The sequence below is a fragment of the Ursus arctos genome, unplaced genomic scaffold, assembly GCF_023065955.2.
Source record: "Ursus arctos isolate Adak ecotype North America unplaced genomic scaffold, UrsArc2.0 scaffold_24, whole genome shotgun sequence".
Taxonomy (NCBI): domain Eukaryota; kingdom Metazoa; phylum Chordata; class Mammalia; order Carnivora; family Ursidae; genus Ursus; species Ursus arctos.
The window spans coordinates 43,761,823-44,203,046 of NW_026622919.1; the positions used below are offsets into that span (position 1 = coordinate 43,761,823).

At 47.9% G+C, this 441,224-nt stretch overlaps 10 protein-coding genes, 3 non-coding genes and 1 pseudogene across 36 annotated transcripts in view; 7 read left to right on the forward strand and 7 right to left on the reverse strand.

Annotated features, from left to right (window-relative positions):
• Positions 1-21,361: 21,361 nt before the first annotated feature.
• Positions 21,362-88,668, reverse strand: RTN4RL1 (reticulon 4 receptor like 1). The gene is made up of 2 exons (XM_048223199.2): positions 88,230-88,668; positions 21,362-24,450 (listed from the first exon to the last, which is right to left on the reverse strand). The coding sequence occupies exons 1-2, from the start codon at positions 88,240-88,242 to the stop codon at positions 23,126-23,128; spliced, it is 1,338 nt and encodes a 445-aa protein (XP_048079156.1). The 5' UTR covers positions 88,243-88,668; the 3' UTR covers positions 21,362-23,125.
• Positions 88,669-92,418: 3,750 nt separating this feature from the next.
• Positions 92,419-102,727, forward strand: DPH1 (diphthamide biosynthesis 1). 3 transcript variants are annotated; one of them, XM_026517854.4, is made up of 13 exons: positions 92,419-92,567; positions 94,313-94,465; positions 94,588-94,651; positions 96,299-96,420; positions 96,838-96,995; positions 97,122-97,243; positions 98,812-98,880; positions 99,287-99,443; positions 99,576-99,676; positions 100,432-100,510; positions 100,784-100,924; positions 101,093-101,194; positions 101,893-101,980. In XM_026517854.4, the coding sequence occupies exons 1-12, from the start codon at positions 92,507-92,509 to the stop codon at positions 101,174-101,176; spliced, it is 1,311 nt and encodes a 436-aa protein (XP_026373639.1). In that variant the 5' UTR covers positions 92,419-92,506; the 3' UTR covers positions 101,177-101,194; positions 101,893-101,980. The 3 variants fall into 3 exon arrangements, with proteins under 3 accessions (XP_026373639.1, XP_057174089.1, XP_057174090.1); XM_057318107.1 differs by having other exon boundaries at positions 92,492-92,567; positions 94,279-94,465; XM_057318106.1 differs by having other exon boundaries at positions 92,435-92,567; positions 101,093-102,727.
• OVCA2 (OVCA2 serine hydrolase domain containing) lies at positions 101,227-102,727 on the forward strand. Its single transcript, XM_057318108.1, has 2 exons — positions 101,227-101,548; positions 101,893-102,727. The coding sequence occupies exons 1-2, from the start codon at positions 101,239-101,241 to the stop codon at positions 102,390-102,392; spliced, it is 810 nt and encodes a 269-aa protein (XP_057174091.1). The 5' UTR covers positions 101,227-101,238; the 3' UTR covers positions 102,393-102,727.
• An 8,517-nt stretch (positions 102,728-111,244) lies between these two features.
• On the forward strand, positions 111,245-115,233 carry HIC1 (HIC ZBTB transcriptional repressor 1). Of its 2 annotated transcripts, none has more exons than XM_026517870.4 (2): positions 111,245-111,411; positions 112,869-115,233. In XM_026517870.4, exon 2 carries the CDS (start codon positions 112,889-112,891, stop codon positions 115,028-115,030), a length of 2,142 nt encoding a protein of 713 aa, XP_026373655.1. In that variant the 5' UTR covers positions 111,245-111,411; positions 112,869-112,888; the 3' UTR covers positions 115,031-115,233. The 2 variants fall into 2 exon arrangements, with proteins under 2 accessions (XP_026373655.1, XP_026373654.1); XM_026517869.4 differs by lacking the exon at positions 111,245-111,411 and adding an exon at positions 112,272-112,526.
• Positions 115,234-116,026: 793 nt separating this feature from the next.
• SMG6 (SMG6 nonsense mediated mRNA decay factor) lies at positions 116,027-344,588 on the reverse strand. 9 transcript variants are annotated; one of them, XM_026517857.4, is made up of 19 exons: positions 344,417-344,588; positions 340,530-342,264; positions 339,792-339,984; positions 339,198-339,308; positions 336,138-336,244; positions 335,809-335,887; positions 327,830-327,940; positions 327,247-327,459; positions 298,282-298,343; positions 291,035-291,180; positions 245,989-246,105; positions 244,270-244,438; positions 232,233-232,434; positions 138,057-138,233; positions 134,136-134,282; positions 124,550-124,703; positions 121,376-121,587; positions 120,999-121,080; positions 116,027-117,827 (listed from the first exon to the last, which is right to left on the reverse strand). In XM_026517857.4, exons 1-19 carry the CDS (start codon positions 344,502-344,504, stop codon positions 117,697-117,699), a joined length of 4,236 nt encoding a protein of 1,411 aa, XP_026373642.1. In that variant the 5' UTR covers positions 344,505-344,588; the 3' UTR covers positions 116,027-117,696. The 9 variants fall into 9 exon arrangements, with proteins under 9 accessions (XP_026373642.1, XP_057173723.1, XP_057173724.1 ...); XM_057317740.1 differs by lacking the exon at positions 344,417-344,588 and adding an exon at positions 342,883-344,204; XM_057317741.1 differs by lacking the exon at positions 344,417-344,588 and adding an exon at positions 343,554-344,117.
• Positions 171,420-171,523, forward strand: LOC113269210 (U6 spliceosomal RNA). The gene has a single exon (XR_003321372.1). It is a non-coding gene; the product is annotated as a U6 spliceosomal RNA (small nuclear RNA).
• Positions 303,668-304,063, forward strand: LOC123002025 (ubiquitin-60S ribosomal protein L40-like; annotated as a pseudogene).
• On the forward strand, positions 344,439-360,662 carry SRR (serine racemase). Of its 4 annotated transcripts, XM_057317750.1 has the most exons (9): positions 344,521-344,780; positions 351,792-351,958; positions 354,128-354,299; positions 356,051-356,177; positions 356,705-356,808; positions 358,325-358,444; positions 358,573-358,647; positions 359,129-359,338; positions 359,685-360,662. In XM_057317750.1, the coding sequence occupies exons 2-9, from the start codon at positions 351,873-351,875 to the stop codon at positions 359,898-359,900; spliced, it is 1,110 nt and encodes a 369-aa protein (XP_057173733.1). In that variant the 5' UTR covers positions 344,521-344,780; positions 351,792-351,872; the 3' UTR covers positions 359,901-360,662. The 4 variants fall into 4 exon arrangements, with proteins under 4 accessions (XP_026373658.1, XP_057173733.1, XP_057173734.1 ...); XM_026517873.4 differs by lacking the exon at positions 351,792-351,958 and having other exon boundaries at positions 344,439-344,780; XM_057317751.1 differs by lacking the exon at positions 351,792-351,958 and having other exon boundaries at positions 344,521-344,741.
• Positions 358,679-370,639, reverse strand: TSR1 (TSR1 ribosome maturation factor). Of its 6 annotated transcripts, none has more exons than XM_057317746.1 (15): positions 370,101-370,639; positions 369,360-369,463; positions 368,836-369,055; positions 368,585-368,719; positions 367,766-368,190; positions 366,823-366,982; positions 366,191-366,345; positions 365,537-365,733; positions 364,251-364,413; positions 363,794-363,904; positions 362,928-363,060; positions 361,488-361,604; positions 360,718-360,858; positions 360,539-360,613; positions 358,679-360,411 (listed from the first exon to the last, which is right to left on the reverse strand). In XM_057317746.1, the coding sequence occupies exons 1-15, from the start codon at positions 370,147-370,149 to the stop codon at positions 360,233-360,235; spliced, it is 2,364 nt and encodes a 787-aa protein (XP_057173729.1). In that variant the 5' UTR covers positions 370,150-370,639; the 3' UTR covers positions 358,679-360,232. The 6 variants fall into 6 exon arrangements, with proteins under 6 accessions (XP_057173729.1, XP_057173731.1, XP_026373651.2 ...); XM_057317748.1 differs by having other exon boundaries at positions 367,943-368,190; positions 370,101-370,567; XM_026517866.4 differs by having other exon boundaries at positions 369,644-370,564.
• Positions 362,695-362,789, reverse strand: LOC113269225 (small nucleolar RNA SNORD91 family). The gene has a single exon (XR_003321383.1). It is a non-coding gene; the product is annotated as a small nucleolar RNA SNORD91 family (small nucleolar RNA).
• LOC113269227 (small nucleolar RNA SNORD91 family) lies at positions 363,554-363,645 on the reverse strand. The gene has a single exon (XR_003321384.1). It is a non-coding gene; the product is annotated as a small nucleolar RNA SNORD91 family (small nucleolar RNA).
• Positions 370,640-370,711: 72 nt separating the features above from the next.
• Positions 370,712-407,612, forward strand: SGSM2 (small G protein signaling modulator 2). 5 transcript variants are annotated; one of them, XM_026517862.4, is made up of 24 exons: positions 370,713-371,051; positions 374,765-374,840; positions 387,380-387,542; positions 387,816-387,977; positions 388,250-388,317; positions 388,415-388,560; positions 388,862-388,996; positions 389,522-389,646; positions 390,014-390,081; positions 390,300-390,460; positions 390,624-390,750; positions 392,353-392,487; positions 396,242-396,395; positions 397,394-397,458; positions 397,547-397,692; positions 398,207-398,335; positions 398,560-398,742; positions 400,483-400,869; positions 401,113-401,237; positions 401,670-401,752; positions 401,945-402,054; positions 402,490-402,586; positions 403,122-403,289; positions 403,480-407,612. In XM_026517862.4, the coding sequence occupies exons 1-24, from the start codon at positions 370,995-370,997 to the stop codon at positions 403,566-403,568; spliced, it is 3,159 nt and encodes a 1,052-aa protein (XP_026373647.1). In that variant the 5' UTR covers positions 370,713-370,994; the 3' UTR covers positions 403,569-407,612. The 5 variants fall into 5 exon arrangements, with proteins under 5 accessions (XP_057173738.1, XP_026373647.1, XP_057173736.1 ...); XM_057317753.1 differs by having other exon boundaries at positions 387,380-387,510; XM_057317754.1 differs by lacking the exon at positions 387,816-387,977.
• MNT (MAX network transcriptional repressor) lies at positions 407,415-423,583 on the reverse strand. Its single transcript, XM_026517871.4, has 6 exons — positions 423,129-423,583; positions 417,298-417,877; positions 416,659-416,700; positions 416,407-416,518; positions 411,119-411,311; positions 407,415-410,980 (listed from the first exon to the last, which is right to left on the reverse strand). Exons 1-6 carry the CDS (start codon positions 423,199-423,201, stop codon positions 410,223-410,225), a joined length of 1,758 nt encoding a protein of 585 aa, XP_026373656.1. The 5' UTR covers positions 423,202-423,583; the 3' UTR covers positions 407,415-410,222.
• Positions 423,584-431,138: 7,555 nt separating this feature from the next.
• Positions 431,139-441,224, reverse strand: part of METTL16 (methyltransferase 16, RNA N6-adenosine) — a 78,068-nt gene continuing 67,982 nt past the window's right edge. Inside the window, exons 9-10 of the mRNA XM_026517877.4 lie at positions 437,936-438,109; positions 431,139-437,799 (exon numbers count right to left, since the gene is read on the reverse strand). Of these exons, the coding sequence (XP_026373662.1) occupies positions 437,176-437,799; positions 437,936-438,109 (798 nt within the window). The 3' untranslated portion in view covers positions 431,139-437,175. The remainder of the gene's footprint in view (positions 437,800-437,935; positions 438,110-441,224) is intronic.

Consider the following 441,224-nt stretch of genomic DNA (forward strand, 5'->3'; position numbering starts at 1 on the left):
TTCGAGCACCATGTTGGCGGGGGTATTTAACTTAAGGAAATAAAATAAATGTATATATTACTGATATAGATAGATAGATAGATAGATAGATAGATAGATAGATACCAGTAAATGGAGAGATCCCTGAAAACTGGAGTTTTCAGGAAAGATTTCACGAAGAATTGAGTGATTTGAGACTCACAAACTGTAGCCTTCATTTCAATCAGGGGCCGTCTGATCTATAGGGAAGGACACTTGCAACAGCTGTGACAGCCGTTCGTAGACGGCACCAAAGGGAACGGAGTTCCCTCTGCGAATAATGTCGGACCACGGTGCAGGAAGCGGACTTACATCTTCTATTGCCAGATCCCCAGCTCTTGCACTGGGCCTGTCCTAAGAGTTTATGATTGGCCAGTAACCTGTGGGTGTGCTTGAGCCTTGAACCTGGCCATCTTTACAGCCTCTCAGCTTTGCCAGGCTCTTAATCGCTGTCCCCTTGCACCCCCTACTTCAGAGCTGTTGATAAGTCTCAAAAACGTATAATTTTCAAGAAAACAGTCTTCCTTTTCCCAGCCTTGACTAAAGACCATGTGAAAAACTGAATCCCACCTGCCTTGTGAGAAGTACTGTTATCCAACTCAGAAGTTATCATGTAAACTGTTAATAATTGTGAGCTATTCTTATAAAACTGCCCCTGCTCCCCAGTGTATTACCCAGTTGGTAATTGGAAGTTTGTGCTGTCATTAAAAATGGCGGCTTCCTCAGACAGCATGCTCGGTGCTTGTAAGATGCAGATAACTCGGCCTGTACGTAACGTGTGCGTGTGCGTGCGGCGTCCTTCCGGCCTTAGGTAACCGGGCCGGTGCCTGGGAGCGCAGGGGAGCTCACGGCAGGGAGCGGCAGCTTTGTGCTCCTGAATGCCTGCCCTGAAACCGAGTCAGAACAACCAGGACTTTTTAAAAATAAGCCCCAGTTGGGCTCTCATCTCTCCTCTCACAGTTGACACCGCTGTTCGTGTTGAAGTTTATTTCTATCTTCAGTCAGCCGTGGTGCAGAGGTCATTTCCATTGGCCTAAAATTTGAGAGGCTTATGTGTTTGCCTGGGAAAGCTGATCTCCCCAGCTCTCAGGCTGGAAATGCGAAGCCTGTCTTTTGTAGAAGCTTCTCCGTCTCCATAGCACCCCTTCTCCCACCAGCGCCACGATTTCCTTCTCCACTAGTTAGTTAAAATCCGAATAGCTTTAGAAGGTGCACCCCTGTAAATGAGCTCTCCTCCTGTAATGGGCTCTCTCCAGGCAGCAAACCTTCCGTAAAGGAGCCACTAATTAAGCAGAAAACGGTTTGTCTTGCTTAGCCACGTTCCATGAATCCAGCAGTCAATTTAGAAGATGGCGACATCCTTCTTTGCAGCTATGATTTTAACAATATTCCTCTGTCTTTCCGCCTACGGTTGGGGGGCGGGGGTGTCTCCGTTCCTCTCTGGCTCTCCATCTTTAAGAGGAAGATCCGTTTCCATGGACTTTCATTTTTATGAAAATCCTTATTAAAGTTACTCTTGCAGGATCAAACCCGGGCCGAGCCTTCCTGGTCGGAGAGCGAGCGGTGCTGTGGGGAAGCGTCGATTTGCGGTGGCGGCACGCGCGGGCTTTCGGGGAAGATGCCTGTCAGTCAGCTGGGTCTCGGTGGCGAGAGGCCTGAGCGGTTCTCCGCCTCGGTCTGCGGCAGAATCGAAGGTGCTAGCAGGCTTCCCCGGGCCGCACCGCTCACGGCCGTGCCTCCCTACCTTCTAATAGAACCTTTAGCTCCTGGAGCCAAGTCTCATCTTGCGTGTGTGATTAAATCGCGGGTGGCTAGGAAAAGCAGAGCCCTCTTAATTAGAGAGCGACACTCTTGCATAGTAGTTGTGTTCCGTTCGTGGCATCATTGTCACAGCAAATTACCGGTTAGGTTAAATATTGAGCTGGTAGTTCTCAGAGCTTCAATTATTCCCCCCACCTCCTCCTCCCCTCCCCATCACCTGCTATCCTGCACTTCTAACTTGATCTTCTGCCAAGTGGTAGCTTTTAAGTGAGGCTTAGAGAAGATACACTTTACAGCGGGAGCAATAAATCTGGCTTTGGGCAAGTTATAGGATGCTGAGAACATCTGAATGAGGGGCGCGATTTTTGCCGGGTGTGTGGGGGTGTGCTGGGTCATCTTACGGGCCATCTAACTCCAGCCATGAAACTCCTAGGTCAGTCAGTGTATCTAGCGCGGTGACTCCAACATGAACACCCTACGTTTGGGATGCCACAAGAAACGCAAAGGAAATAGAAGGCTCGGTCCCCTCTCTCTCAATTTTAATCCATGATGGGAATCCACAAAATGGAAGCACACTTGTTATGAACAAGCAAAGTAACCCAGAGCAGACCGAGGACACAGCGGCAGAGAGGAGGAAACAGTCCGGCAGAGGCGAGTGGTCACCGTGAAGGTGAGGGCAGGGACCTGCAGGGAGAAGAGAGAGGTACGTGTCCAGGCGAAGGACCAGCCCGCTGCACGGGCGCGGGAGGAGGAGAAAGTGGGCCAGGGGCAGGTGATACCAAGAAAACGAGTTTGGTTTGAGTGGTAGCCTTTTGTAGAGAAATAATAAAGGAGATTGTGAGATTGCGGAACATCAGGAGTGCAGCCCGGGCTGTGATTTTCTGGGAGCTTAAGGCTTAAGCCCTGCGGAACGATGGTCTCGGTGAGTGTCCTTTGTCTTTAATTGACCTTTCAGTGGCTCCTAGAGCGGGGCTCCGGCCAGCCAGGGCTGGGGGAGGATTGCTCCCGCTCGGCCTGCTCTGCTTAGCCAAGAGCTGAGGAAATCCTGCAGGGCTGTTATCGGAGTGTTGTGCACTTGATTCCTCACAAGCTTCATGCTGGGCTGCTCATTTTCTCTGGACAAAGATAGACTGGCTCCCTCTCTTGTTGATGGAATGAAAATTCTCTCTTGCATTATGGCTCATGTGATAACTTTGGTGGCGGTGGTGTGGGGATAATGAAGAGTCTCTTAATGGCTCTAGTTAAACCTGGTAATATCACTCCATCAACCTTCCCCCGGCTGTGGGAATCTAACCCAGATTCGCATTCCTAAATGTCTAAAACCTGCCACTGGCGTCTTCAAAGCGCTAAAAGGGAGCTGGCCCTCACTCGTCTGTTTCCTGGAGCACATACATAAGCCAGCACTCATTTCTTGACTCTAGACTTGTGCCTCTTCCCATGCCAGCTCCCCAGCCCAAGGTCAGCCTCCTTGGATAAACTGGGGAAGTCGAGGTTATTTAGGCTACAGCATCCCCCTTGGCAGTCTCTTAGCTGCTGGCATGCTGGTTTAATGCCCCCAATGGAAGAGAACTCATTTTATTCTGGAAAATGGGGAAATGAATTTGCTTCAGGACCTGCCCAGGTCTAATTAGTCCAGCCTGTGAGCAGGGCTTGCTCCGTGTCCCAGGCTTGTGTGCACGTGTGTGTGCACGTGCGTGTGGCATGTGAACGCGTGTGCCCTTGGCTCCAGTAAGACGTGCTCAGCAATGACGGCTGTTCCATACGTTGGCCGACCTCAGTCCCGCGCTCGAAAGAGCTGGGGGCGGGGGGGGGGGTGGTGGCCACCTTACAACCCGTTTGCCTTCCTGAAAACGTCTCATACTCACCCCCAAATGGAGAAGTAGCCAGGTCAATGTCAAGGCAACTTTTTGGTGCGAATTAGGAAGCGGAGGCCACATGCCGACGAGGCAGAGGGCGGGGAAATGGGGAGGGACTGGGAGAAAAGGCATAGGCGGGAAGAGGTCATTTTAACCTAAATTAAATCATGGAATGACAATTATGAACAGCAACGAGGGCAATGATTGGGCTGCCGGAACTCCAAGACCCTGACAAACGGCTCTCCCGGGGAACGGGGCTCAGCCTCCTCTCCTGCCAGTCCAGGAAGGGGGTCTCTCCACCCCCCAGGGGCGCGAGGCAGGGCCTGCGGCTGCCGGATTTAGCCTGGAAGTTAAAATCGCTGGAGCAGTTTATAGAAACACCGGCGTGAGCCGCGGCGCACAATCAGTGCGCAGGACCCAGAGATGAGAGCATAAATGTTTCAGATGTGCTCAGGGTAATGAGTTTTGAATTACCATGTGCATATTTTAAATATTTAAATGATCATCCCAGGTTTTCGAAAACAGTTTCACACGAATTCGAGTGGCTCCCCCGCCCCCGGGACTGCAGCCGGGCGGCCGCACTCGGTCGCTGGAGCCAGAAGGAGCCGAGCGCTCTGCGGCTTCAGCGCGGGCCGGGGGCGGCGGGGGCGCGCTAAACCCTCGGATAAAGGGGGATTAGGCCGCAGCCCCGGGTCCTGGCTCAGCCAGCTTCCCCAGGACTCTCCTTCCTCCAAGCCAGCGTGGTCTGTGCCAGTTTTTCAAAACGATTTGTTCAGCTTTTAAGTTTTCCATTGTGCATGAAAAGGCAATGCCATTTGGGTCGGGGTTTCGTCGGGTTTTGTTTTTGTTTTTGTTTTTGTTTTTCCTTCTTCATTTTATGAAGACTGGGCAGCGGGGAGGCTTGAAAGATGACTAGCCAGGTAAGACCCACATGTGGTATTTTAAACCGGCGACCGTGTCCACCAGTCATCCCGGGCAAACTGCTTTCCAGCAGCTCCAGTCTCCCCGACGTTGGGCCCCCGACGTAAACAGCAATTTCTAAAATCCCTAAATCAGTAGAGAGTAGCAAAGGCAACGGTTTTCATGCCGCAGCCCTGGAGCCTCCCTCCTCCCGCAGGAATTGTTAAAGGGGGCGCCCTCCGGAATCCTAAACAGAGGCTCCTTCGAGACCCTTTGGGCTCTGGGAGGAGACGTTTAAAGTCAGCTAACTTCATGGGCCTTAATGTAGGGAAGCTCCTTGGAAACGCCGCCCTGCATCCTTTTCTCCCTGTTAAGCGTTGTTTCTCCAGCAGGGGGAGCTGGGAGAATAGAAACTATGAGCCAGTGCCTAGGACCTTCGAGTGGGAGCTATCTCTGCTGAGATCCTGATTGAATGAAAATTGTTCATTATGCAAACTGGTTCAACACACAGCGGCAGCCCCCAGGCACAAACCCCAAGTACTTGCTTTTTCTCTCCCCAGATTAAAACATATGAATTGCTTTGATGTAATCTTATAACAAAGCCTAATAGAAATTTTATTTCTTCTGAAGTTGCCTGTCATTTCTTATTGCCCCCCTTCTTCTGTCCTATTAATACCCTTACAGCCAGGAGTCTGCGGCTGAGTTTAGACTGTGTTTGAGGATGAGAGCAGTGTGTTTTTCTTGCTATGGCCCAGGTTATTTAAATATGGTTACTACACGGCTTGCAATATATTTAATCTCTTGGTTCCCCCCACACACACACACACTGCTCTTTATCATTTTAATGGAATGCTACAGAATATCACATTATGCAATGTGTTTAAATTGATAAATTGTATTAGAAAAATATTGGATAGGATGTTTTAATGGTAAGTGGGGTTTTGTAGAAATATTTTCTCATTAGTAGATCAGCTGCTTGCAGGGTAGAAATTGTAAGGATTTGGGAATAAGCTATATTTATGACCTATTTGGCTAATTAAAATTAAAGCATAATTTTAGCATGAAGTTCCTGCAAGACTTTGCAGAGAGGGTGGAGGAAGAAACTTGCCCAAATCCAGTTACTTTTAAATGTCAGTTGCCATAACAACTTCACATGAGCCATATTTTTACTTGAAAATTCCTTTTAGGATTCAGTTGCTATAATAATTTGCCTCAGCTCTTTTTAGGAGGCATATTTTCCTATTTTCCTTTTGTGATCATTTCAAGGCTTTCATTACTGGAACAAAAATGACCATGTAAACCTCAACCCTTCCTTTTTCCATGTACTGGAGCAGAGTGCTCCCCCCAAAAACAATAGAAGTGTGGGCTACGGGGGATTCTTCTGCAGGGAGGCTCTCCCCGGCCACCAGGGAAAGGGGCCAAGGGCTAGGGGTCCATTGCTGCAGGAGCCAGTGCCCTTCTTCGTGGAAATTATTAAGTCAACAGAATTTTGTTAGTGTGACTAGTCACCTTTTCTGTGTCCTGGGGATTTTGCACAAGGCAGAGACCGGCCTGACCGTCTGAAGAAGGGATGGGTCCGCTCATGTATTCTGAAGGCCTCATCGGCTGCCGTCAGCTTGTTCAGTGAAAGTACTGGCATTTGATGACTAAGTGAGGCAATCCCTAAAGTGTTTGCTTAGAAGCAAAGTGGTAGCAGAATAAAGTTCAGTGCCCTTTCTTTTGCTGTTCAGCTGTTAACCTTAATTCATTAGACAATATGACCTCAGATAAGCACCTGCACCTAAGATCTCTTCTGGCCACAGACACACCAGACGGAACTAATTGCTGCCAGCCTTCAAGATCTCTCTGGTGCAGGCATTGTCATTATTGAGGGCAAGCCTATGATCCCAGGGAAAGGGTCTTACAAATGGGCAGAGCACTTAATTTCAAAAGACTTACGGTCCCATCTCCTTGAAGGGGCTTGGCGCTCATCTCCCCTGTCCCTGATGGAAGCTGCAATCAGGTTTCTGACTTGACCCCGGCCCAGCTTTAGTGACCACTGCTCCTCTTCCTGGGTCTTGTCTTGGACCTTCTTTTCTCTCTCCCATCTCTTCTCACCCCAACTCTTTGGTTGGATCTCAAATTGTCACATTTTTCTGGGACTCTGAAGCTTGCAAGGGGCCCGTGGGGCACCTGCAAAGAGGACGGTAGAGAAAGAGGTGCCCTGCTTACTAGCCAGCCTTCCCCTGGGATTCCCTGTTGGGCAGACTCCTGGTGTCCCCACCTTTGCAGTGAGGGAAACACTGACCCCCACCCCCAGCCCTGCCTCATAGGGCAGAAGGGATGACCAAATGCAAAGATTTATGGGAAAGAGAAAGCATAAAACATTCCATAATGGTATAATATTAATTATTATTCTGTTTTCTCCTCTGGGGGATCCAGCCTTTGGAGGTGTGGAGCTCATACTCTGATACCCAGAGTCAGCTGGGCTGGCAACATGAGCTGCTCTTTTCAAACTTCAGTGACGCACCTCTGCAAGATACTTCGGGGAAGCTTCGCATCCGTTTGGGGATGTTCAACACGTGGACTGCTCCGCACACGGCCACTGAAATGTAACACCTGACATTTCTCAAGCACCAGTGCACTTTTTTTTTTTTAAACCAAGGGTAACTGAACTCTGTGTTCAGGGAAATTGAAATAAAACATTATTGCTTGGTTTAGACGTGAGACTGGAGATTCTGCTTCATCCTAACCCTCCTTGGAGGACTTTCATCCTTTCCCCACCTTCCAGCCCCCAGGCAGAGCAAACAGACTGTTCCTTCACGCTTGAGGGCAAGCGGCAGGCAGGTGGTGGGGAGGGCTCTGTGGTCAGCCAGATCTGGGTTCAGATCCCACATCTCCTACTTAGCTGACCTCACAACTCATTCCCTCGCGTACAAAGCACAGTTGATAATAATGCATGTCTTTCGGGCCTGTCATGAGGATTAGAAATAATACACTTAAAGCACGTAGCAGATAGTGGTCTAAATTCACAGGCTGCAGTGCTGGTTGCTACCTGTGTTTGTGGAAGCACGGAAGCTCCTCCGCTCGGTCTGGCCCACCTGCCAGTGCCCTGTGACCTCTGGGGAGATATTTTCATCCCCTCAACTGATTGGAATGAGACCGCTTCTGAGAGCCCGGTGGTGACCTTCATCTCTAGAGTTCCCGAAGGCAAATCTGGGACAGTGGGTATGGATGGCATTAGAGGTAGGTCAGTTTTGAGTCAACTGAAGAAAGTGTTTTCTAATTATTAGAATCGACCAATAACATAATAGGTCACTTTAGGATATAATGAGTTTCCATCCCTTTTCAATTAAGAAAAGGCTGATAACCATTTTAAAGCCCCTATAGGAGAGGGGCCCTGTGCTTGGCCCTTGCAACCCGAGCTACATGTGAGGCTAGTCAGTGGGCAGGTACGTCCCGGCTACACTCTACTGGTTCCCTGGGATGCCCTGTGGGCAAGATGCGCGGCTGTGGCCTGCCATCTTAGAGGCTGCCTGGGAGACAAGGCTTTCAGGGCTGAGTGGCACTCTGAGACCCGGAAAGGATTTTGAAAAGAGTGGCCTGGTTTGAGGAAAGGCTTGGTGTCCCTGTGGCTTTGTTAGAGAGCCATGGTCGCAGGTATCCTAAGGGCAGGCAGAGGGTCCAGGGGGAGGTGGGCCAGTCCTAGAAAGAAGGTTCTGTCCTGGGAACAGTTCTCCAGATGGCTTTGGCTGTCATCGTGGGCCGAATGGCAGCTCCCCAAAAGATATGTTTAAAGGAAACTATGAACAGGGCCTGATTGGAAAAAGGGTCTCCAGGTGAGATTATCCTGAATGCGGGTGGTCCTGAACTCCAGTGACAAGTGTCCTTAGAAACGGAGAGAAGACATGCAGAGGAGGTGATGTGAAGACAGAGATTGGAGCTATGCTTCTACAAGCCAAGGACACCGAGGATTGCTGGCAGCCACCATGCCCTCCAGGAGAGAGGCCTCAGAGCCTCCAGAAGGAAACAACCCTGTTGACACCTCGATCTCAGACTTCCGACCTCCAGACTGGACAGAACAAACTGCTGTTGTTTTCAGCCGCCAGTTCCTGCTCGTTTGTTGGGCAGCCCTAGGGAACTCTGAGAGTGATTGCTCTGCCATCTTGAATTCCCTCGCGCTCTTTCAGCTGGGTCAGCGAGGGGAGTCGGGGGGGCACTCGTTCCCACTGTATTCTGGGACCAACTGTGATCCCTTGTTCCAGGGCTGTGCTGCGAGGCTCCTCAGCTCGGTACTCCCTCGTCTCTACCCCCAACCGCCTCCTGGCATCGGCTTTCTTCCACGTCAGGTGCAATGCTGTTGTATTCTTAACGGCTAGGGTTTTATCGCTTAATGAGGTCTGAGCCGCAGCAGGAAGGAACACGGGGCCATTAGCACGAGGCCTGGGCCCCAAGCAGAAAAGGCACATCACCAACCGAAAGAACATTTCTGAAAATCACCTGAAAAAAAGAAAAGTAGCACCGAGCATGCCATAAACAGCTCTCAGCCACAGTCCGCCAGCCATAAATTTAATCCTTTCTGACCTGGACACAGCTGTTTCCCCCTCTTTTCTTCAGCATCTTATTCTGAACTGGCAGCGGCCAAGTGCCCATTGTCATTGGCAGTGAGTTTTCATGTTGAAAGACACTTTAATGAGAGAGTTGGCACCGCGTCCTGCACCTCGGTGGGCATTGTTCCCTCAGCAAAGTTTTTAGCTAACGAGTTTGGGGGTTTTGATCTCGAAAGCACTAGGGAGATAGGCTGGAAGGCCCGGGGTGCCACTCCTGTGGAAGCAAGCATGAGCCAATGCCGTTTTCCAGGAGCTGCAGATCTGCCCGAAAGGGGTCTGGAGGCAGATCCCGCAGGAGCGGGGGGCAAGCTGGGCCCTTCCAGCCCACCCACAGCCGCCCCCACCCTCGATCCTGCCTTCTCCCGGAGAGAACCCCAGAACCACGGGGTGTGCTTCTCTGAGCTATGGTGGCCCATCCCGCTTTTCCAGAAGACACGTTTCTTCTATGTGCAGCCCAGGATTAGCATGGAAATAGAGACATCATTCTTTAGGGGACCTCTGTTGACATCTCCTTCACACATCAGTATTGGGGAATCAGTCCCTGGGCTGTGCTCTGAGGAGAGAAGATACATTTATCCTGTCTCCTGGCAGGTGGTACCCAAGGAGCTCTTGCATTGGACCCTGTGGCTACAGAATGTCAAACATTCTGGTCGTCGTGGATTCTCCCAGCCAGGCTCCGATGTCTGAGGAGCAGCGGCCTTTCTAATTCTTGGGACTAATATGAACCTTTCAAACCTTTTGCTCTTCTTTTTTTTTCCTTCCTTTTCATATTCTTTTCTGTCTGTGTGAAAGCACCCAGCACTGAATGCTGCTAAAAATGAAGGGAGCTGTCAAAAGTCAGAAGGGAAGGGAAAAATCAAAGTCACCCCCAGCGGCAACAGCTGAAAGGCGCGTCGTGACCCGTCCCCACTCCTCAGTGGGACGGAGAAGCTGTGCCAGCCCGAGCGCGCCGGTCTGCGGCCCTGTGCAGCGGCGAGGAGCGCGGGCACCACGGCACTCCCCAGATGATGCAACATTTCAACTGCTTCCAGGCACGCACCTTGCACGCCCCTCTGTTTCGCTTCTTAATTACGGGCAGCGTTTGACTTCCAAGGAAGCCTCTCTTGCCCACGGAGCCCGTTCCTCCCTCCTCCCGTGCACATGCATGGCCTCACGTAGACGGTGGGGTGGCACGTTGTATGGCAACAGATTGTGATTTGGGGGCGAGGGTGGTGATCCCCAGGGCAGGAGAGATGCTGGCGGAGAGGAGGTATCCTCCACTGGAAGATGGCACCTGTAATGGAGTCATCGGCGGTGGCAGAGGGAGGGGCGCTGGAGAGAGAGGCAGGAGCTGCAGCACGAAGTGTAAATATGATGATTGTTGTCTCTTTCACGGGAAGTAAATAAATCAGCCGCATGTAGATTCGAGAGGTGGCTGCCGGTGCTGTGTACTTACACGGCGTCCCGAGCCTGGCCTCTTCAGAGCGCTTCAGACGTTGATTCATGACGCCGTCCAGCGCCCACGGAGGGCGGAGGTGGGAGAGTTATTATCCCGTCTCTAAAGCACGGGGCTGAGCGAGGCTAAGAGGCGGTGAGCTGGGAGTGGAAGACGGCGGTCCCAGCAGCGCGTTGCGTGTCTCTGCCACTAGATCATGCTCCACTTAGAAGCAAGTAATTGTCAGGTAACCTATTTTTCGAGGGCTAATTTCAGCATACGAGAACTTTGTCTCCTCCGTATATTTCTTTGCCTGAAAAATGTATGAGTTTATGGAGCAGGAAAGGATGATGGTAACCACGCGCCACGTTTGTCTGGGGAACGGGGGTTCAAGCGAAAGAGAGAGAGAGAGCAGGAGGATCTGACCCAGCCTGCCCCCAGCCCCCAGCCCCCAGCCCCGCCTGAATGGATTCCATTCAGCACGTGGTTGAACACCTGGAAGGGGAAATGCATTGTATGTGTGGAATCCCGAGCCTTATGGCCCGAGGTTTCATGAAAATGTGGACCCGAAATTATTTTCTCATTAGGAATAGGTTGACCAGGTGTCACAAGGAAGGGCCGTGCCTGGGAGAAGTAGCCAGTTGCTTGGGCAGTGGGTTCTGCTCCGCAGCCGTGCTGAGGCAGTGGGACAGCAGCTGGGGTTTGCAAATGGGTGGGAAGTGCAGGAGTCTTTGTCACCCCGGCCTGGAGCTCAACCCTGACCGTAAGCTGGGACAGCCAGGGAAGCAAGGAAGGGAGGTGATTCAGACACAGGAGGGGCAGCGCCTTGGAACAAGTCTCCGCAGTTCTGCGGCCTGCACTGGGCTGTCCAGGACTCTCCCCAGCCCCGCAGCCCTCCCCGGTGCCTGAGAACGGGAGGTGAGAGCAGCCGAGTTGCTGGCAGAGCTCTATCATACGCGTTACCAAGGAGCAGCTGAACAGAGGAAACTGCCTGCCACGTCCCCAAAGGCCAATTTCCTCCAGCACCAGCACGAGTGCAGAGCCAGCACCAAGTCCCACGCGTCAGGGGGGCTGTGGCCCGGTGTCTCCACCCTTGCACGGCAGATGGATGCCAACCAGCGCCTCCAGGCACCTGAAGGAAGACACATCCGGGCATGCCCAGCGGGCATCACTTCCAGCCCTTGTGAGTCCACAATGGGGAGAGGAAGCCGAAGCAAGCCCTGTGTCCCGGTTCACTCAGCCCAAAGCAGCAGCGCCCAGAGCCAGCCCAGCTATGTCGGGCAGGCCCTGTGGGGATGCAAGGATCCGTGTTTAGCACCGGTGCGGGTCCTGGCCACCGTGAGAGCTATCTGATGGGCAGCTGCTCCCCCCTTTCCACGCCTCCCCTTCGTTCTCTCCCTTCTCCTCCCCATCTTCTCTCTTTTTTTTTCTCACTCAGCCTCTCTGCTGAATTCGGCATTGACACCAGCACTTCCAAAAACAACAACAAAGGAAAGTAGGTCACTGGCAGTTCCAGGTCGGAGCTGCGCCCCGGTGTCAGCTGAGTCAGGGGTTCGGCCCGTCTCACGGGCAGAGGAGAGGGACGCCCCAAACCACGCTGCTGCCTTGCGGATGGAGTCGGCCCGCCCTGTATTCTTGGGCGGAAGGGTCGGCATGCACACACGTCCTGGGCGTCAGCGCCCTGACTCACGGACGGGGCAAGGGTGGGATTCCCGAACTGAGGGCAGTGCTGCACACGTTCAGTGTTGGGATTCAAGGGACCCGGGTACACACAGCTGGTCTCGTGAGTGGGAGGCCAGCCTGCAGATACACACGTTTGTCTCCACACACGTATGTGCACAGGCCCGACCGCTCTGCCTTCTCTGCCTTGTTCCTCGGGGGCTTCACACACAATATTTCCTCTGCTCTCTCTGGTCATGGAACTCCCAGTTCTACTTGAAAGATTACCCAACATGCTAATTGGGACTCCTGCTATGATTAAAAAGAAATTTCAGATCAGAGCCACCATGCCATAGAGCTCAGGAAGAAAACAGCTCTTTATAAGCCCAGCAGGAGCAGGCTGTAAGGTTGTTGTTTTCCTGGCTTTGAAAGAAACTGCTTCTTGCTATTGTTTTGCCCACCAACGAGTCAAGAGCAAATAGCCACCAGGTATGGTCTGAACCATAAAGAGAGGGGCACTTGTGAAGAGATAAAATTGCGCCCCAAACCCTTTAATACAACAACCATAAAGGAGTTATCCCTGTAAGCCCGGATACTGCCTCGGCCAGCACCTCTGGCCTCCTGACTTAGGAGATGCCTCCATTCATTCTGGGTCAGACTTTGCCTGGGATAAAGCTTTTATGAGCAGCCGGGGGTGAGGAGCACATTTCAGTCAATCTCCCTGAAGCGATTAGCTCTGGAGGTCCCCAGAGGTGGCTGGGGGAGGGTAGGGGGGTTAAGCTGTGGTCAGTAAGAGGCAGACACAGAGGCGAGGCCCGCACTTCTGAATGATTTCACTTGCAAGGGTGAGCTCGTCACATTGACACTTTTAGATCTCATTAGCTTGGGCGGGGGCAAGCCACACTGTACTAGGCCCCCTGGGCATCTTGCCTTTTAAAGCAGCACCTCTTGTTTCAAGTGGGAAAAAGCCCGTCAACTCCTTTCCCGACCATCAGCCCCAGTTCCCAGCCCCCAGTTAAGATTTTAAAACTTTACTTTTATTTTTTTAAGATTGTATTTACTTCATTTGAGAGAGAGAGCATGAGCAGGGGAAGGGGCAGGGGGACAAGGAGACTGCCAGCTCAGCGAGGAGCCCCACATGCCGCTCAATCCCAGGTCTGAGATCATGAGCCGAAGTGAGACACTCAGCCAACTGAACCACCCAGGTGCCGCAAGATTTTAAAACTTTAAGGTTGGACCCAAACCCTCCTCAAAGGGGACCATTTGGCTTTATGTAAGTAAGTGTCTCCTTAATATTGCCTTCATTAAAAGACCCAAGAAAAGAACATCAATGTTTGCTGATGGAAAAGTGTAACTGTCTTTAAGGGTAATTGGTTAATTATTGCAGATAATTGTCTGCAAATAATGGAGAGGCAGGTAATAAAGAGAAACGGGGCTGTTCCAAGGGGCTGGAGGCCCCCGGGCCTGAGTGGGGTGAGGCGGGGGCCTCCAGGGTGCACCGCCCCACGCCCCCAGAACCCAGAACCGCCCTTCCCTGAGTTCAGGATTCCCCAGAGCAGTGAAAGTGTAGAAAGAATCTGGAGGGCCTACCTGGGGTAGCCAATGTTTATTTGGCCAGCTGGAGACCTTGAGAAGCGACAGACTGACCCAATACCATTAGTTGGTAAAAGATCTTTTTAGGCCACCCCCTCCTTCTCCCAACCAGAATCAGGGACACAGTTCTAGAATAAAGGATTATCCTTAGATTGAATAAATTTGGCTTAATGAAAAGCTCGCTACATTAATATTTCATTGCAAATCTGTAGAATCGCAATCACAGACCCCCCTGGTCTTCGACCTGGCGATTACAAACCTCCCAGCTTTGCTTCGGACCAGGGCCGCCCCTTTCTGGAATAATGAAGAAGCAGAGAGCCTGGCTTTAAAACGCTGCTGCTGTCTTCTTCTCCGTCCTTGTTTCACCCCCTTTCCCTTGTGTGAGAGAGTGGAGAAGTAGACAGTCTGGTCAAAGCCAAATGGGTTGAAAGGACAAATTGGTCAAAAAAGTGTATTTCCAGCCCCGCCTTTGTGGCTTTTCCTGCCCGGGTTGCCCTAGCAGCCAGTGACGTCATCCCAATGGCAGAGCGCCACCTGTGGGAGAGGGTGGAGAGCTGCAGCGATGCTTGGGGTTACTTGAAGGTTTGCTTAGGGCGCGCCTCCACCCCAAGTCTGTAACCTTTCCCAGGGTCTGATGGAAAGCTCTCTCTAGAACCCAGCACACACCCAGAAGGACTTGCAACAAATTCCAAGAGGTTTATGGACACACTCCTCCCTCATCCCCCCAACCCCAGCACGGACCCTGGTTAAGAGCCCTGAATCTGGGCAAACATTTCTCATCTGTCATTTCTCAGTCCAATGATACATTTACAGTTAAAATTGTAATATTTCACTCAGAAATATCCAGGCAAAAATTTTGACCATTCATATCTTCGTTTCTGTCAGAAGCTTTATTTTTTCCTCATCAATGTTGTTTAAATATAAGAAAACGCTAGCTAAATAGATAAAGTAAATATCATTAGGCAAGAATAAATTCAGAATGGAAAAGGCAGAATAACAAGCTGTTATGCAGGAAGTCACCGTTGCAGAAACCTGGGTGCCGATATATGGAACCTCCCTGCACTTTGTGTGTGTGTGGGGGGGGACAACTTCTTATGAACCTAGAATTATTTCCAAATAAAAAAATTTTTTTTAATTGAAATGAGATAGGGTGATTGGCTGGCTCAGTCCACAGAGCATGCCACTCTTGATCTCAGCATTGTGAGTTCAAGTCCTACGTTGGGCGTGGAGCCTACTAAAAAAAAAAAAAAGGAAAAGAGTTTTACTAAGATAAATTGTAAAAAGTTATTATGGATAAATTAATATATGAATAGTGGTTGCCTGTTCATTTTTTAAGCCAATTTGATATTAGCCAATTTAAAATTGGATACAAAGTTTAAAAATTCATGAAAATATTCCAAACAAGCAAAGCAGACATATTTGACTGAAAATTATTATGATGATTTTAAGTTAATTTTCCAAATGAATGAAAACAATGAAAAGAAAACACAAATTCCTAGAACAGACTCAAGGTTCACAAAAAACTCTGAATCGAGGCTGAAAATCAATGATCAAAGATGCTTAAAGCACAAAGAGTTGTCAAAAAGGCAGCCACTGGAGGGGGACGGCCAGGAAGTTACCTGCTTTATGTTTATACATAGAAACCCCCACGTGGGAAGATCATCAGCTTCAGTAGCCCTAGGCCCACTGTCTTCCTTTCCCATGATGGGAAGAAACCCCCCCCCCATAGCGCCTGCAGGGAGAAGGACTGTGGGGCAGGGTCTTCTTTCTCTGCTCTCACTTCGTGTGGGGTCCTTTCAGAGACAGGGACCCAGCTAGAGCTGTCAAGAAACTGTTGAGGGCACCTGGCTGGCTCTGTCAGTGGAGCATGTGAATCTTGATCTCGGGGTTGTGAGTTCGAGCCCCACATTGAGTGTAGAGATTACTTAAAAGTAAAATAAGAAAGAGAAGGAAGGAAGGAAGGAAGGAAGGAAGGAAGGAAGGAAGGAAGGAAGGGAGGAAGGAAGGAAGGAAGGAAAGAAGGAAGGAAGGGAGGAAGGGAGGAAGGGAGGAAGGAAGGGAGGAAGGAACTGCTGAAAGCACGCCGGCCATCATGGGAATTTCCTGCCACTGCACCCTGTTCTTGGTGGAAGGGAAGGCAGAGAGCAGGGGTTGTGCCAGCTCCTTCACTCACCAGGTTGGTGATCCCAGTGACCTATTTTGAGAAAGTTTAAGGGGTCAGGAGAGCAGAGAACTGCTAGGAAAAAGTTCTGACTTCCTCTCCGGGTCTTTTGCAAATCAGTTCTTCTGAGCCTGAAGTTCCTGGGGGTGGGAAGGAAGTGATGGGCCCCCCAAGGTTGATCCCACTCTTCACCAAGGGTCATGTGGGATGGGGTCTTCCACTCAGGAGAAGGCAGCACAGGGCTGAGTTGGGAAAGAGCCCCCCCCCGGACTTAGAAGCACAGGCCCATTTCTACGTCTGTAACATGGGGGTTACAGTCAAATCTCCTCAGACGTGACACTTCCCAATTAGTTATGTGGCTGTGTCTCCCGGGGGGCTTAAAAAAAAAAAAATCAGAACTACTACCCAATTCCCTGGACTTAGGACAGGGAGTGGAGGAGGAGGAAACCTCTGCAAGAAGACGGGCTGCGGCCCGGCGGGAGCCACGTCAGCAGCTGAAGAGAGGCTGCGTGACGGATAAAGCGTCTCTGAGCGAGGCCGAGGGGGTGTGGGCCAGCGGAGGCGGCTCCTGACCCAGCCCGGGAAGGCCGACGCCAGTGCTGGGCCCAGCGTGGGGCCGGCAGGAGAGGAGAGGGGCCGGTAACCCGGCGGCATGATCACCTGTGAGGCCAGGAGGGCCGCTCTGTGGGGTGCTGGAGCAGAGCAGGAAGGCCAGAGGGACCGATCTGGGCTTGGGGGGCGGCTGGGAGGCCCGCAGTTCACAGCAGCTGCGCCTACGACAACCCCAGCGGGACACCAGTCCCCACCCATCTCCCCTCCGCGGGTGTGGAGCTGGGAGCCAAGTGGGGCCCACCCGGGTGGGTGTGAGCCCCTTTCCCATGAACTCAGGCCACAGCCGTCAGGGACACAGGTGAGGAGGCAAGCCTGCAGTGGCTTCTGGAAAGAAGGCTGCTGTGGAAATTCAGAAAAGCCTGTATCTTAGGCTCACAAAGTGCCAGACGCTCGGTGGCACTTTAAATGCCACAGATAAAAAGTGAGAGACTCTCCAGGTGGCAGGCGAGATGAGAGGTCAGGGACCTGGGGCCTCTGAGGCTCGGATGCCAGGATAAAGCATAAAAGCGCCTTGGAGACCCTGTGCCCCTGAGCGTGGACAGGCACGGCATCTGTGGACCAAGGCTCCGTGTGTGCCTGCAAGTGCAAAATGTCTCTTTCCCTATCGCACCCTCCTGTCTGTCCGTCTGCATCTTTCCCTGCCTCTGACTCTCCGGTGACCTGGTCGCCCCACAGGGTTGTGCTTCCCGTCTCCCAGAGACACTGCACACACGCACCTTTTGGGGTCTCACTCGGACTTCACCTTCCCTTGCCCACCCAGTCCATGACCCCAGCCCCGGCCAGGAGTCCCTTACTGGGCTTGTCCTGCCGGCCCCTCCTCACTGAGGAAGTCTTACTTGAAGATGATCCCTCGCATCTCTCTCTGGCTGGAGCGCCGCATCTCGATTTGTCGGCAGCCATGCGGAGGGCATCACCGTCCTGCCAGTGGCTGTCGCTGAACTCGGGCCGTGGAGGACTCGGGCTATGGAGCCGGTTCCCCGGGAGGCCTCCCACCTGGTTAGGCCCCGGGCCCTTGCCTTCCCTTCTTCCTTAGAGCCTGCCTCCTGGGGAAATGGTACTCACAGGGATGGAAGAGTTGCGTACATCTCTCGATTCCTCTCTTTCCTGAGGCCCTGAGAGGGAGCGGCAGAAGCTGTGGCTGGCAGGGCCCCCCTGAGACCCCTGGGCGAAAGAGGAGGTGCAGCACGGAGCTCAGCCAATTTGGAAAGCACTGTGACCCAAGCGGATTTTGCAGTGGTCGTGTCAAGTTCTGCCATTCAGGCGTGCCTTTAGTGTGCACACACAGAAATCCGTGACACAAAAGGCACAGCCTTCCCCACCCCGCCGGTGCTTAGAAACTCCCGGCTCTAATGAGAAATGAGAGCTGAAAGGAGAGAAACGGGGGGCAGGCCACATCAGTGCAGGCTGGAGCCGTATCGTGGAGGAGGCTGACCCACTTCTTTTGGAGGTAAGGGGCCTTGTGGACCAGCCCACTGAAATGCCACTTGAATTAGCCACTGCTACCTACACAGGGGTCCCCTTTGTCCTCCTCTCTCCCTCGTTACTCTCAACATGGCACCGTAGCTACTTGCTTGGCTTTCCCCTGGGGCATCCTCGGTCCCTTCACCTGGGGGATAGTTTAGGGCCAGAAACCTCCCTGAGTCCAGCGGCCCTTTGAATGAGACAGGCGAGGACAGTCTGAGGGACAAGGTACAGGTGGGCACGCCTTGCGCTGAGCCTCCCTTTTTTTCCTGCCTTTCTGATTGTGTGGTGAGTTATTTAGCCAACAATAGATGTTTATGTACATTTTTTAGAGCTTGTATTTATGAAGAGCCTGCAAAGGGGAGACCGAGAGATTTATTCCGAAAGCGTAGTGAGTTAAAAGGGACAATTAGGGGAGCAGAAAGAGATATCAAGCATGGAGCTGTAAAGGATATTTTAATGCACAATCAAAGGGTTCTTGAGATATTTTCCAAGTAGACAGAAGGTATAAGAAAATTGGCCCATTACAAGCTGATAGTGGGGGATTGGTGACACGGGGCGGAGTAACGGCTGACGTGCTAAACTCCTACTTGAGGAAGGTGAATCAGAAAGCCAGACTGGGGGGAGATGAGCCAGGCTGTCACCACGGCCAGGTCAGTAGGCTCAGCCACATGTGTTGGCCCGGACCCCACCAAACTGTACACACACCTCGGTCAATCGAAGGCCGTGCACGAAGAAACGCTGGCATCCTCTGGGTTGGTGTGGAGTAGGGCCCTGAGGAGCTGGGTCCCCGGACGGGACCTGGCTGGGGCCTGGAGGGGCAGCCTGGGGCGCTGGTGGGACTATGAGGGAAGACTAGCTGCCCGCTCCAGGGAGCTCTCCCAGCTAACTCGTCTCTCTGACCCCTGGGCCCTGCCTCTTGTCTTCCAAGAAGCTTTCCTGCCCCCCACCCCCCGGCTCTCTCAAACTTGCCAACAGGCCTTCTGGAACTGCATTCGCCACAGTGGCAGAGTGCTGGGTGATTAGTTAGGTGACAAGTAAACATTTGCTAAATGGGATTCTTGGCTCCCTGGTAATGAACAGCCCCTAGCAGGAGAAAAAAGGGGGAGATGCTATCTGGAGGGTTCTAAGGATTGCTGATGGTCAGCCGAAGTGGGCACAGGTAGAGGTGGCCATGCCCAGAAGCAGGGGAGGGGCTGAGGGCTGAGCCCTGCATGGATGGGAAAGGAGGAAGCACGGGAGACAAAACGGCTATGGGATACCTTCCGGGCTTGGAAGCAGCAGGTGTCTGGGAATGGGACTGTGGCCCAGGCAGATTTCCAGGGAGCGCTCCAGCATGCTGGCACGAGGGAAGGATCTGGCTGAGCAGAAGAGACAAGTTAGGATGATGAAACCCACTGTTGAGGAACATTGGCAAGCACACCACGAGTGGGGGACACGTGCTCAGAGAGACGCTGGGGTGTGGGGTGGGGAAGAGGACCGCAGATGGGGCCATACCTCCACTGCAGAGTCAAGTCCCAGTCCCTGAGGAGGATTCCCCTCAACCTTCCCCTTGCCAGGCTCGCCTCTCACACCTCCCCCGACAGGATTCCCAGTCCTCAACTCACAGCTCTTTGCTGGTACCCCAAACCAGCATGGTGCTGCTGTAACCCTCCAGCCTTCTGCCTTGAATACTCCCCACACTCTTTTTTGGCCACCTCCTCATCTTGTTAGAGCCATTGGGTGTCACCTCCCGCTGGAAGTCCTCCTGGACTGTCCTCACCCCAGCTGACTTTCTCATAATGAGGGGGGCACTAACAGGGGCACCAATCTCATACCTGTTTCCGCATCTAGGCCTTGCACTCCTTATAGGAGGGTCACATCTTTCCACTTTTATGTCCTCAGAGCCTGTGCCAGTGGCTGGCACATGTAGGCCTTTGATCAGCCCTTGTTGAACGAAGGGTAAGGAGGCAACTAAGCTCTGGAGCCAAGGGAAGAGCTTCTGTGGAGAGCCACCAGTGGCCACCCAATCCCTCCCACAGGCCAACCCCCGCCCCCCAGAGTGGACCAATGAGTGGCAGGAGGGGAGAGAGGGAGAGGAGGAGATGGCTCTCTCCCAGGGCGCAGGAGAAGAGCCAGCGAAGATGGCAGAGGGGCTGGCCCCGTTCGGAACAAAGGAACTGGGGAGGGGGACAGGATTCCCAGGGGCAAGAACCCACGTGTCCGGGCCCTGACCCACCCAGAAGGGATGCTGTGTCTGGTGACCAGAGATGTCTAACCGCTGGCTTGTGAACTTGCTCTGGTGCTTTGGGCAACGCTGTCATCATTCCTGCGTAGCATGGGAGCTGCTGAGTGGCAAGTGACGTCGTCCACAATGGAGCCGTTTTCATCCCCTCTACCTCTTAGAGGAAAAAGCTGCTAAAAATACACCTGCCATCCCGGGCCCCTCTGCCTCGCCTCTGATAACAGTCGGCTCCAGAGACGGTGCCGCACTTGACGGAAGCGCATCATTTATAAGACATTAGCATTTCTCGTACTGACATTTCACTTCCATATTACAGGACTTACTGAGTCTTCTAAAAAAATTTAATAAAGTGCTGGGACTCTTGATTTTCCCACTGAGGGCTTTGCTGTCTAACGTTGGAAATGAAATCCACAACAGGACAACATCCTCGGGTTCTCGGGGACAGCTGGGCCCTGGCACCAGCCTGGGCGAGAGCAGGCAGGTCACCGGAGAGCGCACGCTTTGCTCTGCCATCCCTGAACTCCGTTAGTGCGGGCTTCAAGCCTCGTACTGAGGAAGACTTGTTCAGTTGCGTCTGCAAACCCAGCCCTCCCCTCTAGCTGGAGAACTGCCTCATTTCTCTGAAGCAGGAGAGACAGGTGTAGCCTCCAGACCCTCTCTGCTGCCCTCTGGGTGGGTCCCTGGCCTCCTGGAAACCCCTCTGGGCCCCAGGAACCGGCAGCTTCCTTCCAGTCACTCCTGAGCCCCTAAGAATCAACAGCTCGGCTGCTGCGGATAAGGCTCTTGGGAACAGGCCAGGAAGGATCCAGGACCAGCCTGCTCCAGGGAGAGCCGCGGAGATTAGGCCGACCCCGCACAGCCAGGGTGTGGGAAGTGAGTCATGTTTTGTGAGGGTGAGGGAAGAACCACAGAACAGAGAACAAGTGTGCGTGTGTGTGTTCGCACGCGTGTGCACACATGCATCCCAGTGAGTCAGTGTGCCCCTGCCCCATATGGCTTCTCCCGCCAACAAACGTGCTGTGCCCAGCCAGGCTCGCCCACCCCACAAAAGCCCGCGATCTGTCACCACTTTGGGAATGCAGGGTTAGGAAATGAGAAACAGGGTTCTTGTCCAAGAGAAATGTTTTTATTATTATTATTTTTCTCTCTTAATTGAATTCGCTGTTTCTTGCTCCTCACACACATCCTCTCTGGTGGGGAATTCAGGTTGGTGCAAAGCTCAGAGGAGACTGTGCCTGCCGAGGCCCTGGCCGACAGCATGGCCAACCTTGACCGGAGCCACTGTCCCCTATCTGGGCTTGCCTGTTCCATGCCCTGCACGTCCCCACTCCTGACCCCTGAGTCTGGCCCCCTTCCCCACCTCTGCCCGTCCCTGGGCATCTTCAGAAGGGCCAGGAGGGAGGGGGGCCTCCATAATGCAGAAGTGCCTGAGATGGTTCTTGAAATGCCCTCTTTGTTCCCCTTCTGCTAAGGCCACCTGATGCTTTCCCTCCTGCCACCTATACAGGACCCTTGCTGGGATGGCCATCAAAGAGCCTCAAGGAAAAATTCAGCAGCTGAGCCGTGCTGGAGGCCTGGGCTCATGCCCGGAGTCTCCCTGGCCTGTCCAGACCATTGCTGGCAAAAACGCTAGGCTGACGACACTGCCCAGCCTGTTGGGCTAACACTGTGGATGCTGCCTGCCCGTCGGCAAAAAAGACCCAGAGCCCCTTCCGTCCTCTTCTCCATCAAGCCCGTCCCCAGGGCCTGGCTCCCTGATGTCCAATGAGCCGCTTCTTGCCCTGACGACACCTAAGACAGTGAGGGTGACGGGGTGCTCTGGGGCGGCAGCCGGACTCGTGTTGCATATAAAAAGAAGGTGATGTACTAAACGTTGAAGAAGCCTGGTCCCCTGAAGTGATTCTTGCCGCCTGCCCTTCTTCCCCCTCGCCCTCCCACTGACCCTTTGCCGTAGGCCCTGGCAAGCCCAGTTACAACCAGGACTACTGTTGCCAGGTTGGGATTCTAGACAAAAACCCTATGACTCTTTTCTTGCTAGAAATTACCAATACAATCCTTAGTTCAACAGATATAGTTTTCCATATAGTTTATAAACATGAGAAGACCTACAGTCTGGTAGGGGAGTGGGGCGGGGCCTGTGCATCTGTGTGTATACATATGGAGAGGGTGTGTATATATATAAGTGGACAGAGTGATAAAACTGCACCTCGTGTCAGAACCTCACTGCACTTGATGCATTTCTGAATGTCAGCCTCTGATGATCTTTCCTTTGGTAACTGGTTCTTGGAGCCCAGCAGCTGGGCCTGGGTCTGCCAGGGTTGCCTGAGACATCAGGAATGAGAGGCGTTACCCCCGAGGGAGGGACTGAGGACTGGAGTGAGGGCAGGTTGACTCTGTGGCCTCAGGCAAGAGCCAAAATGCCACCTGCTCCTGGGCTCCCAGATGGCTGGGCCACCCAGCCTCCTGGGTGAGTCTCGTCTGTTCTCCTCTGAGTCCTGCTTCCTCCAGGTATGGCAGGGGCCCTTCAGACCTCTCCAATGACCGGGATTCCACAGAGCCCAGCTCCTGTGGCGCGCTGTCCCGTGTGGTCAATGAAGGATTCATTTTGCGTGCTTTAACCGCCTTGCTGGATGGATGCTGTCCGCGGGCGCTCGGCAGGGCCTGGCTGGGACAGCTGGGTGTGACGCGCTAATCCCGTCCCGCTTTGGGGCTGTACACTTTGGGTTTATAATCCACCGGGCAGGGCCCAGACAGCAGCCGAAGACTTTACCAGCCTCTGCCTGAAACCCAGCAGATCCTCCACTTGTTAAAAAAAAGAAAAGAGATTCTGTTCCTTGGTGGACACGTGGCAGTGCTGGGTGCAGGCTCCCCAGGTTCTCAGCGGAGAGTGACCACCAGCCCCAGTATCCAGGCCAGGAGGGAGGCTCCCAGAGAACTGCCCGAGGAGGCCTGCTGCACCCCGCTGGGGGCGCGGATGGGGGTCCTGCGGGCACACTTGCCCTTCCTCTTGGGCCGCGCCGTGGGCATGATGTCAAAGCTGAACTTGTGCTGGTAGTCAGGGGCGTAGTCCTGCAGCTCGTGGGCCTGCTTCCCGGTGCCCGCCTTGGACACCTGGTTGCGATTCCTGTGGCTGGTGCAGTTCTTGCCCGGCTTCCTGTAGCCTGGGCGGGAGCCGGGCAGGTGGCCATGCGGGTGGCCCTTGTCCCTGGCAGGGCCGCGGGGCGGGTAGTGCTCCTTGCGGGCGGCCCTGTCGGTGGTGGTGAGCGTGTGTGACTTGATCTGGTGCGGGGAGGCTGGCCCCGTGCAGTTCCGGAAGTCCTCGGCCCTCAGCAGCTTCAGGTCCTGGCCTTGCCGCGCCTCGGGGGACACGCAGGGGACGGCGGAGCTGGAGCCGCGGAATCTCCGCAGCCATTCCCACAGGGAGTGCGCCCGGCAGCCACAGTCCCAAGCATTCCCGTTGAGGCGGAGGAACTCCAGGGCTCCCAGGGGTGCCAGGCAGTCGCCCTGCAGCTCCGAGAGACTGTTGTTGAAGAGAAAGAGGGTGGTCAGCCTGCGGAGGTCGTGGAAAGCCTTGTGGTGGACCCACTGCAGCTGGTTCTCGTGCAGCAGCAGCCGGTCCAAGTTCACCAGCCCCCGGAACGTGTCCTGGCCCAGGCTCCAGAGCTTGTTGCCATGGAGAAACAGGTGGCTGAGGTTGACCAGGTCCACAAAGGTGTCGTCCTGCAGGTACTCGATGCGATTGTCCTGCAGGTAGAGGTACTGCAGGCTGTGCAGTCCGCCGAAGATGCCCGCCGGCAGCGCGCTGAGCCCGCACTTGTAGAGGTAGAGCGCGTGGAGCCTCACCAGGCCCTGGAAGGTCTCTGGCGCCAGCGTCCGCAGCTGCCGGTTGTCGCCGAGGTCCAGCTCCTCCAGGTGCACGAAGCCCTCGAAGGTGTTGGGGTCGATGAAGGTGATGTTGTTGGAGTAGATCCACAGGGTGACCATAGCGGGGCTGAAGTGGCCCTGCTGGAGGAGGGTGATGCGGTTGTTCTGCAGGAAGATGCGTTCGCTGTCCTCCGGGATGCCCTCGGGGATGGCGGCGAAGTTGTGCGCCTGGCAGCTGACCGTCATGGGTGCCGGGTAGCACACGCAGTCCCGCGGGCAGCCGCCGCCCAGGGGCAGCTCCCCGGCCAGCAGCAGCAGCAACAGTTGCACACAGCACCCTGGCGGGGGGAGAGAGAGCACAGCCAGGTCAGCGTCGGCCAGGGGAGGCGGGGACGGACGGGCTGCGGGGCTGGTGGGCGCGCCACCCGCCTCGCCCGGGCTCTGTCCTGGGCTGTGCCCAACTCGGTCTGGGATGGCAGCCCCCTGGGGGAGGCTCCTGCAGGGAGGAAGGCTGGGGTCGGGCCCAAGCGGGGCCCCCACCCGGCGTGAGATAACACTCTGGCTCTCCACCCCTGCGGGAGGGTTCTATCCCCCGGCCCGGGCTGCGAGGAGAGCTCGGGGCCGCGCTCCGGAAACGCTCCGTACGCTCAGTCCCGCCCCTAAACCCTAGCCCCGCCCCCAGGCTCGGCAGGCCGTGCTGGGGTGGGGGTCACAACCCATGGATACGGTGCCCAGGCTCCGGTTCCTGTCTCAGCTCTGTCACTTCCTCCCATAACAGCACATGGACAGGCAGTGATTCACACTCCTGGCCTAACAAAGTAAATACATGGAGGCCTGAAGAGTCCTTTTATGTATTCTTAATAACAAAGCATGCATGCAAGACACCAAAGTTCATCTCAAAAGATGTCTCATTTACGGTGCCTTCTGTCCTCAAATACGTCACAGCTCTCTGTGCCTCAGTTTCCTCATTTCTAAATAGTAGTAGTTTTTCCCTGAGGAGCCGTGAGGATGTGCTAAGGGGCCATGTGTGTGAAGGACTGGGGGAGACACCAGGGCTGCCTGGCTTTGGGGCCCCGAGGCACTGCCAGAGTGAGGCTGGCAGCCCCCCCCCCCATGGGGTCCATCTTCTGGCCCCTCTGGTCTCCGCACCTCACTCCCAGACTGGGTGCTCCCCGGCCATGGTTGCAGACCAGGCCTTGCCTCTCGACTGTCCGAAGCATTTCCTCTGTAGCTTCCCTCTAATTGGGCATTAATTAGGCATTCGTTAATGGATCCTTAAAATAATTTATTTTCGGATGTGTCCAGCCTGTGGTCGGATAATAGCCCCGTGCTCATTATCGGAGCAGCCTCATTATAGGCGATCATCATTACCTGCCTTTTTCCAGGGTCGCAGCTGCCCCAGGCTGCCTGGCAGGCGCCGGTGTGCAAGGACAGGCTCCAGGCCGGTAGACCCCCACCCCACGGGGCCGGGCAGCCATCGTCCCTGCCCGGCATTGGCCTCTTGCCTGTCCCTTCCAGCTTGTCCAGCCGGGCCTCTCGGGAGAAGCCGGGGCCTGGGGCAGCTCAGCTGATTCCTGCTGTCAGCTCTGCCCAAAGCATGTAGAAAGGACCAAGACTCCCGGCCACTCTCAGACCGGCCTGCTCCCAGCCTCACCCGGGCCACTAGGCCCTGCTCCCAGGCCTGCCGCCCGCCTAGCCTCCTGGCCAGTCCCGGGCAGGCTTAGCCACCACTGCCACCCCCTCATTCCTGGCAGAAACAGCATCGTAAATAAGTGACAGTTCCCAGCTGTTGGGAGTTATGGGCTCCCAGAGAGTGGCAGCTGCTTCCCGTCCCCCTGTAATCACCCGGCTTCCACCAAACGTTTCCAACATAAAAATCATCGCATATAATTTCGTTTTTGCATAATTGGGTTCGGTTGCGATTTCAGAGCAATTATGACCTCGGTGGTGGCGGCGGCGGTGGCGGTGACGGTGCAGCTGTGAGGACCTTTCCGGGCCGGGCCACGCTCCATGTGGTTCCTGCAGTGTCTTGAGCCATCTCGACCACTGGACAGCCCGCAGGCTAAGCCCAAGGCTGGTGCCCCCTCAGCCTCCGTTTCCCTTTCTATAACGTGGGTAGGAGATGATCGCTTTGCCAGCGTGCCCCACGGGGAGGCTTGGGTCTGACCTCCAGGCCCCCACTGCCCACCTCAGTCTGGCAGGGGGTCCCAGCTGTACAGGGGGAAGCAAGAGTGTGAGGGGCTAGGAGCCTGGACCCCCAAGCCCCAGCTGACTCTCAGGGAGCCTGCCAGGTGGCTTGAGCCTCCAAAAGCCAGGGGTGGGAGGAGGGCCCAACCCACACTGGCTGTAGCTTCCACAGAGACTGATACCCCTTTCCCGAAACTCTCTCGGCTGGCACTCCTCACCCCTGCCCAGGCTGCCGTCTCCCAGGAAGCTCGCCTCAGGGCAGCAGCCCTCCCCTTGCCATCTCGGGGGAGCCCAGGGTGCCCCTCCCAGCTCAAGGGCATGCACAGCGCTCACCGTGCTGAAGCGGACCAGGCCATGGCCATGAATTGGTGCTTGTGGGACCCACGGTGCCACACCAGACCCTGGGGGGTGGGTGCTGCAAAGAACAAGGCTTTCCCTGTCCTTAATGTCTGGCAGCGGAGAGACACTGACCGTGGGGGCAGGGGTAAGCTGTGGCAGGCTCAGCACTAATACCACTCGACATTTGTGCAGCTTACGAAGTTTACAAAGCGCTTCCGCTTGCGCTCCTCTGATCCTCAGCATTACTGTGCGGTGGAAGGGGGTTCTCCTGCCCCCTGACCTGGATCGGGGCACACAACCCTTCCACCTGCTATTGTGCTGTGTCTCCCTAAGGCCCCGGGCTGCGCTTCTCTAAAGTGTCCCCAGAGAAGCTGGGGGCCCCAAGGAGAGCCCTGATCTTCCTCAGACAGGTGCCCCAGGGAATGTCGGGGCATAGGGAAACCAGGCAGAGACCCCAGCTTGGGTGAAAAAAACAAATGCCCAACAATCTAAGCAGGGGCCGAGCAGCCAGCATGTGAACACACTTCGGCAGGTGTGTGGGGTAAAGGCAGGACCTAGGGCAGGAGCCCCCCATGTCCTTCCTATGAGAGGGGCCCAGAAGGAGGCAGGGACCCCAGCCAACCACTTGGAGCTGCTCTCCATCCATCAGTGCTGCCCAGATGCCGGGGATCCAGGCCAGGGAAGCTGCCCTTACACCAACCCTGCCTCCTTCCACTGGGCACTGGAGTGGGTCTCGGCTGCATCTGCTTCTCCACCCTGGAAGCTGGCCCCATCTCCAAGGCCCTGGACCAGCCCTCCCACCCAAACTCACCTGCCTCTGGCACCCCTGCCCGAGCCAGTGGGAGCTCTGGTCCTGTGCGTCACCCTGCCGGGGTTTCTTCCCAGGGAGGCTGGCACTTCGTTGCTGCAGCTCCTCCTGTGCCCCCTCTGTGTGCCAGTGGGAACCCCGACCCCGCTGATTGCCTGATTAACGTACTAACGGTGAAGCGGGTGTCTTTGCCGTGCACTTTACGATCGCCAGTTAGCAGCCCTGCTCCATGGAGGAGCCTTGCACCCCCTCCATCTGCCTCCTCAGCCCTCTCCTGGGTGGGACAGGGCTTGCTCTGCTTGAGGGGGCTGAAGACAGCAAGGCTGGGCCTCGTCCCCCCGTCCTCAGGCTCTCCTCCTCTCCTCCAGGGGCATGCACCTGACTGATGCTTGGCTACTCCCAAACCTCCTGGCTTCCCACACATCTGAGCTCACCTGAGGCTCCCCAGCCTCATTCATTCCTTCCTCCCTCCATTCAGCTCTTGCCCTGAGTCTTGCAGTGTCCAATGTGCTAGGTAGGGAGGAGCCCGGGGATGAACTGGGCAAGCCCTCACGGGTACATTAGCAGATAGGGGGGCCCCCAATCCCAGGCAGTCTGGTCAGCTGCTGGGGCCCAGAGTAGGCACCCAAGGGTGTGTGTGTAAGGGGAAGCTCAGGGAAGGTCCCTGCCGCCCCTGGGCCACCTCCTCCACGAAGCCTTCTGCTCCCCTGCTAGCACAGAGAATACACGGTAGAGATTGTGTTGTTTACATGTCCTCCTTCCTGCAAATCCCAAAACCCTTCACCTGCAGGGCAGGGACCTGTGGCAGAGGGGGTGAGTGGCTGGAGCATGGGCAGTGCCTCACCCCGTCTACTCAGCACCCCCCGATGTGCTTATGAATGGCTGTGTGGGGCTGGACCTGGCCGGATGGGTGGGAAGGGCATAAAAGGCAGAAGGGACAACATATGCAAGGCGCCGAGATGGGGAAACAGGCAGTGTGCCCTCACCTTACCCCAGACCCCTCTTCTCTCAGCCTCTGAGTAGCTAGAGCTCCCAAAGAAGCTGTAACACCAGCTCTGCGAGGCTGGGGAGACCCAGGCCTGGGAAGGCCAGAGAGGCCACCAGTGGGACCAGCACTGACAGGACCTCTGCTCCAGTCCCAGGCCAGACAGAGCGGCAGGGGTCCTGCAGCTTCCCCACCTTGGAATCAGGAGGGAGCTAACCGAGGAGGACTCAGTCCTAAAGAACACTCTGAGTTCTTTACATGGAATCCTCACACCACCGCGCCATCGCAGAGCTGAACTGAGGCACACGGCGGGGAAGAGGCTGGTGAGGCCACACGACTGGTGAAGAGGTTGACGGAACAGGCCTCACCCCCTGACTTCAAATCCAGGAGCTCCAAGTTGCCTGGGGCAGGCAGGGCATCCTCATGGGAGGGAGGGCTGCTCAGCCCTCCCTGGCCCCAAGATCTCAGACCTCCCCCTGACCACCTCTCCCCACGCCTGCGCAGGGACAGCCCCAGGGACTGGAATCCCCTGAAGGCCCCCAGGCAGGTCCGTGGGGCTCTGTGAGCCTCAGAGACTCGTCAGCCATGTGGCCAGTCCTTCTGGCTCTGCAGCCCACCCTCCCTCTGCACAGGGCCGGGCTCCCCCACCCTCCTGCCCCAGCCTCGCCAGCGGCTCTTCTCTGAGCCAATCAATGCTAACCAAATGGCTCTGCCGGTCAGATAACAGCCTTGGGCCAGGCCGGCTGCGCTCACAGAGCTACTGGCGCCCCAGGCCACTTGGCACCGTCCCTCCATGCCACACCCAAGCGCAGGCCGTTTCCTGTAGCATCCCCCCACCCCAGCCTGGCCCAGCCTGGAGAGGCTGGGCTTCCCTCCGCGGCCCCCACTGCAGATGCCTGGGATCCACCTGCCTCCTCTGGGTGTCCACCTGTCACACAGACTGTCTGAGGGTGAGCTGCTGCTCCCCCATTCCCCAAGCCTCCTCCCCACGCATCTTCGCATCTTCCGTCTCAGGTGAAGGCAGCGCCTTCATTCTGGACGCTCAGGCGAGACCCTCAGAGTCACACCAGCCCCTCTCTCTCACCTCATACCCAATCTGCTGGGAGTCCTGTGGGCTCAACTTCAGAATGCCCCCAGAATCCCCCCATGTCTCCCGGCCACCACCCCAGCCTGGGCCCCCAGCATCTCTCACCTGGCAATTGCCATAGTCTCCTGAGGGGTCCCCAGGCCCCCCCTTGCCTCTACATGTCTACTAACACAGCCGCGCACTTCTGAGTCAGAGCACGTGACCCCTCTGGTCAAACCCTCCTCGGCCCCGTTGTGCTCAGTAAAACCCTCCAGTCTTCCCCGGGGCCCTGGCCACAGCCCCCCTTCCCTGCCCTCCCTCCCCCTGCCTCTTCCGCCTCTTCTTCACATGCTGGGTGTGTCCTGCCTCCAGCCTTTGGCAGGCCCCCTCCTCCGGGAGCACTGCCGGGGATACGTGCCCCTGCCCTCGCCCCAGCATTCGGGTCTCTCCCAGGGCCACCTTCTCAGTCAGGCCCTCTCCAGCAGCCTATTTTAAATGGGCTCCTTCCCTCTTTTACTTTCCCCCTTAACACTCATCCTCTTCTAAATAAATTATTTCATTTATTTATTTATCTTGTTCCTTTTCTGTCCCCTCGCACTGAGTATCAGCTCCACAAGGACAGGGATTCTGTCTGGTGCGTTTCCTGCTGTGCCCCTGGGGCCTAGAATGGTGCCTGGAACATAGTAGGTGCTCAATAAACCTAGTGGCTCTTGTTAGTACTGAGGCCTCTGGGACATCAGGCTGGGCTTTGGCTCTCCGAGGCCCCTGGGCCATCCCAGAGGTGACAGATGGTGGGGAGAGCTCTGCAAGGGAAGCTCTGTCCAAGGGGCAGGTGACCAACATACCTTTGCCTGGGACTTGGGGCTTTCCCAGGACTTGGGACTTTCAGAGCTTAAACCGGTAAGTCCCAAACAAACCAGGACCAGTCAGTCACCCTGTCTGAGACCCAAACTGTGCCTCCCTTCCAAAAACCAAAATCTCTGGGCCCAGGAAGGGGAGGGGACACACAGGCAGGCACGAAGCATGAGGGTTCTCCAGACACCCATGCCGCGGGTCTACGGCCTGCAGCCCGGGAGGCAGGCCCGGCCTACACGGAGCCTGTGCGTGTGCGTGTGCATGGATCTGCGTACATGTCTGTGCACGCGTGCTACTGTGTGTGTGTTTAGCCGTGTGTGTATACGTGGCCACGCAGGCATGTGTATGCAGTCTCTGAGTGCACGCCCATGTATGCAAGCTCGTGTTTGTCTCTGGAGGCCACCAAGGGGGCTGGCAGCCTGGGCCCTTTCATCCTGCAGCATCCCTGAACTCCAGCCCAGAGAGGGGGCCTGGGTCTGTGATATCCCCATCTTATCTGGGCACTCACTCTGGCTTTGCCTTTAGCTCCCGCTCTCCTCCCGACACGCTCAATTATCTACCTACTCCAGGGTCACTCTCAGCTGGGAAGCAGGTGGCCTCTTACCGGAACAGCCCTTGGCTTTTATCTGCCGTGGCGAGCCCCCTGCACAGGCCTGGCCTTGATGCCGTGCTGACTGAGCTGCCGAGCTCTCGGAGGGGGGGCCTCACTGGAGCAACCGCAGGCTCCCCAGCTTTGCCAGCTGAGTCTGCCACCTCCTCACTGTGGGGTGCCCTCTGGGGGGGTGGGATGCTGGAGGCTGGTGCGAGCAGCTCTGTACCCCTGGACTGCCCAGCTTTGGGACCAGCCCCATTGGGAGCACATTTCAGCTGGGCAATCCGGGCAGCTCGCTAAACCTCCACGGTCTCAGTTTTTTAGTCCAGGAACTGGGAGGCAGAGCACCTGCTTTACTGGGTGTTGGAAGCACTCGGTGAGGCTGTGCCCCCGAACTCTAGCCCAGGGCAAGCTGAAGAAGAGGCATTCCCAAGGGTGATGATGGTGTTACTGGTCCTGCTATCAAAGGAGCTGCTGCTCGCCCCCTCGGGGCTCTACCCACCCCCGTACCCTGGCTTTCACCCCACCCACTCTGGTGCCCCCAGACCCCAGAGGCCTGGCACAGGGACCTGACAGGTCAGACACTGAGGCGGGGCTCAGACCCAGGTTCAAGTTCTTTCCCTACCAGGCCTTGGCTGCCCCCAGGACACAGCAGGTGGGGATGGGGTCTTGACCTCTCTGCTTCGCCCTTCCTCCCAGCCCATCCACCTCCCTCCGGAGCTGCCAGCTCTCTGCAGAATGCCCCAGGTACTTGGGCTCTACCTTCACCCTGGGAAGCCTCTCTGGGGCTCAGAAAATGTGTCCCGTGTTACTCAAATTTGCTCCCCGGTTTGCGGCCCCAGAATCTGGGCTGTGGCAGCCCCAGGCTGAGGGCCGAGGGCCTCTGGGAGCCGGTCCTTCCCAGGAGGTTTTGAGAAGGCTCTGCATCCTGCCTCCTCCCTCCAAACCTTGGAGCCTACGGCCCCTCCCTCAGAGCCGCAGCAAACCGTGGGCCCAGCTGCACACAGACAGGGTCGCTGAGGCTGGAGGGGTATCTTGGGTGCGTTTAGTGGGGCAGTCGAACCTCTGTGGGCATGGGACAGCCCCCAGGGGCAAGTGTCTATTGCCTGCCTGGGGTCACTGAGGGAACGTGAGGGAGAGAGAGTAGGGGTGGGGGTCTACCAAATCCCGAAGGCCCTGGCATTGGAGGACACAAAACAGGAGAGGGGACCCAGCCTGTGAGAAACAGGTGCACAACTCTCTTCCAGGAGCCCTTGTTCCTAGTTCTGGTACGGCCGCCCTTTCCTTGTTGTCAGCGAAAGGCGTCCAGAACTCACACCCGGGGCGTCGATCACCCCGTTCTGAATCTGTTCCCCACCTCCCTCATTCACGAGAGTTCGCTCTGTGCTTGCTGCTGCCACACTAAGATCCAGCTCCGCCCCTCATGGAGCCTGCACATTCTAGCAGGGAGATGATTAAGCAAAGGGACCACACAAGACCAAACGGACAAAGGGTGGTTGACACTGGGGATACAACGAGGGAGCTAAGACTGGGACAAATGGGAGCGCCTGGGGGGCTCAGTCGGGCCCCATGTTGGGCTCCCTGCTCACAGGAAGCCTGCTTCTCTCTTTCCTCCCCACTCACGCTCTTTCTTGCTATCTCTCCCTAGCAAATAAATAAATAAAATCTTAAAAAAAAAAAAAAAAGACTGAGACAAATGGGGGGAGGGGACTGACATTAGTCTGTGTACTCGTGAAGGGCCTCCCTGAGCAGCGACACCTGAGTTGAAACCTAAAGGAAAGGAAGGAGCCAAAGAACAGAAGGAATAGCAGGTGCAAAGGCCCTGGGACAGGACCAAACTTAGTATAGATGAGGGAAGAAGGGAAGGGCAGGAGATGCAGTCAGGAAGGCAGGAGGCAGGCTTTATAGGGACTTGAAAGCCTCAGTTGAAGAGTTTGGATCTAATTCTGGGTATAGTGAGCAGCCACGGAAAAGCCTGAAGTGGGAGCAATATGAAGGGATTTGGGGGGCTGCTACTAGAGCACAGATTGGGGGGAAGCTAAAGGAGGGGCAGGGCTATGGAGTCAGATAGCAGTGGACAGAATGAGAACTGTTTAGCATGTAGAATTGGCAGGATATAGAGGTGGACCAGTGTGAGGGATGGGGGTGGGAGGGACATGGGGTGGTTCCAGAAGAGGAAGGTACAGTGAGACTGGAGGAGCATGGGAAAGCAGGCATGGCGGCCGACAGGAGCGCCATCTAGGACACACGAAGTCTGCGGAGCCTTACAGAGATGTTTGACTAGTGGCAGCTGGATGTACGAAGCTGGATATGAAAAGCACACTTGGGGGTCGTGGGCATAGAGATGGTATTTAAAACTGTGGGAATCGGTGAGGTTACCTGTGAAGAGAAGGGATACAGGATCGAGGCCTCCAGCAACAAAGTTCTGGAATGTAAAGGAGAAGGAATGGTCAGTGATGTCAAAGGAAAACCATGGGGTGTGGTGTGACCAAAGCCAAGAGTGTTTCAAAAAGGAAGGTGGACTTGGCCATGATGAGGGCTGAGAGAGTTCACATGAGGATGGAGAAGTGCTGTTGTTTGGCAGCATGGAGGTAACTGGTGATGCCAGAAAGCTCATTTCTGGGAGAAAGGTGGTGGCAGAATGCATACCAGAAGGGGAGGAAGAGTGAATGGGGAGACAGCACTGGGTCAGTCAGGACAAGTTAGGGCATGCTAACGTAACAAGTGGCCCCAGGGTCTCAGTGGCTCACGACAGAGCTGGTTTCTTGCTCAGGGATCTGGGCGGAGAACACATCCTCCACCCAGAACCCTACCTGTCTCACGGCCGAGGCCATGGCCAATACCGGCTTTTGTTTCAAGCAGCACACAGCACTCCTTGTGTTTCATTGGTCAGAGTCAGTCCCATGGCCCAGCCTGTCCTCGACCAGACAGGGAAGAATCCGGGGTGGGGTGCTGGTATCAGGGAGCAGTGTCTGTGAGCACCCGGAGGCCGCTCATTCAGAACTTTGCTGTGAAGGAGGCAGAGAAACAGGGCAGCCCCTGGAGGGGCGTGGAGTCCTGGGAGGTTATTTGCTTTTTAAAGATGGAAGAAACTAGAGCTTGTTTGCATGCTTGTAGGCATGATTTGGGAGGAGGGAGAGGGAAAGAAACTGAAGCAGTAGGAGTGGGAGGGCCAAAGGAACAGGGACCCCAGAGCTCTGAAGGAACAGGAGGGACTCAGGTCTGTGCTAATGACAAGATGATGGACTTAGCCTCCCGGGTCTTCTTGTCTCCCTGAAGTAAAAGGGGGTCAGTAGCTGAGAGCAGACGTAGGGAGGAGGGCGGGAGTTTGAAGAGAAAGAAGACAGAATGAAGCTGGCATTCCATTTGGTGGGAAATCAAACTACCCCAGTCACATGAGAGGTTTGTGGGGGACAAGGAGGTAGGTGTTTGCAAACACAGGTTTCCAGTGCCCACTGCCCGGGCCCTGCCCAAGTCCTCCTCACTGCCCGCTGGACTGTGGGGCTCTCCGGCCCCTATGATGAAGTCTGCTCGCATCACTCCCCTGCTGACAGAGCGTGCATTAGCTCAGCAAACATTCGCTCCACCCCTTCCTCTGGGCCGGGCACCGTGCCAGGAGGGCTCTGGGGACAAAAGACCCAGTTCCTGGCTTCCACGAGCTCACAGTCTTCCCCAGATGCCTTCGGGATAGTATGCTGTGGACATGTGTCACTCCTCTTGGCCACCTAGCTGCTAAACCCTCTTCCTGTATTTGAGAGATCTCCCAATTTATGTAAATGAGTCCTTCCCTCCCTGTGGAAGCTGAAAAGGTCAAGCCCTCACTTTCCCATCCTTCCTTGAAGACCAGGCAAGGCAGGTAACCCAGACTTTGAACTAGGACTTAATGGGGCAATTAAGCTGTGACGGGAACATTGGAGGTGCAAGCTGGAAGTGCCTTTGTCTTTGTTTGGGGCATCGTTCCTGTCTGTGGAGCCCCCAACCCTTTGGGAGATTATGTGGGTTACCTTTAAGCAGATCTGCTTTTGATTTAAATCAGTCAAGGCTGGTGTGTCTGTTGCTTGCAAATAAGAAAGCTCACTGACGTGAGGTCCCTCCGGCGGGGCACAGCTTGCAAGCCCATCGGTGGTCTGGCTCTGTGCCCCTCATTTCTGCTCTTCCCCTCATCTCAGCTCAGGGGCTTCCTGCTCCCCTCTCTCTGTCTTCTTGGGGAAGCAGTTCTCCAAGTTCCCCGGGGAGGATCACCCCTTCCCCATTGCAGGTGATTCGGGAGGCAGGGCTATCAATCAAGTGGCCAGGCGCAACCAGTTAGACCGTCTCCTAGGAATTTCACCCTGAACCTGACGCCGAGTGACTCGGCTTGAGCCGATGGTGGGGCCATCCTGAGGACACTGCCTAATAATTCTTTCCACCCACACCCCCAGAGCCACCCTGGTTCTTGCTCTTCCCACACCTGGGTTGTTCAGCTTCTTCTTTGGGTTTCATCTGCTTTCTGCAGTGGCCCACCTAACACCCCGCTTCTTGGCTATCAAGATCCAGATTTCTTTCAGCTACCAGGTAGCCATATGCCCTAGAAGAGCTAGGCGCCTCTCCAGTAGATTAATAACCTCCTCCATTGCCACTGATCGGTTTAGATAGGAGCATGTGACTCCATTCTGACCAATGAGACACAAATAAAGTCACCTGAAGGACTTGGGGGTGGGGCAATGCTCTTCTTCCTTCTTTTGAAAAGGGACACAAAGAAAGGATGTTCTCTTTTCCTGCCTTAGAGTGTGGTTGGGGGAGGATGAACTGCCTGGTGCCGACACACTACCGTTTGGTGTTGAGGGGACCTAAAGGCCTAAAGGCCAAAGCCACTTTATCAAAGACTGAAAAGATGGAGAGAACCTGGATCATAATGGCCTTATTAAGCCAAGGGGTCAACCAATCCTGGGATCTCCAAACTACTTATAGGACATAATAATTCTTGTTATAGCCATTTTTTATTTGGGCTTATTTTAAGTTTTGTTTTTTTTTAATATTTTTTTATTTATTGTCAGAAAGAGAGAGAGAGAGAGAGAGAGAGAGAGGGCACACACACACAGGAGGAGCTGCAGGCTCCCCAATAAGCAGGGAGCCGGATATAGGACTCGATCCCAGGACTCTGGGATCATGACCTGAGCCCGAGGCAGATGCTTAAGCAACTGAGCCACCCAGGCGTCCCTGAAGCGGGTTTTCAATTACAGCCCCAAACATACCTTCCAATGGGTTCCTCTTTTGCTTAGTCAGTCAGAATAGATTTCTCTTGCTTACAACCAAAGAAGTCTAATTTATGTACGTGCAGGACTTGCCTCAGACAGGACCTGTCCCAGGAAGCCTCCCCAGACCCCTTCCCTCTGGGTTAGACCCCCTCGCCCTCCTCAGTCCTGCCTCCTTTCCAAGCACTCACGACTCTCCTAAAGTCACCTGCCTCCAACACCATAGTTGGGGCATTGCTGGGGCGCCCAGCTGGCGCGCAGAGCTCATCTATACCTGTCCGGAAAGTGAAGCAGTGAACGGATGATTTCGCTGATGTGACTTGAGCCCAAAGCAAAGAAACCAGGTGCTTTCCTTAGCTGAGTCGGCCTCGTTGTGGGTAGATGTGGAGATACAATAGGTTTCAGCAGCCAAAGGCCACCAGGTACCTCATGCCTACGAGGATAAAGAGTTTACGAGGCATTTTAGGCCTTGCCTCGCAGGTCTTTCTCTTTTGGCCCCTCGGCAGAGTCTGGCCACTTAAGACCCTACAGGGAATGCTTCAAATGTATTTGCGGTGGGGCGCCTGGGTGGCACAGCGGTTAGGCGTCTGCCTTCGGCTCAGGGTGTGATCCCGGCGTTCTGGGATTGAGTCCCACATCAGGTTCCTCCGCTATGAGCCTGCTTCTTCCTCTCCCACTCCCCCTGCTTGTGTTCCCTCTCTCGCTGGCTGTCTCTATCTCTGTCAAATAAAATAAATAAAATCTTAAAAAAAAAAAAAAAGAATACTTCTAAAAAAACAAAAACAAAACAAAAACAAAACAAATGTATTTGTGGTGTTCTGTGTCTTAATCTGAGCAGTGGACTCGGGGATGTTAGTTTTATTATTCTCTATACCTTAAACATACTATATTTTGATGCATGCATTTAATATTTCATAAGGGAAATGAGTCATGGAGGGAAAAAGACACCTTGCAGAGTCTAGCTAAGAACCTCAGGTCCCAGGCCTTGACTTGCCTCCTGCTCGCTGCTGCCCTGAGCCCTGCACTTTCCCCAGGGGCCAGCCAGCAACACATGCCAGCTCTGACCCCAGGCCTGGGGGCTTTCACCCTGGCACGAGCGGCATGGGCTTTCCCCGTGTGGTCCCCAAACCCTATGTTCCCCCGTAAGGTTTTTCTTTAAAGTCACTCTTCGTCATTTATTTTAATTCTGAAATAATAATTGCCAATTGTGGAAACCATGGAAAGTAGAGAAGGGAAAAGGAAGAAAAATCATCACAATCCCATTACCCTTGACAACCACCGACAGTGTCTTGCTGCGCTTTCTCTCTGTACTTCCTTCATTTATGTAGGGATATATAAAATTTAAATAAAAATTTTATTTAAAGCAATAAAATTAGGATCGTGCTGTATCTGAGCTCGGTATCCTGCGTCTTCTGCTTAACTTAGACCATCTGTCCATTCAGCAGCCCTCCAGGTGCCTTCTCTGTGAGGCCCTATAGTAAGGCGGCTGGGCAGGCAGTGACCCCGCCCCCTGGAGAGTGCAGTCTGAAACACATACTCATCAAATGGTCACATCCAGATATAATCACACCCTGAAAAGAGGAGCCCGTAGAAAGAGACCCGAGTAGCTATGAGGAATGTGCGGGCTCCCCTTGGCAGTGAGAGTGGGAAGGCTGGCAGAGTTTGAAGACTGAGAAGAACTCCACTGGGAGGGTGGGGGGTGGGGTTCCAGGCAGAGAGAACAGCATGTGCTGAGGGCCTGGGCCAGAGGAAACAGGCAGTGAAGTAACAGAGATTGTGTAGAGATTGCAGAGTGTCCTTCTGTACGGACAGACCATAATTTATTTATCTCTGGAATATTTTGATTGTTTCTCATTTTTCACTGTTATAAATTATCACGGCAAAATGGGTAATATTAGTTGCCCCCCGGGAGGACTATGAGAAGCTCAGGGACTAGGGAAAGGGGAACGTCACTGCATACCTGACATCATACGTGTGGTTTATTGCCACGTAAATGTTCTTATTCTTTCAAGAGTCAGCGGGGCACCTGAGTGGCTCAGTCAGTTAAGCGTCTGTCTTGGGCTCAGGTCATGATCCCAGGGTCCTGGAATCGAGCCCCATGTCGGGCTCCCTGCTCAGCGGGAGCAGAGTTATCTGTGTCTCTCTCTCTCAAATAAATAAATAAATAAAATTTTCCAAAAAAAAAAAAAAAGAGTCGGCTAAACCAAACAATGTTGGAATGAACATCTTCCAGAAAGTTTAGCTCACAGAGCCTTAAGTTCAATACCCAGAAGATCACCAGCCATAGGGACTTTCCAGAGACCCCACTCTTCCCCGTCTGCCTTCCCAACTAGACTGAGCTACTCAAAAGAGCCAAGAGCTGTGTGTGTCATATGGAGAGATCTCTGGGGCGGGGAAGCAAAGGCGATGAATGTGTGTTGAATCCCTCCCATGTGTCAGACCCATCCATAACCGGGGGTATCATATAACACTCATTGAATGTTCCAAAAAAAAAGTATTACGAAAGTATTACTATCCCCATTTTACGGTTGAGAAAAATAAGGCTCAATAAAAGGTGGAGATTCACCCAAGATGGGGGAGCCAGGATTCAAACCAAGACCTCTCTCTCTCTTTTTTAAAAAAGATTTATTTATTTATCTATTTATTTATTTATTTGAGGGGGGGGCATGAGCAGGGGGAGGGACAGAGGGAGAGGGAGAAGCAGACTCCCTACTGAGCACGGAGCCCAGTGTGAGGCTGTATCCCACCTGAGATCATGACCTGAGCCAAAATCAAGAGTCAGGCGCTTAACCGACTGAGCCACCAGACGCCCCTAGACCTCTCTTTTGAGGCCACAGCTCTCTCACAGGCCCTCCCCAAGCCTCTCCTCCACAGGCCCCCCAACAGGCATCTCCCCTACCTCCCACGAACTGTGTCCTTGCTCCCTTGCCAATAACTTCATTCCTGCCTCTGTCTTCCTTATTTATTTTCTCTCCTGGTGCCTCACACCCGTGAGGCTGGGGAAATGGACAAGGCAGCTGGGGAAGGAAGTGGAAATTCTGTGTAATACCATCGTCTGTATCACAAAACTTGTCTTAAGTGCCAGCCCCAGGGATTTGCTGGAGTTGGTACGACAGAGGTGGGGCTGAAGGTCAGATTAAATTGGACTAGTAACCCCAGGGGGATACTTGAAAGAGGTTGCTAAAGAAAGCCTTTCCGGCAGGAATGCGAGCGGCGGGCAGCATGCTGGCCAGCCGGCCAGGTCAAGCCTGCTTAACAGGGCTTGGTGGTGACAGGCTTGGGTTCACACGTCCTCCCCCGGAAACCTGAAATCTTGCCTTTTCCCCCCAATAATGAGTTGGTATAAAAATGGATCTTGAATAAAACTGTCTGCAGTTTTCAAATTTCAAACCGCATTAGTCAAAATATATCAGATTTCCGTGTACTGACTTACCACCTGCTCAAAATCTGATCCTTTTTCAGCTGGAATGTATTGAAATATGAATCACCTCTCCTGAGAGGAAAAAGGGAAAAGCAGCAGAGGGAAGGCCCTTTGAAAATGTGCCGGGGGGGGGGGGGGCGGGGACTGCAATCCGGTGCTGCTTCGGGCTCCCCCAGCCTTCCCTCAGTAATGGGTGCTGGGTGGTCCCAGCCGCTCAGCCACTTCCCTGTGGAACCTTGTTTCTTGCTCAAAGTCCTCGGCTCTGGGCGGTCTATGCTGCCCAATGCACAACATGATCGTCTCAAGTCCTCCAACCTTTAAGGAGCGCCAGCTATGTGCTGGGAGCACAGGTGTACCGGGGCGGCCGTTCTGCATTCATATCGCCGAATCCAACGGCGACTTCGTTGTCACTCCCTCATGCATTCACCCTCTTAGCAGCACTGGACACAGTTGGCCCTCCCTTCAGGAAACACTTCCTTCTCTTCAGAGACAGCACTCTGCCTTTTCTTCTACCTGCCTGGCTGCTCTCCTTGGGCGGCTCTGCTGGCCGTTCCTCCTCTGCCTGATCTCTGCATATCCCGATGCCCCAGGGCTCAGCACTTGGACCATCCATCTTCCACAGCCACACCTGTCCCTAGCATCTATCAGGGATGCTCAGGTTTTCAGTACAATCTCCATGGGGCAGAGGACCAGATATGTGTCTCATTCCTGAACTCCAGACCAGCCCACCCGACACTGCCACGTGGCTATCTGACCAGCAGCCCCACTCGACGTGCCCTAAAGGCGTTTCTCAAGCAAAGGCTTCCCCATCTTAGTAACTGACAACTCCATCCTTTCCGTTGCTCAAGGGGAAGATGTAGACAGCATTCCATATTCCTCCTTTTCCCCTGTTCTCTTTCCCTTTAATCCATCAAGTCCTGTGGGCTCTACCCTTTAAATAGATCCCAGATCTGTCCACATCACTCTGCCCCCACTGCAGGCACCCCGTCCCAAGCCGCTGTCCTCCCCGCCCCCCCGGGACCGCTGCAGTGGTTTCGCTAACTGGTCTCCCTGCTTTTGCTTCAGCTCTGTCACCACCCACGGCCCACACCACAGCCACGAGGATCTTCTAAAACAGAAAGAGCTATCAGGTTACTTTCCTGCTTGAAATCTCCCAGTGGCTTTCCATTGCACCAAACAGAATGTAAACTCCCTACCAACCCACAGTGTTCCTCCTGACCGGCCCCCGCCACTTCTCCAACCCCACCCTGCACAATTCCCCCCATCCCTGGCTGCACTAGCCTTCCTGTTCCTAGACCCCGGCAAGCTCAGTCTTTTGTTCTGTTGTTTTATGGTAAAATACACGCACCCTAAAATGTACCGTCTTCACCATTTTAAAGGGTACAATTCTGTGACATTTAGTACATTCACAATGTTGTGCAAACATCACCACTTTCGAGTTCTAGAACATTTGCATCATCCCAAAGAGAAATCCCATACCCATTAGCAGTCATTCCCCATTCTTCCTCCCCCCGGCCCTGTCCCTGTGGATTTACCCATGCTGGATAGTCCATAGGGACGGAGTGATACAATGTGTCTGTCTGGGAGTTTTCGCACTGACTGAACACTCTGCCCCCAGCCCTTGCAGGACCACCTCCTTCTTAGCATTCAGGCCTCAGCTCAAGCATCGCCTCTCTGTCTAAAGCAGCTGCCCCAACCAGCCCTAGTCGCTCTTGATTACATAAGTACCCTGCTCTAGTTCCCTCTTAGCACTTAGCACTAACAGTATCTTGTTTAATTATTTGTTTACATGTTTATTTTCTTCCCCCTTGTCTGCTTATTCCCTAGGATGTCCACAGCCTCCAGGAGGCACTGGCTCGCCGGGCGATGACTGGTGGACTGAGTGAACACGCGTGCTCCCAGCGCTGGGATGGCGTGTCCACGATACTATGGAAACACGGAGGAGGAAGAAAGCAAGGCGCGCTGCCTGGAGTGGAGTCCCGGCGGGACGCAGCCTCCAAGGGCATTCAAGGGGGAAGGGGCAGACATTCTGGTGGGAGGAACTGCACGGTCAAAGGCCTGGAGGCATAGGAGAGCGTGTCCAGTGTGGTGTCTCCTCTAGTTTGCGATGTGTCCCGATTGTTCCCCAGCCTCCCACAGAGAGGACAGAGCGTGGGGCTGGGCACCGGTTCTCATACACAATGCAAGGGACTGGCAGGAGAGAAAGGACAGAGTCTTTTTCATTGGTTTCTCCCACCCTGGTTCCAGCATGTGTTGCACACCCCTACGGACACAAAGAGAAACAGGCTTGTTCCAAGTTTTCTGATTTTGGGGTCATCATTAAGAGATGCAAAGGGGCCCCCGGCTGGCTCAGTCAGGAGAGCATGTGACGCTTAATCTTGGGGTTGTGAGTCTGAGCCACGCTCTGAGTGTAGAGATTCCTTAAAAATAAATATTCTTTTTAAAAGAGAGAGCGAGAGATGGGAAGGCGGGACAGCATAACGAGGTAGATAGGGTACAGACAACTGTCAGCTGTGCTTTGAGGGCAGGGGGCCTCCCAGGAGGGAGGAGGAGCTCGGATGGACCTGCAGCCCCCACCCGGGCCCTCTTCACTGGCCTCACCTTCCGGGACCAAGCCACCGGCCCCTCTGGCTCCTGGGCTGTCTGTAAGCCCTGTGTCTTTTATTTCTCCTGATCGAATCAGGCCTGGCTGACCCAGGCCCCGTGGCTCTGGGAGTCCAGCTGAGCTCCCAGGAGAGGTCCCTCCCCAAAGCCAGGAGGCTCAGGAAGGCAAATTCAATCGTGTGCAAGGCAGGAGCCATTAACCTGTCTGTGGACTTCGGTGCCCCACCCCCTCCCCCTCTGCCAGATTCCAGCCTCCCACCATCCCAAGGGCCCCCTGCTGCCCCTGGGCTGTTCCAGCCTCCTCTGTCCTTCAGTGCCCCAGAGTTCTCATCGCTCCCGCCTCTAGGGTCAGAGTGGGTTTTGAGCTGAGAAGGAAAGCGAGTCCATGCGGAATTCGCCCTCCTCAGAGGCAAGCCAGGCTCTGGGCCCTTCCAATCCCTCGAACTTCTGGGTGCAATCTGCCCTGAAAAGTCCTAAATGGGGAAGAGGCCCTGGAAGCAGGCGGGGCCATCTGAGCAGAGCACGTTGAGGTCTCGAATCCCTATGCCTAGTCTGTGATAGAGAGCTGTGCTGTCCCGCGCACTGGCTGCTACCCACGTGTGGCTTCCGAACGCTTGAAATGTGGCTATCTCAAAGGCCTAGTACAAGAAAGGGTGCTTGCTATATTGATTACATGTTGAAATGATAATACTTTGACTATATTGGCTTAAATAAATAAAAATATTTTAAATGAATTTCACTTGTTGCTTTTTACTTTTTTCATGTAGCTACTAGAAAATTTAAAGTACCTGTCACTCCCATTTCTACTGGACAGAACTGCTCTCAAGTGGTGGGCACGGGCTCTGGGTGGGCACATCTCCTTGGCTCCCCAAACTCCTTGCCCTTAGGGGAGGGGAGAAACAGGAACAGGGCCAGAGCAGGATCCTCCAAAGGGTGGTGCTGCTTGGAGGAAACCAGTCCTGATACCCACTCAAAGGGCTCCCCTAAGCGAGCACAGCTGGTGCCCCAGCGAAGGCTGGCTGGAGAGGTCCCAGAGGGAGGCCCCAGGAAGGGGCGTGGCCTGGGGCAGAAAGCAGGGGCGGCCTTTGCGGGCATTCACCGTCCCTCTATCACAGCACAGCTTGAGCACCTAGCTGGGGCCACTGCTCAACGCAGCTGTGGACAGGACAGACCCAGAGGCTACCTTGGGGTGGCTCACGCTGTCCCGGGGCAGCAGGCCCACAGCAGGTCCCTGTGCCCCCCAGGAGGAGAGGCAGCAGCAGGGGTGCCCCAGGAGGTGGCTCTGAGCAGAGAGCAAACAGAACTCTCTGGGAAGTTTGGCACTGCCGATCTCCAAGCTGGAATGCCACAGGCCTGAGAAGGGAAAGAGGAGGGAGAAAGAGAGAAGAGGAAGAAAAAATAAAGGAAGAGGGAAGAAAGGAGAACCGAGAGAGACAGCCTGGTGCCCCTGGAGGGTGAGGCTCCAGTGCCTAGAACCGATGAGGCTGCGCGGGAAGGTGTGAGTGGTGGTGAAAGGATGCCCAGAACAGGGCCGAGGAAGCTGACTGGAGGTTTCTGCATGGGAACGGGGAAGGGGGGGGCGGGGTAGGAGGCCGCCCAGGGTAACACGTTCTCGCTAAAACTGGGAGCTGTGGGTGGCACCACGTGGGGACAAGCCGGGGGCTTGATGGAGAAGGAGGGGCTGTGATGGGACTGCTGGGCAGGCTGGGCTGGGGAAACTGGTCTCAGGGTGGTCTCTCCTCCACGCCCTCCAGGGGCCCTCTGACGGGCTACCGCTGTGTTCACCATGGAGGAGGGAGGCAGGTTGGGAGCACTTCAGAGGAGTTCTAGCTGACCCTCCCAGGGACTCAGGGCAGGGCTGGCCTGGGGCCTCTCCTGGCGAAGACCCCTGGCCTCTCTGTGCCCCTAGCCCCGGCCTCATTCACACGTGCCACTGTGGAGGACGGTGGCTTCTCTCTTCCCCCGACCCCAGAAAGGGATGACTTGCTTGCTTTCCGGCTTCAAAGCCCACAGTACCCTTTTAGGCTCTCCACTAAAGCTCCCGCTTCCTGCTCCAGAACAGAGCAGGCTCGGTTTCCACAGCCAGGAGGAGGAACAAATCAGGAGCACCTCCAGAGCTAATGAATGATCTGAGCCTTCGGCTCAGGTCAGCAGTCCCCCACCAGCCTCCCTGGCCCTCTGTGATGGCTCATTATTCCAGTATTCCCAGGAGACAGGCAGAATTTTCCCCAACATTGCCTAATTACATTCCAGCTCTACGTGATACGGTGACATGTGTCCCAGGCACACACAATTCCCAATAAGACTGGGAGAGGAGTGTCCCGGCGGACGGTGTGAACGGGGATGTTTTAACCCCGAAGCGTGCACTGAGAGCCCTTACCGGGGAAGGCCCCAGAATGACACCCTCCTCTGGGTCAAGAGCATGCCCAGGCCTGGGTGACTGATAGAGCTAGCCCTGAGGCCACAGAGGGCCAGGGAGGAGAGACTTCAAAGGGAGGACAGCTTGGGGGAAGGATGTGTGTTTCCTTGAGAGCCTGCAAAATGCTCCTGAGATTCCTTATCAGAACCACATTCCATCTTAATGCAAGGCGCCCTTGGATTGATTCCTTCCCCATGCCAAGTAGAGCCTCTCAGCATGTTCCCAGCCTGGGAGAGTCCCCAAGATGGGGGAGGACAGGCTGTCTTCTGGGGTCATGTGTGGCCCTGAGCTTCAGGGACTGTCCACACCCACTCCCAGAGGCATGGGACACTGAATTGGGTATGGAAGCTCCTGGAGGACCGAGCAGGCTCCCAGCCCCTGTTCCACCACTCAGGATGTGAGTCGGAGCCTCTGCAGGTCCCCGGCTCACAATCTTAGCTGGTCTCAGCTCTGTGGCCACCTCAGCATCATGCACGTGGCCTTCACAGCTTCCTGTCCTGATCCCCAACATGGCCATTCCAAACCTTCCCCTCGCTCCTTGAATCCCTACCCTTGGCCTCTGGGCCTGACGCCTCACCTTCACAGCACCCTCACACATCCAGCCTCAGAGCTAAAGGCCTCGGGCCTTCTGCCTGAGCCTGGCTCTGGCCCGGCCCTCTTACCTTTCTCCATGCCAAGGTTTCAATTCAAATGCCCACAGGGGCCAAGCAGGAAACAGAAAAGGGCAGAGATGGGCAGGTGGCAACCTAGAAGCCAGGCCCACCCAGAGGGCCCCAGGCTCTAGCCACTGTTGCCCCCGGAGAAGGGAGGCCCTGGGTTATCAGGACTTCTGATTTTGCCAGAGGCTGGGAATCAGGATTTTTGCATGCACTGATTGGCAGCAAACAAAACAAAAAGAGAAAACACTGTGTGGGCCAACACAATTCCTGCAGCCTGATCTCAGACAGGCTTTCTGACAGCTGCCTCCCTGGGTGGTGTGCCCCCAATCCCGGAATCTTCAGTCCCCACCCCTACTGCTCCCTCTCTGCCTACACACCGCTCAGCTCTCTCCCACTGAAACAACAAACACTTGCCCAACCACAATCTCCTGCAGCTACCGCCTCCTTCATCCCAGGCAAGAGCCTTGAAAGGTCTGCCTCAGTGCAGTGGGCCCCCTTCCTCTCTTGTCTCTCTCTTCAAGCCCCCACACCTGGGATTCCACCCCTTCTCACAGTCCAGCTCCCACTGTGTGCCCAAATCCAACAGTTTCCATCCCCGGCTTGCCTCTACTGACCCTGGGCACAGAGCAGCCCTTCAAATCTCCTCCCACCGGATTTCCTCGGCACAGCTCTCTCCTGGGTGCACCCCAGCTTGGGTCTACTGTGGACATTCCTTCTCAGCCCCTGTCATGGGCACCTCATCCCTTTCTCATTTGACCCACTGTCCCAGGGGCCACTATGACCCCGGCAACTTAAATCCGCGCTTGGCTCTCTCTGGGCTCCAACTCTGAATCTCCCACGCTTCCCTGGACACGTTCCCCAGATCTCCCAGACTCTTCCAACTTAGCATTCATGAAACGAACATCACCCTCCAAGCCTCCTCCCCTCCTCCTGGGTCACCTTCTTGGGGATCACTACCTTCTCAGTTTGCAGATCACCCGGACTCTGCATGCTCCTTCTCCCTTGGGTCCCATTCACCAGGTCTTACGGTCTCCGTCTGCCTCCGCCACTCTCTCCTGATGGTACCGCTGCCTCTGGCTAATCTGTCTTCACCCTTGCCCTGCTCTGTCTTCTCCATCTGAAGAGTTTTTCTTAAAACTTGGCTCTGACTCTACACTCTGAATGTTTGTGACCCTTCTTTCAGGAAGATGTCTAACTAACTCATCGCCTCATGCCCTGGGTCCTAAGCCCACGTGCCCCTCCATCATGAGCCCAGCCATGTCAGCCTGCTGCAGTCTCTCTCTCTCTCTCTTTTTTTTTAGAGAGGGAGAGAGATGGCAGGGAGGGGCAGAGAAAGACAGAGAATCTTAAGGGGAGCCTGACGGGGGGCTCGATCTCATGATCCTGAGATCATGACCTGAGCCAAAATCAGAGTCAGACGCTGAACCGACTGAGCCACCCAGGCGCCCCTGCTGCAGTGCCTTGCACACGCAATGTCCTCTTCCATCTGTAGGCCTTGGGTCATGCTTGGGTCCCTCTGCCTGGGATGTCCCTCCTTCCTTCTCTGGCCTGCTAATTCTCACCTGTTCTTCAAACTTGGCACAGGCCAGGGGGGATTCTCCCCACTTTGTGCTTCCCTAGATCACTGTGTTCATTCACCAGGGCCTCATAATTGTCAGTGTGCATGTAGGTATACTGTTGTGTGAAAGACTGAATATAAAAACGGCAGTGCCAGACCACATATATAAGCAGAACTCTGACCCCCAGTCTACAGTAACAAGCCCCAGAAACCATACTGTTATCTGTCATAACCAGCCCAAGAAGCCAGCCTGCTTCTTGTAGGAAGTCAGACTTGGAGGACATCGGACCGCATCTCTAACTGGACCACAGTCACTCCTGTGACAACCAACCCCAAATGGACAGGACTTGAGGAGCTTCCCTAATTCTTGTCCCCACTTCCAACTTAGGACCAAGCAGAGAAAACCAAACGTGCTCCCCTATCCAGTCCCAGAGGATGCCCCACTCCTTGCAAGCCTGGGCCCAGTTTCCCCATCACGGCAGTCTCCAACCAGGGCACACCTGCAGACTTTTCTTTTCTTGACCAAAACTCTTCCACTCCTCTGCCTGACTTGGGCCTCTGCCAAAGTGTGTGTGACAGCGGCTGACCCGTTCGGAATAGCACGCTCTCAGTAAACAGCTGCTACCTGTTCTCATTTGGTTGGTGTCCATTTATTTCTATATGTGTAACAAACCGTTCTAGATTTGAGGGCTTAAAACACAACCACTTCATGACCTCATGGCTCTGTGGGCCAAGTGGATTCCAAGGGTTGGTTCTTCTAAGGTTCTCACTTGGGGTTTCTCATATGGTTGCGTGAAGTAAGATGCTGGAACACCTCTCCCTCTCTCCGTGTGGTCCCGAGGTTTCTCTCACTGTGCTCCACATGACCTCTCTAGCAGAGTAGCCCCACTTCCTACAGGGCGGCTCAATCTCCCAAAACCACAAAAATGAGGTTGCTGGCTTGCTTCAGGCTTGGGACTGGACACTTTCCCTACACCCCACTGGCTGAGTCAAATAGCAGGCCAGCCCAGTTCCTTGTGGGGAGGGACCCTCACAAGGACATGATCGCAGGAGCTTGTCGGGGGCCATCTCTGGGGACTGGCTGCGGCACATCTTCCTTCCCACTGACACTTGGTCTCTGGGCCCTCAGCATCCAGCAGGGGGCCAGGCTGAGTCCGTGCTCAGCAAGGCTTAATGATCCAGTGAGTGGATGGAAGGACGGTGGGCCCAACAGATGGACAGAAAGGCTCCACACTGGCTTCCCTGCCCCCAGGCCCACACCACCATGTTCCGTTCTCATAAACACTGCTCTCTGCTGCTTAACACTCCTCTATTTTTAAACCTCTCAAGCAGTGAGTGGTGCTTAACATTTTTTGCATCAGGACCCCTTAGGGAATCTCATGAAAGCTGCAGGAGACCCTCTCCCTAGAGAAGAGCGCCTCTGTATAATCGCTCACGGTTCTGTGGCACACTAATGACGGCCGCCCGTTCCCGAGCTCTCTCCCGCATGCCCGGGACGCTGTGCAGCACAGCACAGCCAGCCAGCGGTGCTTACCGCCCAAGCACCTTTGCAAGCTACAGACCACCCTTTAGTTCCACTTTAGAGATGAGAGAGCTGAGGCTCAAAAAGATTAAAGATTAAGCAATAACTAGCAACTGGCAGTGGGGCTCAGAGCAGGCAGCTCTGACCGCGACGCCCATGCATTCCCAGCCACCGCACCACACTGCTGAGGGGGGCTCCAGGGTGCTCTGAAGTCTGGCTCTGAAGAAGAATTAAGAATTCCTCTCAAAGGGCTCCCAAAGTCTCACTTCCCGATTTAAGTACCCTCACCGGCTTCAAGGCCTAAGTTAGCCAAACCCACCCTGTGCTCCCCACTGGAGATCCCGTTAGTCTGAGACCATACCTATTGCTGCCTTCACCTGGCCCCCTGACCCTTGTTCTGACATGGTCTCTCCCTTGAAATGCTCTCTCTACACTTGGTCTTCACCCAAAAGTCAAGGCTCTCTTCTTCTGGAGCTTTCCCTGATTGTCTGCCCCAGACTTATTCCCCCATCTGCTTGGGGCTCTCATCATTTCCTGAGTAAGTGCTGACTTCCCAACTTAGCTGCGATCCCCTTGAGATCAGAGACCCATCCTCCAGTCTTCCTCGCCTTCCTAGACAGACACTCCTATAAACACAAACTGTTCACAGACTCCTCCCAGGCCTATTCCCTCTGCTCTTTTTGGTTTCTGGACCCTCCAACCCATAAACTGCATGAGACTCCAGAGTGGACCAGGCCAGAGGGGGGCTGGCTGGAACTGGACGTGTCTCCTTAGGCAGGGAAGCAACAGCTGAAATGCAGATTCAGAGCCAAGCCAGGGTCCCACCCCACTCGGTCACTCCAGCAGGGATATCTGGTGGCACCTGTTTCTTTCTCTTGTATTCTCAGGGGACACCGTGTTGCATGAAATCTGTAGCTGCTTTGTTTCCCGATAACAATGAATGAAGACGGGAAAGAATGTGTACATATATTGGTTCGATAGACGGCTTCTATGGGAGATCACAAGACAAAAGAAATACCAATTTCCTGAATCCCGTGAGATTCTGTCCTTGTGGTGCTCTCCACCCGGACTGGCTCACAGGTGGAAAGCAGACAGCAGGATGGAAGACTACCACAGGCCCAAGGCCAGAGGCAACTGTCACTCCTCCACACACTATTTCTGCACCTATACACACCTCTTCTGTCCTTGCCGGCTGGCCCTGCCCTTCGTGACCAGCCTGAGGGGTAAGTTTACTGTCCTCCTCTTTGGACTCACTGCAACCACAACAGCAAACTGTTTAACAGTAAAATTCATTTTATAGGTGAGGGAGACAAATCTCCAGGACTTGCCCAGGACTGCTGTTTTAGGTGTCATTAGGTCTTTTGAGGACAGTTTAATAGAGACAATTGACAAAGGTGTAGGTAGGGCCTAGGGAATCCACAGCGATAGCACGTAACAGGCAAGGAACCACCAGTGTCACCGCCTCTTGGCCTGGAGTGGGGAGGGAAGGGACTGGAGATCAGAATCCAGAAGAGAGAAGCCGTGTGGAGAGCACACCCTTTGACAAGACGGAGACCAGCCTGCAGGAAGGGGGATAAAGAGCTAGCAACTCCTCTCCTTCCTCCCTCTGCTCACCCGCCGGCGCCCCCCGAACCTGGAGTCGGAGGGCAAGAGCCCACAGGTGTTCATATACAGGGCAGCCTCTGGCCACAGGGAAGGGGCAAGTGGAACCCTCTAGCACCTTCACCCCCTGGAGAATGGCCGGGGTGGCCACTCAGACTTGCCTGCCCTTCCACTACTGTATTTCCCTGGGGTGAAAGCCGGAGAGGCCCAAGGGGGGTGAAGACAAGTCTGAGGTGCCTCACTGCCCTGGGTTTTGGCACCCCTGTCAACCCCAAGCATTATGGCCTAACCCCTATCTTGCTTACTATGCAGTTCTGACCCCAAAATGGACTTTGTAGTTCTTTGAAAAGATATGGTGTGGGAGGTTTGAGGAAGTCCCCCGCAGAGGAGAGCTGAGCTTCTACCATTAACCTAAAAGCCTTTTATTAGCATCTTGGCCTAAAAGGGCCCAAACACCCACACAGCAATGGGTCTCCCCCATGCCGACCGGCTTCCAGCTTGGGGTAGAGAAAGGGTTTCGGCAAAGGTGTGGGCTGACGCCCTGCAGTTCAGAGAATCGGCACGTAGCCCAGCCCCTCTGGGGGCAGGGTTAGGCTGCACCCCTGCGACAGGGAGCTCAGGGTGAGCTAACGTCACATCATCTCACCGAACCCCACTCCATTTGCAGATTTATTAAATCGAGAGCCGATTCTGACAGTTTCTTTCAAGCACTTCCGCCTTGCAGGTGTGCAACATTGATTTGAGATAAAGAAAACCATTACAGAGAGAGAGCACAGTCTTCAAAGCCCACCTCTGAGACCAGAAAGAAATAAAAACAGTAGCCCGTGCAAATGTGCAATTAAGTTTCCAAATACTTGGGAGCCAAGAGAAACACCATCCCTGTGGAGAGCAGGTCTTTAAGGCAATTTTCTTGAACTCTATTCAGCACTCACTCAAAATGCCTTTTAAAAATAACATATGATTTTCTTCCCTCTCCAAAGGCTCCCTTGTTCTTTCTCTTCCAGGTAAGAACGAGCCAGCTCTGGAGTGAGAACTGCAGTCGCTTGTTTTGATAGGGGATGATGGACTACGTTCCCAAGAAGGCAGATAAGAAAGCCAAACAAGCATCCCTGCCCACTGGTGCAGGAGTCTTGCTGGGTGCGGGAGACCCAGGGCCTGGGGGCTGGCTCCAGGGGTCTTCGCCTACCCATAGAAGGCCACAGCGCCAGAGGGCAGACCTGGCTCACGAGGAGGTGTCTATTACCCAGCCAAAGCTGGGTCCAACGAATGCCCACCTTCCTTCCCCAGGTGGAGATCTGATCCCCTGTGAGAAGTCTCGTTCTGCTATAAGATTTGCTCAGAATAAAAGACTCCTCTTTCCACAGGAGGCTGAATTAGCTAGAAAGAGGTACAAAACACAGTCAGTGCTGCAGAAGGAGACAGGACATACATCCCAGACTTGCCACTCAGCAACAGTGATTTGGGGCTGAGCCTTGGTCACCGAAGCCACAGAATGAGATACTTGACAGGGCTGTTGGGAGAAAGTGTGATTTATCTGTAAGAGCACCTAATGGGCTATATTCCCTGAGGACAGGCAAACACCAGTGCAGCTGGAGCTCAAATCGTTGTCCCAGTCCTGGAAAGGACCACCACCCAGTTACCAGGACAGAGAGCCAAAGGTGCCAATATGCAGAGAAATAATAGCACAGGCTGTGGCTGAAAGCCCAGCTTTTGGATGGGACTCAGCTTTGAATCTCAGCTCATCATTTAGTGTCTATGTGCCCCTTGGCCAAAGCCCTTAGCTTCTCTGACACTCAGTTTCCCCATCTCTGAAATGGGAATGTTAACACATAATACCAGATCAAATGAGCTAATCCATGGAAAGTGCTTAGCTAGTGCCTGGCACAGCATTAACGCTTAATAAGCAGCTCTTTTGTTATCATTATGGCCCTCCCAGATCAGACTCCCTGTGCTAAAATTTAATAACATTGTTTCTCAGTATTTATTTCTGTAGTTACTTTCTATTTATGGCAAGTGATAGAGTTTCCATTTAGAGAAGTGTTATCGTTTCCTTTTTAAATGCATTTATTTAAGCTAATCTGGGTCAATATACAGAAGGAAGAGAGTGAACAAACAGTGCGGATGGTGCACAGATGGGTGAGCCACCGGGAAGGTGTGAGGCAGAGACCGAAGTCTGGGAAACACCAAGAACCTACGTGTAAAGCCAGAAGCCGGGCCCAAGTCGGGCCCCGTGCCCGGTTGTCCAGAGGCCAGGGACCCTGAAGCCCGCCCTGCCTCACCTTCAAGGTCTTCCCTTGGGTCCACCATCTTCCCTGGCGAAGTCCCCAGCTTCCCTGAGGATGACTTTCCCAAAATGAGGGCACCGTGAAGAGCTGGCAGAGGCCCCTTGCCTGCCTGCCTCGCAGAGGGCCCCGAGCCCGGGGAGTTAATCACGGAGCAGAGGCCGCTGGGCTGGGGACTGGGGACAAGGGGAGTGAGTGGGGTGTGGTCCCTCTGAGGAGGGGAACCAAATGCCATCCTTCTACAACTTCTAAGGAGAGACTCGGAGCAGCTAGGAAATAAAACACCATCCTGGCTCTCGCCACCGAGGTGTTACAACTCAGTCCCAGTTGCCTGGCAACCGCGCAGGTGTGTGATAGGGCGAGCGGCGGTCCCCGGGAGCCAACCAGCGCCGGCCGCGCCCGCCCAGGTGGGGGCTGCGGGGGGGCGGGGCCCGCAGCCGCAGCCGCAGCCTCAGACTCCCGCCACCGTGCTGCTGCCCCCCCCCCCCGCCTCCTGCCCCCTCCTAGGGGAAGAACAGCCATCGCCTCTGGGGGTCGAGCTTTGGGCGTCTGCCAGGCGCACGCACCCGTGCTCTTGCCTCCGCTGCTGCCTGTAGCCGGTGTTGGGTCACTGGAATCAAAAGCCAAGAGAGCCCTGACCTGGTCGGGCTCCAACCCACCCCCCCATTACCCCAACCCCCCGCCCCCCGCACAAGCTCCAGCCCAAACCACGCATTTCAGAGAAACCCAAGAATGGGGACGGGCAACACCTTCCTCTCTGGGATCTGGGCTCTCCGTTGGCACGTAGATACACTTCCTTCCATCCCCAGAGAAAGTGCCAATGGAGCAGAAACCTTCAGTGGAGGGATCTGGTGGACTCCCACAACAGTCATCCTACTAGAAGCATCCAGGTGGTTCTGCAGCCGGCTTCCCAGCACCAACAGCTAGAAATAGTGGCCAAGAGGGCTGGCTTGATTTCAAGGCCTGCATTTGGATTCCACCGGGGCACCGACTGGCTGTGGAACCTTAAGCAAGTCATGTAACCTCTCAGTTTGCTCACCTGTCAAATGAGGGAAAAAACAGACCCACTGTATTGGGCTGCTGTGCAGATTAAGTAATACACACAGAACATTTCGCACGGTGCTGGGCAAACTCTTAGTCCTCAGTTTCAGAAAGACCAATTGTTCCATTAGGGCCTGGAAGCCACCGCCATCAGGAACAAGTCATGGGGTTGCTGGGCAGACTTCCACCCAGAGGACAGGGCGTTCCAGCCCCCACTTCCGGTAACCTGTGCAGGTGGCTCCTCAGAGGTGGGGCCCAGTGAAGGAGAGTGGGTTACTCTGCTCCCCATGTGGGGGCTGAGCCCAGGCCGCAGAAGGCAGGACCCCTGCATTTGCTGCCTCCTGGCAATATTTATAATCACCCTAAAGAAATGCTAAATGAAGGGGCAGCTGGTGTGGGCCCGCAAGATTTCTGCTGGACTCACTCCACCCTCTCCTGGCCCTGCTTTGTCTCTCTCCCTCTACAGTGGCATTCTCCATGGGGTCCTCATCGGCCTGCACTAATGATTTCCCTTCCCACCGCAGAGGCTGCTCACATGCAATTCAGCACTGGCCACTTCCCCCAACACATACACATACACATACACACCCCTTCAGGAAAGAAAAAGGGACACAAGCTGGCCCGCAACCATCCTTTGCCAGGTGGGGCGATTCTCTCCTTGGAGAGCACCTCCCACACTTTGTTCTTCCGGCTTCTACCCTTTCCAGCCTTCCACTTGCTGACAGGCATGGAAGCAGGCAGGCCACGTGAAAGCCAGGAAGTGTGTGGAGAAAGCAAGCAGTGACTGAGGCCAGCCTCATCCAACCTTCTGGGAGGCTCCTGGGAAGTCTTGCTGGACCCCTTGGGGCTGAAGCCCCAGACTTTGTCCCACACTGCCCTGCCTAGGGGTGCTTCCAAATCCCTGCACTCCAAATCCGCTTGGCTCAGATGTGTTTTCTTTCTTTCTTTCTTTCTTTCTTTCTTTCTTTCTTTCTTTCTTTCTTTTTTTTAAGATTATTTATTTATTTGAGAGACAGCATGAGTGGGGTAAGGGGCAGAGGAAAAAGCAGACTGCCCCCTGAGCAGGGAGCCCTAAGAGATGGGGCTTGATCCTAGGACCCTGGGATCATGACCTGAGCAGAAGGCATTCATTTAACCGACTAAGCCACCCACGCGCCCCTCAGATGGTGTTTTTTGTTTTTTTTTTAAGATTTTATTTATTTATTTGACAGAGAGAGACAGCCAGTGAGAGAGGGAACACAAGCAGGGGGAGTGGGAGAGGAAGAAGCAGGCTCCTAGCAGAGGAGCCTGATGTGGGGCTTGATCCCAGAACACTGGGATCATGCCCTGAGCCGAAGGCAGATGCTTAACAACTGCGCCACCCAGGTGCCCCCAGATGGTGTTTTCTTAAAAAAATCAATCCATGGAATCCCAGGCAGCCTTTGACATTGCCGTTTACATGGGGTTTTTAAAAGCTTCTGCTTTTCAGTGGAAAGCCAACATATTAACATGTTAACAGTTGTGCTTGACTCTGCTTTGGTGTGTGGGATTTTCCTCCCTGCCTCTTTATAGTTTCCTGTACTTCTCAAAATTTCCCCAGATGGCATGTTTTACTTTTCTAGTAAAAATAAATAAACAAAAACAAAAGATTTATTACTGGGCCTGCTGAGCAACCTGTTTAAATCCTTATCAGAAATGTAGCAGGTTTTTCCAGGGGGCCAGAACAGGTCCCTGTTCCTGGCTCTGGGATGCGTCCCGGAACCACACGGGGCAGGAAGGGTGGGGAAGCCCTGACGGGACAGAGTGCTCCAGATGACCCCGTCTGACCCTAACAGGGAATGGCTGTGGTCACAGTGGGCAGCAAGAGGCCAACAGTCTCCTGGGAGTCACCTGCCCAGGGCACCCGCCACAAACTGCCCTCTTAAGAGGCCTAGAAATGAAGCTGACTCCAGCCTGCTATTTCCTTTTGCCCGGCTCTGTCCCTCCAGGGACGTTAGGGAGATGGGCTGCAGCTGGGGGTAACCCTTTCTCCCCCCTGAAGCTGCCTCACCTGCCTGTCCTGAGCCACCCCGTATATGTCTCTGCTCCCTACCAGCTCAGCCTGCCTCCAGCCTGATGCGGCTAATGCTGCCCAAGGCCCTGCCCCAGGAGCTTTCAGCCTGGCCCACTCTCCTCCCAGGAAGCTCCGGACCCAACAGGAAAGGAGACTTACCAGGATGCTAGAGAGAAAAGGGTGTCAACTCCACGGGGCAGGATTGGCTCTTCCTGAATAGTTACTGTAGGACAGGCACTGGACTCAGCCCTACATGTGTGAAATCCTTTTCTTCTTCAACACCTCAGCAAGGTGGGTGTGATTATTTGTTTTCTAGATGACAAACTCGAAGCTCAGGGAGACTCAGAGGCTGCCATAATACCCACGCGTAGAAAGTGGCAGAGCCAGAGCCAGAGCCAGCTCCCCTGTGGTCACCCTCTTGCTCATGGCAGCATCTTTCTCACCATCAATCCTCAGTGCAGTGCCTGGCACACAGCAGGGACCCAACAGATGCTAGTAGACTGAATAAGGCAGGGATGGAGGTAGCCCCCTTCCAGACCCCAACCTTCCGTCTTCCTGTGGACCTGCCCAAAGCCGGGGCTTGGACAAAGAGGCGTGCTCTGCACATCCCAACAGAAACAAAGGGAAGGGGCTCATCGCAAACACTGAGACCCTTCCTTGGATGTCCCGCAGGGGGCCCTCACCTCTTCCTGAGCAGAGGTAGATTGCCAGGGCTCCCCTAAATCGCCAGGCTGCTGAGAGGAGCGTGAGGGGGGCCAGGCAACTTGCTGAGCTGGGGGAATAAGGAAGACGGAGGCTCAGCAGGCAGCAAAGTGAAAGCAGGGGAGGGACATGGCAGACAAGTCATTGTTTACTGCTGAACTGCATCGGCCTTTACTAGGAACTTCTGGAGGGCAGGGCTGGTCGGCTCACAATTCCATCCCAAGTACCAATAGGGCAGCCACCAAAAAACTGGGCAAATGTCTCTCGGGGGTTACAGGGGGCCATTGGTGGGTGAGCTACGCTGACACCTCACATTCTCCTGAGGACACTTGTCCAGGAAATGAAAGGGCATCAGTGAGGGCCGATTCACAGCGATGCTAACGAAACATCCCCAGCCCCTCCCAAGGCCCTGCACCTAATTCTGCATTCATGACTTGTTATGCTTTTTCACAGAAGGGGTCCCCAACTTGTATAAGCTCCAGGCTCCATGAAATCTGGATCTGGCTCAGAATGCCCAAACCTGGAAACTCCCTCTGCCTGTAACGGGCCCACACCCTGCAACGTGCTGGCACTCGGTCTTCCCGGGGAAGAAAGGTGGGAACCAGGCCGCACTGACAAGCGTCGGTGGGGGCCCTGAGGCCAGGGGTACCCCAGTGACAATCCGATCTTGATCATAATTGAGGCCTTGTGTACACCAAATACAGGTGAGAGGGGTAGGTGGGACCCCTCCCTTTACCTCCATTTAGTCACATTATCACAGAGTCCAAAAGGGTCTTAATCATTTTGAGTGGGGGAGCCTTCCTGAGAATGAAAGGTCTGGATGCTGTAAACTGTGCCCACACAAGGAGCAGTACTTAGCATTTTAGGGGGTTATGGATGCCCGAGGCCCCTTGGTCGGCCCCGTCGGACTTGGAGCAGCCCAGGCCAGGCGGCTGCTATGGAGGCAGCATGATGAAACAATGAACCACGGGTGACAGCTGGGGAACTGGGTTCCATTCCGGTTTCTAAGTCTCTTCACTTCCCCAGCCCTCCTCAGGGCTTTGCATTAAGTGTTCCCTAAATTCCTTCCAATTCTAGAATTCCGATTTCTGTGATACACGCAACAAGCATTTTTCACGCATTGCTCATTTAATCCTCTGTTACCCTGTGGAACAAATATTCTTTGCTCCATTTTGCAGATCAAGAAATCCCTCTGTCAGGAAGAGGGGTAAAGGAACTCCCCGGAGGTGCGTAGTGCGTGGTGGGGCTCGGTTGTGCACCTGTGTCCGTGGCATGGCACAAGCCTGTGCCTTTACCCACGGCCACAGCCAACACCCTTGGCCCCTTGCCTCTCACACCACTCTCAACTCTGCCTTGGAATATGGTGCTTTCCCTCCACCTCTTGCACTTCTTGGCCTCGAGCCACCTGCCTCCCGCTCTCTGTCCCCAGGGCCTGCTAGCTCCCTGACAGATGGGAAATGAGGACCCCATTCCCATCCAGCTGGATCAGATTCTACTGAGCCTGACCCCTCCAGGGCCACTGCTTCGCTGGGGCACAATCACCGGCTGTGGCTGAGTACTGGACGCTTGGGCACGGAGCAGCGTCAACCAGGTCTGCAGCCGCAGCTTAAAAGCCCAGATTAATCGCCCCGGGCTGGTTCTGTCACACACAGGGATATATTTTCTTCTTGGAATTTATAAGTAGTTCCATCTAAGAAATAAACAACCAGAGATAAAAATTACATTGTCACAGTGCAGGTGTGATAGATGTACGTAGTGAGCCGTTGTGGTGGCCAAGGAGGTGTTCTGCCGACACAGTCTGCCAAATGAGACCTGGAGGAACCCCAGGTACGGGCAGTGAGATGCTCATGCGATCTCAGCCCCACAGAAGCCACAGAAGCATGGGATCTCTGCAATTTACATTTCATCACTCTAAATCCTAGGGGTATCCCCCACCCCCGCCCCACCGCTGGCCTCCCAGAACCAGGGTGAGAGGGTGATTGGCAGGAGGCCTCCTCAGGCTGCCCCACCTCCCGGCCCCATCAGGGCCTGCCCAGACCGTAGGCCCCAACTGAGGAGCATTTGGGAGGACACCGGCCTAACCTTGACAGCTCTGTCTTCACCAAGATGTCAACTCCCCGTCTTCGTCTCCACCACTGCTAGCTGAGGGGAGCTCAGCCTACCTTTGATGAAAGCCACCTCAGAGAAGGAAGAGCAGGCTGGCTGTGGTGTCTGAACGCTAACACTAGCTAACATTTCCTGAGCACTTCCTTAGTGCCCGGCCCTCAGTGAACGGCTCGGCAAGGATTATCTCACATGACAACCTTATGAAATAGGCACTGTTATCATCCCGTTACAGGTGACAAACTGAGTTTCAAAGAGGCTAAGTGACCTGCCTAAGGTCCCTGGAATGTATTGAATGGTGGCCTCCTAAAACATGGCTCCTGGAACCCATGAATGCTAGCTTATTTGGGAAAAGGGTCTTTGCAAATGCAATTAAGCTAAGGATCTTGAGATGAGATCATCCTGGATTATGGAGATGAGCCCTAACTTTAATGACAAATGTCCTTTTGAGAGAAAGAGAAGACAGAGGCAGAGAGGTGAGTGATGTGGCCACAGGAAGTGCCAACCACCACCAGAAGCTGGGAACAGCAAGGAGCAGAGCCTTCGAAGGGAGCTCGCCAGCACCTGGACTTCGGATTTCTGGCCTCCGGAACTGTGAGGATATAAATTTCTGCTGTTGTAAGCCCCTAAATTTGTAGCAGTTTGTTATGGCAGCCGTAGGAAATGAACACAGTCCCACAGCTAAGAAATGGCTAAGCCCGATTCACATCTGGCAGGCTGAGGCAGACTCGGGCTCGGCCCAGCAAGCGACGCTGCCAGGCCCCCAGGTCTGGGTGCCGGCCTAGGAGCCACTGCGATGGAGCTGTGGGACCTCAGTCTACTCATCCACAGAATGACGGCCTGGATGACATAAGCGGGGCGCCTCAGGGGCTGCCATAGCAACAGGGCAAATGGAGTTCCGAGGAAGACGGGTACAAAAAGGAAGAAACACTTAGCAAACCACCTGTAGCCTACAATTTCTGTGGGTATCTGTTCACCCGCAATATGTTCCCCTCCTTCCGGACACAGCACCCCGATTTTACTTTGGGAAAACTGGTCCTCCTTGACTCTCTAGCCATGAGCTGACCCCAGCCGCCACCTTCAGGGCGGGCACGTACCCAGTCAGCACCTGCTGCCCGGCCTCAGTGACTGGTGTGAGCTGGAATCCGGGCCGATGACAACAGGCCCACAATCTGTCCAAAGTGTTCGGGAAGAGAAGCTCTGTCTTTCTGACGGGAGGAGAAATGTGAGCCTAGAGCTGCTGGAACCTTCTGTGTGTGACGCCAAGTCAGGGGAAGCCGTGCCAAGAAGCTGAGAAGAAGAAACCAAGTCGTCGTGACACTGTGACCAGGCTGTACCTGAAGACGAATCTTGTCAGTTTCATGAGCTTGTAAGATCCCTATTTTTGTCCCAAGAGTTTGGGTTTCTGTCATTTGTAACCAGAGACCACCAAACCTCAGGCTACCAGTCATGCCCACTTCCAAGGGTCTTTCTGCCTGTGAAGCAGTGTGATTTCGGGGCCAGAAAACCCACAGCGCGTGGTGGGCAATGCATACGTGTGTGAGCTCACAGGCACACATGCGCAAGGGGCCTTTCCACACGGGATCCTCCCAACATCTCTGACGGGAGCTCGTGAAGCCTACACTGCTCGGTAGCTCCCTTAGGAGGCCACGGGTCTACTGGGGTCCAGACCAAGCCTCCCCAAATCCTTCCTGGACTCTTCCAGGTAACACCCTGGAGCCTCTGAGTCTAGCTCCCTTTTTTTTGTATTTAAGTTTATTGAAGTTTTTTGTGTTTTGTTTTTTTGCTTTGTTTTGTGTGTGTGTGTGTGTGTGTGTGTGTTTTAAAGATTTTATTTAATTATTCGACTGAGATAGAGACAGCCAGCGAGAGAGGGAACACAATCAGGGGGAGTGGGAGAGGAAGAAGCAGGCTCACAGCAGAAGAGCCTGATGTGGGGCTCGATCCCATCACGCCGGGATCACGCCCTGAGCCAAAGGCAGATGCTTAACCGCTGTGCCACCCAGGCGCCCCTGTTTTGTTTTTTAAGTAAGCTCTACACCCAACATGGGGCTTGAACTCACAACCGTGAGATCAAGAGTCACATGATCTACTGACTGAGCCAGCCAGGTGCCCCTGAGTCTAGCTCCTTTATGCCTCTGAAGACAGAGGCCCCCCGTATCTCTTCTTCAGGACAAGCCCTCACGTGGCCCCTTCGGGAGTTCCTAACATAACCCAGTTTTTAGTATCTTCACTATTTCATTCAACGGGTATTTACTGAGCACTTGATATGTGCCAGGCACAGGTGAGAGCTAGGGATATGGAGCAAATGAGCAACACAAGCCCGTCCTCACAGAGCTCCCAGTCCAGAGGTGCGCGTGACTCAGTAGGGCGCTCAGTGATTGACAACCATTCAGCCCTTCTGTACCACCAAGTGGCAGCTAGTCCAAGTGACCACTGTCCTCAGGGGCACTGCGGTGTCTCCTAACTTCTCTGGTCTCTTCCCTTCTCCTTCCCCCGAGTCTCTTTCCCACTTGGCAGTCAGGGTGGATTACCAAAAATAGGAAGCCCTTGACCATGTACACCAGCCCTTCCTATGGTTCCCCGTCACACTGAGCATACACTGACACACTGCCCACCTGCCACCGCCCCCAGCCCTGGCCCAGAGCCCCCACCCCTGCTGCTGGAATGCCCCGAGCACACAGCCCCTCACTCGCAGGGGCTTTGTACTGGTTACTTCCTGAGCCCGGCCCCTCTCTTGGCCCAGCATCCACGGGCTCCTTCCTTCGTCTCTCCAGGTCCCTGATCCCTGTCATCTCACAAGGCTTCCTTGAGCACCTTATCCCAGACTCCCGCCCCTCGCTTTCTGTGCCCTTACCTCCCCAGTCCTCATCAGTCCTGCCATGGCCTTCTTATCCACGAGCCCCCCTCCCCACACCCCGACCCGCTGCAGGACTGTGAGCTCCATGAGAACAAGCTGTGTGAGGGGATGGCAAAGGGCGAGGCAGGGGCCAGCTTACGTGAGGCCTTGAAAGAAAGTCCTGTTAAAAATCAGGCCTCTAGGGGCGCCTGGCTGGCTCAGTCAGAAGACCATGTGACGCTTGATCTCAGGGTTGTGAGTTCAAGCCCCACGTTGGGTATAGAGATTACTTTAAAAAAAAGAAAAGGAAAAAAGAGAAAAAAGGGGCCTCTATTCCCAGAGCTGTGAGAAGCCTGAAGGATTTTAAGCGATCAGAGGGATATGATCAGATTGTGCTCCCTAACATCACCCGTCTGCAGCACGGAGCCCGAAGACAAGAAGCTCGCGCACCATCAGGAGGCTACTGCGATGGTCTAAGCAAGAGACGTGCAGCCTGGTTTAAGGCCGTAGCGGCAGGGGCGATGGAGAGACGGGGATGAATTTAAGCAGCATGCTGCTGATGGACTGGATCCGTGGAAGATGACGAGAGAGGATGACTCAGTGAGTGCTCACAGAGCGAAGCAGGTCTGTCGCCATCCTAGATTTGGACACTTCTATTAATATGGCCAAAGATTATAGATGCTTTTTGGGGATTTTTGTTGTTGTTGTTGTTTTTGGAAGGCACATCAAACTTTCTGACTCGCTGCCTGCGGACAAACGCTTTCTCATCATAATCACCCTTACAGGGACAGGAAGTCTCTACTGCGAGCGGGCTGGATGGGTCCCGGGGCCCAAGGCCGGCTGCTGGATCACAGCCTGGAGACCTATGCCAGGGCATCACACAATGGCTCAGGCTGGAGAACTGCTGAGAGAATTTCATTTTGGGAATGTTTTCATTCCTGGGCAAGAGATACACTCTCCTTCCTCCAAGCTCGTGCATTTTTGAGACAAGAAAAAAGCAATTGGAGGAAAAATGTCACCACACTGTACTAGCTGGATCTCTGCTTCTAGAGGCTTCCGTGACCACTACCCACGTTCTACTGGATTGCCAATGCCGGGCATGACTTCCGAGACCAGAGAAGGAGTCCATCGAGGTGGAGGCTGCAGAAGCCAGGGTATGGAAGATGTAAGTGGAACTTGGGCCCAGTCTGAGCAAGGGTACCCTCCTTAGGCAGAAACCAAAGGCCACGGAGAGGCGTTTCTCAGGCTTTCCCCACCTTTTAACAACTGTGCTAGTGGTGCTGTTATAAACCATCATCGCGGGTTGCACAGCAATGTGACTGTACTTAATGCCACAGAACTGAACACTTAAAAATGGCTTAAATGGTAAATTTTGTGTTATATATAACACAGTAAATAATAAAAAAGGTACCTTATAATCCATTGAAATAACCAACTCCCTCATGCTCTCATTCCTACAACATGCCTGCTAGCTGGCTGTCTCCCAGCCGTGGTGGAGCGCACACAGCTGCAGACAATTCACTACCGTGCTTAGAGACGGCTGTCTTTTATACCTCTATGAGAAAGTTCTTCAAATAAACTGGCTAATTATCAAACTGGCTGATATGAAGGAAAACAAGTCATCATGGAGCTTTTGGACCCCACTACAGATGCTCTCCTGAGTCAGATCTTTCCACAGCGGGGCCTTCCTGCCTATCACACCATATTTGTCCTGCCTCCTAAGGTGGCTCTGAGTTGTGTCTCCAGGAGATGAGAGGGTGTCCCCACCCTGCCCAGCACTCACCCTCCATCCTTGTACATGGGGGCCCCTGCTGCCCCATGACTGTGCCTGTGGGAGCAAGGATTCAAAAAGAGCCAAGCTATGTGGGATTTGGACATCTGACCTTGGCCAATTAGCACCTTACTCGGTGTAACCAACCGAGTCACAGATTCAATTCAACTCGGCAAACATTTATCGAACATCTCAGCGCCAACTGATTTCTGTCTGTTCTGTAAGTGCAATGAAGCTCAGCCTTCTCTCCAGATTAGAGTTATTTGTATTTCAAGGCAAAAGGGTAGGTTTTAAGTACCTATAAGAGGTGGTAATGGATGCCTTGGGGAGCGGGGGCATGGGCTGGGGCCAAGGGAAAAGAGCTGAGAAATGGCCACTAAGTCAGGGTGGCAGGACCTGGCCGCAGACAGGGAAGCGGATAAAGCCTGGGGATTTGTTTTTTCTAAACCTCCCCCCACTACCTTTTTAATCGAAAAGATAATGCATGCACATAGTAAAAAAATTTTTTTTCAAAGAACACAAAAGGGTATACAATAAAAAATAAGTCTCCTTTCCTCTCCCAGACCTCCAGTCCCCAGTATCTTTCTTCAGAGGCATCCCACTGTTAACAGTTTCTTTTGTGTCTTTCCAGAAAATTTCTATCACGTACGAGTATATCTTCCTTTTAAAACCAAATTGTAGTGCAGTATATTACCACTGCTTTTTCACTTAGCAATACAAGTTGGCATCCATCCCATATCAGTGCGTACAAGGCATCCATTCCTCAGAGCACAGAATCCCATCGTATGGGAGTGTTGTAATCTACCCAATCGCTCCCCCACTGATGGGCATTTAGGTTGTTGCCACTTTCTGTTATTACAAGCAAAGACAACACGCACGCTTCTGTATGTACGTTTCTGCCCACAGACGCAAGGATAGCAGTAAAATTAATTCCTGAAGTGGACTTGCTAAGTGTAGACAACTGGGACTGGGACTGTGGCTGAGAAGTCCTGTTGGAGCTATGTCTCCAGGAGAGGAGACAGCATGTAGTGTCTCAAACCACCATCCTTCTAGCCCGCACAAGCCCCCAGTTCCCTCACTGACATGTGGCCATGGCGTGCAGGGAAAGAGCCCCTCTCTGGATTCAGAGAGAACCAACTATGTGGCTGGGGATCCCGTGGGAGCTAAGAGAGTACAGATCCCCTCCAGTCAGGGGCTAAAAGTGTATCAATGGATCAAAGCTTCACGCTAAGGCATTTAACACAAAGCTCCATCAGCATGAGCTCTCACTGGTACAATTATCATCATCATCATCATCATCATCATCATCGAGGGATCCCTCTCTGGTCATGGCCCGGAAAGCTCCCAGAGTCAGTCCTTTCAACAGTCCAGTTGATTCAAAGGCCCCAAACTGGGACCTGCTCAGGATCTGGGCTGGGTGGGAGCTGAGACAGGCCGTTCCCACTCATCACTGCGTGGCATCTGGAATTCCCGGGCCTTTGCCAGTACCTAATGAACACCACACTTCATGCCTTGCCATTGTCACCCACGCATCCCCTGACGCCTGCTGACGTCTGCGGCCGCACACAGTCAGCATTTCGCCTTGGCACTTGGCTCCTTTATGACCTGCTTTCTTTTTTAAGTGGCGGATGCAGCCCGAATGATGCCGTGACATCATGAAACTAAATTTGCGTGTTATCGAGGGCAAGCATGAGTGGGGTCAATACGCCAGCACCTACACACCCAAAAAAGAATCAGCCTTGTTTGTGGCCAATCAGATCTGGTTCAAATTCCAGCTCTGGCACTTATGAGCTCTGTGACCTTGGGAAGCTGTTTAACTTCCTTGAGCCTTAATTTCCTTTCCTGTGAAATGGGCCCAGGGCTTGTTCTAATAGATTACTCTGAAGAGTAAGCAAGGTAATGGATTATTTATGAATTTTTTTATAGACTGGCCTTATTCCAAAAATGATTTCAGGCAGTTGAGATAATGTATGTAAAGTGTCTGGCACAGAGCAGAAGCTCAAAAAGGCCTCAGTCCCTTCCCCTAAGCTTCTAGCCAAGTGGTCACCTTTGGATCCAGGCCCCCCTATTTCAGGGTGCTGCCATCGCTTGAAACACTCCTGGAACTTCCTTGTAAGAAAACTGGCTAAATTCTTGAGTCCCATCTTGGTTTTAACCTTAAAAAAAAAAAAAAAAATCCCAACAACAAAACAAACCACATTCTGCAAATTGCTCACTCCCTTTATTCACAACACACAGCTTCAAATTACTTTTGGCCTTTTCCAAAAAATCAAACCGACCCTCAAAGGTCAAGGATTCGCTGCCTCCGAGGCTATTAAGAGGAAAATGCTGTGAGATCTGAAGCAATTTCCCAGGAAGGACTCATCTACTGTTTTGAGCTGGTGCAGCAGACCTGGGATAAGAGCAAAGCCACCACCCCAGCACTCCCCTCCTCCCAGCCCCCCGCCCCCCGACTACTTTGAACGGGCCCATTCCTTGGGATACTTACAATCAAAACCTCTTTGCAGGAAAATGCAGCTCACTGCTCCCTGGTCCCACTGTGTGGTTCACATGCCCCTGTCTCTGGGGTAAAAGCAGAGGTTGCTGCCTCTGTGAAGTGTGTGCTCAGGTGGCAGCGTGAGACACTGGGTGTCAGGATAAAGGCATTGAGAGCAGAGTGATGGCAAGAGTTTGAGGGGATACTGACAAAGGAGCCAGGGACTCTGCATCAGAGATAGGATGCTTCGGGGAACAGAGAACAGCATCTCCCTTGTGCCCACACCCACTTTGTTACAATGCACCCATCAACTCTCCCAGCCGGAGACCCACTTGGCCCCTCCTGGGGCAAAAGCAGGGCAAACATTGCCCGTGTTCTGAATTTCCTCAGCCTTGTCCCCAGAGGGTCTCAGGCCAGAAAATGCCAAAGGGCCCCCTGCATCCTCTCATTGCCAGCTCGTTGTGGACTTGCTCCTCCCCAATCCTCAAGGTGGAAAAAGCCCCTGCTCCTAGTGGACCTATAAGAAGGCTGCAGACCGTCTAGCCAAGTGAAAAGACACCTGACTCCAGAGCAGCCAGGTCCACATGCAAACCGCTCAGATGGCACAAAGAGCCCCTGCTGCCTCCACCTCCAAGCGTCAGTTTTCTTGTCTAGGAAAAGGAATAATACATACGTGGGCTGTGGGGTGGTAGTCAGGAAGGGGGCCTATAAAGATTAAATGAGGCCATGCAGGCCCTGCACAGATGGGGTGGGGCTCGGTCCCTGTGCCTGGAAAGTGTGACTTCTCTGCTCTCACAGGAAGCCTGGGATCCTGTCCTGAGCTGACAGGGACAAAACGAGCCACTGAGGCCCCAGCGGCCCACCCGGCTCTGGGAAAGGAGGCCGGGGAGGGGAGCCTCCACAAGAAGGAGGGCGTAGAACTGGCTCTTGAGGACAAGACCTCTGGCCTTCCCCCAGCTCACCTCCTCGTAGGCTCATCCCAGAGGTGAGGGGGCCGACTCTGGCCGTGGGTGGAAGCTGCCTGGCATGGTTTTTCCTTTTGCCTGGAACTCAGCACTGAAAACGCACCTCTGGACCCGTATCCTCCCTCTTAGATGCATCGCTGCAAGATCTATAGTTGGTTAAAGATAAACAAGTCCTTACCCTCCTGCTAATTGGTTCAAATCGATTGACCTTATAAGTGGGTCTAATGTACAACTGGTAAAAGATGGCCTGTACGCCGAGCAACCCGTGCACTTAACTAGCTGTCACTCAAGCAACTAAACAAGGCACATTAACCCAAATTTCTCAGAACACCTCCTGATAGGCCGCAGCAACGGCGTTTCCCCTATCGGGCTAAAACATTTGCTGGGCCAACAGGCCTGCGTAAAGGCATCGAATCCTATTAGGCGGGTGGTAATACTAGTGTAGATGCCTCGGGGAGGCGGAGGGAGCCCGCAGCCTGTGATAGGAGTCCCTAGACCTGGCCCGGCCCCGCTTCAGGCCTCCTGGCAGGGAAAGGGACCGCATCCCAAGTGCTGGCACAGGAGGCGCAGGGAGGCAGCATTCCTGGCACTCTCATCATGTGGCTTTTAATCTGTTTCCTCCTTTGTCCTCCCTTCCCCCGCCCCAAAGCTCCGCTCTGTCTCACTGAAGCCATCTCTGAGGCTGGGTCATTGCTGCTTTCCAGGTGGGAGCTGCTGCTCAGCTTTCTGTGTTGCCAGTGTCTGAAATGGTCTGGAAACTGGTAAAGACAAAAGCCACCAGGAGATGGCCTAGAAGCTTTGGCCAGGGGGGGGGTGGACTGTGGCCCTCCCGCCTGCCCTCACTCCTCAGTGCTGCCCTGTGGAGGGCCAGCTGCTGGCCAGGAGTGCCTCTCAGCCCCCCAAGGGGCAACCAGCCACCCCTAACTTTCTGCTCTATTAATAAACCTCAGCTGAGTTCCTCTGAGCCCCCCTCCTTGGGGTTTGATTCACACCGCTTTGCCTCATCAGCCTTGCTTTTCACAAGCACTTAAATTCATGAGAAAAGGGAAAAAGTGAAATCAGATAGAAATGCAGGTCTGTTTGCTGTTTTCTCCAATGAAATGGTTCTGGGTAAACAGCAGCCGCCTTTGATGAAATCCCAGCAGGCTTAAACAATAAAGCTGGTTACAAACTCAATCTGGCGGAGATATCAGATCTGAAATTGTTTCAAAAAACATGTCAACATTTTCTAATGCTCCTAAAAAAAACTTCCTGGGCTGCCCACTGTGGAGTCTGGGTCAGGGAGATAGGATGGGGGCAAGCTGGGTCTCGGCCTCTGCTCAGGTCCTGTGGGACTTTCCAAGGCAGGAGCCCAGGATCTCAGCAGCTGGCTGCTGTCGCTGCTGGGGGGCCCTCTCATCTGTAGAAGCCTATAGGGCCACTTAATAGTCACTGCCACGGCCGGCCGGGCAGGGCACCACTCTCCCTTCTCATACACCACTGCTCCCCCCCACCCCAAACCTGGCCCCTCTGCCTCTATCTACCCTTAACTCCCTACCTTCTATTCTCCATACCCAGCCAGCGGAAGCTTTTAAAAATGTAAATCAGATCATGCCATTCCTTTGCTTAAAACCTCTAATGCCTTCTCACTGCACTTAGAAGAAAATCCGAACTCCTCCCCTGGCCTACAAAATCCTCCGGGATATGCCACTGCCTACTCCCCCACTCACGAGGCTCCAGCCTCCCCAGCCTTCTGCCCAGTCCCAGAACACCGGTCTCTTTTCTGCCCTGGGCCTTTGTACTCCCCGAGAATGCCCTGGGATGCTTTTGCCTCAGCGCATTGCCAGGGTTCAGCTCCCTGACCGCCCTGGCTAGTGCGGCTCCATTCCCGAGCCAAACGCATTCTCACATTACAGTTGACTGTCTACTCTAAGTTCAGCCACTAGCTGAAATCACCTTATGTGTTCACTTACTGTTTCTCCTTCAGAATGTAAAACTCTCTGCACACCCAGACTTGTACGTCTCCTTGGGTGAAGCTGATGACTGGCATATAGTAGGTGCTCCATAATTACCTGCTGCCCGATGAACAGCAAAGATGTGGTGACCTCTCTAGGTATCCTCCAGGGCAACACCCAGGAGACCTGGGGCACACCACCATCGAAGTATCTCGCCAGCCTCTCTATTTGGCCTCCCTGGCTGCCCCACTGCGGCCTTACCCAAGGCCCCTGCAGGCTTTGGGCTTCCAGGCCTTGGAGGCCAGGTTTGGCTTAGGAACTAGGATGTCAACGCACTTTGACTGCTCCCTTCCCTCGGGCTGTCCCCCAGGGCCCCAAGACGAGGAGCTCAAACAAGTATTCTAAGATCGGGTGGGCAGGGGCGAGGCGGTGGGGAAGCTGGATCCCTACGCCGTCCTAAGGCCTTCTTGGAAAAGCGCGGGCACTGTGGTCTGCTTCGGCCTCCCGGGTCTGGAGCCCGGCCCGGGGTGGACAGCGACGCCACCCGAGGGCACAGGCCTCCCCACCCCCACCGCCCGGGACGCGATCGGATCGATCCCTGCCACTCCCGGCCTCATTACCGAGGAGAGCTGCCGGGGCTGGCGGAGGAGCCAGACGGCTGCGGAGGGGGTGGGGAGGCCTCCTTGGCTCCCTGGCCCGGATTAAATATTTACTATGTTTTGTTTGGCCTTTGCGGGAGGGGCGGGGAGGGCGGTCGCATCGATCCCGAGCTGCCGGCGAGTCCCGGCCGGGCAGGCGGCGAGGGCGGCACCCAGGCCCCGGGCCCCCCCGAGCCTCCCCGCGGTGGCCCGGGCCGAGCGCGCCCCCGGGCCCGACCCCTCCCCGGGGCGAGGATCTCTCCCTGCCGAGCCGACCCGCCGCGCTGACAGATCTGGGTTACCGCGCGGGGAGCCGCCGCCAGCGCTGGAAACAATTCCCACCTCTCGGGCGCCAAGGCCGGGCGGGGGGCTGCGAACGACGCCCCGCGCTCTGCTAACCCCGCCGCCTCCCGCCCACGGTCCTGCCCGCAGACCCCGGAACCCGGACTCGGCCGCACGCGACCCAGCGCCCAGGCTATGCTAAACCGCACCACTGGTGCCGTGTCTTCTGGTCCACCAGCAGCCCTGCGCGGGCTCCACGCTCCCATTTTACAGATGTGAAATCGAGGCAGAGAAGGATGGGTGAGGAGCCCCAAAGCCTGGTGGCTTCCTCGCCTGGCTCACTCCGCCCTCTGCCCACCGGCCTGGTGGGCTTGGGAGCAGAGAGAGAGACAGCCAGCGGTCTCGCCTCGCAGGGACCGGATGGGCGGTTCTGGGAGTGCTCTGAAACTGGGTGCTGGGGACAGCTAGCTAGGACCCCGGAGTCCCTGTACATGGGCACACGCACACCTCCTAGTCAGGCATTTACTATTCCACACACGGACGAGGCCCCACGGGGGGTGGAGAACAGAGCCTCTGCCCCACCGAGAGCAGGTGGGTGGACACACAGTGAGAGCGGCCACCCCCTTCCAGTCCCTCTGCTCCCGTGTGCGCTATGACACATGCTCACATGCACACACGCAGGCATGACCACTCTCCAACAGTCCTATCACATGCATGTACACTCACCCTAAAGAGCTTCTCACATCACACTCTACACACGGAGACACACGCGTGTCCACACTGCCCCATCTATACATATGTGTTTGTACATATGCCCACATACATGCACACCGCCCCGTCACCTGTGTGCCCGCTAACATAAACATGCACACACACATACATACAAAGAGCTGTCCCATCCCTATACATGGGTGTGTATAAGCTGGCACACACATTTACACACAAGGAACACCCATCTTTACCTTCGTACATGTTTGCATACACATGCACAGAGCGCGGACTATCCCCTCAGCCCATCCCTGCACACACTCACACACAAATGTGCCAAAGTGTCCACCCCCACTCCATCCCTATACTCGTGTGACACCCCTAGACACACACACACACACACACACACACACAGGCACACACGCATGCGCGCTGACTACAAGCGGCTGGGGAAGAGCTGCAGCCTTCAGCCCTGCTCCTATTTAAAGAGAAGCATTGCTGGAAAAGGAACAAAAGCAAAGCCGACTATAAATAGCCACCTCCCTCCCAGCTTTTCTTGCCCTCCGGCCTCAAAGCCCGGCCTCTCCTCTCTCAGCTCAGGCCCACAGCAGCCAGGGCAAGGCTGTCCCCCAGGTCTGGCAAGGGAGCCCCAGAGGCCACGTGGCCAGGCACCGACCACCGAAGCAGGCCAGAGACTCTGGGGCCCCCATCTGCAGCCAGCCCTGTGAGCATGTGCCTAGCTCAGAAGGAGGGAGGCCCACTTGGGCCAGGCCTGCTGCCTCAGCAGGGCAGCAAAGGCTCGGAGCTGCAGGGAAAGGAAGGTGGGCCTGCCAAGCATCAGCCACGCCTGCCCTGGGCGCTGTCTTCCCAGCCAGGCCAGGCCTTCCCTGGGTTGGGGATACTGGGTGCCAGGTCAGGAAGCCTCAGAGGGTAGAGGAGAACAGGGATCAGGGCAGGAATTGGAGGAGGGGGTACAAGTCCCACTTGAAGTTCCAGTGCTGTCACCTACTGAGCCTTGAGCAAGGCTCCTAACCACACCACCCAGCCTTGGGTTCCACCCCCGCCCCACATGGTGTTGGCAAGGCTGCATGAAAAACAGGTATGCCTGGCAGGCCCTAGGGAACTGTGGAGCACCATGCGGTGGGGGAGCTTACAGACTGCTCTCTGGGTCTGAGAAGGCTTGGATCAAGATAACCATAATAATTTATTTAGTTTATTTTGTATTTACCACTCACTAGGCACTGGGCTGCCTTACTTGATTCTCTGTGAGATAGTTTATATTTCCATTTTATAGATTGAGCCACTGAGGTTCAGTTGCCTGCTCCAAGGTCACACAGGCCGCTGAAGCACAAAGCCAGCCTGCGAAGCTCAGCTGGGGCTGTCTGAAACCAAAACCCTCTTTCCTATGTCCTGTACTCTGGCGGCCTGGGGGACCCTGGTCCTCAGGCAAACCCATCCTCAGGAGCCAGAGGAGGGCTGGGTTGGGCTGCTTCCCCCAGGCTAGCCTGGGACTGGAACTGGATGGGCTGCAGAGAGGGAGCGTGGTGTGGCCCTCGATCCCAGAGCCCCCCATCAGGACTCAAGACTCGCGGCCACCACCGCCCACAGCTCCCCCTCCCCCATCTCTAGCTCCCCCAGGGGCCCTTCTCCACCAACCCCAGGGAAGGGGAAGGTAGGGGGGAGAGCTCAGGCAGACCTACTTTCAAGGCTTTAATCCTTTTTGCTTAAAGGATTTTTTTTTTTTTGCTGGGGGAAGACTTGGTCTGATCAGAGGAGAGACGCAGGGAGCTGACAAGCTGCGGAGGATGGGGGGTGGTGAGGAGAAAGAAATACATATTTATTACCCTCAATTATTAAAAAATAGATAGTACCAGATCTTAGGTCCTGGCAGACATGCAGCAGCTTTTGCGCAAGGACTGTTTTCTTTTCCTTTCTCTCTCTCTCTCTTTTTTTTTTTGGTTAATTCTCTTGAGATTGTATTGTGGCTAGCCTGTTAGGAAAACCGCCCTGGCCAGTTTCCAGCAGGTGGAGGAAGGCTGGGGTACTGGACAGGTGAGCAGGGCGGCCTGTGGCAGGTAGAGGGAAGAGCCCAGGGGGTGGGGGGGAGGGGTCTGGGTCCCATTTGGGACTACACAGCCTGTACCCCCAGCAGGCAGACATCCTCAGCTCTCTCTCCCTCCGCTGCTCTCTCAGGGCTCCTACTTTTCAAGGAAGTGGCCAGAGAGAGAAATCCATTCTGGATTCCTCCCTAGGGGAGGTGACACAGCTCGCCCCAGAGCTTCTGAGCACTGCACCCAGGGCCAGCTCCCCAGACTCACCCTTCTCCTGCTATGATGGGTCAGCCTGTTGAAAAGGGGGCAGGTGGTCAGCTTAGTGCAAAGACACCGAGGCCCCCTGAGGCCTGACGTAAGAGGTTAACACCCCCAGTCTCTCCTACAAGAGGGCAAGGTGGGGCCTAGAACAAAGACAAGAGGGATCTACCATGTGGAAAAAGGCAGGGGAGGCAAGGCCACTGAGGAGAGGATTATGGCTTCATTTTGATTCTCAGAGTCCCCACAGAGCCTGGCACACAGTAGGCCTTGGCACATGGCCCTTGAGTAACGGGCTTGTGTGATGAAGACAGAGCAGCAGCAGTGACTCACTGAGGCCTTGCTACATGCCAGGAAGTCACTTTATATCCATTTGGTCAAGAATTCTCAGAATCCCTTAAAAAAAAAGAAGTCTCAGAACCCCAAGAGGCAGGTGGCATTAGCCCCATAATTCAGAAGACGAAACTGAGGCCCAGAGAATTAAAAGTGTTTGCCCAAGGTCAAGCAGCTGGTAAGTGGTGGAGCGGGGCCCTGGTTCCTGCCTGTCCTACTCCACCGCCCTTACTCTCACCCGCTCCACTGCAGATACAGAGAGAAAACCTGAGAAGACCAGAAATAAGTTTGAGAGGAACCAGGCAAAAACAAGTGACTATTTCACAGATCAAGAGATCAAGACCTTGTTTTGAAGAGAGGGCCGAGGTAGCTGAGTAGAGGTCAGGGCCTAAGCAGGAAGTTGCTGATGATGGACCGGCTTTCTGGGGAAGCCTCCAACCTCATCTCACCTTTCTAAGCCAGTGAAAACCACTTGAGAATGCTTCCCCATTGCTCCTCCTGCATCGTCTTAGGGGACATCTCCCTGACCCTGGGCAGAGGGCGCAGGGAGCTCAGGACTGGGTCAGTCTTCCCCAGACAGGGTGGCCCCCTCTGCCCAAGGTGATCTGACCCATCCTTACTAGTCTTAAGACTCCTTTTCCTGGCTAGGGCTGGCCCGTGTCAGCCTGGCCACTCACTCAGACTCAGCCCTGGTCACAAAGAGGCAAAACTTCTCAGGATAGTCAGGCCCGGCCTGCGGGAAGGAAGATGCAAGGACGTTCTCACTGTTACTGCTAACATTGAGGGCAGCATTCTCAGAGCTCCTGGCACAGTCAAGCACCAAGAACTTTATCAGGATTGTCTTTTTTTTTTTTTTTAAAGATTTTATTTATTTATTCGACAGAGATAGAGACAGCCAGCGAGAGAGGGAACACAAGCAGGGGGAGTGGGAGAGGAAGAAGCAGGCTCATAACGGAAGAGCCTGATGTGGGACTTGATCCCGTAACGCCGGGATCACGCCCTGAGCCGAAGGCAGACGATTAACCGCTGTGCCACGCAGGCGCCCCAGGATTGTCTTGTTTAATCTTCACAATCTTACAAGTCAGGTATTCTCATCAGTAGCCCCATTTTACAGATGGAAAAACTTAAGTTCAGGGAAATCAGGTCATTCCCAGGAGTTGAACCTGGGTCTGGCCAGATCCTGTGTGTTTAAGCAACCCACTTGGAGATGAAGGGCTTGTCCACTGACCCCTGGAATGAGCCCTCCCTACCAGCCTCCACTGAGCACGGACAGCCACTAACACTGTGTGCTCTGCTGGGTTAGAGGCACAAGAAGAGTCTGGGGACGGGGTCCTGGACAGATAAGGGCAGTTACCAATGTTACCAGCCAGCATGCAGCATGCTTTGGACGTTCTAGAGGACTCTTAATGCTCTGTGATGTTGGGCAAGCCACAGCAGTTGTCTGTGCTTTGGTTTTCTCAGCTGAGCTACAAGGTCCCTTCTAGCACCAAATATGAAAGAGCTGGGGTGCCCGGGTGGCTCAGTGGGTTAAGCGTCTGCCTTCGGCTCAGGTCGTGATCTCAGGGTCCTGGGATTGAGTCCCGCATCGGGCTCCCTGCTCAGTGGGGACTCTGCTTCTCCATCTCTCTCTGTGCTCTCACTCACTCACTCTCTCTCTCAAATAAATAAATAAAATCTTTAAAAATAAAAAAATTTTTAAAAGAGCCACAAAACTGTCAAAATCACACAAATCCCCTGGTCCAAACTACACAGCAAGGGGCATGCTCTTCCTCATGCTCCATCCTCAGGAGTTTTTGGTACCACCCAAACCCAAGGAAAACTACTGCCTCTGGACATCTTTCTCTTTGGTTCGTCCACAGCCTGCTTCACTGGAGACTTAGACCATGTTCGCGGCCACAACGCATGCGCGCGCTCGGCCCTGCCTCCTCTCCAAATCCCCAGAAGGCTTCAGGTCTGGCTGGCTGCTACTTGAGGCAGCTTCCAGCCCACCCACCTAAGGGGTGTCACTGACATCCCACGATGGCCTCCACACACCTGGCTCCCTGTGAAGACCTTGACATCTCACACTTTTTTCCTTCTGCTCAGAAGCGCAGACAGCACATGGGCGTGTGGCACAGGTGTTGGCTAACACGTCTAAGACCAAAGAGCTGGAAACAGCCTCTATGCACAACCTAAGGGAACACGTAGTCATGCGATGGAACATTCCGCAGCCATTAAGGTAGGTTTAGAATTACCAACCTAGAGAGGCACCTGGCTGGTTCAGTCAGGAGAGCATGTGACTCTTGATTTTCGGGTTGGGAGTTCGAGCCCCACGTTGGGTGTAGAGATTATTTAAATAAATAAAACTTAAAAAAAAAAAAAAAAAGAAGAAGAATTACCCACCTAGAAACTACTCAACCTAGCGTCTGAGACCCAACAAGAGAGGGTACATTCGCATGAATGCAGGAGGCCGCGCAGAGGGATATACCAAATGCCCTCGGAGGGATTAGCTTCCCCGCACTTCACTCTTTGGGTTTTGTGATTTTCTTCCTTTTGCCAATCCAATGTTTTCTGTCATGTGTATGCATTATTTGGGAAGTTCAAAAATTTTACTCAGTGGCTGATGAGTCAACCAACCCTCCTCCTCCTTGGTCCTTAGGGCTCTGAAACAACTGGGCTCCCCTCAATCTGCCCTACAGCCGATCCGCCACTACCCCATACAGCCATCATGGCCTATGTATAGTCGTCCCCTTGCTCTCCAACTTTTCCACCCTGCCCGTTCCTTCCAGGCTCTCCTCCACCCACAAAGCCTTTGAGCAGGGACCTCGCCTCCTGCCACCTGCCCCACTGGCTTGAAAACACCTTCCTTACCACCCTACCCTGGGCTTGTGGCTTCTCTCTCCCACCAGGTGGTAAGTGTCCCGAATGGGACGGATGTTCCGCCTATCGCTCACTCCCCATGGTACCTGGTCCAGAGTGAGAGTTTGGTTATTTAGCAAGTAACAACAAGGGAACACAGGGGCTCAGGCCTGGTCAGAGATGATGGTCTAATTGGGGACAAAAGGCTGATGTATAAATGAAAAAGACAAGACCATCCACTGAACTAAGTTCTGTGTTTCACGCTCAAAGTTAAAGGGAAAGGCTTATGGGCAGTGATCTGCGACCTTGTATTCAGGCTGCAGACTGAGCCACATTAACCGAGGAGAAGCATCTGACCCCAATGGGAAGGTGGATCCCTAGACCCACCACTCCTCCTCCCGCCATGATGTTGCTTTGGTTTGTAATTTGGCTCCTCCCCCTAGCCAAGTGGCTGATGAACTTGGAACTGACACCAAGCTCTAGTCCTCTCCAATGGAACCTGATACTAATTCATGGGCTATACCTCAGAATGCCAGCCCTGCCTGCAGCCTTTGGCAGCCAGGTACTATGTCAAGAACACTCCCACCTCAGGGCCTTTGCACTTGCTATTCCCTCTGCCTGGAGAGCTCTTTCCAAGCAGGAGCAGCTCAGATAGCTGCAGACAGCCCTCCCTCCCTTAGGCCTCTATTTAAATGTCACCTTACCAGAAAGTCTTCCCAGTTTTTCTAAAATAACACCTCTCTAGGGGCGCCTGGGTGCCTCAGTTGGTTAAGCGTCTGCCTTCGGCTCAGGTCATGATGCCAGGTGGGATCAAGCTCTGCATCGGGCTCCCTGCTCGACGGGAAGCCTGCTTCTCCCTCTCCCACTCTCCCTGCTTGTGCTCTCTCTCTCTCAAATAAATAAAATCTTTGAAAAAAATAATAATAATAAATAAAAAGTAAAATAAAATAACACCTCTCTGGTCACCCACCGTTCCTTCATTCACCCTCTAACAGGCTTTTCTTCTAAGCACCTATTCCCACCTGACAGAATATAGTGCGTCGTTCATGGTCTATCTCCCCCCACTAGAATGCAAGCTGCATAAGAACAGGGGACTTAGTTTTTACTCACTGCTTCATCCTTAGGCCCAAGCAGCAGTAGGCAGGCACTCAAGAGTTGTTAAATGTTTGTCACATGGAGACACACCTCCCATACTCCTCTTGGCTGACAGAATAAAAAGCAGCCACCTTACCCACGGATAGACAACTCATAGGTGCCTGTGATCTATAACATAGAAAAACATGGCTGCCTCAACTGAGGTCTTCCTTCTGGGAACTAAGGCTGGGATACAAAGAATGTGAGGCAATTAGCAGTGGAGGAGGTGAAAGGCCATCCTGAAGAGCAAGTAGCCCTGGGTGACCATCCTGGGCCTGGTACAAGGTGACAAGTCATGGGTACTGACGGTGGGCCAGAAGCAGGGGCAGCTGGGTTGCATGGAAGGAGAGGCATCACAGGAAGGCTGCTACTTCCTAGAGCTACTCTCTTTCCTGGAGGCTTCTGGAGCCCCAGTCACTCACCTCCTCTCAGTAATCCCCCATTTCCAATGAGCTACCTTGAATCCCTGCAATCAGATTTGCCCACTGAAGGCAGAAATAGCAGCCCACCAGGGGTGGTGGGTCAATTACAGGAAGATGAGAGCCACGTCTGCCTCCAGGCAGCCCCAGCGCCAACTGCCATCACACGGTTTGGTGGCACAATGTCCCCCTCGGCTGGTGCATTCTCCTGAGTGTGGTCCTGTGAACCACCCTGGCCTCTCTCCCTCTGCTCAGAGACTTTGTTTCAGCTGCAGGCTTGGGGCCTGGGCAACAACCCAGGAGCCCTCCCTCCTTGGGAGGAGAGGAAGCAGTTCAAAGTAACAAGCCATGTTTCACAGAGAAGACAAAACAGGCAGTCTCTTCACCCCAGGCACCACCCGAGCTTGGCTGATCTCATGTTCGGGCCAGTCTCAGTCAAACATTTCAGATCTTGGAAGCCCAGAGCGTCCACAAGAGATTTCTATTTGCCACGGAATCAATAGTGCAAATTTTGTTCCATAAAAATCTGCCAAGTACACCTTAAACTTTTCATAGTAAGAGTGCTGTTTCTTCTCCCAACACAGCTCCCGTCCCGCTAGACGGCCTCTGTGGTCCAGCTGGCCCGTCGTTCTATGCCTCCTAGCTTCCTGGGTCTGCAGAGGAGCAGAGCTGGGCTGGGGTGAGGTGGCAGCAGCCCCGGGCCCTGGATGAGCCATGTAGCCTCTCTGAGCCTCAGTGTCCTCATCTGTAACTTGGGGCCAATAAGACCTGCCTTTTCTGCTTTTAATGAAGCACTGCACAGGAAAGCTGTAAGATCTAAAAAAAAAAAAAGTGTGTTCTCTTGGTTCCTGGTACTGAAGCCCTGGCCCCAGAGGTAACCAGGTATTGTACCAAGAATACCCCTGCCTCAGGGCCTTTGCACTTGCTGTTCCCTGGGCTTGGAGAGCTCTTCCCAAGTAGAAGCAGCTGGATAGCTACAGAGAGCCCTCTTATATTTTACTTAGCCTCTGTTCTTCTTTTTTTCCTTTTTTTTTTTTTAAAGATTTTATTTATTTATTTGACAGAGAGAGAGACAGCCAGCGAGAGAGGGAACACGAGCAGGGGGAGTGGGAGAGGAAGAAGCAGGCTCCCAGCGGAGGAGTCTGATGTGGGACTCGATCCCAGACCACTGGGATCACACCCTGAGCCAAAGGCAGACGCTTAACGACTGAGCCACCCAGGCGCCCCTTTCCTTTTTTTTTTTAAGCCCTAGGTTATCATGGTTTGATTTTTCTTATAGTTACAAAACAATTTAATTTAAAAAAATGAGGGAGAGGGGCTGGGGGAGAGGGAGAGAATCCTAAGCGGACTCCGTGCTGAGCGCGGAGCCTGACTTGGGGCTTGATCCCAGGACCCAGAGATCATGACCTGAGTTGAAATCAAGAGTCAAACTTTAACCGACTAAGCCACCCAGGAGCCCCACAGAACAATTTCAAAATGATGTTTTGGCACTACGTTTTTGGGGTTCCAAAACCAGTGATTGTGATTGTGTATAATCACTGAATCAACATTTCTAATCAATTCACGAAGGCATGACATTAGTTACTGATTCAACGCTACCCCATCACTCTGCTATATTTCTTTTGTGCGGGATGCTGTTTTAATCGGGTCCTGGTAGTTAATTTGATAAGTACATAGTACTCAGAGAATCTGGGTAGGGAAATGGGAAGAGAGAATGCCATTTGCCCCCACCTCCACCCCACCGTGGGGCTGAGGGGAGGGAGCTCCTTCGAACCTGGAGCTCCCTGGCAGGAGCTGTGTAGCAGACGCTGTGGAGGCCTGCCTATCCCTTGCTCTCACCATTTTAGCACACGCCAGCCTGACTTCCAACTGGCAGAACCTGCATTTCTTTGCCTGAGGGCTTTTTCTAGCAGTGGAGCTGGCAGTTGCTCACCCACAGAGCAGGCCAAAAGTGAGGGGGGATTAATCTCTACACCAGGAACAACACTCAGCCAATGATGGATAGGAGCTGTGTATAAATACCCCTGCTCCCTCCCTTCAGTGAGATAACTTGGAGGTGCATGTTCTGAACTATATCCCCAAGTTCCCTGGTGGGATTAAGTTCTGGTTGCCCACTGTGTTCATTTGCTCAACCATGGGCCCCTTATTGGCTTCTTCCCTTCTCTGTCTCACTTCCCGGCTTACCTACTGGCATTTTCTAGGATGCATCCCAAATATACAACTTACACTTGAATCCTTATCTCAGGCTGCACTTCTGGAAGAATCTTTGGGGGATGACGGAGGGGCAGGAGAACTCATGGTGACTCACCATTGGTTGAAGCCAACTGAAAGCAAGAGGGTGTGGGAGCTCATTGTTGACGTTGGACAGGCCAACCTCCTGGGACAGAGAGCAGATCTGGAGGGGTGGGGGAGTGGGGAGACTAACCGGTCTCCTCATGAAACCTACCTTCCAGTGAGGAGGGCAGATAATAAAAAGGTAATTGCAATGAAATAGGTTGGATACAATGACCAGGAAGCACAGAATATTATGGGCCGTCCAGCTGGGAAGTCTGGACCATCCCCTGAAGAAAAAGAAATCCCTGCAGGTGTTTTAAGCAAGGGAGGTGGCATTGTAGAACGTAGCCACAGTGTAAAACCTGGACTGGGTGAAGGCAAGAGAGGTGGCAGGGAGCTAGCCGCCCATAAGGTCAGGGAGAAGAAGGCAGCCTGGGCTGGGTCAGGCAGCGGCGAAGGAGGTGTGAAGGCTACTGAGGGGGAAGGATGGCACTTGGAGATGGACTAATGGGGAGGGGTGGGGGAGGGGCTCATCGTGGATCCAGGGCTTGAGCTGAGGGGCCTGGGAAGTTGATGGTGCCAGACACCAAGATGGGGGGAAATGGTGAAGGAGCAGGTCTGCTGCGAGCTCAGGTAGAAGGAGCACAGTTTCGAACACGCTGAGTTGAAGGGGCCTGTGGGGCCGCCAGCAGAGGCAGTGGGGGCGGGGAGGGGGGCAGCGGGACCAACGGCCCTGGACGTCAGAGGCAACACCTCCATGGAGAAGGGTGTGTGGGAGCTGGGGGCGTGCTGAAGCCCCCCAGAGGAGAGCGAGGGCTGAGACAGCGCCCAGGGCGATGCCTGGGGAGGTGCCATGTTTGAGGATGGCGAGAAGTGCTGGAGTTGGCAAAGAAGACTGAGAAGGAGCAGCCGGCTCTGTGGGCGAGCGAAGTAGGAGAAAGACCAGGGGAGCTGCCATCAGGAGAGCCACAGGGAAACCACGGCCAACACTCAGATGCCACCAGAAGGTCAGGTGAGACGAGAAGAAAACGTTTGGTAGGGTCAGCATCAGGCCAGAGCGGTGACAGTCGAGTGACAGAGGACACAGCCTTACGTCTAGGTTGAGGAGTGAGAGGGGAGGGGAAGGCAAGGAGACTCCAAGCGTAGACGGCTCCTCTCAGAGAGCTAAGTGGTCACCAGGGGTCCAAAAGGAGAGGAGGAAATAACGCACTCCCACCGCAAGACAGCGAGCTCGCACCTCAAGCCCTGTGGGCAGGGCTGTGTCCTTTGTTAACACACCACACACGGCACACCCAGTGGCCTTCCTGTGGGCACTGTCTTGCCAAAAGGGGCCACAGGAGACTCGCCAGTCTCCAAATTGGGGGGCTGTCAGGGTGTCCATGAGGCCAGAGTTGGATGCCCCTCTCCCCAGTTCTGACCAGGCCCACTTAGGCTTCTCTGTTTTATATTTTGGTCTCTGACAGTAGATATCATTGGAAAAAAACCTGTTCTACTTCCAAAAAAACATCTGAAAAGCCATCAGTCTAGTCTTGTTATCGATGGAGAAATTGAGGCCCAGAGAGGAGGCAATGTCCCTCAGGTCCCAGAGACGCAGCCACGGAGGCGGAAGCTAAGGCAGCCCTGGGACGACTGCGGTACTCTCCCTACAAGCCCACGTCCCTAGGAACGAGAGGGCACGGCCACGCCGAAGCTAGGGTCACACAGAGCCACGGTTACAGGCAGAGCCTGGCGGCCAGTGAAAACAGAGACCGACAGGAGAGGAGACGTGCAAGGGCACGCTGCGTGCAGCTCACGGCAAGGCGGCGGCCGCAGCGCAGGGACGCGGCCGCTGTCCCCCAGCCTCGGGCTGCCCGGTGCCCCCGCCAGCCACACAGTGACCCACCGGGCCCTGCCTGCCCCCTAGGCCGCCCGGCCTCAGCCAGCTAGCCCACCGCACTGCATGCCCCTCCTTCTCGCTGCCTGCTCAGGCAAGCCCATGAATAGAACATGAAAGGCAAAACCTTCTAAAAGAAAAAGCAGCTCCCTGGTATGAGTCGCCCCACTAAATGTCAAATACAGAGCAAGGCTTTCTGCCTCGTGTGCTTCTCACTAATGGAGGTACCTTAGCCTCCATATCCCCATCATCCTATAACCCTATAAATAAATCATTGAAGAAGAATGCCAAGTTCCCCCCAGGGCCTCATGAATCTCTCTATATAACCATATGTAAAGGCCTCCTTCACTGTGTCGGCACAGGTGCCCAGAGAGAGATGGCAAGTCTGCTAGGGCAATTTTAGAGACAGAAGCAAACTTTCACACCATCTCTGTGGGCTGTGAGTTGGGAGCCCAGCTTTTCTCCTGACTTGGGGAAGACTTCTGCTCAATTTCCTGTAGACCCACCCTGACGCCACTGCCACAGTCCTCTGGAATCGGCCCAGGAAACTGCCAAGAGGCCCATCTCCAGGGTCTCCTGTGGTCTGTCCCCTAGAACCCACCCCTGCCGGGGAGCCACACACCAGCTCCCCAGGCTTGGCTCCTGACACGTGGTGTGCAGAGAGTTGGCCCACTCACTCCTGGAGGCCCCCCACCGACGAGCTCGCCAGCCTGCTAGGGGCGCCAACGCCGTGCTACCAGCCCCAAGGTACAGGTGCCGACACAGGCTCCAGGACCAGTCGGCGGGGCACATGCACGCGGGTTGCTCCAGTCTGCAGCAGCACATTTCGGACACGCACACTCCCGGCACCCTGCTGCATGCTCGCCAGCTGTGTTTCTGCAAACGCGTGCACACGCGTGCGCGCACGCACCCCATATTGTGCCGACACTCTTGCCATGCCAGCATGGAGGCCTCCAGAGCAACTCTTCTGAATCAGATAGCAGAGGCCATTTGCTGTTTTGGATCCCAACTTCGCTGATTGACTAGACAATGATCACAGGCTCAGAAGAGCGGCTTATCTGTGAGATCAGACCCCCTGCCTCACCGTGGTGAGAGGTGGGAGTCTGCCCTTCTACCTCTCAAGACCACCTAGACTCTCGACCTTAACTCATCTTCTTTCTTTTCCAAACCACAGGGAAAACTGGCCTCTGGAATTCAACCATGGCCGGAAGAGGGCAGAAGTCCCTTCTGGAGGACAGGGCTGAACTCTGCGGTTACAGTCCAGCTAACAGACTAGGGCTGAGCCATGGGAGCACCACACCAGGAGTGAGGGAGAACTCCAGAGGTGGGGGGCAGGTACAGGTGGGGGGACCCACTTCATCCAGCCTGCCAGCTACCACCCGCCTGGGCCAGATCCTGGGGCCGCTGCTCCCCACACAAGCACCCACCAGTCTGGGTGTGGCTGTGTGAACAAGTCCACCGGGCTAGCCAGGAAAAGCAACACATGGGGAAAGCCCAGGCCCCAAATAAACCCTGTCCCAGCCTTTCTCAAGGGCATGAAACCAGGCAGGATGGTGCTGGCCCACCCGCCCTTCTCCGTAATGAAGAACCCACAGCGGGACACAGGACGCAGCAGGTGAGGGTATGTCTGCCCAGACACAGAGAAGGGTGGGAAGAAGAGGGCAGGTGAGAGCCCGGCTCGGGGTCCTAGAGCCCCAGGTCCCAGCCAGAGATGCCCCTGGAGGTACAGCAGAAGGGGAGCGCATGGGAACTACCAGGGAGCTCTGTAACAAGATACAAATGAGTCAGCACCCCGCAAAACAAATGTCACATAAATTCAAGGCAGCTGGGTATGCAAGACAGTGGAGCTTAGGGGTTAAGAGAGCAAGCAAGCGAAAGAGCGTGGTGGCAGACGGATCTGGGATTGCGTTCTGACTCAACAATGTGCCAGCCAAGTGACCCAGGACAAGGGACTTCATGTGTCTGTGCCTCAGTTTCCATATCTGTAGAGCAGGGACAAGTACAGACTGACCTCAAAGGGTGACTGTGGAGATGACATGACATAAGGTATGGAGTACACTTAGCTTGGCCCATCAGTAATCAACTATAAGCAGGTATTGGCAGTGCACGGACAGGAACGGGCACGAGTGGGCCCTTGCTGCCCCTGTCTCCAGCTAGCATCCATACCCCCTCACAGAGGCCTCAACCAGGCATGCTCTAAGACCTGACGTGGCTTGGCTTTGCCCTAGTGATGGACACCAAGTCAGGGTGCCTCCTCTCCCCAGTTCAAAGGCATCCAAGGAAGTCCCTGTTCTGGGCCCCCTAACCTTGGGGCTGATGTCTCCCTAGGTGTTGTCCCAGGCCTTAAGGAAGCTCTCACCCTGAGGTCCCTGCCCCACTCCTCTTTCTGACTCACTTCTAGTCAGGGTGGCCTGGCCAGCGCACCCCGAGAAAGGGCTGCTTCCGGCATTCTGCACGGAGGTCCTGCCTTCTGCTGTCCCTGGAGGCTCTGTTCCCGTTTCGCCAGCTATTTTGCTTCCTTGGCCATCTGTTCCCTCCCTGTCATCTCCTCTCTGCTTTAACCTTAACCACTACTTTGCTGCAGATGGTACCAAACAGATCCGTTCTTGACATCCTTCATGATGCCTACCCCCTCCTTCTCCTCTCCAGCAAATGAACTTCTGCTCTGTCCTTTCAGGCTATGACTCCAAAACTTGGAGCTGGATTCACCCCACAAGCCTCCCTCCTCGGTCCCATCTGCTATCAACTCAGCCACAGGTCAAGGGACAGACACCCACCTCTCCCCTGCCTTTTCCTCTTCCTAATGACACTTCCCCTTTTCAAACTTGGCCAAGAACCTTCTCCTAGCATCAGGTCCACCATCTACTCCAGTTATCTACCTGGTGTTCACAAATAGTGCCCTTGAAGCCTCCAGAGGGCTTGGGACCAGTGGCCTGAGACAGAGACCAGAAACTCCAGGCTACCTTCCTGCCGTGCGGCAGGCAGTGCCCACACTGGGCCCTGAACGGTTTCTCTGTAGAAAATGGGCCTGAGCAGTGCAGCGAGGACTTGGCCACATATTGGCATGACAGGAATTGAACCAAAACACTTTGCTACATGGTCTGAGCTCACAAGGGAAACAATGAGTGCTGTTCGCCGTGCTTTTCTTCTGGCTGGTAAGAAAACGCGTGCAGGGACTTCACTGAACAACTCCCTCTGCTTCTCTCCTTCTATTGGTGTGTCCTTGTGCTGCCCTAAAATTCCTCCTCTTGGCTTCTCTTTTCTGCATAAGGACCAGAAGCGTTGAGGAAAGAAGTAGCCCAGAGGCTCCCAATTAAAGAAGCTGTTTTGGTGACACTGGTCCCACCAGGCTGCATTCCCTGGGTGGGACACAATTAGGTGGGGAAGACTGAAATTTCGTCTGCACCAGGATCTGGGGATAAAAAAGCCTCACATCTCAACCCTCCTGAACAGGGCTCTTGTACTTCCCCTCTATACACTTCTTCTGCAGCAGAAAGAAGAATGTCTTGGCTGTCCATGAAATACTCCTCCCTTCTCTTCTCTACTGGAGCTAAAGAGGACCATGATACGGACAGCTCCAAGAGGTGAAGCCTGCTGACACCTGGCCACCTCAAGACTCTCAGGTCCCCTGGGGAACCTCTGGATCCAAACCCACCAAGCACTGATGACCCCACGGTCCCTTCCTCCCATGGCCTCCCCTTCTTTACACAAAGGAGACCCAATCCAGCCACCAGGCCAGCCCATCTGGCTATGGAAACCAAAAGAACAAAACGCTTCTTACTGGATTGCAGGCCTTAATCTAGCTCTTGCTGAATTATTCAAGGATGGCATTAACTTATAAATGGGTGTGTTTGACTGATTTTGTGGTTGATGTACAGATAAATTCTAATGAAAGACAGCTACAAGATTTTAAATTATTAATTAGGCTGCCACTTAACAAAGCCTATTTGGCACTCTATCGCCTTGCTTAACAAGACAAAAACTTTAAGGATAGGTTCAGTATTAGCCCAGAGGCTGTTGATTTGCATTCTGTTTTTATAGCTCTAAAAATGAAAACCATAGATCCTGACCTTAAGCAGGCCACTTCTGGCAAAGCAAAACCCCCAACAGGCTGCCCTTTCTTCCTGGATGGTGCTGGGTGGCTCCGGGCCTGGCTTGCCCTGCCTGCCTCTCATCTCTGACCAGAGGCTTGCTTTTTATATCCCTGGTTCTGCCAGGGTAGGCCAGGAGACGGAAAAGAGGGCAGGCAGCTGCTGAAGCCTTCAGCTACCAGCACCGTCAGCGGCAGGATCCACTGACAACCCAGGCTGTTCTGGTTCACAGAGGTGCGGCTGTGGCCAGTAGAGCCCTTTCATTAAGAGACACAAGGCAGCACCCTCCCAAATCCTAAAATGTCCTGCCAGGGGACAGCACCCAGCTTGCTGTAATAGGACAACCGGAAATCAGAGCAATGACCCTCACGATCCAATGCCTACACTGCCTTCTTCAGACCACTGAGCCTCCTAACTCCACAAAGCACTCCATCGTCAAGACCATGAGCCCAACCCTGTACAGGAGTGTAAGAGGGTTTTTCTCTTCCACACTACCCCCAGGATCTAGGGATGGCTGCTCTCTCTTTTTTCAAATCCTTTTCCAAATCGAGACTATGAAACCCCCTCAGGTCCAGGACTCCATGCAGGGCTCTGCAGCTGACAGGCAGGGACACTGCAACAACTGTCTGAACCCATCCCCCCCTTTTTGAAAGATTTTATATATTTATTTGACAGAGAGAGAGAGAGAGCACAAGCAGGGGGAGGAGCAGAGGGAGGGGGAGAAGCAGGCTCCCCGCTGAGCAAGGAGCCTGATGCGGGTATCAATCCCAGGACCCTGAGATCATGACCTGAGCCGAAGGCAGACACCCAAACAACTGAGCCACCCAGGCGCCCCTGTCTGAAGCCGACCTATAACATTTTTGCTATGGCCACCTCCCTTGGCATTAGCCTCAGGCATACCTTTGGCTTTGAGCACACACCCAGAAGCCACACAGAGTATCTAAGTGTTCTGTATATGTGTGTAAAAGAAACAAGTCCTACGGATCAGGACCAGGGGCTGAGAGAGAAGATTGTCCAGCAAAGGACCAAAATGAAAGTCCTTTGCCCACACAATGTCCCAGCAGCAGGCTGCAGTCCAGTGGAGCTGAGCCTAGCCCAGCAAAGGGCTTTTCTGCTCTGTTTTCCTCTGGCCAATCCAGGTGGAAACCTCTTTGTTGGTAGAACCTCTCTCACCAACCAAGCCACGCAGGAAGGGAGAAATAGCCCAAGTGGTGAACCCGTATGACTTCCAAGCCTCCAGTGGCCACCTCTTGAACAGGGTAAGTGAGCCTCCTCTACGGGGAGAAGCCCCCAGAATGCACTGGGCTCATCCCGGGTTGGGTCTCTTGCTAGCAAGGACGGGAGAGAAAGGCTCCTGAGGGCTGCTCAAGCCTCCCTGGGCACCTAAGCCATGTAAATAAAGTACACGGGCTGCTTTGTGGCTCATTTTTAACTATAAACTGCCAAAAGACAAAAGACCAAAAGGAAAATGAGATGTCGGTTCCCCTCAATTATCTCCAACACAGACCCAGCAACCCAGACATGGTAGCCTCCTAAAACTGCCAGGGAAGACTTACCCACCAGGGCAAGTGTGCACACCCCAGGCCCACGCTTCTCAGACCTGGGCTTCTGCTCAGTTCTGTAAAAGTCACCCTCTGTGTGCAGACACTCTGACCAGCACCACTAGCTGCTGAAAAGACTTTTAGTCCCTTTGTGCAGGGAAAAGGAACCTGGGTGTATCAGTGAAGAGGCTTCTCCAACCAGCCGCAGAGACTTTTCCCACACTATAGTAAAAGGCAGTCAGCGTTTCCCCCACACTGCCCCAATCCACGTGGAAGACACAAGTCACACACAAGTTTGTGACTATTGACACGATGGGGCAACCGAGGCTCCCGGTAGGCCTGAGCAAGCCAGGACCACCACCCAGCCTTTACTGCTTCCAGTGAAAGCGTGGTTTCTTCACCCACATGTCCCACCTGCTTGTGGGGTCTCTTCCATGACCCCCACATCTGCTTCTCTCCGCCCATCTTGGGGCTTCGCTTCCCATTCCTCCGCCACCTCCCCCTGCCCGTTTTCTCCTTCCCCATCCTACTGTGAGGTCAGAATCCTGTGCTTACGACACCTCGGTCTGTTGCCATGGAAACAGGGGCGGATTAAGGCAGGAGCGCAGAGCGCAGGGATCAGGCCCCTCAGCTACCTGAGCTCCCGCCTCAGCAGGCTCCCGCAGGGCCCGGGCAGCCAAACGCAGCCGCCGCGGCTCGCCGGCCACCCGGCCCAGCCCAGAACGATAGGGTCCCGACGGAGCGTCGCAGCTCGCCCCGACCTGGGAGGGGAGGGAGGCAGACGCAGAGGCCGGGGCAGCGGGAGACCAGGCTTGCGGGCTCTCGGCGTGGTCACCTGCCCTCCCTGGGCCCCGGGGACAGCTCCCCGCGCGGCAGCCACGTGGGGGCGCGGCGGGACTTCCCCAGCACCCGCGCCAACTTTGCAACGCTCTGCAATGAGCCGCGCTGCAGGGGGGAGGGGAGTTGTGATTAGGTGGTCGCGGAGCCAGCTCTCCTCAAGTTGAGCCTGGCACCTGCCGCGCACGCAGCCGGTACGGCCCCCACCTTCCCATATCTCTCCTCCAGGCGTAAGGAAAGTTTGAAGAACCGGACATCAGGCGTTAGCCACCTCCCCTGGGCTGCTGGGTGCCCAGAGCCCGTCCCTGAGGACCAAAGCAGGACTGCAGGGAAGGTGCCCGCGTCCCGGCCCCGCCTGAGAAGCGAGGGCTCGCAGTGAGCGCCCGGGCCGCGCGGTGACTGACCGCTGGCCGCCCTGGAGCGCGGGCTGCACCCGGCCCCGCCAAGGCGGCAGAACTGGCAGCATGTGCCCACGCGGGGGATGGAGCCTGCAATTGCAAAACTTTATAATGGCAAAGCAAAGGTCCCAGAATGCCGGCTCCCCTTCCATCATGGGTAGCTCACAGTTGTCTCGAAATGACCTCGCCGAGCCAGATCCCTAGGCCTGGCCGCTTGATCCATGGTGCAAATCCCCTGTCTCGCAACCGGCCACCGACAGGCGCTGAGCTCCAGCAGCAAACCCTCCGCAGGTGCGTCCCCGCAAACCCCACCAGCCCTCTAGACCGCCAGCTGCTGCCTCCCGAGCCAAGAGCTCCGGCGCCGGGGAGCTCTCGGGTGGCGCCCGGGCTCGAGGCTCTGCCGCGTGCGCACTCAACTCCAACTTGCCCCTTCGGCTCCAACTCACCTTTGCGAAGCATGTTGGCCGCGGGGCCGCCACTCCGAGGTCGGCCTAGGCGCGCTTCCTCCCGGAGTCCGGATTCAAACCCTTGGGCGCCGGCTGCAGCTAATCCGAGCGCGTCCAGGCGGGGGCAAGCCGGGGATCCGTTTGTGCCCGGCAGCCCGGCCCCTCAGGGGCATGGTGAGCCCGAGCCCCGCGCCGAGGGCACCGGCGCCCACTAGCAACCGCGGCGCTGCCTGAACAGCCCGGCGCGCTCGCTCAGCCCCAGGACAAGCAGCTTGCTCCGCGGAGCTGGCGGCCTGCTTCTGCAGCCCCAAGCTCTTTGCAGGAGGTTTTGAGTGGGGACACCGCCCCCCGGCCGCCCGGCCGCCGGGCCGCGGCCCCCTCCTCTCCGCCCCCTCGGGCGGCAGCCGCCGCGGCTGCTGCAAAAGGGCGCTCGCACGCACCGCCGAGCTCCAGGGAAAGCGCCCGGCGCGCGTTTGCAGGACCCAGCGATCGGCGGAGCGGGGCGCCTCCCTTCCTCCCCCCACCCCCCGGTTTCCCCCACCTTTTCTCCTCCCTCCCTCCCTCACTCGCTAGCTCCCTCCCTCTAGCTCAGCTCCCCGCCCCCGCTCACAGAGCGCCTCCCATACAAAATTTATGAAAGTGCTCTCAGCTCGCGGTGCTGAGCGCCGTCCTATTCCCAGGGCAGCGGCGCTCAGCCGCGCGGCGCCGCCTCCCAAGGTGTTTTCGCTGCGCCCGCCCCCCGGGACGATCCTCGGCCCGCGTCGGTCCAAGTACTTGCCCCAGCCCTTCGGCGGCCGTCGGGCCACTCGAAAGCCCCTCCCGGGCCCCGCAGGCTTCCCGGAGCTCGCACCCGCAGCCCAACCCCCGCCCGCTCGCCCTTCGCGGCTGGAGGTCACTGAGAGAGGCGGCTGGAAGCGTGCGCTCTGCCCACCGGCTGGGACGGGAGGACTACCGCCCAGAAACCCGGATCACAAGTCTGCACCCCTACCCATATCCTCTCTAGCCGGCTCCGCTTCCTTCTCGGAGGCTCGACGGCTCCGCCCTGCCCAGGACAGCTCCGGGAAACCCAGCCGCCTCACATCCCGCGTCCCAGGATACTATTCTTTTGCGGGGTAGGTGTGGCGCGCCCCCAGGCTGGTCTAGTCCATGCAGCAAGCATTCAGGGAGGCCCAGTTGCAAATCTTAGAGAAAGGGAAGGACCGATGTGGGGCTCGGGTGGGCTATCCCCGCCTAGCGGGGGGTCCCTGATCTCCTTCAGTCTGCACAGACCCCGCCCGGGGCTTCCTGGAAAATGGAGGAGGCGCCGCCTAGAAAGCAGGTCCCGCAGGGGGCCAGTTGGGCTTAGCAGAGAAGGTTCAGGTCAGGCGAGATCCTGGGTGGAGGCGGCACCCCCTACTGGCCTGGGTTAAGAGGGGTCCGGGGAAAGGAAAAAGAGTGGGCTAAGTCACTCATTCAACACGCATTTATTGACGGTCAATCGTGTGGGGCATTACTATTCCTAGGGATTCAGCCAACGAAAAAGACAAGGTCCCTGCCTTTGTGGAGTTTACAGTTAATAGGCACCAAATGAGAAAAGTCCAGATGAGACAATGCGTGGAAGAAGAGCAAACAGGGTATAGTACAGGGCTGGTATGAGGGGTCAGGGAGCACTGCTTTGAGCAGGTGACATCTAAGAGAGCTAACTGAAGTGAGACAATGAGTTGAAATCCCTTGGAGAAACACTTGGTGTGATAGGAAGTTTCAAAAGAAGGCCAGTATCATTCATTCACTCACACGAGCATTCGATGGCACTGAGGCTCTGGGTTTCAGCTAACTACATAGCCATGTAACTACAAAAGCTTAGGGCGTAGTTGGGGAAGAAAGACCCACAAGCCATCTTAGAATGTGACAGGAGGAGACACAAAGTGTTGGAGGGGGCTCTGCTAGCTCTGTGAGGGGGTGAAGGATGATCAAGGAAGGCTTCATCAAAGAGATGCCATTTAGGTTGGGCCTTGAGGGCTGAGTTCATCAGTTTGAGAAGGAAAAAGGGCATTCCAGGCAGGAGACAAGGTGCAAATGCTTGAAGGTGAAAAAGTAACCCTGTTCTGAAGATTAAGAAGATTGGTCCATCTTGGGTTGGAACTGAAGTTGAGGTATTCTTTCTCTTAGCCTTGACCAGCTGCAGGGCTGGACTTGGGCCCACACCCTGCCAGACATTAAAGCTGGTCTGGAAGGCACTGGGCGCTGCAGAAGCTCTCCATGAGTGAACTGAGGCCCAGGGAGGCTGAACAACTTGCTCCATGTCACAAAACAGATCAGTGACAAAGTGAAGGCCTGAATCGGGGTATGCTAATCCCCCTTCCAACTCCCTGAGCTGCCTCCCCATGACCCCCCTGCCCCACAAACTCCAGCATCTCAGACGATGTTGGCTGGGGCTGGGCGTGAGTGTGAGAAGCAGAGTTATTTTGGACCTCAGGAGGGCTGGGTGCTGCTTTGGAGTCCAGCCAGGGGGTGGGGGTGACTATAGGCGGGTGTTGTGGTACAATGTGGGGGTGCACTCTGCCCGCCTTCTTGTCAGGCAGTAATTACTCAGCCTGCTGAGTAACTCAGGCAGGGAGACCCCCCACAAACAGATGGAGGTGTTCTCGGCCCAAGTTGAAGGACAGCCCCAATGTCCTTCACTAAAGTATCTTAGGGGACATGCTCACATCTGTCCTGGATGTCTAGTTCCCCTAGACATCACCTGGTTTCCTAATGGGTGCTAGATCAGCTCATTCAGCACAAAAGGCTGTGGGGCAATATTGTAAGAGATGAGGGCCTTCAATCATCAGCAGGCCCCACTTCTGCCTAGGGAAAGGCCCTTAAAGGATGGGGCGCCTGCTAGGGAAAAGCCACTACTCTGGAGTCAGTCTTCCCCCTCTGGGAACTCACAGCTGCAACCAGAGTGAAAGCTGTCCACAGCTGGGCCTTAGTGTCCTGAAGGGGGAGGGGCTGCACTCAGGGTATCCCTGGAATTGAGATCTTGCACCCTGAGAGTCCAAAGAACCTGGGAGAGATGGGAAGTCCAGGCTGGGCTCTTATCAAGGCAAGAAGGGTGTTCCAGGGACCCATGATGGCCACAGTCCCACCCAAAGCTATGACCATCCTAAGAGTATCGGTCGGTGGCCTGAGAGCCAGAGCACTGACCCCTTCTAGTCTTCCCCTTGGCTGCTCACTCTCAGCCAGCCCATACATCTTTCCTCTCTGGGCAGCCGCCCAGGCAGGCCTGTCCCTGGCTGCTTGTTTTTCACTTCTCCATGTACCTTAATTAGGAGTTTCCAAGCAAGGAGGGCCTCCAGGGGAGCCCCAGGCCACAGAGCTACCTTAAAGGGCCAGCTGTGCTCACATCACCACCTCAGAGAGAGAAAGATGGTGCCAGAGGGCTGGATGGGCAAACAGCCCTGGGGGACTATTGCTGTATGGGGCAGACCTTGCTAAGGGCCAGTCCTGCAAGTACTCAGCTCTACCAAAGGTCAAGGCCGTCTCACTGGCTGCTCTGCCTTCTCTCTGGATCCCAGGAGCCCAGGCCTGATCAAGAGAAAGGCTAACTTGGCCTGAGGGGCAGCCAAGGCAGGGGAAACTGTGGATTGGTTTAGGCGATTGGATTCCCTGGACTGCGTCCCCCACTCCCCCCCCCCCCACCCCGCCCCGGAAAGCACCCTCAGCCTTGGGGCCTTCCCTTGGTAGCAGTTTTTCACATGGGAACCTTCTGCGGTCGCACTGTTGGTTCTAAAGGTAAGGGCACTCTGGTGCTCTGGAAATCAACCCCAGGACTCTTGGAGCTGGGCTGATGGGAGCTGAGTTCTGTCTTGTTTGCGCAGTGGGGACCTTTGAGGTACGGAATGTGGCCCTACTTACACGCCCTCCCCTGCTTACTAGGAGGGGAGACTGGGAGCGGAGCAAAAGGGATACCTGGGCGGGTCCCATTCACAAGACCTGGCCCACAGATTTCGGGCAGGGAGTCAGCAAACAGGGGAGCACTGGTCCGGGAGTGCCAGGTCTGGCAAACCGGGAGCGGAGATGAAGACTGGGTCGTCGGGGGAGAGCAACTGCGATGGTACTGGACTGCTAGGGGCGGGGGGAGCCCGGTCCTTCGGGGCTGAGGGGGACCCGCGATAGCCCCGCCCCTATCGTCTCCTTCCTGGTCTCCGCCCAGCAAATCCCCGCCCCTAGCTAGCGACCGGCGATCGATCGCAATGTCTGAGTTCTCCGTGTTCTTCTAGCGCTGCCTTTTTGGTCTCCACGTGGACAGGCCAGTGATGGCGGCGCTTGCGGAGTCCGTGGCGGCGGAGCCGGGCAGCCGAAACGGCACTGGTAGAGGTGGGTGCTACTACGCTGAGGCCTCCGGACCTCGCATCGTGAGTTAGGTTCCCAAGGCCAGGGCAGAACCGCCCCGCTCTAATGGCGGCAGTCTTTCTCCGCCAGAACCGGAAGGCCTCTCCGTCACTCGCTCCGGCGGCTTTCGCTGGAGCCCGAGGGACCGGTCTTCCTTTTGCAGTCTTAGGGCGCGATCGGGAGCAGCCCTTCCTGGGAGCTTGCAGTCCTCAACCCGGAAACGCTGCCCCGCCCCCGCCTTGGCTGGCACAGGAGGACTCACGGATGAGGCGGACCCCTTGAGGAAGAAATGAGCCAGGCGCGTTGCAGCGGCCGTTCCACAAGTGGGCCCTCGGGGAATGCCTTCAGGAAAGAGGCACATGGTTGCATTCACCAGGCGCACTTACTGAGCGCTCACCGACTGCCAGGCCTCTGCTGGATGCAGGGACTACACGACAGTCTTGTCCTCAGGGATCTCCGTCTACCTGAGAATACTGGTGTAAACAGATCACAAACACGTGATAAAGGAGGAGGCGCCTACTAGTCCTGGGGACCCCAACGACCACAAGGGACTTGCCCTATCTAAGGAGCTTCTCTGAGGGGCCCAGGGTTATGGGCTGGTTGTTCAAAGGCCTCTGAAACAACTGAACAAAAACGATGGCAGTGGTAACATTCAAATATCGTCTCAGGATCCCAGCCTGCCAATGCGAATTCTCGACTGCACCATCGTCACTACCGTCAGCCCACCCACAGGCAGAGGGTGAAAGGTCATGTCTGGGAGGATCCCCCCCATAGTAGTAAAGGGCCCTAGCAGAAGTTCTGGCACAAAGTACATTCAATAAATATTTGTTCAATAAATTAATTTCTTGTTTCCGTATCATATTCCCAAACTCTGGTTCCTAAAGAGATAATAGGGGTTGAGCTAAGCTGAATTGTGGGAAATAGGATGCAAATTAAGGGCTGCAGCTTTGCTAATGGGCTACAGTGTTTTCTCCTTTAATCAGGTTGTAATTTGTATACCTACATTTGCCCCTGCTAGACTACTAGCTCCTAAAGGGAGAGGTCACTTCTCTATCCTTACCTGTTTGCCCACAGTCCTAACTAGAGTGTGTTCTTTCATTTTCCCTGGAGTGGAACAGTGGGACTAAGGAACCTTTTAAGTCAGTTAAATATTTGATGTTTATTTCCCTTTTAAATGAGGAGAGGGAAGAGTGTAGAGATTCACCAGTGTAGACAGAGTCAGTGGGACTTGAGTAAAGAGAGCAGGCTTTTAAATTAGTACTTAACAACAGTTTGCTTATAGATCCTGTATCTAGGACCTCAGAACTTCAAGATATTCTCAAGGCCTGGGGGCGGGGATGGGGGGAGGACATCTTCCCAGACTGCTAGGTTTTGGGTTTTCCTCAGAGTTGTCCTTTTTCAAGGAGCCATTTGGACTTTTTTCTGTTTGCCCCTCAGTTCAGTCTCCTGGTATCACCTCTGTTCTCCCAAAGGTAAAGGGTTAACTATATCCCACTCATGGGCGCAAGTCTTTGATTCCCAGTAATCTCCAATATGGAAACTAATTATGCAGATTTCTTCCTGGCTCAGGGTTGTCTTTCCAGCTTCAGAATGAAATCAGTGAGGAAGAAGGCTGGGCCAACCCCCTTGGCATCTGGGATCTGGGCCTGAAACTTGGGTGGTGTTAATGGCTTAACTGGGTCTTGTTCTGTTTTAGGCCAGGTGCCAACTCAAGCCTTGCATTGTCCTAGGTCGAGCCCCTAGGGGCCGCTTGGCCAATCAGATCCCCCCTGAGATCCTGAACAACCCCCAGCTGCAGGCAGCCATTCAAGTCCTGCCTTCCAACTATAACTTTGAGATTCCCAAGACCGTCTGGAGGATTCAACAGGCCGGGGCCAAGAAGGGTGAGCCCCCAAGCTTTGAGATGGGGTAGGGGCGGAGAGGTTGCCTGGCTCAGTCAGGGACAGTATCCCCATTCCAGCATTTTCCCAGCCCTCTGCTTTCATGTCTCTGCTCTGTTTTTCAGTGGCCTTGCAAATGCCTGAGGGCCTTCTCCTCTTTGCCTGCACTATTGTGGATATCTTGGAAAGGTGAGGAGCACTGGAGAAGGAGCTAAGCCAAGACCTTCCCCATGCCCATTATAGCTCTGCCTGTTGAATTTTCTCCTTCTGGACCTTGGTCTTACTCTGTCCCTTCCCACAACCGTACACACACAAAGGGAAAAAGCCAAAACTAAACTCCCAGCCTGCTGAGATCCCAGCCTATGCGGCTTGGATTGTCTGTATAAATCTCTTTCCCTAAAATATTAACGGGGGACGGGGGGTGGGGGGTGAGGGGGATGGAATGAATCAGTTCTAGGATCTTCAAAGCTGGGCCTAGAGCAGGTGCAGGTGGTGGGGCCTGAGGAGGAACTTAATCCCCAGGGCTGACCTAGAATGAGCTGAATTGTCAGCATCAGGTCTAGCCAAGGGAAACCTTTTTCTCTGACACATTTGGGGGAGTAGGGCAAGGAGGGGCTTGGTGGGGGAGAACTGTCTAGGAGATGGTATTCAGTCCTCTCCCCTCTCTAAGTTTCTTCTTCACAATGAGCCATCCTGGGGGATGGGGGTGGGGAGTGCTCAGCCATCTGGAGCCAGCACAGGAACAGGGAGGGGGAATGGGGAAAGGGGAGGTCATCTCGTGATGGGAACCTCCCACTTCCCTGCTGGTGCCCTCCCCCACTCTGCTTCTCATCCACTGCCACAGACTCACTTCCCAGCTCCCACCCTCTTGCCCCTTGGGGATGCTCTCTGGGGCTCAGGCCAATTTGCATACATTTTAATCTATAAAAAATTAAGTGCTCTGGCTGACTCAGACGCCTGGGCTGCATTTTAAGGAGTTGAATAATCTGCTTCTGTGCACAGGCTGATTTGGGGAAGGGGGAGGAGGGGGTTGCTGACTGACAGCAGCTCAGCTTTCCTCACCGTAGTACCCCCGGGAGAGAAATGGGGAGACCCCAGGCACCAAGCCAGGCCCCATGCCCCAGGGGCGAGTCTCTCAAGGAAGAGCTGGTCCTCTCCTCTAACTCCATTCCCGACATGAATTTGGGGAGCGCGGGGTCTTCCCCACCCACCCCCGTCCCCCAGTGATTCAGGCCTGGCAGCAGACCCTATGGCAATGTGTTGGCCAGAGCCCACTCTTTCTGACGCATGAGGTATGTGGGTGGTGCCATGTGCTGTGGGGGAGCTGTTCATGGGTCCCCCCACCCTGGGCACAGAGGGCCCTAACTAAGGGTGGGGAGGTAGCAGGGGGTCTGGGTGACTGGGAGGCCGTGTGTATCCATACGTGCATACCCACGCACACCACGGTGTCAGGGCCTGGGAGTGGGTGCCTCCGCATGTGTGTATGTGCTCATTGCTCTGGGTGGGAGGAGTCAGGGCATCAGAGGTCTGTATTTGACCCTCTGTATGCCAGGCTGAGGGGTGGGGGTCCTTCTTGCGGTCTGAGCTTGGATAGAGGAAGTAGGGTGTTGCAGAGACCATCCCCTACAGCTCCATCTCCAGGAGCTGTGCCAGGGCTGGGGGATGCGGCAGCTGGGCCCCTCCTACTCTTTGTGGGCAGAAGTGGCAGCTGCCAGCCCAAGTGATTGTGGGGGGTAGGGAGAGAGGAGCTGGGCCCTGAGATACCCCCCCAGGGGTAGGTCTTTCTCCCACCTCACCCTTGTGCCACTGTCTCATTGTCTCCTCCCACCCCCACAGGTTCACGGAGGCCGAAGTGATGGTGATGGGCGATGTGACGTATGGGGCTTGCTGTGTGGATGATTTTACTGCAAGGGCCCTGGGAGCTGACTTCCTGGTGCACTATGGCCACAGCTGCCTGGGTATGGCGGGCCAGGATCCTGGTGGGGAGGCAGAGAGGCGGGACTGCCTGCTAATCCCCTATCACGGTGCCTTTTTGTCCTTCTTGCAGGCAGGAGGTCCCTCCCAGTTTCTGGGATGGCCTTGGCCTTCCTGCTCTCAGGTGGATCTTTCCTTTGGATTTGGTTGCCTTGGAAACAATGTTGCTATCCCAGATGTGGGTGTTTGAAAGGCTGTTGGTGGTAGAACAGGCTGGGCCCCCGGCCGAGTGACGGAAAAGGAGCTTCTGAGGGACCTATGACTGCCCCCCGCCTCCTACCCACTCCTTGTATCCCTAGGCTGAAGCCACTGGTCCTGGCTGCTCAGACACCTTGGCCCAGGCAGACCCCCTGCCCCTCTGGCCTTCCAAAACAGTCTCCTGAACTCTTGCCTCCTCCCAGTTCCCATGGACACCTCGGCCCAAGACTTCCGGGTACTGTACGTCTTTGTGGACATCCGGATAGATACTACCCACCTCCTGGATTCTATCCGCCTCACCTTTTCCCCAGCCACTTCCCTTGCCCTGGTCAGCACCATTCAGTTTGTGTCAACCTTGCAGGTAAGTGGAGATATAGCAGCCAGCCTCCGGGCTGTTCCTGGGGCCCCTGTTAGGTGCTCCAGGCTGGTCCTCTGGCCCTGGCTCTTCCCTCCTTAGTCACTTGCTTCCCTTCCCTCATCCCTACAGGCAGCTGCCCAGGAGCTGAAAGCTGAGTACTGTGTGAGTGTCCCCCAGTGCAAGCCTTTGTCCCCTGGGGAGATTCTGGGCTGCACGGCTCCCCATCTGCCCAAAGAGGTGGAGGCTGTTGTGTAAGTGAAAAATGGGGGGCCAGTTGTAGAGACATAAGAAGTTACCCTAGAAGGGAGCTGGAGTTTCCTTGTATAGGAAAGGAAGCTGAGTCTCAAGCTCTTTAACTGTTTGCTCAAGGTCACCCTGTAAAATGGGGACAAAATAAGGTTTCAGGTTTCCTGTCTCCCTCTCAGGTGCTCTGTCCACCATGTAGGAGGCTATGCCCAGGGTGGGGCAGGAATAAGAGGGCCTCATGGGTGGGCGGAGGGGGGTGGAGATGAGGGTGGGCTAGAAATGGTGGGAATATAATTGGAGAAGATGGACGAGCACGCCCAGGCTGCAGCGCCATTAATTTAGCATCCGGACAGCTAACAAGCAGGAGCAGCATGTCTCCTGCCGCCTAATTATTTTAGGTAATGGAAATGCTTAATGTTGTGTGAATGCAGCCAGCCTCAGAGCCGACAGCTCCCCTGGCTGGGACTAGGGAGGGGAGCCCCATTCCTGGCTAATGGCAGGGAAAGAGGGAGGGGCACTCCCCTGACTCAGCCCCACCTCTGGGGCTGTAGATGCTGGTCCCACAGGGCTTGCTGCTCCCACGTAGGACACCCCTGCTCCAAGACAGGCCCAGATCAGGGCCTTCCCCAGCCCAGACCTGGCAGCCCTGCTCCCCAAAGGGCATTCTCCCTGTGCCTGTGGCCGCATAATTCTGAACCCATCGGTGTCTACTGTTGGGAATTTCAAGGTGTGTGTTGGAGGGAGAGACACCCTGAGTGTTGGCCATTCATCACAATTCAGTGTGGTCTCCAAGAAAGAAGGAGCTGCCATGGCAGACTGTCCTCTGTGCTCTGCCTTCTCCATGGCCTGGAAGCTACTTTTAGGGACAGGCTTGACTAGCCTAGAGTCAAGTCCCAGATACACTGCTTAATAGCTGTGTGACTTGGGGCAAGTTTCTTAACATCCCTGAATAGCAGTTGTATCTATTGTAAAATGGGGATACTCTAGGTACCTTGGAGGGCTGTGTGATAGGACTGAGTGAAATCCCACATGACACGTGCTTAGTCCAGGCCTTGGTGCACAGAAGACGCAAACCTGGTAAACAGCAGTTGTTAACTCAGTAACAGGACCTGAGAGCCAGTTTGGGAGAGTGAGCCGGTGATACCCCGAAACTTCATTTACAACTTTGAGGACACCTTAAACCCTACTTGCCATGTCTGTGTTGAGCTAGGTGAGGGAGAACCTGTCCCCCACCTCCAGCTTAGGGTCTTTAGAGCCCTGAGCGGCCTTCCCATGGCCCTGGCTGCCCTTTTTACCCTTCCCTCTGAAGGCTGGGGTGAGGAGCAGTTCTCAGATGCCGCATTACATAACTAGAGAGGCCCTACGCGCATCCAGTTCACACTCCTTATTTTGCATGTGGGGAAACCAGGGCCTTGGGAGGTAGAATGGTGACTTAGGCCAGTACGCACGCGTGCACACACACACACCCCAGCACAGGCAGCCAGGAATTCAGTCCGGACCTCCAAGCCAGTGCCTGCCTTTTCTGCTGCCTCACGCCACCCCATACTTACCATCCCCCCTCTGCCCACTGCAGATATCTGGGAGACGGCCGTTTCCATTTGGAGGCTGTCATGATCGCCAACCCTGGTGTCCCCGCTTACCGGTATGGGCTGAGCTGGGCTGACCAGCTTGGGTCGGGAGGGGGGGGTGGAGTTTCCTGCCACTGAAGTCCTCAGTTGGCTGAAACTTCCTCATTCCCTGGCCCCTTGACAGCCAACAGCTCTAAGGATCTGAGGTACTTGTGTCCTGAATCCGGGTGTCAGACCCAGGGCTGCTGCACAGTACCCACCTGACCCTGGGATTCACACTGAGCTCTAAACCCCCTCCTACTTTGCCTGCTCCGTCTGTGGAACTGAGCTTCCCAACAACGATCTCGGCTCTCGCCTCTGTTCCCGATTACCTGCATGGAGCCTAAAGATTTAGGAGCCCAAGGGGCTGGGTCAGGGGGCCGTGTGTACGACAGGTACTGTGCACGGCTGTCGCCGTAACCCTGATAGCTTCTTTTCCAGATATGACCCATACAGCAAAGTCCTGTCCAGAGAGCGCTATGATCACCAGCGCATGCAGGCCAACCGCCAAGAAGCCATAGCCACAGCCCGTTCAGCTAGATCCTGGGGCCTTATCCTGGGCACTTTGGGCCGCCAGGGCAGCCCCAAGATTCTGGAGGTCAGAGGGCTTGGGATGGCCTCTGGAGGAGGGGACTGACTAGAAACCCAACTGGGAAAATCAGTAGACCAAGGGACTTAGACTTGGCTGCTTGATCACGGTGACCTGAGCTTGGCCTCCCTCTTCCAACAGCACCTGGAATCTCGACTCCAAGCCTTGGGACTTCCCTTCTTGAGGCTGCTGCTATCTGAAATCTTCCCCAGCAAGCTTAGCCTGCTTCCTGAAGTGGATGTGTAAGTTTTCTCACTGTACCTCTCTAGCGATGACTCTGGCTAAGGAAGTTTATATCTGAGTCCTGCCCAGCACATGTTGAAGGCTGGAGTCGATGGGAATTGCTTCCATGAAATTTTTTTTATTTTTTTATTTTTTAAAGATTTTATTTATTTGACAGAGAGATAGCCAGAGAGAGGGAACACAAGCAAGGGGAGTGGGAGAGGAAGAAGCAGGCTCCCAGCGGAGGAGCCCGATGCGGGGCTTGATCCCAGAACGCCGGGATCACGCCCTGAGTGGAAGGCAGACGCTTAACAACTGAGCCACCCAGGCGCCCCAACTTCCATGAAATTTTAATGTTTACAGAGCACTCATTCAGCAGGGGCTACCCTTGGCTATGGGTCACACCCATTTCGTTTTGGGGGCTCACAGGTGCCTGCAACATCATAGTCATTCTGTGTGAGATGAGTTTAAGGGGTGGTTGGCACCTGCGGTGTACCAGAACTAAACTAAATTTGATTCTGGGGATATGATCACAGATGAGCTGCCTAAGCCCTGCCCTCAGAGAGCTCACAGAGAGCCCTCATGGAGGAAACAAGAGAAAACAAACAGTGCTATGGTGTTATTCTAAACAGGAGTAGGTGATTGTCTTTACTTTAGAATTAATAGTAAACATTCATTGGGGGTGTTGGGGACACAGTCATGTTTTTCAGCATGCTGCCCAGAAGGGGAGGACCCTCCCCCCCACCCTTGGGTCTGACCTGACTTCCCTTCTCAGGTGGGTGCAGGTAGCATGTCCGCGCCTTTCCATTGACTGGGGCACAGCCTTCCCCAAGCCGCTGCTGACACCCTATGAGGTAACACCAAGTTTGGAAAATACCTGAGAGAGAGTGGGCTTTGCACCTGGTCTGTCAGGGGAGGGATCTGCAGAGGGGTGGGCAGCACTTAGTTACAGCTGACTCATTTCCTAGCTGTGTGTGGCCTTGGCCAAGTCCCTTAACCTGTCTGAGCCTCACATTTCCTTTCTGTGGTATGGGGATAATAGGACCTCCATAGGCCATCGTGTAAATTGAATTAATTAATCCTGCTCAGAAAAAGTTGGCAAATGTCATCCAGTTGTCCTTCCCTAGGCAGTGGTGGCCCTGAGGGACATTTCCTGGCAGCAGCCCTACCCTATGGACTTCTACGCCGGCAGCTCCTTGGGGCCGTGGACTGTGAACCACGGACGGAACCGGCCCCCCCAGGCCCTGAGCCGGCCCCCGCTGGAGAAGGTAGGCTGGGACTGCAAGCAGGGAGAGACCACAGCCGCGGCCTGGCCCTGGCCGCCCTAGCGACGCGAGCCGAGGCCGCCGCCGTGCGGCCGCTACGGAAAATGCAGGGGAGCAGGGTGGAGGACGTCTTAGAACGACCCTGAGCAAAGTCGGCCACCTCTGATGCAGGAGGAGTCCACGCGCCCCTCTCCAGCCGTGCCGTGCGGCGGTTGCAGCTGCAGAGACGAAAAGGGAGCGCCGCTCGCTCGGTGAGACCCTCCTTGGTCTCAGGTATCCGCCCCTGCTCCGGCCGCGCCTTACCCCTCCCCGTTGTTATGGGAACATCCACTGGCTCTGAGGCCCGCCTTCGGGGTGGTGCCGGCATTTGGTTCCGCCCCTCGGATATTCGATTTCCGCTCGGGGAAAGGCTGCTTCCGTTCCCTGCCGCGTTGCCCGGCAAGATGGCGGCGCAGCATCCTCTGCGGGTGTTAGCCCTGGCCGGCTTCCGGCAGAGCGAGCGGGGCTTCCGTGAGAAGAGCGGAGCGCTGAGGAAGGCGCTGCGGGGCCGCGCCGAGCTCGTGTGCCTTAGCGGCCCGCACCTGGTCGCGGATGCCGCGGGCCCCGAGGACGCCGGGCCGGACTCCGGTGAGACGGGCCCTGCCTGGGAAATGCATTCCGAGTCTTTTATCTGGCCTCGTTTCCGTAACACCCTTCAGCATACCCTCAACGCTGTATCCTCGCCTCGTTCCTTCCCCCTGCCCATACTCCTCATTGCTTCCGTCCCAGCCTCCCAGGCTTCCGCCTTGATCAGTCTTCCCCGTCTTGTCAGGACACTGTGCTCTCCACCTCATTTCCCCTAGATTTTCTTCTCTTCCTTCGACGGCCTCTTTGCTCTTTGTCATTTCCAAACCCTCCGTCCTTCCCTTTTTCATTTCGCATCCGCTAGATAGGCTGTCCCTAACCCGATCCTTTCCCCTATATCGCTGTAGAGCCCTGCCTTCCTGAGGAGCAGCCCCGAGGCTGGTGGTTTTCAGAAGAGGAGGCAGACGTTTTCGACGCCCTGAGCCAGCCCACAGCTTGCAGAGGTCTGGAGGAAGCCTTGGAATCCGTGGCACAGGCACTGAAGAAACTGGGGCCTTTTGATGGGCTCCTTGGTTTCAGCCAGGGGGCCGCGCTAGCAGCCCTTGTGTGTGCCCTTGGCCAAGCTGGCGATCCCCGCTTCCCCTTGCCAAGGTTTATCATCCTGATATCTGGTTTCTGTCCCCGGGGCCTTGGACTCAAGGAACCCATCCTGCAGAGCCCCTTGTCACTGCCTTCACTTCATGTTTTCGGGGACACTGACTGCGTCATCCCCTTTCAGGAAAGTATGCAACTGGCTAGCCGATTCATTGGAGCCATCACCCTCACCCACTGTGGTGGCCACTTCATTCCAGCGGCTGCGGCCCAGCGCCAGGCCTACCTCAAGTTTTTGGACCAGTTTGCAGGGTGAAAAATCAACAAATGGCTCTGCCCCTACATCCCCCACACCCATATGACCTCGGGGCAGCCTCTGTAATCTGTCCTCCCACTCTTCGCCCTCTCCTGGGAGCTCAACTGCTGTTAGTGTTCTTCACCATCACCAATTAAGAGACGAATATCAATTCTTAAGACTCAAATTATTATAAGCCCAGCTCTACACTTTAGAAAAAAGGGATCAGGAGACCTTAATGGACCTTGGCATCTGATACTCAAACATGAAAGAGGCCAGTGGACCCCTGGATGAGTGGAGGGTGACATGGGAAAACAAGGGCTGACGCTGCCACATAATAAAATGGTGATTGTGAATTTGAGCATCTTTTTCCTCATACACACAGAAAAACCCATTTTGTAACAGAAGTCTGGATACCTGGCCATCCACACAGCCTCCACAGCAGCTCCAGAGAGGGAAGTGTTTCCAGTTATGAGCTCCCAGGACAAGCTCATGTGTGCACACGTTTTGTAGAAGTCTCAAGTCCCAAGCAGAAGGAAAGGAGGCCTTGGTGGTGGAGTTGGAAGGATTTACAGCTAAGAAGTTCTGGGAAGAGATCACCTGGCAAGGTGCTGCCTGGGCTCCACTGAGTTAGGCTTCCTCCGTCCTGATCCCTGAGGGTTGTGTGCGGGCTTCTGTCGAACTCTGGCTTCTTGGGTTCTCTGCTTTCTCCTCCAGAACTGCTTTGGCCCCTCTGAACTACAAACTTGAAGGGTGGAATGGTGCTAGACCTTGGGTAGAGGCCCAAGACCACACGGAAGAAACCCTTTCACAAACCTGCCCTGACCTACAGAGTTTCTGGGGTTAATGCTACTCTGTAGTGATCCAGCCAAGGCCTAAGTAGCCCCTCCAGTTTTAGAGTGCATTTGTTCCTAGGCACTCTAAAGACTGCCCACTTTAGCTATTTGCCCTACTTCTGGTGCCCCCACCTGTGGCCCATCCTGCTCTCTTGATTTCAGCCGTGCCTCTGCAGGATCGCCACCTTGGTCCTTTTCTGGAAACCACAGGAGGTCCTGATCTAGCCCTCAAGCAAGGTTGCCCCAAGGGAGTTTAGGAATTGAGTAGGAATTGGGTTAGGGGATATAGCACAGATACTCCAGCCCATCCTGAGGCAATCAGACTAATATCCCTTAAATTACCCCAAATCCTGAATTCTTCACTACAGATAGTAGTTGTCTAAGGAAAAAAAAAAACGAAACAAAAAACTGGAGTTATACACCCTCCCCCCAACAGACCTTTTAGGACCTTTACAGCAGAAAGTGGGGATGGGAGGATAGTCCCCCCTTGCTATAGTCTGCTTCTGCTCGCACGTGGTGTTTTAAAGGGATCCCTTCTTTTGCAAAAGGAGGGGACTCAGAAATGGGCTGAATTACTCCTACAGACCTGTTGAATTTGGCCCATAGGACTTTGGAAAATATTGGATTTACACGACTTAAAATCTTAGGAATTTCACATGCAGAAAGATTCCTGGCTTCTCTGGAAATGAGCAGTTCATAATGGAATGCAGTGGGTCTGCCTTCCAGAGTTCGGAGCTCACACACCCTCATGGCCATCAGAGGCTGTCCTCTTAAGCAAGGTCCCAAGAGGTGAAAATGATGACAATTGCTACCACAGCCCTTGCTACTTGGAATTACTGTGAGGATTAAAGCAGAAAGAACAAGATAAAATTACCGATTTTAAGCCAGGGCTTAAAGTTAGAAGGATAAGGGGTCGAGCAGAACAGTATTAGGTGGAGCAGAAGTGCTCAATGATCTGGGTGAGAATTCTGCTCTCTCCCCAGCCTCCTGCTTCAAGAATCAGAAAATGTCCAAGCTAGAAGGAAAGCGATCATGTGGTTCGCTGGTTCCCAACAAGTGAGATGTCCTCTCCCATCACATCCTCCAGGAACAACAGAGAATCTTAGGGGTCATTGCTCCCACCCCACACAGATTCTATGGACCACTTGCATCAGAATCATGTTAAAACTTAGATTCCTGCATCCAATTCCTGACCTATTGAGCCAGTTGCTGGACCCAGGAATCCAGTTTGGCAAGCTCCTTGGACATTCCCATGCAACACGATACTTGAAAACCATTGTCTTAGAGAGTAGAATATAAGTCTCTGGTAAATATATGCTACTTGAAAACAAACGAACAAACATGGGATTCTCATGCACTCCACTAGGGAGGAGGAGAAATCTCTCCAATTAAGAATCATTCATCTAATATTTTCAATTTATATCTAAGGGAAATGAGGTCTGGGTGATAGAAAGAGGAATACCGTTTGTTGAGTGCTAACTAAGCCAGATATTGTGATAAGCAGAACCTTTAGAGTTGCCCAATTTAATCTCACAATTTCCTAAGGTAGATACTGTTAATATTACAACAGAAGAAACAGGCACAGAGAAATTAAGTAACTTACCCAAAGTTGGATTCAGATCCAGAACTCACATTCCTAACCTTTACTAGTAATTGTTTTCTCTCCTGCACCTCAGAGGTGAGCAGAGGCCACCCACCACTTACTACTGTTGGGCTATATGTCCTGTCTGGGTCTCACCTTCCTAATCCATAAAACAGGTTGGGGGTGGGGTGCACTTAATGAGTTGTAAGATACTAAAAAGTTCTCTACAGTCAGTTCTCTGGTTTTTTCCTCCTCTGACCGTCTTCTCCAGATGGGTTCAACTGCAAACAACTTGGTCCCTTCAGAATATCCCTCCCATGTCTCTTTTGTACCTTTCGTTCCACCTTAGATACCTAAAGCTCTTGAGAGAGTCCCTGAGCAAAGAACCCCCTCAACAGCCCCAGTCCGAGAGCTGCTCAGAAAGATGTGCCCCCTTCTCTGTTCATTCTGCCTGAGTGCCCAGAGCTGGGGTCTCCCCAATGCCACCAGTCCCTGACAAAGACATAACAGCCTAGTAGAATACTTGATTGACATAGCATTCTGCAGTTTTCTAAGGTTTTTACTCAGGTGATCCTATTTGATCCTTACAAGTCTGCCAAAGAGGAATGATTATCCCGTGTTACACAAGGCTCAGAAACAACCCAGCCCCTTAAATAACCAGTTGGTGTTGAGGCCAGGTTGGACCTCCTGCTTCCCAGTGCACTACTCCCATCTGTACACACTATAATCTGCCCACGGATGTCCACTGGATTCCAGAATCAAGTACATTTAATCTAAGATCTCAGGGTCCTTGAGTGGGAGGAAGGAAGTATGTGGGCATTGATTAGCTGTGAAACCAGCACCAATTGTCTTAAAAGTAGTTTAGCAAAGGAGGGATTATGGAGAGTAACCAAAAATTGGATTAATGAGTGGCAGGACTGGGTTGCATTAATCATTCCCAGCACTGTCCCTAGGGAAGTCCTGCACCCGGTATCCATCAGTCAGCCCCTGCAGTGGGTGATGTTGGCAGTAGCAGGTGACATAAGCGTGTTTTTGAAGAGGTGGTTGCTCACACTTCACTGAACCAAGAGAAGGACTTCAGCCCCTGAGATATTCACTGTCCCGCTTTAGAGCTAATTTGAGGCACTATCTCAAATTAGAATCCAGTTCCGATTGAGGCTGCTGATACGTTCAGACAATGCTTTACTGACCGGGTTAACTTTACAAGCACCCGGGCTTCCTGAGGGTTGGGGACTCTTATCATCCTACATGGATCAGAGGATGAAAGAGTGGGGAGAAGAGTGAATGAAGGCTGTAACTCCATCAGGAAATGTGTTCAAGGATTAGTCTTGCTTTCTGCCTACTCAGCAGAGGGGTTCCTGGAAGAATGCGGTTGTGGCATATTCAGGGACACTTCGCTCCGTCTACTCCCTTCAGTCTCCAGGAGGCCTTCAGGTCCCAGGAGCCTCCCTCCCACCGAGGAGATAAAAAGAACACAAATCTCAGAACTACCCCTTTTCTCGCCATTCCCTGTCTCCAACCTCGGCTAAGAGAACAGGATGGGCGCTGAGGCGGGCGGTGACATACTGCCCAGACCGTGCTTCATTCCCTGCCTTGGTAGACACGCAGCGGCCAGAGCCGAGAGTAGCCCGCCTCCCCCACCCCCAGCACCGCACCTCCCTCCGCCGCCACAGATACATCCGATCTTGACTCGCCGCCCCCGCTTCCTCCTGCTCCTGGTCTCCCCCATCCGGGGCTGGCGGAGCGCGGCGGGCGCGGCGCGTGGGCGTGCTGCGGGGCGACCATGGCTGTAGACTGTTACCTCCGGTTCCCACAGTAACAATCGAAAGCCACGGTTGCCCTGGAGACGCGGGGGCGGGGCGCGCGCTGCTGACGACACCGTGGCAGCTCCAGTCAGGCAGACGTCAGGACAGCGAGTTGGGGATGGGGGTAGCGGGGGTAGAGCGCGCGATGAGGACCGGGCTCGGGGGCCGTGCGATATGCGTGTGAGCCGGCCGCCCCTCGCAGCCTCTGGTGACCAGGGACCGGACGGGCGGATGGCAGCGCCTGCGCTGGATCAGCACCGCGGACAGCGGCGGCGCGGACAGCGCGCGCTGGGTTGAGGGACCCTGGGGGACAGAGGGGCCGGGGGCGCGGCAGGTGGCCGGGTCCGCGGTCCTGGGGCGGGGCCAGGCGTCGGTGGCCGTGACTGGAGACTGTTACTGAGGGCGGCCCGGGCAGTAAGCAGTCTAGAGCCAAGGTGCCGGCGCGCTGCCCGGGCGGGGTGCCTCCGTCCCCCGCAGCTGGGGGCACTGCTGCTCTTCCTCCCCCGCGTCTCCCGCCTTACTCGGCCCCAGCGCTCGCGGACAGGCACGTGGCCCTTGACGTCAAAGCCCTGTGACGTCAAATATGTCCCTGCGGAGAGGCACTTCCGGCGGCGGGGAGGGGGGGGGGGCCCTCGGTGGGGGGCGGGGCAGTCCGGCCGAGGCCCCGCCCCCGCCTGGTCCTGAGAGGACAGCTCCTCGCGCAGAGGCGGGAAGTCGGGGGCGCAAAGGGACCAGCCCGACGGGATGGGACGGGGAGGGGGCGCCCGACTGGATGCGGGTGGGGGGTCCCAAGAGAGCCGCGGCTAGGGCAGGTGGGAGTTTGTCCTTCGCCGGCGGCCCAGCTCAGCCGGCCAGGGGCAGCGAGGCTGAGTCACTGCGCTGCGGGGAGGGGGAGGAGGGGGCGCGTCTTCTGGGGCGTCAGCGCCTTCGCCCCACTTTCTTGGGAGGATGGCGCAGGAGCCCCAAGAAATGTCGCAGGGACCCCTGGGATCCGTCTTCTATTCGATGCTCCTCCGAAGTGCCTGCGTCTTCATCCGGGCGCGGGCAGGTGCTGCACGGGGTTCTGGGTACGCCTCCGGCCGGGCTCCACCAGCTGCGAGGGGATCCTCGTCCCCCACCCTGTTCCCAATCCCACCCCGTAGGGGCCCTCCAACCTGCCGTCTGCCGGTCTCCTCATTGCCCCTCCGTCCGTGTCCGTGCACCGGTCCATCTGTAGCCCGTCGGTCGGTCAGTTCCACTTACCTGTCGGGCCGCGTCGCGCCCGCTCCCGCTCGCCTCCTGCAGCCGGGCTGGCGCGGCTGCTTTTATAGGCGCGCGTAGTACTCGTGCGGCGGCTCATTCATGCGGCCGCGGCTCCTACACACTGACGCGCTGCCGACGTCAGCAGGGAATTTAGGAAACGGGAAGAGGGGCTATTTATAGTGGCGAGGCAGGGGGTTGGGGGGGACCAAGGCGACGGGGAGCTGGGAGGGGGAGGAGGGTGCACGGAAGCAGGAACACGGGGGGCGGGGGAGCCCGGGCCCCTGTACCGGTCTACAAAGGGTTAAGTTTCCGGAACTGCCGGCTGGGGGCCAGCGGGAGGACAGTGCCGGGAGGGTGGACAGGTCAGTTACATCTTTATTCACTCTGGGGTGCAGTCCCACTTCCCTCCCGGCCTTCCAAGGTGCTCACCCGGTAGCCCCCCTCCCACTCCTCAGTTCCTGGACCCGACGGCTCCGTGACGTCACAAGAGGACCCTCGGGGGCGTTACACCCCGCATGGCCACTGCAGTGTTGTTACCCTGGGGAGGGAGGAACAGGAGAGGAAGCTGGACCTGAGGAGGGGCCTAAAGCAGCATCTAGAGCTGTGGCGTCGGGGACATGGGGGAAGAAGAGTGGGGGAGCCCAGGGCTCTCAGAAGCTTTGTGGGACTCTGGGATTAGAAGGAAGGGGGGGGCGTCTAGGTACCAGTCAGGAGCTGGAGACCCCGGAAAAGTTAAGAAGAGTGACTTGCACTCTTGGGATATGAGCAAAGGGTTCCTCTATGGTGGGGTTGCGGGAAAGATGGCAGGAGAAGGGGGTGAGTGGGAGAGGAAGCCTCAGCAAATGGAGGGGAGGAGTACAGGTCGGCAGTGCCAGTTTCAGAGCCTGGCACCAAGCAGACCGCATTCAGGACCCATTTGTGGGCATTGGCAGAGCTCATATGAGGATGATTAATGAGTGAGGGAGACCAAGGGCTCAGCAGCTTGGTGGAGAGGTATCTCCGGAGGGTGGAGAAGTTAGAGTTCCTGGAGGGATGAATTGGCAGGAAGGCCCTAAGCCATGTGGGGCAGAATTCCCCTGAACAAGAGCAGGGAAATGAATGATCCTGTCTCCATCAATTGAGGAAAGTTCTAAATGGAGGAGGGTGAATGTGTTCAGAAAGAGGAGATGGAGTGTGTGTGTGTGTGTGTGTGTGTGTGTAGCAGTGCCAGGCTGGTAGGATAGGTAGAAACTAGGGAAGGAGGGAAAGATCAAAGACTGAAGAAGAGTGAAGTCTCCGGGAAGGCAGCAAAGCTGGCTGCAGGTCTGTGAGGCGCTTCCACATGGCCTGAAGGTTGGGATGGGGGCAGTAAGTTAATTCAGGGGGTGGGGATCCGGGGACAGTGTTGAAGAAAAACAAAGACAGTGGGCACAGTGGACACTGCACAAAAGTGAAACTGGGTTGAGGGGCTCCTTGTGGGGCTAGGGTCTGATCCCGTCAAGAAGATAAAAGATTACAGCAGAAACACAGTCGGAGAGGTCCTGCACAACCTTTGGAATCTAGCTTCCTGGAGTACCCCACCACCACCACCACCCTCTTTTTCTTTTGCCTCCAGCCTTTGTCCCTGTGGTTCTCTTCTCCAGGACTGCTTTTCTGTCTGGGGGAAGAACTCCTATTCATTCATCAAAGCCCAGTTCTAAGAGCACTTCTTCTGAGGAGCCTTCCCGCCTTTCTCCAGCATTCCATACACCTTTTTCCGCTTCAGCGCAGAACACATCCATCCCTTGGCCAAGATGTTGTCCATCTCCCCTAGAGGCCGGCAGCTCCGGAACCCACCCTTTCTATTCTTGGAAGCTCATTTGCAACCCTAGTGAGGAGACCGTGGGTAGAGAGAGGAGAGGAGTGGGATAAAATGGATCCAGAGCAAGGAGTAGAAACAGGGTGAGGACGGGGGTAGGACGCGGTGGGAGTCAGAAGGACCGGCGGGGACCAAGAAACACCGCACACCCCCGAGGCCATGAAGATGTCAGCGGAGGAAAAGAGAGCCTCTGGGGGGCGCCCGAGACCTTAGTGTCTGTCAGGGACGGCGAGTGGCCGCGCTGGCGGCCCCTCATTGAGTGACTCAGCTACTACCTCTCGCGGGGGCGTAGGGGTGGAGGACCTCGCGAGGGGCGGCGAGCGCGGCACCCACCCGCCCAGCAGCCCTCCGCGGTTGCTAAGCTCTCCAAGGCCTCAGAGAGACGCGATCTGCGCGAACCTAATCGGTTACTATGGTAACTCTGCGCCCCAGCCTCTCGCGCGCGACGGCTGAGGAAGGCGCAGCCAATCAGAAGCTGCGGGCGTTCTCGGGGACCCACTCCCACTCCCCGACGTGTGGGCAGGGGTCAGGAGGTGCCGGGAGGAGGCGCAGCGTGGGCCGCGGAGACCCGGCACTCACTACAGGCCCGATGCGGCGGCGGGGCCGCGTGGGGACACTTCCGGAGTAGCCGTGCGAGTGCCCACGCGCCAGTGCGGGGTCCCCTCCTTCCCAGTAGGGGCGTCACCTGCAAGAACCGGGCCTTCACTTGGGGTGCAGAACCTTGCCGGGGTATCCCGGCCTGCAGCCCCTGCGGTCACGTTCCGGGTTAGTGGGTTGGAGACAGGGTCGTGCAAGCAGGTCCCTCAAAATGACTCACACGGGGAATCTGGGGGCTTGCGTCGCTTCTGCGGGATCCCCAGGAGGCCCTGTCCAGCCATTCCCAGTCGAATATCCTGGGGTCCCTCCAGAGACCTCTAAGTACAGGGCAGGCTGATTGTGTAACAGTCTTGCCCAGGCTCATGGAGGGCCCTACCAGGACTTGGATGGAACTTTAGAAGGGGGCAGATGTGTGTTTGTGCCAGCATGCGCGCGCGCAGGTGTCAGTGCCTGGAGAGGGTCTGGGTGCAAATGGGTTTTTTCAGTGCATACCTAAACCCATGTGGCTGAGTGAAGGTGGGTGTGTTGGGGGGTGGGGTGGATATAAAAGGACAGTCCCATCTAGGAATGCCTAAGGAGTCGCCCCCAAGATCTTGTCTACCTTCTTCTCTCTTAACGACTTCCGTAACCTCCCTCACCCCATTCACTTGTCCCCAGAGTCCCCTCCTTGCGGGCAGGACTTCTCCAAACTAAGGCAATGTGAGAATCTAGAAGTATGTACGTGGATGGGAACGTTTAGCTCAAAACCCGAGTTTGTGGGGTTCGAAGTTCCGGGGCCTGGGTCCTCACGTGGGCACATCTGGGATGGTGAACCTGTCAACCCTCTCCCGCGTCCAGCTCTGCTTCTGTGAGCCTCCAACCCAACCCAGGTGCGCCGGAGGGCGGTCGCGGCTGTGCGGCGCAAAGTCCTGCAGGGCCGCGAGGTGGCGCCATAGCTGCAGCAGCGCGTGCCGGCCCGGGCCGCTCCAGATAAGAGTGTGCGGAAAGCGCGGCGGGGCTGAGACGCGACCAGGACGCGGGGAGGACGGACCAGCAGGACAGACCGACCGGGGGCCCGGCGGGCGGAGGGCAGCGCAGCGCAGCCACATCCCCCCCTGGATCCGCCGGCAGCCGGGCCCGGGGCTTCCGACATGCCCCCCAGGTGGGTCTTGAGGCTCGGGACCGGGAGGGACAGGGGACCCGGACAGCCCGGTCCTTACGCACTGGCCGCCTCGGGCGCATCCTCCGGCGCGGGTGCCCCAACGCGGCTGACGTTCGGGACTCCGGGTGTCGCCCCTAGAGGACTCAGGAACGCCGGGCCGCTGCCCTGCGCCGGGTTCACGGCGGGGTCAGCGGCCCGGGGCCGACTCTGCCCGCACATGGGCTGGAGAGGCGAAGGGAAGGGAAGGGGAGCTGGCGGGCGGGGCTGGCAGGGGCGCTGCCCTGGCACAGCTCGGCGCCTGGCAGCGGGGCGGGTGGGGCGCCGGCTAGGAGCTGCCACAGCCACGGGGAGGGAAGCCGGGTCGGGTTGCGGCCGCAGGTAACGGGCCGCGAGGCCCTGCGGGCCAGGCGGGGAACAGGGTGGGCGGGCGAACGAGCGGGCAGGGGAGCTCAGGGCCCGGCTCAGGCCCCAGGGCCGCCTGGCTGCCGAAAATTGGGGGCCGAGAGGAAAAGCTGGGAGTCGAGGGACTGGGGCTGGCGCGCTTCTCCCGGCCTGTCTGAAGTTGGGAAACTTTTCCCCAAGTTTGGGGCGGCGGAGTTCCCGTGGAGAAGGGGCCGAAGGGAGCTGGGGAGGGAGGCGCCGGGGCCCGCGAATGCAGAGCCGAGGCCGGGGCCGGGACGCGGGTGGGGCGCAGGCCCGGGTCAGGGCCGCAGCCGGCTGTGCGCCGTGCCCGCCCGGGGCGCTGCCCCCTCCCTCCCCTGGGAGCTGCGTGGCTCCCCCCTCCCCCCCACCTGCTTCCTGCCTCAGCCTCCTGCCCCGATATAACGCCCTCCCCGCGCCGGGGCCGGCCTTCGTGCTCTGCCCGCCACGGCAGCCTCTGCCTCCGCTCCCCGCGCCGCGGCCGCGCCCCGGCCCCAACTGAGGGCCTGACAGCCCCCGGGCAGGGCGGCGCCACGGCGGGCACCGCGCTCCCCTCCACTGGATCACTTCCCCCAGCTGGGGCAACTTCTCCCGAGGCGGGAGGCGCTTTTTTACTCGGCTCCCTTATATCCCAATTGGGCAAACTTCTCGGCCCTGAATGACTTTTCCTGAAGCGGACATTTTCCTCAAATCCGGTAACTGTCTCCGAAGGGGTCACTTCCCCCAAACAGTTTTCTCCTCGGAAGTCCCCAGAACCCAGCCTGCGTGCCCGGTGGCCTCCGGGCCTGGGCGTGCAGGCCAGCCTGGCCTCCTCTCCAACAGCCGGTCTCCGACGCCTTCTTCTGGTCCAGGCCCGCGGCCCAGGCTTCCACACCAGGAGGCCGCCGGTCCTCTGCCGGTGCCCAGGCCGCCGTGCTCCATGCCCCCGCCTAGCTGAGGGGAAGGGGAAGGGGAAGTCGGGGGGGAGAAGCGCGCAGCTGGATCCAGGCGGCGAGCGCTCGGGGAGGCGCTGACCCGGCTGCTGTGTACCCCTGCAGGAGAGTGTGCTGGGCAGACGATGCTGGACACGATGGAGGCGCCGGGCCACTCGAGGCAGCTGCTGCTGCAGCTCAACAACCAGCGCACCAAGGGCTTCTTGTGCGACGTGATCATCGTGGTGCAGAACGCCCTCTTCCGCGCGCACAAGAACGTGCTGGCGGCCAGCAGCGCCTACCTCAAGTCCCTGGTGGTGCATGACAACCTGCTCAACCTGGACCATGACATGGTGAGCCCGGCGGTGTTCCGCCTGGTGCTGGACTTCATCTACACCGGCCGCCTGGCTGACGGCGCGGAGGCCGCGGCGGCGGCGGCCGTGGCCCCGGGGGCCGAGCCGAGCCTGGGCGCCGTGCTGGCCGCCGCCAGCTACCTGCAGATCCCCGACCTCGTGGCGCTGTGCAAGAAACGCCTCAAGCGCCACGGCAAGTACTGCCACCTGCGGGGCGGCGGCGGCGGCGGCGGCGGCTATGCCCCCTACGGGAGGCCGGGCCGGGGCCTTCGGGCCGCCACGCCCGTCATCCAGGCCTGCTACTCGTCCCCAGCCGGGCCGCCGCCGCCGCCCACCGGTGAGCCGGCTTCGGGCCCCGAGGCCGCGGTGAACACGCACTGCGCGGAGCTGTACGCCTCGGGCCCCGGCCCGGCCTCCGCACTCTGCGCCCCGGAGCGCCGCTGCTCCCCGCTCTGCGGCCTGGACCTGTCCAAGAAAAGCCCGCCGGGCTCCGCGCCTCCTGAACGGCCGCCGGGCGAGCGCGAACTGCCCCCGCGCCCAGACAGCCCTCCCAGTGCCGGCCCCGCAGCCTACAAGGAGCCACCGCTCGCCCTGCCACCGCTCCCGCCGCTGCCCTTCCAGAAGCTGGAGGAGGCCGTACCGCCTCCGGACCCGTTCCGTGGCGGCGGCGGCAGCCCGGGACCCGAGCCCCCGGGCCGCCCCGACGGGCCCAGCCTCCTCTACCGCTGGATGAAGCACGAGCCAGGCCTGGGCAGTTACGGTGACGAGCTGGGCCGGGAGCGCGGCTCCCCCAGCGAGCGCTGCGAGGAGCGCGGCGGGGACCCGGCCGCCTCGCCCGGGGTACCCCCGCTAGGCCTGGCGCCGCCGCGCTACCAGGGCAGCCTGGACGGGCCGGGCGCGGGCGGCGACGGCGACGACTACAAGAGCAGCAGCGAAGAGACGGGCAGCAGCGAGGACCCCAGCCCGCCCGGCGGCCACCTCGAGGGCTACCCATGCCCGCACCTGGCTTATGGCGAGCCTGAGAGCTTCGGTGACAACCTGTACGTGTGCATCCCGTGCGGCAAGGGCTTCCCCAGCTCGGAGCAGCTGAATGCGCACGTGGAAGCTCACGTGGAGGAGGAGGAGGCGCTGTACGGCAGGGCCGAGGCGGCTGAGGTAGCTGCGGGGGCCGCCGGCTTGGGGCCCCCTTTTGGAGGCAGTGGGGACAAGGTCGCTGGAGCTCCGGGCGGTCTGGGCGAGCTGCTGCGGCCGTACCGCTGCGCGTCGTGCGACAAGAGCTACAAGGACCCGGCCACGCTGCGACAGCACGAGAAGACGCACTGGCTGACCCGGCCCTACCCATGCACCATCTGCGGGAAGAAGTTCACGCAGCGCGGGACCATGACGCGCCACATGCGCAGCCACCTGGGCCTCAAGCCCTTCGCGTGCGACGCGTGCGGCATGCGCTTCACGCGCCAGTACCGCCTCACCGAGCACATGCGCATCCACTCGGGCGAGAAGCCCTACGAGTGCCAGGTGTGCGGCGGCAAGTTCGCACAGCAGCGCAACCTCATCAGCCACATGAAGATGCACGCCGTGGGTGGCGCGGCAGGCGCAGCCGGAGCGCTGGCGGGTCTGGGGGGGCTACCCGGCGTCCCCGGCCCCGATGGCAAGGGCAAGCTCGACTTCCCCGAGGGTGTCTTCGCTGTGGCCCGCCTCACGGCTGAACAGCTGAGCCTGAAGCAGCAGGACAAGGCGGCGGCGGCCGAGCTGCTGGCGCAGACCACGCACTTCCTGCACGACCCCAAGGTGGCGCTCGAGAGCCTCTACCCGCTGGCTAAGTTCACCGCGGAGCTGGGCCTCAGCCCGGACAAGGCGGCCGAGGTGCTGAGCCAGGGAGCGCACCTGGCCGCCGGACCCGACGGCCGGACCATCGACCGTTTTTCCCCCACCTAGAGCGCCTCTTGCCGGCCCGCCTCGTCGCCGCCGCTTGGCCCTGGCCCGTGCCCCCCAGGGAACAGCGGCAGCAGCCGCGAGCAGGCACACCGCGCCCGGACATCTGTAGTAGCAGCGGCAGCGTCGCCGCAGTGGCGGCGGCCCCACCTGGCCTCACTGCTTTGTGCCTTAGCCCGGGGGTGGGGGTGGGGGTGAAACCCCGGGACGGGGGTGGGATGGGGGAAGGGAGATTTATATTTTTGATATCAGCTTTGACCAAAGGAGACCCCCGGCCCTTCTCCGCCTCTTCCTGTGGTTCGTTGGCCCCCTCCCCCGGCTCCGTGCTGCTCTTGGAGGGAGGGGTGTCACTGTTGGGGCGCTCCCAGCCCTACCTCCGGCCCTTGCGACCACACCCATTCTCACTGTGAATCTCCCCGCTGGGGTCGGAGCGTCGGGCAGAGTTGGGGAGCGGGGAGGGGACTGAGCCGGCCGGAGGGCCCCCCGCCCCCCGCTCCCGCCCGCCCCGGGACTGATAATGTGAAGTTCCTCATTTTGCACAAGTGGCACTAGCCCCAGGGCCAACCCTTCCCTCCCTCTGGAGTCAGAGGGCTGAGACAGCCCTGGCCTACCGGTCTCCCACTCCCGCCGGTGTCCTCCCCATCCCTCCCTTCCCTGGGGCCCCGGACCATATTTATTGCATGCGCCCCGGGCGGCCCCCCACCCCGAGCCCAGGCTGGGCTGGGCTGGAACGTGGTCTCTTTAGCTCCCTCCTCCCCGTTTGTATATTTCCTACCTTGTACACAGGCTCTTCCAGAGCCGCTTCCATTTTCTATACTCGAACCAAACAGCAATAAAGCAGTAACCAAGGACCCTGGACCCCGCTGCTCTCTTCCGCCCTGCACAAGGACCTAGGTGGGTGGAGGGGCCAGACACGGCACCCTCATACAGGTGCAGAGAGAGGCTTGGACCGTCTTCCCTCCCCAGTCCCAGAGACAGATGGGCAAGAGGTCAGGCACGTTCATAACTAAAAATTTATTAAGGAAACAAAACCAGTGCTGCAAATGGGACAGAAAGGAGAGAGGGGTCTCCCACCCACCCAGTCATTGGCCTTCATCCAGGGGAGAGGATCTCAAAGGAGAGGCTGGGACCCTGTACCCCAAAGAGCCAGTCTTCTGAGGCCCTTGGGGGACTCGTACCCCCAAACCACTGGTGGCTCTCCTGCATAGCACCCCCTCCTCCTGGTATAATCTTGGGCCTCAGGGAGGGTACAACTTTGCTCCCATCCTCTGGGAAGGCTGTACAGTCCAGACAGGGAGCTCTGGGGGATTCCCCCTCTGGTCCCATCAAAATTGACTCCTGGCTCCTCCTCAAAGTCCTGTCTTCCTCCAAGTTCCTTTCATCCCTGTCCCTGGGTTGGGAGAACCCATTCCCAGTAGGAAGCCCCTCCAGTGAGGCTTTGGACACAGGTGCCAGCTAAAGAGGCAACAAAAACTTGAAAGGCCAAAAGGCCCCTGTGTCAAATTCTTCTAGGGCAAAGCTAGAAATGGTGCACACTCGAGGCTAGGCAATGTCCCTCTCAGGCACCGGCCCACCCTACCCTCAGGCTGGGACGCAGGAGCCTTTAAGTTTCTCAGAGCACAGGGGCCTGAGAAAGAAGGTCAGGGCAGGAAAGCTTCATTAGGTTCCTGGCCCAGAGGAGGAAGAGGTACCAGAGGAGGAAGATTCAGAGTGGGAACCTGCATGGCAAGGACCTGAGGTGAAGAATTTGAGGGGATCAGGGAAGTAAGAGGGATCATCTAGAAAGGGAAGGAGGCCAAGGAGATGATTCAGGAGGGAGAGAGGGAAGAGAGAGGAGGGGGGGAACCGAGAGGAGTCTAAAGAAATTTTGTGAAATGGGAACTAGAGCAAAAGGAAGGCCAATGAGGGAGAGGAGCAGGCAGAGGCCACCCAGGAAGCATGAGCCTGAGACCAGACGTCCCTTCCCTCTAGACCCATGACCATCCAACGGGGAACAAGGGGCAAAGTATAATGGACCCAGAATGATAAGGACAGGAAGAAGAGCAGCAGAATGGATGTGTGTTTGGGGTAGGGGGGTAGAAAAGATGGGGCCTAGGGCTGCTGTTTGGGACGCGGTGTCCAGAACCCAACTTGGGTCCATCGGGGAATCCAGGCCTCAGAGAGACACACCCTGGGCACTCTCTTCATGGCATGACCAAAGCCTCTTGGGACACATTCAGCACAGGGGTTCTGAAGATTAAAGGGACCCATCATTTCACCTGCACCTGATGGAAATGCAACCCCCTGCCCTATCTCCAGCTGAGAAAGTGGCTGAGTCCCTGGGCTGAGAAGGCCTTCAGCAAGCCCTTGAACTAGACAGGGGGAGGGAGAAAGGCCGAGACTGTGGGCGGCCTGTCTGGCTCACCCACCTGCTGTCACTGCAGCCAGCCACCTCCCTGCTAAATCTTGGCAGCCCAGGAGGGTCCCAGCAGCTTCCGCCCGACCCTCAGGAGGGGCTCTGTGAGGAGCAGCTCCCCCACAGCACGGCCACGGCGTGGGTTGGAAGAGGATGGTTTATTGTCTGGGTGGATTGCTGGCTCAGGCACGTGGGCATCTTCGGTGCTACACTGGGCGCCTGGTGGCCTCTCAGGAATGGTTCCATGGCGGGGGGGGGCCCCGGTGCGGCCCCCTCAGCCCACCTGGGCCCACGTGAGGAAGGCTGGGATGTCCCGCACAGGCACATTCCTCGTCAGTGCCTTCACACGCAGGTTGCGGTCATCTGTCAACAGCACCACCTCCCGCAGCAGCCGGATTGGCTCCTCTGTAGGCATGAGAGAGCAGAAGGACTTCACTGAGGGCAGGAGGCAGAGGCACAGGCTGCCTCTCCTCTCTCTGAGGGGGAATGTCGCCCGGGAGGGGTCAGGGCCAACCATTTCTTGGCCCTTCTACAAGTCTTTCCCTCATGCAATCAGCCGGGGTACCCCTCCCCTACTGGCTCAGAGAGGACCATGCTGGGCCAGGGCTGGCCTTCTGCTTCAGACCCTCACCTCCAGCCCGGGACTGAACTGCCTCGTGTCTGGAGATCTGCCCAAGCCACTGGCCTCAACAGACCCCTCTCCCGGGATGCTGAACTGAGGGGAGCAGAGGAAACCCCTCTCCTTCTGTTCCCCTAGACTGCATGGCTGGTCCTGGGCTCACAATTACTCCTCTCTTCTGGCACATCCTCTCCCTCCAAGGCTAGGAGGTCAATACTTTAGGTATTAAGAGGTAGAAAGCTCAAGATGGAATCCAAAGTGAATCCAGGCTCCCAGATGTGAGGAGAGGGGTTAGTTCAAGGGAGCTCTGAGGAGAGGAGGGCAAGGGTCCCTGGCAGAGCCGTGCCAAGATGGCCCCGAGTGAGAGCCAAATGATTTCCTCTATTACATGAAAGTAATCGATGTAAATGGTGAGAACCTCTAACAGTACAGAAGAGGACAAAGGAAAGGAAAACTCCAAGCCACTCTCCCTTCATGTGTCTCTGTCTTGCTCCCCAGGGCTAGATCTATGCGTGCTTCCAGATTTTTTAATGCACACGTGCAAGTATATATACTTGTTACATACGCTTTTTTCCCAACATTACAATCATACTAGCCATATTTATTTTATTCAAATTTTATATATTTTAAAGCTCTTTCTGTAACGGCACAAGCAGCCTTTGTTCTTTTTAGATGACCTCTTAGCAAGATGTCACACTACCTCTCTCCTCCGGATTCCCACACCTTTTAATGTACTGGGGAGAATTTAAGCCAGGGCCAAGTACCCACAGAAGTGACATCCCCACCCCTGGTCAGGCCGCTCAGGGGCAGGCCCACCCCTCAGTCCCAGGCTGGGCATTTCCTGACGGAGGTCCGGCAGACTTGTGAGGCACAGGAAATGTCCTGCGGGGCTTACTGACTGCGGGGGGCTGGCGGGGCTGGGCAATTGCAAATGTCCAGGTCTGGACCTGAGCAGTTTCAGGCTTGCCAGCTCCAGGCAGGGAGGCTGAGAACTGGCTGTCAGCCTGGGAGGAGTTTGGGGGGAAAAGGGAGGGAGAGGCTCATGAGGCTGACGCTGGTGGGAGAAGGGGAAGGGCGGAAGGAGAATGGGTGGGAGGTGAGGGCTGCGGTGGGCAGACGGGGAGAGGAAGGCCACATAAGCAGAGAGGATGCTCTCAGACGGCTCCACTGCCTGGGCCTGGCCCCTCAGGCGTGGGTGGTGCCGGGCTGTGCTTTCTGGGGTTCCCAGCTGGCTGCTCGAGGCAGCCCCACTGCTCCTGTCCTGGGGCTCAGACCAAGAGAGTCCCAGGCCTCAGGACAGTCAACTAAGGCCCGGCATTGCTGGCAGGGGTCTGCAGGGGTTTCTGTGGATACTTTCAGACATTTTTAACAATAAACATCCTCTGTTTTGACACTGGTAACTTCACTTTGTTAGAAACCAGAGACTGTCATCTTGTCAGGCCCCATCCGCCATAATCCACATGATTTTAAAATTCAACATCGTTTACACATAAACATTTAGTGACGGTTTCTCTGTGAATCTGACAAGTTAATCTGCTAAGAATTCACCCTGACAAATGGGGTTTGATTACACTAGCCGTTGCTGATGTAATTGTGATAGGGGCGGTCCCCAGGATGGCAATGGGTTCCTGCAGGCTGTGTGGGGTGAAGTGGGGGGTGGAGAGACTAGTAAGGCCAAAGCCAAAATGTGTCTCTGCTAAGAAAGAAACAGCTCCGAGGCTGGGTGGGGCCGCGGCAGTATCTGAACCATACTTCCCAACAAGGCCTTCTGCGATGCCGTCTACCTCTCCCTCAGAAGGTGCCTCTCTACGAAGCTGCCTGGGAGCAGAGCCCAGGGTCCTCCGTTTGGCTCAGCCAGGACTCCTTTCTACCACTTCACTGCTCCAGGTCTGGCCCTGAGGGACAGAATGAGCAAGCCACGTGGCAGGACCCCTCTGAAGAACAGCCCTCATGGGCTCATTCTCAGCCCCTGGTGCAGAGACTCAGGCAGGAGTGAGGGGCTGCAGTGACACGGGTGGTAGGGGCAGCGGGAGAGAAGACAATCTCCCTACCAGCTTGGAAGCCAGGGCTAGGAAACGGAGCGGGGAAGAGAGCTGGGCAACCACCACCAAAAGAAAAAGACAAGATGCAGGCACCTACACATAGACAGAAACCAAGCGGTAAGAATGCCGAAGTCTGTAGACGACACAGAGCAGGGCCATCCTAGGAAGAAATGTCAGACTCCCGGGAGCCAGGAGCAGAAAACACCTGAGCCGTGCTGACTCTGAGGGGCTGTGCAGGGAAGCGTTCTGGATTGAGGATGAGGTGCTGAAGCGCCTGGAAGAGTCCCAGGGTGGGCTTTTGGCTCAAAGATAAGACTACTGGCTGCCAAAAAGGCCTTGAAAATTGGGCTGAGGGCTCAGTCCTCAAGCTGTCAACTGCCCCCAAAGTGCCGCAGCACATGACACAGAGACAGGAAGAAAAGGCCCACTACTCGCTGGGGAAGTACCTCCACTACAGGGCTGATAGAGGGTAAACATTCAGGGATGAACTGAGAGGGTGTGCGTGGCCAAGAAAAGGGAGGTGGGCCCTAGGGACCAGTGGGGACTGTCCTCTCAGAGCTGCAGAGGGCTGGGTTCAGGAGACCATGGCCAGAATAAGCTACACTGAATCATAAAGACATTCTTGCTGTCAGAAGACTCACTGAGGACCCAAGAAAGGAATCGGATGCATGCCGAGTGGGAAAGCTCACTGCCTAGAGCCTGCCTTCCAGGTCTAGGTCCACCCCTAGTTGGCCCAGGGTCCACCTGCGAATGGGGGAGCTGTGACAGTGAGGCGGAATTCCCAGAAGGCTGGCCTCAGGCTTGCATCAAACTCCCCAGGCCAGAGTTGGTGAAGGGACTCTTCCCTAGGGGTGAGGATGGTAGGGCGGGGGGTGGGGAGGAACGGATGATCCTGAGGCAGGGGCGAAGCTGTACCTTTGTTGGTGGGCATGAAGTCCTTAGCCTTGTCTTTGCAGTAGTGGAGGCAACAGGAGAGGATCAGGTCATCATTGTTACCCTAGAGGAAGAAAGTGTGAGAAGTGCCACTGGGCAGGAGGGGGCGCCATTCGGAGGAGGCACAGCTATACTTCTGCCTCTGGGGTCCTGGGGAGGATCACATCCCAGAGTCCCGCCCATACATCTTCTGGTCCTGTTTGGTGGGGTCCAACTTGCCAAGAGTGATCTAGAACTGCCCCTCCTGGGCCTGGCCAGTGGCTGCCCCCTCAGCTGCCCGGGCTGCGGGAGACCCTGTTCTGAGGGAGACCCTGTTCTGAGGCTCGCTATGGGCTCTCCCTTTCTGCCGCAGGTCTTACCAGTTGGCCAGTGATGTCTTCGCTGCGGAAGGCGATGGATTCAAGTTCATTGCCACGGCTGGTCAGGGCCCGTAGACAAGAGTCCCGACTCTCAAATCGCCGCTCGAGGAACTCGATGGACTTCCGGGCCTTTTCCTGCACCACACGGGCATAGCCCCCAGCCCGGTGGTCTGTCTCCTGCCCCTTGGCCAGGCCGTCCAGTTCATTGATCACTGATGAGACACAGTCCCACAAGGTATCAGCCTCAGCGATCGGCAATCGTGTCTGCCTTCACCCTAGGCTCACTTTCCCAGCCGGCCCCGTCCCAGACCACAGAGTCCACCTTGCCCCACAGGAGTCTTCCAATGACACTAGGGGAATCTGGGGGGGCAAGAAGTGTTCCAGACTCTCCACAGAGCTCTTTCTGCCACTTCCCCTGGGCCCCACGCTCCTCCTAGAAGGAACCTACAGGGATTTTCTGGAGCTGCTGTATTGGAAACCTGGCCCCTCTACTATCACATTCCTCAGTTATAGGATTAAATTGAAAGGGTATCTCAAGGAGAGGCAAGGGTAGCTGCTAAAGGACAAGAGGCACTCCCCCTCATCCATCTGGATCCCCAACCACAGCAGTTCATAAGAGGCAAAGTTCTATGGCCCACCCCCTAGCAGAGTGCAGGGAGGTCACTAAGTGGGAAGCAACAGTCACAGCCTTACTTGCAAGGACCCTGGTATCCTTCAAACCATGCCCCTGGCACATCTACTCCTCTGATACTGCACGTGTTTGTGAGTATGTATGTGTGTGTGTATGTGTGTGTGTGTCTGCCTGCCTATGTGTCTGGGACACGGCTTCATTTTCTGGTGAAGATTCTTTCCAAAATTCCAGCCAAAAGCCTGAGGTCAAGTGGGAAATATGCACTCCTTGGGGGCTCCGGGAGAGTTTGGGGTCTGAGGCCTCTCCTCAGTGCAATGATTCATGGCTCGGGGAGTCGGCATGAGCATGCTGTTCCATGGTGAGCCTGGCACTCACTGTCTGGGTATTCAGAGACACTTTCTGGAAAGGGCCCATGTGGGGATACACACACACACACACACACACACACACACACACACAGCCCGTGCTTTCAGCAACCTAAGGCTGCTGCATGTCCACACAATGTATGGTTGAGGCTGGGAAGTAGTGGTGGATGCGTGTATGGTACAGCAAACAGAACATCAAACACGAAAACTGGTATTCCATCCCAAAATCTCCTTTCCTGCTTCCAAACTAAACAGGCTTCAAAGGGGAAGCTTGTTTGTGCTTCTGCACCAGGCGGGGCTTCTCCATGCTAGGGTCAGGCCTAAGGAGCAGGAGCAGGTTAAAGAGCACAAGAAACAAGCAGGGAAGGCTGTCGGCTTAACCCTTTGTGCTCTGGACACAGAGTGGGAATGCACTGAGGAAGCCTCACTGAACGGGAGTTGCCTGTACAGCCCCTGAGGGTCGAGGGCCCTGCCCCACTGAAGAAGGTGCAAACAGGCTGGCCTGTACTTCTGTGGCAGAGCTGTCATTTCCCAGCGCCCAGGGGGGGCATCTATTTATTCTACGTGTGTCCTTTCCTGGGGGGTTGCGCATGTATTTACTCCCTCCCCGCCATATCTGCCTTTCCCTACTGAACCACAAGCTCCTCGAGGCCAAGGGCTTGCAGCTCTGCCTTTCCCTGGATGCCCCGGGAATAAGGAGACCAGGCACACAGTAGGGGCACAATCAGTGCTGGGGACCAAGAACCGTGCTAGCCTGGGATGGTGTCTGAAGCTCTTTCCAAGTCCTAGGGAGCTCCTCAGATGTCAGCAACCTCTCTCAGTTATACCATTTCCTGACCATTAGCAAAAGTGACCACTCACTCTCTTTCCCCTCAAAATCTCCCGGGGTAGGAAAGCACAGAGACACACTATCCTGATAGCTATCCCACCCCAGGATGCAGTGAGGGAAGAGGGGAAGCTGGAACAACTTGTCGGTCTTGCTGCTCTACTTCTGAAGAACAGAAAGCCTCCCCTTAGGTCTAAAGGCCTGGGTTTAAGAGGTTCTGGCCAGGCCACATGGGGAGGGGGAAGGAAGACAGGGAGGGTGGAGGCGGGACGAGGCCTGCTTCAGTGCCAACATTCTCAGGTGGTGCTAACGTGTTTCCCACAACCCCCCAGGGTTCTATAGCCTCTGCAGGGGCGGATGTTTCCTGCCCTTTGTTTCCACCCTCATCTGGCACTAAGACACTTGGGACTAGGAGGGGAGGCCCAATGGAACATCTTGGCATGGATGTCAGAGGTGGCGTGGCAGGCAGACTGCCAGTCTGGCAGCTTTTCCAGAGGACAAGGATCCCAAACTTGCTCCAAGTGGCTGCTGAGAAGGGGACACCGAAGAGCCAATCACCTCCTGGACCCTTTTCCTCCACAGGATAGCCATCAGCTATATTAGCTGTATCAATTATATTAGGAGCCTAGAGCCCAAAGCCCATCCTCAGGCTGACCCACCACAGAGCTCCAAGAACGAAGACAGCGCCTAGACAGCCCCTTGGAGACAGCCCAGCTGGGCTCTTCTGGCCCGAGGGTGGAAGAAAGCTAGCTGGGTCCTGAGATGCTGACCCTGCACCAGCATCAGTGACCAGACAGAGGTAAGGGCCCAAGTGGCAAGAATCCACAGGCATGAGCCAAGGGCTTACTCTGGAGGGTTTCCGTCAGCCTGGCCTTAGGGTGACACTGGCCAGAAGAATGCTACCTCGAACCAACAGAATGATCATGAAAAGCTACAAGACAATCAGACCAAAGGCATCTAACCACTTCAAAATCCTCCCAGCCTCCCTGCCAGACCACCCAGCAGCACTGCCGTTATCTGCCAGGGCTGAGTGTTTACCAATAACGGGAACCAGCTTTGCTGTTTTACTGCAAGCTTTATAAGGATAAAAACAAGGGCTGGGCTCATGCAGCCTCTGGTTGCTGGGACACAGGAGTCCATTTGCTCAAGCAGTTTAAGCCATGGATCAGCCATAATAATTCGAACTGCTCTGATTATTAAACAATTTTCCTTGCCCCATGCATACCCTACTTCCCTGCAAGTCCTGTCATACACACATAGCGGGGCTCTCTGGCTGCCTGGCCCCAGGGCCATGGGGCGTGTGTGGAGAGGGGGCTGCAGCACACGTGCAGGGGTGCTCTGGCCTGACTCACCGATGAGGGGCACCACCAGGATGTACTTCCTGCTCTCCAGCAGCCGTGCCAGACTGGCCAGGTGGTCAATGAAGCCGTTGGTGTCTGGTACAAGGAACAAGGGTCTGATCTCGAGCTCCATCTGCCTCATCTGACTCTGGTCCTCCAGGACAGCCTACAGGGACACAGAACCGTGAGTGAGCCAGAGTGAGTAGGCAAGCGGGGGGCTGAGCCAGGGCCCTGACTTCACAGTGTGTCAGCATCCTGCCCCCTGAAACTCTTCCCCCTCCAGAGGGACAGCCAGCCCCTGTCAGGCCTGAGGGACTGGCCCAAGGGCTGGGCAAAGTACTGCAATAAAAATCAACACGGACTAAATGGCCTGAGGAATGGGGTGTGACTAAAACGCTGCCTAGGACAGAGAGGACTCTGATGGTATTAAAAATAACAGGTTTCTGAAAGTAAGACCCTGGGCTAAAAGTCAATAAGGGAGAGTCAGTTTCCTTGGATATGAAAGTGGTTTTGCACACATTATCTAGACAGCACAGACAGGTACGGCTCAGGGCAAACACTTTATACATGTATCATTTGTTATTTCAGTTTACTCCACTGTGTAGTTAGAAAAAAAAAAAAAGTTACACTCAAAGGCTATACAAAAACAGTGATGCCAACAGCGAATTATTAACACCCGCAGCAGCAGGAGTCCATGCAGTGTGATGGATTTGGACCCAACGCACATGCTTGCGAAGACTGATGAGAACAGCCACCCCCACCCACCAGCAGAGTGTTTCCTAACACTCTGTTTCCTAACGTGAGTCTTTTGTGCTCCGCTTGTGCTCCTTAGCGGCAGCTCTGCACAATCTATACCACCATTTACTCGATGTTTTTCATTAAATGGATTTTAAGCCAACTACTGTTTTTGGCTTAGCCACTTCTTAAGCAATGATAAGCATGGTATCAAGTTTACTAGTGCAAGCTGTCCTTCCATAATAAAAAGGCGAAGCGTCTCCTGTGCGTCCCTGAGAAACCATGTCACGCAGCACCAGTGAGCGGGGTGCACCACACCCCGAGAAGCACGTGGCTGAAGCCTTGTCTGTCTGATGGATGTTCTCCTCCTCCAGGGAAGCTCCGCGCACATCTGTGAGAGCCCGACTTTCTCAAGTCTGACAGAGCCCCGAGTGGCACGGGGCCCTCCGAGATAGGCTCTGGATATGTCTGTCACTATAGAGCACGGTCACTGTTGTGCTGCTTCCTCTTGTGGGGACCACGGCCAAGCAGCAGAATGATTTGCTGGCATCTGCCCAGTGTGCCCCGTGTACAGAGGAGGAGGGCACCAGCACAAACCTGGTGGGGACCAGTCCTGTCACTCCCCCACCCCCCAATCTTCTGCCACACACCAACTTGCAAGGACAGAGACACAGGCTCAGGGCAGGGGAGGAGATGTGCGTGCCAACTGAGACGGGTCCCACAGTGCCGGGCCTGGCCACTAACAGTCAGTGAGGGAGGCGCTCAGGTTTCACTGGCAACGACAGTAAAACTGAAAGGGCATGCCTCTGAATGCTGGGGGTGGCTTCTCTGTGACCTACTGGGGACCTCTTCCTATGACTAAGTCGTTGCTGCCACTGCCACCACAGCTGGTGGAAGGCACAGGCCACAGGCCACTGGCAGGCATGAGAAATGCGGCTGAGAGGCCCATTCTGCTGAAGTCTTCCTACTGCTCTCACCTCATCAGGGGAAAGTACCCCTGCTGCTGGCCATCTTCCCAGGGGACTGGGTCACAGTCCCTCCCCAAGAGGCTGCCAACTACAGGATGACACACATTCCACTCAACTCAGCTTGGGGCATTTTTTTAAAAATTTATTTTTTCTTAAGATATAATTGACCTATAACATTGTTCAGCAGCTGGGGCATTCTGTAAGAACAGGGACTCTACCCTTTCTCCTCACAGGGGAGCAGCAGCATTCCTCTTGCTCATTCCCCCACGTCTTGCTGTTCTCTATCCAGCCAGGAACATTTTTTTTGGTATCGCAGGCACCCAAATCTTTCTCTCTCTGGGTGAGAAGGGACAGGACAGACAGGGACACAGGCTGCAAGAAGGCAGGGGCTCACGGTCCTATGCGAGCGCGAGGTCTTTGCCACCACCCCACTGCGACTCTACACATTTTCGTTTTCCTGCCTCCAGAAATGACAGCCCAGCTCTGGTTTGACTCTGAAGAGCAATGGGCTGCACGAACAAGAATGAGCTCCTGGGACCTTGTACCATCCCACCTTGAGAGAGCTGGCCTGTAAGCCAGGTGGCCAAGGGAGGCTGGGGGCTGACAGCCCGCCTGTGTGTTCTGTGGGCAGGGCGGGCGGAAGAAGTGCCCAGGAGCAGGGTACAGGGCAGCTCTAACCCTCGGACTTCTCTGAGCTCTGGCTCAGGGCCAGAAAGGTGAACAAAGGCCATGGCCTCTTAGGGAGGTGGCAACCTCGTTGGCTCCCCAGGGGTGGGGTGGGGTCAAGCTCTACGAGGGTGGTTGGAGCTGTGCTGCCATCATCCGGTCCCAGGGACGCCCGCAGACAACTTCCCTTAACCTGGCTCTGCCTAGTGAGTCACCACACAACTGCTTCCTGTTCCCCACATGCCCTCAAGAGTCTCAGGAGGTTACAGGAAGCTGCTCCCCCTTCTCCTGGGGTACCCGTGGGCCTGGGGGGGGGTTGTCATACCTGGGTCATGAGACTGGCCCAGTCCCCTTCAAAAGAATGGCAGATCGAGGAGGGATCGGGAGTCCGCAGGCCCTCTTCTGTGGGTGTCTGTGTTTCCGGGCCCTCTCTGAGCGGCGCTGTGTGTGTGTGTGTGTGTGTGCGCGCGCGCGCGAGCGCGCGTGCGTGCGTTTAACATTTGCCCTCCCAACTTTTCCAGATTTTACCCGTCAGATTCCTGGCAGCTGTGCACGGCGCCTGTGCCGGCCGTCACGTCCCATTCCGATCTCTGGGTCGCACGGTGAGAGAAGGACACAGGATGCGCAGGGAGTGAAAAAGTGATGTCGGTGGGGAGAGTGCCAAGTCCCCACTCACAGCCATGGGACGCTTGGGGAGACGGGGGGAAGCAAGCTGCTGCGGAGTTCAGAGGCCGGTAGTGAGATTTATTTTTGTTTGTATGAGTAAAAAGCTGCAGAAGCCTCTGGTGGGGGTGAGGGGGCTCCATTGGAATGCTGTGATTCAGACAGACTAGCCCTGGCCTGGAGTCAAGTGTGCTGACCCGGAAGGAGAGTTCCACAGGAACCCTCCTTGCTGCAGCTAAGACTGGGCCACAGTGGTCCTTGGAGAATGAACTGAGAACCCAAGGAAAGCATGGACGCTTTGAATCAGATCAGTGGGAATAAGAACCAAGTTGTCACCAAGCATAGAAGGAAAAAAGAACTCAATTCTGTTTCGGGAAGGTGCTAAGTAACCCATTTTCTCTGAAGTATGAGAGCATCCTTGAGCAAGCCGGTGGGAAACCGGGAAAGAGATAATCTACAGTAACATCTAATGAGGAAGCTGACAGGCTTGGGAAAAGGGCTCGTTCACAGGTTCAGTTCCTTCTAGACAGTGGGGATGATTTGCGGATGCTGACCCACTAAAAATTGAGACACTGAGAATTACAAATAAAAGGTAACACAATTAATTAGCTCACACAGGAGCTGTGGAACTTGAAGAACCCACGTCATGAGGCAGAGTCACATCAAGAGAAGGCCTTCTTAGGTCTTCCTTCTGCTTAGGGCTCCACAGGGAGTGGGGCTGCTTCCTCCTCTCTCCTGGGTGATGGAGTCATTTATCCCTGGGCCTCTCTGGCCACAGCCATGTCTTCACCAGAAATGAGAAGTTCTGTACCACAGCAAATTTCTGGGCTCACTCTGTATGGGAAAGTATCTAGGAAAACGCCTGATCCACGCATCAGTAACTCCACAGGGGTCGCTTTCCTTTCCTCCTGCCCAGCTCCATGAGTCACCTATAGATCCAGGAGGGGAAACTTCTGGGGAAGCCACTTGGGGGCAGAGCAGGAGATAGGGAGGGGTGACAGAGAGGACTATTGATTTCTATGATAAGACTCATGATACTTATGGTTTCTTTTTTTCTTTAATGACATAGGTGGCTTATTTTTAAAAAAATGAAAAATGGAAAAATGGAAATGAAATAAAAAAATAGGAAGAGTTGGTGAGATAACCACCAAAAGTGCAGACAGGCAGTTCCTTCGTGAGCCACAGAAACCAAAGGGACAGATGCTGCATTTGCTATAGAAAGCAGGCAGCGCCGTCTGCCGCCCTTGGGAACGCACGGTCGACCTCTGAGTTTAGCAGTCTGGGTGCTCATGGGAAAGTTTTTGCTTAGGATCCCTCTGGAGGCGCAGCCAGTACCACAGAACTTAATGTATCCTTGCTTTCTTTTTAAAAGTTACAATTAGGATGACTTGCTTGCTACTTCTTATCATTTTATGAGGACTGATTTTATTTTCAAACTAGACTGTGAGGAGCGAATGGCCTTCTTTTCTTGTAGTTTCTTTGATAATACCTAGCATAGGGTTTGATATATTACAGGGGCTCAATGAGCTCAATCACAGAATCTCAGAGTTGGAGGGCATTTTAAAGATAATCTGATTGAATTTTATCTGCTCACTCTTGTTGTGAGAATGCCGAAGAAGTGTGCCCTTTCCTGATGGAGAGGGAGTGGCAGGCCTAGTTGACACCTCCGAGCTTGCTCTAAGCAGTGCTAGCCTAAGGGTGATCCAGCCAACAGCCTGACCATTCCGTAGGAGGAAAGGACCTTGTGGATGCTGCTGGAGCAAACTGGAGCCTAGCACCACAGTCTGTGGCAAAGCCGGAACGGGCTCTGGAACCGCTCGAGCAGGGTGGGCGGCTGCCCAGCTCTGCAGGCTAATGTGCTTTCCTGTCCCTGCGTGAACGTGCCCCTGGCCTGGTAGCGCACTGGCTCCCACCCTGCCTCCGACAGCTAGGAGCCAGGGCTGAGTGTCTGCCTTCCGCTAACTTCCATACAGGTGTGGGGGGCTCTGTGTGTGCCCCATTGTTCCACAGCACCACCCTCCCCCAGCTGGGTGGCAGTGTGAATGGGCTGCAGCTATATTTAGAGTGAAATTCCTGGGGCCACCACAAAGGAGTGACTGCATCTTCAGGAGGGTGGGTGGGCGGGAAGGGGACAGGGGAGCCAAGCTATTTTCAGAACACATGTCATTGCTGGCTACAGAGCAAGACTGTGGCCATAATGCCTAGGGAAACAATAGCTGTGGCCAGAGGAAGAGCCTGTTATGTTTCAGGTGGGATGTTTGCAACTGCTCAGGAAACCCGACCCCGCCCGACAGCAGCACAAATCACAGTAAAGCCTCGTGGAGGCAGAGAGGAGGCGGGGGATTCACAGGGCCAGGATGAGGTGCCAAGAAGCCACGCCTCATGCCTAGAGGCGGATTTTCAGTGACTGCTTTGCCCGAGGGGTATGATTAGGACTGAGACACCTCTGACCGATTTCCCAGACAAACCTTGTACCCTGCGCTCTGGTCTCTGTACAGCCCCCAAGAATGGCAATGGGAATGAAAAGGACTCGGTCAGAAAGCACTGAGGTGGGCAGAACTGACCTAATACGAAGAGGTTCTCAGGCAACAGGCAAAGCCTGGGCTGAGCCAGAGAGTGCGGCCTCAAAGCCCCAGGTGGGCGGACTTGGCCCCCCAGTATGCAGGGACTTGCCTGGGTGCAGTGGCTCCAGCTGCAGAGGCCCTGAGAGCTGCCCACACCCCTATTCTGACCTCCATTCGGCCCCACTCACCAGCCTCTGTGCAACGCCGGAAGCAGGGAGGGACAGGCTGCAGAGGGAGGCCAGGTCTCGCCTCCCCCACCCCACAGATGAGCTTGGGCCCAAGGGTCTAGGGGAGAAGGGAAGTGGGGGTGTGGCCACAGCCCCAGATCTCAGTTGGACTTTATAGTCATCATGGGGGCCAGGAGGATTTTTTTCAACTCCATCTTCATATCCCCTTCCCCAAACATGTGTGGTTCCTGTTTTGCTGCATCTGTAAAAGGCGCCGGGAGCTGGGGACTTGCCTTACACCTCTCGGTTAACACCCCTGGAGACTGATGGAGTTCAGAGCACTGTAATTTACAGCCCATCTCTCCAATCTTAATTCACCCGATGCTCCTCTCTTCCTTATTGTATTAGTGTGACCCAGGTACCTGCCAACAATAATGGCCTCTCCAGCTAGGAGCCTCTCCCCCACTCCCAGGACAATTTATACCTTTTCCTTGGGATTTTCCCCCCTTAAATTAAACAAAAAGAGGAAAAATAAGAAAAGGTTAACATGGGTTTGGAGTGCTGCAGCCCCGTGGTTCTGGGCAGGGAGCCAATGGCCCGAGGGCACACACATGTGTGTGCTCTCCCAGAAGGGCCTTCACCGGCCCTGTTTTACAGCCACCTCGGCACAGACTCCAGGGTTCACGCATATGGCCAGACAGATGTGTCTGGCTTACGTTCAAGGCTGGAAAATGAAGAATTATGGAAGTGAAGGGCCCCGGGCATTAAAAGGGAGGGGGGGAAGGAAGGGGGGAATTTTTCCTCTGCTGAGAAATCCTCCTGTGGCTGTGAGGCTGGAGGAAGAAGGCTGACAGGAGGCAGGGCCGCCAGCAGTGGTACATGTGGGGCCTGTTCTTAAAGGGGCCACAGCAACCTCAAGCCCCAGCTGGCCCACAGCAGGCCTTTGGTGCCCAGGACCGAGCAGCCTGCTCTGAAGGAGGTGACAGGGACAACAAGCTTCCCGAGCACGAGCGGCCACAGGCACCAAACATCAAGTCTCATACAAGACCTCCTGTTTGTAAGGTACTGCTTGCTGCTGGAGAGGCCAAGCTGAGCACGGCGCTCCGCACAAGGCCATGCCCCCATGGCACACGCTCCCACGGCATCCTGTACTTCCCCGCGGCAACCACGCACGCTCACACCTCCAATCGCTGGCTTCTCCATTCACTGTACGCTCTGTACATTCTGGTGGGACTTCTTTGGTTCACTCCTGTGTCCCCTGACCACCAGCCTCACACATACTCATCACCACTTATTAAACTGAGCTGAAGACAGGGTACTTGCTTCTAAGGAGTTCACAGTACCAGTGGGGCGGGTGGGGTGGGAAGGTCGGGCGGGGAACAAGTCCAGAAATAACTGTAATACGAGACATGATATAAGTATCACAAATGAAGTATAAATCAGTGCCACAGGAACACTGAGCAAAGAGAGATGAATTCCTCCTGCGGGGTATCAGGAAAGGCTTCACTGGGGAGATGAAGTTTCATCTGAGGATTGAAGGAAGAATAGAGTTTCAACAGGTAACCGGAAATGTGGAGCAGAAAAAGGGTATCTTGGTCTGAGGGAACAGCATGAACCGAGACCCAAGAGTGGGAAAGGGTAGACCATGTCAGGGGACAGTGAGAGGAGAGGACGGTTAGTGTTGTTGTTCAGGTAGAAGGGCCTTAGTGTCTGGACAGGCATGTTACACACACTTGCTGAGGTAGGTGCTGTTACCACTTTCATTTTACAGATGAGGAAACAGTTTTAGAGGAATTAAATAATAAATAATAATAAGATAGTAAGGCTCATGGGGGACAGGAGAAGAGGCTGGAAAGACTGGGAACAGATGAGAAAACCTCCAATGCTATAATAAGGAATTCGACTTTATTGCCGAAGCAAAGGCCCCAACGATTTCTGAGCAGGGAAGTGGCTCTTCTAGGGAAGAGGATGATAAAAGCACATGAGGTGTACTGGAGGCGCTGAGGTGACAGGGTCCTGTATCACGTGACTCCAGGACCCGCCATTCACAGGCTATCAAGTGAACAGCACCCCCTGGAGTTGTGCAATGCATGGACCTTGACTGCTAAAATCTGAGTCAATATGTGGACCAGAACAGCAGTTGTGGCAATGGGAACAGATAAGTGAGAAAGGGATAAGTGAACAGACAGGGTTTGATAAGAAATCAGACATACGGGGTTAAAAGTCAGTGAGGAATTTTAAGAGGATTCTCTAGTTGCTACTGTCTATTAAGTCACTGAACAAATATTTGCTGAGTGCCAACTCTGCACACTGAGACTGAGAAGTAACAGAAAGGAAGGAGGGGACCAAGAAGAGAATGGTGGTGAGGAAGCCTAGGAGGGTGGTGTGGCCAACGGAGAGGGAGAAAACGAGGGCTCACTTGTGCTTAACTGTGGGTGGAGAACCCAGTGCTATAGGGATGTTAACTACAATGCAGACTGAGACCTGATAAAGACAGGTACTTGGTGACTTCTGACAGAACAGTTTCCGTAACTGCTGGGTTGAGGGTCAAGACATGGAGGTGGTGAGTACAGACAGAACCTTTGGGAGACTGACGATGAGGAAGAAAAGAACCACAGGACAGGAAGAAAGACAGCTTGAGGATGAAGTTGCTTTGCAGTCCACAACAGACAGTTCCATACAGGTCCCAGAAGGGCTGAGGAGGCAGCCACACTATGACGAAGACCCAGGAGAGGTATCACACACTTGATTCCAATTGGCAAGTGGACATGAATGTCTCAAGAACAATGGACCCCAAGTGGTATTCATTCCCCTTCCCAGGAGAGAGTTCTGACTCGTGTTCAGACAAATATCAGACCACAGTGACCATTTAAGGAGCACACGCTGTGTGCCATTCGTTGTGGTAAGTGCTGTACATGCATTGGCCCCTGTAGGCCGCATAGCAATTCTAGGAGGTAGGTGCTATTACCACTTTCATTTTACAGGTGGAGAGACAAGTTCTGAGAAGTTAAAGTGCCCAACATCACAGAGCCAGTAAGTGGTGGAGCCCAGAATGCGATCAGGTCTGTCTGACCACAATGCACTAAGCCCCACGCCAAAGGCAGGGGCGGCTCAAGAGAGGATTGAGAACAAGACATTCCTAAAGAGTCCTGATGCCTCCCCATGCTTACAGTCTTTAAAGTCTTTAAAGGGAGGACCATGATGGGCTCTTCCCTGTCTGCCCCGAGCCCTAGATAAGAGGAAGTGAGCTTCTAGTGCAAAAGGACAGACCTGGGAGAGCCATAAAGAAAAACTTGCTGCAAGGGCAGGTATGGGTCCACAGAGAGCTGACGGTGGAGGACCCTGGTACAGAGAGGAAGCAGTTTCTCTCTGGGAGGGTCCAGAGTGTCCTGTCCAGAGAGGCTCGGCCATTACACTGGGAATCCAGATAAGCAGACCTTTTCTTGTCTGGTAAGACATGTGGCAATGACATTCTCTTCCCTGGTAAGAGGTATGCTCTAGAGAGCATCTGTGACCGCTCCAGGAGCATCTGGATAAGGTTTAGGGGCACTCTGAAGCCCCTGAAATTGTGTGGAAGGTTGTGTATATGTGGGTGTATATGCACCGATCATCGGATTCTCTGAGAAGAATCTGCTTCTGCCTTGCAGTCTATGAGGAGGGAGACTACAGGCACGTAAGTGCTGTCAGAATTTGGTGACGGACAAAGACAACGGGTAGAACCAGTAAAGGACACTGCAAGACAGTCTCTTCCTGAGAGGGTCCCGCTCACCCCTACTCGTCATGCCCTAGACAGCCACCACCCTGATGGAAACCACCCTCCCCAGACAGGCCCCACCTGGATCTTTTCTTGGCGACGCTGCTGCTCAGCTATCTTCCTGGCCAGAGCCAGCTTCTTGGCCCGAAGCTCCCTGATGTCATCTTCACCCCCACTGCCTTCGGCTTCTGAATCTTCCTCGAAGTCTTCAATCACCACGTCCTCCTCCTTCGGGTGGTGGAGCAGGCCAGAGGAGAGAGGAGACTGTGAGCCCATGGCACTTACCAGACCCACCCTCCTGTCCTTCCAGCACTTCCAATTCCATGCTCTTTTGGGTCTTCCTTGCAAAGGGCCCCAAGGTGTACACTTCCCTCAATTCAGGCAGAGAGGGAATAGAGAGAAGCCGCCACCTCACCTCCCCCTACCAACTGCTCCCTTCTGTACTCCAGGCTCTTTCCTCTTGGAGAGTCACAGGTCCATGCCAGAAGTCACTCACATACACATCCACTTCCATGCTTATACACACACTCACCAAGTGAAGCTTTGAACCTATTTTCATTTTGAAATCGCCAAAGGGGAAAACAACAGAGAAAGTTAAACCACTCAATTTAAATCTAATTCCTGCTAATGATCTGATAGGAATCAATTTTGGCCAAGATCTGGGATTTAGGCATAGAAGCTCCCCTGCCCCCCAGATGGCTGCAGGGAGCAGATGCTGTAGCTCAGCAGACCTTGCCCTGATTTCTTTTTAAGACTACAGCCTGGTGGTGTGGGGCCTGCTAAGCCCCATTATAGGAATTCACATGACATGACCTTGCTCAGCTGCCCTCTTGGGGTCTGGGCAGGCTAGGAGATAGCCGGCTGGCTAGCTTCAGGAGCCTCTTGCCAGGCTGGCTGGAGCCTTCCCCAGGGATGGCCCTCCCTGCTTGTTGCCTCAGCTCTCAGAAGCCCCCACTCCCCGGGTGGTCCCAGGCTCCATTCCTTACTCTCTCACTTCTGACCTTGGTCAGCAGAGAACAGGCAGCTGCCCTAGAGCATGTCCTCTGAGGGACAGGATTAGCATGGGTAATGGAGTGATTAGTAGGAGAAGATTCCTGTGTTTCTACCTGGATGACGATAATGACACTGATTATGACAATAACAGCTACTATTTACTGAATGCTCACTATTGGCCAGATAACTGGGTTAAGTGTTTTTCACGTATCAACTCATTTAATACTCATGATGGTCTTTGAAATAGATGCTACTATCATCCCTATTTTATAAATGAACACACTGAGGTTCGGAGAGTTCAATGATTTGCTCAGGGATAACAGTTAATAAGTGGCAGAGCAGGGATTCAAATCCCAGTGAGTCTGACTCCAAAGCACGTGCTCGTACCAATAAGAGTGGGCAAGAAGCACAGCGCTGGGGTCTGGAGTCTAGACAGCAAGGCAGACCAGCCCTGAGAAGCTCAGCTTTGCCAGGCCTCCAATAGGCCCAGCTGGGATGTGTTCGGTACAGTCTGCTCTCTTCTCTATCCACCTCGAGATGATATTCTGATGGATTCTCTTGGCTGAAAGTGGTTGGTAAAGTGTGTGGGTGGGTAGGTGATGCTTTGTCTTGGGAGCAGAATCTAGGGAGGTAGGAAGACAAGTGTTTTGGCAGCATCACTAAGGAATAGGACTCTCTTCTGCTCATGAAGAGTGATGTCTGAAGAAACAGAATCACCACCCCCTTGTTCCTCCGCCACCTAGCTTTACTGACTCAGTTTTGCAGTTTCAGGAGAGACGGGGGTCTCAGGATGAAGCTAGAACTGTCGCCATCCCAGAAATCTCAGGGGTCTGGGACACTGTCTACAGTGACCATGCATGTCACAACCCACAGGCTATAGTGTCACAGGATTCATTTCCAGGAGGCCCAGCACATGAGAAGGAGGAAGACTCTCTTACACACTTACTTCCTTGTTCGTGGGGTTAACCTGAACCGGCGTGAGTGGGACAGGCTGTTTGACCAGCCTGTGGGGTTACACCGCCTCTGCCTGCTCTATCAGGGATACACAGGGTTATCATGGGTCTTGGGGGGTAAGCTTGACTGAGGTCAAAAGGGGGTCAGTGAGGCTTGTCTGAGGTTCACTCAGCTCTCACAGCAAACGAGGAAGTGCAGGGTTATGAAATTACACAGACCAGGGTAAGCAGGATTTCCCAGGGGCCACTACCATAAAGGAACCCAGGAGGCTCGTGGGAAAAGGAAGAAGTGGGCAGCACGGTGTGGGTCACAACCTTTGTCTGGTCAACGGGCCTTAGGAGAAAGAGAGTGGCACAGCCAAACTCTGGGCTGAAGAGCTGGTCTGCTCCTCATGAGTGGCGGAGACCCTCCCTGGCTTTTACATTGTGTCCTTGTCTGTGGGCCTCACTTGCCTAACTGGATTCGGTACTACAGGCTCCACTGGCCAGACGACATCGCTCCTGGCAATCCTGGAGAGCTGGCGTAGCTTCCTTTCCACTGTCTGCCTCAGCCGTGAAGTGCGGGTGAGAGAGCTGGCCGAGGCACTGCCCCCCCCATGCTTCCCTGCACAGGCCCAGGGCTTGGGTGGCACTGCTCTGTCCCGCCTGAAGCCTGGACACCCCGATGGCTTCAGCAAGCCCACTGCCTCCTCCCGTAATGACAGCTCATTCTTTCCCATTATTCCCTGCCCAGGTTTCATCTGGAGTCTGGAATCATGGGCTCAGCTTTATCCCTGGAACCACCTCTGTCCTGGAAGCTGAGCCCTGTGTCATCAGGGGTGGGGTGGGGTTCTCCAGCTATTCTAATGAAGCCAGTCCAAGACTCTGCTGCTCTGAAGACTCTGAACCAAAGGTGGCCACTCTATCACTGGTTCAGATCACAAACGACAGCTTCCAGCTGACATCTGGCTTCCCTGGCCTGTTGCTGATTTCATCCCTGCACCCCACCCTGCTCCACCAGGCGCTGGAGACTGCTCTGGGCCAAATGACTGTGTTGGCCTACGGCTGACCTGGCCTCTGGCTAGAATCACTTCCGTCCCTTCCTGAAGTCCCACGTTCCTTCCCACCTAAGTCTCCTCTGTCTTTAACACTGTGGGATAAAAAAGGAGAGTCCATCTCTAGGCCAAAGTGAGCTGTGTGTGCACACACACCCAGACAGAGTTACTAAGACATACAGCAGGGCAGCTGGCAGTGCTATTAAATGCATACATGTGCCGACACTGTCACACACTCACATTTATTCAGAATCCACAGCCAGCAGGAAAGCTGGCAGCAGAGTTCAACTTAAACTGACACACAAACCCAGCACATACAGACCGACAACAACAATCACCCTCAAAAATGCGTCGGAGGGCAACTGTCGGTGGGGTTTAGCCAGGGTGGGTACACAGTCTCGTGCGCATGCGTGCGCACACACACATATACACAAGGTCTGGAGTGAGGCAAGGGCTACAGGAACAACCAAGGGCAAACAAACAAGAGGAGAATTCCTTAATCACATCAGGATGTGCAGGAGGGAGGGAGGGAGGGAGCGAGGGAAGGAGGGAGGGAGGGAGAGTAGGCCGGGGGAGGGGGTGATTTTCCACACGGGGCCAGCAATGTCAGCTCTTCCTGTACGTGTGCTGGAGGCTGGAGTTCAGGCCTGTGCTGCGCTGAGCACCACACATCTATAAACTTGATCCTCAGCCTGAACCCTAGCACCCCCCCACTCCCTTTCCTAAGCCTCCCGAGCTGCACATTATTAAACTCTTTCTTTCCCTCCCTTCTCCTCCAATGCAACATTAAAAAGAAGCATCTGGAACTCGTAGGAGACTGAGATGGAGACACTGGGGTGGGACGGGCAGGAAGGGGCACCAGCAGAGTGCACTCTTGAGAAGTTGGCTGGTCACGTCCACATCCATACTGCTCTGAGTGGTTATAAATAACCGGGTAGGAGCGGCAGCCATGGGCAGAACAGGGTTGGGGGTGGGGAGGGGAGCCTTCCCCTCTGCCACAGCGGGCTCTCCCCGCACAGTACCTCATCTTCCAGTTGTTTTCCCTCTTGGCTTCCCATTTCCTTTCCCATGGTGTCTGGGACGGGTGCCACTGACACATATTTTCCACCCTTGAATGCCAGCAGAGGCTCTTCTTGTCCACAAAGGGCTTCCAGAAAATACTTCAGCACTGTGACCCTTTTGCAGTCGGCTGCAATAACCTACAGGGCGAGAGGGAGAGAAGAGAAACAGCATTTTCTGAAAGGGAAGATGAAGATGACAGGCATTGTTTGCTAGCAGAGGGGCACATGAGAAGCGTGTTAGTTACTGGACGAGGCTGTAGAGTGAACAAGTGGGACTCTGAGTGTGTATGAGATTGTGAAGGAGGGCCGGGGGCGGGGGTTTGAGAGGACTAAGATCCTCTAGAGGAAGAAAGTCACTGTCTCGAGTTAGGTCATCCATGGGGGGGGCAGACAATCCCATGTCCAATGACAGGTGCCCTCTGTGGCTTTTGCCTTTCTTCTGCTCAGGTCCTGATATAAAAAAAGAATAAATTAAATTTGTCTAAGTTTAGTATTTAATTGATAGAAGGAAGGGTAGAGTGCAGAACACTGGGTTTCACAGAACACAGCTTCTTGGTACCCTCACTGCCACTCTCCATCCTCCTCCCAGCTCCCCTCTCTCTAGGCTCCCAAGAGGAGCACTTCTGGCCTGAGTGCAAAATGAACGATGAGGGCTTTCTTGGCTGTTTCATTTCAGCTAGATCACTTTGGGCTTCCCCTGACAGGTTCCTGCTCCACCCAAGAGCTTCTCATGCTCAAGAGACTGGGGTCAGGCAGGAAATTGTTGTCAGGAGAAAGGAGACAGGCAAAGCAGGTAGGGGGTGTTTCACCAAAGCTCTGCTCCTCCAGGGGTTCACGCCATCCTGTTCCCATGTGGCCACATCAGCACATAAGCCAGTGCTGTCAGAGAAGCTGGGGCTGATTTAGCTGAAATGAAATTCAATAGCTTGAGCAATCGTCAAATCTGTAAGTGTCTCAGATGACGTTTCCATAGTCACTCTGTCTGGGGTCCTTCTCCTGCTAGACCACACAGATGTGTCGTCACTTGCAAACCCATCTGCGCTGCTGGCACCCTTTCATGACCTGCTGTTCATCTCCCCAAGGGAGAGGAGGAACCCTGCTTGATCTGGAGCTTGGAAACTGGTGAGGACCATCACCCCTTCATCAGCACTGACTCCAGCCCCTATAAAGTGTCCCCCATTCCAGAATGTGAAAGTGACCGCTATGTCTATATCACAAAGTAAAGTACTAACTTGGGAGACTGGCTTTGATTGTTTGCTCATTGTTTTTCACAGGTGCATATATCCCTCATCTGGGCAATAACCCCACTGGTAGCAAAGGACACATCTTGTACTTGCTTTCCTGTCAAGGGGTGCTAAGGACAAGTGGGGCACACAGGAGGCTCACAATAAGGACGGATGGGCACAAGGAAGCTCGGCTGGGTACCACAGAAGCATGCAGCAGGCACAATCCAAGTCTTCTAGGACACTGTGGAAATGAGTACTACTGTGCCAGCTGGCTAGCCAGGGCAAATGCAGCACACACCAGTCAACTGTGACTCCAACTCTGTGACTCTATCCTCTGCTGCCTCTCTGCGCCAAACCTGCTCTTCTCCCTGCCTGGGTGCGGCTCCTGCTTACCCTCACTACGGCCCTGGGAGCATTACAGGCCTGACTCTCAGGCTAAGGACCTTGACCACCTCCCCCTGAGAAGCTGACCTAACAGGTGCTCAGCTACCCAGAGAAGGCTTAGGAAAGGACAGCCATCTTGAGTTTGGGGTGTCCAGTCCTGGCTTGGGCCAGGGCAGGTAACCATAGGTTCCATTGCGTGCGTTCAAACATGTCATGAGGAAGGCTAGAAATACAGAAGCAGGGGCTAAAACACATTAAAGAACAGAGCTGCAATGAGTAATGGCCTGGCAGGCAGCACGCACAGCGGCCTCCCTGCATCCCCAGCCTCTCACTTGCAGAGGAAACTTCTGCATTTCCACAAGACTGCCAGTTTCCTCTCTGTGGTCTAATTTTAACCACCTTGTCGTTACAGTGTGTGTCAGCCACCTGACCCCACTATGACCTCTGACCTTATGCCCCAGCTACTGCTTGCACTATGGAGAATTATGTAATGGGTCCAGGACTTTCCTTTTCAGTGTGAGGCTGTTACCACTGAATGGAGAGGAGGTGGGGGTAGAGGGGTGAGAGGAAGACAGAGAAAAAGCTTGCCATGGTCCTTGGCATCACCTGGTTGGTGAGAAGTATGCAGGCACTCCTGCTGAGCGTGCAGCAGAAATTTGCCCAGAAAAGGAGAGTGTGTCCATGGCTATGTGTGCTCACTGATAGGCAATGAGGAGAGTTCCTGCTGTTCTAGCATGCGCTGGGTGGCATGCTCAAAGGCTCAGGAAGACAGTGTGATTCCTGGCCAAGAGGGAGAAAGGGCACATGTGTGGACGTGGGACTCCTGGAGATGGGGATTTCCAGGGCACAGCGGGACCCAGGGATGCAGACATCCTGAGCCTGCCGGCAGCACATCCTTAGGGGATCAGTGGGGATTGTCATTTGCATGGACACAAAAGCAAAAAGGAGTGTCCCCCCACCTTTGATTGTCACCCGAATGTTTAGAAGGAACATGGTTTCCTTGGGGATTTTGTCTGCTATGGCCATTAGTTTCTTCCCTAGGGGACTTCTGGCTGATTCTCAAAGGGCTTTGATCCAGTGGAGTCTCTGAGCTGCCACTAAGAGGTGTGGAGAGAATTCTACACGTTTGCAGAGAGAAAAGCCACCTAGCCTTTTGGAATTGCGAACTCTCTCCCCTACAATCCAACTAGTAGGGAGGACAGCCAAGGTTGTGCCATCCCCCTAGGTTTCCAAAGGGCACTGCAAGTGAGCATGGGCTTCTAGTTATTTAGTAGATGGGGGAACTGAGGCACAAAGTCTAGGGCTTGCCCAGGGGCACAGAGAAACCTTTGTCTCCAGCCCGCTGACCTATCTGTTAAAGCTTTCTGCTTTAAGGCAGGAGGAATGAGTCCAGCAGGGCGAGCACTACAGTTCTCTTGATCCTGCAGTCTACAAGAGGCTTATGGCAATATTCTCCCAGACAAAGCCTCCAGCACTTGGAGTCAGGGGAAAAAAGCATAAATATGGTTAATAAGAGACATCATGATAGAAGAAGCCCTTCGAACCACCCACAAAGAGCCAACTCCAAGATGATCTTCGGCTGGCCAAGGAGGACTTCCTGGTAGGACAGGGGTTAAAGCTGGGCTCCCTGGCTGGAGAGGAAGGAGTCCAGCTGAAGTCTGTGACATAATCTGCACAACAGCTCTGTTCATGAGTACAGTTTTCCATTCTGTATCAATGAAAACACAGAATGTAAGTGATCTGTACACTGCAGCTCTGGGCAAACTCCAGATTCTCTAGAGGAGAAAGAGCTGGCAGAAGAGGCCTCCTTCCCGGGCTGTTAACAGGCTGGGCTGGCCTAGAGCTAGAGGCAGGTATGAGGGCTGCTGGCGAGGGAATACCCCAGGGATACCCTGGGATCCAGCACATTCTCAGTAGCAGTCCTGGCCTTTCTGGAGGGAGACTCACTGTGTAGGAGATTACCAGGAACTCCAGAGTGGATGGGCAAAATGTCTCACACAAATCACTCTAGTCAGCTTTGAGAAGAAAACTGGGGCTTTAGGTCAAGGAAGACCTAAAAGAAAGGCCCCCAGAGAAAGCCCCTTTCCCTTCCCCTGAAGCCCATCTGAGGCAGCGAGCCCCACCAGTGGGAACTGAAACCTCTAGCTTCAGGGCTCCAGTTATCGCTGGATCAGGTCCACACGCAAAGAACCAAGCAGAAAGGAAAACTGAAAGTGAGATGTGGCAAGGCGATACAAGAGCCTGGCCTGTCCGAGGCTCAGTTCCTTAGAGATACAATGTGAGCATGCATGGGGTAAGTAGAGGTTGGAACTACATGGAAGGTTAGGTCTTGTGGAAAGCAGAAAGAAACCTCTAGGTTAAGAGAGAAGGGGGAAGGCAGACTGAGCTACTGGTCTGGGGTACCTTGGGGAGGGGTGGTAGATAAGCAAGGAATGGATTTCTCTGGAAACTCTCTATAGCCACTTGGGAGGGGACAAGCCCAGTCTGGGCAGACATGCCCTGGAAGGAACAGAAAAAGAGATCTAAGCTGCCTTATGGAAGATGGGGGAGGGTGAGAGAGAAAGAGTAAAGGAACTGAGTACCAGGTACCACAGACTGATGTACCCTGAGTTGTAAGACTTAACACCTTACAGCTGCCACGGGGGAGGGAGAACATTCTTCCTTTCTGTGCACCCATGTAGCCAAGGAATAGGAGGCATCACAGAGCTGAACCAGGTTTCTGGATGCAAGCTCTAGGAAATGAGGGGCTCATGCCATCTTTACTGTGTTCCTGTTATCTCAAAAGGCTTCTTGGAAGGCATGAAAGCAAAACAGTGGCTGGTTAGATTCTGAAAAATTTCTTGTTCTGATCTTTTGGTTTGGGGGAATCAGAATTTAAACCTATACTATCAGCCAGTTCTACTTTTTCTGGTCTTAAAAAAGTCCTGCTCACTACTGCTCCTCTGGTTAAAGAGAAAAATCACATGGGTTTTCCTCCACAAACTTAAGTTTACAGGTTGTTTTTCTTGTTTCTCTAAATGGAGCCAATTATTCTCACATTTGTTGGAACCTTCAATCAAACTTTATAGCTTGTTAATTTTACAGAATGTCCTTAGAGCAAATAAGATGCAGACAGGAAAGTGAAGTCTTGCTGAGATTATTAAGAAGGCTTAAAATAGCCTACAAATCCACCACCAAGGCTGGTGAATAGAGGCTGCTTGGCTGGCTTCTGAGGTCAATTAGCAATGGGTTAATTACCATCTTTAATAAGCCAAGCCTACAGGATTGCCTACAAGAAGCTAAAGTCAGACTAAAGTGTTTTCACAAACTGGGAATCTCTAGTTATTCACAAACTCACCCTCACAGGAGCCTGCAGGGTGGGAAGGACAATTCTGTAGTGGCCAAGGGTGGGTCAGCCTAAGAGGTCTGCCAATGAAAGTTTAGACACAGGGAATCCTCTGGAGCTGGGAGGACAGAGAAGTGGTTTATTCACATTCCTAGAGGGAGGGGCTTCCAGGCAGGGAGCAGACTCCAGAGGCAGGAGGGAAGCTGGCCATAAGGATGCACAAGTACTCTGAAGACACAGGAAGCAGCTTACAATGGGGGAGACAGACACTGGTAGCCTACCTGAATCAGAAGAAATTGGTACTGAACTGTGAGAGAGGGTCACGGGTCAGAGGGGAAAGAAAGGAGACCTGTGCATGTGCTGAATGATAAGGGGGACAGAGGGAGAAGAAGCATGGGTCCTTGTGCTGGAAGCATAACCTGACCACCTCTGGGTGTACCATCCAAAGGAATCAATAGCATTTCACTCCTTCCCTATCCCTGCTGCAGCAGGGCCCCATATCCATGCAAGGCAGCTGAACAGAGGCCCCGCCCTCAGTCACTTTTGATTCCAATGTCCAGACCCAGCACTCCTGAGTCCTACGGTTAGTCTCTGTTAGCTGAGAGGTCAGTGAATCACAAGATGAGATGGCTAATGTCATTGATCAACCCACAGCAACCACCCCAACCCACATGGCTGGTCCCAACAGCTGTGTTTTTTTTTCCTAGTGGAGGCAATGGGGGCCATTATCCATCAGCTGGCAATGCAGAGATGCCTGTTCAGAGTGGCAATGGCAGCCTGCTCGCCTCACCCACATCTGTGTGTGTGTGTGTGTGTGCACCTGCACCCCTGCACTGTCCTTAAGTCTCACAGAGAGGGGTAGGTGGGAACTGGAAAATGGTTAGGTGGGAAGACTTGCGGGAGAAGGAAGAGACTACTCTAATAGTTTTACTGTATATTCTAAAAGGTACAGGTACTTGGCTACTGAAAGGGAGATTATGTTTACCCTGGAGGGAGAGTTGAGAACAGAATTGTGGAGCATACACTGGCAGTGAGAAGGTAAGTACCAACAGCAGGAACAATGGGTCCACTCCGGAAAGAGGCAAGTTGAAGCAATAAAGGGGGCGGATAAAGAGTCTGGGCTTTGGGGGTGCCTGGGTGGCTTAGCTGGTTGAGCATCCAACTCTTGGTTTTGGCTTGGGTTGTGATCTCAGGGTTGTGGGTTTGAGCCCCACGTTGGGCTCCCTGCTCATCGGGAGTCTGCTTGACATTCTCTCTCTCCCTCTGCCCCTCCCCACCATGGACACACACACTCTATCTCAAATAAAGAAATCTTAAAAAAAAAATCTGGGCTTCATAGTCGGACGTGAGTTTAAGTCTTTGTTTTAATTAAAAATATTTATTCATTTGAGAGGGAGAGAGAGAGACAGCATGCATGCGAGTAGGGGGAGGGGCACAAAGAATTCTTGAGCAGATTCCCCCTTGAGTGCGGAGCCCAATGTGGGGCTTGATCTCATGACCCTGAGAGCATGACCTCAGCAGAGATCGAGAATCAGATGCTTATTAACCAACTGAGCCACCCAGGTGCCCCTTGAATTCTAGTCTTTTTTCAAAAAATATATTTTAACAAAAAGTATAGACTTTTAAAATTTTTATTTATTTATTTATTTTTATTTATTTTTAAAGATTTACTTGAGGGGCTCCTGGGTGACTTAGTCATTAAGCATCTGCCTTTGGCTCAGGTCATGATCCCAGGGTCCTGGGGTCAAGGCCCGCATGGGGCTCCCTGCTCAGCAGGAAGCCTGCTTCTCCCTCTCCCACTCCCACTGCTTGTGTTCCCTCTTTTGCTGTCTCTGTCAAATAAATAAAATCTTAAAAAAAAAAAAAAAGATTTACTTATTTGAGAGAGAGAGCGAGAGTGAGAGAGAGAGAGAGAGAGAGAGAGAAAGCATGCGCATGCGCACACAAGCGGGAGGGGCAGGGAGAGGGAATCTCTAGCAGATTCCACACTGGGCACTGAGCCTGCCACAGGACTCGATCTCACAACCCTGAGACCATGACCTGAGCGGAAACCAAGAGTCGGACGTTTAATCAACTGCACCACCCACGCGCCCCAAGTTCAAGTCTTTTTTTTTTTTTAAAGATTTTGTTTATTTATTTGAGAGAGCTAGAGAGAGAGAGAGTGAGAGCGAGAGAGAGCACGAGTTGGAGGTGGGGAGAGGGAGAAGCAGGCTCCCCACTGAGCAGGGGAGCCCGACGAAGGGCTCAATCCCAGGACCCTGAGGATCATGACCTGAGCGAAAGGCAGACGCTCATGAGCCACCATGGCACCCCCCGAGCTCAAGTCTTTTTTTTTTTTTTTAAAGATTTTATTTATTTATTCGACAGAAATAGACAGCCAGTGAGAGAGGGAACACAAGCAGGGGGAGTGGGAGAGGAAGAAGCAGGCTCCTAGCGGAGGAGCCTGATGTGGGGCTCGATCCCATAACCCCGGGATCACGCCCTGAGCCGAAGGCAGATGCTTAACCGCTATGCCACCCAGGCGCCCCGTATTTTCCAAAAAGATTCCTAGACCTAACCATAGACATGCATTCTATGGGACTCTAGAGGACCTGAACTTTAGGACAAGCCTGCCACTAATTCACACAACAGAAGTAAAATACTGTACTGAATATCATGATTGCCTTGCCCATCTGGTCCCTTCATTTTGGGGTTGTGTGGTGGCTTTGCCTAAGATATCCTCCTTAAATGAGACCCAGCTGGATCCTTGCTCCAGGTTCCTCAATACAAAGGAAACGATGAGAAAATCCCCAATGTGGCATTTTCTACCCACCTGAATTTCTTGAGCTTGGAATTCTGAACAAAGCCAGATAGGAGTCTGGATTCTCCTGCGCAAGGTACAGCTTGCTTTTCTTGAATGGTTCCCTTATGAAAAGAAACTATTCTCTTCTAGAGCTCTGAGCTCTGGCTGAATGAGCAAGGTATATTCTTGACATGAGCCCGCTGCAGAGAGCAAACTATAGGCAGCAGTAGCTTGGGCTGCAGTCCAATCCGCTTCCCCTGCGGAGTGCTCTGAGAGCAGCCACCCACATTGGCAGGAGTCAGAGGCGGATACTGGCACTGCCAACACAAGCCTTTCAGGTCTGGCTGGCTTCAGCTGGTCTGAAACCTGGAACAGGCGCTGGGGCCCTCACTTACTGAACCAGCAGGGGAGGCTACAAGCTCAGCCCCTGGGGATGAAAGTCCTCATGTCTGTCTCAGCCTGCAAATATCCACATACAGTCTGTTTCTACATTGCCAGTTAGTTTGGGCCAGGAGCACTACATCTTGGGCTCTCGTCACTCTGAGCTACATTCTTTTTTTTTTTTTCTTAAGATTTTTATTTATTTATTCGACAGAGAGAGAAAGCCAGCAAGAGAGGGAACACACACAGGGGGAGTGGGAAAGGAAGAAGCAGGCTCCTAGCGGAGGAGCCTGATGTGGGGCTCGATCCCATAATGCCGGGATCACGCCCTGAGCCGAAGGCAGACGCTTAACGACTGAGCCACCCAGACACCCCATGAGCTACATTCTTACTTGCCTCTAAACAGCCAGGATTGGGGGGCCACCCTTTAGGTTTGTGTTCAAGCATCTTCACCAAATTTGTTCCGTTTTATTTTTTGCGTGTCAGAAAGACTACCCTCCCTCTCTGAGACATCTGCAGCAATTCAACACATTTAGTTGACAGTTAATTCAACAAATATTTATTAAGTGCCTACTGTGTACATTCGGCACTATTTCAGACCCTGAGGATTCAGTAGAAAACAAAGTCCTGGCTGGCTCCAGTGGGTGGTGGGTCACATTCAGATCAGGTGTATGGAAGATGCCCTGTATCGAGACAGAAATACATCACTCTGGCCCTGTTACCTACAGCACGTAGGGGGACCAAATCCTCAGTCCTCTTCCCTCAAGGAGGAGGAAGAGGCAGCCCGTGGAGAAGAGCTCCCTACTGAGACCTGGCACACTGCTCCTTTATCCCATTTAGGCGGATGGGTCCTTAGGAAGTCAGGATGGAGAATTAATTCCCTTGGGCTCAACCTTGCTACAAGATGAAATCCTAACCTTTCTTAATGCTTTCCATAACCTGTCCAAGCCCTCTACCACCACCCCCTGCCACTGTATGTTACCACTCTCTCTTCTTGCTATTATTCCTTAATCCTCAACTCCAGGCCCCAGGCAACCCTGTTTGACAGTCCCCCACCTGCCATTTGCTCCCTTTTGCACCTCTGAGACTTTACAGGTTATTCCCCCAACCTACAGTGACTTTGCCTTTATGCAATCAATTAACTCCCTCACCTTCCTTTAAGTTTGATGAAAAAGTCCTTCTTCTTAAGAAGTCTTATCTAGGGGTGTCTGGGTGGCTCAGTCAATTAAGCGTCTGCCTTTGGCTCAGGTTATGATCCCAGGGTCCTGAGATCCAGCCCTGCATCAGCCTCCCTGCTCAGTGGAGAGTCTGTCTCTCCCTCTCCATCTGCCTCTCTCCCCCACTCATGCTCTCTTCTTGATCTCTCTTTCTCAAATAAAGTCTTTTTTTTTTTAAAGTAAGGATCTTTTATTTATTTTTTTAAAGATTTTATTTATTTACTTGACAGAGAGAGAGACAGTGATAGAGGGAACATAAGCAGGGGGAGTGGGAGAGGGAGAAGCAGACTCCCTGCTGAGCAGGGAGCCCGATGCGGGACTCCATCCCAGGACTTCGGGATCATGACCTGAGCCCGAAGGCAGACGCTTAACGACTGAGCCACCCAGGCATCCCTTAAATAAATAAATCTTAAAAAAAAAGAAAAAAAAGTCTTATCTAATGTGCCAGCCCACTGCCCACACATTTTTCCTGAAGCTCTACTATGCGACAGGGACTATGCTAGACATCTTGGGCATGAAAGACAGAGCAAGGCAGATGCAATTCGTGACATCACAGAACTTTGAGCCCGGAGAGGGATTCCAGAGTAACGTACATTACCCTCCCAAGTCCACGGGCGTCCCCTTCAGCACCTGTGGGCTAGGCTTACACTTCATTCACCTTCGCTGACCTCAGCAGCAGCCCTCAGCTTGTGTATTACTTCCATGCCACAAAGAGAGTTACTGGTCAGTCAGAGCCACACTAGAATCTCCTCTGTATCATCTCCTAGGGACCCAACGCTTTTTTGAGTATTTCAGGTGGGGAGGACTCAAGTCCCTGGAGAAACTTTTAAAACCATCATTACTTATTGTTTAAGAAATGTGTAAGTTATTTTATTACCACCTACGCAATAGGTTTCTTTGTTTCTCCTGTTGCCTTTCACTCTTGGTCATGCTGTCGGAGAGGTCTGTTACTATCTTGACTCTACGAGGGGGTTTGTTTCCTACTAGGGAACCCGTTCCAGTTTTGGACTTTTCTAATTGCTAGAAATGACTACCCCTCAAGCCCAAATCTGCCTCTGGTGCTTCTAATTCTGTTCCCCGGGGCCAGGTAAAAAAGCCCAAATTCTGCTTCTACCTGACTGGCCTCAAATTATTTGAAGTCGACTGTATTATACCTTCCTTAGGCTAAATAGTCCCACTTCCTTCAACTGTCCCTCACTTCAAATGTCTCCTCAACATCCTACTTATTTTTCCACTAAGACTTTCACGAAGACTAACATGTCTCTTAGATGAGTGCCCCCGTGTAGATGGAACATCTCTTCCTTGTTTCTTCTGGAGAACTCAGTTCTCTGAATTGAGGCCAAAACTGTACTGGTTTTATTCACCACCTTGTAATAAGGACACATTGTGAGCCCCCCCCCAAAGATTTATTTATTTATATTAAAGAGAGAGAGCACAAGCAGGAGAGGGGCAGAGGGAGGGGGAGAGAGAATCTCAAGCAGACTCCACACTCGGCCTGAAGCCTGATGCAGGGCTTGATCTCACGGCCCTGAGATCAAGACCTGAGCTAAAACCAAGAGTAAGTTAAGACATTTAACCAACTGAACCACCTAGGCGCCCGCCCCCACACTGTGAGCTTTTTAATCAACAAATCCCCAAATTGTTTTCACATAAATGGCTAAATAATACCTCCCTGCACTAAGTGCAAGTCCTCTACTATTCCCTTTTTAAATTTTATTAATTTTTTATTTATTTTTATTTTTTTAAAGATTTTATTTATTTGACAGAGAGACAGCCAGCGAGAGAGGGAACACAAGCAGGGGGAGTGGGAAAGGAAGAAGCAGACTGCCAGCAGAGGAGCCTGATGTGGGGCTGGATCCCAGAGCACCGGGATCACGCCCTGAGCCGAAGGCAGATGCTTAACCATTGCGCCACCCAGGTGCCCCTAAATTTTATTAATTTTTTAAAAAAGATTTTATTTATTTGACAGAGAGAGAGTGAGCGCGTGCACAAGCAGGGGGAGCAGCAGGTAGAGGGAGAGGGAGAAGCAGGCTCCCCAATGAGCAGAGAGCCTGACTTGGGGCTCAATCCCAGGACCCCAGGATCATGACCTGAGCCAAAGGCAGAAGCTTAATGGACTGAGCCACACAGTAGCCCTTACTTTTTTTTTTTTTTTTTTAAGATGTACTTATTTATTTGAGAGAGGGAGGGAGGGGCAGAGGGAGAAAGAGAATCTCAAGCAGATCCCCCCACCTCCCAGTCCCCTGAACATGGCGCCTGATGCAGGGCTCAATGTCATGACCCTGAGACCATGACCTGAGCCAAAACCAAGAGTTGGACGCTCAACTCCCAGGCGCCCCTCCACTAGTCTCCCTTAAAAAAAAAAAAAAAAAAAAAAAAGGTTTTATTTATTTACTTGAAAGCGAGAGGGAGCACAGAGGGAGAGCACAGAGGGAGACCCCTCACTGAGCAGGGAGCCCAACTCGGGGCTGGATCTCAGGACCCTGGGATCATGACCTGAGCCAGGGGCAGATGCTTAACTGACTGAGCCACCCAGGTGTCCCCACTATTCCATTTTAAACTGTCCTTCACTGAGGCCTCCTCATGCTATATAAAAAACCTGTTTATTTATTATTGTGCTGCATGCTGCTTGCTATGTGCTGCTGACTTTTTGGATAAGGTAGGATTTCACATTTATTCCTATTTGATTTCACCTTGTTATTTACTTCTTTCATTGTAGCTTATCAAGTTCTACTTGGATCCTAAATTTGTCACCTGAGAATGCATTCCCTCTCAAATTCATGACATTCATAAATTTGATCTGTTGATTTGTTTATGCTTCTCAGTAACTTTCTCCCATTAATCTGTCCTGTTTTCTATCCTAAGTAAGATTCTTCAGGGCAGGCACTGTAATTTGTATAAACACACACACACATGTTAAGTATGTGTATCTTTAAAGAAAAATCTATCTGCAGCATCTGACACGCACTGGGTCTGCGGACGACACAGATGACATGATTGTGGAGGGGAGCCAGCCACGCTGTACAGCATGTGAATCACGCTCCTTGTGTTGTGCAGCACAGACACTCTGGACAGACTCAGAGATGCTACTTTCTGCTTTGGGTGGTGTTCCCCACGGAGGTTTGGGCTCAGTAAGGCACAGGTGCTCTCTTTTGACAGGGTGCCTACGGAGTTAGTTATAAGTTACCATAACAAGCCAAGCTCCGGCCCAGTTTTGCCTTGTCTTAACTGGAGGCTGTTGCCCCAGGGCAAGGCATAACACACCTCAGCAAGAGGTTTATGTTCTTCAAAGCATCAATGTCATGCTCTGAGAAAAAACTGCAGCCAAATTTCGAGACTCCCCATGGCATATTAAAAATATGGCACACAGAAATTCTCTGAGATTAGGGCTGGGGTACAAAGGCCACGTTAAGTCATATTTTCAGGCTCTACGTCTAGAGTCCTGAATCTTACATGTGGTACATGCTTCACAGCTGGAGATAAGACAAGCTTGGCTAACCAAAGCTAACTAACTAAAGTCCACCCACAGTTTGAGATAAGGTGTAAGTAAGGTAAATGTCTGGGACACAGAAGAAATTCAAGAAACAATCACTTCCCTTTTCTAAACCTCTAAACACTGAAAAGCATTTTTAAAAAAATTTGAGAGAGAGAGTACTAGAGAGAGAGAGAGCATGAGTGGGGGTCAAAGGGAGAGGGAGAAGGAGGCTCCTCGCGGAGCAGGGAGGCTGACGCAGGGCTCGATCCCAGGATCCTGGGATCACCACCCAAGCTGAAGGCAGACACTCAACTGACGGAGCCACCAGGGCTCCCCAAAACTAAAAAGCATTTTAAAAAACCACCTGCATCAGAATCACATGGTGAATTTGTTAAAAATGCAGATTCCTGGATTCCACTTTGGACTAAATAAGTGAGTGTTTCTAGGGCTAGGGCCTCGGAATGTGCACTCTAAGCAAGTGTTCAGGTACTTATGAACACTGAAGTTTGAGAATCAAGTGCTTTAGAGGCTGGAAGACTAGGTGAAGGTGGTCACAATTTTAGTCCATTCTTCATAATGCAACTCTTCTTTAGCTAAGGTACAAAAAATCCTATGTTACATTTTTCATGACACTTTTAGGATCTCGCCATCCTCAGCACCCTATGAAGCAGTTACTATTACATTCAGGTAATGACAATAGAGAAGAGGAAACACACTTGAGTAAATTCAATGAGATCTGAAGCCAGATGCAAGGACTTCCTAGCCCAGTGTTCATGCCACCTCACTGAGGCACCTCCTGGGAGAGCTTTCTGACACAGAGCTTTAGGCATAACAACAAAATCCGCGGTGTGCTTCACTCCCCTTTAAGAGCTACAGCTAACACTCAGTGAATGACTGCTCCATGCCAGGCACTGTGCCAAATACTTTACATGCACCAACTCATCTAATCCCCAGAGCCCTATGTAGTAGGTACTGTCATTATCTCAATTTTACAAATGAGGAAATCAAGGCACAGAGAAGTAACTTGCTCAAGGTTATACAGCTAGTAAATGCAGGAGCTGGAATGTGCCTCTGCTCTTTTTTTTTTTAATTTTTAATTTTACTTCCATTACAGTTAACAGTGTTGTTATTAGCTTTAGGTGTACAATAATACAGCAATCCAACAATACTATATATTATTCAGTGCTCATCATGTAAGTGTACTCTTAAATCCCCATCACCTATTTTCCCCATCCCTCCATCCATGTGCCTCTGCTCTGAATCAGGGTTCCACTGCCCATAGCTCTCAATGAATCCAGAGAAAATACCTGTGCTTCAGGCACAGACTCCCACAGCCCCCACGAGAGGAAAGGTCTGATTTAGTACAGAAATTCAAAGCGTGCAGTCTCCTGTTGCTCACTGCTTGAAGACTGACCTCCTTTGGGTGTGATATTCTTCCTGCAGGCGGCTGACATGCCACAAACCAGGGGAGAGCAGGGTCTGGGAGAGCATGCTTTCCTAACTTGTGTGATCTTGGGCAAGTTACTGAACCTTATTTGTAAAATGCAGATGATTCTGAAGGCCTCTCTCCATTCTTAAAGGTTTCTCTGATTCTGGGCAGTCATCTTGGAAAGGAGGTGAGGAAAGACAGTTCTGCCACTGACCCTGATGCTGGAGTTCAGCTCTGTTACAGGGGACAGTGCCACGAGTGGGGCTGGGCCTTTTCAGAAGGGCTGAAGATTCAGAATCGGAACTAAAGTGAGAGGCTAGAGACAATTCACGATGGAAAAAGGTGGTATCGGTTCTTCTCATACGACAAGCCACTCAGGAGGACTTGGAGGGTTTTATGGAATCGTTAGCACAGAGCTCCCCTTTGGCCACAGAGCAGAGGAAGAAACAGCAGACCAGTTTATAAAGCTCCAGAGCGGAAAATTTCTGTTGGTGTCCAAACTAAGTTTTTGGCTTTCTGTAAAGTTTGGAAAGACTTATACTGATGTTTTAATCACCTGTTTAGTGTTCTGAAGACTCTTGTCAGCGGCTTCACTGAGCTTGCTCCAGCAGGCAGTGGGGAGCTGCTGGCTCACACACCGTGATCTTTTTGTGAGCCATTTCTTTCCCATGGCCATCTCTGACACCCTGTAGCTCTCTCCAGGCCACTTGGAAGGAATGAGCCAAAACTGTGTGCCTGTCCCATAGGAGGCTGAGGGCAAGCTTTCTGGCTAACTTCTTGTCAGATTCAAAGACAAGAAGGGCCCCTTAAAAAAAGCCAAGGGGCAAAGAGGTGAGGAGTGGTCTCTGGAGATCAGAATACAAACTCAGGGCAGGGCACATGCTAGAAACAAAAACTCATGAGCGTGCAAGAAGCCCATTAGGGAGGTTCAGGATAGCAGTATGTAGAACAAGCCAGCATTTTACTTCCTCTGCAGTTTTCACTGGTCACAGCTTCTCAGTGGCTGAAATATGCCATTTTACTGGGAAAGCTGTGGTGGAGATGAAGTGGTAACTGCTGGTTGCCAGCCATTATGTTATTTCATTTGACTATCACAGTAATCCTTTGAGACAGAAAGAGGAAGAGGAAACTGATGCTCAGGGGAAACAAACCGCTAGTAAGTGGCGAAGTTGAGATCTGAACTCAGATTTGTCTAATCCAAAGTCTGTGCTCATTATACTTTGTAGCCTCTCAGGAAGGCAATGGTACTTTTGGAGAAAGGGACTTACTTCAAGTTCTTTTCATACCCCTCCCCTATCCCCGCTCAGCAGTAGCCCAAAGGCCCAACCCCAGGACAAAATACACAGTTCTGAGGAGTTTGTATTCAGATGAACACAAACCAAATGGATGTCTGGCTAAGTTATGGGCAAGAACAAAGATACTGACTTTTTTTTAAAGATTTTATTTATTCATTTATTTGAGAGAGAGAGTGAGAGAGAGTACACGAGCAAGGGAAGCTGCAGAGGCAGAGGGAGAAGCAGGCTACCCAATAAGCAGGGAGCCCGATGCGGGGCTCGATCCCAGGACCCCAGGATCATGAGATGAAGGCAGACGCTTAACTGACTGAGCCACCCAGGTGCCCCAAGACACTGAAATTAAACATTTCTCAGAGTATCTGTCCTAAAAGGAGTTCTATCATTCATATTAACTTCATTTCTCTGGACACAGTATGGGCAAGACCTTAGCTGATCAGTTGATGAACTGAATGAATATGGGAAACTTGTCACTGCTGGATGCCAAGTTAAGACTTACATAGGAGTGTCCCCAGAAAGTTCTCTGCAGTACACAGTCTTGAACTCTGGATATACCGTAAAGAGGAAAGTTCACCAGGGAGCACGGGGACAAGAAAAAGGAAATCAAAGTTGCCTCCTTCTACGTGGCACCCAAAGGCTCCTCAAATCCGTTAATCTGAGAAACTTTTACTGTGCAAGGAATAGGGTGTGTTGTTCATCTGACAACTCTTGATCTTGGAGCAAGACAGGAAGGCAGAGAAGGGAAAGAACAATAGTTTAGTTCTCAGTAGAAAGATCAGGCTTAGGGAGGAGATGCCGATTTCTTATTGAGTTCTCAGGGAGTACTTCCCTGTCACAGAATTTTGTCTTGTCTCTTCTTCCAGGGGAAGCTTCCTCAACTGTCTGTCTGCTCTCTGTGGCTGAGAGTGAACTTCCCTTTGTCTAGCCAGACCACTCCACACATGCCATTGTTCTCTGCCCCATTATGCCTGAGTTCAGGCAGAGAAGCCGCCAACATGGCTTTTAGTAGAGGAAGGGAAGGGGTCTCTCAAGGGAACTCTGCTTACTGAGGAAAAAGAGATTCCTAGAGTGGCAAATGGCACAGACTGCCCTTCCTCAGTGACCTCAGAGGAACCTACTTACAAAGGGTACAGAGAGGGGAATGAGAAGGAAGGGAAAGAGAGGGAGACCATGATCAGAGAGGTTTTAAGTCCCACAGGAATAACTGTGAGGATGAGGAAAAGGCCGTCTTGTCATGAGGGCAAAATTAACCAGACCCATCTGATTATGACTGAGGGAAGGAGGGTGCTGGGATAATGATTGGGGGCAGAAGCTTACAGACCATGGCATGCATGAAGGGATGTAGGAGAAAAGTGTTCCAAAGCTGATGACAAGGCAGACAGGAAACTTACATGTCCTTGCTGACAGGAAATAAATAGTGAAATTCTGGGTCTCCTCTCATCTGCAGGATTTCTAATAGGCGTCTGAAGTTCACCCTCTTCCCAAGGATGTGCTGACAGCTGGGAATACTGCCCTTCAGGTCAGGCAGGGCAGGGGTCTAGACCTCTCCAGGAGTTCACAAAGAGATTCAGTAAGGACTCAAACCACGATCCAAAACACAAATGGGACTGCCATTTCCTGTTGGGTTTCCATGCTGTAAAAAAGTGGGGGAGAAATGCCAACTACAAAGTGCTCTGTCTTCTGTGGAAAATGGAGTATGCAACGTATCCAGCTCCAGGTTCTGACTTGTAAATCTAAGTGAGAACTAGTTGCTAGCTTCTAGAGGATTATACTGTTAAAGAGATATTCCACCACCCAACCTGCCAGCCTTTCTGCTCGCTGTCCATGGGACTTCTAGGGAGCTGACGACAAAGTTGTCTTGGACCTCCGTAGGAAGGGCAGCCTTGGGCTTTGGCAGCTCTTTCAGGACCTCGGTTCACTGTCCTGTGTTCTTAAACAGCTCTGATGGAACAAGCCATCTGTGAGGGTTATTTAGCTTGGAACTGGAAGAGGGTGAGGATGTGGAAAAAATAAACTGAGCAGCCAAAGGATGGGGCCAGAGAGAGAGAAAGGCAGGTGGCATGTTCGTGAGACTCTGTGCCAGGACTGAGAGCAGGGTGGGATTGCAGAAAGGAATGGTGCCGGAAGGGGGCCAGCACGGGAAGCGCTGGAACGCCCGGGACAGCATGATTTTATTTCCAAAGTGTTCTGCTGTTCTCTGAAGGGCTCACAAACCCTCACTTGACGGTTCCATTATAGGAGAATCCTGGGGTAATGTAACTGTTAAGCACACCTGCCTTGCCTTTGGAAAAACTACCTGAATCCTTCCTAATTTCTCACTGGGCCTGAATCCTAGCTTAGGAGGTAAATCTAACAGGTTTTCTGCAACCAAAGTACAAGATAATGGCAACGGCTGGAAGGGCTAAAACGGAGCCAGTGTAGGGTTCTGAGGGAATCTCTAATCTGAATTAGAGAAAATGGCAACAACAACCGCAGGGTGATCTGGAAGGGATACGGGAATCTGGTATAGGACTGACCTGTGACCGATTATTCGTGTGACGTCACCTTAATTCACTATGAAGAACATACAAATTGAGGGAGACTTTTATTTTTAAAATCTAGGCATTTTCAATTACATTTTTTCATTTAATCCTTAATGAGATATTACGAAGGGACGAACTACTAGCACCCCCATTTTACAGACAGTAAACTCAAGCCCAGACAAAATAAATAACTTCTATGGAGATTTCTTACGACCAAAACAGAACATAATGAAAACTATGACTTTTATCTAATTCAGGGAGATTTATTTTTCCACAGGTCATTCTGGCAAAACAACATTAGAATTGATGGTATCTCATCTGATCTACTTCTGATCACTAAGCCTATGCAGTATATCCTCACAGGATTTGCAAAAGAGTCCAAAAAGCCGCTGTCAGAATATATTTCTGATTCTTTACTAAATATTTCCAAGTCATTGGACTAAGAACAGGCTTGGAGATAGCAAGCCAGTAGCTATGAATGCTGCTTCTCCCACTTCTAAAGCACACACACAGACATGCAGACAATCACAGACTACAGCTGACCCCTGAACAACACAGGCTGAACTGCATGGGCCCGCTTATATGCAGGTTTTTTTTTTTTTTTTAAATAAATGCTGTAAATGTATTTTCCTTATGATTTTCTTTTCTTTTTTTCTTTCTTTCTTTTTTTTTTTTTTAAGATTTTATTTATTTACTTGACAGAGAGAGAGAGAGAGAGAGAGCGCACAAGTAGGCAGAGCAACAGGCAGAAGGAGAGAGAGAACAAGCTCCCCGCCGAGCAGGAAGCCTGATGTGGAGCTTGATCCCAGGACGCAGAGATCATGACCTGAGCTGAAGGCAGCCGCTTAACGGACTGAGCCACCCAGGCGCCCCTTTTCCTTATGATTTTCTTAACATTTTTTTCTCTAGCTTACTTTATTTAAAAAATACAATATATAATACATAAACAAAGTATGTACTAATTGTTTGTTATTGTAAGGCTTCCAGTCAACAGTGGCTACGAGTAGTTAAGTTCTGGGGGGAGCCAAGAATTTTGTGCATATCTCCAATTGCACAGGGGGATCAGCACCCTCAAGCCCCATGTTATTCAAGGGTCAACTGTCTCTGAAGTATAGTTTCAGTGCTCCAAGAGACAGAGAGACAAAATTTCTTACCAGCCTACACTAGGGAAGCCCCCACACAGCCTGAACTTTTTAAAAATTAGACTAAAGCCACTTTTGCTGCTGATAAAGCAGAAAAGTTCAATAAGAGCATCTTCTATAAGGCACTGAAGGTATGGTGGCACCTCCGCTTCCAGTATCAGGCCAAACTGAAGTTGCTTAGTAATGTGTACTTTAAACACATGGCACATGGCAAAAACAAACAAAGGGTACAAAAGGCTGAATTTTAAAAACACATCTCATTCTGATTTCTAGACCCTTTGTTCCCCAGCCCTGTTGCCAGTTTCTGGTGTGTGCTTCAGAGATATTTATGCATACACTGCCATATATGATTAACTGTGGGCTCTCCCTATACCTTTTATAAATACATTTATATTAATGATGATACACTTTGCCATTTTTTTTTAACTTAACAGCATATCTTCAAGATCACCAACATCATTTGTGAAACACATTTCATACCAAATGCTACAGATCATCAACAGTAAAGTTCTGGAACACATCCAGAAAAACTAGTGAGTTTATTCCAACAGTTTCTCTGTGTTGGGAGGACTGAAAAACCTAGAAAAGGAAGCAAAACAAAGCATACTGGAGAAAAATCCTGTTTGTTACTCAAGTCCATCAGTCCTGGGAGTAGTCAGCAACAAGAGACCCCTCAACCAGGCATGGTCTCAAATAGACAATGGTTGGGCAAAAGAGGCTGCATTTACATATCACAAAAGAATATGAAAAGCATATGTATGTGCTCCAGTCTGCATGCTGCCCAGGAGGAGTGCTATTTCTGAAGCACACACATAGGAAGACATGCAAACAATCACCAACGACAGCTGACCCTTGAGCAACACAAGGGTCCATGTATATGCAGGTTTTTTTCCAATAAATACAGTATCCAATACTGTAAAATGCATTTCCGCTTATGATTGTCTTTATAGTATTTTCTCTAGCTTACTTCTACCACAGTAATCAACGTCAGGAGGTTCTTCAACAAACGCAAAGGCCAGAAACAAACACTAACATTTTTTACTGCAAAAATTAAAATGTGTTAATTCCATCTTTAAGTGTAACCCAGATGTTATGGCAAGAGGCACCTTGTTCCTCTGAAGGCTCAGGCACTGCTTGCAAGTACTAGTCTCGCTGTCAGGGACAATATGCAACTACCACTGAACAGAAAGTAAGATATTTGAGGTGTTTCAGGCTGATCTCACAGTCTGAGGTTCTACTGTGTAAAGGTACCCTCTACTAAGGGCAGGGTATAACTTTTTTTGCTCCCTAGACCGTACTTCTAAAAACATTTTAAGGCATTCTACTGAATTCATTCAATTAAATAATAAGCACCTGCTATGTGTGGCAGGCCTTATTCAATAGAGCAGTGGATAAAACAATGTTCCTGCTGTCACGGAACTTCATGTTCTTGTGAGACTCAGAAAGAAGTAGTGAGAAGTCCTACGAAAACAATTACGTAGGGTAAGAGGGACAGAGAGTAACAGGGTAGGGAGGGTACTGCTATTTTATAGAAGATGAACAGGGAAAGGCTCCCAGAAAAAGTGCCATTAGAGCAGACGTGAATGGGTGAGCCACAAAGCAGAGACAGCCTTAGAAGGGCTTGCCAGCCACACCAGGTAGAGAGAGGAGAACAGGCTCTTCTAGCCCGGCCGCGTGACAGGAGAAGCCTTGGAGAGTTTATGCAACTTGCAAGCCCTCCATGCAGTTTCTGGATAGTTTCCATCACAGATGAGAGTTTTATGTTGAATTTTAAGTTGACCACAAATATTTAACTTCCCTGGACCACAAATACAGTATCTTCTCTGTGGTTTAGCTGGCACCAAGCACATATTTGCGAATCTCTATATGTCTGCCTGTTATTTAAATTTCTTATAGAAGTGCCAAGGTCTTTAGTTGTGATTTACCCCTTCCCACTCCATATTAGTGGGTCTGAACCCTAATCAGGCCTAATTCTTGGAGAAAGAAGATATCTTTACAATTGAAGTATAGGGTCTTCATTGTTAAATTTCCTATTACCGCTTTCCTCTTCAAAAAATATCACTGGGGGGTCAGTTCTGAGTTCTTGTATTTGAATTACAATGTAAAAATTTAAAAACTTCTGTGCTTTTTTTCTCTAGAGCATGAACAAAAATAAAACTTCGTAAATCTACATACTTTTGCTACATTAAAAAGCAAAACAAATAGAAAAAGCCAGGTGTAATGAGCCCCAAACCTCTAGAAGTGTGTTCTTATTTACATACCAATTCCTGAGAACTATAACCAGCACTAAAGTTACAGAGAATATAGGAAATAGTCCTTGCTCTCCAGCTGTGTCTTCATGAGCTGGCTTGGGCAAGGGCTCTGGCTCCACAAGAACACACAATTCTGGGTTAGGCCTAATCCTAGGGCCAGTGTCTCTTACCCAGCTGGCACAAGATCCGCATGGGACTTTTATCAAATAAAGGCACACAGGCAGATCGTCTGAAACTCCTGAGTTTCAAAACAACCATTCCTGGGGCGCCTGGGTGGCACAGCGGTTAAGCGTCTGCCTTTGGCTCAGGGCGTGATCCCGGCGTTGTGGGATCGAGCCCCACATCAGGCTCTTCTGCTATGAGCCTGCTTCTTCCTCTCCCACTCCCCCTGCTTGTGTTCCCTCTCTCGCTGGCTGTCTCTGTCTCTGTCGAATAAATAAATAAAATCTTAAAAAAAAAAAAACAAAAAAAAAAAACAAAAAAAACCAACCATTCCTACCCCATTCTGGATTTCTGACATTGCCTTCATCTTTCTCAGTGCAGCCTACTGAACCTCTGGGCTCCTCACAGTCAGGCTGCGGGGGTGGGGGATATACCAAGCTGCAGAACTGAGACCAACATAGAAAGACTTACAGGACATCTTCATGAATCACTGGACTGCTTCTTCCTGAGTTTTACATGAGAGGAATACAGCTATTTGTTAATGAAGTATTCAGACACACATATAAATCCACGCAAGTATATTTTAAGAACAATGCTCACCTTAATAAAATGAACATGACTTTCAAGATATTCAACTTGGAAGGCCAGAAACTCATTAAAACACACACACACACACACACACACACACACACACACAAAAACTAGCACTGGCTTGTAATTAGAATAGCTTTAAGTACATGTTTCTAACTATATTGTCCATCCTTCCAGTCTTCCACTTAAATGCGTATATCAGACCTAGGCAACCACATACCAGAAACTATGAGGAATTTTCTGCAAGACAAACTGCAGATGGGACTGGAATGAGGAAAAGCATAACTGATGTTCAATCCTCTGCCTGCCTGATAAGTACATAGATGAGACCTTAGCAGTAGTGCCCCACTAATACCCTTATCTAGGAGCAACTAGGACAAGAGCCAAGGTGGGTCATGGTACACTTAGAAGGGCACAACTGGATCCCACCAGGGTGTCAGAAGAAACTTAGCAGTTGCTGGCTTATAATTGGTGGGGGTGGCCACATGAGACAGAGGAAAGATAAAGCTGAGGTTGGCTTCTAAAAGAGGCAAAAAACCCAAAACAAGAACCTAAGTGGAGAAACCTGGTCTACCACAGAAAACAAGGGTTTAGCTCTCTGCTCTACCTCTAGTTCTAGTTTCCTTTCTCCTCTAGCAGAGTTCGACATCAGCAAATGTTTCTCTTTTCCTTTTATCTGCACCTGAAAATCTTTTATTTATTTTTTAAAGATCTTATTTATTTGAAAGAGAGTGAGCGCTAGAGAGAGTGCAAGCACACACAGAGGGAGAGGGAGACAAAGAAGCAGACTCCTTGCTGAGCAGGGAGCTCAACCGGGGCTTGATCCCAGGACTCCGGGATCACAGCCTGAACTGAAGGCAGACGCTTAACCGACTGAGCCACTTTTTAAAGATTTATTTATTTATTTGAGAGAGACAGAGAGAAAGAGAGAGAGAGAGAGAGCATGAGCAGGTGAGGGGGCAGAGGAAGAAGGAGAGAATCTGGAGCAGACTCCCTGATGAGTGTGGAGCCCAATGAGTGGTTTGATCTCATGACCCTGGGATCATGACCCAAGCCAAAATCAAGAATTGGATGCTCAACTGACTGAGCCACCCAGGCTTTCTTTTTGAAAGCGAGAGTGCGTGTGCACAAAAGGGGACACCTAACCGACAGAGCCACCCAGGTGCCCCCTTGAGTAGGCAAACATTGCTTATTAAATAGCATAAAAGAAAAAAAATTTCATTAAAACTAACAACTTGTGTTCATCAAAAGACACTGAGAGTAAAAATGTGAGCCACAGACTGAGAGAAGATATTTTCAATATATACATCCAACACAGATCTTAATATTCAGAATACTAAAAAAATAATTCTGGAAATCAATAAGAAAAAAGACAAACCACCCAAGGGAAAAAAAAGTCAGGAATAGGCACTCCAAAGAAGAGGATATCCAAATGGCCTACAACAGAAGAAAAGATACTTAACATTATTATTCATCAGGAAAATGCAAATTAAAATTACAATGATGGGGCGCCTGGGTGGCACAGCAGTTAAGCGTCTGCCTTCGGCTCAGGGCATGATCCTGGAGTTATGGGATCGAGCCCCACATCAGGCTCCTCTGCTATGAGCCTGCTTCTTCCTCTCCCACTCCCCCTGCTTGTGTTCCCTCTCTCGCTGGCTGTCTCTATCTCTGTCAAATAAATAAATAAAATCTTAAAAAAAAAAAATTACAATGAGATATTTCTCCACACCCACCAGAATGGCTAAAATGACAACCAAAATCAAAATCAAGTATTATGAAAAAATGCTCCACGTCACTTGGCATCAGGGAAATACAAATCAAAACTACAATGAGATACCACCTCACACTGGTCAGAATGGCTAAAATTAACAAGACAGGAAACAATAAATGTTGGTGAGGATGTGGAGAAAGGGGAACCCTCTTACACTGCTGGTGGGAATGCAAGCTGGTGCAGCCACTCTGGAAAACAGTATGGAGGTATCTCAAGAAGTTAAAAAACAGAGCTACCCTATGACTCAGCAATTGCACTACTAGGTATTTACAGCAAAGATACAAATGTAGTGATCCGAAGGGGCACTTGCACCCCAATGTTTACAGCAGCAATGTTCACAACAGCCAAACAGTGGAAAGAGCCCAAATGTCCATCAACAGAAGAATGGATAAAGAGGGAATGTGATGTGATGAGCACTGGGTGTTATACACAACTAATGGATTGTTGAACACTACATCTGACACTAATGATACAGTGAAAGGACACCTATCAGCCAACTAATATGTTGGCTAATTAAATTTAAATAACAAAACCAAACCAAACAAAACCAAGTGTTGCCAAGATGCCAAAACTCTCATACACTGTAGATGGTCATGCAGATTGGTATAACCACCATGGAAATCTGTTTGGCAGTATCTACTGAAGTAACATACACCTACCTACCTTATGACCTAACAATCCCATTCCTAGGTTTATATCAAAGAGAAATAAGTTAGAGCATAAGTCCACCAAAAGAGCATAAAAATGTTCATGGTAGCTTTAGTCATAATAGCCAAGACTGGTAAAATAAACAAATTTTCATCAACAGTAGAATAAACAAATTGTGGTATATTCATACAAAAAAATACTACCCAGCAATCATGAAGAATGAACTACTTACATGCAGCAACATGGATTAACCTCTCATAGGGTGTGTTGAACAAAAGAAGCAAGACACAAAGGGTATGTACTATGAGTCCATTTACACACAGTTCAAAAATAGGCAAAAAGAACTGAGAGTGAGTGAGGTGAGAATAACGGTTACCTGTGTGAGGTAGACTATAATAAGAAGGGGCATAAAGGGATGCCAGAAATACTCTGTATTTTTTCCCCCAAATATTTATTTATTTGAGAGAGAGTGACAGTATTAGTGGGAGGGGGAGGGGGAGAGAGAATCTCAAGCCGACTCCATGCTGAGTGTGGAGCCTGATGTGGGGCTTGATCTCACCACCCTGAGATCATGACCTGAGCCAAAACCAAGAGCTGGACACTTAACTGACTGTGCCACCCAGGTGCCCCACAGAAATACTCTGTATCTTGATCAGGGTGGCAGTTAGCAGGAATACAATCATGTATAAAAATGTACTGAGCTTAAACTTAAGAGTAGTGTACATGACTTGATGAAAGTTAAAGCTCAATAAAAAAAGTGAAAAAACTACACATACTAAATTGTATTTCAAATTCGATTAGGCAGTTAAATGAGAAAATGATCAGGGAAAACTACAGGTAAGGCGGTCAGTAGCAGTTAAGTACAACAGAAAACCAAAACCGTGAAACCGAACACTTGCTCGAGTCTCTACTACAACACAGAATTAAAAAGAGAGGAAAAGTAAAGAAATGTGGTGACAGATCCCTAATCTTTATTTTTTAATTTTTAAAAAAGATTTATGTATTTATTTTAGAGAGACAGAGAGAGACAGTGAGTGAGAGAGCACATGAGTGGGAGGGGCAGAGGGAGAGAGAGAATCTCAGGCAGACTCTGCGCTGAGTGCAGAGCCTGACCTGGGGCTCGATCCCAGGACCCTGAGATCATGACCTGCGCCAAAACCAAGAGTTGGTGCTCAACCAACGGAGCCACAAAGGTGCCTCAGATCCCTAATCTTTAAAAGCTAATTCAGAGAGATCAAGACAGACAGGAGAAGAGCAATGATTTCAAAAAATGAGAAAGAAAAGGATTAAAAAAGAGAGAAGGAAACTCTCCTGAAAGATTTAAAGGCTGAAAACATTTTTTTTTTAAGATTTTATTTATTTATTCGACAGAGATAGAGACAGCCAGCGAGAGAGGGAACACAGGCAGGGGGAGTGGGAGAGGAAGAAGCAGGCTCCCAGCGGAGGAGCCTGATGTGGGGCTCGATCCCATAACGCCGGGATCACACCGGGATCACACCGGGATCACGCCCTGAGCCGAAGGCAGACTCTTTAACCGCTGTGCCACCCGGGCGCCCCTAAAGGCTGAACATTCTGAGGGCATGTTAAGAAACTTAGTAAGAGACTAATACCTTCATTAGTGATGGCAAAAAAGTGTTTTGTTTTTCATTTTAAGGAATCAGAGGCTTCATTTGTGTTCAGTGGGAAAGAGTGCCGTGATCAAATACTAATGCCTATCTTTGGCACAGAATAGAAGGACACCTATCAGACACTGCCAGACATATCTTGGTTCGGTCTTTAATTTCCAAGGATAATGAGAAAAAAAAATAATCCTATACACATTAAAAAAAAAAAACAAAAAACAACACACACAAATCTGACTGGCCTCAGACTTTTCTGCCCCAACACTAGTTAGCCATGCGTGGAGAAGAGCAAAAGAAAAAAACATCTCTCAGATAAACTAAGACTTAGAAAGATAATAAACATTTTTCTTTCAGAAAAAATATTACTTAAATATGTATCCCAGTAAAACAAGATACTAGTAAAAACTCAAGAACATTGTTTAAAAAGAAATCAAGAATATCTTCAACAAATAACATTAAATGGCATTTTAAAAAGGGAAGTGAGAAGGATTTGAGATTCTGCCCTGGATCAGCATCTTGGCCATGTGCTTGGTCACCCCAGTATAGCCACTGTGCACACCCACAGGCTCACCGCTGGGGGCAAGGAAAAAAGGGCTGCCCATTATCCGTATCAGTGGAGTTTGATGGAAGGAGATAGGTGCAGTCTCTTAAGTTAATCGTTACGATGTGTCAAAGGGTTTAGAGAAGATTATTGATTTAGGAAGCGTTTTCCTGATTGATGAAAAATAACTTGGTTATGTTCATCTAATCCTTCTAGAAGGTTATGCAGTGTATTAATGTAGTGCATAATAAACACAACAAAAAAGTAAAACAAAAAGGGAGGTGGGGAAACTTATACATTACAGGGGAAACTGTTATACATTAAAAGGACCTTGATACCGTATCAACCAAAAATAAAGTATGAAGCTTGCCTATCAGATCTTAATTCTAATGGAGCCATTGTGAAATGGCATTTAAAAATTTTTAATTCCGGTATAGTTAACATACAGTGCTATATTTGTTTCAGGTGTACAATATAGTGATTCAACAATTCTATACATTTCTCAGTGCTCATCAGGATAAGCACACTCTTAATCCCCACCACCTACTTCATCCATCGCCTCACCCACCTTCCTTGTGGTAACCACCTGTTTGTTCTTTATAATTAATAGTCTGGTTTTTTTAATTTGTCTCATTTTCTGTGCTTGTTTTGTTTTTTAAATTCCACATATGAGCAAAATCATATGTTGTCTTTCTCTGACTTATTTCACTTACCCTCTAGATCCATCCATGTTGCTGCAAATGGCAAAATTTCATTCTTTTTTATGGCTGAGAAATATCCCACTGTGTGTATGTGTGTGCGTGTGGATACACACACATACTACCTCATCTATCAATGGACACTAGGCTACTGCCATAATTTGGCTATTGTAAATAATGCTGTCATAAACACAGGGGTGCGTGTATCTTTTTGAATTAGTGTTTTCATATTCTTTGGGTAAATACCCAGGAGTAGAATTACCGGATCCTGTGGTAGTTCTATTTTTAACCTTTTGATGAACCTCCATATTGTTTTCCAGAATGGCTGCACCAGTTTGCATTCCTACCAACTGTGTACGAGGGTTCCTTTTTTCCCACATCCTCACCAACACTTGCATGTTTTTGATTCTAGCCAGTAAAATGGCATTTTTTGAGATAATCTGGAGACTCTGAAAATGGACTATATATGACATTTATAAATTATTCACTTTGATATGTGTAATAATGTTAGAGAGGTCATGTTAGGGAAAAAAAGCTTTACAAGTTAGTGACACCTACTGACGTATTTTCAATATAATGAATGGGGTTTGATTTGAAACTTTCAGAATAAAAATCTGGCAGGGGGACAAGGAGAATGATTGAAAAAAAGATTGGCAAAATGTTGACACCTGCTCAAGCTACATGGTGATTCATTATACTAGTCTTTTTACTTTTCTTGTACTCTTGAAAATTTCAACAACAACAAAAACCAACAAAAAACAAAACCTAAGAGCAAAAGTGGATACATTGTTTTAAAAAACAAATGGCAAAAAGAGTAAAAGATAGTTCTTTCTATATTAGGAATGTTAACAGGATTCTAAAAACAGTACCCATGTTAAAAATTATTCTTTAAAGAGATGATACACAATGTACACACGGTATAAAAACATTTAATGATAATAGGGTTGAGAGCATAAAGTGGTTAATCTGGACACTACAGCATAGGTTTGAATTACAGATGTGTGACCTTAGGTAAAGTGCTCAATCTAAGTGTCAGTTTCTCTATCTGTAAAATGGGGATAGAGCAGTGTTTACCCCAGTTAAGACTACTGTGAAGATTAAATACTGGCACAATGTAAGCCTAAATAAATAGCTGCTATTATCTAAAATCTCACTGACACCCATAAAAACTAGGAAATGAAGGAGTGATGAGAGAAGGAGGATACAGGAAGTCCTACATTTATCCATGGGGAGGAGTGACAGAAACTACAAGTTGTTTCCCACTATCTGTTCTCCTACTCTTCCTCTGTAACAGAACTCTTTAGTTTTAGCTACACATACGACTGCCTAGAAGTATATCCCAGTCTACACTGCAGGTAGGTTTGGCCATGTGAGTCAGTTCTGGCCAACAGAATTAGAAGTGTGTATGAACTCTCAGGTATTTAAAGGGAGAGGCATCTTTAAATTTTTTTTTTTTTTTTAGAATTGCATTTTTTTAATATATATTTTATTTATTTATTTGACAGAGAGAGCGAGTGCACAAGCAGGGAGAGGGGCAGGCAGAGGGAAAGGGAGAAGCAGGCTCCCTGCTGAGCCAAAGGCAGACACTTAACTGACTGAGCCACCCAGGTGGCCCTCCATTCCTTCTTTTAACTGTTTGTACTTCCCACAGGCTTCTATGCAGAGGAAAAGGCATCACATTCCAATAGCCATCTTAGACTTTATGGGTCTTCGGAAATGAAAACGATGTACAGCAGAGCAACAAAATGGAAAGAGCCTTGGTCCATGACACTATAAAGTGCCAAACCAGAAAACTTCTGGACTTTTCTTTCACTTGAGAGAAAAATCTACTTCTATCTTATTTAAGTTACTGTTACTGTATTTTGGAATTTTCTGTTTCTTACAGCTGAACATAATCCTAACTAAATTGAGAGAATGTTATATCCTGTTTAATTCCTCCTGATAAGTAAGAGAAAAATAATTTAAAGTATTTTATAATTTAAAATAATTAAAATAATTAAAGAAAAAGAAGTGGAGTTAAAATGCAATGAATATAGACGTGGTGGTTGCACAACACTGTAAATAGTCTAAATGTCTGGGAATTATTCATTTAAATGGCTAATTTTATATCTTATATGAATTTCACCTCAATTTTTTAATGCAATGTTATAAATACAGTTTAGAAGAGACATACCTAAAGCAATGAGATTTAGGAAAAAAAAGGGGGTGAGGGGGGAGAGAAGAAAAAAATCTATTAGGCAAAGATAAATACTAAAACAAAACAAAAAACCAAAGGAGGATACAAGGCAAGAATGAACTGAAATGAAAATAAAGAAACAAAACCCTTTGAAGTACAAGGAAACACTGACAAAAGCACACTTGTAGCTCTTGTAGTAGCACCATTCATTCTTTAACATATCAAGCAGATAAAAATAATACAACTAGAATAGTGTAATTAATAATGATAATTCAATAGCTCTATACTGAATTTTGTATGCTACTAAAATACATCCTTCTCAAAATGCATAAAGTTCAAAGAAAAAAAGGTATTATATACTGGGTCACAGAAATTTTTAAAAAATATCCTGAAGTAGAAATTAATAACAAAAGTTTAAGAAATCAGGGGCGCCTGGGTGGCACGGCGGTTAAGCGTCTGCCTCTGGCTCAGGGCGTGGTCCTGGCGTTATGGGATCGGGACCCACATCAGGCTCCTCCGCTGGGAGCCTGCTTCTTCCTCTCCCACTCCCCCTGCTTGTGTTCCCTCTCTCGCTGGCTGTCTCTGTCTCTGTCAAATAAATAAATAAAATCTTAAAAAAAAAAAAGTTTAAGAAATCCAACTAAACAAACCCCACAAAATTCTCCCAAAGAACTTCAGAATCAAAGAGAAAATCTAATGATGATCAGAGCCTATTTAGGAAATGATCATTAGAATAGCACGCATCTAAATGGATTAGAATGTGGCCAAAGTACTAGTAGTGGCATATTCAAAGCTATAAAGCTTTTAAGTAAATTAATAAAAAACACAGATAAACATAGAAGATTCAACAAAAGTAGAACAAACCACATCAAGGACAAATAAAAGAAAATAAAGATAAAAATAAAAATTATAAAATAATAAGAGCTAGTTTTTGAAAACTAAGAAATGCACATTGCTAACAAATTTAAGAAAAAAATCAGAGAGCATAAATCAAATTAGCAATGGAAAGTGGAATTAACAATGTAGTCTTAATTTTTTGTTAGAAAGGAGATTAAAACATGTGATATTAGAGGAATGGATGATTTTCTGGCATAAGGTTAACAAAATTGATACAAAAGTGATGGAAATTTCCATATCACAATTGTGGTGGTATTTAAACTAATGTATATTTTTGTCAAACTCACCCAATTGAACATTTAAAGCTACTGAATTACTCATTCTACATGTTTGTTATATCTCAATAATTCTAACCAAAAATTTGAAACAAAACCCAGAAAAGACTAATAAGCAAAGAACAGACAAAGGAGGGAGGTGTCCAAGTTTTTCTTTCCAAAACTACTACAGGCTGAGTTTCTTCAGTTCATTCATGTGTTCAGTCAATAATACTTATTAGTGGTGTGGGAAGGGGTCTATTCTCCAGGAACTGTTCTAAGCACTAGAGATTAATACAGTAAATGAAAATAAAGTTTCTATATTCTAGTGGGAAACAATAAATAAGCAAAGCAAAAGCAAAAGCAAAAACCTGTTGTCAGGTGACGGTAAGTGCTAAGAAATAAAGTCCAGTAGGGTACACAGTGCCTGGGGTAGAGTATTCATTTCTATAGATCATGGGTAAAGAACTTTCTGATAAGGCTGACTTCTGAATAGAGATCTGAAGGACAAAAAAAGCAAACCATGCAGTGAATGAAGCAGAAGTGCAAAGGCCCAGAGCATGATTTGTCTGGCATGACTCAAGAATGAGTAGGCTGGTTTGGCCAGTGAAGAGTAAGCAATGCAGAGAGGGGTAGGGATGAGGTCAGAAAGGAAAGAGGCCCCAGTCAGGGCTTGATATTTCCTTCTGAGAGGAACCCTCTGGAGGGGCTTAGAACAGTGGTGTTAAATAATCCACCTTACATGTTAAAAGATCACCCTGGTTGCTGTTTTGTGACTGGATGGGAGGGGCAAAGGTCGGAATAAGCCTACTGTAATAGATTAAGCAAGAGAAAGAAACATTTTAGACCATGGTAGTACTACTGTAAATGGATTCTGCATGGAATTTTTTAAAGAAGATCTATTTATTTACTTGAGAGAGAAGGAGAAAGAGAGAGAGAGAGAGACAGTATGAGCAGGAGGGGCAGAGGGAGAGGAACTCTCAAGCAGATTCCTCACTGAGCATGAAGCCTGACGTAGGGCTTGGTCCCACAACCCTGAGATCGTGACCTGAGCCGAAACCAAAAGTCAGACACTCAACTGACTATACCACCCAGGTGCCCCGGATTCTATGTATATTTTAAAGACGCAGTGATAGGACTGCTGAGAGTCTGAAGGTAGAATCTGAGAGAAAGAGTCAAGAATGATTCTCAAAGTAATGTACACTTTCCAGGTCACAGAAAAAGCAAAGCTTTTCCCATTCTTTTTTAAAAAGTCAGCACAACCTAATACTCAAATATCCAAAGCATAAACAGCAAAGATGGAAAGGAGAGGCCAGGCCCACTATGGAAATGGATGTAAATATCCTAAGTAAAATAACAGCAAATCAAATTAGCAGACCATTAAAATACAACTACACTGAGTCCAGAGTTTATCCCAGTAAGAAATGAACAAGTCAAGTTTAGAAAATATATTTAACATATCACACAAAGAAAGAAGTGATTATTTTAATAGCATTTTTTTTTAAACAGACCTTAAAAAAAAAGATTTTATTTATTTATTTGAAAGAGAGTGAGAGAGAGCGAGAGAGCGAGACAGAGCACGAGCAGGGGTCAGGGGCAGGGGAGAAGCAGGCCCCCAGCTGAGCAGGGAGCTTGACAAGGGCTCCATCCCAGGACCCTGGGATCATGACCTGAGCTGAAGGCAGATGCCTAACTGACTGAGCCACCTAGGCGCCCCATTTTAATAGCATTTTAATGAAAATGCATCTTATAAAACTTCAGCATACTTTTTTTTTTTTTTCCCCTAAGTAGAGACTCAGTAAAAATAGGAAAACACAGGGTGCCTGAATTGCTCAGTCAGTTATGTGTCTGACTCGGGCCAGGTCATGATCTCAGGGTTCTGGGACTGAGGAGTGGCAGCAGAGGAGGTCTGCTTCCCACTCAGCAGGGAATCTGCTCATCCCTCTGCCCCTCCCCCTGCTCATCCCTTTATCCCTCCCCTTGCTCCTGCTCTCTTTCAGATGAATAAAATCTTAAAAATAAAAGAAAAACACTTCCTTAATATGCTGATTATCTTTTAAGATAACAGAAGCATTATGTGAATGTTCAAAATACTAAAATATTCCTATTAAAGTTAAAAAAATTCTTACTATCACAGGATTATTATTTAAATGCATTTAGTTTCAGGTAAGGCAGTCAGGCAGAAATCAGAGAATAAGATATATGACTACTGAAAAACAGATAACATTGTCATTAAAATAAATATAATTAGAAAATCCAAAGTGATCAGCTTAAAAAAAAAAAAAAACAATAAGAGAGTTTGATGTGATGGCTGGATATAAAAAGTTAGCATTTCCAAAGTACTATTTAGGAGGTGTAAAGGAAAAAACAATCCATTCATTATAGCAAGAAAATTACTGAAAAAATGTGAGACGTGAGACCTAAAGAAACTGATATGCAGAGAATACTTTGTTCTAATAAGAAATTTTATAACCACGTCAATTTGTTTCAAAGAAAATTTTAAAGTGAATTTAATTCCAATTGAGATGCCATGAGGAGCGCTCATTTCAGCAGCACATATACTAAAATTGGAATGACACAGAGATTAGCATGGTACCTGCACGAGGATGACAAACAAATGCATGAAGGGTTCCATGTCTTTTGTTGTATATTTCAAAGTTGCTAAGAGAATAAATCTTAAAAGTTCTCATCACTGGGGCATCCAGGTGGCTCAGTTGGTTAAGTGTCTGACTCTTGATCTCAGCTCAGATTTTGATCTCAGGGTGTTCAAATCCCGCGCTGGGATCCATGCTGGGTATGGAGCTTACTTTAAAAAAAAAAGTTCTCATCACAAGAAAAAAACATGTGACTACACACAGTGATGGATGCATTATAGACATTATGATGACCACTTTGTATATATTATTGAATAAACATGTTGCACACCTGAAACTACTATATTATTATTTGTCAATTGTACCTGAATAAAAGAAATACCATGAGGATTTGGGGAAGGGGAGTTAATGAAACTTAAAATATTCTGAAGTTTGCATAAAGTGTATGTAAGAGGGAAAAGCCAAAGGAATAGTGCACCAAATATAAATAAAAGGGTGTGTGTAAATTCACACCACTAGTATTAAAACATCACAAAGCTATAGTAACTCAAAGAGTAAAGTTGTGTTTCAAGAATATACAAACATAAAACAGCCGAGAAACAAATGCTAGTATGCATGTCTATCTACCGACACATACAGATCCTAGCACAGCGTGTGTATATATAGCTAGTATATAATGGAGCTTAACTTTTAGTTAAATAAGGACAGAATAAGTTATCTGATAAATGATACTAAGATCATTTGTAAACAACTTTGAAAAATTCAGTTATATCTATACCCCACATCACTCAGCACAATAAATTCCAGATAAAAGTTTTAATAATAATTTTTCAAAAGGTAAAATAATGAGAATATATGATTAGTCATCTAACTGGAGGTTAGGAAGACTTCTGTAAGCATAAAAAGAAATTTCATAAAGGGAAAATGGAAAGATTTGACTACAGAAAATTATAAATAATTTGCATTTGAGAAAATTCCATAGATAATGGAAGTGACAAGCTGTATAAAAATATTTTCAACATAAATGACTGAAAAAAATTAAGTGGAAAATAGTCCAATAAATAATGGGCAAAGGACATGACAAGGTAACTCCCTAACAAAGATACACAAATGTCAATGTTCAGAAGTACCTGAGGATTCCTCTTTTAAACATTTTCAAAATCAGTTTATCAGTTATAGTGCTAATTCTCATTATGCCAAAGACCCATTTATGGGGCACCTGGGTGGCTCAGTCAGTTAAAAGCGTCTGCCTTTGGCTCGGGTCATGATTCTGGGGTCCTGGGATTGAGCCCCGCATCGGACTCCCTGCTCAGCAGGGAGCCTGCTTCTCCCTCTGCCCTTCACCCCACTCTCTCTCACTCTTTCTCTCTCAAATAAATAAATAAAATCTTAAAAGACTCATTTTATTTTTGACCCAATAAAGGAATAACTACATGCTCATTTTATTTATTGTTCACTGGAAAATATATTTACTATTTTTGACTCCAAGTGTTGTTCCAGTTATTAAAAAAAAAATCAAAACTAGATTTAAAGTCTAAAAATTTGTCATCCTTAAGGATATTCAAAAGAATGTGTTATGGGGTCCAGAAAGCAGAGGGCACAAACAAAACCCTAAGTGATAGAAATAATACTAACATACATGTATACAAATTTCTATGTTAGCCAGTACAGGAGTTCTGCTTCCAATATGGCCAAGTAAGTTCCTACTGGATCACATTTCCTGCAGATAACAATGATAAACTCAGGGCAAAATTATAAAAACAAATACCTAAGGCCCTAGACAGTGAACCAAAACAGGCAAGATTTGAAAGGGGTACCAATACTCAGAAGAAGGAGCTGGGACGGTTAACTTTACCTCCTCCTCCCAACTTATAGATTTAGGGAAGGTATCCCATACAGGACCACTCAAACTCTGTGGGAAAATTCATAGTCTTTAATAGTGTAAAAAAAATAAAGGACAAAGTTTGGGACAATCATAGCTGCTAGAAAGTAAGTGAGGCTATTATATAAAGGAGAGAGTCAGAGAGGAGGTCCCATATTCTGTATACACATAATGCTTAAATTTCTTGCTGACTTTCGAATGGTGCATGCACAGATTAAATGTAATATAAACGAATTAATGTAAGCCAAGAAACCAGACAAACAGAATGGATGTCTGACTTGCAGTTTGAGTCTAACCAATTGCACTGCCAGCTAAAATAAAGCATCAACCTTCTCTGGAGGAATAAAACAAAATCCACATGACATTTACACTTCCAGGATAAAATCTAAAATTACTCAATATACAAAAAAACAGGAAAATGTGACCTATTCTCAAGAGAAAATATAGTAAATGGAGACCAACTTCGAAATGACATGAATGTCAGAATTAATAGCAAGGCTGGCAAAGAAGTTATCATAATTGTGTTCAATGAAATAAAGGAAAATGATTGAAATCAGTGAAAAGATAGGAAATCTCTGTAGAGAAAAAAAACTATGAAAAAGAACCAAATGGAAATTCTAGGAATGAAAAAAACCACCAATATCTGAAATAAAAAAGTCACTGGGTAGACTTAAAAGAAAATGGACATGACAAAGACTTGAGTAGTCAGAACAACGGAAATAAGCCAATCTGGAGAACATAGAGAAAAAAAATTAATTAAGCCTTTGAGATTTGGAAGACAATAGCAAAAGGCCGAACATATGTGTAACTGAATCCCAGAAGCAAAAGAGAGAGCTTGGAGCAGAGAAGAAAATATTATTATTCAGTTATAATGTCTAAGTTCCCCAATTTGGTGAAAGACAATTTATAGATTCAAGAATATAGTAAACCCCAAGCAAGATAAATACAAAGAAAATTATTCTTAGCCCCTTAATAGTCAAACTACTGAAAATGTTGAAAGCAGCCAAAGAAAAATGACACATTGGATACAGAGAACAATAATTTGAATGAGGGCTGATGTCCTACCAGAAACCATATATGTCATAAGACAATGGATGGACATATTTGAAGTACTGAAAACTTTTCTTTAAAATTTTTTAAAAGTATTTATTTATTTTAGAGAGAGAGAGAGAGAGAGAGAGAGAGGACACGTGCACATGCGTGCATAAGCAGGGGGAGGAGCAGAGGAACAAGTAGACTCCCCGCCGTGTGGGGAGCCCAACGTGGGGCTCTATCGCAGGACCCTGAGCATCATGACCTGAGCAGAAGTCAGATGCTCAACTGACTGAGCCACCCAGGTGCCCCAAGTATTGCAAAATTTCTACATCCAGACATCTTTGAAGAAATAAGTGAAATTTTGGAGTACCTGGATTGCTCAGTTGGTCAAGTGTCTGCCTTTGGCTCAGGTCATGATCTCAGGGTCCTGGAATAGAGTCCCACATCAGGCTCCCTGCTCAGCAGGGAGTCTGCTTCTCCCTCTCCCTTTGCCGTTCCCCCTGCTTGTGCTCTTTCACTCTCACTCTCTCTCTAAGAAATAAAATCTTAAAAAAAAATAAATTAGTGAAATAAAGACACTTTCTGATAAAAGAATACGAAGAGAATTCGTTGCCAGCAGATCTGCCCCACAAGAAAAGTTAGTAAAAGCTCTTCAAACCAGAGGAAAGTGACACCACTTGGATGCTTAGACAACAATTTTTCTTTTTCTTTCTTTGTTTTTTTAAGATCTTATTTATTTATTTATTTGAGAGAGAGAGAGAGAGGGCACAAGGAGTGTGAGCACACATGAGCAGGGGAGAGGAAGAAGCAGGCTCCCTGCTGAGCAGAGATGTGGGACTTGATTCCAGGACCCCAGGATCATGACCTGAGCTGAAGGCAGACGCTTAACTGACTGAGCCACCCACGTGCCGGAGACAACAATTTTTCTATCTTCTAAATTAAAATAGATATATAGATCTGGGGTGCCTGGCTGGCTCAGTCAGCAAAGCTTGGGACTACTGATCTTGGGGTCATGAATCTGAGCCCCACGTTGGGAGTAGAGTTTACTTAAAAATAATAATAAATAAAAAAAATAAAATAGATATATAAATCTGCTTAAAGCAAAAATCATAATATCTTACAAATGGTGCTAGGAAAACTGGATATTCACATGTTAAAGAACTTAGCTAGATCTCTAACACCAAATACAAAAATTAACTCAAAATAGGTCAAAGATCTAAACATACAAACCAAAACTATAAAACGCTCAGAATAAAAAAGAGGGGAAAATCTTCATGACACTGGATTTGGCAATGATTTATTGCATATGACACCAAAAGCACATGCAACAAAAGAAAAAATAGATAAAATGGCAAATTTTATGTTATGTATATTTTACCATACACAAACAACATTATCACCACAGACTTTAGTGTTATTTAAAACATTTTCTAATATTAAATTAGTAGGAATAAAGTTTGCACGTCTTTGAAGCAAAAACAACAAAACAACCCCATAACATTGTCATGTGGGGTTTATAATGTATATAATATGTTATATACATATGTGTGTTATGGTATGTACTATATAGCAATCATAATAATAAAATACAGAGCTACTGGTAACTGAAACTGTGTGGTTACAAGGTTTTTATGTGTTATGTGAAGTGGTACGATAGTAACTATAATTAGACTGAAAAGTTAAGGATGTCTGCTACAATCTACAGAGCCAAAACTAAAAAAATTGTAAACAGATATAACTAAAAGCCAACAAGTAAGTTAAAATGGAATTCTTTTTTTTTTTTTTTAAGATTTTATTTATTTGAGAGAGAGTGGAGAGACAGTGTGAGCAAGTGCACAAGCAAGGGGAGGTGCAGATGGAGAAGCAGGCTCCCCTCTGAGCAGGGAGCCTGATGCGGGGCTCGATCCCAGAACCCTGGGATCATGACCTGAGCTGAAGGCAGATGCCACCCAGGTACCCCTAAAAGGGAATTCTAAAAAAAATTCAAATAATCTAAAAGAAGTCAGAAAAGGAGGTACAAAAGGTACAAAAAGGAACAAAAATCAGAAGGGACAAACAAAACTGTAAGTCTAAACTCGACCACAAGAATAATTACATCAAATATTAATAAACTAAATTACCCCAATTAAAAAGAAGAGATTGTCAGTGTGGATTAAAAAGTAAGACCCAATTATACGTTGTCAATAAAAGACACATTAAAGACACATTTTATGAATAAAAACACAGACTGGTTAAAAGCACATGGATGGGAAAAGATATACCATGCAAATAGTAAACATAAGAAGGCTGTAGTGGCTATATTAATATCAGAAAAAATAGATTTCAAAGCAAAGTATTACCAGAGATAAAAGAAGGACATTTCACAATGATAAAACAGTCAATTAATCAGGAAGACAAAACTATCTTAATTGTGTATGTGCCTAATAGCAGAGCACCAAAATACAGGAAGCAAAAATGAACAGAATTAAAGAAAAAAAATCCACAGTCATATTTGGAGATGTTAACACTCCTCTTTCAGAAATTAATAGAGCACCTAGATAAAATATTAGTAAAGACAGAGAGGATCCAGGGGCACCTGGGTGGCTCTATCAGTTAGGCATCTGCCTTCAGCTCAGGTCACGATCCCAGGATCCTGAGATTGAGTCCCGCGTTGGGCTCCCTGCTCAGTGGGGAGCCTGCTTCTCCCTCTGCCCCTCCCCCCTGCTCATGTTCGTGCTCTCTCTCTCAAATTAAAAAAAAAAAAAAAAAAAAGAAAAGAAAAAAAGAAACAGAGGATCTGAACACTATCAACCACACCGATCTAACTGATATTTATAAATCACTACACCTAGGAACCACGGAATACATTCTTTTCATATACACATAGTATGTTCTTCAAGACAGAAATGTACTGCTCCATAAAACAAGTCTCAATAGATTAACAAGGACTGAATAACGCTCTCTGATCACAATGGAATTAAATTAGGAATCGATAACAATGAGATACCCAGGAAACCCCCAAATATTTGGAAATGAAATAACACACTTCTAAATAACCTATACATTACTACAGATCCTGCAGATATCAAAATAACAGCAAGGAATTATTATGAACCATTTTATATCAACAAGTTTGACAACATAGATGAAATGGACAAATTCCTTGAAACCTAAACGTATCCAAACTGATACAAGATAAAACAGAAAATATGAATAATTATATACATTAAATAAATGGAATTCATTATCAAAAAGCTTCCCACAGGAACTCTAGGCCAGGGAGGTTTTACCAGTAAATTCTTTTTTTTTTAAGATTTTATTTATTATTTATTTGACAGAGAGAGAGAGACAGTGAGAGAGGGAACACCAGCAGGGGGAGTGGGAGAGGGAGAAGCAGGCTTCCTGATGCGGGGCTCGATCCCATCATGACCTGAGCCTAAGGCAGACGCTTAACGACTGAGCCACCCAGGCGCCCCTTACCAGTAAATTCTATCAAACATTTAAGGAAGAATTAACACCAATATTACATAAACTCTTTCAGAAAATGGAGGAGCAGGAAGTTACACTTCTAAGTCATTTAATGAGGTCAGCATAACTCTAATGCCAAAACCTGACAAGATATGACAACAGCAAAATTATAAATCTCTCTCATGAACACTGACACAAAGATCCTTACCAAAATATTGGCAAATCCAGTATAGAGAAAAAGGTTTACTCAAGTAAGGCAAGGTTGTGTTGTTTTTTTTTTTTAATGATTTTTTATTATATTATGTTAGTCACCATACAGTACATCCCCGGTTTCCGATGTAAAGTTTGATGATTCATTAGTTGCGTATAACACCCAGTGCACCATGCAATATGTGCCCTCCTTACTACCCATCACTGGTCTATCCCATTCCCCCACTCCCCTCCCCTCTGAGGCCTTCAGTTTGTTTCTCATAGTCCATAGTCTCTCATGGTTCATTCCCCCTTCTGATTACCCCCACTTTCTTTATCCCTTTCTTCCCCTACCGATCATCCTAGTTCTTATGTTCCATAGATGAGAGAAATCATATGATAGTTGTCTTTCTCTGCTTGACTTATTTCACTTAGCATTATCTCCTCCAGTGCCGTCCATGTTGCAGCAAATGTTGAGAATTCGTTCTTTCTGATAGCTGAGTAATATTCCATTGTATATATGGACCACAACTTCTTAATCCAGTCATCTGTTGAAGGGCATCTCGGCTCCTTCCACGATTTAGCTATTGTGGACATTGCTGCTATGAACATTGGGGTGCATATGGCCCTTCTCTTCACTACGTCTGTATCTTTGGGGTAAACACCCAGTAGTGCAATGGCTGGGTCATGGGGTAGCTCAATTTTTAACTTTTTAAGGGACCTCCACACTGTTTTCCAGAGTGGCTGTACCAACTTGCATTCCCACCAACAATGTAGGAGGGATCCCCTTTCTCCACATCCTCTCCAACAATTGTTGTTTCTTGCCTTGTCTATTTTTGCCATTCTAACTGGCGTAAGGTGGTATCTCAGTGTGGTTTTGATTTGAATTTCCCTGATGGCTAATGATTTTGAACATTTTTTCATGTGTCTGTTAGACATTTGTATGTCTTCACTGGAAAAGTGTCTGTTCATATCTTCTGCCCATTTTTTGATTTGTTTATTTGTTTCTCGTGTATTGAGTTTGAGAAGTTCTTTGTAGATCTTGGATACCAGTCTTTTATCTGTAGTGTCATTTGCAAATATATTCTCCCATTCCGTGGGCTGCCTCTTAGTTTTTTTGACTGTTTCCTTGGCTGTGCAGAAGCTTTTTATCTTGATGAAGTCCCATAAGTTCATTTTATCTTTTGTTTCTCTTAAGGCAAGGTTGTTTTAACATTTAAAAATCCATCAGTGGGACACCTGGGTGGCTCACTGGACTAAGCATGTGCCTTCAGCTCAGGGATCGAATCCCATATTGGGCTCCTTGCTCAGTGGGGAGCCTGCTTCTCCCTCCGCCCCTCCCCCTGCTTGTGCTGTCTCTCTGACAAATAAATTAAAAAAATATTTTTTTTTAAAAAAGGATGACTTCTTCTATTAAAAAAGATAGAAAAATAAAATTCATCAGTGACCCTTAAAACTTAATAATGGGAAAACAATCAACCCAATTAAATGGGCAAAAGATCTGAAAAGACACATCACTGAACTAGATATACAGATTGGCAAACAAGCACATGAAAAGATGCTCAATATCATAAGCCATTAAGAAACTGCAAATTGAAACAAACACAATATACCATTACATGGCTATCAGAATGGCTAAAATCTAAAACCCACACAACACCAAATGCTAGTTAAGGATGTGGAGCAACAGGAACTTTCATTCACTGCAGGTAGGATGCAAAATGGTATAGCTATTCTGGAGGCAGTCTGGCAGTTTCTCACAAAACTAAACATGGTTTTACCATATGATCTAGCAATTGCTAGATTTGGGTAAAATTAGGTATTTACTCAAAGGAGCTGAAAACATATTCACATAAAATTCTGCACACAAAAAGAGCAGCTTTATTCATAATTTGGAGTGGCTTTATTTATAATTTCCAAAACCTGGCTGCAATCAAAATGTCCTTCAATAGGTTAATGGATAAACAAACTATGGTACATCCATACACTGGAATATTATTCAGGAATAAAAATACATAAGCTGGGGCAGCTGGGTGGCTCAGATGGTTAAGCGTCTGCCTTTGGCTCAGATCATGATCTCCAGGTCCTGGGATTAAGCCCCACATCAGGCTCCCAGCTCAGCAGGGAGTCTGCTTCTCCCTCTGCCTCTCTCCTCTGCTTGTGCTCTCTATCTCTCTCTGTGTCTCTCAAATGAATAAATAAAATCTTAAAAAAAAAAAAAAGAAGTGAGCTATCAAGCCACAAAAATAACGTTAAGTGCATATGGCTCAGTGAAAGAACCAATCCGAAGAGACTACATACTATATGATTCCAACTATACAGCATTCTTGAAAAGGCAAAACTACAGAGATGGTAGTAAGATCAGCGGTTACCAGGTTATAGAGATGATGGAGGGATGAATAGGTGGAGCACAGGGTATTTAGGGCAGTGAAACTATTCTGTACTGATATTGTAATGGTGGATACATGTCATTATACATTTGTCAAAACCCACAGAACTGAAAAAACACAAAGAATGAACGCTGATGTAAACTATGCACTTTAGTTAATAATAATAACGTATCAATACCCACTCATCAGTTGTAACAGATGTGCCGTACTAATGCAAGATGTTAATAATAAGAGAAACTATTGGGGAGGTGAAAGTGTCAGGAGAGAGAGTATGTGACTTGGGTCTTTTCGCTCTCTTAAAGTAAGAGCCATAAAAAAAAAGACAGGATAAACTAGACTTTATTAAAATGAAATATTTCTGTTCACTAAGACAATGTTAAGAAAATAAATAGGCAAGCCATGAACTGAGTGAAAATATTCGCAAAACCTATATCTGACAAAGTACTTGTATCCAGAATACATAAAGATATCTTTTAACTCAGTAACAATAAAACAGCTCAATTAAAGAAAATGGGCGAAAATATATGAACAGACCCTTCAAAGAGATATACAAGTGGCCAGTAAGGGGATGAAAAAACAGACAACTTCTATATTAGTTATCAGGGAAATGCAAATTAAAGTCAAAATGATATACTGGCAACTCCCCAGCCCCTGCAACTACCATGAGGATGTAGACCCACGGGAACTCTTACACATTGTTGGGAGTGTAATACGGTGCAATCGCCTTTGGAAAAAGGTCTTGGAGTCTCCAATAAAAAAGCCCCATACATCTACCCTATGACTCAGCAACTCCAATCCTAGGCATTTACCCAAGAGAAAACACATGTCCACCAAAAGATTTGTGTAGAACTATTCATAGAAACTTCATTCAGGGGCGCCTGGGTGGCTCAGTCGTTAAGCGTCTGCCTTCGGCTCAGGGCGTGATCAGGGTCCTGGGATCGAGCCCTGCATCAGGCTCCCTGCTCAGTGGAGAGCCTGCTTCTTCCTCTCCCACTCCCCTTGCTTGTGTTCCCTCTCTTGCTGGCTGTCTGTCTTTTTGTCAAATCAATCAATCAATCAATCAATCAATCAATCTTGTGGGGGGAAAAAAAAAGAAACTTCATTCATAATAGCCCCAAAGTGGAAAAAGGCTAGATGTCCATCAATCCATCAGAGAATGGCTCAACTATCTCATATTCAAAAAATGGAATGCTACTCAGCAATAGAAACAAACTACCAATAAATGTAAAAACATGGAAGAATCTCAAAAACTGTATATTAAACCAAAGAAGCTTTTCTAAAAAGAGTATATGCCATATGATTCCATTTACATGACTAAAAAAGGCAAATCTAAGCTATGGTGGAAAACATTAGAATAGAGGCTGCCTCTGGGGATTTAGGTGGACATAAGGGATTAGGATAAGAAGATTCTATATTTTGATAGGTTTAGGGTTACATGCATTTGTCAGAACCTAGCCAAGGTGCGCTTAGTATTTGTCCATTTCATCTAATGTAAATTTTAAAGAAATTTACAAAAGAAAAAGCCATAAACAAATACTGAACTCTAGCTAATAATACATAGCATGCTTAAGGATTTAGAGAAAATGTACTGATGACATAAATCAAAAAGAAATTGATGAAAAGGGTGCCAGGTTGGCTTGGTCAGTAGAGCATGCAACTCTTGATCTCAGGACTGTGAGTTCAAGACCCATGATGGGTGTAAAGATTACTTAAAAAAAGTTGAAAAAAAAAAAGGAAATTGATGATGGACGGAGAGATGTATAGGTACATGATAAAGCAAGTATACTAAAATGGGAATGACAGAATCTAGATGCTAAGGGTAAGTGAGTTCATTGTAAAATTCTTTCAACTTTATAGTACAATAAAAGGTTGGAAGTCAGTTATATCACTAAAAAATAAAAAGACAATGTACCTTTGGATGCAGTGCACATGGCTGTTTGGGTTAAAGAAAATCTCTTTATCCCTGTCGCCTTCCCTAAACAGTTGCCTCACTAGCTACTAAGGAAAACACGCAAGTGACTTCAGAGCGCCGGTTTTGCCGCCTAAGCGAAAATCTTTGGCTGCTTGTGTCACAGCACTGGGTCCTATATAAACCCCCAAATTTGAAAGGCCAGAAATGTTCAAAATGCAGAGGCAGTTTTAATACTCTGGAGGCAGGACTGGGAATTGGGAGGTAAATTTGGTTCTAGCACCGGATAGAGAGGAGGCAGTGGCTAAGCTAAGCTAGAAGTGGCTGGTCACTTAGAGTCTCGGCAGCTCCAGCAGTTAGTTCTGTGTCTGGATGTCAGCCCCACATACTGGCTTAAAAACCGCAAGAAACTAGAAGATCTCACCAGTGGGATCAGCCAGAGCAGCTGAAACACGTCCCTGTAAACAATAAATGTTTATCTGGGCAGATAACCTGGCAGATAGCCGTGTCCTGATCTTAGGCAACTTGAAACCCCACAACGGGAGGCTGAACACAGAGGGGCCCCTTGCCATTGCCACATGGGTAGGGAGGCAGAGATGGAAGGTGGTCCTGGCTCCTACTACAAGAGAGGCAGCAGGAAGCCACTCTGCAAATGCCAGCTTCTTTTCTACTGAGCCATGGCCAGATTCCCTTAAACACAGAGGGTGGGGACAGAGAAGTCAAGTCAACCAACACTAAACAATGCCACCGCATAAAGCTGGCTGTTACACCACAGCCCTGAAGGTATGAGGAGCTCTGGCGTATTTGGCTGCTGCCACAGGAACCACACTGGCTGAGGGCTTCCCCAGGCCTGGGTGGGAGTCTCATCACTGACTTCGGCCACACACACAGGCTCAGTCGCCACCTTGGTCAGTGGCAAACAGCTGCTGACAGGGGGAGAGGCAGACCCAGGGGTACTGTGCTCTGCACAGCACAATCAGCCACTTTCAGACACTCCAGACAAGATTCATTAAGAGCCATATGGCTGAAACCCCACAAAGGTACCAGGTGAAAGGGAAAGAGGCAGCTGGAAGGAGGGAATGGAAGTGTGTTGATGGGACAGAGATTCCTCTTACTGACATCTGTCTCTGCAAACAATTTTATTACCAGTTCTGAAAACCCCACTGCCTAACAGAGAGATTAAATCTTGGCATTGGTTATTCCTCCCATCTATATGCTTCTGCCCACACTCCTCTGGGGAAAGGATAGGACAGGGAAGTAGAACCCACAGTTTGCTTAAAGGGAAGTTCAGCTCTCGTTCAGCAGACTATGGCTGAGTTCTCTTCCAGGGAAGAGAATGGAGACAGTTTAACAAAGATTTTTTTGCTCTGAAATAGTAGCAAAGTTAAGTCCAGCAGAACAATAAGGATCTGGGATGGAACTTAAAGAAGGAGTGTAGGAGTGTGTGCGTGTGTTCATCTGTTTTTTTTCTGGGGGGGGATGCCAATCCATTCTTTTGACTTCATTCGCACTTATAGCTGCTTTATAATCATTTCCTGAAAACACAGTAGGAAGAGAGTGGTATTTGCTCACTCCACCCTCCATCTAACACTGGCCCAGCCATCCAACTATGTGCTTTAAACTGAGACAAGGCCAGCTTTTTGCCTTTGGCAGCACTGAAGGCCAGACATTACCAGCACTCCTGTGAACAGCTCAAGGCTCCACCCAAATAAGACTGCACACACTGAAATCCAAGAGGAATATCATTCCAGCATAACAATCCAGGAGAGAGAGAAGACAGCTAAGGAGGCTGGGTGGGACAGTTGGGACACTTCTAAGTTCTGATACCAGAACACCCAAGTGGTTAGTACGGGCATTTTGGGAGAGTGGTGATAGGTCAATTCCAATGTGGGAAAACCCAGACGCTGTAATAAAGAACTTACCTCTGTACAAGGAGAGGGGTAAGAATGAGGGTGGGGTGTAGACTATAGGGCACTAAGGTGGAAAAATCATTTTTAGAGAACTGGGTAGCTGGTGAGCTAATCTAATTCTGAATACACAGGGATGTTCCGGCCTCTTTTCAGGAGAAGCTGATGCAGACTGATTATAGGCAGGCCAGGACATACAAGCTCCATTTTTGGTCTAAGAGTTGAATGAAGGACTACTCCGGAGAGTCATAACAGAATGCTTATACAAAACACCACAAACTTACTGTTCCTGACTGTCCAAGGCCAAAGGCATCTTCTTCCTAGAGAACTGTGTCTGACAGCCTTTTGGTTTTAAGACTCCTATTTTATTTATTGAGTTTTCCTGTTTACTCCAAGAAGATCTGCAGAACTCCCTAGGGAGTCTTTAGAGAGATGCCAGGGAGCAGGGTGGCAGGGAGACTGTTGTGAAGAATACTAAGGACCCACCTCTTTTGTATCTTATCATTACTTCTTACCTGGCAGGAAAAAGAAACGGAGAGGATAAGGGGTTTCCTAGTTTGACAACCTAAACTGTCTATTGTTCAAAAATGGAACTGGATGTACAACAATGCGTAAAGGCATTTGTGTTGTTTTTCCCATAAGAACAAAGTGATGAATAAAGCATAAGTACTTTAATATAATCGACATCTTCATTTAGAGAGGAAATTTCTTTTAAAATATGTACCCCATTTAGGGTACCACGGTTTCTGCTTATATGGAAATAGTAAAAAGCAGAAGAAATTCCATTTCTGCCAGAGGCGGAGTTTGGTTTTCTAATTTTTTGAAAGCAATAGGTTCTCTTTGGTTCCAGAGGAAGGTAGGCGTTTCCAAAAGGACAACAGAGACGGAGACAGAGATCACCGGGAGGAACCTAAACTATTCCGTATGCAGGTCTCTCTAACCATGCTTTCCATATGGTGCAGTTATCCTGAGACCAGTGATGATTCAGGTGCTATGAAGTCTCCGTAGATATTACTGTAGTTCAATATTTTAGAAAGAAAAATAAATCTGAGGATGATTCTCTAGAGCTATGCTATCTGATATGGTAGCCATTAGCCACATGTGGCTGTATAAACTTAAATTACCTAAAATTAAATGTAATTAAAAATTCAGTTTCAATAAATACCATCCCATGTTCATGGATTGGAAGACTTAATATTGTTATGATGACAAGAGAACCCAAAGTGATCTACAGATTTAATGCAATCCCCATCAAAATCCCAATGGCATTTTTTGCAGAAACAGGAAAAAGAGATACTAAAATTCATATGGAATTTCAAGGGACTCCAAATAACTAAAACAATTTTGAAAAAGAAGAATAAAAATTAGAGGACTCACATTTCTTAAATTTCAAAACATACTATAAAACTATAGTAATCAAAACAGTGTGACTTCAAAGAGACATACAGGGTGACCCATATGTCTCACTTAACTGTGACAGTTCTGGTATATATCCACAGTTCCAGCATAATTATTAATATGGCCTCCCTTCAATAGCAAGGGTGTCCCAGTTTGAACAATAAACTATATGGTCGTGGGTGTGGACCTCCTTGTCCTACATAGAGAGAAAATGGGTAGTATGGTAATTCCAGAGCTCTGTTGGTAGTTATGTATTGTGTTTTAATTTATGAAATAAAACCAAATTTTATTGAGAAAAAAAAAAAACCAGTGTGGTACTGTCATAAGGACATACAGACTAGTAGAACATAACAGAGAACCCAGAAATAAACTTTCATTATATGGTCAATTGATTTTTGACAAAGGTGCCAAGACCATTCAATGGGGAAAGAACAGCTGTCAACAAATGTGCTGGTGAAGCTGTATATTTCTATGCAAAAGAATGAAGTTGGACCCTTACCTTAATATCATATTAGAAATGAACTCAAAATGGATCAAAGACGTAAATGTAACAGCTAAAACCAGAATATTCTTAAAAGAAAGTACAGGGGGAAATCTTCATGACACTGGATTTGGCAACGATTTCTTGGATCTAACACCAAAAGCATAGACAACAAAATAAAAGTTAAAATAAAATGGATTTATCCTCTTCAGACAAGGGAAACAAAAGCAAAAATAAACTACTGGGACTACACCAAAATAAAAAGCTTTTGCACAGTGAAGAAAACCATCAGCAAAATGAAAAGGCAATCTACTCAATGGCAGAAGATACCTGCAAATGATATATCCTAAAAGGGGTTAATATCCAAAACATATAAAGAACGTACACAACTCAACACCAAAAACCCCAAATAATCTGATTAAAAAATGAACAGAGGACCTGAATAGACATTTTCCAAAGAAGACATACAGATAGCAAACACACACATGAAAAGATGCTCAACATCACTAATCATCAGGAAAACGCCGATCAAAACCACAATGAGATATCACCCTACACCTGTCAGAATGGCAAGTATCAAAAAGATAAGAAATAACAAGTGCTGACGAGGATGTGGAGAAAAAGGAACCCTCAGGCACTGTTGGTAGGAATGTAAATTGGTGCAGCCACTGTGGAAAACAGTGTGGAGGTTCCTCAAAAAAGTAAAAATAGAAATATCATATGATCCAGTAAGTCTACGACTGGGCATTTACCCAAAGAAAATAAAAACACTAATTTGAAAAGACATACGCACCCCTATGTTTATTTCAGCATTATTTACAATAGCCAAAATATGGAAGCAATCTAAGTGTCCATGGACAAATGAATGGATAAAGAAGATATGGTATACATATACAATGGAATATTACTCAGCCATTAAAAAGGAGATCTTGCCATATGACACAACGTGGATGGACAGAAGGTATTATGCTAAGTGAAATAAGCCAGACAGAGAAAGACAAATGCCATATGATTTCACTTACATGTGGAATCTAAAAAACAAAGCAAACAAAAAAAATAAAGAAGCAGAAACAGACTCATAAATACAGAGAACAAACTGGTGGTTGCCAGAGGCAAGGGGTTGGGAGATGGGCTAAAAGGGGGTGAAAGGGAATGGAAGGTACAGGCTTCTTTCCAGTTATGGAATAAATAAGTCACGGGGATGAAAGGTACAATATGGGGAATACAGTCAATGGTACCGTAATAGTACTGTATGGTGACAGGTGCTAGCTAAACTTGTGATGAGCACGGCATATAGAGCTGCTGAATCACTATGTTGTACACCTGAAACTAATGTAAAATTGTGTGTCAACTATATGTCAATAAAAAAGTAAAAGATTTTATTAAAAAAAAAATAAAAAATTAAAATGTACTTACCAAAATCAAAACATTTGCATATCAAAGGACACTATCGACAGATAGTGAAAAGATAACCCACTGAATGGGAGAAAATATTTGTAAACTATGTGTGTGTTAAGGGATTGATGCTCAAAATATATAAAAAAAACTCCTACAACTGGGGCGCCTGGGTGGCACAGTGGTTAAGCGTCTGCCTTCGGCTCAGGGCGTGATCCCGGTGTTATGGGATCAAGCCCCACATCAGGCTCCTCCGCTATGAGCCTGCTTCTTCCTCTCCCACTCCCCCTGCTTGTGTTCCCTCTCTCGCTGGCTGTCTCTATCTCTGTCAAATAAATAAATAAAATCTTAAAAAAAAAAAAAAAAAAAAACTCCTACAACTAAACAACAAAAACCCCCCCAAATAACCTGATTCAAAAATAGGCAAATGACTAGAAAAGACTTTTCTCCAAATAGGCAAATGGCATAAACATGTAAAAAGATGTTCAACATCATTAGTCACTAGGGAAATGCAAACCCAAACTACAATGAGATATCACTTCACACCCATTAGGATGACATTATGAAGAAAAGCAGAAAATACTTTTTTGGGGAGGATGTAGAGAAACTGGAAGCCCGGTGCACTGCTGGTGGAAATGTAAAATGATGCAGCTGCTGTGGAAAATAGTTTGGTGGTTCCTCAAAAATTTAAACATAGAATTACCATATGATTCAGCAATTCTACTCTTAGGCATATGCCCCCAAAAACTGAAAGTAGGCACTCAAACAGATACTGGACACATCACTATGTATGCCACTTGTACGCCATAATATTCATAGCACTATTCACAGCAGCCAAAACGTAAAAGCAACCCAAGTGTCCATCAACAGATAAATGAAGAAACAAGATGTGGTGTATTTGATTATTACTCAGTCACAAAAGGGAGCTAAATTATGACACATGGATGAGCCCTGAAAACATTATGCTAAGTGAAATATGCAAGACACAGAAGGATGAATATTGTATGATTCCACTTGTATGAGGTACTTTCAAGAGGCAAATGCACAGAGACAGAAAGTAGACTAGGCGTTACCAGAGGCTGGGGAGAGGGGAGGATGGGGTTTTTGTTTAATGGATATAGAGTTTCTGTTTGGAATGATGAAAAAGTTCTGGAAATGGATAGTGGTGATTGTACAACATTGTAAATGTACTTAATGTCACTAAATTGTACATTTAAAAATGGTTACAATGGTAAATTGTATGTTATGTATATTTTACAACAATTAAGAAAATGTTTTAAGTCATTTCCTTAGGTTTCACCAGCCACATTTCAAGCGCTCAATAGCTACATGTGGCTGATGGCTACCATACTGGACAACGCAGAGTAGAGTATTTCCATCACTGCAAAGTTCTATTGGACAGCTGCTCTAGAACTGCATTAAAGACTAGCTGATCCTGTCTCCAGGAGCACCGCCCTAGGTGCTGCCGCTAGCTGCCTTATCCCTCATTTCAGTACACCAGGGTTCTACCTACTCACCTAAGAGCCGCTTAATATTATAAATTTGAAAGTTTACAATATTATTTCACAAGTGCCATTTCATTTAATATTCAAAACAATTGACGGGTGGTGGTTGTAGTATTCCTTTTTTTTTTTTTTTAGGTGTAAAAATTAAGGTCCATAGTTTTATAAATGGAGTTGGGATGCAAACTTTTGATTTTGAATTTTGTATTCTTTCCACCTCTACATCACACTGCCTCTTAGAGGGATTTGTCATTTTCATCACACTGACATCACCAAAAAGCATTCACTCAGCTGCATATGATAATATCCTGGAGGCTGTCCAGAGGTGGTCATCATCTCCTTAGGAGTGTCCAACCTCAAACATGTATCCCCAAAGGCTTCCTTTTCCAACTTCCCCATTTTAATCAACAGTAGCTCAAACTTTTTAGTTATTTAACGTTGAAATTTTGTAAAAATATTCCGTTCTCTCTTCCTCCTAGTTATATCTAAACAAATAACCAAATCGTACTGTAATGGGACCCTCACATCCACCCCTTTCCCTTTGGTTACTATGGATGCTAGTCTGAACTAGACTGTCATTAGTATAACCTTAGACATTACACGACTAACTGGCCTCTTGCTTGTACTTTTCCTCCCCACCTAAACATTGCCACCAGATTAGTCCTCTGTATTTCCAATTCTGTATTTTTTAATACTTTAAAAACTGATTTCCCATAAATCCTCACTAAGGTAAGGTTTTACTTTTAGTGCAGCATACTCATATTTGATTCAGGTTTCCTCTCTTATATTCCCTTAGTACAATGAATGGCATAAAACACACAGCTTTTGCTCAGATAATATTTACAGAAAGAATAAATGGCAGGCAGGCAGAATAAAAACACTTAAGAAAATAAATGAAAAATAAGATGTATCTCCCATGAAAAAAGTATGGTCATGAATATGTTCTTTTTGGGGATGGGAGAGTAACTTTAAGAACACACTGAGCTACTTTAGGAAGGAAATGATAATTCTACATTAGAAATTTATTAATGTATATCCCCATTTTTAAAAGTTTTTTTTTTTTTTTAATTTGAGACAGAGAGCAAGTGTGGAAGTGGAGGCAGGGGGAGGAGCAGAGAGAGAGGAACAAACAGACTCTCTTGAGCGTGGAGCCTGATGTGGGGCTTGATCCCACAACCCCCCCAGATCATTACCTGAGCCGAAACCAAGAGTCAAACACTCAACTGACCAAGTCACCCAGGCGCCCCCCCTCCCCATATTAATAGGTCAAAAAAGGAAGACCACATGACCATCACCAGATGAAGAAAAAATATTTAATAAAATTTAACCCTCATTCATTTATGATTAAAAATAACTTCAGGAGTGCCTGGGTGGCTCAGTTGTTAAGCGTCTGCCTTCAGCTCAGGTCATGATCCCAGGGTCCTGGGATTGAGCCACGCATCAGGCTCTGTGGGAAGCCTGCTTCTCCCTCTCCCTCTCACACTGCTTGGGGCTCCCCCTACTTGTGCTCTCTCTCTCTGTCAAATAAATAAATAAAATCTTTAAAACAAAAATAACTTTAGCAGACCAGGAACAGAAGGGAACATCCTTAACCTGATAAAGGATATTTATCAGAATCTATGGCAAATAGCAGATTTAATGACACAACTTTAGAAGCATTGCTATTAAGGTCAGAAACCAAGATTTCTCTTATTATGGCAACTATTATCAGAACACATAAGATCAACAGAAAAAACAGCACTCATATTTATACCATTTATAGTCAACTGGAAAATATAACAAAAGCTGTGCAACTGTTTTTTAAAAAATTTTATTTATTTGAGAGAGAAAGTATGTGAGTGTGGAGGGGGGAGGGGTAGAGGGAGAGGGAGAATCTCAAGCAGACTTTGCGCTCAGCACAGAGCTGAATGTGGGGCTTGATCGCATGACTCTGAGATCATGACCTGAGCCAAAATCAAGAGTTGGATGCTCCACCGACTGAACCACCCAGGTGCCCCAGCTGTGTAAGTATTTTTATGGAAAAGATTATAAAATATCCTAAAAGGGGATAAAAGAAGACCTGAATTAAATTAATAGTATATCATGTTCATGGATGGAAAGACTTAATATTGTAAATATGGCAATTCTCCCCAAATTAATATTTGAATGCAGTTCAATTACAAACAAAATCCCTACAGACGTTCTGGTGGAATTTGAAAAGTCGATCTCGTCTGGAAGAAGGATGAGAAGAGTCAAGATATCTGTATAAAACAAGAAAAAGGTGGAGACTTGCCCTCCTAGTTTTTAAAGACTTATAAACCATAATGGTGGTACTAATTGGCTCAATGAATTAATGAAACAGAACAGAGAACCATGAAACTGACCCACAAACAGGGAAACCTGATTTACAAAAATAAATTCTAGACAGATCAAAGATGTAAATGTATAAAGTAAAATAAAACTTTAAGAAGAAAAAAAATGTAGGTATATATTCCTTGTGACCTCAGGGTAGATAAGGCTCTCTTTCTCCTCCCACCTCCCCCCCCACAGGTAGAACTGTAATTCTTCTTGTTGACAGTTTAACCTAACAAAAAAGTGGTTTAAAAAATAAATCAAATGACAAATCTTATATAGAGATGAAAGTAACCCTTTACCCCACCAAATTATAAGCCTATTATTAGGGCAACTGATTTTTCTATACAAAAAAACTTAAAGCATATTTGCTATTAAATGTATTCCAGTGGACTTATTTTAAATTTTTAAATTTTGGAATATTTCAAACATACACAAAAGTAAAGACTAGTACAACAAGTAAATCTGACTACCACTACCCAGCTCCAACATATGGCCAATATTATATGCAATCTAGAAAGAATTTCTTAAATAAGATATAAAGCATAAAGGAACTAATTGATAAATTTGTCAGAAAAAGAATTTCTATACAAATGAAAACACTATAAATTAATTTAAAAGATAAACTACAGATTGGAAGATTTGTAATGCACATACACTGACAAAGGAGTCATATCCAAACCCTCGAATAAGTAAGAGCAATCAGAAGAAATAAGGAGACAAAAAGGGCAGAGAATATGAACATGGAATTCAAAGAGGAAATTCAAATGGCTAATTAATAAAGAAATGTTTAACCCTTTTAGTAATAAGAAGAAATGAAAAATAAAACAAGATAGGATTTAAAACTCATCAAATTGGCAAAAATAAAAAGTTCAGAAATGTCTAGTACAGGTGAGACTGTAGAAAAGTAGGAACTCATATACTTTTATAGGTAGTGTAACTGGTATGATCACCTTGGAAAGCGATTTGGCAACAGCTAGCAGAGGTGATGGTGAGCATACCCTACAATGCAGCAATTCTGCTCCTAGATAGAGTTCTTGGAAAAAATCCTGTATTAGTACAAAGAAAATGCAGTATTGTTGGTGGTGGTGAAAAATTGTGCATCTGTAAGACAGAGATCAATAAATTGTGGTATATTCATATAACGGGCTACTATACATCAATTAAAATTAAAGAAACAGAACTATACACATCAACATGGATAAATCGAGAAGCTGTAATATTGAGTAAGAAAAGTAACAGATGACAATCACAGTATGTCATGTGTATAAAGTCTAAACATGCAAAGATAATACTATATTGTTTATGGATCTATATATGTTAAAAAGATACACAGATATAATGAATTCAGGATAACGGTTACTTTTAGGGAAGAAGAAAGAGAAATGGGATCTAAGGGGGGTACAGAAAGAGTTTCAACCATATCTATAATGTATTATTTTTTATTTTTTATTTTTAAAATATTTTATTTATTCATTCATTTGAGAGAGAGAGCAGGGGGAGGAGCAAAGGGAGAGGGACAAGCAGACTCCACGCCGGGGCTCAGTCTCATGCCTCTGAGATCATGACCTGAGCCAAAATCAAGACTCGGATGCTTAACCAACTGAGCCACCCAGGTGCCCCTGTATTATTTTTTTTTAATAAAGATTTTATTTATTTATTCGACAGAGATAGAGACAGCCAGCAAGAGAGGGAACATGAGCAGGGGGAGTGGGAGAGGAAGAAGCAGGCTTCCAGCGGAGGAGCCTGATGTGGGCTCAATCCCAGAACACCGGGATCACGTCCTGAGCCGAAGGCAGACGCGTAACGACTGAGCCACCCAGGCGCCCCTGTATTATTTCTTTTAAAAATGAGTGGAATGGGGGCACCTGGGTGGCTCCGATGAATAAGAGTCTGCCTTCAGCTCAGGTCATGATCTCCAAGTCCTGGGATCGAGCCCCACGTCGGGTTCCCGGCTCAGCGGGGAGTATGCTCTCTCTGCCTCTCCCCCTGCGTGTGCTCTCTCTCTCATGCTCTCTCTCTCTTTTTCAAATGAATAAATAAAATCTTAAAAAAAAAAGGAAAAAATAAAAATGAGTGGAATGTACCCAGGTGTTTGTTAACTATTCTATTTTTCTTTATGTAAGGATTTCTTAAAAAACAAAAACCAAAAAATGCTCAAACAACTGAGCAGAGATCAGGATCAGTTACCAAGATAGTTCTGTATTGCACAAGGGTAGAGGTCAGCCTCTGCTTATGACCACCATTCCCCGTCAGTCCTTCTACTTTAAGGGTGGTAAAACTATAGCTCCAAGTTGTAGGTGCTAGAACACGTTATGTGATGGATTCTATCCACTTCCATAGTCAGTCTTCTATCAACTTGCCCCATTTATTTCCTTCTTGGTATTTAACATAAGCTGAATTTATTTAGCTTATTCCTGGGTTTTTAAAATATTTACTTATTTCTCTGAGAGAACAAATGAGCACACAAGCAGGGGAAGAGGGAGAGGGAGAGAGAATCCCAAGCAGACTCCCCGGACTCGGGGCTTGATCTCATGACCCTGAGGATTATGACCCAGCTGAAACCAAGAGTCAGACGCTCAACCAATTGAGCCACCCAGGCACCCCTATTTAGCTTATTTCTTTACTTGATTACTCTCTTTCTTCCTTAGAGTGTAAGGTCCATGAGGTAAGAGGTAGTATCTGTTTCATTTACCACAGAATTCCCAGTACCTGAATAGTGCCTGGCAAACAGTAAGTGCTCAATAAATATCTAATGTTAAATGAATATTAAGAGTCAAGACTACCAGAGTAAATTAAGGGGAGATGTCGAACTTGCAGAGAAGCCCAGGCTACATACATTGGTTCAAGTACCAATCTCTGTGAGGCATCCATGTGGAAGGGACCAGCCACAGCTACAACTAGAACACTGAAGCAGGGTGAGTGGGAGTGAAGAGAAAATACAAAATTATATTTAGAAACAAAATTTCTATAACAAGATATAGAAATGTCAAGCCTCTGGATTCTCTACAGACACCTAATTAATTACCCAGCACAATCATCTCATACAAGTTCCAACATGAGTTCAGGGATATGAACTTCCTAAAAACCTAAATAAAGCATGTCACTTAATCCCTTTTTCCAGGTTCAGGTTTAGGAGAAAAACAGAAGAAAGAGAACAGGGAATGGAAAAACAAGAAGACACAGCAAATGTATTGCTTTTAACATAGTTTCTGAATAATCCTGAGGAGGAAAATGGAATGCCTGTAGGAGGTATCTAGAAAGGCTCTTCCCCTGGGTTGTGGTGAAGGCCACCATCCACCTTTAGGTAATTACGGTACTTCTTTAAGAGGCCCTGTAGAGTAACAGTGGTTCAAATGGGCTCTGGGATTAGACTTCTTGGGCTTGAATTCTGACTCTGCCATTTACTACCTGTGTAAACTTGGGCAAGTCAATTAAACATTCTCTACCTCAGTTTCTTAAATATACAATGGAGCCTAATAATGGTACCTACTAAATAAGATTGTGAGGACTACATGTTTTCATACATGTAAAGCTCTCAGAATAGTACCTAAGACACAGCAAGCCCTCAATAAATGGTAGCTTTTACTGTAATTACTCATCTGGAAGAGAGGGACATCAATGTTTAATTCTTAGAAAAAACTGCTTGCCCTGGAGACCCGGATGACTAAATCATTAGCTAATGAAACAGAGACAACACGAAACAGTGGGAAAGCAGTAGACCAAAACTCAAAATGCCTGTTGGGGGAGAGACTGGCAGTTACCTCCCAGTACCCAGCTTCCTCCTCTTCACTAAAAGAACTTTGATTTTTAGCTGGGTACCTTTCCGTCTGACTAGGTGACTGTATTTCCAGCCTTCTCTGCAGCTAGGGTAGCCAAGTGACCGAGACGTCAGCAGAAGTTTTATGTAAAACCTCAAAGAAATCTTTTTGAAAGTGTGAGGGGGATCCCTTCTGTCCTCCTCCCCCATTATGCTGCACATTGATGGCCTAGCAGCCAACCTGGGATGGGGCCACATCCTGGGATGCTGGAGTAGTGAGCCAGAAGAGGCCTTAGCATCTGCCAACTTGGTAGAGCCCTCACACTAGCACTGGACTGTCTATTTCCGGACTGTGATGTAAGAGGATAAGGCTTTATGTGTGTAGGACTTTGTAATTGGGGTTCACATTCACTCAAACTTAAAGATATATCTGGGTTCTGACCTACTCTTATACAATTACAGATAAACTAGTCTTTTTAAATCTTTTTTTTCTTACCTATGAAATGTGAATAATACCTCATAGAATTGTGCGAATCAAGCGAAATAACATATCACAACAGCACTATGTAAAATGATGATATAACTGTTATCAATGGAAACAGGAGACAGAAAGGAAACGCAGGTGTGATAATGATAGATGGGAAACACAAAGATACATACTAAAAAAAGGATTAGAAAAAGTCTAGGAATAGACATTGTATTTCTAGGACTATGAAAAGTTCTTACAGAAGATCACGAAAGCTGATCACTCAGGAGAGATAATACCCTGTATCCTGCATCCTGTAAGATACATAACTAAATTATCTCGATAGGAATCTCATCATGTCCCATTCTTTGGAGTCCACTATCTCTGATCCCGATTCATTCCTAATTAGATGAATTTTGCCCTTCAAATCCCAACATCTCCTTTTCTATATTCTTCCTGTCATTACCCCAATCTTAATAATCAAGTCATACTTCTTGACTTTACCGCAAAGCGGAGCTAACAAAACGTCCAGCAATGACAGAAATTTTCTAACCTACTTTTTTTTTTTTTTTAAGATTTTATTTATTTATTCCACAGAGATAGAGACAGCCAGCGAGAGAGGGAACACAAGCAGGGGGAGTGGGAGAGGAAGAAGCAGGCTCATAGCGGAAGAGCCTGATGTGGGGCTCGATCCCATAACGCCGGGATCACGTCCTGAGCCGAAGGCAGATGCTTAACCGCTGTGCCACCCAGGCGCCCCTTTCTAACCTACTCTTGACAATATGGTAGCCATTACGCAATGTCACTATTAACCACTATGAAATGTGGCTAGTGTGACTGAAGAATTGAATTTTGAATTTTATTTAATTTTAAGCAACTTAAGTTTAAATAGACTCACATGGCTATTGGCTACTTTCTGGACAGTGCGGCCTATAGAGTGAGCTCTAGGAAAGAGGATGAAATTGTCATTCCCTCATTCCTATTTGATCTCATTTCTTCACAATACCTATGCAAAAATGCTTTCTCTTGGCCTATTCCTGATATCCCTATGTCCTTGGAGAGTTCCCATTTCCCTCTCTAGGATTTGGGTAATTATTGCCTTCTTTTCAGAGGAATAAGCAGATTTGTTCAAAACACACACACACACACACACACACACACACACACACACACACACACACACACAGAGTTCTGAAACAAACATCCTTCAGGCAAAGCTTTACTGAATACACCAGAATGAGTAGATTCAGTGAATCTACCAAAAAAAAACCAAAAACAAAAACAAAAAACACAACAGATGATTACTTCCCTGAAAAGGATAGACTCTTTTTTGGCTCTTTGGTCTAAAGACATCGAAGTTTGGGTACCCAGGCGGCTCAGTCGGTTAAGTGTCTGCCTTCAGCTCAGGTCACGATCCCAGAGTCCTGGGATCAAACCCCACATCGGGCACCCAGCTCAGCGGAGAGCCTGTTTCTCCCTCTGCCCCTCCCCCTGCTCATGCTTTCTCTGTCTCTCTCTCTGTCTCTCGAATAAATAAAATCTTAAAAAAAAAAAGACATCAGGGGCACCTGGGTGGCTCAGTCAGTTGAGTGTCTGCCTTCGGCTCAGGTGATGATCCCAGAGTCCTAGGATCAAGCCCCATGTCCGGCTCTCTCCTAGGCAAGGAGCCTGCCTCTCCCTCTGCCTGCTGCTCCCCTGTTTGTGCTCTCTTTCTGCCAAATAAACAAATAAAATCTTAAAAAAAAAAAGACATCAGAAGTTCAATTATCCTTCTTGATAAGCCCTTATATATCCAATATAAAACCAGTATGTTCTTCTAACTAAATAAAACAGGTCAAGAAACAGGCAAGTTCTGCTCCTAGGAGAAGATCAAACTAAAAGAAATGGCCTGAAGCAATGTTACTGACCACGGAAGGTTTGGTATAGTAAATAAAGCTGTCAAAATAAGCAATCTGTCCGGGTGCCTGGGTGGCTCAGTCGGTTATCTGCCTTTGGCTCAGGTCATGATCCCAGGGTCCTGGGATCAAGCCCCACATTGGGCTCCCTGCTCAGCGGGGAGCCTGCTTCTCCCTCTCCCTCTGCGTGCCGCCTCCCCGCCTCCATGCTCTCTCTCCCAAATAAATAAATAAAATCTTAAAAAAAAAAAAAGCAATCTCTCAAGTTGAGGAATTAGTATCTTCATGATGGGGGATGGGAGGTTGGTTAAAATAATACTGCAAGTAATTTAACTTCTCATGAATACATCTCAACAATGCTAATTCAGTCTCATGAAGTAAAACTCAACAATTTAGTGGCCTGCTCCATCTGCCTGGACAACTCGAGGCATTTTTTTTTTTTTTTGAAATTTAATGATTTTTTATTATATTATGTTAGTCACCATACAGTACATCCCCGGTTTCCGATGTAAGGCTCGATGATTCATTAGTTGCGTATAACACCCAGTGCTCCATGCAATACATGCCCTCCTTACTACCCATCACCGGTCTATCCCATTCCCCCACCCCCCTCCCCTCTGAGGCCCTCAGTTTGTTTCTCATAGTCCATAGTCTCTCATGTTTCATTCCCCCTTCTGATTATCCCCCCTTTCTTTATCCCTTTCTTCCCCTACTGATCATCCTAGTTCTTATGTTCCATAGATGAGAGAAATCATATGATAGTTGTCTTTCTCTGCTTGACTTATTTCACTTAGCATTATCTCCTCCAGTGCCGTTCATGTTGCAGCAAACGTTGAGAATTCGTTCTTTCTGATAGCTGAGTAATATTCCATTGTATATATGGACCACAACTTCTTAATCCAGTCATCTGTTGAAGGGCATCTCGGCTCCTTCCACGATTTAGCTATTGTGGACATTGCTGCTATGAACATTGGGGTGCATATGGCCCTTCTCTTCACTACGTCTGTATCTTTGGGGTAAACACCCAGTAGTGCAATGGCTGGGTCATGGGGTAGCTCAATTTTTAACTTTTTAAGGGACCTCCACACTGTTTTCCAGAGTGGCTGTACCAACTTGCATTCCCACCAACAATGTAGGAGGGATCCCCTTTCTCCACATCCTCTCCAACAATTGTTGTTTCTTGCCTTGTCTATTTTTGCCATTCTAACTGGCGTAAGGTGGTATCTCAGTGTGGTTTTGATTTCAATTTCCCTGATGGCTAATGATTTTGAACATTTTTTCATGTGTCTGTTAGCCATTTGTATGTCTTCATTGGAAAAGTGTCTGTTCATATCTTCTGCCCATTTTTTGATTTGTTTATTTGTTTCTCGTGTATTGAGTTTGAGAAGTTCTTTGTAGATCTTGGATACCAGTCCTTTATCTGTAGTGTCATTTGCAAATATATTCTCCCATTCCGTGGGCTGCCTCTTAGTTTTGACTGTTTCCTTGGCTGTGCAGAAGTTTTTAATCTTGATGAAGTCCCATAAGTTCATTTTATCTTTTGTTTCTCTTGCCTTTGGGGATGTGTCATGAAAAAGGTTGCTTTGGCCGATGTCGTAGAGGTTGCTGCCTATGTTCTCCTCTAGAATTTTGATGGATTCCTGCCTCACCTCGAGGTCTTTCATCCATTTGGAGTTTATTTTTGTGTATGGTGTGAGATAGTGGTCAAGTTTTGTTCTTTTGCATGTAGCTGTCCAATTTTCCCAGCACCATTTATTGAAGAGACTGTCTTTTTCCCACCGGATGTTTTTTCCTGCTTTATCAAATATTAGTTGCCCAAAGAGCCGAGGATCCATTTCTGGGTTCTCTATTCTGTTCCATTGGTCTATGTGTCTGTTTTTGTGCCAGTACCATGCTGTCTTTGTGATCACGGCTTTGTAGTACAGCTCGAAATCCGGCATTGTGATGCCCCCAGCTTTGTTTTTCCTTTTCAACAGTTCCTTGGCGATTCGGGGCCTTTTCTGTTTCCATACAAATTTAAGGACTATTTGTTCCAGTTCTTTGAAAAATGTCCTCGGTATTTTGATCGGGATAGCACTGAAAGTGTAGACTGCTCTGGGTAGCATGGACATTTTAACTATGTTAATTCTTCCGATCCATGCGCATGGAATATTTTTCCATCTTTTTATGTCTTCCTCAATGTCTTTCAAGAGTGATTTATAGTTTCTAGAATATAGGTCCTTTACGTCTCTGGTTAATTCCAAGGTAACGTATGGGTTTTGGTGCTATTGTAAATGGGATGGATTCCCTAATTTCTCTTTCTTCGGTCTCGTTATTCGTGTATAGAAATGCAACTGATTTCTGAGCATTGATTTTGTATCCCGAACTCGAGGCATTTCTAACATCGACATACTTCAGTTCAGGACTGAGAAAATTCTTTTAGGTGTCTACTATTAGTCTGACAGGGAAGACAGAAAAGAAGCTCCAGAAGAGGGTCTCAGAGGTGGTGATAATACAGACAAATGTCTTTCTAGCTTCAAAAACATACTAGAATACCTGACCCTGATGACCCCTCCAGGCTGCTACTCAGGTGCTCATGTTTTAGATGTGAGCGAAAGTGTAATTCCTTCAAAAACTCCTTGATGTGAATCCAAGAAATGATGTGACAGTACTTGCTGCAGATTTCCCTTGAAGGCATACCACTCTGACCTTTTTCAAATGCAAATTGGCTTACTCATTATAGCTGTCAGGTTTCTTGGGGAAGAGTTTAAAGAAAAGGCAACACTACGCTCTGATCTGAAGAGTATGGCTGACCCTAAGTGAGAAGGAGGGACAAAGGACACCTGGAGAATGACCCCTGTGATAAGGCTCCATGGTACTGGCCAGGACAGAACTTGATGGGAAATGGAAATCTCTGGCTCTGCAGATTCTTGCTTGAGTTGGACCACTTTGATTTTTGGCAGCCCCTCCCCCTCCGACATTGGCTCAGACAGTCACTGATCTTAGTACAGAATCCAAAAGTCCCCCAGACCTCTAAGTCAGCTCTCCCTTGTCTTTAGGGCAGCAGTGCCTGTAAACCATGTCATCCAGCTATGCCCCACTGGCTCTTACTCACACAGAAAATATTTATCAAGCCCTCATGAAATCTACAGCACCAGACTGGACACTTGGGGATGTCTATGAGAGAGTGGTTTCCAGGAGCTCACGATTTAAAGTTCAGTGTGTAGTCTTAAAGGTAGATGCAGGCAGAAAGGGGTGAGAGAGGCTCTCAGAAGAACTGTGCCCACACTCAGAAAAAGGCCCCTGATCTTTCTAGGAGTTGTTACACCACAACATGAAAATATAGTTATTTAGTTGGGGGTGGAGGGGAAAAAAAGCCCTGGAATTTCAGAAATGAGTGAAAAAAATATGGAGTAAAGGAGGGTAGTAGTTGGGATTAATGAAAATGACAGAGTGGAAGTTTTAGACTCTCAAACATAAAGGCCAGGGAAAGGAGGCCTGGAAATTGAAACATGCCTAGATTAAGGAGCCTGTCCCCATCTACAGGAAGTTTATCCCTAACATCTAAATAGTCATGTTTTAAAATCAACAAGTTTGCTGGTTTTCAGCTGCCACTGACCGGAACCCCCAGTGGCTCTGGCCCACAGTGTAGACAGACCGTGCCCAGCCGGACTAGATGAAGACATGTAGCCGGAAGTCAGCCAGCCAGCCTGACCCCTCCCGGCTTTGGGAGGAGTTTGAGCAAAATGCTACCCAGCTAAAGGAGTACTCGTAGGCAAGACCGTTTAACCCTAGCAGTGCAGGGTGATACCAAGGACCCTGCATCTCAGTCAGCGGACTCAGAGAGTCGGCAGTCTAGGAGAACAGAAGCCCACCAGCCAGTTCATCAGGACCTTGGGTCTTCCGCTGCAGTCGCATATTCACATTCACAGTTGCATAGTTTAATTTGATATAATTATCTCCTAGAAATTACTGTATGTAGCCTCTTGGGATCTAAAGCAATTAAGTGAAGATAAATTTCTTTCATGCAGCAAGCTGTCAAAGGATGAAGCAATTTCATTCCCCATTTGAAGTGGAAGCTTTGGGTCATGCATGGTTTATTTGAAACAATGCCATCACCTAAAGCTGCTGATCTTATCTCTAACTCCGTTCTCCATTTCAAACTGCTGGAGATATGTAGCGTGGCACTGCCTGAAGTTATGACATCTGGCTCAAGGCCAGCAACAGAACAAGCCAGCTCCTCTTCCAGGTTTTAAGCGCAAGAGGACAAAAATCATATTAAAAGAAGAGAACTATATAGGTGAAGTCTGTTAAACCCTGAAGAGGGGAGATGTTCCCAAGGCATCAGTTATGACTACAGAGGCACCCTAGTGAAGGGGAAGTGGTACAAGAGCAGGCAGGGACGCCCCCCAAAGGGGGGGAAGAGTGAAATACATGCTGGGAGGAACCAGATTTTTCTCTTCTGGGAAACACCAAACCAAAGGTGGGGCCTATTTCAAGAAATAGCTTGATAGGGGCGCCCGGGTGGCACAGCGGTTAAGCGTCTGCCTTCGGTTCAGGGCGTGATCCGGCGTTCTGGGATCGAGCCCCACATCAGGCTCCTCCACTGTGAGCCTGCTTCTTCCTCTCCCACTCCCCCTGCTTGTGTTCCCTCTCTCGCTGGCTGTCTCTATCTCTGTCAAATAAATAAATAAAATCTTAAAAAAAAAAAAAAGAAATAGCTTGATAGATTTAAGAAATAGCCTGATAGATGGAAAGCATACCAGGGTGAGAATGAGAAGATCTGGGTTCTAATTCTAGCACTTATAAGACTGTGCATGAGACTGGGGGGAAAGTTCTCTTAACTCTTTTTCTTCTGAATTGCAGCTGGTACTTTATTTAAAAAATTTTCTTCATAACCATGTTTTATTTATTTTACAACATACCAGTCAATGTGCTACCTAGGTAATAGTATTCGAAGTTTTTTTTAAGCCACTAAAACATTCTTCAGGTGAAATCCATGCACGTCAGACCATGTCTGAACACTGCTTTCAAAAGGAACCTTGAAGAACTAGAATTGGCTTTCAGGTGTTAGTGCACTGGAATCACCAGAAGATTTTGTTGAAAGTGACTACTGGGCTCCACCCTCGAGTTTCTGATTCACGGGTCTAAAACATTACATACTTAACATGTTCTCAGGTGACTCTCATGCTGCTGGTCCTAGTTACCACAATTTGAGAACCAGTGGTATAGAGGAATCTAGCCAGGAGAATAATTGAGAATTGGGAGTGTCTCATACAGTAGCCAATAGCCACACGTGGATATTTCAATTTAATTAAAATTAAATTAAAATTTCTCAATAAATCTAAGAATCTTTAAAAATTTCTGTTTCTCAGCTGCACTAGTCACATTTCAAGTCCTCAAGAGTCACATGTGTCTAGTGGTTACCACATAGGATAGTGTAGAAACAGATCATTTTCATTATCACAGAAAGTTCTATGTGATAACGCTGGTCAAGAATCTATTTGATTTTGGGACACCTGGCTGGATCAGTTGGTGGAGCATGTGGTTCTTGATCTCAGGATCGTGAGTTTGAGCCCCTCTTTGGGTGTAGAGATTACTTACAAAAAAATAACCTTTAAAAAAAAAAAAGAATCCATTTGATTTTGCTGGTGAATATTTAACCTAGAGAAAAGAAAACTTAAGGAGAATTTCACATATACTAAGATGTGTCAGGTATTAAAAACAAAGACTCTATAACTCTAAGAGAATCTCTCTAAAACCAGTAAATGGAAACCATAGAAAGGCAGACTATGTTCAGTTTGGGAAAGAACTTTTTAATAGTGGCTAACTCATGATATATTAAACTCTGGGAAGTACGCGAAGCAGAGGCTATGAGGACACAAGAGATTACTTCTTAATTAGGTAGAAGACTAACCATAATATTTTGTAAGGGGCTGCCTAATTTCATGACTCTTTTGTAATTAATTCGATCCAATTTGATAATTACTATCATGGCAAACCATCCCTTTCTGCATCTGGGATAGTTTTCTAAAGCATCTATTTCAGATAGAAAGAACTTCCTTTTTTTAAGGCTATTTTGGTTGATAAACTTTTCCAGTTCACACTGTTTAAAAATGTCTTTGTAATAAAGTAGATTTCATCAAAATTAAAAATTTCAGGGGCACCTGGGTGGCTCAGCTGGTTAAACATCTGACTCTGGCGTGGGTCATGATCTCAGGGTCCTGGGATCAAGCCCCATCTCAGCTCAGCAGGGAGTCTGCTTCTCCCTCTCCCTCTGCCCCTGCTCATTCTCTCTCTTTCAAATAAATAAACAGAATCTTTAAAAAAAATTAAAAATTTCAATAAAGTGAAAAAGCAATCAGCCCACAGAAAGGGAAAAAATATTTGCAAATCATGTATCTGATAATGGACTTTATCCAGAATATATAAAGAACCCCTACAACTCAACAATAAAAGATAATAATTTTAAAAATGGGCAAACGTTTTGAATACACATTTTCCCTCTTTTATATCTTTACAAAGTACTTTCACAGACCTGAACATCTCTCCTAGCCTTTTTGATGTCGATAAGGCAGTTATAGGTTTCCTAGATTTACAGAAAAAGAGACAGAAACCGGGGGTGGGGGGGGGAGAGAAAAAGAGAAGCCCAGAGAGTTTATATGAATTGCCCAAGGCCACACAACCAGCCTATAGCAGAGTCAGGATCAGAGCTCACATATGACACTTTCTTTTATTCTACCTTGCCTTCCTTTGCCTCAAAGGGAAAAAGTTAATGTTCAGGTATTCCAAGGCCAATCAAGTGAGAAAGTAGAAACTGTATTTTTTAAATGTATACAATAAATAAGCACATAACAAAGACACTCAACATCATTAGTCATTAAGGAAATGCACATCAAAACCACAAAGGGATTTCACTTCACACCCATTAGGATGGCTATTATAAAAAAACCAGAAAATAACAAGTGTTGAAGACGTGGAAACACTGGAATTCTTGTGCACTGCTGGTGGGAATGTAAATGGTGCACCCATGTGGAAAGCAGTATGGCAATTTCTCAAAAAACTAAGCAGAGAAGTACCATATGATCCAGCAATGCCGCTTCAGTGTAGACATCCATAAGATGTCAAAGGAGAGACCTGAACAGGTATTTGTATGCTGCCCATGTTCACAGCAGCATTATTCACAATCGCCAAAAGGTGGAAGTGACACAACTGTCCATCCCATCGTTGGATAAACAAAATGTGGTGTAGACAGACGAGAATATTATTCAGCCTTAAAAAGGAAGGAAATTTGGATACGTACCACAACAGGATGAACCTTGATGATGTTATTCTAAGTAAAATAAGCCAGTCACAAAAGACAGATATTGAATGATTTCACTTACATGAGGTTTGTCATCAAATTCAGAGAAAGAAAGTGAAGTGATGGTTGCCAGAGGCTGGGAGAGGGAGGAAATGGGGAGTTAGTGTCTAATGCGTACAGTTTCAGTTGGGGGAAAATGAAAAAGTCCTGGAGATGGATGGTGGCGATGGTTGCAAAACAATGTGAATGTATTTAATGCCACAGAACTGTACACTTAAATATGGTAAATTTTATACTATGTATATTTTAACAATTATAATTAAAAAAAAATGGAATGAGCCGGTTTTAAATAAAACTTTAATTAGAGGAAAACTTCACTTCCTAGCTCCTCACCCTCTTTGAAACATCCGGTACAGCCATTTTCCACCTTCTGGCATTGACAACGTAAGGAAGAACAAATTAAAGCTACTGGTGAACCAACGGCTGCCCCCTGACCCTGGCACCTTTTGGAGCAAAAAACAACCTACACAGGCCTGTAGTTACTCCTTGACTTCATGGTCTGATTCTCAATGCCAAAAGCTACCTTCGACTCTTTGCGTGAGTTTCTGAGTTAAAGGAAGGAACACCAATGCCTCTCTTTAGTCATCTGCTTATGGGTTGGGCCCTCCAGGAAACAGAGTTGACTCAGTCTAGAAGGCTAAAACTTACCTTATATCAAAACGTAAGCCAGTGGCAAAACACTAATTTCAGCATTTAAGTCCCATGTGCACAGGACTTCAGTGTTCTCACAGGGAGGCCCCTGCTCATGTTTTGTAATCCTGAAAGGCAGAACTGCCCACTCTTTAACGTTCAGTTAAACCCGAGGGCTAGAGGGAATGTAGACTGAATTCTGGGAAGGTGTTCTGGAGGTGGGAGTGGGGGGGCGCAGGCAACTGCATCCATACTCTTGCGCATCAAGGGCCTAGTATCAGTGCATTAGACAGATGACGTTATGTTTTCTACTGTGTTCATCTTGATCGCCCGAAAGAACACAACTATGTCCCCACCTAGTCAGGAGGAGCTCATCTCTCAGAAAGTTTTGTTCCCTTGACTCCTGGATGCTATGGAAGTGATCAGACCCAACTCTGATATTCTTTATATGCTGTTTCCAGAGTTAGACAGAAGGCAAATCACTGTACATCTCTGCCTATATGAAATGTTAAGTCTAAAGTAATAAGACAGGTTTAAAAAAAAAAATCACAAACAAGTATCAGAGTAATTAGGGTGCATGGTAGTTACACCTCATACCGAGGTGGTGAAATACCCTTTCCCCCAACTCGCAAGCCCAGATCTCACTTGAATATGGAGGAGGATTTTTTTTTAAATATCCATAACCCAGCTGTGACACTTCCTTCCACCTCTACCTGTACATCTGCTTCCTACAGAGTGCTGCTGCTGCAAGTGAGATGCGTGAGGCTTCTGTAGGTGCTGGGGAACAAGACGGAACAAAAATGCTTCACACCTGGCTCCCAAATTACAGCAACGCTGGGCTGGGGCCAACATAAGCTGGCACAGCACCAGCTGAAATGGACATCAATTAAGGAACCTGTCATCTTTCAAGACTGCAGGGTCTTTTTTCACTCTGTGATCCGCACTGCTCCACAAACCAGCCGCGGCACCACTGGTAGAGTTTTCCAGATGGGATCATTTCCCTTAGATTCCACACTTGCAGATTTATTGCAGAACTTGTTTTTAACCCCTCCCTTTGTTGTTAAAGCTTGAACTATTATTCCACATTACAACTTCATCTTTAATTAAATTTATTTGTCCTTAGTAAAGTGAGAAATTGTACCACACGAGCAGAAACAGTTTTAAGCCAGCCTAAAAGATGTTTTATTTACAAAAAGGCATTCAAATAACTGAGATTGGTGAAGGGTCAGAAATTCTTCTCTGTATACATCACTCCTACTGGGGTCAAAAGCCAGAAAGCCTTGACCAGACTACATTATCCTGGAGAAATGGACAGACCTCTGGGACTAAAGCAGGCCTTCTCTGACCATCACACAGTGATCCATGTCATGTGCACAAAGAAATTCTGCTAGTGTCTAGTTAGTGGCAAATGTTATTTAAGAAAAACACCTTAAGAGTGTCAGCAATTAAAAAGGGATAAGAGCCCGGGAACAAGCACAGCTGATCAGGAGGGTCACAGAAGTGCAGCTCCCCGTCTCTGCCAACATGCTGGGCGTGTCGCTCTTCCTGCTTGCTGTTCTCTGATCCCTACGTGGCTGTCAACAATCTCAAGAAATAGGAAAGAAAGCAGTGCTTTCTCTGCCCAGGGTTCCAGGACACAGTCTGAGGCAAGACGGAGGGTGGGAGGAGCCTTCACACTTCATCCCTCCACCTATAACAACATGCAAACTATACCTGGATCTTCCCAAACAACTTTTATTTCCTCAAAGTCTTCCTTAAACCTATGGAACAAGAAGCTGCCACTGAGTGGGGGCCAGTACAGGAGCTTTCTTTTCTACTTACTCTCCCCAGTATAAAAGTATAGATGTATTTTCTTCAAAAGTGACAAATTCCACATACTACCTTTTCTTGACTTTTGTCCAATGGGACAGGACCTATTTTCTCCACTGCACCTAAGTGGGCTGCTTTGTGGAAAAAATTCCACGCAACATGAAAGAGTCCCATGATAAATAAATATCTCATCCACATTTAATTCATGTTCTGAAAACTGAATTCTATTGCCTCAGGGGGCTGCCAGCTGCTGCCAATTTGCTTCTCATGGCAGAACCCTGTGTGGCAGAGCCCTGACTAGGCTAGGCTCTGCCGATGCTTGTTTGGAAAAGAGTCCAGCCGGAGATGAAAGAAGCTCTTCAAAGTGGGTGACTCCTTGGAGGCTATCACTTTAGGGCTTGGGAACGATTACTTATCAAAAACGCCTTCAGTCTGAAATATATTCTGGGTAAGAAGCTGGCTTGCCCTCTCGGGTGTTCCACTGGAGTTTGCAGAGCTGGAGAGGCCTCAGTGGATTTAGAGTGATGGCAGAAACTGAAGAACCCAGTTGAAGATAAGAGCCCCAAATTCACATCGTAGGTGGGGACAGGAGAGAGAGAAGGAATTTAAAAAAGCTTCAGACATCTGTCTGCACAATTCATTCCTGGCCCACCCTTCTCCCCCCTCTTTTATTTTAAATAAACAGCTTCAAAAGGGGTGGTCCTCACATTTTTCTGCTGACTAAGGTCTCGATTTCCTTACTTTCCTCTACCGAGAGAGCCTGAAACCTTTAGCTCTCAGCATTTAATCAGTCAAAACCTAGTCTCTGAAGTAGAAGGACAAGCTAGATCAAGAGAAAATATTTGTGACACGTACACAGCTGACAAAGGACTTGTATCCAGATTATACAAAGACCTCTCAAAACTCAGTAAGAAAACAATTCAAAAATAGGCAGAAGACTTGAAGACACTTTACCAAAAATAGAAAAATGGCAAATAAACACATGAAGAGAAGCTCAACATCATTAGACATTAGAGAAATGCAAATTAAAACTGTAACGAGGTACCTGTTAGAATGACTTAAAACAACAATGACAACAACAAAATGTGGAATCAAGCGCTGGCAAGGATGTGGCCAAACTGCAATTCTCATACACTGCTGGTGGGAATGCAAAATGGTTATAGCCACTTTGGAAAAGGTTGGCAGTTTCTAACAAAATTAAACATAAACCTATCGGGGTGCCTGGGTGGCGCAGTCGTTAAGCGTCTGCCTTCGGCTCGGGGCGTGATCCCGGCGTTATGGGATCGAGCCCCACATCAGGCTCCTCCGCTGGGAGCCTGCTTCTTCCTCTCCCACGCCCCCTGCTTGTGTTCCCTCTCTCGCTGGCTGTCTCTATCTCTGTCAAATAAATAAATAAATAAAATCTTTAAAAAAAAAAAACCAAAAAACAAAAACATAAACCTATCAAATGACCCAAACATTCATACCTAGGTATTTACCCAAGAGAAATGAAAACTTAAATTCACATAAAAATCTATACATGAATGTTTGTACTAGTCAATCCATAGTCACAACCCAAATGTTCAACAGGTGAATGGATAAGCAAATCGTGGTCTATCCTACAATGGATAGTACCGTGTGACAAAAAAGCATGGATTAGTGACATAGCCAACAACATGGATGAATCTCGAAGGCATTATGCTATAATGAAGCCTCAAAAAGCTAACTGCTGTATGGTTTAATTTATATGACATTCTGGAAAAGGCAACGTCATCCCTATGACAGAAAAAAGATGAGAGGTGACCAGGGGTGGAGAGACGGGCTGGTTGCACGAGGGAGATTTTTTGGATGATGGATATGCTCTGCATCTTAATTGTGGTGTTGGTTACATGACTGTATGTTTGTCAAAACTGTATAACAAAGATCTGAGTCTCTCAGGAAGGGAATGAATTAGAGAAACATCGCTGCACTCTGTGCTCAGGGATACCTGGGAATGCATACAGCTAGAGGGTGACAGGGCTGACAAAGAGCCTCTTTTCACCCCGAAATTGGAGGCAACATTAAAACAGACTCAGATTTCTGTTGCAGTAAAAGGAACTTTATACTCTTTGTCCCCTAGACTTTTCATTGTTACAGAGACAATGCAATCTTCTTTATGCAGATAAAAAGATACTGAGTCCTGGCCTGGTTTTCCTCCTCCCCTTTCATTTCCTGTTTCATTTGGGCAGATATCTCCGTTTCTACAACCGGCAAAGTATATGCAAGTTTTAAAATCATGAGGGAAATCGAGATTTAGGCTAACTGGAGACCTCTTTGTATAAACAGGTTAATTGTGCAGAGAACCTACTAAAAGTAAATCCTGAAACATTTTTTTAAAATAATAAACACCTGCCAAAATCTGTTGTGCTGTCAGTGAGTGAGGTCAAAAAACATAAAGTGTACCTGAAACAATAAAATTTCTTTTAATGTCGTCATTATCTACTAGTGAAATGATGGGGATGGGCACTTCCAAAGGGGCAATATTTTGAAAGAAAAATTGTATCTCTTATAATGTGGTCACAGGTCCATAGGGAGCGAGAAGGTCGAGTGGCTAAAGATGCGTGTTCCATCAGTATCTGGAGAGCTGTAAGAAGCAGTCAGCTTGGAAAAGAGAGCATATTCCCACTCTCATTTTAGTAGCTTATCTTCACACCTCTGCTTCACAGCTTATTCCTTCTAGTACTTCTTGGGTGCCTCAAGTGAGAGGAAGGAAATGGTACTTGGAAACTCTAACTAAACCAGAAACTCTTAGCTCCCACCTTTGAAGAGCCCAAGCATGTAAGGATACGCACGCATACAAATGCAGAGAAAGAGCTTTTTCACTGAAACGGAGGAAGCTGCCATGTCTACCTCTATAAGCAAAAATATTAATCATCCACCGTCTGGTTTTAATCCACACGCTCCTGACCCTGCATCTGAATGTATTGTTATCAGGGGAAGGAGCATTTCTGCTCAATCTTATTCACCAGCCAAAACCCTGAAAATGTGAAAACCACATTGGTGAAGTGCCTTCTTCGGGACCCAGAAAACTCTGAGCTGCTGCTTTTTTATTGTTTTCTTTCTTTCTTTTAAAATGATGAACAAATGTGAATTTCAGAGGGTCTGCAGGGGAAAAAAAAAAGGAACAGCTCAAGTTACAGGTCCCTCATATCTTGGAGTGACACTATCCTCAGGGAAATCAGCACTTTCTCTTCTCTATTTCCCAAAGGGGATCCAGCCACACAACCTGATTGATATCAGCCCATCAGAGACAAGTCTGGGCATCCAGGTGCATCCCTTATGAGCATTTACAAATGAAATGGCAAGCCCAAACAGCAAGCCTTTGCCTCTGGTCTCTGTTCTTCTGGTTTGTGCTTTGCTAGCAGTAAAAGCAGGGACTGATACACCATCTGAATGTGTCTAAGCACGCTTCTCCCACTGTCTGTGCTGGAGACCCTTTCCTCTCCTCAGGTTCACCCTAAAAAAGGTCTCCAAGCCAGTATGTGGGCTTGAGTGCCTTCAAAGCCATTAGTCACCACCCTTGCAGCCTCACTCCAAACTGCGAATGGGGCCACCCGTGACACAAAAACTCTGGCAAGATTAGAGGATAGCAAGAGCAGAAGAAACCACAATACGCCTGAGACTCCCAGGAGAACAATGACTAGTGCTGGTGGGGAACAGACTGACAGACAGAGCAGACAGACTCTAACCAGGCCTCACTCTGTTTTCGATACAACACAAATGTTTTCCATTAGAAGTTCCCTGCCCCACAAACACTCATACATGCGGCTATGAAATCCACATACTTAACTTCTGCTTTTCTGGCACTCTGACCCAACTACCTCTCCTGTTCCTCTGGAACAGAGCAAAGTTGAGAGAAAAGAGATTCTAGTGCCCCCAGCACAAAGGTAAGGCGAAGAGAATCAGAATCAGATGCATGCTTACTAAGTACTATCTAACATGAGTATGACTGAGCAAGGTAAAGGGAAGAAGGGAGAAAACAAGGACGTTTCTTTTGCCAAGAGAGAAACAAGTACTGTAAAGCTCTGGCTCTCACTGGTTGGCTCCTATGCTTTTAGCTTAAAGTTTGGCTTTACTTTCTAGTAAAGTCTGCAGCTGATCTTCATCAGGAGGTGTCGGTCGCCATTAAAAGCAAAACAGGCAAAAACCTCAGAAAACTCATTACAAAGCCTGCAAAATTCCAGTACTAAGAAAGCAGAATACAGGCTGATCAGTAACCCATGTTTCAAACACTCTGAACCAGCCGAGTATCACAGCTGTGAGAAGAAGCCGAACCAGAAATCTTTAACAGCGTCAGCAACCATCCTCCCACCGTCTGTGGGACCCGGCCCAGGCTCACTTCTAATCATAGAGGTGGGGACATGTGGCTGGGTGGCTAATTAATCTCTTCCCTTAAAAAAAAAAGGAAGAAGAAAACTACAAGTAAGAATTCAAAAGAACAATTAAAAAAAAAAAAAGAATGAACATTGAAAAGAAGGGAAAAAGTGAATTTTTAAAATGGCATGTAAGAAATAAAAGGAAATCCCCTATTCAGGCAGCTCTGGAGTTCCCTAATTGCACAAGAGCAAAGGACACCCCCCAATGTGGAGGCCTTATTAAGCAATTGCTCAACCTACACGCATTGTGCAATTCCAACCCTCCAAAGCTTCTTGCTGCACATGTGCAAACCACGTTTTCCACTGCACTCTAGAATTAGGAACAGTTTCTCATTTTTCTCTTCTTCACTTTAGGGGGGCTGTGTGCATGAAGGGAAAAAATCTACTGCTAGATAAGCATTCACTACAAATGAGGTTTTACATTATTTCATCTGGTTACTTCTGAGTTTACTTGTAGTTAAGAAACATTTGGATTTACTCTTAGGCAGCTAAAGATTCATTTCTCCTGTCACTGACAATAATGATATCACAAAAAATTGTCCACGAAAACATCAAACCTTCAAAAGCCTTTGTTCCAAATGGTTGCTATTCTGGAATATTTGGAGTACTTAAAAGTAGCAGTCCCTACTTTGCAGCCAAAATTCCAATGGAAGCCTGGGTAAATCACAATGTGTCTTATTAATCACAAACCTTTCTTTTTAGAGGATCTAGTTAAACGATCAACAAGAACAATAATAGGTGTATACAAAGATGAGGAACGCATGACAAGAAAACCCAAAGGTCATGCAGGAAGAGACAGCTCTGACTTCATAAAAATTTTAAACTGTACACTGTAAAAAATATAAAGATTTTAATACCAGCTACAAATAGACAATATTTGCAACATATGAAATAAAACTACAGTGTTTACGAACTCCTACATATCAATAATATATAACAATATAAACATGAGCAGGGCCATAAATATGCAAGTCAGAATGAAAGAAATATAAACAGACAGTAAATATACAGAAAGATCTTTTATTCCACTAGTAAGCAAATTCAAGTTAAAGTGAGATGCATTTTTTAACCCAGAAAATAAGCAAATATTAAAAATATTGGTATAATATATAGTATTTGTAAAACTATGAAGAAACAGACATTTGTATACTGTTATGGAAGTGTAAACTGGTATAATCATCTCGGAGGGCAATTTGGCAATATTTGTAAAAACAGTAAAATTTGTGTATCTTTTGATAAAGGAATTCCACTTGTAGGAATCTATTCTAAAAAAAAGTCTTATAAATATACAAGGATTTAAGTACAAGGAAGCTCATTTTAGTACCGTATGTAATAAAAGAAATTGGACATAACTAAACAGCACCTAGAAGACAGTGGGAATGTACACTGGTGCAGCCAATTTGGAAACCACTATGGAGGTTCCTCAAAAAATTAAAAATAGAACTACTGTACAATCCAACAATTCCACTTCTGGGTGTTTATCTGAAGAAAATGAAGACACCAATTTAAAGAGATATAAGCACCCCTATATGCTCACTGCAGCATTATTTACAACAGCTAAAATATGGAAGCAACCTAAGTGTCCGTCAATAGAAAAATGGATAAAGAAGATGCGACATATGTATACAATGGATTCTCATCCAGCCATGTATGATGAAACCTTGCCATAGCGAAAGGAGTCAGAGAAAGACAAATTACTGTATGATTTTACTTATATGTGGAATCTAAAAAACAAAACAAATGAACAAAACAGAAACAAAGTCACAGATACAGGAAACAAACTGTTGGTTACCAGAGTGATGAGGGGTTGGAGGGAAGGTGGGTGAAACAGGTAAAGGGGATTAAGAGGTACAAACTTCCAATTATTAAATAAATAAGTCACAGGGATGAAAAGTACAGCATAGGGAATATAGTCAATAATATTGTAATAACTTTGTATGGTGACAGATGAACTACACTTATCATGGGGATTTCACAATGTATAAAAATACCGAATCACTATGATGTACACCTGAAACTAAGAGGACACTGTGTGTCAATTATACCTCAATTAAAAAAGATGGATAAATTGTATCTCTAACAATGGAATATGATGCAACTTGAAAAAAACTGGTGTAGATTTATACAAACTGATTCAGAAACAGTTGCAAGGTATATATATTAAGCTTAAAAAAGAGTAATGTATATACAACATGCATTTTTATTAGAAAAGTTAATATTCTGTATATGTATGTCTGCAAGAACGGTTACCAGACTGTTATTAGCAGTTTTTGCCTATTTTGCTTTTAATGGCGACCGACACCTCCTGATGAAGATCAACTGCAGACTTTACTAGAAAGTAAAGACAAAATTGGAAGGAAGGGCTGGTACTCTTATATTCTGCAGTTCTATACGACTTTAGTATTTCAGATAGCATGAATTACTTCTGTAATTAACAAGTAAACACAGTCTACCTTCTGTCTGTCAGCATGATGGAATAGGTGGTACTAGACTAGTCCTCCCACCATAAACAGCTATAAAATATCTGAGGCAACTGTTGGTAGGCAGTGGGCAACAGGCAGTGCAAGACCATGATCCCTAAAACACCAAACTCATTGAGAAAGAGTTCAGATTTGTGGTCACCAGAGGTGGGGGTAGAGAGAGGGCAAATTACAGGAAGGTGGTCAAAAGGTGCCAACTTCCCATTATAAAACAAGTACTAGGGATGTAATACACAACATGATGACTATAGTTAACGCTGCTGTATGATACATCATAAGGAGAAATTATTTTCTTTGCTTTTTATTGCATCTGTATGAGATGATGGATGCTAACTAAACTCATTATGGCAATCATTTACAAATATCTGTAAATCAAACCATCATTCTGTATACCTTAAACATATACAATGATGTATGTCAATTATTTCTCAGTACAACTGGGGAAAAACACTAGAAATATTTTTTTATGATTAAAGTTTGTTCCCCTTTCATGAGAGAAAAAAAGACTGTGCTTTCTGAGAAAAGAGAAATTCATAAAATGAACCCATGATCACTCAGTCCTCTGCTTGGGGATAATTTTCCAACCATGACATTGAAAGCTGAGTCCCAGGGAAATCATGGTCATTCTGTTAAGCTGAAGAGGCAGAGGCAGAATCTGGGTAGCTGAAGGGGATGGAATCAGCAAGTAGGGAAACAGACAGGAAGAAGTTGTACAAAGAAATGGCACAAAGTACATGTGAGAATCTTTAGTGAATAAGGGGATAAAGGCTGACTGTACAAATGTAGCCAAGACCACCAGACGCTGACCAAAAGGCAGCTGCTACAGGGCTGAGAGTGGAACAGAAAGAGATATTAAAGATCCAGCAGTGGTGCAGGAAAAGCACTGTCTCAGGATGGGGGAGTCGGGAGTTCCAACACTGCCAGAGTGAAGAGGTTTTAACACTTTGTTAACACCCTTTGGCAACCATCTGAGACTCCAGAGGATACACACCCTAGAGTGAGAGCTAATCTAAGTCTGCATTCATAGATCCTAAAACCCAGCCTGAAACAAAGTCTGCAGGGGGAGGTTGACATGTCACTGGGGCTTGGGAAACAGCCTAGGTTCCTACGAAGCTGCCCTAATAATATGTAAAAACCAAGCCTACAGAAGTTCAAGATGATCAAGCAGAAATTTAACTGCCAGTTTTAAAAAAACAAACAAAAAGGTACTCTCCAGAGGAAGGTAACAAGATCCAGAATCTCTCTAACAAATTATCCAGTGTCCATGGACTGTAAACAAAAATCACTAGACACAAAGAAACATGAAAATGCAATCCACATTCAACAGAAATCAAATGTGAGATGGCCCACATGTTGGGATTGGCAGGCAAAGGCTTTAAAAGCAGCTATTATAAATATGTCCAAAATATTAATAAGAAAGATGTTCAAAAAATTAAAGGGAAATATAGCCTTAATGAGTAAACAAATAGAGAATATCAACAGAGAAAATTATAAAAAAGAATCAAGTAGAAGTTCTTTTTTTAAAAGATTTTTTTAAAGAGAGATTATTTTAAAGATATTTATTTATTTTAGAGAGAGAGATCAAGAGAGCGTGCGTGGGAAGGGGCAGAGGGAGAGGGAGAGAATCTCAAGCAGACTCTGCTGAGCGTGGAGCCCTACGCAGGGCTCAATCCCATAACCCCGAGATCACAACCGGAGCTGAAACCAAGAGTCCAACGCTCAACTGACTGAGCCAACCAGGCACCCCCCCCCCCGCCCCAGTACAAATTCTTAAACTGAAAAGTAAAAGAGTAAAATAAAAAATTCACTGGATAAACATTATATTGAAAATGGCAAAGAAAGAGTCCATGAACGTAAAGACAGATTAACAGAAACCAAGTAATGGTGGGGGGAGGGGGGCTCCAGGGTGACTCAGTCCGTTAAGCGTCTGACTCTTCGTTTCGGCTCATGTCATGATCTCATGGGTCCTGGGATATATACCTGCACTGGCTCCATGCTCAGCAGGGAGTCTGCTTAGGATTCTCTCCCTCTTCTTCTGCCCTTCCCTCCCTCTTGTGTGTTTTCTCTCTCTCTCTCTAAAATAAATAAATCTTAAAAATAAAAAAAGAAACTAAGTAATCTGAAGACTAGAGAGAAAAAACATTAAAGATAAACAGAGCCTCACATATGTGTGGGACTATGTGAAAATGTCTAACATATACATAATTGGAATTCCAGAAAGAGAAGAGAGGGTAAGTAGGGTAGAAAAAAAAGAATCATCTCTGGAAGATATCCCAAATTTGATGAAAAACACCAACTTATAGATCCAAAAGGGTCAGTGACCATCAAGCAGAATTAATGTAAAAAGAACTACACCTATGCACATCCCAATCAAACTTCTGAAAACCACAGATAAAAAGAAAATATTCAAAGCAGACTCCCCCCAAAAGATACATTATACGGAGAGGCAAATGAATGCTGATTTCTCCTGAGAAAACAGTGGGTGCCAGATAATAAGAGAACAACATCTGAAAATGCTGAAAGAAAAAAACTTCAATCCAGAATTCTATATCCAGTTTTTAAAAAAATCCTTTAAAATCAAAGATAAAAGGAGGGAGTGGAGAAAGAGACATTTTTAGATAAACAAAAGCTATAGGAATTTGTCACCAGCCACCTGGGTGTCCTTTAGGCTCAAGAGAGATGGTCATCATCTGGAAACTCAGATCTACTGAAAAGAATGAAAAGCATGAAAAGTACCCGTAAATAAGTAGATAAATAGAAAAGTTTATGTTTTCTTTTTGTTTGTAATTTACTTAAAAGGTAACTATTTAACTAGAAATAATAACAGGGTACAGTAGGGTTTATACCATACGAAAAGTCCAAGAGAAGACAAATGCACTAAACAAGAGGGAATGGGTAAACGGAATTATACTCTTTTAAGATGATTACATTCGTAAAGCATGAAGCAGGAAACAGGAAGCTTAGGTGTGAAGTGTAAAAAGATATAATATTGACCTTAAAATATATTCTGAAAAGGTAAGGATGCAAATCATTAGCCCTAGAACAACTGGGAAAAAAAATTTTTAAGGGTAAAGTTAAGAAGGCAAAAACAAAGATTTCTTAAAACAGAAAAACCACTAATCATAAAGGAAAAATTTAAAAAACCCCAAATTTCATCAAAATTAAAAACATTTGCTTTTCAAGATTTTTTTTTTAAAGATTTTATTTATTTATTCGACAGAGATAGAGACAGTCAGCGAGAGAAGGAACACAAGCAGGGGGAGTGGGAGAGGAAGAAGCAGGCTCACAGCGGAGGAGCCTGATGTGGGGCTCGATCCCATAACGCCAGGATCACGCCCTGAGCCGAAGGCAGACGCTTAACCGCTGTGCCACCCAGGCGCCCCTGCTTTTCAGGATTCTGTCTTTAAAAAATTTTTTAAAGCTAGCCACACACTGTGAGAAAATATTCACAGGTCACATATCTGACAAGGATTTGTGTCCAGAATATATAAAGAACTTTTACAACCCTATAAGAAAACATCAATATCCTGAATTTTGAAAATGGGGCACGGATTTGGACATTTCCCAAACGAGGACCTATAAATTGCTAATAAACACAAGAAAAGATGTTCATCATTAATTACACAAATGTCAATAAAACTAAAATGAGACCACTTCACACTTTACTAGAATGGCTAAAATTCTAAAGACTAGAAATACCAAATGTTGGCAAGGATGTGAAACAACTAGAATTCTCAAGCATTGCTAGTGGGACTATAACATGGTGCAATCACTCTGGAAAAGAGTTTGGTAGTTTCTTTAAAGTTAGCAATATACTTATCATATGACTGAGCAATTCTACTTCCAGCTATTTACCCCTAAGAAATGGAAACATATGTCCACAAAAAGACTTGTACATTAATGTTCAGAGCATCTTTATTCATAAGAGCCAAAGAATAAAAACCCAAATGTCCAAACCCAAAGTGAATGGATAAACAGACTGTGATATATCCATATAATGGAATACTACTCATCAATAAAGGGAATGAACCACTGGAAAAACACAACATGCATCAATCTCACAGATACCATAATGAGTGAAAGAACACAATGTATGATTCCACTTATGTGAAATTCTAAAACAGGTAATACTAATAATCTATAGTAAGAATAATTAGGGGCTCCTGGGTGGCTCAGTCGCTTCAGCATCTGCCTTCGGCTCAGGTCATGATCCTGGGGTCGAGCCCTATGTCGGGCTCCCTGATTAGCAGGGAGTCTGCTTCTCCCTCTCTTTCCGCACAATTTCTCCCCTCCGGCCCCCACTGGTGCTCTCTCTCGAATAAATAAATAAAATCTTAAAAAAAAATTAGATTAGTGGTTACCTAGGATGGGGAGTGGGACTGGGGAGATTAACTGCAAAGTGGCACTTAGGAACATTTTGGGGGATTGTAACATTCTATATCTTGATTGGGGTGGTCATAACTCAGGTAGATATATACCATCAATACTTTCAAATGTAAGATTTTATTGTATGTAAATTACATACCAACGAATTAATAAAAGTAAAGGTATTAACTTTAATAAAGATTATTTTCAGATATCTAAAGTTATAAAGTAAAAACATAATATTCTTTTACATATATGAGAATTACATTAAAGAAAAAGGGTGGGACAGGAAGTACGGAGGCAAACATTTATGTCAATAGTTAAGTCCTCTCTCTAGGTAACATACTTCTTCCTCTTACCCATTTCAACTTTTTTTTTTCTTTCAGATTTTATTTATTTATTTGAGAGAGAGAGGGAAAGAGAGAGAGCATGACAGGGGGGACAGTAAGAAGGAGAAGTAGGATCCCCGATGTGGGGCCCGATCTCGGGACTCCAGGATCATGACCTGAGCTGAAGGCAGATGCTTAATGGACTGAGCCACCCAGGCACCCCTCAACTTTATTTTTTTATTATGGCCCATATTTATTTAGTCTTGAGCCAAAGATGGTTTGTATGTTTATCTGTAGATAGGCAGGCAAACTTCCATCACTCACCTTCAGGTTTTTATGCATCAGCTACCCCCATCAACCGACTCCATGGGAGCTTGTTCATCTCTAAGCAATCCTGCCTGCAAAGTCTGGAGCCCAAGGCATTGTCCTGACTTTCTGGTCCTTATAGTTACACTGCCACAACTCTGAAGATTTTTTTGCTCTTGGGCACACCTCCAAAATGTTGTAGATCATCTTGTGTATAAATTCAGTCCTCTTAGAGCACTCTCAAGGGTTTCTCAAAAATAAAGTTCTCTCTCCAAAGACTCATATTCTAGACACTCAGGTATCTTTGGGCTGCAGGGCATTCCAAGATGTGAAGAACATCCAACCCAGAGAGAAAGAAGCAGATAAATTCAATCTGAGCATCTGTTCCCCTCATATGAACTTTTACTTCTTTCTTCATTCTCAAGAACCATTATGGAAATCAGATAATCTCCCTAAACCAGGTCACAAATTCCCAAGCTCGGGATGCCTGGGTGGATCAGTCAGTTAAGTGTCTGCCTTCGGCTCAGGTCATGATCCCAGAGTCCTGGGATCAAGCCCCGCATCGGGCTCCCTGCTCAGCGGGGAGCCTGCTTCTCCCTCTGCCTGCTCTGCCTGCTGTTCCCCCTGCTTGTGCTCTCTCTCTGACAAAATAAATAAATAAAATCTTTAAAAAAAAAAAAAAAGAATTCCCAAGCTCCTAGTGAGAAATCAAGCTCCCAGTGAAAATAAAAGAACTGTCAAAGTTAAGAGAACTGGAGGTATACTAAGAAATATTTGTTCCCCCACCCTACTACCATATTTATATTCAATTAAGAGTGTGTGCTCTAAACTTGGACTGCGTGGATGTGACTCCTTCATTCTTACCTGTGTCATCCTGGACAAGTTCTTTCTTAAAGTTCAAATTCCCATGGGGCTTCTGTGACATTTAAATGAGATAATTTAAAGCATTAAAACAGTACCTAGCACACGATAAACACTCATTAAAAGTCAGATGTTTTGCTGAGGGCCCTCTTGGGAAAACAGATCCAGACATGTGACTCTTCATATATACTCTGAAAAAAACATATTTATAGCATTCTGAATATAACTTCTTCCTGAAGAGCTCAGAAACCTGTCTGGCAAACATGGAGGCAAAGTATATGAACTCTTAGGTAATATGCCCTACATTCCAAAATTAAAGACAGAATGAGGAAGACTATTTATACCAGAAATCTTTGGTTTTTTTATTTTTTTAAATTTTTTACCTGGGCCAAAATCTTTGCCTGAAGATGACTACAACTCTGGCAGCCACCAAATTCCTAAAACCAGTGGTTCTCAAAGTATTTTACCCAAACCATCGGCATCACCTGGGAACTTGTTAGAAAGCAATTTTTTCTGTCTCTCCCTCCCAAATAAATAATCAGTAACCACTGAGGGTTGGGCCCAGCATCGGGTATTTTAACAAGGCCTCCAGGTGATTCTGATGAATGCTAAAGTAAGAAAATTATTATCCTAGAACAAAAAGAACACCTAGTCATTGACCTACCCATAGCATGAGCATAAAGATAGCGGAGTTCAACAGGGCCCATTTGGGGAATTAGGTTTATAAATCAGGCAGTAACTAATAAATCTGAAAGTACCTGAGTAAACAGAAGTAGTAATCAGTAAGTCTATAAATTTATAAACAATTAGTAAAGAGGTAAGAGAGAGCACAAAAAAGGTGAGGGAGGGCAACAATGAGGTAGGCAGAGAGATATACACAATACAAACAGTCAGTGCCAGGGCCACTGGTGAAACGAATCATCAAGCAAAGCCACCCATCAAGGTATTTACTGCACCTCAAATGAGAAGGGGAAAAATTTTTTATAACATTTGCTAGACAGAAACCAGAGGACTTCTCAAAACACTACATAACTTTTACTAAGTTTACATCCATATCAAGAGCTTCTTCCACTACATAGGCAAAACAGAAAAGGAAATAGATACAGTTCATAGTTCATTTCTAAATATATGGCTGGACATGGTTTTTCTTTAGATATCTACAGATATTATTATGGTATGTCCACACAAGTGAATATAATGCAGCCACTAAAATTCATGTTCTAGGTCAACATGGAAATAATATGCAGGATATATTGCTAAGTGAACAAAGCAGATTACAAAACAGTATATATGATTTGATTCTATTTCTGTTAAAAAGCAAAAAAATTTCACATATGTCTGTCCATCTATCCATCTACCCAACCAGGATAGAAGGATCACAGAATCTTATTTTTCCTTACTGATAATCTTGATTTTCCTAGTATTTCTAAAATGAATATCTATTTTATAATATAAAGAAATGTTATTTTTTTTAAAGATTTTTTTTAAAGATTTTATTTATCCATTTGACAGAGAGAGAGAGAGAGAGAGAGAGAAAGCACAAGTAGGGGGAGCAGCAGAGGGAGGGGGAGAAGTCCTCACCGAGCAGGGAGCCTGACACGGGGCTCGATCCCAGGACCCTGGCATCACGACCTGAGCTGAAGGCAGACACTTAACTGACAAAGCCACCCAGCCATCCCCAGAAAGGTTATTTTTGTAAAAAACAAACAAACAAAAGCACCTTAAAAAGCACAGACCTCTGAATTAAATAATTCTATATTCACTATACCAACCGAATACACAGAATACACCCCCATGCCCTGGGATCCCTCCACTGTCTACTGTGTCCACTGCCATGGCTGTGGTATCTAGAATAGTGCCTGATGCATAGCAGTCAATAGCTCTTAAATGGGAAAATGCCCTCTCTCTGCTATAAATCATTAAGAATTACTGCCAGATGGATAGAGGACAGATGGAATCAGGTCATTAAGAGCCAACTGACAGCTTGCATTCCTAAGAAATCAACTTATATTTTATTTTTTTAAGAAGTCAACTTCTAAAAAAATTTCATTTGGTCAGATGTTAGTATGTAGATAAGGAATTGATTTTTGTATACTGACTTTATATCAAGCAACTTTGCAAAATTCACTTTTCTATTAATTTATCCTTATCTTCTTTAGGATCTTCTAAGTATGTATCACATTACTTGCCAATAAAGATAGCTTTACCTTTATTTTTTCCCCTTCCATTTTTTTTTTTTTTAAGATTTTCTTGGAGGGAGGGAGAGAGAGAGAGAGAGAGAGAGAGAGAGAACGCGCGCCGGTGAGCAGAAGCCAGAGGAGGGGCAGAGGGAGAGGAACAAGCAGCCTCCCCGCAGAGCAGGGAGCCCGATGTAGAACTCAATCCCAGGGCTCTGGGATCATGACCTGAGCTGAAAGCAGACTAGCCAAATAAGCCACCCAGGTGCCCTTCCAATCATCTTTTTAATACTTTTATTTCTTTTTCTTATCTTACTGTACTGGCTAGGACCTCCAACATAAACTGAATGGGACTGATAATTACCATCCTTGTGTTGTTCTATTTCTTGACCTGCTTGGTGGTTATATAGTTCCTCATTCTGTGACAAGTCTGTTTAATGCATTTCCATATGTACATTTCATATTTAAAAAGGTTAAAAAAGAAAAAAGCAGCAGCAAGAGAAGTAAACAATGAAGAGCCCAGCAAAATTCTCCAGTTTGGAAGGGTGTATTAGTCACCTATTGCTGCTGTAATAAATTACTACAAATTTAATGGCTTAAAACAATACAATTTATTACCTTACAGTTCTAAAGGTCAGAAATCCTAAAATCAAGGTGCTCACAGGGTGTTGTCAGTTTTGTCAGTTGACAAGGTGTTGACAGTGTTCTCGGAGCCTCTGTGGGAGGCTCTGTGCTTCCTTCTCTTTTTTAGCATCTAGAGGCTACCTGCATTTTTTGGCTCACGGTTCCTCCCTTTATCTTCAAGGCCAGCGGCATACTATCTCCAAATGTCTCTCACTGGGACCTCTAGTTCCATCATCACATCTCCTTTTTCTGACTCTTTACACTCCTGCCTTCTTATAAGGACCTTTGTGATTACATTATTCACACCTGGGCAATCTAGGATCATCTTTCATCTCAAGATCCTTACTTAATTTAATCACATCTGCAAAGGCACCTTTGCCTTGTAAGGTAACATTCAATAGGTCTCAGGAATTAAGATGTGGACCATCTTTATTCTGTCTACCACAAAGTGTGAGGACATAAGGCAGATGCAGAACACCACTTGAAGCTTTTTCACTGCTACAAATCGGTAGCACTCACAACCAGCATTTCAGGGGTAAACTACCACACTAAATGGGAAGTGGCCAGGGGCGCCTGGGTGGCACAGCTGGTTAAGTGTCCGACTCTTGATTTCAGCTCAGGTCATGATCTCAGGGTTGTGAGACAGAGCCCTGTGTTGGATTCCGAGCTCAGTGCAGAGTCTGCTGGGGATTCTCTCTCCCTCTCCCTCTGGCCCTCTTCTTGTGCTCTCTCTCGCTCTCTCTCAAAATAAATACATAAATCCTTAAATAAATCTTTAAATAAACAGAAGTGGCCAGAGAGTAGAATTTCCTCTTGACATGGTAGGCCACAGCTCCAGTGAGGAGGTCGGAAATTGCTGTTATCATTTATGTGAAATAGAGATGAGACACTAGCTCTGGTGTAGCAGCTCCACTATATACAGGGCAGCAAATGTAGAAAATAAATTCATTTATTAAAATTGCATACCACCTGGCCTCCTCCCCACTCTCTTCAGGGTTGTGACTTGGTAATACAAACTTATACCAACCAGCTGTAGAGTGAGAAGGAGATTCTAAATAGTATTTGTGGACAAAGGAGGAATCCCATGAGAATCTACATAACCTATTTTGGAGCAGATATCAGACCTGAGGAAACCTTTCTTTGTTCAAAGAAATGCACCTGGCCAAAATCAGATTGTAGCAATCCAAGTTGGGGCCTATGAAAAGGGTCCGCAACATAAAAAAGGGAGAACATAGCACACAAAGAGATAGAGAAACAAAGTATATTTGTGGGGGAGTGTGGGGAATGTCAAATGAAGAAGATATTTTAAGAACTGAATTTTTAAAATCATAGACACTGTGAAGTATGATAAAAGAAAAATGACAAAACAAAGACAGATAAAAGGGACCTGGATAAAAGGTGGGCAAAAATATAAAGGTTCCAGGATAACACAGGGAAGTAATGTAAGGAAACATAAAATGCAATATCAGACTTAAAAACTGAATTAGAAGCAGTAAAAAGTAGAATCAGCATTCTAAAAATCTCAATCAATTCCAGAGAAGATAAACTTGAGAAGCTCTCCAGCAATGCAGAGGCAAAGCGAAAAGAGGTTAAAATGATGACAGAAAAAGAGATGTAGAAGACAGTGGAGAAAATAATAGAACGGACAGAACGTTAGCGATCAAGGACAGAAGAGATGAAAACTTTACTGGCCCACAGATAGAACGGGATCTGCTTATTAAAAAGCTCATTATGTACCTACGAAAACCTAAAGTACAGAGCCCAATATCTAAACAAATCCTCATACAATTTGAAATTCAAGATTACAAAAAGTTGTAATTTACTCACTTTGGACCAAAAAAGGAGTATGCCTTCAAAGGAAGAAACGTCAGACTTTTCTCCAATTTTTCCTAACCATTAATGCAATGGGATAATACCTATAGTTTTAAGGGGAAAAAAAAGTTGACCTAAGCTAAGTTGCCATTCATATGCAAAGGCAAAATAAGAACAATTTCAAAATGCAAGTGTTCAAAAGTAGTCATGAAGAATGTCCTTGATGATCATTCAATGAAAAGAGCAAAGTACGGAAAAGAATGCAAACCACACTATCATTTTGATCATTCAGGTATATACATGTATAAATATGGTTTTTTTCAGTATAGAAGTAGTCTAAAAAGGTAAATATCAAATTGTTAACAGCAGTTACTCCTGGCGGGTGGTTTTTGACTGTATATATTTTTGTGAATTATTTGATTCTTTCGCATGAGTATGTATCTTACTACAATATTTTATAAAAGTCACCTTAATTTTTAGAAGGCACCCATGTCATCTTCGATGAAAATATTCCTTAGTGTTGCATTTGAATAACAGATGAATCAAAGGACATAATAAGAATAGGAAAGCCAGGACGCCCGGGTGGCTCAGTTGGTTAAGTATCTGCCTTCAGCTCAGGTCATGGTCCCAGGGTCCTAGGATTGAATCGCACATTGGGCTCTTTACTCAGCGGGGAGCCTCCTTCTCCCTCTGCCTGCTGCTCCCCCTGCTTGTGCGCGATCTCTCTCTGACAAATAAAAATCTCAAAAAAAAAAAAAAAAAAGAATGGGAAAGCCATAGAGTAAAAGAACTGATGGTGAGCACTAAAAACACTTAATATAAAATTAATTCTAAATAATTATTGTAAATTAAAAAACAACATGCAATCGTGTGAAAAAGAAAACACATATTTGTAAGCAGTCCTAATTTCCATATCTTAAACATGAGTCAATAGTTTTGGCTTTTTTTCTATTCTTGATGTTGATACTTTGAGAATAGAGGATCAAGTATGTTTTTTAATAAATTAGTTACTGGTAGCACTTAAATATTTTCCAGACCACCAAACAACAAAGCCAATATTTCCCCCAAAACTACGTGTATGTGTGTACATTGTGTACACATACATACTTACGTATATGAACACATACACATATGTATGTATGTGCGTGCACGTGTACACATACACATAGTATGTATATCTTATATACTACATATATAAGTATATAAAAAACATAAAACAAGAACAAAGCATACACATGTATGGTCTAATTTTATGAAAAGAAAAGAATAAGTACACACATATAAGCATGGGGGGAAAAAGACTGGAAGGACATAAATGCTATTAACACTGGTTAATTTTAGGTGGTAGCTTCTAGGTGATTTTTATTTTTTTGTGCTTTTCTATATTTTCCATTTAAAACATTTTGGGGTAATTATGTACATAACAAACAACACTCCAAAAATGTCATTTAACAAATAAACAAGCAGACAAGTCAGGAGTTCCAAAAGTTGGACAATTTAAGCCCCATCTTTAACCTCAACAATATATTTAAGAATGACGAAGTTTCCTAGGATCCTACATCCAGACAGAAAGCAAAGATGCCTGTAAGAATGAATGGAATATGATGTGAGACTTAAAACACTGACTTATAATGACTTATAATAATTTATTCTCCAATCAAGCCAAAGAGTAGCCCCAGCATTAGCTTATTGAAAAGTTCTTTACTTAGCTCTTGGTCAGACAATATGGGGAGGAAGACAAAGAAAACTACAAAAATTAATCTACCTGGGGACGCTAGAATAAGCACTGCTTACATCTATTTATGACATAAATGCACTAGTATCATTAAATAACTAGAGCTTTAGGAAAGTTCTTTAGAGCCTAAGGAAAGACTATATAGACTATATCCTTGGTTAGTATCACCTATAGCTATACAGTCACATGCATAGATTTTGAAGACAATAATTAAGCTTTTTTTTTTACATGGACTAAGGCACAACATGAACTGAACATCTTTCACCTAAAACAGTTTCCTTTTCATCATTTCTCCTATCTGTGTATAGGGTTGTTGGGGTTTCAATGAGAAAATGCACGTAGAGAGTTTAGTGCAGTGCCTGGAACATGATTAGTGACTGCAAGAGCTTAACTTCATTATTATTATAGTTTGATTACTTTTTCAACCACTTGTGCACTATAATGCGGCAGAAAAGACACAGAATTTTATTTGTTTCACTTCCTTTCAGGATGGCTATATACTACTCCTTCTAACCACAAGTTATTACAGAAGATTTCATATATATACAAAAGTAGAATACTATAATGAACTCAATCCACCCATTATTCAGATGTAATACTGATCAATATTTGGCCTTTCTTTTCATTCATACTTTTTTTTTTAAAGATTTTATTTATTTATCTGACAGAGATAGACAGCCAGCGAGAGAGGGAACACAGCAAGGGGAGTGGAAGAGGAAGAAGCAGGCTCCTAGCGGAGGAGCCCGATGTGGGGCTCGATCCCACAACTCCGGGTTCACGCCCTGAGCCGAAGGCAGACGCTTAACCGCTGTGCCACCCAGGTGCCCCCCCATTCATACTTTTATCCACAAATTATTTTGAAGCAAATCCTAGACATCAAATTGTTAGAACATGAGGGGTTTATAAAAAAAAAATTTTTTTTTAATTTTTCTTAAGTAAACCCTATGCCCAACACTGGGCTCGAACTCATGACCTTGAGATCAAGAGTTGCATGCTTGGGGTGCCTGGGTGGCTCAGCTGGTTAAGCGTCGAACTCTTGATTTTGGCTCAGGTCATGATCTCAGGGTCATGAGTTTGATCCCTGTGTTGATCCCTGCATCAGGCTCCATGTTCAATGGGAAGTTTGCTTGAGATTTTCTCTCTCTCTCTCCCTCTCTAGAAGAAAGGAAGGAAAGAAAGAAAGAATGAATCCATGCTATACTGACTGAGCCAGCCAGGAGTCCCAGAACATGAGGTTTTAAAGTATGACAGAAAAGGAAGGGTTCTAATCCTACACTTCCTTACTAGCTACATGACCTTGAGTAAGTAAATTACTTAATCTTCTGAATTTAGATGTCCAGCAGCCACACAATGAACCTAAGATCACTTTCTTTGCCCTGGTTGGCGCTAATTGGTTTCAACATCTGTGATGTTTCTCTCAGAATGTAACCAGCTCCACTCTATTGCTTTTACCCTCATCTGTACTCTTAATTTTTCTTCTGGATAATTCCAATAGCGACCTGTTTTCTTATCTCTTGCTCATTCCATATCCAGGTTTTTGTTTTACTTTTTTTTTTTTTTTTTAAGCTGAATACTAGTCCTGCAAGATGTTCAATAAATCAAAAAAGATCAAGGGTGAAGCAAGTTTGGGAAAAACTGCAAAGGCTATTCTCACAGTACACTACATTAAAGGCTCCAATAAGTCTTACGGTATTGGATTCTGTTTAACATTATTATTTTTTTTTTTTTTGAGAGAGAGAGAGAGAGCATGAGTGGGGTGAGGGACAGACAGGGGAAGAGAGAGCAGCAGACTCCCCAATGAGCAGGGAGCTCAATGGCGCAGGGCTCAATCTCATGACCCTGAGATCATAACCTGAGCTGAAATCAAGAGTTGGATGCCCAGGTGACTGAGCCACCCAGACATCCCTGCTTAACATTACTTTACCACACTTATATGATCATGAAACTCTTTCTTTCACCTAACAATTAAGAACCTACACAACTAGAGTTCTGTAGAACAAGCTTAGGAAGTACAATGATACGTTAATGCCAAATCAGTGCTCCTTGAGCAATGCCTTCGTTGCAATACTACCAGCTCAGCAAAATTTCAAGACTTCCTCCTTAATTACAGGTTCAAATTAACTTATGTTGCTTTTCGCATTTGTACATGCCACCAACTGCCTCCCAAAGTAAGATATTTGCCTTACAAGCCTGCATTTCTCTAGTGTGTGCAAGACAGTGTAATACAGACACGCTCAATAAATACCTGTTGAATGGGCATCGAGGTGGGACCAAACATGTGACCAAACCGGACCAGCACTGAAACTGCACATGTTGCTGCTACTGACAAGTCCTTGACATATTTTACACTTCTTAGTACTGAACACTAAAAGCTGGAGAAAATATCTATCTTTTTCAGATTTCTAAAAGGCCAAAGTTCCTAAAGATTCCCTCTGACAGGTCCATACTAATATCCTAGGTCGGCCATGGAGATGACCCATAGGAGTTTATCATCATTTTTTCATTCTTCTCTTGAACCTCAGTCACCTCTTTCAAAAACAACAACAAAAGAACAAAAAACACAAAGGTACTAATACCTACTTGGCAGGCTTATTGGGAGAACTTAATGAAATACTATATAGAAGTACCTAATCCAGGAACCAATACAGGCTAGATATTCAGGAGATGTTATTTTTCTCTGCAATGGAGAATAAAGCAGAATAAAAAGAAAAGGAAGGGAACATGTTATACAAAGTAGCTAGGGAAGACCCTTCTAACAAGGTGACATTTAGAAGGGAGTGAGAGAGCCACACAGCTCTCTGGGGACACAGTATTCTAGGTTAAGAGGAAAGCAAGTGCAAAGACCCTTAGACATGAGTGCTTGGCTTGTGTGAAGAACAGCAAGGATGCCAATGTGACTAGAGCGTATCAGGTAGGAGGAGAGCAGTAGGAGCTGAGGTCAGAGTTAAGAGCAGGTAGGGGGGGTGTCATATCACTGAGAGTGCTGCAGGATGGTGTTCAAACTTTGGCTTTTATTCTAAGTGAGAGAAGCAGCCATCAGAAGCTTTTGAACAAAGAAGTGACATGATCTTATTGATGTTTTAAAAAGATCATTCCACTTGTGCTGAAAACAAACTGGGGAGTAGGAGGAAGGAGGAACTAGAGAAATCAGTCAGAAGGCATTGCAATGAGCTGATCTAGGGTAGGGTGGTAAGAAAGAGTTGTCTCTGCATTTCTTTTGAAGGTAAAGAAGACATGAACAGCTGGTGAATTAGATATGGAGGTGTGAGAAAGAAAGTAGCCAAGAATAACCCCAAGAATTTTAATATAAGCTACCCAAAGTCAAAGCTGTTATTTACCAAGATGGGAAGAATGAAGAAAAGACTAGGTTTAGGGGAGAGTATGGATCTGAAGATGTTGTTTGACATACCTACTTCACAGTCCTTGAAGCGGAAACCTACCTTAGTCTCGAGCTGCCATGAGCTGCAACTGCCCTGGGGGAGTCTGTGAACCACCACTACAGGCTGAGGGCATGGACTGCTGGCTCTGTCTTCTTCTCTGGCCACATCATATACTTATCATATGCTGCATTGTACCATATGCTGTATCACATACACGTATCATATTGACACTACCGCTGGGAGAGTTGATGAGATAGGGGTTAGGAAGTCTGAAGCTGGTTAGGACTCCTTCCTTGTTCTGCACCAAAAGGCAGCTAAGCCAGTAGCCGACTCCCAAAAGTACCTTCCAGAGTCAAACTCACCTTGTGATCAGAGAAGAACACCACAGGATCCCCTGGCCCAAGCCATGCTTATCCAGTTTCTCTTCTAACTGACCATCTTCCACAACACGTAAACACTGTTAGTTATCCTCAGCCTCACATACTGTAATTCCCCATAATTATCCCCTTCTGACACTACAAGAGCAGGATTACACTCCAACTTTTCACTGAAAAAGTATAAAATGAATATTCCTCTTAAGAGAGAGAGGCTCTCACATTCCCAAGATCCCTACTAGTCATTAAACACATCCAAAGAGGAAGAGTTTTTGATAAGTCAATATGTTTAACCAAGGGGAATCTATACGAAAATTCTGCTGTAAGTAACTATGTCACTGTTTACAGTAGTGCAAAAATTGAGAAGAGTCCCTTAGTTCAATAAAGCAAAGACTGGTTAAAGAAATCTTGGCATACAAAAGAATACAAAGTGATAATCAAAAATGATTCCATATAGGAATGGTTAAGCATTCAACTCTTGATTTGGGTTCAGGTCATGATCTCAGGGTCCCGAGATCAAGCCCCATGTTGGGCTCCATGCTTGGCATGGAGTCTGCTTGAGATTCTATCTCCCTCTCCCTCTGCCCCTCCCACTTGTTCTCCTCTCCCTATTTCTCTCTTAAATACATACATACATATATACATACATAAATAAATAAAATCTTTTTAAAAAAATGATTCCATATAAGAACACATTAAAACAAGATTAAGTGAAAAAAGCAGATTACAGTCTGTATAATGACTTTAGTTTTGTATTTAAAATAGTGTGTACACTAGTAGTTAAATATGATTATGATTAGCAAAAATAACAGCTATGTTACCACTGGGTAAAAGGACTGTGGATAAATTTTTCTTTTTTTTTTTTTTAACTTGTCTATAGTGAACATATAACTCTTCTACTAAGAACAAGTTTAAACATTTTAAATCTTCAATATAGCAATATTTTCATTCAATACAATCTCTCTCATATTTTTAGTTTATGGCTAGGATTTCGTTTTTACCATCTGACATTTTTTAAAAAAACACCTACCTGGGGCGCCTGGGTGGCTCAGTCGGTTAGACACCTGGCTCTTGATTTTGGCTCAGGTCATGATCTCAGGGTCCTGGGATCAAGCCCCATGTCGGGCTCTGTGCTCAGTGGGAGTCCACTTGAAGATTCTCTCTCCCTCTCCCTCTCCCTCTGCCTCTGCCCCTTCCCCTGTTCACACGTGCTCTCCCTCTCCCTAAAACATATAGATAAATCTTTAAAAAACAAGAGCCATCTACCTATGTCTCTCTATATACTTCATCTAGGTCAAAAGGCTTCCACTTAAGAAGCCATTTGTGGCCTCTTCCCCAAAGGCCTCCCCAAGGGATGTGATGTTAACAACTCCGCAGAGAGGTCAGACACAGGGTTCCCCAGCTCAGCACAGGAGACTTTGTTCCCAGGATGTGTGGATGCTACTTCCCCACCCTAGCAACTGCTACATGGGAACATGAAGCAGAGCAGACTGCCCTACCCTCCACACCTGGCCAAAGACCCAACTATTAAGCAGAGACTAAGAGTTCCACAGTCCCCACCAGGGCAACAAGCAACGAGCTTTGTTTTCTATAAACAGACCAGAAAAACGTTCAGGTTAAAACACAGTCCTTAGAGGAAGAAAAATAGAAACCAGGCAGCGGGGAATGCTTCATATTCCTAAAAGCTTTTTTTGTAAGTTAACACATGGTGTCTGCTTCTCTCTAGTCACCTATTTATCACTCTCCTCCTTAGAGAAGGGAAAAAGCCCTGGCTGTTTTCCTAGCGCAGAGTTTTGTGGCTGGGGGGAAGGAGGAGAGGGGGGAGGAAGGAGGGTGCTTTAAGCATGATGCAAACCATTTGGAGCTGAGTGAGAGCACTGCCAACACAAGCTGCACTATTTAAACAAGTGAGGAAATGATCGTATATACAACATGCCAGCGAGCACACACACACACCAAAGGAAGTCGAGAGGGCTTTTTTTTCAGGACACAGAGCTGGATGTCAGCGGCTAAAAGGTCGATATTTTCCCTTAACACCCTTCTCAATGACTTAATCATGTTCCGTTTGCACAGAAAACTTCCCAAGAATAAAAAAGTCTGGAGAATTAAGAGGAGGGGTGAGTGGGGAGGGATGTTTGGCCTGGGGCTGACCTTATCCGAGGTTTTCTCCACGTAGCAGGGGTCCTGAGGGGCAGCCAGCAAGGGGACAAAGCCCGAGAGAAGCCGATCCTCTTCCAGGATAAGAAGGGTGAGGTCATCGTCCGGGTCCTTGTACAGTGGCACCTCAGACTGATTCACCGCAGTCAATATGTTACAGAAATCAGCCAGCATCGACCACACATCCATAGCAACCCTGTGAGAAATAAGGTCAGAAAGAAGAACAGCTCTAAAGAAGGACCAGTTAAAGTATTTTGAGGACTTGTGAGAAGGGAGGTACTGGTGGCAAATGTCTATGGTTGGCAACTGCCAGAAAATCTTACCCAGAACACTAGGGTACAGAACTGCATCCATGGTACCGATCTGGTGGGCGAATGTCCATCTATGCAAAGTTGAAATTGATTAGGGGGAGTTTTTAAAATCCTAACCAGAGAGGAAAAGGAATTTAGAGAATCAGTTGCCTAATGCAGGTCCTGTCACCTTTCCAGACAGTGTGCCTGAGACACTTACTCAAACACTCTAGACACCCAGTGCCTGAGGCAGCTCCCAGAATTCCCCCACTTCTGTCCAGCCAAGTATATGCCACAAGATAGCAACAGAGTGCCAATCTCCCCTCCTCCCATACCGCCAGAGGGGCCAGTCACACCATGAAAAGAGTTGTGTGGGTTTTTTTCCGCTTAAGATGCTTTAGAAATCTCTTCCCACATATAAGCAGGAAAACAAACACACACATAAAGGTGAAGGGGATTAAGAGTACATTTATCGTGATGAGCACTGAGTAATGTGTAGAATTGCTGAATCACTATATTGTACACCTGAAACTAATATAATACTGTATGTTTATTGGAATTAAACATCCCCCCCCCACACCCACCCACCCAATAAAAAACCACATTCCTGGCCTGCCAAGATCATCCCAGGACAGTAAAGCAGATGAACCAGTCTCAGTGCTATTTTGGCCATCCCACTCCCTCTCCTTTCTCTCATTTGTGGAAGGTTAGATACCGGGTGACCAACCATTCTGGTTTGCCCGGGACTGTCCCAGTTGTTGTACCTATGGATGCTAAGTTGTACTTCAAAAGGAATGAGATGCACAGGAGAATTACAAAGAAAAGCTTTACAATTAAGGGTCAAGAGGTGGAGTGGCAAGAGGCAAGAAGCAGAGCTACGAATGAGCTACATCCTGGAATCTTCCCAGAGGAGTTACTGCGCATGAGCCAAAGCTGCTAGGGAGGGGCCTCAGCCTTAAGCAATTTGTTTTTCCTGCTGTCTAGGAGCCTTCGGGAGATGGCAGAAAAAAGGGCATTCAAGGGACATGCCACTGAAGGTGATGTTGGGGGAGAAAGTGGAGTAGGGGTGTGGGGACTCCCTGACTGGCTCCAGGTGGAAGGAGCCTGCACTGGTTTATTTACTGTAATCACTACACTAGGAAAAGGCAATGAAATGAAACATCTTGTTTTCAAGAGTGTCCTGGGAACCAGGCGGAACACAGCCCCATTAATCACACAACGGCACATAATCAACACACGTGTACTGCAGAAGTAACTTGCTTCACAGCCTTTGCCCAGGAAAAAGAACATGTTTGGGAAGAATCACCGGAGGGACGAGAGTTTTCTAAAGCCTTCTCTCTGCACAGACACCGACAACCAGACTCATTCACAAAGCTCCATCTTTTGGCTCAGCTGAGTTTGGCTGTCAGAAATGTTTAAATATGGAAAAAAATAAACAGTTGCAACACGTTTCTGTGCAGAGATCTGCCTGAGCCCCTTTGTGATGTAATGGGAAACGCAGCATTCAGGCTACCAGCTGTAGAATAAACAGAACTTTGAGGGTTAAAAGGAACTGAACTTTCCACGACCCCATCTGCAGAGAAGAAAATAATAAGAGGAATGATGCACTGCCCCACAGCTCTGATAGTTTATCCTCCGGTCCCGGCTGCAGAGACAAGCACCGGATGTGATAGGGCTGCTCAGGGCCGCCTCCGAGGTTAGCGCTGCCCATGGGAGACGCACAGGGAGGCTCTTCCAGCTCCCCACTTCCTCCCCCAGTGCCCTGCTGGCCACTTGAGCCCACTGCCTGAGTCCAATCCCACAGCGCTGGTGAGCTCTGGCCAACAGGCACTGCTCGGCTGCAGAGCAGCAATTTGGAAAATAAACAGGAAAGACGACAGTGAGAAGGAAGAAGGTGAAAAGTCTCCCAGCTGAATTCTTGGCTTAGGGGCCTTGGTTGGTGCTGTGCAGGTCAAGGACCTGACTGCTTCAGGACGTAGCTGGGGGTGGGGAGGTGTGGGCAGCAGCATCCCCAGTCAGGGAGAGGCAGCAGAAAATTACCCACGGCTGCCACAGTGGGAGGCCCCACATCCCTCTCTCATCCTCCCACCCCTACCATCTTGGATCCAAGACGAAGAAATATATGGTACCATGTGGTTCTCATTACCATGCTCCCCTGTCCCCTAAGGCTCAGATAAACCAAAACTGACTCCTCCCAGAGACTGCTGGCCACCACTAGGGACCCCTGCCCACAGCTGCCTTCTGCCCATTACCACCCACCTTGTGCCAAAACCTTAAGACTCAACTGCAAAAATGAAGTGGATGAGAGTTCCTACCCCAGTGTTGGTTTGTAAGATAGCAGCTGGTGCCAAAAGACATAGGAAGTGTCCTTGAGTTCCCAACTGAGAAATATAAAGGGGCCCAAGGGCCACACTAGACTAACCAGAACCAAGGGAATATACAAAATGCTTCAATGAAAGGTCATTTCTGCCCTGAGCCATTCAGACTGGTCTTGTGATTGAACTCTGATTCTAAGTAGCTGCTTTCTTCTGGTGCCTTAGTGGGATTGCCCGAGATCACTTCATCAGTTACCTCCTCTCCCATTGGACATGAACACACTAACTAGGCACCCATCCACCATACCATGACTCTCCACGGAGGGCAGGGAAGGGAAACGTCAGGAAACTAGTACTAAAAGGAAGAGGTACTTACGAAAACTAGGCGAGGGGTGCTTGGGTGGCTCAGTCAGTTAAGTGTCCGACTTTTGGGTTTCGGATCAGGTCATGGTCTCAGGGTCATGAGACCAAGCCCATCAGCTCTATACTCAGCAGGGAGTCTGCTGGAGATTCTCTCCCTCTGCCCCTCCCTACCCTTGAGGGCACTCACGCTCTTTCAAAGAAATAAATAAATAAATAAATTTATTAAAAAAAAAAATCAGGTGAGATGCCTGACCTCAAAAGCTAAGGATGAGGTAATTCCTGGAACCTGGGCATCATCACCTCAGCTTACCCCCAACCAGGCCTCTGGGCTGAGAGGTCAGTTCTATGGGTGAACATAGGGTTTCCTGTCTGAGTGGAAGGGGAAAAGCTTAGCTTTTTCCTGCTCTAGCTCCTTATCCCAGGTAGGAGTACCTCCCAAGCTTCAACCCTCAGCAGCCTTTGGGTTCTGAGGGTTCAAAGTTAGCCTGGGCCAAGGAGGCCAAAGTCAAATTCTGGTGGCTATGACCAGTTTTTTCCCAGTCTTCCAGAAACACTTGGGAAATGGCTCTCCAAAAGGTTTTTCAGACAATCTCAAACAACCTTTGGTTCTAAATAGTGCTATAAGCCTGGGCAAGTGCCTTCGGCTTATTCTGGTCCCAAGTCATATTTTGGGGATGCTCCCAGAACCCACAAAATCCCACTACAGTTAGGATGCATTCTTCACCAAGCAGACACAAAGCAGCCAGAGAATATGAAACTGCATCCAACGAGTCCGTTTATGGCTCTCAGAATGGTGGCAAGGGAACCTCTCAAGCAGCTGTAATGTGATTAGTAAGCAAGGATCAGCAGTTGCTGGGTGACCCAGTGGCCCAACCCCACAGAAACACCACACACCAGGAAAGCAGACCCCTGGCTGGAGTCTGAACACCAGATCCTAGCTTGGGACAGACCAGCAGTGGCTAGTTAGCGGTATATACTCAGGACCAAGGCTCACTCACTTCCCTACAGACATGCATTCACTTACTCCACCAGGAAAGGAAAAAAATAAGAGTTAATTTACTTTTTATTGCCTCAGAATTCCAAGGTTTAATGTAGCTGTCAGTTTGAGTGCAGTGCAGCTGCTGGCCGATACAATGCAGCCCAGGCCAGCCCAGGTGACTGGGGAAACACATTTCACAGAAATGAACCAACACACACTCTTGGCTGGTTGTTTGGGGGATATTGACTTGGGGAATCAGATTAACCCTTCAGGCTGGGGTTATTTCTGCAAACACCACTGGAAAAGCAGCTTTAGTCCAAGGAACTGAGAAGCCCTGGTATGAGATCGACTAATAGGTTTCTGTGTTCCTGCACTTCTGGAGTTTTCTCACACAAGGTGTTTTCCACAAAATGCTCTGAAAGGTTAAGGTGTGAGACAGGTGAGGCAAGTTATACCACCACAGATCTCCTTTCTAGAACTCAGAAAGAAAGGCAGACCTGCCCGCTTTATAGAGGAAAGGTCAGATAGGAACTTTTCTACAAGTTCCACCCAGGGCAGGGCCAAGGGAGGGAGACAGTTTGGAGAGTGGAGTGCTAAGGTCCAACCAGGTCTCAGGCCATCCTTCTGGCAAGTCTAAGGAGGACTGAGCCCTCACACACCCCTTAATATTTTTACTGGGGGAACAGTGACTGGTGATTAATATCAAGTACAATGACCCCATGTTACAAGCCTGCAGGGGCCTGTGGAGGTGGCCATTTCCTGTGTAATACCAGCTTGTTTAAACACTAACATTCAAACTCCACAGCTGCAGAACAAACCCGGAAAGAGTTGAGTGAGAAGAAGCCCTGCATTGTGTTTCAGAGCTATGGAAGATCAGAGTTGTAGTACAGATGGGAAACAAGTTGGGTCTTTTGGTTCCTGAGATGAGGAGTTCTGGAAATATAGCCAAGGTGGCACGGAAACTAGGTGTAAGGAAGCTGGAAAAGAGAAAGCCCGTGAACTGTACATACAAAGGGGAGACAAAAGGCCACAACAAGAGAAATGCCCTTAAAATATACAACATGCTCTTTTAAAAACTTGTTTGCCTAAAGACCATTATATTCTAGCCCACAACTCCCAACATGGCGTTCCATGGCCAACACAAGACCATTGCTGCCCTGAGGACTTCCCACTCGACTGGAGAAAACTGCAGGTGGTGAGCAGCTAAGAGCAGAAAAGGACCTGAATGAACCCAATAGGTCTGGTAGAGTCAAAAGAATAGTATCTGGGCTTAACACGGCTTAGGAAGCCCCTTTGTTAAGCTGAGATATCATGCCAACTCTGTTTCCAGTGGGCTGAGGATCTGGTCTGGTAACAATGCCAAGTAGCTCAACAGGCTCTGGGATGGGGTAGAGATGAGGGTGGTGGGAATCTTCGCAGCTCTCTCGGAGATTAAGGAACTGTAGTGTATTCTCCAGTTGCCACCATGGAGACACCAGGAGACATGGGTGTCAGAGATCACTGTTTTAGGAGTTAAGACATGGACAACAAGATATCATCCTCCAAGAATAACAGCTGTTTATTAGGTGAATATAAAAACCTAAGACTCGGTAAAAGATAATCCCTTCGGCCTTTCTAGTTTATACAAACAAGTCAACTTGGGCCCTTGGGAGAGTGTCCAACTTAAATTAATTCTGCCCAATAGGCAAATCGAATTCTGAAGCCCAGTCACCCTGCACTACTCCAAGAACATAAACTTCTTCATGTTCTAAGCAGTGCAGCTGGAGCCCTTTGGCCAACAACAGGTCACGGTAACCTCATTCCAGGATTTCTCAAGTACCTCTACTGTGCCTCCCTCAACCTCTATCTAGGTCAGTGCCTTATGTGACTGCAGTTTTCCCAAGCTACATTCAACATGTATAGCCTCTGTTGCATCACTATGGTGTGTTAAACCCATCAGCACTGTGTGTTTGGGAAAGAGCAGCCCCCAAGGGACCTCAACATCTCCACGGTATGAGTGGAGCCCTCGGCGGCCTCCCTGGTGCGGATTCTCACGGTTCCTGCCTCTCTAAATTTTTAGCTGTAACCACTCCAACACGTCTTCTTAGTTTAGCACACACTGGACCCAAATAACCTCAGCCCAGAGCTGGAAAGTACGCTCCCTGGGGTCAGCTGCTGTACCCTGTTGGGGTCAGACTGGAGCCTTAGGCCAACACCCCTTCCTCTCACAAGTCCTGTGAGAGGAGTCGGGAGGGGACAGAGGCTCCTGCCGTGGGAGAGATCACGTGTGTCTCACACTCAGCACTTGGAGGAAGAGGAACCCCCTGGTGCCAGGCTGTAGTGCTGACGCCCCAACCCGGAGCCAGGGAGACTGGGTGGGGAGCCAGGGTAGCAAAGGGGCTTCCCACAGTCACCACCACTTCCTTGAGGGAAGTGCTGATGGACTATTACTTAGTGACCTCCTAAAATGCCCTTTTGGGAAGACGTATTAAGCGTCCTTGAAGGGGTGCCGATTAGACTTAGGATTAGTTCTTATTTTCAGAACTGCCCTGTGAGGCTGAGTGAACTAGCTGTTTTTTAACTCAAGAATTTCTGTCTCGTCTACAGGGTCAACACATGTAGGCTCCCTGAGGAAATCAGCTTACTGCATACTCCCTACATATCCCAAGTCTCCCTGTGTGATGGCACTCACAGGGCTCCCTACAAGCCTTTTCCAGAATGCTCTGTAGACTATACAAGACAAGCTATGGAAAAGTAGCAAGTCCAGGAATTTCTGGAGTTTTTTTTCTTCTTCTTCTTTTTTTAACAGTACTCCAATCCAACAGTGTGATAAATGCATCCGAGCTACAATTAGGAAGATATATAGCATCAGAATGCGAAGGTCTGGGCAGCCTGGTGAAACGCGGGCTCTCCAGAGCCCCAGCTATGTTTCCCATTATGTAACCCTGGTCATGGGCAGACAGCCAGACTCCAAATGAAAAAGAGACTCTGGCTTGGCACTGGTTCTATTTTCCTATCCTCATTCGGGGTCAGCGCAGTGTCATACAGCTGCAGAGAAAGCTCTGGGGATTAAACCTGGGAAAGCCTCCAAGACCAGGACCTGGGTTCAAGTACCAGCTGAAAGCAATAAACCAACTGCCACAGCTGGGCTAGGTTTGGATGTTCTCAAAGTCCCCTGACTCTTTCACTTACTGAGAACTAGAGATCAAGATGAGGGAAGATTTGGCTTCAGCAGAGACTATGAAATGAGGTAGGCTGTCCCACTGCCCTAGCTTGCCAAAGGTCCTAGGATGTGAGGGGTCACTATGCTTAGGCTCGTGAAAGCCTGTTGCTCTGCTCCTCTCCATCACCTGACATTCACAGCTTACTTCGTGCTCACGTGGTAAAGTGGGAAGTTGCTACCTCTCCCTCCTAACAAGAGGCCTAGTGTAGAAACCATGTTCCCCACTCCTCCTCCCCCACACCCCACAAGTAGATGGTCCCTCCAAATACTGTGGTCTGTTCTAAATAGACCAAAGCCCTCTACACTGTCTTTTACAGCAGCCTAAGGCAACTTTCCACACCCTGCTACAATCCCCTGTACCAAAATCTCTGGGGATATAAAGCCATCCTATTATAAATACAAATGGGAAGTCAACCTACTTACTTGCTGACTCCAACACACATACCTATGAGTGTCACTATGTGGAAGGCACAAGTGGCCCTGAAATCCTTCCTGCCCTCATTACTCTGTGGTATTGGTGATGTCCTGTCATCATCACCCTATGTGCTTCACATGTGCCTAAGTGGATACTGCCTAGGACGTGTAGATTTGACTGGGAAGAAGAGGAATATGGGCAAAAAAGGAGAGAACCAAGGAGACTAACGATGAGCTCTGGAATTCCCCTAAGAAAGCTCTGGAACAATTCTCTAACTGTACAGCGAAAGAAGGTAACGAAATGAAAGACAGGGAGCGAATGAAGGGAGATAGATGAAATAAGGGTCCAAGTGTGTCAGGGAGACAAAATTTGGGAACGAGAGTTTCTGGAGGAGAAGCACACTGAAGTAAGCTATCTGATCACCCTATGTTAGGATCAGTGATGGATCTGTCTTTGTGGAGAACAAATGCAGGCAAAAACCAGTGAAAACCTGCAAAGGAGAGATGTTAAGTAGAAGCCATTTCCTTCCTACTCTCTTGAGAGCATTCCTAAACCCTCCAGAATGAAGATCAGCACAAGGACCTTGGGAGTGTTGCAGGGATTACTATTCTGACGTCTATAGAACTATCTGGAGTATGTTATTCCCAATGGCCGTAAAACAAAAGGCTCCAGAGTATGAAAGATCAGTGAGCATAAGAGGCCACTTTGAGATCCACAGAACCACCATACCCTGCCAATCTCCCAACCATAGTATTTACTCAGTGAGTGTTCGGCAGCTATATAAGAAACTGGAAAGGAGGGAGGTAAATTCTCATTCCACTTTTGCAGCACTTGGATCTGACAGCTATGAGGTGGGACTACCCTCAGTGGTGGTCAGGCCAGGTTTGCTCTGTTCAACAGAGGCCCCAGCCCTCAAACCACCATGTCTGGTGGTCAGGCCCCAGGACAGCAAAGCTCCTCCTTTATGCTTAAACCTGCATTCCAGAAACAACCAGCTGCTGATCCTGATTGCACGGAGAGCGCACAAGGGGACTCCATTCTCTATCACACTGGCTGCTCTAGCCTAGACTGGATTCATCAGTGGTGCCCACAGCTATACAGGAACTTGTTTACTAGGCAATCAGATTCAATATAGTATTTGGTCAAATTTGTTCTCCCTGTGAAGAACAGTCTGAAAAGAAAAAGCAAATGTGTTCAAGTGTCCCAACCCCCTCTGCCTCTCTGTAGCCTTGGAGGTGAAGCCTAGCTGGGGACGGCTGTAGCTTGGACCACGTGCCCAGCTGCAGATTGAGCCCTTGCCCAAAGATGGGCAGCAGCTTGCATATGCCGGCAACAGGCCATTTGCTACAGCATCCAAAGAGAAAACAGACTCAGCACCTCAAGCAAATGAGGCCCAGCACTTCCTGTGTGAGCTTTCCACTTCCTCAGCCTAACAAAAGCCAAAGGGAGTGGGAGAGGGAACAGGGATGAAGGGAGATGGGTCACAGAACAGAGTTAACAGGACTGATGGCCAGGATATGGAAAAACAGGGGCTGGGTGGACCATATCTAAGGGACCTGTGGTTTCGAGGTGAGGTGACCCAGGGAAGGCCCAAGCTCCAGGGACAGATGGTCTGCCTCCCCACCCCCTGAGAGGAAGGGAGGAACACTCTGTGACCCCTGTGCAGGCTCAGAAGCAGTGGCTTCAGATACTTGGAGCTGAGACCTTCCTTGTCAGTTTCTTTCCAAAAGTGCAAATTGCCTAGTCGGCATTATAGATTAACAGCCTGAAAAGTCTGAGGCTGTACGTGTTAACTCTTTAGGGAACACTGCCGGGAAACGGCTGCCCCTAGCCAGCAGATGAGTCCATTCCTTTGTGTGAGGATGCAGAGAACTGTTTGATGCTATGAGTATCAGCCACACAGTTATAGAGCTAGAGCTGGGAGGGAATGGGGAGAGAGGACTTGACAGTCCAGAGGGAGAAAAGGGGAGAAAGAGGCACACAGTCCACACAGAAAGGTCAATAAACTGGCCAGAAATCTCTCCTGCAGCCTTCCCTCTATGGGTCACCCATGACTGGAGAGACTCACATGGGCATCCCCCAGCCCAGAGAAGTACCATCGGCAGCAGCCTAGGTCTCCACATTCTGTCCTCCAGTATGTGCCCCTCCCAGAGGAGAGCACTGAAGAAGAATGATGAAATGCTGGGCATGGATGCTTGCTCTCAAACACACACACACACACACACACACACACACACACACACACACACCCAGCACAAAGCCTGAAGGACCTGAGTACATGCGCCTGCCAGACATCACAAAACAGAGCACAGAGCAGGGGGACGAGAGAAAGAGAAAGGAAAAGGAGAAAGAGAGAGACAGAGACAGGAAGAGAGAGAAAAGTAGAGGGAGGAAGAGAGATGGACAATCAACAGAGCTGACCAGAGATGGGGAGCACCAATGTGCACACACATTAAGAAACTATTGTGCAAACATGAACACACACACAGTGACACTAACATAAGAAAAGAATGGGATATATAAGGAGCAGGAGTCAGCACACTTTCTGTAAAGGGCTAGACAGTAAACATTTTAGGCTTTGCAGACCGTAACGTCTCTATTGTAACTACTCTCTCTACTGCTGCAGTGTGAAAGCAGCCACAAAGTGTAAACAAATAATCATGGCTGTCCTCCAATATGACTTCATGGACACTGAAATTTGACCTTCCTAATAATTTTCACAAGTCATGAAATATTATTCTTTTGATTTTTTTTTCAACCGTTTAAAAATGTAAACTATTCTTAGCTCCTGGGCCACAGTTTGCTGACCCCAGATACAGAAACACACAAACATCAGAGGCAGATAAATAGAGGCAGGCAGGCAGGCAGGAACACGCCAAGACAGGCAGAGACAGGCAGGCTATAGGTGACGCAGGCAGGGAGACACAGACGAGGCAGGCAGAGGCAGGTAGATTAAGGCAGACCCACGTACACAACAATTTCCCTTCCAACACACAGATACAGACTGACACACAGAGACACAGTCATGGACAAACACGGACACAGACACAGGCAATCTTGGACTCAGATATTCAGAAACATATACACATACTCCCACCGGACATAGTCCCACACAGAGAGACATGCACAGGACCAAAGCACACATGGACTGACACGGACCCAGAAACAGAGAGAGACATGCTGAAACAGATCCCTCATGGAGACACATGAATCCCACAAAGAGACCCCTACACCCAAGGACAGAAAGAGACACAAACACAGATAGGGACACAGCACACAGAAATATGTGGACACATATACATGGACAGACATGACGGGTACTCCAAAAGACGCTTAGATAGACCACTAGACAGACACGCACAGACCCTCGCACTCAGACACAGATACCCGGACATACACAGACAACCCGAGCCAAAGAGGCACACACAAAGATAGAACCTACACACAGATACGGACATAAGAAACAGCCATGCATGCGGGGCGCCTGGCTGGCTCAGTCGGTTGAGCGTCTGACTCCTGGTTTTGGCTCAGGGTCCTGGGATCAAGCTCTGAGTTGGGTTCCCCGCTCTGGGTTCCCTGCTCAGCAGAGAGTCTGCTTGTCTCCTCTCCCACTGCCCCTCCCACCACTTGGACACTCTCTCTCAAATATAAATCTTAAAAAAAAAAAAAAAGAAAGAAAGAAATAGCCATGCATGGTTACACAACTAGGTAAATATGCCACTGAAACGTATACTTAAAAATGGTTAAGGTGACAAATTTTGTTACATATATATTTTACCATAATTTACAAAAAGAAAGAAAAAAGTCACACAAACATACGAACAGATCTACACAAACACACCCAGGCAGACACACGTACTCCCCAGACCAACACACCCCACACCTAAAATGCTCTGACATATAGCAAGGGGATACACAGAGACAGGAAGATGGGAAATGAAGTGAATGGAAGAGAGAGGCGTGCGTGTTCGCCCTCCTTTCAGGTGTGAGAGGAAGGCCCAAGCAGAGTGCATATAGCGGCACCAAGCAGCAGCAGGACATAGCCTGAAGGACGCGTGGAGATAAACTAAAAGGGACAGTGAGAGACAAGGCCTCCCCCTCACAGGGACACATGCCCAGACTTGACACACACCCAGGCAGCTGCAGAGATGGTAGGCATGAACAGCACGAAGTGAAAGCAAGAGAGCAAGAGCAAGGACAAAGAACAAAACAGAGCAAGCTATGGAGCAAGAGAGAAGTACAGACCGAGAAGAGGAGCAACGGACCAGACAACAGGGAAAAATAGCCTAAAGCATCAGGGGACAAGGAAGGTGTTCAGGGAAATGAAAAAGCAAAGTTCAAATGAGCAGGGAAGACAGGAATAAGCAGACGGTGGGTGGGAAGCAACAAAGAGGACCAGGAAGGGAGCTGTGGGAGCACAGGTGGGCCAAAGCCAGCAGTGCTGAAGGGATGAGCAGGCGGACTCACTGTGAGGGCAGGTCCAGGGATGTGGGTGGAGGATTCCAGGTGTCTGGGTAGCCGAGCATCCAGTCCGACCAGACTTTCACACTGGGGAGCAGTTCCTTCAGGTCCGGGACGAAGGAAGAAACCTTGATGTCATCTTGGTCATCCTCATCCTCAGGAGAGGACAACTGAGCTGCAGAGGCAAAGGGTGAGAACTGGGCCTAGGTCTGCTGTGGCCCATGAGTGAGGCCTGGGGCACTGGGACGGCAGCAAGCTCTTAGGGAAGGGAGACCAAGTCCACAGGAAAGCTGGGCCCAGAAGCGAAGGACAAGTGCCAGCACCTAAGAGGATTCTGAAAAGCGGGACAAAGAGAGAAGCAGTACACTGAGTCTGCCCCTGCAGATAGCTGTCTCTGCTCCACCTGTGGCCTGGCTGAAGTTGCCACCCCGGCCTCCAGCCCCCACCTTTAGCTTTCCTTCAGCACAGCACTGAGATGGCCCCAGAGCTCCTACCAAAACTGCATCAGCTGAATTTGACCATGAGGAAATCTCAGAGAAACCCAAACGGGAGGACATTCGACAAAATAAGTGGCCTGTATGCTTCAAAAATGTCAAGGTCATGAAACATGGAGAAAGACTTGAGAAAACCATTCAATGCCAGACTGCAGGAAACTAAAGGGACACGGCATCTAAATTGCAATGTGTCATCCTGGAGTGGGTCCGAGACCAGAAAACAACTTTTTTTAGGACAAACTGTACAAACTCAATAAAGTCTGTAGATTCAACAACAGTACTTTATCAGTGTTGGCTTCCTGATTTTGACAACTGCACTGTCATGTAAGGGAATGTCCTTGTTATTCAGAAATATTCAGTCAACTATTTGGGGGCTACCACATCTACAACTTACAATCAAATAGTTCAGAACAAAAATAATAAGCACATATGTGTATACAGACAGAGAGAGAACGTAAAGCAACTATGGTAAAACGTAACAAATGGGAAATCTGGGTGAAGGGCATGTAAGAGTTCTTTGTATTATTCTTGCAACTTTACTATAAATTTGAAATTGCTTCAAAATAAAAAGTTACCTTGACCCTCCCTCCAGAAAAAAAAAGGCAGCTCCAGAGTCTGGGGGCATTCACAAAATTGAAGTGGCAGGGGGACAACAGAGGTGCCTCAATCCTCACCAACAGTGACCAGGAGCTGAGAGAAAGGGGCAACCTTCAGCCCCACCTTACACGGCTCAGCAGACAGGCTGAGATTTCTAAGGGCAACCTTAACACACGTGGGGACACTGATCAACTCAAGGGCTAAAAACAGCCCATGCTCTGGTTCAGTGAGTCGTCCAAGGTGGCTGGGTCCACAGTGGTTACAACACCCACCAGTACCAGACAAAGAGGGACACAGACATAGAGCAGGGAAACCAAAACATCAATTATGAACAAAAACGGAAACACCCTTTGTTGGTTTTCTAACGTTGCAGGAACCCGCAGCAGCTCATAGGTACACTGAAAATCTTAACTACTAGAGAAAAAGGGGAGGGGATAATCCCCCCAAGGACAGAGGGCTACAGAGGTAAACAGAATGCAAACGGAGGTGGGACTAGTTAGGCAGGCAGAAGGAAGAGGGGTTACTGGGAAGAGCTACAATATCAAGTGGAAGGCAGGGTGGCATTTTGAGCTTGTCTGCACAGGGCCGAGGCAGGGGAAAGGCCATCAGTCAAGGGGGTCCCTCATCTGCTTACCTTTAGCAGACTCCTTAAGTAAGTAGGAGCAGCGCCGCACCAGGAGAGAAAACATGGCCAAGCCCAGCGCTGCGGCTTGCTCCTGGATCACAGAGCGACACTCCTCTGAGAAGCAGTCTGAGGAGAGGCAAATGAACTCCGTCAGTGCCCTGGGGGGTCAAGGGCTACTCTTCTCTACCTTACTAGGTGCACATCGTTGGTCACGTCACTGAGCGCCCTTTCCTCATCTAAGACTGGGGGTAGTAATATTTCCTCTCTCGAAGTGTCGCTAAAAGGCTAAACAAAAGAATGCACATGAAGCATTTACCATGATGGCTGGAATACGGGTACGCTCTTGATAACAGTGTCACAGGGATCCCCTGTGTAATTCTGCATCACTTCCGCAGGACCAGGTACTCCAAGTTGGACGGTTTGAGCCAGAGCTGCAGGCTCTCTGTATTTAGTTGGCTACTAACAACGTGAAGCTACAGTCAGAAGAAGTCACATTCAGTTAACTCAGTCTCTCTAACATATAGCTAGCAGGAGTACAGACATCAATTAAGATCACAGGAATACAAATTTAAGTTATCTTCTTGAATCACTGACCTTTGGTTCCATCCTTACCTTCTGTCACTCCTCCACTTACGAGTAACCTATTTTCACTGCATGAGTTAATTTTACATAGGAAAACAGGCACATAAGCCCTCGACCAGTGGTACTTTTTATTTTCACAAATTCTTTCCCCTAGGGCTAAAAAATAAATCTGGCTCCCAATACCAGCACCCTCTCCCCCTCACTTTCTCAGCCTGGCTAACTTCCTTCTGGCTGCAGGTCAGTGAAAGGAGCCACCTTGGTGGTGGCCAGAGCTACTCTTTGGCAGAAGCTACAACACACACTCGCAAAACGCTGCCCGCGCCTGCTCCTTGTCAGTGGCTCGGCCTGAGGGCCACTTAATCCAGACTTGAGAGGGACCGGCGACAAACGGAAGGCAGCGGTCCAGCTGCAGCCTCCGCGGGGGGAACACCCGACACGCACCCAAACACCCAAAGGCACCCGGTCACCTGCTCTGGCATCAACTAAACCGTTAACTCCCTCTGTAATACAGGAGAACGCTCAGAATCTCCAAGTGTTAAAAGGATAATTAGCCACATGTTTGATCTCTGTGCCTGCCTGCATGTTAAACCTCAATAGCCAGAGGGAAGCCCTCTTGCCTCTCTCCTCATTGACATTAGTCTTGTCCATGGAGCCTAAGTGAAGTCTTTACTCTAGGAGATGCTACACAACCACAGTTATTCCTAACCGCCTTGGCCACAGGAGCAAACACGACTGGAGTATACAAAGCCAGCCCCAAACCACTTTAGAGAGCCCTGGGAGCGAGAAGGAACAGGCTGCTGCTCCGAAGGTCCCAACGTATGAATAGCATCAGTGTAGCAAAGTATTCGTCTGTTGTGGCTTTCCTGCCATCCTTCCAGATGCCCACTGGTCCCAAATGTCACCCTCTAACTTTCCGACTCAACTGCGGCAGGCAGTAAGGAAGTGGTAACAATCCATGTGATTAGAATGGGTCACTACTCTCATTCTTCTGCTGGTAAGGCCCTAAACCTCTGCTAGAGAAACCAAGATACAAGCATCCAAGAACCAAGACGGGAAAGGGTAGAAAGCAGGGAAGGGGAAGATGTGTATGCCATCCTAAGAAAAATGGCAACTTCTCCCCTCCACCCCTTACTTTGGGCAGCACCACTGTCTGTACTGCCCCAGCTCAGCCCAGGCCCTTGCCAAACACTGCCAGCAGCCTGCCTTTAGTCAGAAGCCAGGCCAGCCCAGAATGGGGGAGTAAGCCCAGTACAGAGGAAGCTAGAAAAGGATAAGGGGAGGCCACATCCTGGTAGTTGACATTAGTGACCCCTTATCAACTGGGCATCTTAGGCATAAGTTACCTGCACACAGAAAGCCCCAAAAAGGCACAGAAGGGGGTGTGTTAGCTCGAAGAGACTAGCATTTGGAGAAGCCCAAGACTACAATAAGATACTCTCATTAACCTGGATAAGGACAAGATGGGACAAAGGGAGATTACTTTCATCAAGCCCATTCCTATTTTTATGACAAATAGCAATCTCAGTCTAGGCTATTTCTCAGAGTGCAAAGTTGTGACTAGGGCTCAAGGGGGAGAATGAACTGCTTAAAAACAATGACACTTATGGCCTCTGGGGAGTCCAGGTTGGCTCCTTTCCTTTCTTTCTTTTTTTTTTTTTTTTTTTAAGATTTTATTTGGGTGCCTGGGTGGCTCAGTAGGTTAAGTGTCTGCCTTTGGCTCAGGTCATGATCTCAGGGTCCTGGGATTGAGCACCATGTTGGGCTCCCTGCTCAGTGGGGAGCCTGCTTCTCCCTCTCCCTCTGAAGCTACCTCTGCTTGTGCTCTCTTTCTCTGTCAAATAAATAAAATCTTGTTTTAAAAATTAAGATTTTATTATTTGAATGGGAGAGAGAGAGACAGAGAGAGGGAGGGCAGGGAGGGGCAGGGGGAGAGAGTCCCAAGTAGACTCCATACTGAGCATGGAACCCGACACGGGGCTTGATCCTATGACCCTGAGATCATGACCTCAGCCCAAACCAAGAGTCAGACAATTAACCAACTGCATTACCCAGGTGCCCCCAGGTTGGCTCCTTTTTTAAGTCTCCTGCAATAAGGTCTGGGGACCAGGAAGGGTAGCAACAACTGGAGCTTCTTCGCTGTAAGTGTGGAAGGGCTCGACTACCTCTCAGAGCAGCAGCTGAAAAGACAGCTTCATGAATACTCTGTTCTTAGCCATGGTTATGTCACCTTAAACCTTCACCCTTTCCCGCCTCTCTATAAAGGGCCTGACAGTACTTCCCTGCAATGGTCTGGGGGAGGGACAAACCACTAAGCTATTCTGCTCTGATCAAGCAGGCAGTGATATCACAGCTATATGGGGGTCAGAATGCCTGGGTCTCAGTCAGCCTTCTGACCACGTCACAGAGAGTACTTTCTGGAAGGCCTGCCCTCCTCCACTGTTCAGTGGTACCATAAGCACATACTGAACATCTATAGTGTGTTTCACCCTGTGCTGGGTATTATGGAGAACACAGCTACAGATAAAACAGAGTCCCTACAACCTCAGGACCTTACAATTGGGTGGAAAAAAACTGCTATTTACCTAAGTAACCATGGCAACTCAGACTCAGCACTTCCAGTGAGAACTATATTAAGTGTTATGGCATCTTCAGAGATACTCTTTGCTTCACTTATGCTTCTGTAGGCTAGAAGCCCTAAGATGCCACTCTTTGAGAAGCATTCATTCTCATACAAGTGAGTAGGAAAACAGCATCCAGATTCCCAGAGTCCACCCACTTTGGGGCTAGAGCTAGGAAACTGGTCCTAGTCTGACAAATGCCCATATATATCCCTAGAGTTGGGCTGGGTTAGACCAACAAATGATGTGGGGTGGGGAAGGAAAAAGCATTGTTTGCCTTGGTATTTGCCTGGGTTCCTCTGGCTTTGTGTCAGGTAGCAGGAGCCTGACATGAGCTGAGGAACTCATTAACACTGTGAAACAGCCTTTCCCCTTCTTTTCAAAAGCAGGCTTACTCAAGGGTTGAGGGGGATGGTTTTGGCTAAGCAAGTCAGACGGAAATATTTCTTACCAAGAAAGTCACCTGAGGTCTGAACTTGATTCTGCCCTTTCCCACATGCTCTCAGATGGGCAGGTGACCAGAGCTCCCACCACTCCTATGCCCAAATACCAGCTCAGGCAGAAATATTCTTCTCACTCCTATGTAACAGGGAGACTTTCTCATTTTTCTGAGAACATATTCATGGAAAACATAAACCAACTGTCGTCAAAGTTGTATGAAATCAGGAAATGGAGCGGCCGGGAGAAGGCTGCCATGTGGCCGGATGTTATGTATTTCTAATTAGTGCTATACATCTTTCAACAGCAAGTGTCCTTCTGCTGGGAAACACAACACACTGCCCTTGTTATTGTAACTGTCAGAGAAGTGCTTAAACAGATAATCTCCAGGAAAAGTGATAAACACGTCCCCTCTCCCACCAGTGTGTGTGCGACGGTGCTGCCAAAGCAAAGCTGTGCTTGACGGCTCCAGGATGGCAAAGCATCCTCCTGCAGGAAATGGCAATGAGGCAGGAGGAGGGGGGGAGGAGAGGCAGGCCCACCTGCCTGGACCCTCTATGCCCAGCCAAGGGGCAGCAGTTCAGAAGCATCACTTCTGACCAACTCCTGAGTCAGGGAGAGAATTGGAGGCAACCAGTATCAGTAGGGATGAGGTTTGGCTGGTCACAGAAAAATCTGGCAGCAATGAAACAAGCAGAGTTTCCCTGATGCACACAGCCAGCTTCCTGGCAAGAGGATGACAAGAGTGCTGAAGGGGAGACACAGGATGGATGACACAGAGGTCTGGTACCCTGACAGCAGTGGAGGGATTCAGACGGCACCAGGGTCCACTAGCCATTCCAGCAGAGAGAACCAACTATTTGCTCAGCTGCTTCACTAATAGCTGGAGAAAAATGCAGGCAAGACCACTTTATTCACTGACTCCCTCCCCACCAGCTCCTCCCAAAGACAGGAAATGAATAGTCAGTCACCTCCAAACTAACACCACCTGGAGGCGATTTGTTGGCTCTTATCTTTCAGACATAAGGCTGCTTTTCTCATGAGTCAGTCACCAGTCAGACACAGGACTGGCACAGTTCCTGAGCAGCCCACCAAAACCTCCTTGTCTGCAGGAAGTGGGCAGTGAGAGCATCTTTCGACTGCTGCTGTTTGGGCTACAGAGTTCCCTGTGGCAGCTGCTGACAGAAGGCAGGGCGGAAGAGGCAGTCATTGTATAGAAACCAGATAAAATCCCAGAGCAAAAGCAGCTACGTCCATGCCATCAAGGTATCATTTTATTCCCTGAGAAGTAAAATGAACAACTCAGAAAAACCAGGCACCAATACACCCAAACACAGCTTAATGGCAGAACACAGGTTGACCCAAGGCCGGCCACGAACAACATATCCCCAAACCGTAAAGCCACAACAAAACTGAGAAACATGGAAGGTAGTGTTTCCTCCCTAAGAGCCCCTACTGTCATGCCTGCTACTCTTTTTGGATTTTGCAGGACTGTAAAAACTCTGACTTCTTTTATGGGTAGACGTGAGGGCAAGGGAAATCCCTACCTCCTAACAAAGTGACCTCTCCCATTAGTTCCAAAGTTATTTATTCAGCCCAATGGTGGAGGATATAAAGGAAAAGAGGATCCATCCTTAAGAAGATGATGATCTAATGAGGAAGACAGGAAGAATACACAGACCCCAATAACTATAATTCAAGGAAGATGGAAGTAAGATGCTTTCTTTCACCAGAGGGAAAGAAAATAATTTCCAGCTAGGGTATAGCAGAGAAGGTTTCATGGAAGAGAGCACTTCTGAGCAAGGCTGAAAACAAACAAAGATGGAATTGGGAGGATGAAGGAGAGACTGCGTGTTGCTGAAGAGGCACACAGGTAGGGGCACACCAGGCACCCTCCTACACAGCAAGCGATATACTCAGTGTGCCACAGGACGGGACCACAAAGCACCGGGCCTGCGAGGCTACACAGCAAGGAACACAGAGGTCACCCGCTCGAGGTTTCCGAATGAAGCACAGGTATTTTATGAAGATTAATCTAGTTAAAACATTTAGGATGGATTAGGGTAGCTGGAAAAATATAAAAGCAAGGGAGACTTGCTGGGAAGCCAAGAAGGCATGAACTTGTTTGAACTGAGAGAAATTATATGTAATGCACTTTGTAAACTTTATAATGCCAAGTAAATGTAACATCTTTCTTATAGGAGCTGGAAGAGGGAATGCACAGGAGTGTACAGATGTGAGAAATGCTGCAGAAAGAAAATCAAGAATGGTGGAAAAGATGTGTGGGAGGGAAGGGATTCACTGGAAGGGGCCAAGGACTCCTACTAATAATCTCGGCAGGTTCCAGAGGATCCTGAGACCTCAAAAAGGGTAACACCTACCAAAGGAGGTCCAGGAAAGGGGCAGAAGTTTGGGATTGCAAAACACCTGGAGGGGAGGGAGGTATGCATCAAGGAGTCCCCAGGCTCCCGCCCACTTGGCTCTGAGCCAGTCCTGTCTTTCTAGAACAAAGACACTTCAGGGGGTCAGAAATACTTGAGGAAGACCTTGCATAAGGAGGCCTGGGAAGTCTGAACTGGCTCTCCCTGTGGAAGCCATTAGATATTCAGCACTTCATTTGTTTCCAATTCTTGTATGAGTGCAGCTCCAGGCTGTGGGGTGAGAGGCTCCTCTCTGACGTAATCAGGAAGCAGCTGCAAAATTAAGGAATCCCTCATGACATCATAAAAAGGGTCGATGGTTTACTGGGGAAAGTATAAAAATTAATTACATATTCCCACATGAATCCCTTCCCCTAAATCTGTACACACTCCCTCCCACCCCCACACATTCTCTCATCAACAACATCCCAAAGCCACCTCACTGAGCAGGGTACAAAATGGCAAACAAAACCCAGAAAGACAAAGTTTTTTGATGCACCCACTGTCTGCCGCATACATTTGGAACTTAACAAGTGATACCCTGTCCTGGAATTTTTATACATATAGCATGCTTCCCCAAGAAAATTATAAGCCCCTTGAGGACAAGAGCTATGTCAAGACTTCACATCCTTGAAAATTAGCACCATGACGGGTTTAGGACATGTGTACTATTCCTAATAGTAGGTACACTATGCCTCTCATTTGTGAATCCTAACCATAAATGACATGATTCCACTGTGGCCTGAGATAATAACTAAGATATACTGAGACCTGTGTTAGGCACAAAGTGTGTGTGTGTGTGTGTGTGTGTGTGTGTGTGTGTGTGTAAAATCTCAAAACAAGATTTGCATAGAAGGTATTATTTTCCCTCTCTGATAGTTGAGGAAACAGAGTCAGAGAAGTTAAATGACTTGCCCAACGTCACAAAGCCAGTAAGTGTCAGAGCTGGGATTTGAATTCAAGTCTGTCTGCTCTTGTACCCACGCTCTTTCCATACCTGGCTGTCACATGCCTGTGATTCAAGCTGCTAGCCCCAACTCTTCCTCTCCCCTTTCTATGAATATGAAAACCTTAGACTCTCCATAGTTCTGCACAAAAAGCTCTAAGGTAACAGCTATGTGGAATCTAAAATTAAAAACACTATATCATTTCAGGGCGCCTGGGTGGCTTAGTCAGTTAAACATCTGCCTTTGGCTCAAGTCATGATCCCAGGGTCCTGGGATGGAGCCCCATGTCGGGCTCCCTGCTCATCTGTGGGTTTACTTCTCCCTCTGCCTCTGCCCCTTGCCCTTCTCTCTGCCCGTTCATCCCACCCCCACACCCAAGACTTGTGAGCACACGTGTGTGCATTCTCTCTCAAATAATTAAATAAAATCTTTAAATAAATAAACAAATAAATAATAAAAACACTATACCACTTATAATAACACCAAAGAAAGCAAAATACTTACATATAAAATATTAGCTATTTTAAATATTAAATCTAACAAAAATGTACAGGATCTCTATGTTAAAAATTACAAAATACTGATGAAGGAAATCAAAGAAGACCTAAATAACTGGAGAGATTTACCATGTTCGTAAGTTGGAAGATTCAACATTGCAAAGATGTCAATTCTCCCCACATAGATCTATAGGTTTAATGCATTTACTATCAAAATCTCAGCCAAGTTTCTTGTAGACAAAGACAAGCTTATTCTAAAATTTATATGGAAAGGCAAAGGGCCTAGGATGGCTAAAACCATTCTGAAAAAGAACAAAGTGGGAGGAATCATTCTTCCCCATGTTAAGTCAAAGAAAGGAGAGCCTTTTCAACAAATGGTGTCAGAACAATTAGACATCCACAGGCCAAAAAGTGAACACTGACCTAAGTTCACACCTTATATAAAAATTAAGTGACAATGGATCAAAGACTTAGATGTAAAAACATCAGACCATAAAACTTTTGGAAAAAAATTGGAGAAAATCCTCAGGACCAAGGACCAAGAGAAGAATTTTTGGACTTACTGCCAAAAGCACAATCTACAAAAAGTAAAATTGAGATACTGAACCTCTTAAAAATTAAACACTTTTGTTCTGCAAAAAACTGTAAGAGGATGAAAAGGCAAATTACAGACTGGGACCATATATCTGTAAACTACAAAGGACTGGCATCTAGACGATACAAAGAACCCTCCAAACTCAACAGTGAGAAAACAAACAATCTACTTAGAAAATGGACAGAAGACACAAGCAGCCAACTCACCAAAAAGGGTATGCCGATGAAATATAAGCACATGAAAAGATGTTCAATATCGTTAGTCACTAGGGAAATGAACCCTAAAAGTACAATGAGACATCACCACATCTATCAGAATGGCTAAAACAACGAACGGCAATGACACCATCAAGCTGGTAAGGATGCAGGGAGCGGGGGCACACCTCCCTAGCTGACCCGGATGTAAAAATGGCACAGCCATTCTGGAAAATAGGTTGGCAGTTTCTTCTAAAACTAAAAATGTACTTATGATATGATTCAGCAATTATCTTGGGCATTTATCGCAGAGAAATGAAAATTTATGTTTGCACAAAAATCTGTACACACATGTTCATGGCAGCTTTACTCATAACAGCCTAAACTGGAAACAACCCAAATGCCCTTCAATGGACGAACAGTTAAACAGACTGTGGGACATCCACAGCACAGAATACTACTCAGCCATAAAAAGAAAAGTGATGTATACAGTAACTTGGATAGACCAGCAGGGAATTATGCGGAGCAAAAAAAAAGCCAATTTCAAGAGGTTACATACTGTATGATCCCATTCATAGAATATTCTTGAAATAATGTAATTATAGAGACAGAGAACAGGGGGTTAAGATTTCGGGAGAGAAGGGGACAGGGGTGTTTCTAAAGAGGTAGCCTTAGGGAGCTTGGCAGTGATGGGACAGTTCTGCACCTTGACTGTGTAGCAGTTACAGGAAGCTACCTGTGTGATAAAATTGCACAGAACTATACATACACACAAACACAAATGTGCAACTGGTGAATATATAGCTGTATAAATGCATAACTGGTGAAATTTGAGTAGGGTCTGTGGATTGTACCAATGCCAACTTCATGGCATCGATATTGCACTAAAGTCATACAAGATGCTAATATTACGGAAGGAGGGATGAAGGGTGCACAGGATCTCTCTGTACATTCTTCTACAATGTCCTGTGAATCATAATTATTTCAAAATATAAAGTTTAAAACCAGTAAACAGACCCCAAAAAGATCTAAACCTAGGATTCCAGAAACATTTCTCTTTTACAAAGAACAGGGCTGCTCAGACATTTTGGGGACATTTTCCCAATTTGCTGATTACTCTGCGCGGATGCTACAGCCCCTTGTTCTCATCTGATGCTGCCTGGCCTGAGCTACCGGAGGCTACTGTGGCTCTTTATCTGGACTGAGCAAGAAACCGCCAGGGGCAACCAAAAGGAAAATAAGAAAAAAGAAGGGAAAGTTCCCTGAAGACAGAACTTCTGTCTAAAGAATAAGGAGTAAAGCAAGAGAACTTCATTATCAAGGCTATGACTCATTGGTTCAGTAAAATCCATGTCAAGCAGCACAAAGTGGAGGTGATGAGAAAGTGAAGAAAGATGACAAGAAGAACAAACTGCAGAAGCTAAGTGAGCTGTTTAAACATGTTCTTGCCGCTCGAAAATAAGGACAGGTATAAATCTCAAATCAGTGGTATGTGTAATCTTCAAACAAGGACAGTCGGGGGAAAAAAGTTACTTAAGACATGTTGCTTAGCACTGTTATCTTCATAAATGAAACTGCTTATGCATTTTCAGCATGCAAGGCTTTGGACCATTAATTAGATGGGTATTAAACGTTTTAATTGGCAGTGTTAGCCTCAAATACCACGTGAAACTGTCTCTTTGTCAACAAATCTGTAGACCAAACTTTAAAAAAAAAAAAACTTCATCAAAACAAACAAGCAAACACACACACACTTGTCTCCAAAAAGACAAAAATGAAAAGAGAAGCCACAGAGAAAATTTTCTCCCCGGGAGAAAATATTTGTAAAACACCTATCTGACAAAGGACTCATATCTAGGACATATAAAGAACTCTTTCAACTTAATAATAAATAAAATAATGAGCAAAGAAGATGTATGGATGACAAATAAGTGCTTGCTCAACATGAACTTCTAATAAAATGCTCAACATTATCGATCATTAGGGAAATCAAAACCACAAATACAACTTCATACCCACTAGGATGGCTGTAACCAAAAAGAGAACAAGCGTTGCTGAACACGTGGAGTATGGGGAGCTCTCACACACTGCCTTGGGAATATAAAATGATACAGCCACCTTGGAAAACAACTGGGAAGTTTCTTAAAGAGTTAAAACAAAACAAAAGTTAACACACTCATTTACCAAATGACCTGGCTATACCACTCCTAGGAATTTACTTAAGAAAAATGAAAGCATATGTTCACACAAAGATTTACACTTGAATGTTTGCAGCAGTTTTATTCCACAATAGCCCCAACCTGGAAAAAACCCAAATGTCCATCAACAAGAGAGCGGATAAACAAATTGTGGTATATCCATACAATGGAGGACTACTCAGCAACAAAAAGGAACAAACAACTGAATCATTCAACAACATGGATAAATGTCAAAATCATTACTGTGAAATAAAGAAGACAGGCCAAAAGACAAAGACAGAGAGAAAGGAAATACTGTCAAATTCTAGAAAATAAAAACTCTTTTACAGCGACAGAAAGCAGATTCAGTGGTTGCCTGGGGATTGGGAGGAAAGGTTAGGGAAGAATGGATTACAAAGGGGCACAAGTAAAATTTTCTGAGCGAAGGATATGTTCACTATCTTGACTGTGGTGATGATTTCAAAAACGTATACATATGTCAAAATTCAACAAATTGTACAGTCTACATATATATAGTCTTATATACATCAATTAGATCTCAATAAAACTGTTAAAAGATTTTTTTTTTAAATAGAGGAATGACATTAAAAGGCCATTAGTCTGGGGCGCCTGGGTGGCACAGTTGTTAAGCGTCTGCCTTCGGCTCAGGGCGTGATCCCAGCGTTCTGGGATCGAGCCCCACATCTGGCTCCTCCGCTGGGAGCTTGCTTCTTCCTCTCCCACTCCCCCTGCTTGTGTTCCCTCTCTCACTGGCTGTCTCTCTCTCTGTCAAATAAATAAATAAAATCTTAAAAAAAAAAAAAGGCCATTAGTCTGACTCATCATTTAAGATTTTAAGAATTCGTAACTTAAAAGCTGATTTGATAAGGCTGGACATCTACTGAGTGCCTAATACACAATTTGACACTCAGAAAAACCTTGCAAACTAGCACTGATATTTACAGTTTACAGACAAGGAGACTAAGCCTCAGAGAGGGTAAGTTAACTTTCTTCATCAAGGTTGCACAGCTGATAAATGATGGCTGGGTAGAGAATTCAAACCTTTGATCTGATTGATTCTAAAGCTCTTTATACCACTACAACACAACCACTACCTTCTGAAAGTGAGAAAATGATTTCCAGAAGTGCTAGGCCTTCTCCAGAAGACAGCTTGGCTTACCCTCCTCCCTTATATGAAGCTCCAGGGCCAAGAAGTGTCCTGGGGACTCTATCAAAACATCTTGGCAAGACAGACAGCAAGCCATTTCTACTCTCTACAAGGAAAAATAAAAACACTCCTAAACGAGTGCTTCATTTTTTCCAGAGAATACCCATTTTAGAAATGGTACACCTATAGATTTCCTGGAAAAGGAAGGAAGGCAGGCAGGCAGGCAAGGAGGGAGGGAGGGAGGAGGGAGAGAGAGAGGTTGAGGGCAGGGAGAGAGAGAGAGAGAAGGAGGAGGAAGGGCGGGCAGGCAATCAGTCAAAACACACTCTGGCCATTTCCACTTTAGTTGTGTCTCTGGATTAATATTTTTGTCACTCAGAATTTCCTGCCTAATTTCAGGGTTGTTCAAATATACGTCCCCTCTTGGGCAAGAAGAGCTGCTGCAAGCAGAATGGCATGCTGGCACCAGCCAAGTCCCTCAGGGATGGGGCCCAGGAGAAGAGGGCTGCCATTCCAGCATCTCATCTGGAAGAGTTACAAGGAAATCTTGAAGGACAGAGTTTCTGCTTCTACACTGCTTACCAGAGGTTTTGCGAGGCTTGCTTCTTTCACAATATTTAGGGGAAGCAAAGGAGGAGTAAAAAAGAGTAGCAGCTTCTTAATTACATCAGGCAGGTAAGTGTCCCTATGGAATTTTATCAGGAGAGCTGGTGTGTCTTGTGTCAGAAATTATTTAGGGTTGTGGAGGAGAAGAGAAGTGAAGGAGGCTTCCTAAAAGTCATACCCATGAGCCAATCTAGAAGGAAACTTGCTGCGGCAGTGAGAAGGAATTAATAGAGCCACGACCCTTCTGATGGATTAGACAGGTTTGGCAGCTGATTTAGAAAAACAGCTTGAAACCCATCTTTGTTGGTATGAAGCTTCAGGAGCACATTGGGACTAAAGTAAAAGTTAATGAGAGATAATGCCTGCAGACAACCTGATTCAGAGAAAGGTCCTCTGATATGGCAGGCAGAAGGGCAGGGAAGTGCTCAGCTTCCATTTTAACAGATTAACTCCATTTCTTTTCATTTTATGGCTTCCTAAAGCATTTTTAAAAGAGTTATGACAGAGTTTGCAAACAATGCCAGAAGAAGATAATTCTGAGACAGGTAGGGCACAGAGGTATCCAGGATAGGAAGGATTTCTTGGACTCCTGAGGAGCTTCCAGAATGGAAAGATTTGAGCCATCAAACAAATCTTCAGGAGTCAGTACTAAAAAATGAGGCCAATGATAAGACATAATTCTTGGGTGGATTCCTTGTGAATATCCAAATCTGCACATTCATCCTGCTCTACTCCAGCAACTCACTCTAAAAGTTCCTCAAAACTTTATAATCCAAGATCAATGCCCAAGCTAGACTGAGTAAGCAACGACTTCATCCAACCCCATCCCCTGTGGACCATGTAGCTTTAAAGTAGAAATGAGGTCAGCAGAATAATAGCTAAACAAAGCAGTTATGGCAAGGAAAGGTAGCACTCGATAAAGGTGACTAGAAATCCAATGAGGCATCAGCTAGTCCTCTGACTTAGTCGCTCTAGAAAGGACATCCCCTTTAGTAACAGCCCTTCCAAATTTGTAATTAGTTGGCTGATTGGTTAATTTGTCAACAATATAAACTGAAACCTATAAACATTATTTTAAACTACATTTAATTGTTTTGTTTATATTTATTCTTTTTTACCTCATCCACAAAAGACTTGTGACAACTTAGGGCAAAATCACCTACAATTAAATAACATTAAAGTAGATGTAGAAAATTAGGACAAAGAAAAAGGAAAATACAAATATGTCAATCATGTGCCATGAATGAACTTAACATTTACCTCTGATTTTCCTGGCAGCCAAACCAAAAATGGAAACACTAATAACTGTATAGTTGTCATTATTGGAGAAGAATAAAAATATCAGTTAGGAAAAACAAATCTCTTCTCAGCACTGAGTTCTAAAATCATTTTTTTTAAAAGATTTTGTTTATTTATTTATTTGACAGAGAGAGAGAGACAGCCAGTGAGGGGGGAACACAAGCAGGGAGAGTGGGAGAGGACGAAGCAGGCTCCCAGCAGAGCAGGAAGCGGAGCAGAGAGCCTGATGCGGGCTTGATCCCAGGACCCCGGGATCACGCCCTGAGCCGAAGGCAGACGCTTAACGACTGAATCACCCAGGCGCCCCTAAAATCATTTTTTTAAACATGGACTCTATGCAGGGTACTGTGTGGAAAAAAAATGAAGACTAATCTTGAAAGGTCTTTACAGCATGTGGCTTTATACTACATACTGTTAAAAGATACCCAAGAAAAATTATCCTGAAGTTATTTGTATGGTGAGACAAAATACATAAGTATCACAACCTAACACTGTTTTTCCAAAAACACAGATACAGGAGTATTTTATATACTGACAGGTATACAGTGCTTTAAGAACATTTTTAAAACTAAGTTAAAATAGCAACTAAGTTAGGAGCTGATGATTTTTTTTTTTTTTTAAAGATTTTATTTATTTATTTGACAGAGATAGCCAGCGAGAGAGGGAACACAAGCAGGGGGAGTGGAAGAGGAAGAAGCAGGCTCATAGCGGATGAGCCTGATGTGGGGCTCGATCCCATAATGCCGGGATCACGCCCTGAGCCGAAGGCAGGCGCTTAACCGCTGTGCCACCCAGGCGCCCCAGGAGCTGATGATTCTTATTTCAAAAGGACCCATGTAGGGTTTCCTCAAGCAAGAGACTTCTGATGTCCAACTCATTTGTTTGCCCAACATTTAGTCTGTGACAGAAAGACTGTGAGAGTCAGAGAAACCCAAGTGCAAGTGCTGTATGCAGTTGATGACTAAAGACTTAAGTTTTCTAAAATCTTAAAGAAAAACCCTAGATGAATGAAAAAGTGATATATGCTATCAGACGCTATAAAAGATTGTTTTAAAGAACCAAATGACAATTTAAAATACATATGCTATTAAAAATAAATGTACATATATTATAATTTATAATATAAACATATACAATTATATAAACATAGATGTATAGATACTAAAAGGGAATTGTCTAATCTGTAAAATTCAATTTCTGTACATTTTGGGGATATTTCCAAAACAAAAAGTTCAACAACATTCTATGAAGCAAAGAGATTTAAAAGCTAAATTTAATATTTGAACATTGGTACAGAGAACAAAGCTCTATAATTCTGGGATTAGCACTCCCTGCCAGTTTTTAAGCACTAATTCAATTTCATTTTCTTGTGAGATTTTCTAAATTTGGAGGACAGAATTGACCTGCTTCTACCTAGTTGAAAAGACCTAACATTTATTTATACAGTACTGCCTTACTTCTTAAAAAGGGCCTACTAAAGATTAGAGGAGAAATAAATGAAATAGAGAAGAGAAAAAAAAAATGAAAAGATTGACCAAACTGAGAGCTGTTTCATTGAAAAGATAAACAAAATGGAATAACCCTTAGCTAGCCTAACCGAAGAAAAAAGATAAAGGACCCAAATCAAAGAACCAGGATCATAAAGGAGAAAAGACCAAAATCATAAATGAGAAAGAGACATTACATTGATACCACAGAAATTCAAAGGATTATGAGGTTATCTACTAACAAATGGACGACCTAGAAGAAATGGAAAAATTCTTAGAAACATACAACTTACCAAGACCAAATCAGAAAGAGATAGAAAATCTGAATAGACCAATTACTAGCAAGGAGACTGAATCAGTAATCAAAATCTCCCAGCAAAGATAAGCCCAGGACCACATCACTTCACTGGTGCATTTTACCAAACATTTATAGAAATTAACACCAATCCTTTTTCAAACTGTTTCAAACAAACAAACAAACACAAACAAACCAAAGAGGAGGGAACACTTTCACACCCATTTTACAAGGCCAACATTATCCTGATACCAAAACCAGAAAAGAACTACAGGCCAATATCCCTAATGAATACTAATGCAAAAATTCTCAATAAAATACTAGCAAACTGAATGCAGCATACCCAAAGGATCGTTCACCATGATCAAGTGGGATTTACCCTTGGGATGCAAGGATGGTTCAACATACACAAATCAATCAATGTGATACATCACATTAATAGAATGAAAGAAGAGAATCATGTGATTATCTCAGTAGTTGCAGAAAAAGCATTCAACAAAATTCAATATCCAATCATGATAAAAATTCTTAATAAATTAAGCATAGAATTCTGGAACATATTTCAACATAATAAAGGCCCTATATGATAAGCCCACCACTCAATGCTGAAAGGATGAAAGCTTTTCCTCTCAGATCAAGAACAAGACAAGGGTGGCCACTCTCACCCCCCTATTCAAAATAGTACTGGAAATCCTACCTAGAACAATTAGGGAAGAAAAGAAATAAAAAGTATCAGAATTGGAAAGGAAGAAGTAAAAGTGTCTCTGTTTGTAGACGTGATTTTATATATAGAAAATCCTAGGGGCACCTGGGTGGCACAGCGGTTAAGTGTCTGCCTTCGGCCCAGGGCGTGATCCTGGCATTATGGGATTGAGCCCCACATCAGGCTCCTCCACTAGGAGCCTGCTTCTTCCTCTCCCACTCCCCCTGCTTGTGTTCCCTCTCTCGCTGGCTGTCTCTATCTCTGTCGAATAAATAAATAAAATCTTAAAAAAAAAAAGGAAAAAAAATCCTAAAGACTCAACCAAAAAACTGTCAGATCTAACCGACGAATTCAGTAAAATTGCAGGATACAAAATTAACGTACAAAAATCAGTAGCATTTCTTTTATTATTTTATTTACTTATTTGAGAGAGAGAGAGTACAAGTAGGGGGGAGGGGCAAAGGGAGAAGCAGACTCCCCGCTGAGGGGGAAGCCAGACGCATGGCTCGATCCTGGGACTCTGGGATCATAACCTGAGCCAAAGGCAGATGCCCAACCTACAGAGCTACTCAGGCACCCCTCAGTAGCATTTCTATAACACAAACAACAAAATTTCTGAAAAATAAAAAGTAGACTGATTCCATTTATAATAGCATGAACACAATAAAATACTTAGGAATAAATTTAACTGAAGAAGTGAAAGACCTCTATGCTGAAAACTGTAAGAAAATGATAAAAGAAATAACAGACACAAAAAATAGAAAGGTATCCTGCATTCATGGATTAGAAGAAGTAATATTGTTAAAATGTCACTACTACCAAAAGCCATCTATAGATTCAATGCAATCCTTATCAAGATTCCACTGGGGGCACCAGGGTGGCTCAGTTGTTAAGTGTCTGCCTTTGGCTCAGGGCGTGATCCCAGGATTCTGGGATCAAGACCCACATCAGGCTCCCTGCTCCACTGGGAGCCTGCTTCATCCTCTCCCACTCCCCCTGCTTGTGTTCCCTCTCTCGCTGTCTCTCTCTCTGTCAAATAAGTAAATAAAATTTAAAAAAAAAAAAAAAAAGACTCCACTGGCATTTTTTTAGAGAAGTAGAAAAAAACCCCACAACTCCTAAAACTTATATGGAAGCATAAAGGACCCCAAATTGCCAAAGAAATCCAGAGAAAAAAAGAACAAAGCAGGAATTATCACACTTCATGATTTTAAGTATACTATAAAGCTACTGTCATCAGAACAGTGTGGTACCGGCATAAAAACAGATGAATAGACCAATGGAACAGAATTGAGAGCCTAGATATAAACCCAAGCATATATATATGGTCAACTAACATTTGACAAGAAAGCCAAAAATACCCAATGGAAAAAAGACAGTCTCTCCAATAAATGGTGTTGAGATAATTGGATATTCACATATAAAGGAATGAAACTGGACCCATATCTTAGCACCACTCACAAAATTAACTCAAAATGGATTAAAGACCAAAAAAAAAAAAAAATGGATTAAAGACTTAAATGTAAGACCCAATACCATGAAACTCCTGGAAGAAAACACAGGAACAAAGCTCCCTGACATGGGGCTTGGTGATAATTTTTTAGATATGACACCTAAAGCACAGCAACAAAAGCAAAAATAAACAAGTACATCAAACTACAGAGTTTCTGCATTGCAAAAGGAATCATCCACAAAGTGAAAAGACAACCTATGGAATGAAAAATAAAATCTGCAAACCATATATCTGATAAGGAATTAATGGCCAAAACATAGAAAAAATTCATACAAAAATGAATAAAATTTAAAAATTAAAATAAAAAATTCATACCACCCAATAGCAAAAAAGCAAAAAGAACAGTTAAGAAATAAGCAAAGGACCTAAACAGACATTTCTCCTAAGGAGATATACAAAAGGCCAACAGACACATGAAAAGATACTCTACATCACTAGTTATTAGGGAAATGCAAATTAAAACCACCATGAGATATCACCTCATGCCTGTCAGAATGGCCAACATCAAAAAGACCAGATATAACAAATGCTGATGTGGAGAAAAGGGAACCCACTGCTGGGTGGGATTGTAAATTGGTGTAAACACTATGGAAATCAGTATGGAAGATCCTCAAAAAATTAAAAGTATGATACCATATGATCCAGCAATTCCACTTCTGGGAATATTGTATGTCTGTGGGTAATGAAAATACTAACTCAAAAAGATACCCCCATCCCCATGTTCAAAGCAGCATTATTTACAATAGTCAAGACATGGAAACAACCCAAGTGTCCATCAATGGATGAATAAAGAAGTTGCGGGGTGTGTGTGTGTGTGTGTGTGTATAAAACGGAATATTATTCAGCATAAGAAAATGAAAATAGGAAATCCTACCATTTGCAACATGGATGGACCTAGAAAGGCATTATGATAAGTAAAATAAATCAGAGAAAGACAAATACTGTATAATTTCACTTATATGTGGAATCTAAAAAAAAAAAAAAAAGATACAAAAAAGAAACAAAAACAAAAAACACCACAACAAGCTCATAGAAAAAAAAGATGAGACTTGTGGTTACCAGAGATAAGGTGTTGGGGAGCAGGCAGGGGGGATGGAGAAGGTGGTCAAAAGGTGAAAACTTCCAGTTGTAAGCTAAATAAGTACTAGGGATGCTGTGTACAACCTTGATGACTATAACTAACACCACACTGTATGATTTATAGGAAAGTTGTTAAGAAAATAAATCCTGAAGTTCTCAACACAAGGATACATTTATTTTTCCTTTATTTTTTTCTTATTGTATGTTATGAGAAGACGGACGTTAGCTGAACCTATTGTGGTGATCATTTCACAATACCTGTAAATCAGACCATCATGCTGTATACTTTAAACTTATGCAGTGATATATATCAATTATTTCTCAATAAAACTGGAAAAAAATCAAAAAGGGAGGGCACACCAAAAGATAGTGAATGACAAGAGCCAAGAAGTAATAAAATGGCAAACCTGCCTCTGTGGCCCCAAACGGCCATTCTCCCACCCTTACTCTCCAAAGCCCACTTCTCTCCTCCCCATTATCTAAGTCCCTTCTTCAAGTTCTTTCTCCTTCCTGCCTCCTCCATCTTCTCACCAGAGGTTTTTTGTTACCACTCCTCCTCCCTCTCTCCCTGCAACACCTTGCTCAGCCTTTCTGTGCTCACAGCCCTGTGCTGCCTGGGGACAAGGTGAGAGACTGCATCCTTCACTGGCTCTGTCCCAAATATCAATATGCCTTCTCAGTCCCACAAGTCCCAAAGATCAGGAACTAAATGAGAGATGATATGAAAGGGGAAATTCTGGAACTAAGAATCAAACTATGCAAACAAGACAGTCTCTTTCAGAGCCCAGCCGAGCTTCTGAAGACCATCATTCAGCAGAAGGAGAGCACAGAGCAGTTCATCTTCAACCAGCTGACACTTGGTGTTTTGAAGGTCAGGGCTAATTTGGAGGTATGGAAACCATTGCACCAATCAGAGCCATGGAGCCCATCCCAAAACCATTTCCATCTGTCCTCAGAGTGTGCAGGTGATTCCTGACCTGCCCTGATCTTCCAGGAGAAGAGATTTCCAGTTCACCTCTAGGACACAAGGCCCTCAATAAGCACCTTTCTGGTCTTTCCCTGTCACGCCTCCCCCCATTAGTCTCTCCCCTGCCATCTCTGTTCCCTCTCACATTGTCACCACCTTCTCTCTTCACTCCACTTATCCCTCCTTTAAGCCAAGTCAAGAATCTAGAGAGAAATGCAATTCAGTTGGTTCTCTCAGGTCAGAGGACATGCAGAGTCTGCCTCTGAATTAGCTTCCAATAAAGGGGTCCTGGGGCCCGTTACCCATTCTGGTGTTTGTTACACAGCTTTCTGAAAAAACAAACACAAGATGCAATCCTCCTCCTTCTCCCCCACAAAAAAGAGACCTGTATTGTGCTGCCTGATAGGCCTCCTCTTCTATCTATAACACACACTAGGCACATGGCTCAGAGCTGCCCTAGCACAGGATTCACAATCCATCAAGCTTCCCTCACTAGGCTGGAAATCCCACTAAGGCAGGATCTACAGTACAGACTCCAGTAATTCCCAAGCACTTACCACAGGGCCTAATCATCAGAGACAATCTGTTCTAGGTAGTATGTCAGTAAGTCCTGGATTAATTCATTTCCTTATTCACACAGTCAGCTTTACTAAGTGGCTACTATATGCAAGGCCCTGTGTTAGGCATTTTGCCTTCAGAGATGAATCAGACATGAACTGGACCCCCCAAGGAGCTGAAATCTAATAGGATTCACGCACGTAGTTAACCAGAAATCAAAAAAGAAAGTGAAAAATATCTTAAGACATAAAGATAATGTATGAAATGATACGAATGAGGAAATTCACTGCTACATAGTTTGGACAGGAAAAGCCTGCAAACAACCTAAATGTCCATGAATAGAGAATTTCTTAAATTATAAGGCATACATACAATGGAAGAGAGAACCACTGGAAAGGTTGCGATAAATCTATTGGTAAAGATGCATTACACAAAAATTATATAATAATTAATTTGCCAGGGAGGGGAGAAAGTAGAACAGCAAGAAATACTCAGAAGGAAGCAGAGGAGAAGAAAACAGCTTTCCTGGTTCCAATCCCTTCTGTAGGCCTGGTGATATCCTTGTCCTCAGGTTCCTTGCAATACATTCCTTGTTTAAGCTATTTCAAGATAGTTCTTGTTATTTTCAAACATTCCTAACATACAGGGTAAAGAAGAAAAAAAAGAATAAAAAGTGGGGTTGGCACTTGTCAAAATTCATCAAACTGAACACTTAAAAGCTGTGTATTATTCTCTGTGAATTACGCCTCAATGTAAAAATAGAAACAGTGAAGCAGAGATAGCCTGAGTATACAGAGGATGCTGGTACGGATAACAGAAACATCATAACATAGGACGGACTGTTCTGGAGGGGCAGGAGGTGGTTTGGTGCACTGCCCAGGACTAAAACACTCATTCTCCCAACTACCAGGAGTGTTGGCAACAGATCTCAGCTGATCCCTCTCCCCAGCTCACTCTCAGCTGAAGAAAAGCAGTTCCCCAATGTCAATCCCCCTTCCCAGGGGTAACTCCTATCCACTCACTGGTCGATGGAGGGGGTATAAAAGCAGAGAAAGATCCAGCCCCTTTGGTCCAACTGGGACTACTCTGAAGAGCTCCTAACAGGACTGGCTAAAGCCTTTGTTACAGCTGCAGTGCAGTTCAACTTCTCCCTGTGCCCTATCCTGCTTCTTCCATGTACCCTCAAGGTACTGACCCTGAGAGCATTCCCCAAGCAGCTTCCTGGGGATGCAAATCTCATCTCAAGAGTTTGCTTCCTGGGAAACCTGACTTGCAACACATGAAAAACAGGATGCATAAACTTTTAATAAGCCTGAGATTCCAGGTGATAATGCCCAAAAGGGTAGAAATGTGGGCCAAAGCTTAGGAAAAAGATCTGGGCAGAAAAGAGATTTGAGAGCAATCCACTGAGAGGTGACAGGTAAAACCCTGAGATTTTACAATACACCAATAGGGAAAAGACTGAAGAGAGGAAAGTCAAGGTGGTATCTTTAGTCAGTGCTGATATTTAGGACGTTGGATGAGAAAGGGAAGACCCAAGAAACAGGTGAAGAGGAAGGGGAGAACAGAGAGAACACAGAGTTATGATCACTGAAAGCATTTCTGGAAAGTCTGCAGTCAACAAAGGCAAATGCTACCCCAAAAGCTAAGAAGAATGAGACACAGAATGGATGCTTAACAAACCCTTGTTAACTGAACTGAGTGGGACACAGAGCCTGCAGGATTCTCCACTTCTTGGTGGGTTGTCTTTGGCAGCTTCTGTCCTATGGCGGCAGGCACAGAATCTATCCGAATGCCCTGCAGCAGACCCAGTGCTAGGCTGGCAAGCAAAGGAAAGTCGAAATGGCACATAAACCTTAGCTACATAAACCTAAGTGAGCCAATACAGAGTTGAGCTGCTTGAGCAATTTGGAAGAAACCCCCTTCCTTCTGAAAGGCTTCTATCAAGAACATTCCCAGGGATCTTCTGAATAAATAGCCAGGATCCTTGAGAAGGATCAGTGTCCTTATGGACCAAATTCAAACCTCAGTCAAACCCACAGATGTTTAAATACACAGAACTGATTCTAACATTTTTTCTTTTTTTGGCACTGGCCTATAGGTATAAAAAGGGAGCAGTGACGTCATCACTTACAGATATTAGCAACGTCATCACTGCTTTGAATACAAATAAACACTCTCTTCTTAGCCATGGCATTCTAAAGTAAATAACATACCACACAAACAGGTGTTATTTGACCTCCAGTCCTTGGCTGGAGTAATAAAAAGAAAGATTTACCTTCTATGAACAGAAGGAATTCACCTTCTGCTTCTATGCACAACAAAGCCATGCAATATTCATCAGTGACTCACTGACTTTCTGTTTTTCTCTGGGTGTGGCTGGGGATGCCCACATCTACATCTCTTGCCCGAACTCCTCCTGCCCAACCTGCAATCAAAGGCCATGGCACAAAGCATCGTGGACTCCCCAAGAGCCAGTGTGGCTATATTTCCCACAGAGATCTAAAACCTGTTGGGAGTCCCAAAAGTCAACACCAATTTCAAATCGGAGCAGCATCTCTGAAAGTCACAGTTACCATACAGCTGAATAAAATATTTTTTCATAAATTTAACGCCAGCATGTCTGTGTTTGGAAACTTTGAAAATACATGTTGTATGGTTTACTGTGCTGGAAGAGGTGCCAACAGACTTTCAAAGGAAGGGAAGTGTATAACTGTTTCCTTTCAATTGCATTTTCCAATGGGATCCATTCAGGGAAAAGGCTGGAACTAACTAAAACATTATTAAAAACTGTTATGGAAAGAGACAGGGAGATGGAAAAAGATAGACTCAAAAAAGTGAAATACATAACCAAGAGTGAGACAGACATACAAGGAAAAAGAAAGGGGATCTGGGCAGAGAGACAGGTTGGACAGGGAAATGGGGTGAGACGGAGTTTTGTCTGGCAGTTGCTGCTCGTGGTCTCATATTGTTGCAGATCAATCGATCAGGGCTGCGGTGCTGCTGGCCCAGTGGCACAAGACAAACCACAGAGCTGGCTTTCAGTTCGGCACTTGCGAACTGCTGACCCTCAGTTTTCAAACCAAAAATATTCTTTGGGAAACAGTAATACCAGGTTCAGCCCAACCAGCTGAGCAAAAACAAGGACTACTAACCTGAAGTAACACCCTATTTAGTTACATCAGGCACCAACCGTCACAGGCATCAACCGGGAAGTCTGCAAACCTGAAACCACACCCCACCAAAAACTAACTCCAGGTTCTGACTCAACCAACTAGGCAGTGATAATCAGAAATGCTAGAACAAGTGACATGGTGTTTCAAAGTTGGCTTTAGTGGGCCCTACTCAAGCAGGAAGGCCAGTCTTCACTCACAGAGCCAGAGATATGGCAATTCTTTCTGAGGTCACATGTGCATGACTCCAGTGGAATCTGCATGCAATGAGGGCAGGGCTTGGCACTGACTTACAAGCCATTACATTTCTAGACAAAGTATTAACAGTTTGTAGTGAGTGAGTGATTTTGTTTGTTTTTTGCTAAATTCATCTAAGCTAGGGTGATGCTAAAATTTATCTCCTAAACTGGGCTATCTGTGAGAACGAAAGGGTGTGCTATTAATGATTCATAAACAGGGTCTATCTTTGGGCAAACCAGGACTTACCGTCACCCTAGCCTAAGCCATAGCAGCTTTTTTTTCTCCCTGGGTATTAAAAAATTTTAGCTCACAAGAATCTTTTGAAAAAGCCAGGACTGCTCCTGATTAGTGCCAAAGCACTTTCTTTTTGAGCTCCTCCAATGGAGAGGTAAACAAATCAATTAAGTTAACTGCAAAAACTAACAAGAAAGATTGAGCTGACAATCAGGATTCTGGAGAAGCTAAAAATTCCAGGCAGAAGCTTCAGGGGAAAAGGGAAATGTGCCACAGATGGAGCTGCTGAGGCTGATCCACCAGACCTCTCAGTACTGGGTCCCGGTGCCTCCGCCAGCTTCAAACAGCCGGACGGAGGGCGGGCAGATCCTGGTGCAAGTTTGCTGAGTTCCAGGCCATCATTCTTGAGGGTGTAATAACCATGGGCTGTAGCACACATGTTGAGGGATGAGGGAAAAAAATAAACAGAGAGACAAAAGAATGAGGATGCACTGCCAATTTCAATTGTGCAGCTTTTATTTTTAAATGCTTATCAAGCTGAGAGAGAGCAGAGTTCTTGGAAAACAAGGTTTCCTTTTTTCCAATGCCAGCGTAAAACACCCTCAAGGACGGGCACTGCACAGACTGTAACAACAAGGAACGTGGCTCTGCATCTCCCAGCAGCCAGGCCGCCATGGGTCCCACGCTGCTCTGATTTCGGCTCAGCTGAGAACTCGAAATAACAGGCCCACTGCCTCTGGTAAAAAATGCTCTTTTTAAATTTTTTATTAATCTCTAAACTGGCTGTGTTAGAGTTACAGCCCATTACCTACCAACTCTCTTCACTAATAAAATAAATTTGTAAAAGGCCTAATTACTACTTTTACTGAACTACACTGCCTGGGGATCAAGTACAGGAAGAAAGGGGCTCAACTAGTTGTCAGCTGGGGGATGACGGGGAGGGGATCAGAGGAGGACCTGGAGTCACCAGCAGAAGAGAACACGAGGTCCACGGACGAGCCTCAAAGCCCATGCCCAAAAAGAAACAAAAGGGCACTAACCCTGTTTTTGTTCTGAACAGCACCATGAGGATCCATGCCATCACGGGATTTGGGGAGGCCTGTCACGAGTTACACAGGCCTATGCTGCCCACGCCCCAGCTCAGTACAAAAAGAGAACTGCAGTCCAACACAGATGGACCCTGGCCGGACTCTCAGCAGAAACCCTGGAGAGTCTGACCAGTAAGGAGACAAACAACCATCCTTCCCACCTGTCCCACTCTACCCTTCCACCCCAATCCAGACCCCAAGGAGGAAAAACAAACAAAACAACAACAATAACAAACACAGGCAACTAATTGCAAAAGAGCTGTACCGTGAAGGCGAGGCAGTCAGCAACGACTTCTGGGCTGTGCCCTGCACCTCATCCCAGAACACTGATTACAAAGCTGGAGACATTACTCACACGCCGAGCCAGGCAGCCCCTCATCCAGGCTGGTGCTGAGAAGTCTGACTAGAAGCCAGCAGTCAACTTTGACATACTCATTTATAATAAGAGGTGTGTATTAGGCAGACTAGTCCAACTTCAGACAAAAAGTAAGGACAAACGTGACCTTCATTCTTAACTGTCCACGAAGAACCCTCGTAGGTAAATCCCATGCATCTCTTGGACTTTGACAAACGGTATTTCTCCTCCAGAGAACACTAAAAACTCAACCACTGCCAAAGAATCTCTTCTGAAAAGAATCCTGATAAGAAAACCTGCTCTGGCAGGTGAGTTAAACCTGTAGCAGACAACCCTTTGGGGGATGACCAGAATGGAACATGGTATTTTACTGAGGCAGAGGGGTCTGCAGTTACTCTCTGCGTGCCACATGTCTCACCCTAAAGAACTGAGGAATGCTCTGAACAGGAAAAACACAGCAGCAAATGCTGTGATACCAAAGCCACAACTCCATAGGCCCCTAGAGCCTCTCAAACTAAGCTGCCAGCTAGGGAGCTAACACTAGCTTTGGATAAAATGCAGCTCTGGTAGAGTAATTAATTTTTTTCTTAACTGGGATTACATTAATTTTCAAGGACTAATGGAGTCCAGCTGTAATGGGAAGAGCGGCTGCCGATGCACAAAGGCACTTGTGCGTACAACATTATAAACACACACACACACACACACACACACACACACACACACACACACACAGAGACCTATAAAAAGGATCCACTATAACAGGATATTTTTAGTTTCTACAATGCTGCACTAAAAATATAGCCCCGGCTGATACATCATGGCAGAACTATTCTCTCTCTGTCCCTTCAGGAACAGTTTAAAACATTTATTTTTGTTTCCTTTTGTGATGGTCAGAGTAGAGAGAAAATAGCAGCTCATTGATAAGAGGAAACGAGAGAGACATGAAAAATTGAAAACTACCTAAAAACTCATGGAGAGGTTTATTTTATTAGTTCTTAATAAATATCTTGCAGATTTCCTCAGGAAATACACCAGATCACATGTAAAATAGTTTGATACTGATGTCAACTGCATCAACATATGAAGTCTATTAGGGTGAAGCCGCAGCAGGGTGATCAGCGTGCTGAAAAACTCCACAGTACTTGGGGGGGGGGGGGAATCTCACGGCCTTCCAAATTCTTCGAGAGGTAAAAAAGTCAGCCAAGACGCAGAGAGAGAGAAAGAGAAAAAAAAAAAAAAAAGATCCCACATCCTGCTTTCAGCTGCCAGCAATGTGAAGTGCCCAGAGATTAATTCTACGTCTGGCCTGGAAATGTGACTTTAAAGCATGAGGGAGGGGAGTTGGGGTTGGGGGGAGTAGTGAGGAGGAAAGAGGAAAGAGAAGGGCAGGCTAACTGAGGCTGGCAGCAGGCCACCAACCCCCTCTCAAGCCATGTTTCAATGTAGACAGAAGTAAACCCCAATAGACAGCAGCGCCTCAGCCTGCCAGGCCCTTACACCAGCTGCAGCGCATCTCGCTCTCTCCACTCAGCCCCAAGTGCAGATGTTCCCTACAGCATCACTTCCGTTAGACTTTCTTTTAAAGAAACAGCACACATATGTGGAGGCATTTCTACCACTTCCTAACATGACTCTCTTTGCCTTTAAGGGCCTCAAAGTAAGGGCGAAACTCTGACAGCAGGTACCACAGTGGCTGAATGAGCTGCTCCAGTCTCTCTTGCAAAGGAGCATCAGCGGCTAAAGAGTATTAGTTAATTAATAGGAATTTCTTTATAAATCTGGCTTCCTAATGTCTTCAGAGGGAGAATCCCCACAGTTTGGGGCTAGAAAAAAGGGGGAAAATTATATCACAGATTCTAATCTTGGCTTCTCAAAGCAGTCTCCTGTAGCATTACCATCTCAAAGAGTTCTCTGATGGCTTTATCATCATGGAGCTTGCATAAGGCAGTTTAAAAGAATGTAAATATAATTTCCCATATGCCTAAACTCATTATATATAAACTCACATATAAATATAATTTAAATATAATTTCTTATATGTCTAAACTCATTTTACACAATCCCAGACCCTAAGTTAGTCAATCAATCGACCATTACTGGTTAAGTACCTAATTTTGAAATCTACCTTGAACACTGTAAGGGATTTAATAAAATACCATAGTCTTTTGTCCTCATGGAGTACATACTCTAGTTGAGAGATCTATGCATTTTATGAAGATAAAATAACTGCATTTTCTAAAATAACTGAATGTTCTCTACTTGACCTATCAAGTTGTTGGTTCCTCTGGAATGAAAGAAGAGAGTTCGAAGAATCAGCAATGTCAAAAGAAACAAAAGTTGGTAAACCCTCAAAACCAAGTTGCTTTGCTTGAAATTTGAAGTTCAAAAGAGAAAACCACCCCCCCTTAAGGGAAGGTGAGAAAAACTGGCAAATCCGTGGCAAACATACCATAGCAAAAAGGTTTAATTCATTTTTCAAATTGTTACTTAAATTCTAGTTAGTTAGCATACAGTGCAATACTGGTTTCAGGAGCAGAATTCAGTGGCTCGTCACTTACATCCAAAACCCAATGCTCATCATAACAAGTGCCCTCCTTAATACCCATCACCCATCTAGCCCATCCCCCTCCCACCTCCCTCCATCACCCCTGTTTGTTCTCTGTCATTAAGAGTCTCTTATGATTTGTTCCCCTCTTTTTTTCCCCTCCCATATGTTCACTTGTTTTGTTTCTTAAATTGTTTCTTAATTTCCACATATGAGGGTGCCTGGGTGGCTCAGTCGTTAAGTGTCTGCCTTCCGCTCAGGTCACTATCCCAGCGTCCTGGGATGGGGCACCCCATCAGGCTCCCTGCTCTGCGGGAAGCCTGCTTCTTCCTCTCCCACTCACCCTGCTTGTGCTCCCTCTCTCGCTGTCTCTCTCTCTGTCAAATAAATAAATAAAATCTTTAAAAAAAATTCCACATATGAGTGAAATCATATTGTGTGTCTTTCTCTGATTATTTTGCTTAGCATAATATACTTTAGCTCCATCCACATTGTTGCAAATGGCAAGATTTCATTCTTTTTGATGGCTGAGTAATATTCCATATTACACACATGCACACACACACCACATAAGAAGGCATAATTCATTTACTACTTTTTAAATGTCTTCTATGCACAAGGGACTAGATCTAGAAACAGACTGAGAAGTGGTTAAGTAATCTGCATAATACAGCAAATAACACAATCAGAATTAGAACCTAGTTTTATCTAACTCTAAATACTTTTTGTCATTACAATTTCTAAAAATACATTTCTTACAGAAATATTGTAATTACAGGAAACTTGAAAAAACAGCAGAGAAAATAAAAGAAAAATTTAAATACCCATTAATTCTAGCACCCTAGAGAAACATAATTAAATTCTAAGATACATCCATCAGTCTTTTTAAATAAATGTATGTATAACATTACACAAATGAGATTAATTACAAAATTCACAATCACAACACCACATGACTTTCAGAGAAGAGAGAGATCACATTTTTGGCAGATGACCACACCCCCAAGATCAATCACCCAGAAAATAGAAATGTCATGACCTGACTCCATACGGGGCAACATACATCTGTTCCACCCCTATACGTCTCTCTGAGTTCCTTAAACTGAAGAAATTTCAAAAATATCTCATCACCCTCTACTCTTCTGCATATCCCTAAACCTAAGACGGTCAGGTACACTGACTCACTCAGCAGAAATGCTACTCTCAATACACCCTCCATAGTACCGCCAAAACCAAGACTAACCAATGAAAAGGACCATCAGAGATATGGGAAGCACCTGTATGCAAATGACTCTGAGTGTGGTCCCATTCACTGGTGGATCAAGGGCCCCCACTGGCACAGCCTTACTCCTTCGGTACTCAGCTCAAAAGATGGTTTACTCCAAAAGTTGTTTGGTTTTTTTTTTTTTTTTTTAAGATTTTATTTATTTGACAGAGAGAGACACAGTGAGAGAGGGAACACAAGCAGGGGGAGTGGGAGCAGGAGAAGCAGGCTCCCCGCTGAGCAGGGAGCCCGATGCAGGGCTCGATCCCAGCACCCTGGGATCATGACCTGAGCTGAAGGCAGATGCTTAATGACTGAGCCACCCAGGTACCCCTACTCCAAAAGTTTTTACTCCAAAAGAAAGATGTACTTCAAAGATGTACTTCCTCAGTAGTAACAGTCTATAAATGCACAGATGATTCATTAGTGAAAAGGAGGAGAGCCACAAAAGGCAACCATAGTCGTTCCTCCCTGAAATGGCAGGACAAAATGACTACTCACTGGCATACCCATGCTAACTTTCCAAGCTTAAACCATTCCCAGCTGGCAAGTTTTCACCTAAAATGAGGTGAGCTGAAGTACAAGGTCTGACCCTGACAATGCAGTTCATAATGACTCCAACCTTATCCCACTCAAAGTGATATATACACCATGCTGATATGCTGGTTAGGAACTTTTATATCTGATGCAAAAGATCTACTCTCACAGGGGCACCTGGCTGGCTCAATCGGTTAAGCCTCTGACTCTTAATCTCAGCTCAGGTCTTCATCTCAGAGTCACGGGTTCGAGCCCCCCAAAAATCTCTCACAATGTTGCTGTCACATTATTAAGCACGTAGGGTTCCTCACATCTCTTCCCAACTGAAAAAAATTACCTAACAAATAGTGCTAGAATTCCCTCCAGCTACTGCAAATGAAAATATATTTGCAGAGCTAGTTAAAAACTTCTCCAGTGTAAAGACCTTATAAAGCTTAAGAGCAATGGAATAAATTACAAACGATAAAGAATGACATTTTTAACTAAATAAAAATTTAAAACTTTTATACTAAAAAGACAATAAACATATTTGAAAATCAAACACAAATAAGAAAATTACCAGTAAACACAGAAAGGACTTGTTATATTTACCATCTGTAAAGCTCAAATAAATTGATACAAAAGATACTAGTTTGGAATGGAAAAATGAGCAGAGAATGAAGCTACAGAGAACTATAGACAGTTTTTTAAAAAAAGGAAGAAAATGTCCATTCCTCACCAATAATCAAAGAAATGCATTTATTTATTTATCTATTTGAGAGAGAGAGGGAGGGAGGGAGGGAGGGAGGGAGGGAGGGAGGGAGGAAGAGAGCAAGCAGCAAGGGGTGGGGCAGAGGAAGAGGGAGGGAGAATCTTAAGCAGGCTCCACGCCCAGCTCAGAGCCCCATGCAGGGCTCGATCTCACGATCCCAAGATAATGAGCTGAGCTGAAATCAGGAGTCAGAAGCTTAGCCAACTAAGCACCCAGGTGCCCCTACTGAGCTACCCAGGCACCCCTAAAGATAACACAATTTAAAACAAGATAAGTTGGAAAACAGTTTAGCAATTTCCTACAAAACTAAACATAGTCTTACCATGTGATCTAGTAATCTCATTCCTTGGGATTTACCCAAATGAGTCAAAAACTATGCCCACATAAAAACCTGACTACAGATGTTTATAGCAGCTTTATTCATAAGCCAAAACTAAGAGGCAACCAAGATGTCCTTCGGTATGTTAAACGATAAACTGTGGTTTATTCAGACAATACAGTATCATTCAGCACTAAAAAGAAACGAGCTATCAAGCCATGAAAAGATGTGGAGGAACCTTATTTTATTTATTTATTTTTTAAGATTTTATTTATTTATTTGACAGAGAGAGACAGCCAGCGAGGGAGGGAACACAAGCAGGGGGAGTGGGAGAGGAAGAAGCAGGCTCCTAGCGGAGAAGCCTGATGTGGGACTCGATCCCAGTACGCCGGGATCACGCCCTGAGCCAAAGGCAGACGCTTAACGACTGCGCCACCCAGGCTCCCCAGATGTGGAGGAACCTTAAATGTTTATCAGCAAATGAAGCCAATCAGAAAAGGCTACATACTATATGATTCCAACTATATGACATTCTGGAAAAGGCAAAATTATGGAGACAGTACAAAAATCGGTGGTTACCAGAAGTCAGGGAGAGGGAGAGATGAACAGGCAGATCACAGAGGAGTTTAAGGGCAGTGAAATTCTTATTATACTATTCGTTTTATATATTCATATTCATATATAAATTCGTATTATACTATAATGGTGGATACATGTCATTATACATCTGTCGATATCCACAGAATGTACAAGATCAACAGTGACTCTTAATGTAAACTATGGACTGTAGGTGATACTGATGCACCAATATAGGTTCATCAGTTGTAACAAATGTACCACTCTGGTTCCCAATGTTGACAGTGGGGGGGACTGTGCATGTTTGGGGGCAGACGGCATATGGGAAATTCTCTGTTCTTTCTAATCAATTTTGCTATGAACCTAAAACTTCTCTAAAAAAGAAAGTCTATTAAAAAAAAAAGATGGGTTTTCTTCTATCATTTATTCAATAAATATACGAATGCCTACATTGTGCCAAAGATTATAAAACATTAAAACACTTTAATGCCAGCAAGAGGTGGTAGCTGGGCATTCTCAAACACTGCTGTTAAGAGTAAGCTGGCACAACTTCTCAAGAAAGTTATCCAGCATCACGTATCAAAAGCATTAGAAGACTTCAAACCCTTTAACCCAAAAACCGAGCTTCTAAAAATACAGTCTAATAAAACAATATGAAATGAAGACAAAGGTTTTATGTACAAAGATGTTAATTATAGCATTATTCACAATACTAGAAAAGTAGGAAAAAATGTCTGTAAACAGGGTAAGGATTAAGTGAATGTTAACATATTCATATGAGAACATTACTTAGCCATTAAACAGGATTATAAAGAATTTTATAAGTGAATACCTCTAAGTGAAAACAGTAGAATCAAACATTTTATATTCAGTATTTTTTCAACCGTGTTAAAAAGGAACCTGAGTTCACACATACATATAAGAATGAATGTCACTGCTGGGAAGCGCGTTTACAGGTGGTTTCCAGCTTTTTTCCCATTTGTTTTGGTACTCACAACAAAACCCAAAATGTTAAATCTTTTAAAAATATTATTTGGTTTATATAAACAGGACAGAATTGTGCCAGTAAAATGAGTAAAAATATGGTAAATGAGTAAAGAAGGAGAAATTAAAGACTATTATACGTAGGAAGAACACAATAAATGATGGAAGACTTAGGGTATGAAAAAGGATAGAACTTACGCTGTTCTCCAAGAAATTTTGCTTTCCAGAGCCCCAAAGACATTGACTCCAGGATTAGCAGTAAATACCAAAACACATTTAATGTATTTTAACGTCAGGATACAAAATTTGTACTTGGAAATTGTATTTTCCGAAATGCCACCATAACAAAAAACAAGAAAAGATGGTAAGATTATGAGCAACGACCCCAAATAACAGATGCTCCTGGCCTTACCATTCAATCTCCATTGCCCAGCCTGACTTGTTGAGCATATTTACTGAGAACTTACAGCACACTAGGCACTGTTCTTGAGGCTCATAATACATCAGAGAATAAAACAGGTCAAGGATCTCTAACTGCAGGGAGTTTACATTCTTGCAGAAGAGCAGTAGGAGAAAATGAGTAATAAACATATGCACAAAAAATAAGTTATTTAGTATTTAGAACAGAAGTTGTGAAAAAAAAAGAAAACCAAGCATGATGGAGGCGATCAAGGAGTTCAGGGTGGGAGTGCCGCAGTGTTACTAGGATGATTAGGGTAGGCATCATGGCAGGATTATTTCAGTAGACTTACAGGAGGTGAGGTATCTGCCATGCAGAGCGCTTGAAACAGAGCATTCCAAGTAGAGAAAATTGCTAATGCAAAGGTTCAAAGGTGGGAGAATCCCTGGCTCATCAGAGGACCTGCAAGAAGGCCAGTGTGGCTGAAGCACACTAAGCAAGCCAGGGGGAGAACAGTAGCAGCAAATGAGGTCAGAGAGAGGCGATGTGGGAGGGTGGGGAGGAGGGGGAGTTCTCTTGTAAAGACTATGGCTTTTACTCTGAAATGGGAAGCCAGTGGAGGATTCTAAACAGAGTGACATGATCTGATGTTTTTAAAAGAATCACTGTTGTATAGAGAGCAGTGTGTGTGTGTGTGTGTGTGTGTGTGTGTGTGTGTGTGTGTGTGTATGTGTGTGTGTTTAGAGGGGAAGACAGGGGGATCAAGAGAGACCACTTAGGAGTTTCAAGTCTTTCTGAATTGTCTTTCTCTTCAAGTTTAAAAAGAATACGGGGTATGCAGGCCATGTTTGCAAAGAGGATTTTCTCTTCCAGTGTGGAATCTTAAAGAATGTGTCAACGGCCTACAATTGTGTCCTTAGCAGGCATCTCAAAATAATGATTACCAAACATTTCTCTCTGCTCATTGCCCTGACACAAGTTCTGGGCATCACCCTTTCTCAGGGGAGAGGTGAAAAGAGGTTATTCAGAACAAGCAGTGATAACAGGATGACGTCACAGGTGTGCCTCAAAGAAGCCCCCAGTGAGTTCGGCTCATAACCACTCTACAGTGATTTACTCTACCCTGCCAACGCCAGCTGGAGAAGGGATGAAGCAAGCTGACAAGCCGTAAGCCTTGGGCAGGCATTATAAGATCTTTCTCCCTCCAGTCCCCTGCCAGCCCCTCCCCTCTTCAACTGCTGATCCTTGCTTCAGAAGCCAAAGTGTGAACAGCACGTGTCTGGATTTCAGAAACCTGCCCAGCAGTTGGAAATTCCCTACAGCGTGTCAACTGCTGCATCTGCTGTTGGCACTTAGGGCAAGGGATCACACGGGCATTTTCTGAAATAAGCTTCAAGATGGGAGTCCTATATCTGAAGACGAGCCTAAAGAAGCCAGAAAACTGCAATTACAGTAAATAAATTTCTAAATATGTGACAGTCTGCCTTCTAAAAAGGAAACGGAGACACACAAGCAAACCCAACAGCTCTAAGAACAGCAGAAGTCAAGAATAAAAGCACAGAGCACCCTGACTAATGGAAAGGATTTTATGGGCCAACAGGGTTCACCAGATATGTAATGTAATGTGGCTGAAACTAGAGAGCACTCTTTTCCAGATCTCTAGCTCAGACCCTCTTGGTAATAAATGGTTTCTGTCATTTCAGCTGCAGGCCTCCCTCTCCCTTCCCTTTACCTTTCTTCCTCACTCAATTAGCCTTCTAAGTAGTCCATACCTTGAACACCCCTTAGAAAAATTTTTAAAATGTGAGCCCAGTTAACACCATCCGCCGTAAAACTAGACTGAAGGAGCTGGAAAAAGAGCTACTCTTGAAAAGCAGCCTACATGCCCTTGCCACCCTGGATATGGGTGCCCCAGTCGCACTGCTCAAGCAGAGTTACACAAATGCTCATGCCTGGTGGTTAAAAGAAAAAAGGGAGTCATAGCATTTCCTCTAATAACATGTCAGGCAGACTAGGTACCTTGATCTACTTTCCAAAGGAAACAACTAATTATCCTTGAAAAAGTATTTTAAAAATCTTTTTAGAAAGCATACATGAGTTAGGAAATTAAAAAGGAATCTTCTGGTCAGAGATTGAGTAAAGATGGGACACTAGAGATATAAGTGGAATACAGCCAAACTTTACCCTAAGAACACTTGCCACCTGATGAACTTGAGCTTTGGTTTCCAAGGCTTCATGGGTACGGCTAACCTAAGAGAGTGCCCAAGACCTCTGCCATTCCGCTGGCATCCCACAGAGCTACCTCCAAGGTGTGAGGGTGAGGCAGAAATAAAGCCCCTTGAAAAGACCGCTGGAAAACTGACTATGTCAAACCCTGGGGCTGACTAGAAGAGGAAAAATACTGCACTGAAAACATGGGCCATGCACAAGCCCTCACAGGAGTTTGCAGTCTGAATTCACATTACCTGAGTGGTCTGTAAACCCTCAAGCAGATATTTTAATTTAGAGTGATTATTTTAGATTGTCTACCACCAGGCTGCAGATAAGAGCAAACCCAAGTCCTTTTCCCATTTTCATCCCAGATTTCCAAGAATTCCCACTAATGAAATTCCAAACAAAATAAGATTACAGGAAAAAAAAATTTAATTGCACAGGAAACAAGGCACAGCAGAAATAAGAGATTAGCAGAAACTCACCTAAAAGGACCCCTTCTTTATAGAGTCTCTAAAATAACCATGTTCAATGTATTTTAAAGAAATAAAAGACAAGCTCACAAATATGTTCAGGGAACAAGAACCTACAAAAAAAAAAAAAAAAAGAGCAGATCTGAAAAAAATATATCTGGAAATAAAAATATATAATTGAAGTAAAAATCTCAGTGGGGCAAATTTATCACATTAGATATAGCTAAGGAAAGATTCAGTGAACTGAAAGAGTCATTTGGAACGCAGCACACACACATACAAAGTCATAAAAATGAAAGGTTTAAGAAACGTTAAAGACAGAGTGAGATCTAACCTTTGACTCAGCAGAATAACAGAAAAGAAAGCATGGGCAGATACAATATTTTAAAAAAGAAGCTAACAATTTTCCCAAATTGTTGAAACCAACTCACAGATAGATGAAGTCCAACAAATCCCTAGCAAGAAAAATTAAAAATAAATCCAAGCTTAGACAAATCATTAAAACTGAGCAGCATCAGAGAGTTTAAAAAATTTAAAAAAAAATTTTTTAAAGACCTGGAAAACATCTAGAGAGAACAGATTACTTTTAAAAGAAACAATTTGGGGCACCTGGGTGGCTCAGTCAGTTAAGTGTCTGCCTTTGGCTCAGGTCATGATCCGGGGGTCCTGGGATCAAGTCCTGCATTGGGCTCCCTGCTCTGCAGGGGGCCTGCTTCTCCCTCTCCCTCTGCCTGCTGCTCTCCCTGCTTGTGCTCTCTCTCTGTCAAATAAATAAATAAAACCTTTTAAAAAATAAAAAAATAAAAGAGAAACAATTTGACTGATGGTTGGCTTTTAATCAGCAATGGTGAAAGCCCAGAGAGAGTGAATTATCTGAAACGGGGGCTGAAGGAAAAATAACTGTTAACCTAGAGTTCTACTACCAGTGAACATAGGTCTTTTAGGAATAAGGAAAATAAAGCCTTTTCAGACAAATATAAACTGAAAAAATTTTGTCATCAAAAGAACTTCACTAGGGGCGCCTGGGTGGCTCAATCCGTTGGACGTCTGACTCAGGTAATGATCTCAGGGTCATGGAATAGAGCCCTACCTCGGGGCTCCGTACTGAGAGTGGACTCTGCTTGTCCCTCTTCCTCTCCCTCTGCCCCTCCCTGCCCCTCACTTCATGGGCTCACGTGGGTGCTCGCTCTCTTCCAAATAAATAAACAAACAAACTTCACTAAATATGTTCTAAAGAATATACTTCAGGCAAAAAGAAAATGATCCCAGGTGGTGGGTCTGAAATGCAAAAAGAAATGAAAAGAAAGTAGTAAATATATGGGTGGGTTTAAACAAACATTTACCAACAAAATAAAAAACAACAACAATTTGTCCTGGAGGGTTTAAAAGGAAAAAGAGAATGAAAATATGTGACAATGACAGCATATAAATTGGAGACATAGTGAGAAGAGAATGATTGGAATTTAAGTATTCCATAGTTGCTGTATTATCTGGGGGGAGAGTGAAAATCCTGCATAACTTGACTTTTGGCAAGGTAAGTGCACATGCTTTAGTACCTAGGGTAACAACTAATAAAAGAAAAGGAAACTAGTTGGGAAAGGGGGAGAAAGAGTGGAAAAAGAAATCCAAAAGAAAGTAAGAAAGAAGAAAAAAGGAAACAACAGGTAATGAGAAAGCACTGGGATAAAATATCTATAAAATATATATCTGGGGGTGTCTGGGTAGCTCAGTCAGTTAAGCACCTTCCTTAGTCCCAGGATGGAGTCCCGAGTCGGGCTCCCTGCTCAGCAGTGAGTCTCCTTCTCCCTCTGCCCCTCACCCCACTCTCATGCTCTCTCTCTCAACTAAATAAAATCTTTAAAAAAAAAAAAAAATCTATCTATCTATCTATCTATCTATCTATCTATCTGACAGGCGGCTTATATCCAGATTGTAGAGAGAACTCTTAATAAATTTCATAACAAAGGCAAACAACTTGATTTTTCAAATGGGCAGAAGATTTAAACACACACCAAAGAAAATATACAAATGGCAAATAAGCACAAGAAAAGACACTCTTCATCCTCAGTCACTGAGGAGAAACACAGAATGAAATTAAAACCAAAATGAAATGGTAACTGCATATCCACCCAAATCGCTAAAGTAAAAAAAACTGGCAATACCAAATGTTGGCAAGGATGCAAAGGAACCGGAACTCTTATGCCCTGCTACAAGGAATGTAAAATGATTCAACTACTTTGAAAAACAGCTTAGCAGTTTCTTATGAAGTTAAATATATACTTACTGTATGACCCAGGACATCTACTCCTGGGTATTTGCCCAAGAGATTAAAATACACGTTCACAAAAAGACTTTCATACAGAGGTTCATGGCAGTTTTATTCATAATAACCCAAAAGCAGAAACAACCAAAACGTTCATCAATAGGTAACTAGATAAACAAAACTGTAGTATATACTTACAGTAGAATATTATTCAGTAATACAAAGCAATGAAATACTGATTCATATAAACAACATGAATAAATCTCAGACACATTAAGCTGAGCAAAAGAAACCAGAAACAAAAGAGTACACACTGTATGATTTCATTTATACGAAACTCTAGAAAAGACACATCCAATGTATGGTGACTGAAGATGGATCAGTGGTGTACCTGAGGCCAGGGGTAGGAGTGGAGATCAACTGGAATGGGCCCAAAGAAAACTTTTTGGATGGTGGAATGTTCTGTATCTTGATTGTGTTGATTAGTTACCCGGGTATATAAATTAGTCAAACTCACTGAAATGCACTCTTAAAATGGGTTCATTTTATTGTGCATAAATTTACCTCGATAGAACTGATTTTTAAAAAATAGTACAGTATGTATAAATCCAAATACCCCAATAATTACAATAACTGTCAATGGATTCAATATTCATAACAGCCCCAAAGAGAAAACAACTCAAATGTCTCAAATATCCTTAAAATAAGAGCGGGTAAACGGTACTACATGAATAAAATGCAGTGTTGTAGCAATGAAAATGAATAAACTACAACCACACACATCGACATGGACAGAACTCACAAACAGTACATGGAACAAAATAAGCCAGAGAGAAAAGAATGGAAATAATATGATTAAGCATGATTCCATTTATATGCAAGCAAAACCAAACTGTGTTTTAAGAGTAGATACTTATAACAATGCTATAAAGAAAAGTAAAGGTATGAACGCCACAGGTCAGGATGACAATTACCTGTAACGGTGAGGGAGAACTACCATGGGCACAAAGCACAACAGGGAGCTTCTGAGGTGCTGACAACATTCGATTTCTTAATTCAGATAGGAGTTCCATGTGTATTCACTTTATCATCCTTTCAAATGTTTTATACTCTTATATCCTCTTTTTTGCATGAATGATATATCTACTTTCCTCCCAGGCCAAAAATAAGAATCATAGTCTCTTCTAAGAATGGCATGTGAAAAGCCTCTTTCTTAAAAGCAAGAAAGATATTAGAAAAGATCATAAAAATAAGAAACAAAGTTCCTAAAAAGTCCTTTTTTAAAAAGAAAGGGGGAGAGAAAGAGGGGGAGACTGCATTTCCCAAAGTAAAACAAAGATGAGTATTTTTTTTTCCCAACTGGTCATGAACAATGCTTTCCGTTGTGAGAGGGAGATTCCCCCTTACCCATGAGAATAGTAAATATGGAACCCCGACAACTTTGATATCCTCAAACCGTATCCTTCTGCCACCTGCGGCCCCACCAGAGGTTCAAGCAGCCCGGGAGAATTCTGACTCCCCCTAACTCCCTCATCTCTATTTCTTCCTCTTCAGTCTCAAATCAGACTCAAGGATCACTTGTTGCATCTAAAAACAGCAGTTGCTCAGATTTGGGGGTGGGGGTAGCAAGATGCTTACATTGTTTTAACTGTCTCAGTTAAATCCAGAGAAGTTTTTGTGTCTTCTGATACAGAAGGTTGGACACTTAAGATGTGGGTGTAATTTGCTAGCTGTGCAACCTTGCTTAAATTATTAAACCTTTCTGGTATCTTCCTGGTCATCTATAAAATAGGATACAAAATATCTGTCCCACCTGTCTCTGACAGCTGATAGGAGAAATCAAATGAAAACACACATGCAGCAACTTTAAAATGTCATCGGATATTATCACAGTGTTGTTTTGCTGTTGTTGCTGTCCGCCACTACCTCTGAAAGCTACAATTCTTCCTCAGACCACCATTAAGCTGGTTAGGGTACAAAGTACAACTTATGCCCTCTGCCCCATCCCCAGAACACACCCACTTCCCCTGTGTGTTTAACACACAGTGCATATCTGGCCTGAGCCCTCTGTAACCTACACATACAGAATTTTTCTCCTTACAGAGAACTCTGGAAAGGCAGCTGAGAGGCCTTCTGCCAAGATTCCTGCCAATAATGTCTTCCTTTCAGAGTAAGTCCTTCCTGGAGCAAAAGAAAATCAAATTGGGAAGCTACAAAATGGCGAGAGAGAGGAGATATCCGGCCCATACTAACTCCTGGGCAATGATGGGATGCCGCACTTCAGCACTCCAGACCAAAGCCCCAAGGACACCAAACCACACCGTCACCTTGGGGCAAACACAGAAACCATTCCTTCAACCGACACGGTAAGAGGCTTAATTTTACTGATATGACCGAATTTTCTCATTTCTTTAGCTTTTCAGAACCGTTTCTCCTCCTCCGGCCTAAAGTAACAGATGCATTCTAAAACCAAGGATCCTGGAAATCAGAGTCAGGAAAGAGGGAGGTCCCCTGACACACTCACTTCTTTAACTTTTTCTTCTTTTCCAGGGAATTCTGAGGGAAGAAGTCTGTGCTAAGCAACCTGCTGATAGTTGTATCTCCCCCAGAGGGATAGAGGGCATAGCTGAAGGATGTGTCCTCCTCTGGCCTGCCTTCTAAAGCCTAGACTCTTCTGACCTTTGAATCTATTTCTCACAAAATTTGTTGGCCAAGCTGGCTCTTTCTCTGCTAATTTACTCTAAACTGAGCAGTTCCGAAAATGAAGGTCAGAAAGTGCTGATTACCTGAAGAAATCTACCCATGGATCCTTTAGGAAAAAAAGTCCAAAGGCTTCTACCACTACAGATAATAGAAGGAGGAATGAGAGGGACAGTTTATACAGCTAAACTCAAGCCTAACCCCTTATGAAAGGTGGATTTCCTGTACAACTGTTCTGACAAGCAGAGGATTAGGCACTTCATACATTCTGCTTTGGTAAGAGACTCAGACAGAAGTGAATTGCCACAGAGAAGCAGACTGCTGTACTCAAGGTTTGTGAGGTGGTTGTAGCTGGAAAACAAAGGAACTCTGGTTATGAATCAAACTTCTCAACTAGAGTCAACCAGCATACAAAACAACAGCATGAAGGTGTGAGGTCTCCATCTGAAGCATCCCAACATCTGGGTTAACTGCTATTGGTCCCATGTAGACAGCTATGATTCTCTATCCCTCTGGAGACACACATGTGGCACTCCCTCTACCTCCTGCAATTCAGGATTACTAACGAACCGTAAGAGCAAGCATAATTGATAATGGAAGGAATGCCAGTCCAGCCCTACCTCCATCCCAGCCCTGAAATGTTCCCTAAAAGCAGGGAGTACCAACGGCACACATGAGAAGTGTCTCTTGGGTGCCCTCTTGCTGCCACCAGGTCTTTTCTGCAAGGCTGAGATGGAGGCCTAGCCTATGAACTGGTAGAGGAAGAAAAGGAGGAGGAAAAAGAGAGGGCCAGGGCACAGAAAAGGGAAGTTATTCCAGTGGTGGCCAATGAATAACATCCAATGATTTATAGGAAGTATAATCCAATAATACAGTAAAATAAAACAGTGTGTGCCTGAGATGGTTTTGATTCCAGGAATTATAAAACATATTTTTTAAAAAGAGCAAGAGGGAGAGAGAAAAAGGGGGGGGGGAGGCCAGATTGGAGCAAATTGGGCACAGATGGGGGATGCAATGGGTTTCAGTGATGCCCTACCACAAACGTTGCTTCAATTATTCCTCTTCAAGAAACTAGAGTCTATTTCCTTAAATTACAGAATTTTCAAAAAATTAAAATTCTTGGAGTGTTTGTGGTTTAGATCAACAGTTCACCCTCCAGCATCACGTCAGCCAATCATATGGCCACTGAAGTGTTAAATGCTGAGGCACGTGGAGAAGGCCCCATTTTTCCCTACGGGCTTAGGAATGCTGCAGAGAGATTACCAATTGTGACATCACTCTGGGAACCACCTATCTCACCACCACCCATCACTCGCCAAAGGACAATTTTGGACACGGGCCAGGTAAGGAACACACTGTTCAACGAGAGCTGGCTTGCCCAGAACTGTGGCCTTCTTCATCCACACACTCAATACAGGCTCACTGAATGCCTAGTAAATACCAGGCACTTTGCTAAGAACCCCCCCAAACATCCCTCAAATTTGTCTGTCCCCAACCACTTCAGTGCAGGATTCTAAACTCTGTAGTTCTGCTGAAGTAGAAATTTTGCAAAGGGCCCACAGGAGAGGAGGAGATAGAGGTCTCCCCCACCAACGGCCCTCAACCCATGAATTTTGAGATCACTGCTGTGATCTGAAAGTTAAGTTAGTTAAATGATGTAGCAGAACTGAATTTATTTCCCCGTGTGTGAAGGGGAGGGGGCCGTCCTCCGCCTTCCCGAGCTCCAGGGAAAACTATAACCTGGGAAAAGGGGAAAGATGCCTTTTACTTGTCACTAGGTGAGGTTTTGGTTTTTCTCCATTTTTATTTGTGAGGTGTCCAAAGCTTTTAAACAGTTCTATGTCTCTCCTGACCACAAGGAAAGCACATTTAAAAAGTAATCACACTTAAGTGTTAATATCATTTCTATCCCTGAACTACTGGTATTTTGAAAAGAGGACAGTTACACAAGGGTGGCACTGAACACACAAAACAAACGAATCAGAGGCATCAACGAAGAACATACTTTTTAGTAAGGACGTCCTGTTGCTCTTCAAATCATACTCCTTAGGTACCACATCTATAAGGAAGGCTCAGGCACAGACTGAAAGGATCCCGACTGCCTGGGGGCCACAGATCACCTCTGCTTCAGGCTGGAATGTTCCTTCTCCACAGAGTCCAGGAACTGACATATGCAAACACCCACCCAGAAGGACATGTCCAAGAAAGAATGGAAAGAAAAATGATGGTCCAGATGTTCTGTAACTTGCAGTGACTGCCAAATCACCAAGACCCCAAGCACCTGGGAGGGCCAGGCAGCATCAGGCCCTTGCTTCCCAGTTTCAGACAGCCAGGGTTCTGTGGCTGGGTGGCGACTCTGACAGCAAGCAGACTGGCCTGGAGAGAAGCCTTCAGAAGGGCACCAGCTGACAGGACTTGGGGGCTGAACACTCAGAGCTGATTTATCACTTCCTTACTCATAAAAATGTGATTCAAACTGCTGCTGATTAGTGAAGGATTTAAATCTTTACCCTCTCCCCAACCCCCTTCCCTTTCCACCCCCGGCACAGATGCCGCTACTCAGCCACAACACCCCCTTCTTGCCACTGTCCGTGCAAGCACAGCACAGGGGCCCAGAGAAGATGACTCATGTGCTGGGAAATGGAAAAGTGCATCTTCCCACCAACCAGCCCCGCTGAGTGCTCTGCTCACCCCTCTCCCAATGGCAGCCCACACAGTGGGGTCTGGACGGCTGCCTCAACTGCACACCGGGTACTTGGCAGCACGTCCGCAGAGCTCTCTGTCCTACTTGAGTGTTATATCCTGTGGCCCGGGCTGTTTTTCCCTGAAACAGCCTTGGAGCTTCTGACCACCTCAGCTCATACTCCCCTTGGCCCCAGCTGCCTCATGGAGGTGAGCGTCAGGGCAAGGCCAGAAACGAGCAGCCCCAAGACAGGCCTGGACACATCCTTCTGGGCTAGTAGGTCCTCATTATGACCCACCATGGATGTAAAGGAGTCCTGAAAAGGGAACCTTGGCCTCAAATGGGAGAACCACCTAGTTTCTTCCTTCTCTGTTCTCACCACCTCACCTTCCTTTTGCCCATATTTTCTTAACCTTTACTTAACAGCAGCTACAAGAAAAGGACTCACTAGTGGCCTATGAAAAGGCCAAGGTATTCCTTTTCACGGAGCAGAAGGTGCTGACAACAGATGCTTCGCAGGCGAGAGCCGCAGGTCCTTCACACTCACACCTCCTGAGACCACAGGTCACTGGAGGCTGGAACGATACCTTGGCAGAGGCTGCAGCTCTGTGACGGGCACCTCACTGCACTCTGTGTTGCTGTCAGAGGCAGGCAGGAAAATAAACAGGAGGGCACCACGGGAGGCCCCACCTCCTGAGCCCAGCGATCTTCCCACTTGGTAGGAGAACCAGCAGAGTAACGGGGAAGGAATCAATCTCCCTCCCCTTTGGACTTCACAGCCTACCATGACAGCACTTCACAAACTTTATTTCCTCCTTCCTGGAAACCACCACTGCCCCCTCAAGATTGCATGCTTCCTCAAAGTGTTCTCAGGAATAATTAGCCAAGCTCAAAAAGGCACCTAAGCCTCTGCCTCTCGACTTCTGCTGGGGATTCTCTATGTTGTAGCAAACAGCACAAGAGGAGAAGACCCTCTAAGATTCAGATATGACTGAAAACCCAGGGAGACGAGCAGTGGACCTTGCAGAGAAAGTCCCAGGAGGAGCCAAATTTTAAGGGAAAGTGTGGCATATATACTCACCAAGGGAGAAATCTATCACCCCCAACACTAGCAAGCTGAGGCATAACCCCCAAGTACAAATGGGATGGGAAATAAATCAACTTCAGAGTCAGAAAGCACTAAGAAAAGACGCAACAAGAGAACTCAGCGAGAGAACTAGAGGTCTGTTTTACAACAGAATCTGCACAGGACAATTTCCACTTCTTGGCATTTCAGATAATAACCTTCCAGCCCTGAGACCAAACACTCCCTGTCAATGTTCTGAAACGATTCTTTGGCAGCATGGACCAAATAAACACACAAAACAATGTCACCCCCATGCTACATATTTCCATCAAGCAAACGACATCATCCTTACCTAAGTGGGGTGGAGGGGAGGGAAGGGATCCTGATAACATCCTTCAACAGTGACCTGGTCATCAGAACATTTAAAAATCCTGCCAATCATCTCCTCCCTCCCCACCCCCCATTTCAAAAAACCCCACTGCTCAGAAAAGCATTTCAGAATGCACACCAGTATAATGGCCAAATTCTAGGCCTGGTGATTTTTGTGCTTCCAGCTTGAGTCACCAGAGCTCATCAATTCACTGTTCGTACTCCCTGGCAGGCTCCCACAAGGGATAGCCCATAGGGAACTAGACTTTTCCATATTGAACAAACAGGGTACATGAGTCCAGAAACAGCTATTCCCAATCCCTGCCAAGCGTATGGTCTCTGCAATGAAACATTTCAGCAATGCCTCTCCCCTGGGAGAGGCTCTGGGTCTGTAGCCTCCAAGAGGCCTTGCTGCTGCCTTTAGCATGGCCAGATGTGCAACAGCATCTCTGCGTTTGCAAATTAAGCTCTATACCCATGATTCCCTCCTTTCATCCCACCCAAGCACTAGAGAGTCATACAGATTTCAGACAGTAAATTAAAAATCTGAGAGGCAATACTAGGGAAGTGTGTGTGTGCACGTGTGTATATCACGGGGAATGCAGTGGTATGGTAGCATACGAAAGAAGCTAGACTCAGCTCTATCTGTGCAGATAAAGACGCTAGCCATTGCTTACCTTTCAGCTGAGAGTTGTGTACAGCAAACATGTTGATGGTCATAAGCTGCAGCATGCGGGTACTTCCAATAGGAGGGGGGCTGTGCTGCAGTAGCACCTGGAACTCCTTGAGGACCTTCTCAGCCACCGCAGGGAATGTCTCCATCCTGCAAATACAGCCAGCTCATTCAGGGAGGCACATGCCCAAGAGCAGTTGGTGTACACACGCACACACGCACACACACTCTCATCCCACCCCACCCTGCTGTGTCTTTCTGAAAGCAGACACTGATGCCTAGGACATTTTCTTTCACAAACCTTCCTGGTATCCTAAGGTTGTGACCACATTTAAGAGAAAGAATTGATCAGGGATCAGAGACGGAAACAACTCAACCTCTGGATACGTCGCTATGAGTTATTAGGCTTTGGTATGCTATTTCCTAACCCCTGGCAATCACTGGATTCAAGCTGAAATCAAAGTTTCTCTCTGAAACACTCAGTTTTTGTGAATAATGAAAAAATTTCCTTAAAGCTCTACAACCTACATATTCCCCGGACTCTCTGGTATGAAAACTGTATTCTACAAAAAGAGGTTTGTGAATCTAGAGAGTCTTCACTCAAGGCTTTGCTTCAGGAAACCAGACATAGTTCTGCTGCTGTCTTTTAGGTACTATCACACTAATTGCTCCACCTAGGGATCCCAGACCTCCCCTCGAAGAAACCCTAGATCAAGGGCCCCCATGATCTGTTTCAGTCTTTCCTGTGTTGCTGTCCTCCTCCCTCTCGCAAGCCTCTGCTCATCAGGGTCTGCATGTTTTCAGGCCAGTGGAAATCTAATGCCCTGGCCAACTGCCACTCCCAATACAGGAAGAGCCTATAATGTAGGGAGGTAGAAATCCAGCCAGTGACCTAGGGCTCCTAAAGAGAGGTCATTCAAACTACTGCTTGCCAAATGTGGCCACTGGATCCCAAACAGTGGTGCATGCCTGAAGCTCCTCTGGCAACATGAACAAACCACAGCTCAAGTCCTCAGAAAATAAAAAGCAAATTCAAACTTGGTGCTAGAGAGAGAAACCAGGCACATGGGCCTTAGAGCCACACCGAACAATTCGTGGTCAGCAAAGTATCTTTTATCTATCCTCAACCCCCATCCCCAAACAAACAAACTCCTTGTGGTACACTGGAGGGGGTAGGGTGAGGAATAGCTCCAAGCTGGATTAATAAATAGCTTCTGGAAAGCCACAGGGAAGGGAATCCTTCTCAAAAAGACACAAAACAGTTTCAAGTCCTAGAGAAAGGTACTTCTGGTTTCACCTGAACCTTGGCCCTTTTGCCACTGAGTAGTTCCCTCCCCGTGTTAGGAAAAAAACTCCAGAGCTTTCTGGCATCTTAGCAATCTTCATTCCTTGCCCTTGGATGGCAACTCCTATTACTGACCTTCTGGTACCCAGGAGTCATGCCACAGCTATGGGTCAATTACAGTTTATACTCCAGCTCCCTTCTCTGCTGAGCTGTCCTCATTTTCATTGGCACAAAAATGGCCATGTATTTGCTTTTTTCCCCAACGTGCCATTTCAAGTGCCCTCCCCCCAAAAACAAGGGGAAAAAAAAAAACACAAAAAACCTTGTTTTTCCTTCCAAAAGTTTCAGAACCATTAAAACTCTTGGTAGGTTTGGAATGGCAGAGAGTGATATGTTTGGGGCTGGAATGGATCCATTTTTCCCCATGGGCTATAACAAAGGTTTCATTTTAAATCTTGACACTGTGCAGCACTCTTTCTGGTTGGAGGTGGGGAGGGGGGCTAGCACTTCTCATTACGAGAATAGCAGTGTTCATTCTGCTTGAAAAGCAGCCACAATGGGCAAGTTTCAGAGACATGTGTCTCCGTGTTGAAAGGCAGTAGAGAGCCAGCACAGAACGACATGACAGAGGTGTCACGTGGGACAGTCCTGCTTTGAAGCTGTGTCTGAGGAAGCCTCTTCCCTGGGATGGGAATTGAAACAGATCCATTAACTCCCTAGGTCAGACTGAAGTCTCAAATGAGCACCAGGTCAAATATCCACATCTTTTTTTTTTTAAGTTTAAAAAAAAAAAAAGATCCTCCCTTTGCCTTTCAACTAGTTCAACAGGACTATAACAAAAGAAAAAGTCAAATACATAAGGATAAAGGTTAGAATAACTTCAATTCTGAGATATGAGGGAAGATGAATCCACTCAGACTAAAGCAGCTTTGTTAGGCAATAACTGAGACACACAGATAAAAGATCCTTCCTCAGAGCTCAATAACAGGGTTTCTGCTTCCCAGTTTTGTCACTGAAGTACTGATATGGGCCTCAAACTACCTGTAAGTAGTTTTATGTCGTTCTATTTGCTCTACCGGATATTACAGGATAAAAATTATACTGAAATGGAGATAAATACAATGTACAACTTATGTTTAAAGTTTTATAAAATTACAAAAAGCAGCAACAGCAGTAGCAGCAAAGAAGGAGGAGAGAAAGCATGAAAAGATGGTAACTTATAACAGCAAAAAATTGGAAACAGCCTAAAATGCCCAACAATAGCAGATCATTAAGATGGCACATCTATATAATTGAGTTCTATTTCATTTTAATTTTTTATTTAAATTCAATTCAATTAACATGTAACATATTATTAATTTCAGAGGGAGAATTTAGTAATTCATCAGTTAGACCAGAACATATAACACCCAGTACTCGAATTCTATTTTTTAAAAGTTGTATTAGATTTTTAATCATGTGGGGGAAAGTTCTATATTAAATGAAGCACTTTTTAAAATAGTTTAATATCCCTTGTTATGCATATTTGCAAAAAAATAAATGTGTGATCTGTATAGATAAAAAAAGACAAAAATAAACACCAAGTGTTAAGGGTAGAGAGTTATCTCTGGATAGTGAGAAGATGGGCAATTTTTTATTTCTTCTTTTGCTGAGTTTTCTTAATATTTTACAATGAGCACTGTAGGCAGTAAATAGATTTTTCCCTACAACGAATACGTCTGGCTTTTGTATATAAAACATTTATAATTTCAAAAATAAATCAAGACATAAACATTGCATTTTTCACCATTCAAAGACCAAAATAAATATATCAGTCTTTGAATTCCAAGAGACCTTGAAGCTGTGCAAATAGCGTGACTAAGCAAGCAAGTAAAAACTAAAGCGGTAACTTTAACCAAGGCAATAATGGGAAGCAAAATTATTCTATTTGTCACAAATCAAAAGTCTCCAGCCTGCCGGCTTCCCTATCTCTCTCAGTGGAGTCCAGGCACAGGTCTGATGTGCCTCTCGCCAGGAAAGCAATTGTCTGTCAAGGAGCCATACGGGATCCCTGAAATCCTCTCCCTGAGCCTGAGAGGATTCTGGCCCTATCCTTAAAAACTGCAGAAGACAAAATCATTTTCAGGAGAAGCGTTTTGCAGACTTAAGTGACTGCTTTCCGAAGTGATCTCTAGAGACACCTTGTCTCATTTGAATGGCAGTTTCAAGAAACCAGTCTTTCAGACAACACTGGGACCTAAATTGGGAGTGACTCAGACGGTGACTAATGGGACAGCACCCAACCTCTCAGATGCTGAGGAACACAGCTGGGCTAGATGACATTCTCTGCAGAAAAGAATCAGGCTTCCTAACTTTTTTCAACTTCTTAATTTTTAAAAACTGAACAAGATAGGAGCAATCCAGTAGCAAAACAAAAACAAACAAAACTAAGCCATGTGACAGGATAGCGATGAGAGAAAAAAAAAAAATCATGGTGCTACAGAACATAAGGACTGGAATGGATCTTGGAGATCATCTATTTAAACTGCTGATAGGGAAACTGAAGCCCAAAGAGGCTTTGACTTGTTCCCTCTCGAGGTCTTGTAATTAGTCAGTGGTAAAAACAAAACTTTTTGGCACCTGATTTCATCTAATGCTCTGAACCTCTTTTTCCCTGGACACAGAGGAGGGAGACTCGTGTTGCACACAGTAGGCATTCAAGTGGATATGGATGCAATTTGGAACACCTGGCACAGAGAAGACACAGGCCTGGAGAGCAAAGCAACTCAGGGCTTTTCTCAAAAGGCAGGCGGGACAGTGGATGTGTCTTCAGCTGCTCCCCATTACAATCTCCTCACTCTTAATTCGTTTTCAACGCCTCCCACATTTCACATCTTCTTGGTAATTAGGCAACAGTCCATGTTGTTGTGTGTGGCTTGGGCTCACTTCTTTTCTAGTCTTACAGACTACTACGTCCCCCCCCAATAGAAGTTACTGCTGTTTCTGCCTTCCAGAATAAATATGGGGCTCAATTCTTTTACTTCCAGGAGAGCACAAGAATACTCATCAACGGGCTGGAGTGCCTAGAATTTACATATATTTTCCTCATGTGAACACAACTGTAACTCATTTTTTATGAAGGTGAAAGTAGACTGGCCTTATCTTCTTGCCAACAGAATATGTTATACGCAGGAATGGAAGAGGTCCTGAAAAATAATCTGGACCACAGCAAACCACCTCTGACAAATGAGATAATCTATTCTTTTTTAAAGACTTCCAGAGAAGAAAATTCCCAAACATCTTCCCTCTGTGAAATTTTCTTACACCTAACCCAAATCTCTTCAGCTGCAACATAAGCCTATTTTCTCTTGCTGTCATCCCATAGAAATCAAAACTATCTGGTTAAGACTCTTTTATATTTAAACACAGGGTACCCCACAGCTGTCTCTAAACAGACTTTTTTTACCTTAATTTTTTGCGTGTGTGTTTTTTTTAAGATTTTATTTTTAAGCAATCTCTATACCCAACGTGGGGCTCAAACCCACAACCCTGAGACCAAGAGTCACGTGCTCCACCAACTGAGCCAGCCAGGTGCCCCTTACATTAATTTTGTTCAGATTAATTTTTTCTCTCAGAAATAATTTTTTTTTTTTTAAAGATTTTATTTATTATTTATGTGACAGAGAGACAGCCAGCGAGAGAGGGAACACAGCAGGGGAGTGGGAGAGGAAGAAGCAGGCTCCCAGCGGAGGAGGCTGACGTGGGGCTCGATCCCGGAACGCCGGGATCACGCCCTGAGCCGAAGGCAGACGCTTAACGACTGCGCTACCCAGGCGCCCCCCACAGAAATAATTTTCTAGCTTTTTAATCATTATTGTGGTTCTTTCCCAAAGTTCCTCCAAAATATATGTATCTAACTATGAGGATTTTTAAAGGAAACAAAAGAAAGATTCTACCTCTTAGACCTGACAAAAACATATCTTAAATATTCCTACATTCGAGACCAAGATTTAGAACTTCTTTAACTCCCCAAATCTCTAACAGAACAGTGGTTCCCAGCCAGGAGCAATTTTGCCCCCCAGGGAACATTTGGTATTGTCTGGTGACATCCGTAATTGTCATGACTGGTGAGGAGAGGCAGGGACACCACTGGCACGTAGTGGGGAGAAGCCTGGGACGCTGTTAAACATCCTGCAACACACAGGACAGCCTCCAACAACAAAGAATTATAAGGTTCAAAATATCAATGGTACAAAGGTTGAGAAATACTGACTCAGAACACCACGGTACGTGAAAATTTAAAGAACGAACACAGGAAAAGGAAAAAAAGTAGAGAAATACAGAGTGGAAAAGTAGTAAGGTAGTGAGAAAGATTTTTAAAATGAGAAAAAAGATAATAAAGAGAAGAGGAGCCACAGTTCCTATCTGAAGCGCAGCATAATAGTATTTCCTGTTGTGATGTGTCACTTTATGAAATGACCTTGATATCATCTTGCCCACCTCATAGCTGCAGCTTTACATGACTCACTGGTGATTGGCCTGGGTCTACTACAACCTACTAGAACACTAGATCCTTCTCTAGTCTTTCACAATCTGTCCATTTCTTGTAATGATTTATTCATTCATATAGCAAATATTTACTGAGTACCTACTGTATGCTAGGCACTGGGAATACAACAGTGTTGAGCAAAAACTCCGGCCAGGGTAGAGCCTACAGGGAGGGTTGCGGGGTGGGGGGTGGGGGTGGGTGGGAAGAGGAACTACTGACACACCTGATTTCCTTTTCCCAAGTGAATTACTTTATACTTAGTTCTCCCAATAGAGACGCATCTGTTGGCACTACTCCAAGTTTCCCAAGTGATTTCAAAATCAAGATTACCCTTGTGCTGGCCATCACTGTCACTCTTGCCCAGGTTGATGACAAATGAGTATGTACCAAGCACACTTTCTAGTTCACCATGTTTTATCACAGTGTTTCTTGAAGCAGGACAAAGCCTTTCTGCTTCTCCCACTAAGGGAATCTTCTGGAGCATTATAGATAAACTCAGAAGGCTATGACAGAAAGTGAGGGTAACACTGACAACGGGGGAATCTATAATTCAAAGGATATACCTCAAAGGGTAGCTCATAATAAAACCTCCAACTCAGAAAATATGAAAACACAGATGGAGACCCATCAGAGAGCGGTGCTGCTTACTTGTCTCCTAGACTACAGAGGCACTTAGCACACCTTTAGTCTGGTGTGCAGGCATTCATCGGGCTTTACGATCACTAGTTTTATACAGTGAGGAAAAACTCTGACCCACAAAAGGAATACTCAAAACATGATCTTTTTCCAGGGATTTAATGGATGAAGTAACAAGAGTTTACTTTTTTTTACTTTTTTACTTTTCCGTGGTTACCAGAGTCCTGCTTTCTTGGGTAGGTAGAAAAATAGCACACACCATCTTCCCTGAGATATATATGTAAATCCATGATGGATAGGGAAACCAAAGAAAAGTCTTAGCATTTACAGAGATCAGCAATATGGTGTAGGAACCTGAGCAGAAAAGAAAGGGGTATGGTTCAGAAGGAAGAGAAAATGTTAGAGGAAAGAAAATGTTAGTCTTTTCTTTAAGAGAAAATTAGTGGACAGCATTCTCCCCAAGGAGAACCCCTGGCAGCTGTACCCAGGGATTGAGTATGACTTCCTTAAGGAGTTCACTAGGGGCTGAGCTGGAAGGCAGAGGAAAGAGAAATCAGAAGGATTAGTGGTGGGGGTTGGATGTTTAAAAAGGGGCTTTAGTAAAGATAGAGAAAGAAGAGACAGACGGATGCAGAATAATATTTCCCAAACTTCATGAGCAGAGTGAGTGAAGAGAAGGTGGAGGCCTCTAAGAATTCACACCCTGTGCCCTCAGTTACAAACACAGTCTAGTTGCTAACAATATTAAATTCCAAAATGACTTGTAATGTAGGAAAATAAAATAAACATCCTGCACACTTACCCAATCCGGGTAAACAGCTTCCCATGGGCATGGAGAAAACTGAGGATGAACCTTTTGTTCAGCTGCATGGGAAAAAGAGAGAGGAGAAAACAATTAAACTTTCCCCAGTTTCCTGTTACTGAACAGAGTCCCTAGTGACACAATAACCTGGCCAGGGTCTAAGGGGTGGGCACTAGGGATGGGAACCAAATCAACATGCCCAAAGTCTCACAGACCCAGGGCACATGCCCAACAGCTGCCGATCAGCTGAGCCAACATGACAGCAGGCTCGGTGAGCGGACAGCACCCTCTGCTGGCAGCAGTGCCTGTGTGCAGGGAATGAAGTGGTGATGATTGCAGCTCTCAGATCGAGGAGTCATTCTGGCCCACAATGATGGAAATGAAACTGTGACAAAGACAGGGGAAATACTCTGATTTTGTAAGTCCCTAATCTTATTTATAAGCTATTTTTCTACCTACCCAAGAAAGCAGGACTCTGGTAACCACGGAAAAGGTAACTCAACACTAATTAACTTACGAAACTGTACTTCTCCAGTTTTTATATTAAAAATTCAAGTTCTAGGTCTAGAGCTGAAAATTCAAGTGTCTACAGGTGCCAGGTACAAAGCAGGCTACTGGAGACAGTAGTGCTCGACGGCTGTCCCACTCCAGTTCTGCTCTTTGGAGGCCCAGGATCATCATCTCTTTCCTTTTATTTTCCCGCTTTTAAAGAAAAGCTGAAAGCTAGGTTTTTACATGAAAAACCTCTGGATTTTAAATGTTGGCTACTAATGGAAAAAGTTTAAGACATAAGGCAAGCCAAAACCCCACATTTGACAACCACATCTGGCCCACAAGTTACCAAATTTACAATCTTCGTTCAAGGTTCCACAAAATCTATCAAAACCGAGGGGAAAGATTCCTCTGATCAAACCAAGGGTGGGTGAGGGGGAAATTCAACTCAAAGAAAGTGGAGATAATCTAAAGACCAAACCTTTCTGTCATCTTCCCTGGTCTCCTAAAACCAAAATGCTCAGGGTCAATAGCCATACAGAAAGAAGGGTCAAGAATCTTGATCTCGGGGGAGGGGGTACTCAAAGCAAGGTCCAGCACCCCTGGATACTTTGCCCAATAAGAAAAATTCTGATTTATCCTCTTGCAAAAGAAAACCCCAATCAAATCATGGCAGGTCCATCTACTTCATATGGAAGCTAGGTGTGGGCAGAGGAGTATACAGCAAACTCTGCATACGAAGTTTAGTTTTTATTTTTGCTTAAACAAATTTAATCAGAAGTACTAGATCAAGCATTGATTTATATAGCTAAAAAGCTCAAGATACTTCATTGATGGTAACCTGTCTCTACATGAGGTGAGTCAGGGCCAGGGATACTGGGGTCCATGAAAAGAAGGGAAGCTGCTGGAAAACAAAGGAACTGCTGTGAAATAAACTGCCAGTGACCATACCACTGTTAGTGGCAAAACCTGGGCTAGAATGCAAGTCTCCAGATCCACTAGTAGAGGGAAGTGGTGAAAAACATGGACTTTCCTATCAAACCTCTGCCATTTACCTGCTGTGGAATCTCAGGCAACTGATCTAACCTCCCTAAGTTTTTCTTTCTACACAATGGAGATAACAGTACCTATATGTTACTGGATTGGTGTGTGACCTAAGGCAAGTAAAAACATGTTTGACATGTAAACACTCAGCTGTTAGCTGGACATTCTCTCCCAGTGAATGACAAAGCAAGCGGTAAAATGTTAACTACTGAAGAATCTGAGTGAAGGGTATACAGAATTCCTTGGATTATTCTTACAACTTTTCTACAGATAAAAAATAATTTCAAAATAAAAAGGTAAAAATGTAAAAAATATAACAAAATAAAAAGGTAAAAATGTATATATTCTCTATTCCTATTTTAACTTAATTATCCCTTTTCCCACAGCTATCAATCATGAACTAGTTAACTCACCCTACAGTTATCAATCATGAACTAGTTAATTCACCCTTAACCAGGAGGAATGCCAGTTATATTTATAATACAGGGTACTCTGGTAGGCACAGATGATATTAACTCATCTCATTCAAGCCAATTACCATTCCCCAAGCCCCAAGGCAGCTAAGAAATTTAAGCAACTTAAACCAGCAAATGGCAGAGTTAGAACTTGAACCCAGGTCTTCTGGTTCCAAAAAAAGTTTTTCTTCCTCTGTACTGCAAGTATCTCAGGAAGAGAACTGATGAGATTATTCATAAAGGAAAGGGATGACGAGGGAATAAGAGTAACTAAAAAGCACTTCAGTTTTAAGTTTTCCCATAAGGTAGAAAACTCATACTGTATGACTTACAATACCTCCTGGATTAGAATTAAAAGCACCAAGAAGCTTTTTTAATACTGTGCTTCTACTGGGACGCCTAGGTGGTTCAGCTGGCTCGGCGTCCAGCTCTTGACTTCAGCTCAGGTCATGATCTCAGGGTTGTGGTATCGAGTCCTGCGTCGGGCCCTGTGCTCAGCATGGAGTCTGCTGGAGATTCTTTCTCTCCCTCTCCCTCTGTCCACCCCCCCCAAACACCCCACCGCCCCCACTCAAGTTCTCTCTCTAAATAAATAAATAAAACCTTTAAAAAAAAATACTGCAGTTCCATCTGTATTTCCCAAACACCCTTCACTTAGAGTAGTAGATGAAGCCCATGTAACTACCTCAATTCATACTTGCCATTATCACATTTCAACTGTATGTAGCAGAAAGTGGATTTCAATGCATTGTTTCTCAACTAGTGAGAGTGAAGGGAATCTTAGGGAACTTTTTCAAACTGTACACACATTCTCCCTGGCCTTGGTTAATGAGAACCACTACTTTATTTTTAGTCAAAAGTATCTGTCACCCTAAACATAGTTTCTCTTCATTGTCACCAACAATACTTCAAGTCAGAAAAAAAGCTAAAAATGCAGATACACTCTAGAGAGAGGTAAGGCATGTTATATTGAGGAAACAGATTTGTTACACAGAGACCAAATGGGCCTAAGCAACACTGCATGTAACATTCCAGCACAATTTTTGGAAAACAAGTGATACCAAGTCCACAGTAGGAAAGTCTTAGTCTGAGCTTCCTCCCTCTCCAACACATCACCCTGTACTGGCTTCCATTTTGGCAACTTTTTGGTTCTTAATACACTCAGATGGTCTCACTCAGGTACAGAAAGAAATGTTACTCTTTGAATGTGAGACTATCTGCCTCCAGATCTTCCTCACATATTTACATACTGTTCACCAAAAACTAAAAATGCTTCTTGTGTATACCCTGACAGGCAACATTAAGATTATTAAAGGGCTCTTGGCTCTTCAGCTGAAGTCCAAAACCAACTCACTATGGACTCCTGAACCTTTTATAAACTATCTAAAAGCAATGACCCAAAGAGACATTAATGGCAGTGGCTGGATGGGTAGGTCTCTGCACCCTCACAATGAAGTCTGTACTGCCATTAACTACGGAATTATAAGTGAAATTGTTTGGGTTTTTCCTCAACTATAAAATAGAATTTCACCATTGACACCACTTACCCCAGAGCTGAAAGAATAAAATGAAATAATACAAATTAAAGCATTTTGAGGAATAAATGTTTTATGCAAGCCCTGGTAACTGTCACTCAAAACCGCCAAAATGCTTTGTGAACTATGGAGCAAGGAAGGAGAGAGAAGCTGTTCAGAGGCAGCAATACAACACTAGACGGTAAGAATTCTGAAATATGCCCAATTTCAATTCCTAAATAGTTGCTCCTCCTTCTGAACAGCTGTGTGGAAAACCGAATTTCTGAGAAGTGAATCATTTTAAAGATAGTAAGAGTACTCCGTATTAAAAGAAATTCCAGTGTGCATTTTTACAGTATTGTGGAGAGCATAAATTACCATTCTCTTAATTTATCCATCTGGAGCACCTCTATAGATATACCAAGCATTTAAAACAAAAAAACTTTGTAATGTTTTAAAAAGGGGGCTCCATCCTCTTAGATAGGAGCCAACACAGGTGGAAACCCAAATTTCAATGGCACCTGTTAGCAAATGTTCAGGACTTTCAGAGCATGCAATTAAAGCCCATTTACCATCTCCCTAAAGCACTGAGCTCACAGGGTACAGGAAAATGTGAGCGCAGAGGTGATGCTCTCCACTCTCATCCCTGTGCTGCTCCCGTGCCAGGCTCAATCCAGAACAAACCAGCAAGACATGGTCCCCATTGCCAAGGACCTTGTAGTCCAAGCATAAAAGACAAATAATATCCCAACTTGCCAACTCCCCATTTATGCTCCAAATCCTAAAACAAGGCCCACTGGCGATGAAGGTGTCAGCAGGCACTCTGTTTCCCTTATTGTTACTATCCCTCAGGAAGGAAAGTCTTTGGAGGAGGTAAGATCTAAGGAGATGATAAAGAAAGTGAAGAAGGGGGATCTGGCGCACAAATGTGGAAACCTATCAGTAAGTTAATAATGGAAAAATCATCTGGTAAAGGTAAAAATTATTCACGGTGGGGACACCCAGGTGGCTCAGTTGGTTAAACGTCTGCCTTTGGCTCGGGTCGTGATCTTGGGGTCCTGCGATCCAGCTCCAAGATGGGCTCCCTCCTCAGCAGGGAGTCTGCTTCTCCCTCTCCCTCTGCCCCTCCCCACCCCTGCTTGTGCGTGAGTACGCCCACTCTGTCTCAGATAAATAGATGAGAGAGACAGAGAGAGAGATAAAACTATTCATTAGAATTTCAATATTCCTCCTTCCAGGATACACATAAAGAAAGAAGTACAGGAAAGCCAAGTAGCATGACTCAAATGCCTCATAGGAAGACAGAGCAAATCAAAATCAATCCTTCCATTTCTTATTTGGACCAAACCAAAGCTGAGGTGGAGGAGGGACAGTGATTACTTCTCACCTTTAGTTAGTTGCTCTGCCCCTGAACTGTTCCGGGCAAAATGACAGCTCAATTAGTTCTAATTAAGCACAAGTTCCATGTAGAGATGTCCTACTTAGACAGCTGGATGTGAGCCACATGAACTCAAGTGTAAAACGTGCCTCTTAAAACCACCTCTTCCAAGAAATGCACCCCTTGAAACAACGGCTCTCACCCTCACACTGCAGCTTAGTGCTGCCTCAACAAAGTCTTACGTTAGAGCAATTTACTTGCTATTACTTCATTATCTCTCTTTAAAGCCAGCAGGCCGGAAGGAAATTAGGCTAAATGTCAAATCAGCAGTCAGCTCCAGAAAACCCAGCCAACAAGCAGAGGGACAGCAGAACTTAGAGTACCCGGCTGGCTCTCAGGAGGGAAACTGGCACTAGGTCTAAGGAAAAGAAGGAACCCCACTCTATCTCTTCAATGAGGCGGCAGAGTGGTTTGGTGGTAGCAGCCCCGCGGCAGAGGCAGAGATGCAGATCTCTGTGAAGACCCTCGTGGGAAAGACCATCACCCTCAATGTCGAGCCCAGTGACACCACTGAAAATGTCAAAAATCCAAGACAAAATCCAAGACAAGGAGGGCATCCTGTCTGACCAGCAGCACCTCATTTTCACGGGGGAACAGCCGGACAATGGCTACACTCTCTCAGACCACAAAGAGTCCACGAGAAAGAGTCCACCCTGCACTTGGTGCTTCCCCTGTGAGGTGGCATCACCCAGCATTCCCTCCACCAGCTGGCCCAGAAACATAACTGTGACAAGATGATCTGCCGTGAGTGTTCTGCTCACCTGCACCCCCGCACTGTCACCTGCCGCAAGAAGTGCGGCCACACGAACAACGTGCGCCCCAAGAAGAAAGTCAGATAAGGCCCCTCCTTTGCCCGCGGGGAGGCCTCCTGCCCGAGCCCCAAGGGCCCAGGCCCTCAATAAAGTTTCCCTTTCACTGAAAAAAAAAAAAAAAAAAGGAACCCTGAGTTTGTGACTATCCTGCATTTATTCCTTGTTTGTTTACTGGGCAAAGGGATGAGTACAGAATGATATGAACAGAGACCACTGATTTTAGAATTGAAGACCTGGGTTCAACTTCTGGTTGTGCCATTTATTTGCTATATAACTGTTGGGAAGTCACATCAACTTTCTACGGCTATTTCTTCAACTATAAAATGAGAAGGCTGAGTGAGGTCAGTATTGGTAATTCCATAACCCTGAGGGTGTATGCATCACAAGAAGAGCTTTTGTAGAAAGCTCAGTCCTACAGGATCAGAATCCTCAAGGAGAGGGAAGGTGACTGCAAATCAGCATTTTCAAATGGTCTCCAGGTAATTCTGAAAGCCGGCCGGATTTAGGAACCACTGGGCTAGATCAGGGGTCAGCAAACTACAGCCCAAGAGTCAACAGATAGCATGCCACCTGTTTCTATATGGCCCATGAGCTAAGAATGTTTTTTTTTATATTGTTTTAATGGCTGAAAAAAAACTCAAAAGAATATTTCATGACACAGGAAAATTATATGAAATATAAATTTCAGCATCCATAAGTAAAGTTCTGTTGAAACACAGCCACACTCACTTGTTTACATCTTGTCTGTGGCTACCCCTACAAAGGCAAGGTGAGTAGCCTCAGCAGAGTGTGTGGCCCAAAAGCCTAAAATATTTACTATCTGGCCCTTTACAGAAAAAGTCTGCTGATCCCTGGGCTGGATTTATAACACCAGGGTCTCAAAAAATTTTTCTACCTGCACAACACTTGAGGGCTACCACACACATCTACTGGAAACAGCAATGATTCTCACGGGCTGACAGGTGAAGAAGGGTAGTGAGGACGAGGGGAATCCCCAATCTACAGTGTTCCTTCCAATTTTAAAAAGCCCACAATATATGATTCTAACTAAATCTAACTTTTCTTGCCAGTTTTTGAGTAAGCACCATCCTATTCTATGATAGCAAAAACAAAACAAAACAAAACCTCACCAAATGCTGAAAGAGTGCTGTTTTCAAAGCTTTTGAACTCAAAAGCCCTGAAGGCTACAAAGAAATATAAATGGGGCTCTCCAGGTTTCCACCTTCAATGACACTATGGGGCTAAGTGACCAAGTGGAAACAGAACATATCCAAAGCCAACAGAGTCTTTACTTAGGCCAGAGGGCCCCTGGACACTTCCCCAAACATCTGTAATCGAGGGAAAGTGCCAGATTAAGGTTTATGAATCCCTGTGCTGTAGTCTAATAATCTATAACAACCAGCTCAAAAGTGCCACCACCCTGACATCTCAAGGTATACAGAGAAAGAGAGAAAGTTCAGCCAAAGGGCAGCACTGTTGCTCTGACTGGGCTACTTTCTGAATGACTCTTCTTTCTGACTCATCTCTCTCAGCGCCTGGGAACTCTCATGCCCATCCACCCGAAAAGTAGGTGAGCTGGGACACCCTGTGTCTGCACTGCACAAAGTGAGAGAGAAGAGGAAATGGCTGAAGCTTCCACTTGGTGATCAGGTGAGCAACCAGAAAAACCGTTCTCCAAAGGCACATACACACACACCCATCTTATTCATGAATGGGTTGATGGAGTGCAAGGGTGCTAAGGTCATTTATTCATTCAACAAAAACTAACTGTCCACCTTCTATGTACAGGACACTGCACGAACCAAGAATAAAGGCAGAGATGACCCCTGCTCTGTGGGTCACATAATAATAAAGTACCATGATTAGGGACATACAGGATACAATATACTCCCACAGCAGGGGCACTAGAGATCTCAGAGGAAGAGATCCTTGGGTTGAAACCTGAAGGCTGAGTAAACAGTTGGTTTTGGAGCAGGTAGAGAGTCTTGCCTATGTGTCATAAGTAAATGGAACAGCATGTGTGGTGGTCCCAAGAGTGCTATGTGGTAGACTGGCATGAGCAGGTGAGTGATTCTGCAAGAGGGAAGCTGGAGAAATAGACTGAGTCAAGTTGTACTCCTTAGTAAAAAGTCTGATCTTAATCAAACCACTGAAAAGTGTTGAACAGGGAAGTGACATGAGTAAAACCTCCATTTTTGAAAGGGCATTCTAGTTACTGTTTAGAAATTTTACGGTTGTTTTTTTTTTTGGCGGGGGCAGAGGGGGGAGTTGGCCGGAGTCAAATGTGTGGAGGCCAGAAGACCAATTAAGAAGTTACTGTAATCACCCAATGGCAGTGAAGACAGAGAAGAGAGGGAAGATAAAGAAATGGTCATTCCACACTCAAGACATTCATGATCCCTGTCCCTAACTCCCAGGGGTTCTAGTTCTAAATAACTCCATCTACAGAGACCAGCAGTGGCCCTGAACCAAGTATGAGTCTTTAGAAAAAGTCCCAAATCAAATGAAACAGTGATTTCATTTTTAGAGATAATTTGGATATTCTTATTTCCTTTCAATATTTTTAAATGGCCTACCTAGCATGGTGGTTGGTACTTAGTACATATTCGGTAAGTGACTGATGAAGAACATATAAAACACACAGATCTGTAGTGATTAAACAGACTATCCAGGTGCTACACGCAAAACCCTCAAGAAAAATAGCTCAGTACTAATATTAATGCTGTAGGGAAGTAACACACTCAACACTATTTATGAGAATTTAAATCTATTTCTTTTTGGAGAATAATTTGACAAAACCCAAAGGTATGCAAAGAAAAACAGAGTTCTGATGCTGAGTAACAGCAGTTCCCTCTGCTACATTCTGGCCCGAGACTGGACAAAAGAGACCACAGTTAACATCAAAATGAAAGACAAATCCGGGCACCAGGCTGGCTCAGGTGGTGGAGCATATGACTCTCACTCTCAGGGGTCTGAGTTCAAGCCCCACATTGGGTAGGTATAGAAATTACTTAAAACTAAAACCTTAAAAAAAAAAAAAGAAAGAAAGAAAGAAAAAAGCTAAAGTCCTTTCAGTAACCTATAAAAGTCCTATCCAATACTCACTCTCTACTCCTGTAGCCTCCTGTCCCTTGAATGTGCCAAGCATGCTCCCAGTTTTATGTTCCAGTCTGAGGATTCCTCAACTTTATAGCACAATGGAATGGCATGCAAATCTTTTGAAAATACAGATGCCTGGCCTCCATCCCCAAACACTGATTTAATTTGCAAGGGCGTGACACCTCGGGGAGAGACCTGAGAACTGGGATTTTTAAAAGCTCCTCAGGTTTTTGGACACAAGTTTGAGAACCACTGCTCCCATTTACCCTGTTTTTATAGCATTTATCACCAATTTTTACAAAAACACACACGCACACCATGACAGTAAGGACTTTATATATTTTGTTCACTACAGTGGGCTCATAGGAGGTAACCAATAAATACTTGGTGGAACAAATGGCCTTTCTAGTCTGGTCTTCGGCTACTCCTCCTGTCTCCACCCTTGCTGATATGGCCTGTATTTCAGCAACAAAGAATTATTCGTGGTGCCTGAAATGCACCATGTTCTTTCCGCTGCCACGCCTTTCTACATCTAATAAAGTCCTACTTTTCCTTGCTTTCCCAGCCCTCTACCCCCAGGCTGAGCCTGATCTTATCCTGCAGGCTTAGAGAATATTTCATACACCTCTCTGATACTGTGTATCACAGTATGTCTTACATACATACACATTTGTCTTTAGACCAGCTCTGTCCCTAGAACTTGGTCCATCATGACAGAAATGTTCTTTATCTTCACAGACCAATACAGCAGCCACTAGCCACATGTGGTAATAAGTATCTGAAAGGTGGTTAGTGTGACTGAGAATCTACATTTTTAATTGTATTTCATTTTAATTAATCTAAATAGCCAATATGGCTACCACACTGGTCAGCACAGCTCTAGACTGTGATGTACTTTAATGTTTCATTTCTATAACCCAGGACACAGGAATTATCAACAGTGATGGACTGGTATATGGAGAGATGGATGGATGTTAGATAGTTGGCTCCAAAGATTATAATACCCATACATTTACAATTTCTGGCTTGACATATGGTAGGAGCAAAAGACATACTCTCAAGTACAAATAAGGCTCAGCCAACGAGAACAAAGAACTGGAGAACCTATCCAGTATTCTACTCCTCTACCCAGCTTATAATCCACACAGTGGGGGGAGTGTGACCTAACACCTTCTTGGGCAGTACCTTTTGAAAGCTTGGGGACAGCCCCCCACTGAGGATGGGTGGAATTTACAGAGCTATCTGTGCTTTATAAAAGTACCCCAGGCTACTCAAACACAATTCAGATAATAAGAATTCAAGTTTTTCCAGCTGAACAAAACAAGTGTGACACACCAAGCACCTTAATAATAAAAGTCCAAACTTCTACAGCACCCTTTCTATGCATAAGGCACTATTCTAAGTACCTTGTCTATTAACTCATGTAACCTTACGACAATCCTGTGAGTTTGGTGATTTCTATATTACAGATGAGGAAATGGAGCAACAGACAGGTTAAGTGACTTGTCCAACATTAACCCAGGCAGTCTGGCTCCAGAGTCTGAGCTCTTAATCTTTCCATCTTTAAAGAAGGCAATCTTTTCGGCAGAACCAAAACAGCCACGGAGGATGTTTATAAAGGCCAAAAGCTAAAGCAACCCCAAGCAAAAACCCACCAATGGTTCCAGCTATCATTTACTGAGAGACCACTAGTTCAAACCAACTGAGAAGTCTTACAGATTAAGGGAAGTAGATACTTCCAGGCCACATCATATCTTGCAAGTTAGTGGAAGCACTTAACAAATGCACCCTAGGATAATGCCAACAGGAAGAAAGAGAAAAGTGAATAAAACCTCGCTTTCCATAACAGTGAAACAGCAGTAATAGAACTAGTAAAATTAAAACCCTAACATTTTTTCTAAATAAATTCACAAACTGCCTGGTTAATAGAGAAATAGTTCTTCAAGAGTTAAAGAATGTATGTACATTCACACACCATCATCAAGGGACTGTGCATAATCCAGAAAAAAATATCTGAAAACATACCCTCCTGCCTACCCACCTACTACAATACAGGAAAACCCCTGAATCTCTCAGGAAAGGGAGGAGCAAGAACTAATCTAAGAACCCAAAGGAGAACAAAGCTTCACTATAAGAAAGATGTGGTCACAAAGAAGGTTTCACAAACCACTCTGCTGTGGGTACCAAAAAGCAAATAATCAGCATACAGAGAGCTCTGGCAACCTCATGCAAGCTTCAGATTTAAGCAGGGCACCAAATAAGGGAAGGATTCTGGTGCATCAACTCCTAGGAAAAGTGTTTCAAGTTAAAAATGGTTATTCAGGTTTGGATGCAAACTTCTGTATCTGTTCTTTATCAACAGAGACACCTCTACCTCACTGTCAGCTAGCAGCAAAAAGAGAAGAAAACTGTTAGAATAAAAATGGGTTACACACAGACAACATGACCTGGTACAGCCTGGCATGTACCTGGACACCACAGACAAAGACTATAAACATGGCAGCACAGAACTTCTGGCTTTCCATATCCCAGCTGGCTCCAAGTGTCTCCAGAAGCAGGTGGGCCATGATGTCACACACCTCCCAACCCCCCACAGCCAGATAGTTCAACATTAAGGTCAAAAACCACAGCACTTTTGGTGAGAGACTCAGTTTCGCTGTGACTGAAGGCAAGGCCTGCTTCCATCTAGTTTTTTGTCAGTCATGTCGCTTCTGTGCTTGTTCCAGACCCAAAATATCTAGTTCAAAAAACAGGGCAAACACCTTTAAATCTCTTATCTTTCGTCCAATTCTCCTTTCTTCTCTCAACAATGAGAAATCAATCTTAGGCATACCAGAAAGCATGAGCAAGGGAAAACATGAGCATTCACTTCTTCCTAATTTATCTATAATGCTCAATCCCCATCACTATTACTATTAAACATATAGGGAAAATCGGGAGTTTAGAGTTAAAAAGGAAGAACAAAGGTAACATGAGTCAAACACCAATTAAACTCTGCTGGTTACACACGTATGCTTAGTTTGTGACAACTTATTACACTGTACGGCTCTGATACATACACTTTTCTGTATGTATATTATTTTGTAATGAAAGGTTTTTTTTAATTACCACAATCTTTTCTGCTATTCCACCTAAGCCTCTACTCCATAGCCAACGACCCCTTGCCCCATATGTCCTAATCCCCACACCAAGATTCTAACTCCTAGGTGGTAGAAATGAAGGTGACTGTGCTAAAAGTTTGGGACTCCATCTAAGTGCAGAAAGCTACACTGGTGTCAAATACCACATCTGTTGATGATGTAAACTATAGCCCTATTTTACAGATGTACAAACAAAGAAAGAGACTAAGAAATGTGTCCACAGAAATAAACAATTTTGGAATGTATTCCAGAAGATGTAAGTCCTAGTCTCCATTAGCCACAAGGGACAGCTTATTGGAAACACCGAGGGCATCTATCAGTGCCTTATTCAACCTTTTGAAACGTGTCACGTCGAAGTATTTTAAAAGCCATACTGTTTTACAGATCTGTCCAGAAGTCTAAAGGAAAATCTGCCCAAAAAAATTCTTCACAGAGAATGTCAACTGACTTACACATAGTTTGCTTTACAAATTAGGACCCAGTATCTCTCAGAGATCTATGGCACAAGTCAGCTCAGAATCTTATTAGACAAAGTAAAGTTTTAGCATCCTTACCAAGACACACCCCAGAAAAACATAAATCCACAGAGGGTATCATCCCAGCTCCTCTTTCCCATGTGCTTCAGTAGCTGCAGTCCTACTGTGCATGTGCAGGGCAAGAAGAGGACTTGTTGCCAATGGTTACAACACAAAACATAACTTACTCCTAAGCCAAACTGGCCTTGGCTCAGAAAGCTTCCCAGAATGATGGAAGGCATGACTTTAGGATGACTCAACTTTTGCTAATGCAGAAAATAAAGCAGAGAAGAACGATTTGAAGGATCCACTTCTAAGGTTGGGCCAAATCAAAAGCCCGAAGTATCTACTTTGTGATGAATCTTCAGCTCCAGCTGACTGATTAAACAGCATCAATTTGGACGTCTCTACCATGGCCTAAGATATTCTAATTATAGACTCTTGGCTAGGAATCCTAGGAGCAACCACTTGCAGTTTGTAACCACACCATATTTTTATCTACGTTGTTCCTTCTGCCAGAAGAGCTGGCTACTCCCATCTACCTAAAGAACTTCTTTCACCCTTCAAAAGTAAGGACAGATCACCTTTCTAGGTAGTTTTCCCCAGTCATCATGAGTCAATGTCTTTCTCCTCTGTATTATTCCTGTATGGTGTACATATTTCCATTATTGCATTTGTTGTTTTTTTTTTTAAGATTTTATTTATTTATTTGACAGAGATAGAGACAGCCAGCGAGAGAGGGAACACAAGCAGGGGGAGTGGGAGAGGAAGAAGCAGGCTCATAGCGGAGGAGCCTGATGTGGGGCTCGATCCCATAACGCCGGGATCACACCCTGAGCCGAAGGCAGACGCTTAACCGCTGTGCCACCCAGGCGCCCCATCCATTATTGCATTTGTAATTTATTTACATATCTGTTCTTCCTACTAGACTGTATCTTTGAAGGAAAGATCAGTATCATTCACCTTCCCGTGTGCAGTGCCTAGGATAATGATTAACATATAAACGTACTCCCTAAATATTTACAGAAAGAACCTGAGTGGGACAGGGAAAACCTTGATCCCCTCAGAAAGGACTAGCTGACCTCAGAAGGAGGTTTTACAACTGAATAAGTGAGAGAAAAAGAGGAGAATGTCCATATAAAACTGTTATTTAAGGCAACATATGAAGGTGTTATACTATACTGCAGCATAAAATAAATTGAAAACAAGAAAGAGGAACAAAAGAGAAAAACTCAGCAGTCGCTAGCAGTAAGGACATGACACCAAATGCGTATCAGAACGTCCTTCACGTTTATTAAAGGAAGTAACAAGTCTGACACTAACCTCTGGGACAAATAAGACAGAATTATTCTTAAAAACAAACTCATAAATGTGCATGAAGTTAAAAAAAAAAAAAAAAAACTCACGCAGCACGACTATCTCGGATACTAAAAGCAGAAATTTCTCCCATGGGTTTCCAGAAAGAAGATACCATGTGAAACAAATAGCCATGATTCCCTAGACCTCTTTATTATTATTTGTCTTAATACAGGCTGACGATCTTACACCAAAGTATAATTCGGTCAAAGCAACACTACTGGGGACAATATGTTGCCCATGTACACAGTTCTCTGATGGTTCTAGGCATGAATTACATGGAAAGAACAATAGTAGGAGATGCCTAGTGATTTCCATAACAGATACTCAATAAAGCTCTTGATCAGTGGACAGATGGAAGACAGACAACTGGAAAAATCACTGAAGCTCTCAAAAATAAAAATGTGTGGTAAATACACTTTAGAGAGACTCAAGCATCAGAAAGAGTCTCCATAGTATTTTGAGTTCCTTCTGGTCTAATGTCTATATAGTAAGACTTGGAAAAATAAAACTGAGCAGTAACTTCAATATTAAATATTTATGAGTAAAGTGAAAGGCTTCCAAGAGGAGGGAGAAACCTGGAGTTTCCCCCTGAAGCCTAACAAAGAGTCTGCCGACTGGGAAAAGATCCCCAGCCAAGAAAACAACTTTTTCATATTCTCTATCTTAGCCCAAACATTACATCCAAGACAGTGAAAAAAGAGTAGACGGATGAAATTCTGGAACCTTTAAGAGTAGAGAGGGATTACAGAACGATAGAACTGCAGATACATCTCCCCAAGAGTATGGTCAGAAATAAAAAACAATATAGGAAATTGGTGAGAAAGGCAACAGGGGGAAAACGAAAAGGTCAGTGCAATGTCTTGACCCACACAACGTGCAGTACGTTTCTATATAAAGTGAGCTGCTCCCACAGTAACATCAAATCACTGCTCTATTCCTTCCTAAAGCAGCGGCAGAGTGACAAGGATCCTGTGTAAGGGTCTCATTCTTATTTGGACGGCTCTTCACAGAGCAGGAGCTGGATCCTAAGGGACGATTTATAGTACACCCTCACATACATTCCAGTTGGCTAGAACTCAGCAACTGATTGCTCCCTTGTCTAACTTGGTAAGAAGCCAAAGGAGGACTTTTCTCAGTCAACTCTCCCAGGCTGGAAAATTCTCCAATCCCAGAGTTCTGGCTTAAGTCTGGATATCAGGTTATTCACAAGATGCCAAAACTATGTCCTTATATCGGCTTTGAACAAGTCTCTCAAGTATACCATACAGATTCCCACAGATCTCAAAATCATCTGGACATTAAGGCCAAAGATGGCCACTCTTCCTCTCACATACAGAGAACATGCTTTACAAAGCACGTGCAACATCAAAACAAAGCTTTCATAAATTAAACATCAATCTCAACAATTCTTTAAGGGTGAACACGCAACATATTCATTCAATGGCTTCCTTAAAACCATTTTATTCTACCCTACTGAGCACCCTCCCTGTTCCACAAGTTACTCACATTCTCTCTCACCATGGTCAATCCTTATGCCACGAAGAGCCAAAACCCAAACCTGTCTCTCTAATTGAGAGGAAATGAGAGACGAAACCTTAACAAGGTGTTTCTGATCTCATCCAGCTCCTGTATCGGTGAATCTCAACCAGAACAGCAGCACTCCTCCCAGAGAGTGCTTGGAAATGTGTGCGGACCACTACTGGTATCCAGCGGGCAGGGTCAGGAATGCTAAACATCCTGCAGTGACAGTCCCACAAAATGAGGAAGGGCCCCCCACCAAAGGCAATAACACCCTTATTAACAATCAATGCCCTAAGTGAAGGACCGCCACTGTATTAACTGCCTTCACCCTTCCCATTCTAGAGCAGTGGTGGGTAAACTCTTTCCGTAAAGGGTCAGACAGTGTATCGTTTAGGCCTCGTGGGCCACATACATCTCTGTCACATGTTCTTCTTTTTAAACAAGTCCTTATGTAAGTATGTTATAAGCCACTCGTAGCTTGCAGGCCACTGGCAGTCTTTTACCCATCCCTGTTCTAGAGCATTACCTGAGTCACTACAGTCTGTCCACACTGAGAGACGCTGATTAAAATAAAATGTGATGTAGTGTGTAATAAACAACTTTAATAATGCGTACTACAATTTTAATGAATATAATAAGACCTTCAGAAGTTAGCCTTAAAACCTAAAAACTGGGGCATTACTTACTTCTAATTAATTAAATAATTCTCTCCTGTCCTCTCCTCCTCCCTGTGCATTTTGGTTGCAAGTTTTCTCCTGAATGCTCCTTTTCCAACACGTTTCTCGAAGAGTACCGGTACTGCCTTTCTCCGTCTTCTCAGGATGTGCTACTTCCTAGTCACTATGTGTGCCACTCAGAAAGTCTCTGTAAAACTACTACTGTTAACATTTTCTAAAATGTCTAAACCAAACCAAAGCCTGGAAATTCTGACTGGTATCTGGGTCCTGACTTTCCGGATGGTAACTAAAGGTCACGTGGGGTGGAAAGTGGCCTGTGGGTAACACAGAATACACACATGCACGCGAACAGGATATGTTGGTAATCCGGTTTCCTGAGACCTGGTGAGTTGTGAGAGTTCTCATCAACACTGTTGGGGAAGATGAAAAACCTGAAGCTCGGAAATACTGGATTTTAACAGTGTCCATTCTTAGAATTTCTGGCTAGAGCAGAACGGGGACGTACACCTCTTTTTCCCCACATTTTATTCGTCTAAAAATACAAACCAAACACACACACAAAAATAAATGAAGTTAGTATCTGACAAGGTTTCTTCACAGTGTGGAAGCTGGTGTTTGCAGCATGGCTTATGTCACGTCTCAAGCCCAGAAAGATGAAGAGTGTGGTTTTGGTGTTTAACCAGCCTCAACTGCACCCTGGCACTCTGTTTCTTCCCCCAGAGAACTTTGCTCTGCTAGAGGAAAGAAACCAACCTCACATCTTGAAACGAAACGGCTAGGATAAAAATAAAGCCCTGAAGTGGTTTGGTGACCGAGGTCATATGGGCGTTAAGGGTTTATAGGTAGGGCCAATGTACTTTGAGAAACTTCCACTCACTGCCAACCACAAAGAGACAAAGAAAGACATCAGCCCCAGAGTCCAGCAATGATCCAGGCAAGCAGCACCAGTCCTTGCCTGTTAGGGGCTCTTTCTCACAGAACACGTTATGAATATCTGAAAAACCCAGTTGGTTCTACCTCTGAAGCAATCTCACCAAGTTCTGCTTCCTAAGGCCTGAGAAAAAGAGAGCCAACCTGTAGCCTCTTCCTCCATCAAGAGACTTTATGAAATCCTATCACCCTATGTTGCCAAATCTCAGTTCACAGAAGAATACTTTCAAACAGCTTCTAGGGTGGAGGAGTACGACATAAGGCACAGGCTATAAACTACTTCACGAAAGTAAAGGGCTATATAAATGACATGATATTCATGTAATTCCCACAGCAACCCTGCAAAACGGAATGGTACCCACCCTGCAGATAGGTTATCTTTATAAGGTCAAAAAATTAAGCTAACTTTCTCTGCTTTGATAATGATGGGGCAATGAAATAATCGAGTTACCACACATAAAAACATTCACCTATTAGCAAAGAGACTCAATTCTTCTCTCACTATTGATCAAATCAATGCTTATGCCATCCAGAGAAAATGAGGCCAAGAGTTTTGAGCTGTACCTGATGGCGCTAATTCTGGAAGTGCCAACCTAAGGGTGTACGATACCACACTAGGACCTAACGCTCCAAGACGAGTCATCTTGCCCAAGAAAGCAGACCTTCTAAAACTGTGCTCTGCCCTATAGCTGTGTTCATGGGGCAGTTGGGAGGGGGGGGGCGTGGAGGTATTAGATGTGTACCACCCACACATCACAGCTTTTTCAGCGCGGTGGTGGCAGCAGCAGCAGCAAGCAGCAGCAGCTCAGGTGCACAGACTATGCAAGGGGCACTGAAAAACAAGACGAATGGTCTGAAGAAAATGCCACCTGCAAAACACACTTTAAAAATAAAAAAGCCTTCAAACAAATATAGCAAGTTGAGCATGGGAAAGCTCTGTGATACAGGTCACCTGACCTGGGTTTCTCACAGTGAAGCTGAACTCCTTTGTTGGCCAATGTTTACTTTGCTGGACTCTTGATTAAATGCAAGAAAAAATATACTCACGTACTATCCAGCCTCCCAGAGCCATGCATTCAGTCAGAAAGAAAAAATCACCATTCTCAACTTATAATAGCACCCTCTAAGGAAAAAAAAAAAACACCATGGAAACATGGACACATGAGATTCAGGCAGGGGCAGCATGCAAAGTTTCAGGCAGAAGCTATGATTTCCAAGCCTAGAGAAACAAGGTTCTCACTCTGCCAGAGATTTCAGATAACAACTAAAAAGCCTGGGGTTAGAGAAAACTATGAAAGACAAGAAAAGTTTCTCTTCTTTTTTTAAATGTTTTCTTATTATTTTGATTTGCATTTTTTAAAAAGATTTTATTTATCTGAGAGAGAGAGAGAGAGAGAGAGAGCGCAAGCACACAAGCAGGGGGAGAAGCAGAGGGAGAGGTAGAAGCAGGCTCCTCGCTAAGCAGGGAGCTTGATGTCGGGCTGGATCCCAGAATGCTGGGATCATGACCTGAGCTGAAGGAAGACACTTAACTGACTGAGCCACCCAGGTGCCCAAGAAAAGTTTACTTCTAATCAACTGGTTTGGTGGGTGGCATTCAGACTTTACTAGAACACAGCCTGAAGCTTTTCAGTTCACACGCTTAGGCAGAGTAACTTCTCACTTTTCACCAAGTTTGGCTGCAACAGGATGTTGAGGAAAGACGCTGTCCCAGAGCTGTGTGTGTAGGCCTCCATTCCCAGAGGTACAAATTTCATCAGGAAACAGAAGCAATACCTTCAGATTCCTTAGGCTCACTACTAGACTGCAGACGAAGAGGGAACCAGCCTGGTAGCAGGACATACTGCTAACTAGTTTCTGGATGAACACCAAAGGCAATACCACGTGAAGCCAAACAAAACACTTCTGCCCCCCCCACCCCCCAAAAAAGAAAAAGAAAAACCAAAACAACACTTATGGTCCAATGATTAAGACATATCCAAACTGTGACCAAAATGAGGCCTGATTGGAGGGATTTGCCAATCCTAAACAATCTCTGAGAAACAACTTAAAAGCCTAGATTGCGATAACCCATTTTGGCGGCACTTTGAAAGCACTGATCACAAAATCAAATGCCTACAGAGACAAGGTAGGTGACGAAAGTGAGCCATATGTAAGTACAGGAGGAGGGTGGGGGGAGAGGGTCGGGCTAAACTGGAGAACACAAGCCTGATCAAAAGGGGTGATACTTGGCTCTGGCAAATCGTTGCCAGATCTGGATTTTTTTGTAAATTAGCTGGCAACTGATTGAACTTTTAAAACAAAACAAGCAAACATCTACTATTTGGCCCACCTGAACCATCTGATTAGTCTCAGTGTCACTAAAAGTGAGATAATCAGACACCCCCTAATGCAGGGCAAAATGAGGCACACAGCACCACCTACGAAGTACTCTTGCCAAAAAGGCTGAACCCAAATCTAACCAAGTTTCTAGAGCTAACTCTCATTTAGAGGAATATGAGGGATAGAAGAAAAGGTTAAATGATACCACAAGGAAACAAAGACAAATCCAGAATGTGGGAATTCTACAGGACAACTAACCGGCTTCTTTTTTAAAAATATATTTTTTATTTATTTATTTTTGCGAGAGACCAAGAGAGGGGGAGAGAGTGCGCGAGCACAAGCAGGGTTCGGGGGCAGAGGGAGAAGGAGACTCCCTGATGAGCAGGGAGCCTGATGTGGGACTTGATCCCAGGACCCTGGGATCACGACCCGAGCCAAAGGCAGGCGTTTAACAGACTGAGCCACCCAGGCGCACCTACTAACAGGCTTCTTTAACAAGCTTATGACACAAAGAACGTTTTAAAAGGGAAGGCAGGATTGTTCTTGATTAAAAGAAAGTTAGGAGACAGAACAATCAAACATAATGTATAGGACTTGATTTGAACAAACCAACTCTAAGAAGACATTTGTTAGATAATGTGGGAAATAAAGTTATACATCAAATACCAAATGATGCCATGGACAGACACGGCAATGGCACTGTGGTACATAAGAAAAAGTGCATTTTTTTTTAAGATTTTATTTATTTATTTAACAGAGAGAGAGACAGCCAGCGAGAGAGGGAACACAAGCAGGGGGAGTGGGAGAGGAAGAAACAGGCTCCCAGCGGAGGAGCCTGATGTGGGGCTCGATCCCAGGACTCCGCGATCACGCCTTGAGCCGAAGGCAGACGCTTAACGACGGAGCCACCCAGGCGCCCCAATGTGCATTATTTTTTAAAAGGCGTGTACAGAAGTGAAATATGTAGGGTTGCAATGATGCATTATCCAGGATTTCCTTTAAAATACTTCAACCAAGGGCGCCTGGGTGGTTCAGTCAGTCGAGCATCCCACTCTTGGTTTCGGCTCAGGTCATGATCTCATGGGTTGTGGAAATAAGCCCAATGTTGGGTTCTGTGCTCAGCAGGCAGTCTGTTTGAGGATTCTCTCTCTCCCTCTCCCCCACTGCTCATTCTCTCTCTCTCTCAAATGGGTAAACAAATCTTTTTTAATAAATAAATAAATAAATAAATAAATAAATAAATGAGATACTGCAACCGGAGCACCTGCCTGCCTTAGTCAGTTAAGCGTCGGACTCTTAACCTCAGCTTAGGTCTTGATCTCATGGTCATGAGTTCAAGCCCCACACTGGGCTCCACGCTGGGCATGGAGCCTACTTAAAAAAATAATAATAATCAGGGTGCCTGGGTGGCGCAGTCGTTAAGCGTCTGCCTTCGGCTCAGGGCGTGATCCCGGCGTTCTGGGATCGAGCCCCACATCAGGCTCCTCCGCTGGGAGCCTGCTTCTTCCTCTCCCACTCTCCCTGCTTGTGTTCCCTCTCTTGCTGGCTGTCTCTCTCTGTCAAAATAAATAAATAAAATCTTAAAAAATAATAATAAAATAAAAATAAATGAAATGAAATGAAATGAAATGAAATAAAAATAAAATAAAATATGAAGACACTGAAGTGCATGCCTAAAGCCTCATTGCTAATAACCGATAAAACTAAGACTTGAACTTAGGCCTTCCCAAAGCCCAAGCTGTTAAACTCTGCACTATCCTCTCACTGACATATCAGTGGATATGGACAAAATTAATAAAATCTATCAAGCTGCCAGACTCTAAGAGAGACACAATAGACCTATAGTCAAGCACTCATGGAAGTATCTCCCAAATCCAACAGTAATATGAGGGGGGGAAATAAAAGCAAAGATGAATAACTGTGTGTGATATACCATTAATAGTGTAAAAGAAGGGAGAAAACCATGTGTGTGTGTGTGTGTGTGTGAGTACATTATACACACACAAAACCTTTTACCTATTCTTAAATAAAATATTTAAAAAGGCAATCACTCCTCTGCTAGACCTATTCCTACCAACCTAGAAGCCAACCCCAACTCTGCTACCTAGAAACTTTTCCAACTAGAACCCAGCTTTTCAAACAAAGTCACAAGTTTCTATGCCCAGGGGAGCCTCAAATTAATCCATCATGCCCCAATTTATCACTAGTTCAAGATGTTTCCCCATGAAATGGACCCTTTTCAGACTAATCTTTCAAAACAATAATCAGTCCTATTAGATGTCTAATCTTTCTTGAAGTTCTTCTTCCTTATTCATGTGGCTTAAGAAGTTTCTCTTTACACAGGAGAGGGAGGACATTACAGTGTCATTCTAATTGTGCTACTTGGATAAAAAGCAAGATACAGTATCTACGCTGACTTCAGAAATTAGAGTACTGCTTTTCCAATCAAGTTCTGAGTTGACAATTAGGCATGGATTTGTCTCTTCTGACTTCCCAGGTTAATGGGCATTAGACATTTCCAATCTAAGTGCTGTGCCCTGCGTAAACACGCAGGAAAAGCATACCCTAAGATGTTAACAGTAATTACTGCTAGATGGTAAAAACACATTGTTTATCTGCATTTTCATATTTTTTACAATAAGGATGTGTTGGCTTTGTAAATTTTTAAAAAGATTGATTGATTTGGGGGCGGGGCGCAGGGAGGGCGGGGAGCTGAATGAGGGAAAGAGAATCCCAAGCAGACCCTGGGCTGAGCACAGAGCCCCACACAGGGCTCGATCTCACGACCCTAAGATCAGGACCTGAGCCAAGCCCAAGAGCTGGAAGCTAAACTGACTGCGCCACCTAGCACCCTGGCTTCATAAATTTTTAAAAGCAATAAAAATATCAAAATGAAAAGAAAACAAGGTTTGCTCTACTTAATCGAAGCCACTGGCAATTTCCTCCAACAACCAAGACACAAAGAAACACTAATATCTTCTGCATATTTGAGTTTGGAATGCCCAAAGCACCGTCTAAAAGAGTAGCCCTCAAATTTTAATCAACAAACTGTGGGGCAAAAAATTCAGTCAATTTCTACTCTACTTAATTTAATGAATGAAACAGTACTGCTTTTGTTGAATTAACAATGCAGACATGAGAAGTAAACAATGAGAAATTCCAGAAACAAATTACTTCCAGAATCCAGAAGTACATTATTTGGGCCCAGCCCACTGACCACTACCCATATATACCAATGCACCAAACTAGAAAGTGTTCCGCAGAAGGCTCAGTCTCTCCTCCACTCCAACTTTCTCAGATGAACCTCCAAATTATCATAGATTTAGATACCCTGCAACCCCTCCGCTGTGTCACACCTCCTCTGTCTTTGCCCATGCTGTTCCTTCCACTTGGAACACTCTCTTCTCATTTGGCCTAGTTAACTTCCAGGAAGCCTTCCAAAGTCACTCTCCTTTTCCTCACTACAACCCATACTTCCACCAGGACTGAACCAAGTGTTCTTCTCTGTGCTTCTAAAGTACCCAATGCATACCTCCCTCACGACACTTACCACAATATACTTGGTCATCATTATTTGTGGATTTGTATTTGTGAATTCAGCTACTTGCTAAAACTCATTAGTAACACCAAAATCAATACCCATGGTGCTTTCGCAGTCATTCATGGACATACCCAGAGGGGCAAAAAATTCAAGTCGCCTGATAAACATGTTCCCAGCTGAGGTTCAACAAGGTGACTCTGCCTTCTTGTCCAAGTTCTCATACTTTAAGCAAGTGCCCTTTTCATGGTCTATTTAGAGCCATGTTTTTCACATTTCTGTGCTTTTTGCTGGTGATTTCACTGTTTAAAATGGCCTCCAAGCATAGCGCTGAAGTGTTCTTGTGTTCCTAAGTGCAAGAAGGCTGCGATGTGCCTTACAGAGAAAATGTGTGTCTGTTTGGGCACAAGTTACAGTGGCATCAGCCATGAGTTCAGTGTTAATGAATCAACAATATACATTAAATAAAGTGACTATAAACAGAAACCTACATAAAACAAGGTTATGGGGCACTGGGTGGCTCAGTCGGTTGAGCGTCCAACTCTTGATTTTGGCTCGGGTCATGATTTCAGGGTTATGAGATCAAGCCTTGCTTTGGGCTCCACGATAAGCATGGGACCTGCTTAGGATTCTTTCTCTGCCTCACCCTCTGCCTCTCCTCCCCACTCTCTCTCTCTCAAAACCAAACAAACATACAAAAAAAAACCAAAAAACAACGTATGCACTGATCACTTGATGAAATTCTTATAACCAGAGGCTCACAGAAACCTAACCTTGTATTTCCCTTAGAAGCAACGGTTCAGGGGCGCCTGGGTGGCTCAACTGGTTAAGTATCTGCCTTCAGCTCAAGTCATGATCCCAGGGTCCTGGGATCGAACCCCACATTGGGCTCCTTGCTCAGCAGGGAGCCTGCTTCTCCCTCACCCTCTGCCTGCTGCTCTGCCTGCTTGTGCCCTCTCTCTGTCAAATAAATAAATGAAAAATCTGAAAAAAAAAAAAAAAAGAGCAATGGTTTAGTATTCACTAATTCAGTGTCTGTGGTGACTTTCTAGCACATAACTACCACAGATGACAATAACTAACTATATACTGAAACATTCTGTTTATGTGGCCATTACTTCCACCAGATCAGAGTTTGGCAACTAGGCCCAGAGGCCAGAGGCAGGCTGGCACCAGTCTTTGTAAATAAAGTTTTACTGGAACACAGCCATGCTCATTCATTTCTGTACTGTCTATGGCTATTTTAGCACCCCAACAGCTGAGGTAAGTAGTTGTTAACAGAGACCATATGGCCTACAAAGCCTCAAATATCAACTACCTGGCCTTTTTCAGAAAAAGCTTGCTGACCCATGCAGTAGACTCTAAGTAAGCTCTTTGAGGTAATAATAATGCCATATTCATCTTTACAACCCTAGCACAAAACTGGCACATTAGGACAGGTAAAGTAAACTTTAGTCTGGTTAAGCACTGGACCCAGAAGCAGCCCTCTACTCCAAAAACTCAAGAGTAACTGCAGTAAATTCTGGATGTAAACAAGGCCTGGAAAAAAATACTATGCAAAGAAATAAAATAAATATTGGTATGGTATAAAAACCATTTGGTGGGTGAAATAAGAGATTCAAATAAGGAAAGGCTGAACAATAGGTATTAGGAGCTACTGAAGTACAGTCCAGTCTGAACCCCAAAACACATTTAGAAAGGTGAAAGAGAAGAAAGATTTGTCAAGAGGTCGGCCAAACATACAATGACATCTCATTACCTAAAGACATTTTCTACACATAGCACCAAACACGCTGTAGGTATAGTAACCACAGTCAGTTGGGGAAAATGCTGGGAATGGTAAATCAAATCATGTCAAAACACGAGAAGTCACTGAAGTTTCAGCTCTATCAATGGCCCCTATTCTCATTTGCTCATTCTTCCCCAATAGACAGATTTGTGTTACATTCTATTGAAGATATGAACAGAGCAGTTTCATCAGAGATCCTGGCCTCTCAGTGTGAAAACTGTTTCTGATGCTATAGTCTCCTTAATTAACTCCCTATCTGCAAAAACTCATTTGCTGAGCAGTAACCCTTTCCTGATTTCCAAAGGGAGCTGAGGTACAGCAGAAGGCACATCCACCAAATAAAAAATGCTTGAGACCCTGGTGACATTGAATTTGAGTAGCCTAGCTGGCAGGGGTAGAGTTTAAATATGAGTCTCAATTAGTTTAAAAGGATGCCACTTACAGTTGAGGTTGGCAGTCCCTCCCCAGGTAGCATGTTCAACCCAAACCACATCTCAAGGCTGAAAACCAACAACCCACAAGCTAACCTCCTGTAGCCATTTAGAGAGAGATCCAAAGCTCGTGCTTGGCAAAGAGAAAACAAACTAGTTGGGACTCTACTATCATTACTAACAACTACCTGAAGCCAAACTTTCTGCTTCTTATTCACGGATGTGAATTTCAGTAGTGTGTGCTAGAAACTCTAGGAATTGTCAAAGGAGCAAGTTTAGTAAGGCTAATCACCCAAAAAAGACAACTAAAATGAACAAGCACGCACAGCAAATATATAAATTACACAGATAAGGTAAACAAATGACATATACCTTTATAATGAAATATCATTCAGTCACACTAAGAACATACCAAAAAAAGATAGTCTTAGACAAGTGGAAATACAGTTATGCTATAATCCTTGTTTTGAAAATTTTTGTTCCATTGTGATAAATATACTGGGGAACAAGTTGAGCATAGCACAAATTCTGCATCTCCTTATGTGTGATTTTGTTCATGAGGAACATTGGGTGAACACAGAAAACTGCACTCTGCTGAACCGAACTACACAGGAATAGAAAACACACACACACTCTCCAAATATCTACCAGCTACCGCAGTTCACCATATGAACTCGTTCTAAGCCACACCGATCCACATCTGGTGTTACATCTACCCGTCCAATTTCAAATAACCCTCCTTCCACCACTTCACAGTAACACTCATGCTGCAATCCTTCTAAAGCCCGCTTCTAAAGTTCACCTCTTTTTCAAAGTAGTATTTATGTATTTCTTAACCAACAGACACGTATAAAATTGCACAACTGTCTTATTAGGTTCATATCTTTTTTTTTTTTTTTTTTAATAAGTCACTGATGATTTTGGAGTATTGTGCCCTAACCCCTTCTTGCCCTTAAGCTCTCTGGCTTTTTTTCTGTGTGCTTTTACATAGCACGGTGATTTTGAAGACTATGTATGGACTGTATGTCCAATTCATAACTTGAAAAAGCAAACTATAGGGGCACCTGGGTGGATGATGATTAGGCTGAAAATATAAAAACAACTTCACAAATAGTTTAAAAAAGGATGACCATTTTACTCTGTATGTGTCTCTAATTATTTGAAATTTCTACCAAAAATACATCCATATATTATTTATACGATTAAAAATAAAACAATTAATAAAAATTAATAGATCTAATGACAGCCCATATGCTGAAAACGTCTTCTCTGAGATGCAAATAAGAATAAAAACACAGACTTAGGGGCGCCTGGGTGGCTCATTGGTTAAGTGTCAGACTTTGGCTCAGGTCATGATCCCAGGGTCCTGGGATAAACCCGCCTGGGATAAACCTCCCACTGAGCAGGGAGCCTACTTCTCCCTTTGCCCCTCTGCCCCCCCACCCCGCTCGTGCTCACACTCTCTCTTGCTCTCTTTCAAATAAAATCTTAAAAAAAAAAAAAAAGAATAAAAACACAGACTCATAAACACATTACTTAGAAATCAATGAAATATCTAATGGAAGAGAGAGATCTATAGGATATTAGTTATAACCTTAACTCTTATGAAGGAAACTCCCCAATCTTGAGGTGAAGGTCAAAGAAAGCCATAAAATGCTTTCTCCAATTGCTGTTACTTGCACTTTATTTATTACTTAAAAGATTTATTTATTTGAGAGAGAGAGAGACATGCGAGAGCACAGGGGAGGGGAAGAGGGAAAGAATCAAGGAGGCTCCCTGCTGAGCGTGAAGCCTGGTGTGGGCCCTGAGATCATGACCTGAGCCAGAATCAAGAATCCATGCTCAACTGACTGAGACACCCAGGCGCCCCTGTTGCTTTCATTCTAAAGACAGACAGTGGAGCTAACCCAGTAGAACAATTTCTCTCTTATTCAAATAGCCTTCCCATTGGGGCTGCAATATCCAAACTAAGAGTCTACTGTAGCGGCAACTCCTTTGAAGCACCCCATGCAAACCATGGCACATGACAAACTAGGAAGTTTCATTTATAAGTAATGACTACTTTCTAAGTCATACAGAAAACAGCTAAAGAGTAAGAAGGATAAAGGAAGAGAAATGGAAAAAAAATTTTTTTAAGATTTTATTTATTTTAGAGAAAGAAAGAGAAAGTGGGAAGCGGAGCACAGGGAGAGGGACAAGCAAACTCCGTGATGAGCACAGAGCCTGACGTGGGGGCTCCATCCCACAACCACGAGATCATGATCTGAGCCAAAACCAAGAGTCAGGCAATCAACTGAATGAGCCACCTAGGCGCCTCAGAGAAATGGAAATTTTAAGTTAAACCCCAAAGAAGTCTCCTATCCCACTGCCTTTGATTCATTCTTAGCAGACAACTGTGTCTCCAACTTCAAAAAGAAAAAAGCATCAAAAAGGCCCTCCCTCATCTTCCTCCTACAATACCCACAAACTTACCTGACTCCCTATTACCTACTCCTCCTCTCCCTCAAGCATAAGAAAGAGGGATCCTCTCACCCTCATTCAGGCTAATCCCTGCACTTGTGCTCCAGATTTCTCTCCCTTCCAATCCTCTGCAAGGACCACTCCCTGCCATCTACCTCCTTTCTGTCTTAGATCTTCAACTTATTTATCATTGTTTTTTTTCTCGAGTGACTGAATCAACTCTCATGACTTCAATTCCATCTATGAGAGGATGCCTTCAAGTATCTTCACCTCTAATCCAGAATGCTCTCCCCAGCTTCAGATATGTTAGCCTTTAAATCTCTCTTCAATGTCCTACAGAAATTCCAACACGTCCAAAACTAAACTCCTCATTTTTCTCCTAAAACCAATTCTACCTCTATTCTCTATCTCAAGGAATACACCAGCATTCACCCAGTTTCCAACCAGAAACACCCAGGTAGATGTCACATCTGACTTCCTCTTATCCTTCAGCTCCCCCTGTCCAATCAAGTTCTTTGGATTCTACCTCACCAATATACCTCATATTTGTTCACTTCTCCCCATCTCCAGAGCCATTCCCTGGTTCAGGTCCTCTCCACATCATACTTGGATTATTGTAGCACCCCTCCTACTCTTATTTCTTGTCTTACCCTTCTCCAAACTTTTCACAAAGCAGCCAGAGTTATATTTCTTTTTTTTTTTTTTTAAAGATTTTATTTATTTATTTGACAGAGATAGAGACAGCCAGCGAGAGAGGGAACACAAGCAGAGGGAGTGGGAGAGGAAGAAGCAGGCTCATAGCGGAAGAGCCTGATGTGGGGCTCGATCCCACAACGCCGGGATCACGCCCTGAGCCGAAGGCAGACGCTTAACCGCTGTGCCACCCAGGCGCCCCCAGAGTTATATTTCTAAAATGTGTACAGACAAATTACTTCCTTACTGAAAGCATTCAACAGTTCCCTACCACCTTCAGGATAAAGGTCAAATTATTTACTGCATGACCCTTCAAGATTGCTCCCAGCGCACCCCACCATCCACTCCACTATCAATTTTACTCTCAAGGCACAATGAACCAGCCATTTTAGTTTTCCTACTATGCTCTCTCTCCTACTAGCTTTACAAAATCCCAACAGAATCCTAAAGCATCATATTGGTAACTCCAAAACCAAAGCAGCAAAAAATCCTATACTAAGATCTTCCTTTAGAAAAACTAGTTTTACTAAATTCTACAGTGCCACATAGTGGTGAGAGAGGGAAGCACATAATAAAGATAAGCAGCTGGAGGAGAGGAGGACATCAGAAAGCCTGAAGTGATTTACCTTCCCTGGGATTCATGGAAATGTCTGTGCAGTGCCTCCCAATTGCATGTACTGGGGCATCCACTTTTACTTAGTTTGCCTTGCTCATTATATCACCTTCAGGAACTTACATCACTTGGGCTCAGGCTGCCCAGCCCATTCTCCTGCTCAGAATCCTTCCCAGATTCAGTGCCCTGGGAGGACCGGGGATGTGATGGATGGATCCAGATCTCTAAGCGAGTGGTGTCATCTCCAACATGCCGGAAGGTAGACTTCTTTCCTTTCCGCCACTGGTCAGGGCTCAGTTCCAATTCCTCGTGTTGCTTTTTTTCCATCTGTTCTGCCTGTACAATATATAAACACATAAGCTCAGACTCTCCTGGGATTTAGCTAATAAAAAGAGGCACTCACCTCATCTCTGTTTGTTGCCGAGGGGTTATAAAAAGTAAAGACTTTACTATAGTCCCTAAATAGCAAAGTATTATCTGCTTTGTCTCACAGAAGTTATTAATTCCATAATCTAGATGCACACCCAAGGGCCCTGGAGAACTCTCCTAAAGATGAGCTTGGTTCTGCATAGGGGCTGACTGACTCCATCAGCACAGCCCAATGGACCCCCTGAGGATATTATAAGGCATTCCCCTGAGGACACGGAAGCACTATGAGAAACACATTCTTTTAGGAAGGAATGAGTCTGCCTGCATCCCCACTCACCTTTCGTTTGGTCTCCTCAAACAAGCTCATGAGACTCTCCTTGGCAGTCAGGATAGGGTTGCTGGCAGCTAAACTGCGCATATAGTAATAGACAGCATCAAGCTTCCTCCTCTGCAGAAAGAGGCCAGAGACGTCAAGTCAACCAATTCTCTTCCTGACTCCAGCCTGAGTCAGCCGACCTAGAAAACCTTACTATTTCTCCCAGGCTGTAAGGAATTCCAATAAGAAAATCAGAATGCTATCCATGGGAGGAACCACAGCGATTACATCAGAGATCTCTCCTGGCACAGGACCCTGTCTTACATGCAGAGGTACCCTAAGAGCCAAGTACTCACAAGAGGGAGAAAAGAATAAAGAGCCTCATCAAATATAAAATCCAATTACATTTTGTTTTTAGAGAAAGAAAATGTTCACTTCACTAGTTATTAGCTAAAAAAAATTATAAATAACAATGGCAACATCACTGATTAAGCATAGTGAGACAAGTGACCATCACTTCATAATTTTACCTCTAAACCTAAGAACACTGCCCCATAGGCATTATTAGTCCCACTTTAAAGATGAGGAAATGGGAGCCCAGGAAGATTGCTGTCCAACAACATAACTTGTCCAACAAGGCCTCCAAGCCAAATCCTGGATATGCCAGTATATGAACCTAGGTCTCTCTGGCTCCTGAGTCCAGGTCTGCACTATATCACACTGACTCTGCAGAGAAAAAAGGGAAATATAAACTATTATCCAATGAATCCAGCAAATAAATACTTCAAGTCTGTTTCACAACCAATAAGGAAAATAAGTAAAAGAAAGGGAGAAGGTCAGAAAGGAGAAAGAAAAATACTGAAACAAAGGGGGAAAGAATGTCAAAAAGCCTTTCTCCAACTTCATATACATTTTCCCCTTTTTTCCTGTCTCAAAATGCATTCAGAATACTAACTTCTGGGGTGCCTGGGTGGCGCAGTCATTAAGCGTCTGCCTTTGGCTCAGGGCGTGATCCCAGCGTTCTGGGTTCGAGCCCCACATCAGGCTCCTCTGCTAGGAGCCTGCTACTTCCTCTCCCACTCCCCCTGCTTGTGTTCCCTCTCTCGCTGGCTGTCTATCTCTGTCAAATTAATAAATAAAATCTTAAAAAAAAAAAAAAGAATACTAACTTCTCTCTCACTCCAGTAACTCATTCTTCAAAACTTGCATCTTAAAAAAACAACAACAGCAAAAAACAAAACACAACAAAACAAAACCTCACATCTTCTATTCAGCTAGCATGGTTAAAGGTACACATTCTAAGATCAACTGCCTGAGTTTGAATTAGGTCCTGCCACTTATTAGGTAGATATTTATTAGAAGATATTTACATACATATGGCTCCTAAAATGAATAAAATTCAGATAGAACATACAGTTTCACAGAATATCTGATATACTGTTACAGTCAGTTAGATGGGGGCAATTTTTTTGTTTCTCGTTTTTTAAGATTTCATTTTTAGGGGCGCCTGGGTGGCACAGCGGTTAAGCGTCTGCCTTCGGCTCAGGGCGTGATCCTGGCATTGTGGGATCGAGCCCCACATCAGGCTCCTCCGCTATGAGCCTGCTTCTTCCTCTCCCACTCCCCCTGCTTGTGTTCCCTCTCTCGCTGGCTGTCTCTCTGTCAAATAAATAAATAAAATCTTTAAAAAAAAAAAGATTTTATTTTTAAGAAATCTCTACTATACCCAACGTGGGGCTCAAACTCACAACCCCAAGATCAACAGTCACATGCTCTACTGACTGAGCCAGACAGGCACCCCTAATGGGGGCTATTTTTAATATTATCTCAATCTGTACTGATCTCAGCCTATTCCATTCACTTGATTTTAGATTGTGTTTTGTCAATTCTACAATTATTTTTTCATACTTTAATATTTCTGAAATCATGATAGAATTTACAGTCAATATCTACCATTATGCCCTCTTTATAATAATTTACATATTCTTTCTTAGTGGTCCAGAAAATAATGGCGCATCCAGTCAATTGCATCACATTTCATGAAATCTAATTTGTATCACTGTCTCTACACACCTCATTTGTCTTCTCAACACATTTTTCAGAGCAGAAACCACATCACATATTCATCAGTCACAGCACCTAGCAAAATGTGGTGCACAAGCATGTTCTCACTGAATTCTTGAGATTCACTGAATGAGTGATTGGAGGAGACAGAAATTTGAAAAAGTGATGTTAAAAGACAACTAGGATAAAAGGGAGACAGAAAAAGAGGGACAGAGGTAAAGTGCTTGAAAGGACCACTAATTTAGGTCAGAGGTTTATGAAAGAAAAATATACCAATTTAATCAGAATGGCAAAAAGCCACTGAGGGAATTCAGTGAAGTTGCAAGACATTATGATCAACACTCAAAAATCAGTTATATTTCTATGTATTAGTAATAAACAATCTTTAAAAAGAAACTAAGAAAATAATTCTATTTACAATAGCATCAAAAAGAATAACATACTTAGGAATAAGTTTAACCAAGGAAGTGTAAAACTTATATGCTGAAAATTATAAAACACGTCTGAAAGAAATTAAAGACCTAAATAAATCAAAAACATCTGTGTAAAGAAACTACTTATGAAAATCCCAATGACTCTTTTTGCAGAAATGAAAAAGCTGATCCTAAAATCCATACGGAATTACAAGAAACCCCAAACAGCCAAACTCATTTGAAAAAGAAGGACAAAGGTGGAAAACTCATATATCCTGATTTCGAAATTTACCACAAAGCTACAGGAATTAAAACAATGTCGTGCTGGCATAAGGACAGATCCATGGATCCATGGAAGAGAACTGAGAGTCCAGAAATAAATCCAGGCAACATTTGATTTTCAACAGGGATCCCAAGACTAGTCAATGGGGAGAGAACAGCCTCTTCAACAAACGGTACTAGAAAAACTGGATATCCACGTGCAAAAGAATGAAGTTGGACCCCTCTTTCACACCATACACAAAAATTAATGAAAAATGGATCAAAGATCTAAATATAAGAGCTATAACTATAAAAACTCTTAGAAGAGGGGCGCCTGGGTAGCTAAGTCAGTTAAATGTCTGATTCTTGATTTTGGCTCAGGTCATCATTTCATAGGTCTTGAGATCAAGCCCTGCCCCAGGCTCTGTGCTCAGCAGAAAGTGGGCTTGAAGATTCTCTCCCTCTGCCTCTCCCCCAATGCACACCCATGCGTGTGCACTTGCTTTCTCTCTCAAATAAATAAATCTTTCTTTTTTCTAAGATTTTTATTTATTTGTCAGAGAGAGAGAGAGAGAGCAAGCGCAAGCAGGGGGAGCAGCAGGCAGAGGGAGGAGTATGCTCCCCACTGAGCAAGGAGCCCGATGCGGGACCTGATCCCAGGACCCTGGGACCCAAGCTGAAGGCAGATGCTTCACCAATGAGCCACCCAGGTGTCCCGAAAGCAAGGTCTTAAAGAGATTTTTGTACACTCACATTCATGGTAGCATTATTCACAATGGACAAAGGTGGAAGTGTGCACTGACAGATGAAGTAATAAAATTTGGTATACACAAACAAATGAGTACTATTCAGCCTTAAAGAGGAAATTCTGACACAGGATATAATGCTAAGTGAAATGAGACAGTCACAAAAGACAAATACTGTATGATTCCACTTATATTAAGTACCAAAGTAGACAAATTCAGAGACAGAAAGTAGAAGGGTGGTTGGAGGGAGAGGGAAATGGGGAGTTGCTTAATTAATGAGTATAAAGTTTCAGTTTTGCAAGATGAAAAGAGTTCTGTAGATTAGTTGCACAACAATGTGAATGTAAAATGGGTAAGATGGTTAAGATGGTAAATTTCATCTTATGTATATTTTACAATTAAGTTTTTTCTAATTTTTTTAATTTAAGAAAAAAATGGGCAAAGGATTTAAATAGGCATTTCTCCAAATGGCCTCTAAGTGTAGCTCAACATCAGATACTATGAGATACAATGAGATACTACTTCAAAGTCAAGAGATTTACAGATAACAACAAATGATTCTAAAGTTTATATGGAAAGGCAAAAGATCCGGAATAGCCTACACAATACTGACAAAAAAGAACACGGTCAGAAGACTGAAATACCCAACTTCATGACTTACTATAAAGCTACTATAATCAAGAAAATGTGGTACTGGCCAAAGAACAGACAAACAGATCAATGGAATGGAACACAGAGCCCAGAAATAGACCCACAGAAATACACCCAGCTGATCTTTGACAAAGGAAGAAAGGCAATTCAATGGAGAAAGGATGATCTTTTCAACAAATGGTGTTGAAACAACTGGACATCCACATGCAAAATAATGAATCTATGCCACGGACCTTACACGTTTCACAACAATTAATTCAAAATGGATCACAAACCTAAATGTATAATGTAAAACTATACAACTCCTAGAAGATAACACAGGAGAAAATCTAGATAACCTTGGGTTTGGTGAGGAGTTCTTAGATATTACACCAAAAGCAAAATCCACAAAAGAAAAAGTTGGTAAGTCGGATTTCATTAAAATTAAAAACTTTTGTTCTGTGCTAAGAAAATGAAAAGATAAACCACATACAAAGAAAATATTCGCAAACATATATCTAATAAAGGACTGGTATTCAAAATACACTCTTAAAACGCAACAATAAAAAAACAAACAACCCAATTTAAAGATGGGCAAAAGATCTTCTTCCTCTCCCACTCCCCCTGCTTGTGTTCCCTCTCTCGCTGGCTGTCTCTCTCTCTGTCAAATAAATAAATAAAATAAAATTTAAAAAAAAGGGGGTGCCGGGGTGGCTCAGTCGTTAAGCGTCTGCCTTTGGCTCAGGGCGTGATCCCAGGGTCCTGGGATCGAGCCCCACATCAGGCTCCCTGCTCTGCTGGGAGCCTGCTTCTTCCTCTCCCACTCCCCCTGCTTGTGTTCCCTCTCTCGCTGGCTGTCTCTCTCTCTCTGTCAAATAAATAAATAAAATTTTAAAGATGGGCAAAAGATCAAAACAGAACCTCACCAAAAAAAATACACAAATGGCAAATAAGCACATAAAGGATACTCTATGTCATACGTCAATAGGGAAATGCAAATTAAAATAACACTACACATCTATTATAGAATGACCAACATCCAGAACACTGACAACACTAAATGCTGATGAGGACGCAGAGCAACAGGAACTCTCATCCGCTGCCTGTGGGAATGCAAAATGGCACAGCCACTTTGGAAGACAGTTTGGCAATTTCTTCCAAACTACATACACTGTTACCATACAATCCAGCAATCACACTCCCTGGTATTTATCTAAATGAGATGAAAACTTATGACCACACAAAGACCTGCACACAAACATTTACGGCATTTTTATTCATAATTCCCAAACTTGAAAACAACCAAGCTGTCCTTCAATAGGGGAACAGATAAACCGTAGTACATCCACACAATGGAATGTTACTCAACAATAAAAAGAAAAGAGCTGTCAAGTCACAAAAATAACCCTAAATGCATATTACTAAGTGAAACAAGCCAATCTGAAAAGGTTACATACCGTATGGTTCCAACTATACGACATTCAGGAAAAGGCAAAACTACAGACAATAAAAATTAAATTGCTAGAGGTTCAGAGGAGTGAGGAGGGATGAACAGGGGGAGCGTGGAATACAAGGCATTTTTAGGACAGTGAAACTACTCCAAACGATACTGTAATGATGAATACGTGTCATTATAGATTTGTTCAAATCCATAGACTGTACAATAAAAGTGAACCCTAATGTAAACTAGGAACTTTAGTTAGTGATAAGGTATCAATACTGGCTCATCAATAATAAATAAACGTATTACACTAATGCAAGATATTAATGACAGGGAAAATTGACAGGGACAGGAGTTGAGGGAGTATATGGGAACTCTCTGTACTTTGATTACTTTTTCTGCAAATCTAAAACTGACAAAAAAGAAAGAGAGAGAGAGGGAGAGAAAGGAAGGAAGGAAGGAAGGAAGGAAGGAAGGAAGGAAGGAAGGAAGGAAGGGGAAAAAAAAAAAAACACTAAAGAAAAAAATGTCCCCAAGTGGGGGGAAAAACCCCCAGTGCGGTATCACTTTACACTCAACAGGATGGTCATAATAAAAGAAATGAAAATGTTGGTGAGAACATGGAAGAACTAGAACCCTTGTACATTGCTGGTAGGAATGTAAAATGGTGCAGCCTCTATGAAAAAGTTTGGTGATCCCTTAAAAAATTAAACAAAGGCGGGTGCCTGGCGGCTCTGTGAGTTAAGTGTCCGACTCTTGATTTCGGCTCAGGTCATGATCTCAGGGTCGTGAGATCCCAGAACGTGGAGCACTGGGCTCCAAGTTCAGCAGGGAGTCTGCTGCTCTCCCTCTCCCTCTTTGCTTCTCTCCCCACCAGCATGCACACCATCTCTAAAATAAATAAGTAAATCTTAAAAAAAAAAAAAAATGCTAAACATGGAATTACCATACAACCCAGCATAGGTATATACTCAGAAGAACTGAAGACAGATATTCAAATACCTGTACTTCACAAAGCACTATCCACAACAGCTAAAAGGTGAGAACAACCAAAACACCCAACAACTGATGAATGTGGTATATCCATACGATGGAATATGATCTGGCCATAAAAATGAAGTATGGAGACATCCTACAACATAAACAATCCCCAAAAACTTTATGCTAAATGCAAGAAGACAGACATAAAAGGCCACATACTGGATGATTCCATGTATATGAAACATTCAGTAGGTATATCCTCAGACAGAAAGAAGACTAGTGGTTGCCAGAGGCTGGGAGGTAGAAGAATGGAGAGTAATGGGTATGGGGTTTCCTTCTGGGGTGATGAAAATGTCTTGGAAGTAGATAGACAGAGTTGATGGTTGCATAATACTGTTAGTGTACTAAAGAAAATACAGAGTGAATGAAGAGGGGCACCTGGCTGGCTGTCGGTTAAGCGTCTGCCTTCGGCTCAGGTCATGATCTCAGAGTCCTTGGGATTCGAGTACTCCCCTGCTCAGCGGGGAGTCTGCTTCTCCCTCTACCCCTCCCCACTGTTGGTGATCTCTCTCTCCCTCTCTCTCTCTCTCAAATAAATAAATTCTAAAAAAAGAAAGAATGAATGAAGATATTCTAGAGATATAGAAGAAAGTGTGCTGGTCAACCACACTACTTAATCAACAATTTCAATCCATCACGAAGTGTGTTAGGAATTTCTTTGAATCTTTTATTGAATAAAGGGGAATAAAATTTTTAATTCAAACACTGTTTACTTGGGCAATGAAATTTTATAGCATTATGAAAACTCTCCCTGCTAAATGAGCATGTTATCTGCTTTATACTTAAATCTTTGATACCTACCACTGACCTTCCCCCCTTCCAATTCAGCTTCCTTATGAGGGGCTGTTATCAGCTCCCAAGGCTCTCTGCTAGAGGCATATTTAGTGGAGTTTGGTAAGATCTAGGAAGATACAATTTGGCACTAAGTGCTTCTGCTAAGGAGGCTCAAGTGAAAACTTAAAAGGAATAAGAGGATAATCTGGGGAAAGGAAGTAAGATCTCACTAGTTAGGGCTAGTTGAGGACTTTAAGGAAAAGTGGTAAAGGGAGCCTTACTTTCCTTCTAGAAATGAGTAACCTCATTCAACAGGACAGGCAAGGGAAGCAAGACAAGATTCAGAGCAGAAGTCTTGGTCAAAAACAAAGAGTGGTGTTTGGCTGGAGCATGAGCATTCCCTTAGGAACTTATGTGTGATGAAAGCGGATGAAGTACAGATTCAACTGGAGTGAGGAATCACTGACAACTTACCTCTGAAAGTTACAAGAGGAATGTGAGGATGGCAGGAAAGGATATTTTTTAGGTTTAGTGTTCAGAGGAACTCTAGCTCCAGGAGCTGATGCTATCAAAATCCATTCTTTCTAAGATACTGCCTGCAATACTTCCCCTGTCCATAGGATTGCTTACCGTATACACTGCCAGCAGAGCCAACTGGTTATAGGGGCGCCCATTCTTGGGAGCAATATGCTGGGCCTTTAGGTACCAACTGGAATAGAAAAACAGTAAAAAATGCTAGCTCCATATCAATGCTTTCCCATTTCACCACCTGATAGTCCTAGCTGCTTAAGACATAAGCTAGAGTGTAAGATGTAACGCTGGAGTGATAAACCCTGTTTACAAAGACCAACAGGGACACCTGTAGGACTTCCACATGAGAGGCAGCTCAGGTGGCCCATTGCTTTTAATAGGGCTTAGCTTAACACCACAAGAGAAGCAATGAACAGAGGCAAAAGTACCTGCGTGCTTTCCCGTAGTTTGCTGTGTCATTGGCTTGTTCCCGATACCTAGCGATATCTCCTTGGCAAATCATACATCGCTGGGCACTGATCAAAGCATATTTTACCTTCAGGAAAAATGATCAGTTAGTAGTGTACCCAAGAAACTCTAACTTCAATCCCAAAGGACAAGGATAGGATCAAAGTGACAGAGCAGCATTAATAAGGCACTAGTAGTCCTCAACAAAGTAAAAAGTTTTCAGTCTAAACTTGCCTAGCAAAAAACAGTCAATAATGTGATGCAAAATTTAATAAGAAAGAATAGCAGAAAAGAGAGGGGGTCATTCTTATTTCAAGTCCCAGGTAAATAGAAGAAAACATTCTGAAATCTGGAAACCAGGAAACCTGACTCTCTACGTAAGAGTTGTATGATCTTCCGTAAGTCTTTGGGACTGTTTTGGGGACTCAAGTTTCTTCACCTGAATATAAAAATGCATACTCCATAGGGTAAGTGGAGAGAGTAAGTGTTAAGTACTTCACAAATTATAAAGTGATATACAAATACTAAGACAACTGTTTATTCTGTTATTTTCCTGTAATCACTATAGTCTCTCTCTCCTCAAACTATTAACATCACTGCACCCTGTTACTGCATTACATGCACTTTGCAAAACAATATCAATTCCCTATAGCAATAACATAGCTACCCTTTACCAAATACCTACAACTCTGCCAGCAACTGGGTAGTTCTCTCTCCCTCTCTATACATGTTTTCTCAATAATGGGCTTGCATCTGTCTCTCCATGAGAAAACAACAGAGTAGACCCTTAACAACCCGAAGACATGTGTCCAACCAAAAAACCTAAGGAACATCACTTCGTAACATACAATTCCACTCCACACAAGAAATTAACACATCATTGAATAAAGAACAAAGCTTCAAGGAGAAGTAGATACTGCCCCTGAGGAAGGCTTATCCACCAGCTAAATCACTAGCTACTGCACATCAACCTCCTAACATAACAAACGTGTGCCTCAGCAAAATTATATACCACCACAAGCCACATACCTTCAGAGTCCTGACTACTCCAGACATTCTATGAATGAACACCAAGGACCCTTCATAGTTAGCTGGTGAAGCACCAAGAAAAGATTATGTTTCCATACTACAACACTCTGCTATCTCAATGGGGAAAGAAAAAACAAATTCCACCAAAGGCTCTCCACTATCCTCTGGAAGAAGTCCCAGATGGTCTAGCTTCTGTTCACTTCTGTAGCACCACGTCCCCCCTCTCTCTCTGTACCTCAGTCAGACTAGACTTTTCTCAGTCTCCGTAACACACCATGCTCTTTCCCGCTTCAGGACCTGCACATATACTAATTCCGCTCCACAGAATGTTCTAGCATCTTCACACACACCTTCACCTGGCTAACACCTCAGGTCTTCAGCCCCAGCTTAACTGTGACTTCCTCAGTCTTCCATGATCCTCTTAACCCCTTCACCTTATACCCCCAGGATGCCATCCTTTGCAGAAGTCACTACATCTGCAATTAGTAATCCACCATCTGTACTCAACCCTAAGCAAACTCTAAACTGCTGGGATCATGGCTTTCTTGTTCCACAATGAATTATGTGTCCTAGAAGGACACGTGGCATGTAGGAGGGTCTCAATAAATACTATTGATTAGTAATAGAGTTCATGCACAGCAATCATCAGGAGTAGAAAGACAAGAGGAAGTCTCTGCTCCATAAATCATGCACCTTTCTCTAATCTATCTTTAACCTCTTCCTTTCCCCTGGCCCTTTCCTCTCAATATATAAATATTCTTATATATTTATATATATAGCTTAAGTCTCTTCCAGCTTAAAAACAAACTTCTCTTGACACTATGTTCTCTTTTAACTACTATCTTCCCTCCTTGCCTTCACAGCCAAGATTCTTAAAAGAATGATGTATATTACTCCCTTCATTGTATCTACTGTCCCACTTTTCATTCTCTGCAATCTGTCTTCCATCCTCTCCAACTGAAATAAATTGTGATAAGCTCATCCAATCCAATGGACACTTTTAGTAACCTCAGCATTCAACGACTCTACAGCACTTGACAATTCTAGCCGCCACCACCTTGAAATTTGATCCCCATCCCCCACTCTCTGGCTGACTGGCCAGTATCCCAACTTCTGCTTCAACTCTCACTTATACACTCATGACTTCTGAACCTATAGCACCAGCTTAGCTCTTTCCCCTGAGCTTCAAACAGACTAGAATATTCATCTGTTCATTTTCAAGTTCCTCCACTTACACACAGCCAAAACTGAACTAACCTCTTCCTTCCCAGCCACTCTCCTAGGCCACAAACTGGGAGATGATCTAGACTCGTTATGCCTCCCATCTCATCATTCACACCAAATCAGCCATCAAGTCAATTCTATTTCCCTTATATCTTTCCAGTTTGTCTCTTTCCCACCTCCACTACCTCTACCTTAATTCAGGCCCACAACCTGACTCTTCTACCTCCACTCTTGCCTAAACTCATCCACTTGCCAGTGACTGGTTCTAAGAAGAAATCTATGCTATCCATTTAGTGAAAATCAAGCCATGGCTCCTCTCTGCTTTCAGAACAAAGTCCAAACTCTTCAGTATGGCATACAAAAGTTTTTGATCTATCCCTTTCTACTTCATTAGCTTTACCTCCTGTACAACAGCCCAACTCCACATTACAAAAACCAGCATACTGAACTTCTTACACTTTCCAACAAGGCCTAACTCTCCCTTGCTGTGCCCTGTACTGCCCCTTCCATTCCTAGTCAGGTTTTAAGACTTGACAGTCTCTCAGAAGTCTCCCTTGACTCCACCAGTCTGAATCAGAGCCACTTCACTCTATGCCCCTTCCACACTGTGTATATAACATTACCATAGTACTTACTACATGATAATTACTGGTTTAATTGATCTGCTCCCCCACTGGACTGTATCTTTCATTCTGTAGCCTCAACACCCAGCATAGTGCCTAGCACATAACACTAGACAAATGTTTACTAAATGGATGATTAAATTTAAGATAAAGAAGCTGGCTTACTGTCTTGCGTAATGGCTTGCTGCGAATGGCAAGACCATCCATGTAGTCCTCCAGTTTGAACTTGTAAGTAACCTGCAGCTTCTGAAGCAAACTATCAAAGAAGTCACTACCCTATAAAGACAAAAAATAAGAAACAGCTGAATCAGACTGTTCTGATCCAATCTACCCGCCAGAAACTGGGGCAAGTAACCTGTCCACAGTTCTGCTAATGTTTAGTCATCCCATGTAAAGAGAGGCATACACAGTATTTAGTGGTCAACAACTAAACACAAGACAAATTCATAGCATAAGCCCCTCCATGGTTTTAAATATATGAACACACACACACACACACACACCATACACACTTTCTCTCCCCACAGCCACCCACCCCCAAACAAGACATTCAGAAAACTTCCAAGCTCAGAATTCCAATTGCCAATAAGTTATGGTCCCAAGGAAGCAACAGGGTAGGTTAGGCCTAAACCCAAGAAAAGAGCATAAAGTTTTTTGTCAATGTTCTGGTATAAATCATCATATTTCAGATGATAAAAACCCATCACAATTACAGAATGCTAAACCCTTTATCCTGAGGACAAGAAGATGATGGTTTACCTCATCCAAGAGCTCCAAAAGTCTGTTCCGAATCTGCTCAGGGTTCTCAACATTCGGGTCCTTGAGAAGCTGCCTGAACTTCTCAATCACCTGATAGAAAGCATTCTTCCACAGGATCTGATCCACATTCTGATTATCAGAGAACTCAATATCTAATAGGATACAGCGCTCATATAGCTGCAGCAATTCAGCTCTGGAATAAAATACATGCAACTTCTAGCTCCAAATACACACAAGAAAGTCTAGGCCCAAGATCTGAGGCTCTTGCAACTTAAACACCTTCCTTGGCAAGAAATCCAAAATGCCACCAGGTATAGTACTCATTTGACTTTTCATTCTGCACAGCAGAATGTCATTCTAAAGACAGTTATGTCTAGGAAAGCGGTTTTTTCCCATATGCCTCCACCTAAATTTAACAGCTGAAATAAGATCTTCACCACAAGTTATATGTTGTTCACTTCCTGGCATTCTGTAAAGTCTTTCCTTTTCCATTTCCAGATTCCATGTCCTCTTAACGATTTTTTTTCTTAAAGAAAAAGTGGGAAGCATAATCATTTCTAAGACTAGAAACAAAATTTTCTATTCTTTTTCTAACCGCCCCTTCCTTACAAAAATCAGTGTGAAAGGGATTTAACACCCAGTGCCTTGACAAAAAAGTGTCTACATCCTCAGACACCGGAGCCTATATACCTTGAGCTTATCCTCATTTCCCTCTAGCCAGGATGGAACACACCATACCTGAGCTGAGCCATCTTCTCCAGGCCCTCAGGACTGATGCGGTCCCTGGAGAGCAGGTTGCTGAGCTGCAGTTCCTGGTTGTCAGCCACCCGGAGAAGCCTGTGTAACTCCTGCTGCTGCATGTTCCTCATGTGCTGTTCCATCTCCTCAGGACTCATGGTGCTGGCAGGGAGAGGGCCACAAACATACTGTCCTGATGCAGTTGGGTAGCCTGGGTAGTAAGGCCCTGGGTATACACCATTCGTAGGGCCCACGGGGTACTGCAGAGGGCTATAGCCCGTGTAAGGATACTGAGAGGCAGGGCCTGGTGTCCGGGGGTAATAATAGGGGTTGTCAGAGTTTTGAAACTTATAGTAAGATGCTTGGGCCTGGCGGGAGTCACCCCAAGAGGTAGGGCTGACTTCATCATCAGTGTCTAAGAAATGTAGCTGGGGCGTCTGGCTCTTTAGAGCAGGTTTCTGATCAGGATTGTTTGGGTCCCATAATCGTCGAGTGGTGCCTCCTCGACCCCAACTCCGAGATCCCTTACTACCAGATCCAAATAAAAGCCGAGGTCCCAAAGGTGCAGATTCTGGAGAACCAGCTGAACTGACAGACAGGGTGGTATGGGCAGGCAGAATCAGAATGCCACGTCCACGGCCTCGAAGTTCTTGTTTCAGATTTTTGCACTCCTGCTTCTCAGAGCCTTTGCCCCCACTGCTCAAGCCTTTGTCAGGCTTTATCCTATCCACATCCTCCCTGGGTGATCTCACCATGGGGGAATCTTTGTTCATGGTTTCCGCATCAAAAGTGACACGAAGAGTGCCTCGATTTTCTTTCCCATTGCTTTTCTGCTCTCCCTCCCCACGGCCAGACCAACTTCTTTCTAAATGTTTCTTCCTTTCCAAACTCCTCCTGGGCCCATCAGGCTCATCAATTCTGTCCTCGTCCAAAGAGTCAGTTGAGGACATAGATACTTGTTTCTTCAGCCGTGGCCTCTCCTTGGTCCGATCCTGTCGGCGACGACGACACCCATTATCAGTCAGGCCAGTCCCCTCAGCGCTGTTATTGCTGCCAGCAGAGCTGGTACTACAAGTGCGGTAGCGGTTCCTTCGTTTGTCAGAGCGGGAGTAGCGCTTTGCAGAACCAGGCTTCCCCTGTGCCAGGTCATCGGTTACTTTTTTTAACCCCTCCCCCTTCTCAATCCTCTTTCCTTTTTCTCCCTTTGCAGCCCTTACTCTGTCACCATTTAGGCTCTTTTCTGCCTCATCTTTGTCTGGTTTATTCACGACCTCCTCTTTCACATTTCCCCTACACTCATCTTCTTCTACTCTCAGTTGCTCCACCTGGTTGAGGATTTCTTCCTCACCCACCCTGCTAGACGAGTCCTTGGTAAGAGTCTGCAAACGCCTTCCAGGCTGGTAGATCTGCATGTCAGGTTTCTTTGTTCTCTTGATAATTCTTAGACTTCGATCCTCTTGTCCAGAAGTCCTAGGAAAGGACTCCTGTGCCCCAATATTTTCTACAGGACCATTTTGATGTTGGTTATCCAGTTCCTTGCAGACGTCTTTAATGAGCTGTGTACCATTTCCAACAGCAGAGGAATCTCTGTCATTAACAATTTCATCCTTAAATTCGTCACTCCCAGAAGGTTCCTTGATTTTAGGTTTGTTCCTCAGTCGGGAAAGACCAGGCTTATAGATTTCCAGATCTGGGCGCCGGTTATCTCTGCGCTGCCTGGGCTCCTTCATGTTTTCTATATGTTGGATAGAGTGTTGGGGAGGAATAGGTAGAAGAAAAGAATAAAAAGGGAAGGAAGGAAAAAAAAACTGTCATTCTTGTTAAGTAACAGAAAAGCCAAGCAAGAATAACACATCAAAATGCTAATACTGGCGGACACAGAAGGAAATTTCTGAAGGAACAGAAATTCTGCTAGGTTTACAGTATTTGTTTAGCAACTGGCAAGGCTAAGAACTTCATTATGTTAGAGCTATCTACACTTGGGTTAGGGAAATAGGAAAAACAAAAGACAACATACTCTCTTGTGTTACCCAAGTCATATCCAAATGTCCAAAACCCCAAACTACCTTATCATTGCCAGAATAAAAGATCTCTAACAATTTGAGCATCAGACTGTTCTCTGCTATGGCGCTCTTGGATCCATTTTAGTTTTTTCTTCTAGTGCTTCTAACATTTTTCCAGGATGGCTAAGCCCTTTTTAACATAGGAGTAGTTGGGGGTAAAGGAGAAAAAGAAGGATATGCACAACAATCCACAGTTCTGGACATCTCTGGGGGAAAAATGTGCAACTCCAGTCTCTGAACTTGCAACTCCAGTCCTCTTCTTTTAGGATACCAACTGCCCAAACACATACCTCTTGTTGAAGCAAACAGGAAGCAGTTCCTTTCACATTCTTCAACTCCACTCATGCTCACCAACTCTCTTAACAGCAGCCAGCAGTCATTCCAAGGAAATACTGCTCAGACTATCATCATTAGAATACTGTGACTAACTGCTACTATGATGTGGAATATGGGGAGGAAAAAGTTCCATAAAGGAGCTTTCTCTGGAGAATGATGAAGTATTGTGACATGCTCTCAAAATACCAAGGACTGCAGTATTTAAGAATAAAGGTACAGGACTTTTGAAACTACTCACCAGGCTCCCTGAACTTACTGAATAACAGATAAGCAAGTATCTATTTTTTGTACATGTTATCTTTATCTGTTAAGGAGAGAGACTACTACAAATAACCACAAAACTTGTCAATGGGAAACTGACAGGAATCAACAAGGTTATAGAGTGCTCAAAACAGAATGCTTTATAAAAATCCTAGTATTGTTCTATAAACACCAATACAAACAAGCCCATAACAGGAATAAATAATATCCTCCAGCATTTAACTCAGGTGTAACAAAACAAAAAGAAGCAAAACCACAAAAACCCCTGAAGTTTAAGATACTGCTTCAGTATTTTCAAAAGCTTAAAAGACTACTTCATCAAGTACGAATATAGATAAAGCAGCTTACCTCCAAAATAACTCACCCTCAGGAGCCTTTGTAACTTAGGTGAGAGGTGGGGAGGAAGAATGAGAAGAGCTATTACTACTCAGCAGAGGAAGAAAACACCCTGAATAATCCAATTCAAATGACCAATGAAAATCAATTTCACAGACTTTGGCCACAAGCCTGCAGAAGCACAACCACCATTCTACACAACTACACCACCTAACAAAGGAGAGATGAGATACTAGAATTTTCCTTGGAGCTTTCCTGGTGTGGACAGAGACTTTAATTTGCAAGATAAGCATTCTCTCTGATAAAAACTGCTCCCACACGTGCCAAGGGCAAACCAGAGTAGAGTCAGCTCTCTACCGGAGCTCCTGGATCCCTCCGGTGGCGCAGTTTTCAGAACCCTGCCTTGGGGGAAAAAGTTCAGCTAGGAAGTCCCAAGCTGTTCAATTTTTCTCTTCGATTTCCCCAGTTCCTTCTCTTCAACTCTAAAGAGATGACAGGGAAGGCATGCGGATGATTCCTCTGGGAACGATACATCCCAGGACCTCCCCCAGACCCCAGCGCCCACTCCCCGCCGCTTCTCCCGACAACTGGGAATCCACAAACTGGTCTGAGAAGGCTGGGGCAATGGGGAACAGTCACCTTCGCGGTGAGAAAGGGGGCGGAGGCAGGAACTCGGGTTGGGCTCTACGGGAGGGGGCCGGGGCTGAGCCCGATTCCACACTGGCCCTCGGGCTGGTGGGGAGGCCAGGGGACCGCCCTCGGCCGCCGCCCCCACTGCTGGGGGAAGGGGCGGGGGCTCAGGAGCGCCGCCGACTGAGCAGGGAGGAGGCAGAGGAGGAGAGGGAGGCGGGGCGGGCAGGCCCAGCCCAGCAGCTGGGCGGCGCGACTCACCTCTGCTCCCGGCCTGCGGAGCCAGAGCGGCTAGGATCCCTCGCAGCTCCGACGCGGAGATCCGGACACGCTCCAACCCCTCCGCCATCTTCGCGGCTGCTGCTACAGCTGCAGCCACTCCGCCACCACCGCGCGCAGCCAGGAAACCACGACGGACGGGCGGTGCGCGCGCTTACCCACCTCCCACCCGTGTCCCCGCCCCCTCCCGCCTTCCTCCCCTAACGACGGTGGCCGCACTGGGAGGAAAAGCTCTGAACGCAAGTTCAGCGGCTCCGGAGAGCTGGGGAGGAGGGCGCTGCGCGTGCGCAGAGGTGTGGTCGGGAAGGTGAGCTGAGGCTGGAGTTGGGAACGCGGCTGCTGTGAGGTGAGGAGAGGCCAGGCTAAGCCAGGCCAGGAGACGCGGGCGTTCGCGGCGGTGGCTGCTGTTGCCTCTGTGGTGGCCATCGAGGACACTGGTGCTGGTCAGGGGCTCGGGCTGACGGAGACACCCCACAATCCGGCCGCCTCCAGTCATCTTAGGCCAAGGTCTCCCGCCACAGACCCGGACTAGCGCCCCAGGCTTTTACTTGAAGACCTTAAAGGTCTTGTAAGAGCAGTTATTATCCGTGTGTCCCCCTCCCCCCTTTTCTAGAGAAGCTTAGCAAATTGCCCAGGGTGACACAGGGGATGAGTATCAGAGTATCAGTCTTTTCCTTTATGGCGGACTACATCCCCAAGACCCCTGACTCCCCCCCACCACCACCACCACACACACACTTTTCTTAAAAAAAAAAAAATACAGTATAGTTGGCTCTTGCTGAGGGAAGGTTGTGTGGAAGCATGTCAAAAGGTATTGTAAGTCGATTTGGGAAGTTCTGTATCATTGTGGGTTCTTGGAAAAATTACTTGACTTCCCTGGATCTGTGGTGGTTGTCTTGTTTTGTTTTTTACATCTTTAAAATATAACTGATCAGAAGACTGGTACTTTAACTTGTTCCTGAGCCCCTGTTCAGAACTGCGGTGACAGTCCCTCCCCCAAGGCTGCTTCCCTCCACCAATCCCATACAGTCTATTGGACCTCTACACCATCAAAGAATAGTTACCAATAATTTTCCTTAGACTAGGTCTAAAAGATTTGAACAATCTGTGACAGAACTCATTCAATCCCTATTACGTGACACACATTTCACCTCCAGAAGGCTAAGCAGATGGAGAATGTCAATAGATAGGTGAAAAGATTCAGTGTTTCAGAAGAAGGAGATTAATTTGAGTGGTCAGAGCAAATGGCAATCTTTCAAACATACGAACGAAATAGGATGAAATATTAAAAACTATAATTCTTTTTTTATTATTTATTTGAGAGAGAGAGAAAGAGAGCAGGAGCTGGGGGAGGGGCAGAGGGAGAGGCAGACTCCACTGCTGAGCAGGGAGCTGGATGAGGGGATGGATGCCAGGATCTTGGGATCATGATCTGAGCCAAAGGCAGATGGTCAACCGACTGAGCCACCTAGGTGCCCCAAAACTAATACGTTTTAACATTGAAGTTAAGACATTGCATTAATTTTTTTTTCAAAAGATGGAAAAATAATCTGAACAAATTCTTAGGAAAAACATGATTGCCAAATTAATGCAACAGTCTCTGTACTGCAGATGAGATACGCCAAAAGTTTAGCCAGCTCTAGAGAATTTACCAGAACTCAGAGGGGAGAATATAACATGAAACTATGAGAGACAAGAATAGAAAACATGGAGAATGGATCCAGAAAACTAATAATAAAGTACAAGTTCCAGAAGGTGATAACAGAGCTGACTGAGAAGCAGGAATCAAAGAAGTAATAGAAGAAAATTTACTAAGTTGATGGGAAAATTTAAATTTAAGACTTAAATTTAGCTCTCAGATTTAATGGTTCATGAAAAAACAAGGTAAAAATAAATGAACAATCATAATTAGACCTGTATTAAATGAAAACTTCTGAGTTTAAAGAATTAAAATGTGTTTGACATAAAACAGTCAAGATATATAATTTTTAAAAAATTTAAAGCCAGTTACAGAACAATATATAGAGTATGGTTCTAAGTGCAGCAAAAAACCATATATTGTATATGTAAGTTTCTATATAAATACGTCCAAAAAAAGGTGTGCAAGAAAACATACTAAACTTTTTAAAGTTGTTATCTTTATGGAAGAGAATAGATTTAAGGGTTAGAGAGTAAAAGGTCTTTATGTTTCTGTAATGTTTTAAATTCTTCTAGTAGGTATTTGGTCACATATGGGTAATCCAAAAAATAACAAGTTTGGATAGTGGAGAAGGGAGGAATTCAAATTCTTTTTTTTCTTTTTAAATATTTTATTTATTCATTTGAGAAAGAGAGTGAGAGAGCACAAGCGGGGAATGGGGGGGGGTGGGGAAAGGGAGAAGCAGACTCCCCACTGAGCAGGGAGCCCCATGCAGGGCTCAATACCAGGACCCTGGGATCATGACCCAAGCCCAAGGCAGATGCTTAACCAGCTGAGCCCTCCCAGGTGCCCCTGGAGGAATTCAGTTTCTAAAACCAAAAACTGTACAGGTCATGTTTGCTGAGCACAGAGTAGTAAAACTAGATATGAATAATGACAAATTAAGCAAAATCTAGCTACTTGGAAATTTTCTTAAAACAAATTTTTTTTTTTAAAGATTTTATTTATTTGAGAGTGAGAGAAGGCACGAGAGAGGGGAGGATCAGAGGGAGAAGCAAACTCCCTGCTGAGCAGGGAGCCCGATGTGGGACTCGATTCTAGGAATCCAGGATCATTACCTGAGCCAAAGGCAATCACTTAGCCGAGCCACCCAGGCACCCTAAACATAAATTTTAAATAACTCATAGCTCAAAAAAGTAAACAAAGATAAGATTGTGGATTCTTTAAAAATTAAAATTAGGAGTGCCTGGGTAGCCCAGTCGGTTGGGCATCTGCCTTCAGCTCAGGTCATGGTTCCAGGGTCCTGGGATCGACCCCTGCTTCAGGCTTCCTGCTCACTGGGGAGTCAGCTTCTCCCTGTGTCCCTCCCCCCTCTAGTGGTCTCTCTCTCTCTCTCTCTCACTCTCAAATAAAATCTTTTTAAAAAATTAAAATTAATGAAAATATTGCATAGCAAAACCTATGGTATATCATTAAAGCAGTACTCAAAGGAAAATTAATAGCCTGAGTGCGTTTATTATTAATTTTAAAAGAAGGCAATCCAGTAATAGCACATCTGGGTATTTACCCCCAAAATACAAAAACACTAATTCAAAAAAGATACATGCAGCTCTGTGTTTATTGCACCAGTATTTACAATAGCCAAATTATGGAAGCAGCCAAAGTGTCCACCAGTAGATGAATGGATACAGAAGATGTGATGTGTATATATAAACAATAGAATATTTTTCAGCCATAAAAAAGAATAAAATTTTGCCATTTGCAGTTACATGAATGGAGCTAGAGAGTATAAGGCTAAATGAAGTAAGTCTGTTTGAGAAGACAAATAACATGATTTCACTCATGTGGAATTTAAGAAACAAACGAAGGAAAAAGACAAACCACGAAAAAGACTGTAGAACTGATGGTCATCAGAGGGGAAGTTGGTGGGGGGATGGGTGAAATAGGTGAAGGGGATTAAAGAGTACACTTATCCTGATGAGCACTGAGTAATGCATAGAATTGTTGAATCACTATATTGTACACCTGAAACTAATATAACACTGTATGTTAATTATACTGGAATTAAAATTTAAAACTTAATTAAAAAATAAATAAAAATTTTAAATTAAAAAAGGTTTCTAAAGAATGAAAATTAATGGGACATCTGGGTGGCTCAGTTGGTTAAGCGTCCAACTCTTGGTTTCAGCTAGGGTCATGATCTCGCAGTGGTGGGATTGAGCCCCACATCAGGCTCTGCGACCAGTGCAGTCTGCTTCAGATTCTTTCTACCTCTCCTTCTGTCCCCTTCCCCGATTGCACGCTCTCTCTCTAAAATGAATAAATAAAATATTTTTTAAAAAGATGAAAATTAATAAGAATTATTAAAACAAGAAAATAGAATAAAGATAAAATCAGAAATTAATAAAATAGAACTTGATAAACTGAAGAGCTCATTTTTCAGAAATAAAATAGACATTAAAAATGGACACATTTCTGGCAAAGAAAAAAAAGGACATCCTCTTAGATGTCTCATAAGTAATTCAAACATCTCATGAAGTATCTGATTTTCCCTTAAAATACTTGTTGCTTCACCAGTCATATCTCAATAAATTATGTCGTCATCCAAGTCAAAACCCAGGAGTTGCCCTAAACTCCCACCTCACTCACTCCACACATTAAATCCAATATCAGAATATGTGCTTTCTATTTCCGTAGTGGACAGCTATGGTATTCATTACCTCAACATTCTCACCTTTTCTCTCGAAAACTGCCCCCCCATTCCCACTCAGAAGTACCTTTTGTTTTTCTTTCCTTTTTTTCTTCTCACTTTTGCTTGCTATTTTCCCCTCAGGTACAGAAATTTGAGGCAGTCATACAATTTGGTTCACCCTTTCATCAACAAGTCCTTTCTCATTTTATCTTTTCTCCTTCATTCCATTTATTCATGTTCCTTCCCTCCCTTCTTAGGTAGCCATTCTAATTGTGTTTAATATGTGTCTTTGGATATACATGTATCTTTGAATAATATATAGTATCATTTTATGTATGTGTTTTAAATGTACATAATTGATATTGTTTTAGAAATCATTCTTTTTCATGTTTCTGTAAATACTTCTCACTATTGCATAGTATTGTCAAATGACCTAACACCCTTGACCACTGGTCCTGGGCCAAGATGTACCCATCAGAATCCTTATCCAGAATTTTTGAACTGAAACTAAGAAAAAAAATCCCTTTCCAGTGTGGAAGCCATAAAATGTAAAACAGGAGCTGTCAGCCCCCAAATGTCCTGCCATGTGGAACCAGCTGGTCTGCAATGAAAAAGAATGAAGCCAACATGCAGAAAACAGCAGAGTTGAGAAACAATGAGAAAGTCCTGGAAAAATCTCAAGTCCCTGGTTCCAGTTGTTCCTGAAGTTTCATATTCCTCCCCTTTCCATGGTTCAACTCTTCTTGGATTCCATGAACCAGTCTTATTAGCTCCATCTTGTGCCTAAGCCAGTTCATACTGGTATTCTATGACTTGCAACCAAGAGGCCTAATTATAATCTCCAAAATTTCTCTCGTGTGTCTGTGTGTTTGTGTTTTTTTAAATTGTGGTAAAGTCCACATAACATGAAATATACCATTGTAACCATTTTTAAGTGTACAGTTCAGTAGTGTCAAGTGCGTTGACATTGTTTACAACAGTCTCCAGAACTCTTTTTATCTTGGAAAACTGAAACTATACAACTTCCCATTCCCCTTCCCCCTAGCTTCTGGCAACCACCATTTGAGTGTCTGAATCTGACCACTCTAGGTACCTCACATTAGTGTAATCATACAGTATTTGTTTCTTTGTGACCGGCTTATTTCTTAGCATAGTATCCCCAAGATTCATCCATGTAGCCTGTCAGAATTTCCTTCCTTTTTAAGGCTGAATGCTATTCCATTGTATGTATATACCACATTTTGTTTACCCATTCATCTGTTGATAGATACTTGGGTTGCTCCCCCTTTTTGGCTATTATGAATAATAATAATTATGAATACTATATATAATGCTATTAACATAGGTGTACAAATATGTCTTTGAAACACTTTGAATTCTTTTTGGTATATACCCAGAAGTGGAATTGCTGGATCACATGGTAATTCTGTTTAATTCTTTCAGGAACTACCGTACTGTTCATAGCAGCTGCACCATTTTATACTTCCACCAATAGTACACAAAAAGTCCAATGTCTCCACATCCTAGCCAACACTTGTTTGCTTAATAGTCATCCTAATAGGTGTAAGGTGGTATCTCATTGTGTGTTTTTTTTTTTAAGATTTTATTTATTTATTCGACAGAGATAGAGACAGCCAGCGAGAGAGGGAACACAAGCAGGGGGAGTGGGAGAGGAAGAAGCAGGCTCATAGCAGAGGAGCCTGATGTGGGGCTCGATCCCATAACGCCGGGATCACGCCCTGAGCTGAAGGCAGACGCTTAACCGCTGTGCCACCCAGGCGCCCCTCATTGTGGTTTTCATTTGAATTTCCCTAATGATTAGTGATGTTGAGCATCTTTTCATGTGCTTGTGTCCATTTGTATATCTTCTTTAGAGAAATGTCCATTCAAGTCCTTTGCCCGTTTTTAAATCAGATTTGTTTTTCCAAAATGTATCTCGATTATTTTTTCTACCCTCACTTTCAATCCAAGCACCTGGCGAGTTTCATGTAGACAATACTTCTTAAATGGAGTCCGTGATTCCAATGTTATTTTTTTCCTTTTCATTCAGCACAATGTAGCCAGAGTGATTTTTCTGAAAATACAAATTCTAACATGTAACTTACCTGCTCAGAATTGTCCAATGCCATTCCATTGCTCTTCAGAAAAAAAATTCATGAGTCATGGTCCCTTATGATGTAGACCCTGCCAGTTTCACTCTCTTTCTCTGTTACCATACTCCCCTTTGATCACTATTTTCATATATATTGGCCTTCTTTTTAGTTTCTGTAACATGCCACATTCCTTTCATCCGTAAAGCCTTCACACATATTCCCTTCCCCTGAAACACTTTTCCATCTATTCTGCCCATTCACCTTATGGGTCATAACTTAAATTTCACTTCTCCTTAGAGCGCCTTCCTTAACCTCCTTCCTTGATCTAAATACCCTCCCATTATAGTATCCTAACACACTTCCCTGATATCACCTATCAATATTTGTAAATATATATTTATTTTTGGATTATTTATTACACATCTCTCCACTATATTATAAGCTTTAAGAGCAGGGACAAGTCATTTTTCTAACACTATATCCCAGGATCAAATAATGTCTGACACATAGAGGTGCTCAATATTTGTTGATTGAATAAAAAATACCAAAGATAGGAAGAATGCTTAGAAATATTAGTGTGTTCAACTTTATACTACAACATTTGAAATTTTAAATTGGATGATTTCCCCAAAAAGTTAAATATAAATTACCAAAATTAATTCAGGAGGAAGTGGCAAATCCAGATAAACCAATTAGCTGTGAAGTCACTGAAAAAGTTACCAGAGGTATACTTATAAGGTAAAGACAAATCATCTTTAATTGCAGATAGGGTAATTGATTGGAGAGTCAACTATAAAACTATTAGATCTAACAAGGTAATCTACTTAAGTATCCTATTCTATGCTAAATATACAAAAGTTATTACTTTTCATATATATCATCAGTAAGCAATTTATTTATTTATTTATTTTTTTAAATTTATTTATTCAACAGAGATAGAGACAGCCAGCGAGAGATGGAACACAAGCAGGGGGAGTGGGAGAGGAAGAAGCAGGCTCATAGCAGAGGAGCCCGATGTGGGGCTCGATCCCAGAATGCCAGGATCACGCCCTGAGCCGAAGGCAGACGCTTAACCGCTGTGCCACCCAGGCGCCCCATCAGTAAGCAATTTAAATACCTAGTTAAAAATACCTTATCTCGGGATGCCTGGGTGGGTCAGTGGGTTAAATGGCTGCCTTTGGCTCAGGTCATGATCCCATATTGTCTCAGTCCTGGGATTGAGTCCTGCCTGCAGCAGGCCCTTGCTCAGCAGGGAGCCTGCTTCTCTTTCTGCCCCTGCCCCTGCTTGTGAGCTCTACCTGACAAATATTTAAAATCTTTAAAAAATATATACCTTATCTCAAAAACAACAAAAATATTTGTACTTAGGCATAAATTTAATCATATCTACACAGGACTTACAAAATGAAAATCTTTTTGAGAAACCTAAAACAAAAACACCATACTAAATTGAAAGACACCCATGTTCATGGATGGGAAGGCTCAGTATTTTTAAATGTCAATTATGCCCCCAGTTCATTTGTAGATCTTAAACTGGCAACCTTGATAAAGGATTTTGAAAGTTCATTTGAAAGAATTTATGTGTGAGAAAAGCCAATACATTTTACAGTTATCATGGCAGAATGTACTAGTACAGTGAACAACTGGAGAAGGAACTGCCAGTCTGATTAGTGGAACAAAATACAAAGTCCAGAAAGTTTCCAAGCATTAACAGAAATTTAATTTTTGATAAACATGGCATTTCAGAAAAAAATAGATCATTTGGTTGGAAGTGTTATGTTAAAGATTCACAAAAGAATATGGCCAATATACAGGAAAAAATGTTTAATCACTAGTAAAGAAATATATATTCAAATTACTAGACATATTTCATTAAATTGACAGATCAAATATGACACAGCAGGGTGAAGGGAAAAGGTCATTCCTTAAAAACTGCTGTTGAGAGTGTAAATTGATAAAATCTGCAACACCTCTGGAAGTCAGTTTGGCAGTGGGTATCAAATGTCTTAGAAGTGTGCATACTTTTTGATGCAAAATACCCTTTGGCAGAAATCTACCCACAAAGATCTTGCAACGTATCTGTTCATTACATTATTATAGACAAAAAATTATAGAAAAAAAAATCTTTATGTTCAACAAGTTATGTAAAACCTTTTTTTTAAATTATGGTATTTTTGTAAAAAGAAGTAGCCATTTAAAATGTTGTATATCTATTGATAAGCAATAATTCATATTCATAATATTGTCTGAGAAAAAGCAAGTTACCAAACCTGTCAAAAAAGCTTTGTCTGTAAATGTATGTGGGCCTGGAAAGATAAATCCTAGAACTTAGACAGCAATTGTGTTTGGGGAGGAAACAGATCCAATTGTTTTTTTAATTGAACACGCACAGCTTGTGTTTGTTCATAGGAAGGATAAAGGGAAACTTCGTGTTTAAATGCTACATTACAAATAGTGAAAAACAGAAGCATAACTTATTGAAAATTATAATTATAGAAACTTTGAGGAAATTGAGCCAAATGGAATAGGAGTAAACAAAATGTTATGATTTTAACTGTCATGTAATGTATGTATACTAAAGAAACAGGAGACAGAAAATGAACATAATTAAGAAGATAGGATTGTAAGCAATATCCCCCCTTGTGAAATAATTTTTTTAAATAAAAATTTATAACAGATTTTGAACCCAGTTCATTCAAGCTTCACAATGATGAAAAAGTAGAGACCAGTGACAGTGCCAAGAGATGGATGATAAAGGGTGAGGCGTAAGCTTTAAGCCTTCTATAATCACCAATTATTTCCTATAAAGCTTCACCAGAAAAAAACAAAACATATTTACTAAGAAACGCAGCTTCAAGGCAAGTTCCCTTCTATACAGAGATTCTGGAGCCCCAGTACTGGAGACCATTCCATTAATACCACAGACCCAGGTTTATTTTCTTGTGTTGTACATTTTCCTCCCCTACCCTTTTTTTTTTGGAGAAATTTTTTTAGAGCAATTTAAGGTTCACAGCAAGATTGATGGGTAGTTGAAGAGACTTCCCATGTATCCCATACGCCCACAAAAGCAGAGCCTTCCCCATTATCAACATCCCCCACCAGAATGGGATTGTTACAATTGAACCTACAATGCATCATTACCAAAGTCCATGGTTTACATTATGGTTCACTCTTGTACATTCTGTGGGTCTGTTAGCCATTTTCAAAATCTTTTCATTTTAAACATATTGTCTCAGGCTTTGCTTTGACCCCTTATTTCTGGGTTTCAGAATCATGTGTGCTCAGTACTGCATCTCCTTTGCTGATGTTGAAAAAGCTCGTGTCAACATTCAAGATTTTATTCACCTCACACCAGTGTTAACAAGTTTCATTTTGAATCAAGTAACAGGGCGCAATCTTTTCTTCAAATGTGAACTCTTCCAGAAAACTGGATCTTTTAAGGTAATAATGCCTTTTGGTAATGTATCATGTATCTTTTCAAACTCCTTACCTATTTAATTGATCCTCCTGACCACCCAGTGAGGTAGGTAGAACTATTTTTATAGCTGAGAAAAGGGTTGTAGAAATTTTCCTTTGATCAAGTGCTGGTTACTTAGCATTACGGTGTTTATAAGCCACTTCTACATAATCTCAAAATCTCTTATAATTGGGGTGATGATATAATTTAGTGTCCAAAGACGTTTGAGAATGAAAGGGGCAACTTGTGATTAAACCCAGACAATAGACATTAATTTGATTATTGCAAGGCAACACGGGGAAGTGTGATTAACCCATAAACAACCAAGTTTAGGCATTCACTTTGCGTCAACTCACTATTCATTGATACCTTATTATGAACATAAAAGATCTAAATCTAGCTAAGCCCTCATCAGTAAGATCTTTTTCTACAAAATATGTCAGAACCTTTCCTCTGCATAAAGATAGACTTCTGGGGGTGCCTGGCTGGCTGTCAGAAAAGCATGCAACTTTTGATTTTGGGGTTGTGAGTTCGAGCCCCACATTGGGTGTAGAGATTACTTACATAAACTTTTAAAAATGTAAAAAGATAAAAGACTTCTGTGTTGATTCACTGCAGTAATTTCTGTTAGTTGAGTTTTAAGATCCTTTCAGGTAAAAATCTGAAAGTTGCATTTAGCACCATGCCTGATAGGTATTAGTACCTACTAAGTGGTAGTTTTAGGATTACTTTTCCCCACCATTAATGAGCACTTTTATGTTAAACACTCTATTCTCTTTTGCCCTTTGCTTCTGCCATGGTTTATTTTTCATTCATCACACATCAAATACTTCTGTTCACTAATATACTAGGCATACACACACACATACATATAAGCAGTAGGTCTTGTACTATTAACAATTGTAGGGCAAGATAGGCTACTCAACAAACAGGTTAATGACAAGTAACTTGTGAGATACAAATAAAATAACATGTAATAAAATGCCTCATTTTGCATGGGAGATCAAGGAAGTTGAAACAGGTGATGTTTGATCTAAATTTTATAGGATGAGTACTTTTAGCCAGATGAGGGAATGAACGAAAAGAACTATATGTAGGGGTACCAGCATGCTGAGAGGTACAGGGGTATGAGCTAACCTGTAGGAGGGAAACTGGAAGCAATTTAGGATGGCTACAACAGTAACAGAAGCAGTAAATGTGCTTAGAAAGACTGCAACTTGTAAGGAATTTGTACTTACAAAATAGGCAGTCAATAAAAAGATAACATTTTTAAAAAGTCACTTTCATAACTTAGTGTAAATATTAGAGAATGATCCTTGGGGCAGGATCAATTGAGGTTTGATAATATGCAAGTTGAGAAATGAGGCTTCACCAAGGTAGTGGCAAAGACACATATTTCAGAGGTACAATCAAGATTTTGTGATATAATGGATGTGCAGTGTTAGGAAGAGAAAACCTAGGAAAACTCCTTGGTGTTTTGAAAAGAAACTTTTTTTTTTTTTTTAAGATTTTGTTTATTTATTTGACAGAGACAGCAAGAAAGGGAACACAAGCAGGGGGAGTGGGAGAGGGAGAAGCAGGCCTCCTGCTGAGCAGGGAGCCTGATGTGGGGCTCAATCCCAGGACCCTGGGACTATGACCTGAGCCAAAGGCAGACGCTTAATGACTGCGCCACCCAGGCGCCCTGAAAAGAAACTTTTTAATCAAATCCACGGTTTCACCATCCCTTTTCCAGATTCGTGGTGCACTTAATGCAATCAAAGGCTTGACTCCTGCCACCTCAGAAGAGAAGCCCAAAGCTGTGGTTACTCATAGCAGTGGAAACCATGGCCAGGCTCTCGCCTATGCTGCCAAACTGGAAGGTACTTAACTGACTTCTCAGGGTACTGGGTAGGATCATCAGAGAAGAGTGGGAAAGTATTCTTACTAAACCATGGCCAGGCTCTCGCCTATGCTGCCAAACTGGAAGGTACTTAACTGACTTCTCAGGGTACTGGGTAGGATCATCAGAGAAGAGCGGGAAAGTGAGATTGGTGATTATTCTGGGAAGGTTATTTCCAGGTTCCTATCTCATTATAAGCAAATTGAACAGAAGTTTATAAATTCTGAGAGACTATGGACTATGAGAAACAAACTGAGGGCTACAGAGGGGAGGGGGGTGGGGGAATGGGATAGACCGGTGATGGGTAGTAAGGAGGGCACATATTGCATGGTGCACTGGGTGTTATACACAACTAATGAATCATCGAGCCTTACATCGAAAACCGGGGATGTACTGTATGGTGACTAACATAATATAATAAAAAATCATTATTAATAAGAAAAAAAAAAAAAAGAAGTTTATAAATTCTCCTGATTTGTACTAACTAAACATGTTTCTCCCTCCCAGGGATTCCTGCTTATATTGTGGTGCCCCAAACAGCTCCCAATTGTAAAAAATTGGCAATACAAGCCTATGGAGCCTCCATAGTGTACAGTGAACAGAGTGATGAGGTAAGAAAGAGAACAGTATTCAGCATCACCTTAACAACTTTCACCATCAAATGAAACTTCTCTTCCTAGCCTACCAGCTGTTTCTTCTATCTCCTGTGTTTCCTCTTTGCCTTTCAATGTTAGCATGCCCAACCTTTTCTCTACCTATACTCACTCAGATGAGATCATTAATCTCATAGTTTAAAATATCATCTATACTCTGGGGTGCCTGGGTGCCTCAGTCAGTTGGGTCACCAACTCTTGGTTTTGGCTCAGATCATGGTCTCATGGTCCTGGGATTGAGCCCCGTGTGGGGCTCTGCACTCAGCAGGGAGTGTGCTTCTCTCTCTCTGCCCCTCCCCCTGTTCTCGCTCTCCCTCAAATAAATAAAATCTTTAAAAAATATATGAAAAAAAATATCACCTGTATTCTAACTCCAGTCCTGACCTTTGCCCTTAACCCAGACTTGTATGTCACCTGATATTCCCACTTGGAATGTCTTAATAGGCACCTCGAACTTACCATGTCTAAAACCAAACTCCTGATCTTCTTCCCCAGCGCTGCTCCTCTTCCAGTCTTCCCCATCTCAGTAAATGGCAACTTTTATCCTTCTAGTTGCTCAAACTAAATGAAGTCACCTTTGAGAATTCTCCCACACCCTACATCCAAATCTTAGTCCTACTTCCAAATCATTTCCATTATCCAGGGCATCTGGCTGGCTCAGTTAGAAGAGTATGCAACTCTTGATCTCAGGGTCATGAGTTCAAGCCCCATGTTGGATGTAGGTAACTTAAAAATAAATAAATAAACTTTAAAAAAATCGTTTCTATTATCCAACTACTTCTAACAGCCTTTACCATCAATGCTCTGATTCAAATGAACATCAGTTTTCACCTAGATACAGTAGCCTAAGTGGTCTCTCTCCTTCCACCCTTGCCCAACTAGTCTGTTTTCTAACCAACACCAGAACTACCCATTTAATAAGTTAAAACTTGTCAGCTGAAAATCCTCCAATGGTTTCCCATCTTATATACAATGGTAACCAAAATTCTTGCAATCATTTAAGGCCTGGATGAATTGGCCCATTTCAATCTTTCTGACATCATCTCCCACCATTACTGTCCCACCAAACATTCCACATCAACCACATTAACTTAGCCCTTTCTCAAAAAAGCCAAGCACTCCTACTTGGTGGTCTTTGCACTTGCTATTATTCTCCCCCTGGAATATTCTGGAGATCCACAGCACTTGTTCAAACCTATTAAAATGTCACATCACCAAAGGCCCTTCCTGAGCACACTCTATAAGACAGACTTATTCTCCATAGCATTTAGACATACCATATATTCATTTATATGCCACCCCTCCCCATCACATTAGAACATAACTCCACTGAGCACAGGGACTAGTTTATCCCCAGTGCCCAAAAAAAGTCTGAAAAAAGAAAGACGGCCAATAAAGTGTTAAATAACTAAATCTAACTTGTTGGGAAATCTGAAATACAAATCAAGTACGTTAATTTAATGTACTCTTTCAGTCCAGAGAAAATGTTACAAGAAGAATTATGGAAGAAACAGAAGGCATCATGGTACATCCCAACCAGGAGCCTGCAGTGATAGCTGGGCAAGGGACAATTGCCATGGAAGTACTAAACCAGGTAAGAGCTGTTAATTCCTGTTTAGGCACCGGTAAAGCTGATGTTTGGCTGTAGAGTCAATTATTTTATGTACATATAAAATTGATTATAAATAGACCTATTTATATTCTATATTCTTTTCACTAAAGGTACCCTTGGTAGATGCACTGGTGGTACCTGTAGGAGGAGGAGGAATGGTTGCTGGAATAGCAATTGCAGTTAAGGTAAGAAAATAGCTTCTGGAGGACTCCCCACTTCAGGCACAGAGAATTTTATTTTACATCATAGTACACTGCGGATACTTGGCTCAACATTCCCAACTGCTGTTCCTTCTCATCAACTCTTGGCACTTGAAATGGAAAGCTCTTCTCTGCCTCACTACCCTGTTCTTAATCTGTAACAACTTTACAGGGCAAAAGCAGTTACAATGAGTGGCATCCTCACAGTCCTTTTCCTGAATTCCACCTCAACAACCCACTATCCAAGTAAGGGGCTACTCTTTTTCCTAGTTACCAGAACCAGATGTGATCTAAGCAACTAAAGGCTAGTATTAGGCATACAATTTAAAATGTTTGAAGATCTATTTTTATTACATCAATCAAGGGAAAGGCTCTAGAAAAGAAATGAGTTACCTGTATTGCCTATTTTACTACAGGTATGCAGGCAAAATGCTAGTTTTAAGATGTCTAATATTCCTCTTCACAGGCTCTGAGACCTAGTGTGAAGGTATATGCTGCTGAACCCTTGAATGCAGATGACTGCTACCAGTCCAAGCTGAAAGGGGAACTGACTCCCAATCCCTATCCTCCAGAAACCATAGCAGATGGTGTCAAATCCAGCATTGGCTTAAACACCTGGCCTATTATAAGGGACCTTGTTGATGATGTCTTCACAGTCACAGAGGATGAAATTAAGGTGAGGTTCTGGTAAGAAAGGAAAATATGAAAGAATGGAGGAACTTCTTAGGCAAAAGAGTCTTCTCCTGTTATGAGTAGCAACTTATTCCCTGGGGACTTGACTAGGTGACTTCATGCCGTGAGAGGGTGCCCCAGATGTATTAAGACAACCCTTCCAACATTAGCAGCAGAGTTAGGATGGGAAAAAAGCCCTGCCCTTCATTGGTGAGCATATACATATGGCCAAGAAGAAAAAGTCGGAATGGGCATGTAACCCCATCTGGCCTTTAATTGTAAAGGCCAACTAACTAGGCTTTTTCCCTTTTTCCCATTTCACTAATTCTTACTCCCTTCCATACCAACAGTATGCAACCCAGCTGGTGTGGGAGAGGATGAAACTGCTTATTGAACCTACAGCTGGTGTTGGAGTGGCTGCTGTACTGTCTCAGCATTTTCAAACAGTTTCCCCAGAAGTAAAGAACATTTGTATTGTGCTCAGTGGTGGAAATGTAGACCTAACCTCCCTAACTTGGGTGAAGCAGGCTGAAAGGCCAGATTCTTATCAATCTGTTTCTGTTTAGTTTATGCAAATGAGATAGGATTCGGTATCTCTAGACACTTGGAAATTTTGTTTCCTGGTTACTTTAACTTCCTATATTCCTCTTAAACAGCTTTCAAATTCCTAATGGAGAGTGGATGTTTCAGTTATAGCTTTTTTTTCTAACTAAGTAGCAAGAGAAAAACATCCATAGTTTACTGAGACACCTTGTCAAGGCCAAGAAAAGCCTTTTGCAAAAAGGCAATAGACCTCTAGGCTAAAGCAGAAAACACAAACTTTGCCTAATTACAACCTGTAGGCTCCTATCCCTAGAGTATTCACTGGTAACAATGAGACAGAATCCCAATGAATCCATTACTTCATGTCCACTTCGGGCACTGATAAAGAAATCTCACTTTTCATCCACGGTACTGGTTCTGGTACATATGGGTCATAAGTCCATTTGGGGAAAACTCGTTTATAGAGGTTCATCAGTACTGTGTCCTGAGATTTTAGCTTCCCATCAAAACTGCACTTCATGTGGCCATGAGTACCTAGAAAAAAAAAAAGCAAGTCAGTCAAACTGAAATAGAAAATTTTAAAGCAGTAGTCTTCTAACCCAACAGTCATTTAGTAGCACTGGGAAAACCTGGGCAAGGTGCCAAATCCACATTTTCTTACCCAAAGGCTCCTTGATGTGTCCCCTGCGGCCCCACTTTGTTCTCAGTTCCACTGGTTTAAACCACAACACATCCTCTTAGAATGAAACACATAGAAGACCAAGATGAAACATATACCTACAAAATGTAAACTCAACCCTCACCCCACAAAGGCAACCTGATCCCATCCTTCACACCTACCTCTGTTGAAGAACATGTAACGCACTACTGCCATCTTAGTAAAAATTTTGAAAGGATGACCACTCAAAACAACTCTCTTGATGACCATTCTGTCCGGATCCACTGACAATAGATAGCCTGTGGCAATGAGGCTGTGCATTCCTAAGGAGCAAAAGCAGAGCAGCAGGAGTCTACAAGCCAAAGCCTTCACTTATTGCTCCAGTCCATTTAAAGACCTAAAAAACTCTAGAGAAACTAACTTTTTTTTTTTTTAAAGATTTTATTTATTTATTTGACAGAGAGAAAAACAGCCAGTGAGAGAGGGAACACAGGCAGGGAGAGTGGGAGAGGAAGAAGCAGGCTCCCAGCGGAGGAGCCTGATATGGGGCTCGATCCCAGCACTCTGGGATCACGCCCTGAGCCGAAGCAGACACTTAACGACTGAGCCACCCAGGCGCCCCTAGAGAAACTAACTTAAAGTAGGGCTATATTATGCTGCCCTCCTGGGTCCATGGCAAAGATCATTAAATGAAATTCCCACTAAGCCTGTCCCCAGAGCCTATCCTAAATATAAGAGTTTGAGAAGCATCTACCTATTAGCTATGCTTTGTAAGCAAGAGAAAACCCCATTTGTCATCCTTGCCTCAGATCATTGTGAGGCTGAGACTGGGATATTTCAAAAACTATCATTACCTTCTTCATGCCAGATGGCTCTTAAATCTAAATTTAGAAAATGGTTTTAAACCTATAAAGGACCTGCAGGCCTGTTCACCTCAGTGAACTTAACTTACCATTGCTATTCTGTTTGAAAAGCAGCACAGATGCAGGAGGAAATGTGACTGGGCCATATATTGTCACCACCAAGGCCACATCAGCAGTCAGGAATCTCTGAAATTTATGTTTATCCGCTACCATGATAGGGGTTAAAAAGAAAAACCAAAAGCATTTTGAGAAACCATACGTAATCCAGACACCTGTGAAAAGCTGTATCACTGCAACTGTTAAACCTAAGGCAACTTAGTTTCTTTACCTAGCTAGTTCTCAAAATATTTTCCTACCTCAATACAACTGAAAGATACAACTCACTTCTTCAGAGTGATTCTTCAACTGGAGGCAGAATCTTGGAGTTTGGACTATATCTGGGGTTTGAAAAAGTTCTCTAGGTGATTGATACTTATCACCCCTACCTCATTTGAGAAACAATGCTTTACAGAGAATATCTCCACTAAATCAACAGCTCTTACTTTTGGGCAAGGATTGGCAAACATTTTCTATAAAGGGCCAGAGTAAAAATTTCAGGTCTGTGGCCATACACTCTCTGTTCCAACTACTACTACTCAACTGTGCCACTATAGCAGAAAAATAGCCACAGACAATACATGAGGAAAAAAAAGGGTAAAGAGAAAAAAAACCCACAACTGTGTTCCCACAAAATTTTATGTAACAAAAACAAGAAGTGGGGCAGATTTGGCCTAACAGCCATATTTTGCTCATCTCTGATCCTGAGGCCTATCTAGGCTTCTGCTTTTACCTTCAACAAAACCCTCCCCCCTTCTTAATACTGAAGTTATAGCGAAATAAAATATTTTAAGGGAAAGAGAAGTTTATCCCTCATTTAGATAGCATGGCTAGTAAGAACAAAGATTATCCAGAGCACCCATTATTACTGCTTTCATCATCTTCCTCCAGCCATTGCTGAGAGCTGAATGTGTGCAGGTGATGTTCAGAAGCCTCCACAGTAGTGCAAAGTATATTCCCACTCCTAATGTATAGGAATATAATCATTTTACCATAAAAGTGTCCCTGGTCACCATTCTTCAACATCTAGTCTAACATCTCAAACGCCAGTCACATACCTCTTTTACCCAACTGTGGGCCACCCTTAGCCTTCACCCATACTGCCACTGACCATCAGATGCCAAGGGTTCTATACACTTTGACACACCATTTTATAGAGCCACTGACTCCCATTCAAAACCACTTTGCAACAAATACTCATGGCAGAGAAGCCTCAGCACCACACAGAAGTTGCATCACTGGGATGCTTCAGACAGGTTCAGACATTGTGAATAAAAACATCATTGGCTTCTAAACCAGAGTACTGTAAATATCCCTAACCCAGAAACCTATAGAGTTTGAAACTGTGTGTTCTGCACACCCCCACTACAAATCATAGTCCCCCAGAAGACATTAAGATGGATAAGAACCCAGAAGCTTCTCCACTGCTTTACCTGCAGTGTGCTGAGAGAATAAAGGTGAGGCTCGGAAACGCCTGAACCCACAGTGGAAGATCAGCTCCTCTTTGGCTTTCACAGGTTCAGTGTTGCCAGAGTACCGGCTCACCACCATATTCAGTACTGACATCTAGGGAACACATAAGAAAAACAGACCTTCATATCTAAAATAGAGCACCCTCAATTGAAAGAAGGTGAACCAAACTAGCAGGTTCAGATTCCCTTTAATACTTATTTATGGAGAAGTATAGCTGACAAAACGAGATTCACCTTTTACATTTACCAACAACTGGTATTCAAGTCAAACATAGACCGGTTTTTAGAGCCTTTCACTATCATCCTATACGAGCCAACCTTCAGGTGTCTAACATTGCAAAAGCTCAATATCTGCCACAAAATCAGTGCCTTCAAGTCACTCACTCACTCACCACATGCCTCAGAACCATACTCATTCAAGACCCTTCCCTCCTCAACTCTCAAACTGACCAAAGGCCAGAGGTCTCACATCCACGCCAACACACATGACTGCTGGCCACCAAGATAAAAGAGATCTACACCGTGGCATAACCCCCACCCCCTTTAAGGCTGCCAACACTTGGTTAAAATCTAATCTGACAAGCATACTTAAGAGAAGTCTCAGAACACAGAGATTGCATCACTGAGATGCTTCAGACAGGTTCAGACATGTTGGGTAACACCATCATTGACTTCTCTATCATATTCTCTTGATTCCTAATCCTAAAGCAGATTTTTCACATCCCTATTAGCAAAATGTCGGTCACATAAAATTTTAGACTGTTATACAATACAAAACTGGTTGGAAAGTTTTGTAATTCCCCATTTCCTGTAAGACACTAACTCACCTTCTGTTCATGAGGTAGTAAAGAAAATGCAATCAAGGGTGCTCCTCGCTTAAAGTACTCATACACTGAGCTAGGGACTTCAGAGACATGAAGTGTGACATACCAGCCAACCTGCCAGAAGAAAGCAGAAAATAATCATGCAGTTACCCTTAAGGTCTCAATAATGATGAAGCATTTCTCCAAATATGTTAAAAGTCATTGAGACTACTCTAAAGCCTATCCTCACCCTTCAAAATTGCCTTTCACAGATGCCTCAACTACCCAGATTAGACTTTTTCAGTTACCATCTGAAACCTCTTTTGTTCTCAGTATCACTCTTACCAGTGACTCAACAGCTCCTTTAATTCAGCTATGGGCAGCACAAATCTAAGGTACTCATGCAAAGAGGAGGAGTAAAGGACGGGGCACCTTGGCAAACAAAAGCACATTATAGGGATGGACAAAGGAAGGCAGATACCTCAGCTCCTTCAACCTCTTTTTCTTCAATTTCTTTAAAAAGGCGTTTCCTAGTATTAGTAAAGTTCTGAAACTGAAAGATCCGAGCATAATCTTGAGGAAGGTTTTCCTTAGGATCCCATGGAGATGTCCGGAAGCTCTTGAGGCCTCTGTATTTCTGAAATCTAGATATAGCAGATTTTAAAGAATAGTCCAATTTATACGGTGCTACTTATTTTTTCACTCAAGTCACTTCTAAAATAGCTAAAGTTCTAGTTTAAAAAAAAAACTTTTACCACTATCTATCAAGATAACCTAACAGCCTAAAACCACATTTCAAAACAGCTTCTTAACAGGGGCACCTGGGTGGCAGAGTCAGTTAAGCATCTAACTCTTGGTTTTGACTCAGATTAGAATCATAGGGTCCTGGGATCAAGCCCCCATCTGGCTGTGCGTTCAGCATGGAGTCTGCTTGAGATTCTCTCTCCCTCTGCCCCTCCTGCTCATAGTGTCTCTCTAAAATAAATAAATAAAATCTTTAAACAATAACATAAAAAAAAAAAAAAACACCCCAGCTTCTAATAAATATTTCAGAACCAAGCCCCAGTCCCTCACTGACAAAGTCCATACAGTGGCTCCTTCAGGGAGTAGCTCCTTAATCTGGTAAGCAAGGTCCTTGATGAAAGTCTTACCTCCTAATATCCACCATAAACTCTCTGGCTTTAGTCACTCACATCCAGAACAGACAAGATCATCTACTCTTCATGCTTTTATTCTTGCCCAAACTCCCCCAAATCTCCAAATGTTTTATACTTTTAGTATTAGCGCCTACAGGAAGCATTTGCTAATTCACCTTAGTATTTCTCTTTCATTAAAGTACTGTAACATTGTTAGTATGTACCAGTCTAGAACTTGATTATGTATTACTGTCTCCTATATGTCTGTCTTACTTTCCTATATAGAATGTTAGCCCTTCAGGGGCACCTGGGTGGCTCACTCGTTAAGCGTCTGCCTTCGGCTCAGGTCATGATCCCAGGGTCCTGGGATCGAGCCCCGCATTGGGCTCCCTGCTCAGCAGGAAGCCTGCTTCTCCCTCTCCCACTCCCCCTGCTTGTGTTCCCTCTCTCACTATGTCTCTGTCAAATAAATAAAATCTTAAAAAAAAAAAAAAAAGAAAGAAAAAAAAAAGAAAGTTAGCCCCTCAGGAGCAGGGACAATGTGTTTTTCTTCTTTTGTATCACACTGACATAGTTCTGAGCCACATAAATTTTCAATAAAAACATAGTGATTTTAGACTTGTTGACTAACCGAATTCTTGCAGCCACATCACGGGGGGTATCTACTTCATCTGGAAACATCTCCTGCAGTCTTTCTTGTTTATATTTCTCCAACATTTTTTCCTCAGCCTCGTCATCCACATTATCATCATACAGATCATCACGCACAGACTCTCCCATAGTCATAGTTTCATATTCCTCCTCCTCTTCCTTTCCACTGCCCTCATCCTGTAGAATAAAGATTAGTTTCACATCCGTCTCTACCTTACAGGCCACTGAACTAGACATAAAATAATTCTGGGGCACCTGGGTGGCTCAATCAGTTAAGCGTCTGCCTTTGGCTCAGGTCATGATCCTGGAGTCCCCGGACCGAGCCCCACATTGGGTTCCCTGCTCAGCAGGGAGTCTCCTTCTCCCTCTGCCCCTCACCCCACTCATGCTCTAATAAATAAATAAAATCTTAAAAAAAAAAGAAATAAAATAATTTTACTAGACACCCAGTCCTAACCAATATCAATTCTAATAAAGATTAAGTTATAAAATGAAGTCTCATTTCTGACAGCTACAGGTAACAAAGCCTTTCTAAGAAACTGATCACACACACACACACCTCTGAAGGTCAGGATGGCACTTTGCCTTGCATATGGGGCTGTACACAGAAGTGGCCCAAGGATCCATTTCTTACCTGAGATTCCTCTTCAATAAAATCCTCATGTTCCATATCATCATATTCATCTTCCCCATCACTTTCACCATCCTCATCCAAAATCCATTCAGCTTGGTAACTGGATGTCCCTTTGGGAACCTTCTTTACCACCTTGGAACTTTTCTTCAAGAAGTCTGTAAAAGCCCAAACAAGTTAAGCTAAATTATACATCTCCTTTCTGCTACTACTCTGGGTATTCTCACCTAAGCAAGATACTGGATATTGCTACCAACACCAGAAATTCTAACTGACACTATGAGTAGAACAGACTACTTCCAAATTTAATTCACCTGCCTCAGAACTAGCACTACTTAAAAAAAAAAAAAAAAAGAGAGAGAGAGAGAGAGAGAGAGAACTAGCAGTACTACACAGCTAAATAATTTTGCAACAAAGTTGTTTATCTGTTTGCTAGGAAATAATAACACAAATAATTTTGAAAAATGGAGCAAGCTGTGTCCAATGTTTGCTTGGCACAAACATACAGCCTTTAGAGCTAAGAAGAGAAAAACTGACCTCCAAATACATCCTCATCCCACTCTACCCTGTGAACAGCTAGAGAAAATCCACAATTCCAGGCCAGACGAATTATAAACAAGTTTGCCAATACCAACCATTTGCCTCACTCAGCTCCTCCTCTGTGGGCCAGGTTTGCTCCCCCTCCATTGGATCTGGGATAACCTCTGTTTGCAAAGATTCTTGTTTATCAGGGTCTGCCTTCATTAGGACCTTAAGGTCTTCCTCCATATCAGCTACAGCATCTGTAACACAAATCTGGAAACAAAAGAATTGACACCAGTCAAACATTATACAAAAATCTATCACATCCAACACAGTAACCAGAGAGATCCAAAAATAACATGGTTCTCAAGTAAAAGAATGAAATAGAATGAAACGGAAAGCCAAAATTTGTCAAATGTTTCAAACGTTCAATTTCCTACCATTTTAAGTCTCTACCTCTGCTTGCTTTTGAGGCCTTTCATAATCTGGTCTCACTCCTACCTATTTATTACATTACATACCTTACTCCCATTAAGCTGATTACTTCAGAGTTCAAAGAAACCCTCTGATCTATCACTGTGCCTAGGTCCATGTTGTCTCTAACTTCTTTTATATGGTTTCATCTCTCTTCAACTCACAAAGTACATTCCTCCTTCTCAACATCTGGCTCAAGTCTGATTTCTTCTATGAAGCTCGCTAGTATACTTTCTCAACTTCCACAGCAGGTCTATACCTTAACCACACTTTTTCAATCTTTATTTCACAGTTGTTTGCCATTTGTTCTAACCTAATTAAGTTGTCCAAGGAAAAACATCTTGTGTGTCTTCTATAAACTCAAAGCCAATTGCTGTGCAAGGTACCTGTAAGTACTGGATAAATATGTGCTATGTCAACATGTTCATAGTTAACAACTGCCTTACTTCAATCTAGCAGTCACCTCCAGAGACTAGTATAGTTGTCTAGGAGTGCAGACTACCTTCTTTGACATTAGTTCACATCCTACACCAGCTTACACGTGACTCTACAATACACAGTCTTTAAAAACATCAGTCTTACCTCCATTGCCATGCCCGGGTCCTTTTGGGATTTGATCACTCTAGGATTTAAAGGGAAAGGGTCCATAGGGGCATCTATCTGTTTCATCTGGAAATCACCCTGTCCAATGATATGGAGCAAGCTATTTACATTCAGAGTCTGCCCACGAACATAGCCTGAGATTTTCAAGGTGCCCACCAAGTTATTTTCTTCACTCGGCGCAAAGTCAGCAGTATGAGCAAACAGGTAGGCACGTCGATCTCGAAAGGCAAGATGCCGTTGCTTTTGGTTAGCCAACTGCCTAAGCAGCATCTCTGCCTCCTTTTGAGTGTCTAACAGGAGAAGTTTGTCATCAGGAAAACGCTTCTCTACTGTTTTACTTAGCTTCTTTCTGGCATCTATTTGTTTCCTTGGTGGGAGGCCAGAAACACCCTGGACAGCCAGTGCTATGAAAAAGAGAGAAAGGCTTTGTTACCTGTTGCTTCACTACATGTAAATCCCCCCTGTAGTTCACAAACAAGCCGACAATTCAGCTGTGAGCCCAGAGATCACTGAGAAACCTCACATTCAACTGCCCTAAAAAATTTTATAGTGAAACAAAAGTTCATATTCTTCTTCCTCTGGGCAAAGGGCAGTCCAGAAATAAAAAAGCACCTTGACAGATAATTTCTAAGTGATGGACCAAATTTAGGCCATACATGTATAACCCGCCACCAGCCAAATACAACCCATCAGTTGTATTACTGTATCGTGTTGGACATAATGCCTGGAAAATTACAGGTGCATAATAAATGCTAATTCACTTCCCTCCTTTGCCTCTAATACTGCCAACTCACTTACTATAGGTGGGAAGGCCCTGAGCAAAGAGGCAGGAAAGGCAGTAATCCCCAGTGCTGTCCCAGCCTTCTAGTGGATCAAGGAGGAAAAGGATGGTATCTGCAACTTTAGCCATGTCTAACACAGTGTGCAGCTCTCCTAGACATATAAAACAAAGTTAGTGGGAAGCAGTGTCTGGCACCAGCACATTATACTAGAAGAATATTACCATTATTCAAAACATAACAATATAAGATACTGTTGTATGCTCTAACCTGGCCTTGCAGATGTGAAAAACCACCGATGTTTCAAGCGGGGGCATAACAGCATAAAGCTATGGGTGCTTCCCCATTCACTGAAGTGTACTGTTCCGGTGTCCTTATCCTGAAGCAACCGAAAAGCCTCTGGCAGGGAAATCCTGTCATGCAGGGGCACCACCAGTATCTGATGAGGAGGACCATCCTTGCTGCCCAGCTGTCTCTTCTCTGCCAGAACCTAATAGAACGAATCGATGTTTCAGTACTTCGTTTCAGTATTGCTTTTCCCACAGTATGGGTGCCCCTTCCTCACCCCCCATTCCCAGCCCACCGCATTTCTCTTGTAAAAGGAAACATGTATGCCTGGAGAGTGGGCCGGAACTCGGACCAAGGCCAAGAATGCCGTAGCATGAACCTAGATCTGCACTCCTGACATGTGACATTACCCAGCCCCTTCCCAGGTTCGTATTTTTTAGTTCGAGGTATTATCCGCCTAGAACAGTTGTGAAGCCACACCATTCCCCAATCCCTGCTCCTCTCACCGCCTCCTTCTTCTGCTTTCGGAGTTGGCTGGCGCGATGCCTCTGGTCTACTCTGCTGAGCTCTTTTCTCACCTTCTTGCTTAGGATTTTCAGTGCGAGACGACCTAGAAGAAGATCAGTAAGGGATCTTGTGCAAGATATCAGAGGGTCAAAAAAGGGGACCCTCTCTGCCCACGTTAGAACCTCTGCGCGGGGTCCAGGCCCGAGGTAGCTCAGTCTGGACATAAAGGAAACTAGTTAATATCAACTAAACAGCCCTTCTTCCTCCAACCCTATCTTCTCACCCTTGCCGTCCCGCTGCGCGGATCCCCGACCCCTATGGCGCCCGCCTTTATGAGCTTTATTCTGCTGCTTCAGGGGGCCAGAACGATGAGCCGCCATGCTGCCACTCACGTGTACCGAGTCAGTACTAGTTCCGGGCCGGATCTAGCGCTTCCGGTCCCCTCTTAGGGCTGCCTTCCCCTCTTTGGGTGGGGCTCACCGTTTCCTCTCGCGAGAGTTTTCCCAACCAGCCTCAAAGAGCGAGACGCTCGCGTTTCAGCGAAACCGCCGAGTAAACTTTTCCCACGCGGCGGTTTGCGGCTGGGGACCTTGAAAAGTCGAATATAGGTTCGAGGTTTGGGCTCTAGGTCCTGGAGGGCTTTTTTGCTATCTGTATTTTCATTTTTGCGCTATCAAGTTACATCACTTAGGAAGCTGTTTCTCCATTCCTGCGAAAGAGGGCTAAGCCCCTCCTCTCACCTAGATTTGTGCACGTAGCGCCTCCGTTTGCAGCAGCAGGTGTCACCATTTTGAGCCCCCCTTTCCTTCTCTTGTTCAAGTCTACAAGGCGAATCGCGTGGAAGGCACTTTTCTCACCTTCACGTGCTCCGTACAAGTTCCCGCTGATCTGTTATTCCAACCCGTGCCCCCACCTCTCACATAGCTTCAGGAAGGACGGGAGAGGAGAGCTGGCCTTGATACTCGAGCCCTCAGAGGGATTTAGAGGAACGACGGAGCTCTGGGCTTTCAGCCAGGAGAGTAACGCTGGCTTCCCCGTAGCCGTACTCGAGCCGCGGGGACCCCTGCCCTTCCCGTCGGGAAAACGAGCGAGTAGAAATCAAGGAGCGTCTAGCTGGGTCGAGGCCAGCTCCGACGTGAGCAACTTTCCATCAGCTGTGGGTTCCGGGGCATGCCAACCACTCTGCGCAGTGCTGTGCGGAACTGGCTGCAGGCGCTCACAATGCGGGTTCGCACCCTCGGGGCGGGAGCCTGCGCGTTGCCATGACAGCGGCACGCGAGGCGCGCGCCCGGGGGCCCGCCCCCCCCAGGCGAGCGCGCAGCCTCCCCCCGCCCCCCCCCCAGCGCCCCGACCCTCCCTCCTCCCGGTGGCAGAGCGCACCCCCCGCCCCCGGCTGTGGGAAGGGGCCGGGCCAGCCGCCTGACGTCTGTGCGGGGCTCGGAAGATGGCTGCGGAGCCCAGCGCCCGGCAGTTGCTGCGGCGGCGGCGGGCAGGGAGCGCGGCGGGCAGGGAGCGCGGCGGGCGCGGGCTCCGCCTTGTGCGTGGGGCGCTGAACTGAGAGGCGCGGAGGCGGCGAGGGCGCGCGGGGGGCTTGGGGGGCAGCTCGGCGTCACCTCCCCGCCACCCGCCGCACCATGGGCAGCGCGGAGGACGCAGTCAAAGAGAAACTGCTGTGGAACGTGAAAAAGGAGGTAAAGTCGGGGCAAGGACCCCCTGGGGCTCGCGTCCCTGCCCGCGTGCCGGGGACGGGGGGGGGGGGGGTGTGCTCGAGAATGTCCGAGCCCCCGCCCCTCCCAGGCGCGGGCGCTGTAGCTCACGGTCCTGGGCCGGGCGGGGGCGGGGTCCTGCACTGGAGGCGGCTGTCGCCTCTCTCCCGGATCTGGGGACAGCACCCCTCTGTCCAAGGGGCCAGGCCGGCGCTCCGGCGCTTGTTTGCTCCGCGGTCCAGCAGCTCCCCGCCCTGTGACGGCAACAGCCCTAGGAGACCAAGGTCGGGGGAGGGGTGGCGGCGATTTCTAGAGAGGTGGTGCTGCCCATTCATGGCCCGCGCCGCCTGGGGGGGGGGGGGGGGCGGAGCCCCGCGCGAGACTCAGCGCTAAACGGGTGGTTTGGGGGCTTAGCTCGGGTTTGTCCTACACCCGATTCTGGGATCCCTCTGGGAACTGAGTTGCTGCTGCTTGAGGGTTCGTCGCACACGTCACTGCCTCTCACAACACGCCCACCTCCCTACCCAGAGACCGAGGGGAAGGCGGGTTGAGAATGGTTTTTAAGACTCAAAATTTTTACCCCTTTGAGGACGGCCCGCCCACGACCCCAAATGTCAGGAAGAGAGGAGTCCTTGGCTCTAATGTCCTTTACCTTGACCCTGCACCAAAACCCATTTCGGTTTCATTGTGTGTGTTGGGGGGGGGGGGTGGTACCCATATGAATGACTCACCGAGTATGAGAGCTAGAGAGCTCAGACCTGCAGCGTGAATTAGAATGGATCAGGCCTCTGGAACCATGAATCCGCACCTACCTTTGTGGCTGTCTTCTACCAGATGTGCAAACTCCATGAGGGCAGGAAACCCGTCTCTTGTCTGCTGTTCTGTATCCAGGACCTGGCACACAGTAGGGATTCAATGAGTTTTTGGTAAATATCTTGGAGACTGCAAGTGGTGGGAATTCATAACCTTGGAATACTCTGAACCTAGCTCTGTGTGACTTGAATAATTTACTTAACCTCTCTGAGTTCTAATTTCTTCATCTATGAAAGGATATGTTCTTCATATATAAAAGTTTACCATATTGGTTCCTTTACCCCTTCCTAGAGTTTTAGGATTGGAGAAGACTCTGGGTTCTCAAACTTCTGGAAGGCTCTGGGTGGTTGTCCTGCATTAACTATGGCCTGGCCACTGTGCCCTAACATTTATTTGGTCCCCTCCCTCTTGTTGGCCAAGAAGTGGTTGAAGCCATCACCTTTCCAGCTGTGTGTGAGAAGCTCACTCCTGACTTTCCTGTGAAGTGGCCAAGAAAGTATTTTAGGCCAGGAGTATTACCAAATCAGCATTTAAACCCCAGCCCTGGTTTCCCCAAGGAAAAGGGAAATCCCAAGTCTCCGGTTATCCTAAGGAAACAAGCAATCTAGTGACAGAGATCTGTATGAACTGTATGAACAAGAACAAAAAAGTAGCCACACCTAAACTATAGACAGATGTACTAGGATTGTTGGTGTGATCCAAATTTAGGGTTGATCAGTGATGTAAGAGAGATTTCTGAGAAGACTGTGATTGTTTTTTCAATACTTAGAAGGCTCTTTATACTACTCCAAGAATGATTCCTGAACAAATGTGAGAAGTGTCCAAAATATGTCACAGCTATACCTGACAAAGTTTAACCTTTTATCAATTAGTTCCTTTCTCCCTTCAGCACTTAATTTAGAGAGAAACATATCCTTTCATCTTCTATGAGTAGAAACAGTGGGAATAATTTTAGGCAAGGCTGGTCTTTCAACACAAAACCTCTGGCATAATTCTAGAGTCATCTGTAGGTCCTTCTAATCCCCAAATCTGCCCTACCAGCCTGTTTCAGATGCCTGCAGGTCCTTGAGCTGTGACTTTATGCTGTTTAATACAAACACCCCTTGGGAAGAAATCTAGGAAGCTTTTAGCAGTTTAGAATGCAGGATCAATCTGATTTCCCTCTACCTAACTGCTAATCATGAGCAGTTTCCAGTAGAGAGAAGCCTCCAGGTCCTTCCTCCTTCCTCCCCAGGCTTTAGAAGCTTTACCATTCTCCAAACTATACAGTCCTAGGTGAGGGCCATGGGACAAGGGCAGCATCAGAACACTGCATGCCTTGTCCAAAGAATGGCAAAGACACACTCTGCCCAGAGATTACTTTATCTGTAAGATTTTATACTGGGGTTGAGGTAATCCATTCCTGTAATCTCCAGTATTAGTATCTGTCTCTTGGCAGGTTCCCCCAGGACATCAAAAGTGCTTGGCTTAAGTGTTGGGAGCAACTAGAACCTCATACATTGCTGATGGGGATGTAAATTTGTATAACCACTTTGGAGAGCTATTTGGCAAAATCTAGTAAAGTGGAATATAGGTATCAGAAATTCCTTGTCTAGAAATACAAATCCGAAGAAATGAGCACCTATGTTCACTAGAAGACATATCTGTAATGTTCATAGTAGCACTATTCGTGACATCCTCAAATTGGAAACTACCCACATGCCAGTCAATTGTGTGTGTTAACACAATGGAGAATGAACAATCCACAGCTACATACAACATGAACACATCTTACAATCAGAGAGCAAAAGAAACCCAGTCACAAAACACTACACACTGATTTCATCTATAAAAAGTATAAAAACCCACAAAACAGCTCTATGATGTAAGAAATCAGAATAGCAGGTATCCTTGAGGGGAGTAGTGACTGGAAGGAGGTATGGCAGTGATGGGTACTTGGGGGGGCTGGTCACATGTTCCCTGTGTGTGTGTGTGTGTGTGTGTGTGTGTATATATATATATATATATATATATATATAAAATAAATTTTATTTATTCATTCGACAGAGATAGAGACAGCCAGTGAGAGAGGGAACACAAGCAGGGGGAGTGGGAGAGGAAGAAGCAGGCTCATAGCGGAGGAGCCCGATGTGGGGCTCGACCCCATAACACCGGGATCACGCCCTGAGCTGAAGGCAGACGCCCAACCGCTGTGCCACCCAGGCGCCCCACATGTTCTGTTTCTTTATCTGTTTATTGGTTTGACAGGTGTGTGCAGCTTGTGAAAATTCATCAAGCTGTATAATTATGACATATGATTTTTTCTATAGTTTTACTATCCATCAATAAAAAAAATTGTGTGTGTGTGGTTTTTTAAAAGTGCTTTCTTAAAGTTGTGACTATTCATCTTACAAGGTATTTGGAAGCTTTTACATCCAGGTAGGAACACAAAACATTAGGGTTTTATTGAAATAGGGCTTGCAAGCTTGTGGAGAGTGTCTCTGAGGCCTGGCTGAACCTACCCCTAACCTTGGAGAAGAGGGAGTAAATAAGGGGCAGGTGGTTTATCTACACCCTGTAGTGAGCTAGATTGTCCTTAAAGGACAGTGTGTCTGCCCAGAAGCCCTTCTCCAGCTAAGTACAGATGAGCAAATGGCATCCTGTCCTCCACAGTGGGGCACTTCCTCCTGGACTGGAACATCTGCACCGATTGCTTGGTGGATTTATGACATCTCTCTTCCTGGTTGCCTTTCCAAGAAGACACTTTACTTCCCCACCCCTTCCATCCCTATTTACTGCCTTCTGCAAGTGTCCGGACCCAGACCAGGAGAGCAGGGCCAAGCTGTTTACTTACCCTCAGTCCTTTGATCGGAAAAATAAGTAAGATGCTGCCCATTTGTCCACAGGTGAAGCAAATCATGGAGGAGGCTGTCACCAGGAAGTTTGTGCATGAAGATAGCAGCCACATCATTGCTCTGTGTGGTGAGTGACTGGGAGCGGTGGGAAGTGGGTTTAGAACTACAGACACTGTCCTAGGCCAGGGAAAGAACAGTCCTCAGGTTTAGTAGTTTTCAAATACGGCTGCAAATTAGAATCCAACTCTGAAGGATTTGAGATCCCCCGACCTACGGAATCAGGATCTCCAAGGCCCAAGGATCTATATATATCTAGTTCCTTTGATGTTTTGCGTGCATCAGAGTCACCCGAAGAGCTTGTTAAAACACAGATTCCTGAGTCCCAACCCTAGAATTTCTGATTCTGGTAGGTCTGGGGTGGGCCTGAGAATTTGCATTTCTGACAGATGGTTCTGATGCTGCTGGTCCAGGACTGGTCCAGGACCACGCCTTGAGAACCGCTGACCTAGGTAATTCTGGTTTGGGAACCACTGCTCTGGTTTATTTTTACTTTGGGGGAAGGGTTTGTGTTTTTGGGTGCTTTCTGTGCCACATAACTTTCTAATTAATCCCACCTGTATTGCTCTGGCATCCCAGCTCTCCAAGTACTGCATTGGGTGCAAAACAATGTGAGCTATGATAGGAGGGAAAACTAAAAGCCCTCCCGCCTTACAAGGGAAAAAGTCAGACAATAAAGCATCCCTTCCTCCTCACTGTGAAGCATTCTGCCTTTGCAGGGGCAAGCCTGTCTCTACATAGGATTTCCAGGAATTCAGTCTTCCTTTCAGCTCCCTTTCTGAGGGGACAGCTTGCCATCTCTACGTTGTTTTTCCTTGGGCTCTGAGATTGGTGTTTGGGGTTTGTGGAAGGGAGGTTGTGTATTTCTGAGAGGAAGGAATGAGAGGAGCAAGTAAGGAAAGGACCACTGTTTGACAGTGCCATGGTAAGGCAGAGCTGCCCACCACCAGTCTAGCAGCAAATGCTGAGGGTCTGCCAGGAGCCAGATACTGTTCTCCGGATAGGGAAACAGCAGTGACAAGATAGACAGAATCTCTGCCCACAGGGCTTACATTTTGTGGGGAGAGGGAAAACCAAATGCACACATAAATATATCCTGTAATAAAGGTATGAAGAAAAATAAAGCAGAGAGATGAGGGAGAACAGCTGGGGAGAGATGGCCTGTGAGCCGAGTCTGAGTGACAGCCTGAGGGTTCACGTGAATCCTGGTGCTCTGCTTGCTTGTCATCTTGGACAAGTTTCTTAACTTCTGTCACCCTTAGTTTGCTCTGCTAAAACAGGATGGTGATTCCCATCTCAAGGAATTTTTGTGGGGATTGAGATGATGCATGTGAGCATTTCTAGCACTGTAAGAGCTCAGGAAATGTCTGTCTTTCCTTCTCCATTGGATGGTGAGGCTGAAACTAGGTTTGCAGGATTTGAGTTCCCACCATCTTCCCTTTGGGTAAGTATCCGTTTCTTCGAGATGATGTTATGATTCCCAGGTTTACAAGGAACGATCTAATCTCACCTTTTCTCAGGCAGAACCTATGTTAGGGGAGAAGCATGCTAGTCTTGCAGTAAGTGGCTTCGAAGAATATTAGAACTCTACTCCTTTCCACCTGTGTTGTGTGCCGCTGACGTCAGCCTCTATCCATCGTTGTCACCAGAAGGGCTCTGCTGGTGGCCCAATTATTCACGGCTTAATTCCTTATCCAGACCACATACAACAAATACAGAAAACAATAAAATAGCGCAAACAGCTTGGGCATGGGCACCCCACGGGGGTGGCCAAGGGGGAATAGAGGAAAGAGAGGCAGGGAGAAAATTGTGGGTATCCCACACTCAGGCCAATCAGGATGAGCAGAAACTGTCAGCTCTCCTCTGGTCAGTCCAGGAGCCCCCAGTGGAGCTTTCACTTTTGCCTCGTGCCTGGAAGCCCAGGGCTCTTTCCAGCAGGCAGAGATATCTTGCTCAACAGGAATGATGCTTCTCCTTTCGGCCAGTTTTAGTTGCTGAAACAGAACAGGGGTCTGTGAAATAGACCTAAGTCTCCAGGGTTCTGCTGGATCTCAGGAGGTACCTTAGGTCTGTCAGTGAAACTTAAACATCCACGATCAGCGAGAACAAGAAGCTGTCCGGGTGTGAGACTGCAGGCAGTGGTGGTGGGGACTGGGGTGAACTGAATATAGCTTGCCACCATTCAGCTCCTGCAGGAATGCCAACCCAGGCTTGCCATGGCCTTTGTTTTATTTTAAGAGGAGCCAGAAGTCTGGGTTTTTATATGAAATTTCCCAGTTTTTAAAGGCTGATAACTAATCCGCCTTATGTGTGTATTTATTTATTTTAAGTAGGTGCCAGGCCCAGTGTGGAGCCCAATGCAGAGCTTGAACTCATGACCCTGAGATCAAGAGTTGGACTATTAACGGACTGAGCCACCGAGGCACCCCATAATTCCCATTCTTAAAAAATGTATGGGCCAAAAAAAAAGGCATCTCCAAGCCTCTACCAGTTTGCTACCCCTGCCTTGGGCTCAGTGCTGTCACTGAGGGGAATGTTAGCAGGAGGGTTTGCCAACAGTATAAAGCTAAGTCAAGTCCATGGAAAAAGGAATCCTTGGGCTTCATCAAAATTGGTATTCAGTGGTAAGGTAAACCCACATTGGGCTTAAAATAAGGTGGTTTTTTTTTTTTAAAGATTTTATTTATTTCTTAGCATGAGTGGGGGAAGGATCAGAGGGAGAAGCAGACTCCCTGCTGAGCAGGGAGCCCGACTCGATCCTGGGACTCTAGGATCATGACCTGAGCCTAAGGCAGTCACTTAACCAACTGAGCCACCCAGGCACCCAAATTAAGATGTGTTTAGGGGCGCCTGGGTGGCGCAGTCGTTAAGTGTCTGCCTTCGGCTCAGGGCGTGATCCCAGGGTCCTGGGATCGAGCCCCACATCAGGCTTCTCTGCTGGGAGCCTGCTTCTTCCTCTCCCACTCCCCCTGCTTGTGTTCCCTCTCTCACTGGCTGTCTCTGTCAAATAAATAAATAAAATCTTTTAAAAAAAATGTGTTTAAAGCAGTGATTATCAAACTTTTTTCCTGTCTGCAAGCCATTTACATGCATCATACAATAGAATCATAATCAGGGATTCTTAGGAGGAGGAAGAGGAAAGAATAGATATGTATTGATGGAAAACTCCACCCCTCTGGCTTTTTGAAGATTTTGATATGCCAGTCTCCTTCACCCCTGGGCAAATGCTCAGAAATGCCTTTGTAGTCTGAACTAGATCCAGTCTTATACTGGGTCCTGCTGTCATCCCAACCACATCCAGAATTCAGCTTTGTTCTGGGAGGAATTGGAGTGCAGAGAAGATACTGAGAGATCTGAGCAGAGCAAAGGCTGTGGAGGTTGGATTAACCACAGAGTGGCCACATTCCCTAGAGCCTTGGAGAGCACTTGGGCCCCTCTGCTCTATCCTGGCCCCTCTGTTCTTGGCAGAGGAGGGCAGGGCCTGGGCAAGATGAGCTGCTCTCAGCTTCCTTAGAGATATTTGAACCAGAAACAGAATCTTCCTGGAGAGCCTTAGAAATGGAACTGAAGAGTCCCAGGGTTGGGCCCTGACCCTGGGCAAACCCAGGAAAGCTGTGCCTGACCCCTGTTCCTATTCCCCACGGGAGGAAGGAGACTCCCAGGACTGGTGAGAAGTGTGTGTTTCTTGTGTGTGTGCTGCGGTTGTTCCTAAACCTGTCTGTCCAGAAGCTGGTCAGGCCCCTGTAGGTAGAAACCTTGTGAGGAAGCTTTGCCGGCAAGCCCTGGCTGGCAGGGGGAGGGGGTCTCCTCTGTGTGCTGTTCTCCAACCACACAGCATGGCTGTCAGGATCAGGCCTGTGTGACTGCCCCCTCCTGCAGCCGGAGAGCGGGGCTTGGGGAGTAGGCCCAAACCTACCACTGTAGGAGGGGGTCCTCCGATATCACTTTTTTATCTTATAAAGGCTTGTCAAGTTTGCATTTCATTTCATAATATGGTCTTTGAAACATTTACTATAAAGGCATACTGTTGAATCAAATTAATGCACCTCGTTTTCTCTGTGGCTTCTTAAATCCCCAGGTGTAAGCTGATGTCTCCTGCCACCGCCTCCCCTCAAGGGCAAAGGTGCTTTTAACTTTTCAAAGTTTTATTTGATAAGCACCCCATGTAGGGCTCAAACTCACAACCCAAGATCAAGAGTCTCCTATTGAGCCAGCCAGGTGCCCCATGGTGCTTTTAACTTTTGCTTTTGGGCACCTCAAGGTTAGGGTTAAACACCAAACTGTCCCAGATTTTGCCTTTGAACTCTGCATTTGTAATAATAATATACATGCTTATAAAGGACACATTTACTCTCTTCCCGTCCGGGATCTGAGGTAATTCAGGCATCAACCCTTGAGCACTGGAGAAGCCCACCATTGCTCTGGACCTGCCCTTCCTCAGGCTCACAGCGAGGTGTGGCTACCTCCACAGTATGTCCGTGTGCTCTGTTCTGATTGGGCACCGAGTTTGGAGTTTAACCTTTGCTGGGTAGAACAGGTTTATAGAGCTGGCCTGGCACAGCAGGTTCTCAGACTCTTGATGTCTCCCTGCACCGAAGGCACTGGGGGTAGGGCCCAGGCCCAGGTCAGCCCTGCCCCTCAGTCACCGGGGTCCCAGCGCCCCCTGCACACATCCTCCATCTGAGGATTCAGCTTCAGGCTGAAGATGAGCTGTCATGGGAGACAGGGGTGGAGTCTGTGGAGCTGGGAACAGCAGCAGGGCTTTATTAACAACCCGCTCCCCGCTCCCCGTTGCTAAGCAGCTTTCATTAGCCTGGAAGGTCAACTGCGGTGAGCTCCTCTGGGGCATGGCAAGGAGATGCTCATGAGCTGGGAGAGAAGCAGGTGCTGTGGAAGGATTGCCTCTCACCTGAGACGTTGCAACCAGAGCTGTTTCAGCACATGCTGAGATTCAGACTCCAGGCAGTTTCTAGTCTGTGAAAGGGAATCCTCCTCTCTTCTTCCCACCCATGCTGAATGAACAGCTCGTTCTCAGGATATCTGGCTTCTGCCTTCCCTCTGCAAATAACTGAGTAGGAAGGAAGGCCCCCTGGGGAAGTGACTCTCACCCTGCCTTGGGACGAGGCTGAGGGCATATGGTGGTGGTCTGTAACCCATGCTCTAAGTGTGTGACCATGGCCAGCAGTTCTGAAGGTTGGTGTGAGGACTAACGGAGTGACACAGGTAAAGCACACAGCATGGAGCCAGGTACAGAGTGGGTGCTCAATAAATGTTGCCATTATCATCATCACCACCAGCAGCAGCTTTCTACTTTGTTCTTCAAACTGATCCTACAGTGTGGCAGGATGGGTGAAATAGGGATTAAGAGTACCCTTACAGTGGTGAGCACTGAATAATGTATAGAACTGTTGAATCACTAGGTTGTACATTTGAAACTAATATAACACTGCATGTTAATTACATTGGAATTAAAAAAAAAGTGATCCTAAAACCTTCCCCATCAAGCCTCCTTGAACCTTCTCCAGGACTTCATCTGAGAATCCATGTTTCTGACAGTTTGGAGCATCTAAACGATTAGAGAAATTTGAACTCCAGGGACTCAGTCAGGGAACTTAATCATATTAAGAAATTTTTACTAATTTTGTAGGTGCAATCAAGGTATTACATACATCTTTTTAAAAGAGTCATCTTTTACAGATACCTACTGAAATAGTCATAGATAAAAATATATGATATCTAAAATTTACTTTAAAATGGGATAAGTGAAAAAGTGGTGGAGGTGGTACAGCTGAAACAAGATGGTCATGACTTGATCATTGCTTGGGTTAGGTGATGGGTACGTGGTGTTCATTCTATCATCCTCTTTACTTTTGTATATGGAATTTTCCATAATGAAGTTTGTTGTTGTTGTTGTTTTTAAGGCGGAGGGGATAGGAGGAGGAAGAGATGCAGTGAGCATAGACAACTCTCCTGAGAAATTTTACGTAAAGGGGAGCAGCTAAATGTTTCAATACCCGAATGGGAATAGGGCCAAGGGAGGTGGTGGTAGCAGTGTTTTGTTTTGTTTTAATTGAAGAAGTTACAGAATGTTTATGCACAAATGGGAAGACCCTAATAAGGAAACATTAAAGGTACAAGGAAGAGAAATGTTTGCTGGAATGATGTCCTTGAGAGGTGAGAGGGGCTGAAACCCAGTGTGTAGGCAGACAGGGTGCCTTAGAGAAGAGCACAGCGAGACCATCTGCAGGGACAGGAGAGAAGCCAGGAGATGGGCCTGAGGTGCAGGAGAAAGGCGCCAGTGTTAATCATCACGTGCAGGGTCCTTGAGAAGTAAAAAAGGAGCCTTTTGTGTCTCTGCATGGTCTGCTTGTAGTCACTCCAAACCTATTGAGATGGGATCTGTTCTTTTCCCTGATTGGAGCTGAAGCTCGGAGAGATTTAGTGGTTTGCACAAAGTCAAATAGCTAGTAGGGAAAGGAGCTACAGTTTGAATCCATATACGTCTTGCTCCAAAGCCCATGCTACCCAGGGATGGGTCTGCCCATGTGGCCCACCTAGGAAAAGAGCCTTGAGGAGCCTTGAGGAGCAGTTGGCCCTTGTGGAGACATGGCTCACATCACCAAACAGTGGACTTGGGGTGTTCAGAGATACTCCGGGAGACAGCGGGTCCCTTGCTGAGCTGAGCGACTCCAGCACCGGCCTGGTTCCCGGGAAAGCCATTGTGAGCACTGTGCGTGCACATTCTGCCCTGCGTCTCCATCGGAACAAAGAAGATGGATGTATGTGGCAGGAATTTCATTTCCCTCACCTGCCAGGTTCTGGAATATCGGGGGCAGTGCTTTCTCCTCACAGTGAAAGTCTGAATGGGAGAGTTGCTTTCTTGTCTTAGGGCATTGAACAAGGCTGACTGCCCCTGAAAGCTGAAGCAGTCAGCGTCACTAGTGCCGGCTGAGAGAAAATATACTCTAGTTACCATAGAAATGCTCGTTCCGGGTGGAAACAGCTGTTCTAGATCCCTGGATGGGAATAGCCAGCCAGGGAACTGGGGAGGAGAGAGGTGGATGATGCCTGCCCTCTCCTCTTTGCTCTTCCCACTTCATCTGCTACAAACAAAATACTGATTTCTCACTTTGCAGTTGGGGGAGTTCCTACTTAAAGGCTGCCCATCCCACCCATTCCTTTATCTCCAGGGAGGCTGCTGCTCTCCTGGCAATCTTGATTCCACCACCCAAGCCATTCAGCTTTTAAAAATTCTGCTCTAGGGGCACCTGGATGGCTCAGTCAGTGGAACATGCGCCTCTTGATCTCGGGGTCGTGAGTTTGAGCCCCACATTGAACACAGAGATTACTTTAAAAATATTTTTTAAGGGGCGCCTGGGTGGCTCAGTTGGTTAAGCGTCTGCCTTCAGCTCAGGTCATGATCTCAAGGTTCTGGAATCAAGTCCTGCATCTGGCTCCCTGCTCATTGGGGAATCGGCCCCTACCCCCCTACTCATGCTCTCTTTCTCAAATAAATAAAATATTTTAAAATATTTTTAATAATAATAAAAAATTAAAAAATAAATATTCTGCTCTAAGCAGTATCTTCAAAAACTCCAGGATCCAAACTAGCCACCTGTGGCTCACTGCTCCACCCAGCACTTTCCTCACTTGGGTTCTCTATGGAAACTACAACAGAACTCCCCCTTTGCACAGATGGCAGCCAGCAGAGGTGGGGGAGCGGAAGTGCTCTTCCCATTACCGTCCCTTCTTGGCTTAGAGCCTTGGGCTTAGTCTTCAGGTCAGGCTGTGCTAACTCTGCATGCAGTGTCCCTGTATCTCAACCAACTGGCCTAGTTCTCTGAAGGCCATTCAGTGGACCCCCCTATTACCAGGCCCCTTGGCTGCTGAGCACAGTTTTAAACATAGGTACGTATGTGCGAGCCAGGGTTGTTGCTGAGGCGCCCCGGGCTGATTGAGGAGCTCTCTACCACTGCTGCGTGTCCTGGGCAGCCATAGTGTTAGTCCATTCTTATGGGCTCCTGGGGTACCTCAGCTTGTCCCAGCCCACTGAAGTGTTTCTCTGGTCCCTGCCTAGCTCAGATCATCTGTGACTAAGCTAAGCAGAGCCCAGGTGCTCTTGTAGGATTGGGGATCCAAGCCAGTTGGGAGGGATTGCTGCAGGAGCTGGTGAAGGACTGGGTGCCCATGGACAGACCCAGCCTTTCCGGGTTTTGTGAGTTTTGATTCACCTCCAGGCTAGAGAAAGTCTCTAACATCATCTCCTAATAGAATCATGGTATCTGGGTTGGAGTGGTCACCTGTTTAATATAATTATTATCCTGATTTGGTAACACTTTACCTGGTTCAAAAATCAACACTGTACAGAAGGTGTACAGCGTCGAGTTTGCTCCGTACCTGGCTCCACTCACCCACTCTCCCTCCACTTACTATTTCCACACAGGTAACCGCTACCACTTGTGCTTCTTATGCATCCCTCCAGAATTTTTTATCCTAGTAAAAGAAATTATATTCTTTGTTTCCCCCACACACACCCTTTTTGTAATGAAAAGGTATGCAGTCATACTGCCCTGCATCTTGCTTTGGGAGACTTTTCACTGTGAATTCCTAGAAAACATCCTCACTTGTTTTCAGAGTCGTATAATAATCTGTTGTATGAATATACCATATTTACTTAACCTGTCCCCATTGATGGACATGAGGATAGTTTCCAGTCTTTTGCTGTTTTAACTAAGTAATCTTGCAGTTATGTTCGTAGACTAGATTCTCAGTAGAGGGGTTACTGGGTCAGAGGTTATTCGCACTGCTGATGGATAGTACCGCACTGCCTCCATAGGAGTGATGCCAGCCAGCTCTCTCCACAGCAAGGTCTGATAAGGTCCCTTCCGTCTCTGTCTACCAATGTCCCCTTTATTCTAAATTGGACTCCTTGGAGTGGTGAGATCAGTATGTAAGGATTTGTGGGAGGGGGCCCTAGAAGATTCTGTTAGCACTTGTGGTCTCTAGCCCATTTAGCATTTGTTAAGCCCCATAACTCAGTAGACCTTATTGGGACATCAGAGGCTGGTGAGGGAGAGTTCCAGGGCTAGTCTCAGCCTATAATTCCCAGCTTTTCCCTGGGAAGATGGTGCCAGACCTTTTGGGAGAGATGTCCACAGCAAGGTTCTTGTAATTCCCTGAGCCTTCTTGTCAGTGGGATGGGATGACAGAGTAGAGAGGGTATCGTGGGCTCATCTGGCAACATAGCTCCAAAGTTCTCCTGGAAGACCAAGGTTCTCAGAAGTGAGAGAGTTGTGCTTATTGAATGATGTCTGTTTCTCTGTTTGTTTCAATTTATTCACCCAAACCTTTCCACTCCAACCAATGACCAAAAATAGTGTTGATTTGTATTAATTAGTACACATTTGTCCCATATGAAATGAGCTAGATGATGTCAGGGATGTCTTGCCCCTCTTCTGGTGGTTCCAGAGTGGCTATAGGTGATACCGGGACCTAGTGGAAGGGGGGTCCTGAGCCTTCACTTTGAAGGAGGATGGGTTGGGCTGACTTGGTGCTTAAGCCGTGATGAACATCTCTGCCACAGCCCTCCACCCTGGGGAGGGGTCATGGTGGCAGTCTGGGGCAGAAAGCAGTATAAGGTGCTGGAGTTTTGCTTGGTGCTCTGGGCCTTTGGTCAGGAAAGGCAAGGCATGGGCCTCTGGATGGTTTCTCCTGGGAAAGGGTGCTTGACAGCCTGTGAAAGGCCCTCCCTGGGGAGCGAGGGCAGCGGGAGAATTTGACCTCATTGCTGATGGTTCTGCAACCGAGTTCTGAGTGGTGTTCACTGTACATTGTGGGGCAGGGAGAGTCTTTATACTTGCACCTCTGAGTTTCAACCAGTGGAACTGTCTATGGTTCAGCTCAACCCAAAAGTCTTAGAGCTTAGAGGGATTCTAAAGCTTTTGGGGGTCAAGTACCCCTTTTAGAGGCTAAAATCATGGCTACTTTATCCAGAAAAACACTCACGTAAGCATCCTGGAGCACACCAGTGATTTTGTTTGTGATATTCGGGGGTCTTTGGAAGGTGCAGCAGCTCACCCACGAACCCTCTTAGGATAGCAGTTCTCAATTATTATTAGTGTTACTGTTATTACTACTGTGCCTACATGCTGCAAACAGTATTTTTCCTTGCACGTGCTCACTTTCAGAGGGGTGGGGGCAGACAGCCCACGGTGGGAATGGGGAAGGACAAATGTAGTTTGAACAGTCACTGGCCAAGGAGCCCATGGAGCTGGGTTAAGAATACCTGGCGTAGAGGGTCATTTACATTGCTTGGAAGGTAAAGTTGAGAGGGATTTCTCCTTCCCCAGACATTGCCTGGCACCTTGCCTGCATTTCATAGAAGGAACTTAGGGGCTATGGGGTGTGCAGGACAGTACTAGGCATGATGTTTGGGCTTCTCTCAATATTCTCTACTTGCAGTAATTGCTGAGGGATGCCTCTGCTCACCCCAGAGAACCCTAATGCCTGCGCTCAGAGGCTGCCTGAGAGTGTGGGTGAGGCCAGGCGGGATGGGAGCACTACTACCCGCCAATACCAGGCTCCCCAGCCTGGCTGCATTTGCAGTCTCCTGGGGAAGGTGGGAAGGCTAATGGCTCATTATGCCAGCAATTAGTCATATCACTGAGACACATGATTCCCTGCAAGACTGGTGCCGTCTGCTGCCACTCTGGCCATGTTCAGTGCTGCTTCTCTCCCACTCTGAATGGGGAGTGGAATCCCAGGAAATGGTCACCACTTTCCTATTGGTGCTGCAACCCCAGGACCAAGAGACTGGGACTCACGCACCTGTACATCACAGGGCCACGCAGGACCTCCAGGAACCCAGGGGACAGCCATGGAGTGAAGTATGGGGACACTTAAGTTGAGATTTCCCCACATGCCCCATACACACATGATATGTATAGGTGTATCTGTTTGTACACACATTTGCACATACATGTGTGAACATGCTGTGAGGGAAAGGCTGTGCCTTATAAAATAAAGTCCTCTGAGGCCTGAGTAGGGAAGAGCCCAGCAGGAAGCTCCTAGGAGAGGGAGGGTCCTGCCTTGTTTCCCCTCCCTTGGGATGCTCTTACCGGGTCCAGCCTCCAGTCCCAGGACTCTTTCCAACTTCTTGACTTCAGTACAAGAGAGGGCCAGACAAAACTCTTATAGGACAGCAGTGACTGCCTGTCAGTTACTAAAAATGAGAACAAAAACCAAGTGAGAGCCTGGGATCAGTGGTTATTTCCTAAGGCCAGGCTTCATATTCTAACAACAGTAGTCACAGTCAATTTGATAGGGCCTTAGTTCCCCTCTTCCTGAGGGAACGGCATCTCCATCCACCTCTAGGCAGCCTGTGACCCCCCTCTCCTATTCCTGCCAGGGAGAGGTCTTGCAAAAACCCAGCCCTTGCAGGTTAACTGTGGAACAGGATCTTGCCAAAAAGGACTGAGGACTAAGGAACCGACAAGGATGGAGTGCCTCCTGTCTGCAAGGACTTTACTCAGTTCAACCCGTGTAACATTTAATGCCAGTCCTTAGAAGTAGTCCTATTTCGTAGATGAAAACAGGCTCAGAGTGTTTTCCCCCACGTTTCCCAGGGGTGGTGAGTGGCCATGCTAAGCTCCAGACTCTGTTCCGACTCTCACCTCCGGCATACCAGTGTTGTCAATCCGTATAGAAAGAGCACCTGTGACATGAGGGGAGCACTCCTCCTCTCCCCTGTGGGCCCCCTAACACACCTGGAGGAAGTGAAAGGGGCTGGGCCAGGGTTTGGGGTCCTGGGTCATGGTTCTGGCTCTGCTACTACATGACCGTGATCAATTTCCTCTTTCTGGGCCTTTCCCTTCTCATAAAGGCCGAGCACCCCCCATACATACTAATATTTTTAGACTCTACACATGCCCGGGGCAATTCCCCGTCTCTTCCCTTCAAGTTGTTCTTTCCTTCCTGCAGGATGCAGATGGAGAGAATAAGCCTAGCCCCTAAAAACATGAATGAGTGAAGGGAAATCCTCCCAGCATGGGAAATAGAAATCTCTCACTCTCGGCTGCAGGGCTCATCAATAATTCAGGAGCCGCTGTTGGGTCTGATCTCTGCAGTGGCCTCATCAGTATTTTGCCTCCTTCCCAGAGCCCTTTCCTTAGCAACCACATCAGCCCTGCTTGCCAGGAGGGCTGCTGGGCTGTGTGCTCCCTGCATCCCCTGTCCCGTAGGTGCTGACCCTGCTTGCCCTTGTGGGTGGGGGAGGAGCCACTGGAACTGGCAGCTTTGGTCCTCACAGCCCCGGGACAATGCTGCACACAGGAGGCATGTATACACCAAGGGAGGGGCGGGGAGGGATGGTATGGCATGTCAGCCCCTGCAGGTCCACCCTGGCAGGGACAGACAGGCAGGGAGAGGAATTTTGGAAGGAGGTCAGGGTATATCTCCCTGGCCTGCCTCAGACTGAAATCCTTCCTGCTCATCCCAGCATGGGTCAGGGCCTGCGTCTACCCTCTGCTCTCCGTAGCTATGAGGAAGAGGAGTGTTTCTCCCTTTCCCCCTCTTGCCCAGGCTCAGGGGCTGGTTTTCTTTGTGGCTTAGGTGCAGTGGAGGCTTGCCTCCTACATCAGCTCAGACGCCGTGCTGCTGGCTTCCTGCGCAGTGACAAGATGGCAGCCCTGTTCACCAAGGTGGGGAAGACGTGCCCAGTGGCTGGGGAGATTTGCCACAAGGTACAGGTGCTACAGCAACAAGTAGAGGGCAGGTGAGCCTTGGGCCAGCTCCTCCCATCACTCCCTTCTGCTCTTTGCACTTGGCATTTGCTACTTCCCAGGTTGGCTTCCTAGGCTCATTTCTTGCAGGGTCCCTTGGTGAGACCAGGGTGGGGCTTGGCTCCTTTTGGACACAAGCCCCCACTTCAACCCCTCATCTTAGTCAGTCCTCTGGGTTCTTGTGGCACCAAACTCTTTTCCTAACGCCACCTATCCCAGGCTTACCCCCAGGCCCTCCACTTCTGAAGCCCACCCTCTCTTTGCAGGAAACCCTCGGTGGGCAGCCAGGATGGCCTGCGGAGACAGGGCTCTGCCAGCGGGAAGGCCCCAGCTCTCAGCCTGCAGGCCTTAAAGCACATATGGGTGCGCACGGCGCTCATGGAGAAAGTGTTGGACAGGGTGATGCAGTACTTGGTAGAGAACTGCAGGTGACTGCCCCTCCCCCAAGTAGCCCCTCCCTGGGGCCCACCTCCTGAGCAGTCCTCAGCATGCGTGATTGTCCACAACAGTCTGGAGGCGTGCCTATCTTCCCCTCTAGGACCCGGAAAGCACAGACCACACCAGGCACCCCGCAAAGCTCAGTCTTTGTGGACTCATTTCTTCTTAGTGACTCACATGAAAGGGTCTTTGTGGGGATGTCCGTACTTGGTGGGCTTGACTGCTCCGGAATGAGCCCCCTGTCTGTCTCTCCCCATGGCAGCAAGTACTACGAGAAGGAGGCGTTACTGTCAGATCCTGTGTTTGGCCCCATTTTGGCCTCTCTTCTAGGTGAGCCTGAGCGCAGAGAGGCCTACGCTGGGCCAGTGGGGGCTGAGGGGCAGATTCTGAAGGGTCACATCCGAGCTGACTGTCCCTGTCTTCACAGTGGGACCATGTGCCTTGGAGTACACCAAGCTCAAGACAGCTGATCACTACTGGACTGACCCCTCTGCTGATGAGCTGGTCCAGAGGCACCGTATCCGGGGTCCCCCTAATCGCCAGGACTCCCCTGCAAAGCGCCCAGCCCTAGGAGTAGGTATCCCTCTCCTCACCCCTTATGCTCATCCAAGCTATGCCCGTCGGCCTGTAGGGAAGGGCAGCTTGGCCTCCATGTTCTTTACAGACACAGGCTGGACCTTAGAGATGCACAAAGTCATGGCTACCTCAGGAGAGTCTTCTACCCCTGCTGCCACTTACCTAAACGCCAGGAGCACACCAGTGGTCCGTGGCCGAGAGCAGACCCAGGACAGAATGGACCCCTGGGGCAGCTACAGAGGGTCTGCGTGGGGCAGATTTCCCAGGGCCGGGGGCTAAGCCACGCCTTTCCGCTCAGATCCGGAAGCGGCATTCTGGTGGCGGTGCGTCAGAGGACCGGCTAGCCGCCTGCGCCCGCGAGTACGTGGAGTCCCTGCACCAGAACTCAAGGACGCGGCTGCTGTACGGGAAGAACAACGTGCTGGTGCAGCCGGTGAGAGGACTTGATGCCCGCCCTCCGCTCCCTCTTCTGAAAGGCTCAGGACGGGACCTTCCCAGCCCCATGTGTCCCCTTCCGCAGAGCTGGACTAGAGAGAAAGGGGAGAAGGGCCCTACCCCTCACTTCACAGTTTCATACGCCTTGCGCCCAGCCTTGAGTTGGCAGAAGCCAACTTAGTCAGCATCTGCCCTGCTGAGCACCAGGCTGTCCAAAGGCGGGAACGGCAGCCAGAAGGCAGGGTGAACACCTGGCTTGGGTATGGCTGGCCCAGGACATACCTGGCATCCGGGAGGCTGGCAGGAAAGAGCCAGTAGCACCAGGCCAGCCAGGGAGAGGAGGGGCCCATGTCTGCGTGTGGCTCACGTTGTCCCCTCCTTCTTCCTGGCCTCCATTCCGGGATCCCGTGACTGCACTAGCTCGGGCTCCCCAGCTCCCGCCTAGAGCTTATGGCTCATGGGCCTCTCCTAGGAGCCTCAGCACCTGGTCACCTCTGCCTTCTGCTGTGTCTTCTCCCTGTAGAAGGAGGACATGGAGGCTGTCCCTGGCTACCTCTCCCTGCACCAGTCTGCAGAGAGCCTGACTCTGAAGTGGACCCCCAACCAGCTCATGAACGGGACTCTGGGAGACTCCGAGCTGGAGAAAAGGTGGGGGCTCTGGGACTCCAGGCGGCGGGGGGTGGACAGACTCAGCTTGCTCCAGGAGGCAGGCCTCACTCCTTAGCTTGATGCCAAGAATTGCAGGAATAGGCTGCCTGGAGAGATTCCCAAGCTCTCTAAGATCAAGCCAGGCCTGGGCACGAAGAGGTTTGCCTGAGCCAAGCCCTAGGCAGCTGAGATGGCCAGGCTCTGTGCCATGACAGCACGGGCCCAGACGGACGTGGCTGGCTGAGGTCACTTCTCGGCCATGGTCCTCCTGTCTTCAGGGTAGTTTCACAGGTTTTGGCGGTGGAAGATGAAGAAAGCGGGATGACAGGTCTTACAACGTGGTGACACCAGTCTGGTTCCTTTCCAGCGTTTACTGGGACTATGCCCTGGTTGTTCCCTTCAGTCAGATCGTCTGCATCCACTGCCACCAGCAAAGTGAGCCTCCCTTATCCTGGGCATAGGGTCGAGGAGAGAGGGAGACTACCCTTTTCCGGCCACATACCATGCATGGCCCGTTGGATGTCCTGTCCTCCTCCCATCATGCCCATGCTCCATTGTTTTCCTACCCAGCTGGGAGGCCTGGCTGACTGGGCTGTGGTGATGACCAAGGGGTCTCGGAGGCCTAGCCTCACTCGCCCATGTGTACCCCACAGAGAGCGGCGGCACGCTCGTGCTGGTGAGCCAGGATGGCATCCAGAGGCCACCACTGCACTTCCCACAGGGAGGACACCTGCTGTCCTTTCTGTCCTGCCTGGAGAATGGGCTGCTTCCCCGAGGACAGCTAGAGCCCCCACTCTGGACCCAGCAGGGGAAGGTACCTCAGGGCTTGGGACACTCTGAGTGAGGGGATGTGTGAGGGGGGTTCTCTGCTCACCTTCCTTCCTTTCCCCACATGGAGTTCTTAGCAGCTGCCTTGGGTGGGACCCTGGATCAGACGCTGCCCTGCACAGGCCAACCACCCATCCTTCCCTCCATAGGGGAAAGTGTTCCCCAAGCTACGGAAACGCAGCAGCATGCGGACCACGGATGTGGAGGAGGTGGGCTCCGGGCGGGCCACAGACTACGTGTTCCGGATCATTTACCCTGGCCACAGGCATGAGCACAGTGAGTGTCTCAAGCTTCATCCATGGAGGAAGAGAGAAAGACGCTCAGGGAGGTGGGGGAGTGCAGTGTTACCCAGGAGGGGTGGCAGGCAGGCTCCACTCACGGACCGGGCCAGATTGAGAGGAGCGGTTCATCCTCAGCCTCTCACCAGACCTTCCCCAGCAGATCATCCCTCTGAGAAGCTGCCTCTCTTCTACCTAGCTGTCTTCCCCCACCTCGTCACCTCAAGATTCTTGGCTCAGCCAGTCTTGTGCAGTATTTTCTTAGCCTTTTCTGCCCTGGCCCAAGAAAAAAAGTGTGGTAAGACTAGGAAGAGAAGGTGGAGACCTCCGCTCCTCCCTGGCCCATGGCCCGATCTCCACAAGGCAGCCTGCGCGCGGGATCAGTGCTGCTTTCTGGATGGTGCAGATTGTTCCCTGACTCCCCTGGAGCCAGAGCCCTCCTCGGATGAGCCACTGGTCAGAGGAGCTTTAGCTGGAGAAGGGGTGCACCTGAAGAAGGTGAAACTTGGAGCTGGCCAGGGGACCTTGGGGACTGGGGGGGCTGAGAGATGGTGTGGCACTCGTGGGTCCTGCCCCACCTGGACGCACACCTCTGGGCCCACGGGGCCTGTCTGTGGGTATCCACCAACACCAGAGCTCCCTTTCTGATTTGACTGCTGCTGCTCACTATTGGTTTCTCTGGGCCAGACTCCGCAGTCTTGGGGTACGGTCAGGGAATTTACGAGCGCGGAGCATTTATTGCCAACCGGACCACCTGCTCCCCAAATTTCCTAACTCGTGCCAATAAGTTGTCAGCAAGTTGTTTCTGTATTAGCAGATAAATGACCCCGACGGCAAACGCACAGCCGTGGCACAGATAGCCTCAACAGGCCTGATGGGCACGAGCCATGGGGCTCCTCCTCCCAGACGTGCTTAACTAGGAGCCCTGCCTTGGGTCAGAACATGTTTGCAAACCTGGCATTTCATCTCAGCCTGGGGCTCAGCTGAGATGACTCGGGCTCCACGTCCCCTCTTTAAGCCTTGGCATCTCCCAGTTCTGGTCACTTTGCTTCAAGGGCTGCGTCCCCAGAGGGCAAGCCAGGGCCCCAGGAGCTGAAACCAAGCGGAGTGACCCAGGCTTCTCAAGTGCAGCTCTGGGCCAACCTTGAAGAAGTTTGGATTTACAGTCTGAAGAGGGGGATTTGGGGTCATCTGCAGATTTGGTTCAGCCTGACCATGACGTGAGCTGAAGACTGATCAGGACCCATCTGCCAACAGTCGTGCCCTGCTTTGGCCGGGGCTGGGGAGCTCCTGAGCTGCCTGAGTCCCCACTGGTCCCTGTCTTTCACTCCCCTTCTCCCCCGTCAGTTCTCCATCTTCTGTTCTTCCTAGACAGGACCTCCTCCAGTGGAGCTCTGGAGCTGCCGCCTTCCCCTGACTCTCTTCCACACTCTCCCCAGTAAATCATCCAGAGAGCTCTCAGTCCCCTAGCCTGTTTCCAGTGCCCAGCAGGTTCGAGGCGACCCAGACTCTGGCCCCTCCCCGTAAGGAGGGAGTCTGGTGCCCCCTGCCAGGACCAGGTCCTCATGCCTCTGCCTCTCTCGCTGTTCTCTTTGAGCAGTCACTATTAACTACCACCACCTAGCGGCCAGCCGCGCGGCCTCGGTGGACGATGATGAGGAAGAGGAGGATAAACTGCACGCAATGCTCTCAATGATCTGCTCGCGGAACCTCACAGCTCCCAATCCGATGAAAGGTTTTTATCCCTGCCCCTCCCCTGCCCCGCCCCACCCCCTGGCCCACCTGCCACCCACCGCAGGGGCTCGGACGGCAGTGTTGGCATTATGGGACTGGGGTGGTCCCCCATCAGGAGGCAGGTCAGGGAGGGCTGAAAGAGGAACTGGCAAGAAGAGGGGATGGTACAAAGAGCAGGTGGCTTGGGGCTCCCCACTGAGTCTGTAAGGGAGAGGGCTTCATGCCTGAGAGGGAGGCTCCTTTGGTAGGAAGATCTGACTATCTGGTTGCCTCTTGGGAACTCCGAATGTCTTTCCAAGCGCTGTGCCCATTCCTGGGGGTCATGCTGCAAACCTGAGGCAGTGTCTCTTTCTTTCTACCCTGCCGGCTGGGAAGACTGGCCTCCTGGCCCTGGACCTTTGACTTCTGACTTAACAGAAACAGGATAGAGGTACAGGCCCCTCCTGGGCAGGGGTGGGGGCTGGACAGCTCACACAGATGAGTCCTGTGGTTCGGGTGAGGTGTTGGAGCCGCCATGGAAAGAGACCCAGGGCTGGTTTACCCAGCAGGGCTGAGGGCTCCAGCAGGTACTGCCTGGTGCTTCAGCATGAAGTCTCGAAAGAGATGTGCCAGAGATCTAAAGCAGGTGTTTCCCACCCTCACAGACCTCAGAGTCCACAATTACAGAGGAGGGCCCTTCATTGTAAACGACCCAGCACAGTGCCCAAAGTTCCTCAGCATTGGTTCCTCTGTCCACCACGCATCCTTCTTAGCACAGAGCCAGATTGGTAGAGAAGGAGAACCCCACACTTTATAGAGAGTGATGGGCCAGGGGACCTGAGAAGTCTAGGCCGGATGCTCAAGGGAAAATTGGTTATGAAGGGGCTGGGGCCAGCTTTCTTGGAGTTTAAGGGAACTTCCCCATCTGCACCCATTCCCGTGCCACAGAATTAATTTCTTCTCCCCTTTTCCTGCCCCTACAGAGCGTATCTAAGTATATGTGACACTCCCGTTATGCTTCCACAAACTTCTGCCGAACAGCCCAGTTCCTCAGCCCAACCACCACATCAGTAATGAGGTCCGCCCACCCCCCACTCCCTGAGAAACTAAGTCTGTGGCTAGCACACATCTGGCACACCCTCAGCACAGCCCTAGCAGCTGCCCCGTGCCTGCCACATGCCTGCCCTTGTGCCTCACCTCCCTCGTAGCCCTCCTGACAGGAGCCACAGCCCCCCCTGGGCACAAGTACAGGGGTGCCTCACTTCTGATATTGTCTGCACACAGCCTGCCATCTGACTCCTTGCAAATCTGGGGCTCGGGACTAAGGGACTTGGAGCAGGGTAGAAAGGCTGAGTCAGGAAGGACAGGGATCCCTTTCTTTCTGCATGAACTGATATCAGGCTAGAGGCTGGGGGTCCCAACAGATCCCCTGTCTTGGCAGACTTGGTGTTAGGAAGCCCAGCCTGGACTAGTCTTAGGGCTGAGGCCTCCAGGGTCAGAGAAGCCTCCATGCCCATGGGGTCCAGAGGCCTCAGGGCTTGTCTGGGCTTCCTCTTCCTTGGGAACCAGACCAACCCAGTATGTAGCCCCTGGGCCCCCAGGGGAAGGAGAGGAGGCATGAGAGGAGTACTGGCAGTGGTTGGGGATTTGATGCGGGAGCCCCCACCTCCACCCCAGTCCATAATGACAACACTGTTGAGTCCGTTCTACTAGCCGTTGCTTTTCAGGCCTGCCACATGCTTGACTTGTGCATGTGAATCAAGTGGCGGGTGTCCAGACTCTCCTCTCCCTCCCCCGACCTCTCCTCCTCTTCCTGCTACCTCCCCACAGAGCAGAGATGCTGTTCACTCTAATTCTGCTCCAGGTCAGACACCTTTCACTCGGAGTCTTAGGGGCTGTGGGGTTCAACCACCCTGATCACTTTCGCTTCACACTTTCCTCATGCTCAGAGGAGAGAGTCAGAGTCAAAGCTGGCCCAGCAGATCCCCCCCCACCTCCCCATGTCCAGCCTGCTGCCCCTCACCCAGTCACTCCAGAGCTCCAGCTGTCTGCACTGGGTTAATTCAGAGATGCAGTGTTCAATGCTGGCTGGTTCAGCTCCTTCCTGGAGAATTAAGGTGAAGAGCATTGACCCAGGAGTCTTGCCTTGGTTGGGCCCTACTTTCTGGGCATGAGCTTGTTTCCCTATGTGCCCACTGTTCATCCTCTGCACCTGTCGCACCACCCCACCCCCTCCACCCCACCCCCACCTGCCCGCCTGTTGCCTGCTGCCTGCCTGGCTGGGCCTGTTCCCACCCACCCCCCAATGACTGGCCTCTCCCCTGCCTGTTGCAGGGGCATGAGCTGAGCTCCTGCCCCACCCCACCTGCATTTGTCCCTTCCCTCTTCTTCCCAGTTTTGGGCATGGCTTGCAACTCCTCACTCCCAGAGCCGCAGCCCCTCCACACCAAGTGTGTTCCCTTAATTTGCCTCCTGGTGGAGCTGAAGGGCCAGATATCTACAAAAATCCTAGCTGTGGGTCTGAGAAGAGAGCCTCAGGCCAAGACAGGGTATCCCCTGAGGTAGTTGGAGGGGGCTCAGCTCAGCCCTCCCCACGAGGGCACATCGAGAGCTGGAGTCTGGCTCTGACAAAAACCGGGCCTAGGTCTGCTCCAGACTCCTAGCAGGCCAGGGCCCACGCTAATATTTGTACGAGAAAATGCTGCTCGAAAAAAGCTGCTTCTTCACACATACAGCTCTCTTTCATTCTTCTTCCCTCTTCTGTGCTCTCCCCTTCCCTCCTGGCATCATCTCCTGGTCCTTACACTTTCTGCCCTTACTTTGCTTCGTCTCTGTGACCCACTGGATCTGCCAGAGTCCCCCATGGGCTGTGTCCTGCCCCACTGGGGCCCTAGGAACTCTCAAGGGTCTTGAGTTCTGACTGACCAGCTGGGCTGGCTGAGAAGGCTCCATCTGCTGGTGGTGTCGATGTGTCTGAGGAGCTGTCTTCTGAGGCCGCAATGGGCGCATTCTCCTGGGGGGTAGAACTAGGGGCCCAGCCACCACCCCCACACTGGCCTGACAGCGCTGGGACTTTTGCCCTTCCTGCCAGCTCACCTGTGTGTTTGGAGGAGGCCACCATGCTAAGTGCAGTCAGGCAGGGTGAGGATGGAGAACTCAGGAAGAACCCATGTGAGTTGGCAGCAAGGGACCTGGGCTGGGTGGGGGAGCTCACTGTTCCTCCTTAACCTGTGGCAGGGTCTAGAACCCTCAGAGGGTTGAGGTCTGGGGACTGGGACAAGTGGCTCCGGGATCCTTAGGAGCTTTGATCAGTGGAGACTCGGTTCGAAGCATCGCAGAATTCCAGGCGCTTTCCTGTACATCTCAGAGTTTGTCCAGGAGGACCAGGTGAATCGTGCCGGGTCAGGCCAGCTGGCGGCATTTTAGAGAGCTTAGGCTTTTGTCGTTCCTCCTCTTTTTTTCTCCTCCCTCTAGAAAAGCGAGTGTTTATTCCATTGCTGATAGCAAGATGGAGAGAACAGACACCAGTATCTACAGCTCAGCCCGAGTATTTTATCACACGCGGGAAGACCAGGTGGAGGGCGGGAGATGTCGGGCACCCTCTCTCTCCACCATTTCCGTCTCTGGGCTCTGGACCAGGCAGGCACCACCTTGGTGGTTTTCTACCAGTGGGTGACTTCATGCTGCAGCTCTGGGCACAGAGGTGGGCATGCTACAGGGTGCTTGTGGGGAGGAGGCCTGCCAGGCCCTGACCATGACCCCCTTCCTGTCCTCAGATGCTGGTGACATGATCGAAATGCAGGGCTTTGGGCCCAGCCTGCCAGCCTGGCACCTGGAGTCCCTGTGCAGCCAGGGCTTCTCCTGCCTCTCCTGCTCCACTCGCAGCTCCCCTTACGCCACCCCCAGCCACTGCAGCTGTGTCCCTGACCGGTGAGTGGGCATGGCCCAGAACACCAGCGCCCTGTGGCTGTGTCTGCCTGTGTGCATTCTGCCCTTAGGGGCTGTGTCACTTGTCTGACAGGGTGGCCTCAAGTTGGACAGACCTAGGTTCAATTTCCCTTCTGCTACCTATGTGACTTTGACAAGTTACTGAGTCTCTGTGAGCCTCTACATTTCTAAGCCTCGGTTTCCTCACCTGTAAGATGGGAATAATACCACCCGCTTCCTAAGGTACTTGTGAGGACTAAATGAGACGTGTGACTCAGCGCCCAGAGCTGTGCGCGGCACGTAGTCGGTCCTCAGTACGTGAGAGCTCTCCTTCCCGGCACGGACATAGACTCCGCCATCAGGCTGCACGTCTGGGCATCTGCCGTGTGCCGGGCATGCCGTATGAACGGCCTGGGTGTGAGGGTCCTGTGCCAGCACTTGATGCTTTTGCGGGCTGTTCTCTTTTACTTGCTAACCTCAGTTTTTTGTTTTTTAAGATTTTATTTATTTATTTGACAGAGAGAGGCAGCCAGCAAGAGAGGGAACACAAGCAGGGGGAGTGGGAGAGGAAGAAGCAGGCTCCCAGCAAAGGAGCCTGATGTGGGGCCCGATCCCCGGACTCTGGGATCACGCCCTGAGCCGAAGGCAGATGCCCAACGACTGAGCCACCCAGGCGCCCCTAACTTCGTTTTTTGCCTGTTACTCCTCGTGACCCTGAGATGGTTTTCTCCATTTTCACATGAGGAAACCAAGATTCACTAACATGAAGTGTAGTTAGTTGCCCAAAATCCCTTGGGTGGTTGGGGGCCAGGCTAGGTGCCCAGCAGCTCTGCCTAGGTGACTGACAGACACGGGGGCCTACAGATGTGCTGCTGGGCTGTGGGTCCTACTCCTCACACCGCCGGAGCACCTCACCGGTCCCCAGGCCAGAACGTCCTCTCTCAACCTCCTCCCACCAGAGGGGCCATAGCCCCTCCCTCTGAGCCAGGTTATTTCCACAGGTTGCCCCTCAGGCTGCTGTGTGAGAGCATGAAGAGGCAGATTGTGTCCCGGGCCTTCTATGGCTGTGAGTGTAGGGTGAGGTGGGACCAAAAGGGGTGGGAGCTGGGGGAGGTACCATTATCATGGGTCCTGGCTCCTCCTGCCCCCCACAGGGCTGGCCTACTGCCGCCACCTGTCCACGGTGCGGACCCATCTGTCAGCACTGGTGCGTCACAACATCATCCCCCCTGCCCGGCCCCCGGGGGCCTCAGGGGGCCTCACCAAGGATGTGTGGAGCAAGTATCAGAAGGACGAGAAGGTGCACACTCTGGGGAGCCAGGGCCAGAGGCTGGGTCAAGGGGCGGGGGGTGGGGGGGCAGCAGCGAATAAGGGGCAGCCTGCCCTGGGAGCAGCTTTCGTAGACCAGATGGGCATTCAAGTAAAATGTAGCAGTGATCAGAACTGATGGCCTTGGGGTGGCCCAGGTCATGGTAGAATCTCAGACAGCTGGGCCTGTGGGTTTCCGTGGGAAGGGGGCTGGACTGATTCTAGTCTGCTTCCACATTATTCTGAAACCGTGGTCAAATCTCTGCATCTCTCTGGGCTCTGTTGCCTATCCTGGAAGGAAAGGAGGTCGAACTGGTTCTCATCCAGCTGTAATCTGGGGTCGAGAGGACGTGACCATCCCAAAGCAGGGTTTGCCTGGGCTTCAGCGGAGTGACGGAATCACTGCCCCAGCCCCAGCACTCCGTGGGAGGGGTGGAGATGGGGTCACCCAGCTGGGCCGCAATGACCACGGAGGCAATACGGTCTCTACTTCCTGGGTCGCTCAGAACTACAAGGAGCTGGAGCTGCTACGGCAAGTTTACTATGGAGGCGTGGAGCACGAGATCCGTAAGGACGTCTGGCCCTTTCTGCTTGGCCACTACAAGTTTGGCATGAGCAAGAAAGAAATGGAGCAGGTAAGGGGACCCCACTGCCATAGGGTAGAGAGATGGGGAGCTGGGCCAAGGGACCCCGGGGAGGGGCCTCTGAAGCCTTGGCCCCTTCCCATCCAGAAAGAAACACGGCACAAGAAGGTGTTAGCAGAGTAGCCCCACTGTCTTCACCGCTAGGCCCTGCCCTTGTCTCCAACTGTCCCAGGAGCACTCCCCCACCTCCCAGGTCACGGTGTGCTTTGAGACAGGTGGACTCAGCAGTGGCAGCAAGGTACAAGCAGGTGCTGGCAGAGTGGAAGGCCTGCGAGGTGGTGGTGAGGCAGCGGGAACGGGAGGCTCAGCCAGCCACACTCACCAAGTTCTCATCAGGCAGCAGCATCGACAGCCATGTGCAGCACCTCATCCACCGAGATTCCACCATCAGCAATGACGTGAGCCTCACGGGACCTGGGGGAGCCGGGGGCAGGGGCCACCAGCGTTTTATAGGAGTAAAACCGAGTCCTGAGCACCAGCCCGAACTCTAGGAGTCACTAGTGCTGGAGCCCTGGGAGAATGGCTTAATGTATCTATGTCTCATTTTCTTCTGCTAAAAAACTGGATGACTGTCCCCCTGCCGCCCACTTCTCTGAGTGTCGCAGGAATAAAATGAGATAGTACACTGTGTTCTGTTTTAATGGACAAGCAGGGAAAGAAGGATGTATTAGGATTTAGGGAAATTCTCCTTCCTTGTAGCGAGATCTCTCAAGGCTAGAAACAGGCAGCCCAGGGTTGGAGTCCCAGGTCCATGGCCAATAAGATGAGGAACTTCTCTCTGGGCCTTGGTGTCCCCTCTCAGCTCTGCTGTCCTCTGACCATGGGGGTTTCACCGAGAGCTATTGGGCAGAGACCAGGACAGCACTCAGAGGGCTCCCATCGACATCTACTGGCAAGATCCCTCCTCCCGCCGTGCTGTCCTCCATCTCCCTGTAGAACGGACTACGCAAAGCTAGTTCAGAGCCCCCTAGTTCTTCCGGCATCAGCCCGGCCTTTAGATGAACAGCGAGTCCGAGATCACGGCTGCTGGGCCAGACCAGAAACCATAAGAAGTTTCAGTTTTAAGGATATTCTTTTATTAACTTATGTTTTTTTCTTTAAAAGTGTCTCTCTAGATAATGTCTGTTGTTACGTTACTAAATCCTTACACTAACAGAGAACTGAAGCTGGAACAAGACTTAAAGAAATATAACTACCAAGGGAATTCCTTGCGCTCCTTTCCACAGGCCTTGTTCTTACTCCCCTATTCGTGAGCGTGCTCTCTCTCCGGCTTTGGGTTTTGTGCCGTCCTGAGTCCGTACCAGTGCGCCGGCTGCTTGGCCCACGAGCAGCGGTAGCTTTCCTTGCTGACACTGATGTGTCATGGCCTTACCTGATTCTAACCCAGCACCCCACGCTTCTCACAAAGTGAAAACTCCTTTTAGTGTCCCTTCCCTGTGTAGTCCAAATAGAAAAACAAAACAATCTGTATAGGTCTCTCTTCTTTGGCCTAGAACTTGTCCACAGTGGCAGACTGTTTCAAATCTAGAACAGGTTACCTTTCACTCTTACCTGCCCGCCCTCCCCTGAGCTTGTGTGAAGCGCCTGTAACTGATGAGGCAACTGCAAGAGAAGTTTCCTGTCTGGTTCTGCTAAACGTCCAGTACCGAACATAAGGAAGAACTTGTTTTCCTCACGCCTGCAGCCTGCCGCCCGCCAGGCTGCCCCAGCAGCCACCCCAAGGCTAGTGGCGGCCTTCATTCCCACGCAGCTCTCCCAGCCTGAGGCAGCCTCGTGACTTTGGGTGTTTGCAGAACTACACGTGGCTCACGGTGGCCATCCGGTGTCTGAGCCTCTGGTTCCCCTTCCCTGCGGCCACCAAGGAAAGTCCTGGAGTGCTTCCCACTTTTTCTCAGGCCCCAGAGAGAGGCCGAGGAGGGGGACTGGATAGAGCTAAAGACGGTGTCTTTCTGTTTGCCCGGAGCCCAATCGCTCTCCAGCTGGTTGCGTGGGTGAAAAGGGGAGGCTTGGCAACCCGGGTAGGGGCGCAGTGTGGAGGCCATAACGTGGCCTGGTTCGGACCCCAGGAAGGAGACAGCAAGCTGAGGGAAGGGGCTGGAGTAGGGGTGTGAGCCCCACCATCTCTTCACCCCCACCAGGTATTTATCTCTGTGGATGACCTGGAGCCCCCACAGCCCCCGGGCACTGAAGATTGCAGACCCGAGCCTGAGCAGGAGCTGGGAGCAGGGCCCCCGGGCACCGCCGCGGTGGGACAGCAGCAGTCCGTGGAGTTTGACTCTCCGGACTCAGGACTGCCATCCTCTCGCAATTACTCCGTGGCCTCGGGCATCCAGTCGAGCATAGACGAGGGGCAGAACATGGGCTTCGAGGAGGAGGATGGCGGTGGGGAGGAAGGCTCCGACAGGCTGGTCCCAGCAGCCGGTGCTTTCTCCGAGCCCCAGGATCCCAGCCGGCAGAAGGCCTCACGGGCTAGCGAGCTGGAGGCAGGGGAGGAGCTTGCGGCCGTGTGCGCTGCTGCCTACGCTGTATGTGGACATTCCCCGGGGAACTGTTCTCAGCCACCCCAGAGGCCCTCCTGATGCCCCGAGGCTTGGGGACGGGGCTGGTGGGTGGCAGATGGGAGTGCCCTGACCGTCCTTTAGGGGCACTGAGCCCATCCCTTGGCATCCCCAGAGGGCTCTGTTCTCAGAGTCCCTTGGTTCCTGCATTCCTTTATATAGGCAACCCTGCCAGCCCCCACTCACTCCTGAGGGCCCCCACTCTTTCAGATAGAGTTACTGGATACTATGGCCTTAAATCTGCATCGCATAGACAAGGATGTGCAGCGCTGTGACCGCAATTACTGGTACTTCACGCCCCCCAACCTCGAGAGGCTCAGAGACGTCATGTGCAGGTGCCACCCTGGGGCAGGGTTCAGGGCGGGAGGAGGGACACTGCTGGGGGAAAGGTTAGGCCTGGCAGGTGCCCCGCTCCTCTCCCTCGCACTGGATCGCACTCGGCACTCTCTGCCTGGAGCGCCTTCCCTGCCGTGCCCCCCACCCCACCCCTCGTCTTCGAGGTCTGTCACATCGCAGCTTCAGCCAAACTCCTCCAGGAAGCCTAGCTGATTGCCCTTGCCCCAGCCGGTTCATTGTCTCTTCCCCTGAGCCCCTGAAGGCCTCGAGGACAGAGGCCATGGGCTTTTGACTGCGGTACTCCCAGTACTTCAGGGTCATGGAAAGGCTGACTTCTGGGTAGCAGGCTGCTCTAAGGACCATCTCCCCAGGGATCCCTGCAGGGTGGAGGACAGCACACGCCCGTAGTGACCGTATACCTGGCATTTCAGCTACGTGTGGGAGCACCTGGACGTGGGCTATGTGCAGGGCATGTGCGACCTGCTGGCACCTCTCCTGGTCATCCTCGACAACGGTGAGGGACCCAGCTAGAGGGTGGGGGCGGCGGGGGGAAGCGTATTCCCAGAGTGCTGTTGAGATTGGGCTGATGCAAGCTGGAGAAAGGAAAGAAGACCACTAGGTCTGGAAGGGTGGGGGTGTAAGCCAGCCCTGTCCTCTGGGCATTGGGGTCATCCGCCTTGCCAGCCTCACTCCCATCTCCCCTCAGATCAGCTGGCCTACAGCTGTTTCAGCCACCTCATGAAGAGGATGAGCCAGAACTTCCCCAGTGGGGGCGCCATGGACACCCACTTCGCCAACATGCGCTCCCTCATCCAGGTGAGGTCAGCAGCTGCCTGTGGGCTCGTGACCAGGCACTACTGGGCTTGTCCATCATCCACAGGGAGGCCAGGGAGCGTTCCAAAAATCCCCTTCCCATATAAGCTTAGTATCTTTCATTCAAGAACCATTGTTTCGAGGTTACAAATCAAGGGGGAATGTCAGCATGTGAATACCGTGCTCTTGAAAGTTCTGGTGAGCAGTGTGGTTGACAGTGAAGCAAACACCCAGAAAATGGTACAATTCCAAAAAGAGTGCCTCCCAGGGAGGCGGGTGCGGCAGCAGAGCCGCAGAGCACAGCCTCCACCCCAGGAGAAGGGAGGGGCTTGGGAGCAAGGGCAGGCACCCGGGTGGCGGAGGGGCCTGGACGAGCGCAGGGGTGGCTGGGAGAGGCAGCGGCAGCTCAGTCCGGCTCCCTTTCTTTACTTGTGCAAGATCCTGGACTCAGAGCTGTTTGAGCTGATGCACCAGAATGGAGACTATACCCACTTTTACTTTTGTTACCGCTGGTTCTTGCTGGATTTTAAAAGAGGTGAGAGGTGCGGGCTGGACAGCGGGGCTAGGGTCAGGGCAGTGGGAGACCCCTCTCCCCCAGAGTCAGTGGTTCCTGACCCTGACTGCACTTTGGAACTGCCTGGGGAGCCTCTCAGAAACGCCGGTGCCTTGGCCCCACCCAGCCCCAGACTTAGGAAGCGAGGCTGCCCGGACATCCACAGTTTTAAAAGCTCCTTCAGCGATGCCACAGGGCCGCCAACAGTCACCCTAAGCCGGTGGTTTCGGGGGCTGTTCTCTAACCCAGTCTTCTCAAGCAGCAAGGCCAGCACACATAGAGCTGCACCAGCTGACAAGAGTGCCGGCGTGACGTCTGCCCGAGCCTGGTGTGCGAGCAGTGTGTCCCTGAGAGGGGCAGGGTCTTGGCCTGGGTCCCGGAACCCTCCTCTTGGACTAGGTTCTTTGTCATGGGGAGAATCCCAGGACTTGGGTCGCTGGAGCTCTGTCTCCACCTTGGGCTCCATCCAGAGGCCCGTGGGGAGCCAGGCTTAGCCTTAGCCCCTTACGATCCCTAGAGCTGCTCTATGAGGATGTGTTTGCTGTGTGGGAGGTGATCTGGGCGGCCCGGCACATCTCGTCAGAGCACTTTGTCCTGTTCATTGCCCTGGCCCTGGTGGAGGCCTACCGTGAGATTATCCGGGACAACAACATGGACTTCACTGATATCATCAAGTTCTTCAATGGTAGGAACCGCTCTGGCCACCCTGGCTGCCCCCAGCAGGGGCATGGGGGCCTCCACTCCTGGCCTGGGCAGGGTTGGAGGGGCTCGCTTCCCCGGAAGCAGGTGGAAACAGCAGGGTGGGCAGCCACAGGGCTTCTCCCAGACCCCCGCCCCCGCTCCAGCAGCCCCACAGTTCTGTGTGTCTCCCCCAGAACGGGCTGAGCACCACGATGCCCAGGAGGTCCTGCAGACTGCCCGGGAGCTCGTCCACAAGGTGCAGAGGCTCATGGAGAACAAGTGAGGGCTGCGGCTGGGAGGCAGCGGCTGACTAGAGCCTGGGCTCCGGGCCCCTGGGCTGCACAGGGAGAGGAGCCGGGCGGTGCAGCTGAGACTGCCCCACCCCCAGCCGGCCCCGCCTGCCCACCTGTGTTCCTAACAAAGTGCTTGTGAGCCTGGGATCCAACTCCGGGCAGTGCTGGCCCTGCAGGGCGGGCCGGGGGCCTGGGTGCCTCCGGCTGGGGAAGGGAGGGGAGGGGAGGGGACCGGGTTGGCCTCAGGGAGTGGCTGCCTTGGGGGACACTTACTCTGCTCCCCTCTCCAACACCTGGGAATAGCCCCCCGTCACCTGCAGCCTCAGCCTGGACTGCTCCCCATGGCCTCTCCTAGGTCAGCCTGGAACCCTGTAGAGTTAACAGGGCTGTAGCTGCCTGGCCCCACCTGGCGTGGGTCATGTGGGCAAACGGACTCCGTGCTCTCTCCTGCGAGTCCCTTTGCGGGCAGCGTGCATGTGCCCACCCCAGCCCCAGTGGGGGCAGCCAGAACGGCTGCCAGCTCAGGCCCGTATCCCAGATGCAGGAGTCCGAAGATGTGGGCCCTGGGTGGGAGCAGCCCACCTCAGCAGCACTGCCACTGCCTTTGGCCCCCCAAGGTGACCCCGTGCACTGCCCTGCCCCACACGGGGCGCCCACGTGCACCTGCACAGTTTCACTCTCACCACCTGGCTCCTGCTTTATGCGTTAGTCGCTTCCCTGACAACTATGTAGGTGACACTTTGCCAGTCGGATGATCTGGGTGCAGTGGGAGCACTTCACTCTCAAGAGGGGTCCCAGGATGATTCTTCAGGGGGAAAGCCTCTTAGCCTCCTCTCAGGGACGGGCTCTGGAGCTCTGGGGCAGCCCATCGCCGATCTCAGGCATCTGCTGAGTCCCTGGGTCTGGGGGAAGGGGAGGATACCTGGGTCTCCCCTGTTTGCCCCTGGTGAGAAGCAAGTCTCGCTCTGCCTGCCACATGCTTCTCAGGGTGCGGAGAGGCTTAGAGACCCGGAAACCCCCTCGGAGGAGCCTCGCTCACGGGGTGCTAGGAAGGGCCTGGCTCCTAGGCCAACTGCTTACTCTGCCGTACCCACTTCCCCTCCACCCCCAAACACACGAGGCTAGGGCTTTGCCCTGGGGCCAGGAGGCCACTCTGCCACACGGGCAAGGGCCTGCCCAGCAGTCACTTCGGTCTGGAGACTTACTGCATTTGAGAAACAGGGAAAGGGCCCAAAGGCCCTTCTGCATCCAGCACAGTCTCCCCAGCCTGCCCCTCTCCTGGGCACTGCACAACCCATCTGGGGGCCAGCTGCCCCATTACCTACCCCTGTTGTCTGTGAGTCATTGGCTGCCACCAAGCATGGTGGCCATTGTGTGCCTGCCTTAGTGACTCAGTGGTTTTGTGAGCAGAGTGTGTATGGGGTTTTTTTTTGGCTCAGAAACTATACTCTTCAGTGTTAACAGACCAATAAACATAGCATTTGGCAATGCCTGAGGCTCTGGGGGCTGCTTGTGGGCTGGCACTGGACAGTGAGGGATTTTGTGTATGGGGAAATTCTATAAGCTCCACAACTGAACTGTAAAGAGGGCCAGCCCCACAAGACAAGGATGGTGCAAAGAGAGAACAAAAGTTTCCAGGAGAGAGGGACCTCAGCTGCGGGCTGGTCAGGGGCAGGTGTGACAGACCCCAAGTACTCAGTGGGGGGACCTCACCCCAGACCCAGAGGTCCTATCTCAGACCGAACAATGACCTATCCAGCCTCTGGATAAGTATGGGTCCCTGTTCCTGCCACCCCTTCCCCAACCTCCCTGCCCTCTTGACCAGCTACAATGATGAGTTGGTGCTTGAATGGGAATCTCTAGGAGCCTCCTGGGCCCTCCAGCCAGTGGGGAAGAAGCCTGCCCCTCTGGCTCTGGCTCCCGCCCACTGAGCACTCTGAGCTCCCTGCTTCAGGCTGCGGCACCAGGAGAGTGTCAGGAAGAATCAGAGCCGCTGAGGCATGAAAAGGGCCCAACTATAATAGTAGGTTCCCAGCTGCCTTCCCCTCCTCCAGGGAACTACAGCCCTCATCATAAATGGCTCCAGGTAGAGGGCTCCAGCCACAGCCACCAGCATCAGCATATGGTCTGGTCTAGACACAGCCTTTCTGGGCATTAGGACAACTCAGAGCTGCTAAAGCAACAGAACTGGTTTACATGGGGAGATCTGGGGCCAGGGAACCTTATAACCCCTTCAAGGCAACCCCGCTCCCATCTTGTTGCCTAGAACAATCCGAATTTCCTGTGCTGTGACTCCATCTGGAAGTTCACCAAAGGCCCCTGCTAAACTAGCCTGGCAATGGCCTGGTTCCTTTACACACTCTCACCTGCTCCCTCTCCACCCAGAAGTGTTGGCACTCTCTAGCCCCCTGGCTGGCCTTCTAGGACCAGAGGGAATCCTGCAGCCATAGTGATGGGTCTGCTGAGGGCAATGCCATGGGAAGATTAAGAAGAGCAAGAAGTGCAGGTAGGAACCCCCCCCGGGGGGGGGACACCTCCAACCCTGGAAGCTTCTCTCACACAGAGCCACTAAATGGAGGCACCTGGGTTCCTACTCAGGATTTTTGTTACTCTGATCACAGGCCCCCCCTCTGGCAGGCTCCAGCCGAGCTGGGGGAGTTTCTGCCTACCCTTAAGATCAAGCGATAGCCCTCAGATGATACTGGCTCATCACTGCCAGGGGCAGAGTCTTCATCTTTGTCCCCAGTGCCAGTGTGTGACACTAATCCTAACCCTAGGCCTTCCCAGAAGTCAAGGGACGCCTCTTCCTGGCGCTACCAGCAGAGGGAGCCAGCATCTCACAAGTGAAGGTGCTGGCAGCGGTGTGGGGCAGAGGAGGGGCCCTGGGTCTGGCCTTTCTTGAGGTTAGCACTTCCTCAGAGAAGGGGACCCCAAGACATTCGTGGCTACCACATCCTTCCCTAAGGGTAACCCCTCCCAGGAAGAGACGCTGAGTCCATTCCTCTGGCTGGGGCTGGGAGTGGGGAAGGTGTGGTCAGGGCGTCGGATGGGGCAGGCTGCCTAGTTCCTCCTGAGCCTGCCAAAGGGCTGATTTCCCCCAGCTGGGAGGGATGTAGTTAAAAGGACAGGGTCTTCCAGGCCCATCTTAGAACACGGTTCTTTGAGTTCTGACCTCCAACTTCTTCCTCTTCTTGTTCCTTTCCCTTATGGACTTCCCAGATGACCTGGCCTGACTTCCAAACTCAGCAGCACATGCCCTCTCAGGAAGTCTCTCCCCCTTCTGCGCCCTGATCCCAAGGCCATCCCCCTCCACCTTTCCTATTGGAACTTTCTCAAGTTCAGGATCCCCACCTCTACTGCAGGCCCCAGGGCAGAGTGGCACACGCTGGGGAACTGGCCCGGAGTTGAGTCTGACTGCAGCTCCCCAAGCTCCCAAGCTGTGTGACCGTTAACAAGTCACTCGGCCACCTCAAACCTGCTTCCTCACCTGCCAGAACAGGGCTAGTTCTTGGCTTACGGACTCCACCGTGCTGTTAACAGATGAAACAAGATAGAGTTTGTAAAGAGTTTGAGGAAGTAGAAAGGATGACGAAAGCGTGAGGAAGACCAGAACTGCTGTTCTCAGAACTTGTTTAGGATTGAACATTGCCATCAGAACTGGAAGGTCCCAAATCTGACACTGACCAGCACCGAAGCTGTCAGAGGACCCGTGCCCCTCAAACGTCAACAGGGTAAGTAGGGCCCCCGACGCTCCTTGCTGGAGGTCCTCCCCGAGAGCTCTCGGCCTCCTGCTGCAACAGAGTGCCCCGCATGCTGCAGCCTGGAGGCTCCATCTCTGGTTTCAGTGCAGGTTTATTTCGGTTTTATATTTTATTCCAGGCAAGTGCTCATTACATGGATAGTATTCATGTCTCAATACCTAAAGTCTTGGAGCATGAACAGCCACTAGAGTACAGTTCAATAGTAAAAATACAATATGTACAAAATTAGGGTTTTTGTAGGGTGGTTTTTTTTTTTTTTTTTTTTTTCCCACACAGCAGATGTATCCAAACACATAAAAATCTCTACAGTCTGGGGTCGCTACAGTTTATATTTCAGGAAACGGAGACACAGTGACCGAGTCCTCACTGTAAACAAGGGCCACCTCTTTGGGGGATGGGGATGGAACCCTGGGATGGGGGAGAAGCTGTTCCTGGAGAGCAGGGGTTATGGTGACCCCTAATTCCCCTCCAGGCACTCCCTGCCCTTCTTTGGCCCCCCAAGGAACCAACCTCCCCCTCTCCCCGAGGTAAAGGCTCCCAGCCAGTGAGCCACTCTTAACATCAAAAAGTAAAACACGCATGAGAGGTAAAGTGTGTGTGTGTGTGTGTGTGTGTGTGTGTGTGTGTACACACGCGTCCCCCAGGCTGGAAGGGCTAGGGAAGGGGAGGGGCAGGCGGTCCCACAGGGTGAGGACAGATGTGGTCCTGACAGCTCTCAGAGGGGAGATGCCCAAGGAAGGGCTGGGCGGCGGCTGCCCTCTCGGGCACACAGCATCACAGCGTTCACAAACAACAATAAAAACAACAGCAACAACACCCATCGTCACCAATCTGGACATAGTCATTCGGCACTAGATTCAAAGGCCCCCACTGCTAGGGGTGTGGAGGGGCAGGGCGGTGAGCGGGCGGATGAGGTATCTGTGCGGGCCCGAGAGGCCACTGGCTGACACACTCTCAACTCTGGAATGGCCTCAGAACGCAGGGAGGTGAACAGAGCTTGAAAGGAGGGCAGGTTCCCCAATGCTTCTCTGACCGTTCCCCGGGCACCACGCCCGTCCAGCTCCCTCTGCTGTTATCATCACTCAGGAGAGCAGAAACTGGTTTCTCCAAGAACCAGGGTGGCCGGTGGCGGCTGCAGGGGCAGGAAGGCAGCAAGCTTGTGGGGTGGGAGTGCCATGCTGGGGTGGGTGGGAGGCTCCCTCTTGGGGGCCTCTAGGACGACCAGAGGACTTCCCTTTCCCCATCCCAGGCAAGACAAAGGAGAACAGGCCCCTAGGAGGTCTCCAGGACTAGGAAAGAACTGAAAGGGAGTTCTTAGGTGTCCACATCTGCTCAAGACCTTTGCCAGCCTCCTCAGTCTCCTGCAGGTCGCTCCCGCTGTCCCCTGCCTGTCAAAGCGAACTTCACACCTAGGGACACTGGTAGGGAGCCAAGTGTGCATGTGTGTACCACTGAGTGTGTGTCTGACACAAGGCCACTTGTAATAAATACCCACATAAAAAGAGAAGCCAAAGCCGTCGGCGGAAGCAGGGAAAGCAGCAGGCCCTGCACTCAGGCCCCCTCATTTCTCCCCACCCCGAGCTCAGCCCTGCCCTAGGTCCAACTAAGGACCTTCCTCAGAGGAAGGCTGTGGCACACTCAGAAGAGCCCACTGGAGAAAAGTGGATACTCAGGGCAAAGACAGAGATGATGCCAGAGACAGACGAGTTGGGGCAGAAGTAGCAGCCCTCCTCCCTGCGCTACAGGTTCCCCCAGGACATCAGGGAAGGGGCCTGGGGATCTGGCCCAGCCCTTGGGTTTGACTTCCCGATGGCCTCAGCAGTGTGGCTTCAGGCTCCTAGAACCCAGACCAGAGGGCGGCTCACTTCTCGAGGCTACAGGAGGCCCTCAGGCACACCCATCCCTCAGGGGAGCGTACAGCACTGAGCAGAGGCCAGGTAACCAGGGCAGCTAACCTGACAGCACCCCATCCCCTCTGCCTTTGGGAAACCAAAAGCCAGGCCCAGAGATGGGGACAGGAGTCCAGAGCAGCTCACCCCTCAGTCCAGACCCAGGCCAGTGGTGGGGAGGGCCAGCATGGGGGTAGGACAGCCGAACCTTTCCTCCCCAGCCCCGACCCTCAGCCTACCCTCCTGAGGTCAGGAGTCCAGCGGCAAGGACTGGGGGGTGGGGCGGTGGGCTCAGGGAGCTTAGCAACAGCATGGGTTTAGCTGTTGGCAGAGACTCACCTTAACTAGTTTCTGCGGTAACAAATCAGTGACTGCACCTGGGTCGGAGAGCCCTAAGTCGGGGTGCCCACCTGTCTAGATGAGACTGCAGAGCAGCCATGTCCCAGGGTCTGTCACCTGTACTCAAAGAAGAGCCCCCCACAGCACCCAGCTTTCTGGGCCAAGCTGCTCCGGTTCTGCCCCGTACGCCCTTTCCCCTCCGAAGGCCCGGGAAGAGAAGACGGGCTCCGCACAGAGGACCGGGCACCTCATCAGCTAGAGCAATAGCAGCAGCAGCACAGGAAGGCAGGCGGGGCAGGGAAGTCGGGAGAACACAACACCCACGTCGCACGGGTTGCAGGGGACACGGTGGGGAGGCAGGAACGGCACTGGAGCTGGCACCAGGCCAGACGAGTGGCACATTCACCAGAGCGTCTCATCACTTGATCAAGTCCGGGTGCAGCGGGGTAACCCCCTGCCCTGTGCCCAGCTCCCTGGGGTGGCCCCTCCCTCCCCTGGCTCAGAGTCTCTGCACCCCCTTCCCCTAGGAGGCCTGGGGGTGGCTGTGGGTGGGGCGGGCCTTGGCCTGGCTGGAATGTGTGGAGCTGGTGGGTGGGAGAGCGGGGGACAGGTCCCCCTCCCTGCCCCCACTGGGGGCCTCTGAGTGGCCTCCTCCTCAAGCCAGCTTGAGCGTGCTGACTGGGAAGGAGGGCATGGTGACCATGGTCACAGGGTTGAGCACTGTCTGGCCCACCAGCTGGGGGTGGTGCACCACCTGAGCCCCCACAGCCGGCTTCGCCATGACAGTGGCCGGGGGACCCAGCCCGGCTGTGCCATTCACTTGCTGGTGTGACAGGGTGTGGGCAATGTGGCTCACCGCCACGGGCTGGCTCACCGCCACGGGCTGTGGATACAGGGGCAGCTGGGAGCCGAGGTGGGCCACGTGGTTGAGGGTGGCAGGGTGCACCGTGATGTGGCCGATGGGGGGTGTGGCAGGTGCCAGCTGCACAGCGGGGCTGGGGGCCGAGGGGGCGATGTGGGCGATGTGCTTGCCGCCCGGCCCCTGGAGAACGTGGTTCACAGTCTGAATGACTGAGGCGTGGGTGGTGGCCGTGTGGGCGATGACCGTGGAGCCTCCGCCAGCAGCAGCCACCAGATGGGCCGGAGCGGGCACCAGCGTCTGGGCAGGGGCAGCCGGTGGGGGAGGAGGGGCTGGCAGAGGCGTCTTCTGCTGTGGTGGCGGCTGCTGCCCAGGCAGGTGGACAGGAGACAGGGCCACGGGCTGGGAGTGGGGGTGGGGATGGGGAGGCGGAGGTGCAGGGGCGCTGCTGGGCGGTGGCTTCGGCAGCTCCGGGTGGGGGCGATGGCTCAGTTTAGGTGGGCCCAGACCGGCCTGGTCCTCCTCCATATCCTCGTCTATGTTGTCCTCACCCTCTGTGGGGGGGACATGGGGACAGGGACAGGTCAGAAGGGCTTGGGAAACAAGAGGTTGGAGTAGTAAATGCCCCTGGGGCCTGGGGACCTGGAGCTGGGGGGTGAGGGCCTGGTCAGGGAGGGGCAGGTGGGGCTCACCAGAGGCTGTGGAGGTGGAGGCCTGGTCGTCCTCGGGCTGGCCAGTCTGCCGGAGCACACGGTCGATCTCCAGCACGTCCATCCACTGGCTCAGCTCATGCTTGAGCTCCGTCAGCCGCTGCTGTGTGGCGATCTTCTCCCGCGCCAGACGCTCCATCTCATGCTCATATTCCTTCTCCTTCCTCTTCAGAGACTGGAGAGCGAGGCAAGGGCCCGCAGGGTACCCTGAGCAGGAGCTATAGGGCCCCCAGTACTGCACCCCTGTCCCCACGGCCACCCCGGTCTCCAGGTCACTCAGCCCCCAGGGGCAGGTCCACAGTGAGAGGGCTGCTGCAGACCACACCCGCCCCGGTCCGTGGCCGAGCCGGTGAGGCCCAGTGTCCTACGGACAGCGGGCTCTCCAGCAGGCGCCGCCGACAGAAAGCGCAGCCGCAGCTCAGCAGCCTCCCAGGATCGACGCCCGCCCCAGCCTCCACCCACATCAACGTTGTCCGAGGAGCTTCCCGGCCTCCGGCCCCATCCACCCTCCCCACAGCCTCTTCCCTCCATCCTGCAGAGGACAGAAGGGGAGACAGACTTCCGGTGCTGCTCGAGGCCCTGGGCATCACTCACACCACGCTGTCAGTCGCCATGCCACAAGCTACCCTCCTCGGAACTCATTGCCCAAAGAACCCCAAAAGATCCTGCCCTTCTCTCCACAGCCTCATTCCCCAGTCTCCTCCACTTCAGTCCCTGAGGATGCTCCTTAGACTTTGTGGCACGATTCCCCCAACCCCCTGCATTTCTTCTCTACCCACCTCCATCTGGTTCATGCCAGGCTGCTGGCTCCGCACCCTCCGCTCCGCCCTGGGCTGCCTCTCGACAAGGCCGGTTTCACTCTGCCTGCCGCCCTCCAGACTGCCCAGGCCGCTGCCGGGTCCCCAAGCCCTGGAACGGGCGCCCTCCTCCCACACCTGTAGCTGAGTCGCACTGATCAATGAGAAAGGGCTCCACAGCACCTCTGACACCGAGCGCCACCGGAGACACTTCCGTCCTTCACCACACGTTCCAGGCTGGGCCCGTCTCACGACACCGAGACCACCCACCTCACTAAGAGAACCAGCAGGGCGCTCCCTTGGCCACAGAGCCGATCCTGCCTCAGTCCCGCAGGCCCCGGGCAGCTGGGACCCCTCGCACAGGCGCTGCACGCCATGCCTCCCCTCTCGGCAGTGTCTCCAGTTCCCCCTCTCACAAGACTCACTTGCAGCTCCAAAAGGCCCGCCTGTGTCCTCTGCCCCAGCTCCCGTCTTCCACGACCTTCTGACTGATGCTTCATTAAACGGACTCCTCCAAGTCCTGCAGGCCTCCCTGCTGCCAGCCTCTCCTTGGCCCAGGCACGTCATGAGCACTGAGGCCACCCAACACGGACACTTGCCCTGCGGCATCCTGAAGCCCCTGAACCCGCGCTGCTCCTGAGCTCCGGGCTTCCAAGGCTTGCTGGTCACGGCAGGTGCAGAACCACTGACCCTGCACACACTGAACTATCCAGCTCGCCTTGGCTTTCCCCGCTGAACCCGGTCTCACACAGATCCTCCTTTCCTGCCCTTCTGCATCTTATCTGCTTGTACTCCAAGCCCACACCGGGGCCCCCACCACCCTTCCCCATCCCAGGCCCCTGCGCCCTTCCTGATGCGGCAGCCCACACTCGCGCACTTAAGAAGACTACCAGTACTTAAATCAGACACTGGCTCAGACGACTCCCTAAAAACTTCATGTCTTGTCTTTCCACCTCATTACACACTGTCCCTGTCCAACGCTGTGAGTAAAGACAAAGACCATTCCATACTTAGTTTTTTTTCCTTGACCCTACCAGCAGCCAGGACAGAACTATGCATATCTTAGCCCCAGGGGAGGATCTGTGAGTATGTGAGCATGTGGATTCCCACCTCTATCTTGTCCCTCTCCTTTATCACAGGAGAGTCAGTCACCCATTAGCCCGAGTTTCCCCTGATTCTATTTACTACGAGCAGTTTCACAGCAGCCTGACTGTTCACTTGCCCCTCCTTGGTATGGCAATATCCCCAACTTCACCCACTCCCTCCTATAGCCCCAAACTCCTTGTACTTCTGACCTCACCAGTAGAAATGCCTCAAACCATTAGTGGCTGCAACACATAACCCAGACACAACCGTAACTTTGTTCTGGCCTGAAACCTGGCAGCTTTACAATTCTGCTGGTAGTCCTAGGCCATACACAACCCCCTCTACATCCTGGCTTTTGAGATTTAACCTGCTTCTCTCCACAGCTCTGCCAGAAAGATCCCTCTCTTACACACAGGCACGTGTGCGCGCACGCGCGCACACACACACACACACACACACACACACACACATCTGGCTTCTCACCTGGCTCTACCCTGAGAGGCCAGTGCTGGACATGACATCAGATGAGGCCATAGCAATGATGGGGCCTGTGGTGAGTCAGCTCTCACTTGAACCTGGCTGCAGGGGGCTGGAGTGGCCGTCCTGAACTCTACCCACCAGTAGGGAGAGTAGATTTCTGGCTCCGGGAGAAACTCAGAGGTCAAGCCCTCTTTTTCTTAACTAGCCCAGCTCTCCACAGGCCTAGAGGCCCCTGGAAAGTTTCCCCAGGGTCTAGCTTTTGTCCACATTGCTTCACTTTAAACACACTCCCTAAGACTCCCTGGATGCACAGTTTGGTACCTGCCTCGTCCTCTTCCTGTTTTTGTGCACTTCAGTGTGGCTTTCTTCAAATCCTTTAGCACCTCCAAGCCACTCTGAGTCTGCCTGGGGGCTACAGCCTTCCCACCTCAGCACACACCCAAAGCCTTCAGTCTACACTGCTAACGTGGTTTCTCTCCTACTCCCTTTCGACTCCCATCTAGTGCCCTGCCGCCCCCCATCTCTACACGGCAACTACACGGCAACCCTCATGACCACCTTTAACTTCCAAAACTGCATCCTGCTCCCCCCGCTGGAGAAATTTTGGCCTGCGCTGAGCCTTCCGCCCTCTGCTTTGCGTAGGTCACCCTGAAACCTTCAGGTCTCAGCTGGAATGCCCCTTCCTCAGCAACAACGTCCCTCACTCCCTAGAACAGAGTCTGTGATCCCTGTCCCTATTATGTCCTCAAGGCACAGTCCTTTGTTTATAACCTGCCACCAAGACTAACCCTATGAAGACGGAGTGCCGCATTTTTTTCCTTGCTCCCTGCTTTACTCAGCATCAGACACAGAGCTGTCCAAAGTACCTAAATGAATAAACAAATGAGTGAGGTTAAGGAATTAGAAAGCCTTGTAAGTTTCCTATTTCTGCTTCCATTGCCAGCCCCAGGACAAATATCTCTTAGGAAGAGCCTGGGTACACCTCGCTGCCTACTCAGCCCAGGCAGGCCCATGGCTGCTGGTTCTACTGAGTCTCTATTTCTAATTTATTTTCAAATCCAGATGTCATGCAAACAAGGACCCCCTAAGTATGTGTCTATAAAGTGGAATGTGCTACTTCATCCTTTCAATGTCTCAGTAATTGCTGTTAAATTGGTATTTATAGAGAAAGAATCCTAACACCCTCATGATGAAGATACTATTTTTTTCCTATTTAGCAAAATGGCAGTAAACGTCACAGAAAACGTTACAGCATTTGGACAAGGATTTGCTCCTCGGCCGTGTAACTGTGAATGACTGAAAAAACAATATTCTCAAGACCAAGTTCTACAAAAACACGTCAGAACTAAGCCTCCTGGGGACCCTCCAATCCCCACCCCTCGGGCCCCTCCTCCTCCGAGGCCAGACAGGCCGCAAGCAAGGCCCCGCCCCTCTCGGAGCACGCGCGCACCCACGCGGACCCGGCTTTGCAGCGTCACTCCCTGCCCGCGGCACCCTACCGCGCGGCGCGGGGAAGCCCCGCCCCCAACCCGGCCCCGCCAATCCCCGAGCCCGGCCCCGCCCCTCCCGGGTGCCGGGAAGCCGCCGGGAGACAAGCCAGCCACTCCCCCTCGCCCGCAGGGCGGGCGGAAGGGCGCGCGCTCGCAGGATGCAGGGAGGGAGCCGCCGGCTGGGAGCAGTCGCGTAGCAGCGCCTCCGCCCCCCGAACGAGTCAGGCTCCGGTTACCTCAGGGCTGTGACCCCGTAGTCTTGGCCGGGGGAGGGGTGGGGCCACGCCTCTGGCCCACACCTCGGTCGGATCCTCACTGCCCCCCCCACGCGCCCACGGGGACCTTGACGCTGCCCGGCCGCCCCCCCCCCCAAGTGCCCCAGCGCGCCGACAGGGAGACCCCAAGCTTCCTCCGCCCCCACCCCGCGCGGGCAGGGAGCGCTAAGTCCCTCCCACTCCCCAACGGCTCGGTTCCGACTCCGTCTCCGCGGCAGCCGAGCGTGGCCGCCCGCCCCACCCCCACAGCCTCATTCCCGGCACGCGGAAGCCTCGGCCGGTTTCCAGGGAAACCGAAACACGGGGCCGTCATGGCAACTGTCTTATCTGGCGGGTGCCCCCCACCCCGTACTGCGTAGGGAAGCCAGTGCCCAAAGGGGGGAGGAACACACGGCCAGGAGGGCCCCTTGAAAAGGGGCTTTAAAAAACCCAGGCAGGAGAAAAGCTTAATTTTTAAAGGTTCGGTGACCCCAGCACTGTTCTGGTCACCCAGACCACCATGTTTCCCCAGCCTCCAGGTTTAACACCCAAACTCGAGTCGTGGTACCTCAATGCTCTCACTGGAAGGATCTTAATCATTCTGGGATGGGGGGGGGGGGCTCACCGGCGCGCCGTCTCCAAGGAGCCACACCCGGGGGAGTCCCCACCCCACCGAGAGCGACAGACTCTCGGGTCGAGTCCGGGTTCCCGCCCAGGCACTGCGGGAGAGGTGGAGGCGCCGGGGCCACTCCACGCCCTTCTCACCCGCGGGGGCACTAACAGCCTCAGGGGGTAACGCAGACCCGGGCACCCGGTCTGAAAACCGAGCTGCGCGGGCGGTGCAGATGGCGGGGCTCCGCAGGGCGGCCCGGTGGGGGAAGGGGGAGAGGGGAACGCCACGGCCGCCCTCCCCCGCGCACGCGCGCCCGTCCCCCCGCCCCCTCGCGGGCGGGGAGCCCCGCTGACGTCAGCCGGGCCATGTGCTCAGCGCCCGCGTGGAGGCGGGCGGGGGAGCCGGAGAGGGAGCGAGGGCAGGGCGGGGCGGGGCGGGGCGGGGCGGGGCGGGGCCGCGGAGAGGCGAAGAGGGAGGGCGGGAGAGGGGAAGAAGCTGGCGCTGCGGCCAAGGCCCGCCCTCCTCTCGGCGGTGCTTCCCTCCCCCATACCTGGATGTACCGCAGCGCCGTCCGCAGCACACTCAGATTCGACGTCTTCTTGTCGTCCACGTTGGGGATGTTGCGCTTCAGTGTCTCAAAGCATTCCTTCAGATGGGCCCTCCTGGGGAGAGGGAGTGGCGCTGGTTAGCCAGCGCCTGGGGGGCGGGGGGAAGGCCCCAGGAGAGCTTGGGGGATCAAGGGTGGGACCGGTCCCGGTAGGGGGCGGGGCGGGCCCAGAGACACACACGCACGCACACACACCTGTTCTTCTCCAATTTGTTGTGGACTTCTCTGGTTCCGATCCTGAAACCCAGACAGACAGGAAGGAGGTTCAGGGGGAGGGCCCAATCACGTAGCCTTCCTGCCCCTTGCCCCCACTCCCCAAATGCCACAGGCGGTTTGCTCCCCAGATTCTCTATACAAAGCAGCATTGGGAGATGTTCACCCTGTGCGGAGGCGCGTATATCCCCTGGAGGGCACATGTATGCTCATAATTCACAATCCTCTTTAACTCGCCATCCTGCCCTTGCCCACCTCTGAGGAGGCAGAAGGCCTCCTGGGGCTCACAGAAATAGCCAGTTGACCCCAGCCCTCACCCAAGAGATCCCCAATCCAATACTCTGTCCAAAGGCCTGGAAATGCCATCGGCCCATCCTTGAGGGGGTCAGAGAACACAGAAGCCTGACAACAACAGAGGGCAATGGCCATTCCCCACTCCCTGGGTGGGGGTGGGCACAGGCACAGTGAGAACTGTCCAGACATTGTAGGATGCTTCCCAGTTGGGGAGGTAGGACAGGGCTTTGAAGGATGAGCTTAGGAGGGGCTTTCTCTTGCACACACAGCCCAGAATGTGGGCAGTTCTCTGTCCCACCAGCCCAGACTCTGCCACACCTCACTCACCCCCCAGGCCTCTTCTTCTGTTCGCTGGATTTGACTTCTTCAGCTGGTGCCAACTTCAGGGTCCCAAGAGTGGGTGGAGGTGGCTGCTGGGGGGCCAGCTGGGGCTGAACTCCAGGGTGAGGTGCTATGGTCAGGATGGGTGTGGGGAGGGGCTGCAAAGGCTTGGGGCTGCCAGTGGGCGGAAGGGTGGTCTTGGAGTCTGGCAGCAGGGGAGCAGGGTTGGGCACCTGTGGCCTGGTGGGCAAGGGAGCAGACTCCTTAATGCTGAGTCCGGGGGTGCTAACCAGGGCTGGCTGGCGAGGCGCCAGAGGCAAAGGCTGGGCTGCAGGAGGCAGTGGTGGGGGCGGGGGCAGAGGCTGAGCAGAGTTGGTCACTACTGGAATAGGAATGACAGTCAGCGGGGTGGGGGTGGCAAGTGGGGGTGGGGGTGCCGGTGGGGGTGCCGGTGGGGACAGAGGTAGGGGTGGCGCTTCAGTGCGGGGTTCCTCCACAGGCAGGGCACGGGCCAGCCTGGCCAGGCTGCTGGCCTTCTTCTGCTCCTGCTCCCTCTCCCGCTCCAAGCGAAGCCGCTCCTGCTCCTCTACGCAGAGAGAACACAAGGGGGTTCTCAGTGGGCCAACAGTCCTGGGCTCCAGCTTCTGAAGTCTCCAACCGTAATGCGCCCTCCGACCCTGTTCCGGTCAGTGCTCAGTGACAAGCTTGCTCAGCCCGAGGAACCACAAATATCCATCCACACCCGGCCAGGCGCTGGGACTAAGCGCCGGGGGCACAGCAGCGAACAATTAAAACACACCTGGTCTCCACCTTTGGGGGATCCAAGGCCTAGGGGATGAGGGGGAGGACAAGTAACGGAGGAGAATGGTCCAGGCTGGGAGAGGAGAGGGGCTGTAGAAAGAGCAGGAGCTGTCAGAGAGGATGCCGGAGGCCTGGCAACTTGAAGGTTGAGGGGTTAGGCTGGTGCAGGGAGTTCAGGAACAACAAGGCTGAGGTGGGCAGAGGTCAGTCAGCGAAAGACCTCACACACCACCAGAGGAGAATGGAGGAGGGGTAGACAGATCATAGCTTCTGGGGAAGGCCTTCAACAGTATTTACCAAGTACCTTCCAGAGGGCAGGCAGCATCTTCATTTCAAGATGAAATAAATGAGCTCAGAGAGGCAAAGTGACTTGTTGAGGGTCACAGAGCAAGTCACATGTAAAACTGAAACCAGACCCAGCCAGGAATCCTGACACCCGGCGGATGCCCATACCTGCTGTGTTAGCACATGCTCACTAGGCGTCTGTACACACACACCCACACACACCCTGGATCCTCATGAGAGTCCGTGCCACAGGCAGGGCAAGGACACCACCTTTAGTTTACACATGAGGACATCAGGCCCAGGAGTCCCAGGCCAGGTCCCAGTGTCTGGTCCTCAGGGACCACACAAAACACATTCAGTCCTTCTCTGCCCTTTGTGGTGCTAAAACTCATTGATCCCAAATCTTCTCCCCACCCTCCGTCCCCACCACCAGCAGCACAGCCAGAAAGCTGTAAGAGGCAGGCAGAAAGGAAAGAAGGCAGCCTTGCACCTGTCCATTCAGCATCTCTGCGAAAGCCCTACTGTAAGGAGAGGCCTGCTCTGGGGCTGGCTGCGACCAGGGGAAGGGGAGGGCCCTTCCTGAGCCAGAAGCACCTCTCCATCTCCACCCTGCCCGCGCTCTCCAGGCCCCACCATTCCGGTTCCCTGGCTACAGGGCTGGGCAGGGGCCCTGGGGAGCAGCTGTAGCCCCCAGGCCAGAGAGCAGGCTGGTCAACCAGCCCTCCTGCTGTCTGGGATGGGCCACACTGCTGACTAACTGAGCTGACAGCAGTAGCTGGCAGACACGCCCCAAACATACCACCCCACAAGGGGTGGGGCTGGAGGACCAGGTGGGCTAAGAGCCCCCTACAGAGAAGGGCATCAACCCCCCACTGGTCTTTGGGGCTCAGGGCCCTTAGGCCAACCAACAAAGTGAGCGTGAGCCAGGCCTGCTCCAAGCTCCTCCCTCCTGCAGGGGAGAAGAGGCCAAAGGAGGAAGTAGAGCAGTGTTATGTGAGGGGAAGCGCTCGCGGTTTCCCAGCAGCACAGGCCTCTTCCGTGGCTCCCCTGCCCTTCAGGAAGGGGAGCTGCCAGGCCTGCTCCAATGAGGGGAGCGCTCTCCCTGGCCTTCCCAGGAGCACTGGCTTATGTTACAGCCCCAGAGAAAACCAGCTGTCTGCACTCCGGCTTCCCAGAGACCACACTGGCAGAGAAGTCTGCGAGTTCCACCTATCAGCTACCCAGTCCATCCCGAACACTGCTCCCCACCTCCCCCCAGCCCATCCCCTTCCCCTGAGCTCCAGGGTCCAACACAGCCCACCTTCATTCCTTTGAGCCAGGACTCAAACTTTCATTGGCTTCGGGACAGGGTTCCACTCTCCCATTAGCAGGGTGGGACAGAGAGGGTACCAAGCCCCAAGAACAGGTGCCCTGGTAACCCAGACTCAAAGTAAACCTCCTATTCCCCATATTTTAAAGCAACTCCACAGCTCATCCAGGAGATGGCAACCTCCTTCTCACCTACCCTCTCTCTTCCAAGGTCAGGCAGGTATGCCTCACAGGTGCCAGGAAGCACCCAGGTGAATGGCCAGGCTGTATCACACCTGGATCAGCATGAAAAATCTTGACTGGTGGTGAAGAGGGGTGTCCCAGGCCAGACCCAGCCCACCAAAGCTCCCTGCCTCCTCCTCACCCGGTACTGACCCTCCTCCTATGCCCTGCGGAGCAAACTGGCAGTCACTCAGGGGACTCCCTCAGGAACAGAACAGATCCAGGCTCTGTAAAAGAACTCTCTGTGGCACCCAGGGGTGCACTCCCTCTCCCACTCCCAAACATACACACGAGGCTGGCCCCAGAGAATTTAGCATGACACGTCTGGAGTGATTCAGGGGCCACAGCAGGCACAGGCCTGGGGCCTGAGGAGTCTATATTCGGTAGCCCCCAGTGGTCAGGGGGAGTTCTGCCCTTCTGCAGGCTAAGAGGGAACTTGGTGCCTAAGGCAGCCCCCAGGATATGACTCGGTCAGGTAGAAGAGGGTCCCATATGAACCACCTTCATGAATGCTGGAAATGACCAAGCCCTCCCGCTGACCACTTCTTCCCTCTCACATACATGTGCACACACATCCTCAGGTGCATCATGGGAGCAATATGGTTGGTCTAGGTCAGGAAACCCACCCTTGAAATTGAAAGGGGTTGTGGACAATAGGATCCGTGTTCAGAGCTGCTCCTCAGGTGCATACCCAGGAAGGCAGTTCTAGTTGGCAGGTCCACACACAACCCCTTCTCTCCCATTGTCCCCACCCCAAGTCAGAGGTCAGAACCTCAAGGAGGGGGCAAAATAAATCTGAGATGAAAGCGGTGCGGCTAAGTGCAGCCATCTGCACGTGAGCTTCTGGAGCGGATCTGGCTTTGCACCATCCATCCCCTAAGACCTCTGGCCCCACCAAGAAGGAGCTGTGACTGGTCAGTTAAACTGGGCCTCTACTCAGCTCCCTGCCCCCAGTTCTCACCACCTGTGGGAGGGGCAGGGCTCTGCAACTTAGGAGAGAACCATTCCCAGGCTCCTTCACATTCCCCTGTCCTTCTTACTGACTGCTGCGGACTTGATATTTTGGAAAGGGTGGGGGAGAAAGGGTCTTCTCCCCTCCCTCCCCATAAGACCAATCAGCCTGAGGGCAAAGTGAAAGTGAAGTGAGTGTTCCGGTTGGGAAAAAGCAGGGTCAACCCTGTTCACTTCCAGCACCGTGCCTGATACACAGCAAGGACACAATAGGTACTCCTGAACTGCACTGTTGATGATGGCAGCAGGTGACTCAAGTCTCCAATTCTTGTGCACGCACCCCCCTCCCCTCGCCCCCTTTGCGCTGCGCCCGCAAACAGGACATTCTCGGTCACCACCAGCCCTGTGACCCTGCTCGGGACCCCAAAGGTAATGGGAAGGGGCACGCAGGCTGATGTCCCGGCCCATCAATTCCGCAAAACGCAAGCATCTCAGTCTCAAAGATCTCGAGTGACTCCTGACCTTGAGAGGCCGGTCGACCGACTAGGCCGGGCGGACCCGCCGCTCCCCCGCCCCTGGCCCGCTGCCGCTCCCCCCACCCCACCCCCGCCGCCGCCGCGGCCGCGGCAAAAGCTGCAGGGCGCGCGCGCACACAACACACACTACTACCTCCTGCATGACTCATCACTGAAGCAACAATAGGCAGAGAGAAAGGAAAGGAGGGCGAAGCACTCTCTCCACCACAACGAACCCGGCAGAAGGGCTGGGGAGGGAAGGCTGGAGGGGGAGGGGAGGCTGGAGGGGACATAAGTCCCCGGATACTGCACACACACCGATCCAGGGCCGAGGCCCTCGCAATGGTCCGGGAAACAGAGGTCTTTTCTTCTAACCCCTATTCCTGCAGCACCCTGAAGCTGGGGACCACCGACAGGGCGGGCGGGATGGGAAGCATCTGAAATCCTTGTTTCCTGTCGAGGGAACGCCAAAGTTTGCCCCTTCTCAGCCTGGCTTATTCCACAATGTGGCTAGGGGTACTGCCAGGAGGTCCTGGTGAGAACGTTCCCCAAAACGTCAGTGGGAATATGTGCGCTCTAAATGTCCTGTCGCCCTGCAATTCAGAGGGTTTCCCTCGCCCCAGAATCAAAAACAGGAGGTTGGGGCGAGAACGGACAGGTGAGCTCCGCGGCTCCTCCTTCCAGCCCACAGGCTCTCCCTGGGAGGTGCCCGGCGGCCGGAGCCAGGGCCCAACCCGGCGCAAGGCCACTCGCCAGCCCCGCCCAGGCCCCGCCCCCGACCGAGCGCGAGGCAGCTGGGAGGGGCTGGACCGCCCGGTCCCCAGCGGGAGTGTCCCCCGTGCACGTGGTCGGAGGCGGGGCCCGTCCACGTCACCACCCGGTGTAACCAACGGGCTTGGAACGCAGGCACACGCAACATTCCAGCCGAGAGCGGGTTTGGAACGCGCAGACACGCCACATTCCACACCGGCTAAAGTGGGGCGCAGCAAGGGGGGCCCGGGGACTGCCCCCAGCGACCTGCGGGCCGTTTCGCAGACACCCGATCAGCCCAGCTCTCACCCAAACCCCTGAAGCGCGACCCAGCCCAGCTCTGAGAGGCGGGGTCAGGCGGGGCTGGCCAGGATCATAAGACACGCGATGTCATTTCATTCTGCAAAGGCCGCCTCCGCCCCAAGCGGCGCGTAGATCGGCCGGGAGCGCCCCCCGCACCCTCCCCACAGGGCCAGGGAAGCCGGGGAGCTGCTCGGCGTAGAGTAATTCCCACCCCCCATTCCGTTACACACACGCCCACTCGTGTGCACTATACACTCGCCCGTGTACACGTCCGTTCATCCGCTCTCGAGGCTCACATCACACATCCCCCGTGCACACACGCACGCACACGCGGGTCTGCCACCCCCACGCAACACCATTCCGCACCCCACCCCCCCACCGGCTCACACATCCTCAGCGCTGCCGAGGGCACCGCTGGCCCACGCGAAAGGAGCCCCCACAAAAGGTGCACACGGGGTGGCAGGCGGCTGAGGTGGCGCCCACAGGAGCCGGGTCCCTCACTGCACGTTAATGAATTCATTAATTAATTTTACTGCCCCCAACACTTCTCCCCGGGCGGCGGCTCTTGTGCGGAACCTTGCGCTGCCCGGCTTCGCCGGCCGCCCGGGAAGGGGTCCTGCCCGCGGTTTCGCGTGGGTTCAGGGGCCAGGGTCGCTCGTCTCCCCTTCCCCGGTGCCCCAGGGGCCCAGCCCGGCCGCTCACCACGTGCTCTCTGTTGTTGCTGCGCTTGCCATTCCAGGAAGCGGGCCGCCTCCAGTAGCGTCTCTATGCTCATCGCGCCGAGAGCTGCCGGGGGCGCGCCGGGGCCGAGACTGCGGCCCGCGAGCCGGGCACAGGTCAGGCTGGCGGGCAGGCAGGAGGGAGGGATCACCTCCGGGGGGCGACAGGGCTGGGCGGCGCAGCGCACTCCGCAGGGAAGAACAGGAGAGCACGGAGAGAAAAAATTAATGTTTCTCAAAATATTTGCAAAATATAAATTGCAAATTTTAAAAATTTTGATGCAAAAAAACAAAAGGCGGCACTGCCTCCCTCCTTCCCCTCCCTCTCTTTTTCCCCCTCTGATGCCTCCCGCCCCGCGGCCCCCGGGAGTCCCGCCGACAAGAAAAGGCTTTGCAACAAGATGGCGAGGAGGCACCGACACACACAACAAGGGAAGGAGCCGCGCTGCCCCCGGCCGCCGCCCCCGCTACTACACCGGGGCCGCAGCCAAAGCCCGGACCGGAGCCCCCGCCCGCAGGGCCGCGGCGTCTCAGGAAGGGAGGGGCGGGGTCCCGAGCGGGCTGGCCCCGCCCACTATAGACGGCGCGCGCACACGTGGCCTGGGTGGGGGTGGGAGAATACCCAGCCCTGCTCGCGCCCTGCATTTCCGCTTTTTCTCCTCGCCCCGCCCCGATGGCAAGCCGTAAGTTGAGCAAAGGGCTGCGTGTTGCGGTCATTCACAAGGAAGTGTGTCCTGCTGGAGAAAAAGAAGGGTGGAAAATTTAAGACTTAAGTTTGCTCAAATAAAGATATTCCAGGTCAGGGAAACCTTAGGATGGTAGAGACGGGCCTGACCCCTGGGTCTCCGCTCCCTACCCACACGTGACCTAATTCCTGCAACCACCCGGCTGTCGCAATTCCCCGGGGATCCGCCCGTGGGCGGAGCTGACAGCAGTAGGCTGCCAGAGACCAGCCGAGGGAGCGGAGTGATGATCCGGTTCCGCGTTTTGCCTCCGTTCCTCCCCCCGCAGTGCGTTCGCATCCTATTAGGCGACGTCACCGGGCCGCGGGCCAATGGGCGGGCAGGACAACACGGCATGGAGCAGCTCCACATGGACACCCCGCGCCGCCAGCCTTCTGTTTAAAGGGCCAGTGTCTAACACGGTCACATTCGTGGGTGCGGATGGGTCCTCTGTTAACGGAGGGTGGAACGCCGAGAGGGAAATTCTGCAGTTGTGCCCTGGCCTATCCTTTACTTTTCACCAGCCTCCTTTCAAAACCAAGTCTCTCTCTTTTCTTCCCCCCAATTCTTGTCTTTGTCCACGCGTGTCTAATGTGGATGGCCCACAGGCCACCCTTTGCTCTGGGGTCGGGGCGGGGGCAGTTAAGGGTAGGCGTCCGCAACTCAGACCGAGGAGGCGGGGCCCAAATCGGGAACAACAACGTGGAGGGCGGAAGCCTGGCCCTGCCAGCCGCCAGGCTACTGAGGCCGCGGGCGGGGCGCGGGGTCGGGACGCTCAGTCTGCTCTAGACCGCGCTCGCCTAGAGGGCGGTCCCACCGGCTGGCGCTTGCTGCCGCTGCTTCTTGCGCCAGTGTTTGGGGGCGCGTGCGGGTACAATCAGAAAGTTAGACCTTTGTCAGCTTACCCAAATCCTCTCATTTTGCAGATAAGGAAACTGAGGCCCAGAGATGAAAGAGGACTTCTAAAGTCACTCAGTGTTCCAGTTGCTGCAGGCCCCGGAGGGAGGAGGATTTATCCTTGACCCCGTGGACGACTCTTTTGAAGGCAGTTCTGGGCAGGGCACCCAATTCAAAAAAAATCATGAGGGAATATCAGACTGCCTGCATGGGAAGTGGTCTGCCCACTTAACATATTGTAGTCGGGGTCTCCAAAATCTTCACCTGAAACCCTGCTGTTCTGCTTTTTTGGTGCAGACCACGCGAGCCCCACTGGTACAGTTGGTAGTGACACAAAGGCCGGCTGAAGGGACTTTGGTAGCATCCTGGATCATGTACAGCTCTGCTGGCCCAATGCCAGCAGTCCTATAGCCCCTGGGTCCTAGCCTCAGATTTCTTTTTTTTTTTGCTACCAGTTCAGAGTGGGACAATGCCAGCTGGGTTCAGGGTCTTGCAGCCTGGGCTTCACCATCATACAAACCCACAAAGCAAAACTTTATGAGGACAGCTGAGTGGCAGACCACCCTGCCAATCCATCTCATCCCATCCCATTCCATCCCCCCCCGCCCCGTGCCCTTGGAGGGGTATGTTCCTATTTTGGGGTCTAGCTTAAAGGCAGAAAACCGGTACAAATGCATTGCCTGCAGGCTTTGCTCCCTTCCTTTGAGGGCATAATGCATACTAAGGAAAGAAAATCTGCACAGATCTTGGAACTCAAGAACCTAGTGAACAGAAGGAAGGGGGTTGTTTGCCAGCAGCAATCTATGGAGGGATCTGATCTTTACACATTCAATGCCCCAGCATCTGTAGCTGAGCAGAGGCCATTACACACGTCCACATGCCACTAGCTTTGCCTACGATGGAGCTGGAAAGGAAGGTGGGGGAGGGGGTGGGAACAACGTAGCCCAAGTGCCCTGGGATGAATGCCCTTTCCCTGGGAGAGATCTGGGCTGGTCCTGACATTGCTCCCTTTTAGATGCCTGCCACCCTCTACGAGTGTGGTTGGGCACGGCCCGCTGCACAACCAAAGAAAATGAGAAGTTTAAAGGCAATACACAGGTGTGTGTGTGTGTGTGTGTCTGTGTGGGCTACTAAAGTGTATGTAATATACATAATAGTGACCCGAAATAACGTTGTTGACCAAGTTTTCATTTCGTTTGGGGTCAGCACTGTACTATTCTGTCCAGTTGCCCAAGATGCTCAGCTCCACCCAGCTATACCTTCTGCCTTCCTCAAGTGGTCACAGCACTCGAATAGTCCTAAGTCTCTTGTAGAGGCTGAAGTCCAATCTTTGACTGTTCTTGTCAGGTACCAGCTCTATTCCATTACGAAGGCATTCCTCTGAAAAGGAGCATTCTGAAGACAACTTTTCCTTCAGGGATGGGTAAGCAAGAGATAAAAGTGGGGTGAACAGAGTCAAATGCCAGTCTCTCTCCCTTGCCCCCAATACTCCATCTGCTCCAGAGCTTAGTGGAGATGCTTGCTATTTAAAACAAACAGCCTTACTGGCTTCACATGATCATCTGTTTATTTGGGTCATGTGGGGACAGCAGCCAGGGGATGTTAGGCAAAAGCAAGGGTTTAGAAAGGTGGCTTTTTTTTCTGAGACTGTTGTTGCCTACAGGAGCCTGAAAATGGCTAAACAGAATTTCTTATCAGTCAGGGTTTCCCCAGTTGGGGAATGGACACAGTTGGGGTGGGAGATACCTACAAGGGGGGTATAAAAGGAGAGGGGAATGAATAGGAGAGCCGTTTCACATTTTAGCCCCAGCTTCCTGTTCCAAAGGGACGGAACTGGGGTAGAAGCTGGCAACTGTATCCATTCAAAGAAAAGTGAAAAGAAGTCTTCTGATGTTTCAGCAGAAAGGTGAGCACTTTGTGGAAATGATCCAAAGCCCAGCCATCTCCAAAAAGTTGTTCCGAAAGTTCTCTTGTGGCTTCTAGGTGCTCAGTACCTTTAGAGCAGAAGGACACCAGGGCCACCCATCATTGTGTACTTTCTCATGAAAGGATTTCTATTTTCAGTCTTCCTCCTCAAGTCTGCGCATCCCAATGCCCAGTTCCAATCCCTCAATTCTTTAATATCCCAAGCGGGAGACATTCCCTTGATGAGACTGTCTTCCACCCTCCACCCCACCCCACTCCGTCAAACAAAGCATTTCATACATACATAGGCAACTCCAAGAGCTATGAAAATCAGTTTCCTGACCCCTAAGATGCATACATCATGAGAGGGCAGAAAGGGAGTAAAGCCAAAGTACAGGTATTTATAGCAGATCCCAGAAGGACCAACTTCTCAAATTCTGCAAGTGGTTTTAAGGAGCTTTTCACATATCATAATTAAGATAAGACCAAAGGGAGGGAGAAAGCCAGGATGAAGAAGGGACAGAAGACTAGTAGTACACCCAGGGTCACAGCACGACATTCATTTAACAAATATTTATTGCGTGCCTAACATGTGCCAGGCACTGGGCTAGGCAGCCTTGTAGCCAAGGCCAGGTGACCTTTGGTAAGCCAGGGTGGGGTAAAAGGTCACAGAGCAGAACTCAACTCTGCAGTAATACCTGGAAAACGTTAGCTTCGCTCTGGACCACCGCCGTGCTGGACATAGCACTTGAGGCCCTGTGCCCGCACAGAGACCCATAAGCACGCTGCTGCACTCATTTAGGTTAGGTCCCAGATCAGCATACTTTCCTAACAAGGGGTAAGAAGAAATTAAATGGACCGAAACTGATTCCTGACAAGCCCGGTCTGAATGATGAGCAGGATTTTGAATTGCTTTGGAAGAGTTGTATCCCATATGGTATTCATCCAGTCATCAGTGAGGTGGGCTCCTTAGAGCTGGCAGTTTCCACCAAAGTCATCACCTACCTTCTTCCACTCCCACTGAGTAAAGGACTTCTCCCAAATCTACAAAACAGGTACAATCAAGTCACGTACTTTCCCCTCTTCCTATGATCTCACAGTTGGAAGAGTTGAGATTATCTAGTCTAACCTCCCAAGAGAAGGTGTCTTATCCAACGTCACAAAGCTGCTTAATAAGTCAGCTGCGATGAGAGTGGCGTGCTTCTCCCTTGACTGTGTTGGACAGCCAAACCTGGGAAGTGGGTCCAGAGTCCTTGAAAACCTCACAGAAATGGGTGCTGATAGGGAGAGAACTTCTCCCCTTCTGGCTAAAGACAGGAATAATCATTAACTTTGCTTAGTGCTGCCCAATGAACAAACCTCGCAGACAAGTGCGAACGCCAGAGAATCAGACTTAGCTTCCAGAGACTCAGGCCACTGAGGAACTAAGAGCTTCTAACTGGGCCTGGGTAGACAGCCATTCCTCACTGGTGCCTACGTCTGGCCTGAAAAGGTGACTGGGGGAAAGGGGCAGATTTTTATCCAGGCAACCGCCCTGGGTGTGGACACTGAGTAATAAGGAAAGAAATGCAGTTCAGAAGCAAAAAGGGAGGAGCCACGCACTCTGAGCTTTTCTGAGAAACTAAAGAGGCTAGCTAAACACTGCAGCTGGAGATGGGGGTTATAGGGGACTTGGTAGGAAGAAGCTGATCAAAGCAGAAAGTCACGAGGGAAAGGATAAGGACTTCAGCTATTCCTCTAAAAAAAAGAAAAGAAAAAAGCGTGGCTTTATGAGAGAAAATGAATTCAGGTCATTGGGAGTGAGACGGGGCAAGGTTATGAGCAGAGCAAGGTGTAGTCTTGTAATGTGAGTCAAGAGACAACTGGGTCAACTGGGGGATGGGGGGTGTCCATGACAGGGGAGGCCCCCCAGGACTGAGGGGCTGGACTGTAACACCCCATGGAAAGGACTGAAGTCAACTGTCCCAGCAATCCGAGCTCACACCTAAAAGGCAGTCAAGTCTTTAAAACCCAAGAGATCAGCTACCTGATCAGAACAGTACGTAAGGCCCTGAGCAGTGGACTCTCAATGACTGGACTGCCTAGATCCAGTGCCCAGCTCACACCCACAACTGCACTTCTTTCTAAAGCCCCAGGGCCCACCGGGAAAGTCTCTACTGGATAGTGCTGGGGACAATCTAGGACACTCCAGGAGCCACATACCAGCCTATGCCTCTCCCACATCCAGGCTGGGGGCTGATACAGCACATGACCCCACCCCCACCCCAAGGGAGTACCTTTCCCATCACAGATACCTCAGATGGCAGGGCTAGAGCTCACCGGTCCTCTCTCTGAACAGTTACTCTGCGATGACTACGAACCATTTGTTAAACACAGTTAGGTTCTTATATGTCGTATCATATACCAACATAAATTCAAATGTTACACGTAAAAAATAATGGCCAGAAAGAGCCATAATAAAATACAGGGAAACATTTTTTCTGCTCCAAGAGCAGTGAAGATTTCTACCCATGAAGGCAAACAAAGAAAATATAAAGGGAGATGGGGTGCCTCGGTGGCTTGCTAAGTTAACCGTCCAACTCTTGATTTTCGGCTCAGGTTGTGGTCTCAGGGTCTTGAGATTGAGCCCGGGGTCGGGCGAGCAGTCGGGTTGGGATTCTCTCTCCCCCCTCGCCTGCCCACTCACCCTTCCCTCGTGCACACTCTCTCTCTCTCAAAATACAAAACAAAACAGTAAATAAAAATACAAAAAATGAAAATATAAAGGCAGAGGCATGACAGATTTGATTACATAACCCCCTACAAGTTCCTGGGGCACCTGGGTGGCTCAGCTGGATAAGCGGCTGCCTTCGGCTCAGGTCATGATCCCAGAGTCCTGGGATCGAGTCCCACATCGGGCTCCCTGCTCAGCGGAAAGGCTGCTTCTCCCTCTCCCCCTGCCTGTGCTCTCTGTGTCAAATAAATAAAAATCTTAAAAAACAACAACAAAACAAAACACCAACAAAACCTCTACAAGCTCCTAACTGTAAAAACAACAAAATTACCAGAAATAAAAGGAAAAGGTAAATGACAAAATGGAGGGAAATATTGGCAAATGTGTTCTTGCAGTTTAATAACAAAAAGAACACTTGTATAGAAAAATGAACACAACATAATTTAAATTTTATAAAATATATGAAATAACATATGTAACATAAATATGTATAAATATATGAAAATGTCTGACCTTGCCAATACCATAATAAAATGAAAACACTGGAAACAGGGGCGCCTGGGTGGCTCAGCCAGTTAAGCATCTGCTTTCGGCTCAGGTCATGATCTCAGGGTCCTGGGATCGAGCCCACTGTCGGGGCTCCCTGCTCAGCAGGGAGCCTGCTTCTCCCTCTCCTCCTCCCTTGTGCTGTCATTATCTCTGTAGCTATCTCTGTCTCTCTCTCAAATAAATCTTTAAAAAACAAAAACAAACCACTGGAAATATTCTTGTCTATCAATTGATAAAGGACTTTTTTAAAGATTTTATTTATTTATTTGACCGAGAGAGAGAGAGAGCATAAGTAAGGGGGAGAGGGAGAGGGAGAAGCAGGCTGTGGGGGCTCAATCCCAGGACCCTGGGATCATGACCTGAGCCAAAGAGAGACGCTTAACGACTGAGCCACCCAGGCTCCCTTAAGATTTTATTTCTAAGTTATCTCTACACCCAACGTGGGGCTCGAACCTACAACCCTGAGATCAACGGTCGCATGCTCTACCAGCCAGCCAGGCACCGCCAATAGAGGATTTTTAAATTAGCCTTGGGGCACCTGGGTGGCTCAGTGGGTTGAGCGTCCGACTCTTGATTTTGGCTCAGGCCATGATCTCAGGGTTGTGGGATCAAGCTTTATGTCAGTCTCAGCATGCAGCACAGTTTGCTTGAGGTTTTTTTCCCCTCTCTCTGCCCCTCCCCCACTCATGCACACTCTAAAAATAAATAAATAAATAAAAATCTTAAAAAAAAAAGACAATAAAAATTAGCCTTGTAGTGCTATCAAAGGAGTGGTAAAAACTGGAAATGTACATTTACGGAAATGTAAACTAGCACAACCTTTTTAGTGACCAAATTGGCAATATACACAAAGAACCTTTAAAAAGGTTCCTGTGCTTCAGTAATTCTTACGTAAGTTTATCCTAAAGCAGTTTAAGGAAACACAGTAAGATTTGCTTTTTAAGTAAACTCTATCCCTAATGTGGGGCTTGAACTCACGGCCCAGAGATCAAGTCACATGTTCTACTGACTGAGTCAGCCAGGCGCCCCCACACACACAAAGTTTCTATACAAAGATCCTCGCTAAAGCGTTATTTACAATAGAGAAAACCAGAAAACTAAAATTTCCAGCAAGGAACAATTGGTTTAGTGAAGTAACACTCACAGTACGGCATGTAAAGAAAACAGGTTGTTAGTAAACCAAAATATTAGTGGTGGTTGTCTCTGGGGCAGTGTGATTACTGGTAATTTTTATTTTTAAAAGTTTTCTGATACAGAGATTAGTTTTATAATCAGAAGTTTATCACAATATATTGCTACATGAAAAAGATTATAAAAAGTCATATACAATATGATCCCACATTTGCTACTTAAAAATATATATGCATATAAAAATACTAACAAAATATAACTCCATTTGAATAGTGGAATTATACATTTTTATTATTTTCTAAATTCTTATGAGAATGCACCTTTGCAACTATGAAACAGGTTAAAGGGGAAGAAAGTTCCCCTGTGCTTTCTCAGGAAGGGCCTTGGATCTCTTGATCTCAACCACTGCGACGTGCTGCTACAGATCTCCTTCCCACCCCGCCCTTCTCCTCAAAGTGCTTCTATTTCACCCCCCAACGTGTGGGTTTCTTCACCTCCCTTCCCGCCACCAAACCTACCTAAATCTCTGCTCCTCAGCTCTGAAGTCCCCTAGAAATGGTTCAGGTGACCCTTCCAGTCCAGATGAGATGAGGAAGAGCACTAAGGTTGCGGCAGTCTGGATGGAGAGGCTGGGCTGAATTTGGGAGGCTATTTCTAAGGTGAAAGATTTTAGTCCCGGTGGTGAAGGAGAGAGAGGATTCCTAATCTGGACAGCTCGATGGATGGTGATCAAGAATATGGGAGAGAAGCAGGTTTCGACAGTAAGTAGAGTTTGACACCGCCATGGTCCTGGAGGAGCTGTCCAGTAGGCAGTTAGGTATGTGGATGTTGAAAGTTCAGGAAAGGTCTGGATTGGGGAATGCTGAATCTATGCGTGAACAGTAGTTGAAGTCATGGGAATGGATGCGGTCAGCCAGAAGTGCTAGGAGCGAAGAGCCAACAAGGGCCCTAGATGGAATCTTCGGGATTCTCTTTTAAGAGGTGAGAAGGACTCTAGAATCGAATAACAGCTACTCCCTTTTAGTCAGAACATGAGCTCTATCCCTTCTTGCCTGGCCCCTGCTATACAGGATGAGGAAATATTTCACTCTGTGAATGAATCGAGTCCTTATTAGTGCTCGCCTAGAGTTCAGAGAAATACAGGCTAGAGTTTGGTTCATAAAGCCCCCCATGTGCCCCTGAAGGCAGGAATCCTGGGACAAACACACTGAATTAAGGATGCTACACCAGAGCAGACTGGGACCCCCCCTTCCCAGCAAGAAACATCCAATCTCCTCAATCACAGAATCTACAAGAGCGGGTCCGGGCCTCCTCCGCCGTCCTGGGAGGGTCTGGCTCCACAGTGCTCTCCCCAGAGCCTTCTCTTTTTGGACAGCAGTAGCACAAGCTGCCATTTCCCTGGGGGCTGACTGGCTGCTGAAGCCAGCCAAGTCCCCTAGCCGGGAATTTCCTGGCTCTCGTTTCTAGACTCTTGGGCCACACTCCCTGAATGGGTCCACCAGATGGCAGGCAGCCTTTTCTTTCCTCTAGACTTACATAGTTCATTCACCCTACCTGGGGAAGATGACTTGCTGTTTTTCTGACAATCGTGACTTTCTCCAGCAAGATCAAAAAGCACATCAATTCTGTAAGTGAAATATTTGGAGCTGCCTATTAAAGTATTAACAAAGTAAAACCCTTCTTCCCTTATTATACAATTATGTATTGTCAAAGAGTCATTACCTAATTATCAGTTATTTTACATTGATTCTGATCCAACATGTGCTTGCACGAGACATTTTATTATGTGGTTTCACTAACTACTTAATTATCTGCACTGCTGCCAAATACAAAATTCTGTGAAGATTTGGTAGCATAAATTAAGAACTAATTATAAGCAATTTCATTTATCAAATCTTGCTCATTGATCACAGGCTTGACAATACTACTATCTTAAAGTGCTCAATAAAGTGAGGCTGGTTGAGAGATGCTTTTTCTCTCTCCTCCCTGCACCATGTAATAGAAGTCCCCCTCCTTAGAGGTAGGTCGGTTGAGCCTAAAGGTCCATTTCCATTTAAGTGTAATGTTTGTTACAAATCTGAGATTTGGTACAAGACCTCAGTCTCGGATTTCTGGACCCGAGTTCAAACCCCATCTCTGTGACTTAGCTCTGTGGATAACCTTAGGGCCAGTCACTTAAGCTCTCCAAGCTTCTATTTTTTAAAGCTATCACAGAGGGACACCCCACTGCTGTGAGACAATTTATGTAGAAGATGGCCAATCAATTTGGTTCCCTGTTCGTCACTCCAGTACCTGGAAGCACAGGTTTTGTTCTTGGTCAAGAAGTGGCACTCTACACCTGCAATTCTGCACTTGTGGTCTTGGCCTTCGGACATGAATCCGCAAGATGTTCTGACCAGAAATGGAAAACTCAAAGAAGAATACAAAGAGATGAGCAAGTCGAGAAGACCACTCTGCTTATGCACTCCTCCAGGTGTCTTAATACTTCTCTCACTTAACTGTGGCTACAACTCTACGAAGCAAGAATCCTTCATCTTTTGTATGAGGAAGCCAAGGCTTAGTGAAACTGACTTACCCTGCGAGTGAACCGGAACACAAAGCCAGGCCTCATGACGCAAAGTCTCTTTTCTGCTTTTCATTCTCCTAGGGTGCTGGAGAAGCATCTGGGATTAAATATCCTTTGCCCTCTTGGGAACATCATATACAAGCCAATTCTGCCAACTCCAGCAGCAGTTTCTGGTCCACTCCTTCTTATCTTAGTTTCTTGGCTCACAACAAGCACCCGTGACCCTCTGCTTCCCCGGGGAGAGCCTAGAGTCCCTAATGTTTTCACCTGGACGGAGAGGCAGATAGGCCACACCTCAAAGGGCATTCAGAGGTGCAAGGGCCTTACTCAGTCACAACAAAGTCCCCTGCAGTAAAAGCACAGCCTCCAGAAGGCGGCATTAGCTGTTCCAAAAGGAGCATTAGCTGTTCCAACCAGTAATTAAAAAAATAAACTGCTGTTTTAGTCATTTGGGTGAGTCACAGCAGAGGATCTGAATGTCTTCACAGAGCAGAGCGAGAGCTTTCCGTATGTGTGTAGGGCCCTGCTGCTAGTGGGGTGAACCCCACACAGGGCTTTCAGATACTGTGCTGGCACTAGCACCAAGACTTTGTACTGGGGAGCATTTAGAAAGGTTCAAGACAACCCACGCTCTGTTCCAGGAGGCAAAAGTCAGTTCATTCTCTGTGTTTTACTAGGGTTAGGGCCCGTTCAGCAAACCCAATCTCCTGGGCAGCAACTTCTCTAAACAAGATACGGTCATGGCCCTTTCCTAGGGGCACCTCCTGAGGGGCCTTAAACCTGCTGCACCTTTGAGACTTTCCTTCTCCAAGAGGGCTCCTTATTTTCCAAATTGGACCTTTCCCCTCCTCATGTGCAGAGAGATCTCCTGGGTGGCCACCCATCACCTCTCATTCTGTGCCATAATAATAAGGGTAGATGGCACTTTTCCTTGAACCCACACAGACACCAGAGCGAGGAGTATCTATGTTCCACAGAGAAGCGTCCCTTGTGGGAAACAAGGCCTAGCTAACCTATATAACGTACACAACACAGAGCCAACAGTGCCAACTTCTGACGTACACAACACACACGCTAGTCAACCAGTCAGATAAACCAAAACAGGAATTTAAAGACCAAAGAACAATGAGAACAGCTTCTTAGAACTCTCCATTTTAACTCTTCCTGGAACTCCAGACTTCTGGAAAACTACTGATTAAGATAAACAGATAGTGCCCCCCCCCCAGTACCTCCATTAACTAGATAAAAGTTAATCCAAAAGACTGACCCAACCTAGATATCTTCTAGACTAGCAGGACACATGGAAATAAAAGAAAATACTGTCAACTGAGACCACAAAGAAACATAAAAAGGTTGAAATACTATGCCCAGATAAAAAGACCACGGGGTGGTCTTTCTACTTTTTTATTTCAAATTTTATTTATGTGAAAATGTACTTGTTTGCATAAAAAACATTATCTGGGTAGCAAATGGATTATTTCAAGAAAATATCAAAGACACATTTTATCTATTTCTGCAGGGAAGTTAAGGAGCTTGATCAAAGGGCCAAAGATGCCCCCGTGTGGCTACAGAAGAAAATGCTGTGGTTTAGGTAAGATGAAGGGCTACTTACTCCCTTCTTTTAAGAGGCCTTGGATTTTCCACATCTTGCAGTTTTATTACTTGTCAGAGCTCAGACATTGGTGCAGTCCCAGACTTGAACGTTAGTACTGTGCCTGCAATGCATTTTGAACAGGCAAGGAGGGTACGTAAAGACACTACTGTTCTAACACAGAAAAATACAAGACGTTAAATGAAGAGAAGTGTAATAAATACACAGCATGAGTACAACCAAAGTTAAGCCCACACCCTTGCACACCCAGATCATCTACAGAAAAGGAGGTAGAAGGAAACATTAAAATACCAATAATGGTCATAAGACTGTGATGAGGGGTGATTTTGTTGCTGTTTTCTACTCTCATTTTCCAAATCTTGAATGAACACATGCTACTCTGTGTGACCCTGGGACTAGTTTTCTCATCTTGTCAGAGATTCTTCTCTCTGAAGGGGGATTGGGGGGGGGGGGTGTTCAGAGAACTTTCAGAAATAATCCAGGAGGTTTATGGATTCTCTAGAGGTCCTTGGACTTCTAGTGAAGAACGCTAGTTAATATGTTTTCTTGGGCAGCTCTGTCTCTACTGACAGAGGGAAGTACAACAGAGTCATATTTTTAGTTCTTTTATCTCTGCTGAGGGTCAGGTTTAGGTGCTGCCAAGACAGGCCAATTTCATCAGTTTTCTGCCCTAACCAACAGCCACCTTTCAAAAGCACGGCTTAAGTACTCAGCCCCAGTCTCTTCTGTGGCGACGAAGGGGCTCTGGCACTGTACTCAGTCCAGACAGAGCCTTAGACCACTGGTGTAAAATCAAACTCCAGGTGCGAAAGTTAAGCACAGCAGAGGGTAACTGAGACACCAAGAGACCCCCTTTCCAGAGGCATTCCTGCTGCGCCCTGAGACACTCCAATGAGAAACATGTTTTAAGAACATGGTCACCCTGGCCTCAGAATTCTCCAGTGCAAACAGGCAGGCACCGAAGAGATTACAAGGGAACCCACAAAAAGCAGTATTTGATCAGCTACAACTTCTCTGGCAATAGATGAGACTTTCTTAAGCAATCTACTGTTCATAACTATCTTGCTCCATTTCTTATTTCTGTCATCAGTCATTTATCCATTCAAAGCTACGAATATATTCCCCCCAATCCCAGAATTCAAACAGGATTGACAGATTTCAATTCTGGATATTCTTATATTAAAAATAAAACAAAGCTCCACTTCAAATGTCAAAAGAAAAAAATCATACATCAGTAAAACCGCTACAAAACAGTACTTTCAAACAGGTTGGAGGTAGGGGTATGGTTTCACTCTGCTGTGTCTCAGTCACATCGTGTGGGAGTCTGGCTTACCTAATTCTGTTTCTGAAATATGCAGCATCAAAACAGACATGAGTCAGGAATGTGACATCTTCCAGGCACCCTCCCAGGTCAGTCCTTCTTCCTGGCATTACTAAGCTTTCTCTCCCTGACGCAGGGGTAATCAATCCTGTGGACCCAGAGAAGTCTTGCGGGTGACTCTAGACGTGGGCACAGGGCCTATCTGTCCGGTATACTGCCTCCATTCAAGAACGAGAAAGCCACCCCTCTTCAAGAAGCAACTAGGGATGGCGGAGCCGAGTGCTCTGTAGTTCGCACCCAGACCAGACTCCAAAAACAATCCTTCTGGCCTCAGCCTAAAGCTAAGGTGGTCAACTTAAGTCAGGTTTAAATCCCTCCTGAGTTTACTGATAGCTTTTTGTTGGTGCTGGTAACAATTTTTCCTCATGAACTACCATACTAAAGCCTAATAATTTTAAGAAGGGGGGTGGGGACTGTTTTAAAATAGATTAATTTGTTTTGTTTTGTTTTTTTAAGATAATTGCACATAATGTTACCAGTGGGCCTATGGTGGAATGCCCCTTGCCACCCCGAAGTAGGCTGCTTTATAGAAACTTTCCCAACTGTGCAAGAAGTTAACTAGCAACAAGCCTGAAAATTTGGTTACGTATATAGGTACAAAGCTGGTTCATCAAATCCCTGTTCTGGCCCTCAACCCAATGCATTTCAACTAAAGCATCATCCACCTCCTTCTTTACATTTATCAAACACTTAAATAGGTAATGTCCAGCCACTCCTTGGAGATGGCTCCCTTTTTCAGACACTGGACTGCTGAACTGCTCAGAAGCCTCTCGGTCCTGGGCTCCATTGTTAGAGCCTTTACAACTCTCCAAAACCTCCGCCCCTCCCTTTTCCTCACTCCTTTCATCCTCCATGGGTTCTGGGTTTTCTTCCTGGGAAAGGAGATCCTGGTTTGAGCAATGGCCCTCGACAGTGGCAGACTCGCCTTCCTGTGCGGCAGGCCCACATGGGACACTCTCCTGGGGGCCCTGGGCCAAATCTTGGCTACTGCCAGACTCTTTGGGGGTGGACTTTTTCTCCTCCAAGGCTTGGATGACATCCTCAGGAGCTCGGGGAACTTCTCTCAATTGTCTCACTCGTTCTCTTTTCTTTCTCCTTAAATGAATCCAGGAGTTTTCTATTGCGGTTAGAAAAAGGCTAACTTCTTCCTTTCCACAGGGAACTCGCTTATGCTGGACCTATTTAATGGAGGAAAAACAGAATTTTAGAGGAAATCACTTTTCTCCTCTCAAAACTCCTTTAAAAAAGCAAAAAAGAGGAGGAAAGAAAAAATATATTGTTGTAAGTACTTCTTCAATGTGCTTAACCAGGTACCTTCAGGTCGGTGAGGATTTTTTCAATCCATGCTGTCACTACTACTATGCCTTCCACTGTCTCAGAGCCCAGAGATGATGCTTTGAGGGATAATTCTTTCATCACAGACTCCAACACCACGAACGTAATGGGTTTCCTTGACTTCTCTAATTTTCTTCGCTTACTGGGTGGTGACTGAAAGAAAAAGAAGGCATGTGGGAAGAAGGGAAAGTTATCCAAATAACCAAATACCATGCATTATAATGAACTCAACTAGGGACATTTCCATGACTTCTACTACCAAATCCAGAGCCTTAAAAACACAAAGGCCTTTGCGTGTTTATTTTCAATACTTAAAACAACTCTGCCATATAGATTTATCACCTCCCCATTTTATAGAAAGGAAAACTACGATACACAGATATGTAACCAGGTCAGGGTCACATAGCTAGTAATTTGCAGTTAGAATTGAACCACCCCCAAAACAGGCAGCCATAGGCTATCAGCATGTAACACCCTCCTGTTACTAAATGTTCTTAATCTACATGTGCCCAACACAGGCTTGTACAATTATTTATTTCATGGTAACTCGAGGACCCTGGGGCACTATGTTCTCTTCTTTAAAGACCGACATGGTTTAGGGGCACCTGGGTGGCTCTGCTGGTTGAGCATCTGCCTTCGGCTCAGGTCGTGATCCCAGGTTTCTGGGATTGAGCCCCAAGTCAGGCTCCCTGCTCACCAGGGAGTCTGCTTCTCCCTTTCCCTCTGCTCCTTCCCGTTCATGCACTCTCTCTCTCTTTCTCAAAATAAATAAAATCTTAAATAAAATCTTAAAAAAAATTTTTTTTTTTAAGATTTTATTCATTTATCTGACAGAGAGAGAGACAGCCAGCAGAGAGGGAACATAGGCAGGGGGAGTAGAAGAGGAAGAAGTAGGCTCCCAGCGGAGGAGCCTGATGTGGGGCTCGATCCCATAACACCGGGATCATGCCCTGAGCCGAAGGTAGATGCCCAATGACTGAGCCACCCAGGCGCCCCAATCTTAAATAAAATCTTTACAAAAGAAACCTGCATGGTTTAAAATCGCCTATATGTAATCTAAGTTGATACTTGCTCAGGCTTGAAGGAAAGCAGCTGGTCAGCCACAGTCTGTGAGATCACATGCAAGGAATGACCAGGGTCACTAGGATCACATGGGCAGAAAAGGAAGCCTGTAGAATCCTGGCTAATGTTAGGACCAAGCCAACAGCTAGCTGAACACTGCCTCTCTGCTGGAAGAGGAGATACCAGTAGTGACAAGAAGAGTGGATTTAAAAGCTAGTTCCACATAACTGAAGACTGTCATCTTTCGATTTCAAGCGTAGGAGTGATTTATACTCTACCCACTAGAGGGACTCAAGTTCAATTTAAAAAACTAAATGGCGTTGCTGTATTTAAAACCTATTTTTCTAAAGTAAAAATTTACTAATTTTTTAATGACTCTTAGCTAAGACCAGACATATTATGAACACTTTAAGAAACAGAGCTGTACCTGTTGGCAAAATTTATCAAAACTTTAAAAAATTAAGGTAATTAAGGGTCAAAATGAGCAGATAAAGATTATAAGAAGAAGGCTCATAAAGAGAAAACACCATAGTCAGCTTTGAAGACCTTTTCCTGCAAAAGGCAGCCCTTCGGTGGTGGTGTCGCTAACTGCAGCTCCACCTGGAAACACGGAACTCGTGCGTATACACGCAGTCAGGTCCACTTACTGGGTGAGGCCTTGTACGAACCAACCAGCAACTCCACACCTCATAAATACACAACAAAACAGCCAGCTTTTTCTATGCTAGAAAACTCCTAGCTCATATTTCTAGGAAATAATCTACATTTTCCCTTTATACCACATATTAACTAAAAAAAAAAAATAAATAAAAAAAGGAAATTAAAGAACACTAGAACACAAGCTTAGAAGAAAAGGACCAGGGGCGCCTGGGTAGCTTAGTTGGTTAAGTGTCTGCCTTTGGCTCTGGTCATGATCTCAGGGTCCTGGGACGGAGCCCTGCGTCGCTGCTCAGCAGGGAGTCTGCTTCTACCCCTCCTTCTGCCCCTCCCTCCTGATTGTGTGCTCTCATGCACACTCTTCTGTCAAATAAAATCTTTAAAAAAAAATTTATTTATTTATTTATTTATTTATTTGACAGAGATAGAGACAGCCAGCGAGAGAGGGAACACAAGCAGGGGGAGTGGGAGAGGAAGAAGCAGGCTCCCAGCAGAGGAGCCCGATGCAGGGCTTGATCCCAGGACCCTGGGATCACGCCCTGAGCCGAAGGCAGACGCTTAACAACTGAGCCACCTAGGCGCTCTATAAATAAATAAAATCTTAAAAAAAAAAAAAAAAAAAAAAAAGGGACCAAAAACAGAGGGTACATATATGACTAAGAATCTGCTCTTGAAAAATGAATCGTGGAGTCAAAGCTCTGAGTCTGAACTTGTTCAATTAATGTTTCAGACATGATGAGACAAATTCATATTGATATTAACACAGAAGTATTGTTATTACTCAATCACCCAGCATAAGAAAGATAATTTCTACAGTCTACTGAGAGTCTAACACTTTTCACTAACGAGCTTAAGATGTGATTATTAAACTGGGGAGGAAGAAAGTTAGTGGTCTGTAGGAGGGGGATGGGGGACAAGAACCAGAGTCCCAATTCCACTTCCAACATCCAAGGCTGTTACTATGGACAGGTCACTGTAACAGGATCATCCCGGACAGCCCACTCAGCACACCAAAGATCACTGAGAAATATGACTAAAAGGACAGTGCCTCATATCTCTTCTTACAGAGATGGTAATCATTTGTGCTTAAATTCCAACGAGCCAAGTGAAGATGCTGCTGTTTCTCAATTTGCCATGCTAGAGCTGGCCTACAATAGCCTTTCTTGAAAAAAAGAAAAGACTCATCATCATTTCTATAACTTAAAAGGAGAGAAATGCGTTCTCACCGAACGTAACAAGAGCTCTATCATGGATCCACTTTCCAAGTTCTGAGGAAGTCAGATATAACAAAATAGACCCTATTACTCCAGGATGAAAATGAAAACTTATGTATCTCAAATACAGCTCCTTTACCTGGCATTGTGGCCCCAGTTTTTCATATATAATGGCCAACTACTAGATCTGGTACATCTGAATATTTTTAGTGAATTGCTTCCAAGATTTTATTTGTTTACTTACTTACTTGGGGGGGTGAATGCACGTGCATGCGCGTGCAGGGAGATGGGCAGAGGCAGAGAATCGCAAACAGACTCCCTGCTGAGCACAGTCT

What these genes read in the sequence shown, in the direction of transcription:
- DPH1 (XM_026517854.4), top strand. Translation starts at nt 92,507, where the DNA reads ATGGCGGCGCTTGCGGAGTCCGTGGCGGCGGAGCCGGGCAGCCGAAAC. An exon ending in CCGAAACGGCACTGGTAGAG is followed by an intron (nt 92,568 to 94,312) that starts GTGGGTGCTACT and finishes GCATTGTCCTAG; the next exon opens with GTCGAGCCCCTAGGGGCCGC. An exon ending in AAAGAGGTGGAGGCTGTTGT is followed by an intron (nt 97,244 to 98,811) that starts GTAAGTGAAAAA and finishes TGCCCACTGCAG; the next exon opens with ATATCTGGGAGACGGCCGTT.
- OVCA2 (XM_057318108.1), top strand. Translation starts at nt 101,239, where the DNA reads ATGGGAACATCCACTGGCTCTGAGGCCCGCCTTCGGGGTGGTGCCGGC. An exon ending in GGACGCCGGGCCGGACTCCG is followed by an intron (nt 101,549 to 101,892) that starts GTGAGACGGGCC and finishes ATATCGCTGTAG; the next exon opens with AGCCCTGCCTTCCTGAGGAG.
- HIC1 (XM_026517869.4), top strand. Translation starts at nt 112,490, where the DNA reads ATGACTTTTCCTGAAGCGGACATTTTCCTCAAATCCG. An exon ending in GGACATTTTCCTCAAATCCG is followed by an intron (nt 112,527 to 112,868) that starts GTAACTGTCTCC and finishes GTACCCCTGCAG; the next exon opens with GAGAGTGTGCTGGGCAGACG.
- SMG6 (XM_026517857.4), bottom strand. Translation starts at nt 344,504, where the DNA reads ATGGCGGAGGGGTTGGAGCGTGTCCGGATCTCCGCGTCGGAGCTGCGA. An exon ending in TTTTGGAGCTCTTGGATGAG is followed by an intron (nt 339,309 to 339,791) that starts GTAAACCATCAT and finishes TTGTCTTTATAG; the next exon opens with GGTAGTGACTTCTTTGATAG. An exon ending in TCCCTGGACCTGCCCTCACA is followed by an intron (nt 232,435 to 244,269) that starts GTGAGTCCGCCT and finishes TATTTCTCACAG; the next exon opens with GGTTGCTATGGATGTGTGGT.
- SRR (XM_057317750.1), top strand. Translation starts at nt 351,873, where the DNA reads ATGTGGGGCTCGATCCCAGAATGCCAGGATCACGCCCTGAGCCGAAGG. An exon ending in AGAAAACTGGATCTTTTAAG is followed by an intron (nt 354,300 to 356,050) that starts GTAATAATGCCT and finishes TCCCTTTTCCAG; the next exon opens with ATTCGTGGTGCACTTAATGC. An exon ending in TCACAGAGGATGAAATTAAG is followed by an intron (nt 359,339 to 359,684) that starts GTGAGGTTCTGG and finishes CCATACCAACAG; the next exon opens with TATGCAACCCAGCTGGTGTG.
- TSR1 (XM_026517866.4), bottom strand. Translation starts at nt 369,740, where the DNA reads ATGGCGGCTCATCGTTCTGGCCCCCTGAAGCAGCAGAATAAAGCTCAT. An exon ending in GATGTGGCTGCAAGAATTCG is followed by an intron (nt 364,414 to 365,536) that starts GTTAGTCAACAA and finishes TGCTATATCTAG; the next exon opens with ATTTCAGAAATACAGAGGCC. An exon ending in TACTACCTCATGAACAGAAG is followed by an intron (nt 363,061 to 363,793) that starts GTGAGTTAGTGT and finishes TGTGTTCCCTAG; the next exon opens with ATGTCAGTACTGAATATGGT.
- SGSM2 (XM_026517862.4), top strand. Translation starts at nt 370,995, where the DNA reads ATGGGCAGCGCGGAGGACGCAGTCAAAGAGAAACTGCTGTGGAACGTG. An exon ending in TGGCCACAGGCATGAGCACA is followed by an intron (nt 390,751 to 392,352) that starts GTGAGTGTCTCA and finishes CTCTTTGAGCAG; the next exon opens with TCACTATTAACTACCACCAC. An exon ending in TGTGCGCTGCTGCCTACGCT is followed by an intron (nt 400,870 to 401,112) that starts GTATGTGGACAT and finishes CCACTCTTTCAG; the next exon opens with ATAGAGTTACTGGATACTAT.
- MNT (XM_026517871.4), bottom strand. Translation starts at nt 423,201, where the DNA reads ATGAGCATAGAGACGCTACTGGAGGCGGCCCGCTTCCTGGAATGGCAA. An exon ending in CAGAAGAAGAGGCCTGGGGG is followed by an intron (nt 416,701 to 417,297) that starts GTGAGTGAGGTG and finishes TCTGGGTTTCAG; the next exon opens with GATCGGAACCAGAGAAGTCC. An exon ending in AACAAATTGGAGAAGAACAG is followed by an intron (nt 416,519 to 416,658) that starts GTGTGTGTGCGT and finishes CCCTCTCCCCAG; the next exon opens with GAGGGCCCATCTGAAGGAAT.